Source organism: Bos indicus, chromosome 19, assembly GCF_029378745.1.
Source record: "Bos indicus isolate NIAB-ARS_2022 breed Sahiwal x Tharparkar chromosome 19, NIAB-ARS_B.indTharparkar_mat_pri_1.0, whole genome shotgun sequence".
In the NCBI taxonomy this organism is placed as follows: Eukaryota; Metazoa; Chordata; class Mammalia; order Artiodactyla; family Bovidae; genus Bos; species Bos indicus.
This window is the reverse complement of record NC_091778.1, coordinates 39,971,226-40,517,079: the sequence shown is the minus strand read 5'-3', so window position 1 is coordinate 40,517,079 and position 545,854 is coordinate 39,971,226. Positions and strand designations below refer to the sequence as shown.

Sequence of the window (545,854 nt, the reverse complement as noted above, 5' to 3'; positions counted from 1 at the left end):
GCCCAGTGTCCCTCTGTCTATTTCAGGGGACGACCCTAGATCTCTCCGTGTACCCCACCCAGGCCAACTGCTTTACTGCCAGCCTTCTCCATCTCAATTGATGACCACTTGACTTTTACAGTAGTTCAAGCCCGCAGCCTGGGATCAGTGCTGGTTCCTCTCCCACGTCCACTCTGTCAGCAGATCTTGCTGCTCTGCCTTCACAATATACACGGAATTCGATGACTTCTCACCCTGCTCACTGTTATTATTTCCCCGGGACTATCCTGGTAGCTTCCTAACCAGTCTCCCTGCCTCCATCCTTGCCCCCACCATCTAGTCCCTACACAGTGGCCAGAGTGATCCCCTTAAACTGTGCACTGGGTCACTCCTGGGCTCCAGGTTCTCCAGGAGTTCCCACTGTGCTCAGAGGGCCAAGTCCTCACAGGGCTGACAGCGTTCTAAACGGTCTGCTGCCCTGTCGCTCTGGCCCCATCTCTGGCCTTACCTCTGGCCTCACCTCTGGCCTCACCTCTGGCCTCACCTCCACTCTTCCCTGCGTGCTCGTGCTGTGGCCACACCACTTCCTTGTTGTGTCCTGTGCACACCAGATACATCCTGCCTCCTCAATTTGACTCTCCATGCCCACCTTATTTAAACTGCCATCTGTACCCTTCCCCACCTCTCCCAATCTTCCTTACCCCTTTTTTTTTGTCCTTAATCTCCTATGTTACTCACATATTTATATCCGTTGTTTGTTGTCAGTCTTTCTTCTCTGAGCTCCATGCCATGAAGAAAAGGATCTTTGTGGATTTCGTTGCTGTTTCCAGGGGCCTAGAGCTGTGTCTGGCACAATGTTTACTGCAGGAACTGAAGGAAGGGATGCTGAGCCTCTGTCTTGGACACTGAGATGCAAGCACGTTATCCAGCCCTGCCAGTCTGGGGCCTTCATGCTCCACTCTGAGGAGCGAGTGACCAGGACAAAGGCTGCTGGGGGGCAGGAGGTGGCTTGCTCCTGGCTTGATGGCTTTGCTCCTGGTGCCCAGTGGGTGACATGTCCTGTGTCCATTCCCACGGAGTGACAGCTCTGCTTTTTGCTTCTCAGGCTCCACCTCCAGGTGACCCCTTCCACTTCTCTGTTTTTGCTAAGAAGCTGAAGTCAGTTTCCCAGACCCCTGATTGAGTCATCTCAGAGTCACAAAGGCCAGTAGCTCTTCCCTTACTGTCCTGTGAAACCTCTCCATGACAGTTGCTCCCCATGACTGCCCTGCATGTCTCACTCTTTTGAGTTTCTCAGCCACCTTTGTAGGGGTTCTTTCCCTTTCCCGTCCTGAGGTGGGGTGGGGGGTCCTCTTCTGGATCCACAGGACTCTCCCCTGGAAATGCTCACTCCTGCCAGGAGTTTCTCCCTTGGCCTGTGGGCCTGTGACAGTTCTGACAGCCCTCCAGCACCCCCTGGCCTTTTCCAGGTCTCTTTAGACCATACCCACTTAGATTTGGCTCCTGGTTCAGACCCAAACTGAACTTGACCTCTCCCCATTCCTTCACTCACCCTTCTTCTTGTAGGTCCCCTCTTAGTCAACAGCCTCGACCTTCTCTCCTGAGACAAAACCCCGAAGGTCCTTTTCAAATGTTTCTCTTCCTTTTTCTCTGAGTCAGTCCCAAGTCCCATAAAATCTACCTTGTCTACACCTCTTAAATTGAAAAGTTTCCCTGTTTCCCCTCAACACAGCCCTTTTTCAGATCAGCACCTTCCTGTAGCCAACCTTAGCAGCTGCCTCCCCACCTGCCTCTCAGACCATCTTGCTCGTCACTGTACCCTCCCCATGGTTCCTGGAAGCCGCCTGGGGACCACGGTCCTGCCCTGCAGGTTCCAGGACCCCACCCTCAGGCAGCTATCCATCCGAGGAGGAGTCCACACCCCAAGGCTCTGGAGACAGATAGACTCTAGCCGAGAGAGAGCAGACAGTCCACACACCCTTGACATCAGTCTCTGGCCCATTTGGGCTGAGCAAAAGAGACAGCCCAGCTCTGTGTTCACACTCACCCTGTAACACTCAGGGAAAACAGGCCTTGGCAGAAGGAATGGAAGAGTGTCCTTGCTTTGAATGAAACACCAGTGAGGGATAAGTTAAGCTAATTATCAAGTCGTGCCAGAAGCCAAATTACAGACATTGTCACATTATAAACACCAGTTCTCAAGAGAGCGGCTTGGAGACATCTGGGCAGCTGGAGCCTGGGCTCCTCATCTTCCCCCTCCAACCTGCTCCATCCCCTCCTGCATTCCAGCTTAGAGCTGGGGCTCCCAGTCTCTTCCCTACAGCCAACTGGTTACCAGTGCTGCTGATTCTCTTTCAATACCTGTCCATGCTCATGGTTACTGCCTTCCTATTGGTCTTTACTAGCACTTACTGTGACCTTGGGTGAGTGACTAAATGAGTCCTCCATTTTTTTCCATCTGTAAAATAGACTTTTTCTTTTAAACACAGGGCAGGTTTCACTTAGGGGCTTCCCTAGTGGCTCAGATGGTAAAGAATCTGACTACAGTGCTGGAGATACAGGTTCCATCCCTGCCTCGGGAAGACCCCCTGGAGGAGGGCATGGCAATCCACTCCAGTATTCTTGCCTGGAGAATCCCATGCACAGAGGAGCCTGGCGGGCTATAGTCCATAGGGTCACAAAGAGTCAGACATGACTAAATGACTCAGCACACATGAAAGTTTTCACTTAGATCAAGTATGCACCTAGCATAGGGGCAGTTCAAGCTGAGCATTCAGGAAATACTAGTTCCCTGTTCCCTTCATGCCTCCCCATCCCTCCTGCTGATCTGTGATTTCCTTTGCTTGAAAGTGGTCCGCAATTCCCCATCCTACAGGATAAGGTCCAAATTTCTTATCAAGGCCTTAAGCCCTTTGAATTCTGGTTCCTGTTCTCACCTCTGTTCAGCCACGCTGATCTACTTCATTTATTAAAAGCACAATCATTCTAAAGTGTTGTCCCACAGATTACTTGCTGGCTTTAAAGGAAGAAAATGCAACTTCTCCCAGAGAGATGGGCTGTCCCCAGTGAGTCCTACCCATCAGCAGCATTCTGTCACTAGGAGCAGAGCTCAGGCACCGAGGACACTGCGACGTAGTGCTCATGGCCCATGTAGTCAACCTGAATCTAATGGAGCCTGTAAGTCTAATTTCCAGTTTACAGGACATACAGGGTAAACACCACCTCAAGGAAGCAATCAGAGAAGTCTAGACAGTGGGACGTGATGTCTGTAATTTACCTGACATGCTTTAGCAATTCAACAACTCAATGGCATAAGGGGGAAAAAGATTATTCTAGATTTAAATGAGATGGAAGAGACATAACCAAATGCAACATGCATTTGGTTATGTAGACCTTTTTCAGATCCTAGTTGGAACAAACCAAAAAGCATTTTGGGGGGACAATTAGGGAAAACTGAATATGGGCTGGGTATTAGATGATACATGGAATTATTATTAATTTTGTAAGGGGTGATTATCATATTGTGCTAAGAAAACTTCCTAAAGTATTTAGGGGTAAACTGTCATGGAAACTTGAAATCATTTTAAAATATTTTGGCAAATACAATAAATATGTTAATAATTACAGCAGCCAGCCACTATGGAGAACAGCAAAAATAGAGTTATATGATTCTGCAATCCCACTCCTAGGCATCTATCTGGAGAAAACTCCAATTTGCAAAGATGCATGCACCCCTATGTACATAGCAGCACTGTTTACAATAGCCAGGGCATGGAAGCAACCCAAGTGTCCATCGACAGATGAATGGACAAAGAAGATGTAGTATAAAATATTACTCAGCCATCAAAAAAAAGAACAAAATGATGCTACTTGCAGCAATACGGATGAATCTAGAGATTATCATGCAAGGGTTAAGGTTAGTGAGGTAAGTTAGAGAAAGATAAATACCATATGGTGGCTCAGATGGTAAAGAATCCGCCTACAATGTGGGAGACCTGGGATCAATCCCTGGGTTGGGAAGATCCCCTGGAGGAGGGCATGACAACCCACTCTACTATTCTTGCCTGGAGAATCCCCATGGGCAGAGAAGCCTGGTGGGCTACAGTCCATGGGGTTGCAAAGAGTCAGACATGACTGAGAGACTAAGCATATCACTTATATATGGAATCTAAAAAAATGATACAAATGAACTTATTTACAAAGCAGAAATAGACTCACAGACAGAAAACAAACTTATAGTTACCAAAGGGTTAGGATTAACATATACACACTGTTCTGTGCTGTGCTTAGTTGCTTGGTCATGTCCGACTCTTTGTGACCCCATGGACTGTAGCCCGCCAGGCTCCTCTGTCCATGGGGATTCTCCAGGCCAGAATACTGGAGTGGGTTGCCATGCCCTCCTCCAGGGGATCTTCCCAACCCAGAGATTCAACCCAGGTCTCCTGCATTGTGGATGGATTCTTTACTGCCTGAACCATCAGGGAAGTCCAAGAACACTGAAGTGGGTAGCTTCCTTCCCCAGGGGATCTTCCCAACTCAGGAATTGAACCAGGGTCTCCTGCATTGCAGATGGATTCTTTACCAGCTGAGCTACCGGGGAAGCCCAGATAAACACTGCTACTAAGTCACTTCAGTCGTGTCCGACTCTGTGCGATCCCAGAGATGGCAGCCCACCAGGCTCCCCCGTCCCTGGGATTCTCCAGGCAAGAACACTGGAGTGGGTTGCCATTTCCTTCTCCAATGCATGAAAGTGAAAAGTGAAAGTGAAGTCGCTCAATCGTGTCTGACTCTTAGCGACCCCATGGACTGGAGCCTACCAGGCTCCTCTGTCCATGGGATTTTCCAGGCAAGAATACTGGAGTGGGGTGCCATTGCCTTCTCCCAGATAAACACTGCTATATATAAAACAGGTAAATCACAAAGACCTACTGTATAGCATGGGGAACTATACTCAATATCTTGTAAAAGCCTATAATAGAAAAGAATAATAACCAGAAAAGAATCTGGAAGAGGAATATATGTTATATATATTACATATATATTACAGATATATGTAACTGAATCACTTTGCTGTACACTTGAAACTAACACAACATTGTAAATTAACCATACTTCAACTAAAAAAATTAATTACTAACATAAGTAGTCATCTAGGTAATGGGTATATGGGAGTTCATTTCACTATTCTCTACTTCTCTTTAGGTTGAAATATGCATAGTAAAGATTTTTAAAATATATGTGAGTGCTAGTTATGTGGTAGTCACTGAGCTAAGGCAAAATCTAATGTGGCTCTTGGAACAGAGTGTCAAGGGAGAGGAGAATAGTACTAATAAATGAATAGATGAGAAGCTTTGAAGGAAAGGTATACAGGTCTTGAGTGGGAAATGGTGATGAAAACTGACCTGGTCACGGTCTGGAGTGGTGGGGAGCAGCTTCCTCCCAGGAAGGAGTGAATGAATCAGTGGAGCTCTGAATAGAAGCAGGTGCGGGCCAGGCACAGGAGAAAGGAGGAGGGTAAAGTGTATGGTCAGAGGGAAACATATGTGCTAAGAGAGCTGAGGGAGCTGGTTACTTGGGTGCTAAAGGGGGAGGGGTCTGAGTGGCTGAAAGGAGAGTGGACAGCACAGGGGAGCTAGAAGGTGAGGGAACCGTTCCCCTTGCCCCCTGCTCCCCAGGAGGACCTGTGGGAGGGCTGTCGGTTACTGCTGTACCCTACCTGTGAGCTGTTTAATGGTTTCATTCTTCATCCCAAAAGCAATGGGAAGCCATCAGCAGGTTTTGAGCAGGGGGTTAACACAATCCAGTTGGGTGGCTATATACAGGATATGGCAGGATGTGGGGGCGCCGCCAGGGTATGCCAGAATGGAGGTGGGGATAAGCAGACCTGGGGTGTAGTGATCACCTGACACCAGGTGCCAGGGTGCCACCTGGGTTTCTGACTGTGGGAGGGGGTGGAGGGAGGAGCCATACACTGAAACAGGTTTGCCGGAAAGCAGAACACGTGGCAGATGGTTTGAGACAGGTTGGGTCTATGGGGCTTTTGAAATGCCTGAGGTGGAGGCCAAGAGGGCATGGCGTGTCTTGGTCAGTGCGGAAAGGCTGGTTGGTACCTGCGCAGGGACACAGAGAGAGAAGAGGGACGTTCTGGACAAGCCTTAAGGAACCCTGCTGTTTGTTTGGGCCAAGGAGGGGAGAGGGAGCCTGGGCTGAAGACCGAGCGAGAGGGAGCAGCTAGTGAGGCAGGAGGACGCCAGGCAGGTGCAGTGCCCAGAAGGTGAGGGACTAGAAAATTCCTGGAAAGAGGAAGTGGCCAATCATGTGGGAGGTCAAGATGGGAGGGCTGAGGAGAGCCTGCCAGTTTTGATGAGATGGAGGCCACTGGAACCTCAGCAAGAGCTATTTTGGTGGCCAGTGGGAGTGGAAGCAGATGGAAGCGGGTTGAGAAGGAAGTGGGAAGTGCAAAAAGGAAGACAGTGTGTAGACAGCTCTTGGGGGAAGTTTGACTGTGAGGGGGTGGAGAGATGGGTGGGGTAGGGACTGTGGGTCAAGGGGGAGATTTAGCTCCCTAGTGGGACAGACACGCTGATGGAGTTGGTAAGAAAAATAATAAGGGGTGCCTCTCAGAGGGCATTTGGCACTGGACCAATGCCAGTCCCCCTTCAATTTAGCAGGAGGGAAGATGTTGATGGCGGGTAGTTGGCAGCACACGGGCAGGCACTTGCTTGCCTCTGGTCCTTGCCCCCAGAGCTTTCTCAGCTGGAACTCTCCCATGCCTCTTTTGAGTACTTTTGTTCATCCTCTACGAGCCTAAGTGGTAGATTACTATCTTCTGTGAAAAGACTTCCCTCTTCTACCACCACCCTGCCTCTATCAGTCCAAGGACCATGGTTGTCCTTCGATCACTACTTCCCAGATTAGCCTAGAATGTCCATCTCTCCCACCAGACCCTGTCTTTATTGCCTAGTTCCTAGCTTAGTTCCTAGGGTCTAGTAAAGGGCTTGCTACAAGGGAGGTCCTCAAGGAATGTGGAGGTGAATAGATAAATGAACTAACTACATGCAGACATGCAGAGGAAGTCTAACAGGAGGAGCACAAGCCCAGAGTAATGAGGTGGAGAGGGAAGGATATGGAGCAGGGATGGAAAAGGGAAGAAACAGGAGAGGGGACAAGGCTAGCTACTGCCAAGAGCTCTTGCATTTATCAACGGCTTTTATGAGCCATGCACTAAATATATGGGTTTCTCTTTTAATCCTCACAATATCCCCAGAAGGAATGTTGTCTGCTGGCATGTTACCTGGCTCCTCCTAGTTAACTAGAATGTATCCTCGAGGTGGAGTGGAGTTTGTCTGTCTTGCTCACCAGTGTGCCTCCAACAAAAGCACATAGATAAGGTGTCAGATGAAACATAGGCTGTTCAGGTAAATTTGAATTACAGAGAATAGCGCTTGCTTCAGTAGCACATATACTAAAATTGAATTATAGAGAAATAATTTTGTTAGAATGTGTTTTGTATTTGTGTGTGTGTGCTAAATTTGGCGATCCTGTACATAGTAGATGCTGCTGCTGCTGCTAAGTCGCTTCAGTCTTGTCCGACTCTGCGACCCCAGAGACAGCAGCCCAACCAGGCTTCCCCGTCCCTGGGATTCTCAAGGCAAGAACACTGGAGTGGGTTGCCATTTCCTTCTCCAATAGTAGATGCTAGTAGATGCTTAATAAATATTGCTGAATAAACATTGCTTGATTAAATGACACCATGGGGATGCAATCAGTAAATTCCAGACAGTGGGAAATCTAGATGAGAGTAGGGTATCTTCACTGAATGGGTAAGTTTCAGGGAGAATATAAAAGAGAGAAAGGAGGAATTTATAGATTAAAAGAGAATTAAGAGACATATCAACCACGTGAAACTCTTCCTTGGATCCTAGTTCAAATAAACTAAATAAATTGTAGAGAAAAATATTTTAAGATATTAATAATTAGAAATTTAAACACTGGCTATTTGATAAAGTTAAAGGATGACTTAATTCTTTTTAGGTTTGATAATAGTATTGGGGATTTTATTTTCAAGAGTCCTCTTCTTGTAACAATATGTACTGAAATATTTCGGAATGAAATGATATGCTATCTGGAATTTGCATCAAGATAATATAGAATTATATTCTCTATCTTACTTGTGGTGCTTATGGGTATATTCATTTGTGAAAACTATTCATTCAAACTATACACCTAAAATGTGCATTTTATTATATGTAAATTGTACCTCAGTGAAGTTGGCTTTTGAAAAATGGGAGAAGAGACAGAAATGGATGAGGATAAGGATGAAACAAGACTGGCCATCAGTTGATTAGTTTTGAAGTTGAGTGTTGGGTACATGGAGGTTCACTATATTCCTCTGTAACTTTTGTATGGGTTTGAAAGTTTCCATAATAAGTCATTTTTTAAATTGCATAAAGGAAGATGCTATTTTGGGCTTCCCTGGTGGCTCAGTGGTAAAGAATCTGCCTGCAGTGCTGGAGCCTCAGGAGATGGGGGTTCAATTCCTGGGTCAGGAAGATCCCCTGGAGAAGGGAATGGCAACCCATTCCAGTATTCTTGCCTAGAGAATCCCATAGACAGAGGAGCCTGGCGGGTCCTCTGGACCCTACAGTCCATAGGGTTGCAAGAGTTGGACACAACTGAAGCAACTTAGCACATATGCATTTCTATTTTACATACGAAGAACTAAAGCAGAAGCTGAGACTTCCCTGGTGGCCCAGTGGCTAAGCCTCCACGCTTTTAGTGCAGGGGGCTCAGGTTTGATCCCTGGTCAGGGAACTAGTTCCCACATGCCACAACTAAGACCTGGTGCAGCCAAAGAAATAAAAAAATACAAACAGAGGCGAAGTAACTTGCCCCCAGTCACACCACTGGTAAAATGAGGAGTCTGGAATATGAAGAGACCCATTTGACTTCAGAACTTTCACTATTAACCTCAGCAAGTTTCCAGAGCGAAGTATAGATGTTGTTTAAGGGATGGTACAACCCTCTTGGTTGGCACAGTCTGACTTAGGGAATTCTAGAAGCAAGATGGGTAAAAATGGTGGTGGCTGTTAAGTAATGGGACAAGAAATGGCTTCCCTCTTACATTCATCACCTGGATGCAGACGGACTGTTATCAGCATCCACTTGGGACCCAGATGACTCTGACATTAGTCGGCAGCCTGAACTCGGGCAAGTCACTTAAAATCTCTGTCCCTTATTAATAGACGTTTTGACGATTTCTTTAAAAGTTAAACATAAATTTACCCTAGGACCTTGCAATCCTACTCTTTATTATCTACAAGAGACATGAAAACATGTCTGCACAAAGACGTGTACACCAGGGACTTCCATACTCCCAGTGCGGGGGGGCCTGGGTTCGATCGCTGGTCATGGAACTAGCTCACACCTGCCACAACAGAGAGTCGGCGTGCTGCAACTAAGATCTGGCGCAGACAAATAAATAATAAATATTTGAAGAAAAGACTTGTATGCCAAAATTCATAAAACTATTTATAAGAATAAAAAAGTAGAAACAAGCCAAATGTGTTTGGATCAACAAAATGGGGTATATCCATACTTCAGCAATAAAAAGGATATTTCAGCAATAAATAGGAACAGACTACTAATATATGCTACAACATATATTAACCTCACAACAGTATCTTTTTGTAAAAGAAGTCAGATGCCAAAGACCACTTAGGGCCTTTGCATTTCTATGAAATGTCCAGAAAATGCAGATCTATAGAGGCAGAAAGTAGTTCCCTGGGGTGGGAACAGGGAGGTACTGCAAGAGGGGATGAGGGATCTCTCAGGAAATGTAAATTTTTTTAAAAGGGAAAAGAAAAAAATATAAAATCATAGTGAGACATTAACATTTTTCTGAGAAAATTTTATCAAGTGCAGAAAAAAGAATAGGAGCATCTTGAATGATGTCATTAATAATTTAATATATTTATATTTATTTTATTAATAATTTTTAAACTCTTGCATCTCACACATTGTTATTAGATTTCCATAGGACATTTAGAAAAGCTGGAAAAAGATAAACATTACTAAATTTCAAAAAAGCAGAATTCTTTTTTTCCTGTGATTCAGTTATACATATTCACATATATTATTTTTGAAATTAGGGAATGTAAAATTGAATTGTTGTGATGGTTGTATAACTGTAAATTTACTGAAAATCATTGACTTGGACACTTAAAGTGGGTTCTGGATAGTAAGTAAATTTTTAAAAATTAAAAGTATCTACCTCATGTGTAGTATCTCACACCAGTCAGAATGGCCATCATTAAAAAGTCTACAAATAAACAAACACTGGAAAGGATGTGGAGCAAAGGGAACCCTCCTACACTGCTGGTGAAGATGTAAACTGGTGCAGGCACTATGGAAAAAAGTAGGGAGATTCCTTAAAAACTAAAAATAGCATTGCCATATGGTTCAGCAAGCCCATTCCTGGGCATATATCCAGAGAAAACTATAATTTGGAAAGATACATGCACTCCAGTGTTCACAGCAGCACTATTTACAATAGCCAGAACAGGGAAGCAACTTAAATGTCCATCAGCAGATGAATGGATAAAGAAAGATGTGGTATATATACACAATGGAATACTACTCAGCCATAAAAAAGAATGAAATAATGCCATTTGCAGCAACATGGAGGACCTAGAAATCATCATACAAATTGAAGCAAGTCATAAAGAGAAAGACGAATACCATATGATATCACATACATGTGGAATCTAAAATATGTCACAAATGAACTTATTTACAAAACAGAAACAGATTTTAGACATAGAAAACAAACTTATAAAAAAAAAAAAGAAAACAAATTTATGGTTACTAAAGGGGAAAGGAGGTGGGGAGGGATAAATTAGGAGTATGGGATTAGCAGATACAAACTACTGTATATAAAGTAGATAAACAACAAGGTCCTACAGTATAGCACAGGGAACTATATTCAATATCCTGTAACAAACCATAATGGAAAAGAGTATGTACATGTATGTATAACTGAATCACTTTGCTGTACACTAGAACTAACACAACACTGTACATCAACTATTACTCAATGAAAAAAAGTTGTTGTTTAGTCGATAAGTCATGTCTGACTCCTTCTAACCCCATAAACTGCAGCACGCCAGGCTTCCCTGTCCTTCACTATCTCCTGGAATTTGCTCAAACTCATGTGCATTGAGTCAGTGATGCCATCCAACCATCTCATCTTCTGTTGCATCCATCTCCTCCTGCCCTCAATCTTTCCCAGCATCAGGGTCTTTTCCAATGAGTCAACTTTTCACATCAGGTGGCCAAAGTATTGGAACTTCAGTACCTCATAGAATTATTATGGGGATTAACATAAAGTTCTTAGGACAGAGATTGGAATGACATCAGTACTATAGAAATTACTATTCCCCACTGTACCTTCCTCTGGGGAAAGTGGGCAGGTCCCCCACTCCCAAATCTTTGAACACAGGCCTTTGGATGAGACTCAGATGAGCCACAGAAAGGGAAGCCTGGCATCCGGGTCTTGGGGGGCCCTTCCTATCCCTTATTCCTAAGAAGTCAAACGGGGTCCTATATCCAGCCTCTGGGAAGGAGGATAGGTTTCTGAAGAAACTGGTCTTCTCATCCAGGCTGAGGACGGGGTCGAGTGTCCTCTACCGTAGGCAACAGGAATTGCAACAGCTGGGTCAGCCCACACATCATTTCCACTCCTGATAAGGTTTGTGAGGAAGTTACCGTTGTGTCTTTTCACTGATAGGGACACGTTGAGACTCAGAGTGCCCAGGTAACCTGCCCAGGGTCGCACAGCCGGCACCCCTGGTCCAAGCCTTCCCAGAGGTAGGAAACTCAAGCCCACTGGTGGGACCCAAGCCCACTCCCCTGGCATCTTAGCTGCAGAGTATGGAGTAGGGTCAGATTGAAGCACATGCCCCCTCCTCCATAAGCAAACAAATTTGGTATTGCAGTCTCCAGGGTAAAAGTTTTCAGCACTGTCCACCAAAAGAGACAACTGTGAAGATCATCATCCTTCCAGAACTTTCCTCCAAACCTGTCAGGATCCCAGGATCCTCCCTCATGACAACTTCCCCACAGACTTCTTCTATAGAAGATGCTAAGGGGTGAGTGCTTCGAGCAATGAACATCACGGCCCCTTGTTCCTCAAATGCTAGCCTTACCTTGGGATCTTCACCTCCAGCTTCTGCAAAAGGGTTGTAAGGGAGGCAGAGCTTTCTGATCCCTTTCTGCCCAAATGTTATGGGATGACATGTCAGGGAAACAGTACTTCTGTTGTCATCACCAGAAGGACCAGGATACAAGCTGCATTATTTGTTTCCTTACAGAAACCCTCTCTTACCCTTGCCGGGGAGTAAGATATTTCTCTCTCTGACCACCCATCACCCCCACACAAACATACCCTTATTCCATGTCATCGTATCAGTCTCTCAATATTTCTGGGGATAGGAAGCAGTCCAATGACCCTATTTTTATCAAGAGAGGAATATTCCAAGGATTCATTCATTCACTTACAAATATTTATTGAGCACCTATTAAGTCTGGGCACTGTTTAAAGCACTGAGGTTGCAGAAGTGATCAAGACAAACTTCTCATCAGCTCATTTCCAGACTAATGGAAGAGGCAGATAATAAAGAGAAATACATTCACAGATTTTCATATATTAGTGAGCTCTAACACGAAACAAGGGTAAGAGGATGGAATGTGCTGCGGGTACATGGTCCTCCCTTAACTAGGTTTTTAATGGAATTCACTTTCTTTGCTTTACTCTCCCTAGGGGAGATAAGAGTGAGGGTCTATGTATCTCCTCCTAGGGTCCCCTCAACCTATTTTGGCAGTTCAAGCCTCACAGGGCATAATCTTGGGATTTGAGGGGGTACGGCAGAGCCAGCCCCTCAGAATTTGCTCAAGGGGCCGGTTATAAGTTAAGTGAGAAATGGAAACAGGTACTGAGAAAGTCTATTTATCATCTTTCGTGGGTGTAATGATACTCCTCCTCTTCAAATTTAATTCTTCCTTTTTTCATCTTGCACACACACTCACTGAATTCCTAACTATTCATTCAACGTTTTTTGAGCCCTCTGTGTACCAGGCACTGTTCTAGGCGACCGAAACAGAGAGGTAGGGAATGTTCTCTGCCCACAGGAGTCCTTGCTGTGCAAAGCTGCTGAACAACCTCTTTTCATCTTTTCTTTTAACTTCGCTTTGAGATTCACCTCTGTTTGACTCACGCAGCCCCAAAGGGGTAGATGTGAACATTCCCATTTTACGGATGCGAAAACCATGACTGCTGAAGGGGAAAATGAAGTGCTTTGGCGGCTACTAAACACTGGGACGCCACTGCGCCACGTGCAGCGGCGCATTTAGCCCATCGATATCCCACCCGCGCACTCACCCTCCTTCCCTCCCTCCCAGCCGCCGCCGCGCCGGGTCCACGTGTGTGTGTCTGTGTGCAGAATGGGGATGGGGGCGGTGCCGCGGGAGGGGTGGGGTCCTGGCTAACGTCACAAGCAGTGCCGCCCAATCAGCGGCGGGCTCGCGGCCCCGGCGCTGGTATTGGGGCAGCGAGGGGGCAGTTCTCTATAACGCGGTCTCCGGGAGCCAGCGGGGAAGAAAGAAGCCGAGCGGGCGGAAGGCGCCCTCCCCGCCGCCTGGGCCCCGGCACCGGGTGCCGGGCCCGGGGTCCTTCCCGCCTCCTGCGGCCGCCGGCCGCTTTGTTTCCCCAGCCTCTGCGCTCCGGGCAACTCAAGAGGGGCTCCCGCCGAGGCTGCACAGGGCTCGCGGCGGCAGGAAGGGCGGCCGACCGCGCCGGGACTCACAGGGACCCAGGAGTCCGGCCGCCGAGAGGGCCGCGTGACGAGATCGAAGAGGGACCCGGAGCTCCGTGGCCCACGGGTGCGGGCCGGGGGCGCTAGCGAGCAGAGACCTCCCCGTCGAGGGGGGGCGATGTTCCCCTCGCCCGTGGGCTCTTCGGGCAGTCAGGGCATCCCGCCGCTGGGACCAGGGCCCCCTCAGTGGGCACCCCCCCGGAAAGTTCCATGGAGACTCTGTGCCCCGCTCCCCGCCTCGCAGTGCCGGGGTCCCCGCGAGGGTCACCCTGCTCCCCCACACCCCGGAAGCCGCGTCGGGGGACCCAGGAGTTCTCTCCTCTGTGCCTGCGTGCCCTTGCCTTCTGCGCCCTTGCCAAACCCCGGGCGTCCTCTCTGGGCCTGGGGCCTGGGGAGCTGGCGCCGCGGGCTCCGGTGCTGCTGGGCCCTTGCGCCCCGCTGTGCACCGGCGGCAGGGCCCCGGATGGCCTGAAGCACCTCGCGGGACAGGCCGGGCGGTCCAGCGATCCCAACGCCCCGGCCCGCCAGGATGCCGACGCCGCAGTGTGCCGGGGCCGCGGCGAGGAGGAAGAGGGCGGAGGCAGTTTCCCGCACTTCAGCGCTCGCTCCGGCGTACCTCCCGGCCACTGCCCGGCGCCCCGGCGCCCTCGGGAATCTCCGACCAGCTCCGTCTCGGCTCCGCCTAGGCCAGCCCTGGCTCTCGACTCTCAGCCTGGCCCCGCCGCTAGCCCGCATCAGGAGCCAGGTTCTCGGCCTCCGCCGCCACCTGCGGGCCTCTCCTCTGAGCCCATGGGGCCTGGGGCCGCGCCGGAACCGCCCCCGCCGAACCAGACGGCCGCAGTAGATGGAAACCCTCCGAAGGTCGCCCCCGAGGCACCGGCCTCCAGCCCCTCGACGGCCAGCGAAGCTCCGGCCGCGCCCGGCGATCTCCGCCAGGAACATTTCAATCGTCTGATCCGCCGCTCGAAACTGTGGTGTTACGCGAAAGGTTTTGCCCTCGACACTCCGAGTTTGCGCCGGGGGCCCGAGCGGCCCCCAGCTAAAGGGCCCGCCCGAGGAGCGGCCAAGAAACGCCGGCGGCCGGCGCCCCCCCAGCGCAGCGCGCAGCCCCGCCGACCTACCCCGACGCTCCCCACCACGAGCACCTTCAATCTCCTCGACTGCTTCCCCTGTCCCCCGGCCCTGGTGCTGGGGGAAGACGGAGACTTAGGGCCGGCATCCTCGCTTCGCCTCCAGGGAGACGCTAAGCCCCCGCCTGCCCACCCGCTGTGGAGGTGGCAGATAGGGGGTCCCGCTGTCCCTGAGCCCCCCGGCCTCAAATTCTGGGGAATCAACTTGGAGCAGCCCTGAGCGTGAGACCTCTTCTGCCAAGGGGGAAAAGTGGGGGCCATCGCCAGACTGCGGGCTCGAGAATAGAGCCTCATTTCTCACCTTTGCCTGTCCTCTCTAGGTTTTATGGGCTGTGGTCAGAAGGACCTCAAATGACAGTGATCTTCAAGCACCTAACTGGTTGCAGTGACACCCCCTCCCCCTCATCCTTTGGAGAAGAACCAAGGCCTGGAGTCGGGAGAAGGCTTAACCGAAAAAGGCTTAAAGACGTAGATTCCAATCCCTCCCCTCTTGCATCTCGGATCTCTGGGGGCAGGGCCTTCACCCCAGGGGGAGTCGAGGAGGCTACAACTCAAAGAGGAGGAAAAAAAAAGAGGGAGAGAGACCTTGGTGATGGACAAACCGGTTGTTTCTGTGGGCGAGCCTGGGGATGGGTGGGGGCTGTGGTGGGGGTGGGGAGGTGATTGGCAGCTCCCTGGGGGCATCCTCTACCCCCACCATCCAGGCCTTTAACCCTTCACTCCCCTCAGGCCTTCCCTAGCCTCCAAGCACCACTGTAGCCTTCATGGGGACCCGAGCAGCTTAGGCAAGGGTAAGATCACCCTCTCCCAGTTCTTTCCCTAGGGTCCCCCCAGTCAAGTGACCCCTTGTTACCGAGGTCTTCATTCTCAGCCACCAGTCTTTCCCCTTTGTCCAGTTTTGGAGTTTCTTTCAGTATTCCATTTGCTTTCAGGTTATAGGATCTGATGGGTAAAAGAGGACACCCCCACCCCACCCACCCCCACCCCTGCCATGAGTCTGCCACCTCCTCTAGTTTAATCCTGGTATTAAGAGGAGCAAGGCTGAGGAACCTCCTACCCTTCAGAAGTACAAACTGCCTGGGGAAGGAGACCATCCCAGGGAAAGTAATGGAAGGTGGAAGAAATCAATAAATCAGACCAAACAAGTTGCCCTTCCTTCCAGGTCCTCTCCACCGGTTAAGGATGGAGGGCGTGGAGGTGGAGGGCATGCCTAGGGCCATTCTTTGAATACCCAAACTCAGCCTCCTTCAAGGCTAGAAACAAGACAAGCTGCTCTTTGTGGAGGGGGTAGATGAAAGGACTCGTGGCCTAACCACAAGGTCCAGTGGGGTGTTTGAAGGGGCTCAGTTTGAGTCTGGATGGGAACTGGGCTGAGGAACCTTAGCATTCTCCCCCCCACCCAACTTCAGGCATTTCGGGAGTTGTCAGGGACCTGATGGATCCGAAAGAGGCAGGGCCGGGGATTAGTTTTGAGGTCAGAAGTTCTGTTTTCCTGGGGGAGGGGAGGGAGTCAGAGGGGAGTGGACTTACTTTCTCCACCCAGGTGAGGTCTGGGAAGTTTAGCTTTTAGGGAAATTCCAAGTTTAGGTTTGAGGGGAACCTGGGGGTTGCCGATCTGCCCAATAGTGAGGGATCCAGTGACCCTTCTGCCCACACTAGTGAATATTGTTTTTTTCCCCTTTTCCCCCAAGAAGGGAGGAGGGAGGAACAATTCCCATATATGATACTGGGGAAGGACTTGTCTCCTTTTCTGTGAAAATGCTTTGTAAAAAGTTGTTAATGTTTGCATAGAGCAGATTCTTGAAAAAAACAAAACAAAACACTGTTTTGGACCACAAAAGTTTTGTTTGTTTTAAAAGCTGTCTCTTTTCATTTTTCTTTTGCTGGGGGTGGGAGTGGGGGTGGGGTGGGTGGGTGTGGGTTGGGCAGTGCTCTCTTTCTCCTCAACATCTGGCCTTTATGAACCCTGCTGACCTCCCCTCCCCCTCCAGCTGTGTTGTGGGGAGGAGGGAGGAGGGTGGGGGAGTGCCTTCCATGCCTGTGCTTCAGGGGTATCCATCTTATCTTGCCCCCCAAGAATGGGGAAGGCCGAGGAAGAAGGCAGATATGAGGGGTGGGGAGAGAGTCGCTGTGAAGCGGGGGTGGGGGTGTGCGCAAGGTTTGCAAGGAGAAATGGAGAAAGGCAGACTCCAGTTTTTAAAGGGCTCCTCGCTTTTCGTCGGGTCAGTTTTGGCCCTCTCGACCAGCCTGGGTGGGACGTGTGAGCTCTGGGCAAAGGAGAGGAGCGGTGGGTCACGAAATACTCTTTGGGGACTCTTCTTTGAGGAGTGGGCGAGGATGCTGTGCCTTTGGTTTTCCTCCTCCTCCAAGTCAAAATATTAATCTTCACCCTGGAAGGGGGCTGGGCAGTGAGTTAAAAAACACACCTTTGTCCAGACCTGGAACTCCTTGCAGAATGGAGACTCTCAGAAGTACCCCTAGAATCTTTCTAGTCAGTTTAGAGAGTAGGGAACTATGTTAACTTTCCCTGGGCTGCGGCAACAAACTGCCAAAACCTTGGGGGGCTTGAAACAGCAGAACTGTATTCTCTCACAGTTTTGGAGGCTACAAGTCCGAAATCAAGGCGATTGCAGGCTGTGCTCCCTTTGGAGGCTCTACGGGAGAACCCTTGGCCTCCTCCAGCTTTGGGTGGCTCCAGGCTCCAGGCGTTCCTTGGCTTATGGCTGCCTTCCTCCAATCTCTGCTTCCGTCTTCACACGGCCTTCCCCACTTCTGTCGCTTGTAAGAACACTTGTCATGGGATTTAGGGCCCACCTGGATAATCCAGATGATCTCTTCTTGACGACCTTAATTTAATTACCTCTGCACAGACCCTTTCTCCAAATAAGGTCACACTCACAGATTCTGGGGGCAGTGGAGTTCCGTCGGGGACTTAGCTTTTTCAGCGCCTCCATTCAGCCCACTACAGAAACTTAAATCCCAGGATGGAGAAACTTGCTCAGACTTCCCGGGTAAAGGAAGCGTGTGCTGGGTTGGTGTGGGGCACAGCCCCACTAGAGCTGGGGCCACGAGCCTCCCTGAACTGGAGCCCTTGCTTTCCTCAGGTTGAAACAAGGATGCCAGGACTCTCCCTTCTACTAACAGAGGTGGGGTGGGCGGACTGTCCCCAGGAAGGCCCTGAGGAAGCTCTCCCTCCCTCCCTGATTTCCACCACTCTCACTCCGGGTCTCTCTCAATGTCTCCAGCCCCCGCTCCCTCCCCTCTTTCCGTCCTTCCCCTCCCCCAGCTCTACTACGGGCCACCCTTGTTTTTGCCTGGATGTGGAGGTTGAAGGGTCTTGACTTCTGCCTGGGTCTCTAAGTTCCCTTCCTGGGTTATCTCAGGTCCTTTAGTCCTAGAGGGTCTCTACGTCTCAACAGCTTTAGGACCCAGTGTCTGCCCCCGGGCCACCTGCATGACCCTGAGAGGGGGCGCTTCTTTCAGTTTTCTTTCCAAGGCACCTTGCCTGCCTTCCCCTTAATCCAGCTCTGCTCATCATCACCTCCCTCCTCCTGAGAGCCTCCCGCTGCCCCACACTCTACCTCTTGCCTCTTAAATCTTTGCAGCTTGATTCCTGCCCCTGAAACTGCTCTTTGCAGGGTCACCCATGACAACCCCCAATCACACATCCAATGGTTGCCTCTCAGCTGCCCTGGCCCCTGAATCATTCCATGACCTGTGGTGCTGCTGGACGTGCGCCAGGGTCTCCTGACTTTCTCCAAAGTTCCTTCTGTCTTCCTGGCTGCTTCGTATTCCTCTGTCCCCAGGAAGCTTTAATACGAGACAGACCTGTGACATCTGCCCTCTGTCCCCATGTCTCCCCACATGACTTTTTGTCTTCTCCCAAGTCTTTCGCTGGCACAGGCACAAGTAAGTGACTCCCAATGACTGTACCTGCCCCTTCCCTCCAGTCCAGCCCCTCTCCTGAACTTTGGTGCCGTGTCTCTGCATGGACGCTGGCAACTCTCACTCACGGAGCTCATTGTCTCCACTCCCTGCTCACATCAGTCCCCAGGTCAAGTCCACTTCTGGTTACAGCTCTCCTTATCATCTCAGCACTGTGAATTCTTCCCTGACTTCTCCCATTTGACCCACTTTTATAAATTTCCAAGCCTCCCCCTGCTTCTAGCCACGCCACAGAGCCATCAAAAAGAGCTTTTAGTTGCACAGGAAAAGCAGGACACATGGTCCCCTCCTTAGGATGTGTATCTCTTATTCTCTCCCTCACGGTGCGGCTCCCACGAGTCTGGTCTGGACTCTTGCCCACCGAACTAGTTTCTGAATCTCTGGTTCTTCTCTGATACCCTCGGATCATGTTACCTTCTTACTCAGTGGCTCCCCTGATTTTATTAAATGCAGCCTCCTTGGCCTGTCTATTCTGTCTGATTTGGCTCTAACTCCCTGTCCAGCCTATCCCCGTTACTTTATTTTATACACCGTGTGGTCCATCACACCAGAATGCCCTTCCTTCCCCAGCCACCCACTCTTTCTCTATCTTCATTTCCCATGTACGATGCCGATGCCATCTCCTCCATGCAGTCTTCCTTGATTCGTCGAGTTGGATGTGATCTGTGCCACTGCTAAACCTTCTTCATTCTTTTGTGTCTGGGGAGAGATAGTAAAGTGTGGTGGAAGAACATGGGCTTTAGAGCCAAACACTCCCGCTTTTCCTCTCCACGGACAGCCAGAAGCTAGTCGGGCTTCTCTAAGGGAATCACCTTTCATTTCATTGCTTTGACCTTCACTGAGAGTCATTGACATGAAATGGCGGCCACTTGGAAACCACTCCTGCGAGTAAAAACTTCCCAACAAGACACTGTTCAGTATGCCAAATCCCCCTATGAATTTTAAGATAGAATATTAGGGTATTGATAAGGTTCTAACTGTGATTTTTCTTGCACCCTCTACAGTTATCCCTTGTATCTTGCTTCATTTTATTTAGGTCCTGTACACCGCAGGCACCTAACGCATTCTTGTCCAATGCAAAGTGCATATGGCCAGTGGAAGTTGGGAAGCCTGCAGTTCCAGAAATGTCCACTAGATGCTGCTGTCTGCTAGCGTGAGAAGGAGGACGGACGCAGGCGAAGGCTGGGTGGGGAAGGGCTCCTTCTTCCAAGCAATTGAACACCTCCCCGTGCTGGGGCTTGGGGAGAGAGATGTGGAAGACTTGGCCTCTGCACACAGGTACTTAGCCAGGGGATTTGCAGGCATTATTTTGCTTTTATAACAATAGATAGATATTATTATCTCTGATTAATAGATAAGGAAATGGAGGCTCAGGAAGATTAATCAACTTGTCTGAGGTGGCACAGCGAGTGCAGAAGCAGAGTTTCACTCTGAACTGTCTGCTTGGGTTTTTCTGAATAGAGGTTATCATAGCAAACACGTACAGGTACTGTTCTAAGGGTTTTATACTTAGTCACTCATCTAATCCTCAGAACACAATGAGGTAGGTACTATTATAATCCCCATTTTGCAGATGAAGAAACTGAGGTACAGAGAGATTGAGCCCACACAGCTACAGAATTGTGCCCTTAGAGTTTGTGCTCTTTTAAAAATTTATTTATTTATTTGGCTGTGCCAGGTTGCAGCACATGGGATCTTCAGTTTTCCTTGAGGCATGCAGGATCTTGAGAATGTGAAATCTTTTTAGCTGTGGCATGTGAACTCTTTAGTTGCAGAGTGTGGGATCTCGCTCCCTGACCAGGGATCGAACCTGGGCCCCCTGCACTGGCAGCAGAGTGTCTTAGCCACTGGACTACCAGGGAAGTCCCTAGAGTTGGTGCTCTTAATGACTACCCTGCTGCTATGTTTCAACATCCCAGTAGCAACCAGTTACAGACTCAGGGTGGTCCCCCACCATTTGGAGACCATTGAGCTCTGTGCCAGAAACACAAAGACACACAGCTGACCCCATGGAGCTTTTTGTTGCACGGGAAAAGCAGGACACATAGTCCCCTCTTTAGGATGTGGGCTCTCCATGGACGTGCTGGGCGACTCTACCTGAGTGGATTACACTCTCTGGGCTTCATCAGAAGAAACTGTAGCAGGAAGTGACTGTCAGACACAGGAGGGCTGTTATTCATATTTTTGTGCAAAATGATAGTACTTAAAAAATAGAGATAAAGTTATCTACTTTTAAAATTTTTTAAAATTTTCTGGCTGTGTTGGGTCTCATTGCTGCTGGGTCTTCGCAGCTACCCTCTAGTTGCTCAGGCTTCTCATTGTGGTGGCTCTAGAACATGTGGGCTGGCTTCACTAGTTGCGGCACGTGGGTTGCACATGTAGGATCTTCCTTGAACCAGGGATCGAATCCATTTCCCCTGAACTGTCAAGCGGATTCTTAACCACTGCCCCTGCAGGGAAGTCCCCAAGGTATCTACTTCAAAGTGCATAAAAAAATCCAGCTTGATTGATATTTACACATGGATATACCTGTATGATCACCACCCAGGTGTAGATTAGCAACATTTTCCAGCCCTCTAGGAAGCTCTGCCAGTCAATAATCACCGGAGATAATCACCATGCTGCCTCTATTAACCAGAGATTTATTTTGCCTGTTTTTGGCCTCCATAGAAATGGAAGGTACTCTCTGGGTCTGGCTTCTTTTGTTCAACCTTATGTATGTGAGCTTTATCGTGCTGTTGTGTGTGGCAGTGGTTTATTCTTTTCATTGCCGTGCAGCAGGGTTTCATTGTATGAATATTCTACAATTGATGTATTCTGTTGATAGATGTTTGGGTCATTTCCAGTTTTTAGCTTCATGCATCAAGCTGTGCAGCACAGTTTTAAATGAATTGGGAGAGACAGTGAAGAGAGCTAACATTTACTCAGGCATTAACTGTCCTGGACAATGGGCTATGAACTAGAGATAAGAAATGACGAAACTCCCATATTTTTCTCCCCAAAGCTCACAGCTTAGGAAGGGAGAGAGATGAGTGCATCAACAGTCATAGGACAGCATGACTAGCATGGAGATGGAGACCCATGTGGCTGAGGGGACAATGGAGCACTCAGGGAGGACTTTCCAGAGGAGGAGGTTATGTGAGTGGAGGCATGAAGGGTAGGGAGGAATTCGTGGCTTGAGTGAGTGGGCCTCTTGAACAGATCATATTGCCTGGAACACAGGGCTCGTGTGACAAGCAATGAGGGCAGTGGTGAGCAGAATGGTAGGGTCCTGACCTTCTTGTTTGTGTGTGTTTGTGTGTGTGTGTGTGAAAAAGACCAATCATCAATAATCATGCAGCTGAGACAAGTGTGAAGGAGATTAGTATAAGAGGCTGTGCCAGGAGGGCTTGCCCTGGTCAGGGAGACAGAAGAGGCTTCTCTGGGGGAAATGAAGCTTGAGATGAGCTTCGAATGATGGCTAGAGGTTAACAACAAGGAGAAGGAAAGAAGAGTGTTCCAGGCAGAGGGAACAGAATGGGTAATTGTCCTGGGGCTGGAGCGGGGAGCAAGGGTCATCAAAGAGCCAGGTATAGCCAGGGCTGAGTCAGGGGAGAGGCTGGGCAGAGGCAGGTATGGTCTTGGAGGCCAAGGTAAGGATCCTGGCCTGTTCTGTCAACACCAGGAAGATAAGAGATGGGTTTTAAGTAGGGCTGTGACAATCAGATTTATGGTGTTTGGAGAGGATCACTGTGGCATTGGTGGGGACAAAGCGGGACAAAGGCAGGTGTAGGAAGGCTGGTGAGGAGGCCACTGTCAGAGTCCAGGCAAGAGATAATGGTGGCCAGCCTTGGGAGGACGGATGTGGGGGGATATAGATGTGGAGTGAAGTGGATGCGGGTACAACTGACTGGATGTAGTGAGGGTTAGACCCGGGGGATGAGGGAGAGGGAGGTGACAGGAGCAAGTCCTGGGACTGTGGCTTTAGATGCTGGGTTGGCAATGAGACAGGAAACGCTGTGCTGGGTGAGAGCAGAGGGAAACCTCCTGAGCTCGGGTTTGGGCATGTAGAGTCCAAGGTGCCTTTGAGCCATACAAGTGGCTAGATGGGTCTGACAGTCAGAGAAGCAGGCAGGGCCAGAGATGCACTCATGTGAGTCACTTGGGTGTCCTTGGGAATGGAGGTTGGGAGGCTGAATGGGGGCTCGGGGAAAGACTAATAAGTGGGAAGAGAAGAGGGCTCAGGACTGGGAGCCTCACGTGGCACTGGAGAATGGTGTGAAGTGGGCAGAGGCAGGGAGATGAGTTTGGAGCCTGTGAGAGAGAACGAGGGAGTTTGCGGGGAGAAGGAGAGGAGAGGCCTTTATAAAGCAGAATTGTAGGCCTTGGTGATGGGTGAAGTGTGGGGTGAAGGCGGGAGGAGGCTAGCTTGAATCTCAACTTTTGGCCCTGGTGCCCAGGTGGGTCTGCTGTTCAAGAGAGAGGTTTGGGCTGGGGATGGAAGTATTTGGAGTCATCAGTGTATGTCTGAACAGGAATGATCAGGGAATGTGTGTCCAGTGGGAAAGATCCAAGAATAGAACCCTGAGGGACGTTAACTAAGATGACAGAAAGGATTGGGAGGGGCGCCACGGAAGCTTTGGCGACCCCTGCTGGTCACCCACCGAAGTCTGCGCCTGGAGGCTGCTCAGGTGGACTTGCTTCCCAGTTCCCCTCTGCCAAGCCTGGCTGTGTGATTTCACCCCCGCAGTGGGAGGCCAAGGGAGGCAGTGTGAGCCCTTCTCTGCCTGGACTGTAAGACTCGAGGTATGTCCTCCCTACATTCCCTTTCTCCTTCCTGAGGCTGGAGCCCCACAGGGCGGTCACCCAGCTTTGGTCTCGAGTCACTGGTAAGCCCTAGGGGGCAGTGCAGCAACACCACAGAAAGAACCTACATCTCCAAATGACTGTGCGAGGGGAGTTCCTCACTGACCTGCAATATTCACTCAGAATGTGAGTGAGCCTAACATTTTTTATTAGGCTAACTAGTTACATTAGCTGGGTTAGGCTAAATTGTATTAGCCTATTTAAGTTGTATTAGTTAGGCTAAACTCCTATAACAAAGTGACCCAAAAGAGACAGCAGCTCAAAGAAAGTAAGGTTTCTTTCTGTCTCTGGTGGCTCAGCCAGTAAAGAATCCGCCTGCCAACGCAGGAGACCCCGGTTCGATCCCTAGGTCAGGAATGTCCCCTGGAGAAGGGAATGGCTACCCACTCCAGTATTCTTGTCTGGAGAATTCCATGGACAGAGGAGCCTGATGGGCTACAGTCCACAGAGTTGCAAAGAGTCAGACATCACTGAGCGACTAAAGTTTTAACTTTTTCTTTTCTCACTTTTCAACCTAACTAGTACAACAGAAAAAATAGAAAGCCTAACGAATACAATGTAACTTATCCCATCTAATAAGAGAACCAAGGGGAAAGTGCATCAGGAAAGAAAAAGTGGGAAACCGTGCTGAATGCTGCCTGTGCGTGTGTGCTCCATCGCTTCAATCATGTCCAACTCTGCATCCACCACTTTGTGACTAGCCTGCTAAGTTCCTCTGCCCATGGGATTCTCCAGGCAAGAATACTGGAGTGGGTTGCCACGTCCTCCTCCGGGGGATCTTCTTGACCCAGGGATTGAACTTGCATCTCCTGTGGCTCCTGCATTGCAGGCAGATTCTTTACTGCTGAGCCACAGGGGAAGCCACACAAGGATCAGCTAAAATAAGGGATAAAGAACATCCACCAGCTTTGGCAACCAGGAAGTGACTGATGACTCTCGTGGCCCCTTCCAGTGTAGCCCTGGGGCGCGGGCTAGGGGACGGATGAATGAAACAGGCAGTAAAAAAGTAGATTCAGCAAGTTTAGACATCTCTTTGGAGTAAGCTGGATGTGAAGGAAAGAGATGGGAAAGGATCTAAAAGGGGACTCAGGATCAAGCATGATTACAGTGGAGCTGGGGGAGAGGGTAGGGTTAAAGATGCTGGAAAAACAATGAGTGAGGGAGTGGGGCCTCTGCTGACGGGGAGGAGCTGGGACCCAGAACTTGGTGACAGGGCAAGAAATGTGGGTTCTCAAACACGTGTGTGTGTGTGTGTGTGTGTGTGTGTGTGTGTGTACATGAACATACACGTGTACATTCAAGGCATGTTGGCAGCTGTGGGAGAGGGAGGGAGTGCTTTCTGGAGAGCTTCCATTTTCTCTGAGAAGCAGGACTAAGTTAAGGAGTACAGTGTCGGGTGGGGAAGGGCTGGGTGGAGGATTGAAGGGATCAGAAAAAGTAAAGTTGAGAGAAGGGATCTGCTAACAATACAGAGACAGTTGGAAACTGGGAATTGGTGGAGACACCAAACTTCCCATGAGGGTGCTTTTTCTCCAGTGAGCTTGGGCTCTGGGGCTGGGGTCCAGGATTGCAGCAGGCAGGCGGTGGACCCAGCTCAGAGGAAGTGCAGGACCAGAAGCAATGCCTTCAGGGGATGGACGGGACAAGGTTGAAGGCCAAGTAGGGGCAAGATCTCAGTAGAAATGGAGAAGTGTGAGAGGGTGAGGGTGCCCAGAGGGCACAGGGCAGCTACGGAGGAAGCAGGGAGGCTGAGGGCCGGAAGGAGGGGAGGGTGGCCAGAGGAGGCTGCCTACTTTTGGGGTTCTGCAGGAACCCCACGGCTGCCCAGGATGACAGCAGGACTTGAATTGGAGAGGCATTCTGGGAATTAAGAGCCAGAGTCTTTGACATTTGAGGGATATGGGCAAGGTGGCTGATGGCCTGAGCCTTCCCTTGGCCCACCACACAGACATCACATCAGCAGGCAGAATAAACAGTGACTTCTCGCATTTGTGTCATGGAGCCTAACCATTTACGGAGACTTTCATTTTCCTACCTGTGCGATTTGGCATTTAACAGAGGAACAGCTGAGAGGGATTAAGATTCTAAAGGCCCCACGGTGCAGCTGCCTTACCCCACTTCCTGTGATCGCCACAGACCCAGGTCACAGGACCTTGTCTATTGCCATGAAAACGGATGGGAAGTGTCCGCCACCTTTGGTTCTTCCCATGGAAGTACAGGGTCTTGTGGGAAAATAAGGTATTACTGCCTACAGTTCTAAAAGGTGGGCATCCTGGAGAGAAGAGGGGAGACTAGAGAGAGGAGGATACATTCCCAGGTTGGGAGTGATCTGGATCTCATGGCCCGAGAAGCCATGAGCCTCCTTTGGTGTTATTTTGGCTAAGAGGATAGGGACTGAGAAGCAGGCGCTGGAGACAGTGGGGCTGTGGGGAGGCCCCTTGGTGCCCCCGTGGGGAATTACCTATGGCTTATGGGGACCTGTTTGCCTGTCCGCAGATCTGTTAGTCCTGTGTGTGTCTGTGAGCGGGTCCCTCACAAGTTTCTGAGTTGCGGAGGTGTCTCTGGAGGTGCGGGCGGGTTCGCGTTGAATCTCGGCGTGTTTGAAGGAACAACGTAAGTTCCTGCATCAGGCTATCCTGAACGCATGGAGCATGCATTTCTCGGCCAAGCACGGCTCTACGTGTAAGGACGAGTCCCTTCTGCACTAGGCAGAAACTAGGTCAGCGTGCGGCGAAGTGGAGCTAGGAATCGATTCTCCAGTAGTAACAGGCTGAGTGGGGAAGAGGGCAGGGTGGTGGAAGGGGAGAGGGCAGAGAAAGGTACCCTTGGAACCTGGGAGCCTCCTAGCCTCTTTGGAACACCTGCCCTTGGGGGAGAGCACCAAAGAAGGGAGTGTGAGCCCTGGAGAACCTAACCACCCAGGGACCAGGACTCGGGGTTGGGAGGCAGGCCCAGAGGCAGAGATATTGAGGGTCTCTGTGCCTGGGGCTGGTGGGATTGCGGGGGTGGTGCAGATGTTGCATGGAATAGCCAGCTGTCTGGGGCTTTGGTTAAGAAAAATGTCTTTTTTCCCTGGTGTTCCTCCTGCCTGACACCACTAGGTCTGCTGTAGCAAGAACCCATAGCAACACATCTCCCTCCATCCCTTCCTCCTCTGCCTCCCCCTGGGCATAAAGAGACGCTGCAGGTGGACCCGGAGTAGCCCCTCACCTGGGTGGGGAAGAGGGCTGAGGGTCGTCTGATCAGTGGGAGAGTGAGGTTAAGATTTGAGGTTTAGATTTGGTTAAGAAAAAGATGGTCAGCATCTGCCTCCAGATATTGTTGGGGGGTCTTTGGGGACCTGGGGAGGTGGAAGTTCCATTTTCTCCCTGGGGAAGGGCACAACAGTGTAGGGCACCCTGCCCGGGGCCTGGTTGCATGGGAAGGGTCTCTTATCCCAGGGAGGGAGAATCTTTACTCCTCTGGGACCTGAGTTCCCCCCAACCAGGGGAGATGCTCTTTTGTTGGCTCCCCTAGTGCTAGACACCCCTTGATCTGGGATCCCTAAGCCCATGACTCCCCAGGTCCTTGTGTATAATGGGATCAGAAAGTGTGAATACCCAGGCCCTGGAGAGGTCAGTGGGCTCTTCGAATGCCAGGCGTTTCTAGGAGGATGTGCTAGCCCGTGTCAGGGCCCCGTGCCTGCCCTGCCTCCAGCTTCCCACTTCCTCCTCCATCTGAGCTGTTGCAGCAGCAGCAGCAACTTCTCTCTCAACACCTTCCAACCCGGGGCCCAGCCAAGTACCACCCAGCCCACGGCAAGCAGGCACACAGCAGCTCCAGAGCTGGCACACTCCTTAGCTTCTGCCCCTCCCCTCTGCAGGCTCCTCCAGCCCCTCCCTTCCTCCCTTCTGCATCTTGGAGGGGCTGTGAAGAGCCCCCTGCTCTGTCAGGGCCCCACTTCAGGTCCCTGTAGAGCTGGGGCTTTGTTTCCAGGGCCATGTCAACCCTTGTGAGCTCCAGGTCAACTTGGGCACCAGTGTGGCATCACCTTCATCCTTTATGGTTCCAAGTCCATGCAGACCCCTGTGACTACTGTGGGGTCCATCTCACTCTGGGCCAAAGCAGGCTCCACTTGGATCTACTTCTCTGTGGGCTCCATGGTATTCCGAAACAACATAGGCCCTGTATTAGTTAGTTCAAAACCACCCCCCATCAATGCTCACTGCCCTCCGCAAGCTCCAGGTCCCGGGGGTGGACTGCTGTGGGCTCCTTGACATTCTGGACTAGGAGTTGGGCCCAGGCAGGTGCCATATTATTCTAATTCCTTGATCCACTGGACACCATTGGATATGCACCATCTTTATCAGCACCCCAGGACTACTGTGGGTTCTTTGTCCATTGAGCCAAAGTGAGCTCCATCTCCTTCCTTGCAGATCATGGTTGCTCAGTTTGACCAGTAGCACTGGCATCACCTAAGATTTGCTGAAAATGCAGAATCTCAGGCCCCACCCAGACCATCTGAATCAGAACCTGCATTGTTAACAAGACCTTTGATGCATATGCACATTAAAGTTTGAGCAGCACCGTCGTCAAGTTCATGTCAATCTGGATCAAAGTGGAACCACACTGACCCAATGCTATGTGAGCTCCATGACCCCCAGGGCCAATGTGGGTGCCGTATTAAAGAGCCCCCTGTGCCACATGGGCGTTCAGGTGTTCTCCCTGTGGTTCCCCAGGCCTCTGTTTCCTCCGTCTCTCACCTTTCTTTACTTCCTCCTTGAGACCTCATCTCTAACCAACATCCTTCTTCAAAACCTAATGCTCCTTCCTCTGTTCTGAGTCTCTGGCCCCCTCCGCACAGAACCCAAGCACAGAGGGCTTTTGTCATCCTCCTCTCTGAGCTGGGCTTTGGGGATACTCCTGACCCTCCCTCCCCACCAGCCTCCTGCCGACCTCAGGCCACCCGAGCTGGAGGCTGCTGCTGTAGTTTTCCATCCCTGCTGTTCTCTGCCTTATACACACGTTGCACGGATAGATCCAAAGTCTATATCTATATATACTTCTCACCCCCCCACCCCCGGACGGCGTGCGTCTCCTTTGCCAGGCTGTGGTCGTGCAGTCTGTCGCTCGTTAAGGCACTGTCTCAGATTTGCATCTTTAATATTTTATCCAGGAAGCGCTCCTGGCTGGGGCCCTGGGAGCTGGTGTGAAGCCGACAGAATGTCAGGCCCCGGAATGGTTGCTCACGGGTGGTGGCGGTGGGACGCGCGTCTGGGGGACAGGAGAATGGTGACGCCAGTTCTTGGCTGCTGGTCTAGACGTCAGTATTAAGGTGGGGGTGGGGAGAACACATCAGAGATCAGCAGCTCCAACCTGCACAGAGAGCCCCCTTCCTGGGGCAGAACCATCAACCTCTGATGTGAACTTGCTGTTTAGGTTCAGTGACTCTTCCAGGTCTTGGTCAATTTCAGTGTCTGGGGATTTTCCAGCGGGGAGAAGCCCTTACTCCATGGGGAAGCTGCAAAAAACTCATCCTCTTATCTGGCTTCCCCCAGACCCAGGGTAGACCACGGAGGACAGAGGACGACAGAGTGGGAGGGAGGAGCCGGGCAGGAGAATGGCAGGTCTGGCTGGTGCTGTGTGACCTTGAGGTGTCATTGAGCTGGCTGGTTTCTGTGAGTGACAGGGAACAATCATCAGCATCTTCCTCCCCTCCCTGGCATGTTGGAGATCTGAGTTAGTAGCAAGCAGTGCAGAATATTGACAGCAATCCCTTCTGTTCCCAGATATTTGTAAAGAATTTAGCTGGCAGGAGAGGGAGAGGAGGGAGAAAGATGAGGCTCTGGCCCTAGGGCAGATGGAAAAATCTGAAGATGGAAGAGGGGGAGGGGAGAGCAGACAGACACAGGGCTTTCATTCTGACCCTTAAGAGGCATGAAATGCCTGATTGTGCCTGTGTCCTGAGGGCTCAGGGGGGCCTGGAGGTCGGGAGGTGGGGGGCAGGGGAAGGAGAGCCTGCTCCATCCCCTAAGCCTCTGGGGAACAAGATCCCCACTCTTTCTGCTATAGTCTGGCAAGGCTCCGCTAGACAGGGCTTCTCAGAGAAGGAGGATGGGGCGTGGTCCCAGGCCCTGCTCCCCCACCTCTTGCCAAGTTTCAGGGCCTGGAGGTTTGCCTGTGCGGGACTCAGCCCTGGTTGGGGGCAGGGGCCAGTGTGTGTGAGCGGGTGTGTGTGATTATCCCTCAGCCTGCAGCTGGGACACCCCTCTGCCCCAGAGCTGGCTGCTCCGCCCCCAGGGGCTGCATGGGAAAGTTCTTCCTGGTGTCTTGTCGCAGTTCTTTGTGCTGCCACTTCAGAGCAATTACTCTCTATTTTGCTCTCTGGGGGGATTAGAGCCCTCATTTCCTGAGGTTTATTCTGCCTCCTCTACCCAGGAAGAGGCATCATGATTTCATAGGGAATACTGAAGGCCTGGTCTGCTTCTCTGGTCCATACCTGCATACCTAGAGGGCTTGGCCTCTGTGTAAAGTGATATCCTCCAGTGAGCATCCCCAGCATCCATTCACTAATAAGGAGCTGGGAGGGAAGCTTAAATGGCCTCAAACACCCATGAAGGACAGCACCAAGCTGCACACCAGAGCACAGACATTTTACATGTTAGGGAGCCCTCCACTTTTGCAGTGTCCCCTATCTCCATCAACAGTTTGCAAATGCCTTTTACCTTGGGATTTTTGGTCCAAAGGATATTGGATAAAAGAGAAAGTAAACCAAGAAAAGTACAGCTGCTGTGGCAGAAGTCAGGGGTGGAGGGCCAGGGAGACCTGCCTGCTCTGCTCCTTGGAAACCTTTCCAACTGCTCCCACCATCCCCTAGGGACTCCTGAGAGGCCCTGCAGGACTCCCAGCGCTTGGCAGAGGACAGTTAGAAAAACACTGATCTGCAAATCTAGTTTCTTAACTCTTGGAAGCTGCCAATCAAAGGGAATGGGGGCCGGCAGAGACAGGATTGTATGTGACAGTCCCACAGGTGATAACTTGATGACAAAGGAAAAAGAGGTAGAATAATGCTAAAAAGCAGACATGCAAAGCCTAAGGGCTCAAGGCTGGGGCCATTTAGTTTTGGGGCGATCTTGATTACTCCTCAAGAATCTCTGGGGCCTGGACTCATGCTCAGAGTAGGGGCCTGGTACATCTGGGAGCCTGCATGCTTGGTGGAAAGGAATTAGATGAGAAATTTGAAAAATCGCTTTCCACAATGGTTAAAATATAAAAATATGGAACAATGTGGATCCTTGAAGGTGAGCCCTGAGCTCACTGAGTATGTTGACTCATTCAAAGAGCTCATGACAGTGGTTCTCAGCTGGGGTGATTTGGGTCCCCCACCCCCAACCCAGGAGACATTTGGCACTGTCTGGGGACAGTGTTGGTTTTCACAACTGGGAAGAGGGTGCTACTGGCATCTAAGGGATAGAGAGAAACCAGGGATGCTGCTAAACATCCTATAATGCATAGGACAGTCCCCCTCAATAAAGAATTGCCCAGCACATCAATAGTGCTGAGGGTGAGAAACCTTGGTCTAGACTCAAGATGATGCCAGAGTCTTTACTGTATCTATTTATCCCCCCACCAGAGTATGTTCCCAGAAGCTGGAAATAATGCCTTCTATTTGTCTAGTGCATCTGCCTCTGGACTTTATGCAGAGTAGGGGTGTTGTGCTGTGCTTAGTTGGTCAGATGTGTCTAACTCTTTGTGACCCTATGGACTGTAGCCCACCAGGCTCCTCTGTCCATGGGGGTTCTCCAGGCAAGAATACTGGAGTGGCTTGCCGCGCCTTCCTCCAGGAAATCTTCCCAACTCAGGGATTGAACCCAGGTCTCCCACACTGCAGGTGGATTCGTTACCATCTGAGCCACCAGGGAAGCCCAAGAATACTGGAGTGGGTAGCCTATCCTTTCTTCAGGGGAATCTTCCTGACCCAGGAATCAAACTTGGGTCTCATGTATTGCAGGCGGATTCTTTACCAGCTGAGCTACCAGGGAAGCGCCAGGCATAGTAGGTGCTTTACAAGTATTATTAGGTGAATGTGTGAATAAATGACCTTCCTGGACATGGTGAGCCGTCCTCTTCTTCCAATCCAGAGCCCAGTTTGCCTTGGAGAAGGCATATGCTACTTCTTCACTTTAGTTAATAGATCTTGCAGGGGCTCTTGACCCTGGGCAACCCTGGGAGAAAGCTGGGGAGGGCTCACCCAAAAGTGCCTGAGCTGTTGACTCAAAAAGAGCAGATGCTCATTTGTAATGCAATTTACATATCATTTGCATGTTGCTTTGAATATAATTTGCATGCTGCTCCTTTAAAGTCAAAAGGCACAGATTTGGCCTGGGCTTGCCTTTTCCACCTCTGTCCCTCCACTCTTTTTTGCTCACTCTCTGGGGAAACATTCACCTGTTGGGCCCATATTTGCTTAGATTCCCCAGGGCCTGGCACAAAAATCTTAGGAAACCCATTCATGGTGAGACGCAAAAAAAAAAAAAGAAGAAAACCAGCAGACCCCTTGCATTTTGCCCATTTCTTGTGGTCCAGATTCTGGCCTTTGGTGTCCCACATGTTTGAATTTCACCTCAGCCTCTGCTGCTCCACAAACTGCATGATTTTGAGCAAATTATTTAATCTCGGCCCCTCAATTCCCCCATCTGTGAAATGGGAATAATGATGGAGTTAATGGGATGATTCAATGAGAGAATCTATTAAAGTGCCAAGCATCTGGTAGGCACGCAAGAAACTGTGACTGTTGTACTTACTATTAAACCTGGGTTCTTTGAAGCAGCTGTCGCCAGGAGAAGTTGCTTTTCTGAACTTCTTGCTCTGCTGCTGGTCCCTTAGCTGATCTCTTTTTCCTTTTTGAAACTCTCCCTGCTCTTGGCTTTGTATTCTGGATTTCCTCCCGTCTTGCTGGCACTCTTTCTTATTCTAAGTCCTTCCCTGTCTACCTCTAAGGTTTGGAGGGTCCTAGGGCCCCTCACCTTTTCTCCCTGAGTGTCCCTGGCTTCAACCACTGGCCCCATGGCAGGAACTCTCAATTATTTTTCTAGCCTGGAGACTTATAATCCTCACCTACATGGCATCTCCACTTGATGTCTGAAAGGCATCTTAAAATCAACATTGTGATTTCTAATCCTTTTCCTTTCTCAGGCATCCCTACTTAGGAAAATGATACTGTCATCTCCCCAGTTGCTCAAGCCCAGAAGCCCAGAATAAGTCTTTGATTCCTTTCTCCCTCATCCCCTGTTTTAGTTATCTCTTGCTATGGAGCACATTATTCCCAAATTTAGTGGCTTAAAGTAATAAGCATTTACTATCTCAAATAATACATGCTTCTGTGAGTCAGGAATCCAGAAATAACTTAGCTGTGTTCAGGGTCTCTCATGAGGTTGCATTCAAGGTGTTAGTGAAGGGGACTTCTCTGGTGGTCCAGTGGTTGAGAGTCTGCCTGCCAATGCAAGGGACATGGATTTAGCTCAGCTGGTAAAGAATCCGCCTGCAATACAGGAGACCCCAGTTCGATTCCTGGGTCGGGAAGATCTGCTGGAGAAGGGATAGGCTACCCACTTCAGTATTCTTGGGCTTCCCTTGTGACTCAGCTGGTAAAGAATCCGCCTGCAATTTGGAAGACCTGGGCTCGATCCCTGGGTTGGGAAGATCCCCTGGAGAAGGGAGTGGCTACCCACTACAGTGTTCTGGCCTGGAGAATATCATGGACTGTACAGTCCATGGGGTTGCAAAAAGTTAGACACAGCTGAGTGACTTTCACTTCACTTCACTTCGAGAAGATTTCACATGCCGGGGAGCAGCTAAGCCTGTGCCCCACAACTACTGAAGCCCGTGTGCTCTGGAGCCCATGCTCTGCAATAAGAGAAGCCACCACAGTGAGAAACTGGCACGCAGCAACTAGAGAAAGCCCTCGCATGGCAACAAAGACCCAAAGAAAAGCAAACAAATAATAAATAAAATTTTAAAAAGATGTCGTTGAGGATGCAGTCATTAAAAGGCTTGCCTGGGCTGGAGGATCTGCTTCCGAGGGGACTCACTCACATGCCTGTTAAGTTGATGCTGATGGTTGGCAGGAAGCCTACATTCCTTGCCAGGTGGACATCACAGAGCTGCTTGAGTGTCCTCATCCCATGGTGGCTGACTTTCTCAGAATGAGTGATCTAAGAGGGAGCAGAGAGCAAGACGCAGTCCCTTCTCTGATCTTGTCTTGAAAGTCTCACACTTACTTCTGTCATGTTCTATTCATTAGATATGAGTCACTAAGTCCAGCTCGCATTCAAGTGGAGGAGAATTAAGTTCTGTTTCTTGAAGGGAGGCATGTCAAAGAATTCATGGGCATATTTTAAAACTCTACCTAAGTATATCCCTAATTATCTACTCTGCTGCCACCATTCTAGTCTTAATCACCCTCATCACTCACCTCTGCTATGGCAGTGGCCTCCAGACTGACTTTTTTTGGAAAAATATTTTAAAACTTTTTATTTTATATCAGAGTACAGTCGATGAACAATGTCGTGATGGTTTCACGTGCTCAGCAGAGCAACTCAGCCACACATATACACGTATCCATTCTCCCCAAACTCCCCTCTCACTCAGGCTGCCACATAACATTGAGCAGAGTTCCTAGCGATAGACAGTAAGTCCTTGTTGGCTATCCATTTTAAATACAGCAGTGTGGATATGCTGATTGACTTTCTTGCTACTACTCATGCCCCTGTACAATCCATGCTCCTCAAAGCAGCAGGACGACTGTGCGACCGTGGCACTCCTGTGTGGGGGTTCTAGTAAATGATGATGAACTGCATCTCCTTTCCCTTTTAAGATCCCACGAAGATGGTAGTAAAGAAAGAAGGAAGGCATAAATCCATAAGGACAGAGAAAACGATATCTCAGCAGATAAAGGATTTTAGCAAGGTTTTGAAAGATTAGAAGTGGATTGAGGAATAGTCATAAATTTAGCGATGAGGACAGAGGAAGACAGATGATAATAAGGGGTAAAGGGATTCAGAAGTATCAGTGTAGGCAGAGGTGCAGGGGTGAGTCATGGGGTGGACGAACAGTTGACCTTCTGCACAACTGCTCTGCACAGAAAGGCAAAAGATTAGAATTTTCTCACCTGGAGAAACTAAAAGGCTCTGAAGAAAAATTCCATAGAGGAATATTTGGAGGGTTTCCAGCAAATCAGTTGGCTCTTTGCCCAATGACTAAAAAGCAAAATCCACCAGTAAAAAAACCCTTACCCCTGCCTGTGGAACTTCCAGTCTGCTTTTTAAAGCTTTTCATTAAATAGAAATGGTTGAAAAAAAAAAAAAAGAAATGGTTGAGCAAAATCACCTGACGAATTAAGAAAACTCTTGTGTCCTAGGAAAGACATCAAGTGGAGTTAGAAGTGCACGAAATTTATTGTGGATAATGCTGGTGGAAAATCTTCAGACTGTGATGTAGGACTGACCTGTGAGAAAAAGTGAAGACTGGGGAGGATGCGTTTCAGTCTGTGGTGGGACGCAGAGTCTCAGCCAGAGCTTCAGAGTGACAATTGCCCACTAGGGGAGACCCTGCTGGGCTGAAATGTCCCGGTGGTAAAACCCCCTACTGTGCTGGGTAATTGGCTGGAGTTGCCTGAGGAGAGTGTCCTCAGTTCAAACACTGCAGTTGATTCAGAAATCATGGAAGCTGTCGTTTGTCAGCTGACAGCCCTCGTCAAGGATGGCTTTCTTGGAGTGAGATCTGAGTGGTGCATTTCCATGGCTGCTACAATCCCAGCATGAAAGAGAAAGACAAAAAAGGAAAAACTGAGGAAATAGGGGAAAAAAAACAAGCCAACTTAAACACACCCCTCCCGATAATTAGTATCCTCTAATAATTATTTTAAAAAGAATAGAATGCAGTGAAAAAGAGCTACAAAGAACAAGAGAGAGAGAGAGTTCTTTAATAAATAGAGAACAGAATGGCTGGAGAAGTAAAACAAACAAAAATCACTTGGAGAGTAGCAGAACAAAAAGACAAAGAGATGAAATTCATTGACGTTCTTGTCTCTGATGAGAAGCAGCAGACAGAATCCAAAGCGCTTGTACTTGAGAGACTCCCAAGAAGAGAAACAGGTGGGGAAGAAGGTAGACAATACTTGGGTGGACCAGTCCAGTAGGTTCAATGTTCGACTGATAGGGGTTTCAGAAAAAGAAGGTAGATATGAAGAGGGAAGGAAATAGACAAAAAATTAACACAAGAAAATTTCACAGACTCGAGGGACGTGAATGTCCAAAATAAATGATCTGAACTTCTGCGTTGGCCCAAGATGGAATGACAGGGAATAGGTTTACTCTCCCATCTGTAACACCTGAAAAGCCAGACAAAACATATGAAACAATAAAGTTCAGATGTTGGAAATCAGGCAGCACAGGACAGTGATCCCTTCGAGAAGAGAAAGCTATAAGCTCTACAGTTGTTCCCGCCTACTGCCTGGAGTGAGTTTCCAGGCCACAGGACAGGGAAGGGTAACTCAAGTAGAGCCTGGTGGTCTACTTGAGTTTTAGTAAATTTATGCAGTTGTGTACCTGAGATGGTAGATTTAAACTCAACCATTTCAGTAACTGCAATCAACATACATGGTCTAGGGCTTCCCTGGTGGCTCAGTGGTAAAGAATCTGCCTGCCAATACAGGAGACTTGGGTTCTATCCCTGGGTTGGGAAGATCCCCTGGAGAAGGAAATGGCAACCCATGACAGTATTCTTGCCTGGGAAATCCCATGGACGGAGGAGCCTGACTGGTTAAGGCCCGTGGAATTGCAAAAGAGTAGGACACAACTTAGTGAGTAAACAATAGCAATGCATTGTCTAGATAACCTAATTAAAAGGCAGATAAAAGGAAAGACTCAACTACATGCTGTCTATAGGAAGCCCACTTAAAGACACAAGTAGATAAAAAGTAAGAAGATATACCATGCTAACACTAATCAAAAGAATGCTGATATGGCTATATTAATATAAGATATGTCATGCTAATACTAATCAAAAGGGCTATATTAACATCTGATAAAATAAATTTCAGAACAAAGATGATCACAAAGGATTAAGAGGGCCATTTCATAATGATAATAGGGTCATTTCAATGACAGGCCATGCGTTAGTTGCTCAGTTGTGTCTGACTCTGTGTGACCCCATGGACTGTAGCCTACCAGGCTCCTCTCTCCATGAGATTCTCTAGGCAAGAATACTGGAGTAGGTCGCCATTCTCTTCTCCAGAGCATCTTCCAGTCCCAGGAATCAAAGCCAAGTTTCCTGCATGGTAAGCAGATAATTTTTTAATTTAACTATAGTTGATTTACAATATTATGTTAGTTTCAGATGTTCAACTTCAGGTTCTTTTTCATTATAGGTTTTCACAAGATATTAAATATTGTTTCACGTGCTATACAGTAAATCCTTGCTGCTTATTTTATATATAGTGGTGTGTATCTATGAGCCTGGTAGGCTGCAGTCCATGGGGTCGCTAAGAGTCGGACACGACTGAGCGACTTCACTTTCACGCATTGGAGAAGGAAATGGCAGCCCACTCCAGTGTTCTTGCCTGGAGAATCCCAGGGACGGGGGAGCCTGGTGGGCTGCCATCTATGGGGTCTCACAGAGTCGGATACGACTGAAGTGACTTAGCAGTAGCAGTGTATCTATTAATCCCATATTCCTAATTTATCTCTCTGCCTCCTCTCTTTCCCCTTGGTAACCAAAAGTTTGTTTTCTATATTTGTGAGTTTGTTTCTGTTTTGTAATTAAGTTGATTTGTATTGTTTTTTCAGATTCTACATATCAGTGATATCACACAATACCTGTCTTTCTCTGTTTGACCTGTTTTACTTAGTATGATCATCTCAAGGTCTGTTCAGTTGCTACAAATGGCAATGTTTCATCCTCTTTCATGGCTGGGCAATATTCCACTGTGTATGAATTCACTCCATCTTCTTTATCAGTTCACCTGTTGATGGACATTTAGATTGCCTCCATGTTTTGGCTGTTGTAAGCAGTGCTGCTATGAACATTGGGGTATATGTATCTTTTTTAAAAATATTCACTTATTTTTGACTGCACTGAGTCTTAGTTGCAGTACACGGTATCTTCACTGGGGCGTGTGGATTTCTGTCCAGTTGTGGTGCACAGGCTCCAGAGCGCGTGGCTTCTGTGGGTGGTGGCAGGCAGGCTTTGTTGTCCTGTCCACGGCATGTGGGATCTTAGTTCCCCAACCAGGGACGGGACCTGAGTCCCTTGCACTGGGAGGTGGAGTCTGAACCGTGGAACCACGGGGAATATCCCTGAGGTATATGTAGCTTTTTAAATTAGAGTTTTCATCATTTCTGAATATATGCCCAGGACTGGGATTGCTGGATCATACGGTAACTCTATTTTTAGTTTTATAAGGAACCTCCATACTGCTTTCCATAGGGACTACACCAATTTACATTCCCACAAGTAGTTTAGGAGGATTCCCTTTTCTTCACACTCTGTCCAGAATTTATTATTTGTAGGCTTTTTGATGATGATTCTGACTGGTGTGAGGTGATACCTCACTGTAGTTTTGATCTGCATTTCTCTAATAATTAGTGATGCGGAACATATTCACATGTGCCTGTGAGCCATCTGTATGCCTTATTTGGAGAAATGTCCATTTAGGTCTTCCGAAGAGGACATAATTCTAAAGGTTTATTTGCAAAGCTTCAAAATACATAAAACAAATACTGGTAGAAATAGACATTTATAAGTACAGTCAGAGATTTAAACACTCCTCTCTCAACAAGTGATGAAATGAGAGAAAATCAGTAAGAATATAGAAGGTTTGACCAGCACTATTAACTAATTTGACATATATACATAATACATATTTATATTATGCTTGGACTTCCTTGGTGGCTCAGTCGGTAAAGAATTTTTCTGCAATGCAGGAGACCTGGGTTCAGTCCTTAAATTGGGAAGATGCTCTGGAGAAGGAAATGACAACCCACTCCAGTATTCTTGCCTAGAGAATTCCATGGACAGAGGAGCCTGGCTGGCTATAGAACATGTGGTCACAAAGAGTTGGACACTACTAAGTGACCCAGTTTCTTCATATTTATATTATATAGTTTTCTATGTGTGTATTAAAAGACTCTTGCTCCTTGGGAGAAAAGCTGTGACAAACTAGACAGGACATTAAAAAGCAGAGACATTACTTTGCCAACAAAGGTCCATCTAGTCAAAGCTATGGTTTTTCCAGTGGTCATGTATGGATGTGAGAGTTGGACCATAAAGAAAGCTGAGGGCTGAAGAATTGATGCTTTTGAACTGTGGTGCTGGAGAAGACTCTTGAGAGTCCTTTAGACTGCAAGGAGATCAAACCAATCAATCCCAAAGGAAATCAATCCTGAATATTCATTGGAAGGACTGATGCTGAAGCTGAAGCTCCAATACTTTGGCCACCTGAAGTGAACAGCCGACTCATTAGAAAAGACCCTGATGCTGGGAAAGATTGAAGGCAGGAGGGGAAAGGGATGACAGAGAACAAGATGGTTGGATGGCATCAGTGACTCAGTGGACATGAATTTGAGCAAACTCCAGGAGATGGTGAAGGACAGGGAGACATGGTGTTCTGCAGTCCATGGGGTCGCAAAGAGCTGGACATGACTGAGCCACTGAAAAGCAACAGCATGTGCACTGATATCTGTGAAAATGATTATTTCTTCCTTTTTAACCCTTATACCTGTTATATAATTTCTTGTTTATTGCATTGACTAGAATTTCCAGTGCAATATTAAGTAGTGGTGATAGAGACATCCTTCTCTTGTTTCCTATCTCAGAAGTAGGCTTTTGATAGTTTTGCACTTATCAGATTAAGGAAATTTTCTTCTCTCCCTACCTGCTAAGTTTTTTTTTAAAGATCATGAATTAGTGTAGAATTTTTTCAAGTTCTTCTGCATCTACTGAGATAATCAGATGCATTTTGTTCTTTATCTTGATAAAGAGATAAGTAACTATTTGATTTTCTAATGTTAAATAAGTCTTGTACTCCTGGAATAAACCCAATTTGGTAGGTATGTACTATTCTTTTATATATTATTATATTGGCTATGCTAATATTTGGTTTAAATTTTTTTCCATTTCTGTTCAACAGAGAGACTGACTTGTATTTTTCTTTTCTTTGTAAAGCTCTATCGTGTTTCAATATCAGGGTTATAATAGCCTAATATAATGGATTGGGAACTGCTTCTTTTCTTTCTCATTTTGGAAGAGTTTCTTGAATAAGGTTTATATCTCTCCTTTAAATATTTGGAAGAATTTACTAGTGAAGCCATCTGGGCCTGGGGTTTTCTTTGTGACTAGGCTTTCAATTACTGATTCAATTTCCTTCATGGATATGGAACTAGGCAGATTTTTAAATTTATTCTTGTTTCAGTTTAGGTAAGTTGTGCTTTTTAAAGAATTTTCTCAATTTTTCCAAATTTACAAATTTAGTCATATAGTAATTAATAACATCCTCATTATCTTTTTAAAACTTTTTAGTGGAGGCACAACACGCAAAGTGCACACATCTTACAGCTTGATGAATTCTTCCCTTGGCATATGGTGTAACCACTCCCAGATAAAGATGTAGAACTTTTAAATATATTTATTTTTTGGTCACATGGTGCACAGTGTGTGAGATTTTAGTTCCCTGACCAGGGATTGAACCTGGGCCCTCTGCAGTGAGAGCATGATGTCCTAATCTTTACTGGATAACCTGGGAATTCCCATCTTTTTTGTTATATCCACTATTTCATTTTATTATTTCAGTTCAGTTCAGTTCGGTTGCTCAGTCGTGATTAACTCTTTGTGATCCCATGGAGTGCAGCACGCCAGGCCTCCCTGTCCATCACCAACTCCTGTATTTACTCAAACTCATGTCCATCATGTCGGTGATGCCATCCAACCATCTCATCCTCTGTTGTCCCTTTCTCCTCCCGCCTTCAATCTTTCCCAGCATTAGGGTCTTTTCCAATGAGTCAGTTCTTCAGATCAGGTGGCCAAAGTATTGGAGTTTCAGCTTTAGCATCAGTCCTTCCAACGAATATTCAGGACTGATTTTCTTTAGGATGGACTAGTTGGATCTCCTTATAGTCCAGGGGACTCTCAAGAGTCTTCTCCAACACCAAAGTTCAAAAGCATCAGTTATTCTGTGCTCAGCTTTCTTTATAGTCCAACTCTCACATCCATATATGACCACTGGAAAAACCATAGCTTTGACCATATGGACCTTTGTTGGTAAAGTAATATCTCTGGTTTTTACTATGCTGTCTAGGTTGGTCATAGCTTTTCTTTCAAGGAGCAAGAGTCTTTTAATTTCATGGCTGCAATCACCATCTGTAGTGATTTTGGAGCCCTGCAAAATAAAGCCTCTCACAGTTTCCATTGTTTCCCCATATTTGCCATGAAGTGATGGGCCTGGATGCCATGATCTTAGTTTTCTGAATGTTGAGTTTTAAACCAACTTTTTCACTCCCCTCTTTCAGTTTCATCAAGAGGCTCTTTAGTTCTTCTTCACTTTCTGCCATAAGGGTAGTATCATCTGCATATCTGAGATTATTGATATTTCTCCTGGCAATCTTGATTCCAGCTTGTGCTTCATCCAGCCCAGCATTTCTCATGATGTACTCTGCATTTAAGTTAAAAAAGCAGGGTGACAATATATAGCCTCGACATACTCCTTTCCTGATTTGGAACTAGTCTGTTGTTCCATGTCTAGTTCTAACTGTTGCTTCTTTTTTTTTTTTTTGGGGGGGGGGGATAACTGTTGCTTCTTGACTTGCATACATATTTCTCAGGAGGCAGGTCAGGTGGTTTGGTATTCCCATTTCTTGAAGAATTTTCCACAGTTTATTGTGATCCACACAGTCAAAGGCTTTGGTGTAGTCAATAAAGCAAAAGTAGATGTTTTTCTGGAACTCTCTTGCATTTTCAATGATCCAGCGGATGTTGTCAATTTGATCTCTGGTTCTTCTGCCTTTTCTAAATCTAGCTTAAACATCTGGAAGTTCACGGTTCATATACTGTTGAAGCCTGGCTTGGAGAATTTTGAGCATTACTTTACTAGCGTGTGAGATGAGTGCAATTGTGCAGTAGTTTGAGCATTCTTTGGCATTGCCTTTGGGATTGGAATGAAAACCGACCTTTTCCAATCCTGTGGCCACTGCTGAGTTTTCCAGATTTGCTGGCATATTGAGTGCAGCATTTTCACAGCATCATCTTTTAGGATTTGAAATAGCTCAGCTGGAATTCCATCACCTCCATGAGCTTTGTTTGTAGTGATGCTTCCTAAGGCCCACTTGACTTTGCATTCCAGGATGTCTGTCTCTAGGTGAGTGATCAAACCATCATGGTTATCTGGGTCATGAAGATCTTTTTTGTATAATTCTTCTGTGTATTCTTGTTACCTCTTCTTAATATCTTCTGTTTCTGTTAGGTCCATACCATTTCTGTCCTTTATTGTGCTCATCTTTGGATGAAATGTTCCCTTGATATCTCTCATTTTCTTGAAGAGATCTCTAGTCTTTCCCATTTTATTGTTTTCCTCTATTTCTTTGCATTGATCACTGAGGAAGGCTTTCTTATCTCTCCTTGCTATTCTTTGGAACTCTACATTCAAATGGGTATCTTTCCTTTTCTCCTTCGCCTTTAGCATCTCTTCTTTTCTCAGCTATTTATAAGGCCTTGTCAGACAACCATTTTGCCTTTTTGCATTTCTTTTTCTTGGGAATGGTCTTGATCACTGCCTCCTGTACAGTGTCACGAACCTTCGTCCATAGTTCTTCAGGCACTCTGTCTATCAGATCTAATCCCTTGAATCTATTTCTCACTTCCACTGTATAATTGTAAGGGATTTGATTGAGATCATACCTGAATGGTCTAGTGGTTTTCCCTACTTTCTCCAATTTAAGTCTGAATTTGGCAATAAGGAGTTCATGATCTGAGCCACAGTCAGCTCCCGGTCTTGTTTTTGCTGTCTGTATAGAGCTTCTCCATCTTCGGCTGCAAAGAATATAATCAATCTGATTTTGGTATTGACCATCTGGTGATGTCCATGTGTAGAGTCTTCTCTTGTGTTGTTGGAAGAGGGTGTTTGCTATGACCAGTGCATTTATTATTTAGACTCCACGTATCAGTGATACCATACAGTATTTGTCTTTCTTTGTCTGACATTTCATTTAACATAATACCCTCCAAGTCCATCCATCTTGCTGCAAATGGAAAAATTTCATTCTTTTTTTTTATGGCTGAGTAGTAATCTATTGTATATATATTCCACAGCTTTTTTATTTTTTCATCTGTTGATGGACACTTACGTAGCTTCCTTATCTTGACAGTTGTAAATAATGGTGTTATGAACACTGAAGTGTGTGTATCTTTTCAAATTAGTGTTTTTGTATTTTCTGGAAATATGCCCAGGAGTGAAATTGCTGAGTCATATATTAGTTCTATTTTCAGTTTTTTTGAGAAACCTCCATTTTGTTTTCCACAGTGGTTGCACCAATCTACATTCTCACCAATAATATATGAATGTTGGTCCATATTCTTTTGAATCTGGTTTCTTTCACTTAACATTATGTTTGTGAGATTCACCCATTTTATTATATGCAGCAAAATTTCATTCATTTTCATTGTTGTATAACATTTCATTGCATGAGTGTTATACAATTTATCCATTCTACTATTGATGGACACTTGTCTTTTTTTCCCCAGTTTTTGGCTCTACATTTTTTTTTACTAGAAATATACATTCATATTTCTCATGTATCTAGGAATGGAGTTGCTATATCATAGGGTAAGCTACGTTTATCTTTCATGAAAGTTATCAAGTAGATTTCCAGAGTGATTATGTCAATTCACACTCCCATCATAAATTCTAAATTTTAAAAATTTTAGCCATACTTGCGAATGTGCATTGGTATTTCACTGTGGTTGTAATTTGCATTTTCCTGATGCCTAGTGATTTGAGCACTTTTCCATATGTATCTGTTGATATTTGAATATTCTCTTTTTAAAGTATATTCAGGTGTTTTTTTTTTAATTGGCTTGCTTGATTTTTAAAAGTAATTAGTAAGAATTGTTCATGTGTTCTGTGGTTTGCGTTTTCAGCTTTCTTTATGGGGTCTTTTTTATTTTTCAAATTTCTTTATTTATGACTACATTGGGTCTTCATAGCTGCTTGAGGGCTTTCTTTAATTGCAGTGAGTGGGGGCTACTCTCTAGTTGAGGTGTACAGGCTTCTCATTAAGATGACTTCTTTCGTTGTGGAACATGGGCTCTAGGCACACAGGCTTCAGTTGTTGTGGGTCGTGGGCTCCAGAGTGCTGGCTCAGTAGTTGTAGTTCATGGATTTAGTTGCTCTGCGGCATGTGGGATCTTCCTGGACCAGGGATCGAACCCGTATCTTCTACATTAGCAGGCGGATTCTTAACCACTGGACCACCGGGGAAATCCTATGGTATCTTTTGATGCACAGAGTTTAAAAATTTTTTTTATTAACTTTTTTTTGGCTGCACCATGCAGCATGTAGGATCCTAAGGTCCTTGACTAAGGATTGAACCCACACATGCTGCACTGGAAGTGTGGTATCTTAACCACTGGACCACTGGAGAATTCCCGAGGTTTTTAATTTTAATGAAGTCAAACATATCAATGCTTATTTTATCTCTAGTGTTTATTGTGCCTTGATTAAGAAATATTTGCCTTCCCCACAGCCATGTAAATTCCTTTCTGAAATCTTTTTTTTCAGAAGCTTTATTTGTTTTCTCTTCCACATGTATATCTATGATCCATCTCAAGTAAAATTTTGGATATGTTAGCAGTAGGAGCCAAAGTTTCATTCTATTACATTCTATTCTATTAGTGGACATTCTATTAGTGGATATTCTATCACACTAGCACAATTCATTGAAAAGTACCATCTTTTCCCCCACTGAATTGCAGTTGTGCATTTGCTGTATATTAGATAATGATATATGTGCTGGTCTGTTTCTGGGCTATATTCTGTACCAATGGTCTATTTGCCTACCCTTGTGCTAATATATTACTGTAGATTTATCTATCATCTATCTCTTTTTTTTTAAATTAATTTTTGGTCGTGCTGGGTCTTCGTTGCTGTGCACAGGCTTTCTCTAGTTTTGGTGAGTGGGACTACTCTTCATCGGGGTGCACAGGCTCCCCATTGCAGCGGCTTCTCTTGTTGCAGAGTCTGGGGGCTCTTGGCACTCGGGCTTCAGTAGTTGTGACTCTCGGGCTCTAGAGCACAGGCTCGGTAGTTGTGGCACACCGGTTTCAGTCGCCCGCAGCATGTGACATCTTCCCAGACCAGGGATGGAACCTGTGTCCGCTGCATTGGCATGCGGATTCTTATGCAGAGGACCACCAGGGAAGTCTTATTTCTAATATTCTTGCATGCAACAGTAATTACTTACTTTTTATTGATGAGTACTTTTCCATCTTATGAATTTCTCACAGTTTATTTATTCACTTACCTGTTGATGAACCTTGAGTTGATTCCAGTTTGGGGCTATTCTGAACACAGGTGCTATGAACATTCTTGTACAAGTCTTTGTGTGGACATATGTTTTCAGTCCTCTTGGATAAGACCTAGGCATGCTGGATTATAGAGTTGACATATGTTTATTTGCCCAACTATTTTCCAAAGTGGTTGTACTATTTTACATGTAGGAGAGTTCTAATCGTTTGCATCTTCTCAATATGTAGTATTTTCAGACTTTAATTTTAGTTATTTTGATATGCATACTGTTGTGCTTTTAGTTTGAATTTCACTGGTGACCGAGGACCTTGAACAATTTTTCATTTGCTTATTAGCCATTCCAGTATCTTTCCTGAAGTGCCTCTTCAAGTCTTTTGCCTATTTGAAAAATGGATTGTTTGTCTTTCTATTACTGAGTTATGCAACTTATTTACTAATTTTAGATCAGATATATGTTATGATTACTTTCATAATCATATCATCACTCAGTGGCTTAGTTTTTATTGGGATGATATCCTCATTTGGTGAGGATCATTTGGTGAACAGAAATTAAAATTTTTAAAGAATATTTTTTTATTCGGCTGTGCCAGGTCTTAGTGGTGGCACACAGAATCTTCAATCTTGGTTGTAGAATGCGGGGTCTTTAGTTGTGGTAGGCGAACTCTTAGTTGCGGCATGTGGGATCCAGTTCCCTGACCAGGGATGGAACCTGGGCTCAATGCATTGGGAGCGTGCAGTCTTAGCCACTGGACCACCAAGGAAGTCCCAGAAATTTTAATGAATTCCATTTTATCATTTTTTTTCTCTTTTATGGTTAGAGCTTTTTGTCCTAAGAAAATGTTTCCTACTCTGAGGCTGCAAAAATATTCTTCTATGTCTCTTTGTAGAAGCTTTATAGTTTTAGCTTTTGATATTTAGGTTTATGACCTATTTTGAATTAATCTTCGTGCATGGTGTGTGGTGAGGGCTGGGGCTTATTTCATTGTTTCAGCATCAGAACTTTCATTTTCCCATTGAATTGCCTTTTGGCTTGTCAAAAACTGATTTTCATCATATGTCTATGGCCATGCTGTTCCACTGATCTATTTGTCTATCCTACGCTACTACTACACTATCTTAATTGTTATATCTTTGTAGTAAGTCTTAAAATCTGATAGTGTAAGTTTTCTAAGTTTGTTCTTCAAAATTGTTTTGGTTATTTTAGGTCCTTTGCATTTCCCTACACATGATAGAATCAGTTTGTCAATTTCTATTTTTAAAAATCTGCCAAGATTTTTTTATGATGGCACTGAATCTATCCATCAACATAGGAATCATGACACCTTAACAATGTATCTTCCAATCTATGAACATGAGATGTCTCTTTGTCTTTTATTTCTTTAAGTAATATTTTGTATTTTTGGTATAGAGATCTTGCACATTTTCCATGAAATTTGTTTATTAGTATTTAATGTTTTTTTTTATATTGTCAATGGTATTTTTAAATTTTAATTTTCCTGCTGTCAGCTTATAGAAAGACAATTGATTTTTGTATGTTGACAATGTTGTTGCTAAGTTCACTCATTAGCTCTAATAGTTTTCATAGATGCCTTAGGATTTTGTTTGTACACAATCATGATTTACTTCCTCTCCAATCATTTCTTCAAGTTGTTTTCTTTCTTTATTGAGCTAGCTAGGATAATGTTGAGATAGAAGAAATAAAAGGAAATCTCTTCATTTCTTCCAAATATTAGGGGAAAAGCACTCAATATTGCACTACTTAATATGATATCAACTATAGGGGTTTTTCTGGGACAATGGTTATCAAATTGAGGAAATTTCCTTTTATTTCAGTTATCTAAGAGTTTTAAAGTTCATGAATGGGTATGAAATTTTGTCAAGTGCTTTTCTGAGTCTATTGAAAATGGTCAGGTAGTTTTTCTACTTTATTTTGTTAATATGATGCGTTACATAGGTTGATTTTGGAATAACAAACCAACTTTCATTGCTGGACAAAACTGCATTTGGTCATTACTATGAGTAATAATAAATAAATATGAATTTGATTTGGTATTTTTGTGTAGGATTTTTGTGTCTCTGTTTTTTAGAGATATTGGCCATAACTTGCCTGTCTTGTAAGAAGCTTATCAGGTTTTGGTACCAAGGTTATTCAAGTCTCAGAAAATGAGATGAGAAATGTTCCTTTTTTCTCTATTTTCTGAGTTTGGGTAAGGTGGTATATGTCTTGCTTAAATGCTTGGAAGAATTCTCCAGAAAAGCCATCTGGGCCTGGAGTTATCTCTGTGGGAAGAGTTTAAATGAAGAATTCAGTTTCTTTACTAAATGTAGGCCTCTTGTAACCTCAAAATTCAGAGTATTCTTTTGATATTTTTGGATATTCCTGTGACAGTTTTGGTAAGTTGTGGCTTTTTCTTTTGGAGGAATTTTCCCATGTTACTAAAATGTTCAAATGTTGACATGAGGTTGTTTTTAATATCCTTGTATTATTTTTTAACATCTGTAGGGTCCATAGTAACGTTTTCATTTTTATTCCTAATATTACTTATTTGTGCTACTCCCCCACCCCAGTTATTTTTCTTGCTAGGTTTTTGTTGCTGTTGTTGTTGTTGTTTTAAATCAATTTTAGTGGTCTTTTCAAGAACCAAATATTTGACTTTTGTTGACTTTTTTATTGCATTTTTTTTTTTCTATTTTGTTGACTTCTACTCTACTCTTGTCTTACCATTTTATTTCTACTGCTTTTTTTTTGGAAGGGTGGTTAATTGCTGTTTTTTTTCCTAAAGGTTCTTCAAATGGAAGCTTGTCATTGATTTTTATCTTTTATGCTTTTTGATATATAAATTTAAGTGTATACATTTCTCTTTAAGCATGGTTTTAGCTGTATCCCATTATGATTCAGTTAAAAATATTTTGTAATTTCCATTGTGGTTTCTTCTTTCGCTCCATTGGTTATTTAATTAATTTCTAAACTTTGGTGGAGGGAAGTTTCTAGTTCTTTTAGTTACTGATTTCAATTTCACTGAGTTCCAAGAATACACTAAGCATGATTTTAATAACTTGAAATTTGTTAAGACTTGTTTTATGGCCCAGCATATGGGTAATTTCGTTAAGGTATAAATTGATATTTGAGAAGAATGTGCCTTCTGTAGTTGCTAGCTTCCTCTTTTTTTAATCAGTTCAGTTCAGTTGCTCAGTTGTGTCTGACCCTTAGCGACCCCATGAACTGCAGCACGCCAGGCCTCCCTGTCCATCACCAACTCCCAGAGTCCACCCAAACCCATGTCCATTGAGTCGGTGATGCCATCCAACCATCTTGTCCTCTGTCGTCCCCTTCTCCTCCTGCCCTCAAACTTTTCCAGCATCAGGGTCTTTTCCAATGAGTCAGCTTTTCACATCAGGTGGCCAAAGTATTGGAGTTTCAGCTTCAACACCAGTCCTTTCAATGAACACCCAGGACTGATCTCCTTTAGGATGGACTGGTTGGATCTCCTTGCAGTCCAAGGGACTCTCAAGAGTCTTCTCCAACACCACAGTTCAAAATTCTTCTGCGCTCAGCTTGCTTTATAGTCCAACTCTCACATCCATACATGACCACTGGAAAAACCATAGCCTTGATGAGACAGACCTTTGTTGGCAAAGTAATGTCTCTGCTTTTTAATATGCTCTCTAGGTTGGTCATAATTTTCCTTCCAAGGAGTAAGCATCTTTTAATGTCATGGCTGCAATCACCATCTACACTGACTTTGGAGCCCAGAAAAATAAAGACCCACTGTTTCCACTATTTCCCCATCTATCTATCTTTTTTTAATAGTAGTCTATAAATGTCAGGGAAATTCATTAATAATGTTGTTCAAATCATCCATTTCTCTACCAATTTTTAAAATCTACTTGTTCTATCAGTTGCTGAGAGACATGTTAAAAATATAAACTAAAATTGAAGGTTTATCCATTTCTCCTTTAATTATGTCAGATTTTGCTTTATGTATTTTGAAATTATATTGTTAGGTGCATATACATTTAAGACTGTCATGTATTTCTGTTGGATTAACCCTTTTATCATCATAAAATGTACCTGTTTGTTTATGGTAGTACTACTGGTCATAAAATTTACTTTGTCTGATATATAAAAATACCTTAATCAAAATAAACACCAACTTTATTTTGGTTGGTGCTTGCATTGTATCTTTTTTCATCCTTTAACCTTTCTGTATTTTTATATTTAAGATATGTTAAGATATGTCTCTTGTAATTGGAGAAGGAAATGGCAACCCACTCCAGTGTTCTTGCCTGGAGAATCCTAGGGACGGGGGAGCCTGGTGGGCTTCCGTCTCTGGGGTCGCACAGCGTCGGACATGACTGAAGCGACTTAGCAGCAGCAGCAGCAGCAGCATGTCTCTTGTAAATAGCGTATAATTGGGTTATTTGTTATAGTTTCACATCTGTCTCTTTTAACTGGAGTATTTAGCCCACTTATATTTCACATAAGTACTAATATGTGTGTGTGTGTTGCTCAGTCGTGTTCAGCTCTTTGTGATTCCATGGACTGTAGCCTGCCAGGCTCCTCTCTCCATGGATTTCTCAGGCAAGAATACTGGAGTGGGTTGCCAATTCCTACTGCAGGGGATCTTCCCAACCCAGGGATCAAACCTGAGTCTCTAGTGTCTCCTGCATTGACAGATGGATTCTGCACCACCTAGGAAACCCAAGTACTAATATAGTGAGGTTAAGCCTATCATAATCTATTTGTCTCCTACTTGGTCCTATATTCCCACTGGCAAAGGTCACAGATTGAAGTGTGAGGATTTGATTGGAGAAACACTTGAATAGAAACAGGAATACCAGTTAAGAGATTGTAGCAGTTGTTTGGGTGAATAAAAAGGGCAGCTTGGATTAGATTCATGGCAATAAGGTTAGAAGAGATGTGGACAAATTAGTTTTTACAGTTAAGAAATATAGAACTTAGTGATTGGATTTAGGTGTGGGGTGAAAGAGAATAAAGAATCAAAGAAGACTCTTAGATTTCTGGTATAAGCAGCTTGGCAGATGATAACTATCATTTAATTTAAAGATTCAGGAGGAGAAAGAGGATTAAGGGAAAAGATGATGAGATTGGTTTTAAGAGAGGCCTGGTATGCAATTGAATATGGGCTTCCCTGGTAGCTTAGATGGTAAAGAATCTACATGCATTGGAGGAGATCTGGGTTCCATCCCTGGGTTGGGAAGATCCCCTGCAGAAGGGAATGGCAACTCACTCTAGTATTCTTGCCTGGAGAATTCCATGGACAGAGGGGCCTGGTAGGTATAGTCCATGGGGTTGCAAAGAGTCAGTCATGACTGAGTGACTAACATTTCCACTTTCATATAGGACTGGAGGTAACATCTGAGCTGGAGATATTTTTTAAATATTTATTTATTTATTTGGCCGCACAGGGTCTTAGTTGTGGCATGTGGATCTTTTAGCTGCAGCATCTGGGACCTGGGCCCCCTTCATTGGGAATGTAGAATCTTAGCCAGGCTGCAGTCCATGGGGTCGCTAAGAGTCGGACGCAACTGAGTGACTTCACTTTCACTTTTCACTTTCCTGCATTGGAGAAGGAAATGGCAACCCACTCCAGTGTTTTGCCTGGAGAATCCCAAGGACGGGGGAGCCTGGTGGGCTGCTGTCTATGGGGTCACACAGAGTCGGACACGACTGAAGAGACTTAGCAGCAGCGGCAGTCACCAGGGAAGTCCCGGAGCTGGAGATATTAAATTGGGAACTACTAGAATATGTAGTAATTAAAGCCACAGAATGTTAGGGAATGAGGATAGAAGCAGGAACTTGGAACAAAAACTTGAGGAACATTTAATATTTGAGACGAGCCAAGGAAACTAAGAAAAAGTGGTCAAAGAGATAATAAAAGGAGAACCAATGAAGTATAGTGTACAGGAGGCTGGGATGAGAGTATGTTTTAAGAAGAGCGCAATAGGGACTTCTATGGACAATAGGGACTTCCATGGCAATCCGGTGGTTGGGACTTCGCCTTCCAGTGCAGGGGGCACGGTTTGATTCCTGCTCAGGGAACTAAGATCCCACAAGCCTCAGGGCACAGCCATAAGGTAAAGAAAAATAGAAGTGGGCAATAGGTAATTGCTGTATGCTGCTGAGAGTTCAAATTAGATATGAACTAGAACAACGGGGAATTCTCTGGTGGTCCAGTAGTTAGGACTCCGAAATCCCAGTGCAGGGAGCACAGGTTTGATCCCTACTTAGGGGAACTAAGATCCTGTATACTGCAGGGCACAGTCAAAAAAAAAAGCAAAAAACGACTAAAACAGTTATTCTACAGCATTAGAAAGAGTAGTTTGATTGGAGTCAAGGGGAAGGGGAGGTGTGGCACAAGGCTGGAGTAGGTGGTGGAGGGGTAGGGGAGGAAAGACGATACACTGAGATCACTACACCAGTCAGAACAGTCAGAATAGGCTAGGTTTTACTATGGCAATAAACAACCCTCAAATTGCAGTAGGTTAAAGCAGAAACTGGCAACTTTTCCTGCCAAGGGTCACCTAGTAAATATTTTAAGATCTGCAAGCTGCAACTATTATCACAGGCTACAGAGACTATGTCACAACTACTCAATCTGGCCATTGTAATATAAGAGTAGCCAAAGTGTAAGAAAAGGGTGTGGCTATGTTCCAACAAACCTATATTTAGGGAAACAAGGCAGGAGGGTGGACTTGGCCTGTGGGCTGTAGTTTGCTGACCCCTGGGTTAAAGAACTCTGAGGATCATTGAAAAGTGCTGCTCAGATTTCCTTCAGGTAAACCTGCCATGTGGAGCATAGTTGACGGACAGCCCCAGCTGCCACCCCTATGAATCCTTCTTTGCTTTGTATTGAGACCGTGTTTCCCCTCTGCTTCTCAGTCACTGGGGTTCTAGTGCTGGCCAATTCCTGTGGGGTTTGGGACTCTTCTAATGGGTAATCCCTCCATCAGATTTCTGAAAGCTTCTCTTTCTGCCCAATCCTTCTCACCTCTCGTGTCAGATTTTCCTTGTGGTCTGATGACTCTCCATGCATACTGTGGCTCCTAACCCTTTCTCCTTCATAGGCATTTGCCCCAATAAATGTCTTACACATCTAACCCTATCAAGAATTCTGCTTTTTAGAGAAACTATCACAGCATCATGGCTTGTTTCTTGCTTGGGCTTCGTGGCCATCATGGGTTGACATGATGCTCTGATTCACAGTATTTTCACATCAACCCCGGTTGGATGGAGCCTCCATCAGCTAGATTACTGATGGTCACTCTGGCAGGGGGGATGGAACATGGCAAATTGTGCATTAGTTCTTAAAAGCATCCACCTTCAAAGTGTAAGTTGCTCAGTTGTGTCCACTCTTTGTGACCCATGGACTGTAGCCCGCCAATCTCTGTCCATGGAATTCTCCAGGCAAGAATGCTGGAGTAGGTAGCCATTCTCTTCTCCAGGGGATCTTCCCAACTCAGGGATCAAATCCAGGTTTCCTGAATTTCAGGCAGATTCTTTACCACTGAGCCACCAGGGAAGCCCAAAGAATCCACCTGGAAGTAACACATGTAACTTCCATCCACCTTTCATTGGCCAAAGCAGGTGACATAGCCATCCCTAACTTCAAAGACTGGTGCAGGGGAATCTTACCATGTGCGAGGAAAAAAGAGACACAGAATAGCGATGAACTGTCCTCGTGACAACTGCAATCAGTCTTCTATAAGTATAAGGAGAAGTGGGAGACATTGAAAATGCTTTAGAGATCAAGAGACCATTAAACATAGGAAGATTGTCAAACCATGTTCAGGCTCCATGTAACATCAAGAACCACCCTTTTCTTTGGTCCCTGTCTTTTCGGCTGTGTGTATTTGTCCAGTAATACTCAGCTGCTTGGATGCAGGCATAGTGAAAGCAGAGAGTTGGATTAATTCATTTTTTTGATACTTTTTTTTTTTTAATGATGCCTCCACCTACTCTGAAAGTGGGGGTTTTGTTTGTTTTGTTTAATTTTATGCCCCAAGCCTAGAACAATGATTGGTCAGTAAAGGTACTTAAGGGTTAAAAGTGGATTCCTTCTCATTGCCTCTTTCTTAGGGGTTACAAATTGTGTGGTGTATGTGTCCTTCCAAACCTTTTTGTATGCATAGACATATATTTAAAAATTAAAAACAGAACATTTATACAGTTTTCTGAAACCCTTCCTTCAAAAAAACTGAGTAAATATATATTTTTTTGTTTTTTACATGCATGCACCGCTTTATTTACTTATTTTATTTATTTGGTTGCACCGGGTCTTTGTTGCTGCACGTGGGCTTTCTCTGGTTGCAGAGAGCAGGGGCTACTCTCTAGCTGCGGTGCACAGGCTTCTCATTGCAGTTGCACGGACTTCAGTAGTTGCAGTACAGTGGCTCATTAGTTGTGGCTCGCAGACCCTCGAGTATGCAGAATTCAGTAATTGCGACTTTAGGGCTCTAGAGCATGGGCTCAGTAGTTGTGGCACGTGGGCTCAGTTGTTTCAAGGCATGTGGAATCATCCCGGACCAGGGATCGAACTCGTGTCCCTCGCCAATGCAGGGGATTCCTAGCCACTGTGCCACCAGGGAAGTCCCTGAGTAAATATTTTAAAGGATAGATTCAATATTAGAATCGTTTTGGTTTGTAAGGGACAGAAATGTAATTTAAATTGGCTTCAGCAGAAACAAAACATGGGCGAAAAGGCTTTATTTATTCACATACTAAATTCCTATGGACAGCTGACTTTAGGCCCAATTGGGTCCAGCTGCCCAAACTTTGTCTTCATGAATTTTTCACCAGTTCATGGCTTTGAGTTCCTTTGTTTGGCTTCTTGGATCAACTGTTCTATGTGAAGTCAAGATGGCCATTGACGTTCCAGACGCACTCCACTGGCTCTTCTTTCTGAAAATTGGAAAAGTCACAGGGTGTTCTCTAATTTGATCCTCATTCTGATCACATGCCTTCCCCTAAACCATTCAATTTGCTTGAAGGAGGATGACTACACTGATTGATCAAGCTGAAGTTGCACACCTGGGACTGGGAGGTGGAGCCGGCCCCACCTAAGGGGTCTGTGAATAGGAGAGGAGGGGTTCTCCAGAGAATGTTGGGTGGAGGGGGGCTGTTTCTAGCAGGAAGGGAAACAAGTGCCAGAAAGCTGAAACAACAGATTTCTATTAAAAGTAGAGTTGTTTTTCTCAAAGGATTTATTTAACATTTTGATGAGTACTAATAAATTGCCTCCAAAAGTGTTGTACCGGTTCGTATTCCCACCAATAGCAATGTATGTATGCTTTTTTCATCCTTACTCGTGTGAACACTGAGCGTTATCAGCTGCATTAATTTTTTGCCAATTTAATGGACAAAAATGGTAGTTCATTATTGTCTTAATTTGCATTTCCCTGACCCTAGAGAATGTGAGCAACTTTTCTTATGTTTATTAGCCTTTTGTATTTAGTCTATAAATGGTCTTACTACTTTTGCCCTTCTTTTCAATTGGGTTTTCTAACTTTTTCTTACTGATTTACAGAAGCTTGTTGTATATTAAGGGTGGTGATTAACCTTATCTATGTCTTAAATGTTGTCAATACTCCCAGCTTAGCATTCAGTTTTTAACTTTGTGGGGCTTCTCACTGTAATCAAATCTGTTGATATTTTTCCTTATGGTTTATGAATTTTATGTCTCATAGAAGTCCTTCCCATCCCCAAATTATAAAAAAAATCCTTCTATATTTCTTTTTGGTGCTTTTATAGTTTGACTCTTCATACTTGGATATTTAATCCATCTGGAATTCATTTTTATGTATGGATTTCACTTCTTTTTTCCATAGATAGATAGCCACTTGTTCAGCACAGTCTCCTTTCCTTGTTGGTTTGAAATGCTGTTTTTATCCTGTGCTAAATTCCCATGTGGTGGGAGGGGGAGACTGCGAGACAACTCAGAAGATAAACTGAATGAGAGTGAGGGGGAGAGAGGGATGCAGGGTGGCCACAGGGCGAAGGTGTGAAACTGTGAAGTAGGGAGAGGAACGTGAATAGGGAGAGGGAGTACGGTGCTTAGGTCAGTTTGGGGCATGTTACCTTGAAGTGTTCGTGGACATGAAGGACTTTTTAATAGAAAAACATAATAAAGGTTTATCTTATTATACAATATTCACCATCTGCAGACTGCTTCTGGATCTTTCTGTTGACCTATTTGCCTATTCAGGTCCTTGGTCATTCTGAGACAGGCTGGGACCTGAGCCTTTTCGCTGCAGTGCTGCTGTGCTTGCTCCTGGACAGACGTCTCCTTGAGCAACAAAATACAAAGAAATTATAAGGGACTAAAAATAACTGCATGCATGCGCAGATGGGGCAAATTCTGGATAACAAGATAAAAAAAAACAAAACCCAACCACCACTTCTGAAGAGCTAGGAACAAAAGCAGAGTACTGTGAATGCCCCCTGCTCTCAACACCACCCAAGGGGTGGGCAAACCACCTAAGTAACCTCTCTGCGCCAACCCCTAGACACACCCCAACCCCCTCCCCATATAGGGAACCAGCCTGCCGCCCTCCTTGGGGAGCGAGCAAGGGAAACTCTCACTTGTTTTTGCTCCCCCCTGCTACAGCAGGGGCCCCAATAAAGCCTTGCCTGAATTTCTTGTCTGGCCTCTAATAAATTTCTATTGATTGAGGAAGGCCAAGGTCCCTGGTCAGTGCCAATTCTACGAATGTTTGGGAAGGATCTACTATGGATGCAGATAAATCTTGTTCTTACGGTAACAGCAAATGTTTGATGGTACATTTCGATTAGTGGTGATGCAAGCAATCTGCACCCAGCCCATTATCCACATTTTTAAAAAACATTTTTTCCCCTTGGTACTCATTTATTCTTCCAGATGAATTTTAGAGTTATCTTTCTAGTTTTCATCAAAGGAATTGGAATTTTAATCTGAAGTGCACTGGATTTATAGAGTAATTTGGAGAGAATTGACAGCTTTACCAAAGCTTTCTTCCATTGCAAGAAAGTGGCATACATCTCTCCGTTTATTCAGGTCTTCTTGTATGTCCGCAGTAAAATTTATTCCTCTGTATTTCAGCTTTAATTGCTGTTATGAATAAAATCATTTTTCTAACGTTTTAAAATTGGTTTTTGTTGGTAAAAAAGAAAGCTATTGATTTTTCTATATTTTTCTCTTAACTGGCCATTTTACTGAACTTGCTGATAAGATCTACAAGGCTTCAGTTGAATCATTGACTTTTCTAAGTAGATGATAATATAATCTGCTTGCAGTGATTATTTTACTCTTTTTCCAATATCTATATCTCATTTCTTTTTTCAGATTAACTCTTTTGTTTTATTTGATTATTACTTCTTTTTATTGACCTTTGTATAGCTTTACTGATGAATAATTGACAATACAAGGAACTAATTGTATTTAAAATGTACACTTTGATAAGTTTTCATATATGAGTATACCTGTGAAGGGGCTTCTCTGATGGCTTAGTGGTAAAGAATCCACCTGCCAATGTAGAAGTCTCAGGTTCGATCCCTGGGTCTGGAAGATCCCCTGGAGAAGGAAATAGCAACCCACTCCAGTATTCTTGCCTGGGAAATCCCAAGGACAGAGGAGACTGGCTGGCTACTGTCCATGGGGGTCACAAAGAGTCAGATATAATTGAGAGACTAAACAGCTACAACACCTGTGAAGCTATCACCAAGTCAAGATAATGAGCATATCCATTGCCCCAAGAAGATTCCTTGTTTCCCCTTTTAATCTCCTGCTCTGACTGTCCTCCACCTTTTTCTCGCATCTGTAGGAAACCACAGATGTGTTATCTGTCCCTATAGATTAGTTTGCATTTCCCTGATATTATTAATTCCTGGAATCATACAGGGCATACTGTTTGTTGTCTGGCTTCTTCACGTAGCATAATCATTTTGAGATTCATCTGTGTGTGTATCAACGGTCCGTTGCTTTTTGTTGCTGGGTAGTATTCCATTGTATGGATGTTATAATTTGTTTATTCATTCACTTGTTGATGGGCATTTGGGTTTCCAGTTGTTGGCCATTACAAACAAAGCTGTTGTGAATGTTTCCATAGAAGTCTTTGTGTGGTTATATGCTTTCATTTCTCTTGCATTGAGAACTTGTGAGTGGAATTGCTGGTCATAGGGTAGGTATCTGTTTAACATTTTAAGACCCTGGCAAACTGGTTTCCACAGTGGTTGTACCACTTTACTTTTCCACCAGCAGTGTATGAGAGTTCCATTTGCTCCACATTCTAACCAACACTTGGTACTGTCATTAAAAAAATGTTTAAAGCTATTCCAGTATTGATATATCACTGTAGTTTTCATGTGCATTTCCCTAATGACTGATAATGAACATCCTTCCATATGCTTATTTGCCATCTGTATATCTTCATGGTCGAAGTGTTTGTTCAAATATTCTGCCCTTTTAAAAAATTCAGTTATTTGTTTTCTAATGAAGTTTTAGAGTTCTTTATTTATTCTGAATGAAACTCCTTTATCACATACATACTTTGCAAATACTCTCTCTTAGTCTGAGACTTGTCTTTTTATTCCTATAACAGTGTCTTTCAGATAGCAGATAGCTTTAATTTTTATAAAGTCCAATTTTTCAATTTTTTCTTTTAAAGTGTTTTATCTGAGAAATCTTTGCCTAACCGAAGGTGGCAAAGATTTTCTCCTATGTTTTCTAGAAGTTTTATACTTTTGGGCTTATGTTGAGATCTTAGATCAACTTTAAATTAATTTTTATATATGGTGTGAGGTATTTTATTTTGAATATGGATATCCACTTCTCCCAGAACCATTTGTTGAAAAGATTATCCTTCTTCCCCTTAGACTGCCTTTTCATCTTTGTTAAAAATTAATTAATCATACGTGTGTGTGTCTACTTACAGACTTCCTACTCTATTCCTTTGGTCTATTTGTCTATCTTGATGCCAACATGCAATAGCTTCCTGATAACCTTGAGTTTATGTAGTGTAAGTCTTTCAACTTGTTTTCTTTTGTATTTATTTAGTTGGCTGCATTGGGTCTTAGTTTCAGCTCCAGTTGAGGTACGTGGCCTCAGTAGCCCTGCAGCATGTGGGATCTTGGTTCCTTTGTAGAGAATCAAACCCATGTCCCTTGCACCAAAGGCAGATTCTTAACCACTGGACTACCAGGGAAGTCCCAACTTGTTTTCTTTTTGAGTGAGGCATTTGTTCTGGAAATGGTTTTTTTATTTAATTTATTTATTTATTTTTGGCTGTGCTGGGTCTTCGTTGCTTCTTGGGTTTTGCTCTGGTAGCAGTGAGTGGGGGGTACTCTCTAGTTACGACGTGCAGCCTTCTCACTGCAGTGGCTTCTCTTGTTGTGAAGCAAGGGCTCTAGGGCACATGGGCTTCAGTAGTTGTGGCTCCCGGACTCTAGAGCACAGGATCAACAGTTATGGCCCATGGGCTTGGTTGCTCTGAGGCATGTGGGATCTTCCCTGATCAGGGATGGAACCCCTGTCTCCTGCATTGGCAGGTGGATTCTCTACCACTGAGCCACCAGGGAAGCCCCCAAGCATGTGTTCTAATGCTTCTCATTGGCAGCTGCCTTGTCTGGCATTCTGTCCATATCTCTCTATCTCTGAGGTGCCAGCTTGTAACCCCCATTTGCTCTTTGTCCACCATTTTCAGCCCTTCCAGGGCTTGGAGGAATTGGCAGGCCACACTCTTGGAGCCCCAGTGAAGCTGCTAGATGTGATGTGGCTTCTCTAATGTCACCATAGATCTTGGTCATAGAACCTACCTTGCACATCTCCAGAGATAGAGGTGCAGCACTATGGAAGTCATTCCACAGCTCTCACTGTGGTTAGTAAGGTCTTTATGCTTGGCTATCTTGATGGTGTCCGCCCATCCAAGGACTTTCAGCTTCCTGGAAAAAGGCTGCCAAAGCCCTGATGAACTCCTGCTGGTTCACCTCTTTTACAGTAACTCCAGGCACTGTGGCTTCCTTGCTGCCAGCCATGGGGAAGGGCTCTCCAATGTTCCCCTCCCCTTTCCTTTTCAAGGTTGCTTTGTCTATTCTAAGTCCCTTGTGTTTCCCTAAGAATTTTAGAATCAGCTTTTCAGTTTCTAAAAAAAATCCTGCTGGGAATTTGACTGGGGTTGTATTGAATATATAGGCTAATTGGGGGAAAATTGATATTTTAACAATATCAAGTCTTCTGATCCATGAGCGTGGTATATCTCCATCTTATTGAGTCTCTTTTGATTTTTCTAAACAAGTGTTTTGTAGTTTTCAGTGTACAGGTCTTATGCATCCTTTGTGAAACTTATCTCTAAGTAGTTCATATTTTTTGTTGCTACTGTACATATTTTTTTAATTTAAAAATTTTTATTATTATTATTTTTTGGCTGCATCACATGGCATTCAGGATGTTAGGTCCCCCACCAGGGATTGACCCCACACACCCTACAGTGAAAGCATGAAGTCTTAACCACTGAACCACCAGGGAAGTCCTGGTTTTTTTTTTTTTTAATCGCAATTTCCACATGTTTGTTGCTAGACTGTAGCATTGCTAGACTATTGATTTTGTAGATTGGTCTTACACCTCACATGCATGTGTGCTAAGTTGCTTGAGTTGTGTCCAACTCTCTGTGACCCTATGAACTGTAGCCCCCAAAGCCTCCTCTGTCCATGGGATTCTCCAGGCAAGAATACTGGAGTGGGTTGCCATGCCCTCCTCCAGGGGCTCTTCCCGACCCAGGGATGGAACCCGAGTCTCTTATGTCCCCCGCATTGGCAGGTGGATTCTTTACCACTAGCGCCTCCTGGGAAGCCCCATCTCACAGTCTTGCTAAACTCATCTGTTAGTTCTAGTATCTATTTTTTTAGGTTCCATCAGATTTTGTACATGGACATTCACACTGTCTTCACATAAAGACAGTTTTAAGCCTTCCTTTCAATTCTAGATGCTTTTCCCCCCTTGCCTTAGCACACTGGCTAGAACTTTCCAGAACACTGAATTGTGATAATGGGAGTAACATCTTTGCTTTGTTCTTGATGTTAGCAGGAAATCTGAGGTCCTGTTAGGAAAAGTCACACTTTGGGTAGCTCCCTCTATGGGGTCTTGGATTCTTCTTCTCTGTTGAGTCTTCCTATTAGTACAATGCAATGTGCTTTAAAACTCCAGTATATTTTTTCTCTGTCATTTTCAAACAGATTTTTAAAGATGGTGTGGTAAACACACGTAGCCTTCCTGAATCAGAAGTCCAGGGCTTTGTCAGGCAAAGGTAAACACAAAAGACTGAAGGTAGAGAGTTAGATGATCTTATAAAACAGAGACTCTGGGCTGAAAAAGGAAGAGAATGAAGACAGAAGGGAGCTGATGGATGGGGAAAACATCTCGGGGTCAATTGTCAGAGGGTTGAAGAACAGTTGTCCAAAGAATAAGTGAACAAAAGGAGGAGAAATGAGGTCAGAGAGGAAAATGTGAGCACTTATAGGTTGGTGAAAATGTCCAGGATGTGAACAAGGGTGTAGGCAGAGGAGACAGTGACTAGACATGTGAAGGTTGTAGAAGGCAGAGGCTGGGACTTTAGAGTTACCCAGGATGCACTAGGGGGAGGGACGCCAAAAGACTTCAATAAACTGAAAAGGCAAGGTCGGTAGACAACACCAGTGAAGACGGTAGAGGGTGGCACAGGGCTTTTACAGAAAGTGACAGAGTGATGGAAGCAGCAGTGGGGAGCTGGGAAGGACCTGATCTCACCTTCCAACCCTGGCCCTACCTCCTGACCCTGAGGTTGGGGATGAGATTGAGTGGGTGGCTGCCCCAAGAAGGGGTGACAGGACCAGCAATACCCTGGGAGAGGCAAGACTTTCCCCCTACTTCTTGGGTCCCAGCTCCCCTGCCTTTGGTTACACCTGAAGATTGGAGTCCAGCCCTGACTCAGAGCCCAGGGAAAGCAGGGCTGAGCTCAGCTGTCCAGCAGCTAAAAGCAGAGAAGAGCAGAGTCTTTTGTTTCCCTCAGGGGCTCACTTCACTTTTCTGAGCCTCAGTTTTATCAGCTCTAAAATGGAAAGGTTTTAGGGAACTCCTTGGCAGTCCAGAGGTTGGGACTCCACCCTTCCATTGCAGAGGGCAGGGTTCAATCCCTGGGTGGGGAATTAAGAACCCACGAGCCATGTGCTGTGGCCAAAAATGAAAAAAAAAAAACAACTGTTGTTAATAAATAAAATAGGACTTTATACACAGAGGATTAAATAAAATAAAATAGTGTCCTAAGTGCTTAAGAATGGCCCCAACTATGATTATGTTATATTCCTTAGGTTAGACTCTAATTTCCCTGTTTCCCTGCAAAGAACTCCCTGATTTTGACCAGAAGCCCAACCACCCCTGACTCAGGCTGAATCCACCTCACCTCTTGGCAGTAAAGAGCTGGGGCCCATTCCCCAGTGCTGCTTCTGAGCCTTGAAGGTCATCCCTGAACCACCAGCTGTCACAACCTCTAAAATACTAGCATCACATTTTGGGCTGGAGCCGGGTGGAATCCACCACAGGACCAGGAGCGGGGGCTGCACGTCCTGTGAGGAGAGGGACCAGGAAGCAAAGTGACCATCCAGGCCACGGGGGCAGTCTAGGCCGGTGTGGCGGGGGAGGACGGAGCTTTGCTGGTCTCGCAGCCCGTGGACGAGGGCTGCTCACCTAGGGGACTTGCAGTGACAGAGTTCATGGCTGGTTACTCTGTGTGAAGCGTCTCCTCTCTGCGATCCTCCTGTTTTCTAGATCCACAAGCAGAGAAGTCCAGAGAGAACTGCCCAAGAACTTGGAGCAATTATGGAGCCTGGCCTCTGTGCCTATGGCTCACTCCCCTCTCAATCCTTGCCTTCGTATCCACCTCAAGACAGCAGACGCTGGCTTCTTTTCCTCTCACCTCCCAACGTCTAGAAGAGGGTCCTGCTTCTCGCAGATGCTCAGAAAACATTCTTGGTCATTGAAGGACTGTTGGGCACTGTACCAATTGGCTTATATATGTGTGCTCTCTCTCTAATCTTCCCTCACTTTACAGATGAGGAAACTGGGGAACAAAGAAGCTAAGTGCTTAGAAAGGTGAGTAGGTGTGAGAAGAGATCTGGGTTTAAATCCTGCCTCTGCCACTAATTAGCTTTGTGTCCTTGGGCAAGTCACTTTACTTCTCTGAGCCTTGGTTTACTCATCTGAAAGTGGCTCATCTCATGGGATTGGTGTGGGGTCCTAGAGTCCTGGCCCAGGGTGGAGACAGTGAGAGAGGGCTGAAGACTGGGGCTTGAGTCATTTCTTTGGGAGGGAGCCTTGCTTCTTTCCTGGGAGGTGGTGAAAGGTAAAGGAGACAGGTTTGGGGAATGGACAGACCTGGATTCTTATCCCATGCATACATTGTGGGACCTTAGGGAAGGGACTTATACTTCTTTATACTTTCCTATTGAAATTTAAATTCAGTTTCCACATTAGTAAAAAGGGGGAAAGCCTCTTGGGTTTATTGTGAGGATTAAATGAGGCCATCTTGCGAGTGCCCATGCTGCTGCTGCTGCTAAGTCACTTCAGTCGTGTCCGACTCTGTGCGACCCCATAGACGACAGCCCACCAGGCTCCCCTGTCCCTGGGATTCTCCAGGCAAGAACACTGGAGTGGGTTGCCATTTCCTTCTCCAATGCATGAAAGTGAAAAGCAAAAGTGAAGTCGCTCAGTCGTGTCCGACTCTTATCGACCTCATGGACTGCAGCCTTCCATGCTCCTCCATCCATGGGATTTTCCAGGCAAGAGTACTGGAGTGGGGTGCCATCGCCTTCTCCGGCAAGTGCCCATAGTAGGTGATTAATAAACACAGTGTCCAGGTATCCCCTCTACCAACCTTCCAGAAGAATCTCTCCAATGCAGCCTCTGTCCTGACCTTGTCTCCTTTAACCTGGCAAGTCTCTAACAGCTCTATAAAGAGTTCATTTCTCACTTTGGTCTCCCCTTCCCCAATCTTGTTTGCTCCCCCAGCCAGCTGACAGGAAGAGGACATGCTCTAGGTGGCTGGCAGTTTGAAGAGAATGTTCGCTTGCTCACTCACTCCCTGCTCCCCAGCAGGGTGTGACTTGGGTGACTCCTCCCTGTCCGCTGCTATGGGTTCTTTCTGAATCGTGGCACTTAAAAGCCTCATGGTCACATGCAGGGCGCACCCCAAGCTTCTTATCTGGGCATTCACCATTAACAGCCCCTTCTCCAATGTTAATCTACCCCCATCCAGTCTCTCTTGCTGCCATTCCTGCTCAGCCTTCCTTACCCCCCATCTCCCACCTCAAGCATGCCCCTCGGCTGAGAACACCCTCCTCCATCTTCTCCACCCAGTAAAGTCCTGCTCTCCTTTCAAGGCCCACCTCCAATATAAATTCTCTCTAATAAAGCCTTTCAGACCCATTTCTCTGCAGGAAATTGCTCAACCTCCGGGCTGGCCATACATACTGTTCACAGGGGCAGCGGGATGGAGTCCAGGGGTGACAGCTGTTCAGCTCTGGCCTCTCTGGGAGGAGGGCAGATATGACTGGCCTCCTGTCCATTTCCCTTCGCCCCTACCCCTGTCCAGGCAGCTGAACATAGGCGCAGAGCCCTCCATGGCCTCCTGTGCTTGCCCCACCCCCCACGTGGGCTCTGAGCCCCAGAGGTAGCAGGTGTACCTTTCATCCGGCAGGAAGGCTCCGACTCCACCCCACTTGGCTGGGTGCGAAGCTGTGTAGTACAGATGGGGATGTTGAAAATATCCGTGACATATTCCAAACTGGCCTACTTCCCTATCACGAGAGTCTGAGACGGAGACGGGCGAGGATGAGTGAGATGGGAGCTTGGGACCTGTTCCCACCTCCTTCTTCCTCTCCCGGCTCACTTGTTAGACAGGAGAGGGGTTTGCAACCTCTTTCAGCCATCTCAGCCCGGTTCTGGGGCCATGTAGTTGGGGTGTGGTGGGGAGGCAGGCTTGGAGGAGTGAGGCTACAGTGGGCCTGGGGAGGTGGGTAGAGGAACCAAAGCCTGGGTCCTCTCTTGGGAAGCTTCCAGCCTCGGAGGCAGGACAGTGGAGGCCATCTCATTGGACCTGGGGGCTGAAGGCTTGGATTCTAGCCCTGGTTCACCTGTGAAGACTCAGGCAAGTTTCTTAACCTCTCTGGGCTTTGCTTTTCTCATCAGCAAAATGAGCTACTCAATCCTTGCTTTCCCTCCTTGAACACTTGAGTATGGGGTTGCTTTGAAGACTGTTAAGGGCCCTGCTTTAATTAATCCACTTCTCCGCCTTTCCACCTTGGCTAGGCTGTGCCCCGACATAGTGGTTTAAGGGGTCACCAGTTCCAGCCTTCGGCCTCCCAGCAGGCCTGGCAAGGCCTCCACCCTTAATCCTGGCTTAATGATCCCTGAGTAGGGAGTCACCCACTGTCCCTGCCTAGTGCCAGGACTGTGCCTTGGACAGGAAGTTCACAGTGGGAGCTAACGTCAGTCTCTCTTGCTGACATGGAACCCTTTGGATGTCCTCTGGCTTGTCTCCTTCATATATGAAATGATCATTATTTTAGATTTTCTCTTTTGCGGCTAGAAAGAGAAAGTGAAGCCGCTCAGTCATGTCTGACTCTTTGCGACCCAATAGACTGTAGCCTGTCAGGCTCCTCCATCCATGGGATTCTCCAAACAAGAATACTGGAGTGGGCTGCCATTTTCTTACATCCCCTTTTCCCCTGTTTCTCAAGATGGGCAGGATCCTTGGGGCATTTTTCTGATTCTGAGAAGCTGAATGTCTTCCTGCTTACAGATCCCTTGCCCAATTTTGGATTCTCCCAGGAATGGGGTAGGGAGGTTGTTCGTGTCTCTGCCTTAGTTTTTCCAACTCACACACCACAAGAGAAATAAGTGGCCAAATTGGGAAAAACTGGTTGCTATGGTGCCACTTCCCTGAACTGGGTTCAATCCCTGGGTCAGGAAGATCTCCTGGAGAAGGAAATGGCAATGCACTCCAGTATTCTTGCCTGGAAAATCCCATGGACGGAAGAGCCTGGTAGGCTACAGTCCATGGGGTCGCAAAGAGTCGGACATGACTGAGCCATTTCACATGGTGCCATTAGTCAGGGCGAAACATACCCTTATCCAGCTATTCTGCTTCTAGGAATTTATTGTACATATAAACTCACATTGTGTAAAATAAAGTAACTAGCAGGGTGTCTCTTGCACCACAGCCTAAACATCTGTCAACGGGGCACCTTCATATGTGCTTGTGCAGAACAATCTCTAGTTTATGTTGCTGAGTGTGTATTGTCTGCTGCCATTTGGATAAAACAACACAAAAGAAATGCTTGTGAACATATAGGCAGGCCCTGAAAGACCAAAGAAGCTGGGAATGATGTTTGTTTCTGGGCCTGGAGCTGGGTGACTGGGAACAGAGGCAGTGACAGGGAAATTGACTTTTCCTTTTGCACCTTTTGAATTTTGCATCACATACAAATAGAATTTTCTATTAAACAACCAATCAAGGACTTCCATGGTGGTATACTGGATAAGAATCTGCCTGTCAATGCAGGGGACACAGGTTTCATCCCTGGTCTGGGAAGATTCCATGTGCTGCGGGGCAACTAAGCCTGTGCCTTGCTACTGAGCCTGTGTGCCTGGAACCTGTGCTCCTTAACAAGAGAAGCCACCGCAGTGAGAAGTCCGTGCACGGCAAAGAAGACCCAGGGCAACCAAAACCCATACAAAACAAACAAAAAAGAAAACCAGTCAAATTAATTTTTCCAGCCCTTAAAGTCTTGTATGTATTAATATTTGGCCCCAGTCATATACCAGTGGTTTTTACTGAGAAAGTCTGACCTCTAATAAGGCGAGTGAAGTCATGGATGGATGGCGCAGGGAGTGGTATACAGGCCTGGGTCCTATCTTGGGAAGATGCCTGAAGCTCCCCCAGCATGGAAGGAGGGCACATAGAGGCGCAGCCACAGGAGGACCCCAGAGAATCAGGGCAGCAGGTTGCCCTGAATCCACAAGCACCGATGCTCTGGAGGGTGGAGAAGACGGGGGGACCAAGAGGACGAAAGCTCTGTCCCTAGAGAAGCAAACCAGATGGTCACAAATAAAGCTAAGTGAGTGTTAAGAAACCCAGGGGACAGGGACTGTCAGCTAGAATGTTTGTGTCCAAGTGCCTGTGTGTGAGGAGGGCAGGGCTGGAATTGGGAAGGCTTTATTGAAGACGTGGAACTTGAGCTGGGCCTGAAAGTGGGTATCAGGTGTCTACAGGTGCAGAGGAAGGAAAGGACAACCCCAGGGTGGGGAGCAGTATGGACAAGGGCATGGAGTGTAAAGGGAAGACACAGGACGTGTGTATATGTGAGTATTATTGCTGGAGGTAGCCAGAGATGAGGCTGCCAAGAACGGGGCTAGAGCAAAACATTTCCAGCTGTGAACTCAGGTTGTTTTTTATAAAACACTGCAAAAATGGTCATGCACTAGGAAGTGTGGCAATGTCAAATCATGATAAAGTTTTCTCAAAGATGAGTCTTCATTTCTGTACTCATCTTGTGGACAACACTTTGAGAAGCCCTGCCCTAGGGGTCCTAGGATGGGCTGCAGAGGTCAGGGAGGCCCACAGATTTCTTGCAGCTGGTCATGTATATTCATTTGTTTAGGGAAGGGGGCAAAGCTTTTGTCAGGACCTCAAAAGGTTCAAGATCTCCAAAGGACACAACCCTCTGCTCTAGGGAATGGTCACTGAAGGTCTTTGAGCAGAACGATCTAGTGAGGCTTTAGAGCTGAGGGGAGCAGAAAATGTGCCTGATTCAGCCTGAGACCCCTTCCTTCCCTGCCCATATCCAGAGAGGCTAGCCCAGGGCCAAGCTCAAGGGAAAAGGATTTGGTGGGGAGTCAAAGATGCCAGAGAACAAGGGGCCCATTTAGGGGGTAATTAAAATAATCTGTGGGAAAGAAAACCAGAGGACTTTTTCAAGCTATGTTTGGAGCAAGATGATCAGGGAGGGGTGGGCCAGCCTCGAGGGCAGATGGCACGATGTTAGCTGAAGATGGGAAGCTGAGCTCCTCAACACTTGATCAGGCGTCTGCTGCCTGCCTGGGAAGCAGGAACCTGAAAGGGAGGCTCCCTTGGGATGGGAGCCAGGCAGAGCAGGAGGCTGTCAAGATGCAGTCTGGGTCCAAAAGAACTGCATCCTGGGGGCCTGTGAGCATCTTCCAAGTGTTCAGAGTGGATGCTTGGTGCCTCAAACCCTGGGGAGTGGCTGTAACTCACGTGGGCACAAGCTTCTGTTTCCAAAAAAAGTAGACTCTGAAATCTGCAGATGGGTCTACTTAATGAACTCCCTGAAAAAATGTCTACTACATTTTTTTTTTGAGGTGAAATTCACCTAACATGAAATTCACCATTATAAAATGAACAACTCAGTGGCGTTTAGTGCATTCACCATGTTGAGCAACCACCACCTCTATCTGGTTCCTAAACATTTTCCCAAAAGGAAATCCCATACCCATTAGGCAATTGCACCCCATTTCTTCCTTCTCCAGACAAATCTCTATAGATTTACCTATTCTGAATATTTCCTATAAATGGAATCATACAATACCTGACCTTTTGCATCTGGCTTCTTTCACTTAGCACAGTGTTGAGGTTCATCCACATTGAATCGTGTATTAATACTTTATTCCTTTTTATGAAAGAATAGTATTCCATTGTATGGATACATCACAAATTGTTTATTCATCCATTGAAGGACATTTGGGCTGTTGGGTCATATAGTAATTATATGTTTATGTTTTTCAGGAATTGCCAATTTCCTATAGCTACTGAACCATTTTATATTCCCACCAGCAATAGATGAGTTTCATTATTAAATAGATAATTCTGTGACCCTGGAAGGTGGAGAGGGTTTCCAGGTGCTACCATGGATAAAATAAGTGAGGGTGATCCAGTGCCCACCACAGGCTTATAAGGCTGGTTGGCAAGTCTGGGAAGGATGCTGGCTAGAGTTGGAAGGCTGTCTTTCCTTTCTTTCCCAAAACAGGTAGATCAGGTGGTGAAGTCTAGAGCCTAAAAGCCAGCTGGGTATGGTCCTGCAGGAGAGGGGCCTGTGGTCCGCCTGGGCCCCAGTGGCTCCAATATGTCTTCTCAAGGAGAGATGCAGAGCACCTTCTTTCTCCCTGCTCTAGTCTGGTCTTCTCATCTTTCTTCTCTCTTCGCTTTCTGTGTCTAGGCAACTGAGTAGGAAGGAAGGAGGTGGGATGCTACATGCATGTTCGTGGACTCCATCCACAAGCCCCTCTGTCTACTTAGGCCCCAGGAGGTCATCCAAAGTGAGATGGGGTGCTGGGACCCCTCTTCCTCACCTTTATTCCCTCCTCCTCCTATGAGAGGGGACCCACTGGCTTCTGCAGCACCAGCATGGCGCATGTAGCTGGGGAGCAGGAGATCCAGCTCTGGCCATCTGCAGCCCTCAAAGGTCAAGGTCAGGGGAGGAAAGAATCACCAGGGGCACTTATGGCGGCGGGGTTGGCTTTGGTGCTGGCTTAAGGAAAGGAGGGGGAGGTACATTCATCTGTGTTACAGAGTTCTCCTGGACACTCCTGTCCAACAGGCCCTGCGGTGGCTTGCCAGGTGAGCACCACTAGCAGGCAAAGCCTGACACTGGGCAAGCAAGAAGGCGGTCCCGACCTCACTGGTTCTCAAAGTGTGGTTCCCCCGCAGCAGCAGTAGCATCAGCAGTAGCCACAGTAGAGAACTTTGTCAAAATGCAAATTCTCAGACCCCCTCCTCAGACTTACTGAATCAGGAACTTTGTCACAAGTCCTCCAGGTGATTCTAATTCTTGCTTTGGTTTAAGAACCTCTGCCCTGCCCTGAGGGAGAGTCCTAGTTAACAGAGAGGGACTCAGTGCTCCCAGTCTGATGGGAGAGACAGGACACTCGCTGGCCATCTGACAGGGAAGACAGAGTCTAGTGCTCAGAAAATTCTCAATCAGAGGGGGACACCTAGGTTTCTCAGTGCAAGTCCCTCTAGTGGGGTCCCTCCCTGCTGGAAGCACCACCATGAGTTTCTTTGGAGGGAGCTGGCTACACTTAGGACCCCAGAGAAACCCCCTCTCTTCCACTTTTTCTCGCCATTCTTCAGAAAGCGGGTTTGATGTGCTAATGAGGACATCAATTATTGAGCTTCATTAGCATTCATTACAATAACAAGCAAGGGAGAGGGGACCGCAGGGAACAGAGGAGGGTCTTTTAAAACTTCCTGCCATTTACTCCTCTCCTTGGAGTGGGAGGGGGGGATGGGAGAGTGAGGCACACTGGAGGAGAGGCTCGGGGTTCCTGGAGACTGGGCTGTGGTCAGAAGAAAGTAGCCTCCACTTCCTCGGCTCCCCAACCCAAACCAGCCCCAGAGGCCAGCTCACTGCCCTGGTCACTCCTTCCTGGGAAGAGGGCTCTTCACAGCCCCCTCACTGCCTTTGGGCCACCCTGGTGGAGTCTGGATGATCCAAATGGGGCTTATGATGTGCCCTAGCCAGACAGTCACCCTCCTGGCAGGGTGCTTTCTCAGGGATCTGGGCTGGGGGCCTCCAAGTTGGCTGAATGAGCAGTTTGGGGTTTCCCAGTATCATTTTTCACATCACCTTTTCCCTTGTGGCTTTCCCTAGAGACCCGTGTGCCCCTCAGCCCACACCAGGCCCCTTCTCCCTCTTCCTGACCAGATGTTTGTCCAGGTGCAACCCTGGCTCTGAACACCCTTGGGGAAGGAGAAGTGACGCTGAGAATTCTCACTTCTAGGGTGCTCCCTCATAACTTTGCTCCCTTGGTCTGGGTGGAGTGAGAAGGGCCAGGTGGGTGGTTACAATCTGCTGCTGATCTGCTGTTCCAACATCTCAAACAAGCCAGCAGCCCCCTCCCAACCAAGAGGCAGCCAGAGATGCAGGGAAGACCAGAGGGAAGTTACCTGTTGAGGAATGAGGGTGGGGGTGGGGTGGCACCTGAGGCATCTCAGGTGGAGGCAGCTGGCACATTTCTTGTGCCTGGGCACCATGCCAGCTTCCAGGAGCAATTCTGGTCTCTCAGCTGGAGAAATAATACCTGTGTTTCGCTCGCTCTGATCAGAGGCGATGGCTTCCTCCAGACTTCTCCCTAGGAGAAGGAGCCTTGGCTTTTGAGATTGGATAGGAAGGGGAGCAGGGACCTATCTTCCCTGGGGGGGTGGGGGCGGAGGATTTGTTGCTGCTATTGTTCAGTCGCTAAGTCACGTCTGACTCTGCGACCCCTTGGACTGCAGCACACCAGGCTTCCCAGTCCTTCACCATCTTCCAGGAGTTTGCTCAAAGTCCTGTCCAGTGAGTCGGTGATACTAGAGGATTGGGCGGGGTCAATGAGGGTGGCTGGTGTTAGACCATCTGCCCTCAGGCTCATCTCGGGCCTCAAGGGTCTGTGTTTCCATTCACATTCAAGTGGAGGAAATCCTGGATTGAGGGGAGGAGGGGTCCAAATGAGCTCACAGCTATGAAGATGATCACAAATGTTGAGGATCTGTCTCTAACAAGTGAGCCACACAAAAAATGCTACCTGAATCTGACTTAAGCCCCTCACTATGGAGTGGCCTTCGTGATGTGGGAGGTCACCTTAGGGTAGTGACTGATGCATGCATTATCCTGCTAACACGTTTGAAATTATTCCCAATCTCTGGGGGCTAATTCATAGAGTCCCCCTCCCCAAGTCCCCAAGCCCGTGGCTTATTGGAATCTAGTGTAAAGGCCAGAAAAACCTCCATGTGATAGGACAAGCATCTTTCCAGTCTTCATCCAGGGGATAATGCCCAGGTCCTCAACTCTGACATAAATAACTAGTCTTAAGCTTCAGTCATGTTCCTGTGCCCACCCAGTTCTCTTCCTTTCCTTTAAGTTCATGAGAGTGTGTCAGATGTTAGGCCTCACCTTCAGGCAGCCCACTAGGTTAGGAGATGGTGGTGGTGATATAAAAGGAGGCTGGGAGCTTTGGAGTCAGGCATGTCTGGATTTGAATTTCATCTTTGCTACTCTTAAATTAGGCAAGTGGTTATGCCTCCCTGATCCTCAACTCCTTTCTCTCTGAGACGGGGCTGAAAACAGCCACGTTTGCAGGGTTGTTGAGATGCTTAAATTACAGAATATGAATAAAGCATATTAGGTGGCATGGCGGGGGGCTTCCCCTTTGGCTCAGCAGGTAAAGAATCCATCTGCAATGCAGGAGCCACAGAAGACACAGGTTTGATCCTTGGGTCAGGAAGATGTCCTGGAGGAAAGCATGGCAACCCACTCCAGTATTCTTGCCTGGAGTATCCCATGGACAGAGGAACCTGGCAGGCTACAGTCCACGGAGTTGCAAAGAGTCGGACACGATTGAACTGACTTAGCATGCATGCATATTAGGTGGGCACAATATGGAGGAGAGGAGACCTTGTCTCATGGGGGGCTAACCTGAGGGGGAAGGGAGGGGCAGCATCCTGTGTGGTTGAGTTGGGGACCTGAATGGAGGAGGAGGAGCAGCAACATCAGTCCCTAGCCTCTGGGCTCTGAGAGGTTTGGGAGGTGGTGTCCACACAGCTGAAGGGAAGCCATCCCTCCCCTTGCCGACCCCGCCTCTACACAGGGCCTGCTGCCTCCCATGCCCATCCTGGGCAGGCAGCCAAGCCGGGAGCTGGATGAGTGCCCACAGCACGCTCAAAGGCCAGAAGATGGGCACCATCCAGTTGGCAGAGGGAGAGGCAGCTGGCCCAGGAGGGGAGAAGTCAGGGAGCCGACTGCTGGGGTCGTGTGCCCAGACGGTGTGTCCAGGACGTGCTTGGCTGCCCTCCTGAGCTGTCTGTCTGGAGCCCCTCCTCTTCCTACCCTGGCCCGGCCACCTAAGTTACTGTAGCTGGAGGGAGATTTCTAAGGGGCGTCAGAGTTGCCCTGAGCCAGGCAGTGTGCTTGGCTCAGGGCAGGCCTGGGGGCGGGAAGGAAAGTGGAAGAGAGAGCCTGGATTAAGGCTGCAACTGGGTAGACCAGGAAGTGGGGAAACCGGTTTGTCATTTGGGCTGCTTGGGGTGGGGTCTCCTCTTCTGCCTCTCGGCCTGCCTGCCACTCTGCCTGGTGGCCTACAGCGAAGAGAGGTACTGTGTCCCTTCCTTGCTCATCTAAGCTGGCTTTGGGAATGCCAGGAGGAAGTAAAAGGGGTAGGGGTCTTGGCCCACTTTCCCCTCCCCAAGAGAAGTTTGGAAGAGAGGGGACAGGACAGAGAACCCGAGAGAGAGAGGTAGCAAGCAACCAGGATGGGAGGAGGGGACAGAGTCACCTGGAGAAGTCTGTGGAGCCAACAGGTAGGCTATGGTGGGACAAGGAGTGGGTGGGAGTAGGGCAGGGGTGGGGTAGAGCTGGCGCTTTGCAGCCTTTTTGGAGGTGACTACGATGTCGCCAAGGGAGGTGTGAGAAGGGGCAGGAGCTAGAGCGCCCTCTTTTGGGGTCCTACTTGGCAGATGGGCAGAGACTCCCCTCACTCACAGCGCCGGCCCCTGCAGTTTCAGCAGACGCCCGCAGGAGGGGCCGCAACCCGAGCTGGGGAGAGGGGGGTGGGAGGAGACAGCCCAGCAGGGGGCGCCGGGGGACTGGGCCCCCTTGGCCGAGCCAGGTCTAAGGAGGGGACGAGGGGAGCGTCCCGGGAGAGGAGGGTCCAGACTCTCTCTGCATAGGGAGCTGAGCTGCGGAGGTCACCTTGGCTGAAGAGTAACCCCTGGTCCCTCCCTGCCCCGTACCTCCCCCAATGTTTCTTCATCCCACGGCCCGCCAGGGTTTGGAGAACAAGTTCCCACACCCTCGAGATGCACCCCTCTCCTTCGAGGCCGGCTCCCGGCTTTAGGCAAAGTCTCTATCATGGCTTGAGGACTGCTCAGGGTATGAGAAGCAGGTGCAGCGGGGCGGGAGGCCTGAGCGCGCCCCGCATCCGCTGCCCGGCCACGAGCCGCGGGATCCAGCAGTGCAACTGGAGGGCGAGAGGCGCCGGCCCCCTCCCCTCCCGGCTCCCTGCCACCCCAGAGGCCCTTTGTACGTTCCAGCCATACGCGCGTGCCCGCGCCGCGCGCGCTCCCGGCCGCAGTGACACACCCGCACCGGCCCCCGCGCGCGCGCGCACACACACACACACATACACACTCGCTCTCGCACACTCGGTGACACGCCCGCGCGCGCGCGCGTACCCACACGCCCGGCCGCCGGCGCCCTCCCAGCTGGTCCACCCCGGCGGGGCCCGCGCCCCCGGCCCGCCCGCCTGGCACCGCGCCCCAGGGCTGGGGCCCAGCGAGGAGCCCGCGAGGCGGCGAGAGGGCAAGCGCCAGGCAGGCCGGCCCGGGGCCCCCGCCCCCCGCGCCCCCGCCCGATGGGGAACGCTCCGTCCCAAGGCATGTCCCTGTCTCTCTCCTTCCTAATGTGCCTCCATGCTTAAGTGGAAGGTATTTCTGTTTTCTTTGTGTGTTTTCCCCTCGGCCGGGGGCGGGGGCGGCGACCGGGCCGGGGAGGCGGTGGCCGGCGGGGCAACGGGTGCTCGGGTCGCAGGTGTGTGGGGGGCAGGGGACCGCGGCGCGCCGGGCTCGGGAGAAGGAAAGGGCGAGAAGAGTTCTGGGTCCAGAGAAGGGGTCCGGCATTGGCGAGGCTGGAGACCGGGTGGGGAGGGCCTCGTGAGGCCCGGGGAAGGGAGCCCCAGAGAGGTGGGGGGTTCAGTTTTAAAGAGGTTTGTGCGGGGCAGGGAAGGAAGGAGAGAAGAGAAAGGGGGATGGATGGTGAAGAGAGTGGGGGAGGGAGTGGTCCATCCGAGGTGGATGAAGAGGAGGATGCCGAGAGGCGAAGGGGATGGAGAAGTGGTGGGAGCATCAAGGGCCTCTCATTCCCCCAGGTCCCAGAATGGGGTGCACGCCCTTGGATGGTGGTGGTAGGCGCTTTGCGCCAGCCCCCCAGGGAAGGAAGGGGATGAATGTATTCTGGGATTGGCTGTGTTGCCAGGATACCAGCCTGTGTTCCCGCCCCTTTCCCCTTTCCTTCCCCCCCACACCTCCCCATCCTCCCGTCACCTCGAGGCCCTAGCCCTGGAGACCTGGGAGCCTAGGTAGCAAGGTAGCAGTTGCAGAAACTGGGGACCCGCTCCCCTCTCGACTGGCGGGTAGGGAGGGGCCACGAGAGGGAATGACTGGGGGAGGGGCCATGTGATCTTAAGTCCGGGTGAAGAGGCCAGAGGGCGAGAGAGGGCGCCCCCAGCTGGGGAGAGCGTCTAGGGTGAATGAGGAGGTAGGGACTGAGGGAAGCTGAGCGGCAGAGGGCGGGGCTGGGGAGGGGCCGCGCTAAGCCCCCCCTCCCCTCCCACGCACCCCCTTGCTACGTCAGAAGCTCCTGGGCCAGCTCCGAGTCCTGTCGGTGGGGGCAGCAGGATGCTGGTGGAAGCAGAGGGGGCCGGCCGGGTGCCTCCGCAGCTCGGCTGGCAGGGCCCGGCGGGGCGTGTGCGGCTGCTGGTGCAAGCCCCCCCGCCCCACCCCTCCCCATGCAGCCCTGGCAGTGCCTCCGGCGCTTTGCCCTGGCCTGGTGGGAGAGGACAGCGGAGGGCAGAGCCCGATCTCCCAGGGAGGAGGCCGGACCGAGGGACCCCGGGGGCCGAGGGGAGCCAGGTGAGCAAGAACAGGGAATGTGCGAGGAGATCCCAGACTGGCAGTCCCTTTTCTCCAATACTAGGGAACCAGCAGGTCTTGTAGCCCCCAACTTGAAGGGAAGTGGGTTCCTTGATGGAGCCTTACAGAAGATGTTCGAACTCCTGTTGTTTTGGGAGGGGAAAAACAGATGAGGGCTGGAAGAGGGGATAGGTAATCAGACTTCTAGGCTTGTGAGTCTGAATATTCATTGGTGTTGAGTTTGAGCACTTTGGGGTGGGGATAGGATGCCTTCTTTCCAACTCTGAATACCTTGGTCTGGGTGACCTTGAGCCAACTGCTTTGCTATCTAACTCCGTGCCTCAGTTTCTCATATTCCCTTCCCTACCCCTCTTGTTGTCTTAAAGAACTGATGAGGCGTTTGATGGAGACTGTCACTGTGAAAATGTGGGGCTCCGTCATCACTGGTGGCAGCTGTGGTGGTGGTGGTTTCTGGCATGGTTGTGAGTGTGTACGAATGTAGGGGGCAGTTATGGTTTATGTGTGAGGTCTTCTGCTGGTTGGGGCCACTGTGGGCAAGTGTCAGGGTCCGGCATTCATACAGGAAGGAAGGCTCCAGGCAAGCTGGGAGTTGTTGAGGCAGAGACTTAACTGGTGGCCTAGTGTAGAAGCAAGGGATGAGGCATAAGGGGAGGGGGTTCCAAGAATAAGATTCCCCCTCCACCCAGACTGCCTGGCACCCAGGCACCGCTGGCAGCGAGTGCAAAGGCTTTGCCCTGGCTTCCTGCCACCGTGCCTTGGGGACAAGAGGGTCTTTGTCCAGTGCCCCCCCACCCCCCACCCCAGCCCTGCTCCTTCCGCCCTTACCATGATGGCCAGTTCTCTGTGATGACCCTCAGGGCTGGGATGGAGATGCAAGTGTGCTCTGGAGATCTGGAGGAAGCAGCTGTGGTCTTCAGGCAGTGCTGAGTGGAGACCGGGAGCCCTCCTAGGGGAACGTCCCTGGGAATTGGGAGGCTTTTCCCCCCACCACCCCGCTCCATGCTTTCTGCTTGCCTCCTTGTCTCCTTGCCTAATGAGGAGGGGATGGTGTCTGGGGTCTTCATGGCCTGATTCCTGCTGGGAATCCAGGGTTCCAGGTCTCTTAAATATGTACAGGGTACAGAGTAGGGTGCTGTGATGCAAAGCCTCAGGTGATCTCTCTTTTCTGTCTGGCCAGGGACCCACCCTGGAAAACAGGTTTAATTAGAACCATTGATTCCTTCTTTGGCTGTGGGCATTGATCTCACCGGTGTGGTCAGAGCTGGGGCTAATGGGGGCACGGCTGCCCAGTTCGAACAGGGAGGGGGCTGGGCTCTTGGAGGTATCACATCTGTTTTAGTCCCGTCTCCACTCCAGGTTAGGTCTTGGGGAAGGAAAGGAGACGGGGTTTTGACCTGAGGGAGCTGTGTTTGGAGTCCGAGGATCATCCGGAGTAGTGGGGCCAGGCTCTAGAAGGGAGGGGCTGCTCCATTGGAAGCGAGACAGTAGGCCCTTGAGGGGGCAGGCAGAGAGTTCAGGGATGGATCTGGAGCTTGCCATGAAAGCTTTGCTTTCGAGGAATCCCAAGCACTTATCTCCTCCAACCCCTGGCAAGGAGATCCCATTTCTTCCTTCGTTTGTGTCTTCAAGGTCCAGAGAGGGACAGAGACTGCCTCCGAGGCCCAGTGGGCCTGCATCTGGCTTCTGAGCCTGGCAGTCTGACCAAACAGCCCCTGACTAGGCACAGAGAGCCGAGGGTGAGACTCATGGCAGCCTCCCACTGGCCTCTGGGTTTGGTGGGATGTGGGGGACAGGTTGTGCCCCCCTAGGCCCTGGCTGCCTGTTGTGGGTGGGCTGGTGCAGGTGCAGGCTTCAATGAGCCACTCAGATGCTCTTTGAAGAATCCCTTGTTGGCTTCCTAGGGCCCATTCGAGCAAAGATAATAAAAAATCTGGCCGTCAGCGGGTTTGAGGGCTGCATTTGCTTCCCCTTCTTTCATTCCCAGCTCTGAAAAGCGGAGATGAAGGCTTTGGATTTGGCTGGGAAGCTGCGCTTGCCTGCCCCGAGGGAGGGAGGGGAGGAGAGCGGAGGGAGGCAGAGAAGGGAGGACCGATTTCCTGGCAGCCGGGGGATTTGCTGGGGAGGTGGGCAGAGGGGCAGGGACGTGGTCCCAGACTCCCTCGGGCCTCGATGGGGCTCCCATGACCCTCAGCCTGGCTCCAGCCTTATCCTTCAGGTCTGGAGACTGGGAGCACCCCCTCAGCTCCACTGTTCCTACATTCACCGCTCTGCTTCTCAGGCTCTCCGCTTTCTTCCCCAGTCCCCTCCACCCCTCCATCTCTCCCACTCTGCCCTTCCTGGGCTCTCTCCTTTGTCTCCCTCACTCGACTCCTGAGTCTCCCTTTTTCTCCCCGTCTGCCCCCTCCGATCTGTCTGTCTGTCTTCTTTCCGTAGCATCTGTCCTGCTTTCTAGGACCGACTGGAAGGCTGAGAAGCCAAGTTGGTGGGGAGTGGGGGAAGGGAGCTGTAGCCACAGAAGGGATGGGCTTGAATGGACTATTATGGTCTGTCAGGTGTCATAGTTACCAGAGGCCAGGCGGAAGGGGGCTGCTGAGCACTTAGAGATGTGTGTGTGGTGAGGGCGCTGTCCCCCTCCCCGCACACAGCGGGCACCTTGCCCTGACATTGGGCTTTAGACACTCAACTTCTCTTGCCACCTACTGCCGTTTGGCTGACAGGAAATCAGTGCCTCGGCACCCTCTGGCCCCGTCACCCCTCTGGTCACCCACTGCCCCAGGCATCATTGCCACCCTGGCCCACGGTTCCCCCACACCCCCTACCCAGGCTCAGATGGGGAAGGGAGGTGGCCAAGGGAACCCTGTACAGACCCTGAGACCCCTGCACCATCCTGTAAGCCCCCCAGATGGAAAACAAGACTGTCATGGAAAGAGCACTGGGCTGAGTAAAGAGACCTTCTTAGGATCCTTCGTTAGCGCCCAAATGTCCGCGTGACCTTGAGCAAGTCCCTTCCTGGCAAGGGCCTCTTTCCTCACCTGTGAAATAAGGGGGCGGGCTGGGTCCTCTCCAAGGTCTCTTCTGTCTTTCCACTGATGTTGTGTCTCTCTTCTGGGTGATTTGCATATGCTTTGCATACATTAATGGTGCCTGCTCGAAGGGGGAGGGTGCCGCCCACAGGGACCAGAGTCCAACCCACCACTCAGATTCCCCTTGCCCATTGGCCCAGGCTGTCACTGCAGGAATCTCCCAGAGGGAAGGAAGCTGGGGTGGGGGGGGGGGGTCTGAGAATTTCCTAGGGAGGTGGCTCCTGTGTTCCAGCCCTGGCTAGAGGCAGAATAGGGGTGTAGCCCTGGTGGAGGGGACCCCTGTCCTTGTCAGTCCTGCTCCAAAAAGTCCAAACAGGAAAGCCAAGTGGTGTGAATTCACTGCAGTTGCTTGTGGCTACCACTGGTTGTATGAAATCCCAGTGAGATGGGCAGAGGGGCTTGGAGGTCTCCGTCCTCTGTTCTCAGGGCCTAAGTACCCTCTACATGCCAGGAGCTTAGCTAAGTGTAAGAATCCCTCTCTCTGGCTTCAGCTGCCTCCCGCAGCCCAGGACAGGTCCGGCCATCTTATGCCCCTACTCACTTCTGCTCAGGCACCTGGGCTCTAGGTATATGTGGGTAGGAACTTGGACCTGAGAGATGGTCACCGAGACCAGGATCATTGCATATCGGGCGCTGCCCGGTCAGCACACTGCCTGACCTCACGGGCCTCCTCCCCTGCCACCTTCTAGGTGCTGTGTTTGGTACAGGCCAGTGTCCTGCATCTCAACCCTCAACCTGCCTCAGTTTCTTTCACCCATACCCTCATAATGCCATCACATGGGGCAATACTGGGGTAAAGGTTGGCAGCCTCAGAAACCAATACTGGGGTTTCTGAAGACAGGAGCAAAAATCACCTCTCCACCGCCACAGAGGACAGACCAGAGGAAATGCAGCAAGAGGGATCCAGGTTAGATTTAGTCTCGGGGAGGAACTGGCCCAGCAGGCAAATTAGTTTCTGACTACAGAATTGTTGTGAAGCTTAAGTGAAACAACAGATGAAAATTTCCAGCACAGTGCCTGTCACATAAGAAACAATAAATGGTATGGGGAGGGGATGGCTGTCTCTGAACGCAGTGGAGACCCTCCCCTAACCCGAGGTGCAGGAGTTTGCAGGGAATGAGAAGCTGGAAGGACAATTCCAAGAAGAGCTGTTTCTCCCACATTCAAGCTGCCACCGCAGCCCTCCTGCCCCTCGCACAGCGCACTGGGCTCAGGGCCCAGCTACCCTGGGACACTCTGCCCTCATCCTCTCTGCTGTAGGTGGGCAGACAGAGGGTTTGGAGGCTGGGAATCCTGTTCTTCTTCCCCTCCCCCTGTCTTTGCTCAGGACAGCTTGAGAAGAAACAGGCCCACGCTGCAGCAGGAGGAATCGAGGTTAGATGGGAAGGAAATCTCCCGGTGCATGAAGGGTGGCTGCTCTGAGGTGCTGCTTGTGCATCTTTCCCCTCAATGATAGGTGTATATGAATGCAAGTAGGCTAGTGTTGTAGCTAGGTGCAGCGGACTGGTTAATATGACCTTTGAGATGACCTTTGGGCTATTGTCAGGAGCTTGGTAGGTCCAGTTTAATCTCATGTGGCTGTGGTGGTTGGTAGAGTGCAGGGGGCCATGATGGAGAGGGGTTCAGAGCTGCTGGGAAGGAGAAGGGACAGGGGAGTCAGTCTTTGATCAGAGAGGTCAAGTGCATGGTAAAGAGCAAGCATTGGATGGTGCCAGCTCGCCTGCCTCCCTACTGCCGTGTGACATTGGGCAAGTTAGTTGCCTCTGGTCTTCAGTGTCCCTGGTGTGAGAAAGAGGACAGAACTAGAAAATCTAAGATCCCTTCAAGATGTCACAGGTTCTACCCATCTCCTCTCTCCTGAGATAATACAGGCCTTGCCATACAGAGAGTGGGAAAAATACTTCCCAGCTCCAGATAAACCAGGAAAAATGGAGATTTGGCCCAAGAGAACACTGGTGCTTTCGTGTGCCTGCACATGTCTTACAAACAGTCCCTCCTGCTCCAAAGGCACACCTTGTCTAAATCTGTCCAATGGGCCCAGAGGATGGGTAAGGGAGAGGCTACAGGATTCAGCTAAGTCCATTTTCCTCCCACCCCAGAAAGGCTTTGCCACACTCCATTCCACCCAGAGACCATACTCCAGTCCATATTTTCTTCTGCGGAGGCACTTCCAGCTGGTGGCTCATCTCCCCCACAACCTTTTCCTGGTTCCTGGTAGCCTCAGCCACCTGGCCCAGTCGCTTGCATATCCTGGAGTGGAGTAGCGTTAAGATTGGGAAGGAGCTGGGTTTTTCACATGCCTGCCTGCCACACCTTGGCAAACATCATCATCCCAGCACCCTGACCTCTTTTCCACCCTGGCCACAGAGCATGCCGGAGACCTCAGACCCAGGGGCCCACATCGGAAGCGGGGGGTGCCCAGAGCCAGAGACCCCCATGTGGCAGCCCTAGCTGGAGATGTTTGTGCAAAGCCTAGGAGGCAGAGAGGGTGTGTGTCCTGCCTTCTTCCACCCCAGGGCGACTGATAATTGCAGGCACAGCAGGCATCTGTGGCGTTACCCCAGGCCCAGCATCTGCCTCATTGGGGAAAAATTAACGATCCCAGTTCACTGGGAAGGCATGCCACGGCTCACTGAAGCTCTTGCAGATACATCCGGGCCTCTCTGCCTCCTCTCCTGGGCTGTCCCCATGCCAGTCCAGCCCCTCCCCGTGGTCAGGCTGGCCTGAATGAGTCCCTATTCTTGCCTCAGCCCCCTTCTGAGTTGGAAACTGGAACTCTGAGGAAAAGCCAGGGCTACCAGGACTGACAGTGACTCTCGCTTTGCTGCCCCTGACTTTTTAGACTCTCCCTAGTCTGCATGCTCAGGAGGATTTCTGGATGTTAAAAGAAGAGACCTTTGAGGGGCTTCCTGGAGCTTCTTCCATCATGGCGACTGGAAAGTAGGAAAGGGCTCCTGGAAAGCCAGAAGTCATTAAATGATGAAGCTTGGGAGATCCTGAACTCACTTCTGAACCCAACAGCTCATCCCCTTCCCCTGATCCCTGGTCCATCTGCAGCTGAAGGTTGGAGTTATCTGCCTCCCATTCCTAGAATGAGGCAGAAAGGGATGGAAACAAAGCCTTCTCTTCCCCTACTGTCCATGAAAGATAGTTTATATTGGAGCATGGGATGGAAGGAAGTTAGACTTTAGGCAGAACTTCCCAGATGGCACTGAATGGGAGACAGACAAATCCTAGGGGAGGTGGATGGGAAGCAGTTCAGATCTACAGTCAAGAGCTCAGGCTCTGGATTCAGACAGATCTGGGCTGGCATTCCAGCCCTGACACTCACTGTGTGTCTTGGGGCAAGTCACCTCACCTCTCTGAAGTTCAGTTTCCCCATCTGTAAATTGGGGCTGATCACGGTGGTTTCCTCACAGGGTGGGTACCAGGATTAAATGAGGTAATTTAGGCGGAGTTCCTGGCACATTGTGAACTTTCAGTAAATAGTAATCTTTGTCCTCCTCCTCCTTAACTGTCCAACTGAGAGTGAAAAATGGGTGGCTGTTCCCCCAGGAAGAAGGGGCATATATGAGAAAGTCTCTTTAATCTTACTTAAAACCCAGATTCTCACCTCAGCCTGTTTGGGGTTGGGCCCCTGGAGCTGCCACTTAAGGCTAGTGGTGAGGAGGGAGCTAGGGCTCTTGAGACTTCGTGCCCCCAACTGGTGCCCCTCTGTGCCCCACCCCTAACCCCACTGCCTGTCCAGGAAGCCCTCTGGGGTTAGATATGTTAGTGAACATTTTTGATTTCTTCACCCAGTCAAGGTCCCAACATCTGGGTACAACAGTTGCTTCTCCCCAGGGTGCCTGCATCTTGGGTAATCAGTGGGAAAATTGGAACCATGAGATTGGCAGGGGGCTCTGAGGATGCTTGCAGCCAGACGTGATGTGGGTGTGGATGGGTCTGAACCAGCCCAGTGAGAACTGGGCCCAAGAGGATGCCCAGGCCACAGTGTCTCCAGGCAGGCAGGTCGTAGTGCTGCGCACCCCCAGATGCAAGGCAGAAGACGGGCAGCGCGGCCTGGGGGGCGGCAGTACAGTTAGAAGGGCTTCCTGAGAGTGCGAGAGCGAGAGGGAGGCAGCGGGATGCATAGCTGAGAGGGGCCCTGCTCTGGCAGGCTGAGGATTGGGCGAGCGTGGAAGCAGGAGCTGGCCACAGGGCTTTGGGCGATATGGGCAGGGGTGCCATTTTCCGACATGGTCCCCATCACAGCGAGTGTGCGTGTGCGCTTGTCGGGTGTGAAGAACCGCTGCTTCCTCTGTTGCAGACAGAGGAGGGGGCCCTCCTCAAGGTTAGGGGATGAGTGGAGCCGATGGGGGTCTCTTGGGCTGGGAGGGGGTTTCAGCAGAGCAATGAAGGGAGGGCCCTCGGACTCTGAACCCACCAACCTTCCGGAATGGGGTGGCCTTGGCTGGGGGAGGCAGATGGGCCCTCCAAGGTGCTCTCATCTGGGGTCTTGTGTGGGCCCCCAGTAAAGTGGCTGTCCCTATTTCTGGGAGGAGAACCAGGCCTGGCTTGTTGGCTGTCTGTCCTGGGGACCCCACTCTGAGGAACCCCATGTTTTTTGTGTTGTCCTGCTGTCTGTCTCCTGTCTGTCTCCCACCAATGTTTCTGTCCCTTCAGCCCCGGCTCTTGACCCAGCACCCCATCTCTGTCCTGCCTGCCCCCCAGCCCTCAGGAACCCCCAAAGGGGCAGCTCCGAAGGCTCTTCCTTGCTCTGTCCCAGTCCCCGCCTGCCCCCCTGGCCAAGGCCCCTGCCCGGCCGGCCCATCCCAATGTGGGAGCCCCGCCCCGCCCCATCCGTTCTCCAGCTCCTGTCCTCCGGCTCTGGGCCTTCGTTCACACTCTCCTTTCCTGTCCCTCGCCCAGGGCTCCAGCGTGCAGCGGGAGGGAAGGCTCCAGGACTCTGCTCCCTCTGTTTAAAGTCTCCAGGTTGGTAAGCCAGGAGGGGGGCCTCTCCCTACCATCCTGCCTCCCACCGCTCCCTGGCAAAATGGGGGAGGGGGCTATCCCTGGTGGGCCCAGGCCTTTGCTTGGGGAGAGGGCAGCAGAGACTTGACTCTGGGGAGGGCACCTTGCCTGGCAGAGAATGTGTCCGTGTGTGCACGTGTGTGCATGTGAGTTAGTATGTGCGAGCAAACACGTGTGCATGTATATGTGTGTGCTGGCTGCAAAGCTCTGTGTAGTGGGGGCTGGGAAGGGGGAGGAGGAGGAACCCTCTGTCAAGGGAACTGGAGACCTGGGGGGAGGGGTCAGGAGCAAGGGGCCTTTTTTATGGGGGAGAGCCCATGTTCCAGCATCAGCCAGTGGAGGGGGATCAGAGAAGATGGGACCATGTCGACCTCAGTACAGCTTTGTTGCGTTTATAGGTACTTGTAAATCTGTGATTTCATTTCATTTATTTAATCGTTTATTCATTTATCCATCCATTCCTTCATTCAATACGGACTTATTGAACCCCTTCTCTGTGCCAGGCACTGGGCTAGGCTCAGAGGCCAACAGTGACAAGACAGCGAAGGTTCTTCTATTGCTTAAGTGGTGTGGGGATACGGGTTAAGGGGTTGGCAGAGTTCACTGGCTGTGGGGCCTGAGGCTGTGGCCTGGCCAGCTGACTCCAAAGGGCAGTGACCCACTGTCCACCGATGCCCATCCGCCCCTGCTCCCCCTGCTGGCGGCTGCTCCTCACTGCATGTCTCTGTTGAGCATCCCAATGGCACTCCTCTCATAGCGTGTTCCTGCCAAGCAGGCAGTGACTGGACGTCCCAATCCATGCAACCTGGGGACTGTGAGCAGCATTGTTGGGCCAGAGCAGAGGCCACTTTAGAGGGCCTCTGGGAGCCCACCTCCACTTCTGTGCCCGGGACCAGCAGCCTAGGGCACTGGACTTGAGAGTCAGCCTGATCTGGGTTCAAATGCTCACTTAAGCCATGTCTGAGCTGCTGGCCTTGGACAAGCCACTTTCCCTCTCTGAGCCTCATTGTCTTTGCCTATAAAATGGCAGGCTTGTTGAGAAGAGTATAGGAAAAGCAGCAGCCGGACCAGAGCCTGGCCCGTAGCAGGGGCTGCCCCATTGTGGTTCCCTTTCTGCACCTCCCCCAGCCCCTCCCTGGGGTGGGGCAGCTCCAGCCGGGTACTGTCTGAGTGCTGCCCCTGTCTCACCTTGAAGAGGGGTTGCAGAGTCCCTGTCTTGGCTGTTTGCAGGCTCCGTGTCCCCCAGCCCTTCTCCACTCTCTGAAGGATGCTTCGGCCCCAGTCCGGGCAGGCAGATGGGGCAGGCAGCCCTCCTTGCCACTGTGGCTGCCGCCGCCTTGATGGCTTTTTAATAACTTTGCTCGGAGACAATCTGCAGAGCCTCGTTTGTCTGCCTCTTAATTAAAATTACCGTTTTCCTAAAAGAGCAACGATGCTGCTCCCCTCCCTCCCCTATCAGTGGCTGCTGCCAGGAGAAGGCAGAAGTGACTTGAAATTGCTGCCTTTCCCCTCGGCCCCTGTCCTGGTCACACAAGCCACCACCCACCCTGCCCCACTTCTCGACACAAACAGGTGGGCCAAGGCTGAGTGTCAGGAACTAGGAAAGGAGGAAAGAGTGAATGTCTTCCTCTTTCACTTACACTCTTCCAGAATACTCCCAGAGACAGGGAGCTCAGTCCCTCTCAAGACTTACTTTCTACATCTGTAAAGAACCAGAGCAACCCCTGTCCGGCTGTACCACCCAGAGTGGAATAGCATGTGGGGAGGGGGGTTTAAAATGTGCTGTGAAGGGTTATTAGATTGTTTGTGGTGGGGCAGGCGTCATCTGGGGCCAGAGGCCTCCCTGGAAGTGGGCCCTGTGGGGTCAGCTCCTCTGCCTACTCTAGTTAGAAGGTACATCCACATTCCCTCCGTGATTCAGCGAGAGCAAGGGAGTGCAGGGCTGGAAAGGTATGGGGGGTTCGTTTAGTCATTACTGAGTTTGGGGGGGAAAGTGTTCCTGGTAATAATAAAAATACAAATGACTAATATTTACTGAATTTTGCTCAAAACTGTATGAGCCATATGCTGGATCAAGCCCTGTACCTGTGTCCCTTCATTTCATCCTCATAGCTGTCACATGAGCTCCATGCTGTAATCTCTATTTCACAAAGGTGGTGACAGACCAGAGAGCTTAAGTAACATGCCCAAGGTCACACAGATGATCCACCGTGGTAACTGCAGCCTACTCCCCCTCCTGCCGTTGTACCTTCCACCTGAAGTCTTCCTGAAGTCTAGCCTCTGTCCCTCATGCTGCATGTAGAGGGCTGTGCCTTTGCTTCACTCTCTGCACCCCTGCAAGCACGGTTCCCTGTGATTCAAGCCACTGGAATCCGCTTCCCTCCCCCTACCGCATTCCTGGGTCCACCCCTGGGGGAGTCTCGGGGCAGGGGGGCTTCCTGACCCTGAAGTCAGGGGTCAGAAGTGGATTGGAGGTTAGAGAATTCTCATGTGCATACCTCCTTTCGGTTCTAGCCAGAGTCCTTTTCCACTCTGGTGAGGGTGGGCTGCGTGGGGCCAGGGAAGAGACCCAGTGATGAGGCTGGGGCGGCAGATGCTGCTCGTGAGGCGAGGGGCCGTGGTCGTACGTCATAGCTCCACCAGCAGGACCCACCTGGGAAACGGTCTGGAGGAGCGGGGAGGCGCTGCAGCCAGGCGGAAATCCAGCACTAGGAAGGACCCCTTGAGATGCCTCTGTTTCCATCAGCTCCCAGTGGGCCTCGCCTTTCCCTCTGTGACCCTCTGCTCCTGCGCCTCCTCTTCCAGGAAGGCCCTGCCTTTGTCACCTCCCACCTCTGCTCCTCCCTGAAGTGTCCCTCCGTGACCACCTCCAGGCTTGCCCCTCTGAGCACTACAAGATGTTTGGTGCCTTAAATGTAATGAGCTTTCTGTTTCTGGAGGTATCCAAGTCCCGGCTGGGTGGCGTTCCTGGAATAGGGAGGACTTGCAGTTTGGTGTCGGCCCTCTGAGTTCACATTCGCTCCTGGGGCAGCAAACCCAGTTCTTTCAGGGGCCGGAAATGAGTGAAGCCGTGGATGAGGACCATAGAGAAGCGTGCTTATGTTCCTTAAAGGCATTAAAAATCAAAGAAACAAAACAAAACACTACCAGCCAAACAAAATGCCTACACCCCAGAGTGGCCAGGACCCATGCCTAGACCCAGTATGGTCTTTGCTAAACTGCGATTCACTTACCTTGGCATCTTCATGTTGCCCAGCGCACAGTAGGTGTGTACGCATTGTTTGTTGAGTGAATACATGATCACCTGTGCGTCAGCCACTGTGCTAGATACTCTGTATGTTTATTTCTTCCCCTCTGCTCAAGGTGGGCATTGTTTTCCCCGTTAGAGAAACTGATCTCCAGTGAAGTAAAATAACTTGTTCAATGTCACACTTAAGGGAAGGGGCATTTTTTGATTTGAACCTTGGCGTGCTGTGTCCTTCCTCGACACACCTGTGTGTGACCCAGAGCACGTGCATTCCATACCTAACCTGGCTAACAGGGAGCTCTGGAGTGGCTAGTGGCCACCTGGTTGACATGCGCTGCACACCTGTAGGGAGGTAGGGTTGAAGGAAGTGAGGGCTGCAGAGGCGAGGAGGGAGCAGATACCCCTCACCCCAGTAAACCCTTCCTCCCTCAGCTTCCGGTCCCAGCCCAGCAGCCTGGGGATGGTGGCGTGGTGACAGGTGCCGAGCTGCAGAGATGACAGTACTGCTGATTCCCCCATAATTACTGTCTGATGAGATGCCAGAATTAGCCACCGTGCGAGCATGGCATGCAGATACGGGGCAGAGTGCTGGGAAGCAGCGGGGGGTGAGGGAGCCTCTCCTTCCAATCTAGGGCCCTCTGGCAGTAGGGCAGAGTCTGGGGAGGAGGAAGTAGGTTAACAAGAAGGAAGCACTGTGTGGTTAACATGATTCAGATGTTATCGTGTGGGCTGTGGTTTTCCAGTCCTTAGAGTGGTTGGACACACCCCTGTAATGCCTGGCTGCTGGATAGGGTATCAAGGGCCTCAGGCCACTAACCAGAGAATTATGGGCAGAGCAGGCTGCCCACTCAAACTCCTGGGCAAAGGCTTTGATGTTTGGAGCTGGGATATGCCTGGCTGGGCTGACAGGGCCATAGTTGCTAGGAAGAGGCTAAGACCCTGAGCAGACTCCTGGAACCACATTGATGAGGCCAGGCATCAGAAGGCAGAGGGAAGTGCCTCGATGGAGCCAGCAGGTTGTACTCACTTTGCCAGGAATCATTCATCCCCGGCAGGAAGAGTCAAGTTGGCCCTGAGGCTCGAGGTCAGGGGAGGCCTGAAAGTTAGGAGCAGGGGATAAGGAAGGTCCTCTTGGTCCCAGAGCAGGGCTGTGTCTGCCCTGGCATTGATTCTCCTGGCACACAGGCTGGGGGCAGGAGGAGGGCTGGTGAGTGCAGACACAGTGGGGTCACCTGGGCTGCTCAGACCTCGTCTGGACAATTGGAGCCGTTCTGAAGGCCACCAGATAACAGGAGTGGTGACAACATGAGGCTGACCCAGCAGACGGCAGTGCAGGTAGCCCAGGGCTGAAGCCAGCCCACAGACGGAGGGACTTGAGGTGTCGGGCTGAGGGAGAAGATTTGGGTTCAGGAGCCTTCATTCTGGCCCCAAGGGAGAAGTCATGACCCACCCCCGGTCCCTCTGAAGGCCGTGGGCACAGACTCTGGCTCACTTTAAGGAAGGAGGGGTCCCACAAGGTATCTGGTGCCTTAGACATAATGAGGTCTCTGTTTCTGGAGGTATCCAAGTCCCGGCTGGATTGCATTCCTGAAATATGGAGGACTTGCAGTTTGGTGTTGGCACAGCCTGTAGCAGGGGCTGGGGGGGTGTGTCTGCACCAAATTGAGGTATGGGGGAGGGCTGTGGAAAAGTGGAACCTCCTTCCCATCCTGGGCTTCAGGGGCCCTGGGGCTGTCCTGCTCCCTGCCCCTCATCCTCTTTCAGCCCTGTCCTGGGGAAGGGTTCATGCTCTTCTGCTGTGTGGTCTCCCCAGAAAGGATGGTGTTGAGGGTCTCTGTGCTTCACTAGGGAGGGTGCTGTTCGAGTCCTCCTTCTTAGGAAGCTAGACAGACTGAGGGGATATAAGGAGTTCTGGCCCAGGGGCTGAGACGAAGACTCAGGGATGAATCAGCAGGGCATCGAGGAGGGAAGGGGGATCCCGGCTGAGAACCCCACACTTGAGACCAGGGCTTCTCCATTTACCAGCTCTGACCGTGGGCAAGTCACCCCTTCCTGAGTCTCTGCTTTCTCGTCTGTAAAATCGGGGAGAGCAACCTCACAAGGTGTGTCTGAGCACTGAATGAAGAGTGGCTATCAGAGCCCCTTGGGGACCGCCCTGAGTGTATGCCGGTGGGAGGCTGGGTATCAGGAGTGCTGTCTTTCACGGTTGGTCCGTTTCCCCCAGAGCACCCAGCAAGCCTGGTGCTGAGTTCACATCTCGTCACTCCACACGGATGGGTGGATTTAACTGAGATGGGAGGTTGGAGTTTTCGAGTCTTTTGCAGATGGAAGGCGAGACCGTGCATTTCTTCCCTGCCTTCCAGCTCATGCGCCACCTTCCCAGATGCTGCTCTGGTGGACGGTTCAGTCTAGACACCAGGGGGAACTGAAAGATGCCCCTGGAATCTGAGCAGGCCTCCAGGTCAGTGAGGACCCAGCAGGCAGGCAGGAAACCCTGAGTCTCCTCCTGCCTTCTCAGGCTCCGCCTCTTCCATCCTCCAGAGTCTTTCCGGTACTAACCTCAGCGTCCCTGGGGAGGGAACCTGATGGGATGCACACTTGCTGTTTGTTCTCAGTGGGCCTTCAGGGCAGCAGAGTAACTACCTTGTGAGGTGAGGGCTGAAACTCGCAGTCCTGTCCTTCGCCCTCCGGCAGCAGGTGGAAGTGGGTCTAAGGCCCGCCAGCTCCTTGCAGGAGGCTGAGAACCTGTAGAGGGAGACAGGGCTGGGCATGCCAGGTCTGGAAGCGGCCTCTCGGTCCTTGGCATTGCCTGGCTGGGTAAACACTGGTGAGAGTGGAGTGGCTTTTATGTCAAGACGAAATGTAAACACTTTGAGAGACCCTGAACTTGGCAAAGCAAGAGAAGGGCCGTGGAAATCGCGTCTCTGGGAAAGGGTAGCTGGATTCAGGATGGCAAATGGGGTTCCCAGTGTCTCTCAGTCCAAACTGGAGATGCCTCAGACTAACACCCGAGGGAGCTCCCACGTGCAGTGAATCTGTCAGGGGATGATAAATGTACACGATGTGTGTGCGGGCACCGTGCCCTGTCTGCCTGCATGGCATCCAAGATGGCACAGTGGTGGGTCAGGGTGGCGGCTCTGTGGTGACCCAGTCCTGGCTGGGCCCAGGTGTGCCCTTCTGTGTGTGGATGCCTGTGGTGGGTGCAGGGGAGCCCCTGGTGACTGGGCACGTGTCTGTGAGCCTGTGCTGGGCATGTCGGCCTGCACCACGGGGCACAGGCATTGACAAGTGGAAGCGTGGCCTGTGGTTGGAGACTGCAGACACCAGGACCCCGTTGTCCTGGTGGCTGAGGGAGCTGTCTGGATGCTGGGGTGTGGGGCTGGGAACAGCTCCCCGAGAGAACCTGACCCCACAAATGGCGATGTCTCAGAGGAGGATGTGGAAGGATCCAACCGGGCTGGGGCTCCTGTCCAACATTTGTGAGACCCTCGAGGAAGCCTGGGTGTTGATGACACTTCCCTCTGGGAAGCTGGGGTGTATGGTGGGGCTTCCACTCCCTTGCCTCCAACAGATTGGGGTCCCTCTTCCTGGGAACAGGATGCCTCCCTCTGGGCTTGCTTTCAGCCCGAGGCAGCTTCAGGGCTGTGGTAAAGGTCCCCTCACCCACACCCGCTGCCCAGGCCTTAGCACCCCGAGGTTCGAGTTCCCCTGCAGGGGATGGAGGGTGCTCTGGCAGCCTCCCCAGAGCAGTGGCAGAGCTGGAGCACAGGCGTCTGCTTTCCCGCCTCCCCCCACCTCCCTCCCTTCCTCCCTGCCTGTGTTCCTCTCCGCTGCCTCTCCAAGGAGATGTGGGGCTGACAGGACACCTTCCCTGGGCGCGTGATGGTGGTGGAGACGCCAGGCAGGAGTTAGCTTGTTAGCGCGGGCTGTGTGGGCACACACCAGGGCTGTTCCCAGCTTCTCCAGCGAGGGCTTCAGACTAGGGGTGACGTGCTCCCCTCTGCATCCCCGCCCCCGCCCTTCCTGGGGAAACCAATTAGCCAGATCTTCATCAGCTAAAAATGCAACCCCCTACCATCCTGGTTGTGATAATGACTGTGGAGTGAAAGGAAATCACGGGATCAGGCAGATCAGGAAGGGCCTGTCCCCCGCCCACACCCTGGCCGATGCCTTTGTGCAGTGTACAACCTGCACACCCGTCTGAGTGTTAACAGTTTTTTAAAAAAACAAAAACAAATGAAATGACTGAGGCTCCAAGAGGCTGCTAACATTCTGAAGGTTACACAGCCAGACAGTGGCAGAGCTGGTTTGAACAGAGCTCTTTCTCCTCCAAGTCGAGGGATTTTTGGTCATGCCATAGCTTCACCTGCAGTGGGGGAGGGTTGCATATGTGAAATTCTGAGCAGGAGGCTGGCTTGTCAGCTCTTTCGCCAGGAGGGGGTCTTGTCTGAGGAGTATGATTCAGGTGCCACATGGGGACCCTGGTTTCTGTGCAGTGAGCAGCTGCTGGGCCGGGATGGGCACCTGAGGGGTGGCTGGACTGTGCCCCATGGCCTTTCTCTCTCTGGGGCCTGGGGTGCCATGGCGTTTTCCTCCTTGCTGCTGATTTCTCCTAAGGAGCTTGTTAGTCTTGCCCTCCTGGGGTCTGGGGCCTGGAGAAGGGATCCCCTGGCCATTGCTTTCTGGGAAGTGGCAGAGAGGGGTGGGAAAGTCCTTGTCCCTGGGGGCCAGGATGCTCAGGTTCCATTCCTGCTCTGCTTCCAGCTCCTGTGTGACTCAGGTTCATTCTTGGTGCCTCGGTTTCCTTCCCTGTGAGAGGCATTTGGCTGGAGTGAAGGCAGGCGCAGGCAGGGCTTAGCTGAACAGTCTGGAGACATCACTCTGCTTTGCTAAGAGAGAAGAGCCGTCACCTCGCCAGGGAGAGGGCTGTCCTACAGTTGTGGGGAGTCATGGAGAGAGGGCAGCAGGTCGAAGGGGACAAGGACTCCACAGCCACGCAGAGCCAGGGCACTGGCAGAGATGGCACTGAGGCCAAGCCTGGCATCTTTGACTGTCCCCAGGCACCCCCTACTCCTAAGGTGGCCTGTGAGTCTCTTCACCCCACCTAATTCTGTCCTGTAAGACCACCCAGTCTGGGTAGGGGAGGGGGTGCCTCTGCCTTCAAGGAGGCCCCAGTCTAAGGGGGAGACGAGGGCCTTGCCCTGAGGGAGCTTCTAATCCAAAGAGGTAAATGGGGGCCCTATCTAGTGCCCCCAAAGAGGAGGCCCAGGTCTTGGCCAGTCTAAGGGGAGACAAAGCTCTGTCCTAGGCGAGCCCCTAGTCTGATGGGGGAGACAGGGGCCCTGCTCTGGGGTGTCCCCAGTCTAAGAGGGGGACACAAAGGCTCTCAGTCTGAGGGAGGAGGCATGGGCCCTGCCCTGCGATGTGCCCAGTTGGAGGGAAGAAGCCCTGCCCTGCGGCGCTCCTGGTCTGAGCAAATGGACAGGGTCACAGGACAGAGTCAGCCTGTGGAAGGGTGGGAGGGAAGAGTTGGCTCAGGGAGCCTCTGGCTGGGGCAGTGCCCACCCCACCCCCAGGGAGTCCGACACCCTCTCTCTCTCAGATGCCCTCTCCCTGGGGAAAGTTCCAGAAGCCCTGCTGGGAGCAGCCAAGACCCAGGCAGGTGAGCTTTCCCTTCCCCAGGCCTGACAGGTCCTTTAATTAGATTCCGACTCGTTTACCAGCTAAGTGGCCTTCGGTGGGTTTTAAATCTGTGCAAATTGGTTCGTGTTTTTCTGCCTGCATGAAGCTGTGACTGACGGTGCCCTACACCCGCCCCTGCCTCCTGGCTCCCTCCCGGGCAGACTCTATGGTCCCACCCCGCTACCCCCTAGACTCTAGATGCCCAGCTTCCCTCGGGGCTGGGGAGCGGGAGAGCAGGGTTCCCTGAGCAAGGGGTTAAAATAGTCCAGGGGGTTCACAGTCCTCTTCCTCCTCTCCCCCCAGCCCGGGGAAGGGAGTCCACATAGTTAACTCACTCAGCCTCCCCTGTCCTTGGTTTCCCTGCTGTACTGCCCAGAGAATCGACCCAACCTAGGCCCTTCTCCACGGTGGCTCTGTAGGTCAGTGCTGGGGGGTGGGGAGGGGGCATCTGTGTCTCCAGCCAAGGACCATCCTGCCTCGGATACCCTCTCGCCTTGCACCCGTCCCCCAGCACTGCCCTGCCTTGGGGAATTGGTCCATCGTGGGGCTGGTCTCCACCTGGCCTCTTCCCACTTCTGTGTCTTCCTTCCCAACACCTCAGGAACAAGGGAACCGCCTTCCCTGGGGGCCCAGCGATGACAGCTTGCCTGGCCTTGCCCCCGTGCTCCCGGGTCCCAGGGAGTCACCTTTATTGTCTGACCATCGCCCGCATGCTCTTAAGCCCTCTCCCTTTCCTCCCAGGCCTCTCTGCCATGGGATCCCCTCCCTTTTCTTTGTCATCCCTCCTGGCCCAGGCAGAGTCTCCTGAGGAGGCCTGACCTTCAGGGGAGTGGGGCTGGGTTGGTGGGGAATGGGGGAACACGGCGGGGGCAGGTGTGAGGGTTCATGCCAGGAGCTGCACGTGAAGCCCTGTCCTTAATCCTCTCCCCCTGATGCCTGTTCCTCCCTCCGCCCGCCCCCACCTCCGAGGCTCTGGTTGGAGTGACGGGGAGACTCAACAGGGTGCTGGGCATTAGCAATTTGGGGGGATATTACATAGGAATGTTTACAGAAAGGCAATTGCCCGGAAAATGACTTTGGTTGCTGTGGTATGGGGCGGAAAAGATGGTTTTAGAAAACAGACACAGATGGGCTTCTGCTCCAAGGACCCACAGACAGACAGCTGACTGAGGGTCGTGGGCACACAGGGGGCCAGAGCCAGGGGCGCCTGGAGACTGAGGGGTCAGCTTCTTCACCAAGGAAGGGGTGGGAAGGGATGATCCCTTCACCTCACCCAGGTTCTTGAAGCCTCTGCCAAGCTTGACCTTTGTCCTTTGTCCTCTGGCCTCTGACCTCCCAGCACAGTGCGCTTCCTGACTGCGCAGCCAGCCACTCAGCAGGATGGAATTGTCAGGCACAATCGATGGTGGCAGTTGCCTCAGGGCTCCTCCTGGGTGACTTGGGCTCCTCTTGCTTTGGCTGAAGATGGTGGGACTTGTGCTGCACGTATTCAAGTGTGTGTGTGTACGCGGACGGGGCACTTTGGGGTCTGAGCCAGGCCTTCCACCTTTCTGGCAATCTCCATGCACCACCCCCACCCCCTTCCCCACTGCTTGCCCTGCCTGGCGACCTCACTGGGATCTAGTCCCAGGCCCTCTGGACTCCCTGAGCTGGTGCCCAGGCCACAGTTGGGGTCACGCTTGTGAGACCTCAGGTCCCCACGGGAGGGGACTTGTCCAGCCCTCCCAATCTCTGGGGAGAAGGACCCAGAGACCTAAACTCTGGTCCTCCCAGCAGGGGCCCCAGTGAGACCCTTCTCTTTTCTGTAGCTCCTGGCTTTGTTCTTCCCTCTATTTCCTCCCCTTCCTCTTTCTTCTTCCCTCTCCCTCCCCCCTCCCCTTCTCCACACTCTCTTCCTCTGAAGATGATGTCATGTGTAAATGTTGCCCAGTGGCAGCCAGAGGACAGAGCGATGGTGACATCTGGGGTAAAGATGCAAGGTGGGGAGGGGCTGGATGGCTTATGAGACAGTGTCACTGAAACCTTGGGATCTTAATTCTCATCATGAGTTACAGTGATCTCATGTGAAAGAATGCAGTGAGGATAAAAATAAATTGGGCTCATAAATAAACGTGGAATTTGGAATTGGTGGAGCAAATAACAATGTCGCTCTCTTCCCAAGCACCTGCGCCTTTATCCGCAGCTGGCCACTGGGGGGCGCCCACTGCTCCCTGGTCATCCCAGCCTCCAGACAGGTTCACTTCCCCATTGCCCAGGCAGGGAAGGCAGAGCTAAGGGAGGCGACAGCACCCCCCTTCTCCACTTTCCCTTTCCCCTCATACTGAGCTGGATTCCACTAGTCCTGGGCATCTCTCCTGTAGTTTGAATCTCTGACTCAAAAATTATAGCTGGCCTTGCGTACTGAGGATCCTTGGAGAGATGGCAAGACCTCCAACTTCTCTCTCTGACTCCCCCAACCCCCCTGCTTCAGGGGCTGTCTGTCCCAAGGCCCCTTCCAGCAGTGTACCCCAGCTCTGCTTCCCCATCCAGGGTCACCCACTTTTCTCCTGCATCCCCTGTCTCTCCACTCTGCCCCAGTAGAATCCAGTCTGCTTACCGCCTTCAGGCCTCCCTGTCCCATCTGCCTCCACAGATCCCCCCACCCACAAGACCCTTGCCCAGATAGATCCTTCAGCAGCCTCTGCCGGTGAACAGAAGCATCGATCTGCTCAGGGCCGCTGCTACCCAGAGCCACTGCTTGCTAGATTGGAATTGATCTCCTTGGCTTTTCACCGAGCTGCTCTGTCTGGGGAGGGTCAGGGCCACTTGAGGCCTTGGTGGTGGCTGGAGCAGGCCCAGGGCAATGGGAAGGCTGCCCTGCTGTCCCACAGCCCACATGCCAGGAATGTCTTTAGTTCAAAATGTGCTTTCTCCTCATCGTCTTGCCAGCTTCTCACCCACTGCCCAGGAGGGGGGTTTAGAGATGTTGTCCCCATTTTACAGACCAGTACCCTCAGGCTCTGAGAGAGAAGAGGCTTTTAGAATGGAGAACTAAAAGAATGGCTAACCTGGGACCCCTCAGAGGAAGAGCTGACTCTAAACCCAGGAGGTCTCTGGTCTGGGCTTTTGTTCTCCCAGTGTTCGACCTCGGGCGCCCGGGGCTGGCTCAGATAAATTCTTGCCTGAGCCCTCCGTGCCCCCAAGGGCCTCTTTATCCCCAGGCAACAGAATGGTGCCCCAACCAAGAATCCCAGGCCAGTTGTCTTAGTCTACTGGGGCCCCACAGAGCGGAGAGAACTCTGCGCAGAGCAGGGAGCTAGGACTCCTGGGTCAGCAGGTACCTCAGCTCTTTCCCTGAGTTTCTTTGTTAAAGAAAGCCAAGGATCTTGCAGGTTCTTAGTTTTCAAAAGAGCCTAAAGATTTCAAATCAAAGCCCCACCTCCCCTCAGAGACAGCCCATTGTCTCTCCTACTTCCTCCTCTCTCCCTGCCACCCTCTAGAATCCAGGTCCTGCCTCACCCATGGCCCTGCGTGTACCTGCCGGTGTTCGGGCACTTGAGGCTGAGCCCTGTGGTGGAGGAGGCAGGGAGGAGTTGGTCCTTGCTCCACTGTCTCTGGGCCTGCTCAGCGGCCTCCTCCCTACCCCAGTGCCATCCACTCCTGTGAGGATTACGGGGCTGTAGTCATCAATAGGGCTGTGGGCACACGTTCACTGTCTGGAGCCTCTGCCTCCCTGCTGCCTGCTCTGGCAGCCTGGACCCCTCCTTGCCAGCCCCAGCTCGGCCCCTTTAATCGACCTGGGAGAGCCTGGGTGACCCTGGACCTCCCCACCCTCCCTGCTTCTCTCAGGCTGGCATACCGCCTGCCCTACCCCCAGGAGCCAGGGAAGGACACTGGCATAGAAGCCAGGGAAGGATGCTGGCACAGCTCCTCAGGAGCTGGCACAGAGGGTGCAGGTGGGCATGAGGAGCTCTTCTGAGTCCAGGGGCGTGGAAGGGCAGGAGAGCAGATGAGAACTGACCTTTCCCAGTGCACCTAGGTATCCAGAGCCCTAGGCGGCACGGCGAGCCTGGCTGGCTGGCACAGGCAGGGGGTGGGGGGCGCCCTCTGGCTCAGGCACGCTCAAGCTGGGCTTGAAAGCTGGGCTTCCAGCAATGAGGCTGTGGGCAGAGTCCACCCCACACTGGGCAAAGGAAGATAACAAAGTATACAGGGTGCTCCACCATGGTGGGTCTCTTCCAGCTCAGTTGTGTCCCATGAGGTAGTGATCCTCCAGCTGATGGTGAGGGTGAGTGGAAGACAGAGTTTAAGGGTCATGGGAGGCAACCCCCTGACTCCAGTTGGGGCTATTTTTCCAGCACCCAGAGCAGCCCCCCATCCCGGCCATCCTTCTTCTGGATAATTTTCAGGTCACTTCTTTTCAGCCATATTCACTGGCCACCATGGGTTGCCACTAGCTCCTCAAGAGCAAGGGCTGGGTCCCCATCAAGATGGCCCTGGGGCTCCCAGCCTCAGTCAGGTGCCAGCTTCAGGAATTTCTTCACTACCAGGGAACCTTCATACTGTATTAATGCAAACTCAATTTGTTCTTTGTTAACTCACTTTGAACTTAATGCATTCACTTAAAAGGAAATCTTAGCTCACTGCCATCCCAAGGAATGATACCCATGAAATCAGGAGTTGGGCTTTCTTGTTTTTTCTTTTTTAATCCTTGAAAATAACAGTATAACTATTAAGCTCTGAAACAGCATTCCTCCCATAGTCATCTCTTGAGTGGACCTCACTTTGGGGAGCACAACCGAGGGACAGACATCCTGGGGGAGGGAGGGACCCCAGACCCAGCGCCAGGGTAGGGAGACAGCAGATAAACAAGGAGTGTCAATGGTATCATTGTTCCATCAGCAAACAGTTGTCGTCTGGCCAGGAAGGCGTGGTGAGAAGGGGTGAGGTGACTCTAATAAATATTGGAGCCAAATCTGGCCTCGACCACTTACTGCAGCTTTGGGCATGTCACTGCCCTTCATTGACCTCAATAGTCCCATCTCTGAAATGGGATTACGGTAATACCCCCACAGCGGTGCAGCGAGGTGTGAAGGCCATGATAAGTGATCGGTCAGACCCTTGGAAACTTCAGAGCTCTGGGTCTATGAGGGCCATTCTTCCCTTGGTTTTGGTGGGAGGTGCTGGGTCGACTGGGACTACCGGAGATGTACATGCCTCGGCCACATCCAGGGAGGAGTGTATGTGTGTGTTGGGCGAGGAGTGGCTTTCTCTGGAATATGGCTGAATGTCCTCTTGCCTCCTGCGGTGGACAGGAGGGGCCTGAGGAACAGTGGATGTGTGGAGGGAGGGGGCCAAGAGAAGTTGCACTGGAGGGAACCTGGTCGGGTCCCAGAATCCTCAGCGCCCCCCACTTGTGCCCGCTTCGGCTTCTGTGAGTTAGCCCCTGCGTTGGGCTGCCTGTGTCTGCTATGGTGCTTGATGCTTCCCGACCGAGGCTACCCTGAGGGTTTCACCTTTGAGACTAGTGGATTGTGAGGCTGGGGGCTGGGGGTATGCCGGGAAAACCGTATTTGTCTGCTAAGTGGGTGATTTCTGGAAACGAGGGAGGGCAAATGCGGGTTATGACCAGGAATATGGCTCAAGTAAGCCCCAGCAGGTCCTCCCATCCCTGGTGTGGGTGACACCTTGGAACCACCGTCCCTGCTGGGCTATGGGAAGGTCAGCATGGAGGCTGGAGGGTGCGAGACCGCAGAACTGGGCCTGCGGAGGCCAGGGGAGGACTCAGGGCTGGTGGGCAAGTAGGGACGGGCTTCAGAGTTCTGCATGGAGACCTCAACCCCCGGCCTTCTCTTTCTTTCGCTTCTGTACTGTCCTTTGTCCCCTGTGCGTCCCTTATAGGTCTTGGACTTGTGTGTGTTGGGAGGGAGACTGAAGGAAGGGCGGGGAGGGGAGGGTCCCAGCGGGGAAAGCTTGAGCTGTTCTGTCTGCTTTCTTTGAGTTTGTCCCCGGTCCATCTCTCACTGTCTTCTCTGTGCCCAGCCTCTCCTGTCTGTCTGTCTGTCTGTCTCGGGGTGGGCGGGGAAGGGGGTCCCCAGCCCCAGACCCTGGACCTGCATCTTCTTGGAAGTGTGATTTTTGCCCTCACTCCCCCTGCCCCATTGTTCCCTCGTCCTGGCCCTTTTCCAAGCCAACCCCCAGCCTAAAGACACGTGTGTCCTAGACATGCTAGTCTGAGGGAGGAGGTTGGCCTCCACCCCACTCCCAGGAGGATGCTCTTGAAAGAAAGACAGTACAGGCTCCTTTCCACAGTTTGCAGGAAGCATCTGAAAGGAACCCTGCTTCCCTCCCCTGTTCACCCCAGCTTAAGGAAGGAGGAAGGGGATGTGTGGCTGGAGAGGTGCCCAGGACCCCTGCTCCCAACCCCTCCTTGGCTCCTAAGGCCAGCCCCTAACCCGCATCATTATCCTCCAAACCCTGCAGAAGAGCAGGAAGCTGGACACTGCCTTTGCCCTCCAGCCTTCTTGGAGCCCCCGTTCTGCCTTTTCTGTTCCTAGTGCCTGTCGGGCAGCCCCTGCTTCACCCCAGGTGCCTCTTGCCGCCCCCCTTAGGTCAGCCCCTCCTCGCAGTGACCCCAGTGGGGGATGGGCAGTCCCAGGACGAGCACGCACCGTGACCCCGCCGAACCCCCTCTCCCCCCTCGCAGATCCAGAGCGGAGCAGCCCCCCCATGCTGTCTGCAGACGATGCCGAGTACCCGCGGGAGTACCGGACCCTGGGGGGCGGGGGCGGCGGGGGCAGCGGGGGCCGGCGCTTCTCCAACGTGGGGCTGGTGCACACGTCCGAGCGGCGGCACACGGTGATCGCCGCCCAGAGCCTGGAGGCGCTCAGCGGGCTCCAGAAGGCCGATGCCGACCGCAAGCGCGATGCCTTCATGGATCACCTGAAGAGCAAGTACCCGCAGCATGCCCTAGCCCTTCGGGGTCAGCAAGACAGGATGCGGGAGCAGGTGAGTGGGGCCGGCCGCGGGCTGGGGAGGGGGTCTGCCTTGTGCGGTCCTGCCGCCAGGCTCATCCTGATTCTGAGACGCCTCTGGGGCAGAGGGAGGGACGCCGAAATCTGCTGGTTGGCTCTTGGGAGCCTGAGGAGGAAAGGGATGGGGGCTCAGGGCCCAGACCTCTGCCTGCAGTCTTGGAATTTGGAGCATGGGACTGGGCAGAGAAAGCCCAGCCTCCAACTGGGGCTGGTGGGCTGAGCAGAGGAAGGCTGTCTGGGAGGTCAAGAGAGTGGTGGGGAGGAAGAGGGGACAGCCTCCAGGACTGACTGTTCTGAGCCTGAGGGTCCATCTGGCGCTGCAGTACCTTGGGGTGGGCACCTCTGTGATATGGCTCCTAAGGGAAGGTCAGACCTTGGGAGGAGTTTCAGAAGGCTGGGTGGGCTGTGCCCCAACAGAGCCCAGAATTCCTGGCGCCTTTCCCTCCTCCCCCATTCTTCACCCTGTTCCTTCCTCCAAGACTTGCTGTGTGAGTTTGAGCTAGAGGACTCCCCACTCTGTGCCTTGTTTCTCTCCTGTCATCAGTAAGTCTTAGAGGGGAGTCAGGACTCCAGCTTCCCTGGTCCAGGACTTGCCTCCTTCTATATGAGGTGCGATGCTTCCTTTGTAAAGCTCTCCCAGATCCTTGGTTTCTGGATGCATCTCTGCATCCGAGTAAAGCCTTCTTGTCTGCAAGTAAGGCCTGTCTTGTCTTGGCCTTCTACTTACAGTCCCACATCAGTGTGGGGCCTTGACAGCTGCTTCATGCTGGTTGTTGAGACTCAGCTGGGAAAAGGAGTGGAGGGGAGGGGAGTTGTTCCCATCAGCACACCAGCATCCTTTCAGTCAGGCCTTGGGGTGTCAGTCTCTGCTCCCACAGCCGACTAGCTCTGTCCCCCTTTCCAAGTACTGCTGGGCGTGGCTGGGTAGGAGGAAGACTGTGCCCACCTCCATCTTCACTGCAGGGAACAAGGATACATTGGAGCATATCTGGTACTTTATCTGCCTCTCATATCACCTCCAGTTCTGTCCAGCCGTTATCTTTTTCCATCTCCAGAGCCCTCCCGGGAACAGAGTTACAACTGGGATAAGGGAAAGTTGCAGATGAAGGAGATCAGGCCTTCCCCCTCAGGGGTCCCTCGCAGCGGATTCCTTCTGTTGCTCTGGCTTAGGAGGAGGGGGCAGGGCCCTTTGTGATCTAGATGGGGTGAAACTTAAATATAGGGAGCACAGTCAGTCAGAAGAGGGTTTGGAGGAAGGGAGATCAGGTGGAGAGCCCTGGTCAGGGAAGGCTTCGTGAAGGAAGAGGTACTTAAACTAGGCTTAGAAGGATGGAAAGGGTCTGAATGGTCATGGGGGAAGAGAACAGTTTTAGGAGGTCGGAAGATGGGAGGTGAGTATAGATCTGAGTTGCTTTGGGGACTGGCATAGAGGTCCAACAGGCTGATGCAGAAAGCTCAGGGTGGGAAGCCGTGGGAGGTGTGGGGGCCAGATGGTGGAGACTAGGAGGGCCATGGTTGTTTTTAGATGGTGAATAGGAGGGGGAGTGGCTGGAGGCAGGGCAGGAAAGGAGGAAGAGAGTGTATTAGGGAGGATGAAGGGAAAGGGATGGGGTGGGGGTGGGGTGGAAGGAAGATGAGCAACGCTTGTTTGCTGTCTGGACCCAGAAGGCAAAGACAGAAAAACCTGGGTGACAGGGAGATGTTGGTGGTGCTTAGAGGGAAATAAGATGGTTGGGAGGGAAACATTTGGGAGGATGAGGGACTGGAAGAGGGGAGATGAGTTAGAGGGGGCATAGAGGTGTTTCACAGGGACGTCTGTTAGGCACTGAATATACAACTCAAGACTCTAGAAAAGGGGTTGAGGTGGGCCGAAATGGAAGTGGGACCTGGGGTAAGTGTAGTCACCAAGGCAGAATGGAGTCTGAGAAGAGAGGGCCCAGGATGGATGGGGAGAAGGGACCAGGAATGTCCTATATCCCCGAGGAAGGGGAGGAAGGCCCAGCAGTAGGGCCCCCGGCACTTCTGAAGTCTGGAAACAGCCATTGGGACCAGCCAGGATCTCTGGATCCATAGGGTATAGAGAACTCCTTTCTCGAGCTATGATGATGTAACGGCTAGTGTCAGGGGTTGGAGGTGGTGAGGAAACAGGATCCTGGGCTGCAGACCTGTCTGGGGAGGTCTGGCCAGAAAAAAACATGGAGACAGGCTGGATGGCAGCCTCAAGGGGCAGCAGGCCTGGGAGAGAGGATGTGGGCATGTCTAAGGGCCTCCTATGTGCCTGGCACAGTCACTGGCACAGGGCAGGCACTCAGTAAATACTTAGTAAATGAATCGAAGCACAGCCGCCCGCAGATTCATGCCTTTGTTCCTTCACTCTTTCATTCCCTGCCGTGCGCGCAAGTGGGTGGGACCTACAGATGTTTCACTTGTATCTAGGGCTCAGTGCCTAAGCCTAGCTGGGGCTCTGTACATGTTTGTGGGGTGACCGAGTGAGAGGTGGATGACTTTGAGGATGCTGAGGGGGAGGAGGGCCTGGAGGAACCAGGAAGGGATGGGTTTCCAGCCTCCCGTGTGGTGTGGGAGAAGAAAGCAGCCTCCCTGAGATGGCAGGGAGGAAAGCCGTGCTGCAGGGCCAGAGGTACACTGGGGTGAGGCCCTTCCTTCCCATATCTGGCTTCAGCCAGGAGGGAGTGAAGAGCTGGAAGAGGGAAGAGGTGAGGGGCAGCTCCCTTGCAGAATGTCCAGAGAGGCAGTGAAGAATTGATGAAGAGGACTTCAGGAGTATCTGCTGGGGAAGGCTTTGACCTGGGCTCAGAGAGCCCCCAGCCTGACTGGAGAGAAAGCCCCGGAAACAGATGGAGGGGATGTAGACTTGGTAAGGGACTAGCCAGCGTCACAGGGTCTCTCTGCAGTGTGAGCTCAGTGCCAAACCTGCCCCAGGAACTCCCCTCCCCGCCCCATCACACTCCCCCAGCGGCTCCTGCCCGCTCCCCCTAATGGGGTGTCCCCCCCTTCGCACACACAGGTTGGCGGCTGGACCGTGGACCCCGTGTGCCTCCTCAGCTCCCTCTGCTCCCACCTCCATGGCGACTCCGCCCCCTCCGGGGCTGGCCAGCCGGCCCAGGTGAGTCACCCGCCTCCTCCCACCCCCCAAACCCACGGCAGACTTGGGCTTTGGGGAGATTTTTTTCGAAAGGGGAGATCCAGGATTTTAATTTTGCACCCCTTTCTCTTATGTGGAGCCCGCATTTTCAGAAGACTCCAATGCCCTGTACTCTCCCTTGATAGTCTAATTCCTACCGTTCCCTCCCCAAAGGAAAAGGGAAAGTGTTAGTTGCTCAGTTGTGTGTGATTCTTTGCGACCCCATGGACTGTAGCCCACTAGGCTTCTCTGTCCGTGGAATTTTCCAGGCAAGAATACTGGAGTGGGTTGCCATTTCCTTTTCCAATTACCTCCCCGAACCTGTGCCAAAGCTTGGCTCTGGGGAAGGAATTTTTTTGAAGGGGAATAGGTTAAAAAAAAAATTTTTTTTTTAATTCTTCTCTCTTTTAAACAGAAGTATATCTCTTCTACCCTCCCCCACTGGTTTTCAGGAATCTCTTTTGCCCAATTCCCACCCCCACTGCAGACCATCTCATTTCGCTGTCCCCACCCGCCCTCCATCTCTGAGTAGACCCAGCCTTTCCCTGATGTCTCATCAGCAGGAAGTCCTTCATGATGTCTCTCTCCCACCCTTCTTGCTATGTCCGATGCTTAATTTCAAAATTTGAAGACAACCTTGGCATCTAGCCACTTGTTCTGAACTGATTGCCTGGTTCTTCATCAAGCCTCAGTTTCCCTGATGGGAAGATGGACAGGGACACCCTGAGACAGTATCTTAAGGGCTCAGCCTTGCAGCTCAGCCCTGGACATTTCTGTGGGAGAAAAACAGGCATCTGAAACCCCAGAGGGGAGGAGGGACCAGACAGTCAGAGTTGCAACAGGCCATGGGCAGCCCTGAGGAGGCCTTGACTTGAGGGTTGCAGAGGAGGTACTGTGGCAGAGAATCTAAGAGGAAACCGTTTCTCTTCTTTGTGCATCCTGCTTCCTTCCCCTTGGAGAAGGGCAGGAAGTCGAATTTTTCAATGAGAATGAGGAGAAGGAAAAATGTGACAGCCTAGGAAACGGTTCCAGAGCAGGGACTCTTAGCTGTGTGTAACTCAAGTCTAGCATGAGATTGGCATGCTTGGCATCATTCACAGGGCACCCAGCTCATTGCCCTTCCCAGCTCTTGGCCCAGTATTGACTGAACTTAGGGACCAGAGATGTGTCTGCCCCCAAGGCTACACAGCAAGTGGAATGGGCTCATCTAGAGTGGTCACATGTGCGATGGAGGTCAGACTGGGACAGGGATGGGGATGAGGTGTGAGCCCCAAATGGAGCAGATGAAATGTCTTGAGTTGGAGTGATGGAGGGAAGTGAGGCTGGATTTGGTGAACTTGATGTCCCAGGTTATGGGGCCCCAGGCCTGTCTGCATCTGGAATCTACTCTGTTGGAAGGAAGGGGAGAGCTTGAAGAGGTCTTCACCCCAGGGCTTTGAAGTACAGAGAATAGTGGCTGTGAACGGGATCTTGTCATCACTTTATACCTAGTCCTTATCGAACTTCTCTTTCCGAATGGCTGTGTCTGAGGCCCCTTTTTGTGAAGTGCAGGACCAGAGACGTTCAGCAAATGCCAGAGTCACACAGTCGGGCAGGATCAGACGTCACCGAGGACATTTAGGCACTCTAGGTCCCCCAGGCTTGGCTGGGAATTGAATCACTGGAGAAGTAGAAGGGTCACGGTGCACCGCGGAGACCCTGGTGGGGAGAGGCTGTAAGCTCAGAGGGTGGCGGGTCCGGAGACGGGCCACTCTCCTCCCCGCTACCATAGGCCAGATCGTTAGGGGTGGAGGCCTGAAGACGACCCTGGAAGGGGACCGAAGGCCGGACTCCAAGTCGCAGCCCCTCCCCCGCTTCCACTAAGCTGTCTAACCTCCCTCTCTCCTGCTGCAACCCGAGTCCCGGGCGGCGGGCCGGCGTATCGGGTGACCGCGGCGACGCAGCCACCAGCCTCCGCCGTTCCTCGGCGGGGCTGCGCCGGCGGGGCCGCGCCGGGGAGGGGGCCGGAGAGAGGATGTGCACGGCGGCGCGCCGTGCCGCGCCAGGTGGAGTCGCGGTTACCGGGGCGACCGGGGCCCGGGCCGGCTCGGCGGCGGCGGCTCTCGCATTGCAGCAAAGGGCACCGGCGGTGGCGGCTGCGGAGGCGGCCGGGGGAGGGGAGAGTCCGGGTGGGTGGGAGTAGGGGACCGCCCTCCCTCCCCTCGCCCGACGCGCGACCTGGGGCTGGGGGCCCCCGCGCATACACCTGTGGCCGCAGGTAAGGGGGAGCGGCTGCGGGGGCCGGGGTCGCCGCCTCGGGTTCCGCGGGGCGGGGGCGCGGAGACCGGAAGCCCTCCCACCCGGTTCGGAGGGGTGGTCTGGGGCTGGGGGCATGCAGGCCGCTGAGGTTCCCGATCCCTGAGAAACGCCCCCTCCCTTCTGCCATCGCGTTCACCGCTTTCCGCAGGGGACCGGCCCCTACCCCGAAATGCGGCTGGCGCCGCCTCCCCCAGCCTCAGAAAGTCATGACCTTTTCGGGGTGCTCCGTCGCCTCCGGCTCAGCGCCGGTCCCGCAGCACCACCTCCCCCGCCCCCCACCCACACTTTGCACCGGAAAGGGGTAGGAGGCCGCCGGGTTCACAGGGGAGTCGGGCACGTGCGTCGCGGTGAGAGGCTGGAGACCTCGGGGGGCGTTAAGGAGCCCCAGCCTGGGGCGGGGTCGGGGGGCGAGTGTTTACGCGGACGCGAGTTCACTGGAGTTGAGAGGTGGGTGTGTGCGCTGCACGGAGGATCCAAGGGACTGGAACTAGGGTGCGACCCATAGGGTCCCATCCCTCTCCGGAGGCTGCGTCGTCGTCGGGGCTTGAGGTCAGGGAGGGGTCATGTACTCACCTAGCCTACAGGGGACGTCTGCCCAGGGGAGGGGAGAGACCTCAGCTGGCAGGGCTGAGGCTCCCAGGGGACACGGCCCCGCCCTCCCAGGGCAAGAGATGGGGAGAAAGGACCAGCTGCAGGGGGAGAGAAGAACCACTACCCCCCAAGGGTGCCTAGGGTGGAGGAGGCAGGGTGTTAACTCCTTAGCTCCCCACCTTCTCCCCCCCCCCACCCCCGCAGGAAAGAAGTTGGTTCCTCTTCTCACCTGGGAGTTTGAGGACCCCTTGGCACTGCTTCTTGGGTCTCCAGGAAGCTCCCATCCCATATTACTGAAAGCCTGGTCCCTACAGAGTAGATGGTTGACTTCCATGTTATCCTCATAGAGCCCTTCTCATGACCCTCAAGTGGTTTTCCTATGCAGCCCTTTTTCCCACAGTCTCACTGTCCTCTGGAAAGGTGAGACACCCCCTTTCTGAGTCTGGGGGAGGGAGACAGCTTTACCCTTGGGTTGGGGAGCCAGATCTTCCTGGGCCCTTCCTGCCCTCTGTCCTCGTTCCAGGGGTTTCTGGTGCTGGGCAATTCCCAGGGAAAAGACCTAGAAGGCTGAGCAGTGCAGAGTGCCAGGAGATGGAGAGTGGTGCCAGGGAAGAGTACGCAGAGATACACCACCCCACCCCCCTGCCCATGGCTGGTCCTGAGTTCTTGGCAATGATTTGTGGCCAAATATTTGTTGAGAGGCCCTCTTATACCAGGCACCCTATGGGCCAGGGCAGGAGGAGCTGACAGCCAGGAAGAGGGTGAAGAGGAAAGGGTGCTGGTGACTGGACAAGGAGAGCCCTACTTTTGCAAAGGAGCTGCCTCTGCTCCTCTCAGTCACCCAAGGCTGTCCCAGGGGTTTACTACCCTGGAAAGAGCCAGACAGGGATGCACGACATCCCCAAGGCCCTCTCCCTACCACGGTTTTCCTCTCCAAGGACACTGAGTTGCCAGGAGACTGTGTCTCACCCTGGTGGGCACAACCTGAGAGGGCCATCCTCCCCACTCTCCAGAGGTGACAGAGGGGCAGCATTCTGCGTGCCCTACCAGCCAGCGCCCGAGTCCCGGGACTCTGGTCCCAGCCTCACTCCAAGTTCACCAAGCACAAAGACAGCAACTCTTCCCTCTACCCGCTAGTGGGGCTTGGCTGGCCCGTCCTGTGGCACTGGTGCCACCCAGTCCTCTCCCCTGGCCCAGCTAGTGATCTCTCCAGGTCTGAGTGCCCCAGGGATGTGCCTAGCATAGCCTGAGGCAGGCCCATGTTGGGGGCACAGCTAGCATGGCTGTAGCCAGGACCCATCCCTCTTCTGCTCCCAGAGATGTGAGGTGGGCACCAGTTGCATACTGAGCCTGGTATGTTGACTTTTGGGGCTGGGTGGGGGAGGGGCATTTTCTGCTTCTTTTGCATCAGGACACATGATTGTCCTACCTGACACATGATATCTGGGACATCATAGGCCTGGTACAGTGGCTGAGGTGGTCAGAGGCACCATGACCCAGCTAGTTGGGGGAGGGAGGCATGTGACTCTCTTTGTGTGTGTGCATAGTATGTGTGTGTGTGTGTGTGCGCACGTTGCTTTGTGTGTCTCTGCAGTCGTTGTGTATGCGTATGCATATGTGTGAGTGGGCGTCCATGTCTCTGTGTGTTTCTGTGACTTCCTAGGGGCTAGGGCTGGGGGGGGTGCCTCTGTGATTCTGCTTGTAGAAATGTGTGTGAGCAGGTCAGTGTCTGGTGTGGGGTGGGGGTGGGAATAGGCGGTGCATGTTTGTATGGAGGGGGTTGGTCCACCTATGGGTATCTCTGTCTCTGAGTTTCTGTTTGTTTCTGACTGTGGCCGGCCCTTCTCCAAGTGTTTGTGTCCCTTTGTGGGTGTGTCTGTTGCTCTGGGTGTGTTTGTGGTGATGTCCTCATGGGAGGTTGTCTGAGAGTCTGTGCGCAGCTCCGTGGGTGGTCTGCACACCGGGGACGTGCAGCTGGATGAGGGACGGTGGCCTTCTCTGCAGAGCCGTCCATCACCACTGGGGCTGCAGACATGACTCTCATCATAAACCTTCCCCTGCCCTCTGCCTGGCTCTGCCTCCCCGCCCCAGTCTTGATCACATGTCCACTCCCTCTGCTCCCCCTTCCCTTCCCCAGGCCACAGGCAGCTGTGGCTAGAGCCTGTTACTCCAGCCCTTCGCCCCCGCCTCCACTCAACACCCATGGGTGGCATGTGTCCATAGATGGTTCTAGATATTGGCTAGGGCACAGACTTCGTTGTCCCCTTCCTCTGCCAGGCATGTGATTATTTTTTTGCATCTCTTGGAGGCAATGCTGGGGGGAAGGGTGGGGGTGTGGCCCAAATGGGATGGTTCTGGTGAGTAACCCTCTTCATCCCAGCCCTAGTGGCATCATCCCCACCCTAAAGGTCAGAAGCCTCCTCCCAGCAGGATCCCTCTCCAGCTCCTCCCTGCCATAAAGTATTCAGGTCCACAGGACACCCCACCGTGGTGCCCTCTGCCATCAGGGACCCTTGGTGTCCCTCTCCTCTGCCAGCGGCTCTGAGGCCTAGGGAATCTCATCTGCTGGTGCCAGGCACCCCAGGGCCAGGCCATCTGCTGCCTCTGTCTCCCTGCTGAGGCTGGCACCGGTCAGCAGGGTGTCCTCAGCTTTGCCAAGAACCAGCCCAGCCTCCGGGCCACTCCTCCCTTGTCCTTAGCCATCTGGAGGGGCCTTCTGGTCTCCGGAGAAGGCAGGGTGACTCTAGGTTATTGTGAATGAGGAGAAACCTAACACACCCATTCTGGGGGAGCAAGGAGCCCTACTCTCTCATCTGTCCGTCCACAGGACATCGCCGACGATCCCTTGCTGCCCATGGCTTCCCATCCATTGCCCAGGGCTGTGGGTTGATGGGCATCTGTCCACTTTCCCTGAAACCTGGGTCCATCATGTCACACAGGCCTCCTTGCCCTGGCCTTGGCTCCCTGCCTCCCTCTTCCAGTCCCTGCCCCGTCAACCTTCCTGCGGTCCACTTCCCATCCCACCTGGGTTCACTCAAATGCTTTCTGCTTGTCCACCTCGTTAAGTCTAAATTCTTTCGCTCAGCATTTAAGGGTGCCCTTCTAGCCCCAGCCCCTTTGCAGCTTAATATGCTACTTTCCCGGGCTCTGCCCCAACCAAACTGGACTGTCTCCTCAACACACCCAGCACATGCCTGCCCCAGGCCCTCTGCCCATGCCCTTCCTCCCAACCTCCAGCTGCTCATTTAAGCCCCAGCTCCAATGCCACCTCTTTCGGGAAGTTTCCCCTCAGCTGGCACAACCAGATGCCATTTCTCTCATCCCGCAGCTCTGATTCATCTCTGCCAGCATCTCACGTGCTCTCATATCATGGTCATCTGCATCTTTTCCTGCCTGTAACTCTCTGAGGACTGTTACCGTGACTAGATTGCGTGACTTAGAAACATCTGGACTGGTTCTCCCCTCCCCCACTAGCAGGCCTGGAGCCTGCTCAGGGCCATCCCTGGTCTCCAAAGAGAGTGGGATGTACTAGGCATGGCTGCCTTCCTGTTCCTGGGAGGGTGGAGGGCCCAGGGCTGAATGCTGAGTGCCAAGGATCTCTAACCTACCCCTGGCCCTACTCTCCCCTCCCAGCCCCCACATAACCATCTCTTCTCTTATTTCCATCAGCAGCCAAACTACTGGAGTTTCAAGGTCAGTGGTGGTGCTTCTGCTTCCGTGACAACTGCATGTGCTGTCCTGCCCTCCCCCCTCCCTGCACATGCTTTGCACAGGGGTGTGCGTCTGCAGGGGGCCGTCTGGTGTGGGTGGTGGGCCTTGGGGCTGCAGGCTGGGGCTGCTGCTTTGAGAGAGCCTGGGTTTGCCTGCCAGGGGCTTGTGGAGCCAGTGTGGCAGTTTGGGCCACCCCTACTGGGAATCTGGGTGGGGGGTGCTCAGGCTTACCCTGAGACACAAGGGCATTTGGGAATGAGATAGGTATTTCCCCCTGCTTGGAGAGACAGCTGGCTCCGAGGGAGGGCCTTGGATCCCATGATCTTATTGAGGGCCTTGTCTTCTGAACTCAGACTTCATTTTCCAAGCCTGGAGGAGGAAGGCCCCTCCAGACAGGAGGCCCCGTGACTACAATAGGTCCCTCATCCCTTTCTTACTTTCCACTATGGAGAGAGCTGGTCATGCCAGGCAAGAGACTCACAGCCCTGCACCCCCCCCCCCAAACCTGTTGCCCAAGTGGAGGACTGAGCTCAAGGATGGTGCTCTCCTGCCTCCTCTGGAGAGTTCGGACCATGCACAGCTGGAAATCTGTGCCCTCCAAGGACATCCTGCTGACCCCTGGGGGAGCACACTCTGGGACCTCCCCATCTTCTTTGGCACCAGAGTTAGAACTGAACTACGTTAGCCTGCTGCTTGCATCCTGGGGTCCCCAGTTCCTCAAATCCTGGGCATCATGACAGGGGTGGGAGGTATACATTCCAGACTCTCCCAGTGCCATCTTGCTCCAAACATCTTGTTTGCATGCATCCTCCCAAAGGGAAGTTCTTGAATCAGAGAACCACAGAAGTGTAGATTCGTGGGGTCAGGCATTATAGGCTTTTTGTAGGAAGCAGTAGCGCATAGTGGCTCAGTGCATGTGGCCGAGGGCCAAACTGCCGGGTGGTGAATTCCAGTCTGCTACTAACTAGCTGAGTGACCTGGGCAAGTTACATAAATTCCCTGAGCCTTGGTTTCTCTTCCATAAAATGGAGCAGTATCTACGTCATAGAGTTGATGTAAAGTGAAGGGACAAGAGACTGCATGTCCTAAATACAATGCCTGGCTCATGGGGAGCCTTACTTTGTTAGCTGTTAGCATCATGGATGCTGACATGATTCTCCACTCAGAATCACCTTGGGAACCTGTCAAAAACCTCGAACCCCAGGCTCTAACCTCCAGAGATTCAGATTCAGTGAATGTGAGCCCTGGAGAGAGTGTTTTTAAAAGCTCCCAAGTGATTCTGCCCCCATATGTGGACAGCCTTTGGGAACCTCAGATCCTGGTCTGATCACCCCAGCTCAAGGTTCCCTCCGTCTGATGTCTGACTAGGAGTCATCAGGTCCTCCCTGGAGCATCTCCAAGGACCAGTGCTCACTGCTTCCCATCTTTGGGAAGCCCTTTCCTGTCTTTGCGGAGCTCTGTTTGAATTACTATTTTGTTCTCTTCCCATCTCCCTTGTAGTCAGGAAGTCCTTCTGGATGTCTCACTTTTTCTCTGCTCTGTTGTCCCGGCTCAGGGCTGGAGAGAAGCGCTATTGCACTTTCTCTTTTCTCAAGAGTGTTTTCTACAAAGGCTGTGAGAATGGAATAAGAGCCCAGAAGACCAGGATGGAGACTGGAACTGGTGGGGCAGGGAATGTGGGTGTGTCTTCTCCCAGGGTTCCCTGGGCAAGGGGCTGCCTTCTCAGTCCCTAGGATCCCTACTCCCCTTCATTCTGGCTCCTGTTCCATCTTCTTATTGGCAACTCATTTGTGTCCCCCTGAGGTGCTGTGGCCACCCCCTACTCTTCATCCTCGCTAGCTGCCTCATCTTGCCTGAATTCTGTAGCCCCTCATCCACACTAGCATGGCAACCACTGACCTTCCAGTTGCCTGGCAACCTCATGACCACCAGACCAGGCCTGGTTCCCCACACTGTGAGGAAAGAGAGGGGCACAGGCCAGCCCTGGTGATCAGCCTAGAACTGAACTGCAGACTCCAAAGTCTGGGCCCAGGCATCCCCCAAGTGGGCCCAGTTCCTACGCAGCCTCCCTCCTCCCCAGACCCATGCCCACCCACTGATCAAAGCATTATGCTTGAAGCTGGATGCCCACTAATGTCCCCATATCTGACCTGCAGCATCCCCAAGCTCTGAGGCCACTTTGGGGACCGCTGGGCACATTGCTCATCAGAAGAAGATGCTTTCTCTTTTGAGAGTGCTAATCTGATTGGAACATTAAATTGAGTTAATAGGAAGATGGAGATGAATTAGGGGTTAATCAGGATTTACGGAAGGGGGGAGCTGAGGAGGAGAATAATTCCTTTTTAGAGACACTTTTACTGTTTGTTTGTTTTTATAAAAATGAGGGCTTCCCTGGTGGTACAGTGGTTGAGAATCCACCTTCCATTGCAGGGGACGCAGGTCTGATCCCTGGTTGGGGAACTAAGATCCTGCCTGCTGCAGGGCAAGTAAACGGGCATGCCGCAACTACTGAGCCCAAGAGCTGTAACTAGAGAGCTCCAAGCGCTGTAATGAGAGATACCCCATGCTGCAAAGACCCAACACAGCCAAATAAATAAATATTTTTAAAAGACACTAGAATTATAAAAAACAAAAAATATAAAAATTATATATTCTGATTGTATATAGTTCACACAGCCAGGCAATGTATAAAGTAAAGAGAAAGGTGTGTCTCAGCCCCAAGATAACCAGTGTTAATGGTTTTGAATGATTTGTGGTTGTTAAAAATTATTTTATAAAAAGAATACAACTGGGCAACACGGTCTTTTTCTTGATAACATGTATATGTGATACATCTCATATATATATAATGTTGCATAACAGAATGATGTAGATCTGATTCATTATCTTTCTCCCTTAAATAAATGAGTTTCTGATAGCAACCAGGTTTGAGGGGAGGAGCTGGGGCAGACTGGAAGGAGCTGTGGCTGAATGAGAGCTCCAGCCCTTCAGCCAAAAGTAGATTCTTGAAGTGCAATTGAAATCAGGGTGTCCCCTCTCCTAAAGAGAGGGTATCGAACTGTCCCTGGGGCAGGGGATGGTCATTGGGTGACACCCTTCCCTAGCCCCAGGCAGATATCACCCTCGGCTGTAGCTTCAGGACAAGGGCTGCTATGATGAACTGGAGGAGGCCTTTCTGGGCGGCTAGCCAGGCACGTTGGCCATGTGGCAGCATGTGCCATGCAGGGAGGGGCTGAGGCCTGACACTTAGGCCATGTGCTTGTGTGGGCTGAGCATGTGCACTGCATGTACTAAGCAGGTAGTCTGAAACTGGGGTCCAACTGGTTTGGGGGGTTTTGGGGTGGTTCTTCCAGTCACCCTAGGTCGAGGACATTGTGCCCAGCTCTGTGAGGGGCCATGCCTCCCAGAACTGGGATCCCAGGGCCCCTAGCTCTCTGCTTTCTTCCTGGACCCTGTTTCCCACCCCCACCCCAACCCTCTGAACTCCATGAAGGATAAATTCATCACTCACAAAACCGCCGCTTAATTAATGTCTGGAACTAATGCCCCAATTTGCTCAACGATTCTGCTGCTCACCTCGGTGACAAATTTGTGTTGTTGTTCTTTGGAAGCTTAAAATAGCAGGCGTGCCCATGGCTCCCTGCTCAGATGGTTTCTTGTCTGGCTTCCCAGGGTGCCTGAGTCCTTTGCCCAGTCCTTACCTGCTGGGTATCCTGGGGAGACCAAGGCCCCAAGAGTTTGGGGAACTCTCCTGCAGTCACACAAGTCTGAAATCCAGGAGACTCTCCTGTGTGTGTGTGTGTGTGTGTGTGTCTCTCTCTGGCTAGTTGGGGCTCCCCAGGCCAGGATAGGGGCAATGGGCAGAGCAAAAGGGGCTCATGCCTGCTTTGTCTCGCCCCACCCCATCCCCGCAGACCCGCAGCTCACGCCACACTCAGGGAGCCCAGCCTGGGCTGGCCGACCAGGCGGCCAAGCTGTCGTACGCCTCGGCCGAGTCACTGGAGACCATGTCAGAGGCCGAGCTCCCCCTAGGCTTCAGTAGGATGAACCGCTTCCGACAGAGCCTGCCCCTCTCCCGCTCAGCCAGCCAGACCAAGCTGCGCTCACCAGGTACTGCCTGTCCATCTTCCCTCCTGGCCACTGGCTCCTCCCTCTGTTCTGCTCATCCCGGCATCCTCTCCCTCCCCTTGACCGCTTCATCTCTCCTCAACCACCTTTCTAGGGAGACTCTGGCTCCCCTCCCCCATCCCCATCTTCCCGCCCACCCCTCCTCCTCCAATCTCCTCCCCTCAGGGCCTCTCCCTCCTCAGCTGCTCTCTCACCCGCCTTCTCCACCTCTCTTCCCTCACTTCTCTCTGCCTCCGCACCCCCTTCCCTGTCCCTCTCTCCCTCTCTAAGCCTCCCCTCTCCCACCCCCTTCAGCAGCCCCCCATTCCTTCATTCCCCGCTTCCCTCATCTCTCCCCCTCACTCTCAGTTTCTGCCCCAACTGCTCCGGCCCGCAATTCCATTTCCTCGCCCGGACTCCAGCCTGCCTGGGGTGCCTTGAGAGGCCGGCAGCATGAGGAGTGCCTGGGTGCACCTGCACTCCGGGGCGGCGTCCGGCCTCAGACCCTGCCTCTGCGGGACCAGCGGGACTCCCGAAGGTTCCCCGAGCCGCCGGGGTGGTGGCGGTGGCGGCCCCGACACCAAGGGTGGCGTCTCCTTTGCAGGGGTGCTGTTCCTGCAGTTCGGGGAGGAGACTCGGCGCGTGCACATCACGCACGAGGTTAGCAGCCTGGACACGCTGCACGCACTCATCGCGCACATGTTCCCGCAGAAGCTCACCATGGGCATGCTGAAGTCGCCCAACACAGCCATCCTTATCAAAGATGAGGCTCGCAACGTCTTCTACGAGCTGGAGGACGTCCGGTGGGCGTGGCCCCGGGGGGAATGGGGTGGGCTCCCCGTTACTCCTCCTCCGAGGGGGGTCTCGAAGCCACAGGTCATTCCCCAGCCGCCTCCTCACCTAGCCTCAGCCCCCTTTACCTCTCTTCCCGGAGCCCTACCAGCCCGCCCCTTCTTCGGTCATCTCGGCCCCACCGCCTTCCCTTTAACTCATCCACCCCTGCTGGTTGGCCTTGGCTTGAGCTAAACTGAAAACAGTTCGTGAGGCCGAGGTAAACGGGGTAGAAGATGCTGGTTGTGTGTTGGTGGCAGGCAGCCTGAGATCTACTGAGCAAGGAGTTAAGGGGTTGGAGCTTGCGGCCCCTCTTGCCACCCCTTTCCCCTTTGCCTGGAGGTGCCCCCTCTCATCGCAGGGCTGGGGGATGGTGACCCTCTGCACCCCTTCCTCCCCCCAGGGACATCCAGGATCGCAGTATTATCAAGATCTATAGGAAGGAGCCACTCTACGCCGCTTTCCCTGGCTCACACCTCACCAACGGGGACCTTCGGGTATGGCTGGGGTGGCCCAGGGCATGGAGGAGGTTGGGCAGATGGGTCCAGGAGCAGTCTAGCCACTTGTCATCAGGGACCAGGGCCAGCTTTGGAGAAGGGAACGTGGAGGCTGAAGCAGAGGATGGCCTTCATTAATTGTGGAGTCCTGGAGGTGTCCCTCCCCTCATCTGCCGCTTTCCCTCTGGTCAGATCAGGATTTCTCAAATCTGCCTCTAAATATCCTAGGAGACCGCTCTCAGGAACCGCCCCTTCCTTCTTTGCTTTCCATCCCCCACCATGGGGTGAGCTGGAGATGGCTCCTCTCTCTGTTGCCTGGCCCTCTGCCACTTCTTCCTCCGTCCTGGGAGCCCTGACGGGAAAGGGGTCGAAGATGCAGTAGGAGGGTGGAAAGGCAGAGAACAGAAGGGACTTCCTCAGCGTCTCGAGGGCGGGAGGAGCTGCTGGCTCCTTAAGCGGGAGGCAAGGGATCCCCTTTGTGACCGGCTCGTGGGGTTCCGGGATTGTCTTCTGCACAGAGAGAGATGGTGTATGCGTCGCGGGAGTCGTCGCCCACGCGGCGCCTCAACAACCTGTCGCCGGCGCCACACCTGGCCTCAGGCTCGCCGCCGCCGGGGCTACCATCGGGGCTGCCGTCGGGCTCGCCGTCGCGCTCGCGCCTCTCGTACGCCGGGGGGCGCCCGCCCTCCTACGCCGGCAGCCCGGTGCACCACGCGGCTGAGCGGCTGGGAGGCGCCCCCGCAGCCCCGGGAGTTAGCCCGAGCCCCAGCGCCATCCTGGAGCGGCGCGATGTGAAGCCGGACGAGGACCTGGCGGGCAAGGCGGGCGGCATGGTGCTGGTGAAGGGCGAAGGCCTCTACGCCGACCCCTACGGGCTGCTCCACGAGGGCCGCCTGAGCCTGGCCGCGGCCGCCGGCGACCCGTTCGCCTACCCGGGCGCCGGAGGCCTGTACAAGCGCGGCTCGGTGCGCTCGCTCAGCACCTACTCGGCCGCCGCGCTGCAGTCCGACCTGGAGGACTCGCTGTACAAGGCAGCGGGCGGCGGCCCGCTCTACGGCGACGGCTACGGCTTCCGCCTGCCGCCCTCGTCGCCGCAGAAGCTGGCCGACGTGACCGCTCCCCCCGGCGGGCCCCCGCCGCCGCACAGCCCCTACTCGGGGCCGCCCAGCCGCGGCTCGCCGGTGCGCCAGTCCTTCCGCAAAGACTCGGGCTCCTCGTCGGTCTTCGCCGAGAGCCCCGGAGGCAAGACCCGCAGCACCGGGGGCTCCTCGACGGCCGGAGCGCCCCCTCCCGAGCTCTTCCCCGGGCCTGGGGAGCGCCCGCTCGTTGGGTTCGGGCCGCCTGCGCCAGCCAAGGACACTGAAACCAGGTGAGGGAGCTAGCGAGGCTCGGGGCTGCACGGTGGGGAGAGGGGAGACGGCAGAGTCTGTCTGAGACCCGGGAGTCCTTCTAGACCCGGAGTATCCTTGAGGGGTCACCAGAGTATCTTGGCTGCGGCAGGGCAGGCATTTCATCTGCCAGCCCCAAGGGACCGATGAGAGGGCCCCAGACAAGGGGCCTGGAGACCTGGGTTTGCATCTGGTCCCTGAGCCTTAGTTTCCCCAACTAGAGTTGAGGCTAGAGCACAACTCTTTATTTAATGCCTTTCCTGCTCAGGCACAAAACGTGCCACCATGAGAGCTGTCCAGCACAAGGCCGGCTGAAGTCCACTGGGGAGGGGGTGCTTGTAAGAAGTGGGGATGAGAGGGGCACATTTCTTTAAGTAGCCTCCGAGTTGGGGAACTCTTGCCTATCATCCAGCTTCTTGCTAAGGGTGCAAGGCTGGAGGAGGTAACCATGGCACTGACCTGCCCCCCTCTGCCCTCAAGCAGCACCACTGAGAGGTGAGGAGAAATGATACATTCACATAGCTTTCTTGTGGCCTGTGTGCCAGGCACTGCACTGGGCACTGTTTATGCCAAATTGGGCAAACCCAGCTCCTGCCCTGTCTAGTGGGGGAGACACAGTGAAAAAAAAAAACAAAAAAACTTGTTCTTCCCTTGGGAGGGTGTACTCCTAAGGTAGTTGGGTACTCTGGGATGACTTCAGAGAAGAGGAAGGGAGAAGGGCGTGCCTAGCAAGGGGAATACATGTGCAGAGGTCCAGAGAGGCCTGGGTGGGGCCCATTAGGGAGCTAGTGATGAAGAGATGAGTCTGGAGAGGGAGAGGGTGACTGTCAAATGGGGAAGGGCATTTCCAAAGTTATGTGTGTGGGAGGGCTGTAGACTTGATCCTTAGGTGTTGAGGCCCTTTGAATTGTCTGTGTGCTGAGGAGGAAATGGTTTTCCTCTAATTATCAATCTTAGGAGAGGGGGGCTGGGCAGGAGGGACCCCATGCCCAGCGATGGGGTTGATCAAGGCTACTGTCTTCCCTAGGGAGCGCATGGAGGCCATGGAGAAGCAAATTGCCAGCCTCACAGGCCTGGTGCAGAGTGCCCTACTGCGAGGTTCAGAGCCTGAGACCCCCAGGTGAGGTTCTTTTCCCAACACCACTGCCAAAGGCCTGTGGTTGGGGCAAGAGGAAGGGAAAGTGAGCAGCAAGAGCCCTGGGCTCAGCTCTGCCCATGTCTCATCATGGTGCTGGGGGTGAATCCCTTCCTTTCTTGGGGACTCCATCCTGAGACCAGGGGACTGGAGGAGTTTACGTTAAAGTCTTACCCAGCTTTGACGGTTGGGGCCAGCCTGGACCCCATGATGGCCATCTTTTCCCTGTACCACAGTGAGAAGATCGAAGGCTCCAATGGAGCAGCCACCCCCTCAGCACGTGAGTGACCCTTTCTCCCTCCCCCAGAGGTGCTTGCCCTCTATTAGCCTCTCTGGTCTTTCCCTAGTCTGTAAAGGGGCTACAACACCAGGCTTCAATGGGTAAATGAGTAGTCACCTTAGCCCAAGATGTCTCGCCTGGTGCTTTGCTCTCCTCAGAAAGGCTGACGACCACTGGTTGGGGCAGGGAGTCAGAGCCACGCTTCTCCCTGGGTACTGTGTGGGGCCACGAGTGGGAAAGAACTTACCCCGATCTCTCCCAGCTCACGATTTATTCCCTTTCTCCCATCTTTGTGGTCCCTGTCTGCAGCCTGTGGGTCGGGCAGCCGGAGCAGCGGGGCCACTCCAGTGTCCGGCCCTCCCCCGCCTCCGGCCAGCAGCACCCCTGCGGGGCAGCCCACTGCCATCAACCGTTTGCAGATGCAGCTGCACCTGCGTGGCCTACAAAATAGCACGAATGACCTGCGCAGCCAGCTTCAGCAATTGCGGAAGCTCCAGGTACCACCACCTCTCCGGGGCCCCGCCCCCTCAAACCCCGCCCTACCAGAACCCACCTTCTTGCCGAAACTCCTTCCCTAGAGTCTGCCCTATCCCGAGTCCCTCGCCGTTTACTGGGCTGCTCTCCGAAACCTTCCTCGAACTCCCGTCACCTCGCTGAATCTCTATTCCCTCACCAAGCCACTACCCCTGGCCCGTGTCCCCCTCAGCGTGCCCTCTTTCCCTTTCCCTGAATCCTTCCCGCCCTCCTGGAGCCCCAGCGTACCCCACTGAGCCCCCTCCTCCTGTCAGTATCCCTCAGAGCAGTCCCAGCTCCTTCCCTTCTCCCATTCTTTTTCCCCCTCCCCTCCCTTGGGCGGAAGCCTTTCCCCCAGATCCCCTCAGGGCTACCTTCCTGAGCCCATACAGCCTTCCCCAGCCTGACCTGCTTAGCAGATGGTCCTACCAGTCAGGAGCCTGGCATCCCTGTGCCCGCTCCTCGAGAGTGCCCCAGGGCCCATCAGGTGAGAATAATGAGTAGAGACAGGCTGGAGAAGGGGCAGAGAGTTGCCATCTGGGCAATGGGTAAGATCTCGGCTACCCCCACCATTGCCTCAACTCGGCCTTAGAACTAGGTTCAAGTGTTAGTTATGTTCCGGTCCCAGCCAAGGAAACTCTGTCAAACCACAGTGCTTGAGTCCTTCATCGAAGCCACAGCCCTGCAGTCCCAAGGTGGGCAGGGCCCTGTTAGGGTCATCTCTTGCCCTCAAATATCCCTTACCCCATTCTCCGGCCTCTATATTTCCCCAGAAACCTTGTCCTCTTCCCCCGACCCCTTCGCTGCAGCTAACTGCCACAGCCAAGCAGCCGCACCTTCCGCACTGCCCAACTTGGCACTCCTGTCTCCCTCCACCATCCCCAAGCCATTCTCCTCCTGCCTCTATGCTTCCCCAGAAAGTAACCCTCGGCCTGTGACCCCTACCACCCCACCCTTTCGCTGCTGCTCACGGCCGCAGCCGAGCAGCAGTATCGTCCGTGGAGTTCGCCCCGCGGTCGGGCTGTCCTCTGCCCGCCTCCTCCCAGCCCTCTCCCCGCAGCGCGCCTCCATTCTCTCCCACCCCCGTCCACCGGCCCATCTGCGTCCCGCAGCTACAGAACCTGGAGTCGCTGCGCGCGCTGCTGAAGGGCACGGAGGCGGAGCTGAGCATGCGCGTGTCGGAGGCGGCGCGGCGGCAGGAGGACCCGCTGCAGCGGCAGCGCACCCTGGTGGAGGAGGAGCGGCTGCGCTACCTCAACGACGAGGAGCTCATTACCCAGCAGCTCAAGTGAGGCTGGGCGCAGCGGCTGCGGGGAGGGCTGGGAGTGCGGCCTCGGTGGCCTGCAACCTGGTATCACTGCTGCTGCTAAGTCACTTCAGTCGTGTCCGACACGGGGAGGCACAACTCCCTTCTTTCTGACTCCCAGGTGTCGTGGCTCTGTTCTGAAGCCTGATTTTCATCTCCTCTGTGGTCTGATGTCTCTGTGACCCACAAATCTTTGACCATCTGGCAGGAGTCCTATTTTCTTTTATTCTGGCTTGATGTCTGCTTTTGCTGTGGTCTTACTCCCTAATGGTCCAAGGTCTGGCTTCCCCGTCGTCTGCAGCCTTACTCTCATGTTTCCAGATGCCCAATTTCACTTCTGTCCTCTGCCTGCTTTCGTTCTGGCCTGTGATCCTTGCATACTGATCCTCGAGTAGAGTGTTCCAGTGGGCCAGCTTGGTCACCGTTGCCACCCTCACCCGCTCTTAGACCAGATACAGCCCAGGAGAACCCTCCTCCCCTCCTACTGCTGCTGAAACAGGGCTCCAGGAACAGAGAACACCCTGCCCCCAAAGACTTAGACATGGAAGGGTTAACAGAAGACAGTCCTCTGATCCAAATTTAGTAAATAGCTGTCTGGCCAAGATTCGATTGTCTGGCACCATTGCAAGGAGAGGCTGCCTTCCGCTGTCCATCCACTGAGTGAGCAGCTCCAGCCCCCTGCAGCTTTCCCTGGTCAGTCCCTGGGTCTGAGACAGAGACCCTGCTCCTCTGCCTGGTCTCCCTCTTGGCAGCACAGGGCATGAGGGGCCCGAGCTCCAGCTCCAGCTCTGAGCAGCTGGGCAATCAGAGCAGTTTCTGCCCTTCCCTGTGCTTCAGCTTCGTCACCTGTGCCCAAGGTTAAGCTTTTCACAATTCTTTCCAGAGAGGGCTTTGGCTCCTATGGGTCAACTACTCAGAACCAAGGAAGACTGCTCAGAGGAACCCGGCTTCCTCACCAAAGTCATAATTGGCTGTATCACTTGCAAGGGGCTCCTTGAGAAGGGTCCCTGCTCCTCAGCCTCGAGCCCACACAGCCTGGAGCCCACACAGCCTGGAGGTCCATGTGCATTTCAGTGATGCACAGGGCAAGATTGCCATGACCCCTTGTGGTTGAGATGAAAGAAGGGGCCATCCCACTTGGAAATAAGCTGGTGTGGCAGTCAACTGCATCACCCCTGCTGTGAAAGCTGAGTGACAGCTCCGGTCAGATCTCCAAGTAGACGGATGGCTACCACCCCCTGCCCCCGCACCCAGGGAATTCCATTTACCTAACTTACCTGTCCTCTTTTCCCCCTTTTTTATTCAGCACAGAGGAACTGGATTGGAATTTTCAAAGGGAACTGTACTGAGACATTAAAGGAAAATAAAAGGAAATATAAAAGTACAGAGGAGGCAGGAAGGATGAAAGAATGTATTTATGTTCCTGTCATATGAGTGTCTGGTCCTCAGCTTCCTGGGGCCTCAGTTCTCCAGGAATACACAGTCTCTCTATGCGTTGCCCTGCTATCAAACCCATTGCTCTGACTGCTCACTTTAGAGAGCTTGGGGGCTGATACATAGCTTCTGGCAGGGTTCTCCATCTACTTCGAAGGTGGCTTTTTGGGGGGAATCTGGACTGGTGCTGCAGTGGCTTTGGCTTGACTGGGAGGGGCCTCCCTGCCTAATTTCCTGCTGGCCCATCCTTACCCCCTCCTTAGCTTACCAGCCTCTGTCCACTTCCTCAGCTTCACTCTACCCCTTCCTTTTGCCCTGGCATCTTGCTGGAAGTTACAGCTGATTCTGTGCTCCACTCAGCTTGGTTTACTCATGTGTAGCTCTAGTCAAGCACGTTGTCTAGATGTTGCCCTTAGAGGCAGCCTCCACTGACTGAGACCTTTGACCTTTGGAGTGTAACATGGCCCAGCCCAGCACCAACTTTATAGGCATGTGACCCGTTATTCACACAGGGCACCATGCTTGTGAGGGCCCATACTTGGTTCAATGCTCTGCTGATATTATCTTGAAATTCTTAATTTTTATACTAGGGGCAAAATCTTTATTTTGCTTTGGGCCACCCCACATTTTGTAGCTGGTTCTGCCCTGATCCTCACCTCTCAACTGTTCCAGAACTAAAGCTGGGTCTGGAAAGCCCCACCACTTTCTGATCCCAATGTCTAGACTTGCGCTGGTTTGGACTTTCTTACAGAGCCTGCTCAGGTTATGGGCCCCCAAACTTTGGCAGAGTGCACGATCAGAAGACTGAGGTGCTAATTGAGCCTAAGGGGGGCTTAGTGGCTTTCCTCCCTGCAGTCACTCAGGGACCCAGGCTAATGCCTTCCAATAAGGCACGTCTTCAATATGTGCCTTCCAAGATTACCCACAGGGTCATTTTCAGCCAACAGGAAGGGGAAACGAGTGCAGAGGAGCCTACATGGGAGGATTTTAGGATGCCAGACCTGGAAACAGCATGTACCACTTCCACTCATATTACATTGGCTAGACCTTATTTGAATGGCACTTCTACATGCAAAGGAGGCTGGGGAATGTAGTTTAGTATCTGAGCTACTTGTTGTTTAGTTGCTAAGTTGCGTCTGACTCTTTGTGACCCCATATGCAGCACATCAGGTTTCTCTGTCTTTCACCATCTCCTGGAGTTTGCTCAAACTCATGTCCATTGAGTCGGTGATGCCATCCAACCATCTCATCCTCTGTTATCCCCTTCTCCTCCTGCCCTCAATCTTTCCCAACATCAGGGCCTCTTCCATTGAGTAGGTTCTTTGCATCAGGTGGCCAAAGGACTGGAGCTTCAGCTTCAGCATCTGTCCTTCCAGTGAATATTCAGGATTGATTTCCTTTAGGATTGACTGGTTTGATCTCCTTGCAGTCTAAAGGATTCTCAAGAGTCTTCTCCAATACCACAGTTCAAAAGCATCAATTCTTCGATGCTCAGCCTTCTTTATGGTTCAACTCTCACATCCATATGTGACTACTGGAACAACCATAGCTTTGACTAGACGGACCTTTGTTGGCAAAGTGATGTCTCTGTTTTTAAATATGCTGTCTAGGTTTGTCATAGCTTTTCTTCCAAGGAGCAAGCATCTTTTAATTTCGTGGCTGCAATCACCATCCGCAATGATTTTGGAGCCAAGAAAATAAAGTCTGTCACTGTTTCCACTTTTTCTCCATCTATTTGCCATGAAGTGATGGGACCAGGTGCCATGATCTTAGTTTTTTCTATGTTGAGTTTTAAGCCAGCTTTTTCACTGTCTATCAAGGGATTCCCTGATAGCTCAGCTGGTAAAGAATCCACCTTCAATGTGGAAAACCTGGATTTGGTCCCTGTGTTGGGAAGATACTCTGGAGAAAGGAAAGGGTACCCACTCCAGTATTTTGCCCTGGAGAATTCTATGAACTGTATAGTCCAGGGGGTTGCAGAGAGTCGGACATGACTGAGTGACTTTCACTTTTCACTGTCCTCTTTTACCCTCATCAAGAGGCTCTTCACTTTCTGCCATTAGTGTGGTATCATCTGCATATCTGAGGTGTTGGTATTTCTCTCAGAAATCTTGATTCCAGCTTGTGATTCACCCAACCCAACATTTTACATGATGTATACTCTGCAAATAAGTTAAATAAGTGGGGTGACAGTATACAGCCTTGATGTACTCCTTTCCCAATTTTGAACCAGTCCATTGTTCCATGTCCAGTTCTAACTGTTTCTTCTTGGCCTGAATACAGGTTTCTCAGGAGACAGATAAGGTGGTCTGGTATTCTCATCTCTTTAAGAATTTTCCACAGTTTGTTGTGATCCATGCAATCAAAGGCTATAGTGTAGTTAATGAAGCAGAAGTAGATTTTTTTTTAAATTCCCTTGCTTTTTCTATAATGCAGTGGATGTTGGCAGTTTGATCTCTGGTTCCTTTACCTTTTATCTGGAAGTTCTCGGTTCATGTACTGTTGACGTCTAGCATGAAGGATTTTGAGCATAACTTTGCTAACGTGAAATGAGCTGAATCATACAGCAGTTTGAAAATTCTTTGGCATTGTCTTTCTCTGGAATTAGAGTGAAAACTGACCTTTCCCAGTCCTGTGGCCATTGGTGAGTCTTCCAAATTTGCTGGCATATTGAGTGCAGCACTTTAACAGCATCATCTTTTAGAATTTGAAATAGCCCAACTGGAGCTATTTGTTCCACTAGCTTTGTTCATAGTAATGCTTCCTAAGACCCACTTGACTTTGCACTCCAGGGTGTCTGGCTCTAGGTGAGTGCCCACACCATTGTGGTTATCTGGGTAATTAAGGCTTTTATGTATAATTCTTCTGTGTATTCTTGCCACCTCTTGTTAATCTCTTTTACTTCTGTTAGGTCTTTGCTGTTTCTGTCTTTTATTGTGTCCATCTTTGCATGAAATGTTCCTTTGGTATCTCTAGTTTTCTTGGAGAGATCTCTAGTCTTTCCCATTCTATTGTTTTCCTCTGTTTCTTACTCTGAGCTACTATTTGTATGTAAACTGGAGGTAATAATGGTTCCCACTCCCAGGATTTGTTGTGAGGATAAAGTGAGGGGCTGAATGTGCGCCTGGCACGCTGTAGGCACTTAGTACAAGATCCCTCTTTAACTGGTGGTGCTGACGCACAGGATTTTGGCCTTGGCTCCAGTGTGGTCTGTTTTTTCACCCACTAGTTGGATGAAGATATATAAAGCATGCTGATAAGATTTGTTGATGACACAGAGCTTTGAGGGGGAGCAAATCTGTTGGATGGTAGAACTGAGATTCAAAAGTTGTTCCTCACTGGATTGTTGAGCTGATTTCCAACAGATGGGATTTGACAGGAATGTATGTGACGTCCTGCATGTGGGTCAGGGATATCAGTAACTCAGGTGCGGGACTGGGATGACCTACCTGGGCAGTAATTCCTTCTTTCACTTATTCATTCCTTCCAGAATTACTTACCAGACCTCTGTTCTGCTCCAGGCACCATGCCAGGTGCTGGGAATCAGAGATGAATCAGAAAGACAGGGTATCTTATTTTCTGCCTAGAGCTGCTTAGCCTAGCAAACAGGAGCTCCAGGCAGGAAGCAGACCCCTAACACCAAGTGTAAGGGGAGAGTTTCCCACTGGGACCTGGGGATGTGTGGGAGTTAGTCACACGTGTGCGCGGGGGGTGGGGAGGTGGTGGTAATGGAGTGTTCCGGGCAGAGGAAATGGCATTATAGAAGTCCAGGGAGAGGGACTTTCCTGGTGGTCTCGTGGATAAGGTCCACACTCCCAGTGCAGGGGGCCTGGGCTTGATCCTTGGTCAACACAACTAAGCCTGCATGCCGCAATGGAGACCTAGCGTGGCAAACAAGAATGACCAACAGGGAGAGCAGCACATACAAGGACCTCAGGGAAATTCTGGATGGTTGGAAATAGAAGCAAACCAGATGGGGAGGAAGTGGATGTGGCTAGAGAGGAAATAAGAGCAGCCCCCAGGGACTGACCCCATGCATTAGCTCATTTAATTGCTTTTAGCTCATTTAATCCTCATAGTGGCCCCAGGAGGGAGGAACTCTTACCATCCCCATTTTTGGGGGATGAGGAAGCTGAGATCTGGAGACAGTCGGTAACTTCTCCAAGATCTCTTCTGGGTCAGGCAGAGTGCGGGTTGGAATGTGGATCTGTCTGACTCCAGACCCAAATTTTCAGCTACTACCCCCATGCCCTTTGTGGCTGCACTTAAAGAGTTTGGATTTTAGCCTCAGAATGTCGAGATCCATTTCGGGTTCAACACAGGCGGTGGTGACTTGGTCTGATTTACATTTCAGAAAGATGTAGGGTGTTAAAATGACACAAACTCAGCATAAGCCATCTGAAAATAGGAAGCAGCTTTGTCATTGAGGGAAAGAGGCTGAGTGTCTGGATCATTTGAGAAAAGGTGGACGCCTCCCCAAAAAAGCACACGCACCTGCCTCCAGTTCTTTGAAAAGCTGCCAATTTCTCTGCTGTGTCCTTGGCTAATGAGAATCAGAGGGTGTGAGTCCTAGGGAGGGAGATTCTGGCTGATACTGCTAAAGATGAGAACTTCAACACAGGGACCTGGGGCACCTGTTACGGAGTGTTTCTGAAGTCTCATCTCTGAGGTCTGGCTCTCTGATTTCACTTTGGCTTGTGGCCTGGTGGATGGCTTTTAATTTTGATCTGACCAGTGGCCTGATTTGTTTCCAGCTGTTCAGTTTCAGGGGGCTGGGCTGGGGCCAGAGGGGCTGAAAAGGTCTTTCTGTGACTGCAGTGACCTGGAGAAGTCGGTGGAGAAGATCCAGAGGGATGTGTCCCACAACCACCGACTGGTGCCTGGGCCCGAGCTGGAAGAGAAGGCGCTGGTGCTGAAGCAGCTCGGGGAGACACTGACCGAACTCAAGGGTGAGCCTGGGGGCACCCCCAGCCCCACCCCAGGCATTGCACCCCCACCCCACTGCCTGTCCTCCCAGCTGTCCAGAGCTGCTCTCTCCTCCCGCTCACTCCTTCCCTTCGCCTCAGCTCACTTCCCAGGCCTGCAAAGCAAGATGCGGGTAGTGCTGCGTGTGGAGGTGGAGGCAGTGAAGTTCCTGAAGGAGGAGCCCCAGCGCCTGGATGGGCTACTCAAGCGGTGCCGGGGGGTCACGGACACCCTGGCCCAGATCCGAAGGTCATTCTATCCCTGACCTCCTATCTCTGACCTGCGATTTCCCATGGGGTCACACACCGGGCCCAGATCCCTTATCCCAACTCCCCGCAGAGGTCAGCGGTGTGCTGGCTGGCTCTGCACTTTGACCTGTCACCCCTTGCATGTTGCAGGCTTGGCGCTCCCATTTCCCAGATGCAGTCACCCCTCCCCAGGCCCTTCCATCTGTTCGGCAAGATCCCAGAGCCCCCCTCACACCCCGCCTCCTCCATGCCAGGCTTCCCTCCCAGGGAGCCACGACCCTGCTGACCTCACAGCTGCTCCCAACTCTCCCACCCCAGGCAAGTGGACGAGGGTGTGTGGCCACCCCCCAGCAACCTCCTGAGTCAGTCCCCCAAGAAGATGACGGCTGAGACGGACTTCAACAAGAGCTTAGACTTCGAAATGCCACCCCCTAGCCCTCCGCTGAACCTCCATGAGCTGAGTGGGCCAACCGAGGGGGCCCCTCCAGCCCCCAAGGCGGGCAACCCCGCCAAAGGCCTGGACACTCCTGGCAAGAGAAGCATGGACAAGGCTGTGTCTGTTGAGGTGCTGGGCGCGGGATGGGGGGGCTGGGGCTAGGCTCACACATTCTCACCACCGACCTACGTTGGCCAGTGCCGACACGTGGGACTTGTTCCTGGGGAACAAGGCAATCTGAGAAGCATACTGAGGGTGACATCAGTCCTGCTAGTCAGGGAAGCATATCATAAACCTGTGATAATCAAGGCAGTACAAGAAAAGATTATGTGCTCAATGAAACAGAATAGAATGTCTAAAAGCAGGTCTAAATTTCTCCTGAGAGTACTTGGTTATGAAGGTGGCATTCCAGGCTCGCAGCAAAGGCATGTAATACTCAAGAGAAGCCCGAGGCTCGGATCAAATGGGAGGCTTCCTTTGCATACCTTGCATGTGTGGCTGAGGCCCCAGAAGTCCAGGAGCAGGGCAGCTGCTTCAGTGCTGACTGTTGGCCCTCCTCTCAAGGCTGCTGAGCGGGACTGGGAGGAGAAGCGGGCAGCCCTGACCCAGTACAGCGCCAAGGACATCAACCGGCTGCTGGAGGAGACACAGGCGGAGCTGCTGAAGGCCATCCCTGACCTAGACTGTGCGAGCAAGGCCCACCCAGGCCCAGCCCCCACCCCGGACCACAAACCCCCCAAGACCCCCCACGGCCAGAAGGCAGCCCCCCGAACGGAGCCCAGTGGGAGGAGAGGTTCAGGTATGGGGCAGGTAGGGGGTTGCAAAGAGCCCAGAGGAGGGGAGCCCCAGCCTCAGGAACTCTCAGGTTGATGAGGGAGGTGCTTGGGAGTGAAAATCTTTGTGGGTGGGCTATTAGAGAAACGGGGTGCTGGCCTGACCCTTGGCCACTCAGGAAAGATGGGATAGTGCAGGACTGCATCCAGGGATTTTCCCACAGCTGCTGAGAGGACCACACTGGGAGGATGAGAAAGTTCAGGCAGAGGGTTGTGCCCCTGCACGTTTTGTCCAAGCATGTGTGGCAGGAGCCAGGCTGTGCTGAGATGGGGTGCAGCCCTGAGGGATGCAGATGGGGTTCCTGTGCTCCCCAAGCCTGTGAGCTCACAGGGGAAGCAGAAACCCAAATAGGAAACAGCAGATGTCACTCATTCATTTATTCATTCTTGCCACTTGTATATTTGTTAAGTGCCCATTGTGTGCCAGGGCTTTCCCCGTGGCGCTAGTGGTAAAGAACCTGCCTGCCAATGCAGAAGACATAAGAGATACAGGTTCGATCCCTGGGTCCAGAAGATCCCCTGGAGAAGGGCATGGCAACCTACTCCAGTATTCTTACCTGGAGAATCCCATAGATAGAGGATCTTGGTGGGCTACGGTCCACAGGGTTGCAAAGAGTCAGACACGATTGAAGTGACTTAGTGTGCACGCACACGTGTGCTAGGTGCTGGGGATAAGGAGATGACTACTTTCAAGGAGCTGAAAATGTAGTAGGAGAATAATACTAACATCTGTGTTTATCAGGCACTTACTTTGTGGCAAGAACAACCCCAAATGCTTTCTATGTATTAATTTTTATAATTTTGCAACAAGTCCAGAAGGTGGATACAGTAATTATTCCCATTTTACAGATGAGGACACTAAGGCTCAGTGTGGTTAAGTAATCTGTCCCAGGCCATACCCAGTGTGTAAACCAGAAACAGGAGGCAGGTGCTAAATGCTGTTCTGCAGGAGACCCTGAGAGGGCAGGAAGTCCGTCCCATGGGAGGGGGCTTTTCACTGGAGTCTTGCATTTCCCTGGCCAGTGAGAGAGGGCATTCCAGGGAGAAACATCATGTACCAATGCCTGGAGGTATGTGTTTGGTGTTGCTCAGCTGGGTCCAGGCCTGAGAGTAGCAAGCAGAGCTGAAGCTGAAAGGTTGGCAGGCACAGAGGTTTGGGGTTGTGGGGAATCACTGGGGGATCAAAGGAAGAACTGGGGGCAGGGAGAGCCTGGTGGGCAGGGTCAGACTCTTGCAATAGTACTAACTACTCTCTCTTGATGGAGGAAGGATGAAGATCTGTGCCAGGGCGGAGCTGAGGGGTGGGCGGGAAAGTGGTGGATTAGAGTAGCGATTCTCAAACTTGAATGTGCACGTGAAATCACCCAGGATCTGCTGGCATGTGGATTCTGACTCAGCAGCTCGGGGTGGGGCCTGAGCTTCTGCATTTCCAACAAGCTCCCAGGTGCTTCCAGTGCTGTTGTTCCCTGGACCAGGCTTTGAGTAGAAGGGATGAGTGCTGTAAGCGGAAGAGTGACAGGGCTTGGGGCTGGATTGCACAGGGACGTAGGAGAGGAGGAGGGGCCTGTGTCCCTTCCCTGAGATTTCCCCTCTCCTCCTCCCTGGAGGAGGAAGCCAGGTTTACCCTAACCTTGGAGTCAGATGTGGCGCACAGACTCCAGGGTTATGGGTCCCCTGACCCCCAGCCCCTTGGCTGCCCGCAGATGAGCTGACAGTGCCCCGATACCGCACCGAGAAGCCCTCCAAGTCCCCACCGCCACCCCCTCCCCGCCGGAGCTTCCCCTCCTCCCATGGCCTGACCACCACACGCACTGGAGAGGTCGTGGTCACCAGCAAGAAGGATTCGGCCTTCATCAAGGTACCACCCCCCACCTTGGGTAGGGGACAGGTACATGGGGTTGAGTGGGAGGGATGCCTGAGAGGACCTCTGGAGACCCTCTGGAGTGTTCCCCTCCCTCAGAGGAAGTGGAAGGAAAAAAGGAGGCTGGCTGGTGGGGACTCTGCTTCTGGCTTGCGCTTCCTCCATGGGAAGGGGCCTGGTAGATGATGCGGAGCTGGGTGGGCAGGTGGGAGATGGTCTGGAAGGGATAGGACCTAAGAGGTGAGCTGGCTGGAGGCAGACAGAGCCTGGTCTAATGAGGCCCGGGCCTTGCAGAAGGCCGAATCCGAGGAGCTGGAGGTGCAGAAGCCCCAGGTGAAGCTGCGCCGGACTGTGTCCGAGGTGGCCCGCCCGGCCTCCACGCCCCCAATCATGGCCTCTGCCATCAAGGATGAGGACGATGAGGACCGCATCATCGCAGAGCTGGAGGTGGGTCAGGGGTCCCCAGGTCATCAGCCAGGAGCCCCCCTTTTCCCCACCATGTGGATCTCAGGGTGGGGTGCTCAGGCTAGGATGAGGGGCTGGATTCCCGGCTCCCCACTGAGGCTGGTTCCGGACTCTGTCCTTCTTGCCCCAGTTTCTTCTTCACTGTAATGGGGGAGGGGGTGTAAATCCCTCCCTGCATGTTTGAGTTTTTTATTGCAATCTCTGAGACCCCCGACTGCCCTGACGCCTCCTCTGCTCTGCGACCCCATCCCCTAGTATTCTGAGAACGAAGCTCTAACATCCTCCATCCGTGTGCCTTGAGCCCCTCTCAGCGCTGTAAGTCCCCAGACTCAAGTGTTCTCAGCGCCCCTCCCCGAGAGGCTGGAGACCTGGACGACCAGGGCCTCTGGGAAGAGATAACTCGCAGGGCAGAGTGACCAGTGGCCATGATGAGGGGTCAAGGAGTGAGGCTAGGGTCCCTGTGCCCGCCCAGGCCACCCCTCCTTCCTGTACCCCCTCCTCCAAACCTGCCCCCACCTTCTGCTCCCCAGGTGTTTGAGAGAAGCTCAGTGTCTCCCCTCCCCCCCACGCCCCGCCGCCAGCCGATCCCCACCTTGCTGTCCCCCCCGGACCTGGGCCCCCCCAGGGCCTCAGCCCCGGGCCCCACATGGAAGGTAACGGGCTGCCCCCACCTCTCACAGCGCTCTCTCTGCCTGTGCCTCCACGCTTCCTCTCCTCACTTCTCACGCTAACCCGCCAGAATGTGTCACGTGCCCGAGTCCCGCCGCTGCCACAGCCTCACCCCGTGGCCCACCCCTCCCCGCTCCAAGGACAGGACCCTTCCTTCCCTCTCGAGACTCCAGCAGCCTGGCATCTGGTGGCCCCTGGGGTCTGCATTTCCTTACAGGCTTGATTCCGAGCCTGGCCCCTGGTCACTTGAGTATTTAATTCTGATCTACAGCCAGAGTTTTAGGTCTGGCTCGAAGCCCAGGTTCTGCGTGGGTCCAAGATTGGAGTTTGGATCTGGCTTGCTACATGACTTTAGGCCCAACTCAAAACCTGACTTCGTCTTGAACTCTTGCCCCTGCCCCCATCTCCCCACTCTGCTGCCTGTGCCAGGCGGGGGCTCTGTTTCTCCCCCTAGAATCTATGCCTTGTGCTGGGGGCCAGGACACCCAGGAGGAAGGCTCATTTACAGCCTCTCTCTCCACCCCATGGCCCCACCTGGTCACAGAGCTTGGAATGGAAGAAATCCATGCGCTTCCTTGGCTGCTGGTTCTGTCCTTCAGCATTGGGAAGTTCTACCTTCACTCTAACTCCAGTCCTTGCTGCTGTCCTGCTGCACTTATTTCCTTTTTATTCTTCCTTGGGAATTTGCGGGTGACCTGCTGTCTGCACCCCAGGGGACTTGCTTGGGGAGGGGGAGTCGGGGGGCAGTGGTCTGAGCATCTCTCCCTCTGCCCAGTCAGGTTGGAGCAGGAGGGCCTCTGGTCTGGGGAGGCACACACGTGGTCACCTGTCTTGTGTGGCTCTCTGGGCCCACAGTGCTGGCTTCCACCTGATCTCTAGCCTGGCTTGAGGCCTGGTGGTGCTTTGGCTCCCTGGCGGGGGGAGCAGATGGGCAGTGAACAGGTAGACAGGCTGTCTGGGCATGGATGGGCATGGAGCAGCCCAAGGAGCCGTCTGGGGGTGAGTGGTGTGGCAGGGCTGCGCTGGGCCAGCTGTGCCCTCAGCACCTGGGCACGCTGCACCCAGCCACTACTCCTTTCTGGCCCTGGAAGCTCCTGAAGGGGCCCAGCGGGCAGAGCCCCTCCACTGGCCCTTCGGGCTGGCTGCCCCCTGCATCCGGAGGCGCTGGCAGGCAGTGGAGCCGGGTGGGCGTGGGCCGCCCTCACTGACTTCCCACTCTGCACCTTCCACATCCAGGTAAGCAGGCGGCAGAGCTGGGTGGGTTCCCTTGGGAGGGGGGCTGGGGGGTCCCTGCTGCCCCCCACGTATCTCCCCATGGCTCATTTTAGTGGCAAGAGCACTGGACTTGGAGTCAGACTTCCTGGGTTCAAGTCCTGGCTCTGCCACTAGCTAGCTGTGGGTAAGTGACCTTGAGTAAATTACAGGACACCCCCTCACACACCTGTTTCCTCATCTGTAGAGTGGTAAAAATAGCCATTTCATGGGGAACAGAAAGGATTAAAGATGAAGGCATATGTGGCAGTTCCTGGTATAAGACTCTGCTCAGAATTAGACCAGAGTTTACTCAGCTGTGGTAGGGTGATTGGGGGCCTCTCTCTGTGCCCCCATAAAAGCCAGAGCCAGGGACGCTCACACAGAGGCGGGTGCTCTAGCTTTGCCCAAGCTGGTGCAGCAGAGGACTTGGCCGAGCCCTGCCCACTGTGGCTGTGAAGCCCTCAGAGAAAGCTCCAGAAGTAGGGGGTGGGGACGAGGAATCTCTGGCCTAAGATGAGGATGTCAGACCCGTTCTCCGAGGTCAGAGGCCAACACCCAGTCTCCACCCTCATGGGGCTGCGGGTCTCGGACATTCAGTTCTATGTAACAGATAGCTAACATCTATCAAACACTTACACCGTGCCAGGCACTGTTCCAAGCACATGCCCACGTGAGCTCATTTCATCCTCCACCAGCCTTGTGTCATTGTTACCCCATCGCATAGACGGGCAAACTCCAGGCAGTAACCATGAGACCTGCTCCCAGAATTTAACATGGCTGCTGAGAAGTAAACATGTAGAGTGGGACTTCCAGGTGGTCCTAGTGGTAAATAGCCCACCTACCAATGCAGGAAACGTAAGAAGCTCGGGTTCAATCCCTGGGTCGGGAAGATCCCCTGGAGGACGGCATGGCAACCCACTCCAGTGTTCTTGCCTGGAGAATCCTCATGGACAGAGGAGCCTGGCGGGCAACCAGTCCATAGGGCCACAAAGAGTCGAACACAACTGAAGTGACTTAGCACGCACGCATCTGTGCCTCTAAGTAAACTGGCATCTCTGCCGGGAGGTGGAGACGATAGGGTGTGGTGAAAAGAGGCCTGCGATCTAGTCCAGCGTTGTCTCTCACTTGTTGGGTGAACTCAGTCGGAACCCTCCCCTGCCTCAGTTTCCCAATCTGCGACAGGAAGGGACTGGGCTCACCCACATGCACCCTGCTCCCAGCGCGGGGGTGTTTGGTTACAGGGATCACACCCTCCCTCATCTCTCTTCTTCCTTCAGGCTGCCGCAGGCCCAAGGCCCTTCTCTGTTCCCCGGATCGTCTTGACGGAATGTGCTCCCATCCCTCCTTCCCCACCAGAGACCAGGCTTGAGGAACCCGGGCTTAGAACAACCCCCACCCCACGACCCCGGACTCTGGCCAGCGGCCTCCTGGGCCGGGATAATCCACCGGCCCCGCCAGGGATGGTGGCTGCGGCTTCCCAGGCCTGGAACAGCCCGATGCTAGAGAAGGAAGGGGCGGCCCTGAAGACACTGGTGACAGGCGACTGCAGCCCAGAAAGGGGAGGAGCTGGGATCCCCAGTCCCTGGGGACCTGCCCCAGAGCGGACCCAAGAACCCTCCACTGCGGAGACCCCCCCAGAGGAGACCCACAAGGACTCTGGACACCACACCCCACCCTGCAGTGGGGAGCGCAAGGCTCAGTGTGCTGCCATCACCCAGCGGATGGACAGCCTGCAGGAGACACTCCAGGAGCTGGAAGCCACTCTAAGCCAGATGGGCATGGCCTCTGCCACGGGGCCCCCTGGCAGCCCCCCACCTCTGCCCCCTGGTCCCCAGGTGGCTGCCTGCCACTCCAGTCTGTCTGTCTTCAGAGCAGGAGGGAGTCGGGGGCTGCAGGAGCACCATGCCAGCCCCCCTCCTCCTACTAGCCTCTCTCAGCCCCACCGCCCTCCTGGGAGCCTGGTGCCAGGCTGGGTTTACAGGCAGAGCCCCTGGCAGGCTGGGAAGCTGGCCTGCCCGGGGATCAGCCTAACCAGCCCTGTTGGGGACCAGGGCCTCTCCCCTTTGCTCTGTATCTGTAAACCAACAAATAAAGTTCTTTCCCCCTTTTCCATCCCCACACTCCCCTCCTCCTCTCCTGTCTGACTTTCTCTGTCTCTGTGGTTTCTCTGCCTGCGCTTCTGGATCCCCAAAGCCCTTCTGGGCAGGCCTGGTCCCTGTAGTTGTTCAAGGGGGCTGGACTGGTCCATCTCTAGGGAGACTTCACCCCTATCCTCCCATTCAAAGGAAAATGTGGGCCTGGGGCTGCCAATCCTACTTTGTTGGCAATTATAAAGACCCCTGGGCTTTCCTAATAGTGCAGTTGGTAAAGAATCCACCTGCAACGCAAGAGACCCAAGTTCGATTCCTTGGTCGGGAAGATCTGCTGGCGAAGGGATAGGCTACCCACTCCTGTATTCTTGGGCTTCCCTTGTGGCTCAGCTGGTAAAGAATCCGCCTGCAATGCAGGAGACCTGGCTCAATCTTTGGGTTGGGAAGATCCCCTGGAGAAGGGAAAGGCTACCCACTCCAGTATTCTGGCCTGGGGAATTCCATGGACAGTATAGTCCTTGGGGTCACAAAGAGTCAGCCGCAACTGAGCAACTTTCACTTTCACTTTCATAAAGACCTCTCTCCCACATCTCGGATATGTTCTCCAGGGCCCAAGATGGAGCCCCTTGCCAGGAGTGGGAATGATGCCAGGGACCTTTACTTTAAAAACAATTCCCCCAGAAGGGCACCAGCTGCCCCTGGGCCACTCAAGGAAACCACCAAAGAGCTCTCACTTGGGAGTTCTGGGAATCTGACTGGGGTTCTGTCCTCTCCCCTGTGGGGAAGCCTTAACCCTGGCCTCAGAGAGTGGGCCTGAGTCCTGGATGGGGGTATGAAGCCGGGGAGGGCTCTCCAGGTCTCAGAGGGCCTACTGTACCTAGGGCGCCTGTGTGATCCCATCTCCAGCTCTGACCCTGTTCCTCTTCGTGCAGAGCGGCGGTGGCAGCGTGCCCCCCATGAAGGTGGTGACTCCAGGGGCCTCTCGGCTGAAGACGGCCCAGGGCCAGGCAGGCAGCCCCGACAAAGGCAAGCATGGCAAGCAGAGGGCCGAGTACATGAGGATCCAGGCCCAGCAGCAGGTAAGCCTGGGCGCCTCGGGGGCAGGGCCGCGGCCCCACGCAGCCCCCACCCCCACCTCACCTCCAGCCTCCAGCAGTCAGTTCTGTACACTCCTGCTGGGCCTGGCTGTCTCCTGCCAGTATTCCTGTGCCCACCATCCTGCGGCTGTCCAGGGAGGTCCTACCGGTCAGGACTACCCCACTGGTCCCTCAAACCATTTTCTCCTTCCTCTCTCCAGTACCAGTGCTCAGGATCTGGTTGAGAACATAGCCAGATCACTGATCACTCCTCTTGCAGAAGGCCCCTCACTCAGGGCCAGAGAGGACCATCTCCCCAGCTGCTCCTGGACAAGGCGGAGTGAGCGGACCCCAATGCCTGGGCCCTTCTAAGGCCGGTTCCCTGGGGTGTGGGAGGGGGCCTTTATTCCTGGTCTTCCTGCCACTCCTCCCCCTCCTCTGCCTCCTCCCCTCTGCTCTCAGATCCCACCTGCTCCTTGGCCCTCTGCTCTCAACTCAGCCTCCCTCTTAGTTTTTAGGCCACCTCCCAACTGAGGGAGAAGCCAGTCTTGCATCTCCTTTTCAGCCTTGTGCTTGGGTTGTAGTGGGGTGCATTGGAGTGGTGTGCCCTCTTTCAGATTAAAGGATGGTATGTAGAGGTGGCAGCCTCACCCTTGGCCCACCTGTGGCCTGATCAGAAGATGCAGGGTGGTCCCCGGGCCTAGATGTCAGGAAAGACCTTTAGTTCATTCATGTGGTTCAGTATTTCCAAGCAGTTCCTATATTCTAAGTGCTGGGTGGGAGTGGGGGAAGGAAATGTCCAGATGCTATGACTTGAAGAAGGTTCTAGGCTCAGAGGTAGGAGGTTAGAGATGGGTAAATCCAGTCACCTCCTTGACAGACCAGGGGACAGGTCAGAAAAGGAAGGGAATTTCCCAAGGGCCCACAGCAAGGTGGCATCAGAGCCAGGACTGGGACCCCAGGATCTCAAAGCTCTTCCACCACACAGCTCTGCAGCCACCTTGGGCACACAGGCCTGCGGGTTCTCTCAGAGTCCAGTGGAGATGGGCCAGCCAGGCCCCTCACTAGCTCCCCGCTGGCCCGCTGTCTTCCTCGCGAGTCCCCAGACACACCCCAGCCCTTCTTCATGTCACCGCCTTGTTCCTGTGTCCTGTCCAGGCTGGTCTCTCCTCGGGGTCTAGAACCGCAGCTGACATTCTGCCAGACACACATTCGCCCACTGCACACTCCCCACTCTAAGGAAGGGCCTTATTATTCCCATTTGACAGATGAGGAAACTGACGCTTTACCCAAAGTCACACGGCTGACAAACGGTGGAGGGGGTTTCAAATCCAGACTGCCTGACACCTCTGTCTCTCACCCTCCGCCCCTCCTGCCCCTCTACCCTGACACACATTTGCCTCAGTCTCTTCAGCGGGCATCTCCCTCCTCTGTAATTAGGTTCCCCAACTCCCCCGGCACCCAGCTCCTCTGCCTGCTGCCCTCTCTCCTGCCCCTCCAGTCACTTCCATCGCCTCTCCTCCATTCATTCCTCGGCCCGGGCCCACTCTGAGCCTCATGCCTGGGCTCTGGTGGCCTCTTCATCACTCTGCAGTCTGCTCACCTCTCTGCAGCCTGTTGGGCATACAGTCTGCCCCCCACACACTCATGGGACCCTCTTCTCCTTGGCATCCCCCTCCCTTGTCAGCCCTCACCCGCCTCCTGGCTCCTTTCTGGGAGACTCTCCTGTGCCCACCTCTTCACTCCTCTGTGCCCACCTTCCTCCTCAGCTTCTTCTCACAGCACACACTCCTCTCCTTGGGCACCAGCTGCCATCTCTTCTGGCCCAGGTCTCTCTTCTGAGCTCAAGCCTGCCCCCTTGCTCTCCCCTCAGGAAAGTCACCTGCCCCAGGCATCCACCCATGCCCCGATTGAGGGGGGGGTCTCCTGAGCTACCCCCTCCCTCAGGGACACAGTGGTTCTGTCTTCCCACATGACTGGTCTGGCTGTTTATCTCTCCCTTTCACTTCTCTAGTAAATGCTTTTTCTTTAAAAAAAAAAAAAAAAAAGCATCTTCTCTCTAATGAAGTATTACATGTTTCTTGTAGAGGTGTTTTAGTAAAGAGACATCATAAAGAGTCGGAAACAAATCACCCCTTGCGTCAGTATCCAGTGCAAGCCTTCCTGTTTCCTGTGAATTCTGTGACCTCTCTCCTATCCTCCCAGACCCGCGGGGTGGGGAGGGCTATTCTAAAATGCTGATTGGGTTGTATCACTGCCCCAGCTTACCACCTGTGCCCTGCAGCCCCAGCTGGATTTGAAAAAAATCAAAACTCCCTCACTGACTGCCCTGACGCTTCACCTCCGTTCGTTCCAGGGCCCTGCATCACCTGGCCTTCCGTCCTCCAGCTGGGGCACTGCTCCTCCCAGCTCTGTTTGTGACCCTGGTCAAAGTCCTCTGCCTTCTGCAGGCTCTTTTCTAATCTGTACAATGGGGACAAGAACCCAGGGGCAGTCTTCTGAGCTCCTGTAATACTGGGTGTGGAAAATAGCTTCGAAAGCCACCGAGTGCTCTCCAAAGAGAAGGAGTCACCGCTGTGCTCACCTGTACTGTCCCTTTGGCAGGGCCAGGGGCTGGGCAGAGTCCTCTCCCTCACTTATTGTTCTAACACTAGGAGCTCCAAGCTGCCTTGGCAGTGATGAAAGGGAGAGGAATAGAAGCGCCAGGACCAGACACAGAAATTGGGGTAGAAGAGTGGAGAAAGGGGTACAACTGTGCCTGGTATTACAGAGAAATCAGGGGGAATGATTGAGGAAAAGTGCCTGGATGTCGTGCTCAAGGGAGTGGGATGGACTTTTCTGACGGTCGAGTGGTTAAGAATCTGCCTGCCGATACAGGGGACATGGGTTCGATCTCTGGTCTGGAAGATTCCACATGCCTCAGGGTGACTGAGCCCATGCTCCACAACTATTGATCTTGCACTCTAGAGCCCATGTTCCTCAACAAGAGAAACCACCTCAATGAGAAGTCCAAGCGCTGCAACTAAGAGTAGCCGTCACTCGTTGCAACTGGAGAAAGCTAGTGAGACAGACCCAGTGCTGTCTAAAATAAATACATACATTAAAAAAAAAAGATTCAGGGGTGGGATAAGAACCAGATTCCCAGGGGACGAGGATCAAGGGCTTGGTGTGGACATGAGAACTGAACACCCCTTCTTCTACTTGGGCTAAGCAGGCTGCTGAATATTGTGTATCTCCTTGGATGACTCCAGTGACGAGGCTATAATGAAGTGAACAAGAGGAGATGTTGAGGCACTCAGGGACCAGTGAGACCTGGAAGCTGGACCTCCCTGGGGAGAGGGACCTGGGGGTGTACAGTTTAGGGAGTCCTGTGAGAGGTGAACAATAGGCGCTATAGTTACAGGGGGCACAGCATGCCTGCAACCCACACCGAGTGGGGAGGGAGTAGAGAAGAAACGTTACCCCCTCTCTCTTCCCACCCCGTCCTAACCCCCATTGGCCAAACTCAACAAGAGGCCAGTCAGCCAAGGGCTGGCCGGGTTGACCAAACTGGCTGCAGAGCAGAAATCAGATTTGGGGATGTTAAGTAAAATAGAAAATAGCACTCCTTTCCTGTACCAATTTTAAGCATATGTGTCTTATTTAATGCTCAGAACAACTTTATATCTCATATGTGCGTTAACCACTTTATCACTGCTACATCCCTACAGCACCTAGAATAGTTCTCAGCACATGCAGGCACTCAGTAAATATTTGTTGGCTAGGTGAATGAGTGGTTGGACGAATGAATGAATTTGCCAGTGATCAGGCCCAATCCAAATGGAACTAGAAAATGCAGACTTGAAATATTAATATACTGATGATATAATAATAACAGCTACCATTTATTGCCTGCGTCCTGAGTGCAGGCACTGGGTCCTGGGCTCTGTGTACAGCATCTCAACCTGATTCTGATGCTGTAGAGTCTGTTATCCTTGTTTAGCAGGTGAGAACATGAAGATCCAGGGAGATAGCTGCCAGAGGTCGCACAGTTAGGAAGTGGCAGAGCTGGGACTTAGAGCCAGAGTTGCCGGGGACAAGTCCTAATGCTGGATTTTCTGCTGCTTTGGCGGGAAGCATAACTTCGTGGGCGCCAGCAAGCCTTGGAGAGCTGCCACTCATGATGGGGATGCTGTTGACGAGAACGTCAGGGGAGCAATTTTGGCCTCACTTGTGGCAGTTTGAGTAGTTTTAGCCACAAATAATAGAAACTCCAATTCAAAATGGCTTAAACAGCAAGGAAAAGTTTTATCAGAACAAGAAGCAGGGAGGCTCCAGGGTTGGGGAATTCATATACTCAAGGACATCAGGACCTGGGTTCCTTCCGTATTTTGGTTCTGTTGGCCCATCCTTCCACCCCCCACCCCCAACACAGCTGCCTTCATTTCAGGGCTGTAAGTATACAGATCATTTCTTTTTTAAAGCTTGACTTTAAATAATTTATTTAATTTTTTTTTTTGACTGCTGGGTCTTGGTCATTGCAAGGGCTTTCTCCAGTTGCAGCGAGTCAGGGCTACTCTCTAATTGCAGTGTGCGGGCTTCTCATCGTGGTGGCTTATCTCGTTGCAGAACACGGGCTCTAGGCACATGGGCTTCAGTAGTTGTGGCACACGGGTTTAATTGCCCCGTGTCTTGTGGGATCTTCCCAGGCCAGGGATTGAACTGGTGTCCCCTGCATTACAAGGCAGATTCTCAACCATCAGACCACCAGGGAAGCCCCACAGATCATTTTAGAAATAGGAGAACCTTCCCCAGAGACTCCCAACTGATCTCCCCTCTCTTCTTATTGCCCACCCCTAGATCAGTCACTGGCTAGAAGGGAACAGCCTGAACTGCCATTGGTTCTATTCCCCCTTGGGCTAGAGGAAGCCCTGCCTCTTCTGGCAACCCAGTGCCTGATTCAGGCAAATAATAAGGAAGAAGGGCATGTGGGCCGGGGACAGTGGCACTGGGAATGACCCTGGAGGAGGCACCAACTGGCAGCATCAAGATGATCTATTATTACATGGGTAATGGTACTCAGTCATGTCTGACTCTTTGCCTCCATGGACTGTAGCCTATCAGGCTCCTCTGTCCATGGAATTTTCCAGGCAAGAATACCCTAGTGGGTTGCCATATCCTATTCCAGGGGATCTTCCCAACCCAGGGATCAAACCCTAGTCTATTGCATCTCCTGCACTGGCAGGCAGAATTTTTACTCTTAGCTACCTGGGAAGCCCCAAGATAACCTATACTTGCGTGGGAATCTGCGTCTCATAGCCTGGAGGGACAGGTCAGCATGCTGAGGGTGCCTGGAGAGGGCTAGACTCTGGCCCACAGGAAGGGGAGGGGTGTGGAGTTCAACCCTTTGGGTAGATCTGGCTAATGGTTCCAGTTTCCCCCAGCTAAAAGCTGACCATCTGTGTATGAGGTTTCTGCCTGTCACAAAGGCAAAGCTCTTTCTCTAGACATAATTAAGAGCAACAGGGGAAGACTGGCTGGCGACAGGGAAGCAATGAAAACCTTCAGAGGCAGCAGCTGTATCAGTTGGGAACTCTGAGCAGCACGGGACAGGGTCAGTGGGCACAGTTGGACACGTTCCCTCAGTTTCAGAAAAGTGGTGGGCACTCTCCTGGAGGGGAAGATGGCCTGAGAGGATGTTACAAAACAGATGCTCACTGAGCAAGTAGAAGAGGTGTCCATGCAAAGCAGGGGTGTCCACGTAAGCTGGTGACCGCTGCTGCTCCCTAGAGCTTAAAGGCCTTGCACCAGCTATGGGAGAACAGGGAGGGGACATCTTCCCAATGAGGACACTTCACCTGAGTGAACGCAGGAGTCAGGGGGCAGCACAAGCTGGGAGGGAGGTGTTCGAGAGACCAAAGTTTGGGACAGAGTGAAGCTCTTGACAAATGCTAAAGGGAAGGAATGGGGAAAGCTCGTAACTAGAGAGGCAAGCTGAGATCAAAGAGGACAGTCAGGAGGGAACCAACAGCTGACTTGGGACGCAGGGGGATGTGAAGAGACTCAGGAGGAAGGGGACCTGCCCCCTTGCCCACCTGGGTTAGGGAGAAAAAACTCTAAATGGTAAATGGTGGGAGAGGAGGGGCGAGACTGGAGCCTACAGTAAGTGACAAGGGAGTAATAGATCCACCCAAAAGGTTGAACCCCACACCCTTCCTCTTCCTGTGGTTGTCTTTAAATGAGTCCATCTCCAGGCCGGGGTACCGGGACCCCTCCAACACAGGCCATGCCAGGCACATGGGTTCCACAAAGGGCTGGATGATTTGAAGGATGTGGGGGCTGTGGGCCTGGAACCCTTCTGAGAAAGGAGTGAGCAGCCACAGTCAGGATAAAAGGAGATAGAAGACCCAAACAGTGAACTCATGCCTGGATTTTCATAAAGGGGAAAATGTAGACCGCAGACCACAGTGTGGTGAGCAAAATCCAGAGATAGTTCGCTGTGCACATGTGGGAAGAAATGTGATCAGCAACCTCAAGGGTAGGTTCACTGTCAGCCAGTCAGATGCCTGTGGTCACTTCCCTTCCCGGTGGCAGGGGGCACCTTGCTTTCCATCCCCACCCCCCGACAAGGCATCTGATAGAGGCTGCCAAGCAGCCGGATAATTATGTAGGTCGAGGAGCAGTGGCGTGGCCATGCCCAGGCGGGACCTGCAGGACGTCTCTGGCAGTGTGCCACAGCTCTCTGCTTCGAGTCCTCGTCCCTCTTTTCTTTAATCAGGGCACTTTGGTTATCACACTGCTGCTGCTGCTAAGTCACTTTAGTCGTGTCCGACTCTGTGAAACCCCATAGACGGCAGCCCAGTAGTAGCTAAGGAAGGCTGGGAGGGACAGTGGATACAACCACAGGGAGAAAACCTAGTCTGTGTTACCCTAACCCAGTGATCTCAGAGTTAACTGTGCGGCAGGATCACTTGTGGCACTGGCCTAAAATGCAGATGCCTGAGCTCACAGGACAGATGGATCCTGGGGCAGGGTCCAGGAATCTGAATTTGTAATTCATCCCCTCTAGGAGATGCAGATGGGTCTAGAACCCTCTCACATCTCCAGGACCAATGTAGGTGCCAGGGGTCTGCTGGAGGTGGGGAGGGGGCACAGCTGTTTCTAACTATCAGAGGTGACCTGTGAGTGCCAGACACGTCATGAGGGGGTGGCTCCCCATTACCCACAAGGCACAGCTCAAAGTCGGAGGAACACTTGTGGGGCAGGAGGTGGGGGTGGGCGTGGGGGTCCTGAGGGTTCCAGGAGGACAAGTTCACTCTTCAGCTTCCACCAGAAGACCTCCTGCCGAAGTTGGAAGGGGCCCTGGTTGGGCTGCTTCTCCCCTCCTGCCTCCCCTTTGGCAGCTAATGTTTCATTTCTTCCTTCCCTTCCTTGCCCTCCCCCTGTCCCCACCTGGTCTGGTTCTGCTCCCTGTCCTGCTCCCCATTCTGGTCCTGGGCTGGCCTTCCTTGTGCTTCTCTGGTCTCTCTTCTGCCTTCTGTCTTTCCTGTCAGTAACTGTGGACTTAACCACCCACCCCAGGCCCTTTGTTCCAACCCCGTGTTCCCCTTTCTACCCCTGCTCTGGCCCCTTCCTCCCCTGTCTCAGAGGACCACTCTCTCCAGATGTTCCTCTGGTTTCTGGTTTTTGCAGTTAATTTTCTCTTGGATTTGTGGAAATTTTTCATTTTTTAAAACTGTAGGGTAGGATAAATTGGGAGATTGAGATTGACATATAAACACTACTATGTATTAAAGATTGAGATTCCCTGGTGGATCAGATGGTAAAGCGTCTGCCTGCAATGCGGGAGACCCGGGTTCAATCCCTGAGTCGGGAAGAAACCCTGGAGAAGGAAATGGCAACCCACTCCAGTACTCTTGCCTAGAAAATTCCATGGATAGAGGAGCCTGGTGGCCTACAGTCCATGGGGTCGCAAAGAGTTGGATACGACTGAGAGACTTCACTTTCTCTCACTTTCTATGTATAAAACAGATAACTGAGAACCTAAAACAACTAACTGGGGGCCAGCACAAAGGCTCCCCTTCTTCTCTCTGACCCCAACCTCTGCTTTTGTTCTAGGCCACTAAACCATCTAAAGAGATGAGTGGTTCGAATGAGACCTCAAGCCCAGTCTCAGAAAAGCCTTCGGCTTCCAGAACCTCCATCCCCGTATTGACTTCCTTTGGAGCGAGGAATTCTTCCATCTCCTTCTAGAAGCTTCCTTATAACCCCAGCCCAGCCTGCCCTCCCCCTTCCCTGCCATATCTCTCTCTCCTCTGCTTCCCTTCGTTTCCACCTCATTGTCCAGAATCTCTGAAGGGTTTGCCATGGATGCGGCCCTCTCAGCTCTCTCTGACCATCCCCTGTTGGTGTTTTTGGTTTTTTGAATGATTCACTTTTGTCTTTTTTTTTTTAAGGAAAGAAAAAAAAGCAAACCAGTAAAACTAAAGACCAAAACACACCACCTTCCCTTGATTTCCTATTCCAAAATGGCGCACTTCCTGTCATCGTCCTTCCCCTGTCTCTCCCCACACTCCCTCCCAGGTTCATCCTGAAGTTCCTGCACCCTTGCCCTCCCTTCTCACTCTCCCCCCACACTTCCCAAGAGCACTCCAAACAAACTCTGAGCCATGGAGACTTGGAGCAGCAAGACACCCCCTTTTCCCCTTTCTCAGAAACCTTCCTGGAGGAAAACCTGGACATTGGATCAACCCCAAAATCAGGCTAGAAAATTGGACGTAAGGAGACTTTGGCCCTGGAGGCGCCCCACCTGCCCACCCTCGGGACATGACTGAATTCTGCTGCTTCTCTGCTCCCATCCACTCATGCCCGGGTGGGCCTGGAGTCAAGACAGGTGGGCTGGAGGGGGAGGCCAGAGTCAGAGGGGCCTCAGGGTGGTGTGATGCCACTGAATCTGTGTGTCCCTGGAGAGGAGCTGGCTTCCCGGAACCACCTCCCTGCGGTGAGGAGCTGCCTGGCCCATGCCAGTGGGAGGAACGGGGCACCTTTGGACTGCTGGCTGTGGACGGTGGGTTGAGCAGACAGCCTGATGCTGGGGACACTGCCTTGGGAGAGGGCAGCCCCGAGGAGGGGTAAATCTGGTACTTTTAGTTTCCTAATTTAGCACTTTAAATGACATTAACTTATTTAATGGGGTGGGATGGACAAGAATGAAGGGCCTAGCAAATTAGACTTAGAGGCCTAGAGGGTGGGAAGGGTCTGGTTGTAAGGGAAGTGGGGGCAATAGAGAAGGGGTTGGTGGGGGGCAGCGAGGACAGCTCTGACCCCACAGGTGGGCTGACTTGACCTTTAACCATCCTCTCTGAGATTTGAGGGTTTTCAGGGAAGGCGTTAGAGGGTTTAAAATGGGGAGCTAGTGACCCTGGTGAGATTCTCAAGGGTCCTCGAGGCCTGACCAGCCAGCCAGTGCCCCCAACCTCCGGCCCATGGGCCCCTGCCTTGCAGAGGCTGTGGGCAGTGAGGCTTTTGGTTGGGGTCCTGAGAAGGGGAGGGAGAAATCAGTTTTGGCTTTCAGCAAACCCCGCCACCCGCAGGGCACAGTGAGGGGCCAGCAGGGAGATTCTGTGGGTGGGGGAGGAGGAGGATGGAGAGAGGTCCCCAGGGAGCAGGATTCCTGTTTGGAGCACAAAGTGGAGTAAGCACAGGGGAGGAGGGGGTTGGAATTAGTCACCCCCCCGCAGAAAGCACAGAGAGGGGAGCCATTGAAGGAGCAGAACCTTCTGGGGCCTGGCGCCTGAGGAGAGCCAGGGGGAGCTGTTGAGGGTTGGGGAGGGAGGGGACACTGGGTTGTGTTACTTCATTTTCTTTTTTTGTTGTTGTTTTTGTTGGTTCATCCTTGTTTTCTAGCTTTGGATCATTTTTGTACAAAGGCAAGCAAGCCTTTTTGAAAAATAACAAAAGAAGAGGAAAAAAAAAATCCCTCCCCCCAAAATAATAACCCTGGAAAATAGAAAAAAAAAAAAGGACCTCATAAATGATGCAATTACTTTTAATTGCAGGCAACTCTTTACATTTAAGTGAAGTGTCTTAACATTTTATATTGTTTTAAAAATATATTTACATATTATATATATATATAATATACGTAATATAAATATATATAAATATTTAAAAAAGAAAAAAAAAAAAGAAAACCACAGCACTCTCCCTGGCCGCTCTTTTGGCGGGGGAGGGGGCTGGAGGGTGGGCGCATCGGCCTGGTTTCTGTGGTCCAGTGAAATGGTTTGGTTTGATTCGGCTGTACAGAGACCCCCTGACTTAGGAGGAGAGGGGGAGTGGTGCCCCCTCCTCCCTCCACTCCATTGCCCTTTGCTTGCTACTTTTCCCTTGCCCCGCCTCCACCCTCAGCCCTGTGCCCTGAATGTTTGCCCCACCGTCATTGTCCTGAGTTGAATGTCCCTTTGTGGGGGAGGGGAAGGGGGCGTGTCCATCCATGAGGGGGCAAATGGAAGGAGTCGTGTGCCCCACCCCACCCGCTGCTAATGCGGAGCCCAGTGGAATTCGTACCTTTTACTTTGGTGCCAGCACATTTATAGGAGGAGTTGTGCGCAACTTGTGTGTGTGTGTGTGTGTGTGTGTGTGTGTATCCACTGGCACTAGTCCATTTATCGGTGTGCAGAGGAAAGGAAGCATGAACACGCACAGACATGACCTCCCGCATGTGTGTGCAGGGAGGCATGCCCACAGTGGTGCGTGTAACCAGCCTGGGCATTGGCACATGCGCACGTGCACCTTGGCATGGAGAAGCCTGGTGTGTAAGAACGTGTGTAGTATGTGTGTGCAGACGTGGCAGCTGTGAGACCTGTATGTGCACATGGAGGTGCGTGCGTGCATGTGTGTGTAGACCCCAAGTGTAGAAGCGCCTGAGTGTGTGTTCCCTCATCCCTGCACCACTGGTTCTGGCTCCCCTCACAAGCCCCCAGCCCCTGGGCCCTCTCAAAGTCCCCAGCACGTCAAAGCCCCCCCAGCTGCATGCGCCTCACTGCTCTGTCCATCAGTGTGTGCTTGACCAAGAAAAACCAAGACGTCTGGGGGGACCCCTGTACCTGGTCCCCCCAGCCCCTGCCCACTGTGCTGTGTTACTCGCATGGGGGGTTTCTCTCCCACCCCTTCCACAATATGCTGTTTCCCCAGGAGCCTCAGGCCTGAGGCTCTGCGAGGGGTCCCAGGTGGGACCCCCCCAGGGCGAGCCCGGCTCACACCCCACCCTGTCCCCCGTAGGGCCCATGTTGGTGTAGCAGTGATGGCTTCTGTGGGTATTCTGTGACCTCTGTCAGTGTAACTTGACAATTTCTAAATGGGAAAGGGTTGCTGTGTTTTCTCTGTCTCTTTTTTAATGTCCCTTTTCTTCCCCCATTTTCCTGCTCTCTTTCCTTTTTGGTTTTTCTAGCTGAGTGTTTGGGGCTTAAATAAAACTTGTTTCTTTTTCCTCTCCTGGATCTCCTTCCTAGAGGCTGCTGTCTCATTATTTCTCATCTTCACCCTGGAAGATGCTGGGGCGGGCGAGGGGAGGGGGAATTCTTGGCAGCCAACTGCCTTACGACTTAGCGGGCAGAAGGCTTAGCAGGCAGAGCGCAAAGTGGGAGAGGTGGAATCAGGGCCCGGGTTGGGGGGCTGTTGCTGCCCGCAAGAGCCCTTGAGAGCCAACATCTGGACGCTGGAGAGGAACACCGCTAACTCCTGGGGTGCCAGCCCTCCACCATCAGCGAGGATGCTATGGCATCACTGGCACCGGCAGGCGACAAAGCCAGGCGTGTTAGGCGTCTTCCCGACCATCATGCAGCACAGGCAGCGTTGGAGTCCAGCTCTGCCTGACTCCAAAACCAATGCCTTCCCCCCAGAACCGAGTCCAGTCTGCTTACCTCCAGCTGTTCCCTGGATCGGGCCTCAGCCTCCTGCCCTTTGGGTGAGCTGACCCTTTAATGGTCTCCATCCATCCTGTCAAGAACATCAGCTTTCAAACTGTTTTCTTCAGCTGTATCTCAGTAGGAAATCCATTTTACATCTCAGTGATTTAGACATGTCCACACGTACACAAACATCCACATATTTAGTGAAATAGCACCCGCTGTATACTCTGCTGACCTCCCTGGTGGCTCAGACGGTAAAGCGTCTGTCTACGATGCGGGAGACCCAGGTTCGATCCCTGGGTTGGGAAGATCCCTTGGAGAAGGAAATGGAAATCCACTCCAGTACTATTGCCTGGAAAATCGTAAACATTTGGTCACAGCCCACTCTGGATTTCATGACCCTTGAAAGGGTCAAAACCCACAGTTTGCAAAATACTAGTCTGAAGATTTAGTCTCAGTCACATTGCATTTCTGCTTTGTCCTCCTCAAAGGCCACTGGTTCCTCTTACACCATGGTTGCCTCTGAAATTGGAAGACCCCTGACAGGAGATTTACCCTAGATGCTGGTTGGCTGGGGTCCTGGACCCTGACCCTATAGCCAGCAAGCTGCCTGAACCCTTCCAGGCTACCACATCAGAGTCTAGCCTGCCCTGCCATCAAGTGGGCCAGCCAGCTGACCTGCTTTGGTTTTTCAGGTTTCCCTGGAATTCTGAAGGCTGTGCCACTGTCCCAGTGTGTTCTAATCATCCTTGAGGTTACACTTCTAGGAATTCTCCAGCGTGGCCAAGACCTGGGGTATTATTGGGTCACCTGTACCGTAAAACCATCCCTTCCATCCCATGAGATAATTACAATGGCCTAAGAACCACCCTTTTCCAGGCCTCGCTGGAACCCAGTCACACTTAGGTTGAGGATGTGCTTGCTGTCTTCAGGGAATGCCCCCTCCCTGGGTCACCCACCTGCCATGTAGCCCTTGAGGTCTGACTGAAAGTCAGACCCCACCCCTTTTGTCCTTTTTAAAAGGCAGCAGATCTTGCCTTCTCTCTCCCATCCTATTTCCAGCAAGCTGGGCAAGTAGCCAAAATCCCTTCATCTTCCAGAATCACCCCCATTCACCAACAGTTCAAGATCAAGTCATAAATGGGACCATCAGTGCATAGCAGGAGTTAGGCCAGGCATTTCATTCGTCCTTCAAATACCTCCCAGCTGTCTACTCCTGGCTGGGCACTGCTTACTGATTCACTGGGCCTATGACTCAGCACCTAGGAGGAGACCCAGCCAAAACAGAGGTTTCTGAGCAAAATCATGACAGACAGTGAGCCGTGCCCCAGGAAGGCAAGCAGGCCTGCAAAGGCGGTGGCTGAGTAATGAAGACCACCTCTGAGAGTGTGACCAGAGGCCCTGAGGTCACACTGAGGGCAGGTCTTCAGAATCGACAAGGGGATTGTCTGGGAGCTGGTGGCTGGGTGTCCCCCACAGAAGACCCTGAGGTAGGAAGTCATCTGTGGGTTCTAGAAAATGAATGAAACCCAAGTAGATTGAGAATTGGCAAGGGGGCACAGCGTCACAGGAGGTCTTGGTCTTGGACAAATGTAGCAAAGAAGGTGAATTTCTTCTCAGGCCATTGAACCAATAGGAGGGTCAAGTCAGAAGGTGACATGATCTGACACTGTTTTTCAGAGTTTACCTATGGCTGTGGTGTGATGAGGTAGGGTGAGGGCGGGGTGCAGATGACGGCTACCCGAACTCATTCACAGTGAACAATCTGATGGCTGAGGGAGGGGAACTGAGTCTTAGAGACTTTGTAGCTATAGAGTGATGGAGCTAAGACTCAAACCCATGACCCATCTCTCCTGTTAGCCATGCTTTCTTGGTGCTTTGAGTACTCATCATTACACATATTACGGACTTCCCAGGTGGCTCAGTGGGTAAAGAATCCATCTGCAATGGAGGCAATGCAGGAGACGCAGGTTCAATCCCTGGGTCGGGAAGATCCCCTGGAGACAGACATGGCAACCCTGTCTAGTATATATGCCTGGAGAATCCTATGGGCAGAGGAGCCTGGCTGGCCACAGTCCGTGGTTGCAAAGAGTTGGACACGATTAAAGAAGCTGAGCACACAAACACACGGATTAAGTGTTCATTTAGTCCTTACCATATGGGCTATCGGTGTCATTACCTCCTGTCTACTGATGGGGAGAGTGACTGAGCAAAGGATTTGACTGACCTCAGGTTGGTCTCAGAGCCAGATTCTAATTGATAGTAGAAAGGGGGCTTCTTTACCAATAGGAACCTGGGAAGTCCACATATTTTCTCCCTCAGCATCTGCACATCTCTGAGTCCCCTGGGAATGTTCTTCCTCTTTGATCTCTGAGTGGCTTAGTTGTTAAGTCACTCAGTCATATCCGACTCTTTGCGACCCCGTGGACTGTAGCCCACCAGGCTCCTCCGTCCGTGGGATTCTCCAGGCAAGAATACTGGAGTGGGTTGCAATTTCCTTCTCCAGGGGATCTTCCTGACCCAGGGATCGAACCCAGGTCTCCTGCATTGCAGGCAGACGCTTTAACCTCTGAGCCACCAGGGAAGCCCCTGAGTGGCTTAAGTGACCCTAAACTCACAGGGCAGCAAAGCATCCTTTACTGTGCCAGGGCCTTGGGCCCAAGGCCACTGTACCCATTAGCTGACATAGGCTCCCTCAATATTCTCTAATGCCGACTGGTTGACAGCACTCTTAACGGCATCTGGCAAGAAGCTCCACCCCATATCCCTGGCCACGTGCCAGGAATTTCACTCAAGTCCACAGACTCTCTGCTTCAGCTCAGACCCACCACTGTAGTCCTTCCACCTGCCCATGTCAGAGAAAAATCCTTATTCCTTTAATTCAACCCAAACAGATTTGGAGTTTTCCTATGAAGTATATGCCTAGCCTCATGCCAGTAGCACAGTGTCTTGACTGGTGGTAAGTTTTGAAGTTGGGAACTTTCTTTTTCAAGATTGTTTTGATAGTTCTACGTCCCTCTCATTTCCATAGGAATTTTAGGATCAGTTTGTCAATTTCTGCCCAAAAAGACCAAAAAAATGGGGATTTTAATAGGCAGTGTGTTAAATCTGCCAACTTAACAACATAAGATCTAAAACATGGAATATCCATTTATTAAGATCTTTTAAAATTTCTTTCAACAATATTTTCATTTCCTTGGTATAAGTTTTGCACTTTTATTAAATCTATTCCTACGTATTTTATTATTTTTGATGCTATTATAAATAGAATTGTTTCCTTAATTTCATTTTTAGATGGTTCATCACTTATAAAGTGGGGTGAGTGATAAAGACTTCTTTATTGAGGTACAATTGACATACAACGTTGTGTCAGTTTCAGGCATACAACGTAATGATGCAATATTTGTGTATACTGTAAAACGATCCCCACAGTAAGTCTAGTTAACATCTCTCACCATCCATAGTTAGAGAAAATTTTATTCTTGTGATGAGAATTCTTAAGATTTTCTCTCTTAGTAAAGATTTACTCTTTTGCTTTCAACTATGCAGTACAACAGTATAATTAACTATAGTTGCCACACTGTACATTACATCCCCGGGACTGACTTAAAATATAACTGAAAGCTCGTACCTTTCGACTCCCTTCTCCCATCTCACCCCATTCCAACCCCCGCTTCTGTCAACCACCATTTGTTCTCTGAGATTTTTTTTTATTCCACATGTAAAGAGTGCATATGGTATTTGTCGTTTCTATCTGACTTGTCTCATGTAGCACAATGTCCTCAAGATCTATCCATGTTGTCGTAAATGGCAAGATTTCTTTCTTTCTATGGCTGAATAATATTTCATTTTATGTATATACAATGATTTATCTATTTATGGTATTTGGGCTATTTCCACCTTTTGGTTATGATGAACAATACTGCTATAAACATTCAGGCACAAGTTTCTGTTGGGACATATGTTTTCATTCCTATTGAGTATAAAGCTGGATGTGGAATTGCTGGATCATATGGTAATTTTATGTTTAATTTTTTGAGGAACCACCAAACTAGTTTTCATAGTAGCTGTATGTTTTGCACTGCCTCCAGCAATGTTCCAGGGTTCCGATTTCTCCATATCTTCAGCAACACTTGTTATTTTCTATTTTCTTGATTTAATCTTCCTGGTGAGTGTGAAATGGTATCTCATTGTGGTTGTGATTTGCATTTTTTAAATGACAAAATAGAAAAAAAGAGAAAATTAAAAATTATAAAACTAGAAGTTAGTTATTGGAAAAGATTGACAAAACTGATAAATACCTAGTTAGACTGACCAAGAAAAAAAACTAAATATTTGTCAGTTTTGTTCCTGGTGGGCCAGTGGGCGGTGAATTCTGAGGTTTGGGGGAGAAAGGCTGAGCGGCCTGTGTTTTATCAAGAGGCCATCCTGCAGAGGCCGCTCTTCTGGGCCCCGGGGTCGGGGGGAGTCTGCGTGGTGGAGAAAAGCATGGGCCCTACAGTTCTTGAGAATCTTGGAACCTAAAGAGAAAGGGGGGTGCAGATCCCTCTAACAGTGACCAGGAGAAGGCAGTGGCACCCCACTCCAGTACTCTTGCCTGGAAAATCCCATGGACGGAGGAGCCTGGTAGGCTGCAGTCCATGGGGTCGAGGAGAGTCGGACACGACTGAGCGACTTCACTTTCACTTTCACTCCAAGAACCAGCTTTTAGTTTTATTGGTTTTCTCTTTTTTTTTTAATATTTTCTGCTTCATTTATTTCCATTCTTTATTATTTCCACCCTTTGGCTTGTTTTGGGTTTAGTTTGCTTTTCTTTTTCTAGTTTCTTAAGATGCAAGGTTACGGTGTTGATTTGAAATCTCTCTTTGCCAGTATGACATTTACAGCTATAAAGTTCCCTTACAGAGCTAATTTAGCTGCATCCCATAAGCTTTGACATGCTGTGCTTTTGCTTTCATTTATCTTAAAGTATTTCTAATTTTCCCTGTGATTTCTTGTTTGACTCATTAGATATTTAAGAGTGTGCTTTTATATTGCCACGTTTGTGAACTTCCCCAAACCTTCTGTTGCTAACTTCTAACTTAATTCCCTTGTGTTTGGAGAACAAACTGTGTGTGATTTCAATCCTTTTAAATTCATTAAAATTTAAATTGTAATTTAAATGTTCTGGGCATGTTTTATGGCCTAGCTTTTGGTCTATCCTGAAGAATGTTCCATGCACACTTGAGGAAAATGTATATTCTGTTGTTGTTGGGTGGAAGCTTCTTTGGAGATTGTTAGATCTAGTTGGTTCATAGTATTGTTCACATTTTCTACTTCCTTATTGATCTTCTGTCCAGTTGTTCTAGTCATTATTGAAAGCGACAATGTCCAACTATTGTTTTGATTTTTGTTTGCTTGTTGGTCACGCCACACAACTTGAGGGGCCAAGGACTGAACCTGTGCCCTTGGCAGTGAAAGCATGGAGCTCTAACCACTGGAATTTTCTCCAACTATTGCTTCGAATTGTCTACTTTCCTTTCAATTCTGTTAGTTTCTGCTTCAGGTCCTGTTGTTAGAAGCATATATTGTTGTTGTTCAGTCACTCAGTCATGTCCCAGTCTTTGCGACCCCATGGACTGCAGCATCCCAGGCTTCCCTGTCCTTCACCATCTCCCAGAGCTTGCTCAAACTTATGTCCATTGAGTCGGTGATGCCATCCAACCATCTCATCCTCTGTTGTCCCCTTCTCCTCCCACCTTCAATCTTTTCCAGCATCAGGGTCTTTTCTAATGAGTCAACTCTTTGCCTCAGGTGGCCAAAGTACTGGAGCTTCAGCTTCAGTGTCAGTCCTTCAAATGAATATTCAGGATTGATTTCCTTTAGGACTGACTGGTTTCATCTCCTTGCAGTCCAAGGGACTCTCAAGAGTCTTCTCCAATGCCACAGTTCAAAAACATTGATTCTTCGGCGTTCAGCTTTCTTCATAGTCCAACTCTCACATCCATACATGCTACTGGAAAAACCATAGATGGACTATACGGACCTTTGTTGGCAAAGTAATGTCTCTGCTTTTTAATACGCTGTCTATGTCATAGCTTTTCTTCCAAGTAGTATGCATCTCATAATTTCATGGCTGCAGTCGCCATCTGCAGTGATTTGGGAACCCAAGAAAATAAAGTCTGTCACTGCTCCCATTGTTATCATATCTATTTGTCATGAAGTGATGGGACCAGATGCCATGATCTTCATTTTTTGAAGATCATTTTTTGAAGCATATATATTTATAATCATTTTATCTTCTTGGTAGACTGACCCTTTTATTCTTATAAAACATCCTTCTTGTCTCTAGCAATGATTTTTTATCTTTAAAGCCTATTTTATCTCATACCTGTATAACCACTCTGGCTCTCCTTCATAACTCTTTTCATCATTTCGTATCTTTTTCCATTCTTTCACTTTCAACTATTTTGTGTCTTTGAATCTAAAGTAGTGGTTTTGTGAACAGCATGTAGTTGGAGTATGTTTTTTAATCAATTCTGCCAATCTCTGTCTTTTGATTAGGGTGTTTACTCCACTTACGTTCAATGTAATTACTGATAAGGTAGGATTTATGCCATTTTACTGTTTTTCATGTCTTATGTTTTTGTTGTTTTTCCAGTCCTTGACTCCTTCTCTTTTTTGTGTGAAACATATTTTCTAGTGTACCTTTTTAATTCGCTGTTTTTTCATTTATAATATTTTGAGAGAGTTATTTTCTTAGTGGTTGCCCTGGGGGTTACAATTAGCATCTTAAGTTAAAACAGTTTAGATTAATACTAACTTAATTTTCATAACATGCAAAAGCTTTGCTTCATTATAACTCCATTCCCTCCTGACTCCTTTATGTTCTTATTATCATAAAAATTTGATCTTTATACATTATAAGCCTGTCAAAACAGTTTTGTAATTATCATCTTATGCAACTACCTTTAAACAATAGAGAGTTAAGGACAAACAATAGAAGAATTACAAATAAAGATGTTTATGGGAATTCCCTGGCAGTCCAGTGGTTAGGACTCCCTGCGGAGTCCTCCAATGGAAATTGTACAGGGCATAAATTCGATCCCTAGTTGGGGAACTAAAACTCCACAAGCCATGTGACATGGCCAAAAAATAAATAAATTAATTAAAATATTTATACTGCCTTTTATAATGCCTACATGTTCCCCTTAATGGTGTCCTTTATGTTTTCATATAGATTCAAGTTACCATCTAGTGTATTTCATTTCAGCTCACCGGACTCCATTATTTCTCATAGGGCAGACCTGCTAATGAGAAATTGCCTGCTTTTCTTTACTGGAGATGTCTTCATTTCTCTCTGGTTTTGAAGGAAAGCACAGGGTTTTGATCTGTCGTTGTTTAGTTGCTAAGTCGTGTCCGACTCTTTTGTGACCCCATGGACTATAGCCCGCCAGGCTCCTCTGCTCGTGGGATTTTCCAGGCAAGAATGCTGGAGTGGGTTGCCATTTCCTTCTGCAGGGGATCCTTCTGGCCCAGCGACCAAAGCTGTCTCCTGCATTGGCAGGCGGATTCTTTACCACGGAGCCACCAGAGAAACCCGGTTTTTGATCTATTCTCCTGCAAAGCCTACTATAGCATGAAGGAAGCCCAGTGGGCAGCAACCCTGACCTTATGGCTTTCTGGGCTTAGATTTATCCTGCCTTTACCGCTTATTAGCTGTGTGACCCTGGACAAGTATGTCATCTCTCTGTGTCTAAAGTTTCCTCACATATACAAATGGAGACAACAGTGTTGTGACCATAGCTCCAAAGAGTTTTGGAGGATTAACTAAGGACATATAAAGCCCTTGGGGGCTGGTGTGGGCCCACAATAACACTAGCTCTTAGCCCATGTGCCAATCAAAAACAACCTCTGGGACAGAGGTGGAAGAAGGAAGCAGATTTCAGTGAGCCACTAAGCTCTTCCCAGTTCCAAGGCTCCTCCCTAGGTTCTCTTTGATGACTGGCATCTGTTTTTCCTACAGATGGCTACTAGCATCATCAGAGGCAGCCTGAAGCTGGCAGGAGCAACTATAGAGACATGACATGGAAGAAAGCCCATCCCAGGTTGTAAGCTTACATATGTGAATAAGACAAAGGGCGATGACAGCTGGCCAGCAGGGAGGACCCTGGGCTTTTCCAAAGCCTCCTCTCTGCTGGCCAGCACCTGTGGACCATTCTGAAGGTCCAGACAGCCCTGAGAAGGAAGGTGCCTGTGCCCTTCCTGGTTTCTGCAGGAAAAGAGAGCAGGTGCGTGAAAATCTTCTGCAGTGATGAGGGTCAGCACCCTTCCGTCTTATCTTCTGTGCCCAAGTCATTGCTCAAGCCAGTCTTCCAGGACACCTCCAAGCTACCAGGAAGCAGAGGTTTGTCTCCACTAAGTCACCACCTGGCCCGGCCCCACTGCCCCCGCTCCGTGGGCCAGGTACCTCACTTTCAACCCCTCCCAGCCCCACTCTGTCCCTCTCCTCCCTCCCAAACAACTGAGACAGCTGACTCGTGCCTCAAGGAAGGCCATTTATTTCCAAGATATAGACTATACTGTTCAGACAGGACTTTTCAGAAGCAGGAAATCTTAGTTGTTGCCTAGAGAGGTGTGTCAAGGACACAGTGAAAGGAGACATGCGGACGTCGGGCGGAGGCTTATTCAACACTGTTACAACACTTTTTTAAATGAGCAAAACATCTTTAAAAATCCTTATAAATTCTTTATAATATGTTACACATTTAGAGACAATATTTACAATAAAGGATGAGGGAGGGAGGATCAAGAAATCTACTTTACAGCAAATCTTTGCATAAAACAAGAGGACCGATAGATGTGGCAGTGGGTTCACAACCCCCTGGGCTTCCCTGGGATGAGTGAGGACGTGGGTGGAGAGGCCTGTGATCTGAGATCTATTTACAGCTGTTGGGGGAAGAGAGCGCTGGGTCCTGCCCTTCCTGAAGGAGCAGCCCAGCGCAGATCCCATCCATCTATCTGTGTGTGTGTGAGTGAGTGAATGAGAGTGTGAGAGACAGACAGACACCAAGGATGTTTTCTACCCTCCCTCTTAAAGGGAAGAAGGTGGGGCCCGTGTGCCTGAGCTGTGGAAGGAGCAGGCACAGCTGGAAGAACAAAAAGCGGCAAGAGGTCTAGCAGGGGGACTCTGGACCCTCCCCATGGTCTGGGGCACAGGCAGCTCCCCACGGTCGTAATGTAAAGATTGGGAAAAGGTTGGTGTGGGGAGTAACCCTGGTGTCAGTCCTGCCTCTGTGGAAGGGCCCCACCCGCCTTCTCTGGCTCTGACAAGCAGCAGGGGAGCAGGATCCCGTGTGCAGGGAAGACAGGGAGCCCTGATGGGGGCGGGGGAGGAAAGGGGCAGGAGTGGCAGGAGTTGCTACTGGAAACACTTGGACAATGAGAACACACACTCGCACACACCACCCCGCCCCCACGGACACTATCGCCCCACCTCATCTCCCCCAATATACATACACACGCACCCCGCCTTAGCTGGCAGCTAGGAGCTAATGCGGGCGGGGAGGACAGAGGAAAGGCGTGAGGAGCCCGCATCACCCAGTGTCTTCTCCTTAGTCTGAGCCTTAGGGGCTCCCTATCCACACCCCATGGGCCGATAAGGGTCCCTAAGTGCAGACACAAGGGCCCAGAAGGGCACACTTATCCAGGGGACAGAGACCCTCACAGCCCTGCACGGAGTCCCAGTGGCCTAACCCTTCTCGGTCTCCTCAGCCTCGGAGCCCCTGCCTTCCACTCACACTCCGTGTCCAGCCCCGGCTTCTCCTCTGGCCACTCCCGACCAATTCCAGCGCACAAACCAGAGACACGGCCTCAGCGCCCCCCACTTGCACCCGGATGCTCCCATGGGCGACTAGAGAAGGGGTGCAGGCAAAGACGACTCCTGGGAAACCGGGGCGGGGAGGGGGGTGACGGGCGCGGGCGGTGTCACAGACACTGATGGAGGCGGGAGGCGGCCGAGCGGCGCGGGGGCTGGCTCTGCGGGGCTCCCGGGTCCCCGGGCGCGGGCGGCAGAGAGGCGGCGGTCGACGGGGCCCGCGCCTTGGTGGACTCCAGGCTGCTGAGGCCCGAGTCCTTGTTGTCGCTGTGCGCCCGCGGGCCCGCGGACACCGGAGGACCCCCGCCTCCCAGCTCCTTCCACTCGTTGAAGTTGAGGTCGGTCAGGGGGCTCTGCACAACCACTGTGTGGCGGCGCCAGCTGCTCCGGCGCCGCCGCGTCTCGGGGGACAGCGGCCGCCGCAGCCGCACGGCCAGCATGTCGTCGGCGGTGCCGCGGAGGCGCAGCCGCAGCGCCTCGAGGCGCGAGGGCCGCGAGCCCAGCGCCGCCGCCGCCACGGCCGCCGGGGGGCGCAGCGACTCCTGGCTGCTAGACGAGGCGGAGCCCGGCAGCCCGGCGGCCGCGCCCGCGCCCTCGCCGTCCGCGCGGCTCCGGGCCAGGCGGCGCCGCGCCAGGGTGTCGCCGGGCATCAGGTGGTGCGAGCTGAACGAGGGCCGGCGCGCCGGGCGCCCCCCGGACCCCGCGCCGCCCTCCGTGTCCGTCTCCACGTGGCTCAGCTCGCTGCGCTCGTCGTCCGCCTCGTCCCCCGCGCCCGCCCGCCGGCCCCCGTTGCCCGAGCACACGCTGCGGTCCATGGTAGACAGGGTGGAGTAGCCCGAGACGATCGAGCGCGTGTCCGCGGCCGGCCGCTCCTCCGGCGCCGCCGGGGGGCTGAGGCGTCCGGGGGCCTCGGGGGCGGCGGCTCCCGGCCGCTGCCCCTCCGGCCGATCCTGGGCCCGCGGCGCCGGCGCCCCCGCCTCAGGCTTGTGCGCTTCCTGCTCCGAGTCGTCGTCTGTGCTGCTGCCCAGTCCCCGCGCCTCCCGCCGCTTCTTCCGCTTGCGGTTGACCGCCGAGATGAAGGAGATCGCCAGCATCTCCCGGGTGTACGGCTCCTTCTTGGGGGCCCATGAGCCCTGTGCGGGAGACAGGTCAATGTGCCGGGGGCGGCCTCCAAGCTCCAGACCCTACATCCCCCCCACACCACAGCACCTAATCTTGACAGGGCCAAGCCAAGCCCAGCCCAGCACCCGCACCGTCTGCTGTTCCCCGCCCCGGCCCCCAACCCCGGACGGAGGTCCCAACCAGATCCGCTCTAGAGCCTACCACCCCCGCCCCCTCAATTCTGAAGCCTCCTTGGCGCCTCCTCTGGTCTTAATCCAGACTCGGCTTTTTCCTGCGAGCTGGGGGCTGGTTTCTCACCTCGCCCCAACTTTCATTCCATTCTCCACATCCAGTGTGGCATAAATCCTTTTAAACTCAAGCTCTACTAATAACAGACTCTAAACAGCAAAATGACACTTGACAGTTTGAACCCATTTCACGTATACTATCCTGGGTTATGATACCAGAGCCTGCACCTTTCTCTGACCATAACTCTTCCTTCCCTTCCTCTCCACTCAGTCTCACCAGGAAACCTGCCTTTCCACCTACTCAGTAGGAACAGCCTCTCTGTGGCAACCCACCCAAGTTCATGTCCCTTCCCACCACACCCTAAGCATTTCTGTGGTCCCACCAGCACCCCGCTGGTGGCTCAGATGGTAAAGAATCTGCCTGCGATGCAGGAGACCCAGGTTGGATCCCTGGGTCAGGAAGATCCCCTGGAAAAGGGAATGGCACCCACTCCAGTATTCTTGCCTGGAGAATTCCACAAACAGAGGGCTACAGTCCATGGAGTCACAAAAAGTCGGAAAGGACTGAGTGACTAACATTTTCACTTTTTTTCCCCACCAGCTCTCCACCTCCACAATCCCCAACTCCAGATCAATCCAACCACCAGTTCTGCTGCCAAAAGTGGCTTAAGAATCCTGCACAACCTGATGGTTTGGATTGAAGCCACTTCCAAATTGTGATTTACAGCTGCAACGTGGGCAACTTTCTGCCACTGTTCTCACTGCTGAGCCTGTGGGTGGTTTTTGGTCCTGGCCTTCCATGATCCCCTAGCAGAGCCCAAGCTGCCCATCACTGCCTCCTCCACCTGGTTTTTAATCCTGCCTTTCTGGCCTCTCCTCTGTCTCCTGGGAGGCTCGTTTTCCTCTTCCTACCCCTTAAGAAGCCATGCTCTCAGGGCTCTGTTCTCAGCCCCTTTTTTCTTCTCTCTCCCTGGGAATATCCTGCCCCCGAGGTCTCCCTCTCCAACACCAAATTCTTTATTTCTCGAGCTCCATCCAGAACTCCTCTTCTAACTGCAAATCTGCCTCTACCAAGGGGTCTGCCAACACCTGAAACTCACCTACCTGGAGCCACATTACATTCCCTACCCCTGCCCTTGACTGCCAACATTCATGTCCTTACCTCAGGTGACTCTGACTCCTCCCTCTCCCCTCCTCCCTCTAGATTCTCCAGAAATGACTCCCAAAGTGGTTCATCCCATTATCCTGTGTTCAGACCCTCACTCTGCCTTTTCTAGACCTTTCTGCCCTCTCCAAAGAGGATTCCCTGCCTCCACCCTTGCCTCATCCTAGCCCCTCCTCCTCAAGAGCAGTCAGTCCTTCTAAGGCAAGGCAAGAATCTGACTGCCTCCGGCCTCTGCAGGACGAGACCCCCATGAGGATAAAGCACAGACACAGGGCCCTCACAACCTGCCTGAGGCCCCTCTGCCCTGACCCCAACTGAACACAGCCGTCACTCAGGCGGTTCAGACCCTTCCCTTGATAGGTCTTGCACTTTAACACTGGCAGCCCTTAGTTGTGCCCCGCTCCCCACCCTATTTATGGGATGAACTCTTAAGTCCACCTACTAGGCGCAGTGCAAACACAGCATCCTCTGTACAGCAGCCTCCCACCCAGCTCTCCCTTTGGCTGAGCTGGGAAATCCCTTCTCTACCTGTTACATAGACCTTTGAAAATACACATACAGCAGCTCTTTCTCACATCAGAATAGCTTTGTTTCCACATCATCTGTATCAAACCCTGAGTCCTTTGAGAGCAAGGTCGCGTGGCTCATGTTTGCATCCATGACTCCTAGTACAGTGCCTGTCACATAAGAGGCACTCGAGAAATGTTAAGTGATTAAACAAATAGGTGAACGAACGTAGGAAGCTCAGTAGACGCAGATGCTGGGACTGGTCCCCTGCTGGGCTGGAATGAATGACCTGCCCTGCCACCCGTCTCACAGGCCACCTTCTGTTGCAGCCACAGTATAACAGGCACACCTCAGAGATACTGCAGACTCAGTTCCAGACTGCAGCAATAAGGCAAATACCTCAATAAAGCAAGTCACATGAATTTTTTGGTTTCACAAAGCATATGAAAGTTATGTTCACACAGCAGTCTATTAAGTGTGCACTAGCACCATGTCTAAAAAAGTGTACGTAGCTTAATTTAAAAATACTTCATTGCTGAAAAACACTAAACAATACCTGTGCCTTCAGGGAGTCATAATCTTTTTGGAAAAGTAACATCAAAGATCACTGATCACAGAACACCATAACGAATATAATTACCATGAAAAAGTTTGAAACAGCACAAGAATTATCCAAGTGTGAACAGAGACACAAAGTGAGCAAATACTGTTGGAAAAATGGTGTCAACAGACTTGCTCAACATAGTGTTGCCACAAACGTTCAATTTGTTTTAAAAAAAAAATAAGTGTAGTAGCCGTAAAGCACAAAGGAAAGTGTAAGAAAATGAGGTCAGCCTGCAGGGGACGGAGACACAGCGCTGCCTCCCATGACTGCCGCCCTCTCTCATATCAGTTAGCTCTGAGAAAACCGGAGTCTGTCAGGGATTCAGGATTCACAGGCCTGCGGCTCCTGGGCCGCGGCTGCCCACACTGTGTGACTCTAGAAGGCACCGCCTAAAGCTGTGTGAGCTGCAGCGCTGCTACAACCAGTGTGAGGCGCGTGGGGGCCTCTTCCCTGGCCTTCCTTCCTGGCCTGTGCTCTCTGGGAGACGTGAGAGACCGCTGGGCTCATCTGATCAAATTACACTCTCATCCTGGCGAGTTACAGAAGCAATGAGGTCAGAACGGCCACTTCTAGGGAATACAGAGGTCAGGAGGTTCACATATAGGTTGAGGGGTCAGTCCAAAAGAGGCTACAGGAAACCAGGGGTCTGGCATGAGCAAGGGGTGGAGGTGACAAGGAACTAAATTCAGGTCACTATAATTAATTTGCTCCCTGCCATAGAAGTCTTGTGATGGACTGAGCTCCCTGTCGCCAGAGGTGTGTAAGCAGAGGCTCTATGGAGAGGTTACAGTGGACTTCTGCACTAGACTAGAGCAGCCTTCCTTCCTTCTGGGCTTTCATCAGACATATAATGAACTAATGAATATTTATTATAAATAATGAATATATAATATATGTTGATATATAATGAATATAATGATTAGATAACATAATGTGCTTGGTGTCAGGCACACTGATTTTTCTGGGACTCAGCCAGTGCTTAGAGATCCAGAAAGAAATAAGCCCAGTTTGACCAGACAACATTTAGCTGATTTCACCGACTACTATGGACAGAACTGTTCCCCACCCCCAAATTCATATGTTGAAGCCCTAAGCCCCCAGTGTTATGGTACTTGGGGCATTGGGGAGGTAATTTTATATGCGGTCATGAGGGTGGGGCCCTTATGGCTGCATTAGTGCCCTTATAAGCAGAGAAACCAGAGAGCTTGCTCTTCGTCTCACATGCACACCTGTTCACTTTCTCTTTGCCATATGAGTACATGGTGAGAAAGCAGCCATCTACGAGCCAGTTCTCACCAGAAACTGACCGTGCTAACACCTTGATCTTGGACTTCTAGTCTCCAGAACTGTGAGAAAATAAATTTGTTTACACACCCCTGGCCTTCAAGCTCTAACCTAACAGTTGAGCAGGGCTCATCTGGGGCAGGCATCCTTGCCCTACTGGGCAGGCTCTGGAACAGGCAACTAGCTGCCTATGAGACCTGGTTCAGAGAACCAGCTTAGGCTTCGTTGTTTTCAATGTCATTGATTTCTGTTCTTATCTTTATTATTTTCCTTCATTTGCTTTGGGCTCTGCAAAGACCTTAAAAACAATCATTATATCACTCATAGTTGTTGTTAACCCCATTTACGAGGGTAGGTATTATCCTCATAAATAGTATGAGGAAGCTGAGGATCTTAAAGAAGTTAAACAACTTGCCTAATGTCCCAAAGCTACCAAGTGGTGGAGCCAGGACATGGGCCCACAACTGTCTGTGCTCCTAACCAGTAGGCAACACTGCCTCGGGCCACCAAACTCCCAAGCCAGAGCCTCTACTTCATCAATTATCTCCCCAAGCACTGCCAAGGTGAGCGAACTCAGCTTACCCTGGACACTCAGGTGTTTCCCACCTTCCTTCCCAGTGACTAGCAATCTTCTTCAAGATTCTAATCACAACTCTCCCAATTGTTGTGACCAAAAAGCAAGTGGGCTGGCTTGTACAGGGATATAACTTTCAGAATTGCTGTGGCACTTACCTTAGACTTGGCTGAACTACAGGTGGTGGAACCTGTTGGTAAGAAACAAAGGAAAAATGAAAGTTGGATTGGGCAAGAGAAGGCTGATTCTTGTGAACACAATTCCCTCTCCTCAACAGCTTCAGAAACCAGGGAGTTCAGAACCCTGAGCTCTCCCCAGGTCCTGGGAGCGCGGTGGACTTCTGATGTCATTTCCTGGGGGATAAGGATGGAGTGGAGAAGGATGTCAATCACCACTTCCTTTTGAAGCAGGAAGTGACATCAGGCCCCTGGACCTGCATTTGCCCAGGGTTAAGGGCAAGGCGGACTTTTCTTTGGCCTCTCCCCTCCCCTCCTGTCCCTGTTACTCTGAAGCACTAGAGAGAAAACGCCAAACATCAGATGCAGTTCACAGAAACCACCACAATACACAGCAAATCACAGATGCTCTGGAAAAATGGAGACCACACAGTGCACAGAGAGGGGCGCTCTATACCTACCCTCACCCCCGACTTCAGGGACATGAGAGGGCAGAGGGACCATGTGAATGATGGGGCACAGGGCAGACAGGAAATGGGCAGGGCAGGAGGTAGGGAGGGCTGGTGATTACAGCCTGGAAAGCGTCTACCTCCAGACCAGAGGTCAGGCTGTCCTCAGGGGCAAAGGCCCTGTTTACTATCAGAGTTATGAAGGAATGTGGGTTCCAGTCCCTTATTAACACTGGGGTGGGGAAGGACCCAGAAATAAGTCTTGCAGTGCTGTCCCCAGGACTGGGGAAGGAGCAGGCCCACCCAAGGATCTCTGGGGGTCTGAAGGGGGGCAGGTGCGGTTAATCCACACTCTCCAGCAAGCAAGTTAGATGCCTCCTCCCCAGCCCTCCCCTGCACACAGTGAGAGCAGATGGGCTGACCACACAGCGACACACACGGGCAGGAGAGTGGCAGCAGGTGATTAGAAGAGACGGGGGGCTCCTCTCGGCCATCCCCACCCCCACGTCCTCTGGCCCCCTCCCCAGCCTGCCTCTTGCAACTAGGGGTGCTGTGGTATGCCTCTGTCAGAGACGCAAGGGGGGAGGTCACCCACAGAGTGGGAAGTTAGTGGCTAGAGCCAGAAGGCTACCCTCTTGTCCCTGGACTCCTCTACTATGACAGCCAGACCCCTGGGAGCAGGACTAGGGGCTGAGTGACCAGGGGCTCTGATTTCGGGAGCAGGAAGAGCCAGCCTTCAGAGGCGGCCGACGCAGGAGCTATAGATGCAGAGAGGCTTCTGGGATGGCATCACTGAAGTCTGGAGATGCTGGGTCCCACTACCAGCCAAGCCTACTCCACCCAGATAATCAGAAGTGGCCAAGCTCAGCACAAAGAGAAAGCCATAGAGTAGGGGGGCCGGGGGGCTGTGGAGGGCAGCCATGTGGTGCCCAGGCTTCCTGGCAAGGGGACCCGACTTGGCTCTAACAAGTGCTTCCTTCCTCCTGAGAAGGGGCTTTCCGATGGGAGGCCGGTACGCTGTTAACAAGCGTGGGGAGCTGGACTGTAGGGGAGAGGTCCTCACCGCCCTGGACAGCTCTGCCTGTCCCTTGCCCCATGCCTGCCCAGCCTTCTTATAATCACCCGCCACTGTTAGTGACCGAGGTCGCAATGCCACACTGTACCCTTTAAATCTCCAACAGGTCCGCTGGAGGAAGGAAGGGAGGAGAAGAGAAGAGCAGGATCCAGGGGATGGGGGGAGAGCACAGGGAGAAGAGGGAAGAGGGGAGGAGGGGTGCAAGGAGAAAAGGAAGAAAAATTAAAAAGAGGCACGTGCCCAGGACACAGCCCTCGAGAAACAAAAAGCTCAGGAAAGAAACCGGTGAAAACAAAGGTCCTACCCAACCCAGGGCAGCCGAGGAGGCGGAAGCCCCCGCCACAGCCCAGCCCAGTGGTGGGGCAGGGAGGGGCCCCGTGGGGCAGGAGCAGGGCAGCTGGGCGCCTGGCCAGGCATCTGGGACCCTCAGGAATGCAGATCCCATGGCCTCTTCACCTCTTCCTGGGCCCGTGCTCTCACCTGAGCCTGGCTCTCCAGGTGGCACTGTCCTGCCAATGTTAGGCAGGAGGTACTCGATGTTTGGCACTGACTGAGGCTCCTTGTCATCCACGGGAGTCTGCAAACAGGAGAAGGGTCAGGCCCACGGCCTCAGATGGGTGACTGCAAACCCCTTGGAACGGGAAACCCTGAAGACAGGGCGCAGGTCTCCTCCATCAGACTGGGGCTCACCGGCTCAGGGAGTGTTCCCTCATCAGCCAGGGACTCCAGGGCAGTCCTACATGTCCCTGCCTTCCCCACACCTTGGCTGAACCCTAAAGGCCTCACTGCTCCCTCCACTGAGGGTAGGGTCTGTGTCTCCGCCATTAGACTGGACCTTCCTAAGCCCTCTGTCCTCCTCATAAGATTGGAGGGCAGGGTCTGTCTTTGCTACTGGACTCAGACTCCTTAGGGCATGGCCTCCATCTCCCCCTCAGACTTGGGGTTCATGAAAGTGAGGGCTGTATCTCCCATCAGACTGGAGGCTCCTGAGGAGAGGGCCTATGCTTCCTCCAACAGACTGGGATGTCCTAAGGGCAGGAACCTTCTCCTGCTTCAGACTTCCTGCCCACCCCACCCACCTGGGATGAGGGCCCACCACCAACCTGACCCCACCCCACCGCCCCTCTGCATCACTCACTCTCTCTCCCTTGTCCTCGCTGTCGCTGAAGAACCAGTCTGACTGCAGAGGAGACAAAAGGAAGTGATGGAATCAGCGTGGGAAGGAGCTGAGGGAAGACAGGGAGACAAGAGCTCCCAAACTGCTCGGTTCAGAGGACCCACTCAGGCACCTGATGGAAAAGTTGGGACCCAGTGTGGAAAGGAAACACAGCCTGGAGTGGGAGAGGGTCCGAGTACAGAGAGATGCCCGGCTCAGGACAGCTTCTCTCTGCCTGTTTTTCACCACGCACAGTCCCTGCACATCACCACAGCCACTCCCTATTGCAAACCAGAAGAGAGGGGTGCAGCAGCGCCATCTAGTGCCAGCGAGTTCCGCTGCAGGGAGAAGGCCAGCCCCCGCGACTGTAGCTGTGTGTATCCCACCCCAGGCTGGGGTGGGTGCCCCAACCCCAGATAACAGGGTTGGTGCCCCCAACCCCAGATAAGGCAAGTGCCTACAGTGAGGTGTCAGGAGGTTCCCCGAGGGTCAGGGAGGCAAGGGTGTTCTCATACATGCCAAACAGAATAGAAAATAAAAATCCCACTCAAATATATTTTGATGATAACACCCTAAAAGTTTTCTGAAAACCAAAAACATTGCTTACATGTGAACAGGTATCAGCCTTAACTAGAACTTTCAGCAGCAACAGATACAAGATGACATGAAAGTAATATTTTTTGATGTGTTTCTGAACTAAAATTTAAGAGATTTTTAATCTAGAATTTTATATCTTGCTAAACTCTCATTTAAATTTGAGTGTGAAATAAAGCTATTCTAACATCAGAAAGTTTGCTACATGAAGATTCTCTTAGCTGACCTCATGAGCAAGTAAATAAATAAATCCAGGAAAGAATAGGAAGTTCTAAGAAGTAAAGATGGATAATAGTGTAGAAAAGTCAATTGTTATCAAACTAAGCAATGATTGCACACATACATATACAAACAGGCACCAAGTATACCCGTGACAATGTGGACTTCAAATTCATAGGGAGGAACTAGTGACAGGTGAAAATATACTAAGGTACTCGACCCTTAGATGTGGTGGAAGGAAGACGTGGACACTGATAAACTTTAGAAATTGATAGTAAAAATTCAACATGACTACAGGCTTTTTGCAATTGTATCATTCAACATAAGTATGGGTTTTATAAAATGTGTGAGTTTTATATCAGGAAAATAAAATCAACCCATACAAAGGTAGGAAAGAAGATGCCATTTAAGATGGCAGAAATAAGTCCTGACAGTACAGAAATTACAAAAAGTAAATGAGCTAAGCTCACTAACTGAAAGTTAAAACACAGGGAATATTATTTATATTTATGGATATCTTTATACTTAAAATTAGCATGTAGAAGGTGGATTGAAAAGACATGCGTTAGCCTATTTTAGAGTGGTAATTATTGGGGGCTGCAGAGTGGGCTTTGGAATGAAGGGAGGAAACAAGGAGACTTGCAAAGTTGATTATGACCTTGGGTCACGAACTTCAGTTATTATTCATCATAATCAGGCATATGATTAACTCAAATAAGCAGCGCAGAACAGGAACAAGGAAGAGACAGAGGAAAAAAGAGATGACGAGGGGGAAACGCAAGATCTAGAGTCAGTCACTCAGGGCTCCAGTTCACCTGAGGTAAACCACCTCTCTGAGTCTACTTACTTATCTTTAAAATGGGCATGATACATGAGTATCTACTTTGAGAACTGTGCTGCGGATTAAAATAAAATACCGTATGGCCGTTATCGAAAAGACAAGAAATAACAAGTGTTGGCGAGGATGTGGCAAAAACCCCTGTGCGGTGCTGGTGGGAATGTAAAGTGGTGCAGCCACTGTGGAAAACAGTATGGAGGCTTCTCAAAAAATTACAAAGAGAATTACCGTATGACCCAGAAAATTCACTTCTGGGTATTTATCTGAAGGAAATGAAAACATATACGCACCTCCCTGTTTGTTGCAGCCTCATTTACCATAGCCAAGACACGGAAGCAACCTAAGTGTCCATCAATGGATGAATGCATAAAGAAAATGCAGTCTATATGCCCAGCGGAATATTATCCAACAGTAAAAAAGAAGGAAACCTTGCCATTTGAAGCAATACGGATGGACCCTGAGGGCATTATGCTAAGTGAAATTCAAAGTCAGGCAGAGAAAGACAAATACTGTAAGATCTCACTTACATGTGGAATTTGAAAAAAAATAATCCAGGCTCATAGATACAGACAACTGATTGTTGGCTGCAGGGGAAAAGGGATGGGGAGGTGACTGAAATGGGCAAAGGTGGTCAAAAGATATAAACTTCCAATTGTAAAATGAATAAATAAGTCGTGAGGATGTAATCATGGTGACTACAGCTAATAATACTGCATTGTATATTTCAAAGATGCTAAGAGAGTAGATCTTAAAAGGCTTCATCAAATAAGAAATTTTCTATGTATGGTGTTGGACATTAGCTAGACTTTTGGTGCTGATCATTTCACAATCTATACAAATATTGAACCATCATTTTGTATACTTGAAACTAATATGTCAATACATCTCAGTTTTTAAAAAAAGCGAAAAAGAAATACTGTATGTAAAGCATTTAGTACAACAAATAGTGTATAATAAATGTTAGCTATTACTAAAAGGTGCAGTTCCTAGAGACAGACTGTCTAGAAGGAGCCCTAAAAACCCAGCCTCTAACTCAGGTTTAAGAGTACCTGAAAGTGCTCTGAGAACCCGGAAGGCTACAGGAAGCTTCTGGACGTCTACGGGAAGCTTCCGGATGGCCCGTGGTTCTCTGGAAGAATTCACACTAGCTCAGGCCACCCTGCTTTTGCACATGCCGTTCCCTCTGCCTGGAATGCTCATTCTCCCTTCTCTGCCTGGCTAACCCTAGTGCCTTTCAGGAACTCCCTGACTCTGGTTGCAGCCCTGCACCCAGGGCTGGGCTGGGTCCTTGCATGTGGCTTCCCTGGATATAGCCCAGAAGTGCTGCCTTCACTGGGCAGCGTGCCTTCAGGGCAGGGTCTGAGCTCCATTCACCTCTGTGCTGCCAGCACCTGCATTTGTATCTGGTATGGAACAATGACAATGGTGGTGATGATGGCAATGGTGATCAATAAGCTAACCCTTGTATAACACTTACTACCTGCCAGGCACCATTCTAAGTGCCTTACAGATAATAACTCATGCAACCCTCACAATAACACTGCGAGACAAACAGGTGAGGAAACAGAGGCACAAAAAAGGTAACTAACTTGTCCAAGGCCCCACAGCATATAAGGGGCAGAACCAGGGTGCAACCTCAGGCAGACTGGCTCCAGGGGCAGTATCCTGAGCCCCTGCATCAGTACTTCTCAACTGGGGTGACTGTGCCCCTCCAAGGGGGCATTTGGTGACATCTGGAGACACTTTCAATTGTCACAAGTGGAGGGAGCCTCCTGGCATCTGGCCAAGAGATGCCACGAAACATATTATCAGCCACAGGACAGCCCCCAACAAACAATGGTCTGGCCCCAAAGGTCACTAGTGCCGGGTTGAGAAGTTCCAGTGCATGCACAGTAGGAATCACCACGTTTGCTGAGTGAATAAATGAACAAATGCCTCAGCATGGTCTTTGTTTCGGTTTTAGCTAGCTTAGTAATCATGAGTATGAGCTGGCTGGTGACTTGCTGCCGGGTGGCTGAACACTTAGGTTTGGTTATAACTCGGCCATATCTTGCTGTGGGACCCTGAGCAAGTCACCATTCCTCTTCAAGCCTCGGTTTCTACTCTCTGTACAATGCAAGGTCAGGTCTCATAACTTAAGGCCCCTTCCAGCTCTGCTGTCCAAAAATTCCATGGAACACAGAACCCCCAGGCAGGGAGGCAGGGGTGGTCACAGCTGAACCTCCCAGTGGGACGGGAGGTCATGTCACCCACGAATTCCAACCACCCACTCACTGGCCAGGGGCTCAGAGCCAGAGCAACTGCTGCCACAAATTCTGCCCTGCCTGGGCTCGGGACTACACTGGGATTACCCTGGCTCAAGAGTCTCTGTGCTAGACAGACTGGCCAACTTGGGTGGGTTGGCTCAGTGGGCTCAGTGTGAATGAACAGGCAGCTCACTTTCTTGACAATTGACAATCATCCAGGGCTGATTACTTTAATGCCAACGGGGCAGAAAATGGAGAGGTGCATGTTTGGTCATTCCCCAGAAATGATTTCCTCAGTGGGAATGCCCAGACTGGCATAACCTCAACAACAAATCATTCATTCATTCATTCATTCAACCAATACTGAGGGTTCACTCTATGCCAGGCACAGGGTCAGAGCTGGGGTTACACCTATGAAGGAGACCAATGTACTCCACCTCCCACACCCTACCCAGAAAAGATGCTGCCACTGGCTGGGGATGTCCCCCTGAGACCCTAGGGTAGGGGAAGTGGACACACTTTGGGCCTCCCATCTCCCTGAAGGTCCTGACACTCCAGCTGACCAAGGCTTTGGGCTTCTTTGGACTTCGCTAGGAGTCAGGGGGCCAGTCTCCCTCTCTTCCTCACTACCTTCCCCACCAAGCATACACTCATGGGGGCTCCATGGGTTCCTCGTTTGGGGAGCTGAACTTTTCCAAGGGAGGAAAGCTTCCCCATACCAAGGCCTCATCAGGATCTCTGACACTGCCCAGCAGCCTTGGCCTCCCCAGCAGCTCTGGAGTGGGCCTCCGGGCTGGTGGTCCCAATGTTAGAGTGAGAACAGGCCTCGACATACCCTCCTATGGCTCAGAGCTCTGACACCCAGTGAAGGAAGGAAAGGAGCAGGCAAGGCCAGCCATCATGACCAAAGTCTACCCACAGCCTGACTCGGCTAACTCTGACCACCTCGCTCACTCAAGAGCCAGCTCTAGGGTGGACCCAGGAGTCGGCCCTCCCATTCAGTGGGGAGTAAAGCAGAGGAGTTGGTCAGACAGACCTGCCTTCAAATCCTGAGGCTGCTACTTAATAGCTGTGTGATCTTGAAGAAATCGCTTTTCCTCTCTGAGCCCCAGTTTCCTCATCTGTAACAGGAGTAACATGACCTGGCTTATTCCCTTCCCTAAAGTGTCTATGAGTTGCCGTTTCCTACTGCAGGGGATCTTCCTAACCGAGGAGTCGAAACCACATCTCCTGCATTGGCAGGTGGATTCTTTACTACTGAGCCACCAGGGAAGTAAACCCTTTTTTTGACCAGTTGCCCATCTTATTTCTCCTGGCAGGAGGGTTTTGATTCCATTCTTTGTGGGTTAAACCACAGGTCCCACCAAGATTTGGAAATGGAAAAATCAATGATTCATAAAAACATCTCTGAGTGCCCCTAGAAGGGGGCAGTGCTGCCCTGGGTTTGGCGCTTAAAAAAAAGAGAAAAAAAAATAAAAAGCCTCCTGCGCCTTCTGCTGGCCATTCTGGGTTCTCATCCTGTGGTGGATAATAAGACTCCTTAGAAACCACAGGCTCTTGTGGGGCCTCCAGGCAGCCTTAAGGAGGAAGGTGACCAGCCCAAGACATGGAGACCACGCAGCCAGATCCTGCCCCAGCCCATCATCCTCCCTGCCCCATCTGCCTCCCATTCCCCAGGGAATCACCATTTTTCCCTTAAAGTCTCAGTGGGCCTGCAGGGAGAGTGCTGTCCCATCTGTCTGCCCAGTTCTGCTTGGACATCTCTCCCGTGGGTCACCTTCTGAAGGCACCCCGCTTCTTTCAACCCTTCTGCCCTCCAACCCAGCAGCAGCTCTCCCTGACCTTTCTCCTCCCTCTGTCCCACACACACATCCTGGAAACTCAGCGGCTCCTGGTTGTCCCGCTGGGGACAGGCATTCAGGATTCATACCTGCCTGGCCTTAAAATGCAGGCTACTGCTTCTGAAGGGCCTCCTGCACCCCCGGAGCATTTTCCACATCTTTCCCTGGGCACACCCACCCCGGCGAGCAGGAGCCAGGGCCCAGGGAGGCCGCTTACGTGCTGGATCAGCGTCTCTACAATCTTGTAGCGGTCAGGCATGTGGGTCACCATATCTGCCATGTTGTCCTCAGACGTCCTCACCAGCGTCGGCCCGAAGACCAGGGCCAAGTTCCGGGGCTCCATCTGGGCAGGGGAGGGAAGCGGATCAGTGTTAGTCTCCCTGTGAGCTTTGACCTCCAGGCCCCTGGGCCTCCCTGACTCTGGGCCCCTCTGGCCCCCAGCCCGACCACATCCTGAGCTGGTCCTGGCCTGGGGCCATGTGCCTCCTTGCTGGGCATGGAGGTGCCTGGTAAGTAGAGAATAGGCCCCACTCAACCCCAGGCCCAGCTCTCACGGGCAGTTCCCCACCTGCACACCCGTACTGTCTAGCAATGGGAGAGGCCAGAGTGAAGACCCACTGGACGTCCCAAGGGTGTTTTGGACTGGCAGGAATCCTGTATGTCCCCTCATTCTACCCCCCTGCGGAACTAGAAGATATAGGGGTTTGCTTACGAAAACGCAACGCAAGGGACCCAAGCTCAGTCAGAGGGTAGATTCCACCAGACACAGAGTCTGAGGCTCTCTGCCTCTGAAGACCCTCAGAAATTCAGGAGCCGGCTCAGGAAGAAGTACTGGCCAGTATGTGGGGGCAGCGGGACAGAAGGACCCCCTAGGTCGGAGGGCGGGGCCAGTGAAGCCTGAGGTTACCTGACCTGGAGGAGCTTACTGAATAGAATATGCTGAGGAGACCCCACTAGGCTTCCCTCCCCCACACTTCAAACTGGAGCTGGACCCACCTTGTTTTTCTCTGAGTGGTCGGCAATGGTCTTCAGATGACTCACGAGGAATTTGAGTGTTTCATAGTAGTGTCCTGGGAGATCCCGGATCTGGGTGGGAGAAGGAAGGGGCATGGGACCAGGCTGTGATGGCTTCCACCTCCCCACTGCCCCTCAAAGGGGCTCCGCTGCCATATCTCAGGGGGTCTGGAACCCACTCTCTAACTGTCCCCCGGGGATAGACAGAGGAACTGAGGCCCTGAGGAGAGAAGGGCTTGCCGAGGTCACGGGGGAAGCTGGTGGCACTGGGCTTGGGCTCCTGGGGCCGCAGCGCTCGCCTGTCCAGTCTGCCCTTCGCCCAGCAGCAGCCCCCCTCCTTACCAGCTTCCGCAGCGTCTTCAAGCGCTCCCTCGAGTCTTCAATGCGATTGGCCTCGATGAAGTCGTTGTATTTGTCTAGAACAGTGAGGATTCTTTAGAGAGGGGGGCTTCCGGGCTGAGGAGGCCCTGCGGGGAGGTCATGTTTGTGCTGAGGTTGTTCAGTTGGTGGGAGGGGGGCTCCAGGGCCCTAAGTTCATGTGACCAAACCCACCGCAGCTGCCCTCAGGGGTGCGCCTGACCTGGAGAAGCCCAGGCGTGCTCGTTTGGGAAGAAGTGAGACCTCAGCTGCCTGTTGACCCTGGAGAAGGGGTCCCTGCCCCAGGCTCCAGGACAAGGACACCACGAGGTTAGAAGACAGGTTACCTAGAAAGAGGGAGGGCCCTTTCAGCCTCCAAACACTCCTCCCCATCTGTATCAGGGTTCCCCCACCTCCCCTCAGAAGAAGTCCACGGGGAACTTTAAAAAAGGGAACGTGGTAAGTTCATCCTGAAATACACCTGGATGAGAGAATGTGCAAAGACAGCCAAGAATATTCTCCAAGGGAAGAATGATGAGGGAGGACCTGCCAGTGAGAAACTGACACGGACTAAAACCATCGTACAGCTCAGGCAACGTGACGCTGATGGAAAGGGGAAGAAGGGTCAGAACTGAAAGGAGGGAGACAGGCCCTGTGGATCTACAGGAAAAAGTGTGTCCGACTCTTCGCGACCCTCTGGACTGCAGCCCACCAGGCTCCTCTGTCCATGGGATTTTCCTGGCAAGAACACAGGAGTGGGTTGCCATGCCCTTCTCCAGGGGATCTTCAAGTCAGTGGGGAAGGATGGTGGTGTCGATAATGTCCTGCGGACTATTAGCTATCTTGTCGGGAAAATAAATCCATTTCTAGCTCATGTAATACACAAACAAATCTAACTGCATTACAGAGTCAAAAATAATACTTATTCAAGTATTGGGAAAAATAAGAAAATATTTTTATAATCATAAGGTATTCCTAAACACTCATGTTTACGTATGTATCTCAGCACAGAATCCATTAAAGGTTAATCTCCTAGTAATGACAGAAGTGAAAATGAAAACAACAGTGAGATGCCATTTCCCCTCTCTGATCAGCAAAACTTTAAAATATTAATAACATCATCCAGTGTGATGGGGACGTGGGAAAGTATCTTACACCACCAGCGGCAGTGTGAGCTTGGGTCAGCTCCTCGGCATGCAACTTGACTTTAGCTTTCAAAAATGCTTTCCAGGACTCTGACCCAGCGAGTCCATGTCTAAGAATCTACCTCTGGGATCCTGGTCCAGGCATGCAGGGACACAGTCAAGAAAAATCATTATAACGTGTATTGAAATAGCAAAAATGTGAAGGCAATCTAAATATCCATCAGTAGGAGAGTGATTGAGCTTCTCAGGTGGCTCAGTGGTAAAGAATCTGCCTGCCAAGCAGGAGACACGGGTTCGATCCCTGGGTTGGGAAGATCCCCTGGAGAAGGAAACAGCAACCCACTGCAGAATCCTTGGCTGGGAAATCCCAAGGACAGAGGAGCTTGGTGGGCTACAGTCCATGGGGTACCAAACAGTCAGACACGACTCACCAACTAAACAACAACAAGGGGAGTGATTAGACAATTTACTGTCTATTCAGGCTGGGAAACACTATGTGGTTGATTTAAAAGGAAAACAAGGTCGAGCTCTTTGTACTGACACGAATGAATCTCAAAATTAACGAGCCTCCTTCTGCTGAGAACCACGCAAGCAGCGGAGCCACTCGCTCACAGGACTCCTGACAACTGGCTGTGTCTGTCTTGTCCCAGCTCATGTCAGTGACAGCAGATTGGGATCCTGAAGCCAGCCATGGCAGGAGTATCTATACTGTAGAAACTGGAAAGTGCTATCATCGCAGCTTTATTCCTTTCAGAGCCAGATGAAACAGCTACCAGCATCACCCAACTGCAAGCCCTATGTAGGCACGTGTGTCTTTGTCACACGTGTGAGAGGAAAAAGGAAAGTGAAAGTCGCTCAGTCGTGTCCAACTCTTTGCGACCCAGGCCAGAAGACTGGAGTGGGTAGCCTTTCCCTTTTCCAGGAGATCTTCCCAACCCAGGGATCGAACCCAGGTCTCCCACATTGCAGGAGGATTCTTTATCAGCTGAGTCACAAGAGAAACCCCGTGTAACAGGGTCTGGAAGCAAACACAGTGCACTGTTAACAAGGAGCTCAGCAAACGGCCAAGAGCTGGGCTCTGGGGACAGATGCCTGGGGTTGAATTCTGGCTCTGACACTTACAACCTCTGTGACCTCGGGCAAGTCACTTAACCTCTCTGTGCAGCAGCTCCCTCATCTATGGGGTGGAAATAATAGTACCTCCTCATGGATTTGTAGGGAGTAGTGCCTGGCACATGGTAAATGCCCAGAAAATGTTAGGATAACCTCTGTGGACAGGAAACGGGAAGATGACTGTGTTCACTTTATTTATATCGGTACTGATGAAGTTTTTTACAAGCATGTGTTTCTTTTGTATTAAACCCCCAAAGTAAAACCACACACTCAATTTAAAAAGCAGTCAGGATGCAGCATAGATAGGTACTCCCTCCCCCTTCCATCCTCCACGTCCGCCCCCAACTCACCATCAGTGAAAAGAGGCTCAGGTAGCTTTCGGAAGAAGGACTTGAGCAGGCTGCTGATCACGTTGAGGTCTTGCCAGCGCTGGGGAGGGGGCAAAGACATAAGGCTGTAGTCAGGCCCCTCCCCGGTGTCCACGCCTCCATGCTGGTCCAGCCCCAGAGCCCAGTCCAGCCCGGTTCTGGCCTTCTCTGGGATCTACTGATACCATACCCAGCTCTGCCCAGACCAAGGGTCACTGGGCTAAGAATACCCACTACAGCAGAACAGAGTCCCCAGCCAGGTCCAAGCCCCTTGAGCCCCTAGCCCCAGTGCCCTGCTCCAGCCAGCCATTTGTCCCTCCACAGAAGGGGGACAGAAGTGAGCAAAACCCACCCCCACATGAGCCTGCCCACTGGACCTGCTGGTGCCAACTCCTGCTGGTCTAAATCACGAATTCTCAAGAAGGGACGTTGGAACTGTTTGGTTTTCACACCTGGGGCACGCCACTGGCATCGAGCGGACAGAAGCCTGGTGCTGCTAAACTTCCTCCAGTGCACAAGACAACCTTCCACAAGAAAAGAGTTATTCTGCCGGAAGTGTCAAGGTTGAGAAACTGGGCTAAACAAATGGTTGTTGAACACAAGAATGAAAAATAGCCAGGTCAGTGTCCCTTCTGTGCACCAGGGGGCGCCAACACCCAATGCAAAGTCCTTCCTGGATAGGAACTGCTCAGAATAACACATGTTCAGAAAGCAACAAAATCCTGGAGCAAAGACACACAACTCAGCAATATAGTACTCATTACAATGGGTCCATAGCTCAACACTTTCTTCTTCTTAACTGATAGTTAATTGAATTTCCATCGACAAGCCCAGTCCAACGGGTTGCTCCATGACATCCTCTTTCCTGTCCTACACCTCAGGTCTGCCAGGGACAGATACCACCAGTCCACAGCTCAAACTTCTGGCTCCTTTCCTACCCCTCCTTCTTCCCTCTCGTGCAGCCAAGTCCTAGAGCTGCTCCCACCCTCCTCATCCCCCTGGGACCACTGAGTCCTCCTGACCCCCTCTCCCACAAGATGGGTAATTTCTTCCCTAGACATCCTGCTCTGGGCCTCCTTAGTTTACATCCACTCAAGTGAAGTGAAAGGTCCTTAGTTGTGTCCAGCTCTTTGCGACCCCATGGACTATATAGTCCATGGAATTCTCCAGGCCAGAATACTGGAGTGGGTAGCCCTTCTCTTCTCCAGGGGAATCTTCCCAACCCAGGGATCAAACCAGGGTCTCCCACATTGCAGGCGGATTCTTCACCAGCTGAGCCACCAGAGAAGCCCACACACCTATTAGGCATACGCTAAAGCCCTGCTTCTCAAACCCTACTCTCATCTATGCCTCCCCAACTGAAGAACCATCCAAGGCTCCCCTCTGTCCATTAGCTCAAGGTCAAAGGCTTTAGTGAAGCCACCAAAAGCCCTCTGTCCTCGGCCCTGGGCCTCACCCTCCCCACTGCCAAGCCCAAGAGGTGGGTCCACTCTCTGTTCTGACACTCAGATCCCTCTCTGGGATACACAATCTGGTCCCTAATGAGAACCAGCCTTTTCTCTTGTCCACTATTTCACATGTGCTCATCTTGTCTCCTGAGCTCCTTCCCAAGGGCAGAAAGACTGTCTTATGTCTTCACATACAGCTTCAGAGTATGTGACTCATAGGACTTTCCTGCCCAAATTCATGGTTTTCTGAAACATCTTTTCCAGCACAGTATCTTTTGTCCAGTAAAATGATCCAAGAAAACCCAATGGGAAAAAAATCGACATTAAAGAAAACAGACAGAAGGACTTCCCTGGTGGTCCAGTGGTGCAGAGTCCGCCTGGCCATTCGGGGGAGAGTGGGTTTGATCCCTGGTCCAGGAGGATTCCACATGACACGGGGCAACGAAGCCTGTGTGCCATGGCTGCTGAGCCCACGTGCTGCCACTACTGAAGCCAATGCTACTAAAGCCTGAATTCCCGAGGGTCCCTGCTCCGCAACGAGAGAAGCCCCTGCAACGAGAAGCCTGCATACCACAAGGAGGAGCTCCTGTTGGCGGCAACTAGGGAAAGCTCACCCAAAGCAACGAAGACCCAGCACAGCCAAAGATGAATAAAAAGAGACAGAGCAAAGCAGGTTACTCTAGTTCAGGCAGGGACACAGGTCCTGACCTGCCCTCAGCCTCCCACAGCACCTCTGGGGAACCTTAGGATTCTGGGAAACACTGGCCCTACTGCTTTTTTTAAATGGAAATGTTTATTTGGATATTTCCCCCAGTTTTATAGTGATATAATTGACATTTAAACTGCTGCAAACTCTTTTTTTTTTTTTTTTGGCTTAAACAACAGAAATTTCTTTTCTCACAACTCTGGAAGCTGGGAACTCTAAGATCCAGGTGCCGGCCCGTTCAGTTTTTGGTGAGGGCTCTCTTCCTGGTTTGCAGGCAGTCACCTTCTTGCTGTGTCCTTATGAGGTGGAGAGGGTGAAGAGAGGGGCTCTTCGGTGTCTCCTTCCACAAGGACACTCACCCTATCATATCGCAGCCTGACTTTATTTCCCCATAATTACCTCCCAATAGGCCCTACTCCCAATACAGTCATGTTGGCGGTTTGGGCTTCAATGTATGAATTTTGGGAGGACATGATTCAGCTCACGGCACAAGAGAAAGGGAAGATGATAGAGTAGAATTCTGGAGGAAATACCAAAACAGGATTGTGAACACAGAGACATTAATGTTTCTCTCTATAGCTGAAGAGGACAAGTTGTAATGAAAGCACAGAAACATTTTTAGACAAGACAGACATTTTGGGAGTTTGCATTAGATGGCCTCGACCTCTGGAAGGCTGCACTCTTCCTCCCCAGGCTGCTGTTACCCACCTTGCAGAGTTATTTGACATTTACTTTATATACTCTGTCCAGGATTTTTAGATGTAATCACTGGGAAAAACTGGTCAGAGTGTGCTTTCTCTATCTTAACTGAACCAGAGTCCTTCTATGTAATTTTTTTCCTGCTTTAAACACGTCTTATCATGAAAATTGAGATCTAATTGATGTTCAGTATTATATAAGTTTCAGGTGTATAGCATGTGTGTGCCAAGTTGCTTCAGTCATGTCCAACTCTTTGTGACCCCATGGACTGTAGCCTACCAGGTTTCTCTGTCCATGGGATTCTCCAGGCAAGAATACTGGAGTGGGTTGCCATGCCCTCCTCCAGGGGATCTTCCTGACCCAGGGATCAAACTTTCATCTCTTACGTCTCCTGCATTGGCAGGTGGGTTCTTTACCACTAGCGCCACCTGGGAAGCCCCCAGGTGTATAGCATCAGTTCAGTCCAGTCGCTCAGTCGTGTCCGACTCTTTGCCACCCCATGAATCGCAGCATGCCAGGCCTCCCTGTCCATCACCAAATCCCGGAGTTCACTCAAATTCACATCCGTCGAGTCGGTGATGCCATCCAGCCATCTCATCCTCTGTCGCCCCCTTCTCCTCCTGCGCCCAATCCCTCCCAGCATCAGAGTCTTTTCCAATGAGTCAACTCTTCGCATGAGGTGGCCAAAGTACTGGAGTTTCAGCTTTAGCATCATTCCTTCCAAAGAAATCCCAGGGCTGATCTCCTTCAGAATGGACTGGTTGGATCTCCTTGCAGTCCAAGGGACTCTCAAGAGTCTTCTCCAACACCACAGTTCAAAAGCATCAAGTCTTCGGCGCTCAGCCTTCTTCACAGTCCAACTCTCACATCCATACATGACCACAGGAAAAGCCATAGCCTTGACTAGATGGACCTTTGTTGGCAAAGTAATGTCTCTGCTTTTGAATATGCTATCTAGGTCGGTCATAACTTTCCTTCCAAGGAGTAAGCGTCTTTTAATTTCCTGGCTGCAGTCACCATCTGCAGTGACTTTGGTGTAGAGCACAGTGATTCACAATTTTTGAAGGTTATATTCCATTGTTATTATAACATGCTTCAAACTCTTAAGTGTGGTTGTCAGATCCCTTCACAAGCTAGTCTTGTCTCATCTGATCAGCCACCCACATTGCTGGCCACTCCAGCAAACACCATATACTCCCTTTCTTTTAACCAGGGGTCTGCAAACCATGACCCAAATGTCAAATCCAGCCAATGACCTGTTTTTGTGTGGCCCTTGAGGTAAGAATGGGGTTTGCATTTTTAAAATGTTGTGAAGAAGGGCTTCCCTGGTGGCGCAGTGGTAAAGAATCCACCTGCCAATGCAGGAGACGTGGGTTCAACCCCTGATCCGGGAGGATCCCACGTGCTGTGGTTCAAATAAACCCATGTGCCACAACTATTGAGCCTATGCTCTAGAGCCCAGGAGCTGCAACTCCTGGGCCCATGAGTCCTAGACCGTGCGACGCAACGAGAGAAGTCACACACTAAGAAGCCCACACTCCACGACTAGAAAGTAGCCCCCACTCGCTGCAACTCGAGAAGAGCCTGGGCGGCGATGAAGACCCAACACAGCCAAAAATAAGTAAATAAACAAATAAACATTGTGGAGCTGAAGAAGGAAGAGAACAAGGAGGAGGAGGGTGTACAACAGACCACATAACCAAAGCCTGGAACACCTGCCTCCTGGCCCTTTACAGAGACGGCATGGTGACTGCCAGCAAGCCTCCAGGGCCACGCCTTTCCCCAGACCATTTCCCTGCCTGGAGGGCCCTTTCCTGGCTTTCCTGAATTCTTCTTATCCTCCAGGCCCAAAAACCTGTCACCCGCCAGCCTCTGCTTCAGAGCTCCCAGGCCCTGACCGCATCCACCCGTTGGGCTGCAGCCGGGTTGAGGCCCATCCCTGCGGCTGGTCTGCAAAGGCAAGTCTCGTCGTGCCCATCTTGGTGCCTTGGCCCAGTGCCAGGCACATCACCGGGTACAATGAACACACCACATTGGCCCCCTTCCATGGACCAACCCCCGAGTCAGACTCACCTCATCCTGCAGGTTGATGTCCCCGGGGCCACGGTTGAGCTGTTCCTGCAGGCTGGACACCACTGCATTGTTGCCTGGGACTCGGTAAATGCCCGTGGACTCCAGCCCCCGTGCCTCCACAATTCGACAGCACGCGGCCACGATCAAGGGGACACGCTGGAGACACAGGCAAGGCAGGGGTGTTAGGGAGGTAAGAACAGCATTCTCCGGGAAAGGATACTTGAAAATGATACGACTGATCAATGAGGGATTAACAGCCAAAATACATAAACAACTCATACAACTCAACATCAACAATACAAACAACCTGAGAACTCCCTAGCGGTCCAGCAGTTAGGACTCCATGCATCCCCTGCTGGGGACCCAGGTTTGATCCCTGGTTGGGGAACTAAGATCCTCCAGGCCACAGGTCAAGGCCAAAAACAATACAGATGACCCAATTAAAAAATGGGCAGAAAAACTGAACAGACATTTTTCTAAAGAGGAAATGCAAACGGCCAACAGGCACACGAAAAGATGCTCAACACCGCCAGTCATCAGGGAAATGCAAATCAAAACCACAGTGAGATACCGCCTCAGACCTGTCAGAATGGTTGCATCAAAAAGACCACAAAGGACGAAAGCTGGCGAGGATGAGAAGAAAGGGGAACCCTTGTACACTCTTGGTGGGAATGTAAATTGAAGCAGCCGTTGTGGAAAACAGCATGGAGATTTCTCAAAACACTGAAAATAGAGTTACTATACGACCCAGCGCTGAAGAATTGATGCTTTTGAACTGTGGTGTTGGAGGAGACTCTTGAGATTCCCTTGGACTGCAAGGGGATCCAACCAGTCCATCCTAAAGGAAATCAGTCCTGAATATTCATTGGAAGGACTGATGCTGAAGCTGAAACTCCAATACTTTGGCCACCTGATGCAAAGAACTAACTCATTGGAAAAGACCCTGATGCTGGGAAAGATTAAAGGCGAAGGAGAAGGGGATAACAGAGGATGAGATGGCTGGATGGCATCATCGCCTCAACGGACATGAGTTTGAGCAAACTCTGGGATTTCGTGAGGGACATGGAGACCTGGTGTACTGCAGTCCATGGCGTCACAAAGAGTCAGAGATGACTGAGTGACTGAACTGAACTGAACTGACTGATGACCCAGCAATTCCACTCCTGGATATATATCCAGAAAAAATAAACCACACTAATTTGAAAAGATACATGCACCCCAATGTTCACAGCAGCATTATTTAAAGCTGCCAAGATACGGAAGCAACCTAAATGTCCATCAGCAGATGAATGGATAAAGAAGATGTGGCACATGTACACAACGTAATACTGCTGCTGCTGCTGCTAAGTCGCTTCAGTCGTGTCCGACTCTGTGCGACCCCATAGACGGCAGCCCACCTGGCTCTGCCGTCCCTGGGATTCTCCAGGCAAGAACACTGGAGTGGGCTGCCATTTCCTTCTCCATTGCGTGAAAGTGAAAAGTGAAAGTGAAGTTGCTCAGTCGCATCTGACTCGTAGGGACCCCATGGACTGTAGCCTACCAGGCTCCTCCATCCATGGGATTCTCCAGGCAAGAGCCCTGGAGTGGGGTGCCATTGCCTTCTCCACTACATAGTCATAAAAAAGAATAAAATTTTGCCATTGGCAGCAATATGGATGGACTTGGAAAGCATGATGCTCTGTGAAATAAGTCAGAGAAAGGCAAGTACTGTATATCCCTTATATGTGGAATCTAAAAAATAAAATAGTGAATATAACAACAACAAAAAAGCAGGCTCAGATATGTAGAGAACAAAGCAGTGGTTATCAGTAGGGAGAGCAAAGCGGGCAGCGGCAAGACAGGGGTAGGGGATTCGAGGTACAAACTAGTGGGTATAAAATAAGCTATAAGGATATATTGTACAACACAGGGAGCATAGCCAATATTCCATAATAATGATAAATGGAGCATAACCTTAAAAAATTGTGAATCACTACATTGTACACCTATAATTTACATAATATTGTACAACAACTATACTTCAATGAAATACAATTTAAAAAAGAACAGTATTCTCCACCAGTGGGCCAGAGGTGGGAAGGACAAGATGGGGGCAGAGAAAGGGCAGAACCCCATGGAGGGTAGTTACTAAACGCTCTCGCTGCCTCCAATCTGGGAGCCAGAAATCACACCAAAGCTTTGCCATGGTCTGGGAAGGAGCACCAGCTGGGAATCAGGGACTCTGACTCAGCTCTGTGCTCCCTCCCTGAGCGGCTTTCCCAGCTGTGTCCATAAGATGAGGTGGAGAGCTGGTTCCAAGGTCCCTGGCAGCTCTGACCCTCTGTGCCTCAGTCGCCCCACTCCCCTCTGGCCCCTGGAGCATGGCAGGAGCCCACCTGGTTCTCCGTAGCTGGCTGGCACTCCTCCAGTCGGACACCAAATGCCCTGGGCGCCGCCTTCTTGTTCTTCTTGATGATGCTGATGCCCCAGGGGGTTTTGGAGGTGGAGACACTGTCATCTGGGGCTGGAGGAGGAAGACAGCCCGGGTGAGCTAGGGGCCCAGGGAGGGGCAGCAGCCACACTCGGTCACAGACACTTGTACATCACATTCACACACTGGACGTAAGGGGACTCCTTCAGAAAGGCAACCAGGATGCCGAGGGCTGATGGGAAATTATACTATCCCAACAGAGAAGGCCAAAGTCATGAGGGTGTTCACCCTGGGGAAGAGAGGCCTCAGAGTAATAGGGGACTTCTGTATGGGCTCAGGGGCTGACAACAAAGTGGGCGCCACAGATTCTGGTACAACCAAAGAAAGAACTTTCTAATGGTCAAAAGCGTGTGAAGATGGAAAAGGCTGCCTCCTGCTCCTGAAGGACACAAGCAGAGATTGGAGGACCACCCAGCTGGGATGTCCTGGAGGGAAATCAGGCTCCAGGCCCTTCCACCCCTGAGACCCTCAGAGCCCCCAGCCCCTCACAGGCATACACACATGGGCAGATGCATGAGGATAACCACGGCACACACCCACATGCATACCACCCCCTTAGCAGCCACCTTCCTACCCTTGCTCCCTGCAGGCTGGTCCTGAGTTCTGAAGCCACGTGCCGTACTCTGTTTGAGGAACTCAGACTTGAGTCCCCCCAGGCCACGAGAGCCTTTGGGGGAAGAATCAGCTTTGGGCCCAGAGCTATGGCTGTGTAGAAAGAGGGGAGAGGTCTTCACTGGGGTGGCCCAGCATGCCACCTGCCCTGGCCTCCCATCTCTTCAGACCTCTCCTCCATCCCCAAGACCATTCCCCCCATGCCCTTCTGGGGACTGGAGGCCTCAATGCCCCTCTGCCCTCCCTGCCCCCAAGAGAGGGCGATTCAGGGGCTGCCCTCAAGTCTGGAGATGGGCCAGGAGAATGACCTCTGCCTGGGGTGTCCCCCACCCCATGGCCAGGACAAGGACTGGGCCTCACCTCACTTTGCGATAATCATTAAGCTTCTTGCTGATCAGAGCTTGGTTGGCACAGCCGGGGTCCTGGAGGAAGGAAAGAGAAAGCAGACCCCATCAGTGCCCATGGCCAACCCACCAGGACTTCTCCCTGGCCCCTGCCTCAGCTTTGCCTCCCCTCTCCTCCATCTGCCAGCTGGAGGGGACAGACCCCAGAGCAAGAAAGACCAGGGCCGGACTCTCAAGCACCCCCTCACCAGCCGTGTGACCTTGGGTAATCCACTTAACCTCTCTGAGCCTCAGTCTCCTCCTTGGAGAGATAATATGGCAACCTCAGGGTTGGGGTGCAGAATTATGCATGTGGCATTCATCACAGTTCTGGCAAGGCACAGCCCAGCTGCCCCAGGAGGGGCAGCTGTTGCAATAATGCAGGGACTTGGGACCCCCAGCTCATACCCTGTTGGGGACAGCCCCAGCCAGTCCCCGCAGAGAAGGGCCTCAAATTTCAGGTGCTTTTCTCCCTGCAGCGAGGACATTGTCCTGGGGCAGCAGAGCCTGGCTCAGTGAGATAGTGGGCCTCGGTGAGCACTAGGACCCCCTCCTGTGGTCAGAGCAGGTGAACGCTGGACCAGGGCCCAAGCCCACCATCCTCTTGGCAGAGGCCAGCCCCCAGCTCCCAGCCCAGGACCCCCACAGAACTGCAGGTGTACAGAGGCACACTTGTGCAGCCACCTGGGAGCTGGAGTGAGTCGAGGCAGATACTCCAGCCAGGCCCCTGGCGTGCAGCGCCACCGTGGAGGGGGCGCCATTTAAAACTTCTCCTGGATTCCCTGCCAAAGCCCTTGGCTCAGCCCCTGCTGCCTGCTGCCAAAGGCCAATCCCCTTGGCCTCCTCCCAAGGTCAATGTGTTTTTGCCTCTGCAGAAAGGCCAGCCCTGGCAGGGGGGTCCCCTACAGCTCTGGCCCAGGGGGACCTCTTTCTGTAATACATTTCACAGGAGATCCCCCTGCCTCCCGAAGCTCCACCAAGAGGCTGAGGTTTGGCCTGGACCTGACCTCTCTGTGCCAGAGCCTGCCCAAGGCAGTCATAACAACGATGATAATAATAATAATTACTGTCACTCTGACAGCTATTATTGTTACTGCCAGTCATGGAATACTAAGGACGCCAGGCCCTCTGTGAGCCACTGGCCCATGCATCCTCTCTTCACACCAAACCCTGGGCGGGCAGAGTCGCCAGGTACACTCCTGTTGGCCCATTTTATGCAAGAGGGGACTGAGGCTCCGAGCGGGGAAGGGAGGAGCCCGGCCGGTGAGAGGGGCCCGGGGCCTGCCCTGCCCTCCCTGGCCCGCCTGGGGCCGGGCCGGGCCCTCACCTCGCCCTCGGCCCTGCTGTTCTCTCGGATCGCTCTGATCCAGCCCAGCATGTCATCCCGGTCCTCAGCCTGAAAGAGATATTCACAGAAGTCAGCGGTGGTCAGCCGGAACACGTGCCTCCTCTTGGTCTCGCTGTAGGAGATGTCCACCAGGCAGGAGCCGATGCAGACGGGCGCCGCCTCGTCCTCACCTGCGACGGCCGCCGCCGCCCCCGCCGCCGCCGGCCCGGGCTCCCGCCGCTCCTTGCTCAGCGAGAGCGAGCGCGCCCGCAGCGCGGCGTACACCCGCTTCCACTGGCGCAGGCCGCCGCCCGCTTTCTGCAGGGAGACACGGGGAGGGGGAGAGAGGGGAGGGGGGCGGGGTGAGAGGCTGGGCCTGCCCTCCCCGCCCCAGAGCCCGAGGGGGCCCTAGGAGCTGCAGGCGGTGGACAGCGGTGGGCACCCCACCCCACTGCCCGCCGGGAGCCCCCTGCTCTGCGCCACTCCCGCCGGCGCCTGGGGCGGCCTCCCGCACGCAGTCCCCCACCTCTCTCAGCCCCGCAGCGGCCGGGACACCCCTATCCATCGTTCTCAGTGCCCTCAAAGGGTCCCCAATCTTCTCTTCAAGTGCTAGCATCGGCGCTCCGGCGGCATCGGCAATGCCCCCGGAGAACCGGCAGGGGGCTCCAGAGGGCAATCAGACCCCCCCAACCAAGCAGGACCCACCTTCCGCACAATCCTCCTAAAGCCATTCAGGGGCCACATTCTGCTTCCCTTAGCGGGCAAAGCTTGTCAGAAGCTGTCAACCACGCTTGCTCTCCCTGCTTCTCTGCCTCTCACTCAAGACTCCACTCCCTCTCCTCTTCCTGGGAAGCTGCCCCCCAGGCCACCTGGGCTCAGTACTGCGAAAGCTTGTGGCAGCGTCCAGGCCCTTCTCAGCCCTTTGCTTGGCCTCTTGGTGGTATAGGACCCAGCCAGCAGTCATTCCTTCCCTCCCCAAACTCTCTCTTGGCATCCAGGATCCTGTGGTTTCTAGTTTTCCTCCTAATTTCACTGACTCCTTTTCTACTCCTCCACCCCGCCCCTCATCAACCAACATCCCCTACATCAGCAGTTCTCAACCAGGAGATGTTTGTCTGGAGACATTTTCAGTTGTCACACCTGGGGAAGTGCTATGGCACCTAGTGGGCAGAGGCAGACTGAGGATGCTGCTAAGCATGCTGATGCCAGGCCAACCCCACAGCAAAAACTCATCTGGCCCAAAATACCAACAATGCTGAGCTGAGAGTCCTTGCCCTAAAGGAGGGGGCGCTCCAGAACTTTGTCCTGGGCCCCCACCCCCTGCACACCTCCCCCATGACACCATCCACGCCCGTTTTTTAAAATCTTGTCTGTCTGCTGATGCTGATGCTCAGTCGTACCCGTGGCCCAGCATCTCCCCAGAGCCACGCTCTGGTACCTGCCACTGTCTGCTCAGTGTCTCCATCTGCATGTCCCACGGGCACTGCAGATGCTGCTTGCTCACTATGGGGCACTTGATTTTTACCGTTCCCCTTCCATCCATCTTTTTCAGCTCAGTAAATCCACCTAGTTGTCCAAAAACCTGGGAATTGCTCTTGACTCCTCCTTGTTCCTCAACCTTGACTCCAACCCATCAGGAAATCACAACTGTTCTGCTTCTAGAATATCACCTCTCTCCATCTTTCCTGCCACCACATCAACACCTCTTGCCTGGACCACTGCATGAACCTTCCCAGTTTCCACTCTCCCTCCTGCAACCCACTCTGCAAGCAGCAGCTGCAGCCATCATTTCAAAATGTAGATGAGGTCCTGGCTCCCCCTGCTTGGCACCCTCTCATGGCTTCCCATCACTGCTGGAAGCAAATCTAAGGTCTTTTGTGATCAGGTGCCTATTTCTCCTAACCCATCCCTCTTTTTTTCTCATGATGCCGAGACACAGGGGCCTTTTCTACTGAACAAGCCCAACCTTTCCTTTCTCCAGATCTGTGCACATGCTATTCCTTCTGCCCAGAGCCCCTGGTCTTTCTTCCTCATGTGGTTGCCTCCTTCTCACCCTTACGGTCTAAGCTCAAGTGTTACCAACATCACCTCCTTAGCAAAACCACCTCTAAGCGCTTCTCCCCTAATGGCAGCTCCTTCTTCCTCCCCACTTAAAGGCAATTACATCGCCCTGTTCATCTTCTCTGAATGCCCATCGCAGCCTCAGGTTACTGGCTATGGGCAGCTTTCTCCATATTGGGAAAGCTCGGAAAAGCTCCTGAGTCAGGGAACTCATCCGCCCTCTTGCCTCCACACTCGAGAGCCTAGAGCCATGCTGGCACAGGGGAAGTGCTCGTCGATATTTACTGAGTAAATGAATTTGTCGTTCTCGGAACAACACCCTGCGGGCTGGGGCTTCATCTCCCCCATTAGACTGAGGGCACCGTTCCTCTGGCTCACAGCCTACCTACGACTCTTCAGCCAGCAAGAGCCTCTGTCCTCAGAACAAACCAGATGAGGAGACTTGGAGGCTGGCAGGTGAACTCAGCTACGTCTGGCCATGAACCCTGCCCATCATCCCATACCTACTGGACCCAGGCAGGGATGTTCAAAGCAGGAAACAGCAGGGCCCTCCAAGAGAAGTTTAATGTCAGAGTGAGATGGTGACAAGGAGGCCCTTTGGGACTAAACCAGCTAGATGACCTTGGACAAGTCAGGCCCCCACCCCTAGCATCAGTATGCCATATTGGAAAAATAAGAGGTGACCCAGCTCCAAGGTCACATCCAGCTCCAGTGCTGGGTCTGGCTGCAGGGATGTCACACCCACCCATCCCATCCTCTCACTGATAGTCAGTGGCCTCCAAAGGAGCTGGGGGCCGGGGGAAGGCTGGACTTGGCTGGAGCAGACAACATCTGCCTGGCAATCTGGATCCTGGACAGACCGAAGCACCCGGGAGGGGCCAGGTCCCTTCCTTGCCCAGGAGATCCTGCTGCTGGGCTGCCAGAGGGCTCCCAGAGCAGGGGACAGCCCACTGTCAGGCAGGAGTCAGCAGCTATCACCTCCAGCCTTGGGCCAGACCATTTGTCCATACCTGCCCACTCCTCCTTGGTCTCCATTCTCCGCTTCCTCCCAAGGCCCATCCGTCTCTTGCTTTCTCCCTCAGTGTTCCTGCGCCTGTGGCTGCAGACACTTGTGTCCTCTCTGATGGACAAGCACCCTCCCCACGTGGATCTCCCTCCTGATGCCGCACCCTCAGAGTCTCTGTCACCAGGACACCTCCACTGGGGGATGCGCCAGGGCCTTCGGACGCCATAGGCCCACAAAGAACCTCTTGGCTGCCTCTCCCCAGACCTGCCCCTCCGGCTGGGGGAAGGGTCCCACCATTCACTGACCCTCCAGCCCAAGCTGGGACCCCAGGAACCAACACTGCCTCCTCCACCCTCCGTCACCTCCCAGCCTGCAGCCTGCCCAGCTTTCCTTCCCCCTCACATCTCTCTAAATTGTCCCCTCTCCTCCGCCCCGCTCCCCTCGCTCACCTGGACAACAGCAATGGCCTTGTCTCCGCCTGTCACAGATGCAACACTTACCTCCTGGGCTCCCACCTCCACCCCACCCCCTCACCTGCAAAGGCTTACCCCAAGGGATGGGCCTGCGAGCGGGCAGGCACCCACCTCCACACCGGCCTTCCATCTCTTATCCCGGCTCCCAGCCGCCCAGCATCCCCTGCCACCTTCCCCCCAGACTGCCCAGGAGGGTGTCTCCCCTGTCAGATCACACCCTTCCTGCTTCATAGATCCCTAGACACCCTTCACAGCTTTCCAGACACCCCCTCCCATTCCACTGAGGTCAGGGTCATAGGTTGCTACGCACTGCTCTCCTGAGCGCCCCCATCACAGCAGTCAAGCACTGTGCTTTCTCCACCCAGCATAAACCCCAGCAGGGCAGGACTGGCCTAGCTCCTTCACCCCTGAATCTGTAGAACCTCAGCAGAGAATTGGAGCTGAGTAGGGCAATGGCACCCCACTCCAGTACTCTTGCCTGGAAAATCCCATGGACAGAGGAGCCTGGTGGGCTGCAGTCCGTGGGATCGCACAGAGTCGGACATGACTGAAGCGACTTAGCAGCAGCAGGCTGTCCAGCATCATGAACAGGCCAGACAAGGGCACAGAGGAGTGCCAGCCCTGTTTGGACTACACTCTCACTTCACTTTCACATGGGCCCTTGGAGAAGAATAACACTGTCCCCATCTCACAGATCAGAAAAGTGAGATTCGGACATTAAGGGGGTTACCAGCTGCCTTGTGCCTGATAAGTGGCTGGGCAGGAATTCCAAGTGTGTCTGACTTTGAAGCTTAAGTTCCCGCCAGGTACAAGATACCCTAGAAGGCAGGATAGAAAATTCAAACAATAGCAATAAGCAGAAGAGCAGCTCCCGAGGGCCAGGCACCCAGGTAAACTCTTGCTTAGATCATCTCATTTAATCCTCAGCAAAGATGCACGATCTGGGGATTAGCATTCACTCCGCTTACAGACGAGGAAACTGGGTCATAGGTCAGCGAGCAGCCTGAGCTTCACCAGCAACTCGCAGCACAGTTAAGAGCCAAGCCCAGGTTCACGCTAACCGCTCTGCCCGGCTCTGCCTGTGCTGCGGGGAGGCACAGCAGTGGGGTGGCTCCTCCTCCCGCTTCTGCAGCCCATGGTGCTGCCTGGAGCCAGAGTTCGTGCTCCACAGATCCAGGGGCTCCACCTTTGCCCCTTGGGATCCTGCTTGTTCCCCCGCCCAGGCCCAGGCCCCCTTCCTCTCTCACCTGAATCTCCAGAGCAGCTCTTACTTGGCCTCCTTACCTCCCTTTGACCCTGTCTAATTCACTCCCCACAAGAAGCCCGTGGGAGAGGCCCCAGGGGCTTTTAGGTGCCCCTTGTTGTTCAGTCACTAAGTTATGTCTGATTCTTTGCAACCCCATGAACTACAGCCCTTAGTATAAAGCAGCCATGGCTCAGATGGTAGAGAGCCAGCTTTCAATGCAGGAGACCTGGGTTTGATCCCTGGGTAGGGACGATCCCCTGGAGAAGGGAATGGCAACCCACTCCAGTATTCTTGCCTGGAGAATCCCATGGATAAAGGAGCCTGGCTGGCTACAGTCCATGGGATCTCAAAGAGTCAGACAGAACTGAGGTACTAACACTTTCCAGGATAAAGACTAAAACCTCTGATGGCCTTGGAAAGGCTGAACTCTGCTTTCTTCTGGGGCTTCAGCTCCCCTAACAGAATCACCCTGGCCTTGCTCTGTCATTTCCCATGAGCCCCAGTGGCCATTCTGGGTGTGATCTGCCAACCAAGGATCAACCATGGGATAGTATTGTCAGAATTCCAAGCATAACTTGATCAGATCCACCCACAGCAAAGACCATCTCTCTGATGAACTTTTTCATGAGTTCTTTAGGATCCCTGGGAAGTTCTTCCTGGCATCTAACCTCTACCCCTCATGCGGCAGTCTTAGCTCCAGAGGCAGTGGGGTGGGTGTAGGAAAAACTGGAGAGTTCTGCTGGAGCCAGCTTCCATCCACCTCCAGCTCATTCCTCCAGCCATCTTACCTTCCCTTTCTTGGTGAGGACCTGCTTATAATACAACCAGCCTTCTCTCCTAATGTCGCTGAAGGTCGCATCTGAGAGGTCAGAGGTTGAGTGTCGCTTGGAAGGAGCGTCAGCATCTTCGGAAGTGCCCCAGCTATCCAAGGACTGCAGAGAGACAACAGAGAGCAATTTAGGGTGGCTCCCACAGTACCAGCATCTCAGAAACCCCATGGACCACTTGCAGCCCCACAGGCCTGGTGTGTACCACACTCCTCTGTGCTGTGTGGTCTCAGAGGCCTTGCTTGCCCTCTCTGATCCATCTGTGTTGCTGTCATGAGATGTATGTGATGGGGAAGCCAGAAAGGAGGAAAGGCTATGTGACCTGCCGACCACCTGCCTCAGCACATTTAACTTTATAGACTTGAAGGAATTAAGGAAACAGGGAAAGTGATTGTGTCCGCATGGAGTTGCATAAACAGGGGAAGTAGGAACATCAACAAAGACTGAGTTAGTGGAGCAGGTGGTCATGCCCACAAGGGGTTAACAGAGGAAGTGCCAGTGTCAGCAGGACTCCAGCAATAGCAGTGACAGGTTAGGGGAGGGTCAAGTAAGCAGAGGAAGTGAAAGGAGGAAGCCAGGTGACAGAATCATCAAGGTGTCAATAAAATCAAGATGCCAGGAGTTCCCTGGCGGTTCAGTGGTTAGGACTGCTCACTTTCATTTCTGAGGGTGCAGGTTCAACTAAGATCCTACTAAGCCACAGGGTGTGGCCAAGAAGAAGAAAACAGAAATCAAGATGCCTTTTCCAGCCCGTCTATAATCAAAAAGATTTAAGCCTGGACTTCCCTAGTGGTCCAGTAGTTAATAATCTGCCTGCCCTGTACAACACAGGGAGCCCAGCCTGGTGCTCTGACAACCTAGAGGGGGGGGATGGGGGTGGTAGGCAGGAGAGAGGCTCAAGAGGGAGGGGATATATATACATATATGTAGTTACGACTGATTTATCGTACGGCAGAAACCAACACAACGTTGTAATTTAAATTAAAAATAAAAAAAAAAGAATCTGCCTGCCAATGCAGGGGACATCGGTTCAATCCCTGGTCTGGGAAGATGCCATGTGCCGGGGGGCAATTAAACCTGTGCGCCACAACTACTCAAGCCCGAGTTCCCTACAGCCCAAGCTCTATGACAACAGGAGCCACTGCAGTAAGCCTGCGCACCACAATGAAGAGAAGCCCCTGCCCACCACAACCAGAGAAAGCCCTCACACAGCAACAAAAGACCCAGAGCTGGCAAAAATAAATAAATATTTTAAAAAATAAATAAATAAAATATTAAAAAAAAAAAAAGACACTTAAGGCCATTTCAGAACTGATCCTGTGTCTCCCAAAGTCCTGAGGCTGGAAACGTTGGCCTCTCCATCACTCTCAACCCTGTGTCCCCACTGCCCTTTCCAGGGTGTTCGCTGTCCCCTGAAGACACCACACAAATACCGACCCAGTGCCTCCCAGCATGGGCATTGTGTTAGACACCCAGTAGGGTCAAGCAGTGACTAAGACAAGTGAAACCCCTGCCCGCATGGAGCTTACATTCTAGCTGGGGAGACAGGCAAGAAAGGAGATGAGCCCATAAAGTGCTCAACAGGGGAAGTGCTCAGAGGAAAGCCCGGTGGTGGGGGGAGGCATGAAAGTCAGGGCTAGGCTGAAATCTGACGGAAGGCCTAAAAAAATCTAGAGAAAAAAAGTAAATCTAGAGAAAGTGAAAAAGTGAGTCCTGCGGCTATGGAGGTGGGCATGGAGAGGACCTTCTAGACGAGAGGTGGGGGCTTGGCAGGACAGTGCAAAGGCCTTGGGAGGGGGGCTCACGGTGTCTTTAGGGGATGACAGAGCCCCCAGAGAGGGTGGGTCTCACGGCTGGCACAAAGTGAGTGTGGGGAGAGCCAAGGTAGGAAGGAGACAGGAATCCGGGTGACCCATTTGGGATCATAGGAGTCCCAGGCCAGGCCCTGCTGCCAAGGCTAGGCTCCAGAGCTGAGGCGTGGGACACCCCAGCCCTCCGACACCCTCACCAGCTCACATCACACGTGCCACTCACCCCATCAGTGAAGAAGCTTCGAAGCATCCGCAGGCTGGGCACGCGGTTCGGCAGGCGCCTAGGCGGTGAGGATCAAGGATGAGGCATACGAGAGGCACCGCTTGGACCTCCCACAAGTCCCAAGGATCAAAGGTCCTACAGTGGGAAGCCCACTGCCCCCGCGTGTAGAAGACCCAAGGGCCAAGAGCCCTGCCACACCCGGTCCTCACCGCAGAGCCCGGCCCTCGTCCCGGAAGGTGTTGAGCCCGTCGTCGCAGGACTTGGAGCGCTCGGTGGTGATGGCCAACAAGTAGGAAGAACGGCGGCCGGCCTTGATGCTGCCTGCAAAGCCGCCCAGATCAGCGGGGCAGCGGAGGGGGCTTCCCCAGAGCCCTCCCATCCAGGCAGGGCCCGGGGACCTGGTCCCCAGGGGACCCCAGGAGAAGCAGAAGCCAGTCGGGGGAGGCCAGCCATCAGGCAGTGGGCCCAACAGGGACCAGTGGGACCAGGCAGCAAGGGAGCGGCTGGGGCTGGGGTTGCGGGAAGCACTCACTGCAGTCCTGGGAGTAATGGCGGCCGAGGGCAAAGGTGAAGGTTGGGGAGGATGGGCTGGTGCCCAGGACAGGGGCGGAGTTCATGGCGCTGGAGACCACAGCAGAAGCAGGGACGTGCTTGGCTTGGAGGTCAATGCTGGGGCTGGTGGGCTCGTCTGCGAGAGCAGAGGGAGCGGTGGGTGAAGGTCCCAGAAGCCTGAACCTGCCTGCCACCCCAGGGCCCCAGCCTCATAGCCAGGCTGGGACCATATCCCCAGACTCCAAAAGCCCTCCAGGGCCCTCCTGGCAACACGCCCACTGCCAAGGGAACTGAGCCACCACTGTGGTCATGCAAGCTCAGCTTCAGCCTCCTCCATCACACTGAGGGCACCCAGGAGTGGGGGCAAGTCACCCCTCTTAAACCTGGCTCCTAGAGGCAGGAACTGTGTCTGCCCCACCAGACTGACGGCTCTCTGAGGCCATGGAATGTGTCTCCCCCATCAGACTGGGAGCTTCTAGAGGATAAGGACCATCTATCTCCCCCACCAACTGGGGGCTCCTTGAAGTGGGTGCCACATCACCCCCTTGGACTGGAACTACCTCCTAACTTCATATTGGGAGCTTACTGAGACGAAAGGCTGTGTCTGCCCTATTAGACAAGGCTAGCTCAGCGGACTTGGGGGCTGGGGTGCGGGGGGCAGGTCGTGCCTCCTCTCCTGGCCTGGGGATCTTCCCCAGGGTCACTCCCATGGCTGCCCTTGGGTGAGCTCACCACCCTCAGGTCCGGTTACCACCTCTGGGCTCCAGTTCCATGATCTTGCAGGCCAGTCTTCCCAAGCCCCCAGACCCAGCCCAGCTGATCACGCTCCCTCATGAGCACCTCTTATTCAGCAAACCTGAAATCTTTTCCCGTCTCGTTCCTTTTCTTTCCTGATACAGAGGTGAGGCTCTACCCTCCAGGAAGGCCAGAAACCTGGGAATCACCAACCCTTCCGCTGTCCCGTCTCCCCTTTACGCATCCATTCCTAACAAGTTTTCAGTATTCCCTCTGCTCTCAAAGTGAAGTCCGAACTCCTCATCAACTAATAGGCCCCTCCCAACCCATGCAGTGACCTGGAAGGACATCCTAACTCACACTTCAGGGTCTTTGCACATTCTCGTCTCTCTCCCTGAACTTTCTTCCCCTGACTAACTCATTCGTCTTAGCCACAATCTCCTTTCTCTCCTTGGCCACTGTGCCCCAGCCCAGCCCTTCTCTGTCTCTCAGCGCTCCCCGACTCCTATTACACACCCGTTCACCTGGATCGTTCTCGTCTGATCATACATTCCCATGGACCATGCGCTCCAGGAGAAGACAGAGCCTAGCACAGTGCCTTGCACAACTCGGTGCTGGATGCATGGAAGGATGGAGGACGGATGGAAAGAAGAAAGAGTGAACGGAACAAAGGAAAGATAGAGAAAGAGTGGAAGGAAGAGTGAAAAGAAAGAAGAGGGGAAGAACAGGACAAAGGAGGCCAGAGACGGGGAGGGAAAGAAGGAAGGAAGGGAAGGAGAGACAGGGGAAGTAAAGGTGGATGGAAAGAAGACTGGACGCGTCAACGAGTGGAGGAGGGATGACGGGATGATGGGAGAAAGATGGATGGACGAATGGATGGATGGCCACAGAAATGAGTTGATCCCATCAGCACCCACCCCAGAGTTTCGCTTGGGTGGCAGGTAGGTGGAGGACAACAGGGACACGGAAAAGCAAGTCTCCCAAGACAAGCCACCCGCACCATCACTCACCGATGAAGGGAATGGAAGCCAGAGAGTCTTCAGTAGTGGCCAAAGGGGCCACCTTCCTGGCCGGGCGTTCCCCTCGCCCACTGGCCTCTGGCTCTGGGGACTCGTCACCAAACCCAAGGTTCATCTGTCTTGCGGGGGGCAGCTGGACCTTGCGGCCCGTGGGAGGCTTCTGCCTCAGGATCACTTCATCACGGCGATCCTCGGCGGGAGGCTCCGAGGCCCGGGTGCTGGGTTCTGGTCGGACAACTCTTGGTGGTTCAGAGGCCTCTGGTGGGAACGGTGCGGGGGACTGGGCCAAGTTGAAGGTGGGCAGCCCCCCAAAGGGGGAGTCCCGGAAGGAGAGCGCCTGCAGGAGGCCAGTCCGGCGCTGGAATGATGGGCTGTAGCTCCGGTACCCGATGTACCCGAGGTCGTCCAGGCCCTGCAGGCCAGGAGGGGCTGGGGCCTGGGGCCCGGGCAGGTCCCTGGGTGCGCAGGCAGGGGTGCGGGCAGACGGTCGCTGGGAAGCCCAGCCGCAGCGCTCGAAGCGGGGTGACAGCAGCGCTCCTGGCCCCAGCGCCTCGGCAGAGCGGGTGGCCCGGCTCAGGTAGTCGTCTGAGCGTGCTCGGTGCCAGCCCTCCTGGCCCAGCTGGCTCAAGGCACCCTGGGAGGTGGAGCAGGGCCAAGGGCGATGGGCAGTCACCTCCTCCAGTCGGTCCTGGGAGGCACTACGGGCCCGGGGGGGCATGGCGGGGCACCGTCTCTCCCCCGCCCTGCGGGGTACCTGGTTCGACAGCCAGTTTGACAAGGCCTGCTGGCACTCCAGTCTGCTGGGGGGTGCCCGGCTGCCAGGCTCCGGGAAGGCACGAGGCGTCCGGGGCTCTGGGGGGAGGCGGGGGAAGGCACCAGGGCTGGGGCGGGGCTGGCTCATCCCCAAGGAAGGGTGGTCCGGATGGGAGCGGGCGGTAGACGGGATGCGGGGCCCCGGGTCACTCCAGGCAGCAGGACTCCGGGGGTCACCGGGCAGTGCTGAGAGCGGCTCAGGAACCATAGCGGCCCAGGTGGAGACCCGGGCTGGCGGGGCGTAGGTCTTTCGGGGGTAGCAGATCGGGGGTGGCTCTGGGATGCTCCGGGCCTCTCCAGAATACGGCTCGTTCCCCTTCAGGTAGGCGTCCTGGGAGTAGGCCTGCCCGGGGACACAAAGGCAGGTGAGCAGGGCTGAACAGACCCCACAGGGCAGGGTTACAGCAGCCCCCGGAGGTCAAGGCCCTCCAGAAAGGGGCCTGAAGGAAGGGGACCAAGCTTTGGGGGTGGTCCTGAGAGGGCGGGGGTGAGAAGGCATGCTCCAAAGAGAGTCAAGGGGAGGACAAAGAAATAAGAGGCCTTTGAGTCTTACACACACATACACACATACACACACACACATTCACTCGAGAAAGAGCCAGGATTTTTCTAAGGCTTATGACAAGGACTGCCTTTAGCCACAAACATTCCAACATCTGTTTTCTGGGGTCCTCCCCTCATGCTGGCCTCAGCCGCCTCCCTGCTTGCTTGTGTCCCATGGTGCCCACAGACCCTCGGGTGGAGCTGGGAAACCCCACCAGAGACCAGTCAAGGTGGCAGATGACAGGGGAGGGAGCCGCCTAAGGGGTGTGTCCAGGGTGGGGTGGGCGGGGGCTGGGAGAGCCCAGCTGTCCCTCCATCCCCCTGGACGGGAAGCTGAGGGCCTGGCTCCTGGGCCACTGGGGGGCGGGGGAGGGACTTGCTCACCCCCTGCTTCTCTGGACCAGGCTTGAGGGAGAGGCCAGACTGGTTGAGGGACCTTGCACCACCTTCTGCCACCCCAGCCCTGGAATTTGGCGCTGGGAGCTGAGGCTGACGCTGCATTGCTGAGGAGTGGCAGGGCCAGCGCCCAGGCCCGGCCAAAAAAGGAGGCAGCCCCCAGGGACAGCGGCCTTGTGGCCCTGGCCTAGCCTGGCCCCTGAGGGGCTACCCAGGGGCCTAGCTCAGCATGAAGTATCAAAGAGGGAGGGTGAAACCAAACCACACACACACACACACACACACATCACAAGGAGACCCAGGAAAATACACACCCAGAGACACTCACACACACACAGAGAAGCACAATGAGACACACACACACACACAGTTAACTACAGCTCCAGTCCCGGGCACACACATCACGTGACGAGGGTGAGTAAACCACACCCCGTACTCAGCCCCCTTAGGACCCACACACCAGCCAGGACACTCACGTACCTCTCCCTCCTGCCATCCTGCCGGCTCCCCGGACTCCCCGCATCACAGCCGCTGTGGTGGCATCCCGGCCCCCTCCACCCTCCCCGCCCCCGCCAGCCCCCGCTGACCACTGTGCCGGCCCTGGCCTCGGGGCCCCCCAGCCTGCCCTCCCGGCGACTGCCCTCGGCCCCCACCGACTCTCTCTCGCAGGCGGGAGGAGGAGGGAGGGGAGGATGGGTGTGGAGGGGCCTCGCCGCGTCGGCGGTGGCGTCAGCAGCTGCCGCAGCGCCATTGGCCTCCAGCCTTGGCTCCCAACCACAGGAATGCCTGGGCCCCACCCTCCAACTAGCCAGGGAGAGGGGGGCCGGCGGAGGCCCCCAGATGCTGACAGCTGGGGCTGCTTGCCCACCCGAGCTGGGGCAGCAGAGCTCAAAGCTGTTGCCCCACCCTGCCCAGAGGAGAGAGCACCGCCCTAGGTCCCGCCCGGTCACACACAGTCCCCCACCCCACCAGAGCACGCCTGCCTCTGCCTGGAAAAGGTGCACACGGGCAGGGCCTTTGAGACTTGGGAAAAGCTGTCCACCTACCTCTCTGGGCCCCCATCCATCCCTGCCTCCCCCTCCCCAGGAAGGGCAAGGGGACTATCGAGGTCATGGGGTGGAGGTTCCCAGAGGGGCATGGTGCCAAGCATGGCACTGAGATTACAGTGATTGTGAGCACACATCCAGGGCAGAGGCCAGCACGGCGGCTCCCAAGGCCTCCAGGATTGGCCCGCAGCCCTCTCCTGGGGGGCAGTGACCTTGGGGGCAAGCAAGCTGGCTTCTGGCTGGCACTCATGAGACCAGGGAACTGGGCACTGGGCAGAGAGGACTGCTCTGGGCTCTGGGTCAGAGCTGGGAGGGAACAGAGAGGCAGCGTGTGTGTTTGTGTGTGTGCACACGTCAGGCATGGAGTGTGTGGCATAAACGGGTACACACGTGAGTGCAGGGCACATTGCGTGCCACGTCTATGGTGCCTGCTCTGTGGGCAGTGGGGTGAAGGAAGGGGCGTCTGCACCGCGTATCATGATTGGGGAAGTTCATGTGGTTGTCGCACTGCTGAGCACACACGCCAGGGCTGGGATGGAGCAGGCTGGGATGTCTGTGGGCACATGTGTTCTGACAGCAGCAAGCATTCGTGATGTCCTAAATATTCATGCCACAGGGGTGAGAACCCCGAGTGTGTGCTGTGACACACTGGTGGCGTGCTGTGGGGATCCGAGATGCTGAGGAGTGTGTGGTATGCTGTGATGCCCGTGGTCATGCGTGTGGGGTGGTGCCTACGTACTGAGGGGTTGTGTGTGTGGTGTGTTGTGTCTGGGGTGAGTTATCACATAGGACAGGCTAGATGAAGGGTGGGCCACGGGCTGTGTGGTGTGGCTGTGTACCGAGCGTGTCTGCTTGAGCATTGGGTGGTCTGTGGTATGCCGTGTGAATGGGAGCACACAACAGTATTTTGTGTGTGTGTGTCTGTGTGTGTATGTATCTACAGGAGACGTGCTCACACGAGGCCAGGTGGGGAGAGGGCGGGGAACAGACATCTTACAGGAGCCACAGGAACGTGCCAGTCTGGCAGGGCCTGCTGGGCCACCTTCCTCCCAGACACCCTGGCAGGAATCCTGCTGGTCAAAGCCAGTGCCCGCCTCCCCCAACACAGCGCAGCCCTGAATGAAGCAGCCAGCAGCCCCAGCCCGGGGACGGGCCTGGCATCCCCAGTGGGGCAGTGCCGGGCTGGTGGTGCCCCCACACTCTCTCCTCTGCTTCCTAGAGGGGCCAACATGGGAGAGAGGCCAAGGAGAAGGGCTGTATCCCGCCCCGAACCCAGGGTCCTCCACCTCAGAGAGCAGGGAGGACTCACCAGCTGGAGGATGTCCTCGTCCTTGGGCATGATGGAGAGTTCCAGAGTGTCATCGCTACGGAGACAGGGCAGGGGGTCAGGCCAGGCTGAGGCAACAGGGTCTGGGAGAACAGGGATCCTGGTCGCCAGGGCACCACCAGGGCCGAGGGGGAGGGTGTGGAGGGACTCAGGGAGTGGGCTGGGGGCTCTGATGGGAGAAGGGAGGCAGGGGTGCTCACCTATTCTGGATCAGAGCTATGACCTGGGAGTAGGTCTTCCCAATGACGCTCTCCCCATTCACCTTCACCAGCCGGTCTCCTGGGAACCAGGGGCATGGCCACAGGTGAGCTGGTCAAAGGGTGTCAGTAGCCCCACCCGAGACCCCCTGCATCACATATGAATGACAATGAGCCAGGTAACTGGGACTGCTCACCTGTGCGAAGGCCCGCCCTATGGGCGGGGCCATCATCCTTCACGTTCTTGACAAAGATGGTGTCCATGGGCTCCAGGCGGTGCCGGGGGGAGGGTCCTGTTGAGCATCAGTCAGGTTAGCTGGGGATGGCTACTGAAGGTCACACCCATGCACAGCTACACACACGGGGGACACACACTCAGAGAATGAGCACACTCACACGGACACAAAACAGAGCCACACACCCACAGGGACACGGACACACAGGATCAGAAAAAACACACTGCTGGGAGGATGAAAAGCTACATGGGCGCATGGAGCCACCCCTTAAATGGCTCCTGTGTCCTAGCACCATGCTAGAAAGTAGACCTCAGAGGAAGCACGGACGTGGCCCCTGCCCTTCCCGAGCTCATTGTCTAGTGCGGCAGACAGGCATGCACACACGCACACACACAAACATCACAGGACAAAAGAAGGGTGCCCTAAAAGGCCAGTGGGGAGAGACACCCGCACGCTCAGAGAGTGTCCACATCCAGACCTAGGGAGAGCTGAGCAAGGCCCTGAGGCTCACAGACACCCTGACCTCCCACCCCACTCCCTTCCCCAGGGTCAGGGCTGCAGAGGCCCGCAATCCCAGGACTGGCACTCCCTCCTTGATGACATCACTACATCCCAGCATTACTCCTCTGCTAAGTGCTGTATCCATCAGAGAAACAGGCCTGCACTAGGCTGGCTGGCTCCTCCCCCATCACAGGCCTCTGCAGTGGGGATTCAGAAAGACAGAGTCCCCACGTGCGCCCAGTAGAAGCCTCAGCGGCAGACAGGGAAGCCTGCCTGTTGAAGGAGGTCTGCCTTGAATACCCTGGGAAGCCATTTGGGAGAGCAAGGCTGACAGCCAGGGGAGTTAGTCTCACGTCTGGAAACAGAAGGACCTCAGGGCCGCCCTTATACCCCGAGAACCCTCGTGTCTCTGCCCCCAAGGACGGCCCTCAATCAGCCTTCCCACCCCCAGGGCCCTGCAGGTCCCGCCTGAGCTTCCATCTAGGCTGGGAGTAACTCTAGGGCAGGGGCCAGGGCTTAGGAACCCATCTGCTCCCCAGAACACCACCCCCAGCATGAAATGGACAGGTCCGAGGAAGACAAATGTGGAGAAAAGAGAGGGCGCAGAGAGTAAGCATATGTGCAAGTGGATACACAGGAAACAGCAGACAGGGGCTGCAGTCAAGGGCAAGGGTGCAGCAGAATCCACGCCGACCTGCAGGAGAGGGCCAGACACAGAGCGGGCCCCCAGCCCAGCCCAGCCCCGTCCACTCCTTACCTCCTCCTCGGCCTCCATTCTCTTCCTCCTGCAGGGGACAGAGGTGGGTGTGGGCCCTCGGCAGCACAGGGGGAGGCCCAGCTTTGCCGGGGTGGGCCCCTTCAAGCTCCCCCACCCATCAGCCTCCCCTCTTATCATCCTTCAAGTAGCCCAGAAGCCAGAGGGGGAGGGAAGGGTGTCCACGGGGAGGTCACATCCCAGGCAATGTCCCCCGGTCACAGGAGCCCTCTCTCATGCCTGCTAGTCCTACCACATCAGCAACTCAGCCATCTGAAAGCCACCAACCCAATGGGGGACTCAGGACCCCTTCCCTTGGAGAGCTCGAAGCCCAGTGGAGGAGGGGCCAAACCCATGACACACAGACAGGACCCAGGCAGACACAGATAAGCAGGCATGACAAGCGCAAACAGTGGCTATCAGCTCTCAGAGAATGGGGAGGAGAGGCCTGATTAGTCCCTCTGGGAGGGGGCGGTTTAAGGCAAGTTTCAGGCCAGCTGAAAGAAGGCATTGGGGTGAGGTGAGCAGAGGACGCAGGCACTCAGTGGCAGAAATAGGACTGAGTCAGCTGAGCTGAAGCAGAAAGAGAGTCAACACCAGCAAGTGACAAGAGTCAGACTCAAGCTTTCAGGTCTGAAAGGAAAGAACGAGGGAGCCAGTGAAGTTCTTGAGTGGGAGAGAGTAGATAAGAAAATGTTTCCAGCATCTAGGTACAGGGCTAAGAAATGGCCTCAAGGAGACCCACGAGGGAGGTCTCGGCTCATCCTTGTGAGTGAGGAGGGAAGGGCACTGCATTTGGGGAGAAATCAGAAAAAGGCAAGAAGAAATCAGAGAGACAGGCCAGGCCAGCGGGGTGCAGCATTTTCCAACTGGATAGGACCTTTGGGGTCATCTTGTCTAATGTGTTCCACAGATCACCACTTTACAGATGACAGGGTGTGATTTGTCCAGGGCCACTCAGAGACAACAGAGCAGCCAGTGCTAGACCCCAGGAGTCTGGGGCACCTCAGCCAGGACAGGAAGCCGCGGGGCTCTGCTGGAGCACAGTCCCTTGGCGCCCGCCTTCCTGAGAGGGGCGCGTGCCCGCTGATATGAGCTGACAGCACTGTGAGCAGTGGCAGCGGCAGATGGATGCATCTAGACGGGTGAGTGCCCTGCAGGCTCCCAGCCCTGGGCATGTTCTGGAAAGGGACGGAGCCTGTCTCTGGCTTGCCCTGCCCTGGGGTCTTCCACGTTAGCAAGGTCTCTCTGAGACACAGGCCAACCACCCAGCCTAGACCACTTGAGCTGCATCTGCAGGGCCACCCTCCGGAGGTCCCCTGAGAGAAGGAGGAAGGTCCAGAAAGGGGGGACATTCTGGGGAAGGAAGGACCGGAGGTTCCTGGGAACTGGGAGGCTGGTGTCCTCGGGCATAAGGGGTGAGGCAGTGCCCCTACCACACACCATCAGCCCCTCTTACAGCCAATGAGAAGATCTGGCTCACACCCAGACTCAAACACGGGTGTGAGAGCTATGCAGCGACATGCACACATGAAGCGTATATATAGACACATGTCTAGATATACACACACGCGTGTACATGACTAGCATACCATGCACGCATGTGTGCATACAAAGAAACACGAGCAGGCACACGGACCCAGGCAGAGAAATCCAATGCCTTGGTTCTCTGGCAGGTGGGACTAAGCTCCCTGTCCCTCAACAGCTGTGCAGGCTGGTCCCAGCCCTGGTGGAGGGGAGAAACAGGTTCATGGGCCCCAAAATAAATCGTTCTCCCCTCCTGCTGGGAGAGAGGAGGGGAAGGGAATTGGGCCCTCCTGGGGAGTCCTGGTTCCTGCCTAGGCCCCCCACAAGCTTTCCGGTCAGGGACCACCCCCTGCCCCCAGCCCATACCGTGGCTCAGTTTGAGTAGCCCCAGTTCCTGTACTCAGAGAACCTGATATTTATATTAGACCTGGAAGGGTTCCTCGGAGTCAAATAGATAAATGCCCTCAGGTGACAGCAGCAGACATGAAGCCCAGAAAGAGTGAGAGTACCCAAGATCCACCGTGAGTTAGGAGTTGTACCAGCACTGGGGCCCAGGTCCCCAGCCCAGCACAGGGCTCTTTTAGGCCCAGAGCTGAGGCCAGCAAGGGCCGGGGGCGCTCTGGGAGGGGCCCCGGAGGTGTGTGAGGACGACTGCCCTAAAGCTCAGGCTGGGGAGGGTCAACTAACCCAGCTCAGAAGTGGCAGGTAGACAAAGGGTCCTTGGAAGCCCATCTCCTGAGAAGCTGTTCACCTTCCAGAGGCCGAGAGTCCCGGGGTTGGGGGAGCATCCTGACTCCCCCACCTCTAGCTCCTTGCCCCAAATCAACCACCCCATTCTCCTTAGAAGACTGAGCCCAGAGCGGATCGGGGGCTTGTCATGCCACACAGGTGACCCAGCCAGGGCTGCCCCTGCCTCTCGGTGACCCTCTTCCCCAGGCACAGAAGCACCCGGAGGAGAGCACAAAGGAGTTGCCCTGAAGCTCCCTCAGGGCGGGCGGGGGTGCGGGCCTACCTTTAGGCTGCAGTGCACGGCGGACTCGGGCGGGTACACGATGAAGTGCCGCAGGGTGAAGCCGAAGCCATCCTGGAGGCTTTTGCGCAGGAGCAGCGTCCGTGGGCCCTGCCAGGGGAGGGGGCGTGCAGGAGAGCACCCATCTCTCGGGCCCAGGGGCAGCTGCGGGAGCAGAGCGAGCAAGGGTGAGATGCCAGTCCACACACAGCCTCCTGCAGCCTGGAGGACCTGGGGGGACGGCCGGGGCGCACCGACCCGGCTGTGCCCAGACCCCTGCTCCCCTCTCCCTTCCTCTCCCACACTCATCAGCCCAACAGCTTCCTTTTCCTTTTTTTCCTCAGTCCCCTTAAGACACCTATGCATCCAGGGAAATGAGTGCAGCAAGTCAGGTGTCCGTTCTGTTCAGTTCAGCCGAAGCTCACCGACTCTGGACACACAGCCTTCCTGCCTGGGAAGTGCCCGCTGCACAATCTCACACACACACACGTGCACGTGGACACGAGCACAGACACACCCACACGCACTCACGTAGACGGGACACACCACAAACACCCAGACAAGAATGCTCGTGTGCAAAGGTGCAGACACACCGAGGAGCACACACATGCTCACGGAGACACAGACATGCGCACACACACACATAGGCACAGACAGACTGACACACACATGCATCCTTCAAGAGCAGCAGTAAGAAGACGCGAGGGACCATGAGTCCCAAGGGACAGTCCGCTGAAGGGACCGAGCCCAGTCCTGGCTGGCTCACCAGAACTGAGTGGAGAGCCGGGTTGGGGAGACACTCCGCTACCCTCTGGCCACCCCACCTGAGTACTTGGGATTCCCCGAGATGGCAGGGCAGAGGGTGTCTGAAGAGGGTTTGGGGGCACATGGGTGTGTTTATGGGGCAAGAGGGAGAGAAGGAGGTTAGTGCCTGAGAGGAGGCTCCCTTCAGTTGCCCTGCTCAGACACAGAGGGAAAGTGGGTGACAGGAGGGCGCCAAAGTGAAGGGCAGTCTGCCTGCTGAAGCCAGGACAGCTCCCTCAGGGGTTCACTAACCCCTGATCTCGGGCAGCCTAACCTACCTGGCACCCCTAATCCAAACCCTTTGGAGGGCGAGAAGCCCCTCCCCTCCCTCAATGGTCCTCATCCCCTGGCTCTTCCTTGGCACCAGGCCGGAGGGGACTTCAGCTGCAGAAGAAAGGCGCAGCTGGGTGCAGAGGGAAGAAGACTCCAGGGCAGGAATTTCGGTAGGAATTTCACTACGAAATACCCTTTGCTCCCCACCTCGAAACTGCAACTCTAATGTACTCATCCTGAGAAGCCCCTGCCTGTAGCCAGCCACCCTCCAGGTTACACATCTGGCAGAAGGAGTGGATCCTGTGCCCAGCCCGAAGCTAGGGATTTCTGCATGGGGTAGGGGCTGGGCTCCATGGGGCAGGAGGTTTGAGGAGGGGATATCCTCAAATCTCAAAAGATTAAAGTGCCACAGAAGTAACAGGCTTGCTTCATACGGTTTCAGAAGACATAGCCAGGTGGGAGATTTGAGAAGGCCGAGCTAAGCTCTTAGCCAGGGAGATCATTCTAATCATATACATCTGGAAAGTGACCCAGATGGGGCTGTGAGCCCTCTGTCCTCACAAGGGCTCAAGTGAAAGCTGGACGACCCCCATCAGGGAGGCTGTAGGAGGCCTCCGCCTTTTCTGGCATCAGGCGGAAGGTCCAATGATGCCCCCTCAGCTCCTTCCACTTGTGGCTATAGCCTGGACACTCCCAATGAGCCCCACATCCCCACGGGGGTCTGAGGAGCCCAGAAGAGAAAATTCTCTGGGAATTCTGCTGAGATCTGAAAGCCCCTGGATTTCCTATCTCTGCTGGTTTGGCAAGGAACAGATGAGGAAGAGAAGAGGGCCTCCGGGGACCCTCCACTGCCCCCTCCTACCAAAATCCCTGCTCCTGCCTAGCGTGGAGTGCTTCCACTGCACGTCCTCCACTGGGCTCTGAGCTGAGGCTGTGTGCAGGGCCTATTGTTTTGCTGGTGTCCTGGATTAAGGTTTAAGCCACCAGCTGCCCCAGTGATGAGAAGTGGCTGGGACAGGTCCCCGCACGCCCCCCGCCCCTCCCCCAGCACACATCCTGCCTGGAGCTGCCAGCTGCCTGGGGGTGCCACTCCCTGGGGAGGAGGGGCCAGTAATCAAGGGCAGTGGGCATGCCTTTCTCTCTCGGGTCCTCTCCTCACCCAGGCACCACTGGCGCTCCCTCCCTTATCTCTGCCTCTCCCTTTCCTCTTTTCCTTCCTTCCAAGGCCCCTTCCCCCATCCCTGCCAACTAGGCGCCTGAGAATGTCAGTGTGGTAATCCCCCTGCCACAGTAACCACAGCCCTGCCTGAAGAGGAGCTGCTGCAGCCCCCATTAATGACCAGATTTGGCAGTCTGTGGGAAGTTCTTCCTTAGGTTTAACCTCAGTCCTTCATGCTATTACACATGCATGTTCCCTCTGCTTTCCTCCCATCTGGGACAGCACTGAGTCTTGCTCTCATCTTGACCGGGAGGGAGGTGACAGATGAGGAAACAGAGAAGGGACCAGCAGTGGAAAGTCATTAGACTGGGAAGAGGTACAGCTCACACATACATCCCCAACTGTGCTATCTGAGGTAGGTACAGAGACAAGAGGAAGGAGAGAGTCACACATACATCCCCAACTGTGCTATCTGAGGTAGGTACAGAGACAAGAGGAAGGAGAGAGGCAGGTTCAGGGGACACAGGGACATCACCAAGTAATGCCCCCTAGCCCAGATCCACTTCCAAACGCTCCCACCCTCAGGTCAGGAGAGACATCCAGAAATTCCCACTGATAGTGGGAGAAGGGCAGGTGGTCCCAGGGCCACAAATAAGACAGAACTGGACATGTGATGGGTTGGCAACACCAGGAGCTAGAACCCAGGAGTCCGGCTCCTCCCCTCCCCCAGGAGCATAAAGAGGTCATTGCGGGGAGCACAGCGTTCACGCTGGGCATGGTGCCCACTGTGACTCACACCCTGCCAGCCTGGTCGATCTCGGACCTCAGAAACACTGTCCCCACCCCCATCCCCCCACTCCAGCCATGTCAGTTCTCACCCTGAGGTCACTCATTACCTCCTTGGCCTGCTTGAAAACCTTGTGTGTCTGTGCCCAGGTCCCCTCCCAGGGAGAGGGCAGAGTTCTGAATCAGGGTCACTGTCAGCCCAAACTCTCCAGGATTCCATGCCCTGGCATCTCTTCAAACAACCCCGGTCCCTTCCATCTTTCTCCCACCTGTAAACCAAGAGGCTTGAGCCCACTGCAGGCCACCACCAGACTGGGGGTTGTCATCCAGCACCCCCAGAAAAGGTCTCAGCCACCACTCTGCCGCCCTCACCCACCTTCCAGGGCATGGGTCCCGGAAGCCTGGGCTCCCCGGCCCCGCTGACCCCCGCGGCGCTCACCCTGGCCGGACGCGCCCCCGGCGCGCGGCGGTCGCTGTGGCTGAGGCAGGGCAGCCAGAGGCAGCGCGGCTCCGGGGCGCTGCAGTCCACACCGACGGCGCGCTCCCAGCGCCAGCCCCCGGCCCCCGCGCGCTCCACGCGCCACACCGCGCTGCCCACGAGAGCCGCGGCTGGCGGGGGCCCCCGGGGCCGGCCGCCGCCGCCCCGGCCCCAGCGCGCCGCGGGCCCGTCTTCCGGAGCCCGGCGCGCCGCGCGGGGGCCGGTGGCCGCTCCTCGGCGCCCGGCGGGCGGCGTCCTCGGTCCCCTCGGCGGCGGCGGGCGGGCCCCCGAGGTCCCCGCCCGCCCCCCGGAGCCGCGGGCCCGGGGCCCTGGGGCCCCGAGGGGACGGACGGCCCGCGCGGACGGCGGCAGGACTGCTGTAGCGGCTCCGCACCTCCCACGCCTCTCCGCCGAGGGCGCCTGAGCCCGGACACGCCGGCGAGTCGCGCAGGGCAGACGCCTCCCCCTCCGGGGCGGCCCCTGTCCGCGGCCGCCCCATCCCACACCCACACCCACACACACACACCCACACAGGAGAGGCCCTGCGCAGTGCCCCCGCAGTCACACACTGCACACCCCGTGCAGGCGCGCGCGCATGCACACACACACACACACTCACGCACACACCCCACTCACAGGAAAGCTCTCCGTACCCCCCCGCACACGCTATACTCCTTCCAGTCCAAAGCTCACGCATTTTGCTGCACCCCAGAGAAATACATACTCGCATGGGTACACATGTAAACACACACCCAACCCACCTCACCACACACACATCTAGGCACCCCACACCCTCCTCCCACAGGCACACTCATTCTGCCTATGTCCACATGCCCCACATAGACACACACACAAGCACACTACACCCCTCATACACATGGTGTGCATGAACACCGTTCTTTATGCACACACGCTTTGGACACCCCCCAAGGATATAATGGCCCCCACCTCCCACTGAGACACATTTGCAAGCATATCCACTGTGCCCTTAAAAGCACACCAGGCCCCCTCCTACCCACCCATACCTACCCACACTCACACACCCCACAGGGAGACCCACAAAACCCACAAAGGCACATGCCTATAGGACTTGTACACACTACTCAGCACAGCCACTCAATGCATTGCTGCTGTGCCCCCTCAGGTCTCTCTCCCTCTCTCTCTAACACACACACTCACACTCACACGCACTGCCCTGCACAGGGAGCAGCTCTTTCTCATACCACCCCGTTTCACGTCATGTTGTACACTTCCCACCACCAGCCACGGGAACGCGTAGCCACCCCTCTTCCCTAGGGCCCCCTGCCCATTAGCTCGACCCAGAGGGGACACCAAAGCCGACAGTGGGCTCCAAGCTGGCCCCCACTTCACCCCCAGCACGCGAGTCAGACAGGAAGCCGGAGTCACGGCAGACCCTGTCCTCCGCCCCTTCCTGCTCCCTCTCTTCCCAGGCCCCTTCCCGGGTGGGGCTGGCAGAGGCCTTGGCTAGTAGGTGTCACCACCACGATTTCTATGCACTTGACTGTTCAGTGTGGTCTTGCCCCACACAGCGGCTCACTGGGGCCTGGGGCCACTGCCCTGGCCCAGTTTTCAGAGAAGGAACCAACAGAAACCCAAGAGCACCCAGTCTGTGAGGGCGGCACTGGGACTCCAAGTCCAGAGCCCCTTCTTTCCAACCTTGATCTCACCCCAAAACTCTAGCCAACACCAGGGAAGGAAGGCTGAGGGCAGCGGGGAACAGACCAGCCAAACTGCGCTCTCAGATCTAGGAGTCAGGGAGGAAGAGGCATAGGGTTGGGCCCTTGCAGGGGAAGCCACCAGAAGGGAGAACCAGGCAGAAGAGCCAGCATCCCTTCCCTCCGTCATCCCCATCACCCGCTGTCCCGGGAAAGGACAGGCCAGGATGGAGAATCACCTGGGAGGCAGAGGAGAGAGACAGAGGGGCACAGGGAGGAGGCGAAACCAAGGGGCAGAGGGAGGAGAAATAAAGGCCCTCGAGGGTGGGCAGGAGCGAGGGAGGAGGCGGAAGGGTGAGGGTGAGGCGTGTGGGGCCGGGAGCGGTTTTGTTCTCCTGTTTCCTGTTTGCTGCTAGCTGGGCCCCCAGTGCAGGAGCCAGACCCCCACCCGTTCCCTGGCGGAAGCCAGACAGGAAGAGGGAGGCTGCCATCAGCGCTGAGTCAGGAGGGCTTGGGGCAGAGCTGGAAAGGACCATCCATGGTCTGGGGGAGCAGGACTCCTGGCACCTCCATCAGCAAGCTCCCCATCATTAGAAAAGCAAGGCTTCTGGGTCAGGACAACTCTTGTCTTTGTCTTGCCCTCCAAAAGCCAGGGCCTTAGACCACTTGGACTGCCCAGATGTCCTCAGACTCTGCCACCCCAGATGAAGGGCTACGACCATACGGACGTCCTGACTCAAAGCCTGACCTGCTTTCCCAGAAGGCAGCCAGTTAGTCCCTCCAGCTGCCTGATTGCCTTTCCTCTTGCTGCAAGTCTGGTCCCTGGTTCTGAGAAAATGGGCTCACTCTCCCCTCTCGTACCCCATGGAGTCTCTCGTGGCCAACAGGTGCTGACGTGTCTGTGTGTCCAGATCAAGAGCCCACCTCCTTCCCTCGAAACGGGTGAGGGTTCTGAGAGCTGTGGGCAGAGGCGAGGTGGACAAGCAACACCAGGTTTGTGTCCCGGGCTGCAGAGACCTGGGAAATACAGGCCATCTGTGACACCCATCTCCTGGCAGGGGCAACAAGGCCCCCGAAAGCAGATAACAGCCTCCTCCAACACAAACCGACACCTTCCCCACCCCACCCTCTCCACCCAGCTGCCTCGGTAGGGATGTCAGGTGCTGGGTACACACGGTAGGGCCTAGAAACCTATACACAGCTTGAATAAATGATCCTCCAGGCCTGGGGAGCCTCTCAGCCACCTCCCCCATTTCCTTTGGGAAAGGAATGTGGGGTGGGCCCCAGAGTGCAGTCAGGGAGGGGGCCAAGGGCTGGGAAATACCAGGCGTAGCTGAGATTCTATTCCAAGCCTTCCTGCCTGGTGTGAGTCCTCCCCTACACCCTCCCGGCTTCCTCCCCCCAAATCAGGAATTACCCCGCTGAGCAGTCTTTCCCATCATCCTCTAGTTTGACCAGCTTGCAAAATCCATTCAACCTTATCTTCCTGAAGGTCCCTGGGGAAGGCTTGGGGACTACACTCCCAAAGGGAGGGCATCCAGTCTTCCTCTCTCCAGATGAGATCATCCTTTACTGTTTGAAAGCACTTTCACTTTATCTCATTTGATCCTTACCCTAAGAACTGGATATGTGAAATTGTTTTTATACCCATTTTTCAGATGTAGAAACTGAGGCTCAAAGAGGACAAATAACTAATTCAAGGCTGACTTTTACTTTTAAGCTGGGACAATCCTAGGATTCTAACTGACTCAAATCTCTTTCCATTATCCCCTTATTTATCTATTCAGGAACTTGAGTGCCTGCTGAGGGCCAGGTGCTATGCTGGGGGCTGGGACACCTTAGAACGAAAAGACAAATGCAGACCTCACCCTCAGGGCACTTACAGTGCTATCCTAGCTCCTGAAATCAGGGGGCTCCGGTTCTAGATTCAGGCCCAAGCCAGCTGCCTTCACCCCGACCAACAGAGACCCCGCCCCCGCACACACACCAAAGGAGCCCCTGTGTCAGAGATTCAAGGCTTCTCTCTGGAAGGGGACAGCTTGTTTGAGGGTGGCATTCAGGGCCTTCCAGGTTAGCCTTTGAACCAGAGGGTGGACAGGGCTGGTGGAGGGGAAGGCTGCAGGGGCCAGCCTGACAACCGGGAGCTGGGGAGAGGAGAGCTCCTGGGGCCCAAGGGTCAGGTGAGAGGAGAAGGAGGGAACAGATACTGCTGAAAGGCATGTGGTTCAGGAAGTGAGAGAGAGGGGTCTCTGGGTCAATTCGCCTGCTTTTTCTTCCTCTGGGTTGCTTAGTGCCTCCTCCAAGAACATAGGCTCCAAACCCTGAGACAAGCAATGCAACCACCCCAAGAGAATCATGTGGAATTTCCAAAGGTCTGACTGGTTCCATACGCCCACTGCACACGACCAAACTGGGACCCACTGACACAGGCTGGGACCTGGAACCCTTTGCTGCAGTGCTTGCCCCTGGACAAAACTCTCCTCCAGCAACAAAATGCAAAGAAACTATATGGGACTAAAAATAACTGTACACTTTCACAGTTGGGGCAAAATTACGGACTAAAGATACAGAGAGACCAAAAAAACCCAATTGCCACTTTTGAAGAGCCCAGAAGAAAAGCAGGAGTTGGGAGAAAAAGAAGGGTATTGCGAATGCCCTCTATACTCAACACCACCAGAGGGGTGGGCAAAATACCTAAGACACCCCTCCAGCCTGACTCTTGGACACACCCCTCCCCTCCCCTCATATAAGGAACAAGCCTGCCCCTTCCTCAGGTAGCAGCAAGCAAGGAGACTTGTTTGTTCTCTCTAGACCCTGCTGCAGCAGAGGCCCTAATAAGGCCTTGCCTGAATTTCTTGTCTGGCTTCTAGTCAATTTTTATTGATTGGGGAAGGCCAAGAACCCTGGTCGGTATCACCATAACCACCTCACATACAGACAGAGCAAATCCTCTGCCAGCCGGTCCATCCCAGGCATGCCGGCAATGTGATACCAAGGCATGCCCGCCCGCCCACGCCTGGGCCTCTGACCCCTGCCCCAGTCTCCTCGCTCAAGGGCGGTCGCCCGCCCCCTCCCTCCTCCTCCACCCTTCTGCCCCACTCGGATGCCTGCTTCTCAGCACCGCTTGTGTGAGCCTGACGTGCCCCAACAGGCGAAGCTGACAAGCCGGCCAGGCAGGCCCGGGTCTCCCCAACATTCTTCAATGTGCAGATAAGCCCGCGTCACTGGGAACCTGAGGACCCCATACTCGGTCTGGCCTGCAGGCAGTTGGGGAGGTGGCTCAGAGGGTCTCTCCCTATTAAGGGTCAGTCTTGCCCTGAGTGGAGGTGTGGTGACCCTCCTCTCCCACTCTGAAACTGGGCCCCAGGAAGGCTGGGGGAGGGGAAGGTGAGAGAAAAGGGAGGAGGAAGCACTGTGATGCCAGAAATCCAGGAGGGCCCGACAGTCTCCAGAGCACCCTCAAGGAGCACTGAATCCCCGAGTTCTTCCAGTGGCAGAATGGCTCGGGCTTAGCACATGGACTCCAGGGTCCTCTGGAGTCCAGAACTTCTGGGTCTGTGTCCTGTCTCTACTACTTCCTGGCTGTGAGACCTTGGGCAAATTACTTAACCTCTTTGAGCCTCAGCTCCTCACCAATAAAAAGAGAATGACACTTAAGTTCCACCTCATAGGTTGTTGGGAAAATTAAGTCAATTAAAGGAAGTCCTGAGTAGGAATTCAATAAATGCAAGCTTTTGTTTGTTGCTTTTTCTTTGAAAAGGTTTTTTTATTGAGGTATAATTGACGTGTAACATTATATTAGTTTCAGGTATACAGCATGATTGGATGGCTATTCACATACTGGATATTCACATATATTTTGAAGTGATCACTACAAGTCTAGTTAAACATGTTACCACGCTTTGCAGATTTTTTTTTCCTGTGATGAGAACTTTTCAGATCTACTCTCTTAGCAACTTTCAAGCATGTGATACTCTTATTATTAACTATGGTCACCATGCTATACATGACATCCCCAGGACTTTACTTTTTGGTTCCTTCCACTCATTTCACCCACCCCCCACTTCTGGCAACCACCAGTCTGTGAACCTGGTTTGGGGTTTTTTTTGGTGTGTTCGGGGGGGTTTCTTTTTAGATTCCACATATAAGTGAAATCATACTTATAGTATCTGTCTTTCTCTGATTTATTTCACTTGCCCTCAATGTCAGGGCAAGATGTTTTCAGCATTTGTTGGATATTTACACTCTCACACACCCAACTACACTCACATTCAGACATACAAACAGCTCGGCCCCACGTACACAAAGACACAGTAACACGTACAGACCCAGGTGAACCTATTCACATGGGCATCACCATCATCTCCACTGCCAGCCCCCTACGTGCCCCACCGCCCCCTAATAAGCAGGGAGGACTCATCAGGAGCCCCCCCACTTTTGTAGCAGAACTTCCTCAGGCCCTGAGCCTTGTCTGTAGGCCCTTTGGGAAGGAGGAAGGGGCGGCCAACACGAGACCCCAGGACAGAGCCTGCTCCCAGCAGACAAGGAGCATGGCGAAGGTGCCAGGCTGGCAGGGCCTCCTCCCAGCAGGAGAGCCAGTGCCCTCCTCAGGGACACCAGAGGGAGGGGTCTTTCCTCATGGTGGGAAATGAGCACTTCCAGAGCAGGGTGAGTCTGGAGCCAGCCACAAAGTAAACAGCGGGGCCATTGCCCAGGCAACCGTGGCCTTGGCGTGGGCCAGGGCGCACCACAGGCCCTCTCAACCCCTGATTTACTCCACTCAGCAGCCCCTCGACCGTCTCAAGGCATGCCCTTTCGGTGGCCATTATGATCTCTGGGCCTGTCTGGGGATTCGTCAGAAGGAAGAAGCCGTGCTTTCTCCATCAGATTGGGCTCTTCGAGAGTAGGCTTGTTGTTGTTCGGCCCCGTGTTAGTCCAGAGTCTCTTCCCAGCAGTCAAGGCCTGTGTCCTTCCCTCAGAGAGTGCTCCAGGGCCTGGCCTGAGTCTCTCCCACTAAACTGAGAGTTTCCTAAGGATCATAGCTACTACATTTTCAGAAATGTATTTGTACGGCTAAAGTGCTTTGTCTGTAGTAGACTCTCAAAAGCTATTTGCCAATGGTGAGAATGTGGACAAATTCAAACTCTTGAGCTTTGCTGGTGGGAATGCAAACTGGTTTATTTGCATTTGCAGAGACCGGACATGTGGACATAGAAGGTGAAGGAGAGGAGGGGATGAACTGAGAGAGTGGCGTTGACACTACCATGTGTAAAACGGATGGCTAGCAGGGAGCTGCTGTAAAACACAGAGCGCCCAGTCCCACTGCTCCGTGATGACCAGGCGGTGGGGTGCAGGCGGTGGGAGGGAGGCGCCAGAGGAAGGGGATATGTGTATACTTATGCCTGATTTCTCTTATTGTTCATCAAAAGTCAACACAACATTGTAAAACAATTATATTCCAATTTTTAAAATTGTAGAAAACAATATGGTGGTTACGGAAAAAATTAAACACAGAATCACGATATGACCCAACAATTCCACATCTGGCCATGTACCCAAAAGAAGTGAAAGCAGGGACTCAAACAGATGTACAATGATGTTCATAGCAGCATATTTCATAAAGGTTCCCTTTATGGAAAGGTGGAAACAACCCATTACAGATGAATTGGATAAACAAAATGTGATATATACATATATATATATATACACACACACACGCACACAATGGAATTGTATGGTCTTAAATTCTGACATATGCCACAATATGGACGATCCGTGAAGACACTGTGAATTGAAAGTGAAAGTCACTCAATCGTGTCTGTGACCCCATGGATTGTAGTCCACCAGGCTCCTCTGTCAATGGAATTCTCCAGACAAGAATACTGGAGTGGGTTGCCACTTCCTTCTCCAGGGGGGTCTTCCCGTACCAGGGATGGAACCGGGGTCTCCTGCATTGTAGGCAGATTCTTTACCATCTGAGCTACAATGACCCGTGGAGACATTATGTCCATGAAGACATTATGCTACGTGAAATAAGCCAGATCAAAAAGACAAGTATTGGAGCTTCCCTGGTGGTCCAGTGGTTAGGGCTCCACACTTTCACTGCAGGGGGCACGGGTTTGATCCCTGCTCTGGGAACTAAGATTCCACATGCCATGTGGTATGGTCAAAAAGCACACACAAAAAAAAAAGAGAGAGAGAGAGAGAGAGAGACAACACTGCTTTAAAAAAGAAAGATAAATGTTGTATGATTCTGCTTATATGAGATACCTAGATTCACAGAGATAGGACATAGAATGGTGGCTACCAAGGGCTGGGGGAAAGGGGAATGTAAGTTATCCTTTAGTGGGTACAGAGTTTCAGTTTGGGAAGATGAAAAGGTTCTGGAGGTTTGTGGTGGTGACGGTTGCACGGCGATGTGGATGGACTTAATGCCACTGAACCGCACACTTAAAAATGATCAATTTTGAGCTGCCTATATTTTAGCACACACCAAGAAAATGGCAAAGTCAGAATGCATATTAAAAGTATATATATTATTGAAAGAAAATAGAACAAATGAACGGGTACTCCAATGGGGCCCAGGAGCAGGCCCTGCCCACAGTGGATGCCCAGGACAGCTGGGCACCTCCTTCGGGGAGAACCTTTCCCTCCCACCCCTTTCCATTGTGTCCTCTCAGAACCCCCATTGTCATCTCTGGGGCCCTAGTAGTCCCCATGTAGGGGGAGTTCTCAGGCCCAGGGAGTCTGAACCTCGCACACAGTCGATCCTTGGCATTGATGAGGACCTACCATATATCAGGCTTCACTGGTGGCTCAGACGGTAAAGAATCTACCTGCAATGCGGGGGAGCCAGGTTTGATCCCTGGGTTGGGAAGATCCGTTGGAGAAGGAAATCGCAACCCACTCCAGTATTCTTGCCTAGAGAATGCCATGGACAGAGGAGCCTGGTGGGCTATAATCCATAGCGTCGCAAAGAGTCGTACAGGACTAAGCGACTAACACTTTCACTTACCATCTATTAGAGGCCAGACAGACGGATGTAGTGTCTTGAAATGCCACATTCCAAGGTGCCAGGACCTTGGAAGAGCTTTTCTAGCAAAGTCAGGCTGAGTATGGGGCTCCTGATCCCCTGAGGTCCGACCCTCCCCTCAACACACACGTCTTTCCCAAGCCTATGTACATATGTTTACACACCACTTGTAACATGTACACACACACACCAGGGTGTGCACAAAGAGGCAGATCCCTCTTCTCCCATGCTCTCAGGCACACACTCCAAGAAAACCACACCCGCACACTGAAGGATGCAGCCTTGGCAGAGACACCGGCAGGTCCCGCATGCAGCAGAGCCCCCTGCTGGCCCAGGTCTGGCACACTTATCTCCTTCACAGCCCAGAGTGGGCAGGGTGCCCTCATTCCCTCCACTCCCCTTCCCTGCTGCATTGTCCAGGCCCCTAACCAGGCCCCAGGGTCAGACTCCCCGCGTGTTACAGAGGAGCAGAAGGACAGAGCAACTGTGGACCCTTAGGAAGGGTCTCACTTTGGTTGGTCAAGGAGGCCTGGAGAGAGGCCAGAGCCCTTCCTCAGACTAGATCGTGTTAGGAACAGCCATTCCTGAAGGCCAGAGGATGCCTGCAATGACTCTTCCCCAAAGTCATCATATCCGTTCTTTGACTCCATACTGAAAAGCTCATTTCAGAGGAGACTGGGGGAGAACCCTGGGCGTGGCTCTTCCTATGGTCCCCTACACCTCTCTCCAGAAGTTCTTCCTATTGTCTGACCACCTGGGCAGAGACAACAGGTGCATCCACTGGTTTCTTTCAGGGGAGCGTTCAGTCCAAGTCAAGCTGGGACCACATCCCCTCCCAGGGCAGGTCTCAGCAGATTCTGAAAGTCTACCCAAAGGCACATGGGGCTCCCTACAGGGAGAGGTTCTCAGCTCCACCCCTGAAACCACACATCCCCTCAGCCCAGGCCCTGCTCAACCTGCCCAGGTCATCCTACGCCCAGCAAGAGCTGAACCTCTCCCTAATCCAGCCCATGTTGGCCCGAGGCAACTGGAAGGGTGGAGGGGACGGTGGCTCTGCAGGAACAAACAACCTCCCCTGGCTTCTGCCAAGGAGGGAGCCAGGATGGTTTCTGGGATGGGCTCTGTGGTCTGAAGAGGACAGACGGCATTGCTTTCTGTCCCAGATCCTCCCCCTCACCGGGTGCCGGGCTCTGCATTTGGGGACACTGTGACAGCCGCAGCAGTAATTAATATTTGTTGAGCCCTTACTATAAGCCAGGCACGCTTCACATGCATTACCTCATTTAACAGCAGAGCAGCTTCTTAGGATAAGCGAGACACACACCCACACACCATCTTGGCCTCTTGGGCCCCCCACCCAGTCTGGTACTGAACTAAATCATAGGGCACCTAAGGGCACGGGACAGAAGGCTGGTGAGAAGGAGACTTCTGGCCCAACCTTGAGAAAGCTGACCTGGAGAAAGGGTCACACTTGCCAACGGTTTTGACTCTAGTCCTTTTCTGGCTGTGTCCTTGATTTCACACAGGTTTTCTTATTTCTTCAGTTACAAAACAAAGGTAGGTATAGCAGTCTGACAAAGTTGCTGGGAAAGCATCCTGGGAACCGATAAGTGGGAGGGGTTATAGCCCTGGCCCTACATCCCACCATCCGAGAGTGGACTGTTTCCCAAACGTTTCCTGAGTCCACCCACTTCACCATGTCTACCACTCTACTCAAGTCTCCGTCACTCCTCTGGCCCCTGACAGTCCGGATGCATTGTTTTAACATGAGGACCACCAGGCCCTGTGCAATGAGCCTCTGGGTTCCATGCCCACCACACCCCCTTCCACTGTGCTCGGGTTACCCTGGCCTCCTTCCAGTTCCTTTGAAGACTAGGCACCCTTCCAGCCTCAGGCCCTTTGCACATGCTGTTTCTGGAATGCTGTTCCCTTTTCCCCAGCTCCCTCCCTGCCTCATCAACCCACACCCTAATTAGTTCCAACCCACTCTGCAGTTCTCAGCAAAAGAGTCACTCCCCAGAGACACCTCCTCTGGCCCCCGGACCAGGTCAGATCTCACAGTACTCTCGAGATGGTGTCTATATATTTATGAGGTTATTCTTACCAACATCTCCCCCCGGGGGCTGCAGGGTCTGGAAGGCTGGGACCGTGTCAGCTCTTAGCTCAGCATGGATGCTCAGCACACTTGTTTCTGAATGTTCAGGAATAAGTGAGCTTCTCAGAGAGGGTGGATGGTTGGCAAATCCCCATTCCCAGGAAAGGTCTGTCTGGGGCAGAGGCTGCTTCAGATCTTTGTCCATCTTCCTGTACTCCCCCGCCCCACCCCACCAACTCCTTCCTCAGTAGGAACCAGATCCAGAAAGTGGGGGTGCCGGAAAAAGAGAGTCAGGGGTGGGGGGAAAAGGAAGCTGCTTCGTCTCTTTTGCAGGGTCCACTGTCCCCTTACCCCAGCTGGCCAAGCCCTTGTCCACTCAGCGCTGGCCCACCACACCCACAGCTCTCGCTCCCTGGAATTTAACATGTGTCTTTCCCTCCCCCACCTTCCTTTAACTTCTCCCTTACCCTCCAGGTCTCAGCTTGACTGTTTCTGAAAAGCTTCCCGGACTGCAAGCTAAGGGACATGCCAGGGAGCCACGGCTAGCAGCAGCGCAGATTCAAGCCCAGGTCTGTCTGCCGGCAGAGTCCAGGCTCTCAACCACCTCAACACACGCCTCATTACTACGTTTCCCCCTTGAGGCCCGGCTGAGAGACAAGCCCCCCTCCAGGCCTCAGTTTCCTCCCGAGGGTTCGGCTTCAGGAAAACCCCCAGACTTCAGGAAAACAGGCAGATAGAAAGTGGCGGAGGAGACACAGGGAGAAGTTCGAGGGGAGGAAAGAGGAGTGGAGGGAAGGAGGAGCGCAGAGGGTGGCAACCTCGGACCAGCCAGACGTGAGTAACGCCAAGTATGCGAACTACGCCAGCCCCTGAGCTATGAATAGGGCGGTCAGGCTGGCCGCCCAGGACGGCCCTTCACGCCCGCAGCCCCCGAGCCCAGCCCTGCACCAGGTCCCTAAATGGGGCGAAGGCCAAGGAGTCACGCTTAGGGGTGGAGGCTGAATGGCAGGATCCAAGAGGTGTGGTCATGCAGATGAAATGCAAATAGAGAGCAGCTGGCTTATCTGATTGGTGGGTCTCTGCCTTTCCGGAAGCGTGCTCCGGATGGGCTCTAGCGTCGCGCTGGGCTCCTGCTCACACTTGTTTTTGCCCCGGCAGTCGCGGTTCCCCAGCGGTCCTTCCGGTGACGCCTTGGATGAGTCGCAGTGATATGTGCAACCTCTCAACCTGTTCTGTCGAGGCCCTGGTAAGGCTCTGCGGTTGAGATACCATTCCCTGCCCTCCTCAGGGCCAGGTCAGCCTCTCCTCCTTGGAGCTCGTATGTCTGACAGCTGGGCTTTTGGAAAATTACAGCAGCCCATCTCTGCCTCCCCTTTTCTCATCAATGACCAAAGTGGGGAGCACACTGGACCAGGAACAGGAGACTCAGTCCCCAGCCCAGTGCAACCCCTTGTGTGCCCCCAAAAGATTCAGTCAACCTCAGAGCCTGGCTCCTCTTTCTTTCATTCTGGCATGATTGACTAGGTGTCCCCAAGGGCTAGGAGTCCAAGAGACCTAAGATCAGGTTCCAGCTGTGTGACCCCAGTCAAGTCTCTTCCCTCTCCAAGCCTCAGCTGTGAATGACGTCCCTGAGAGGGCTCAGTGTGGAGTTCTTGGCACATAGGAGTTTTTTTTTGATAAATCTTAGTTCAGTAGTTCACAAAGGATTTTTTTAAGTTAATAAAACAGTTCCTGATTTTATGAAGAGACAGACATGAGATAAAATTTAAAGGCTGCAGAGCATAGTGTTTAAACATTCCTAAACAAGATTCAGAAGAATCTGGCTTTGAATCCCAACCCGTTTCTTGGTCACACTTCCTAGCTGTGTGTCCTTGGACTAGTTACTAACCTCTCTGAGCTTCTGTTTCTGCATTTATAAAATAGAGATACTGTATTCCCCATAAGGCTGTTGTACACATTAAAGAGATAATGTGTATAAAGTGCTCAGTACAGCAGTGCCTGACACTGAAATGTTCAATAAATGTTAGTTGCAACCAATACTCCTAATGTTATTATTATACGGTTTTCACAAGGCATTGTGAAGTACTATGGTAACTTTCAGTTCATCAGTCAACAATATTCATTCAATTTCACCAGGTCTAGAAGCTGGAGATAGAGTAGTGAACAAGACAAAGTCCCTACCCTCATGGGGCTTAGAGTCTAGTGCCCAGAGGAGGAAATCCCCTTATATTTGAGGAATTGGTGGCTGATACATATGTGTGTGTGTGTGTCTGTGTGTGGTAGATTTACAGAGAAGGATATTTGAACTGGATATTGAGGATAAACAGGAGTTTGAAATGGAGAAGGCAAGGCAGTTCTATCAGACAAGGGGAAGAGATGGTATGGCATGTTTCTGGGAAGGGGAAGAGGGTGACACATTCTACTCCCATCCTGTCCCCTCCATCTCCAATTCCACATTCAGCCCTCATCAACTCTCACCTGGTCTGCTTCCTCCATTTCCTGACACCTTTCCATGGCTCCACAGTATCGATGGGAGCAAGTCAAGTTCCATAATATGGCATGAAGGATCCGCCATGAGATGGAGAAGAGGACCAGAATCTGGCCCTCATTGGCCTTGACAGTCTCAATCTCTCTTTCTCTCAATCTTGCACTCACTAGCCCCATTAGAGGCCAGGCTGTTAGATACCTCCTTGCCTTTGCTCATGCTGGATCCTTCTGGCTAGAACGCCCTTCTCTCCCTTCTTCACTATCCCACTTGTCCCAGCAGGCATCTTTCAAGCCTTGGCAAGCCTCACCTCCTTGGGGAAGCTTTCTTCCCTTCAGAGCTGGAGCATCTTTAGCGGGGCAGGGACTCAGCCCACGTTTACTGACGGAGCCCTGGGGTCCTCCATACCACTCATGAGCAATCCCAGACATAGGAGGAAACCCTGTGCATGCAGGGTCACAGAGAAGCAAGACATAATCATGCTGCCTGCATCCACCACCTTTCATTCATTATGCCAGCCCCTACCTGGACTTCAAGGCTCAGCTGGGGGCAAGGAGAAGTGGCCACCTTTCCAGGATGGGGACTGTGCTCCCAGGCTCTTTCTTGTCTGGGCAAGTAGCCATGACACACGATAGCCTTAGTTAGAATTCAGAAAGACCCAGATTTAAATTTGGATGCTGGATGACCTTTGGTGGAGTAATTTAGCCTCTCAGGGTCTTGGTTCTTGTTATTTGTAAATGTACAACCACTTCACGACAGTCCTTGAAAATTGATCAGAAGAGGTTTCACCAAAGAATTCTCAACAATAGATTTGGAAAGAGGAGATGAGAGAAAGGAGATTAATCATATCACCAACTGGTTTTTAACCAATCCCTATAGAAATTCTACCCAGTGGCACTGTTTCCATCTTTAAACTCCCATCATCACTTTTGTGACCACATTTACACTGAAATGATGTCGCGGTGAAGACACCATTTGTGTCTTCTGTAGGTCTGTCTCTCTGGTTAGATCTGGCCAATTTTCAGGGCAATATTTTTTGGGGGTGGCAAGGGGTGTCTGCACTGGTGGATAGTATACGTGCACACCTCAGAACCCCTTATAAAACCTTAGTGGAGCTTTTGGCTGGTGGGGAAGCAGACAAGGAACCTCTTGAGGGCAGGACTGTTTCATACTCATCCACAGAGAGAGCCTGGAACACAAACAGTGCACAGGAAATGGCCACCAAATGAACAAAGTCCGGTCTGGTCTGTATTAAGACCTCGCCACTGCCTGATTTTCCCAGGCACTGAGCCTCCAGTTCTTGGCGTCAGGTCCTTCTCCTGCCCCAGGCTGAAATTAGGAAGAGGGACACTCTCATGCAAGCCAGGCCTGGGAATGTCCTCAGCACCCTGGGCCACACCCAGTCTCAGAGAATGCTTTCCCTACCACTGTGGGGATCTAAGCACCTGGAAACCACTGGAGGAGGAAAAGGTCCCAGTGGGACAGGGAGGGGGACCCGTTTCTCTTCCCACCAGCAATCCTGGCCTTGCTGTGTGACCCCCATTGCCTAACTCCCACTCTCTCCTCTTGGAGACACGCCATCCCCTCCTGGGCTGTGGGTCCAATCTCAGCTGCCCCCTTATCCCCTCACCCCCACCAGGTGCTGCAGGGCAGAGGGGGGCACAGTGCCAAGGCTTTATTAGAGCTAATGAGGGCTCAGCCCTTCAGATGCCAGTGCAAGATACAGGAAAGTACCAGAACCACCCGCAGCCCCTCCATCATGGCCTGGTGCTCAGCTCCCTCCTCCCCTTCTCTTGGGGAGGAACCAGGGGCCACACCCTCGGAAGAGGAAAGGGAGATTTAGAAGTGTCTTCCCAAGTACAGAGAGTGCCATGGTGCCAGGGGAAGATGGGGATGAGGGGCCTGAACCAGAAAAGAGCCTCAAGGTGGGGGAGGGGTCTCACCTGGGCTCCGAAGGCTCCACGGTCCACAGCTCAGTCCAAAACAACCCACCAACAGACACTCGCCCCTTCCCGTTCTCCCTTTCATGGAACATAGCGGTCAGAGCTGGGGAGACCATGGGCTCTTGTCCACTCCCCTCGGGTCAGAACTGAGCAGCCTGAACCTGCTTCTCACCTGGCATCCAGCCTTCCTCTTCCTCCCACTCTTGGCTGCCCCTTCCCCTCTGCTTCTAGCCCCTCGGCCTTGGACTTTCTCTAGGCCCAGAGGTGGGGGCGGCCTCTAATATCCATTCTCTTTCAGAGAATGCTGGAAACTGCGGTGGCGGGTAGGGGTCTGCCCTGCAGCCTCCCCTTCCAGCCTTTCGGGGGCTCTCAGACACAGCCTCTAAGTCCTGCATCTACACCCAATTCTCTCCAAGGAGCTCTCACACACTTTGAGGAAATTAAAAAGGAAGAAGCTGCAGACTTAGGAGCCCACAGTCAGATAGAAATCAAGCTAGGGACTGTTGGAAACCAGGCCAAAATGAACTCTGTCCTCCCCTAATTAACCCCCACTTGGCGGCCAAGACCCTGGAGCGGCTGTCCTTCCACATGGCTCCCACATGTCCCCCCAGTCTGGCCACATTCCTCCGGCCCACACACCTCCCACCAGCCCTCCCACCCGAAGGGGCCGGCGCCGGGTCTGTTTCCATCCTTGGCTGTGGGTCTGTCATCTCCGTGCTCCGCCCCAGTTCTCTCCTCCCAGGGGCTCAGGCTGAGCTTTGAAAGGGTCACTTCAAAGAGGACCTGCCTGCCGAGGGCCCAGCCAGACCCAGGGCTGGCTGCTGGGCCAGATTCCCGGTGGCCGGGGACAAAGGCCCCACTGTTCCCCCGACCCCCGGACGCCCCCAAATGCACTGGGCATGAGAAGTCTTTCTTTCCCCAGTTCTGTTCCTTGCAGGCCCCGGCTCTTTGCCACAGGGAGTGGTCCTGATCCCTCGTCCAGCTAAGTCTCGAGGGTGGGGAGGTCAGGGAACTACCCATTTCCCACCCCCACCATTCACCCAATACCTTTGGGCAGCCAGGATGTGGAGGCAGCTTTGAGCTGACTGCAGAACCTGCGGTCCAGACACCTCACTGCCCCTCAGTCACCAAGCCCTTCCCAGGCCGCTTCTCACACCCATCAGAACCATACCCTTCCTCCCAGGCCTCCTCCAGGCAGCCTTTCAGGATTCCCTTTCCTCAGAGGTGCCTCACAGCCCAAACCACAGCAGCCAACCTCTCACTCTTCTCCCCAGTTCCTGACAGCAGGGACCACATCTCACCTGCTCCTCTAATTTCTTACCACACAGCGCTGATCCCAAAGCAGGGTCCTTAGGTTTTTCTGTGTTGACTCCTCACCCAATGCCTGAATTCTCTCTAGTCCAACTTGTGCTTGCTTACCTCCACTGGTGGGGGCCTCATTACCTCCAAGGACAGCTCTTCAGATTACTCCAACCATACAGGATTCTCTTTATTGAGCCCAAAGTGTGTCATTTTCATTTCTATCCACTGATCATTGTTTGTTTAATAACAGTTTAAGCTAATAGTTGCAATTATCAAATGTCATCCACCAGGTAAAGTATTACCTCACTTAATCCTTTCAACAATTTTGAGGGATTATTTTAGGGACAAGAAAATGGAAACTAAAAACAACTAAGTGAGTTGGCCAAGGTCATACAGTCACTAAGGGGTAAAGCTGAAATTTGAAGCCCCTCAGGCTGAAGGCAAGGCCAGAGACCCAGTGTGCCTCCCAGCGCACAGAGGCCACGCCAGACCTGGGGCTCTCGTCTCCTGCGTGGCCTGTCTATATTAGAAGGCAGACCACACTCCCCACACTTCTTTTTTCTTAGTTAGCTCCCACCAGCCTTTGTCAGCAGATGAAGTGTGGCCTGCAGATAGCGACAGTTTGATGCTAATTCAAGGGGAACAGAGGGAGTCAAAGGGGAAGAAGTCACCTGCCTAGGGGTACACAGGCTGGAGGAGGCTGGAGAAAGTGGCCTTGGGCTTCAGGTTTACAACTCGAGGTGACTGGAAACACAACACCCCTTTCCATGAGAGATGGAGAATTGTAGTTGTGCCAGGCCCTGTCCCAAACCTGCTACTCCATCCACCCTCCAACTTGAAAGGAAAGGAATCTTCCACCAAGATGGTACACTGGGCTGAACATCTCAGGGCCAGAGAGATGAAAAGGAAACAGCCATCTTTAATCCAACCTGTAGTCTTTTTCCCACCTGCCCGTTGCTCGGCACCACTCCCTTAGAACTCTGGGGGAGGAAAGGAGGGAGTGAGAGCAAGAGAGAAGTCAGAAAGCTGGGGGCCCCCAATGGCCTTGGAGGGCAGGTGTGATAGGGTGTGGGTGAGCTTTATTTTTTTGGCCATGCCACACGACTTGCAGGATCTTAGCTCCTGTCCAGGGTCGGGGGTGCAAGCTCCTAACCACTGGACTGCCTGGTAAGTCCCCAGGGTGAGCTTTCCTTTCCTCTCCAGGTCTGGCTCAGGCAGTCCTGGCACAGAGAATAAGATGATGCATCTCTAGGCTACCTTCCCAAGACTCTAACCCAGTTACTTCCAAAGGATTAGACTACAGGATTCCATGGTTTTTTCCCCACACAGTCGGTCAGTCAGTCAGTCAACAAACATTCTCAGAGCTCTGGCTGTGTACCAGGCTCTGTGGAGACCAAGATAAACACAGCACCTCTGGGGCTGCTGGAATAAGCATGGTCAACTCCCTAGCTCTGCCACTTACTAGCTGGGTGACCTCAGGAAGCCATATAATTCTTTGTGTCCATGTCTTCATCCGTCACATGGGATGGGGACAATGCACCCCCGTGGAAGTGGTGGCCGTGATTATTTTTCTTGCCCTCAAATAACTCCAGTCTGGCAGGGAGACTGATGTGTAGACCAAGCATCCCGATGCTGGGCAGAACTGGCACAGAGCACCCTAGAGGTCCAGGGGAGGGGCTGCTCCCCGGCCTGCATTTCACAAACATTTATGGAGGGCTGGCAGCTCTGTGCCAGGCACTGTGCTGGCCACTGGGCACAGAGAGATGAACAGGACACATTGTCCACTTTCCCTGCTCCTCCCTGCCCTCCTTTTTCCCTCCCAGTGTCAGAACCCTGCACCAGAATGGGGCACCCAGGACAGAGCTGTGTGGGGAAAGGCACAGGCCGGGAGCATGGGAGTCAGGACCCCCGGGGTTCCCGTCCACCACTCTCGGGCTGTCTGGCCTTGGCTACTCTCCGGCCTCAGGCTCCCCACTGCTGGACAAGATGGGCCCTCTGGTCCTGACCCACTGTGACAGGTGACAAGCTCCACCCCGACAGAGATTTCAGCTGGCCCCAGAGTCCATCCCAGCCTGCTGTCCCACTGAGGCAGTGAGGAGGAGACGCCAGCCTGGCACTGACTGGCACTGCCCTGCTGACAAGCTGGCACAATTTCACATGAAAGAGGGGGGCCTGGATCTAAAGGCGGGTGTTTGAAGGGGGTGGAGGGTGCTAGGGGAAAGGCAGAGCCAGCTCCCACAGGCCCTATTCATGGCTCTCTCTGGAGAGGGAGAGAGAGCAGGATAATTAAAACCAGGCTTTGTCCAAACCCCTGACCAAGCCAATATCTCACCTTTGAACCCCTGCAGCCAACAGAGCACAGCCAATGCCCCTTTGGAAGGAAAACACCAATGAACCAAGCCACAGACCAAATGTGGTGGGTTGGCCTGGGGTGGGATGGGGGGCTGGAGGAGCAAATGAGCCGATTCTCCACCTATCAAACACAGATGGACACCTGAGGCTTGGCCATCCTGAGGCGTCTTGTCCCCGTTTCTGTCTCAGCTGAAAGACAAGCCACCAAGCTCCAATCCAGCAAGACATTGACCTTGATCTTGGCCTGTATCCAAGACAGACCCAGATTCAGGGTGGGAGTAACAGCAGACAAGTCAGGTCGTGAGACGCAGGGTAGTGGAGTGAGATCATGAACTTGGGCCAGACTGCTGGGTCCCTATCCTGGCCCTGCCACTCACTAGTAATGTGATTTTGGCCACACTATTGGTTCACTGTGCCTCAGTGTCTTCAACTGAAAAGTGGGGATAATAAAATAATAGTACCCACATCACTGCGGTTTTGTGAGGACTGGAAGAGGTAACATATAAATCCTGGCCCAGAGAAATTGCCATTATGTCTTAGCTATCAGCTCTACTATTAAAGCAACTCCTCATCCTTACAACACGGTTTTTTTTTTTTTCCGGGCACTAATGTATATGCTCATTTGAGTATATTTGCATCTCCCATGAATCTCTCCAGATTTTTACACTGTAATCCAACATCATAGGAATCTACCTAGCCCACTACACCACAGGAAACTTCCCTGCATGATGCTCCAGGCTAGCCTGGAATGCTACAGCTTATAAACTTCTCCCTAGAAGTTCTCCCAAAGAGCTAACTGCAGTCCTTTATTTAGTAACTTATTCCATTCTCCTTTGTAGACTCTCTTTTAATCTGATACATCATGAAGTCCTTAAGTGTCTCTGCAATACAGGATGAAGCAATAGATGCCGCTGCCCACTCCTGCACTCTCTGTTCTGTAACCAGCACCCTTCCTCATCCCCCACTCAAAGTGCTGCACTCACGGGGGGGGCCAGTCAGGCCTCCTGCACCCCTGGCCCATGAGCTCAGAGCTGGCCTGAGGCGGGAGCACAAACGTCCCCATCCAGGCTGCCTAAACACAGGGCCTATTCCCAGGGTCCAGTCCTTTTCTGCTTGAGCTGAGATCCTCAAAAGCCTGCCCCATTCTCCATGGTATCCCAAAGCCACCTTCCTAATACTACCCGCTTCCTCAGAGTTTCATCTTGTGCCATGATTCCCGTCAGAAGATCCGGCACTATTGTATAGTCTCAGCCCCTAATATCCACCCTACCTGCTCCTGGGGCTTGGCTCTTGAGGCTTTCATATCCAGCATTGAAGGATTTATGTATTGAAATCTAGGGTGGACCCAAACACTTTCTGAGCAAGTAGAAGAGTCTGGAGCTGGTGGGGCCTTTGGGCTGTGTTTGGAGGTGAGATGACTGGTTATGTAACTGAGATTCAAACTGCATGCCAATGAGTGCATCTCAGTGAGAGCGGCCACTCTGAGGAATGGGGTTGTTGCCCTGGCAGAGGGGGAGAACCCCAGGGGATCAAATGCCATCCACCTCCAGCAGACAGGGTGGGGCTGGGGGTGGAGATAGTAGGGAGGGGGTGGGGATGAAGTAGGTGGTGGAGTGTGTGGAGGGGGCGATCCAAGGAACTCAGGGATAATAACCTCCACTTCCATCCCCTGTCCATCCTGAAATTCAAGTTTGTAATTAGGAAACACTTTTGGCTGAAAGGTAGAGGGGGAGTCGGGGATAGAGATGCAGATTAAGGGAATACTGTGCACACATCCAGCTTCTGAGGTACACACCATGCTCAGAGATTCCAAAGCACCAGACCCCAGCTCAACACTGAGCAGATGGTTGGGGAGAATAGCCCTAAATCTTCCAGCAGAGTTAAAAGAGCAAGAGACCTCTGCCCAAGCCTTGATCCCAACCTGGACCCCCTAGAGAACTTTTTTCCCCAGCTCCGAAAACCACTAACCTGTCAGTGTTCAACTCTTCAGCTTGGAAAGAGGGGGGTTGTTTTGGGGTGGTGCTCCAGCAGAACTGGGCAGTCAGGCTCAGAGGTATGGAGGGGGCTGGCCCCAATGGAGCCCGAAGGCCCCTGCTGGCCCCTCCCCAGCCTCAGCAGCTGGCAGATGAAAGAAACCAAGCAAAGCAGCCCAGCGCTGAGTAATGCCCCTGGCACCCCGTGCCCAGACCCACCCACAGCCAGCCTGAGAGGGCAGAAGGGAGGGCAGCTGCGCCTGAAGGACCAGGGGTCCCAGCCCTGTTTCTCTTCCCCAGGACCCAGTGGGGCCGTGGACCCGTGCCGGGCAGCTTGTCGGGTGGCCCGGCCCGGCAGGAGGGGAGTGTGGCCCAGGGAGGGGGTGTCCGGCCACAGTGGCCAAGGACATCCCGCTCTGGGAACCCCCTCCCCCACTCCCTCTCCCTCCAGCTGTGCCGGGGCCTCGCCAACGGAAAACGAAAACTCGGGCAGAGGAAACGGCGGCAGGCGCCCCGCCTGAAAAACCCGGACAAAAGGCGCGGGCCTCCCGCCCTCGCTGCCCGGCCGCCGGGGGCCTGGCACCGCTGCCCGGGTCGGTGCTCCTGGCCCTGGCAGCCCGGTGCGCGTTGCGACCCCCTGACTACCTTCCTCCTTCCCGTCCTTTGCTCAGGGCAGCTCCCGCTCCAGCCCCCTTCCCGACCACCAGCGGATGTTTCTGCGGCCGTGCCCCGCGGTGCCCGCGCCGTGTGCCCCAGGCAGTGCCCACGGAACAGGGACGCCGCGACCCCAGCCCTGCTGCCACCTCCCCGGCAGCGCCTGGATCCGACCCCTTTCCTGAATCAGCGCCCTCACCTTGGGGGGCCGGGGCTCCGGGCGAGGCGGGATCCCGACCAGGCAGAAGGCGACTCCATTCATCGGGCGGCAGGGGAGGCTCTGTGGCCAGGGCACTGCTGGGGGCGCAGGCAGGGACCCGGGAGGGGCGGGACCGAAGGGGCGGGGTCGAACGCGGAGGGTGGGGCGTCTATTCGCCCCGCCCCCTGCGCGCCAGACGGGGCGCACCCTCTGCCTCTTGCTGGGTTACAGATGCGTACCGGAGGGCTGAGGTTGGGGCTGTCGCTGACAGAGCCAGCAGAAGAGAGACGGTCTCAGAGAGACAGTTCGGGCTGGCCCAGCCCAGAAAAGACGATCCAGGCAGGCCAAGCAAAGAGGATACGGGCACAGAACACCGGACTAGCTAGCACCGAGAGAGGGAGGGAGGGAGGAAGAAACGGAAAGGGAAGCAGAGAGAAACAAAGCCAGACAGAGATGATCAGAAACAGAGACGGAGAGACTCAGAAAGCAGGAGAGAGGCAGAGACAAGATAGAGACAGAGAGAGGTAGAGAAAATCAGAGACAAAGATGAAAAGACTCTGGTTGGAAGAGAGGGAGAGACAGAAAAAAGACTTAGGGAGCCTTCCATTCAGAGACGCATGGCAGTTGAGACAAGGGCAGAGATGGAGGAGGGGGAGGGGGTGAGGGTAACAGGGGAGCTTTCAGTTTTTATGCTCCTCAATCTAGGACTCCCTTCCTAGTCTCAGCTCATGCAGGCAGGGGAGAGGAAGCCATACGAGAGAAGCAGAGCTTCAGACCCCCACCCAGCCAGCCTGTGGCTCATACCCTTAGACAGCTCACAGACCCACTCTGCAATGGGTGACAATAAAAACAGAGACCCTCCAGGCCTTCCAGTCACAAGCTCCCACAGCCTCCTTTCCCAGCCTCATTCTGAGCTGGGACCAGTGAACAAACCAGGGTCCTGAGTCCATTTCTCATTTCCCTGCTCCCCAGCAGCCCATCCCCTGATGACCCTGGAAGGGACAGTCTCTCAGTCTTTAGTTTCTGCTGGAAAGTTCTTTCTGCTGTCTAATAACATCCCTCCTACCTCCTTTTATTTTACAGCCTATGCTACCTCTTTCCCTTGCCTTCTTGTAGTTCTAAAGGGCTCCTGTACTTCTTCACCCAGATTGTGAAGAAAGGAAGGCAAAGGCCACAGATAAATAGGAATATGATTTGGATGAAGAAGGCAATAAAAGCGGGAAAGCCAACTCTGCCTACTGAAATGTCCCACCCCCTCTGGGGCAAGGAGCCTCATAAAACCTATTTGCTCTACCATCACCACCCTGCCTCCTGAGAGCCGATCAGCCTCAAGTCCTAGATCCTCAGGATCAAGGACTCGGACCCTATAAGGGACAGTGTTGTCCAGACACCATCTAGACCACCCCTACTCCTATAAGCCTCAGGAAGGAGGTATTGACTTGTTAAGTCTTTATGTTTTAAATTCTCTGGCAGTAGAAAAGGATGCTTTTGTAGTGGTGGTGGGGCAGTTAATGACTCCTCTTCCTTCCTCACCTCTCTCCATCAAGGTCATATGCAGCGAAATTATGCCCCACTTCTGAGAAGTCTTTCCTGCTATCTAACTGTAACCCATCACACCACCTGTATTTTCTTGCTTAGTCTTCAACCAGGTCCCTCTGTCTGACTTTCTGCCCTGAAGCTCCAACAGTCCAAGGCTGGCTCAGGGGTTCTTTCCTCTCAAAACAAATGGGTTGTCTGTGTAAGGGGGGGAGCAGTGGCAACTGAGATCCAGACTGGACTGAGGGTGTGGGGAAGGGGGGCGGGTGGCCCCTAGGGTACCCCTGACTCACTTTTTCCAGAGCTTCATGCCCTCAGACACTGCAGGAGGCGGTGAGAGGAAATGAGCTCACACTGGCCGGCAGGCAATTCCTCCCTCCACAATGCACTGCGCTCACCTCCCCCACCCTCTCCCACTTCCCAGAAAGTGGACTCTTCCCCCACCCTGCTGCCCTTCCCACCTCTTCCTGCACCTTGACCTGCACCCCCATCCCGTCCTGCCCTCCCCCATCCATCTTCTCCAGCATCTCTCTCATCTTTCCTTTTCACCTCGGTTCCCCATCCCCTCTGACATCTGTATCCCATTACCTGCATCCCACCATGCTCCCTGGAATCCACTCTATTCCTGGCACACTCTCTGGGGAAAAGGGCAATAAAGTCCAACGTGGGATGGAGGGTGCCCCTCACTGAGGATCCTCTTTATACTCCTCCCTTTCTAAATTCCTCTCTAAGCCCACTCAGCTTCTTTCCCCCTTCACAAATGTTTATTGGGAGTCCTAATATACCCTGCAGTAGGAGAGTGGAGGTGGCCCCTGGGGATAGGAGATAGGCTTAGCTCCTTCCCTTTAAGAGTCCTGGTCTTACCAATCCTGACTCTAGTGTGAGATCCCAGGAGAGGAGCCATGGAAGGCTGCAGAAGCAGAAGAGGAAGGCTTCCAGAAGCAAGCGGCCATGATCTTTGGAGGGTGTCATGGATGGGACAGGGTGTGGTGGGCCATGGGAAGAAAGAAGATTGTGGACAAAAGCAGGGAGGCAGGAGAAAGCAGACTCCAGCAGTGTGGTTGGAGCCAAGTGGAAGGTTCGTGGGCAGGAAGCACGGAGGGATGAGGAAGGAAATGTGGGTGGGGATGTCACCGTGGAGTGACTGGGCCTGAGGCACTTAGATTCCAGCCTAGCTTGCAGCAGGGATTTAAGCAGAGATGTGCCAGGGCCACTGTAGCATGACGTGGGAAAGAATGGAGGTTGTGGGAGTGGGGGCGGGGAGGGGGGCAGTAAGGAGCCAGGCGTGGGGGATCAGATGGGAGGGCCCTGCACCTGGGCAGGGGGCACCAATCCTCAGAGGCCCCGGATCTTGTTAACCAACTACGTATTATGGAAAGGAAATAGAAGAGTCTAGAACAACTCCCAGTGGGCTCCCCTTGTGGCTCAGCTGGTAAAGAATCCGCCTGCAATGCAGGAGACCTCCTGAGTTCGATCCCTGGGTCAGGACGATCCCCTGGAGAAGGGAACGGCTACCCATTCCAATATTCTCGCCTGGAGAATTCCATGGACTGTAAAGTCCATGGGGTCCCAAAGAGTCAGACATGACTAAGCAACTTTCATTACACTTCAGAACAACTCCAAGTTTTATGGCTCAGAATATGAGATATTAGCTGTCTAGAGTGTTCTCAGGGAGAGGGGACATGCCAGGCACTGGGCTAAGTAATCCTTTGTATATCTTATTCCAATTCAGCCTTATAAAGGGTCTATGAAATAAGTATTATCTTCATTTACAGATAAGGAAGCTGAGGCCTAGAGAGCTTGAGCATCTTATCCGAGGCCACCAGGCATTTGGGCTCCCCACTCCAATATTCTTGCCTGGAGAAGTCCATGGACAGAGGAGCCTGGTAGGCTACGGTCCATGGTGTCACAAGAGCTGGACACAACTGGGCGATTAACACACACCATTTGGACTCAAGTCCACACACTTAACATACAGGCTGTGTTGCTGGTGGGGTAGTGATTGGCAGCTTGAACCCTGGGTCCTTCTCCCTGAAGAGGGGCGTGAGCTAGAGACATGGCTTTGGAAGTCATTCATGGATCAGGAGTGAGGTTTGGATTCTCCAGGGACATTGCAGAGAGGAGATGAGATATGGGATGGGACCCGAGGAGCACCCACCTTTCAGGGCAAGCAGGAAGGAAGAGGCAGCAAGGAGGATTGAGGAGAGAGAGCTGGAGGAAGTGGCACTGTGTCGTCGAGCAGGGGACAGGCGGGGCGGAGGCCAGACTGTGCAGTGAGGAAGAGCATCAAGTGTGAAGAAGTGGAATTGGGCCACTGAGAGAGTTAGCAGGAAGGGACAGGGGACAGCACAGGTGAGTGGGGTTGAGGCATAGCTCCAATTCTGGGGGGACACTTGAGTAGGCTTTTTGGTTGGGGAGCAGGAGCCAAGGGAGAGAGAGCCTGAGGGGGTGATAAGTGGAGTAGAGGAAAAGGAACCCAGCATCCTGCCAGTGGAAGAACCTGCCTTCCCCAGACCCAGGCAGGGCTAGGAGAGGAGCGTGGGGGGAAGTCAGGGAGTCCCCAGACCAGAGAATTCCAGGGCCAGGATCAGGCCTGGCCTAGGAGCCGTTGCGGGGTTTTACGGTGTCATCAAGGAGCCCCGAACCAAGAGCACATTCAAGTTTCCATCCTGCCCACGTAGTAGCTGAATGTCTTTGAAAAAAAGTACATACTCTGAGCCTTAGTTTCACCCTCTGTAGACGAAAACAATAGGCCTTCTCCACCAGTCTCCAACTGAGAGCTCACATTTGATAAAGAATCAAAGCAATGAGTGGAAGACTATAGGGGTGATGACCATAGGGGTTATGGTCATAGGGGTTAGAGGCATGATGACCAAACATACACCTGGCTACAGCTTCCAGCCTTTCCACGGAAGGGGAGAGAGCACCCCCTGGTGGAGACGGGTAGGAGGGCAGGAGTGGAGGGAAGGGCTGAAGAGAGACCTGACCTGTTCCTCTGGCTTTCAGCCCCCAGGTTTTCTGCTTGTTCCCTTGAAGCAACTCATGCCCACCTAAATTTTCATCTCCAAGGAAGGTGGTGGCCCATAGGACCTCCCTGGTGGTCCAGTGGCTAAGATTCCAAGCTCCCAATGCAAGGGGTCCAGGTTCAATTGCTGATGGGGTAACTATTAATAGATCCCTCATGCCACAAATTAAGACTCTGCATACCACAACTAAAGATCCTGCATGCCACAATGAAGATCCTGGCACAGCCAAATAAATAAAAATATTAATTAAAAAAAGAAGGCGGTGGCCCAGTCAGTCAAGTTCAAAGACATTTATTGAGCTCTGGCTACATGCAAACTGCTGTGTGGGTAGCAGGGAATGGACCGACCAGGTGATGTGCTTGTCCTCAAAGAGCTCACTTTCCAGGGAGGGCAACAAGCACAGCAAAGGTTGCTGGGATGGTGTGCTTGGATGGTGCTGTGATGGTGCTACAGAGAACTGGACAAAAACAGGGAGGCTTCCATAATGAGGGGAGAAGGCAGGGACCTTGGGAGGTCGTGTTTGGCTTAGACCTTGAAGGCTGATAACAGACAGGTGGCAGGGAAAGGAGGCCTGAAGGCTGAGAGCTGGGGAAGGGTGGGGGACCCAGCTCTGGCAGAGCCCCAGGCATCCCAGAGAGGGGACCTCAGACCTCATCAAGTCCCTTGAATGGTGTAGGGCAGGACCTCAGTCCACTCGAGTCCATGCCAGTCCTCACCCTCATCCCTGCTGCCAGGTCCCTGAGGAATCCTGGACAAGAGGGATCCCATTATCTCAAAGTCCTTGAGGAGGGAGGTACAGCCCTCTGGCCAGGCGAGGGCTGAGAGACATTGGCAACCTGCCAAACAGCTGGGGCCCTAGTCAAGCAACTTCTGGACCTCTGACCCTGGTGGAGAGAGAGGTGGCTGCTTCCCTGGGCCAGCAGCAGGGCAAGCAAGCCACACTCTGTGAACCCTAGTATCAGGTCGGGTGTGGTCAAAAGACGCCCACCCCTGCCACTCTCAACTGGCAGCACCCCCCCCTCAAGGGAATCATGTTGGGAAACCTATATCAGTTTGGCCCTGGGCTGGGGTCTCAGCCCCACAGGCTCTCCACTGCATGATACCAGGCAGTTGGCCTGGTGGTGAGGACTGTGTGTGTGTGAGTGTGTGTGCAAGGCTAAGAGACAACTGATGAAGATTGTGACACCACCTAGCAGGGGCCTGAAAACACCAAGACGGAGAGGAATGGAGTTAAAGTATGTTGAGCACCAACTATGTGCAAAGCTCTTTGCAAACATTATTTCTTTACCAGCATGACTCCCCATGACAACACTATAAGGTAGGTATTATTAGTTTCACTCTATAATGAAGCAACAGGCTCAGAGAGCATAAATAAATTGCTGAAGTCTGACGCTGAGCCTTTACTCTTTCTACCAAGTGCGATACCTCTGGGAGGAGCTAGGCCAGGTTGTCCCTTTTAGCTCCAGGATGCTAAATTCATGGTTCTAGATGAGGGCTTTTAACTGCTACCAGCAACTGGCTTGCATCCCTGCTTCTGCCACAGGCCACCTGGACCCTGCCTCACACAACCTGGCCCGTGCACATCCCTGCATGGAGCAGGGTTTGCTCCACTCTCCTCCCAGTCTCTCTGCCCTTCTGGGAGGATGAGGGGTGGTGAGAGGAGGAGAGAGGAGGGGAATGTAGAAGCAGGGAAGAGATGGCGGGAGGAGAGGAACAGAGGGGAGCAGCGAAAAGAGTTGGGGAGGGGTGGCTCCCACCTCCCCCTGGAAGCTCTGGAAATCCCCGGCAGCTGCTCCCCTCTCTGTCTGGCACCGGGAAGGAGTGAGGGGAATTAAATGGAGAAAAAAAGAGGGTCAGGGCACTGACCACAGAGGGGCAAACCCCTCTGTCCTGGCACTCACTCCACCCGGCCATTCCAGCCCCTGTGAGAGATTCCAGGCATGCTCCCCTTTAAGGAAACCCTCCATGCCAAAATCCACACATACCAAACAGACACATCAGGGCGGTCCTTGCACTATAAAAGGATTCTTTGCTTTACAAGAGGGCTCCGCACATGGGAAACTTAAAATAGGAGCTTCCCCTGGGGTGGTGAAAGAAGCTCTGATTTCAGAAGCACCCCATACACGCCATGCTTCTGACACATTCAGGAAGCTGGCGACACCCACAGGGCTGGTAGGGCCGCGGCTGCCTCCAGGCGCTGACATCAGCGTGGGCACCTCCACGGTTGTGTTGATCATCAGAGTCCCCTTGTGGGGTGAGGGGGGAGGGTGTGTCACGGTCCAGGGGACAGGCTGCCTGCTGCGCTTCTCAACAGGGCTGTTTTAGGACACCTAGAAAGGACTGGAAAGCCACTGCTCAGCACAGCTGGCAGGGATTTCACGGAGAGGACAGATGTCCAAGGGCTCCCAGTGCCCCTTTGATGTCCTGACTCTCCTCCGTGTTCTGTCCCTTCCACAATGCCAGGGTACAGGAGAGCCAGGCTCTGCCTCTGGGAACGGAAAGCAGCTGATTCCCAGAAGAAGTACAAAAGGCGAATGGAGGACCAGCTCAGACTGAGCCACAGGCCCACTGAGATGTGTTTAGGGTCCTCCAGGCAGAAAGCAGTGGTATTCCCTAGCCTTACCTCTCCTTTCTTTAAAAAAAAGAGATGGAGATGAAATTCACATAATATAAATTTAACTATTTTAACGCGAGCAATTCAGGGGCACTTAGTCCTGTCTCCCAACCCCTGCTTTTTTGTGCTCAGAGTGGAGTTGAAGGTAGAGTCAGTAATGACAACAGCAGAGAATGACGAATCCCTGCCAGGCCTGGTGCTCCAGGGAGCTGCCACAGGCGATTTAAATTAACAGCCAAGATGCCCAGCAGGCCTGGAGACTAGACCAGCCCACAGCCCTCCCCACACATAACACCCAGCCCAGGGAAGATGCCGAGAACCTTTCATGACTCCTCAGAGCCTCCCTCCAACCCCCAGAACTGAGAATCACCCCACCCCCTGACTCATCACCCTCCACCCCTCCATGCCCCTTCTCACCACCAACCCAAGAGACCCTCTGCCACAGAGGGGAGGGGTCTCAGAGCCCAGGTCCCAGACACAGCTTTAAGCCTGGGAGCGTGGACATGTAAAGGCACACGCAGGAACAGAAAACCTTTCCACTCCAGACCCCACCCCAAGACCGCTCACTGAGTTGTGACCAGGAAGGGAGCAAGGCAGCCCCCTCCCTCCAGCCCACCTCAGGATGCTGCCCCTCTTAGAACTGGGGGCAGCAAGTCAGGATAGAGGGAAGGCCCCTCCCACCCACTTAAGGGCACGGCCCCTCTTGTCCAGGATTTACTGAGCTCTGGAGGAAGTGAGGTGCTCTGACCTAAGGGGGCCATCACCGGGACCCCTCTGATGGAGACTGTGTGAAAGGAAGCCACCCAGGGCCTGGCTGGGGCGGCTTGTCTGTATTTGGGGGGCATGTGAACAAGCTGCCCAGCCCACCCCATCTTTTCACTGCCATGAAATGGTGACAGCAGCTGCTGCAGCTGCTGTAACTGGGACTGGAGGGGGAGCCTGGCAGGGAGAAGCCCCTTGATGTGCAAGGGGGGAGGGGATGGTTGTATCGAGAGGTCCCACGGTGGGGAGGGGATAAGGTCGGGAGGGTCAGCGGTAGTTACATGCCCTGGGAGAGCCACCCCCACCTCTGCCATTCCTTATTATGCAGAGCTTACTAGGATCCTGGAAGGGGCCGGGACCTTATCGAGTGGGAGGGGAGCTTCTAAATGTTCTCCTTCTGGAGCAAGGATGGGGAGCGAGGGAGCGTGTGAGCCCTCGGTGAGCGCCTCCCTCTGTGTCAGTGGTGGGAGAGTACTCGTGTGTGCGTGTGTGTGTGTGCGCGCGCGCGCACCAGCTCTATGTCACACCAGCCCTATCCCCTCCCCAGAGCTCTGGCCCCGCCCGGAGCTCCAAAGCCCCAAACCCCTCCCGCCGTGTCCTTCTCAGCGCGCCCACCCTCAGCCAGTCTTCCCGCCCCCCGCCCTTCCCCCGCAAGACACGCACCCGAGCCCCAGGCCCCGCACCCGCTGACCTGCTCCATGCTGTTGCTAGCTACGCAGTCCTCGCCGCGCCAGCCCGGTGGGGCGCAGTGGGCGGCGGCCCCTCCATGCGCCCAGTCGGTGGTGCAGCAGCCGCACCCGGCCACCGCCGCGCTCGAGGAGCGCCCGGAGTCCGACACTCAGGCCCCGCCCACAGGCCCCGCCCCTCCCTCCACACCCCACCCGCGGGTAGAGGCGTCGCGCGCGCGCATACACACACACCTTACACACCACACACACACACACACTCCTCACACATCCAGGGGCACACCCCTGCCAGCTTCTCCTATTCTGCCTGTCCCGGGGGCACCGTTAGTCCCGAGAAGATTGCCTCCAAGGGAAGCCCCTCTCCTCATTTCTGAGGTTATCAGAGTCAGAAGGGCCCCACCCCTTATTTTACAGAGGCCTCAGAGGGGCTGGCCCAAGGTCACAAGCAGCTTGATGACAAAGCTGACCCCCTGGCCCAGACCACTGTGATTGCCCAAGAGCCGGCCAGAGAGATAGAGCCTGAACCACAGGGAGACCCCACCCTGATGAGCAGAGGTCTGAGCCCTGTGACCCCAGGAGGTCAGGAGCTGATGGGGAGAGGCCACTCCCTGTTGCCTCTCTTCATATGTGTTCTGAGGCCCTTGGGTGGGTGTGGGGAACAGGAATGGAAATTCCTGTCGCCTACCGTGTTCCCTGCCCCAGGCATATGCCAAGAAGAAGGAGGAGCTGAACTGTTTGTCTACTGCCAAAGAAGGGTCATCTGAAGCTCCAGATGCCAGTTGGGAACCTGCCTTGTGGACAGTGGAGCCACCAATTCTGGTGAAAGCCAAGGAGGTGGCAAAAAGCCTGCCTCCCACACTGAGACCCCCCTACCCCATCAGGGGTGGCTGATGACTGCCTGCTGCCCCTCCGTCCTGCCCCTGTGAGGGCAGGGCCACACCAAGGGGCTATCACATGCACAGGCATGTGAGACGCAGGCATGCTGCCCAGGACAGGAGTGTGGAGTCCTGGGTGGACAGGGGTGGGAATTAATCTGCCCTGAGGTGGGCAGTGGGGCTGGGGCATCAGTGTCCAGGGACTGGTGGCCCAACACCCTGGGCCAGTGCCGGGAGGCATGAAGGGGATTGCACGCTTCCCACTGCACCCTGGCCTCTTTGTTAGCAGGGTGAGGGAGCAGAGGGCTGGAAGCCGAGATGGGGAGAGTTAAGATCTTCAGTGGGCCCAGACAAAGGGGGCTTTATAGGCTGGGTGTAGGGGGCATGCTAGGGGGAGGAATTCAGGAATGCAGGCTGGGGAGGCCCTGAGACCCCCGGGCAGCCCAGTTTGGGGCTGGAGTTGGATGCCCCCTGCCCTCCCATGCTCTGGCCCTGCAGAGCATTTGCTGCTTTGCTCCTGGGACTGCAGCCAGGAGTCCCGGCAGAACTTCATCCTTGGCCACCCCTCCTTTTGCGGATCTGGGGGGCACTACCCACACACTCCCAGTCTGCCCCACCCAGCTGGCAGCAGACTCTCTTGGCTTCCCAGCTATGCCCTCTCAGCGGCCTTGTGGCCCTGTCTGCTACCAGAGTGAGTGCCCTGCCGGCTGCCAGGGGAAGGGAGGGACAGACTTGGTGAGGTCACAAGGCTATGGGGTCAATGGGGCCCTTTGTCCCTTCAAATGGAGTCTGTCTTGGGCTAAAGAGATGGGAGACAGAGAAGCATATCGCCCAGACCCTGACCTGGCCTCTCCCAGGCTGTGGTGGAGCTGGGCTCTAGGCTGTGGAAGGCAGGCTCCATTCTTCCCAGAGCCCTCTGGTTCTCTTTCAGGGCCGAAGTAGCCACTGAAAGTAAAAATTAGGAGGCAGAGTAGATGGCCCAGCAGCAGCAGCCGCCCATGCTGGCCTCTGAAACAACTGTTGCTTGGCCAGGCCTAAGTTCTGGGCTTGGGCTTTGCAAGTTTAAGAACTGTCTGTCCCCAAAGATGCTCATCTGGCCCTAAAGAGTGGACTTCTGCTGGCCAAAGTCATGGTGTCTAGATTGCTAGACACCAAAGCTATTTTATCAATGCACCCTGAGCACTATAGGAAGCTTCACAAACAGAGAATCCCAGTACACGGAAGGGAAGGGATGATACTGCTCACTGTCTCTGCCCCAGCCTTCGGGGTCCACATGTGCAGGCCTCCCTCTTGTCTGGCAGGCTGGATCTCTGACAAGCTCCTACTCCGATTCCTGATTCTACACTGGACATGGTTAAGAACCTTCAGCAGCAGTACCTCTGGGTGGGGGGTTGGGGGCCGGGGCCTAGCTCAGGTTGTCTTATTTTATCTGCTTCATAAGATTAAGAAGAGGACACTCTTATCTCTTGAAGAGTGTCTTGGGCAAAAACCTCCTTTTAGGGGGTAAAAATAAATATCCAAGTCTGGTCAGCGCCCTCCTTTCCGTCTCATTGAGAAGTCAGGCCCAGGGGAAGCAGACTGAGATTCCAGTCCCGGGTCCGCTCTTCAGTAGCCCTGTGATCTCGAGCAGGTAATCTCGCCTCTCTGAGCTCCAGCTTCCACATCATGGGGTCGATGAAAGATTACATGAGATGGGAGTATAAAATGCTCGGTCCCCTGAAGGCCCCATAAATGATCAATAAAAGTTAAGTACCGTCTACAAAGAGCTGAATGAATTAATCTCATGTCAATTATTATTAGCCTTAGTTCAGCCGGTGACAATTTTTGACCTTGTTCCCAAGTTCTAGGAGGCCAAATGCTGTCTACAACCAGGTGGCACCTGTCTTCAGCTGGGTGGAGGGACAGAAATGAAGGGCGGTTTCCAGCCTGGTGCTGATCCCTGCCCCCCAGCCTCCTTCTCTTTGCCTCAGCAGCCTCCAGGGCTCCCTGGGGAGCAGAAGGAGTGGAAAGGGAGCTGAGAGTCACCAGGTAAGGCAGACAATCCCCGGGTGCCAAGGGCCTGAGAAGAGAGGAAGGAGGAGTACCCAGGAGAGAGCAGGAGATGAGAGGGAAGGGGGGCAGGGGGTGGGGGGGCCTCGCTCCTCCACCTGCTGCTCTGCAAACAAAGCCAAGAATGATGCAATCCTGGCCTGGTGCATGCAGCTGAGGCTACAAGGCCCTGAGAGGGAAAAGTGGGCGTGGGGGGTGGGGAGAGCAGGAGCAGCAGGGCAGATGCAAGGGCCCTATGGATGCTGGGCTCTGGTTCCCTTCCCAACATGTGACTCCTTCCTGTGGCTCCTGGCTGCCTCCTGAAGCCCCACACCCAGGGTCAGACTCCGCCCCAAAGAGTCACAGCTGCCTTCAGTGCAGGAGGCAGACATGATGCAACGAAGACATCATTCCACAAGGGGCGGGAGATGACAAGAGACCCAGACACCAAGTTGACTCGGAAGCCCCCATTGGGCCCTTCACCAGCAGGCCTGGGGCTGCAAGTCTCAGTGTCCCCTTCCTGCCTGGAGACAAAGGACAGAATCCTCCAGAGAATGTGGGATGGGAAGACCCAGGAGAATCTCACCCAGGCCCTGCACAAAGTAGTACATTTTTATAGAATTAAAGAAAAACCCAAGGCAGACAGTGATCCAGGTCTGGGTTCCCAATGCCAAGAGACCCTGGCATCCCCCTGGGGCAGCTGTACCATGAGCAGCCATCAAGCCATTGGGGGTGGGGGTGGGGTGGGAGGGTGCCTCCCCAACCTTGATGGGTGTCTGCCTCAGCTCCCCATTCTGTCTAGAAGCCAAGAGAACAAAGGTTTCCCCCTCTTCCACCTGGAGAAAAGGGGCTTGTCCCATCCTCCAGGGCCATGGGGAAGATGGGTCACCGGCCAGGGTCCCCAAGGGGACAGTGCATATTAAATGGGGGCAGCAGAAGAGGATGCTGAAACTGTGTTCAGGATATCTTAGCCCAACCTCCCCCCACCATCACCCAGACCCGAGGGGACAGCTGGGTGGCCTAGCCCAGAGCAGCCACTAGGCGGCAGGAAAAGCCCAGCAACTCAGCCAGCTCCAGCTGCTCCCACCACCTGCTCCCACCACCATCCCCACAACCTACCCACCCACAACCTCTCCTCCCTCTCCTCCCTCCAGCCCATCCTCACTGTGCCTCCTGCCTCCCATGATGGGGCCCCTGAAGTCTTCATTCTTCCTTTTTGCCTTTGGGAAGGGGAAATGCCACTAATAGCAATGATAATAATTAGTGCCCGTGATTGTTTGAGTGCTGGAGGGGTCCCAGACATTTCACATGCATTATCTCATCTACTCACACATGAGGTAAGTAAAAAAACAAAAACACCTCTCTCTCTTTTCAAGAGGAGATAGAGAAAGCATAAATAGATTGCTCTCAAACCCAGGGTCCTGACCTGGGAGTGTTATCTAGTGGGTGTAGGCGTGGGGAGGAGGGGAAGGACCCCTCGGATGCATCTGAGCTGTGTCCTTACCACCCCCTCTCCCCTCCCCAACCTCTTGAGATTCTAGGAGGGTGCCTTAGTCTTGGGGTGAGTGTGAGGCTTTAAAACTTTACACAAGTGATTCAGGCTCACAGAAACCCCTCCCTGGCTGAGAACCACGGCACCCTCACCCCCTGGCTCTCCTCCAGGCTCCACAAGGCATTCTGGGCGCTCCCCTTGCATTCGCAGGGCAGTGTGACTGCGCCCCATTCAGGCCCAAAGGCAAGCCCAGCCCAGAGGGCCTTTCCCCACTGCTGCTTCCACTTCCAGCCTGGCTGCCTTTGGCCTGCTCCAGGGTTTTCACAAACATTCATGGGGGCATCTCTCGGTATGCTGGCACACCACTAGGTTGAGGGGTGGAGGACAAGTTGAAGATGAACAACACAAAACACTCCTTCCGTGTTTCATTTGTCTAAAGCTGGTCCTCCCATCACTTCTACGTATGGGGTCCCATTTAAAAAATAGCCTGATATCCAGAAGAAAAGGATATCCATCTCTACTGCTGTTTTCGTCACATTAGGACATTGGAAAAGGTGGCAGTTACAGGGAAGGGGCACCAGGAGATGACACCCAATCCACAGTGAAACTTCTTGAAATCTTCTTTCTCTGCCAGTCTCTCAAACAAGATAGCTGCTGCCCGATGCCCCTGCTCCATTCCACATCTTCCAAACTCCCTCAGGCTCAGCTGTGAACCTTCTCATACTTAAGGATAAATTAATAATAATTTATTATTAATCAATTAATTAAGGATAATTTACCCTTTTCTAAGGATAAATCTAATGAGCCTCCCCTATTTTCCTGCTCATCCCATCACCCCTCATGACTGGCAGAATTAAGGCCCAGAAACAAAGCCATATTTCTCAGAAGGGGGAAGGGGGAAAGCCACGGATGAGATGAGAAGCCTGTGTGAAGGGCACCTGAGGAATTCCCTGGTGGTCCCGTAGTTAAGAATCCACCTCCCAATGCAGAGGACACAGGTTTGATCCCTTATAGGGGAACTTTTATATGAAAAGGCAAAAAGTTATGACACTGAAGGATGAACTTGCCAGGTTGGTAGGTGCCCAATTTGCTACCAGAAAAGAGTATAGAAATAGCTCCAGAAAGAATGAAGAGGCTGAGCCAAAGTGAAAACAATGCCCGGTTGTGGATGTGACTGGTGAATAGAAGTAAAGTCCAATGCTGTCAAGAACAGTATTATGTAGGATTCTGAAATGTTAGGTCCATGAATCAAGGTAAATTGGAAGTGGTCAAACAGAAGATGTCAAGAGTGAACATCAACATTTTAGGCATCAGTGAACTAAAATGGACCAGAATGGGTGAATTTAATTCAGATGACCATTACATCTACTACTGTGGACGAGAATGCCTTAGAAGAAACAGAGTAGCCCTCATAGTCAACAGGAGAGTCTGAAATGAAGTACTAGGTGCAATCTTGAAAACAACAGAATGATCTCTGTTCACTTCCAAGGCAAACCATTCAATATCACAGTAATACAAGTCTATGCCCCAACCACTAATGTCGAAGAAGCTGAAGCTGAATGGTTCTATGAAGACCTACAAGACCTTGTAGAACTAACACCAAAAAAAGATGTCCTTCCCATCGTAGGGGACCGGTATGCAAAAGTAGGAAGTCAAGAGATACCTGGAGTAACAGGTAAGTTTGGCCTTGGAGCACAAATGAAGCAAGGCAAAGGCTAACAGGGTTTTGACAAGAGAATGCACTGGTCATAGCAAACATCCTCTTCCAACAACATGAGACAACTCTATACATGGATATCACTAGATGGTCAATACCGAAATCAGATTGATTATATTCTTTGAAGCCGAAGATGGAGAAGCTCTATACAGTCAGCAAAAACAAGACCAGGAGCTGACTGTGGCTCAGATCATGAACTCCTTATTGCAAAACACAGGCACAAATTGAAGAGAGTAGGGAACACCACTAGACCATTCAAGTATGTCCTAAATCAAATCCCTTGTGATTATACAGTGGAAATCACAAATAGATTCAAGGGATTAGATGTGATAGAGTGCCTGAAGAACTATGGATGGAGGTTTGTGACACTGTACAGGAGGCAGTGATCAAAACCATCCCCAAGAAAAAGAAATGCAAAAGGACAAAATGGTTGTCTGAGGAAGCCTTACGAATAGCTGAGAAGTGAAAGGCAAAGAAGAAAAGGAAAGATGTGTGTGTGTGTGTATCAGTCGCTCAGTTGTGTCCAACTCTTGCAACCCCATGGGCTGTATGTAGCCCACCAGGCTCCTCTGTCCAAGGGATTCTCCAGGCAAGATACACCCGTCTGAATACAGAATTCCAAAGAATAGCAAGGAGAGATAAGAAAGTCTTCCTAAATGATCAGTGCAAAGAAATAGAAGAAAACAATAGAATGGGAAAGACTAGAGATCTCTTCAAGAAAATTAGAGATACCAAGGGAACATTTCATGCAAAGATGGGCTCAATAAAGGACAGAAATGGTATGGACATAACAGAAGCAGAAGATATTAAGAAGAGGTGGCCAGAATACACAGAATTATACAGAAGAGATTTTAATGACCCAGATAACTTACACAATGGTGTGAGCACTCACCTAGAGCCAGATATCCTGGAATGCGAAGTCAAGTGGGCCTTAGGAAGCATCACTACAAACAAAGCTAGTGGCGGTGATGGGATTCCAGTTGAGCTATTTCAAATCCTAAAAGATGATGCTGTTAAAGTGCTGCACACAACATGCCAGCAAATTTGGAAAACTCAGCAGTGGCTACAGGACTGCAAAAGGTCAGTTTTCATTCCAGTCCCAAAGAAAGGCAATGTCAAAGAATGTTCAAACTACCACACAATTGCACTCATCTCACACACTAGCAAAGTAATGCTCAAAATTCTTCAAGCTAGGCTTCAACAGTACATGAACTCAGAACTTCAGATGTTCAAGCTGGATTTAGAAAAAGCAGAGGGAACCAGAGATCAAACTGCCAACATCCACTGGATCATTGAAAAAGCAAGAGAATTCCAGAAAAACATCTGCTTCACTGACTACACTAAAGCCTTTGACTGTGTGGATCACAACAAACTGGAAAATTTTTTAAGAGATGGGAATACCAGACCACCACCTTACCTGCCTCCCGATAAATCTGTATGCAGGTCAAGAAGCAATAGTTAGAACTGGACATGGAACAACAGACTGGTTCCAAATTGGGAAAGGAGCACGTCAATGCTGTATATTGTCACCCTGCTTATTTAACTTATATGCAGAGTACATCATGCAAAATGCCAGAATGGATGAAGCACGAGCTGGAATCAAGATTGCTGGGAGAAATATCAATAACCTCAGATATGCAGATGACACCACCATTATGGCAGAAAGTGAAGAGGAGCTAAAGAGCCTCTTGATGAAAGTGAAAGAGGAGGATGAAGAAGCTGGCTTAAAACTCAACATTCAAAAACCAAAGATCTTGGCATCACTTCATGGCAGATAGATTGGGAAACAATGGAAACAGTGACAGACTATTTTCTTGGGCTCCAAAATCACAGCAGATGGTGACTGCAGCCATGAAATTAAAAGATGCTTACTTCTTGGAAGAAAAGCTATGACCAACCTAGACAGCATATTAAAAAGCAGAGGCATTACTTTACCGACAAAGATCCGTATAGTCAAAGCTATGGTTTTTCCAGTAGTCATGTATGGATGTGAGAGTTGGACCGTAAGAAAGCTGAGTGCTGAAGAACTGATGATTTTGAACTGTGGTGTTGCACAAGATTCTTGAGAGTCCCGTGGACAGCAAGGAGATCTAACCAGTCCATCCTAAATGAAATCAGTCCTGAATATTCATTGGAAGGACTGATGCTGAAGTTGAAGCTCCAATACTTTGGCCACCTGATGTGAACAACTGGCTCATTGGAAAAGACCCTGATCCTGGGAAAGATCAAAGGCAGGAGGAGAAGGGGATGACAGAGGATGAGATGGTTGGATGGCATCACTGACTCAATGGACATGAGTTTGAGCAAGCTCCAGGAGTTGGTGATGGACAGGGAAGCCTGGTGTGTTGCAGTCCGTAGTGTCGCAAAGAGTCAGACATGGCTGACTGACTAAGGGGAACTAAGATCCCATGTGCTGTTGGGCAATTAAACCCATGCAGCATTAACTACTGAGTCCACATGCTGCAACAGAGACCCATTGCAGTCACAGTTTTTTAAAATGGAATAAAATAAAACTAAAAAAGGAGGTGTCTGAGCTGAGCTGTTTAACCGCAGGCTTTCTTATCCAGTAGGGGCCAGTGTGTGGTTCAGTGCAACCTCTGGTCACTGGACAAAGCCTGCTGACCCTACATTGGCAGCTTCTTCCACCTAGAGGGCAGCATCTTTGTCATTCTCTCTGACACCACTGACAGCAGGAGGAAGCGGTCCACATCCCCCTTGAGATATCTTACATTACAGCTACATCACTTACTCCATGCTTTTACTCCACCCACCAAAAGCCCAATCCCTTCCTTAAAATTCTCAAGAAGCCTGACATTTAGGGTCTAAACCCCCCACCCCCATGACTCCATACAACCAAACTGTCCTGTGCAAACGATGAAAATCCAGGTTCAAGGCTGGCTGACTAGGAAAATGAGGCTGCACTCCTGGGAGGGGGGCTGATCTCACCTTTCCTCAAGCACCAACACCTTGGCACTGTGCCAGCCCGGAGGCAGGGAGACAGCTGAATAGAACATAGGTTCTGTCCTTCAGACCAGAGATTATAGTCAAGTAACTCCAGACACATGAACAAATATTTTAACACAGAAAGGAGCATTTGTTTGGCTGAGAGTGGCTGGTGAAAATTCTAGAGGTGACTGGAGGGAAATCCTTGAAGGATAGCAGTTCTTCAGGTGAAGAGGGTAAGAAGTAATGATCCTCCAGATAGACAAGACAGCATGAGGGAAGATGGAGTGTCAGGAGAAGAGATGCCATGATCTGGGAACCTCAAATCATGCATTGTGACCAAGTGCCTCCAGTGTGGCGGGAGCAGGAGAAACGGCCTTGAATCTTAGGTTGAGGAGTTAAGGTTTTCGTATCTAGTTTAAAAGTCATCAGTGATTTAGGGAAGTGACTTAAGCACATCTTCATTCTGGAAGGACTGGAGAGGGGAAACAGGAAGCAGGAAGACCAGTTGGGAACTGCTGAAATTGTCCAGGTGAAAAAGGGGAAGGGTCTAAACTAGGCCATGGCAACGGAGGAGGGGTGCATGACAGGTCCCAGCTTCAGTGGGGATTGTGAACAAGAGTGAAATTGCAGTCAAAATTCCTCTTGAGAACCTCTGGGGAAGGGGTTCCATTAGAGATTAATAACTTGGTTTTTAGTACTTCTTCAGAGCTAGAGTGAACTCTAGTGCCTTTGGCTGAGCACCAGAAGAAAACGATTGGTCTTCAGAATCCGTATGGCACAAAATGCTTGCACTCTAAGAGACTGGAAAGGAACCAAAATAGAAAATTCACTTTTCCCATCTCACCCTCAATCGGGGGACACAGATGCAATGGAGGAGGAAATCTCCTGCACAGTTACTGCCATGTGCTTATAACTGAATTCAAGTAGGTTAGGAACAGGCATGGTAAGACACAACTGAGGTGAGACAGAATGAAAGTGGAAGCTGAAAGCAGACAAGAAACACAGGAATTGAAGGAGGTGGTTTCAGGTTTTGGGGGTGAGGAGGGAGGGAAGGGACTATTTTATTTGGGGCTTCCTCTTTCCAAAAGAATGCCTTTTCTTCTATGGCTTTATCACTCAAGCCGGAGAGGACTAGTACCTCTTCCCCAACGAACCTCACACATCGTCACTAATATGAACAGTGTTGATTTGAAATGATGAAAACCTATGTCTTCACTTTCAAGAAATGCCCACTAACACTCTTGACTGTTGGTGTTGGCAAAGATCTTTATGATCGACAAACTGTATCCAAATGGGGGACATTAGAGCACTGGAATTACTGATTCCAAGTTAAGCACTTTCCTTTGTAATGTTCCTCTTACTTCACAGTTTGGAGCATTTTTTCTTCGAGAAGGGAAGAGAACTTTCATCAGGAGTTCATGCCTTCACAGAATGGCTATCAACATTGCTAAGACATTGTTTCATCCTAATATGGACCTGTGACTTGGGAGTGAGCTGAGTGGGGCCAGCGGGGATCCTGAGACTCCTTCCTGGGGCACTCTAATCAACCCTAAGACAACGCCACAGCTGAGAACCAGGGTTTCAGCTCACTTGAGTGTGCTTTCCACGATGAGGATGCAGAGAAACTGCAGAAAACTCTCCAAAATGTGCCAAGGTTAGCACACCAGCCTTCTAAGTGGGGAACTTGGAGACAGACTGGGTGAGAAAGTTAAGAGGAAAGATTTGAGTGGCTCCAAGTAGCCACAATCAGAGAAACATTTCTAGTCCTTTCCTCTCCAAAGAGGACCGCTCAAAAGGGAGTAGGCTAGAAAGACAGGAGGGACACAGGTTAAACTCATGAAAAACCTTGACTGCCAGTCTAGACATAAACTAGGAATGTCCATTATGGTATGCAGTATGAACTCTCCCAAAATAGAGCAGAAAGGCCCAGAAAGCTGTCTGAAATTCTCCTGCACTTCCTAGGGAAGGAGAAAGTAGCTATGAGCAATGGCCATCAGCCTCAAGAATTTTCCAATCTCTCTGATTCTGACAAGAGCACTTCTGGATGTGATCTGTTTAGCTGACATCACAGGGATTCCCTGAGTGCCAGGGTGGGCCATCTGACCCTAAGTGGGTCGTTATGGTGTGGAGTCATGAGATGAGAGAGGGACTGAGAAACCACCACCCAAATAACATGAAATAATTTCTAAACATTTTTATTTCAAATCTCTTTTCACCCCTTCCGCAAAAAGACATGGGTCAGTACAGCAATCATAAAAAGGAGATACAAACACAAGAGTCAAATGTCTCCCGCACTGACACTTTACAAAAAACCGGGAATTGTACATGAGTTTTCCAAACAGGACCTGCAGCAGCTACTAATGTCCCTTTACAAGAGTCAACATGCCTATTAATACAGTATATACAGACACCCCATTCTGGAACTAATCTACAGGGACATCCCAACACCCCCCATCTAGCCCCAGAAAAATACCAAAACACATCCAAAGTGCATTTGTTTTGTTTATATCAAAACATCTTTCCCTTTCCCCACCCCACCCTCAGACCCTCCCACCCCATTTAAGATTGGCCTGCAAGTCTATTTTAACCATTTAGTAATTTTTTATAGTTTATGAAAATAAATTATACAGCAAATATTTTAATAAATTAAGCACAAAAAGGTTGAGGAAAGGAGAAAAACTAAATGGGAAGACAAAAGCCAGGCTGCGCTTTGGCTTGGAGGGTGGGGTGGCAGAAGAGGACGGAAGTGGTTGCAGGGGGATGTGGCTCCCCTTCTGGTGAAGAACTGGCAACCACCCCGAGCCCAGATTGACACCCCTCTTCATTGAGTTCCTTAAAAACAACCAAAAAATGTACAGCAGTGGCTGTGCCACGGGCAGCACCAGTTTGGGCATTCCAACAGGCCTGCCCACAGAGCGGTGCCTGGATTATGCTTGTCCCTTGGAAAAGGTTCTGGGCCTAACAGTGAGGGGCAGGTCCCTGTTCAATCAAGGGAGCACCAGGGATGGAGTAGTCAGACCAGCCTTCCCGCTCCACCTGAGCTGAGTAGGGGGCTTAGGATGCAGCTCAGTGCGGGGCTGTGTGGTTTGTGATCTCCTGGGTTCTGACCAGAAGTGTCCTAAGTTCAATTACACTCCATCTCCAGGAGCAACTAGGATCGCAGTCCAGCTGCGAGCAGACATTCACTGCCCAGACTGGCTGCCATTTGCCTGCCCCTCAGCATTTTGAAAGAGGGGGTAGGAGGGGGGAGGAAGCAATTCCAGGTACCCTCTTAAGAAGATGAAATGGGCATGGAGGTATGTCACAGACTCAGCATGCAGGACTGGCTTCCTGGGAGGGGGACCAGAGCGGGAAGGAATGGGAGAAGGGGCAGAGATGGAAAACAGGAAGAATTCAGGGGCACCTACCAGGAAGGTCAAGAAGCATGAAAAAGACAAAGACAATATGGAATCTGCATGTAAAGAAAGGTCTTTCCCTGGCAGATTATAGAGAATCGATAATTTAAATACAGTTCCTTACTCTATTTTTCTAACTGTAGTATCTGAGTCCCCAGTGCCTCTGTCTCTATGCTCCAACTCTCACCTCACACCTCCCAAGGCTTCACTCTTATCAAGGCCTCCTGCCATTTTGTGCTGAGCATGAAGACTTTAATGTCAAAACAGGATAGATCATGGGGACTGGCAGATTTGACTTTGCCTTCTTGAGCTGTGTGGCCCAATAATCCTATAGCTATCATGGGGGGAGAGGGGCATGCTTTTTTTTTTCTTTTTATTTTTTAATAAAAAAGGTTTTACTCCCCAGGAGCAAATAAATCATTTTGAACTACTGATAAACACTGCTGCAGTGAAAAGAAAGATGGCTCCATGTATGCAATAGCACAAATTCCGTGTAAGAACAGCTGTGTCGACAATTAGAGCTAAAAATCACTTCTCCACTTCCCCCTTCCCCACGAACCAAACCAAGAGGATTCCCATAGGGAAAATGTCTAACTCAAAAGCTCCTCCCTTAGGGACAGGGGCATGTAATTCTCTTAGAAGTGGACAACAAACAGCAGGTCTCCCCTCAGTGGAGATGCTCTCCACACCCCCATTAGTGGCAAGACTTCTGCAAATAAAGACACACACATACGCACACACACAGACTTTCAGACCTCCTTCCAGCAGCAGAGCTGTACATCCCAGTGCTGAGGCCTCTAACTTCAGGGCTCAACCCCTAGGGAGAGGTGGCAGGGCAGCGGGGAATCTAACCTAGGGGGCAAGTTCCTCCAATTGCCATTTCCTACCAGGGTCAAGGGTTTCAAGCAGGCCATGTTCTTCTGGGTCCCGGGGTGAGGGCTTCAAGGCTGGCACCCAGCTTTGCTGTAGTCTCTCACCCTGGATCTGGGAACACTAACCACCCTGCCTCTCGCCAGTTCTTTCTGGAAGCATAGGGGTTCTGTGGCCATTCCCACGTCACTCCCAACCTTAATAAGGGGCTTGTGGAATCAGCCCCAGCGACAAGCATGAAAGCAGAAGAAACTGTGGTGATGGGCTCCCCACTACGCCTCTGCCCTCACGAGGCTGGGAGCTGCCACCCCGGGCTGGCTTTCCAGGATGTCACACTCACTGTATCTAGGCACAGGCAGGCAACCAGACCAAGGTCATTGCCAACTGTCCCTAAGACCTAGTCGTCACCTATTTATCTAGTCCCACACCAAAGACCCCATACCTCCTCACTCCTGTGTGACCACAGCACACGAAATTCAAGTAATAGCAAGTTGTAGCAGTAACTGTCACTAGATCACAGTGGTTCACACCTGTCCTGAGGAAGGTTACAGTAGATCAGTCATAAACAAGCAAAGGTTAAACAGGCAGATCCGAGGTACTGACATCACCTAGCCACAACCAATGACGGGTCCCTAGAAGTGAGAGCCTTTTCCAGTCTGTGAGTTGAAAATGCAACCACCAAAAAGGAATGAGTTCCTCCTGCAGACTGCTTTTCAATTAGCACCACACAGAACTGGCAGAGGGTCAGGGGCACGGCCGGCGGGTGAAGGGGAGGTGCTGACGACGGCCAGCTGCTCCTGCTCCCTCTGCTGACTGACTGGGCCGGTGCCCTTCCTCCTCACCTCTGGATGGAGCCTGTCTCCTCCGGCACAATTCTGTTCTGTAGCCACTCTACTGAGAAAGAAGTAGGGTATAGCCTGGGCTGTGACTCATGCACAGACAGGTCACAGACATGGTCAACACTACCCTTCCCGGCAGGAGAAAGAACGGTGGTTGAGGGTGGGTCACGCCTCCTCAGCTGGTTTGGTTTTGTACCTGAGTACAGATCCTCCAGTGGAAACCGCTGGTACCACAAAGGGTCCAGGGCTCTGCCTCCCTCCCTCTGGCTATGCTGAGAGCAGTGAAGCCCCCAGCCACGGGCAGGGCAGGGGCCCCTGGCTGACTTCTGGCTCTGGGCTCCACCTTGCCATCATAACCTCTCAGCATTCACATCTACCTGATGACTAGGAAGTTTTGGTCTAGATCACAGCGCAGAAAAAGGATTCTTTGATGCCACTGCTCTAACTTGGGGCTGTGCACTGTTCAGTACACGCTGTGCAGGTATCTGCTTGTGTGCTCTTGTTCCTGCATTTCTCAGTGTCCTCCCCTCACCTAAAAACCAAAGTCCCACAGCTCCAGAGCTTTCCTAGACCATCTGGCCTTCCATGAACTTAGCCACTCTGAATTTCTTTAGAGCCAGCCCTCGATTCTCCTTTGCTGCGCTGAGTCATTCTCTAAATGTGGCCATCACCTAAAAGCTCCCTTAGGCCAGATAATATGTCTTCCACCTCTTGCGTTTTCCACAGTAGCTAGCCTAGAGCCACACAAGTGCACACTAAAACGTAATTTTTTAAAAAAAGATTTCAGATAGCTGCAAAACAGCCACTTGAGGATCTCAACAGATTCCAGTCAGTAGGCTTTAGGTGGGTGGCACTTTCTGCAAGATGGCAAGTTAATTTGCACATTCAAGAGGTGAGACCCATTGGTTAAGCCAATTCCTGGGATCACTATCTTAACTGGTTGGTAATACTACCATGACAGCCAGAGAGAGCAGAGGGGCCAAACAACAGAGCAGAGGTGGGCTGTGTTTATGCTACAAAGCTCATTTTGTGCATTACCTCTTGACAGCCAGGTAACAATGCAAGTTTCCACCCTATTCAGCTAAAAGGAGGAACGGTCATTCCACACGGGACGTAAGGCAGAAGGTCGATGCCTCCAGGTGAGGCAGTCCTATAAACCACCAAAACACTGGGGCCTCACCCTAAACCATCAGGAAACCACAAACCTGACATTATTTATCTCACTAGATGAGGCAGATTTAAACACAGGGGAACCAAAAGAGGCAGTGTACTGGAACACTTACTGCAAAAGAGTAATAAAGATCAAACAGCTCAATTTTCACATCTTAATAACAAACTTCTCCCCAGAGTAACTCTACAGAAAAGCAAACTCATACTGCTATGTGATTTGACAATGGCCCAGTTCAGAAAAGCACTGGAATTCTTCTCCCTCTTCCTCTACTTCTATCTGGAAAAGAGGCAGCTCTCAAATCAGCATCTGACAGACTTCCCAATGAAAGGAGGGCAAACAAGATCTAACTCAGGAAAATGTCTGAGTTGCTAGAAAGAACTCAGGAAAATAAACAAGCCTTTGCTCCCTCCTGTTTCAGACCAACCTAAGATGAGCTGTAATGCTCTCCTCCCTCTCCCTGATCTCAAACATCCCATTAAAGCTGAGCCATGAGGGAGCTTTCTCTAGGAAGAGCACAATAGTTTCCTTTCTCACCCTCCTCCACATTCCCTCTTACTAGCTGACAGACATATGGAGGTAAGGAACACTGACTCCTAAGTCATGGGTACCGTTTGCCATTAAGAATCTGGAAGCACGCTCCATTAACGGCAGCAGCCCGGGACTGGAGCTCTGAACTGCTCAGGTGATGAAAATACTACTGCCTTGACAGCTGGTAGAAGCAACAGGAATGATGTTACCATGACCAGAGTGAAATGAAGTTATCTCGAGGGAAGGGGTTGAGGGGAGAGAAACAGGGCTAACATGAAGTCATAGAATTCAGTAAAACAGAACGAATATAGCTTCTATGAGAGGTGATTCTGAAATTAGGTTCCTAAACCTTAGAAGGAAGGTATATGAGGAGTCACTACTTCCCCAGTGGGGCCATGTGCCAGGTTTTGTCCAGCATTTCTATTTAAGACTATCCACCCTCCTTTCTTTCCTGTTCCTGCTAAAGCTACCCATGCTTACAGAGAAGCAGGTTCTCCTCAATTAGAAACTCCCAACTTGATCTGCACTCTTGACTCCTTTCCCCTTCTTCAAGGTCAATGTGAAGACTGGAATTCTGCCTTTGGGACCAGCTGAATGATCATCACTGGCAACCTGCTCTCCTCTCCTTCCCTCCCTAAGACCTGCTCACCCTCAGCACCACTTCCAATCCAATGGGCACAAACCCCAGTTGCCTTTAGGGTGAGTCTTCTGTACCGAGAAATGCAAATATACAAAACAAAACTTCTGAAAAAGGAACAGTGTTGAGACTTCTTCCGGTTTCCCGGGGAGTTCATCCAGCTCCAGGAGCACAGGGCTGGATGTGACATGGTGGAGCCCTGCTCAGAGTCCGCTGGTGTGCTTCATCCAAGCCCCAGGGTGGTGAGGGAAACCAGTCTCTTGCACAGAGGATCCCAATCCTTCCTACTCCCTCGTGTTTTCTTCACTCTCCTTTTCATGGTGGCTTCATTTGGTTCTTTAAAACTGGAGCTTGGCAACCAAATGCCTAGGTTAAAAAAGAGGAAAATTAGAGTGGCTCAATACAGTGGAATCAAAACGGAGTCACAGCCCAGCCTCTGGAGGTAGAGGAGCACAGCTCAAAGGGAGAATGGAGCCTGGAGAGCCCAGTGCTTCCACAAACACTGCAGGTGGCTGGGGATGCAGCGTGGCCTTTGTCATGGAGACCTGAGCAGCCTACAACCTGGTCACCAAAAAAGGTCCTAAAATGACAGATAAAGATGCCCCTCACACCGCTTCCCTTCTCTCTTTTCCTTTCCCCTTCATTTTCCATTCACTCTTCCCCTCTGCTTCTCCCCTAAGGCCCACTTGCTCTAGGGACCAAAAAAAGGAACCGGGTCCCTGGAGGAATCCCTGGCGAGTCAGGCTAGAAACAGCTGCAAGCCTGCGGCTTCTGGCCAGTGAAGAGGGCTGACATATCGTCACAAAGGCCGGTGTGGCATTAACCTTCCGATTCAAGAAGGGCACTGTGCCAGCTGTCACTCTGTCCCGTAACTCCAAGTGCCCTGGCAAGAAATTCTCCAGGAAACAGCATGCACAGACCAAGTGGCCACTAAGAACTCTGAAATTAAAACAAGTCTGACCAACGAGAAATCCTAATGGCCAAATTTCATAGCTTAAAAGGCCTTTCCCTTGGGAAGTGTTCCCAAGAGAACTTCCTTGTTTTTTCAAGAGGTCCTCAGAGCAAGCACAGCAGGGTGGTTTATTCTCTGCTACAAGCTACAACCCCAGTGTCACAGCAAAAAAGAGACCCCAGGAGTTCAGTGCAATCCTCTACTAATATATGACTGCCCCTCCACGCTCATGACCAATGGCCAGCCCCAGCCTATGCCTGATCATATCAGGGCTTTTGTACTTAGAGGATCTCTTGCCTAGAATGTCTGCTCCCAAGTCCTCTCACAGTTAACTCCTTGATATTCAAATCTCAGCTAAAATGCCACCTCCTCACAAGAGCCTTCCCTGATCATTCAAACTTGAGTATGAATGACATGTTACCACTAACCACTGAACTTCACCCAATTTAATTTCCCTCACAACATGCACAGTCAACTGAAACTAGCCTATTCCCTGACTCACTTGTTGCTATCCTCCCTAAAGAACTGCAGCTCTGTGAGAACAGGGCCTTTGACTATCTTGTTCAGCACTCTCTTCTCAATTCATACTGCCTACTTAATATATAGAGGTCTGCTGAATCAACAAATGGGGAACTCACTAACTCCTGCGGAAAACCATTCCATACTTGGATCTGTTCAAAAGGTTCTTCTAAAGATAAACTGAGGACTTCCCTGACAGTCCAGTGGTTAAGAATCCAAGCTTCTGCTGCTTGGGGCACAGGTTTAATCCCTGGTCAGGAAAGTTCTATATGCTGCGCAGTGCGACCAAAAACAAAATAAAGTAGAAATAAAGCTGGAGACTGAACTCTGTTTATAACTTACTCTGTGTTCCTGCCCTGCCCCCTGGAACCACACAGAATAAGTTTGATTACTCTTAGGAAAATCTATCAAACACTTCTTTTGGCCTCCAAGCCCCTCTCACCCTAAAACTTCTCTGGTCCATGATAATCATTTATTCCCTGCATTATGAAGTGTGGACAGTCCCCACCATCCCTAACCTTTCTCTGAATATACATGTGCTTGTGTAGGCTCCCCCTAAGGCACAGCACCTACAGAAGCAGTGCTCTAATTGAACAGTGCCAATTATTCCTCAACAGTGCAGATGAGTAGGTGGGTCCCCCTAGTTCCCTACCCTAATCATTGCAAAGCCACCAAACAGAGAAACCCTCCTAGACAAAAGAGCCCTTAAATGTTTTAGGAGACACTTCTGAGTGCACAAAACTTGCCAATACAGGCAAACCTCATTTAACTTGTTTTGTTGCGCTTTTACAAGTTGAAGGTTTGTGGGAACTCCACGTTGTCAGATGATGGTTAGCATTTTTTAGCAATAAAATATTTTTAAATTAAGGTATGTAGATTTTTTAGACATAATGCTAGTGCACACTTAACAGACCACAGTATAGTGTAGACAAAACTCTTTATATGCGTTGGGAAACCAAAAAAATCATGTGACTTGCTTTACTGTGATATTTGCTTTTTTCCAGTGGTCTGGAACAGAACCCGTGATACATCTCCCAGGTATGCCTGTAACTGAAGATCTGACACAGAAACTGCACATCCAGCCCAGGATCCTTTAAGTTAAAACTTAACTGCCTCCCGGAGTTACCATTTCTTGATCTCTCTTCATTCCTCTTCCCCTGGCTAGTCCTGGCTCACATGCTCTCCCCTCAAGAGCACAGGATCAGAGACATCCAGAGCCAAGAGGAGACACATAGCTGGGGTCATCTGAGCCATGGCCCCAAAACACCCACGGAACAAAAACACCAGTTGTCACTCTCTCCCATTATGAAGAGAGCTGAGAGGGTGGGAAGAGTTAAAGCCCCCTTTCCACTCTAAAGCTGTCCCACCTATGGGTTTTCCCCCTTTCTTCTGTATGGGGGATGGGATTAGAAACAGATGAGGTTAGAAGAATTCAGTGCTTAGAAAGGACACTCCCCACTGAGAGGGGGTAAGGGTAGTCTTTGACACCAGCAGTAGATCACTAGAACGTGAGATCTTACACGTAACCCTTACTACCAAAATCACCACTTTCTGGTAATTCTGTTCCCTACTTACCTCTACTTTCAATATTCACATTAATGTAATTTAAGACTTTTTTTTTCGGCTGAGCTCCGAGGCATGTGGGGATCTTAGTTCCCCAACCAGGGATCGAACTGGAGCCCTCAGCACTGGAAGCATACAGTTCTAACCACTGGACCACCAGGGAATCCCCAAGACTAATTAGAATCTACCTGTACAAACCAGTATTCCAAGGTATTTTATGGGAAAACAAATAAATAAAACTCAGTATAGCAATGGGATACACTCTTACATAAATGAATCCCTTAGTTAATTCATTTATTGTTTTCACCAATTTACTTTTCGGTGGCCCAGATGGAATTTTAAACAGAAGAGCAAGCTGTTTTTCCCTCATCCCCATATTCCAAGCCATGGGATAGTAGAACTCTCACTGAAGTGCATGCCTGTTGCAATTAAGGGCATTTTGTGTTCCCTTTGATGAAGTTTTCTTCCCCTTTGGTTTCCTGCTCTACATGTCATTTGTCCAACAGCTGCACTTCTATGTCCTCCTCTTTATATATATTCAGTGATTAGCATGCATGTTGCTTTGCAAATACTCAAGCCTTTCTTGTCTATTTGTTCTTCTCCCTGTTGGGGTATGTGCCCCCCTGGGACTCCGTGATCAGATGTGGCAACTCTCTGGACAGATGCCTGGATTGGGATATGTGCATGGGGTGGGAGGAAGGGGGCAAGGCCCAGTGCAGGATAACTGCCCAGGAAGAGACCAGGCTGGACAGTGAGGTGGAGTATGCATACCCTTGGTGGTGACCAGCAGGGGGCCCCTCGCTACGTGGAGGGTTCCAACACCTCTTGCTTCTGTTTGGAAATGAGCTGCGCTTCCTTTAGAGACAGGTATACCTCTTCCTGAGGATCATAGTAGTAGAACTTTCGGATATAAGAGATCAGAGGCCTACGAATAATACAAAAGAAGGGTACACACAAGTGTTATACAGAACTTAAAAAAGAAAGATCACCTTTATTCAACCCTCCCTTGTTTTCATTCCCTATATGGTTGAGACAACACCAAAGAGTCTCTGCCAACTTGAGAAAATTCCCACGTTCTCACTTATTATAGTTCTGTCTCCCTCACTCTTACCATCTCCACTCTACTCTTCACAGAGTCTGCACAAGGGAAAGTGACACACGCACACACCTTCCTCCTTCTTGGCTGTACTGTGACATTTCTAAGGTAGGTGCTAAGACGCAGGAGAAGTGAAAAATGAACGCCTGGGAGTTGCCAGGCTCTGCCTGTACACTCCACTTGCAGGCCTCACTGACACTTTAAGTAACCCTCCATTCCTGCTCCGGCTCTAAAGACCCCATCATACTTAGGCAGTGGGAGATCCGGGATGTGATCGATCCGGACGAGCTGTCGGATTCGGAATCGGCAAAGGTGCTGGAGGGATTTGACATTGCTGAATCGGGACACTGGATAGAGCAACTGGACTGGAGTTGGTGGCAGTCCTTCAAGAACAAAAACCGAGAGAAATATTCAGATGAGACAAGGCAGCTAACTATATATAATCTTCCTCATGAAGAGAATCCAGGGAAGGGAAATGGTGCTTCTTTACAGTTCACATATGTCTTCTGTACAAAAGCGCCCTTCCACAAAACTTGGTTTCCATAGTACTGCTACCATATTTCATACTCAGGGGAGCCTATCCTCTGGCAGGGGGCTTCCCCAGCCTGACTTCTAACAACTGAGAGTCTTGCTCTTCAAACAGTTCAGTGAAAAATGTCAAGCTAGAGACTCTGCTTGGAGCCAAGTGGCCAATCTCAGGCCCAAGGACAACAGTCAAAGGCATCCTTGTTGGGAATGGGAGATACTTGTGTAGCATCTAGAGTATCTTGGAAGGTGAGGACTCAAAAAGGCTGTTCAGAGGGGTCCCCACCAAATTCCAACTGAGAGACAGTAAGCAGAAGGCAGCAGCTAGGATCAAATTTTACAGGCCGGTCACACAGTCACTTACTTCAAGCCTGGACAATCAGGTTTAGCTACTTTTTACTCCCCGTCAATCCTCCACCCCCACCAACCACCCTTCTTACTTCTGAAAATTTAGGTTGGGTACAGGAACAGAAAAAAAGATGATAATACTTTTTCTTTTTTAGATAAACAGCTTCCAAATAATATTCATATTGGTTAACTATTTTTTTTAAAGGTTCACTTTAATTGTGTGTGCTCAGTTGTGTCTAACTCCTTGCAACCCCATGAACTGTACCCCACCAGGCTCCTCTGTCCATGGAATTTTCCAGGCAACAATACTAGAGTGGGTTGACCATTTCCTTCTCCAACGGATCTTCCCGACCCAGGAATCAAATGAGCATCTCTTGCGTCTCCTGCTTGGCAAGTGGATTCTTTACCACTGCGCCACCTGGGAAGCCCAGGATGTACCACCTGGGAAGCCTAGGATAATACTTTTAAAAGAAAAGCAACTACAGTAGCTTGGGCAAGCTGGAGTTGGTACTGTTCTGTGTACAAGTGCCTGCTGACTAAGGCCAGTCAAGCCCAATGGAAGCCCCACACTCATGTTTCATCACAGTATCAGCAGGCTCCATGCTGGGAAATTCCAGCCCCCGGGGGTCAATGCCACAGAATGGAGACACCCACAATGGCAGGGACATTGAAACACGTTCAAGAGAATAAAGAATACTCTTGTTTCAATAAACAAAGGACTATGGAAGGTAAGCAAACTGCTCTCAGAAAGAATCTGAGTTGCAAAACCTTTGAAAGAATTCTTTTCTCAACCATTGTTGAATCAAATCAAACTCTGTAGACACAACTTGTTGGAAAATAAAATATTTTGGGAGTTTAATTTCAAACAGTTTTAAAATTTTGTTTGAAGCCATGAGAAGAAAAAATTAAAGCTTGCAGATTGTCTCCCAAAGCCTTTTCATGGTTGTTAATAACAGACTTTCTAAAAAAATTGAAATACATTTCATGCTATATAAGTAAGCTTATCTTAAAATCATTTACCTCAGTCTTCAAAGCTGTGCTCCCAACACATACCACTATTACCCCCCACTGCACAATGAAGAAACTGAGGCCTACTGAGCTTAGAGAATTTGCTCACAGCACAGAACCAACAGAGCTGGCCTTCCCTGAGCACTTGCTCTGTCTGAGGAAGAGTTTAGCCCAGGGAACCTCAAAGGAGGGCTCTCCAGGAGTCTTCCAGAGCATCTGCCCGTGTGACTGTCTTAACGGGGGGTGCTGTCAAGACAGTCACAGCTTCTTGATTCAGGACCAGTCTCTCTTAGTCCTTGACTTCTCACCCCTATCTCTTTAAATCTAACGCTTATATTTTTAAAGCACTGTAACCCTCACCCTCAGGGGCTGGTTCCCCGGGGGGTCGAAACAAGGACTTTCTGCATGTAAAACTGACCTGCTAACCACTACACGATGGAAACACAAGCTCAGATCACGAGCTCCTTATTTCAAAATTCAGGCTTAAATTGAAGAAAGTAGGGAAAATCACTAGGCCACTCAGGTATGATCTAAATCAAATCCCTTTTAATTATACGGTGGAGATGACGAATAGACTCAAGGAATTAGATCTGGTAGAGTGCCTGAAGCACTATAGAAGGAAGTTCGTAACACGGTATAGAACGCAGTGACCAAAACTATCCAAAAGAAATGCAACAAGGCAAAGTGGTTGTCTGAGGAGGCTTTACAAATAGCTGAGGAAAGAAGAAACGGAAAAGGCAAGGGAGAAAGGGAAAGATACACCCAGCTGAATGCAGAGTTCCAGAGAATAGCAAGGAGAGGTAAGAAGCCTTTCTCAAATGAATAAGCAAAGAAACAGGAAAACAACAGAATGAGGAAGACTAGAGATCTCTCCAAAACAACTGGAGCTATCAACGGAACATTTCATGCAAGGATGAGCATGATAAGGGACAGGAACAGTAAGGACCCAACAGAAGCAGAAAAGATTAAAAAGAGGTGGCAAGAATACACAGAAGAACTATACAAAAAAGATCTTAATGACTCAGATAACCACAATAGTGTGGTCACTCCACCTAGAGCCAGACATCCTGGAGTGTGAAGTCAAGTGGGCTTTAGGAAGTGTTTCTATGAACAAAGATAGTGGAGGTGATGGAATTCCAGCTGAGCTATTTAAAATCCTAGAAGATGATGCTCTTCAAGTCCTGCCCTCAGTATGCCAGCAAATATAGAAAACTCAGCAGTGGCCACAGGACTGGAAAAGGTCAGTTTTCATTCCAATCTCAAAGAAACGCAATGCCAAAGAATGCTCAAACTATCAAACAACAGTGTTCATTTCATATGCTAGCAAGGCTATGCTCAAAATCCTTCAAGCCATGCTTCAGCAGTATGTGAACCAAGAATTTCCTGATGTACAAGCTGGGTTTACGAAAAGGCAAAGGAACCAGAGATCAAATTGTCAACATTTGTTGGATCATGGAGAAAGCAAGAGAATTCCAGAAAAATATGTAGTTCTGCTTCATTGACTATGCTAATGCATTGACTGTGTGTATCACAAAAAAATATGGAAAATTCTTAGAGATGGGAATACCAGACCACATTATCTGTCTCCTAAGAAACCTGTTTGCAGGTCAAGAAGCAACAGGTAGGACTGGACAAGGAACAACTGATTGGTTCAAAATTGGGAAAGGAGTATGACAAGAGTGTATACTATCACCCTGCTTATTAACTTCTATGCAGAGTACATCATGAGAAATGCCGGGCTGGATGAATCACAAGCTGGAATCAAGATTCCAGGAGAAATATAAAAAACTTCAGATATGCAGATGATACCACTCTAATGGTAGAAAGTAAAGAAGAACTAAAGAGCCTCTTCTACTGCTACTGCTAAGTTGCTTCAGTCATGTCCGACTCTGTGTGACCCCACAGACGGCAGCCCACGAGGCTCCCCCGTCCCTGGGATTCTCCAGGCAAGAGCACTGGAGTGGGTTGCCATTTCCTTCTCCAATGCATGAACGTAATAAGTGAAAGTGAAGTCGCTCAGTCGTGTCCGACTCTTCGATACCCCATGGACTGCAGCCTACCAGGCTCCTCTGTCCCTGGGATTTTCCAGGCAAGAGTACTGGAGTGGGGTTCCATCACCTTCTCCGAAAGAGCCTCTTGATGAGGGTCAAAAAAGGAGAGTGAAAAAGCTGGCTTAAAACTCAGCATTAGAACAACTAGGTTCAGGGTATCCAGTCCCATCACGTCATGGCAAATAAAAGGGGAGAAAGTGAAAGCAGCGGCAGACTTTATTTTCCTCGGCTCCAAAATCACTGTGGATGGTGACTGCAGCCATGAAATTAAAAGAAATTTGCTCCTTGGTAGAAAAGCTATAACAAACCTAGGCAGTCTATTCAAAAGCAGAGACATCACTTTAACAACAAAGGTCCATATATACTTAAAGCTATGGTTTTTCCAGTAGTCACGTATGAATGTGAGAGTTGGACCATAAAGAAGGCTGAGTGCTGAAGAACTGATGCTTTCAATTTGCGGTGTTGGAGAAGACTCTTGAGAGTCCGTTAGATACCAAGGAGATCAAACCAGTCAATCCTAAAGGAAATCAACACTGAATATTCATTGGAAGGACTCATGCTGAAGCTGAAGCTCCAATACTCCGGCCACCTGATGCGAAGAGATGACTCAATGGAAAAGACCCTGATGCTGGGAAAGATTGAAGGCAGGAGGAGAAGGGGATGACAGAGGATGAGATGGTTACATCGTATCAGCAATTCAACGGACGTGAATTTGAGCAAATGACAGGAGATTAGTGAAGGACAGAGGAGCCTGGTGTGCCGTAGTTCATGGGGCCCCAAAGAGTTGGACATGACTTAGCGACTGAACAACAACAAAAGCCCTCATCCACCCACATACACCACTGGTTGGCCCTCTCCTCATATACCATTAAAAAAAAATTCACACATGGATTTCTCTCCTGAATATATTTAAACTCAAGTGGTTTTAAAATGATTCTGGGTTCAAATGCCTCTTTGAATTTTACCTTTTCACTCATATGCTTTAAATATAGTCTTTAGTAAATTACACTATGATGAACAGAAAGCTTTTAGAAGGTTGGGGTAATACTGCTAAATTCAACATGACGTTTCAGAGACAAAAGTAATTTATGTACCTAATTATTTATTCCCAAAGACAGTACTATAGGACTTGCACTTAAAGAGGTCAGGATAATAGTAGCATACAATTATCTGACTGTTTGCTTACTTAAATTTTAATGACCACATATACTTGCCTATTTAATTGTGTTATTTTTAGACTTAGGTTCACAAACAGCAATTTGAAACCTGTTAATTCTCTGATATTCCCTAGTGTCAACTTGACTGTTCACTGTTTGCCCCCAAACACAGCAAACCACTGGAGCTCTGATATCCAAAGCATGTTCACAGAAGAGGTCAGAAATGGAGATAAGTCCAACATAAGACACCAGTGCAGCTGAAAGGGAAAAGCAAGATACAACAGTGGTCATGAAGAACTTTCCTCTGTCCTCATGCCAGGATGCCATGCACAAATCCAATTTTCAGCCACTTTGCTCTTTTCTCTTTCCCCTAAAAGGACCAGGGTTAGGCATGAGGGCTTCCCAGGTGGCTCAAGTTGTAAAGAAACCAGCTGCCAATGCAGGAGATGTAAGAGGTATGGGTTTGATCCCTGGGTTTGGAAGAACCACTGGAGGAGGGCATGGCAACCCAGTCCAGTATTCTTGCCTGAAAAACCCCACTGACAGAGGAGGCTCATAGACTACAGTTCATGGGGTTGCAGAGTCAGATACAACTAAAGCGACTTAGCATGCATGCACACAGGCATGATGAATCTCTTTCAGAAAAAAAGTAAATAGAATGTCTTTCCAGTCTTGAGCACCCAAACACCCAGGTCTTTCTCCCACAACAAACTATTCCCTGAAGACCAGAAACTATTCCCTGAAGACCAACCCCAAATGTCTGTTAACAGGACTGAATTGAGAAATCTGAGCTACAAGGAAAATATATCACTGAACAATTAAGTATAGTCTTAATGATGGTGCAAAAGAGGAAGCAATTGATTTCCTTAGAGTGTCTGACTCAAAGTGTGATTAAAAAAACAAAAAATATTTTCTCTTCAGGCACTTCAGAGATGATGGAGATTCTTCCAACTAAGAAGAACACATTCAAGTTGAGTTTGGCTCTCACAGCATCAGAAGTTTTGTGCTAATCCAATCACATTCTCTTTTGGAGACTGCTGCTTGGTGTTAGGTGTCTAGCTTACTACTGTGAATTGGACCAGACTGAGATGTAATCGGCAACCTCAGATTTATCATGATCATGCTCCAACACTGTCATGAGAAGAGATAAGAGACAAACCAAGCTCAGGGGCCATTCTTTTGACCAATGATCCCTCCCCCAATTGCTAGTTATTCTACTTATTAAATTCTTTCTGTTCCTCACTTGGTGCCATCTAGAACTTTCATTAGGCCTGGCTTTATAATCCCTATAATCCCTGGCCTCCTTTTGCACGAGGCTGGATATGCTGCTAGTACATTCAGCTCTAGATTTGAGCCAGAAAAACCTGACTCTGCATCTTGACTCTGTAATTCACTGTGCATCGGTTTCTTAATCTGTATTTTTAAAAAGATAAAAAAGGAGGGAGAGACTGTATCATTCCTTCAAGGGATCTCATAAGGGTTAAATGAAACAGTATGAGCCCCTTGTAGGCAGTTACCAGCAACCTAAAGTCTAAACAAAAGGGCTCCTTTTACCATCCCCTGAGTTATAATCCCTGGTATAAACTGACAGAGCTCAACCTAAATCTAATGACTACCACCTCCTCACGGGAATCCTCTCCCCTAATAAAGTCAGCCTTACAGAATGCCTAGACCACTGATAAGCAAAGGGAGGCAGCAAACAATGGTAAAGGAGAACGCTGACTTGGTCTTCTTGGTCCCAATCTTCCAAAGAGAAGTCACTTATGGTCTAGGGGCAAATACTAATTTGCTTTCCCTTCTCGATTTGATTACAATTTTAAGTGCAAATAGATATCCTACTTGTATCCTAGAAAGACACTCTCCACTCTCCACTGTGTTTATCCACAGATAAACACAATTCTGACTTCTTTATGTCCTCCCTTTATGCCAGGAAACTCAATCTGCAACTTGCTTACTGCTATTTTTTTTCCCATAGCAGAAGGTGGGAAGTAAAGCACAGGAGTTGGAGTCAGCTGGGCATTGGTTTGAATCCTGGCTTCAGCACTAATTAGCTGGGTAACCTTTAGAGTAAGTGGCTTCACTTTTGAGACACCCTTAGTTTCTTCATTGACAAAATTTAAAAAAAAAAACAAACTTTTTTTTTCAAGAGACCAATCTATTAGCTAACTTTGAGGCTGTTGCAAGAAATTAAGAGATATTTAATAAAGATCCTGACAAAATACCTGGCACATGGTAGGCAGGCACATAACAAATTGCAGCAACCCCTGCAGGTACTGACCTTCAGCAGTGTTAAAAATCTTACTTAAAATTTCTGCAGACAAGGCACATTTGTGGAATGAAATGAGCTATACCTGAGGAGTCTAAGATTCCATGAAGTCTCTCGATACTCTACAAGTGATACATGCTCCAGACTCCAGAATCCTCTGAGAGGATCCACCCACAAACAGAGATGACTACCCACCCTGTTCCTGTCAATCGCCACCAGGCTTTATATAGACTTTAACATGGGCTCTTGCCTTCTCTTCCTACCTGACCCCTTTTTGAAGCTAAGAGCTCTCTGAGGGTAGTGTACGTGCTCAGTCGCATACGACTCTTGCGACCCCAAGGGCCGTAGCCTGCCAGGCTCCTCTGTCCATGGGATTTTCTCAGCAAGAATACTAGAGCGGGTTGCCATTTCCTCTTCTAGGGGATCTTCTTAACCCAGGAATCAAACCTGTGTCTCCTACATTGGCAGGGGGATTCTTTACCACTGAGCCACCTGGGAATCCCTGAGGTGGAGAAGTAGCTTATTTTTGATACTGAGTTTATTTGATACTGTTTATTAAATAAACACCCCCCAAAAGCCACAAACTCTAAAAATGGCTAGGCAGAATCAGTTCCTATAAGAAAGGATTCTAACTTTTTCCATTTAACCAAGTCAACTGCATGAGACCCAACTGTGCTGACAGCACTGATGCAAGTAGTTAATGAAGTGAGAATTAATACAGTTCACACCCTGTCATGCCTTACTGAAATCACCAAGATTATAAAACACATTCCTGTAACCTGGCTCAACTGATGTTCCTGATATCATCAGATGTTACTGATGTTCCGCCGGAGGCGTCCCTATAACTTCTTTTTAGAGCAATTTCTTGACACCTAGTTTAAGATTCTTAATTTGATTCAGTGGGAAAGCACGATGTTCTCATTTTAAGTTCTGTTTCTATCTTACAAATTCCTCATTTTACTTTTTTCCAACATTATAAAAGCAGATTCCTCCAAACCATCCCTTCGCCCCAGCCTTCAACAGAGATGATATAGATACCCCCTATTTAGTGGGCAGGATAGGTACTGCCAGTGCTCCCAAACTGAGACTAGTCTCTGAATTCAATACTGGCAGGGATACAGGACACAACAAAGTACTCTAACAAAAATTTCAGTACAAATGCACAGAATCCAGGGCAGACTGCTATTAAATTCAGCCTCCTTGACACTCCCATTTCTAGTGAAGACTCTTTTACTTTCCCAGTTTCCCATGAAAATGACCCGAGAGCTCTCTATTTCACATGTAAATGTGAGATGTCTGGATCAGGAACAAGGAAAGACCTCTGAAAGTTAAACGTGAATACATGACACCCAGACATCAGAGGCAGGATCAGTTTTCTCATTCACGTGATCAGAGAAGCAAAGATTCCTTCTCAATATGTGTGTTAGTGTCCAACTCTTTGTGACCCCACGGACTATAGCCCACCAGGCTCCTGGCGGATTAACGTATAAGGACAGGATATTACCCACTAGGCTCGAGGAAGAGTGGATGCTACAAGAGCCAGGAAAAAAAGCTTTAAGTGTTTCTGGTTTGGGGGTTTTTTGGGTGAGTGGGTGCAGGAGTGGAGGTAGAGATCCTGCACGATCATACTCAAGTAAGTTAAATAATTAATATAAAGCTTTGAATAACTGTGGGAGAAGAGGGAGGGGAGAGGTGAGGAGTGGATATTATGCTTGATCATACCCAAGTAAGTTAAATAATTAATGTAACGATAGCCTTACCTGGAACCCTGGATCTCAAGAAATAGAGAAACTTCCCATTCTTGGAGTGCATGATGGCCCTCTTAATGAACTCCACCACTGATTGACAGCGATCCTCAAACTTGGGATGACACCACAGGCTGAAGGTTCCTGCCATGGAAAGTTGAGGAGAGGTAAAAATGCAAAACTTACTTTAGGAAGACTTGAGAAGCTGGCTCGAACATTTTAATGATTTTCCCTCCTGGAAAGGTAGCTTGTGGTCAAGCTGAGTCAGAGGTCCCTGTTCCTGCTTGTTCTACAACTAATGGAAAGAAAGATGTTGCTTTTAATAATACATAAATTAGGTCTTACAATGTTTCTGTTAAACAATAATAAATTTGAGTCAGAAAAAGATATAAAAAGATTTTGTTGAGTATGAACATTAATCTTTAAACCACAGACCATAAAGAAAAGGCAGCTATGCTAAAGTGAGTTTAAATGACATTCCTCAAGAAGATTTAAATCTTCAAGTATGCATAGAATAGGAAAGACAAGAACAGCAGTTTTGTGGATCTCACTCATTCATGTATATGTTAAGCACAAAAATCAAATTCTAAGTCTTTTCCTTCTGTAACTTCTAAAATCCCACACCCCAACATATTACAAAGATCCCACCCCAAACTTTAGAATCCCAAAGGCAAAAAGCAATCTGAACTCCCATAGCTTAAAAAAAAAACAACAAAAAAACTTCAGCAACTAAAGCACTAAATCCAAGAGAGTCACAAAAGGGATACTAATCACTCAAGAGAACTGCAGATTTGAGAACCTTGGCTACTCTTTCGGGATCACTTAAAAAGATGAAGACAAATGTTCCAGTGCAAACTGGCAACTGAAAGGCCCAGGGCTTCTATGAAAAATTCCATTTATTCAAGGCAGAAAAGTTCCTTTGAACAAAAAGTAATTGGAGAACCATTTGAAAATACTCTGGGATAGGCATCTCGCCTATCGGGAACCTAGTGGTCAAGCATTTATTCATCATTTCCATGGCCTAGTCATTTATAATTTCAATAGGTTTATAAAAGCACTTCACTCTGAAATGCTATGTTTTGCGTTTTGTTTTGTTTATTCGACTTTTGCTTTTAGGAACAGCAGGAAAACAAGTAGCAGTCTACCCCACAGTTCTCTAATTCTCTCAAGTCTTTGGACTGAAGTTCCTTTCTCTTCATGCATCTTGAAAGCAGAGGTGGGGGCAGAGGAAACCATGGACAAAGCTATGCTGACCTAAACAGCTACTTCTTGCCTAACAAGAGAAGCAAACCAAATTAATTCAGCAGAACGCGGCTGACAGCAGGAAAGATACAGTGGTGCCTGAGAAGAGCATGAAAGAGCCCCTTACATGAAATGCAGTATCTCATACAGTTCATTTAAGATTGATCACATGTGGGAAGAGCAAGAAGAATCGGAGGGGCAAGTCCATAAAACTCCCCAGAGTTCTCCACATTTTTAAAATTTGTAGCATATTGCAGGTATTTTGACAAAGTATGTGTTAGCCAGCCCCGCCACCAATAACCATTACAAGTTCGTGGCCCAAATCAAATACCAAATGTCCTGATGCAAAGTCCATCCAGACAGCAGTACTGAACAAGTCAGCTTCTCGACATGACTGGAATATTAAGCACAACCTGACCACAGAGGAAGACAGACGGTATGTTGATTCCACAAATTCTCATAGAGTTTTGATGACTATTTCCTACAAGACTACAAAGCTGACCAGAAAAAGACATAATTATCATTGATGTGACTGCCGTGCAAAGAAATTCAGAACAGAACAGTCACAGGATCAACAAATTCTCCTCTTTATATACATGACTAATATCTCTAGATGGTAAGTTTAATCATGAACCAAAGCTTGGGAGAATTTGTCTCATGGTCCTAGGTTATTTCTTCCTGCTACGAAGAGAGTTTTACTGGCTTTATTCTGTTCTTCAATAGTCTTCTTCAGACTCTATTTAAGAGACAAGATGCTGAGAAAACTTTTAAATGGAACATGTATGTTCCTCACCATCCCCACCAATACTTCTCGTGATCGAAATCAGTGCCCATATATCAATATTCAGTTGAGTCCCTGAGATTTTCCTACCTACTCACAGTTCCATTTCCGTGAATCCTTCCAATGAGAAAGTCAGATAGCAAAGGTAGAAAAAGCCAAAGGGGAAAGAAGGTTTCCTTCAAATGCCAGCACCTCTCACCTCTGTAGTGCTCCATTCTGGTGTGGTGAGTGATACCCTGTGATCGGAAACTGAGGCTCAGGATATAACGAGGATCGGAGCTGTCTCGTACCAGAAAAGAACCATCAGGCTTGCCTTTCAGCTTCATCTCTGCATCTTCCCAATTCATCGGCCCCCAATACCAACCACACTATCAAAGAAGTGGCAAGGTGTTAGAACACAGAAACATCAAAGTTTTCAGCACAATTACTCTGACCACAAGAACCCCCCATTTCCAAAACACTGCAGTAGGTAGAAGCTGGTAGGAGTGCCTCAACCATTAGCAATCAATATCAGGTTCATCACATTTTCAGGCCTTCAAAGTAACAGAAAAACTTTACAGTTCCATTACCAAAGCCCTACAAAGAAGAGATGAGGGACCTAGGTCAGCTTAGACTATGTAAATATTTCTCCATAACTTTTCTCACCAGGTTCAGATGTTTTTTTCAGATTCAATTTTACAACATCTCATAGAACTAATGATAGCAACATATTGTTTTGTCACTGTAAATACAGAAGCAAAGAAACTACTCTTCCTCTAACAAGAATAAAAGGGGAGCCTGGCTTAGAATTAGGAGAATGTGAGAGGAGGCAAGCTGCCAGTCCTCAGGTACCACCTACCTTCTCCAGCTCTCGAAGGCTAGCCGCAAAGCTGCTCGAGTCAGGCCGGTAGAGGGGACACTGGAGGTGCTGCGGGGGCTGGCTGTGCAGAGATTCGGCTGCTCGGATGGGAGCGATCCGGGGAAATGCATCTGCAGGGCAAGAGCGCAGTGGTCACATGTTGCTCCTTATCATTCCCAACCTCAAGTAGACCCTCCCTCCCCCCAAAACAGAGATGCTAACTGAAGACGGGCAAGGCATTAGAAGCTAAGCTGGAAAGGGTGGAAGCCAAAGCAGTGCGGAAGAGCTGGATGGGCTGGGACACAAAGCTGTGTGGGCTCGTGTAAGCTGTGAAGGGTGGGTGGGGGCGTTTAGCCCCAGGAAAGGGGGAGGCAGCAGCTCACTAACCTGACTAAGGCGACTACTTCAGGGCCTGCACCAGCCTAGAGCGATTCCAACTTCTCCCACCTCGAGGTGAAGTGCCGGTAAGGCAGCCTTGGAAATAGTGACTCTCTTAACTTGCCCAGGAAGAGCAACGATTTTGCCAAGCAAGTAGATTTTGTCAGGCAAGTAGAAAAGAATGCTGATTTCATTCATTTTATTCCTTGGGCACTGGGGGCTGGTCAAGCAGGTATGGGCTACTGAATGCTTGGTACTTATTTACAAGGCTGCAGTAAATGCTAAAAGCTTAGAAAGATCACAGAACTTTGAAAACCAGCAACATATTAAACCTCCTCACTCTACTGAAATTAAGGCAGTTTCCTAAGTGATATTGACTCGAGGATTGCAAACAAGTTTCAGTAGCAAAGAGACAAAAAAAATCCAACAGTCTTTTATCTCTACCAAAACTCAGATTTGCCTCCATAAAGAAAACAGGCTAAAATAACCAGTGCTTGGCCTCATTTCCAAGGAATTCTGGTCCAGCCAAGGGGATATGATTTAAGCTTTCTCCTAAGTTCTTTTATTTCCATAAATAGATCTCTCCCATCCTTCAAAAGTGTTTCACTTTGTTCTCCCCACTCTTGCAAGTCTTGCCTCTAAGCTAAGCTAACCTGGGGCATGGGGTGGAGGAGGCGGAGGTAAGGGGAAAGACTGCAGGGAAGACCCCATCGGAGCCACAAGGACAGATGTAGGCAGCGTCCCACTGATATCATCTAGAAGAGAGAACAAAAGCAAGAGGTTCAGAAATACGGGCACAGAATGAGCACAGGGAAGGCAGAGGAGAGGGAAGAGGATCATCAGGCTGCCCTCAGGGGCAAAATGGCCTGAGCTTCACCCTGTCTTTTTTGCACAGAGGGCCACAATCATCTTAATCTGGTTTCCTTTGCTTGAAAGTAGGAAAGTAAGGATATCCCCAAAGCTGCCCACTGGCAGTAGATTCAGAACAAGATAAATACTCTTTATAAATAAATAAAGATTGAAATAATATATGGACAGTAGATGTTACAGCATGCAGGTAAGAGACCCACTTAACCACTTTGGAAATGAGAGGGGTGCTGAGAATGGGACAAGAAATATAATAACTGGGTCATCATTAGAAACCCAGGAGTCTGTTTGGTTCCTGGCAAAGAACAACAGGTCGACAGAGCTCACCCTCCCACAGGGCAAGAAGGAAGAGGGGAGGAAACTATACCTAGGAGGCTGAGGCTTCTTCTTGGAGGAGGAGGGGGAGTTGGAGGGTGTGGAGAGGTCAGGCCCCGCTGAGAGATGTCCACGTCCACAAGAGACACTGTTTCACCTGAGGGATTCACGGAGCAAGCGTGTTACAGCAGCACCTGGCCCAAAGCCACGGCCAGGAAGCAAAGGGAGGCAGAGAGCAAGCAAGGGACGCCAGAGGTCCATGGCTCTCAGAAAGTTCAAAATCTAATGCTCCCACGGCTGGAATCCCCCTAGTCCAGACACCTGAGAAGTCAATTTTAAATTCCATTATTCCTTTACTCTGTTACAGATCAAGGATCTTTAAGACAAAATCATGGGATTGACAGTGGAAAAGCCAACTAATGCTGGCTCTGCCACTGAGGATACAACCTTGAACAAGAAGTCTTCTTTATTCAAATGGAACCCACATCATTTATTTTTACAGATTTGTGTATCAACTTTTGCCTCGGGGAGCAAGGCTAGCAACTTTTTACAAGCCCAAATGGACACGGACAGCAAGCACTATTAAAATATAAGAACTGTTAAGCTGAATCCAGATAAAGGTCCCAATGTTAGCCCCAACTTCTTCCTAAATGGGGTTTTCCACATAGAGATTTTCCAGAATAGTCACTCCTAAGAGGCCCAACCATGTCAGATATCAACTAATTCCTAACACTTGAGGCTACAAAGGCTGAGAAGTACATTTACAACCCTGATAATTAATTACTTCCACAGTCAGGCAAAAGTCAGGTAAGCTTAGAGGAAGCTTCTCAGTAGGAACTGGGGCAGAGGGAGGTACACATGGTTTGTCTTACTTTTCAGCATGTTATGCAGTTCTGTTCTCTACCACATTCACTCCTTCTTGCCACCCAGCACAGCTACCCTCTCTCCTCATGAATCACCAGAGAATGAAGGCTATTTTATCAACCTTCTGTTGAAGGTCGCAAAGAGTCAGTTTGTTTTGGTAGATCTTATCCACAAGTCAGAATTTGGGATTTCTCTAATTTGGCCCTTAGGGTGTTATTTCCAACACCTTTTTCTTTTGTAGGAAGCTGAATTAGCCCCTAGCTAGAATCTTAATGTTTCCCAGTTAAGAAAATGAGGTAACAAATATCTCTAAAAGACCAGAAACTGGACATTCAGAATCTAATACAGTTTGTGGTGTTTTTTTTTTTTTTTTCCTCCAACAAAGGTCTTGAACACTAAGATAAGCAGAAAAGCTCTTCCAAAAGTCATCAGTGGAACTTCTAGGAATTCATCACACAGCTTAATTACTGAGGGCCTAGCTGCCCAGGGCTTCCCCTGTGGCTCAGCTGGTAAAGAATCTGCCTGCAATGTGGGACACTTGGGTTCCATCCCTGGGTAGGGAAGATCCCCTGGAGAAAGGAAAGGTTACCCACTCCAGTATTCTGGCCTAAAGAATTCCATGGACAGTCCATGAGGTCTCAAAGAGTCAGACAGGAATGAGCGACTTTTACTTTCACTTTAGCTGCCCAGAGCAATGCAATGAGCCCAGGTTTCCGGAAGGGTCAGAGAGGTCTAGCTTGTAGGTAGTATAGCACTTAAAGGAAATAATTCAAGACAGCTAAGGTTCTTTGGAATAAGAACATGGGACCTGAAACTACAAATGTGGGTTTCATTACTTTAAAAGGGAAACAACTACTAACTAGAAAGACATTCTGCTACAGGGTAAGATCCTTTAATTCCTTGCTTGGGCTAAGAACAGAGGTCCTCCTTCTCCACCGGTGCCTATTACAGGCACCAAACTCACCTGTTCTGACAGTTCACAGCAGTCTACTCAGTAATGGGGGTTCCACTAGACTGTTGAACATTTTCCTGAAAATGTCCAGTCCCAGATCATAATTCTTGTAATCATCTTTTTCAAGGGACACAATATCCAACAGAGTTTGAAACTAGGATTCAGGTTAAAGGACTCTCAGCCACACCCAGTGAGGAGCACTCAGTTTCTGAAACTTGAGGCTGTGTGCTCCAGATGTCCTTTTCTACAGCTCATTCAAGCAGAAACTCCACACCTGACTCACAGAACAAAAGGTTTCCCTCTCAGAAAAAGCTCCCCTTCAAAGAAGAAGGTGAAAGGATATTTGACCACTTTCTTACTTTAGCAACTGTGTTCCCTGCTGCATGAGGAGAGACTTAAATTAGATCCAATAAGAACTCTTAACAGCTGCAAGAACTGTTAGCTCCCAAAATGGGTAAGACAAGAGTTCATGTGATTCCCCTTTGCCCAAAGTCTTTAAAAATAGACCAGATCATCGTGGATCATGTTTATTAGATAATCCATGAACTCCCTTTGGAAGCAGGCACAGGAACTATATGACTTCCAGAGTCCTTTATGTGCTATGAGCCTATAAATTTGTATTTCCTACTTTTAATTTATACGTGATGACCCTGAACTAAAGCCTGCATAACTGCCAGGGCCACCTAATTACCAGCAAGCAGTCTCTACCTCAAACTATAAAGCATCCAAAGTTAAGAACGCATTCCACAACTTAAAAATAGCGTCACCCCAAACCCAGCAGGCAGGGAATGAAGAAAATAACTGCAGACATGCCTGCAGCTCCCTCTGCGATGCATCTGCAAGTGTTTCCTGACACGTCTCAGAACAGTCCTGCTTTTAGACGTTACAGAAGAAGAAACAGATCACCTACCTGTGAACAGCGGGCTGAAGGAGACTGGAGAAAAGGCACTTTGAGTTCTTGTCAACCTGGGTTTCCTGAGGGGCGAGAAAGCACACAGAGAATGAGGCGGAGAATGCACACACATGCATTTAAATCACTGCAGCGCTCAATCCCAGATGCACTGAAAAATAAAGCAAACCCGAGTCACTGTCAACCACGCTTTTGTAATAAAGACTAAAATTTAAAGAGGGAAAAATAATTAAGGCGATTCCTTAGATAGATTTGGCTACAGAATTCACCAGCCTACAAAGCAATAAGAAATCTCTTTGGAGCTTTCCACACCCATCACCTTAAAAGAGTAAAACATCTTGAGTGGTAATTAGTAAGTCCATTTCTAGAGGAAGGAATTCAGATGCAGAGTTGATTCTCACAGGAAAGCCAAGACAAAGGCTCTTAATCTGAACAGGTGCCACTTCAGAGCACCAGCTTTCCCTCTGGGCCTGCTCTTAGGAGCAGGAGATCCCAAAGTGAACCAGGCAGGATTTTTGGATTTGAGAATAGAACTACAGGATATACATGCAATCTTCAACCAGTAAGGCCTCTGATTTCTGCAAAATGCCCCCAAGCCATGGGTCAAAGCCAACAGCCAACAAGGGAGCCTCTTCAAGTTAAGATGCTCTGCCTGGCACCCAAAGAAGGTGGCCTCTTCTTTTTTGAGCTGCCAGTCATAGACCCCCCACCACCCCATGCCTGTTCTTGATGCTGCTCCCAAACCAGCTGGAAAACCCAGATCTCTGAAGACACACCAAAGGTAACTTCACATTGCACCAATTTCAACTGGCTTTGGGTGAGAAATGAAATGAAAGGAATCCAAAAGACTGATAAAAGTCTTTCTGATAGAAATGTGCTAATCACCTCAGGATGACTGAACTGACTATAAGAGAAAGAAGTGGAGGTGATGAAAATATGCTGTATCTTGATTGTGGAAGAGGTTATGATTTTGACATCTGTCAAAATTAACAGAACTAAGCAATTAAAAAAAGGTGACTTTTAGGTGGTATATAAATCGTATCTCAATAAATAAGCCTTTAAAAAAAAAATCCACCACCAAATTAAATGCCTGACTCTACACCTTAGAGCTGGCTCACTTTCCAAAATTACTCTCACCCAAAGGTTTAAATAAAACTTCAACTGCACCAAGAGATGGGGAAAAGCAAAGAAAATCCAAAATGAAATCCTACTTTGAATTATTTGACTTTGGATGATCTTTATGCATTTATGTTTTAACGCAGATGTCTGTGCTTCTCAGAACTCACTTCAAACAGAATTTCAAAACCATACTGTGAAGACCTTACTCAGAAATAGCTGAGATGCTGGATTCCTGACCCATCTCACACTCCCTCTGTAGCCGCCTCCATGCTGAGACTTGAGAAGTCTAATGACGGTGCCGACTGTGAACGCCCCGCCCACAGCACACACAGGAGAGGTGGCTGCATCAAAAAAAGACAGGCGCACACACAGTCCCTCTATTTATAAAAGTTGCTTGTGGCAGTCTGCAGCTTAGTCCCAACACTCCAGAGGTCTGGGATGGAAAACGAATTCCACTGGACATTAACTTTAAGACTAAAGAGTGTCCAAGCTGATTTCTATTCGGTAACTTGCAGATACAACATTAAACTCAGCAAGCAGAAACCTGAAGCACTGGCCTCTCAGAGGGTTCACACCTCAGCCATTTGGCTGGTTGCCTCTTTTCAAAGGAAGCTGCAATGCTTTGCCATCTGCCCATGCTGAGGACGAAGCTCCTCGGTGCCAAGCGCTGAAGAACAGCAGCACCCAATGCACACATCCTGCCGAGGCCTCCTCACTCCAGCTCTTCTCCCCATCCCCGACATTTTGAAGAAGAAAATCATAGTTTCTAGGATCTAGAAAAAGAAATATATATGACTCTAAACCCAGGCAGAGCCATTTGAGCATCTCAGAATGGTTTTTTTCGGACAAATAAGGAAGCTTAGAGAGGTAGAAGGTCTAAGAGGCTGAAAGGCCAGTAACAAATATAAGTGCTTCCTTCTCTCTTTGGGGAGATATTGTCTAACTAAAAATCCAAAGCAGTTTCCCTCTCAAGGATCCTGAGAGCATTCTAATGGCAGTCATTCATGGAAAGACCAATCTAGACAACTATAAAAAACAAAGCAAGGGAATGATTAACATAAAATTGAGGATGGTGGTCACACGGGGGAGGGGGGAGTTGTAATCAGGAAGCCACACTCAGGGGTCTTCAAACTGATAACATGTTATTTGTTAAGCTTAGTGATGGTTACCTAATATACATTTCATTATTATTATAGTATATACATTTTATAAATTTCTTTTTGTATATCTGAAACATTTAAAATGATAATCATTCTAAGCTAGATATGCTGTTTTTTGGAAAGCAACAAGAATGATATGGCTCCAGGTAAAATTTTTAACTAACCCTTCTATACGACATTCCATATTATTCTCCTCCTCCCCAAATCACCTTGACAAGCATTAGGGTACAAAGTTAAGCCACTGTAACTCTGCCAGTGGACTACTTGCATCTTAGCAGCAGAAAGACCTGAAGGATGATGTCGGGTAGGACTGGTGGGCTATGCCTCAGGTGGCAAGCAGAAGACCTTAGGTCTTCTCTGCGGCTAGCTGTGCTTTGTGTCAGCTATGCACTGCTTATGCTGCGGGTAACAAAGACATAGGATGTCTCTGTCCACTTCCACTCTGCAAATTACTAATTAAATGGCAACAGATCTGTGGGATAAAAGGAGTTAAAAACATTAGACTAGACAGGTTGACAACACACTGATATAACTACTGGCCATTTTTCAAATTCCTTGAAACCTAAAATACAAACAATGACATAGTAATGCTCTTTCTCTCTTGTCCATAAATCCCCTCTACAGTGTCCTAAGACTTACACATGTCCTTTGCTAACTTTTAATGTAGGATCCAAGTATCAGGTTTTGCAGCCACAATTTACCTCTGCCCCTGTTAAAGCACACAGTGCCAAGTCCGCCAGCCTGTGCCATTTCCAACACATCACAAGCCAGTGTCTGTTCATGTGCTACAGGCACAAAAACCATGTGCTCGTTTTTAGTTCCAATACACAGACATCTGTGCAACAAGGTCAGATCCAAAACTCCACCATAAACCAACTAAAGAACCTATGGAGGGAACTTCCAGGGAAAAGCCCAGAGGGGTAGCCCAAGGTCTAAAACCTTAGAAATGATGTCAGTGGGCAAAATGTAAAGGAGTAAAAGACACAAGACTCAAAGGGACAGAGATTTCTAAAGCCAGGTTGCTCATTCCAAAACAGAGCTGCCAACCACAACCACTTCATGGAAAAATAGTTGAAAAGATCAACAGAATATGGACCCAAAACCTAAACACAAAGGCAGACCCTCTTCACCACACCATAAAATCATTTTTCTCTCAGTATGTCATGCTCTTTCTCAAAAAGACTCTCTTAGACCTGAAGACCCAAGAAAACAGAGAAAAGGGTTTCTCGGGTCTGCCAGGTCTATCCAAGACAGCAGGGCCCCAAACTGATGCCAAGGCAGCCTTTCTTTCCAAAACTGTATCTTTTTTCCCAAACAAACAGATAGGAAACCACTACAAAACTGTTCTCCATTTTTCCACCTCACAACTATGCAGACTGCCAGCAATAGCCTCAATCGTTAAGTAGGATAAAAAAAAAAAAACCAAAAAACCCTTGAGAAATGAACAAGGTACCCATTTCCAACCAAATGTGTATTATGGAATGCTTCAAAAAAAGTCGGGTTGAATGCTATTTCTCACCAAATACAAAGGAAGACAATCAGCTAAACATATGTGAACCAGACAAGGGAACTTAACTGGTTTTCCTGAAATAGCAATCCTATATAACACCGAAGCCCACAGGCATCAAGCCCAGCTCTCTGAATTTCAACATATGTGTCTTACACAGCCTAGCCCAGTTCTCCAGAACAGAAACCTGATTAGCTGGTGAGCCCATGTATTCCTTCACTTCAAGAGTTCTCTAGGTGAACTCATACTAGACCTCAGGACCTAAGACTCAGTGTATCCAGGAAGGTCAACTTAGCAGACTCCAAAGCATGTGAAAGGAACTAAAGTCTTGTTTAATGTTAAAATATGAGGGACTTCCCTGGTGGTCCAGTGGCTAAGACTGCAGGTAGCCTGGGTTCAATCCCTGGTCAAGGAACTAGATTCTTGTGTCCCGCAACTAAAGATAGCAGCCAAATAAATAAATATATATATTTTTTTAATATGGAAACTGTTAAGTCTTGTAAAATGATCATGGGGGACTTCCCTTGTGGTTCAGTAAGACTCTGTGCTTCCACCGCAGGGGGTGCAGGTTAGTTTCTCTGGTCAAGGAACTAAGATCCTGCATGCCATGCAGCGCTGCCAAAAAAACCCAAAATTTAAAATAACTGTACGAGGGCTTCCCTGGTGGTCCAACGGTTGGGAGGCGGCCTGCCACTGCAGGGAACACAGGTTCAATCCCTGCTCTGAGAAGATCCCATATACCCTGAGGCGAATACTGACTCAGTGCTCCAGAGTCCACAAGCCACAACTACTGAAGCCTAGAGGCTGTGCTCCGGAACAAGAGAGGCCACTGCAATGAGAAGCCTGTGCACTGCAACGAAGACTGGCCCCCACTCACTGAAACTAGAGAAGGCTCGTGCACAGCAATGGAGACACAGCACAGCCAAAAAAAAAGACTGTTGGAGATACTTTCTCGTGACAGCTGTGGGAAAGGCAAATACTGAGAAGAGCAAAGAGAATCATGCCTAGAGGTTACTGCAAAATCCCCAAATTATACAGCAAAGACTGCAGAGACTCATAATTAACTCCAACCAACAATAAGAAGCCAGGGATACACCTTCTGGCAAAGGGCTGACATTTCTCATGGCTTCCTGGTCCTACCAATCGAAATAAGAGAACAAGCTAAAAATCCAAACTTATCCTTCCTCCCAACAGGGCAGACTTACTGAGGTGTAGAGCCACAGAAATCACAACTACCCTGGCCAGACTTATCAAGTTTCTCACAGCTGCAAGACTGCCAGCAAGACTGGCACATAGTAAGCTATGGAAAAGCTAACGAGAAAATCTAACAGTAAATCCTAAGCATTTTTTAAAACTTCACCAGTTCTATTTTACTACCTCTCCTCCAAAGGCAAAAAATATCCCATCTTAATTTCTCTTGTCTTCACTCTATTCCTATAAGGTCAGGAACAAGACAGGAATCACTCCCATTTTACAGATTAAAAAAGGAGGGAAGCATGAAGAAAACAAAATCGGGCTGCATCTCACAGGTGATGTTGGAGTCCTACATGGAATCCAGATGTTCACATTCTCTGTACAACATGTGCCTCCTAACAGCAGTAAACCAAACGTTCATACATGAATACCTAGCTCTTCTCCAATTCATCAGAAAAAGTTCTTGGACCAAGAAATGTAATTCTCCAGTGCCCTGAACTAAGCTTCTTTGCAGAGCTACAGACCAATTTGCTCTGCAGGAGAAATCGGTATTGTGCTTAGCGTGAGGGTTGGTGACAGAGCAGCCAATGACCATTAAATTCTGCTTCCAAAGGCAAAAAACCGTATAATGTTATATACCTTTTCCTGTTCCTAATCTATTAGATGTTGCAGCTAATTTCACGCCACACCTCATATTTGGTGTCTCTGGAATCTTAGACCAAGTCCTGGTCAATATGGAACAAAGGCAGGACAAACCACAAGAAAATTAGCAATCTATCCTAGGTCATTACCCACAGCTTCAATCCTGCCCTGCCCCCAGCAAATGAAAATTTCATCTACACCGCTAAGTGGAGCATCGAATGAAGAGCCTACCAGAAAAAAGCTGCTTCAGCAGCCACATGCTTTTTCAGACCTGAGCTCCCAGCGTGAGTTTATTGGGAGGCAAATGGTGAAACATACATTTACCTGAAGGGACAACACGCCTCAACTTACTGGTTTCTTCAGGGAGTTTAGGTTTTTTCTGATCCCAAGATGAGACCCTGGCAAGCTGTTCAGAAAAGGCAACAAAATCAAACTGACCAGGAATCTCCTGGAGGTCCAGTGATTAGGACTCCACACTTCCACTGCAGGGAACACAAGTTCCATCCCCCCAGGCCATGCGGCCAACAAGAATAACAAAAAAGTGATCCCATACTTTCCTCTTGGAGTAAAAGTTCCTTTGAAAGGAGAAGTCCATGGATGAGTGATTTTCAGTCCAGATCATATGAGGGAGTTTTTTTTTAATTCAAATCTTGGGGCCGTCTGATCTTTTCCCAAAGCTCCCCACGTGATTCTGGTGCACAGTAAAATTCTCAATTTGTCTACCTGTTTTTCAGCCTTGGGTTGTGGCTACTGGTGAATCTTATGAGCTGCACCAAAACCAATTCCAAACGTTCTAAGAACCCATTCAGCAGTGCAAACCACAATGGCAGGTACCACAAGAGAAAATCTAACACTGGATGTCAGAGAGCTGTCTGCACTTCAGAAATGCAGAAAAAAAATCTATGTCTAAGTTTGGAATTTTCATCAACTGGGGTAGAATTCATGTACAGGTGGCCCAGTGGTATAGAATCTGCCTGCCAATGCAGGACATGCAAAAGATGCAGTTTCGACCCCTGGGTGGGGAAGATCCCCTGGAGCAGGAAATGGCAACCCATGCCAGTATTCTTGCCTGGAGAATTCCATGAACAGAGGAGCCTTGTGGGTCGCAGAGTCAGACAGGACTGAGTATGCATGCACATCATACTTAGAATTCTCATACAGGTTTGAGAACAAGGCTATTTTCTATTCTCACAGTGGTTAGCACACAGGCTTGAGATATCAAGTATGTCTAAGTAACCAATCAAGAAAACATTAAAATTTTGACTAGAGATGCCCAGATGACTGCTGGCCTACAACTACACAAGTCTGTCACATCATTTGCATGCATGAGTGTGAAGGGGGGTGCTGGTACACAGAAAGAATAAGCAAGGTGGTCAAACTCAAACTTTCTGCCCCAAAGGCCACACCTTTCCAGCAAGCTTCCTGCCAGGGGTAATGGTAGACACAAACCTTGAAAAAACTTTAAAAGCTGGGCCGGGGTGGGGTGGTTTCAAATCATCGCCCAGAGAGATGCTAACCCAGCTGAGAAGTGGGGGTGGGGTGGGGGGGGGGGGTAGTGAAGGCTGCTCCCCACAAACAACTCTGACCTTTTGGAAGATATTACCACCTTTAGCCCCAAGTCTCTGCCTCCTGATGAAGGCCACACGTTAAGAACCGTCAGGATCTTTTTTTAGCAGTAGAATAAAGGGAAATGAAAAGAGAAAAGGAAGTTTGTCAGCCAACCCTAATGCCCCCGAGCCGGTCTCACCTCCCCGCGTCCAGCTCCCGGCCCGCAGAGCCGCCCATGTCTGTCAGGCTCGCAGCTGAAGCAGCCAGCTCTCCAGAAGGCCTCTTGCCGGCCCCATCCCCACCGCCAGAGCCACCGTTGCAGCTCTTCGTGCGGAAGAGGCGACTGAGGCGGATTTTGAGGGAGCCCTTCCGAGAAAGGCCGGCGAGTGGCCGGAGGGGCCCAGGAGGCGGCGGCGGCGGGGGAGGCTGCTGCGGCTGCTCCCCTCGACTCAAGCGCCCGGGAGGGACCAAGTCCTGCATCGGGAAGGGCACCGGGGGTAATTCAGGGCCGGGGGTCTGCAGTAGAAGCCGGCCGCCCCCTCCTCCTCCGCGGCCCGGGCTGCTGAGCTCCTCTTCCGAGCAGCTGTTAGTCTCCAGGCTCTCTGCCTCCGACTCCAAGCCCTCCAGGACCAGCAGCGCGTCGCTCGTTTCCGTGGGGTCCTCCCCGGCCTGCGGGGCGGCAGCAGGCGGCTGGGGCTGCGGAGGGGGCGGCTGCGGGGGACACGGGCACGGGCAGCAACCCCCGCCGACCGTCTTGACCCCCGGCCCAGCCGGCTGCCCGAGCCCCAGAGCGGCCAACTGCGCCTCTAGTCCAGCCGCCGGGCCCCAGGTCCGCTCGAGCGCCAACCCCGGCGGCAGGGCCTTGGGGTCCAGGGCACAGCGGTGCCGGGGACAGAGCAGTTCCGAGGGTCCCGGCTCCTGGGCCGCCTCCGCGTCCTCCTCCTCCGGCGGCCGACCCACGTTGCGGAACACCATCAGCTGAGGCGGCCTGGAGCCCCGCGGGCCGGGCCGCGCGAGGAAGGGTGGCGGCGCGGGGCCATGGCCCGGGGGCGGCGGCGGCGGGCCTGGCTCGGGGGCCGCCTCTCCATAGCCGAGCAGGCGGCTCAGGACGCGGTACGAAGCGGCCGCCGCCGCCGCCTCGCCATCCCGGAGCTCGGCCCCCTGCATCGGGGAGAGGGAGGGCGGGCGGCTGGGAGCCGGGCTGGGGTGGGGACTAGGCCGGGCCCCGCCGGAGCCCCGCCCGCCGCGGCCCCCGGAGCGACAGCGCTAACGGCCGCCGCGGCCTCTGCCTCATAGAGGGGGCGGGGGGCGCGCGGAGCCCAGCGCGAGCCCAGGCCGCGCGTCGCCGCCACCGAGCACCACCCCCAGATGGCGTCACTTCCGGGAGATGGTGGTCACGCCCCCTCCCCCAGGGCTTGCTCGCCCTGGCCTCTTCAGAGAGTGACGTTGCGCGAAGCCTGGGCCGCTATTGGTCGTGAGCTGCTTCTCGCCTGGCCTTTAGTCCTCAACCCGACTCTAGTTTTTCACTTCCCGGGCGCTCTGGGCGAAACCACCCCTTCGGGTGAGGGTAAGGTGGGATGGCCCTGGAAAGCCTGGTATCGTCCTGGGAGAGAGCCGCTGGCCTTGGGAGGACAATACCTCTGGCTCTGGTCCTACCTATGCAGCTTGCGACGTGTGACCGTGGCCGAGTCATTTGTTCATTGACTGTATCCCCGCCTTGGCATCCAATGAATATTTATAGAATGACACGTGAGGAATATGTTCTAGAGCCAGGGCTGTGCTGATAAATGTTGAACAGCCGACTGTTGGGAGAAAAGGGGAATGTATGCATATATATGTACATAAATTTATCATAAATTGTACTGATGTAAAGGATATGTAACAGAATTTACAAATAATAATGCACACTTGCAAATTCTTTATAACCAATTTATTCTCACAGAATACTTTCATTGGCTTTTGCCAAACTCCTATATGGGTAGCCAAACTGGTTTCTATTGAGGCGGGGAATGTAATTGCGACATGGTTATTGGTTGATGTCCTCTGTCAGTGTAAGAAAAAAATGAATAAACAAAGACGTCTTAACTGTCAAATATGGGAGCAGCTTCCTTGCTGATCAGAAAACAGTTTTTAAATAACTGAAAGGATGTTTCCTCAAGCTTTGTCTATCCAGAACATAATGGCTACAGACATAATACATTCATTTAAAATCTGAATTATTATTCTTCATCAGTTTCTTAAATCTAGATAAAGAAAGAAACAATAAATCAAGTCCCTTTCTGTAGTGTTTGCCAATTCTATGGTGCAAAGATTCCCACCAAGGCTGGTTTCAGTCTACCATCCTGACTTTATTGAATATAGAGAATACTATTATGTGGTAGTTTCATATTATGTAGTAGAAACAGTAATACAAATAGCCTCAAGAGCATAGGTAAATAGTAATAGTAAGATTATTAAGAAGTGATGAGTTTGGGGAATTTATTACCTTTGTTTTTAATACATTTAATTATAAGTTTGTATGATTTGATTTTCAATAATTGGCTGTGTTTAACAACTGGCTTACAAAATTTCTGAAATTTTAACAATTGTCTTTCACAACCCAGTCCCACATCACCACTACACTTCAGTTTTCTCATCTGCAAACTCAGGATAAGGATTGCTCCTTTGCTTACCTGCAAGCATGCTGTGAAGATCAAATAAAATCAAGCCTGTGTAGAGGAGGTGTGACTGGAGGCAGGGAGACCAGTTTCTGCAATCATCCCATGAAGAGATGTTGAGGGATGCAAAGGATAAGGAGGAAGGATCATCTAGCAGTATTGAGCAACTTTAGTACCTGAAGGTGCATTGAGGGGTCGATAGTCTAGCCATCTGCTCTGAGTTTTACAGCCAGAGAGACCTTTTAAAACTGTATTCGCCAGTAACCTGTGATTATAACCCTCTGTGGTTTCCCATCGTTCTTAGGCTAAAGATAGAACTCCTTAAGGAGGCCTATGGAGTCCTGTGTGATCCGACCCCTGCTTCTCTGGCCTCATCTTCCACCAAGCTCCACCTTGTTCTCTCTGCCCTGCAGTTCCAGGAGCTCCCTGGGTCAGGCTCACACGTTATGGCCATTGCATAAGTGATTCCCTTTTCTTGAAAGGCCTTTTCCCTCCATTTTTTGCTTCCTACTCATCCTTCAAGTTAAACTTACTCCTTTCTACCTCAGGGAAATCTCCTTGCCTGGGTAATTCCTCCTCACTGAGTTCTAAGACTACTCTTTTGTTGCACTTAATTGCACAAGTGTGATTTGTCACCTGTCTGTGGAGTTATTTGATTAAAGTCTGTCTTCCCTACTAAACCATCACCTCCGTGAGAGCAGGGGTCTAGTTTGCTTTTTGTCCATCATGGACTTTCCAATGCCAAGGACTGCCTGGCACAGAGTAGGCCCTTGATACATGGAATGATTGTTCCATGCTTGTAAGAGACTCCTGATACAAATTGATCTCTGATTCTGCACAACAGAATTAATAACCTCCCTTGCCCATGAAAAAAACTGAAGTTACTTACCTAAGGTCACAGAGTCCATAAAGGTGCAATGGAATTCAAAACCAGTTCTGATCCCAAAGAGTATATTTTCTACCCTCTCTCCCTCAGCTCCCTCTTAGGTGTCACTTAAGTTTCTGGAGAAAAGAAGAGAAATTGTTATAGGATCATAGAACACCAGAGGCCTAAGAAGACCATCCAAACAAGACCCTGGTTATTTCTAGAAAATTCTGGCTGGGGAACAGATTACCCCATCAATGCAAGGTCTTGAAGCTCTGCAGCACCCTCTGCTGTCCAGCTAATTTCTTGGCCCCAGAGGGAAGCCGGCCATGTCTGCCCCCTGGGTTATCTCCACCAGCCCAGAGCACACAGAGGCCAGGGCAAGGAATGCTGCCTTTCTCCCTTTCCCTTAATATCCAGGCCTGTAGCCCAGTTCCTGGAAAAAATATCAAAAATTAAGTTCCAAGTAAAGGAAGTGGAGAAGGAAATGGCAACCCACTCCAGTGTTCTTGCCTGGAGAATCCCAGGGATGGTGGAGCCTGGTGGGCTGCCGTCTATGGGGTTGCACAGAGTCGGACACGACTGAAGCGACTTAGCAGCAGCAAAGGAGTGTATTTTTGTGTGAGTTGGATTTGTGTGAGTATGTGTTGGGTGGATTTTGTGTCCACAGATACCTTTTTCTTGAGGGCTATATAAGTTGTCTCTACAGTGGTAGAACCCTAGTTTTAAAGGTTTGCAAAGAACAACACAGAGAATCTAAACCAGTCTTGAGTTCACGCAGTCATTCAGCAACAGCTTCAGGAGTGCAGTGATGAGTGAAACAGGCATGGTCTCTGCCCCTCTGGAGTTTGCCATCTAGTTTGAGTCCTAGTCCTGCCACTTCCTGAACATATTACCAAGAGCAAATAATTAAACACCTTTGAACTTGTGTTTCATTTGTAAAAATAGGTCAATCTCCTCTTGATGGGGCTATCGTAGGGATTAAATGAAAACTTGCAAATGCCACGTGCGTGTGTGCTAAGTCACCTCAGTTGTGTCAGACTCTTTGCAACCCTGTGGACTAGAGCCCACCAGGCAGGTCGGTTCTTTACCACTAGTGCCACCTGGGAAACAAATGCTACAGTGCTATACAGACATTAGTTCTTTTTTGTTTCCCCCTTTTTTTAAAAGATCTATTTATTTTAATTGGAGGCTAATTACTTTACAATATTGTATTGGTTTTTGCCATACATCAACATGAATCCACCACGGGTGTCCACGTGTTCCCCATCCTGAACCCCACTCCCACCTCCCTCCCCGTACCATCCCTCTGGGGCATCCCAGTGCACCAGCCCCAAGCATCCTGTATCATGCATCGAACCTGGACTGGCAATTCGTTTCATATATGATATTATACATGTTTCAATGCCATAACTTCTTGGAGGAAAAAACAACTATTATGTCTTCACCAAAAGTGTTCTGTTGGCTCTTGGCTAACAGTAACCAGTAATACCAAGAACATGGGATGGGGCACTTGCTCACCATGCCTGCCCCCTGCCATCCTTCTCTCTGTTAGCACATGGAATCAGAGAGGCAAAGGAGGGAACTATAGATGTGTGATACGGTCTGACCGCAGTGACCACTTGCTATAGGCACGTTCAGTTCTAACATTATAGGGATTTTGTGAGGGGTTGTCCTCTAGCTTCCATCTCTTCCTCCACCCTTTACATTCCCAATGAAGGTTCCAAAGCAGAATTGATGTTTGTAGAGGCCACATGTAAAACAAGGGAAATTTTTAGCAACCACCACCCAACCCTTCCTACCTATACGCGGGGATCTGGGGCATCAAAGACTTGAGGAGGGTGGGGCAGAGTGGGAAGGAAAGAAACTACCAGCACATGCATAGGAGCCAAATCACTGGGTGACGGATCAGCAACGGGAAGGTGGTGGAAGAGGGACGAGAGGAAGGCTGAAGCTTTGTTTGGTGGCTGACTTCAAGAATCCACACCCTTCTGGATCCAAGGAGGCTGCCTCAGACAGTGCTAACTCTGGGCTTTCCAGTTACTGTGTCCAACACGGAGAAGGATGTGGTGGGTAAGAAGACTGGGAAAAGCAGGAGAGGTTAGCCACTGCCTTTATGAAAAAGAAAGAAGACAGGGCTGAGGAGGAGAAAATGAAGGTGAAAGAAGCAGAGGGAAAACTGTTTACTCTCTTAGCCCACTCCACCCCCAGCAGGACTCCCCCACCCCCAGGCGTGTGTTGTCTGTTGTTTTGTTTCATTTTGGCCACACTGCTTGGCATGCAGGATCTTAGAGGTTCTTAGAGGTTCCCTGAGCAGGGATCAAACCTGTTTCCCTGAAGTGGAAGTACAGAATCTTAACCATTGTCATGCAGGAAAAGGAAGGCTCCCCTGGGTAGGGTAGTGGACACCTGCTCCATCACAAGCAACAGCGTGATCCTAGGGAAGGTGCTTCAGCTCTGGTCCTTGCTTTCCTCCTCTATAGTGAGGCTTTCTTGAGGTCTCTAAGGATGAATAACAGGGTGATGGTAGGGGGTTGATGTTTTTGGATCCAAAAGAGTGCGGATTCTTGAAGTCAGCCACAAAACAGAGCCTCAGCCTTCCTCTCTGCCCCTCTTCCACCACCTTCCCATTGCTGATCTGTCACCCAGTGATTTGGCTCCTGTGCTTGTGTTTTCTGGTAGTTTCTTTCCTTCTCACTCTGTCCCACCCCCCTTCTTAAGCCTTTGATGCCCCAGATCCCCGAGTATAGGTAGGAAGGGTTGGGTGGTGGTTGCTAAACCCTTCCCTTGCTTTACACGTGGTCTCTACAAACAGCAACATCTGCAAACCAGGAAGAAAGCTCTCAGGAGGGAGTCAAATTGGTCAGCACCTTGATCTTGGATTCAGTAGCCACCAGAACTGTGAGAAATATACTCTTATTGTTTAAGCCACCCAGTGTATGGTATTTCGCTGTGGCAGCCATTCAAGGCTGAGTCTGAGCGCCTGAGAACCATGAAAGCCAGGGGTATAGTTCTCGTCTGAAGAGCAGCAGGCTCAGTACTCAGGAAAAGTTGACTGCAGGTCTGAAGACAAGGGAAAAACCAATGTCTCAGCTGGGACATTGTAGGGGAGTCAGAGCTCTGGGTTTGAGTCTCAACTTAAATGGAGCAGCTAAGTGAGTCTCTGAGCCTTACTGTTTGTGAAATTGGGATAAGAACATTCAGCACAGGTGGGTATGAGGAAGATTCATTGAGATAACACACATGAAAAAGATTTTGTACACTCCCACAGTCTGTACACACACCAATTATGGTTCTATTGAGCTCTCTGGCCCACCCCTCGCCATCCCTAGTCTCAAATTCCAGTTTAGCAGCACGGTGTCAGGGTGAGGGGGGGCACAGGCAGCTAGAGCAGATTGCGGGGAGCTGCAGCTTGGCCCTTTATCATGGCCGTCGAAATTGCTGCCAGGAGGCTAAGTGGAGCAGAGGAGTGGAGAGAGGGGCACCGGCTCATCTGCGGTTGCTATGGCGCCCCATCCTGGATTTGCCCATCTCTCCTAATGGAGCGAAGGGCAGAGGGAGGGAGGGAGGGAGGGAGACAGAACTGCTGGTCCCTTCGTCTCCCCTCCCTTCTGTGTCTCTCTGGAGCAGATGTACGGTGGGGAGTAGGGGGAGGGAGCCTGGATATTGGATAAGAGTGGGAGGGAAGAGTGGTGTGCCAGGATTAAGAGGGTTTGCAGTGAGGGGCCACACTGAGAGGGGAGGGAGCAGAGCCCTCATGCTGACGTCCAGAAGCCAGATGATGATGTTGGAAGAAAAAAAAAAAAAAAAAACCCGGAGCAAGACAGCGTAAGCATGAGAGAGAGGAAGAGAGGAAACGAGGAGGATTCGAGGATTCGAGGTGTGGAAGCACTGCAGCCACCAAATCCCACAGGCAGCCTGGACCCCAGGGCCCTGCAGGCTGCCCTGAGGATGGACACCAGGGCAGTGGCCATGCCTTCTCCGGCGGCAGGGCTGCTAGGCTGCTGTTTCCTCTTTGGCTGGGCTCTGGGGGTTCCAAGGACCCTCCGCTCTCTGCCCGCACTGTCCTCCAAAATCAAGCCAGGGTCTGTACCCATTTGGGTGCCCCCAGAGGGGGCTGAGGCAGCCCTGGCTTTTCTCTACTCTGGAGATGCTCAACACCTGTCTGGGGCTAACTGCAGTGAGCGCTATGAAGCCCCCGGGGCAGGAGCCAGACCAGGGCTCCCCCCAGTCCTATGGAGAGCAGCAGGTGCTGTGACCCAGGCCGCCAATTTCCTCAACATGCTGCTGCAAGCCAACGACATCCGGGAGTCCAGTGTGGAGGAGGACGTGGAATGGTACCAGGCACTAGTCCGCAGTGTGGCCGAGGGGGACCCAAGGGCATACCGGGCTTTGCTGACTTTTAACCCTCCACCGGGGGCCAGCCACCTGCAGCTGGCCCTGCAGGCCACCCGGGTTGGGGAGGAGACCATCCTTCAGGACTTGTCCGGGAACAGGGTGCAGGAGGAGAGCTCAACTGGAGCCCTGCACCCCGCTGACCTGCAAAAGCGGGTGCTGACCAATGACCTAGGGAGCCTTGGCAGCCCCAAGTGGCCACAGGGGGATGGATATGTCGGGGACGTGCAGCACGTGAGACTGTCTCCTCCCTTCCTGGAATGCCAGGAGGGTCGACTGCGTCCTGGCTGGCTTATCACACTCTCAGCCACCTTCTATGGACTCAAGCCAGACCTCAGTCCGGAGGTCAGGTAAGTGGGTTTGTGCAGGATTTGATGCTATTGTGGATCTGTGGAGGTGGCGGGGGAGGGGGGGGTCCTAGCTGTGCATAGGCTATTTGGTATGCACATGTGCGTCTGGAGGACACAGATGTGTGTATTTGCATTCAGCTGTGTATATTTGCAGTTGACTCTAGGACTCTAACTATGTGTTAACATATACAGGTGTGTGTATGATCGATCCATTTACATATAGGTATACACACGTGTGTGTATGTACTGATGGGGGGCACAGCTGGGCATAGGTCCTGGTTCCCAGATCTGAGTAATGGGTACAATGCAGGAGAGGGTTTGGCAGGGATAGCCGTTACAATCTGTGTACCGGCTTCTCGGAGGAGTCAGATGGGTGTCCCAGGAGTGAAATCCGCTACTCTCTAGCAATCTAGAACTGGAAAAGGAGGCTTCTGCAAGTGAAGGAAAACACCTGGGGGGAGGCTTGGAACCATGGCCCTTTCTGCCCAGAAGTTGTCCAGGTCCCAGTATCACTCCCATGGCTGTATTCTTACATCAAGTCCTGACCCAGGAGCCTGTGATGCTCCTCAAATAATTGACCTCCTCCCTCAACCGGAGTAAAGAGCTGAATGGGAGCCATGATGGGAAGGAGGGAGCAGGTGGATACTATACCACTAGGCATTCAACAATCAATGTTGTTTTCCCAGCTCTGTGTCCCCATTCATTGTCCCCAGCAGAGTTCCTCTCCTGGCCACAGGCAGCCTGGCTTTTTGCCAGCTCTCTCCCCAATTGGCTCAGAGCCAGGGTTGAGAGCCCTCAGGCCAGGCAGCTCTTGAATCTGGGCCCCTCTATTTCATATCTCCTTCACTATGATCAATTCAGACCTGGTTTGGGCAGAGTGGGGCGTTGTTAATATCTGTGCTTTGTGTGCCTGTTTGAGTATAAGTGTGTATACACGCAGTGGGGAAGTGTGAAAATCCCTTCCAGACAGATCATCAGAACCGCAGCTCCCATATATCTTGCCCACTCCCTTTACCCATTGATAGAAATCAGGAAATGCTAGGATGTTGAAAAGCTGAGGGATGGGGGGTGGGGCAAGGGAAAAATCTAGGGGGAGGAGGATTGTTGCTGCAGAGACAGTGAGGGTTAATAGCATTGGAGAAGTGGCATGCTTGTGTGCCCTCTCTCCTGGCACACTACAGCCACTGTGCTAAAGTGCGTAAAGCTTGCATTGCACCATGATCTGAGATCCAAGGATACATGTCCACCTTGGCACCCTTCACTATACCCCTAACTGCCAATTCACTGCCCTAGGGGGCAGGTGCAGATGGACGTAGACCTTCAGAGCGTGGACATCAATCAGTGTGCCAGTGGCCCAGGCTGGTACTCTAACACACACCTGTGTGATCTCAACAGCACCCAGGTAAGGATACGGAGAGTGGGGTACGGGTTTCCTACCTCCCTTCCCCTTTCCCATCATGCCATCAGGAGCAGCTGACGAAGGCACATCAGCCTCTCAGGGCTTCAGGGAAGTCCCTATTGATGAGACAGATAGAAATGAGATACCAGGCTATTTAAAAGTGAGGACACTTACAGCCTAGCCCCATCCCCAATCGGAGACAGCCACCTTCATTCCTTTGCAATCTCAATGTGCCTCCCTGTCTGCTCTCCCTTCTGGTACTGGGTGCTTCAGGATCCCTTCCCAGGACCACTTCCTGAGCCTCTATTAATCAACCCCTTTCCTTCTCCTGAACCACATTCTCCATGTCAACAGAGCTCTGGGCTCCTTCTAACCCACAAAGGATGCTTTATTGGGTGTTTGTTGAAATAAGTGGAATTGGGATGTAGGAGGAATGTAGGAAAAAGTTGAGATGTAGGAGGAGACTAACCAGAGAAGGAGCTTGAAGAGCTCTGGAACTGGTAAAGGTGATGGAACCTGGACCAGGTGCTGGCAAAATCAAAGCCGTGGATGCAGGAGAATCTGGATAATGGAAAGCAATGGTTGGTAATCCTGCAAACCCACTACTGGGAAACTGGGAGGCCAGTGAACTAATCCGCTCCACAGCAACACTGACTGCATGCTTGTTCCTGAGCTGAACCAAAGCCAAGGCGAGCCCCGCAGCCTGCTGGGAAGTGGAGCGGGTCTGGGCATCTGCTGCTCTTCAGGGGACATGTGTCTGAAGCTATACATCCAGGGATGCATAAAGGTTCCCATTGTCCAATGCACTTTTAAACCCAGCCACATTCATGTCTCTGGGTATGCATTTGTCTGATGGTGCAGACTGTGGCAGAAACAGAGCATTTTCTAGCAATCTGAGCAGAGGGGAAAGTTGGGCCACGATTTCATAAGCACCCTTTAGGTGAAATCAGGGCTGGATATGGAATCTTCCTTCCTTTGCCCCATTGCTATCTGTTCCTGGCCACTCCCTACAGTAGATCTGACCTCATCCACGTGCTTATCTTCGCTGCCTGGCTCTGAGGTCTGCTCTGTCTCCTGCTGGGCAAACATCAGTGGGTGGAGTTGGAATAAAGAGTTGGCCTTGGCACCCCACCAGCCTGGCATTAGCCTGGCATTAGGGCTGGGGAGAGCAGTCCTACACCAAAGGCAGATGGCCTTAATAGAGGAAGCTGCTCCCCTGTGGGTGCCTTTTCAACCCACCTGTGTGCCAAAGAGGGAGGCTGATGTTGACACTTTGAAGCAGGATGTAGGCACACAGGTGTGGTTGATCTCAGAGTTCTCTCTGCTTCCACCGCCCCAGCACCTTGCTCTAGCAACAGCTGGGGATTGGGAAATGGGACCTATGAGGCTCCTGTCACAGCTAGTCTGGATAAAAGGCTGATCCATCTCCAAACTCTGTGTTTGGAGGTCTCTTTGATAAGAGAGACAATGGTGGGGTCAGGGTAGGGTCTGCAGGGAGGGATGGCTTCCCCAGGACTGGGGCTCCCCAGTGTAGACCCAGGGCTGTGGATAGGAGGGTAGATGACCCTCCTACTCTTCCCCGGCGGGAAAGCCCCATATAAATACCTATGGTGTTTGTTGGCCCCACAGTGCGTCCCCCTGGAGAGTCGGGGCTTTGTCCTTGGCCACTACCTGTGCCGCTGCCGACCTGGCTTCTACGGGGCAAGCAACTCCTTGGGTATGTAACAGTGGTGAGGGACAGGCAGGTGTTTTACAGGCTGGGCTGATTGGAGGTGGGTATCTGCGGAAGAAAGGCAGGTTGGGGTGAGATACTGGGAGAAAAACTTGTGGGGCCAGGGCAGAATGTCGAGAGAAGCAGGAGACACAGGCAGGGTCCAATTTGGGGGTGTCTATGCCTTCTGAGACTGAGCCTAAAACATGGCAATTTGATGCAAGCTGACCTCATGGTGAGTCCTAGCCTGGTATCACCTCTTCTTCTGCCTTCCCCTGCAAGTACTCACTTCCTCATTCCTTCCCCCAGGGGCCACAGACCCTAAGAGGGCAGGATAAGAACTGTGCCAACCATGAGGAGAGAAGGCTGGGGTCTCAGGATGCCCCAGCCACGCCCTTCTCCCTGTACCCATCTTGTTCATTATAGGCTCAGAGGAGGGTGCTGTCCAGCCTCCTGGGCAATTTGGGTCCCCTCAAGGCAGCTCCGGGAGGCTGCTGCGCTGCCAACCATGTGCCGAGGGCTGTGCCAGCTGCCTGGATGCCACGCCGTGCCTGGTGGAGGAAGCCCCCAGGCTGAGGGCAGCGGTGCTGGCCTGTCAGACGTGCTGCATGCTGGTTGTCTTCCTGAGCATGCTGGTCTCCTATCGCTGCCGCCAGAGCAAGGCAAGCAAGGCCCCACAGCTCTCTTCTCTGCACATGTCCTACCCATCGTGAATCTCTAGCATCAGGGGGAGACCAAAGACTACCTAAGGCTAGAACTTGAAAAATGCAAGTTTGAGCCTTAATCTAACTCACTCTCTGACATTAAGCAAGTGACCTCACCACCATAGACCTGTTTCCTCACCTGTGCAATGAAGTCACTGGACTTGATTCAAAGCACTGTGTAGGCACTAGGGGAAGTGATCTGGTCCCTTATGGAGCTCCCAGTTGAGTGGAAGAAGCAATGGCAGCACAGTAAGACAGGGGCCAGGATGGAGGTGCCAGCTGCTGTGGCAGGTCAGAAAAGGGATCCAGTCATCCCGCCTGAGATGGTGTGGGATGTCTTTCTGGAGAACATGATACTTGAGCCAAGTTTGGTCAATTGACAGAGAAGGGAGTTTCTAGGCAAGGGAGCTGTCTGACCCAAAGCTTGGGGGAAAGCCTGAGATCCCTTCTAGCTCCAGCAGCCTCCAATTCCAGCCCAGGTCTGCAGCAAGGCCGAGGGTGAGATTGGGAGGGGCATGGGGCTGCAGGGGCTATGTGAAACCTTGGCCTCAGCTAGGCTTAGTGCCAGTGGAGCTAAGAGCCTGTGGATGAAGAAGGCACAGCTGAAGTTATAGGGGGTAGCTTTAGCTCAGGGCCACAGAGTGACCCCTCAAACAGACCTGAGACCCTCCTGCACCATCCTCCAGGCTCTATCCTCTCGCTATCCTGCTTATGTGCATCTTTCTTTCCTGGGTTCACAGAGGATCCGAGCATCTGGAGTGGTACTGCTGGAAGCCATCCTTTTCGGATCCCTGCTGCTCTACTTCCCTGTGAGTTTGTGGCTAGAGCCTGACCCCACCTCCTGGGATCCCCCCAGTCCCAACCTGGCACCCTCCACACCCCGGAATCTGTCCTCTGTATCCTGTGGGGGGATTCAGAGACCTCAAAATCTCCCTGCTCGTACCTACAGGTGACAGGCTGGCCTAGTGAGGCTTAAAAGAGCTCTATGACCTGTTGTGTAACTTAGGACAAGTTATCTAACCTCTCTGATAAGAAAGCTGCTCCTCTGCAGAATGGAGGTGATGATGTCTCTGTGGGGAGGCTGTTAGAAGGATCAGCAAGGTGCTTAGCGTAGGCCTGGCACCCAGTGCAAGTGCAATGGACAGCAATTGTTTTTACCCCTTCCCCACCAGGTCTTCATCCTGTACTTCAAGCCCAGTGTCTTTCGCTGCATCGCCCTCCGCTGGGTCCGGCTGCTGGGCTTTGCCATTGTCTACGGCACCATTATACTCAAGCTTTATAGGTAGGGTCTGGGTAGGGCCTTGTTCTCATGTGGCTCCCTCCAGGCCACCCCAACTCATTTATGGGATGGAGTTCTTCACCGCCAGACCCCCTACCCAATCTGCTCCTCTGGGCCTCCAAGGCCTGCTCCCGTCACTGTAGCCCTCCCCACCATGTAACTTTTTTGGGGGGGCGGTAAGAGGAGGCAGTGACCCATGGAAGGGATGGGAGAATAGGGATGTGTGGAGGGGAGGGAAGCAATGGCCAGAGGCGTCCCCTCTCCCTGCGTCTACCAGCCACACCCTGACCCTTGTAGAGTGCTCCAGCTCTTTCTGTCTCGAACGGCCCAGCGGGGCCCCCACCTGAGCAGCGGGCGGCTGCTTCGGCGTCTGGGGCTGCTCCTGCTGCTGGTGCTGGGCTTCCTGGCTGTGTGGACGGCAGGGGTCCTGGAGCCAGGCATTCAGCACACGTCACTGGTAACACGGGGCCACACACACACGGGACGCCACTTCTACCTCTGCCACCACGACCGCTGGGACTACATCATGGTGGTGGGTGAGTTACTCCCACAGAGTCCAGCCTCACTCTGGTCCCCCGCCCTGTACCTCCAAGGGTTCTTCCTCCTGTACCTGGACCAGGCTCCCCCCAGAACCCCCTACAGAGAAAGGGGTGGCGTGGCTGCTGAGGTGGTACCTGGCTCTGTCCCTCCCTCCCTTCCCTACAGCTGAGATGCTGCTCCTGTGCTGGGGCAGCTTCCTCTGCTACGCCACCCGGGCTGTCCCCTCAGCCTTCCACGAGCCACGATACATGGGCATCGCCCTGCACAACGAGCTGCTGCTTTCTGCCGCCTTCCACGCAGCCAGGTGAGGACAAGCCCTCCTACCCACCACACCTTCCACCCTAACACCATTCCTCACCTCTCCCAGGGGAGGGTACCCCCATCCCAAAATCCTGCTGGCAACACCCGCTACACCGCAGCAAGGTGAGGAAAGTCCCTCACCTAGAGTTCTCTCCCTACCCTACAGACATCCTTCCTGTACCCTATGTCTCGCCCAACACCCTAAGTGCTCTCCCATTCCATCCCCTACCGCTCTCCTCCCTACACGGGCTCCATTCTCCCTGCCTTCTTCCCCTCATACCTCAGCCGTCCCAGCAGCAGACCTGCTGTGCGTGTCCACAAGGACCTGGCCCTGTGGTGAAGGTAGAACCAATCCACGGGGCGGTTCATAACAGTGCTATAAGCAGCCAGAGAAGGCAAGCTGGAGGAGTCTGGGAAGGCTTCTTGGAAGTGGGGATTAACATGAGCCCTGAGGTGGGAGGGCAGGAAGAAGGAAGAGTGCCTTCCTCACTCCACTGAGCACCTGCAGGAGGTCAGGGCTGGGGTTGGGGGGAGAGCCACTGGGACAGGTGAGAGGGAAGAGGCCGCTCCCACCCGCAGCTAACCATCACCCCACCACCACCACCTCACCCCCAGGTTTGTGCTGGTTCCCTCCTTGCACCCGGACTGGACGCTCCTCCTCTTCTTCTTTCACACTCACAGCACAGTCACCGCCACGCTGGCTCTGATCTTCATCCCTAAGGTGAGGTCTTCTCTGGCCTCGAAGTGAGGTGACCCCGGCCCCTTGGCCAGGGGCACTGTGGACCTGCTGTGTCCACAGTGCCCTGTCCAGGTCAGGGCGAGAATGACACCTGGGCCCAGAGAGATTTGGAGCCCACTTAGGAGTTGGCTCGGAGAAGGCAATGGCACCCCACTCCAGCACTCTTGCCTGGAAAATCCTATGGACGGAGGAGCCTGGTAGGTTGCAGTCCATGGGGTCGCAAAGAGTTGGATACAACTGAGCGACTTCACTTTCACTTTTCATTTTCATGTATTGGAAAAGGAAATGGCAACCCACTCCAGTGTTCTTGCCTGGAGAGTCCCAGGGACGGGGGAGCCTGGTGGGCTGTTGTCTATGGGGTTGCACAGAGTCGGACACGACAGAAGTGACTTAGCAGCAGCAGCAGTAGCAGCAGTAGGAGTTGGCTAAGGGCTTCCCTGGTGGCTCAGATGGTAAAGAATCCCCCTGCAATGTGGGAACCCAGATTTGATCTCTGGGTGGGGAAGATCCCCCTGGAGAAGGGAATGGCAATCCTCTTCAGTATTCTTGCCTGGAGGATCCCATGGACAGAGGAGCCTAGCAGGCTACAGTCCTTGGGGTTGCAAAGAATTGGACAAGACTGAAGCGACTTAGCATGCATATAGGAGTTGGGGAAGGACGCTCTGTCTCCAATCCCTGGGCAAGGGTAATAAGAGCTAGAGCTGAAGGGGGTCCTTGTAACACAATTGGAAGGTTGGCAGACTCTGAAAATAAACTCGGAAGCAGTTACAGAAGATAGGTGAGGGGGCTGAAGGACATGGCTAGGAATTGTGGGCACAGGGCATTAGAGACCCCTGGTCTCTAAGTTAGAGAAAATCAGGAAGGATGAGATGGAACAATACTCTTTTGACCTCCAGAATCCCAAATCAGAAGGGGTTGAGGATTTATGGAGTAAATACATATGCCACAGGGTAGGGAGCCAACATGAGTCTTTTTCCTGATCATGCCCACCCTGGCCAGTTCCGGAAGCCGGGGGCTCCTCCCCGAGAGGAGATCTTGGATGAGGTGTACGAAGACGAGCTGGACCTGCAGCGCTCAGGCTCCTACCTCAACAGCAGCATCACTTCAGCCTGGAGCGAGCGCAGCCTGGACCCTGGAGACATTCGGGTAGGTGCTGCCCTCCTGACCTCCTCTTGATGGTACTTAGGGACTGGACATGGAGCAGTGATGCCCTGCCACTCGGGCTGTGTGCCACTGAAGGTCCCCTGTCCTCCCCCTAGCCTTGCATCCCTTTCTTCTCCACCATTGCCCCAAGCTGCTTCTCCTGCTTCTACACAAAGGAGACCACACATGTGAAAAGATCCCCCCAAATACCGAAACTCACATTCCTGACCCACTTGGCAAGGGAGGCAGAACCATGAGTGGAGCTCAAATCACCTGTGTCCTCCACTCAACAGGGCCACCATGAGTGGCAGACTGAAAAGCCCCTCAGCCCCCAGCACACCCAGCAGTTAGTGCTCCTAGGGCCATCAGGGTTGGGTAATTCAGCCACTGGCTACCAAGGATTTCCATACCAGGATCCTCTTTCCTTGGACTCAGCAGTGTTACAGAAAGGAAGTGCTTCCTGAGTCTTACATCAGGAGAGCATCCTTACCATATTTTTCTGCTTAAGAATATCATAATGGTGATAGGAACCTTGATGAGAGGCTCAGAGAGTTAGGAAATAAAGAGACTGGCAGTAAAGCCCATTGTTTTATAGAATCTACAGTGGGAACAGTCCCAGGAAGCCACTGGGTCCATCCCTCCACCTTCCCTGAAGCCCCCTCCACATCTGACTTGTTTACATCCCCCAATTCCTTCCTTCCTTGTCTCAACTGCCCCCATGTCCTCCTCACCATCTGAGTTCTGCGTTTCCTGCCTCCTGGGGATAGGTTGAACTGAGACCCCAATCTATCAGGTAGGCCTAAGTGGAGGCAGGTGGCCACTGCCATGCCATCCTTGACCCTCCAGCTTGAGGATCAGCAGTGGGTGTGCTCTCCCTATGCTCACTGTGGGGAGAGCACCAAAGTAGGAAGAGCTTTCAAAGCCCCATCCTGTCACTTACACCTGAAAAGGCAATGGCACCCCACTCCAGTACTCTTGCCTAGAAAATCCCATGGACGGAGGAGCCTGGTAGGCTGCAGTCCATGGGGTCGCTAGAGTCGGACACGACTGAGTGACTTCACTTTTACTTTTCACTTTCATGCATTGGAGAAGGAAATGGCAACCCACTCCAGTGTTCTTGCCTGGAGAATCCCAGGGACGGGGGAGCCTGGTGGGCTTCCGTCTATGGGGTCGCACAGAGTCGGACGCGACTGAAGCGACTTAACAACAAAAACAACAATGGCCGTTTTCACACCCACTGATCGCACCACTTCTTTAAAGCAGTGAACACTAGGCAGTCAGATTTCCTTCCTTTATTGAAGTAGAGGCTCAGAGAGGGCAAGAAAATAGCCTTGAGGCATACCATAGGTCAGCAGCCTCAAACCCACATTCCCTGTGCCCCAAGCTGGGACCGCCCACCAGACCACAGTGCCGGGTAGAAGGCAGGGCCCTGCGTCCTCAGGGTTGAGTGGGTCGGGCTCAGAACTAGGTTGGTGTTGGCCCTGCAGAAACGGAGAAGTGACATTTCCAAGTGTTTTAAAAGCCAGGAAGGGACACGGCTTGGTGGGAAAGCGTTCCCCCAGAAAAAAGGGTCTCAGCACCAGCTGAGGGGCAGAGCAGCGCCCGCCAGGGGATGGAGAGGATGGTCCTCACGCGGCTTTGCTCTCCGGCCCCCAGGACGAGCTGAAGAAGCTCTACGCCCAGCTCGAGGTTCATAAGACCAAGGAAATGGCTGCGAACAACCCCCACCTGCCCAAGAAGCGGGCCAGCTGGCGCCAGGGCCTGGGCCGCTCCTTCATGAGGTACCTGGCCGAGTTCCCCGAGGCGCTGGCCCGCCAGCACTCCCGGGACTCGGGCTCGGCGGGCCGCGGCAGCCTGCCCGGCTCCTCCCGCCGCCGGCTGCTCAGCGCCAGCCTCCGGGAGCCCGCCGCGCCGCCCGGCCTGCGTAAGTGCCGCAGCACCTGCGAGCAGGACTGTGATCCCCACCGGGACCACAGCCCGCCTCTGGTCGACTCGCTGCTGCGGAGGAAGCTGGCCCGCAAGGGGCCGCGATCCGACAGCCGCGAGTCCGGCGAGTCGGCGGCCGGGCCCCCCGCGCTGGGCTTCAGGTCGGCCAGCGCCCACAACCTGACGGTGTGCGAGCGGTTGCCCCGCGCCCGGCCCGCCTCGCTGCACAAGTCGCTGAGCGTCGTGGCCGGCGCCAGGGAAAAGGCCCTGCTCGTGGCCAGCCAGGCCTACCTGGAGGAGACCTACCGGCAGGCAAAGGAGCGGGAGGAGAGAAGGAAGGCAGAGGCCGCCTTGGCCAGCCCGGCGCGGAGGCCCTCGGCCCGGAGGCTGGAGCGAGTTCGAGCAGCCCCCGTGTCGGCCCCACCTTCCCCGGCCAAGAGCCGCAGCGTGGACAGCTCCCACGTCTCCGGACGGTTGCACGAGGAGGCAGCCAGAAGGCTGCCGCACGTGCCCATCCGGCACCAGATCTCCACACCCATCATGGCCACGTCCGGGGCGGGCCTGGGGGAGCCGGGGATGCTGTCTCCCACCTCCACTTTGGCCCCAGCTCTGATGCCAGCTCCTGCCCCTGCCCTGGCACCCATCCCAGTACCCCCACAAAGCCCCAACCTACTTACCTACATCTGCCCGTGGGAGAATGCAGAACTGCCGGTGAAGAAAGAAAATGTGGCTCAGGAAGGCCCCTCGGGGCCAGAGCAAGGCAACCCATCTCATGCCCCAGCTCGGGCCCGTCTCTGGAGGGCCCTCTCTGTGGCAGTAGAGAAGAGGGGGCCTGGGGAGAATGGGATGGACACAGAGGATGGGCGTCTCCAGGGGGAAACTGAGGAGGATGAGAACAGGCCCAAGGTCTTCTCTAAATCCCACAGCCTCAAGACCCCTGTCCAGCAGGGTTCCATGCGCAGTCTGGGCCTGGCTATCAAAGCTCTGACCCGTTCTCGGAGCACACACAGAGAGAAGGAGAGTGGGGAAGGGAGTCCTAAGAAGGAGGAGAAGGGCCGAGCTTCTGGAGAGGGTGTGGGGGCATGCCCCAGATCTCCCAGGCCAGGCCGGCCCAAGGGGGTGAGTAAGCAGGCGGCACTTGGCCCCTGTGATGATGAAGAGTCCCTCCAGAACCAACAGAACGCTCACACCAGCAGGATGCTCCAAGTCTGTCACCGGGACAGCAGCAGGGAACAAGAAGACAGAGGCAGGAGGACTTCCCAGTGTCTAGGGGAAGGGAAGGTTGAGAGAGCAGGTAAAACAGGCCCTGCCACACTGAAGCAACTCAGGCAGGGCACAGCTGGGGACAAAAATGCTAAGCAAGCAAAAGAAGCTCCTGTGGGGTGGCAGGAACTACCCAAAGCTGGCCTCCAGCCCCTGGGCAGTGCTGACCCCAGGGTGACAGAAGTGTGCCCCTGGGAAGTCACCGAGTCAGAACTGTGTCAGCCTGATGGTAGCAACAAAGCTGAAATCTGCCCCTGGGAGGTGGGTGGAATCCCTGAGGAGGAGGCCCTACGGCAATATCTAGATGCCTCCCAAGGCGAGAAGGAGAAAGCCTCAGAAAAATCTGAGCCCAAAGATGTGGTTGTTGTGGCTCGGAAAAAGCCAGAGAGGTTGGTCAGGGGTCAGGAGGCAGTTTGTCCTTGGGAGAGTGCTGATCCTGGGGGTGTGTCTCCTGGGTCAGCCCCTCAGGACTCGGACAGAACCAGGGGCCGGTCTGAGGCAGTGGGCAGTGTGGAGCCTAGAGAGGTGGAGACGCATCGGTGGGAAGCCCCTGGCCCAGGAGCTTGTACATCTGACATCACCACGGCAGAGCTGTGTCCCTGGGAGGCAAGTGAAGGAGAGACAGGGAAACCATCCCAGGAGGGAGTAAAGAAACTCCCCCAGGAAAAGCAGAAAACCCCCGAGAAAACAATCTTCTGGAAAGAACAGAAACTGGGTGAAGGCTTGGAGTCTCTTTGTCAGTGGGAAAGGACAGATTTCCGGGGCCCCTCAGTGGTTTCTACTCAGGCCCCAGGAACCCCCGGTTGCTCAGGGAGTTTGGGCAGTAGCATCACTGAAGTCTGTCCATGGGAGGCAGGAGACAGTCCTGCCATTGGGAAGGCAGAGATCTGTCCCTGGGAGCTGGGTGATGAGATAGTAGGGAAGGAAATGCTGAGTCAGGGGCCAGGTGGCGAATCTCCCCAGGAAAAGTGGGACACCTCCAGAACAGGGAGCTTTGGAGAGATGAGGGGATGGACTGGGAAAGCAGTGCAGAAACTTAGCCAACAGCAGGAGTCAGTGTGTCCGTGGGAAAGCACAGCTGCTGGGCACTCTGGCCCACATCTAGACAATTCCTCATCCAAAGCTGATGGCCAACTCCTCAGCAATAAAGGAAGTAGAGCAGCGCAGGTCTGCCCACCAGATCTCAGGTCAGAGGGAAAGGGAGCAACACCTGCCAAGGCAGAAGTCTGTCCCTGGGAGGTGAATGAGAGAACGACAGAGGACTGGACATCAGGGCAGGCACCAAAAGGAAGAGAATCTCAAAAGGACAAGGAGAAGATGCTTGAAATATCAGGCATCAAAGCTAGCCCAAGTTGGGCAAAGCCTGAGGAACAGATGCCAACGCAGGAAGCAGTCTGTCCCTGGGAGAGTGTGGACCCTGTCAGCTTCACCCCACAACCTGGTCTTCAAGACACAGGTGGACCCAAAGCCAGTTTCCAGATGTCTGGCAGTGTGGAAAGCAAAACTGCTGAGATTTGTCCCTGGGATGCGGAGGAAACCCTGCCTGCTGAGAAGGCTGAGGTCTGTCCCTGGGAGGTGAGTGCTGGAGCTGGGGAGAGAAGGGCTTTGGGAATGGAGGCCATTAGGCAATTTTCAAGCAAAACGAGGAAGCCTTCTGCAGATTCTGGACCTAGCGAGAGAGCTGTTGCTACTCCAGAGAGGCAGTCCCAGGAGCGGGAACGGGCTTGCCCCTGGGAGAGCATGGATCCAGGGGGCTCCTCTTGGCATTCAGACACTCTGGGCACTGCCAAGCCAAAACCTGGGGTCCAGGAGCTGGACCGTGTGGGGTGCAGACCAGTGGAGGTATGTCCCTGGGAAGCGGAGGGAGCACCTACTAGTGAAAAAGTCAAGGTCTGTCCCTGGGAGGTGGATGAAGGAGCCCCTGGGAAGGAATTAGAACAAGAGATGAGAACTGACTCAGTGGGGCAGAGGGAGAAAATGCTAGAAAAGGGGGGACTCACCTCCCTGGGAGAAGACAGATCGAAATGGAAAACACAACTGAGTCAAGAGCAGGAAGCTGTGTGTCCCTGGGAGAAGGACTTGAGGGCACCCACTGCTCAGGCCCCTGAGGTCTCAGACGTGTCCAGCAGAGGGGTAGAGGAGCCCTCCCTGGAAATAAGTGATGAGGCAGCAGAGAAAGGGGGCCTGACGCAAGACCCAAAGATGGACTCCTCCCCAGAACACGTAGCCCCAGAAAAAGCAGAAGTCACTGCTAAAGATGGGGAAAAAGTGAGCAGTGAACTACAACCTGTCCATCTCCAGGAGAGCACGGCCTCCAGGGACTCCTCCTGCCACCCACATAGTCAGTGCCCTGACCAACCTAAAGCCGGCTCTCAGACACTGCCCAGCGCTGGGGACAGGCTCACTGAGGTCTGCCTGTGGGATGCTTCCGCCACAGACGCTCCCAAACCTGACGGCAGTGCCAAAGCTGAGATCTGTCCCTGGGAAGTGACTGAAAGAACCCTTGAGGAAGGGGCGTCAAGACAGGATGGAGATGAGGAAACTCAAGAGGAGAAGGGGAAAGCCCCAGAAAAACCAGAGCACAAAGCTGTGGCCCTTCAGGAAAAGCCTGAGAGGGCAGATGGAAAGCAGGAACCAGCCCCACAAGCTTCCGACAGTAGCAAAGAAAGTCCCAAGGCAGCAGGCAGTGTGGGGGCTAGCGTAGCAGAAGTATGTCCACAGGAAGCACAAGCTCCCCCTGATAAGAAAACAGAAATCTGCCTTTGGGAGGTGAGCCAAGAAACAGCAGAGAAAGGGGGATGTGAACAAGAGGTAGACAGAGAATCTCAAGGGCAAAGAGAAATGTTCCTGCAAAAGGCAGAATCTGGAGGGACTGAAGAACACTCTTCAGAAGTAAAAGTCAGCGGAGAGACGGAGGCAATCTGCCCTTGGGAAGGCACAAGGTCAGAAGGGCTCTCTCCTCAGCCAGATGCTCCAGCCACGGACCAACCCAAAGACAGTCCCCATGGAGCAAGCAGTATGGGGAGCCGGGTGGCAGAGCTGTGTCAATGGGAAGTCACAGATCCCGAAGGAAATAAAATAACAGGCACCATGGCAGACATCGACACATGTCTCTGGGAGGGAACTGGAGCCCCATCTGAGGAATCTGGTCTCCTGGCTTTAACAGCAACTCAGAAGCAAATGCTCTGCCCCACAGCCCCTGAGAACCCACCATGCCTTTTAGTCCAGAGACCTTTGGGTAGCTTCTTTCCAGACAGCAAAAGCCCCCGCCCCAAGGTGAACAAGCCAGCCAGCACCTTTACTCTGGAGGGTGTCAGAGAACTCCAAGTCCCTTCAGAACCTGGGCCGAGGATCAGCTTAGGCCCAGAGCCAACCCTCCAAGAAGCTATGACTCAGAAGTCTTCTTCCTTAACTGAAGACCAAGAAGTAGCTTCTGAAACTCAACTTGAAGAACTCACCCCTCCAACTGTCTATCCTTGGGACTGGGAGTAACAACTGCATCGGTGAGGTCATACACTAGGTGGCTAGCTTTCAGAACAGTCAAGGTTCTTTCCAAGTTCTAGGTGTTTCCAAAAAACTGAAACAACCTAAAGGTTGGTTGGCCACTTTCCCTTTCCTTTCCCTTTCCTTTCCCTTTCACAAACTTGGCCACTTTCCCTCTCCAAGCAGGCCAGAAGTCAACTCATTCCAAAGGCAAACTGTACAAGAAGGGTGCAACTCAGACTCCAAAAGGAAGTACCAGCCTCTCTTTACTTCCAGTTCTCCTTCCTGCTCCAGAGGACGAGAGCCAGACCTTCTGCTTCTAATTAATCCTCCCATCCAGCTAGAGTACTCAACACAAGCTATCTGTGACATCACTAGTAAAGCTAATGTTAATGACAAAAGGGAGTCAGCTGTACCCGGCCCACACTTTCACAAAGGTAGACACATTCTTCTCTGAAGTCTCCCAGGGGTATTTTTTGAGAAGAAACTAAACCACTCAAGGCATTGGCAACATAGAGGCTGAAGATTATAAAAGGTCACCACAGAGAGTTTAGAAGCTACTTAATTCAAGTTCAAAGGCAAATCAGAGGAAAACTTAAATGGCTCAAAAGAGGTCCCTGTAATGCCTTAAAGATCTTGTCATTTTGACTTTGGACCCCCAGTTTCTGTTTTATTGATCCTCTTACCTGCCCTGCTTGACTGCTGAAGTAGAGTCAATCAAGCACATTTATGTCCATATCAACATCTGGCGTCCAAAGCAACGTAGGAGACAGAGAGCGTAAAGGGAAAGGCAACGGCTCCAGGTCCTGCCCACGCAGGCCAAGGGAGAGCTCTCCTTTCCAGACACCGTCTCACAGTTGAAGAAGCATGCCTCTTGCTAGCCTTCTCAGATGGCCTTCCCTTCTTCCTGCCCCATCTTTTGACAGTCTGCAGAGTTCACCCCTCTGCCTCATTCTCCTAGCCTTTCAGTACTGTCATCAAAGGGACTCCTCTCTGTTGTCAAATGCAACGGGAGCCTGGGGAATTTCTGGTTCTGAGACAAGAACCACTCCAGCTCACCTGCTCATTAACAAGAGGCCCACATCAGTCTCTTTCCCAAGAAGCTTGAGCAAGAAAGGAGGTCCTGTTTACAGCCAGCACTGTACTTGCCTTCAGGAAGATTCGTGGTGGGGGCAGGTTAGAGCCCAACAGCCAGGGAAAGGGCATCCTTAAGTACAAAGCCTCCTTTCTTAGGGAGCTCTTTCTGGTTCTATTCTTTCAAGCCAATTCAGGCTACTCTTACTTAAGCGGTCCTAGATAACAAGAGTGCTGGAAATAGGTGATACTACCAAAGGGAAATGAGAAAGGAGAAAAACACTGGTCACAGACATCCCAGATCTGGCAGAGGTGAGGGGGTGGAAATAGGCAGAGTAAACACGGCAGAGCTGGGCAGGGACCCACCTTCTAACTGGACAGATACTGATGCCATTCACAAGGAGGATAAAAGACAAAAGGCAACCGAATACCCAATGGGAAAAAAAAGTTTGCATGTAAATAAAATATTCTGGGCAGCTACAGGGCTTCGCAGAAAGTAGCAAAAGTGCTCCATGTCCAAAAAGGAGGAGAAAGCATGGAATAACCCACTTGCAGAGACCAGACATCCTTGTTCCCTATCTAAGCTCTCCCTCTTACCTAGGAGCCCTTCCCCAGGCTTCCAGAGCAGTAATTAAAGTGTATTCTTTCCCTGGGCTGAATTCTCAGCCTCGCAGCTTGTGTGTGTGTGTATACTGTTGTATCCGACTCTTCATGACCCCGTGAACTGTAGAACACCAGGTCCTCTGTCCATAGTATTTTCTAGGTAAGAATACTGGAGTGGGTTTCCATTTCCTACTCGAGAATCTTCCGGAGCCACAGATCAAACCCGCATCTCTTGTGTCTCCTGCATTGGCAATAATTCTCTTCCCTTGAGCCACATGGGAAGCCCTCATAGCTTCTGAACCAATGGAAATTCTGCACCTGAAAACAATCCCACTGAGAATGGACTAGCTGGGAACAGAAAAGTCGTCCCTGTAATCATGGCTGTGAAATAAGCCATGGGGAAAAAATAAAGAATGCTTTCTTGACCACTGTAGTTGTTTCTAGCTTATTTGTTACGGTAAATTTATTTTTTCAACATTTCTAAACATTAATAGTAGACAGGTAAGGAAAAGACAGTGCCTGCTCTGGTAGCCACACTGCAGCCTTAGAGACTAAGGGGCGGTCTGGCTAATTCTCAGCCAGTGTTCAGCTACATGGCTAGCACTGCAGATGGTCTCTGCCCAGCCCTTCGAGCCAATCCTGTACATCTGGGCCATCCGCTCAGCTGGATTTGACCCCAAAGGGAAATGAAAACTGCACTTATCCTCCGGCTCCCTGGTGGCAGCTATTGCTTAGCTGCTATTTAGGATTATCTACAGACCCCTGAGACAGACCTAGGGGAGTGGGGTGAAATAGCTTATTTGAAAGCTTTAAATATTTTCATAGAAATCAAAATGCTGTTTGGTCATTAAGTGTGCTTTCTCTGCTCCCTGTCCCACCCAGGACTGCCTCTCCCTTACTCCACACACCCCCCAGCTGTGGATCCTACTGAAAGCACCTCCCTTCTCATTTTGCCTTAATCCGGGGCTCAGGCAAATAGGATATGACCAAACCTCACTTGGGCAGCAATGCTGGAAACTGATGTACATTTTTAAGCCAAAAGGGTTGAGACTAAGTAGCCTGATGAGAGTGGCTGCTTTGGATTAATCCGCTAGTGCTGCCTCTCCCCTAAGCATACACATCTTGTTTCTGTGGTCTGCACTTGGCAGCTGTTATTAAAACCTTAGTTCTCCCTAGTGAGGCCTGGTCTGTTTGCTGCTTTGCTGAGATGGTAGCTTTACAGAGAGGAGTCAGGTTATTCTCAACCTGATTCATTTCTTTGGACTCTACTCTCAAGGTCAGAACAGATTAATCCTTAGCCAAGTGATAAACTCCTTAAAAGAAAACTCTAGACTTAAAAAGCAGAAATATGATATTTTACATGTTTCAATGTCATTCTCCCAAATCTTCCCACCCTCTCCCTCTCCCACAGAGTCCATAAGACTGATCTATACATCAGTGTGTCTTTTGCTGTCTCGTACACATAAGAAACGAGTTGCCAGTCCAGGTTCGATACACGATACTGGATGCTTGGGGCTGGTGCACTGGGACGACCCAGAGGGATGGTATGGGGAGGGAGGAGGGAGGAGGGTTCAGGATGGGGAACACATGTATACCTGTGGCGGATTCATTTTGATATTTGGCAAAACTAATACAATTATGTAAAGTTTAAAAATAAAATAAAATTAAAAAAAAAAAAACCAAATATGAGAAATAAGGTTCTAATTTTTAAGGGGAGACCTCATGGGCTGATCAGTGTAATAGTGCTACAAGCCAAGCTTGCTGCTGGGACAGTGACTTCCCTGTCACACCTCAGATGACCCAGGATATGAGTATGTGAAGTCCTACATCCTCCTCCAGCTGGAGCTAAGGCACAAGTAGGGGCTGGGCTGTTTCCCTCTCCACAGGTTCATATCCTGGAATCTTTGCCTCCAAATCTGGGCTGCAAAAATAGTCACCATCTCCAAAAGGTGCTAGAAATCAGGGAACCAAGTCTTACTGATGAATTTCCCAAATGTATTCACACTTCCATGGCCCCTGCCTCTACCAACGCCTCCTGGGATTACATCAGGATACAGTCGATAATTAAGAACAAAATCTAAAAGCTGAGGACTAAATGATGTCTTTGGATTTACATTCATTTGTGAAATACAGATACTGATTTAGTGAATCAGTGTATGAGAAGAGACCCTCTTAAATGACATCACTTTTATAAACACTAATTATTTTTCTCAAGTCTGGATTTCCTATAAGTCATCAGTCATAGTTAACTTCCACGTCTACCATCTGAAGACTTGTCCACTTCCAGCCTGAACCAGGAGAAATGTAGAGAACCCACCACAATTTGTCTAATACTTGATAAGTGTTTTATTTCCAACTCTGATCCCTGCCCTGTAATTAGAAAGTCCTGCCAGTTTGCTCCTGATAGTTCTTGCTTTGGGCAAGCTGGTATCATGTTCTCTGAAACATACCATCTTTCATCTGGAGTTAGAAACTAGATTTAAGATGGAAAAAAAGAAGCAGAGCCATTGCTGTGCATAGAACCAACCCACCAGGGCCCAACCAGCAGCAGTTGTTATTGAGGATAAGACTGCTTAAAAGACCCAAGCAGGGTAAGAGAGAACAAAGGCAGTTCTTTCTACAGCGTGAAGAAAGACAGGTGACTTCACAGCTTCCGGACACCCAGACTTCACAGCTTCCAGCTGCTTCATCACCCATGCTTCACCCCAGGAATCATTCTTGCCGTCACGCTAGCTGAGGCTTATGGGCCTCTCTTTGCAGCTCTTCATACTCTTCCCCAGGTTTCAGCTGGGGCCCAGGGATCATCACCGTCTGAAAGAGCAGGAAGCTAAGTTATCTATTATCCAAGTCCATGGTTTACCCAGGAGATTCTGGCCTGCCTCCAGGCCCATCCGCAAAGAATTCCTCTTCCTGGGGCGGCATCACCCTCCCTCTCCACTAGGAGGTGCCCAACAGGAGTGGCTGAGGATGCCACGTCTTAAACCAGGAGGCCCTAGTGGTAAAGAACCCGTCCGCCAATACAGGAGACGTAAGATGCGGGGGGTTCAATTCCTGGGTGGGGAAAATCCCCTGGAGGAGGACATGGCAACCCACTACAGTATTCTTCCCAGGATAATCCCATGGACAGAGGATCCTGGTGGGCTACAGTACATGGGGTTGCAAAGAGCTGGACATCAGACTCAAGCAACTTAGCACACCTTAAACCGTGAGAGCTGCTTTACCTTAAGGATGGGCTGCTTAGGGGGTGCCCATGGGGGAACAATCTTGCCATGCATTCTCCAGCTGCCATAGGGATTCGCCAGGTGCTTTTCAAAGACAACATACTCCAGGACATCCCTGGGCACATCTTCCTGTCCATACATCAACCGGCCAAACCGGTCATAGATGGCCAGAGTCTGCAAAGATGAAAGCACGTCAAGTTGGTTAGTCCTCAGAGTTGTTTAATTCTGAATCCAGACTAACTGATCAACCACTGACACTTTACTCTTAGAGGGTTTTTGACTGGGTGGGGAGGGCGGTCAGGGTGGAGGGAGTGGAAGGAGGTAGGAGGGATCCCAGGAAGGGGAGGGAATAATATCCCCACACCTGTGTTCACAGCTAACACACAGCAGTGGGAAGGGTGCAGTGACAAGCCCAGAAAGACCATGGCGAGCCTTTCCTTAGAACTCACAGTCCTGGTAGCTATACCCAGGACTCAGAGGTAGGCGCTCAACCTGAGAGCAAAGAAAAGCTGGGAGGAAAGCAGACCGGTGCCTCTACCTGCCGGGTGTGCATGCGGACGGTGACCTGGCCATACGCGTTGCTCTTGGTCACCAGACTCGAACAGCGAACCTGCACCACCTGGGGTGGCTCTAAAGACTCTACGAAGCTCCAGCGGACAGTCTTATATTTGATGTCCCAGACCATGTCCTGAGGGCAGAGAAGAGTTCAACTGGATTCCTGCCCGCACCCCCCGCCCCCTTAGGGAAGTGGGTGCTTATTTCCATGCTTCCTCTTCCTGCAATGCCACAGTCAACATGCAACGTTTCCCATCAAATGCGCTGTGGTGCTTATTTTCTCTCACTTTTCTAAATTTTGCTTAAGCTATTGCTTCAGCTCACCTTACAACAACTCTCTTTTCATTTCTAAATCATGACTCAAGAGCCAATTACCACCTGGAGGACCCTTCTCCAAATCAATGAAGACCGCATTCCAAACTGCCAGCTTACCTAATATGTTATCCCTCCCACATACTGTCATAATCTGCTCGCTACTGCGTGCATTTCTGTTGGCTGCACATTTGTTTTTTTCCTCTTACCTTTCGGCAGTTTTTATAGGAATTTTATAGACTTTTATAAAGGCTAATAACCTCCTTAGACTAGGATAGCTATACTTGTGCCTGGGGAGATGAGGCAGAACTGGGAGCAACTGAAATTCTTATTCTTGAACTTCTAACTAAACCACAAAGTCCTCATTGTCAGGAGTCTCCCAGAGTACCTAGCACCCTGGTTACCACACAGTGTAAGCCTCAAGCACACTGCTTAAGTCCTTTATTGTGGCCCAGGCATGTGCAGGGCTGGCCTAATGTGACCATCCCCTCCCCTCAGGATCTGCAGTCTCAGTACTGCTTGCTCAGGGACCTCCTCTATCTGCAACTGCACGGCCTTTACCAGACTCCATACCAAGTCATTACCATGCAGCCAAACATAATGAACTTCGGCCTTTTGCCTTAAACTTCCTGTACTCTCAAAACTGATCCTTAAGAAAACTGAGGTGCTATCTAGAATCTGTCTACTCAGGCATCCCACAATTCTAAGGAAGATGAGAACCTACCGGAAAACAGTTTTCGGTTACCAAGGTATGAAGTCGGTCATGGTCTGAGCTAAAAAGGAAAGAAATTTGTATCACTGACTACTGCTTTTATGATACACTATATGAAAGTTGAAAATGGCCCTGAAAATGGAAAATCATTCCCTTCATTTTTACAAATATTTTCTGCACACCTACTATAAGCCAGGTAATATACTAAGTCCTAGAAATACAAAGATGAAGAATAACATGATTTCTCAGAAAACCATGAGCTCTAAAAGCAGTGCAAAGTTGTGTTTGAATTTCAGGAGCAGAAAGAAATTTCTCTGAAATTACTAGATATCCTTGAGATGGGTAAGAGACCCTCACTGGGACATGGGGACTGATTTCTGTTCTAAGCTGGAACAAGATTCAACACAAACAACAATCAAAAGCTCAACTTATCTCCTCTTACCATGGATACATCATCAATACCAACTGCCTAGCCTTATTTCTTACACTTTCATCCTTGAACCCAGCCAAGAGATAACCAGTATGGCTGAGTCCTTCACTGTTCATCTGACACTACAACACTGTTAAACAGCTACGGAAAGAAAGAGAAGTCACTCAGTCGTGTCTGACTCTTTGCGACCCCCATGGATTGTAGCCTACCAGGCTTCTCCGTCCATGGGATTTACAGGCAAGAGTACTGGAGCAGGTTGCCATTTCCTTCTCCAGTGGATCTTCCTGACCCAGGGATCCAACCCGAGTCTCCTGCATTGTAGGCAGATGCTTTTACTGTCTGAGCCACCAAGGAAGTCAACGGCTTCCATTAAATGGCTATACTCCAATACAAAATAAAAAGCTTAAGGTTTAGAAAAAGTAAAAGATAACAACTTGTCATTTCTGGTCCTTTCCAAACAAACTGTCCCTCCATCCCATCTTTGTGGCTGCCAGAGTGACCAAGTTATGCTGATTCTATTCAGGAAGAAAATGAAACAACAAACCCAAGCTCTTGTACATGTAAGATTTTAGGAGGGTTCCTAACTGAAGTAGGCTTCAAGTAAACCTAAGACCACAGATTAGTTTCTTTCAGATACACATTCATGACTTTCTCCTGCAATTTATTTTTTTTGTTGCTTTTTTTCTTTTCTTTTTTTTTTCTATCTTCTGCAATTTAACACTTCCTAAGTGGTTAAAGTCTTGCTCTTTGAAAAACTGTGTCTCTAATGCCAGAGTGGGTGATAGGTTAATTCTGTTTCACTTCCACTTCTATTCCAAATAAAAAAGACTCTGAGTCATTTCCCCTCACTGTAGCTCTAGACTAGACTACACCAAGTTGTGGTGACAGATACCACAGCCACCACACCTGGCACCTCCGAATGAATTCTGCCTCATCACTATCTTGGTCTAGAAATCTTCAGTAGAAATAAACTCCCCCTTTGATGAGCTGACTCGGTATTTTGTAATAGAACTTATCCTATAAGTAAGTTTGCAATAAAATTTACCCTCCCACTGTAAACATCCAGAAAGGTTGGACAGAATATAATAAACACAGACACACACACATTTTTAAATCTCTAGCCTAGTACACGAGAAAGGAAGTTAAGTCCACAGGTGCCAGAGAGGAAGAGCGAATTAAAAGTAGAATGGAAAGAACATAACCTGATACCACAACCAGGTAAGAGATGATTTAAGGATCCAGAAATAGGATCTGATGGCTAGAGCTTGACTTTTCCTAAAACCCAGGACGTTGGAAGGACAGGGAGTTGGAACTGAAATCCCTGTATAAAGCTGTGACCCTCAAAAGAGTCTGGCAGGCGCAGGAAAAGGAAACTAGAAAAACAGCCCACCAACCTAGAGACAAAGCTTCCCTCTGTCTAGGGCTCTGAGCAGGGGTAAAAAATCTAAAAAACAAACAACAGCAACCAAAAAACCCCATGAAAACTGAAAAATTAAAGCCCTAAGTACACATTATACTCAGATGTAGACACAAAATTTACAGTATCTCTATGATGCAAGAATTCCTAAACTAAGAAATTAACATAAAAACTAATACCTTGCCAATGCTATACCTAGAGGATTTGGCAGAAACACACAGAGAAAACCTCTCTGGGAGCATATTCATAACTTAGGTTGTCTGCAATTCCCTCAGAAGAAACACACTCCATCATCAACACTACAAAACAGACCTGGAATCAATCTAGCAAAATCAACAGACACAGACATCAAGCAAAACAACAGACCAGGAAGCACTAGGGGTGGGTCCCTTCATTGAAGTAACTGATAAATAAGCAAAGCAAAATCTCAGAACTCTGGATACTTATAACAACCAGGGGAGTGCCTGATGAAGGGAGAAGCCAATGAGCCTGGATTTAAGAACATGTACAAACCACCTCCCCTCCTCTTTCCCTCAGCCCTGCCATGACTGCGGGACAGCGGTCTGTGTTCTGGAGTGGATGGCTGGTACTTGGGCAGGCAGCAGGGACCTTCCCCTCCAAAATTTGAGTTTGCACATTCTGGTCAATCTGGTGGATGGCAGAGAGACCAGCACAAACCATGCCACGGTTTCAGCCCTGCTGGCTGCAGCAGCTTTTCCCATCAACAGATATAAAGGGATAAAGGGAAAAGAACACCTATTTTGTTTTTATTCAGTCAGACAATTTAGGAAATCTTTGTCAGGTCACTGGCCGACTGCAGAGGTAATGGAACGGAAACTTCACTGACGACTACCCGAAACAAAGAATACACACTTGGCAGTATTAGTTTGGAAAAGTCACAAATGGATGGCAGCGGCACTAATCAACAAAGTCAGCAATTTCTGAGGAGCAGAGCAATCTGATTTTCAGAGTTACCACATAATGATGCTCAGAATGTCCAATTCTCAACAAAAAGTTACAAAGTATACAAAGAAACATGAAACTATGGCCCACTTACAGAAAAAAATTTTTGACAGAAGCTATCCCTGAGGAAGCCCAGACATTAGAATTATTAGCCAAAGACATTAAATCAACTGTCCTACATGCTCATTGAGATAAAGGCAACCAGGCGAAAAGAACTAAAGGAAATTCTAAAACAATCTACGAAATAAGTACATCAATCAGTAAAGAGATAAAAATTATGAAAATGAACCAAACAAATTCTAGAACTGCAAAATACAGTGAAAGAAATTAAAAATTCACTACGGGGGTTAGGGACTTCCCTGGCAGTACAGTGGTTAAGATTTCACCTTCCAGAGCAGGGGGTGCAGGTTCAATTCCTGGTTGGGGAGCTAAGATCCCACATATCTCCTGACCAAAAAGCCAACACATTAAAAAAAAAAAAGCAAGCAATAAGGTAACAAATCCAATAAAGACTTAAAAAAAATTCACTACAGGGGCTGAACAGCAAATCTGAGCAGGAAGAAACACGGGATCAGTTACCTCGAGGATAAAACTATTGAAAGCATCCAATCTAAGGAGCAAATGAAAGTTGCTCAGTTGTTTCCCTCTCTTTGCGTCCCCATGGACTATACAGTCCATGGAATTCTCTAGGTCAGAATACCGGAGTGGGTAGTCTTTCCCTTATCCAGGGGATCTTCCCAACCCAGGGATCGAACCAGGTCTCCTGCATTGCAGGCGGACTCTTTACCAGCTGAGCCCCATAACTTGTGGATAAAACTATTCAAAGTATCCAATCTAAGGAGCAAAAAGAAGAAAACAATGAAGAAAAATGAGTAGAGCCTGAGGTACCTGCAGGACACCGTCAAGTGCATGAACACACATATCAGGAGTCCCAGAAGGAGAAGAGAGGAGGCAAAAAAAACATTTGAAGAAATAACGGCTGAAGGAGCTTCCCTAAGGGTCCAGTGGTTAAGAGTCTGTGCTTCCACTGCAGGGGACACAGGTTCAATCCCTGGCCGGGGAAGTTCCTGCATAACGCATAGTGTAGCCAAAAAAAAAAAAAAAAAAGAATAGAAAGGATGGCTGAAAACATTTCAAATCTGGTAAAAGAAATGAATGTTCATATCCAAGAAACTCCACAAACTCCAAGCAGAATGAACTCAAAGAAATCCACACTGAGACACAGTACAGTGCAAGTGTCAAAACCAAGAGACAAAGAGAAAATCTTAAAAGCAACAGAAGAGAAGTAATTTGTCACATATCAGGGACCTTACAAAGGTTACAGTTGGTTTCTTATCAGAAACTATGGAGGCCAAAAGGCAGTGGGATGATATATTTAAAGGCCTAAAAGAAAATCTGTCAACTACGAATTTTATAGATAGAAACACTATCTTTTAAAAATGAAGGAGAGGGCTTCCCTGGTGGCTCAGTGGTTAATGCACTTCCATTTCAGGAGACATGGGTTAAATCGCTGGTCGGGGAAGTTCCACATGCCATGAGGTATGGCAAAAGAAAAAAAAAGAGAAAGAAAAAAGAATGAAGGAGAATTGTAGATATTTTCAGATAAACAAAAATTGGGAGGGTTTATTACCAGGAGACCTGTCCTATTAGATATACTAAAGGCGTTTTTCAGACCTAAATGAAAGGACACTGGACAGTAACTTAAAGCAATAAGAAACAATCAGCACTGGTACAGGTTACTATATAGGTAAACATAAAGGCCAGTATTCCTGTCCTTCTGATCTGTAATTCCTCATTTTTTTCCTATTTGATTTAAAAGGCACATGCATAAAACATTGGTTACAAATCTATGTTATGGGCACATAGTGTATAAACATATAATCAGCGGCAGTAACAATGCAAAGGGGAAGGAGCAGACTGCTTGTACACTATTGAAACTTTGATATTATCCAAACTAGACGGTTAAGATACTAATTCTAACCCCCAAAGCAACCATTAAGAAAATAAGTTTAAAAAAATCTATAGAAAAGGAAAGAAGAGAATCAGAAAGTTATACCACTGGGACTTCCCTAGTGGTCCAGTGGTTAAGAATCCGCCTGCCAATTCAGGGAACACTGGTTCAGTCCCTGGTTCCAGAAGATCCCACACGCCTGGGACCAATGAACCTTGTGTGCCACGACTGAGCCCATTCTCTACAGCCCTCAAGCCCCAGCTACTGAAGCCGGTGTGCCTAGTGCCCTCGCTCTGCAACAGAAGACACCACTGCAACGAGAGGCTCACGCACCAAAACAAAGAGTAGCCCTGGCTGGGTGCAACTAGAGAAACTCTGAGCACAGCGACAAAAGATCCAGCACACACAGCCAAAATTAACAATAAATACATAGGTGATATTATTAAAAAAAAAAAAAAAAATGAAGTCAGATGCTTACATTACAGCATACTCAAAAGGGATCAAAGACCAAAATGTGAGAACCAAATCTATAAAACTCTTAGAATAAAACATTAGGGAAAAATTCCATGACACTGAATTTGGCAATGATTTGTAGATTTGACAGTAAAAACTCAGACAACAAAAGAAAACACATGTAACTTGGACTTAACAAAAATTAAAATGTTCTTATTTCAAAGTACACTACCAAGAAAATAAAAACCCATGAAATGGGAGAAAATATTTATAAAGCATATATCTGACATGGGATTACTATTCAGAACACATAAAGAGCTCCCGCAACCCAATAACAAAATAGCAACCCAACTGTGGCCACTGCTGAGTTGTCCAAATTGCTTCACATATTGAGTCAAGACTTGAACAGCATCATCTTTTAAGATTTTAAATAGCTCAGCTGGAATTTCATCACCTCCATTAGCTTTGTTTGAAGTAATGCTTCCTAAGGCCCACTTGACTTCACATTCCAGGATATCTGGCTCTGAGTGACCACACTCATGGTTATCTTGATCATTAACTTTTTTTTTTTTTTTTGAGCTTTTCTCCTTTTTTAATCAATGACCACTTTATCCAGCTTTGGAAATCTGGACAAAGAGGAGGCTGAGAAGAGGCCTGGTTCAGTGTCTGAGGGTCTCTGAGTGAGTCTGCATCAGCATGTGGGCCCCAGGTGGGCCTGTCCATGGGTTGGGCACAGCAGTTTCCTGAGTAAGAGCCTGCCCCACCCTCAGGGCAGCACCCCAGTCCAAAAAAAAAAAAAGAATCAAGGCCCTCCAGGCTTCAGCTGTTTCCAAGACCCTCAGGACAGTCAATAAATACCTTAGATTCTCAGTCAGGCCTGGGAGGAAGGAGTATGCAAAGGGCAGAATGGGCTGCCCAGGGATCCCAGTGATTCCCAGGTACTCTCCTGCCCTTTCCCAACAAGAAAGTAAATAAATCGACCTCCAACTCAGGAACAGGGGTGTTGGAGCAGAGGAACCCTCCCCTGGGAGTTAGTAATTAAGTTTCATGTTAAAAAAAACCAGACCCAGCCCCTGCCAGTGTCTACAAAATCCTACAGGATTGGATAAAGGGCTAGCCTGCCTGGGGCTACACAGTACGCAGCCCTGCAGGTTCCTGGAGGAGGTCTCATGTCTGTTCTGCAGCTCCCGGGCCTCCCTCCTCCTTTGTGGGTGACTCCAAGAAAATTGGGGTGATTGATGGTGGCTTCTTCATCGAGTATGGGGAGGCTGGGACCCCCACCACCAGGAAGTGGTTCTTCTTCTGAAACAGTCTCCACAGGCCCTGGTGGTTGTCACACACATCCAGGTCCCAGATTCGGAGACACTTGGCAAGCTGAGTCCAGGTGGTGAAGTCATTGTCCTTCTCCATCCGGATAAATGCCATGTAGGTGTGGCCCTCTGTGTCTGGCAGGAAAGAGTCTTCACAAGGGTTCTTGCTGTGGTCCAGAACCTCCGCTTCACTGAGAAGCCTGTGAACTTCTACTTCATAAGCGTCCTTCTTTAGACCGTCCACGTTCCTGAGCTGGACACCTGGAACCATGCTGAACTTGTGCTTCTTGAAGTAGGCCTCATGGAAGTAGCCATTCATGTTGAGGCCAATGATGCCAAAGCGGTAGGATCAGGACACGTCAGGGATAATGCACTCTCGGCCTCGGCGTTGTTCTGGCATCCGCATAAACACGTCCCAGTCCCAGAGCTTTTCTGGTGTGGGCCACTTGGGCTCAAATTCTTCCTTGTACAAGAACTTCCTGAGTACCCAGCCCAGCCCAGGCATGGTCTCCACACGGTACAGCACTGCTGGGTCCTCCGCCGTGTGTTCACAGCCCTGGTCATTCCAGGCAGAGATACAGTACAAGCTGTCGTCCTCCTCCAGCAGGTGGACGGATTGGCTCAGGTAACTGAAAGGATCCACAGCAATATCCAGGTCCTCTCCCAGAACCACAGCAAACTTGGCTTCCGGAAACAGGTTGAAAGTGGCAGTGAGGCTGGCCTTGTAGTGCTGAGGCACACGGGCGTACTTGATGCTGATGGGAGTGTGCTGGATGCCCCTCAGACCAAGCAGCACCACCACCTCCATCAGCTCCTTACAGTAGCCATCAATGAAAACTTATCATCTGGGGAGACACCCCCTGGGCTGAGAGTAGAGAGCGCAGCATCCTGTACAGGTAATTGGGCCGGTTCCCCGCAATGACAGCCACAGGCACATCAAGGACCTTGTTGTCTGGGAGTGGGTCAGGGCTGAACTCGATGGGTATGGGGTCCTTGCAGCTGCACACGCTCCCGTAGCCCTCAACTTTGCTGCAGTAGCAGCGGCGATGGTTCAGCTCTGTGTCTGCCCAGCGGCACTCTGCCTCTTCAGCTGAGCTCAGTAGCACATCTGTCTTCAGCACAACTGGATCCCCCCAGGAGGAGAGGGCAGGTGACTTATAATGTTTCTCCGCGAGCAAAGGACCTCCTCTTCGTCCCACGAAGGCCCTGGTGTCCCTCTAGGCCAGGGCAGGGCCAGCCTGGCTGCCTAGGCTCCTCAGCAGAGCCCTGGCGGTGTCCCTGAGGAGGAAGGAGCCCTCGTGCTTGACGGTGCACATGAGCACTCGGCCAGCTGCCGCCATGTTGAGGAACAGCACCACGGCCTCATCCTCATGAGGTGAATAGGTGTCAGACACTCGCTCTGCCATCACATGGCCCGTGGCCTGGTTGAGGACGATGACTTGGCTGCCCCGGCCCTGCTCCTGGGCCTCACCCTCCAGCACCGTGGTGCCGTCCACTGGCACATACACTTTGCCGCGGCTTGAGTATACCTCCACATCCAGGACACGTCGGGGACCACTGCCTCTGCGCCTTGGAGGCTCCAGTCGGCCCAGGGCCTCATCATAGTCTTGTTCTGGCTCCAGGTCTTCACTGGCCTCGCTGATAGCTTGTCGTGTGTCCAGGATCAACTTGATGTTGACGATGACGGTCACCAGTAGGAAAAGCACGGCTCCTGACAGAACCTCCAGGGCCCACTGGGTGGTCAGTTTATACTTCCAGGTCAGATACCAGCTCCACTTTTTTCACGCCCCAAAGGGCTTGATGAGAGAGCTGGGCTTCCAGTCGTCCATGTCGTATGTTGGGGGGTCACCACTGTCCTGGACAACCCACGCCTGCAGCAATATCTCAAGGAGCCCGGGCCCCGTTCAAGCCCCACTCGGGCCCGCACATCTCGGCCCGGAGCACCACGGCCTCCGCCTCCTCCATGCCACTTGCGGCCCCACCCCCGATCATTAACTTTTTAAAATATAGTTCTTCTATTATTGCCACCTGTCCTTAATCTCTTCTGCTTCTGTTAGGTCCATATGATTCCTATTCTTTATTGTGCCCATACTTGCATGAAATGTCCCCTTGATATCTCCAATTTTCTTGAAGAGATCTCTAGTCTTTCCCATTCTGTTGCTTTCCTCTCTTTGCATTATTCATTTAAAAAGGCCTTCTTATCTCCTTGCTATTCTCTTTAACTCTGTATTCAGTTGGGTATATCTTTCCCTTTCTCGCTTGCCTTTCACTCCTCTTCTTTCCTCAGCTATTTGTAATGCCTCCTCAGACAACCACTTTGCCTTCTTGAATTTCTTTTTCTTGGGGATGGTCTTGATCACCGCCTCCTGTACAATGTTATGAATCTCCGCCCATAGTTCTTCAGGCACTGTGTCTACCAGATCTAATCCTTTGAATCTATTTGTCACCTCCACTCTATAATTCATAAGGGATTGATTTAGGTCATACCTGAGTGACCTAGTGGTTTTCCCTACTTTCTTCAATTTAAGCCTGAATTTTGCAATATGGAGCTCATTATCTGAGCCACAGTCAGCTCCAGATCTTGTTTTTGCTGACTGTATTGGGCTCCTCCATCTTCAGCTACAAAGAATATGGTCAATCTGATTTCAGTATTGCAAAGCTAGTGGAGGTGATGGAATTCCAGCTGAGCTATTTCAAATCCTAAAAGATGATGCTGTTCAAGCGCTGCACTCAATATGTCAGCAATTTGGAAAACTCAGTAGTGGCCACAGGACTGGAAAAGATCAGTTTCCTTTCCAATCCCAAAGAAGGGCAATGCCAAAGAATGTTCAAGCTATCAAACAATTGCGCTCATTTCACATGCTAGTAAGGTTATGCTCAAAGTCTTCAAGCTAGGCTTCAGCAATATGTGAACTGAGAACTTACAGATGTACAAGCTGGGTTTAGAAAAAGCAGAGGAAACAGAGATCAAATTGCCAGCATTTGCTGTATTATAGAGAGAGCAAGGGAATTCCAGAAAAACATCTACTTCTCCTTGATTGACTAAGCTAAAGCCTTTGTGTGGATCCCAACAAACTGGAAAACTCTCAGAGGTGGGAATAGCAGACCACCTTACCTGTCTCCTGAGAAACTTGCATACAGGTCAAGAAGAAACAGACTGGACATGAAATAACCGACTGGTTCAAAACTAGAAAAGGAATACAATAAGTCCATTCTGAAGGAGATCAGCCCTGGGTGTTCTTTGGAGGGGATGATGCTAAAGCTGAAACTCCAGTACTTTGGCCACCTGATGTGAAGAGTTGACTCACTGGAAAAGACTCTGATGCTGGGAGGGATTGGGGGCAGGAGGTAAAGGGGATGACAGAGGATGAGATGGCTGGATGGCATCACCGACTTGATAGACGTGAGTTTGAATGAACTCCGGGAGCTGGTGATGGACAGGGAGGCCTGGCGTGCTGCGATTCATGGGGTCGGACACAACTGAGCGACTGAACTGAACTGAAGGCTGTATATTGTCACCTTGCTTATTTATGTACTTCTATGCAGAATACTGGAGAAGGCAATGGCAACCCACTCCAGTACTCTTGCCTGGGAAATCCCATGGATGGAGGAGCCTGGTAGGCTGCAGTCCATGGGGTCGCTAGGAGTCAGACACAACTGAGCGACTTCACTTTCACTTTTCACTTTCATGCATTGGAGAAGGAAATGGCAACCCACTCCAGTGTTCTTGCCTGGAGAATCCCAGGGGCGGCAGAGGTTGGTGGGCTGCTGTCTATGGGGTCGCACAGAGTCGGACACGACTGAAGCGACTTAGCAGCAGCAGCATGCAGAGTACATCATGTGAAATGCTGGGCTAGATGAATCACAAGCTGGAATCAAGACTGCTGGGAGAAATATCAACAACCTCAGATATGCAAATGATACCACTCTAATGGCCGAAAGTGAAGAGGAACTAAAGAGCCTCTTGATGAGGCTGAAAGAGGAGAGTGAAAAAGCTGACTTAAAACTCAACATCCAAAAAACGAAGATTATGGCATCCAGTCCCATAGCTTCATGGCAAACGGAAGGGGAAAAAGTGGAAGCAGTGACAGATTTTACTTTCTTGGGCTCCAAAATCACTGCAGATAGTGACTGTAGCCATGAAATTAAAAGATGTTTGCTCCTTGGAAGGAAAGTTATGACTAATCTAGACAGCATATTAAAAAGCAGAGATATCACTTTTCTGACAAAGGTACATGGAGTCAAAGCTATGGTTTCTCCAGTAGTCAGGCATGGATGTGAGAGTTGGACCATAAAGAAGGGTGAGTGCTGAAGAATTGATGCTTTCAAACTGTGATGCTGGAAAAGACTTTTGAGAGTCCCCTAGACTGCAAGGACACCAAAGCTGTCAATTCTACAGAAAATCAATCTTGAGTAATCAGAGACTGGAAGGTCTGATCAATTAGACATTGGAAGGTCTGATGCTGAAGCTCCAATATGTTGGCCACCTGATGATAAGAGCCAACTCATTGGAAAGGACCCTGATATTGGGGAAGATTGAAGGCAAAAGGAGAAGAGGACAACAGAGGATGAGATGGTTAGATAGCATTATTGACTCAATGGACATGAATCTGACCAAACTTCAAGAGATAGTATAACACACGGAAGCCTGGCGGGCTAGAGTCCATGGGGTTGCAAAGGGTTGGACACGATTTAGTGACTAAAAGACACAAAGAAAGGATCAGGATGAGTTAGGGATCAGGTGGGGTGAAAACAGCTGCCATTAAGCAGAGTCCTAACATTTGCCAGTGGAGCTGAGCCAGACCAAATGGTGAAAATTCCCAGACGCAGTGAGAGAAGTCAAGGATAGCTCCAGGCTCCAATTATTTCCCAAAGAGGAAGGTCTCTCATTCTAGAATTCTCACCTGAAGGAAAAAAAACACACCTAGAATAATAGCTGCTGAGAACATAGTGGGTATAAGACAGGGAGTTCACATACTTGTTTAGACACAGATGAGCTTCAATGAAGATATCCTGGGCTTTTTCAGGGAAGTCCTTTACTTTAAAATTAGGATCACTTTCTTTTATCCTCCGGATTCTGTAAAATTAAGCATGAGAATCATTTTAAAGAAGATGTCATTCAATTTCCATAACTTAACAGCTTACTTTACCTCCATTAATGTCTGTTCATTTATTCAGTAATTGTTTTTTGAATGTGCCAAGTCCTATAAATTCAGCCTTCTAACTTAATTCTAAAGAAAAACCAAAGCTTCTCATAGTGAATTTCTGGAATTTTGACATCAAAGAAAATATCCTATAAGCACTAAGGAAGAAAAAACAGGTTTCATACAGAGGTTCAAGAGTCAGAAAGACATTGGGCTTCTAACTAGCAACATCAGAAGTTAGAAAGATTAGAAAGACAATGGAGGAGTATTTTTGATGGAGAAAAAAATGACTCCCAGTCCAGAATTCTATATCTGGGCAAATTATTTTTTTTGGCCACACTGCACAGCATGACAGGTTCTTAGTTCTCCAACCAGGGATTGAACTTGTGCCCCCTGCAGGGGAAGCGTGAAGTCTTAACAACTAGACCACCAGGGAAGCCTATGGGCAAATTATAAATGAAGTGGGAGACTAAAAGAAAGACTTTTTCTTAGCCTTGCAACATTTCACTTATTTACCTTCCACTCTTTCTCAGGAAGCTGCGAGGAAATGTGTACCACCAAAATAACTGAATGTACCATGAAGGAGAAAGACATAAAATCCAGGAAACAGGGAATATATATAAGAGCAAGGCAAATGGCTTAGCAGGATGATGATAAAAGTAGATCCCACAATGTACAGTGAGCCTGAAGAGAGACCAATGCAGACTGAAAAAGGTAAGAAGGCTCCAGAAGGGCTTTCTTCTTTATGATGAGGTTGATAAAATAATGTTTTCTACACAGTAAGAGAAAATTAACACAACCAGGGGTTCTATAAGGAAATGAGAAAAAAAAAGACACTTAATGCCAGGAAAATAAAAAATTATTATGCAGGAAAGGAAATGTAATAATAATGTACTGCATGACTCAGCTGTCAACAGCATTTTCATAGTTATAATAATGTAAACAGGGAATTCTGATCTAATCAGTGTTACCAAAAATGTATTAAGAGGATGAGGGACACCATAACCTAGAGGAATTTATCCCAGGAATGCAGGGTTGGCTTAACACTAAAAAATCAATTAATGTAATATACCATATCAATACAATAAAGGACAAATATCACATTATCGTCAATGATCAGAGAAAAAGCATTTGACAAAATCAACTTCTTTACACTCTTTTCACCTCAAAGCCTTGTTTTGTTTCCCTGGAATGCTATTTCTCACCACATTTCTCTACTCAGCTAACTCCAAGCAACCCTTTAGATCCCAGCTTTAAATGTCATTTTCTTAGAGAAGCCTACTCTGAACTCCCAGACGGGGAAAGTTATCTTTCCCTGTCCTGTGTTTTCAGAGCACTCATACTTTATTCTATCTGTAATTATGTGTGTACAATCAGTAACTGTTCTCCTCCCCTAGACAATAAGTGTTGTATTCATCAACATCATGAACTCTTTCACCAAAGAGTTCACAAGCCAGGAGAGAAATACATGAGAGGAGAGCAACAGAATATAGAGTTACCAGAGACAGTAAAAATAAGCATACAGTTATAATTATAACAAAGGCAACTCCAAAAAAAGTCAGGGAAGGCTTAAAAGCAGACACAGAAATTAAAAGCAGACACAGAAATTAAAAGCAGACCTAGAGATTATCATACCTAACAAAGTAAGTCAGAAAGAGAAAAACAAATACCATATAATATCACTTATATGTGGAGTCTAAAATACAACACAGGGATGTCCAGTGGTTAAGACCCTGAGTTTCCATTGCAGGAAGTACAGGTTTGATCCCTCTGGTCGGTATACTAAGATCCCATATGCCGAGTGGTGCAGCCAAAAAAAAAAAAAAGGGCAGAAAGAAACATCTATAAAACACAAACATAATCAAAGCTATGGTTTTTCCAGTAGTCAAGTATGGATGTGACAGGTGGACCATAAAGAAGGTTGAGCACTGAAGAATTGGTGCTTTTGATTGTGGACAAGACTCTTGAGAATCCCCTGGACAGCAAGGAAACCAAACCAGTCAATTCTAAAGGAAATCAACCCTGAAAATTCACTGGAAGGACTGATGCTGAAGCTGAAACTCCAATACTTTGGCCACCTGATGCAAAGAGCTGACTCATTGGAAAAGACCCTGCTGCTCAAAAAGATTGAGAGCAGGAAAAGGGGGCGATAGAGGATGAGATGGTTGGATGGCATCTCTGACCCAAAGGACATGAGCAAACTCCGGGAGATAGTGAAGGACCTGGAAGCCTGGTGTCCTGAAGTTCATGGGGACACAAAGAATTGGACACAACTTAGCAGCTGAACAACAACAAAGAAACAAAGAGAACAGACTTGTGGTGGCCAAGGGGGAAGGGAGAGGAGAGGGAAGAACTGGGGGTATATTATTAAAAAAAAGCAGGGCTTTCCTGGTGGTCCAGTGGTTAAGAATCTGCCTTGCAATGCAAGGGACACCATTTTAATTCCTGACTGGGAAGATCCAACATGTTGAGGGCAACTAGGCCCCTGTGCCACAGCTACGGTGCTATGGAGCCCAGCAGCCATAACTATTGAGCCCACATACAGCAACTACTGAAGCCCACATGTAGTGTGGGGTGTAGGGCCGTGCTCCACAACAAGAGAAGCCATTACAGCCAAAAATAAATAAATATTTTAAAAAACAAAAAACAGCAGACACAATGCCTGAGGAAAAAAGACATTTTTCAGACAAAGGAAAGGATGTGCAAAGAGACGCAGCACAGCAATTGTCAAGGAACTAGCAATTAGCTTGGAAATGTTAAAGTTTAGGATGAGAAAAATGAAATAGACAATGGTGGAGAGAAAGGTAAGAGGCAAATTATTTTTTAAAAAGCCCTGAATACCACTGAAGAAATCTATATTTTATTCTTCAGATAATAAGGAGCCACAAGGAGTCTGAGGCAGAGGTGTTGATATGATAAGATCTGTATTTAGAGGAATGTTGTAGCCACATGAAGAATTGACACTAACTCAATACACTTACGCATAGAAATGTATATATGACCTTAAAGAGCCCATAATTTAGATATAGTCAGAGCCAGAGTGACAGCTATTGAAAATCTCTTTAAGAAGACAGTTTTGGCTTCTGCTCCTTAACTAAAGCGCAGTTAGCTCCCTAGAACAGGTCTGTCTTCTTAAGCCTTTTTGGTTTTTCTTACTCTCTTAAAATCTCAGGTATTTCTCTTATAAATATGTTCTCTCTTATTACTACTTTAAATTGCTAAATATATGATCAAAAAAGTGTCCTACAAACTTCAATGTCAACTTCCTAAATGACGTGACAAAAATGACAAGTCAAGGCTGAGATGCTAAGATTCAGAATGTCCATACTATTATCCATTAAGTCTATTTCACGGAAAGAATATACTGTCAAGTTATCAAAGGAGTTATACACAATTAATCCAAGATGGCCTCTCTGGATTAAGTAGCAACAAGAAATTTTTATTTTAATATTAACTCCCAGCTGTCTCAGATACCTACGACAATTGTGATGCCACATTCTTCTTCAATCGCTCAGTCCTCTGTGCCAGTCCTTCCTTAGAAAGAGATGACACTCGGGCATCACCCTCAGGAGGAACATAGGCATCAAAGATACTAGCTGTAAAGAGAGAAGGAGAAAACTAAGAAAGCATTGCAAGATTGAGAAAAAGTCATCTTGAGATCATAAAAATTGGGAGGGCTCCTGGATACAAAATAGATTATGAACAGACTTTTCCATGCAGAAGAAATCATGCAGGATTAGAAAAAGTAGAGTAAGATAATCTTAGTCTTCAAAAGAGTCTTAGCTGCTTCTTGTACAAAAGGGAGAAACTTTACTCTGGTCTTCTAGGAATATTGTGAAAACAAGATCAAAGATGACCTCATGAAACCTAATGTATACAAATTATTGAAGCTGAACTGATTTGGGGGTTAATTAAATGCTATCATTCACAGTCCAAATCATTCCACTTTTCAAGAAGACCTTTGACAGAAGGGGACTGGGTTAGGGCTTTACCTGTACAGGCCAGATGTATGGGACGTTCCAAACTTTCTTGAGGAATCACCAGTCCTGCTTTCCGGGCATATTCTGTGAACTCTTTTTCTGTTTTGTATTTGGGTTGATAAATAGGGGGTGTGAAACGTTTTTTAGTTCTCACTGGAACTACTGCTGTGGACTGAGTCATTAGGATTGGCTGGAGGATAGCAGAAAAAGGTTAGGTAACCTGGGAAAAAATCTTATACAAACTGTAAGCAAAGATAGAAAGGGCACAACCAAAGAATGACTTAGGAACAATTATAAAGCCACACATAACGGGGAAATGCTTCTATCTTAACAATTATAGCTGTCTCTTACTAAAAGCCAGTAAGCAACTTTTCCTAATACTAATACCACTCAACCTTTACTAAAGGCTTTATTTTAGTACTTTTCATACTACAGGGCTATGCCAACTCAAGAATGCAGAGTTGATGAAAGTTGATAAAAGCAAGGTTGATCAGACTGATGAAACAACGCTCAGTCTTTGGGGAATTAAACACCAACCCAGTACTCTCTTTTCTTCTGCTCTACCTTAACTCAGAAATCTCTACATTTACTCAGATTACATTGTGCTCATTCTATTGGGAGCCTCAACGTAAACTTTATTTTGTCGTTCTAGCTTCCAATTAACCAATAAGCTCCTTAAAGGCCAGATCTCTCGCTGACCATGAAGTTTGTTCAGGCAGGAACGATTCTCCCTCCTTTACAGCTACTGACCAATTTAGAACATTTATAAAAAATCAACGGGAAGCGAGACCACCTTCCAAACCATTACTTCTTTCCCATTTAACACCCGTACGCCAATGAGATCCAGGGCAAACCGGAGAAACTTAATCCCCGAGAACTTGCCCGCCCTGATAGCCCTACCAAGGCTCTCCCCACTCAGCCACATAGCTATGCAATAACTGTGTCTCGCCTACCTCAACTGCTCCCTACCTAGGCACGATCTGTATCGCCCAAGTTCACCAAGGACAACCGTAAAATGAGTATTTCCCTCTACTCTGTCCTCCTCCAGCCCCCAGACTTCCAGCCACCCCACCCCTACCCACCTGCCGAGACCACCATCCTACAGCCCTGGATAAGCAAGACAAACTCCGCGGCAAGGGGGCTGCCATTTTGCTCACGCAAAGGCAGCTGGGAAGGAAACTGTGAAGAGCCGGAGGCTGGAAAGAAGGCGCATAGGGCGGAGCTAGCTCGGGCGTGGAATTTTCCAGGGCACGCGCCCTCCGCCAAGTGTGAAAGGCGCGAACGCGCACGTACGCATTCGGGAGGGAGCGAGGGTGGAGTCGGGTTGCTCTTGCGCAGTCAGATGGAGTTGGGGGTAGGGTGGAAGCACGGTTGTCACGCGCCGGGCGGAGAGCGTGGAGCCGCAACTGCGCCTGCGCACCAGGGTTTCTGGCGGCCAGGAGCTACTGCGTTCCAGGTTTGGGACGGAGCTGCACCTTTTTTCCATTCCGTAAAGAACGAAAAGGTGTTTCCCTTCTGAGACAAGTGTTTTCTTCAGTGCCTACTTGGATCTTAGGAAGGACGAAAATGTCTAGCTTCTGGGTGTATATCCCCATATGGTGGGTAACCTTAGCCAGAGCTCTAATTTTCCCAGTCTATACTGTGAGAAGAATATCCTATCGAATTAAGGAGATTAATGACAACTATGTTTATTGAAGCAAAAGACACGTGGACTGACAAAAGCATTTGTTTGCCATTTGGGGACAGAGGCACAGGTTTTATTAACAAAAAATGGCTTATACTTAGAAATAATTTAACAGATGCCAGGCAATTTTCCGAGTAATTTTATATATTTTAACTCAATCCTCATCACAAACAAGAGTAATATTCTTGTATATAACAATAAGATGTGCCGCCTTGAAAATAAGTACATAATTTATTTAAGATCACACGGCTGATAATCGGCAGAACTGGGATTCAAATTCAAACAGTCTGACCCCAGAACCCATGCACTGACTACTGTACTGTATTTCTGAACATTAAGTGGTTAAAGGATTCATGTTGTTGGGATCATCCTGGAAAATCCAGTACTGTAATCATAGGTGAATAATAAGCACTTTTCATACTTACCCTTTAGGTTTTTATCTCATTCTGCCAATTAATGTTTATTGAACACTTACCTATGGTATTTTGCAATGAGTTGGGATCTATGAGCTGTACAATAGAATTGCTACAAAGGTCCAAGTGAAATGCTAACAACTGTCAAAGGAAAGGGAGATTACTTTTGGATTTGGGGATCTGATGTCTTAAATCTTGACTTTTTGACTATTCTGTGTGTACACACACACATTTTTTGGCTTCACCGCAGCTTGTGGGATCTTAGTTCCCCAACCAGGGATTGAGCTCGTGCTGTCTGCAGTGGAAGCACAGTCTTAACCACTGGACTGCCAGGAAAGTACCTATATAGTCTTCAAGGCTAAGAATATTCTTATAAGTCTTAACCATTGCCTTGAACCTATAGCATGACACATTAATAGTGACATGAAATTAGGTGTTATATGTATATGCTAAAGAATATATTAAGCATTTAAGTGAGATATATATAAAAATAGTTATTTCTTAACAAAGTCCTATCTACTCTATGCTCCCCAAAATAGAACATGAATTGGTTTTAACTGCTTTTCCTGAAAGTGAGGAAACCCCACTCCATGATGAGTGGTTATTAATGCAGAACATTGATACAGTCTTTCTGGAATTATCTGCTTCACTGTAGAGTCTTATGTTTGTCTCACATGGTAGCCAACACGTCCTAGATCGTCTCCGCCTTCCCTCTGGTCAGTTTCTCAGGGAACACAAACTTGTTCATATCAACCTGGATGAAATAATAAGGGGAGTCAATTGCTTTTAATTCATTTTGAGATCAGTTGTAAGTGGGTTTTATAGCTGCTCTTTGGAAAATTCATTTTATCTTCCTGTCTCATTAACTGCATGGAAAATTGGGAGCTGTCTACCTGGGGATGTTAACATGAAAAGGGTACTTCTTAATTCCACAAACATAGAAGTTCACACTTCAGAAAAATCAAGATAAGAACAAGAAAAGGAAACTCATTTTGTAATTAGAGGAAGGAATAAGGTGGTTAGGGGCTCAGCCTTGCAAAGAAACAGTCTTGCACATAGTAGACACTCAAATATTTCTTCATTAAGTGGATCATGGGAAAAAAATAAGTGAATCAGTAGAATGCCAGATAAACTGTCATGAGGCAGAGGGCAAAGCTGATTTCTGTGTTTCCCCAAATATAGGGAGTTCCTGGGATCACTCATTGTCTTATTCTAAATGGATCCAAAGAGGATGGGATATCCCATAAGCAGTGGGACATACACTGTGCTTGCATTCCCCACCCTGCCCAACACACCACCACAGTGGCAGATGATGTCAAAGATTGGAACTTCTGAAATTCTGCCTGGTAGACCTACATTCTGGGCTTCCCTACTGTCTCAGTGGGTAAAGAATCTGCTTGCCAATGCAGGAGACATGGGTTTGATCCTCGGGTCAGGAAGATTCCCTGGAGAAGGAAATGGCAACCCACTCTAGTATCCTTGGCCAGGAAAATCCCATGGACAGAGAAGCCCTACAGTCTGCAGTTCACAGAGTCACAAAAAGAGTCAGACACGACTTAGCAACTAAACACTAACCTACTTTCCAGGAGAAGCACTGTTGATTTGAACAAGGAAAATACTTCTGGAGGATTGGAAGAATCTGATTACAATATGTTTATTGATTACAGTAAACAATATGACACTTGGATTGAAGTGAGCAGTAGGCTTGCCATGTGTTTATACTGTACTTCCCTCCCTTGGATGAGAACATGAAGAGCAAAGGGAGTGAACTGTCCAAGGTAAGGTGACATAAACCGTGACTTCTAACTTTCTAAGAAATGGTCTCAACCGATCTTTAGCTAACGTTAGCAGAGTTTTTACGTCACTTGGAGAGTTGACAAAGCTCTTATGTAATGGTGCCTGACTGTACATCTTAGTTCCACCTCTTTTCCTCATTATAGAAAAGGAGTAATTAAGTGCCTAACTCATAGAATTGTTACTAACTTATTTAGTAAATGAGTTAATACATGTCCCGCTCTGGTTAGTTAGGGTAACTGCTTCCAAGCCCCATCATAGCCGTGGAAGGGATAGATGGAGCCTAGCAGAGTTGCTAAGAGTCGGACACGACTGGGCGACTTCACTTTCACTTTTCACTTTCATGCATTGGAGAAGGAAATGGCAACCCACTCCCTTGTTCTTGCCTGGAGAATCCCAGGGACAGGGGAGCCTGGTGGGCTGCCGTCTGTGGGGTTGCACAGAGTCGGACACGACTAAAGTGACTCAGCAGCAGCAGCAGCAGGGTCCTGGTAAGTGGAACTGCCCCTTGTGCTGACACAGATAATATCAGTGGTCCCAGATTCCACCCCAGTACAGTGTCCCTAAAGCAAAAGAGCCCATAACCTGGGTATGAATTGGAGATCCTCAGGAAGCCTTATTTGTGTTAGGTCTCTTTTGTTAGGGAAAAGCGAAGAGCTTATGTTAAAGCTAAAACCATCAAAATGTAGATTGTTTCCATACCCCAAGGTGATTCCTTATTTCTGTGCTGCATGACTTTCTTCTCCTCGCTATTCTGTCTCATCCATCCTTCCATTCATCCCTGAAGCTGAAGACAAAGGCTTTCTCCTTTATCTTTTTCTGCCTGCCTCAGACTCTTTATTTCTAAAGGTATGTTTAGGAAGAGATACTGCTCGTCCTGGCTCAGCCAGAAAAGAAGCCCATGCATCCTGCTGTTCAAGTGAGGTCTCAAGTTAATCCCTCCCCTCTTCTTGCTCCACTTTCACCCCAGCTGGCTAAATCAAGCGATAATCCTGAAAGGGAATTTCAGGCTATTTGTGACTTCCCCTCTCCGCTCCCTACCCGCCACGTTCAGGGAGGAGAGAGCAAAGCCCCTGGATCAGAGTAATCTGTTTCTAACCCACTTCCATTCCCAGGGATTACCTCTGCAGGAGGAGAGAGACAGAAATAAATCTGACATCTTGGCACTGGGAACTTGCGGAAGAAGCTCCAGCAGTGCCTGCAGAGTGTGGGCATGAGGTTCAGGAGCCCGGGCGCTTGTTCTCATAGGCTGGGTTCCCAACAAACAGAAAGTGTGATATAATGGAAAGAATTCTGGCTTGGGAGGCAGGAAACATGGGTTCTAGTCTCACCATTCCTGACATTGACTTCCTTGTGGCCTTGGGAGTCACTTCATATCGCTGATCACTAATTTTCCCCATTAAAAAAAATAGCACTCCAGAGTCCTAAAAACCTACAGTCCCTACTGATGTGTGGTGGTGGTTTAGTTGCTAAGTCATGTCCAACTCTTGCGACCCCATAGACTGTAGCCCACTCCATGGGATTTCTCAGGCAAGAATACTAGAGTGTTCTGCCATTTCCTTCTCCAGGAGATCTTCCCTACCCAGGGATCAAACTCAGTCTCCTGAACTGGAGGTGGATTCTTTACTGACAGAGAGCCACCAGGGTTGAGCTCCTATTAATAATGCATAAAGGCCTGACAAAGACTCCCTTTAAGGACCCTTGTGAACCAATTGCTCAACACACCTTCCCTCTGGTCTTTGTTCTTTCCTTTACCCTCTATGGGCCCTGACGTATGAACATGTATCTTCTACCTGGCAATTCTTTGGGGATGCTCTCCAGTTCCAGCTCTTCGGGGTGGAAGCTGTGTGAATGCAGGAAACTTCCACTAGAGGGTACCAAGGTTTCACTGGCATCTCTGATCACAAAGAGGCCTATGCAAACCCAACAGTTACAGGGTTTTTTTAGTACTTACATTCAGAGATTAAGAGATCTCCATTCATTATTCCTTACCTGGTCTGCTTCTTACTGCTCCTGGAAGGCTTAAGAAGTCTCCACTCTTGACATTATTTTGATTTAACTTGACATCAAATCAAAGGCAGCTTGGTATAGTGGAATTCAACTGGCTGGGTCCACTACTTTGGAATTCTATGGGCACATTATTTAACTTTTCTGAGGCCCAATGTACCCATCTGTGAAATGGGGATAATAAAATTTACTATTTTAAATAAGAAAATTTACCGTGTAGGGCTGTTGTGAACACTAAAATCCTATATGAAAACTTGTGACTGGTACACAGTAGGTACATAAAATTGTGTCTTAACTAGTGGAGAGTCCTCAGAATTGCCACAAACAGGGAATGGTGTTGAGGAAAGAAAGGTGAATTTTTGGAAGCTGAGTATACCTCCAAACAAGAAATGTAACTTTTTGCCATTTTGCTCTTGAGTCTTAGAGGTTTCCGGGCTTGTGCTTCTTGGTCCTGCCCAGCCTCCGCCCTCGTTCCTATTCTATTCTCTGTGTCAGCCCAGCCATGGCACTCTTCTGCCTTTTTCTCATCTTGATTTCCTTGGAGGTGAGTTTATTTTCTACTTCCTCCTCACTTCCTTGACAAAAAGTCCTTTGTATTTTGCCCTGCGTTTTCTGAAGAGCCACCTCTCCACCTGGTTCTGTTCTTCCCTTCTCATCTCTCCTATAGACATTTCTGGGGTGGAATGTACCATCTGTTTCTGAGACTGAGCAGAAGTTTGGGAAAGAGGGAGGGCGAGCGTGTCAGGGCTTGCGTGTCAGCAGACACGTTACAGCTGCAGGGCAAACCAGGGTGAAACCGCAAGCCAGAGGCCCCAGGGCAGGCAGCGGTAAGGCCCGCCCCTCAGCTCCTCTCTCATCTCTCTCTCACCCCAGAGGTTTCCTGGCAGGAGTGGGAGAGGTTGGTATCGAGTCCTTGAGCCCTGACTCATTCCCTGACCTAGTTGGGTGTTACCCAGTTATCTCCCAAACCTTTCTCCAGAGGCCTTTACAACACAACAGTGTCATCCCAGAAAACAGAAGAAGCAAGCACACCACCTGTGAACTCCATGCCCATCTGAGGATCCCAACAACAAACAAGTTTGCCGTTCTCATGGCTTTATATACCACCCAGGAGGTTACACTGGTTATAAAGTAAACAAAATCATCTCACCCTGAGAAATCGGCTATTTTTGCTTTACAGAAATAATCATGTTTAACTTTTTCCAGAGAGAATAAAATTGTGATTTTATTTTTCTTGGGCAGGGGAAGGGGCTGGGGTAAGGGTGGACGAGGTGAACGAGGACTGGAACACTGAGCCAGGAAGTGACTGGCCGTTATCACAAAATGAGTCAGGATTCTATATAGGGACTAACTCAGGTCTCCTAACCCCACCCCAAATTCCATTCTCTTTGCCTCAGTCTAGTTACTTTTGGACTTTTGTAATGTTCCAGGTTTTCTGGACCCTCACAGAAGTTCTTAAAATCTCCAAGATTCCTGAGAGCTTAATAGGAGCTTCTAGACTTCTTACATGTCCCTCTCACTGTTTGTCCTGTGGAAATGTGAGTTGTATGTCTGTTTCCTCCTCAACAGACTGTTGAAAACACGTCAGAGTTATTTAAGATTCAAAGAGCGATGTAGTAAGTTATCTGTGTGAGCTGAGATCTTGGAGACAGGAGATTCCATTTTTAAATCATTCGTTGGTGTTCACCTATTACTGTCCTTCTGTGCCACCGTGCTGGCGGATGCTGACGATTATTAAGGTCCCAGTCACTCCCTCACTAGGGTCATGCTTCCTGAAGACAGGAGCTGGTTTCCAAGAAAGCAGATTTTCGCTTTATCCTTTGGCAGAGAGAATGGAGTCGTTGCACACAGGCCAGAACATTCTTTCTGCCAGAGCTTCCCATCTGGAAGAAAAGAGAAAAAGAGTTTCAGAGTTTCCATAAGGTCTGCCTAAAAAAGGGGAGGAAGGCATAGTGAGCCCTCGGGAGGGAAGATGAAATCTACAGGGCTGGAACCCCAAGTTCCATTGTCTGCAAAGAATATCAGATTCTGCAGGCCTGAAACCCTGACCTGGCAGCTCCTACCTTGCCCTTCCTCCTAACCCTTAGCCAGGATTTATTCTGTTCCCTATTCCTTTAACTTTTCACGTGTATTTATCTGTCTTGCCTATCCCATCTCAGAATTTTCCCTCTATTCTTTGTTCTTTATGTACTTCCCTTCCAGTTTTGTGCTCTCCCTATGGGTGACTCTCAAATATTCCTAGACTGCTTCTTAATGCGTCTCACAAAAATAAGATTGAAGCATTAGAAGGAACTTTCTCACAACCTGTGATGTATGGAAGGACTGCAATGGGTCCAGAGAGCCTCTGAAATTGAATGCTAATTTAATGCATATATGCATCTTTCTGGAAGAAGGCCCAGAGCGCTTATCAAGTTCTTAGATCTTCCATTCAGATCCCTGCCTCTTGACCGTGTAGTTCAGTGTGTTTCAGTGTAAAGCTGAGAACCCAAGTTAATTTTGGAAACTAGAATAATTCTATTTTTTAAAATGAAAAAAAAAAAGAAAATATCAATGTGTATCACATGTAGTAAGGACACTAGTTTTGATTAATGTGATACAAAATGTGTTTGTATGATAATTTGTTATTTTTATATATAAAATCAAAACATCTAATCTCATTCATTTCATGAATATTTAATGAGTTACCATAGACGTTGCTCTGGTCACTGGGACTATGGAAAATGAAAAGAGACATTTCTGGTCCACAAGCGGCTTGCATTTAGTAGGAAAGAAGTTCACAAAAACATTGCAAAAGAATATTAAGTCCCACTGCAGAGGGTACAGGGTATAAAAGAGAGTATGGGACTTCCCTGGTGGCACAGTGGCTAGGAATCCACCTGCCAATGCAGAGGCCCTGGGTTGATTCCTGGTCGAGGAAGATTCCATGTGTCTCGAGCAAATAAGAGCCCATACGTCACAACTACTGAAGCCCACGCACCTAGAGCATGTACCCCACAACAAGAGAAGCCACCAGAGTGAGAAGCCTGTGCACCACAACGAAGAGTTGCCCCTCTCACTACAACTAAAGAAAGCCTGAGTGCAGCAGCAAAGACCCAGCGTGACCAAAAATAAATAAGAGTATGACACATTATTTAGAGTTCAGGTGGGGCATGCTTGGGTAGTGTGTGGAGAGATGAGTAAGAATTTGCAGGATACATAGCAAGAAGATGTGCAATTCGAAGCATGGGGATTGACACGCACCAAGACACAGCAGTGTAAGACAACACAAGGATGGCCTGGGCTGCTGTCAGAGTGGTCTGGTGTGTTGTCCCTGTACTGTGGAGAGGTTGGATTCTTAGGCGAGATCATGGACAGTCTCCCACTAAATACAGAAACGCTTAATATTCCTAACAGACTGCTCTGCCTGGGCTCTTTCAACGAGATAGAACTGAGAATTTTGTGAAGCAGCTCATTGTATTCTTGAGCATCTGATTGTGACAAATTCCTTCCTATACTGATGTAATTGCTTCCCTTGTTCAACCATTGATTCTCATTTACCTTCTGCAGCATAGCAAAAGGAGTTGACATTGCCTTCTATTAGGTTGAACCAAATGAAGTTGCGTTTTTATAAATCAAGATAGTAGGATGGTTGGCAATTTCATGTTGTTAGCCTGTGCTTGAAAAAAGCCAGTTATTTGAGGACAGTTATTATTTATCTACCTTGCTCTTCTCTTCCCAATATCTAATATCTTTAAACTCCATCAAATTCTTCCTTACTTGGGAAGTTACTAGATCCTTTTTCAACCTGATCTCTCCCTGGACATACACTGGTTCATCAGTGTCTTTTTTTTTTTTTTTTAAATATTCATTCATTTATTTATTTTGGCTGTGCCAGGTCTTAGTTGCGGCACACGGGGTCTTTGATCTTCGTTGTGGCATGCAGGATCTTGAGTTGTGGTATTTGAAGTCTTACTTGTGGCATGTGGGATCTAGTTCCCCGACTAGGAGCTGAACCTGGGCCCCCTACATTAGGAGCACAGAGTCTTAGCCACTAGACCAAAAGAGGGAAGTCCCCATCGATAGCTTTTTAAACATGTGGTACCCAGAACTGGTCAGATCTGGGTAAAAGATCTTTTAATTAAAGCACAGATCCTTTTTATCCGACATTGTGTCTTTTCATGAAACTGTGACTACATTGGGTTTGGTGAGTCCTAAATCTTTTTCATATAAAATGCTGTCAAGGCAGCCCCACTCCTTCCTATACAATTGATTTTTCTTGGCTGCACCACCCAGCATGCAGGATCTTAGTTCCTTTATCAGGGATAAAACCCATGCCCCCTGCAGTGGAAGCTCAGAGTCTTACCCATTGGACAGCCAGGAAAGTCCCCTACATCTGGGGTTTTATTTTATCCTTGTCAAGTTTCATTTTCTTGATTTTGGCATTTTGTTCTAATCTGTCAAGATGAGTTTATTTTAAAACATTTTTAACTGAAGGATAGTTGATTTGCAAGGTTTCAGGTGTACAGCAATTCAGTTATACATATATTTCTTTTCCATTATAGGTTATTACAAGATACTGAGTACAGCTCTCTGTGCAGGTCCTTGTTCTTCCCTATTTTACATATAGTACTTTGTATCTGTTCATTTATCCCTCCCCACCTTTTGCCTTTGCTAACCATGAATTTGTCTTCTGTATCTGTGAGTCTATTTCTGTGTCGTAAATCAGTTCACTTGTATCATTTCTTTTCAGATTCATATATAAGTAGTATCGTAGGATACTTGTCAGTCTAAGATCATTTTAAATCTCACTTCTAACTGCTGAACCTGCCCCCCACAACTAGACAGTCCGTGCACCACCACGAAAGATCCCACATGATGAAAGGAAGATCCTGCATGACACAACTAAGGCCCCATGCAGCCAAATAAATAAATATTTATATGAATAAATAAATCCTGCTTCTATCATCCATTCTATTATCTTTCCCAGCTAGATCACTATCTAAGCTACTGATTTTAAAAATATCTAATACACCAGTGATTCCTTCATGGATCATAGCCTTGTCCTGGTGAAGGGACTTGTGTAACTCAAGCTATGAGCAATGCTGTGCAGGGCCCCTAACACTGATGGATCATAGTGGAGAGTTCTGACAAAATGTGGTCCACTGGAGGAGGGAATGGCAAAACGCTCCAGTATTCTTGCTGTGAGACCCCGTGAACAGTATGAAAATGCAAAAAGATAACGACACTGGACGATGAGTCAGCAGGTGTCCACTGTGCTACTGGGGAAAAGCAGGGGGCAATTACGAATAGCTCCAGAAAGAATGAAGCATCTGGGCCAAAGCAGAAATGACACTCAGTTGTGGATGTGTCTGGTGGTGAAAGTAAAGTCTGATGCTATAACAAACAATATTGCATAGGAACCTGGAATGTTAGGTCCATGAATCAAGGTAAATTGGATGTGGTCAAGCAGGAGATGATAAGAGTGCACATTGACATCTTAGGAATCAGTGAACTAAAGTGGATGGGAATGGGTGAATTTAATTCAGATGACCATTATATCTACTGCTGTGGGCAAGAATGCCTTAGAAGAAATGGAGTAGCCCTCATAGTCAACAAAAAAGTCCAAATTCAGTACTTGGGTGCAATCTCAAAAATGATAGAATGTTCTTGGTTCGTTTTTGAGGCAAAGTGTTCAACATCACAGTAATTCAAGTCCATGCCCCAACCATTGATGCCAGTGAAGCTGAAGTAGACCACTTCTGTGAAGACCAACATGATCTTCTAGAACTAACACCAAAAAAAGATGTCCTCTTCATCATAAGGGATTGGAATGCAAAAGTAGGAAGTCAAGACATACCTGGACTAACAGGCAAGTTTGATGGTTCAAGGGCTTACCTGATGGCTCTGATAGTAAAGAATCTGCCTGCAATGCAGGAGACCTGGGCTTGATCCCTAGGTTGGAAAGATCCCTTGCAGAAGGGTATGGCTACCTACTCCAGTATTCTTGCCTGGAGAATTCCATGAATTGGACACGACTGAATGACTAACACTATCACTTTTTACTTTCATTTTTTTGGCCTTGGAGTACAAAAAGAAGCAGAACAAAGGCTAACAAAGTTTTGCCAAGAGAACACACTGGTCATAGCAAACACTGTTTTCCAAAAACACAAGAGATGACTCTACCCATGGACATCACCAAATGGTCAATAGCAAAATCAGATTGATTATGTTTTTTGCAGCCAAAGATGGAGAAGCTCTATACAGTCAGTGAAAATAAGACCTGGAGCCAGCCGTGGCTCTGATCATGAGTTCCTTACTGTGAAATTCAGGCTTAAACTGAGGAAAGTAGGGAAAACTGCTAGGTCATTCAGGTATGACCTAAATTGAATCCTATATGATTATACAGTGGAGGTGATGAATACATTCAAGGGATAGATCTGACAGAGTGCCTGAAGAACTATGGACAGAAGTTCATAACACTATACAGGAAACAGTGACCAAAACCATCCCAAAGAAAAAGAAATTCAAGAAGGCAGAGAGGTTGTCCGAGGAGGCTTTACAAATGGCTGAGGAAAGAAGAGAAGTAAAAAGGGAGAAAAGAAAAGATGATACCCAACTGAATGCAGAGTTTGAGAATAGCAAGGAGAGATAAGAAGGCCTTCTTAAATGAACAATGCAAAGAAAAAGAAGAAAACAGTAGAATGAGAAAGACTAGGTATCTCTTCAAGAAAATTGGAACATTAAGGGAACATTTCATGCAAGTATGGGCACAATAAAGGACAGAAACAGTAGGGACCTAACAGAGGCAGAAGAGATTAAGAAGAGGTGGCAAGAATACACAGAAGAACCATACAAAAAAGGTCTTAATGATCAGGATAACCACGATGGTGTGGTCACTCACCTGGAGCCATGCATCCTGGAATGTGAAGTCAAGTGGGCCTTAGGAAGCATTACTACAAACAAAGCTAGTGGAGGTGATATAATTCCAGCTGAGCTATTTCACATCCTAAAAGATGATGCTATTCAAGTGCTGCACTCAATATGTCAGCAAATTTGGAAAACTCAGCTGTGGCCACAGGGCTGGAAAAGCTCAGTTTTCATTCCAGTCCCAAAGAAGGACAGTGCCAAAGAATGTACAAGCTACCGAACGTACAAGCTTCACTCATCTCACATGCTAGTAAGGTTACACTCAAAATCCTTCAAGCTAGGCTTTAGCAATAAGTGAGCTGAAAACTTCCAGATGTACAAGCTGGGTTTAGAAAAGGCAGAGGAACCAATAATCAAATTGCCAACATTCGCTAGAATCATAGAGAAAGCAAGGGAATTTCAGAAAAGCATCTGCTTTATTGACTACGTGAAAGCATTTGACTTGTGGATCACAACAAACTATGAAAGATTCTTAAAAAGATGGGAATACCAGACCACCTTACCTGTCTCTGAGAAACTTATATGCAGCTTAAGCAACAACAGTTACAACCTTATATGGAACAACTGACTGGTTCCAAATTGTGAAAGGACTACGTCATGGCTGTATATTGTCACCCTGTTTATTTAATATATATACAGAGTACATCATACAAAATGCTGGGCTGGATGAATCACAAGTGTGAATCAAGACTGCTGGGAGAAATATTAACAGCCTCAGATATGCAGATAATATCACTCTAATGGCAGAAAGTGAAGAGGAACTAAAGAGCCTCTTGATGAGGTGTGAAAGAGGATAGTGAAAAACTGGCTTGGAACTCAACATCCAAAAAACTAAGATCATGGCAGCTGGTCCTGTCACTTCAAGGCAAATAGAAGGGGGAAAAGTGGAAGCAATGACAGATTTTATTTTCTTGGGCTCCAAAATCACTGTGGACAGTGACTGCAGCCATGAAATTAAGAGACACTTGCTCCTTGGAAGAAAAGCTATGACAAACCTAGACAGCCTATAAAAAGCAAAGACATCACTTTCCTGACAAAGGTTTGGATAGTTAAAGCTATGATTTTTCCAGTAGTTATGTACAGAGTTGGACCATAAAGAAGGTTGAGCACTAAAGAATTGATGCTTTTGAACTGTGGTGCTGGAGAAGATTCTTGAGAGTCCCCTGGATTGCAAGAACATTAAACCATGTCAATCCTACAGAAAATCAACCCTGAATAGATGCAAAGAGCCAACTCATGGGAAACGACCCTGATGCTGGGAAAGACTGAAGGCAAAAGGAGAAGAGGGTGGCAGAGGATGAAATGGCATCACGGACTCAATGGACATGAATTTGGGTGGACTCCAGGAGATGGTGAAGGACAGAGAGGTCTAACGTGCTGCAGACCATGGAGTCACAGAGAGTTGGACACGACTTAGTGACTGAACAACAATACGACAGTGAAGTCCCTCTCTTTATTGATATCAAATTTTTTAATCAGTATCCTTTGAGCTCAGTTGATAAGCTAGTTAAAAATCTATATAGCTGTGATTATCCACCCACATTGCTTCAGGCTCATTTTCTTAGCCCTATCTACCTGCTCCTTTACTACCTTTCTCTGATCTGTTCCTAGTCCACTAAGCAAACCAGAACCACTCAGGCACCACACAAGTACAGATCTGTTTGGGCCCTACAAACACCAGCAGCTTTTAAAGGTATTATCAGTGACTTCTCCATTTGCTAATTCCCCACCTGTTGTCATGCCGCTCTTCCCTCTGTGAAACTCTGCAGAGACTTGTCATTCCCAACTCTCATTACCCGCCCCACCCACTCCATACACGATGTCTCTGTGTTCGAGGATATAGACTCCAGCTTAGACTTCATCATTGCTCCTCCACTTGGCTCTTGGTGCTCTGTCTCTGCCTGTGATAGAGCTCTTTTTTTATTTAGCTTGGCTATTATTCCATAAATAATATGTGTAACTTTGCCTCAATCTTTTTAATGACTACATAGTATTCTATTGCATAGATAGACAATACTGACGGACGCTTAGGTGGTTCCCCAAGTTTTGGCATTACAAAGAGGCCATAAGTCTGTTTGCAAATACCAAGGTAGGATAAATACCTGGAAATAGAATGGAAGGATCAAAAGATATGTAGCTTTTATTTTTATTTTTTATTTTTTTTCAGCATCCATAAATAATATTTTATTGGAGCATAGCTATATCCATTCATTTACATATTGTCTTTGGCAGGTTTCTGGTTCATGCTTTTTAAATTGTGTTGAAGGTCTAGAGCCTATACCTTGCCTAACCTAGCTAAGAAGTCTTTGTTGAACCCAAGGCCACACTTTTCTTCAGTGTTTTCGTCTACAAGTTTTATACTTTTAGTCATTTTATTTAGTTCTGTAATCTATTGTTTACAGTTTTGTAATACATTGAGTTAGTTTTCATATAGGTATGAAGTATGGGTTGAGGTTTATTTTTTTACACAATGGATTTCCAATTACTATTTTTACACATGGATTTTCTGTTGTTTTAAAGGACTATACTTTATTGTTGAGTTACCTAGGCATCTTTTTTAAAAAGTAGTGACCATTTAAGTATTGGACTGTTCTGGACTCTGTTTTATTGTATGTGTGTTGATGCTTTACCAATATTTGATTACTTCTGTAGTTTTTATGGTAAGTCTTGAAATTAGGTAGTGTGAGTTCTTCAGTTGTTTTCTTTTTCAAAATGTGTTGCCTAATTGGAGAGTTTTGCTTTTCCATACAAATTTTAGATTTAGCTTGTCAATTTGTTTAAAGAATTCTTGCTGAGATTGTGATTTGAGATGACATTGAATCAATTTATAGAGAATTGATATCTTAACAGTACTGAAACTTCTCATGATGAATATAGAATATTTCTCCTATTAATTAGACCTCTTTTAATTCTTAGTATTTTATAGTTCTTACCAAAGAAAGTCTGCTTATATTTTGCTAGATTAATACCTTAGACTTTTCTTTCTTTTATTTTTGATGCCATTTGCATACTACTTTTAAAAATTTTGATTTCCAACTGTCTATTGCTAGTATACAAAAATGCAATTGTCTTTTGTATATCGAGCATGTATCTTGTGACTTTGCTGCTGCTGCTGCTAAGTCGCTTCAGTCATGTCCGACTCTGTGTAACTCCATAGATGGCAGCCCACCAGGCTCCCCCATCCCTGGGATTCTCCAGGCGAGAACACTGGAGTGGGTTGCCATTACCTTCTCCAGATGTGTAGCTTTTAATTTTGGTAGTGCCAAGTTACTCTCCAAGGAGTTGTACCATTTTACCTCAGTGGTAGTTTAGAGCTCAGCAACATAAACAATTTTGATCTTGTTCTTAAAAGATATCTTACTATTATACTATTGGAAATTTGAAATGGCTTTTAATTTTTCCCTTCTCCCTCATTTCTCCTCCTTACTCTGATTGCTCCCCAACCCTGAACTCCAGATTCTTCTCACTCATTTGTACAAAGTCATTCCACTGTCTCCAGACCCTGATGATTAACTCTGCCCCAGCCCTGCATTTACACATACAAACCTCAGCATAGTAAACCTGCTTCCCTCCAAAGGCATCATTCTTAGTAATAACAATATTGAGCGTGTTCATGTATTAACTGATTTAATCAACCTTGTGACGCAGATACTGTTGTTATCCCTACTTCATGTGTAAGGAAATTGAGGTATAAAGAGGTTAAGTAGCTTGTCCAAGGTCACACAGTTTAAAAATTGCACAAATACTATTTGAACCTAGATAGCATGTCTCTAGAGATCACACTCTAAACCCCTACAGACAGATTCCTCTCCTGAGAGATTAGTCTGTTTAGGTTCTTATCAAATTCTAACCTTTCTTAGGGCTTCCTATGGTATAAATCAGACTCTGGTCTCTACCCTGATCCCTATCTAGCCCACAGCAGGTTCTATTAGTAGCTCTGCCCACAAACGTGTCTGGAAAAAATGAGTTTCAGAACCGCCTAATTTAGCCTGTGACAGAGGAAAAAGTATGGGGTGGAATCACAGGCAAAGGGGACAGCAGTCAAGCCCTCTCTCTCCCTTTGCAGAGGTGCGGCCTCCCTGTTCTGTTCTCTGGGTGGTTCTTCCCAGACAGGAAGGGAGCAGTTGGCTCAGTCAGTCTAATTTTCCCTGGAACTCAGCACACTGAAATCCAGGAGTGCCTGAGGCCAACTTAGGCAAGTTCTTCTATTCAATTAACATTCGTTTGAGTCCCAACAATGGGCCAGACCCTATGCAGTGTAAGGGTACAACATAAGTCACATACTCTACAAGTGAAGATAAGCACTTCAATTACCAATTACCTGCAACATGGTATCTCAATAGTTTGAACCTTGAGTGCATTGTTTGGAGTGGGGGAGGGCAAGAGGAGAAACGGAAAATGGAAAGTACAGATAAAGTGCGTATCCCTGGTGTTTTAATTGTAAGGAAACAATCCAGATTAGGGAAAGTTAGAAAGTTAGTAACTCAGCTTCAGGAAGGATTTCTGGCAGAAGGAAGGCACCTTTGCAAGTACTCTAGTTCTTCAAATGCAGGTGAGGTCAAATACCTAGCCTGTTTATCTGTGGGTAGGAAGGTATGAGGGCAAAGGGCAGTCAGCAAAAGTTCCAAGATCCATAATAGTGGGGGCAGGGGCATCTGTGAAATGCTAATTCCTACTTGGCAGCTTTTCTGGAAATTGTGATGGTAGCTGGTGGTGGGAAAAATCACTGAAATCACCAGTGACCACAACCCTTTCCCTGCCTCTGGGTGACTGGCTATCATCTGAGCCATTCCAGTTGTTGACAGGCTGCTGTGGATCCTTTCTTTTCTTCCTCCCTCCCTCCTTCCATTCCTCCCTCATTTCTTTCTTTCTCTCCCCCACCCCAACCACCACACAACTTGTGGGATCCAAGAGTCCTAACCATTGGACCACCAGGCAACCCCTCTTTCTTCTTTTCTTTCTTTCTTTTTGCTTGTGGGATCTTAGGTCCCTAACCAGGAATCAAACCCATGCTCTTGGTAGCAAAAGCATGGAGTCCTAACCACTGGACTGCCAGGGAATTCCCTCTTTGTCTTTCTTTCCTTACTTCTTTCTAGGTAGGAGGAAGGGAGGAATGAAAAAAGAGATTCATTTTTCTATGAGCAAATGAATAAGCAAGCCACATCTTCTACATTAACTAGACAGCCTCTTGTAGGATAAAAAGGCCTGGCCAAGGGATTCAGTCAGCAGAGAGACCCAGTTTCTGGCTTCAGATCTTTGTGAGCCTTGGAAATTCACAACCTATCTGTACACCACTTCTCATTTGTGCTGTGGGAATAATACGTTTTTGTCCCTCAATGATATTCCAAAAAAGGAAAGAAAGGAATAATAGATAAACATTTAAAGGCCTCAGGAAATGGTACTCAATAGGGATATATTTTACTTTTTAAAATAATTTCTCAGATTGTTTCAGTAAAATAAAAAGGCCACGGTTGATATGCTGTTTTATTAAATGGGTGCTGAGTGTTGCTAAGGGGCCTCTTTTGAGTAATTTCCTCTTCTTAATTGGGACAGAAATTCTGGCCATTGATAGAAACATAAAAGGGCCAAAATAGAACTCGACTGTTCTACAGCTTCTGGTTCTCAATAGACTTCCACTTAAGGATTTTGTTCTATTCCAAAGCTAAGTCATTAAAGCAGGGGCTAGTTCTAATGAAGAGGATATTTATGAAGAAATATAGATAATGCAAAGAGAAAGGAAAGGCAAGAAAAAAAATGCACTGATGAACTACAAATGGTCATAAAATTTGGAAACATGGGTGAATATACTTAATAAAAGATTTATGAATATTATAATACAAAACATGCTATGTTCAATAATATTACACAATATGTTCCTCACTAAAGATGCCTTGTTCAATGCCATGGGCCAAGCTGCAGTGCATACAGTGCTAATGCTGTTCCTACCATCCCTTGCAAATGAGTCTATGATGCCTTATCTCATATAATTTATCTCTGATTTTTTTTCACTGAATAAACATACATATCCCAGAAGAAGTAATCAAGGGGGTTCAATCTGTAAAAATATAAACTATTCTCTATGTTTGCAGACTTTATGACTATCTTGTAGCTTCTACAGAAATGAACATAGAGAACAGATGCAAAGAGGATGGTAGAGAGTCTAGAGAAAGATAGAGGGTAAAAGTAGAAACACAGAGGGTGTGACCATGGAAACAAAACTGGGTGGGGGGGCAGGGAACAGAGAGCGAAATAGGCAGATAGACACAGTCAGAGATCCTTTGGAAAATAATGCAACATATCAGGGAGACAGGACAGTGAGAAGGACAGAAAAGCAGGTCAGAAAGGAAGGAAGTATTTTTTTTTAAACTTTTTATCTTATATTGGAGTATAGCCAACTAACAATGTTGTGACAGTTCCAGGTGGATAGCAAAGGGACTCAGCCATATATTTACATGTATCCATCCTCCCCCAAACTCTCCTCCCATGCAGGCTGCCCCATGGGATTGACGGAGTTCTGTGTTTTACACAGTAGGACCTTGTTGGTTATCCATTTTAAATATGTGCGTGTGTGCGTGATGATCCCAAACTCCCTAACTCTCCCTTCCCCCCATCCTTCCCTCATGACAACCATAAGTTCCTTCTCCAAGTCTGTGAATCTATTTCTGTTTTATAAATAACTTCATTTGTATCATTTCTCTTTAGATTCCACATAAAAGGAATGTCATATGATAGCTCGTCCTTCCTGTCTGACTTATTTCACTCAGTACGGCAGTCGGTCCCTAGGTCCATCCATGTTGCTGTAGCTGGAATTATTTTGCTATTTTTACGGCTTCCCAGGTAGTGCTTGTTGTTCAGTCACTAAGTCATGTCCGACTCTTTGCGACCCCATGGAATGCAGCACACTAAGCTTCCCAGCCCTTCATCATCTCCCGGAGTTTGCTCAAATTCATGTCCATTGAGTCAGTGATGCTATTTAACCTACTCATCCTCTGTCGCCCCCTTCTCCTCTTCCCTTCAGTCTTTCCCAGCATCAGGGTCTTTTCCAATGAGTCAGCTCATCAGGTGGCCAAAGCATTGGAGCTTCAGTTTCAGCATCAGTCCTTCTAATGTATATTCAGGGTTGACTTCCTTTAAGATTGACTGGTTTGATCTCTTTGTTGTTCAACTCTCAAGAGTCTTCTCCAACACCACAGTTCAAAAGCATAAGTTTTTCAGTGCTCAGCTTTCTCTAAGGTCCAACTGGCACATCCATATGTGACTACTGAAAAAACCGTAGCTTTGACTATAGGGATATTTTTCCACAAAGCAAAGAATACACAGGTGGCGCTAGTGGTAAAGAATCTGCCTGCCAATGCAGGAGACATGGGTTCAATCCTTGGGTGGGGAAGATTCCCTGGAATAGGAAATGGCAACCCACTCTGAATTCTTGCCTGGAAAACTTCATGGACAGAGGAGCCCAATGGGTTACAGTCCATGGGGCCGCAGAGACAGAGTGACTGAGCACAGCACGTGGCTGAGTAGTATTCCACTGTATATATGCACCACCTCTTCTTTATCCATTCATCTGTCGATGAACATTTAGGTTGCTTCCATGTCTTGGCTATTGTAAATACTGCTGCTGTGTACAGCTCTCAATATTTAAATGAAACAGGTGATGGAAGCACATCTGCTCTTGCATGGACCAAATTCAGATCAGATCAGATCAGTCGCTCAGTTGTGTCCGACTCTTTGGGACCCCATGAATCGCAGCACGCCAGGCCTCCCTGTCCATCACCAACTCCCAGAGTTCACTCAGACTCATGTCCATCGAGTCAGTGATGCCATTCAGCCATCTCATCCTCTGTCATCCCCTTCTCCTCCTGCCCCCAATCCCTCCCAGCATCAGAGTCTTTTCCAATGAGTCAACTCTTCGTATGAGGTGGCCAAAGTACTGGAGTTTCGGCTTTAACATCATTCCTTCCAAAGAAATCCCAGGGCTGATCTCCTTCAGAATGCACTGGTTGGATCTCCTTGCAGTCCAAGGGACTCTCAAGAGTCTTCTCCAACACCACAGTTCAAAAGCATCAATTCTTCGGCGCTCAGCCTTCTTCACAGTCCAACTCTCACATCCATACATGACCACAGGAAAAACCATAGTCTTGACTAGACGAACCTTTGTTGGCAAAGTAATGTCTCTGCTTTTGAATATGCTATCTAGGTAGGTCATCACTTTCCTTCCAAGGAGTAAGCGTCTTTTAATTTCATGGCTGCAGTCACCATCTGCAGTGATTTTGGAGCCCAGAAAAATAAAGTCTGACACTGTTTCCACTGTTTCCCCATCAATTTCCCATGAAGTGATGGGACCGGATGCCATGATCTTCATTTTCTGAATGTTGAGCTTTAAGCCAACTTTTTCACTCTCCACTTTCACCTTCATCAAGAGGCTTTTTAGTTCCTCTTCACTTTCTGCCATAAGGGTGCTGTCATCTGCATATCTGAGGTTATTGATACTTCTCCCGGCAATCTTGATTCCAGCTTGTGTTTCTTCCAGTCCAGTGTTTCTCATGATGTACTCTGCATATAAGTTAAATAAACAGGGTGACAATATACAGCCTTGACGAACTCCTTTTCCTATTTGGAACCAGTCTGTTGTTCCATGTCCAGTTCTAACTGTTGCTTCCTGACCTGCATACAAATTTCTCAAGAGGCAGATCAGGTGGTCTGGTATTCCCATCTCTTGAAGAGTTTTCCACAGTTTATTGTGATCCACACAGTCAAAGGCTTTGGCATAGTCAATAAAGCAGAAATAGATGTTTTTCTGGAACTCTCTTGCTTTTTCCATGATCTAGCAGATGTTGGCAATTTGATCTCTGGTTCCTCTGCCTTTTCTAAAACCAAATTATGCACCATCTATTAGGGAAGAACTAAATGGGAACTCAAGCTCTAGACTTGTCTTGTTCCAGGCATTCTTTGGGTTATATCACACCAACCCTGGAGTTCATGGAAAGAGATCACAGGAAGACTGAGTGTTGAGGTGGAAAGAGTGCCTCTTCTGTGTCAGGTTGGCCTGGGTCTGCCAGTAACTGAAAGTGAAAGTGAAGTCGCTCAGTCATGTCTGACTCTTTGTGACTCCATGGCCTATAGCCTACTAGGCTCCTCCATCCATGGAATTTTCCAGGCAAGAGTTCTGGAGTTGGTTGCCATTTCCTTCTCCAGGGGATCTTCCTGACCCTGGGATCGAACCCGGGTCTCCCGCATTGAGACTGAGTGTTGAGGTGGAAAGAGTGCCTCTTCTGTGTCAGGTTGGCCTGGGTCTGCCAGTAACTACCCACTGCAATCCCAGGCAAATCAGTTAATCAATGCATTTCTCAGTTTTCCAAAATGAGAATACCATGTGCTTCATGTGGTACTTGGAGGGATAAGTGAAAGAAATACATAGTATCAAGTGCATAGCAATTCACCAAAGCAATTAAAGTGGCCAGCTTTAAAAGAAAAAAGTGCTTCCTAACTAGGAGTCAAAGAAATGCAAATAAGGAACAATGGGATAGCACTTTCACTTACTGAATTAACAAAGATAAAAGAAAACAAACTTTACAGCCTGATGCTAGAGGGTATGGAACCAGATATTCTCATGCTTTGCTAAAAAGAAGGTAAGTTGGTACATTTCTGGAGGGGAGTTTGACAACATGTATTAAGAGCCTTAAAAGTGTCGATGCTCTTTGATTCAGGGTTTCACTTCTAGATATTGAGCCTAAGGAAACAATAACATGTAGGAGGAAAAAGATAATCTATATGAGTTTGTTCACATAGGTTCTTTATACGACAGAAAAAATATAATCAGTATGAATTTTCACAACCTTTATTTCTCCCAGAGGCAAAAAGAGTGTTTTTCTACCAGACTGGTAAAATGAGGGTTGGGTCCTAGAGAAAATGCAATAGAGCTTCAACTTAATTTATATTGAAAAAGGCAGATATTTATAGGAAAATGAGAAGAATTTAATCAGAATGGTGTCAGGGGACAAACAGACATGGGGGAAAGAAGGAAGGAAATGGAAGAACCAGGAAAAGTGGAGTTAGGAGAAAGTTTCAAACAACTGTCCTCTGAGTTAAGTATTAAGAGAAAGAGGAAGATGAGAAGAGAGGACTTCAGTGAAATCTTCCTTTGGTTTTATCTTAAGAGTAAAGATTTACTTCTCTTGGACTTTCCTGGTGGGACAGTGGATAAGAATCCGCCTGCCAATGCGGGAGATACAGGGGGTTCCATCTCTGGTCCAGGAGGATTCCTTATGCCACAAGACAACTAGGCCTGTGTGTTACAACTACAGAGCCTGTGCTCTGCAATAGGAGAAGCTGACACAATGAGAAACCTGTGCACTGCAACGAAAAGTAACGCCCACCTACTGCAACTAGAGAAAGCCCATGTGCAGCAAGGGAGACCCAGTGCAGCCAAAAAAAAATTTTTTACTTTTTCTTTTCTTTGTTCTCATTTTCCTCTTTTTCTTTGATTATTTTATTTTTAAATGCTGGAATGATGTTTCTTTAAAATCTTAGCTTGGGCTACCCATCTGCTTGGTTTTATATTGTTCAGTTGCTCAACTGTGTCCAGCTCTTTGCAACCCCATGGATTGCAGCGCTCCAGGCATCCCTGTCCTTTACATCTCCTGGAGCTAGCTCAAAGTCGTGTCCGTTGAGTTGGTGATGCCATACAACCATCTCATCCCCTTCTCCTCCTGCCTTCTATCTTTCCCAACATCAGGATCTTTTCCTGAGTCAGTTCTCATCAGCTGGCCAAAATATTGGAACTTCAGCTTCAGCATCAAGCCTTCCAATGAATATTCAGGGTTGATTTCCTTTAGGCTTGACTGGTTTGATCTCCTTGCAGTCCAAGGGACTCTCAAGAGGATTCTCCAACACCACAATTCAAAACCATCAATTCTTCAGTGCTCAGGCTCCCTTATGGTCCAACTCTCACATCCATATGTAACTATGGAAAAACCATAGCTTTGACTAGACTGACCTTTGTTGGCAAAGTAATGATTCTGTTTTTTAATATTTTGTCTAGGTTTGTCATAGCTTTTCTTCCAAGGAGCAAGTGTCTTTTAATTTCATGGCTGCAGTCACCATCTGCAGTGATTTTGGAGCCCAAGAAAATAAAGTCTGTCACTGTTTCGACTGTTTCCCCATCTATTTGTCATGAAGTCATGTGACCGGATGCCATGATCTTAGTTTTCTGAATGTTGAGTTTTAAGCCAGCTTTTTCATTCTCTTTCACTTTCATCAAGAGGCTCTTCAGTTCCTCTTTGCTTTCTGCCATTAGTGTAGTGTCTTCTGTGTATCTGAGGTTATTGATATTTCTCCCGGCAATCTTGATTCCAGCTTGCTTTTCATCCAGCCCAGCATTTCACATGATGTACTCTGCATATAAATTAAATAAACAGGGTGACAATATACAGCCTTGTATACTCTTTCCCCAATTTTGAACCAGTCCATTGTTCCATGTCCAATTCTAACTGTTGTTTCTTGACCTGCATACACATTTCTCAGGAGGCAGGTAAGGTGTCTATTATTCCCATCTCTTGAAGAATTTTCCACAGTTTGTTTTGATCCACACAGTCAAAGACTTTAGCATTTGGTTCTTTATGGATTGTATTTAAAACAGCAAACATAATTGGAAACACTTTAAATATCCAAGAATAGGAAATTAATAAAATAAAATAATCACGATGGTGTGATCACTCACCTAGAGCCAGACATCCTGGAATGTGAAGTCAAGTGGGCCTTAGGAAGCATCACTACGAACAAAGCTAGTGGAGGTGATGGAATACCAGTTGAGCTATTTCAAATCCTGAAAGATGACCCTGTGAAAGTGCTGCACCCAATATGCCAGCAAATTTGGAAACCTCAGCAGTGGCCACAGGACTGGGAAAGGTCAGTTTTCATTCCAATCCCAAAGGAAGGCAATGCCAAAGAATGCTCAAACTACCGCACAATTGCACTCATCTCACACGCTAGTAAGTAATGCTTAAAATTCTCCAAGCCAGGCTTCAGCAATACATGAACTGTGAACTTCCAGATGTTCAAGCTGGTTTTAGAAAAGGCAGAGGAACCAGAGATCAAATTGCCAACATCTGATGGATCATCAAAAAGGCAAGAGAGTTCCAGAAAAACGTCTATTTCGGCTTTATTGACTATGCCAAAGCCTTTGACTGTGGATCACAACAAACTGTGGAAAATTCTGAAAGAGATGGGAATACCAGACCACCTGACCTGCCTCTTGAGAAACCTATATGCCGGTCAGGAAGCAACAGTTAGAACTGGACACAGAACAACAGACTGGTTCCAAATAGGAAAAGAATACGTCAAGGCTGTATATTGTCTCCCTGCTTATTTAACTTATATGCAGAGTACATCATGAGAAACGCTGGGCTGGAAGGAGCACAAGCTAGAATCAAGATTGCCAGGAGAAATGTCAATGACCTCAGATATGCATATGACACCACCCTTATGGCAGAAAGTGAAGAAGAACTAAAGAGCCTCTGGATGAAAGAGAAAGAGGAGAGTGAAAAAGTTGGCTTAAAGCTCAACATTCAGAAAACTGAAATCATGGCATCCGGTCCCATCACTTCATGGGAAATAGATGGGGAAACAGTGGGTAACTTTATTTTTCTGGGTTCCAAAATCACTACAGATGGTGATTGCAGCCATGAAATTAAAAGACGCTTACTCTTTGGAAGGAAAGTTATGACCAACTTAGACAGCATATTAAAAAGCAGAGACATTACTTTGCCAACAAAGGTCCGTCTAGTCAAGGCTATGGTTTTTCCAGTGGTCATGTATGGATGTGAGAGTTGGACTATAAAGAAAGCTGAGCACCGAAGAATTGATGCTTTTGAACTGTGGTGTTGGAGAAGACTCTTGAGAGTCCCTTGGACTGCAAGGAGATCCCACCAGTCCATTCTAAAGATCAGTCCTGGGTGTTCATTGGAAGGATTGATGTTGAAACTGAAACTACAATACTTTGGCCACCTGATGCAAAGAGCTGACTCATTTGAAAAGACCCTGATGCTGGGAAGGATTGAAGGTAGGAGGAGAAGGGGACGACAGCAGATGAGATGGTTGGATGGCACCACCCACTCGATGGACATGGGTTTGGGTGAACTCCGGGAGTTGGTGAGGACAGGGAGGCCTGGCGTGCTGTGGTTCATGGGTTGCAAAGAGTCGGACACGACTGAGCAACTGAACTGAACTGAAAATAAGTTAAGTAGTTTATAAGTTAATTAAATAAGTTCGCATATATTTATAGCCATTGTCATAATGGAGAATATTTAATAATGAATGAATGATATAGTAAGTGAAATTGGTTATGATCCCTAAATGGTAAGTGTGTGTGTAAGTGCATGTGTTGTGTATCACTGGAAAAAATACAGGTGGTCAGTGTACTATTAACAGTGATTTTGTTTAGATTTACTGATACTATTTTATTAATGCTCATCTAAAATTTCTGTATTCCCTACATTGATCAAGTAATCCTTTTATAATCAAAAGTCAGTGTACTATTAACAGTGATTTTGTTTAGATTTACTGATACTATTTTATTAATGCTCATCTAAAATTTCTGTATTCCCTACATTGATCAAGTAATCCTTTTATAATCAAAAACCTCCTTACAGTAAACCTTATTTAAAAAAATTTTTTTTAAACCTTAGTTTTTAAAATAGCACAAGAACAGCTTCTAGAAAAAAATACAGAAGAGAATCTTTGTAAATTTGAAGAAGGAAAACATTTCTGAGCGGGACACAAAAAGCACTAGCCGTAAAAGAAAAAAATTGAAAAATTGGACTTCATCAAAATGACATCACTAAGAAAATGAGTAGACAAATGACAGACTGGGAAAAATAGTAATCACTGTATATACTTGACCAAGGAGTCATATCCAGATAATTTATGGAGTGCCTGTAAATTAACAGCAAAAAGTTGAGCTACCCAATTAAAAAATGGGCAAAAGACTTGAACAGATGCCTCACAAAAAGAGAGATATAAATGGCCAATAAGGCATGAAAAGTGCTTGTAGCAAATGCTATGATATGCCACTCTGATTCTCCTTTCTCCTTTGGAATGAAGGACTTATTCTTCAATGTTGGAGAGGCTGTCAGGAAACAGCCTTCAATCAATCCACTTCATTGACTGCCTATGCTGAAGAGCACTGACTTGCCCAAGGTCACAGTGGCCATTAATATGGGGGCAGAGAAGTCCAGCCACTTGCCTAAACTCAGAATATTTTGTATTTTTTCAAGTGCATTTTCAGTGCTCTTGATTAAGGTCAGCTGAGGTCTCTGAGACTCCATTGTACAACAAATCAACTTCATCCCTTGTCCAATAGTGCTTCTGTCTTTTTTCTTGCACAGAGGTTGAACCCAAGTGCTCTCCCTGAAAAAACCTACTGCTAACTAATCTCCCAATGAGTCTGCTTCCAAGGGAATTCAACCTGTGACAATGCTCAACACCAGTAACCATCAGGAAAATGCAAATTAAAGCCATAAGGAGCTATCAATTACATCCACTAGAAGGGCTAAAAAAAGACTGACAACACCACATGTCCATGAAGATGTGGAAAAAGTGGAACTTTCATATAGTGCTGGTGGGAGTGTAAAAAGGAACCACCACGTTGGAGAATTGTTTGGCAGTTTCTTACAAAATTAAACATATTTTTAACCCATGATCCAGGAATTGCATTCTTAAGTACGTAGTCAAGAGAAATGAAGACATATATGTATAAGACTGTATAAGAATCCTCATAAGTAGCCTTAGTTATAATAGCCACAAACTGGAAATAATACAAATGTCATTTAAATTAGAGAAGGAATAAATAAATTCCAGTATCCTCCTACCATACTACTCAGCAATATGATGGAATGGAGTACAGATACAACACATGTAGATCAGAAACATTATGTTGTATAAAGCCACACACCACACATACACACAAACACACGTAACACATACTAAATGATTTCACTGACATGAAGTACAGGAACAGGCAAAGAAAATCTATGGTGACAGAAAGCAGGAAGTCCTTGGGTTGCTTGGGTGAAGTGGGTGAAGTAGGGGCAGGAGTGGGGATTGACTGAAAGTGCCATGAGGAAACTTTCTGGGGTGATGAAAATATTCTGTATCTTGTTTTGACTAGTAGTTACACAATGGTTACAATTGTCACTAAGTACTGACCTAAACATTTAAGATTTGTCCATTTTATTCCTGAACATTATATTTCAGTCAAGTTATACACATACATGGGGCTTCTCAGGTGGCTCGGTGGTAAAGAATCCACCTGCAAATGTAGGAGACACAGGAGACACGTTCGATCCCTGGGTCGGGAAGATCCCTTGGAGGAGGAAATGGCAACCCACTCCTGTATTCTTTCCTGGACCATCTGATGGACAGAGGAGCTTTGTGGGCTACAGTCCATGGGGTTGCAAAGAGGCAGACCCAACTGAGCGACTGAGTGTGCACACATACACATACACACACAATGAGTTCCTCTAGGCATTCAGTAAATGTTTAATAAACAGGTGAAGAGATGATTTTTCTTAAGAACCAAATTATTAATAATTATGGAAAAGATTTCTCTCCCTGGCTTATGGCAAGATGTGATTCTCTTGAGATATTCTTTGATTTCAGCTCTGTAAATATTTATTATTCACAGTTGTTTTTTTCCCTCCCACATTGAAATGGCTAAGCTTTGATCTCTCCCAAAGTGGCAGAATCGGGTCTATAATGTCTGCCTGAATCATTTGCAGGTGAGTGGAAACGTTAAAAGGATATTAAGATAGTAACAGTGGTAGGAGAAAGAAAGAAAAAAACCATCATTGGTTTCCCAGTGTGGTAGATAGCATTTGGCTGCTATTCCACATAATCTTGCCAACATCACTCTCAAAGCAATTTCTCTTACAAAATATGGCACAATCACCACCCTATTTTGAACATGGGTATTTAATCTCAGAAAAAGTATTTAAAGTGTTTGAAATATTTGAAGAGACAAGTTGATTTTTATGGAGCCAGCTGATATCAACCTATGCTGTTTTACTTTCCAGGTAAAGTTAATACCCTGGGGAATATGAAAATTTGAAGAGAGAGAATCCTTTTAGGGGTTTCATAACCTAAAAAATTAAACAAGACAGAATGCCAATGACTCTCAAGAGAAAGATTTTTGCAAACACACAAAGCTACTTTTAAATTCCCTTTTAAAATAAAATAAAATAAAATCAAACAGTTCAAAAGCCATGGCTGCCATCTTCAAAATCTGAAAGTAGACTACTGGTGGAGTTGCCAGATTTAGCAAATAAAACTCTAGAGTCGAATCTTCAATTAAATTTGAATTTCAGGTAAACAGTTTTTTAGTATAAGTGTTCCTCCCAAATATTGCATATTTTAGTGTTAACAGCTCCTATGCCAACAAAGGTTCGTCTAGTCAAGGCTATGGTTTTTCCTGTGATCATGTATGGATGTGAGAGTTGGACTGTGAAGAAGGCTGAGCGCCGAAGAATTGATGCTTTTGAACTGTGGTGTTGGAGAAGACTCTTGAGAGTCCCTTGGACTGCAAGGAGATCCAACCAGTGCATTCTGAAGGAGATCAGCCCTGGGATTTCTTTGGAAGGAATGATGCTAAAGCTGAAACTCCAGTACTTTGGCTACCTCATGCGAAGAGTTGACTCATTGGAAAAGACTCTGATGCTGGGAGGGATTGGGGGCAGGAGGAGAAGGGGACGACAGAGGATGAGATGGCTGGATGGCATCACTGACTCGATGGATGTGAGTCTGGGTGAACGTGAGTTGGTGATGGACAGGGAGGCCTGGCGTGCTGCGATTCATGGGGTTGCAAAGAGTCGGACACGACTGAGCGACTGATCTGATCTGATCTGATCTGATGAAATATCTAAAACATATTTGTACTAAAAAACAACTTTAAAAACTTATTTTTTATCTGAAGATCAAATTTAAATAGCCGTCCTGTACTTTATCTGGCAATCCTAGTATTTGGGAAAGCTACTTGGCCTACTCCACAGAACAGGAGCCCTCCCTTGCCCCCTGCCACCCCCCACCCATGCCTGCCAATCTGGCTGATGAGAATGTACCTTGAGGGTTATTGCATGGAATTACAAGGTTAGCAACACTCATGTTGGGGCTTATCCGGGGGCTCAGCAGTAAAGAATTCACTTGCAATTCTGCAGGAGATGCAGGTTTGATCCTTGGGTTGGGAAGATCCCCTGGAGAAGGAAATGACAACCCGCTCCAGTATTCTTGCCTGGGAAATCTCATGAACAGAGGAACCTGGAGGGCTAGAGTCCATGGAGTTGCACGGAGTCAGACATGACTTAGTGACCAAAAAACAACAATGGTCATGATAAAAGAAAAAGAACTGAACCTTTCTTCTGCTCCACAGATTCCCACACTCACACAAAAAATACTGTGAAAAACATTTAAATGTGTCCCTATTATTTAGAGTGGTAATGGGTTAGTTATACTAAGTAAAGAGTATACTTCAGTTGGATCTCTAGAGTTTGTTTGTATAGGGGCTGAGAGCCTAGGATTAACCATATGGATTTATGAACCTAGAGAACTTGTTTCTCTTGTTAGGTTTGCTAGTCCTGAGGAATGAACAGACCTGATTTGTAAAGCACCTGGAAGACTTCAAATTTGCTGCATGAAAATATTTTTTTTCTAATGAGATTATCCCCCCTCACCTCTTTCACTAAAGGATTCCTGGCATTGTTCTACTTTATAGGACTTGTTACTATGGCAGATCTCCCTCTGTCAGGTCTCACCCTATTTAATGGAGGCTGGAGTACCAGTACTCCAGAGGCAGGCTGAAAACAGCAACATTGTTCTGAGTCTGCTTTGAATGCTCATGGAGGGAGCATTCTTCTTAGCATTAGCTGATGCTCCATGGTGTGGGATTCTGTTACCTTCATTTGAGCTGTGAGCTGCCTGGTTATTCTAGCAATCAGATCTTTCTGTCTCCTTCCTATTACCTGGCCTTGACACCAGCTATCATGTGCCCTCTTAATCTTGACTCCCAGGCCCACAATTCTTCTTTCATTTTCTTTAAACTCAAATGCCAGAATTTTGGAATTTTTAGGACATTTACATGGTTATGACAACAGCCATGGAGAATATTTGAAAACAGGACTGTCCAGTAAAATCTAGGACATGTAGTTAGTCCTCCTAATATTTCAGCACTTGTCCTCTGACAGTTACCTATGATGGCATGGATATTTTGAAAGGAGACAGGACCGGGAATCAGAAATTCTCTTCATGGCTTTTTTTTGCAGTTAATTTGGGGCAAATTTCTCCCCCAAATTAACTGCAAAAATCTATCTCTGTAACTTTCTGATCCTTTTTATTTGAAATCCCTTATAAAAATAATAAAAAAAGAACAAAGCAAAAGGAACTTATTTTCAATTTACTGTGCCTATCCTTTAAGTTTGAATCCTAGTGTTTGTAATACAGCATATTGGGCTTCTCTGTCCCTTTACCATGAGGGTGGGAAAAGCCAGAGAAAACTAAGATTTTAAAGATTTTACCATTTAGTTTTAATTTCTTGTTTAGGAGTATAAAACAAGTGTCAGCTTTCAGGACTGCAATTTGTAAACTTCAAGTCTGAACCCAACCTGGACAGAACTGCAGTATTCTAACTCCCAGAAAAAATAAAAGGGGCTTATAAACCAAAGAAAGTGATTTACCCTGTCAAACAGTAAGAATAGCACTATCGGTAAAATAGCAACTCCTTTTCCTCTCCTCTACCTTTTCTTTTTTTTCCCTCCTCTACCTTTTCAACTCCTTTGATCCTGTCAGCCTCCCCTCTACATGATAGCCTTTTAAACTGAGATAAGATAGTAATGAATCACTTTATTAAAAGTACATAGGGCCAAACAAAGATGTCATATTTTGGCATCACTTGGCACTGAGACATATCAGAACAGGACAGAGAGTTCAGGGCTTCCTGATGTAGAGTTCCTAAGATTGTTTTCCTACTAAGTAGCTAATCTAGGTTTGGGGCAAAAAAAAAAAAAAAAAAATATATATATATACACACACACACACACACACACACACACACATTGTTCCCAGGACTTCCCTGGTGGTCCAGCAGTTAAGAATCCACCTTGCACTGCAGGGAACGTGGATTCAGTCTCTGGTTGGGGAACTAAGATCCCACATGCTAGGGAGCAATTAAGCCTACAACCTGATGCAGTCAAATAAATAAATATATATATATATATATCTTGAATGTCTGAATTGTGCCTTTTTGCCTAAAGAGTTTTGTCTTTTTTTTTTTTTGGCCTGCCCTAATTTCTGATGTCAGGTCCCCAGGGTATCTGTGCTCTGCCTCCTTCTCAGTGAATGTATATTTTATACAGTGTGATCGCACTTTGAACTAAAATAGACCATATCTAGAAATCTGCTGGTATGGCTTCCCAAGGACTAAAGAATATGAATAGTCTGAATTGCTTTTTGTTTCTGTGGCTGCTTCTTGAGTCAATCCACAATACAGAGATGATACCCTCTAAATTTTATTTTGGAAAAAACAGGCACCAGATCTCAAAGGCTAGCCTCCATATTCCAAGACTATTTTCCTAGAATAAAGCAGAACATCTGCAAATGAAAGGGGACTAGATGCCTACCTTTCACTCTCTCTTCCCCTCTGGCATTATTATCTTATTCATTTTTTATTGAGAACAAGATAACTTTCAGTTCAGTCCTGTGCATAAGCAGACCACAAGCTAATTACTAGCTCCCCCTACACTTTTTAAGTGTTTATTTATCTTGACTCCAATGCAAATTCTGTAGGGAGCCTGGCAGCAGCAGATTTTCATCCTGTTATTTAAGATATGGCTAAAATTTCAAAGGCAGGTTGGCAGGCCTTAGTATTTTGAGTGTCTTTTCTTCACCCCACCCTTAACCTAGGGTTAGACATGGGTGAGATTATTCTCTTTGAGGTAAGGGGTCAAGACTTAAGGGAGGACTAATTCTGATGTAAATTATTCTTGTCAGGGATTTAAAAAACAAACAGAAATAGAGCCAAGGGTGGAGAAACTGAGGCTATGTGACTGTTGCTAAGTTGCTAAGACAATGCTCTTGGCTACTTCACTGGTCTAGTTCAATCTGAGCCCTCACTTATTTCTTTGGGATTTGAAGTCAAGGCAACACCATTGCTAAGTTAATTCTAACATGCCAGCTCCAGAAGGACACTGTAACCTTTAAAGACATATGATTTCAAGGGAAATGTAGCAGCATTCCAGGGGCCCACGCATTAGACACAGATATATGCATTCTTCCCTGCAGCAGAGGGCGTTGGCCTTATTTTCTAATTCATGTTCTGCAAGAGCCTGGTGACTGACCCTTCATGAGAGGACAGGGCCAAACAGGCTCATCTCAACTTGAAGATCATCAACAAAGGGCATGCGTTTAGTCATAGAGTTGCCCAGTCACTTGGGATTGGTAAATAATCCTGGACTGGTGTTAGTGAAAAAGGACGCAGAAATACTCGGAAAGGAAAAAAAAAAAAGAGGAGAGGCGCTAGAAAGGAAGACAGGTGGAGGTGGAAATGCATGACTTTTTCAACTTCCTGATGGAAAGATACCAAGAGAAATAAAACTCTTTCCAACTCTGAGGGCCTTTCTTTGGCCATATTTGGATGTATATAATGTCATATTGCCATCCTCAAATAAATAAAGGAATGAATACATACAGACACACATACGTATATCACCTGTTACGTATCGTTATTATCCACATTTTAAATAAAGCATATGGAATTAATCTACTTCTCTTTAATGAAGAACACAGGATAGGTAGGCAACATTCTATCTACTCCCCAACGGTCATTCCAACAGCCATTTTAAGTTACAGAAAAGAGTGAAGGCTGGGATCTCATGGCATCAGCTACCTATGGATTGCTCTCCAACTTTTTGTTTCCCTGGTTTTTGGAACCCCTTCACCATCTTCCGCAGGTAAGACTCTCCTTAGTGGAACTAGAGTTACAAGTTCAAAACTGACATTGAAGCCTATAATTTCTAAGTCAGTGAAACTAAATGGTTACAATAATGATTTACTTTCATGTAATGTGGGGAATATTTTGGATCCATAACCCAGTTCCTTCATATTCTCTTTGCTGTGAAACATCTTCAATGACTTACATTTGCCCTATATAGTTGACCCTTGAACAGCATAGATTAGGGGTGCTGACTACTCCCTCCTGTCAAAAAAATCTGTCTCTTAATATAACTTTATAGTCAGTCCCCTGCATCTGAGGATTCAACTACAGATCATGTAGTTGTATAGTTTGTATTAAATGAAAAAAAAAAAAAACAAAAAAACCCAAGTATAAGTGGACTGCTGCTGCTGCTAAGTCACTTCAGTCGTGTCCGACTCTGTGCGACCCCATAGACGGCAGCCCACCAGGCTCCCCCGTCCCTGGGATTCTCCAGGCAAGAACACTGGAGTGGACTAGCATAGTTCAAACTTGGGTTGTCCAGTTAGGTGCCAACTGTATATCCTTTTACTCCAACTGGTGCTATGAAGATCATTCTGATATTAAGAACATGACATTTTTTTTTTTTAGAAATTCTCAAACCACAAGTGAATATAATATACTTTGAGAAAAGTATATTATACTTTTTGAAATATATATAAGAAATTATATATTTCTTTGAGAAAAGTATACAGTATGCACTTATCTGCTTTAAGGCCATTATTATCAGTTAAAGAGAGAAGCCAAGAAATCTGTTGGAAGTGCTGCTAATGACCTTGAGATATATTGCCTTTTCCATTCTTTCTGAAGCCCCATTGGAAGGAAATTAATTTCTGAGAGCCTTAAACTTCATTTAAGTTATCCCAAAGAAGACTGTCTGGAACATATGTCAGATCCTTAGTCTTTTTATGGGAACTATATGCTATCTTCCATTCCTCTATCCCAGGAGGCCTGGGTTCAGTCTTGACTTGCTGCATTGGAACCTCTGGGTCATGGGACTAGGGATGGGGCCAAGTAAGTTTCTCCCCTTTATCCTCAGCAGGGTCACAATTTCTGTTGCCATGAAGTCCATTAGCCCTGGTAGGTTTTTTGTTTTGCTTTTCAAAAATTCCTGTGATTTTATAAAAGAAGGTTGCCTCTAACCTTAGGTTCACATAGTTTCTCTATGAAGCACACAACACAAAGGGTTTTTTTTTACCCTTCAATACAAAGGGTAAAGTATTATCTCTTGGTCAACTGGTTAGTCAGGTCAATAACAATTGAGATGTACTTTGTGCAGGGCTCAGTCCTGACAGTTACAGGAGAAGAAGTCAAGCTCTTGCGTCTTACATCTCAAAAAGATATGTATATAAGACAAAATGACAGAACAAGTACAAATAAGTCAGCAAAAGCCAGTATGTGAGAGATGATGGGAAATGGGTTATAGCTGGGTGGAGTCAGTCAATGAGGACTTTCTGGAAAAGGTGAGTTTTGAAGGAAGGGAGGGGCATGGGTTTGCCAAGAAGGATGAGGAGGTCTTTCCAAGCAATAATGCATGAGCAGTGGTAAAGAAGAGATAGTGAGCAAGCTCTAAGAACCAGGTTAGCTTGCTAAGACTGGAGAATCTGTGTTAAAGGGTAAAGAGAAACAAGTCTGAGAAAATGGTAACGACAGCTCATGGAGAGCCTTAAATGGTTATATATTAAATTTGCTTTAACAGAAAAAGGGAGCCTCATGGGTTCTTGCATAATGAAAATAAAGAAGTTCAGGTACAGATCAGTTGCTCAGTTGTGTCTGACTCTTTGTGACCCCATGGACTGCAGCACGCCAGGCTTCCCTGTCCATCACCAACTCCCAGAGCTTGCTCAAACTCATGTTCATTGAATTGGTGATGCCATCCAATTATCTCATCCTCTGTTGTCCCCTTCTCATGCCTTTGATTTTTCCCAGCATCAGGGTCTTTTCCAGTGAGTCAGCTCTTCCCATCAGGTGGCCAAAGTATTGGAGATTCAGCTTCTGCATCAGTCCTTCCAATGAATATTCAGAACTGATTTCCTTTAGGATTGACTGGTTTGATCTTAAAGTCCAAGGGACTCTCAAGAGTCTCATCCAACACCACCGTTCAAAAGCATCAATTCTTCAGCGCTCAGCTTTCTTTATGGTCCTACTCTCACATTCATATATGACTATGGAAAATCCACAGCTTTAACTAGATGGACCTTGGGTGGTAATGTCCCTGCTTTTTAATATGCTGTCTAGGTTTGTCATAGCTTTTCTTCCAAGAAGCAAGTGTCTTTTAAATTCATGGCGGCAGTCACCATCTGCAGTGATTTTGGAGCTCAAGAAAACAGTCTGTCACTGTTACCATTGTTTCCCCATCTATTTCCCATGAAGTGATGGGACCGGATGCCATGATCTTCGTTTTTTGAGTGTTGAGTTTTAAGCCAGCTTTTTCACTCACCTCTTTCACTTTCATCAAGGGGCTCTTTAGTTCCTCTTCACTTTCTGCCATAAGGGTGGCGTCTGATAGCTGAGGTTATTGATATTTCTCTCAGCAATCTTGATTCCAGCTTGTGCTTCATCCAGCCCAGCATTTCAAATGATGTACTCTGCATATAAGTTAAATAATCAGGGTGACAATACACAACCTTGATGTACTCCTTTCCCAATTTAGAACCAGTCCATTGTTCCATGTCCAGTTCTAACTGTTGCTTCTTGACATACATACAGATTTCTCAGGAGGCAGGTAAGGTGGTCTGGTATTCCCATCTCTTGAAGAATTTTCCAGTTTGTTGTGATCCACACAGTCAAAGGCTTTAGTGTAGTCAATGAAGCAGAAGTTTTTCTGGAATTTTCTTGGTTTTTCTATGATCCAACGGATGTTGGCAATCTGATCTCTGGTTCCTCTGCCTTTGCTAAACCCAGCTTGAACATCTGGAATTTCTTGGTTCACATTCTATTGAAGCTTAGCTTGGAGAATTTTGAGCTAAGCTAGCTCAAAATTACTTTGCTAGAGTGTGAGATGGGAGAAGGCAATGGCACCCCACTCCAGTACTCTTACCTGGAAAATCCCATGGACGGAGGAGCCTGGTAGGCAGCAGTCCATGGAGTCCCACAGAGTCGGACACGACTGAGCGACTTCACTTTCACTTTTCACTTTCATGCATTGGAGAAGGAAATGGCAACCCACTCTAGTGTTCTTGCCTGGAGAATCCCAGGGACGGGGAAGCCTGGTGGGCTGCTGTCTATGGGGTTGCACAGAGTCAGACACGACTGAAGTGACTTAGCAGCAGCAGAGTGTGAGATGAGTGCTATTGTGTGGTAGTTTGAACATTCTTTGGCATTGCCTTTCTTTGGGATTGGAATGAAAACTGATCTTTTCCAGTCCTGTGGCCACTGATGAGTTTTCTAAATTTGCTGGCATATTCAGTGCAGCACTTGAAAAGCATCATCTTTTAGGATTTGAAATAGCTCAGCTGGAATTTCATCACCTCTGCTAGCTTTGCTCATAGTGATGCTTCCTAAGGCCCACTTGACTTTGCACCCTAGGATGTCTGGCTCTAGGTGAGTGGTTACACCATTGTGGTTATCTGGGTAATTAAGATCTTTTTTGTATAGTTCTGAAGAATTAGGAAATAGGGAAGCTGCAACAAAATTTTCCAGGAGGGAAAAAAAATGGCTGAGTCTTAATGCCAGCTCTGCCATTCACTAGCTGTACAACCTTGGGCAAGTCTCTAAATCTCTGTGTGTCTGTTTTCTCATCTGTAAAACGGGGATAATGGTGTTGACCTAAAAGAATTGTTGAATGGATTAATGAATTAGTACATGTAAAGTGTTTAGTAAGCACTCAATACATTATTATTAGATTAACAAATTATATTAGAATTATTAGTTTATGACCAAAAATGGTCACAGAAATGCATCCATGCAACAAAAGGCCCCATCTCACATCTCAGTTCGAAAGGACTGCAGCTTTTCAGTCTGTCTTAAAACGTTTGTAGGATTCAGAGGATAGCAGGACAGGCCTAGAGTCCAAGATGGTGCTGATCAATATATTGATAATAGCTACTAGTCACATGTGACTGTTAAGCACTCAGAATGTGCCAAGTCAGAATTGAGATGTACTGTAAATGTAAAATATACACTGGATTTCAAACTCTTATTTTGGAAAAAAAGTTGCATATATACACATATATATATATATTTGGCCGCGAAGCTTGTGGGATCTCAGTTTCTCCAATCAGGATTGAATCTAGGCCATGGCAGTGAAAGGAATCCTAACCATCAGGCCACCATGGAACTCTTTCATTAATATTTTTTATTGGTTACATGCTGAAATGATAATATTTTGCATATACTGGGTTAAATAAGATGTATCAATTTCACCTTTTTCCTGTTTTTGATGTGGCTATTAGAAAATTTAAAGTTAGCCAGATTGCATTATATTTCTATTGGACAATGCTGGTTCAGTACAGCCTTCAGCACTGAGTTTTGACAAGGGGTGCTATATAAGAAGGTTTTATAAAGGAACATGGGGATAGATAAAATCTCCTCATCCTTGACACTTTAAAACATCTAAATATATACACATTTATGTATAATATATATTAAAAAATATATGCCTCAGTGAGATGGCTATAAAACTGAGGGAGCCACAGCTAATTTACCTTTAAAGAGGCCACAATTGGTAAAAGGTCTTTATGACTATAATTTTTTTGGCGCACTGCAGGGCTTGTGGCATCTCAGTTCCTCCACCACGGATAGAACCCAGACTCTGTGAGGGCACAGAGTCCTAACCACTGGACGGTCAGGGAATTCCCAGGTCTTTTTTTTTTTTTTTTAAGTAGAAACAAAGATGAAAGCAGAAAAAAAGTGAAACATATCTTACTTTTTAACATGAAATCATGAAAACAAAACTTCTAACTTTTGAAAGCACTTGCCCAAAGGTCCAAATCTTACTGATTTTAGTAACCTGGATTATTAAAAGATTTTCTGACAAAATTTTTCATATCATCCCTTGAAGTTACACTGAAAATAACAAGAATAATTACGGCCAAAGAGACTCCAGTCAGGGCTTTCTGTTGATCTGGAGCTAAAAATCTAGGCTGGGATTTTGCTCTAAATTGGTATTTTAACATTTTGGACTGACCAACTGCATAGGTTTCTACTCCGAAGACCGGCCGGGGGGTGGAGATTGGGGTGGTGAAGGGAATGTGGGGGGCGTGGGGGTGTGATAAGGGAGCCCTCACACCTTTTCTCTGCTTCTCAAACCCTTCCGGGCTTCTTCCGGCTCCGGGAGCAGTCCGCTGTCCGCGGCGGCGCGGACAGGTGCAGCGCCAGCAGCCCCCTCCCGCCTCCAAGGCTCGCTCGCTAACCCGCATCCTCCCGCCCAGCCGGCCGCGCCCTCGCCGCTCCTTCCCCTGCCTCGGCGCGTGCGCGCACATCGGCGGAGGCGCGCCCGCCCCGCGGGGCCGCGCACGCAGCTGCCGCCGCCACCGCCTTCCCTCCCCGCTGGCCCTCCTCCCCTTCCCTCCCCTCCGCCCCCTTCCCCGTAGGCAGCCGGCCCGCCAGCCCGCCCGCCCGCACTGCCTCCCTGCTGGCCCCTGGCGCTCGGGCTGGGTCTCTCCCCCGCCCCCAGACTCCCCCGGTCGCTCTCCTCAGGCGGTCGCCGGCGCTCGGTGGATGTGGCTGGCAGCCGCCGCCCCCTCCCTTGCTCGCCGCCTGCTCTTCCTCGGCCCTCCGCCTCCTCCCCTCCTCCTTCTCCTCCTCAGCCGCTCCTCTCGCCGCCGCCGCCGCCTCCACAGCCTGGGCCTCGCCGCGATGCCGGAGAAGAGGCCCTTCGAGCGGCTGCCTGCCGACGTCTCCCCCATCAACTACAGCCTCTGCCTCAAGCCCGACTTGCTGGACTTCACCTTCGAGGGCAAGCTGGAGGCCTCCGCCCAGGTACGGCGACCCTCGGGCGCCGGGGGCGAGCTGCCGGGCAAGCAGTTAGGCCGCGCCCGCGGGCTGGGCTGGGGGCCCGACCTGGCGGGCGGGCCTGGGCGCTGCGGACCTGGGGCTGGGGAGGCCGGCTCGGGGACGGGCGCGCCCCTCTGGGGCGGCCGCTGGGTGCCCGGTCTATGTGCTCTGCCCTGCTGGGCTGGGGCCCGGGCCGCGCGCCTCTGGGGCCAGCACACCTGTGTGGGGCCTCCCCCAGACCCTGGCCCTTCTGGGCTTGGTCGTGGTCTGGGAGAGGCTGGAGGGTGTTGGGGAGGCCCGAGGGGTCATCGGAGTCCATGCTCAGCCTTTTCCGTCGTTCTCCCTACGCTCCACGGAGGACACTTTGGAAGGGACAGTCATCTGGGACTCCGGCTGCCGCGCGTTAAGAGAGGAGGGGATTCTAGAAGGGGGAAGAGAGTGAGAAGGGGAATGTTAATCCCGTGCAGCCTAGCTGAGTTCTCCCCGCCTGCTCCGGCCCAGGGGCAGGGTTTCTAAGATGATCCGCCCCCTCCCCCTTCCCCTCTAGTGACAGTGCAGCAGTGACTTTGTTCTCTCCTAACCTCTAGAGAAGCTGAAGGAGGACCCTCGTCTCCGCTTTTCCTCCCATCTTCTGGCTTTGCAGCCTTTGAAGCAGGTGGATTTATTGCTACAGCGATGGTTGCTTAGCAGTACCCTCCTCTGAAAGAAGCCATTAGTTTTAGTATACCACTGGTGAAAATATTCCATTACTCTTCATTGCAGTTTTTGGTGAATCATGCTCCCCCGCCCCTCCCCCCGCAGATTATCTAAAGTATTGTTTTATTTTGGAGATCGTTAGTATTGATGCCCTACAAAGGTCAGGAACAATAGACATTTGTGATACCGTGTTATGTGATGTATTATGTGAAGTTCCTGATGAAAAATGGGAACTGTTTACTAGTACCTTTAAATATCTTGTTGTAACGATAGCTTTAAATGTCTTGTTACCTTGAAAAAGAATGATGATAAATATATTTTGTTTCATTTCTTTTCCTACTGCAGTTAGGGGGAAAAATCAGTAGGCCTCAATCTTAAAGAACAGGGTGTATGTAGCAATGAAATAAAAGAAATGTAGACTAGCATAGCGTTGGAATGAATTGAAAGTTGGCAGTTGTATTTGAAAGCCGAGTACTCAGGTTGAAAATGTGTCTAAAAGTGTAGAATTAAAAAGTATACTGTCAGATTTGGGGTGCTTGTAGGAAAGCATGAGGGCTCTGCATCTAAAGACGAAACTTACCCCTGTGAAAGTCAGGTGATTAAAAAATTTTCCATTGAGAATATGAATCAGAAAGAGTGCACCCTGGGTCTAAATTAGGATTTGAGAGGGTTATTTGGGAGACTGTTTGAGCCAAGTGACTATAGAATGTTTGATATATATTGGCTGGGGGCAGATGGGAGGGAGTGTAAACAGTAGTGTGTCTTGTGACTTGGCAGACCTGCGGGAAGAAGGACCTAGCAATGAATGAGTTCGCATTATGTCAAAAGGCTAACATTGAAAAAATCATTTTTTTTTAACTCCATAGTTGTTTTACCCCATAATGGATTCATAATTTTGAGAAGTATACCCTAATAGGTTCATAATTTTGAGAGGTATACCCCATAATGGGTTCATGATTTTGAGAGGTATAGGGAAAATTTTCAGAAAAAAATTGCTAATAAAGGTTTTATTTAAGTGTTAGGGTAGAACAGCAAGCAGTGACATGCTTATCCATTTTCTACTTGGCCCATTTTCTACTTGGCTTTTTGAAAGAAATGAGAAATATATGGCAGGCTGGTTCGGGACACTGAGGGAGCACATGGTAATGTACAAGGTATTAGCAGGGACTTGTTACTCTGATACAAGGAAGAAAACAGGTTTTATTAAAGGAAGAATGGACTTTTTAATTGTACACATGGCCGCTTTTGAAAATGTAAAGAGGAGTTAACATTAGTAAAAAGTTAACAGTTGTTAGCATATATTGATGTTTTTGAAATAGATTGGAGCAGTAAGTTTAACCTGTGGGATTAGGTGGTATCTGATTGTGGAAGTCTAAAAATATGGACACAATTATATCTCTGGAAGCCAAATTGATAACTGATATTGTGTCAGTCCCCTAACAGTTTGGAATTACATTGCACAAAGTATGCAAGTTGCTTGGTTGCTTTAGTTACAAAATTTTGTAATAAGCCCAGAGTATTTGTACAGGTTACATGTTAGAAATTTAGTGGATTTTTAACCAGGCCTGGGTGTGGACTCCTGGGGAAGATGAATTAGTCAGTGTGCACTGATTTAAAAAGTAGTTGTCTTTTACATAAGTGTGTGTGGTCTAGTTCAGCAGGTTTTGAAAATGTGTTATCATGGGCCTAGAAAAATGGGACATTCCCTTTCCCCTCGTTTTACATTAGGATATGTGAGAGGAATAGACTTTCATAGCTATTTCAAATTCTGACTCTCTTGCTTTGTAGGTAATTCATTTAAAAATAGATTACAAGTTTATGTGAGTGGTGACAGTTCCTGGTTATGAGTGTATAGTGCTTTATACAGTAATTGTGTTATGGAAATAGTTTACCTGTGCCAGAGAAATAGGAGTCAGGATATACTAAACAATCCCTGGCCTCTGCCAACAAAATATTCATGATGGAGATGACTAAATTGGCACTTTGAGGAGAGTTACAGATACAGTAGATTGTTTGGCAGACTGAAACTTGGCACCTAAATGGATGTTATTGTCAGCCCTGTGTTACAGAAGTTTCTGCCCAAATTTTGCAGATTTTCTATGCAGTCATTTTGGTAGGGTTTTTTTTTTTTTTTTTTCTTTTAAAAAAGATAAAAGTAATCAATTTTGTCCAGCATTATGCTAGATCACTAAATGGTCTTAAAGTAAATTTGAAAGATTGGTCATAAGGAATTGAATTTGTTCAGATTTCTATTATGTTTCTTGAAATGTATCATTGAGGAAACCCCCGAGTATAAGAAAGTTTTGTTTGGTAAGTTTTATCCAGTATCAACTGGCAGTGAATTCTGCGGTGAGTTTTCCAGATAAATGAAGCTTACTCTTTGAGACACTCGGGCTTTAAAAAATATTTACTGATTCTATGGAAATATTTAGCTTTTTAAACTCTGTGATTGCTCGTATTCTAGGTTTTCTAAATACTGAAAAGCATTCTCAATATGTCACTGATACTTATAACCATAGATTACCCAGAACTATGTACTATAATTTATTAGTTTCATATTTGTTCTTTATAAAGTTTTTTTGTTTTTCTTATTCTCAGGTTATTACTTGCTGCTTACTGTGTGTCGTTGCTCCCTATTGTGCAATTTTTTCCCTGTTCTGTTTTACTAAATTTGATCTGAATAGCTCTAAGTAACCAAATAAACAAGCTTGTTTGAGCTTAAAATTTTTTTCTAAATGTGTTTGATGGATTCTCTTCTGAGTGAAAGGTATGAGCTTTATTGTATGGACTTTGTGTCATCACTTCTGGTTTCCATAAAGGCTTTATTTTTTTTTTTTAACTTCCTGGTTCTTGATAATTGATATTGTACAATGCAGCCTACATAAATGTGGTCTTGAATAGTAAATTATCAGTGAGACGTCTCTGAACTTTGCTACATAAATGAGACTGTTCTTACTGTAAAGTAAATCTTACTGTAATCTGTATGTGAGTCGATGTCAAAGGACTGAGCCTTCAAATAGCTGTTTTGTTGTTAATTGAGATTAGTTCTCTAGATCTTGGAGATTCCATTTTGAACACCATACAAGTATGTAGTTCTCAGTTTATTTGGCCATTTGCAATCATTTTGATATTTTATTTTAAATTTAGAAATATTTTAAATACAGAGAAGTAACCTACCGCTTAGATTTAGCAGATGTTAGTGCTTTGTCCCCTTTGTTTTAGACTTTAGATGTTTTTTGGAAAATAATATGTCACAGATACCACTAAAGTCCATTTCCATCTCTTCCCACCCTCACCCTGAGCGGTAATTTATCTTTTTTGGTAGCTGTTACTTCTATGTATAATTTTAAAGTTTTATGGTATATAAACAATAAATAGTAATGTTCTGTATGTTTACTTGTTTGACTTTCTGCAGCTTGCTGTTTTTAGTGGCTCTTTTGTTAGAAAACTTGGCTCAATTTGTGTTTACTAATTATTTGCTCCTTATTGTCTTTAGAAATTATAGTACTGTTCCACAGAGGCAATGATTATTACAAAATTTTAATGATGAAATTGCTTGTTAGGCAAAGTGAAACTTGTCAAGCTTCAGACTGACTGGTTTTTGGAATTGTCAGACTGGAAGTTTCCTTTTACTAAAATCTCAGGGTTTTAGCAATCAGGAAAAAACCCTTTTGAGTCTTAATAGTACACGTAAGGCGTGTTCCTGAGTGACTGTGGTAAAGACTCATTCAGGAAAAAAATTGTCTCAGATGGCTCCCTTTCTCGCTCTTAGGAAACTTCCATTGCAAAATTGTTACCAGTGGTCAAGTTGTCTCTTCAGTAGAAACGTTACTTAGGGTGGTTTGGTTTAGTTGAAATACAGTCTGTATGGGACCCCAAGAAGACTTAACTAGCCCTAGTTTGAATTAAAGAAAGAATACACTAATAACCCATTTATTCAGATGGAAAGGTTGAAAGTAAGTTTGTTATCAAAACAATTTATATGCCCACCTTTAACATTCTGCTTCTATTTTAAGCTTGGAAAGTGAAGATCTTAATGCTGAAATTCTTTTGATTTATTACTAGTTTTGTTTTTTTTTTTTAATTGAAGTATAGTTGACTTACATTATTACCTGTATTTTTGATAGTGGAACATACAAGCAGTATTCAGTAACATGATGATGTTAACCTGTGAGAAATCACTGAATCATCAGGTTAGAGCTCTTGTTGGTAAAGCATCAAAAAGATCAGTGTGATAGTTGAGTGCATTCTTAAGTCCTGGATGTTTTAAATTACATTCCTTGGATGATACATAAGAGTATGCTGATATCCAATATAATATATATGTGCTTTATAATACAGCACATTATTCTTAAGTTTGCTATCCTTTTGATTAAGTGCTTTGTAAACCATTAGGTGAATGCTGTTAGATGACATTCAGATTAATATCTTTATGAGTAGAGCACATTTAGTCTTGTTCTCTGTGCATGTGTCTGAATAATAACATCTATTAAAAGATTACCTTGTGTGAGGCACTAAGTGGTAAAAGAAATACTTTCTATGGATTATTCTGTTGTCTATAAAGTGCATTTCTAATATGAGACAGAATATACTGTCTGGTTTTTGAAATTTGAGTATTGCCTTCCAGAAATGGCAGTACTCTGGAAAAAAAATTAGTTGCTGTTCAACAAGCAGCTTAATTCATTAGTATAAACTGGTCGTGGTGTTTGTTGCTCAGTTGCTCAGTCGTGGCTGACTCTTTGCGACCCCACGGACTGCTGCACACCAGGCTTCCCTGTCCTTTCTACAAACTGGTGGGTTTTCTCTAAACCCAGGAGGAATTGGAATGTACTTGTAACTGGATGTTGTGTCCTGTGCCTTTCCAAAGTACAAACACTTTTCCTCAAAACGGTACAATAGTGAGATAAATGTCATTTGGCATATGTAGTGTAGTACAGGTATCTTGACATGGTAGATTAATTGCTTGGCTACCATTAAATTCATTGTAGATGTTGATGGATGAAAATAAAAGTTGCCTAGGTAAAGATTAAGACATGTAACTAAACCACTGTTGTTATTCTGTATGCTAACTTCAAACCCTGGAAAGTTTTTTATTCATTTTACCCTTTGGTGCATATGCTAGAAAATGCTTTATTCCTGTGTTTCTGAAAAAATTTTTTAAAGTCAGTTTGTGAAAAGGCAAGGTTGTTTTTTTCTTTTTGTTTAAATGTAGTGCTATAAACAGTCAGTTGGGACTAAAAGTTTTAGTGTTGTTCAGATGTGTTCTGGCAAAATAAACAGTGTGAAGAAAGGAATATTACCACTTACAAAATTAAAAAACTGTTCACTGAATGGTATTTTTGTTTAGAAACAGGAAGATTTATGAGAAGATTTTGTTTTTTATAAGCCAAAATAGTTTCTCTTTATATGTTAGAGACTTTGACAATCTGTTATAAGTTTAATAACATACTGTCTATAATTTAGGCCAGGTAATTTTAATTTAATATTAATCATATGTATGTATTGGTTCCTAATAAAATAATTACTCTTAGGTAGGTTTTTCATACAGATTTTATATTACTCTGTTTCTTTACTTAGTGTTGTGGTCTGTTCAGTGACCTCAAGGCACTGTTGGCTACAGTTGGTTTTGTTTGATCTACACAGTGTTTTTAAAGAATCTGAATTAATTGTCATTAGTTAAAAGTTGGGAGATTGCACGTAAAATTTGTATTTGTGGCTTTTTAAAATGGAAAGATCTGTCAACATTGTTTGTTTTTTTTCCCCCGTATTTACCAATAATTGGTTGGCTCCAGGAAATTACTTCCTCCTTCCTTTGCACATAGCTTTCCTTTATGCATAGCCTTCACCTGGCCTACTGTACTCACCTGTTTCATTGGCCTCTGTGGGCATTTGTTTGTGATTTAGGACATCTGTGTTTTTGTTATTTTAGATTTAGACTGTTGAAATGTCTGAAAATGAATTTGAACAATTATATAAAAACAAGGTTACAACCAAATTGGAAAATGAGCAGGGGTTATGAATAAGTTGCAGAGGAAAAACTTAAGGGCCAAAAAAGAAAGAAAATGAGAGAGGGAGGGAGGGAAGAAGGGAGGTGGGGGGGTGGTTGTAGAAGTTGGGGAGAGAGAGAGAGAGAAAGAAGAAACAAAAGAGATAACTAATGTTACTAGCGATCAGAAAAATTCTCGTTTAAACAACAATGGAATACAGTGCAAAGGTTATACACACTTTGATATCATTTGTATAAGATTAAAAACATTGCTGTTCTTTATATAACTAACAAAAGTACTAAACATATATGAGAAAGATATACATTAGCTTAGGATAGTGGTTATCTCTAAGGAATGAGGAAGAGAGGAAGGGGCATTCTTTGTACCTATATTTTACTTTTTTGGATCTAAGTCAAATAAGACAAAGCTGTAAAAGTTTATTTAATCTTGGTGGTGAGTCATTAGTGTCTGTTACATTCAAGATGTTTCTTTGGGAAAATAAAAAATTTAAAGAGTGTTTTATGAAGTTTTGACATAGTTTACGATACCAGATTTCTTCCTCTATTTTTACAAAAAGAGCGTACACTCATGATGGGTATGATATGCAGGTTGAGATACATAATTATTTGCAACACGTAAGAAAGGTTTCCTAATTAAAATTTTTTTGAAATTAAAAAATTTAAGTTGTTTTAAATCAAGGTTTAAGTGGGGGGAAAAAAGGCTTTTATTTAGCTCGTTGGTCAGATACTTGAATTCTGTGAAATACCTAAGTATTTGTTATTGCTTTGAATATTACCACAAAAATGTGAATTGCTTTGGATATTTAGAACTAGTCATTTATTTCTACCATTGTTGCATAAATACTTAGTTTAGGTTTTAGTCATGTCTGGATTTTTTAAAAAATTGCCTATGACATATATTAGGCCAAGATGAAGATGTACATATTAATAATCTAGGCTATTTCTGACACTGCTGACTTTTTTTTTGCCATCTTAGGTGAGGCAGGCAACCAATCAGATTGTGATGAATTGTGCTGATATTGACATTATTACAGCTTCATATGTACCAGAAGGAGATGAAGGTAAGCGCTGTTTTCCCTTTTAGTTTGCTGTCTCCATGTTTGTGTATAATATGTACTTTTGTGTGTGCTTTGGTGTGTGTGTGTGTGTTTAATACATACACTTCAGATTAAGATATCAATGTTTGTTATCTTCAAAATAGGAAAATTCTTTAGATGGTTATAGGAGATATTTGAATAATATGAAATAAAGAAAATGTCACAATTTTATTTCTACTTCAAACATTAAGTTATTTTGTGACCCTAGGCAGATCACATTTTCATGAGTGTAAAATAAATATAATACCATTCACCTAGATCTGAAGAGTTATTTTGAAAAATTAAATACTTTGAACATGAAAAGTTTCTCGAGCAGACTAGTTTATACGTGAGTTTCTTAAAGTGTTTTTTTTAATTCTCTTAATAGATTAAAATTGAGATAGTGTTACTCATAATTGGGAGAAAATATTTGCTTTATGAGATCTAATGTGAAGGTTAGAAACTAAATGATGGAGTTAGTTATAGAGGAAGAAAATGTTGAAAAGAAACATAGCATAGAATGTGTGGGAACTCAGCATCTTTAACAAAGAAATATTTTAGATCTTGTAATTACAATAAGAATTAAACTGAATAATCCATTTCTGCCTGAATTCTTATTCCACATAAACTGCTTTTGAAAAAGTTACCAAGTTTGTCATGAACTCACAAGTATATCAGTTTTGGATCTGGATTGCGCTTTACTTTTGACTTGACATTCCCTGTTAAAATGGCTTATTGGTTAGTCTTTGCTACTCAGACTTTGCCTCTTAGAAAATCTTCTCTTTCGTTATACATTGTTAGAAATTTGACCTTTTGATTTACATTCTGTATTGCTATTTCCCTTTTTCATAGTATACTGAAAATAAGCATACAAGTAACATTTTAAGGCCTGGCTATATGTGTCTCCTCAATTTTTCTTAAATTATCTTGTCTATAGAAAGATAAGATACGTATCAGTTGAGCATATTATTGCCAAGAAGTACTTAAGTTCAGTTGATTGTAAATGAGGTCAACTGCTGCCATTTTAAGTTAGAGGAACAGATCCTTCAAATGGACTTTGTTTGAGTGCCAACTTAAAAAAAAATCTTTGGTAAATGAAAGAGATTATTTAATTTCTTTAACGGAGGAAAAATGGAAGCACCTTAGGTAAGCATATCAAGGCAAGCTTTCTTTGTTGTAGGTAGAGAGCGTTTAAATTCAATGCAGGGTTTCAAAATGTTGTTAAGTTTAGCTAGATAGAACTAGCAACATAAATGTGTATCCTCCAGTTGGCCTAGTTTCAGCTCAGGTTTGTTTTTATCCTCCTCTACTAAAGTGGCAGGAAAAGAATTCAGAGAATTTAAATGTTTGAATATGTGTAACTCAATGTGCCAAGTGCATAAAGATCTGAATCTTAAGGAAGCAGTGTTAGTATTCTTAAGGAAAATTGATAGGCAATAGGATTTGGAGAGAGATTCATATAAAACATTAAATGTTTTTAGATACATAAAATATTTTCTTCAGAACTAGCTAAGGTACATTTCTCAACTCATAGCAGTAGTCATGTGTAAACCCACTTAATTTTAGAGTATAACAGAATAGGAAGTTACATTAATTTGATACTTTAAGGAGACAGAAACAGATTTGGCCTTCCAGATATATACAAAGCTTAATTTTGCCCTTAGATATGGAAGTATTTCTTGATTTTTATCTTATTGGGAGACTATAGCACTGTTTCTTTAGAAACTAGTAGTTATGAACTTGACTATCAGCTTCTTCCAGGGCTGTAAGCCGGTGGCAGGGTAATAAATGAGTCAATAGGAGAGATAGGATTTTTTAACCCAGCTAATCTTATCCAGTACCTATTAATATTTATGATTGCCTTCTGGAAGACGGCTTTACGTATCTGTAGCCAAAATCTTGGTGCTTTAAGGTAAAATCAGAAAATTATTTGAAGGCATGAAATTGTTGCTTCTGTGTGTAAATTTTTAATTGATGAAAAAGGCCATCTTGTGATATGTGCAGTAATCCAGATAGATCTATTGGCATGTCTTTTTAAACTAAGGCACTGCCTTTTAAACCGAAATAATTTATTTTAAAACCTATTTGAAATCTTACTTTGTAATTTTTAAAATGAGAAATCAGTAAGAAAAACGGCTGAAAACTGTTTTTTTACTGTTCTGCACTTCAAGGGTTGGTGAAATCATTAGCACTTAAGCCAGTGCAAGGAATGCACCTCCCTACACAGTGCAGGGATTAGTATTGTCATCAGCTTCTGCAAGAGAAATACGAAACTTTTGAGTGCCTGAACTCAGGTCCTGACAGGTAAATAGTCTTTTAATTTATCATTAATAGTTGATGCTTGGGCATAATCACATAGAGAATGATCACTTGAAAGTTTTGTACCAACTTTTCCCTTAGTATACTCTGTCAGGTATGTGTTTATAGAATTAGCTATGTAAGAAAAAGCTTTTCCGTTGGTTACATATCACGCAAAGTTCTATTATATAGTTTCAGATCCACCAGCATCACTTTGGTTTAGCCATATAAAGCATGTAAATTTTAACACATTTATTCTTGAAGTAGAATTGTGTATTTCAGTATGACGCATATGTGCACGTGTATTTCATGAAAGGATAAAACAAACAGAAATATTGCCAAATATTAATTTTGAGTAAAACTATTCAAAAACAAGAAGGTTCCTCGCATTTGATTATAAGCTTTTATACAATTATTAGTAACCTTTATTCTTCCATACAATTATGTGTGGGTTAGTAAAAACATTAATATACCACTTTCTCTTTGTGATAGAATTGTTTATGGCATTGTTCTGAAAATACATATGTGACTAAGTGCTAGCTCTCAAATCGGGAAGAGTGAAAGAAGGGAAGGTACCTTTTCCAGTACAAATGTACTAAAATATGATACCACTATTCATATGAAAATTTTTAAAGAAATCTGAATATAACTTTAGTTATACTAATAACAATATAGGGTAGGGCCTAAAACCAATTCATTCAACAAACTTGAATGAATTGGGCTGGATGTAGGAAGATAAGAAATCGGGGCAGAGGCTGAACCGAAGAGTCTGTATCTCACATAAATATATTAACATTTTAAACAACTTTTCTGGCCAAACAGAACATTTTTGTGGGTCAGAATGCTGTTGATTTTGCAACCTCTGAAGAGGGATTTCAGGGAACTCTGGTGTGTTGTGCATATTCTTTATCACTTGGACATGAAGATAAGACTTGAGCATAGATGTATCATTAAAAAGAGGAAAATCCCTTATTAGATTCTTCTTGGTTCTTAATTGAAACTGTTACAAATTATGTATAATATGCTATTACTATTAAATATGTTAAGCAAATAGTTTTAGTTTGCGATATGAGTTCCATGGTATGTATTTTTTAAAAATTCAAAATGTAACATAACATCTTTTTTTAGGTAGCTTTTAGAGTTTTTGAACACTAAAATGGCATTATTTTTGAGAACTTGTTTTTATTTTGTCTTTTTTTTATTTGGGGACTTCAGTTATAGCTCAGTTGGTAAAGAATCTGCCTGCAGTGCAGGAGGCCTGGGTTCAGTTCCTGGGTTGGGAAGATCCCCTGGAGAAGGAAATGACAACCTATTCCAGTATTCTTGCCTGGAGAATCCCATGGGCAGAGGAGACTGTCCATGGGGTCACAAGAGTCGGACCTGACTTAGCGACTAAACCACCACCACTTGTTTATTTGCTATTGTTTTTTCTGGACTGCACCACTCTACTTATGGGATCTTATTTTCCAAACCAGGATTGAACCTGGGCTCGTGGCAGTGAAAGTGCCAAACCCTAGCCACTGGATAGCCAGGGAGCTCCCAAGTTTTGGAAATTTTGAACATAAAGTCTATTATGTGCTGTTACTGTTCTGAAGAATAGATAAATTATTGCATAAGCTTGCCATAGTGTCCAGGCTACATTAAGGAACCAAATATTTTCCTGGTTCTCTGGTAACTATCAGGGCAGCTTGTTTTCAGAATTAAATGTTGATTTTATTTTTTAAATTAAAAAGCTTTAGTTTTTAGAGTTTTAAATTTAGTGCAAAATTGATGAGGAAGTACAGAGATTTCTCTCGTACCCATACGTACAGCCTCTCCCACTATCAACATCCCAAACCAGAGTGGTACATTTGTTACAGTAAATGAGCCTACATTGATGTCATTCTCACCTAAAGTCCATAGTTTAGAGTTCACTCTTGCTGTTACACATTCCATGGGTTTTGACAAATATGTAATGACGTGTATCTGCCACTGCCATTATAGTATTGTACAGAATCTTTTCACTACTCTAAAAATCTTCCTGTGCTCTGCCTATTTACTTATCTTTCTCCCTGGCAACCACTAATCTTTTTGCCATAGTTTAGTCTTTGCCAGTTTGTCATTAGTTGGAGTCACACAGTATGTTGCCTTTTCAGGTTGGCTTTTTTCATATAGTAATAAGCATTTTTCCATGTCTTTTCATTGTTTGGTAGCGCCTTTCTTTTTATCTCTGAGTACTGTTCCCTTGTCTCTACATAAGTTTATTTATCCATTCACCTGCTGAAGGTCTTCTTGGTTGCTTCCAAGTTTTGACAGTTATGAATAAGGGTTCTTTCTGTAGAGGACATAAGATTTGAACTCCTTTCACTAGATACAAAGGAGCATGATTGCTGGATCCTATGATAAGAGTGTGTTTAGTTTTGTCAGAAATTGCCAAAATATCCTCCAAAGGACTCTTATCATTTTGGATTCCAACCAGCAATAAATTAGAGTTCCTGTTGCTCCTCATACTCCCCAGCATTTGTTGTTGTGTTTTGGATTTTAGCTATTCTATAGATGTGTAGTGGTGTGGCATTATTTTAATTTACAGGACCGTAATGATTTCTTGCCATCAAAATATCTTCTTTGGTGGGTATGTTCAGGTCTTTTGCACAACATTAGTTGCATTCATGCGTGCTCAGTCTTGTCTGACTCTTTGCAACCCCATGGACTATAGCCTGCCAGGCTCCTCTGTCCATGGAATTTTCCAGGCAAGAACACTGGAGTGGGTTGCCATTTCCTTTTCCAGGCGATCTTTCCAACCCAGGGATCGAATTCTGTGTCTCTTCCGTCTCCTGCATTGGCAGGAGGATTCTTTACTACTGAGCCACCTGGAAAGCCTGGCACAATATTAGTTGGAAAAAGAACAATAGAACAATATTAGCTGGATTGTTCTTTTTCTTATTGTTGAGTTTTAAGGATTGTTTGTACATTTATTTGACTCCATAGGGTCTTATTTGTGGTGCACACGTTCTTTGTTGCAGCATGCAGGCTTCTCTAGCTGGTTTGTGGTGCACAGGCTCTAGAGTGCAGGCTCTGTAGTTGCGGTGCACAGGCTTAGTTGCCCTGCAGCACGTGGGATCTTAGTTCCTGGACTGAGGATCAGACCCGTGTCCCGTACATTGGAAGGGAGATTCTTAACCACTGGACCACCAGGAAAGTTCCTGAAGCTTTTAATTTTAATGAAGTCCAGGTTATTTACTTCTTTCATGGATTGTGTCTTTGGTGGTGGTGTATGTGAAATGTCTTCACCATACCCAAGGTCAATTAAATTTTCTTGTATGTTATCTTCCAAGAATTTTATAGCTTTGTATTTTACACTTTGGTCATTGATCAGTCCCTCCCTCAGTTATGTCCAGCTCTTTGCTACTCCATGGACTGCAGCACGCCAGGCTTCCCTGTCCTTCACCATCTGGAGCTTGCTCAAACTCATGTCCATTGAGTCAGGGATGCCATCCAACCATCTCGTCATCTGTCATTCCTTTCTGCTCCTGCCTTCAGTCTTTCCCAGTATCAGGGTCTTTTCTAATGAGTCAGCTTTTCTCATCAAGTGGCCAAAGTATTGGAACTTCAGCTTCAGCATCAGTCCTTCTAGTGAATATTTAGGACTCATTTCCTTTAGGATTACACCACAGTTCAAAAGCATCGATTCTTCAGTGTTCAGCCTTCTTTATGGTCCCACACTCACATCCATACATAACTACTGGAAAAACCATAGCTTTGACTAGACGGATTTTGTCGGCAAAGTAATATCTCTGCTTTTTAATACATTGTCTAGGTTTGTCATATCTTTTCTTCCAAGGAGCAAGCATCTTTTAATTTCATGGCTGCAGTCATCATCTGCAATGATTTTGAAGCCCAAGAAAATAAAGTCTGTCACTTTTTCCATTGTTGTCCCTTCTATTTGCCATGTAGTGATGGGACCGGATGCTATGATCTTAGTTTTTTGAGTGTTGAGTTATAAGCCAGCTTTTTTCACTCTCCTCTTTCACCTTCATCAAGAAACTCTTTAGTTCCTCTTTGCTTTCTGCCATAAGGGTGGTGTCATCTGCATATCTGAGGTTACTGATATTTCTCCCAGCAATCTTGATTCCAGCTTGTGCTTCATCCAGCCCGGCATTTCACGTTATGAACTCTGCATATAAGTTAAATAAGCAGGGTGACAATACACAGCCTTGACGTACTCCTTTCCCAATTTGGAACCAGTCTGTTGTTCCATTTCTGGTTCTAGCTGTTGCTTCTTGACCTGCATACAGGTTTCTCAGGAGGTAGGTAAGGTGGTCTGGCATTCCCATCTCTTTAAGAGTTTTCTTAGGACTGTAATCTATTTTGAGTAAATTTTTGTAAAACAGGTAAGATCTGCCTGGATTATTATTATTTTTGCATTTGGGTGTTCAGTTTCCAACACCATATATTGAAAAGATACATCCATTGTATTACTTTTGCTCCCCTTTCAAGATCAGTTGACTGTATTTATGTGGGTCTGTTTCTAGGCTGTCTGTTCTTTTTCATTTATCTGTTTTTCTCTTACTTCTCCAATGCCACATCATCTTTATTATTTTTAAGTCTTGAATGAAGTTGGGTAGTGTCAGTCCTCTGACTTTGTTCTTCTCCTTCTGTATTGAGTTGGACATTCTGGATTGTTTGCTTCTCCATATAAACTCTAGAGTCAATTTAAAAATATCCACAAAATAACTTTCTAGGATTTTGATTGGAATTGGTATTGAGTCTGTAGTTCAGGTTGGGAAGAACAGATAGCTTGACAATATTGGGTCTTCTTATCCATGAACATGGAATATCTTTTTCTTCTTTTACTCCTTTAGTGTCTTTCATCAGAGTTTTGTAGTTTTCTTTGTATGAATCTTATACATAGTTTGTTAGATTTATACCTAAGTATTTCATTTTGTGGGGTGATAATGTAAATTATACTTTTTTTAAAATTTCAGATACTACTTATTCATTGCTGGTATATGGGAAAGCAGTTGACTTTAGTGTGTTAACCTTGTATCCTGCATCCTTGCTTTAATGGCTTATTAGTTGCAAGTGTTTTTTGTTGATTCCTTTGAATTTTCTATATGACCATATAATTTGTGAACAAAGATAATTTTATTTCTACCTTTCCAGTATGTATACTTTTTCCTTTTCTTGTCTTAATTGTATTAGCTAGAACTTCCAGTATGATTTTGAAAAGCAGAGGTGAGAGGAGCCATCCTTGCTCGTTCTTCATCTTAGCTGGAAAACTCAGAGTTTCTCATTAAGTATGTTAGCTGTATGGTGTTTGTAGATATTCCTTATCAAGTTAAAGATGTTCATCTTCATTTCTAGTTTGTTGATTGTTTTTATTATGAAAGAGCGTTGTATTTTGTCAAATGTTTTTTGTGCATCTATTCATTTGGTTATGTGGTTTTTCTTTAGCCTAACTGTGATGGAGTACATTAATTGATTTTTAAACATTGAAACAGCCTTGCATACTAGGTTAAATTCCACTTGGTCATGGTACATAATTATTTTTATAATTTTTTTTTTCAAATTTAAACTTTTTATTTAGTATTGGAGTATAGCTGATTAACAATATAATGGTAGTTTCAGGTGAACAGTGAAAGGATACAGCCATACATATACATATACATTGTTGGATTTTATTCACTAATATTTTGTTGAGAATTTTTGCATCTGTGTCTCTAAGAGATATTGGTCTATAATATTCTTGTAATGTCTTTGTCTGGTTTTGATAGTGAGGTAATGACTAGTCTCATAGAATGAGTTTGGAAATATTCCCTCTGCCTCTGTCTTCTGTAAGAGATTGTAGAAAATGGATCAAGCCCATGTCCCTTGCACTGGCCGGTGGATTCTTAACCATTGACCACTACAGAAGTCCTGCCTTTTTATGGTTTGAATTGAACATTTTGTATGATGCCACTTTCTCTCCTTTTTTTAGCATATCAGTTATACTTAAAAAAATTTTTTTAGTGATTGCCTTAGAGTTTGCAGTACACATTTACTTCTAATCTAGTCCACTTTCAAATAAAAAGATAATATTTCACAGGTAATGTGAGTACCTTATAATAATATACTCCTAATTCTTCTTTCCCATTCCTTGTATCATTGATGTCATTCATTTCACTTATGCATACGCTTCCACACAGAAGCCAACATAGTCAAATACATTGCTGCTATTAGTATTTTGAACAAATGATTATCTTTTAGATGAATTAGGAATAAGAGAAACATTTTTATTTTACTCTTATTTATTCATTCTTTGATGCTCTTCCTTTCTTACGTAAATCTGAGTTTTTGGCTTACATAATTCTCCTTCTCTTTAAAGAACTTTTAACATTTCTTGGAAAGTACGTGTACTGGCAACAGATTCCCTCAATTTTTGTTTGAAAAAGTCTATTTCTTTTCACTTAAAAAGACTTTTTTTTTAAGAGCAGTTTAGATTCACGAAAAGATTGAAAAGATTTTCCTACAGTTTGAAGGACGATTTTGAAAGGTACAGGATTTTAGGTTAGTAGTTTTTCTTTCTCAACACTTTAAATACTTCATTCTATTCTTTTCTTGCTAGTATAATTTCTGAGAAGTCGAATGTAATTCTTATCTTTGGTTCTCTATACTTAAGGTATTTTTTCCCTCTAGCATCTTTTAAGATTTTTTTTTTCTCTAGCTTTTATTTTCTAAATTTTGACTCTGATATGGCTAAGTGTAGTTGGTTTTTTTTTTCCCCCCTCTTCTTTTCACCCCCTGCCACCTCCCCATTATTCTCTCTATCTTTTCTGTTTCCTGGATCTGTGGTTTGGTTTCTGACATTAATTTAGAGAAATTATTACTCTTTATTGCTGTAAATACTGTTTCTTTCTTTTTTAAAAAATACTTATTTATTTGGCTGCATCAGGTCTTAGTTGTAGCACACAGGATCTTTCCTTACAGCATAAGGGCTCTTTGTTGTGGTGCTCGAGCTTAGTTGCCCCTTTTCCAACCAGGGCTCAAACCCATGTCTCCTGCATTGGAAGGTAGATTCTTAACCATTGGACCACCAGGGAAGCCCCTGCTTCTGTTTCTTCTTGTCTTTCTGGTATTCCTTTTGTATGTACTTAATGCCTTTTGTCAATGGCACCCCACTCCAGTACTCTTGCCTAGAAAATCCCATGGATGGAGGAGCCTGGTAGGCTGTGGCCCATGGGATCACAAAGAGTCGGACACGACTGAGCGGCTTCATTTTGACTTTTCAGTTTCATGCATTGGAGAAGGAAATGGCAACCCACTCCAGTGTTCTTGCCTGGAGAATCCCAGGGACGGGGGAGCCTGGTTGGCTGCCGTCTATGGAGTCGCACAGAGTCTAACACGACTGAAGCGACTTAGCAGCAGCAGCAATGCCTTTTGTACTTTTTTCACAGTTCTTGGATATTTTGTTCTGTTTTGTTTTTGCTTTTTTCTTATTTTTTGTCTTCTCAGTTTTGGAAGTTTCTAGTGTCATATCCTCAAGCTCAGAGATTCCTTTCTCAGCTGTGTCTAATTGTGAGCCCACCAAAGACATTATTTCTGTTAGTGTTTTTGATCTCTAGCATTTCTATTTCTTTAGAACTTCCATCTCCCTGCTTGTGTTATCCATCATTAGATGTTATTGTTGTTGTTCAGTTGCTAAGTTGTGTTCGACTCCTTGCAACCCCCTGGACTGCAGCATAACAGGCTTCCCTGTCCTTTACTCTCTCCCAGAGTTTGTTCAAATTCGTGTCCATTGAGTCGGTGATACCTTCCAACCATCTCATCCTTTGTCGCCCTCTTCTCCTCCTGCATTCAATCTTTCCCAGCGTCAGGGTCTTTTTCAGTGAGCAGGCTCTTTGCATCAGGTAGTCAAAGTGTTGGAGCTTCAGTTTTTAGAAAGGTTACTGATCTGATAATTCTAACATTTGTGCCATATCCTCCCATATCTGATTCTGGTTTTGATTCTTGTTCAGTCTCTTTAAATAGTGTTTTCTGCCTTTTAGTATCCCTTGCAATTTTTTGTTGAAAGGTAGACATGACGTCCTGGGTAAAAGGAACTGTGATAAATAGACCTTTAATAATGCAGTGATGAGGTAAGAGCAGAGGAGAAACGTTCTTTAGTCCTATGATTAAATCTTACTCTTTTGGTGAGCTAGTACTCCCGGGCAGAGCTTCACTGGTGCTTCTCAAGTTTTCTTACCCCCTTAGGTGGGACAGGATGACTGGAAGGGCTGGAGTTAGGCATTTCCCTTAGGTTAGGCTCTGATAAAACCCTAGCAGGTTAAGTTCTGGATAAAACAGTTTCTCCTGAGAGCAGGTTTTGTTAAGAAGAACCAGAGTATGCCAGCATATTTCAGAATGGTTTCTTTTCCCCTCCCCTTGCCAAAAGCTTGAGGGGATTTTTCCCTGATATTCACTTTTAGGACCTTGTATAGCTCCTAGAGGTAAGACTCACAAAAGCGTGAAGGTCCCCCTATGACGAGGTCTTCCTGGAATTTTAAACTCTCAAACTTTTTCACACTGAGCCTCCAGCACTTCCTCAGTTACAGTTCAGGTTTTCCTCCCCCAGCACTGGTTGCCAGAGGTGATTTCTTCTTTTGGGTTTCTGCACTGATAAGTTGTGATTTTCTGCCTGTCTCCAATTTTTCAGCAGTGGTTTACTATTTGTCCTCACTTCTCTGGTGGATCTGAGGAGAATTGGTGATCTCCAGTTCCCAGCTTTTTACTTGTGGTCTTAGGATGGGATGTCAGCTTCTAAGATGTTTACATGTGTGACCAGATATCAGAAATCCTCTTGGTGATTTTATTTCCAACATAAAAGGTTGTTATTTTTAAGATGTAAAAGCAATCTGTGCCGTTTGTGGACATATGCTTTCATTGCTCTTGGGTAAATACCTGTAAATAAAATGGCTGCATCATATGGTAAATGGAGAATTTTAAAAGAAACTGCCAGTTTTCTAAAATCTCTGTACCATTTTATATTCCCATCAACTGTGTGAGAGTTCCAGTTGCTCCATATCCTTACTAACATTTGTTATATTTCATCTTTTCAATTTTAGCTATTCCAGTGGTTGTGTAGTAGTGTCTTATTGTGGTTTTAATTAATATTTCCCTAATGGCTATTGATGTAAAGTCCTTATTTGCCATTTGTATTATCTTCCCTTGATGAAGTGTCTGTTCATACCTTTTGCCAACTGGAGGAAGTTGTTTATCTTCTAAGTGAATTTTAAGAGTTTTCATATATTCCAGGTTTAAGTCTTTGGTGGATATATGTTTTGCATACTCTCCCAGTCTGTGGCTTGCCTTTTTTTTAAAAAAAAAATTAATTTATTTATTTATGGCTGCACTAGGTCTTTGTTGCTATGTGTAGCTGTATCTGGTTGCAGAGATCAGGGACTACTCTCTAGCTGTGGTGCACGGGTCTCTCATTGTGGTGGCTTCTCTTGTTGCAGAGCACAACCTCTAGGCTCATGGGCTTCAGTAGTTGCAGCACAGGGGCTCATTAGTTGTGGCTCGCAGACCCTAGAGCGTGCAGGTTTCAGAAGTTGTGGCTTAGTTGCTCTACGGCATGTGAAATCTTCCCGGACCAGGGATTGAACCCATGTCCCCTTCATCGGCAGTAGGATTCTTATCCACCGCTCCACCAGGAAAGTTCTGTGATTTGCCTTTTTATTTTTTGAAGAGCATAAGTTTTAAATTTCAATGGATTCCAGTTTGTTGAATTTTTCTTTTACAGTGTATGGCTTTTTTAATGACTTACTTAAGATGTTGCAGAATTCAAGGACATTATGATTATCTTCTAGAAGTTTTATAACTTTAACTTTTACATTTAGATATTTTGATCCATTTTGAGTTAAAAATTTTGTTTACGTAATGAGATAAGGGTAAAGGTTCTATTTTTAATTAATTGATTAGTTATTGGTATATGGGTGTCTACTTTTTTTTAGCAATATTTATTATAGAGGTTATTTGTTCCCCCTTGAATTTCTAGACTCTTTCTGTTGTATTTTGAGTCTTGAAATCAGGTAGTGTGAGGGCTCCATACTTGTTCTTTTTAAAATTATTTTGGTCCCTTTAATTTTCATTTTAAAATCTGCTTGTCAATTTCTATAGAAAAGCCTAATGATGTTGTTATAGGAATTGCATTGACTCCATTGGGGAGAGCAATATTGAGGTTTACCATTCATGAAGAACATACATTTCTCCCTTTATTTAGATCTTCCTTAGTTTCTCTCAGCAGATTTTAACTTGTTCTAGAGAGGAATTTTCTTTTCTTCTGCAGACAGAATACAGCTAGGTCATCTTTTTTAAAAAATTGTGGTAAAATTCACAAAACAAAATTTATCGTCTTAACCATTTATAAACGTAGAGTTCATTGGTACATGTTTACCTTGTAGAACAATCATTCCTACTATCCATCTCCACGATTCTGTCTTGCAAAACCAAAACTCAGTGCACATTGAATAATAACACCCATTTCCCCTATCCCTCAGCCTCTGGCAACTACGATTATACTTTCTGTCTATGAATTTGACTACTCTAGGTACTTTATATAAGTGGAATCTTCCAGCATTTGTCATTTCATGACCAACTTAACTTCAGTAACGTCTCTAAGGTTCATCCATGTTGCGGCGTGTTTCGTTTTAAAGGAAATGTAGTTTGTATACTTTATCAATAGACACTTGGTTTGTCTCCAACTTTTACCTATTGTGTATAATGCTGAAATGAACATAAGTGTATAAATATCTCTTTCAGACTCTGTTTTAATTCTTTTGGATATATACTCCAAAATGAATGGCTTGATCATACGCTGATTCTATTTTTACTTTTTTTACCATACTGTTTTCTGTACAGGCTGTACCATTTTTCATTCCCACTGATAGTACACAAGGGTTCCAATTACTCCATACCCTTGCTAGCATGTATTATTTTCTTTTTTTGGTAATAACCATCCTAATAGGTCTGAAGTGGTAACTCATTGTGGTTTTGACTTGTATTCCCTTAATGATTAGTCATACTAAGTATCTTTTCATTCACTTATTGGCCAATTGTGTATCTTGGAGAAATGTCTGTTTAAGTTCTTTGCCATTTTGAATTGGATTGTTTGTTGTAGAGTGTAGGAGTTCTTCATATACTCTGAATATTAACCCCTTGTCAGATATATTATGCAGATACTTTCTTTCATTCTGTAGGTTGGCTTTTCACTTGGTTGATTGTGTATTTTTGTTGTTTGTTTGGCCCCACTGCATGGCTTTTGGGATCTTAGTTCCCTGACCAGGGATTGAACCTGGCTTTCAGCAGTCCTAACCACTGGAATTCTCTGTGTCCTTTGATGCACAAAAGTTTACCATTCATGAAGAATATACATTAAATTTTGATGATATCTAATTTGTCTATTTTTCCTTTTGCTGCCTGTGCTTTTGGAATTATTGCCAAATCCAATGTCATGAAACTTTTCTCTTTTATTTTCTTCTAAGAGTTTTATAGTGTTAGTTCCACATTTAGGTCCATTTTATAGCATTAATTCCCACATTTTGATTCATTTTTGTATATGGTATAAAGGATCTAACTTCGTTCTTATGCATATGGATATCTGGTTTCCCAAATACTATTTTTTGAAGACTGCCCCGAGGTCCAACCAGTCCATCCTAAAGGAGACCAGTCCTGGGTGTTCATTGGAAGGACGGATGTTGAAGCTGAAACTTCAATACTTTGGCCACCTGATGCGAAGAACTGACTCACTTGAAAAGACCCTGATGCTGGGAAAGATTGAGGGCAGGAGGAGAAGGGGACAACAGAGGATGAGTTGGTTGGATGGCATCACCGACACAATGGACATGGGTTTGGGTGGACTCCAGGAGTTGGTGATGGACAGGGAGGCCTGGCGTGCTGTGGTTCATGGGGCTGCAAAGAGTCAGACATGACTGAGCAACTGAACTGAACTTTTCCCCATTGAATGAATGAATGGTCTCAGCACTCTTGTTGAAAATTGTTTCCGCATGTCGAAGAGTTTATTTCTGGGCTCTTCATTCTATTCCATTGGTCTGTATGTCTGTCTTAATGCCAGTACCACACTTTTTGGCATTAACACTAGCTTTATTAGGGACTTCCTTGTAGCTCAAATGGTAAAGAATCTGCCTGTGATGCAGGAGACCAGGGTTTGATCCCTGCCTCAGGAAGATCCTCTGGAGAAGGGAATGGCAATCCACTCCAGTATTCTTGCCTGGAGAATTCCATGGACAGAGAAGCCTGGCAGGCTGCAGTTTGTGGGGGTCACAAAGAGTCAGACTTGTAGCTTTATTATCAGGAAATGTGAGACTTCCAAATTTGTTCTTTTTTCAAGATTGTTTTGGCTCTCTAGGGTTCTTCGAGATTCTGTATGAATTTTGGGGTGGGTTTTTAAGTTTCTGTAAAAAATGCTGTTGGGCATTTGAGAGGGATTGCACTAATCTATATTTTAGGAATCAGTGAACTAAAATGAATGGAAATGGATTATTTTAGTTCAGATGACCATTGTATCTACTACTGTGGGCAAAAATGCCTTAGAAGAAATGGAGTAGCCCTCATAGTCAACAAAAGAGTCTGAAATGCAGTACTCGGGTGCATTCTCAAAAATGACAGCATTATCTCAGTTTGTTTCCAAGGCAAACCATTCAATATCACAGTAATCCAAGTCTATGTCCCAACCACTAATGCTGAAAAGCTGAAATTGAACTGTTCTATGAAGACCTACAGAACCTTCTAGAGTGAACACCAAAAAAATGTCCTTTTCATCATAGGGGACTAGAATGCAAAAATAGAAAGTCAAGAGCTACCTGGAATTACAGGCAAATTTGGCCTTGGAGTACAAAGTCTGGAGAGGGGAAAAGCAGGCTTACTTAGTACTGTATACTTACTGCAAAATTCAGATTTAAATTGAAGAAAGTAGGGAAAACCACTAGGCTATTCAGTTATGACTTAAGTCCCTTACATTTATACAATGGAAGGGACAAATAGATTCAAAGGATTAGATCTGATAGAGTGCCTAAATAAATATGGACAGAGGTTTGTAACGTTTTACAGGAGGTGGTGATCAAAACAATCCACACAAAAAGGAAATGCAAAAAGGCAAAATGATTGTCTGAGGAGGCCTTACAAGTAGCTGAGAAAAGAAGAGAAACAAAAGGCAAAGAAGAAAGGGAAATATATGCCCATCTGAATGCAGAGTTCCAGAGAATAGCAAGGAGAGATAAGAAAGCCTTCCTCAGTGAACAATGCAAAGCAATAGAAGAAAACAATAGAATGGGAAAGACTAGAGGTTGTTGAAATATTAGAGATACCAAGGGAACATTTCATGCAAAGATGGGCATAATAAAGGACAGAAACGATATGGAACTAACAGAAGCAGAAGAGATTAAGAAGAGGTGGCAAGAATACACAGAAGAACTATACAAGATCTTAATGACCCGGATAACCACGATGGTGTGATCACTTACATAGAGCCAGACATCCTGGAGTGTGAAGTCAAGTGGGCCTTAGGAAGCATCACCACGAACAAAGCTAGTGGAGGTGATGGAATTGCAGCTGAACTATTTAAAACCTGAGAGATGATGCTGTGAAAGTGCTGCACTCAATATGCCAGCAAATTTGGAAAACTCAGCAGTAGCCGCAGGACTACAAAAGGTCAGTTTTCATTCCAGTCCCAAAGAAGGGCAATGCCAAAGAATGTTCAAACTACCACACAATTGCACTCATCTCACATGCTAGCAAGATAATGCTCAAAATCCTTCAAGCTAGGCTTCAACAGTACATGAACGGAGAACTTCAAGATGTACAAGCTGGATTTAGAAAAAGCAGAGAAACAAGAGGTCAAATTGCCTACACCCATTGGATCACAGAAAAAGCAAGAGAATTCCAGAAAGAGATCTATTTCTGCTTCATTGACTACACCAAAGCCTTTGACTGTGTGGATCACAACAAACTGGAAAATTCTTCAAGAGATGGGAATACCAGGCCTCCTTACCTGCCTCCTGAGAAACCTGTGTGCAGGTTCAAGAAACAACAGTTAGAACCAGACATGAAACAATGGACTGATTCCAAATTGGGAAAGGAGCACATCAAGGCTGCATATTGTTACCCTGCTTATTTAACTTATATGCAGAGTATATCATGCAAAATGCTGGACTGAATGAAGCTCAATCTGGAATCAAGATTGCAGGGAGAAATATCAATAACCTCAGATATGCAGATGACACCACCCTTATGGCAGAAAGTGAAGAGGAACTAAAGAGCCTCTTGATGAAGATGAAAGAGGAGAGAGAAAAGGCTGGCTTACAGCCAAGAAAACCAAGATCATGATTCGTTCCCATCACTTCATGGCAAATAGATGAGGAAACAGTGGAAACAGTGACAAGGTTTTTCTTGGGCTCCAAAATCACTGCTTATGGACTATGCCCATGAAATTAAAAGATGGTTGCTCCTTGGAAGAAAAGCTGTGACCAACCGAGACAGCATATTAAAAAGCAGAGACATTACTTTGCCAACAAAGGTCCGTATAATCAAAGCTATAGTTTTTCCAAAAGTCATATATGGATGTGAGAGTTGGACCATAAAGAAGGCTGAGTTCCAAAGAATTGATGTTTTTACCAATACTGTGGTATTGGAGAAATTTCTTGAGAGTCCCTTGGACTGCAAGGAGATCCAACCAGTCAGTCCTAAAGGAAATCAGTCCTGAATTATCATTGGAAGGACTGATGCTGAAGCTGAATCTGTAATACTTTGGCCATCTGATGTGAAGAGGCAACTCTTTCCCTGTTGCTGGGAAAGATTGAAAGCAGAAGAAGGGAACAACAGAGGATGAGATGGTTGGATGGCATCACCGACTTAGTGTACATGAGTTTGAGCAAGCTCCAGGAGATGGTGAAGGACAGGGAAGCCTGGCGTGTTGGCAGTCCATGGGGTTGCAAAGAGTTGGTCTTGACCGAGCGACTGAACAACAACATAGATTTCCTTTGGTAGTAAAGAATCCGCCTGCAATGTGGGAGACCTTGGTTCGATCCCTGGGTTTGGAAGATCCCCTTAAGGAGGGCGTGACAGTTCACTCCCGTATTATTGCCTCGAGCATCCCCATGGACAGAAGGGCCTGGTGGGCTGAGTTGGACATGACTTAATGACTAAGCGCAGCACACAGGTTTGTGGCAATCTTAACAGTATTGTCTTGTAATCCACGAACAGGGGCTTCTCAGGTGGCTCAGCGGTAAAGAATCCATCTGCTAATGCAGGAGGTGTGGGTTCGATCCCTGAGTCAGAAAGATCCCTGGAGAAGGAAGTGACAACCCACTCCAGTATTCTTGCCTGAAAAATCCCATAGACAGAGGAGCCTGATGGGCCATAGTCTATGGGTTGCAAAGAGTCAGACATGACTGAACGCATGCATACCCACACACGCACACAATCTTTGAACAAAGGATGTCTTTCCATTTATCTTTGTGTTTTTTAAAGTTCTTTGAACATGGTTTTGTAGTTTTTTGTGTACAAGTCTTCCACCTCTTTGGTTAAATTTTTTCGTATTTTGATTTTTTGATGCTATTGCAAGTGGAACAGTTTTATAAGTTTCCTTTTGAGATTGTTTACTCTTAGAGTATAGAAATGCAGCTGATTGTTTTAATTGATTTTTTTATCCTGCAACATTACTGAATTCATTTATTAGTTCTAACGTGTATATGTATATAACCTTTAGGGTTTTCTACATACAAGATTATTTCATCTGCAAACAGAGATAATTTTACTTTTTCCTTTCCAATTGAAGGCCTTGTATCTATTTTTGTTGCCTAGTTACTCTAGCTAGAACTTCTAGTCCTGTGTTGAATAGAAGTGGCAAAATCAGGCATCCTTATTCCTCATCTTAGGGGGAGAGCTTTCAGTCTCTCACTAAGCAAGGTCATCTTGGTCCTGTTGAATCTCCCCCCGCTGCCCCCAATTTGCCCTTCTTTCTAGTTTGTAGCCCTGTTAGAGGTTTTTGCTAAGATTTTTCCTTTCTTTCTTGGCCCTGAAATCCAACTTCTAGTTGTCTACCATCATAAAACTACTGTAATATAGGAGGCAGTAAATATCTTGAGGGGAAGTTGAATGAAGAATGTTAGACTTTATCTATTATTCCATTTTTCTGGCCATATGAAGACTGGCTGCTTTGGTAGTCCTGAATTCCAAGTTTTATCTCCTCAGCCTAGTGAAATTATTGCAAGCTTTATTACTCTGCTTTCTCTGTTGGCCTCTATGTTCTGCTTAGAAGTCAGCAAATGCCAACAAGGGAATAAAGAGCCCGTGAATCTAGAGCTGATCTGTGTGTGACTCACATTCAAACACTTATTTTTAAAAATTCAGTATTTACGGTTATTCTAATACCAGCTAAGCTGCTAAATAGCCAGAGTGGAAGTCTAGATGCATCGTTTTTTTTCCTTTGTACTTCTCTGTTTGTTGTTGTTTCGTTGCTGAGTTGTGTCCAACTCTTGTGACCACATGGACCATAGCCTGCCAATCTCCTCTGTCTTTGGAATTTTCCAAGCAAAATACTGGAGTGAATTAGATTCATCATTTTAAAATGTGAAATATATTTACTTATGAAATCTGTAGCAGAAGGTGATATTTTACTTGATTGTGTAAGTTCAGCGGTTTACTGGCCAGATACAGATGATCATTTGGGCTTTCCAGGTAGTACTAAAGGTATTAATGGCACTAAAGTACTTAAAGTACTAAAGGTGCAGGAGACATGAGAGCTGTGAGTTTGACCCCTGGGTCAGGAAGATCCCCCCCAAAAAAGGAAATGGCAAACCCACTCCAGTATTCTTGCCTGGAGAATTCCATGGACAGAGGAGCATGGCAGGCTACAGTCCATGGGGTCGCAGAGAGTCAGACACAACTGAGTTGAGGTGTGCGTGCGTGCTCACACCCACACACACACACACATGATCATTAGGAAGTGTTTTAAAATGATGGTTTAATGATTTGAAGATTGTTATTAAAGTGTAAAATACTTTCAAAAACATTGCACAGGAACAATTTTTAAAATGAACAATTATAGGTTGTGTTCTTGACATGGTGTTTAATATATTGTTTTGCCTGTCTTTTAATATTACAAAAGAAATACATGCTTGTTGTAATAAAATCCAACAATAGAAAATATGAGATGTGAAAGTCTTCTTCCCTCACTTTATTATACCAGGTGGTACTACCCCACTAGTCTCAGAAGTAACCCTTATTAATAATCTGATGTGAATTCTTTTTTATACATGCAAGTTTTTTCCTGTAGTTACAGAAGTTAGATTATGATATATATGCATAATGTTTTACAACTTGCTTTTTTTAAATTTATTTTTTAATTGAAGGATAATTGCTTAACATAATTTTGCTGTTTTCTCTCAGACCCCAACATGAATTAACCATAGATATACATATGTCCCCTTCCTCTTGAACATCCCTCCCATCTCCTCTCCACAACTTGCTTTTTTTTTAAGCTAATATGGTATACATCTCTTTTCTTATTTTTGGCTGTGTCGGGTCTTCCTTGTGGCCCTCAGGATCTTTGTTGTGGCATGCGGAATCTTTTATTGAGGCCTCTCTAGTTGTGGCACACAGGTCCCAGAATTCTTAGGCTCTATAGTTGAGGCACACCGTCTCTCTAGTTGTGGCTCATTGGCTTTCTAGTTGCAACTCATGGGCTTTGTTGTCACTTGGCATGTGGAATCATAGTTCCCTGACCAGGTATCAAGCCTGAGCCCTGTGCTTTGGAATCATGGGGTCTTAACCACTGAAGTGCCAATGTGCTAAGTCACGTCAGTTGTGTCCAGCTCTTTATGATCCCACGGACTATACCCCACCAGGCTACTGTGGCCACGGATTCTCCAGGCAAGAATACTGGAGTGGGTTGCCATTCCCTTCTCCAGAAGATCTTCCTGACCCAGGGAGTGAACCCTTGTCTCTTAGTTTAGGTCTTTCATATTAGCAGGTGGATTCTTTACCACTAGCACCACAGGGAAGTCCTGTGTTATACTAACTATACTGAGTATGAGATGTCTACTCTTCTATCCTGTCTTCCTTGAAAAGGTGAAAGTGAGATCATTTCAAGTAGAAACTAAAACTTTCTCATACCTTTTAGTCCAGATATATTACCTGTTGATACTTTTTTTATTTTGGCCATGCTACATGGCTTGTGGGATCATAGTTCTCCAACCAGGGATTGAGCTCAGGCCCTCAGCAGTGAAAGCTGGACTCCTGACCACTGAACTGCCAGGGAATTCCCTGCAGATCGTGTTTTGGGTGCTTTGACAACTGTAAGCAATTCAGAGACAGTTTTGGAAAGTATGTTTTTTTTTTTCTCTCCCAATATTTTGCAATTTTCTATTTTAATTGAATTTTACTCTGAAGGTATATATATTCTAACATTTAAGCACTGGTTCCAAACCTACATTATGTGGCTGCTTTATAAACATTTAGCATTTTTGGTTTATTTGAGTCTTTTTTTCTTTTTCCCCTCTTTGGTCATGCTGTGTGGCTTTTTGGATCTTAGTTCCCCAACTAAGGATCAAACCCAGGCTCACATCAGTGACAGCACCGAGTCCTAACCACTAAACCACCAAGGAATTTCCTATTTAAATCTTGCTGATGTGTAAATAAGTATTTATTTATGTTAATTATGTTAGAGGCACCTGCATACCTTTGATTATTGTGGAACTGCAAGTAATGTGCAGAAAGTTCCCCTCTATCTCTCAGGTTCTGCTTGCTTTTCAGATAAATTAGTTAAGGAAGTTTATTATTTATTTGAAACCTTTCTGTCCCCAGTGTCAAAGTTTTGTTTTGTTTTGTTTTGTTTCTTAAGTGGCCGTTGTGTAGTCTTTCAGGTTTTTATTTAATATTGATTTTTAAGTGGTAAGTGTGAAAGCATGTCTGAAGTATCCTTTATCTACAAGAAACTTAAAAGCAATTGCAAAAAGAATAGAGATAAACAGATGACATATTCTTCAAGAGAACTTATATATGGTATTAACAATAAAATAAAACGTCACATTTTTAATTCCTTATCTTGTTGGGATTTCTGAGTGTATCTGTGAACTGTATTCTGCTTTCTGTACAGAATGGATCTTTTTTTTTTTTTTGGCAGCACCATGGCTTGTGGGATCTCTCAGTTCCTGACCAGGGATTGAAAGCCATGGCAGTGAAAGTGCCAAATCCTAACCACTAGACCACCAGGGAACTCCCAGAATGGATCCATTTTAAAATAAGTAGTCTTCGGGAGTTCCCTGGTAGCCTAGTGGTTGGGATTTCGGGCTTTTACTGATGTGGTCCAGGTTCAGCCCCTGGTAACTGAGAACTCATTTGGGAAACTGAGATCCTACAAGACCTGCTGTGTGGCAAGAAAGTAAACTGGAGTCAGACTGAATAAATCTTAGAAGGAACAAATGATAGCTTTAGCCAACTCTTTTATTCCTTTTTAGTACAAATCAGAGATAAAGAACATGAAGTTTGCAATTGTACATGCTTGAATTTTTTCACTTTCACTTTAATTGGTTTTGAATGATAGTGAAAGACTGATGAGCTGAGAAAAGAAGATAAAATAGCTGAGAAAACAAGAGAGGCCAAAGGCAAAGAAGAAAAGGAAAGATATATCCATCTGAATGCAGAGTTCTAAAGAATAGCAAGGAGAGATAAGAAAGCCTTCCTCAGTGATCAATGCAAAGAAATAGAGGAAAACAATAGAATGGGAAAGACCGGATATCTCTTCAAGAAAATTAGAGATACCAAGGGAACATTTCATGCAAGTTCAGTTCAGTTCAGTCGCTCAGTCGTGTCCCACTCTTTGCAACCCCATGAATCTCAGCATGCGATTCATGTCCATCACCAACTCCTGGAGTTCAGTCAGACTCACGTCCATCGTGTCAGTGATGCCATCTAGTCATCTCATCCTCTGTCATCCCCTTCTCCTCCTGCCCCCAATCCCTCCCAGCATCAGAGTCTTTTCCAATGAGTCAACTCTTTGCATGACGTGGCCAAAGTACTGGAGTTTCAGCTTTAGCATCATTCCTTCCAAAGAACACCCAGGGCTGATCTCCTTCAGAATGGACTGGTTGGATCTCCTTGCAGTCCAAGGGACTCTCAAGAGTCTTCTCCAACACCACAGTTCAAAAGCTTCCAGTCTTCAGCGCTCAGCTTTCTTCACAGTACAACTCTTACATCCATACATGACCCCTGGAAAAACCATAGCCTTGACTAGACGGACCTTTGCTGGCTAAGTAGTGTCTCTGCTTTTCAATATGCTATCTAGGTTGGTCATAACTTTTCTTCCAAGGAGTAAGCATCTTTTAATTTCATAGCTGCAGTCACCATCTGCAGTGATTTTGGAGCCCCCAAAAATAAAGTCTGACACCATTCAATATCACAGTAATCCAAGTCTGTGCCCCAACCAGTAACACTGAAGAAACTGAAGTTGAACGGTTCTATGAAGACCCACGAGACCTTTTAGAACTAACACCCAAAAAAGATGTCCTTTTCATTATAGGGGACTGGAATGCAAAAGTAGGAAGTCAAGAAACGCCAGGAGTAACAGGCAAATTTGGCCTTGGAATACAGAATGAAGCAGGGCAAAGACTAATAGAGTTTTGCCAAGAAAATGCACTGGTTATAGCAAACACCCTCTTCCAACAACACAAGAGAAGACTCTACACATGGACATCACCAGATGGTCAACACCGAAATCAGATTGATTATATTCTTTGCAGCCAAAGACGGAGAAGCTCTATACAGTCAACAAAAACAAGACCAGGAGCTGACTGTGGCTCAGATCATGAACTCCTTATTGCCAAATTCAGACTTAAATTGAAGAAAGTAGGGAAAACCACTAGACCATTCAGGTATGACGAAATCAAATCCCTTATGATTATACAATGGAAGTGAGAAATAGATTTAAGGGACTAGATCTGATAGATAAGAGTGCCTAATTTCATGCAAAGACAGGCACAATAAAGGGCAGAAATGGTATGAACCTAACAGAAGCAGAAGAGATTGAGAAGAGGTGGCAAGAATACACAGAAGTATAACACAAAAGATCTTAATGACCCAGATAACCATGATGGTTGATCACTCACCCATAGCCAGACATCTTGGAGTATGAAGTTAAATGGGCCTTAGGAGGTATCACTGTGAACAAAACTAGTGGAGGTGATGGAATTCCAGCTGAGCTATTTCAAATCCTAAAAGATGGTGCTGTTAAAGTGCTGCAGTTAGTATACCAACAAATTTGGAAAACTCAGGCCACAGAATTGGAAAAGGTCAGTTTTCATTCCAGTCCTAGAGAAAGGCAATGCCAAAGAATGTTCAAACTACTGTGCAGTTGCCCTCATCTCACATGCTAGCAAAGTAATGCTCAAAATTCTTAAAGTGAGGCTTCAATAGTTTGTGAACCGAGAACTTCCAGATGTTCAAGCTGGGTTTAGAAAAGTCAGAAGAACCAGAGATCAGATTGCCAACATCTGTTGGCTCATAGAAAAAGCAAGAGAGTTCCAGAAAAAGATCTACTTCTGGTTTTTTGATTACACCAAAAGCTTTTGACTGTGTGGATCACAACAAACTGTGGAAGATTCTTCAAGAGATGGGAATACCAGACCACCTTACCTGCCTCCTGAGAAATCTGTACGCAGGTCAAGAATCAACAGTTAGAACCAGACATGGAACAGTGGACTGGTTCCATATTGAGAAAGAAGTACATGAAGAGTGCATATTGTCACTCTGCTTATTTAACTTCTATGCAGAGTACATCATGCAAAATGCTGGGTTGGATGAACCATAAACTGGAATTAAGATTGCAGGGAGAAATATCAGTAACTTCAGATTACTGATAAAATCTGAGTTTAAATTGGTAAAATCAGATAATCACTGCAGATGATGACTGCAGCCATGAAATTAAAAGATGCTTGCTCCTTGGAAAAAAAGCTATGACCAACCTAGACAGAATATTAAAAAGCAGAAACACTGTTTTACTGATAAAGGTCTGTATAGTCAAAGCTATGGTTTTTCCAAACTAGTTATGTGTGGATGTGAGAGTTGGACCATGAAGAAAGCTGAGCGCCGAAGAATTAGTGCTTCTGAACTGTGGTGTTGGAAGACTTGAGAGTCCCTTGGACAGCAAGGAGATAGACCAGTGAATTCTAAAGGAAATCAGTCCTAAATATTCATTGGAAGGACTGATGCTGAAGCTGAAGCTCCAACACTTTGGCCACTTGATTCGAAGAACTGACTCATTGGAAAAGACCCTGATGCTAGGAAAAATAGAAGGGAGGAAGAGAAGGGGGCAACAGAGGATGATATGGTTGGATGGTATCACCGACTCGATAGACATGAGTTTGAGTAAGCTCCGGGGGTTGATGGACAGGAAAGCCTCGTGTGCTGCAGTCCACGGGGTGGCAGAGTTGGACACCTCCTGAGTGACTGATTGAAAGACTAATGAATAGTTTTTTCCATATGGCTATGTACAAATATAAAGTATATGAGTGTATCATAGTTTAAAAGTTTTATTTGGGGACTTTCCTGGTGGTGCAGTGGATAATCATCCACCTGCCAATGCAAGGGACTTGGTTTTGATCCCTGGTCTGGGAAGATTCCACATGCCGAGGGATAACTAAACCTGCGCACCACCAACTACTGAGCCCTTGAGCACGAGGGCCCACGCATCCCAGCTTGTGAGCCCACATGGTACGACTACTTAAGTACGTACACCTAGAGCCTGTGTTCTGCAACAAGGGAAGCTACTGCAGTGAGACTCTCATGTCCTGCAAGGAAAAATAGCCCCCATTCACCGCAACTAGAGAATGCCAGTGTGCAGCGACAAGAACCTAGTGCAACCAAGAATAAACTAATTTTAAAAAAGCCAGCAAAACTCATGGAAACATTATAAAAATAATAAATGAAAAAATCATCTGTATTTGGCGAGTTTTAAAACATTAAACAGCTTCAAGGTGATATAGATTGCTTTAGTGACTATTAATTTAAGCATTTAGATGATGTATTGTTTGATTATACAAGGTATATTTGTCTTCCTGTTAGGTTTCCTAGCCTTCTGACCAGGTGCAACCAAGGGTATCATTTTTCTTAAGAATGATAATGTTAACAGTAATGATAATAAAAACAATGAGTTCATTGTTTACTTTGTGCTAGGCACTAAATACAGAATCATACAGATACTCCTCCTTACAGAGAGGTTACTTTTAGGTCATAAAATTGGCTCCTAGGGTCCATGCCCTTAAATCACAGCCTGTCATTAATTTAACCATACCATATTTTAATTATATGTTTGTGTCTGTGCTGCTTCCTATTAGAATCTAAGTTCCTTAAGGTCTAAGAGCCATGATTCATTCTTTTTCATGTGTAGTCTTCCATGGTGTCTGACATATAGTTGGTGTTCAGTAAATTTTTATTGAGTGAACTAAAGCAGAGTCTAAAAGAATAGAGTAAGTCTGTCATATTTGTTAGGCATGAATTTCTTCATATGCTTATTTATTGACTTTATGTGTAACAAAATTATATTTGGGATTATTTTTCATTAGCTTTAATTTGTATTTTACTTCCTTTTGAGGAATACAATCAAGATGTCTTGTACCCAATACAAAATAAAAAGTTTAAAGTTAATTAAAAAAGGATAGTTACTAATTGTAGAGATTCTGTATGGTGTTTTACTATTAAGGAAACGGAGAACATAAAAATTGTAAATTATATACTTTTTAGATTAAATGGAGAGAAAAATGATTCCATAGTATTATATAATACTGTATTATATGCTATTGTTTTTTCCAGTTTTATTGAAGTATAATTAGTAAAAGCTATCTATTTTTAAGGTATGTAATTTGATGTTTTGATATACATGTACATTCAATTCAGTTCAGTCGCTCAGTCGTGTCCCACTCTTTGTGACCCCATGAATCGCAGCACGCCAGGCCTCCCTGTCCATCACCAACTCCCAGAGTTCACTCAGACTCACGTCCATCGAGTCAGTGATGCCATCCAGCCATCTCATCCTCTGTCGTCCCCTTCTTCTCCTGCCCCCAATCCCTCCCAGCATCAGAGTCTTTTCTAATGAGTCAACTCTTCGCATGAGGTGGCCAAAGTACTGGAGTTTCAGCTTCAGCATCATTCCTTCCAAAGAACACCCAGGGCTGATCTCCTTCATAATGGACTGGTTGGATCTCCTTGCAGTCCAAGGGACTCTCAGCAGTCTTCTCCAACACCACAGTTCAAAAGCATCAATTCTTCAGCACTCAGCTTTCTTCGCAGTCCAACTCTCACATCCATACATGACCACTGGGAAAACCATAGCCTTGACTAGACGGACCTTTGTTGGCAAAGTAATGTCTCTTCTTTTCAATATGCTGCTCAGGTTGGTCATAACTTTTCTTCCAAGGAGTAAGTGTCTTTTAATTTCATGGCTGCAGTCACCATCTGCAGTGATTTTGGAGCCCAAAAAATAAAGTCTGACACTGTTTCCACTGTTCCCCCATCTATTTCCCATGAAGTGATGGGACCAGATGCCATGATCTTCGTTTTCTGAATGTTGAGCTTTAAGCCAACTTTTTCACTCTCCTCTTTCACTTTCATCAAGAGGCTTTTGAGTTCCTCTTCACTTTCTGCCATAAGGGTGGTGTCATCTGCATATCTGAGGTTATTGATATTTCTCCCAGCAATCTTGATTCCGGCTTGTGCTTCTTCCAGTCCAGCGTTTCTCATGATGTACTCTGCATATAAGTTAAATAAACAGGGTGACAATATACAGTGCTAATTAACATGTCTGTCACCTCACATAGTTAACCATTTTTCTTTTCCTTGCTTCATTTTGATCACCATTTTCATCATCATCTGTGATCTACCCGCTAGCAAGTTTTAAGCATGCAGTACAACAAACACATTGCTGTACCTAGATTTCCAGAACTTAGTCATCTTCCATAACTGAAACTTCATACCCTGGACCAATATCTCTCCATTTCCCCCTCCCTCCAGCTCCTGGCAACCACCATTCTACTTTCTGCTTCTGTGAGTTTGATTATTTTAGATTCCACTTATGTGCTGTCATGTAATACTTGCCTTTTTGTGTGTGGCCTATTTCATTTAGCATAATGTCCTCCAAATTCATCCACGTTGTCACAAATGGCAAGAATTTCTTAAGTCTGAATAATATTCCATTTAGGGCTCCCCAGGTGGTGCTAGTGGTAAAGAATCCTCCTGCCAGTGCAGGAGACAAAAGAGGCGAGGGTTCAGTGCCTTGGTCAGGAAGATCCCCTGGAGGATGGCAACGCACTCCAGTATTCTTGCCTGAAGAATCCCCATAGACAGAGGAGCCTGGTGGGCCATAGTCCACACCGTCACAAAGAGTCTGACACAGCTGAAGCACCTGAGCAATATTCTGTTTACACATATACACAGCCACACACACAAACACATCATGTTTTCTGTATCCATTCATCCATCATTGACAGACATTTACGTTGTTCCTGTGTTATACTTATTGTAAGTAAAACTGCAATGAACTTGGGAGGTACTGATTTCATTTCCTTTATGTATACAGAAGTGAGATTGCTGGATTATAAAGTTCTCTTTTTTTTTTTTTAATTTTCATTTATTTATTTATGGCTGCACTGGGTCTTCGTTGCTTTGTGTGGGCTTCCTCTAGCTGTGGCGAGCAGGGGCTGTTCTCATTACAGTGCACTGGTTTCTTGTTGCCGTGGCTTCTCTTGTTGTGGAGCACAGGCTCTGGGTACATGGGCTTCGGTAGTTGCAGCACTCAGGCTTAGTAGTTGTGACCCTCAGGCTTAGTTGCTCCACGTCGTGTAGAATCCTCCTAGACCAGAGATAGAATGCATGTCCCCTACATTTGCAAGTAGATTCTCACCCATTGCACCACCAGGGAAGTCCCTATAAAGTAGTTCTTTTTCTAATGTTTTGAAGAATCTTTATACTGTTTTCTGTAATGGCTGTACCAGTTTCCATTCCCAACAGTATTACCAAGTTTCCCTTTTGTACATATCCTTGCCACCACTTGTTTAGTATCTTTTGTCTTTTTTCATAATATATATGCTGTTCTTATATGCTAAAGAGTTAATTGTTCTCCAGATCAGTGCTTCTTAGCTTTTTCCCCCACAAGATATTAATAGAAAAGGATATTTTCTTGGTACACTGGAAAGGAGAGGCTCACAGAAGGGTGAGCCTCTCATTGTTCAGGATCTGCTGGCTGACCCAAAGGCCAAGGAATCAATATTTGGGCAAACCTGTAATCTATAGAACTGCCGTAGAACATTGTGTGAAAAATCTCTGCTGTGAATAGTTTCAGATTTTTAGAATTGCAAGGCATCTTTGCTTTGAGATCCTTATAATAAAATATCAAGACCACCAGGGAAACCCTCACTTTTGATTTTTTTAAAAATCCTAATTAAATGTTTGTTTTCTGTTTCCTTAACTTTTGCTCTTACCTTAATTATTTCCTTCTACTTTCTTTGGCTTTGTTTATAAAACAACTAAGTTTTTGGTTTTTTTAATTTCTTGAGATGGATGCTTGGCTTATTAATTGCTTTTCTAGTATATTCATTTGAAGCTGTAAATTTTCCTCCTAAAAATGTCCTGATTTTAGCTATATCCCACAGTTTTTTGGATTTTTTTTGGGGGGGGGGGGGGCGGGATTTGTTTGTTTTGCGGAAAATTCTCCAGGCAATGACTATAGCTCTTGTTACTTGCTATTGCTGGTGCTCCTTTCCTCCTCTCCCCTCCCACCCCCCTTATAGCTTTGTGAAGGTATATGCAGTATTCATATATAATAAGCTGCATATCAGAAAATGTATAATTTGATACTTTTTGACCTGTGAATGCAAGGGTCATGACCATAGCCATCACCCACACAGTATTTCCTCATGCCCCTTTGTAATCCGTTTCTCTCCCTTTCCTTATCCCCAGGCAGCCACTGATCTGCCTCTACATTTTTTGATGTTCAGTTTTTATCATTCAGTGAAAAATATTTTTTAATTTTTAGTCTATGGAATTTTTATATGTACCTAAAATTTTTCTAGTTTAATTTACTGTATGCTGTCTGTATGTGTGCTATGTGCTCAATAAGACTTGCTTTATGGCCTAAGATATGGTCAACTTTTAAAATGCTTGTGTGTGCTTCAAAAGACTATATAGCTGGGATTTCCTGGTGGTCCCATGGTTAAGAATCTGCCTTTCAATGCAAGGACTGGAGTTCTGTCCCTGGTCCAGGAACTAGGATCCCACTTGCTGCAGGGCAGCTAAGCCCAGGCACTGCAACTATTGAGTCCTTGCGCCACAACTGGAGAGCCCATGTGCTGCACCTATAGAGCCATGCACTCTGGAGCCCTTGAGCCACAACTAAAAAGAGAAGCCTCTATGCTGCAACTAAGATCCGACACAGCCAAAAATAAATAAATAAAATTTAGAAATAAATTAAAAAAACTTGAAACAGAGTATAGCTGTTGGATGTATTTTTTTATGTATGTCTTATAAAGTCGTTTGTTAGTTTTGTTTAAATCTTCATTTTTTACCAATTTTTTCCTCCTGTTTGTTTTATGAATTATTGGTTAATGTTTGTATGCAATTTTTTCTCATTCTTTACCTTCACTCTTTTCAAATCTTTATGTTTTAGGTAAACAGCTCTTTTTACTTTTTTTTTCCTTTTAAAATCCAGTCTGAAAATCTTTGTCTTCTAAAGCATTTAATCTATTTACATTTAATGTAATTACTGTTATTTGGCTTTTTATGTACCATTTTCTTACGTATGTAATTTTAGAAAAGTTTAAAAAAAAATTTTTTTTTTTAATTTGTAGTTGTTTTTTGGATGTGTGTCAATACTCTGGGAATTAACAGCCATCCCTGACTTAAAAAAAAAATCCAGTGTTGGGACTTTCCTGGTGGTTTGGTTGTTATGACTCCATGCTCCCACTGCAGGGGGCAAGGTTTGATTCCTGGTCAGGGAATTCCTGGATGCCACACTTTGCAGGTGGAAAAAAAAATCCAGTATTAATTGATCATTTTACCCTTCTGGGTAGTACAAGTATCTTAGAGCACTTAATCTCTGTTTATCATCCTCTGATTTATATGGTATTATAGTGGTATAGTTTAATTTTTTTAGCTACATATGTATATTTAGCTAGTTACATGTCTTTGAGTAATAAAGACATTGTTTTAACTGTTTCTATTTAATTTGTCTTGTCCTCCATGCCAGGCTTTATTCGATTATTGGATGTTCAATTAGGAAAATTGTGTCATCAAAATAAGATGATATTTTTTTCATCTAGGGAAGACTTTTGTTTACTTTATCTGGGAGTCACTAGTACTCAGTTACAATCTTTTTCCAGTATAAGGGCTTTAGATTTTCTGAAGTCCAAGTGGTTTCCTGTGTGGACTTTTTTTTTTAGTCACCTTTACTGTAATGTTATCACCTTTTGAGGTTCAGATCCACAGGAGGAATTGGTTTACCTGGACCCCCACCCCGAAATCTTAACAGACCCTGGATTCCACTTTTTGTCCCAGGAGCCCACCAGACTCAGCCTTTAAGACATGTATACCAGATCAGCAAGTGACTTTAGAACAAAAGTGGCCTGGCATACAAGAGCTTCCTATTTCTGGAATTCTATTTCTTCTTCATCTTGGCTTCCTTATCTTGTTTCTTTGTCATACCTTTGAGATTTTTTTTCTCCCCATTTAACTTTTTTAGTTTTAAGGGAGCTGGGTAAGTGAAGAGGAAAGTTTCTTTACATACTACTCCATTATTTGAAATAAAGTTTCTAATTGTTTTATACATAAGGAAAACAGATCCAGAGATTTAAGTAGTATTATAATACCACATAATCAGTGGCAGAACCAGGCCTAGAATCCGTTTTTGTGTTACTCTGATACTTGCATTGCTGATAAGTCATTTTAACTAATTATGCAGCAGTCATTTTGGGTTTCATGTATATTTGGTATATGGCTAATTCTCTTTAGAATTTTTAGATTGCTTAATAGGGTAGGATGATTATTATATAAATCCATTTCAAAATACGGAACTTTGAATATAGGTATTGCTTGAAGTGCAACTGTGCATACAGCAGAATGGCTTCTAAAACCACAAACATAATATGGTGGGTAGCTTGCCAAAAAAAAAAAAGCACCTCATCACATGTTTAATCTAGTACTGAACTATACAGGCTTATGAAGGCTATATAGAACTACTTAGGCTAGGTTTCCTGTTACTTACATACAGCAATGGCTTGGAGGAAATAACATTCTGAGTTCCACTTAGACAGTTTATAAAGAAACCTTACAAGTACAGTTGAATTGGAGCTTCTAAGTTGAGATGTTTAGATTTTACATTTGTTCAGTTCAGTCGCTCACTTGTGTCCGACTCTTTGCGACCCCATGGACTGCAGCATGCCAGGCCTCCCTGTCCATCACCAACTCCCGGAGTTTACCCAAACTCGTCTCCATTGAGTCAGTGATGCCATCCAACCATCTCATCTTCTGTCGTCCCCTTCTCTTCACGCCTTCAATCTTTCCCAGCATCAGGGTCTTTTCCAGTGAGTCAGCTCTTCGCATCAGGTGGCCAAAGTATTGGAGTTTCAGCTTCAACATCAGTCCTTCAATGAACACTTAGGACTGATTTCCTTTGGGATGGACTGGTTGGATCTCCTTGCAGTCCAAGGGACTCTCAAGAGTCTTCTCCAACACCACAGTTCAAAAGCATCAATTCTGCAGCGCTCAGCTTTCTTCACAGTCCAACTCTCACATCCATACATGACTACTGGAAAAACCATAGCTTTGACTAGACGGACCTTTGCTGGCAAAGTAATGTCTCTGCTTTTTAATATGCTATCTAGATTGGTCATGGCTTTTCTTCCAAGGAGCAAGTGTCTTTTAATTTCATGGCTACAGTCATCATCTGCAGTGATTTTGGAGCTCCAAAAAATAAAGTCTGTCACTGTTGCCACTCTTTCCCCATCTATTTCCCATGAAGTGATGGGACCAGATGCCATGATCTTAGTTGAGCTTTAAGCCAACTTTTTCACTCCCCTCTTTCACTTTCATCAAGAGGCTCTTTAGTTCTTCTTCACTTTCTGCCATAAGGGTGGTGTCATCTGCATATCTGAGGTTATTGATATTTCTCCCGGCAATCTTGATTCCAGCTTGTGCTTCATCCAGCCCAGCGTTTCTCACGATGTACTCTGCATATAAGTTAAATAAACAGGGTGACAATATACAGCCTTGACACCCTCGTTTTCCTATTTGGAACCACTCTGTTGTTCCATGTCCAGTTCTAACTGATGCTTCCTGACTTGCATACAGATTTCTCAAGAGGCAGGACAAGTGGTCTGGTATTCCCAACACTTGAAGAATTTTCCACAGTTTATTGTGATCCACACAGTCAAACGCTTTGTCATAGTCAGAAAAGCAGAAATAGATGTTTTTATGGAATTTTGTATAATATAATATGAAGGCAGAATCCATTATGGATTTCATAGATGATGTAAGCACTGACAACTTTGGCTGATTTTATATAATTTTTTCCATTTCAATCTTTTTAAAAATGTGGTCTCTTGAGTGTACCACTTTGTAGTTCTCTCTTTGTACTTCCTTTTCTGTGATTAAAAATTTCATTATGTTTATACAAATGGGGAAGGCCTATTAGGTCTTGGCTCATTAGTTTCATGGCTCAACTAATGATTACCTTTCAACCCAAGATTATCATGCTCAAGTATTAATATAGGAAAACTTTCTGAATGCAGAGAGAGAGACAGAATATATATGTATATGTAGAAGACTAATATTAAAAAGTTAGATAAAGTAAGGAAGAAGAGGTGTTGTTCTAAACTTAAAACTTACTGCTTCTGGTAAATTTTACTGGTGAAGTACCAACTTTTGTTAATTGTGACATGAGTTGGGAAAACTCCAGGAATTGGTGTTGGACAGGGAGGCCTGGCATGCTGCGATTCATGGGGTTGCAAAGAGTCGGACAGGACTGAGCAACTGAACTGAACTGAACTGAGACTTCCTTCTTAATATAAATGTAGCATCTTCTGAGAAACTGGTCTATACTTTGGAGCTTGTTGTAAATCAGTACATAAAGAGCTTCCTCTTTTTTATGATTTAATGGAATGAATTTATAATAAATCATTAAGAACCCATACTGCAATGAGTAGTAGTATACATATCTCACATCATTTTGCACGTGTGAATAGGTCTGTAGGATAAATTCCTGGAAGGCAATTTCTGGGTCAGGAGGTATAGTCATAATTTTGCTTGATATTGTCAAATTTATAGAGATCATGTTGTCAGATTTACTTTATAGAGATTGTACCAACATCTACCAGCTTGTTAGCCAAACAGCGTGCTTATTAGCAGCTTCTCTTCTCAAATTTTTTGATCTTTTGTTAATCTGATGGTAAAAAATTTGTTACTTTGCACTGCTTTTACTTTGCATTTCTTTATACTGTAAAGTTAAAAATTTTTTTCATGTATTTAAAAAGAAAATTGGTAGATATCAGTGAACATTTCATGCAAGGATGGACATAATAAAGGACAGAAACATTTGGGACATAACAGAGGCAGAAGAGATTAAGAAAAGGTGGCAAGAATACACGGAAAAACTATGCAGAAAAGGTCTTAATGATCTGGATAACCACAGTGGGGTGGTCACTCACCTAGAGCCTGACATCCTGGAGTATGAAGTCAAGGGGGCCTTAAGAAGCACTACTATGAACAAAGCTAGAGGAGATGATGGAATTCCAGTTGAGCTATGTAAGATCCTAAAAGATGATACTGTTCAAGTGCTGTACTCAATATGCCAGCAAATTTGGAAAACTCAGCAGTGGCCACAGGACTGCAAAAGGTCAGTTTTCATTCCAGTCCCAAAGAAAGGCAATGCCAAAAAATATTCAAGCTACTGCACAATTGCACTCATCTCACATGCTAGCAAAGTAATGCTCAAAATTCTCCAAGTTAGGCTTCAAAGGTACGTGAACTGAGAATTTCCAGATGTTCAAGCTGGATTCAGAAAAGGCAGAGGAACCAGAGATCAGATTGCCAATGTCCGTTGGATCATAGTAAAACCAAGAAAATTCCAGAAAAACATCTGCTTCATTGACTACGCTAAAGCCTTTGACTGTGTGGATCACAACAAACTGTGGAAAATTCTTAAAGAGATGGGAATACCAGACCACCTTACCTGCCTCCTGAGAAACCTGTATGCAGGTCAAGAAGCAGCAGCTAGAACCGGAAATGGAACAACCGACTGGTTCCAAATTGGGGAAGGAGTTCATCAAGGATGTGTATTGTCACCCTGCTTATTTAACTTATATGCAGTTCATAATGTGAAATGCCGGGCTGGATGAAGCACAAGCTGGAATCAGTATTGCTGGGAGAAATATCAATAACCTCAGATATGCAGATAACACCTCTAATGGCAGAAAGCAGAGAGGAACTAAAGAGCCTCTTGATGAAGGTGAAACAGGAGAGTGAAAAAGTTGGCTTAAAACTCAGCTTCAAAAAACTAAGATCATGGCATCTGGTCCCATCATTTTATGGCAAATAGATGGGGAAACAATGGAAACAGTGACAGAGTTTATTTTCTTGGGCTCCGAAATCGCTGCAGACAGTGACTACAGCCATGAAATTAAAGGACGCTTGTTCCTTGGAAGAAAAGCTGTTACGAGCTTTGACAGCATATCAAAAAGCAGAGACATTACTTTGCCAACAAAGGTCCATCTAATCAGGGTTTTTCCAGTAGTCATGTATGGATGTGAAAGTTGGACCATAAAGAAGGCTGAGCATCAAAGAATTTATGCTTTTGAACTGTGGTGTTGGAGAAAACCCTTGAAAGTCTCTTGGACTGCTCAGAGATCAAACCATTCAATCTTGAAATCAATCCTTAATATTCATTGGAAGGACTGATGGTGAAGCTTCAGCTTCAGTACTTTGGCCACCTGATGCGAAGAGCCGACTCATTAGATAAGACCCTGATGCTGGGAAAGATTGAAGACAGGAGAAGGGGACAGCAGAGGATGAGATGGATGGTATCACGGACTCGATGGACATGCGTTTGCGCAAGCTCTGGGAGTTGGTAAAGGACAGGGAAGCCTGGCATGCTGCAGTCAGTGGGGTTGCAAGGAGTCAGACATGACTGAGCGACTGAAAAATAATCTACTTTTTAGGTGCAGTGTGAATCCAGATCCCAAAGCTTGGCTTTTACTCCTTAATGGGAATTCTGTTGTCTCAGTACTGCTTATGAGAACATGATCCTTTCCCCACTGCTCTGCAGTGTTCCATTTAGTAGATGACATGGAGGAAATGATACCTTTAGTATCTGTTGATTAAGTTCTTGGTCAGCCTTCTGTGGATTTAGTACTACTTTAAAATGGAATTTATGTGACTACTGGTATTATTTAAATTTGAAAAAAAAAAAGTGAGTCACTTTAGCATCTAAATAATTTTTTTTTTGGCTGGACCTCATGGCATATGGGATCTTAGCTCCCCTACCAGGGATTGAAACGTGCACCCTACATTGGAAGCATGGAGTCTTAATCACTGGATTGCCAGGGAAGTTCCCAGATAATGTTTTATGTTTACATTGTCAGTGCAATAAAGAGATCAGATAACCAGTGAGACCTGTACAAAGCCTGTGCTTAATAGGAAGGAAACTGTTTACTTATTCTTTATTTTTTATATTTAATGCTTTACTTTTTAATATTTAGGTAGCATGGTACAGATGGAATAAAAGATTAAATTGAAATACAGGATTGTAAGTGCATATGGATATATTTAGAAATTTTCAGTTAGGAGAAACTCTGACCTAGATTTTTTTAATAGGGAAAACAGGAGTTACTTATAATTCCTCATTGTGTTACTCATTGTTAATGCAAATTGGCCTTAACAGCTATAGGTTCCCACATAGGGGTAGGTGCTTACTAAATAAAAAGCATTGTATCCCTCTTGAAGCCTACTATGGCAGAAGAGAGCACAGAATTAACACATTAAATGATAAAATGAGAAAGGCCAGCAGAAAGGGAGAAAATTACAATGAAGAAATTTTTAATTTTAATATTTTTAATTGGATGATAATTGTTTTACAGTATTGTGTTTTTGCTGTACAACAAGGTGAATTCACTATAAGAATATAGATATCCCCTCCCTCTAGAGCATCCCTCCCACCACCCTCCTATCCTACCCCTCTATGTCATTGCACAATACCCAGCTGAGCTCCCTGTGTTACACAGCAGCTTCCCATGAGCTATCTATTTACATGGTAGAGCATATGTGTGTGTATCAGTGCTGCTGTCTCAGTTCGTCCACCACCTCTCCCCACCCTGCTGTGTCCACAGATGAGTTCTCTGTTCTGTTCTCTATGTCTCTACTTTGTCTTTACTTCTCTATGTCTGCGTCTTTATTCCTGCCCTGAAGATAGGTTCATAAGTAAAGTAGATTTATGAAGGGACCTGAGAATCCTGGTATTCTTTGTGGAAGTGAGCATTTTAAAGGAAAGGTACTGATCCAGATAGCATACCTACACAAATATCAAACAGAAAATAAACTCTGTATTCTAGAAGAACTCATATGAGAAAGGTTCTCAAATTTTGTCAGAGACTTAAGTGGTGATTGGTCAGTTTTCATTCCAATCCCAAAGAAAGGCAATGCCAAAGAATGCTCAAACTACCGCACAATTGCACTCATCTCACACGCTAGTAAAGTAATGCTCAAAATTCTCCAAGCCAGGCTTCAGCAATACGTGAACCGTGAACTTCCAGATGTTCAAGCTGGTTTTAGAAAAGGCAGAGGAACCAGAGATCAAATTGCCAACATCTGATGGATCATCGAAAAAGCAAGAGAGTTGCAGAAAAACATCTATTTCTGCTTTATTGACTATGCCAAAGCCTTTGACTGTGTGGATCACAACAAACTGTGGAAAATTCTTCAAGAGATGGGAATACCAGACCACCTGACCTGCCTCTTGAGAAACCTATATGCCGGTCAGGAAGCAACAGTTAGAACTGGACACACAACAACAGACTGGTTCCAAATAGGAAAAGGAGTACATCAAGGCTGTATATTGTCACCCTGTTTATTTAACTTCTATGCAGAGTACATCATGAGAAACGCTGGGCTGGAAGAAGCACAAGCTGGAATCAAGATTGCCAGGAGAAGTATCAATAACCTCAGATATGCAGATGACACCACCCTTATGGCAGAAAGTGAAGAAGAACTTAAAAGCCTCTTGATGAAAGAGAAAGAGGAGAGGGAAAAAGTTGGCTTAAAACGCAGCATTCAGAAAACTAAGGTCATGGCATCTGGCCCCATCACTTCATGGGAAATAGATGGGGAAACAGTGGAAACAGTGTCAGACTTTATTTTTCTGGGCTCTAAAATCACTGCACATGGTGATTGCAGCCATGAAATTAAAAGATGCTTACTCCTTGGAAGGAAAGTTATGACCAACCTAGATAGCATATTCAAAAGCAGAGACATTGCTTTGCCAACAAAGGTCCATCTAGTGAAAGCTGTGGTTTTTCCAGCAGTCATGTCTGGATGTGAGAGTTGGGCTATAAAGAAAGCTGAGCACTGAAGAATTGATGGTTTTGGACTGTGGTGTTGGAGAAGACTCTTGAGAGTCCCTTGGACTGCAAGGAGATCCAACCAGTCCATCCTAAAGGAAATCAATCCTGGGTGTTCATTGGAAGGACTGATGTTGAAGCTGAAACTCCAATATTTTGGCCACCTGATATGAAGAGCTGACTCATTTGAAAAGACCCTGATGTTAAGAAAGATTGAAGGCAGGAGGAGAAGGGGATGACAGAGGATGAGATGATTAGTTAGCATTACTGACTCAATGGACATGAGTTTGGGTAAACTCCGGGAGTTGGTGATGGACAGGGAGGCCTGGCATGCTATGGTTCATGGAGTCCCAAAGAGTCGGACACGACTGAGCGACTGAACTGAACTGAAGTGGTACAGTAATTAAGTGTGTCTGCCTTCTTTTGGTTATAGTGAAAGCTTTTTGCACTGGTAGACTGTGAAAACAGGATGAGCCACTTCACTTTTTATGTTCTCTAAGAATGACTGTGGTTTTTTAATTATGATTGACCAGAGTCCTAAAGATCTAGGCAAGAGTGCCTCCTCCTTAATAAGCCATACTTGAAAAGCCCAGAATGAGAACACATAATCATTAGATTTGTTTGATAAATGGACATGCTATACAAATTTGATCAGGATCTCAGAAGGAGTATCTTTGAAAAGATTTTACCATTACAAAATTTTTCATAATTAATATGTTCAGGACCCTGGTAGGCTGCAGTCCATGGGGTCGCAAAGAGTCAGACGCAACTGAACGACTTCCCTTTCACTTTTCACTTTCATGCATTGGAGAAGGAAATGGCAGCCCACTCCAGTGTTCTTGCCTGGAGAATCCCAGGGACGGGGGAGCCTGGTGGGCTGCTGTCTATGGGGTCACACAGAGTTGGACACGACTGAAGTGACTTAGCAGCAGTAGCAGCATGATGCCAAATTCAAAAGTTATACAGTACTAAGTAAGCCTGCTTTCCCCCTCTCCAGCCTTCCATCTCTCCTGCCTAGAGAAAAAGTTGTCAGGTTTGTGTGTATCCTTCCTCAGATGTTCTAAGCATTTATAGACATATATGTTCATGTGTGTCTATATATCTACAGATATCTATAGATATGTATGTCTATATATCTGTATCTACGTATGTATTGTGTGTGTGCTCATAAATGATAGCATTTTGTGTATATAGTTCCGAAATTCTTTATACTTCTAAGTCAAAATTATATCAAATTATTTTTTAACTTTGTAGGTATATATTGTCATGAATAACCTTTTTTAATCAACGTGAATATTGTTAGTAGTTTTGGGTATAAGGTTTTTTTGTTATGGTTTTATACATGCTATTATTATATTCAAGTTTTGCTTCTGTTTATTTGATTACTAAAATACATACTCAACACATGCATGCTTATACTCAAATATGTGTGTTTATGTCCACATATTTCAAAATGCCAATTATGTTTAGTTTTTTTCTGAAATGTAGTGCTCTGTTGTAAGTAATTTCAGCAAGAGTCCTTATTTATACAGGTATAATGAATTAGTGGGCTTTCCTGGTGGCAGTAAAGAATCCTTCTGCCCAATAGAAAACACAGGTTTGATCCCTGGGTCCGGAAGATCCCCTGGAAAAGAAAGTGGCAACCACTTCAGTATTCTTGCCTGGGAAATCCAATGAACAGAGGAGTCTGACGGGCTACAGTCCATGGGGTTGCAGAGTTAGATATGACTTAGGGGCTCAACAACAACAATGAATTAGTTGTAGTTAACAAAGAACTGTCAGATATATTGTGATCTAGAAAAAGAGTGTTCGTTTTTTTGAAGGTCATAACCAGACACTATGCTAAGCACTTTACATAGAGTGCATTATATATACTCTTCAAATAACTAAAGAATAGGTAATGATTTTAATTTTATAGATGTGACAGTGAAGGCTCAGATTTGAATAACTGCATATGCCTGATTATAAGGTTACTATTTTCACATTTAAAATATTTTTTTAAAGATTTTTTTGTCAAGGTTAAGTTTGGTTAAGCTTCAGTTCAGTTCAGTCACTCAGTCATGTCTGACTCTTTGTGACCCCATGGACTGCAGCACGCCTGGCCTCCCTGTCCATCACCAACTCCCAGAGTTTATGCAGACTCATGTCCATTGAGTTAGTGATGCCATTAGACCATCTCATCCTCTGTCGTCCCCTTCTTCCCCCGCCTTCAGTCTTTCCTAACATCAGGGTCTTTTCAGATGAGTCAGCTCTTCGCATCAGGCAGCCAAAGTATTGGAGTTTCAGCTTCAACATCAGTCCTTCCAGTGAACATTCAGGACCGATTTCCTTTAGGATGGACTGGTTGGATGTCTTTGCAATCCAAGGGACTCCCAAGAGTCTTCTGCAACACCACAGTTCAAAACCATCAATTCTTCGGCACTTAGTTTTCTTTATAGTCCAACTCTCACATCCATACATGACTACTGGAAAAACCATAGCTTTGACTAGACAGACCTTTGTTGGCAAAGTAATGTCTCTGCTTTTTAATATTTTGTCTAGGTTGGCCATAACTTTCCTTCCACGGAGTAAGCATCTTTTAATTTCATGGCTACGGTCACCATCTGCAGTGATTTTGGAGCCGAAAAAAATAAAATCTGTCACTGTTTCCACTGTTTCCCCATCTATTTGCCATGAAGTGATGGGACTGGATGCCGTGGTCTTAGTTTTTTGAATGTTGAGCTTTAAGCCAACTTTTTCCCTCTCCTCTTTCACTTTGATTAAGAGGCTCTTTAGTTCTTCACTTTCTGCCATAAGGGTGGTGTCATCTGCATATCTGAGGTTATTGATGTTTCTCCCAGCAGTCTTGATTCTAACTTATGCTTCATCCAGCCCAGCATTTCTCATGATGTACTCTGCCTATAAGTTAAATAAGCAGGGTGACAGTATACAGCCTTGACATACTCCATGTCCAACTCTTTGCAAGCCCGTGGACTGCAGAACACTAGGCTTCCCTGTCCATCACCAACTCTCGGAGCTTCCTCTAACTCATGTCCATTGAGTCGGTGATTGCATCCAGCCATCTCATCCTCTGTCATCCCCTTCTCCTGCTTTCAGTCTTTCCCAGCATCAGGGTCTTCTCTTGAGTCATTTTTTCACATCACGTGGCCAAAGTATTGGCATTTCAGCTTCAGCATTAGTCCTTCCAATAAATATTCAGGACTGATTTTTTTTACGATTGACTGGTTTGATCTCATTGCAGTCCAAGGGACTCTCAGGAGTCTTCTCCAATACCACAATTCAAAAACACCAATTCTTCAGCGCTCAGCTTTCTTTGTAGTCCAACTCTCACATCCATACATAACTACTGCAAAAACTGTAGCTTTGACTAGATGGACCTTTGTCGGCAAAGCAATGTCTCTGCTTTTTAATATGCTGTCTAGGTTCATCATAGCTTTTCTTCCAAGGAGCAAGCGTCTTTTCATTTCATGGCTTCAGTCACCATCTGCAGTGATTTTGGAGCCCAACAAAATAGTCTGTCATTGTTACCATTGTTTCCCCATCTATTTGCCATGAAATGATGGGACTGGATGCCATGATCTTAGTTTTTTGAATGTTGAGTTCTAAGCCAACTTTTTCACTTTCCTGTTCCACCTCATCAAGAGACTTTTTAGTTCTTCTTTGCTTTCTGCCATAAGAGTGGTGTCATCTGCATATGAGGTTATTGATACTATTTATTCATGATGTAGGAAACTATCTACTTATAATGCTCAATTTACATATATACAATTTAAATTATAACTATTGATGTAAACATTAATTTGGTAATATTGCCTTTTCTCTACTTTATTGAAGCATATTTATTGATACTTTTCATGTATCTTTAGTATTATATTAATGGCTTTCCACACTTTGAACAATCTGATTGTTCCAGAGCAAATACTATCTTCTAAGGCCTTTTTGAATTACTGTATTATGTTTTAATTGAAAATTTTCTCTCTAGCCATAAATCCCTATTCATATATCATTAGTAAAGGTACTTTTTATTAATATATTTTATATGGGTACTATTGATGATCTTCATGATGTAATCACTTAGAATGTTGTTTTTGAAGTGAGCTATTCATTCTGCTGATGATTACTAAACCTACTGTGTGCCAGAAATCATTCAAGTATTGGAGGTAGAGTGGTGGACAAAACTAGGAGTCAACATTCCAGATACATGTATTCAATTTGGGAAGATAAGTAACAAATAATGTAATGTAATGAATGTAGTGATAAGTACTCAGAAATCACAGGAACAGAATATAGAATGAAGCTTGTTGTTTAAGGTGATGGAACAGATTTCTAAAGAAATTATTTGAGCAGAGACCTGAATGACATGAAATGTGTAGGTAACTGGATAAAGAATTTTTCGTGAAGTTGCAGAAACTCTGAGGTTAGAGAATGCTTGCAGTCTTTGAGGAACAACAGTGAGGCATCAGTGGCAAAATACGAGTTCTAGTTGTTGCTCCACATCGACAACAGCATTTTGTCATATTTTTCACGTGCACAGCATTGTATTTCTACTTCTGTATGCCCTTATGGTGTGCTTACCACCAGATCGTCCCAGGACCTTTAGTTGTGGCATGCAGACTCTCAGTTGCATCGTATGGGATCTAGTTCCCAACCAGGGATCGAACCTGGGCCTCCTGCATCGGGCGCATGTTGTTTTAGCCACTGGATCACCAGGGAAGTCCCTAATTACTTTATATGTATATAATCTCAGTAGTATCATATGGTATGTATCCTTTCTCTATCTGACTTATTTTACTTAACACAATAGCCTCAAGGTCCGTCCATGTAGTCGCAGATGACAAGATTTCATCTTTTTATGGCTGAGTAATATTCCATTTTTTGTATATCCCACATCTTAGTTCATTCACCAGTGGATGGGTCCGTAAGTTGTTTCCACATCTTTGCTATTGTAAATGTGATGAACATAGGGATGCATATATCTTTTTGAATTAGTGTTTTTGTATTCATTGGATAAATACCAGAAGTAGGATATCTGGGTCATATGGTAGTTCTATTCTTAAATTTTTGAGGCATATCCATACTGTCTTCCATAGTGGTTATACTAGTTTACATTCCCACCAACAGTGTGTGAAAGTTCCTTTTCTGCAGATCCTTGCCAACATTTGTTACCTTTTTAAAAAAATTTATTTTGTTTAATTGGAGGATAATTACTTTACAATATTGTGATGGCTTTTGCCATACATCAGGGCTTCTTTGTGGCTTAGCTGGTAAAGAATCTGCCTGCAGTGTGGGAGACCTGGGTTCAATCCCTGGGTTGCGAAGATCCCCTGGAGAAGGAAAAAGCTACCCACTGCAGTATTCTGGCCTGGAGAGTTCCATGGACTGTATATAGTCCATGCGGTCACAAAGAGTCGGACACAGTTGAGCGACTTTGACCGTACATCAACGTGAATCGGCCATAGGTATACATGTGTCCCCCTCATCCTGAACCCACCCATCCTGAACGCCACCTCCCTCCCCACCCCATCACTCCATGTTGTCACAGAGCACTGGCCTGCTATTTTTTGTCTTTTCGATAATAACCAGTCTAACTGGCATGAGGGAGTATCTCATTGTGGTTTTGAATTGCATTTCCCTAAAAATTAGTGATGTTGAACATCTTTTCATGTGCTTATTGGCCATTTGTATGTCTTATTTGGAAAAAGTGTCTATTTAATAGTTCCTCTTTTTAGTCCATTTTCAAATCAGGTTGTTTTTGTTGCTGTTATTGTTAGTTGTATGGGTTCTTTATATGTTTTGTAGATTAACCCCTTATAGGATATGTTGTTTGCAGATGTCTTCTCCCATTTGATAGGTTGTCGTTTTGTTTTATTGATGGTTTCCTTTGCTGTGCAAAAGCCTTTAGTTTGATGTAATCCCATTTGTTTATTTTTGCCTTTTTCCCCCTTGCCTGAGGAAATATATCTAGAAAGATATTGCACTCCTGAGACCAATGTCAAAGATTCTGTTAAAGATGTTTTTGGTTACCTGTCTTTTTATCACTGGGTTGTAGAAGTTTTTATGTATATTCTGGATATAAGTTTTTTGCATCTATACAAAGTAAAATATTTTCTCTTTGTCTGTGGTTTGCCTGTTCGTTTTCTTCATAGTGTCTTTTGATAATTACAAGTTTTAAGTGTTTTTTACATTTATATTCTTTTTTATATAATTCTTTTCCATATGGTTTATCAAAGGCTGTTGAATATAGTTCCCTGTGTTATACAGTAGGATATTAATGAAATCTGATCTGTCAGTTTTTTTATTTTGTGGTTAGTGCTTTTTTTGGATCCTCTCCAAGAAATAATTGCCCATCTCAAGCAGATTTAGATTTTCATTCTGAATATTGTAGGACTCCCATTAGAGGCTTTGATCTCACCGATTACCCTAGCTGCTATAACGTAGACTATAAGGCAGCAAAAATGGAAACAGACCAGTTAAGAAGCTATTATAGGGACCTAGGAGAGAAGTAAAACCTTGAAAATTCTGGGATTAAGAATGTTGAACTTGCTTGTTGAATATATGGTGTTAGAGACAAAGAGAGATGGAGGGGGAGGCAGTTAGGATGATTTCTTATTTTTGGCTCACGCCACTGAATAGTGGTGGTGATGTACAAAACTACAAGTGACTGAGGTTATTTCAAACTCGACTTTTGCAAACGTAGTATGGTGTCCATGCGAAGCAATTAGAAGAGTATCCCATAATCCAGGAGACTTTTAAAGAATTCAGATATATGGCTACTTTCTTTTTACTGAGAGAGAATTTTGGAGGAAATTTTGCTCTTTGTTTTATACACAGGTGTAGTTGATATGTGTACATTTGGAAGGATATGCAGTAGGATATAATCTAGCAATACAGTATTTGATTGTTTCCATTTAAAAACTGCTATTCTTTTGCTTTTCTGTCTTCATTTCTTAGCAGTTTGAAGCTTGTGCATTTATAAAAACAAGTTAGTTTTAGTAAACTTTTATAGAGATAGTTTTTGATCAGAGTACCTTGCTGTTGCTGCTGCTGCTAAGTTGCTTCAGTCGTGTCCAGCTCTGTGCAACCCCATAGATGTCTGCACACCAGGCTCCCCCGTCCCTGGGATTTTCCAGGCAAGAGTACTGGAGTGGGTTGCCATTGCCTTCTCCGCAGAGTACCTCAGAGGTACCATAATGCTACTTTATATCTGAGTTAGAAAAGTGCATTCTTAATCTTTGAAGTGCTTTTTAGCTTCCCTGTAGGCTAAGGAATATTCTATTCTTGGGGATCAAGTTAGAGCAAATCTCAGATTTTTGCCAGCAAAAGTCATTGGTTCAGTAGAGATTTGTTTCATCAGTATTGTATATATACCAAACTTTGAATTTCTGTTCAAATTTAGGAGCTATCTTACGATAGTAGAAAGAATTTTGGCAATAGGAATAGCAAAGGAACTGAGTTCTAGTCCAGCAGTGTGATCTTGAGTAAATCATTTACTTTTTATACATCATTTTCTTCATCTGTAAAATGAGGAATAATTGATTATAAAGTTCTTTTAAAAACATATTATAAATTCTTATTGGTTTTATAAAGATTTTGGCTTTATAAAACATGTTTGAACCATCATATTAGAAACATTGGGAATTTAATCTTTGGTAATTTATGAGAAGAGAGTGAATTGTGGGCATCTTGCCTGACTCATAGAATGTTATTAAATCTGAATCACTGTTACCCGTATCAAACTTAAGCCTGTGACTGGTAAGGCTGCCTCTCTTTTAATGAAAACTTTTTGAGATAAAATTCACACACTATAGAATTCAATTCAGTGGTTTTTAAGCTACCGTCAGAATCAATTTTAGAACATTTTCATCACCCCAAAAACAAAGTATCCATGAGCTGTCACTTTCCATTTCTGCATGACCTTCCAGCCCTAGGCAGCCACTAGTTTACTTTCTGTCTGTATGGATTTACCTATTTTGAACATTTCATATAGACATGTGGCCTTTTGTGTTTGATTTCTTTCACTTAACATGTTTTCAAGGCTTGTCCATATTGTAGCATATATTAACACTTCTTTTTATTGTCACATAGTATTCCATTGTATATCCCATATTATCTGTTCATCAGTTGATGGACATTTGAGTTGTTTCTACTTTTTGAGTGCTAAGAACCTTTGTGTATACATTTTTGTGTGGACATATTTATTCATTTCTCTTGGGTATATACCTAATTTCTGGGTTATACAGTTAATTCTGTGTTTAGTCTTTTGAGGAACTGCCAGGCTGTTACCCAGAACATTTGGAAACATTTTTACATTCCGATCAGCAGTGTGTGAGGGTTCCAGATTCTTTACATCTTCCCTAAACTTATTATTGTCTTTTTGGTTATAGTTGTCCTAGTGGGTATGAAGTGGTATCACACTGTGGTTTTGATTGATTAAAGATGTTGAACATCTTTTCAAGTGCTTATTAAGGCTACCTCTTTGGGCACTTTTTCTTTTGGAGTGAAGATGTGGGTGGGAGTTGATCTGCTTAGCTCTTTTCCTAAAGTGTCAACTAAGTATTCTGAAGTATCATTTAAATAAGCAGGCTCTTCTTACTACTACTAATACTACTACTACTAAGTCACTTCAGTCGTGTCCGACTCTGTGTGACCCCATAGCCCACTAGGCTCCTCTGTCCCTGGGATTCTCCAGGCAAGAACACTGGAGTGGGTTGCCATTTCCTCCTCCAATGCGTGAAAGTGAAAAGTGAAAGTGAAGCCGCTCAGTCATGTCTGACCCTCAGCGACCCCATGGACTGCAGCCTACCAGGCTCCTCTGTCCATGGGATTTTCCAGGCAAGAGTACTGGAGTGGGGTGCCATTGCCTTCTCCGCTTCTTACTACTGGTAGGGAGTAAATCAAAACCTTAATTTAATCCGCACACCTGTTTTTACCTTCCTTATTTCTATAAAATGTAACAACAAAGAATTTCAGTGGAAATACGACTTACATCTTGTTGGAATTGTTACCTGTGTTTGAGTGGGAGAACAGAACTTTCACTGATAAATCTGTTTCTTTGTTTTGTTTATTTTTTTGAATTATTTTTGACTGTGTTGGATCTTTGGCTTTTCTCTAGTCATGGGGAGCGGGGGCTACTCTCTAGTTGCAGTGCGAGGGTTCTCAGTACAGTGGTTCATCTTGTTGCAGATCCTGTGCTCTAGGTGCACAGGCTTCAGTAGTTGCGGAACGTGGTCTCAGGAGTTGCAGTTTCTGGGCCCTAGAGCACAGGCTCATTAGTTGTGTTGCATGGGCATGCATGGGCTTAAATTAGTTGCATGTGGGATTTTCCCAGATCGGGGACCTAACCCGTGTCTTCTGCATTGGCAGGCAGGTTCTTTATCACTAACATATCTCTGACACTGAAATCTTGGCAACCTATTCTGTATTTTAAATGTTCAGGAGTAAGACTGCAACGAATAAAGCAGTATCATTATCACACAAAGAAGGATGCAGTGTGTCTGGGAATCTGTAGAAAACCTTTTCACATTTATAGTAGCCCTATTTCCTTATATCATGGAAGTTTTGCGAATTAATGTAGGATATGTAGTTGTTTTTAAGGAGCATACTTAGGTTACATAGTCTAAAATAGGTTAGTTTGAAATGACACTCTTGTTAATAGGAGCTTAATTTATTAAATTCAGAATATTTAATTTTATTTGAGATTTTGCTCTTGAAAATGTTAATTGCTGCAGCCTGGATTTGGTCTAGTCAGATCTGTGAAGTAATTTTTTTTTTTCCATTCCAGAAATACATGCTACAGGATTTAACTATCAAAATGAAGATGAAAAAGTCACCTTGTCTTTTCCTAGTACTCTCCAACCAGGTAGGAGACATGGCTTTTATTAAATCCCATAATGAATAGCGACATCTTACTTCTTCCCCCCAAATTTATTGCATGTCTTTGTTGTTGTTGTTGTTTAAAAAAAAAGCTCTTTGTTTTAGGGAGATTAAGTATTAAGATCTTGGGCAAACTCCGGGAGATGATGAGAGACAGGGAGGCCTGGCGTGCTGCAGTCCATGGGGTCTCAAAGAGTCAGACACTACTTGACAACTGAACAACAATAACAAAGTATTAAGACAGAGCTTAAAACAGTCAGGTTCGTTTCAACTTTTAGCCCACCAGAAAAAAGTAAAAAACGACAGTCATTCTATTCCAGAACATAATGCATTGTTTTCACTTTTTCGGTTTCAGTTTTTTAAAATTACATCTACCTAGTTCTTCTACTAATTGAATCCAAATATCTGAGGCAAATGTTCCACAGTTGATTTTGAGGTATAGTTAGAGAGATTAGAGAGATGCTATGCTAAGTGAGGACATGAAAGGAAAGATTCGTTGATACATTACTATATGTGCTATTTAAAAGCACAAAGAAACTAGACGTTCTGAGCTTAATATAATGGAAGAAATTATATACAAATCAGTTGGTAAAGTACTGAGACTTTGATAAATGAGCATATGAAAAGCCACAGATAATATGAAAGAAAATGCAAATGAATAATAACAGTGTGTGAAGATATTTGTCCTCCTCGTAATGAGAAATATTAAAATAACTGCTACTGATAATACCAGTTTTTGTCTGTCACGTAATCAGAAGTAAAAAAATGAATCTCAATGTGACTGCCTTAATATTACTACTAAGAATGTAAATCCATGTAATTTACTTGGAAAGCAGCCTGGCAGTATTTGTTAAGAGCCTAAAGATACTCATGTCTTTTGACCTGGAAGTTCTGGTATTAGGAATATAGTATCCTAAAGAAAAGTCATAAATACAAGAAATACCTTATGCCTAGAAGTGTCTGTTCAGACATTACTAAGATAGTAAAAAATTAGAATTAATACATTTGTCCAACACTAAGGGAATAATTAAGCTAATTATGACATATATGTATGGTGAATACATCCAGCAGTTAAAAGTGAGGTTTATGCATTCTTAACACTGTAAAGTACTTATTATAATGTAAAATTGAAAAGCAGAATACAGAATTACACATACAAGGTGATGAATCATATCTCTAAAATGGTATGAATAATATTATATGTCTGGTTGTTGACAATTGATGATTTTTATTCTTATTTATACCCTTCTCTGTTTTCCATAATTTTTATATTGAGAATATATTCCCTAAATATGAAAGTATTTATAGAAAAATTTTAAATTGGAGAAGTTTTATCCTGGTACTCTTAAAGATCTTTCATTTTGTCTTTTTCTCACTAGGATTATTTTTGTGTGAAATTATTATAAAAACAAATGTTTGCCATAAACCTGTATTAAAAGATACTGAAGATTATAACCTGAAAATAGAGAATTTCTCTCTCTGAGAAATTTTATTGTCTAGTGAATTTTCTACTTTTACTGTCTAGTGAATCCTTCCAGAAATATTCTATGTATACGTAAGTGTATGTGTACATTTTAACCCACAAATAGGATCACAAATATCAGTGGCTTACAACAGATATTTCTTGTTTACACATCGCCCTGAGGACTGCTGATCATCTGCAGACATATTGCCAACTTCCCTGAACTCCACTGAGCTCATATGACTATTGATGCCAGGCTCTGTAGTGAGTAGCTGCTATGTGCAGCATGCTATTCTCTCATATGGCAGAGGGGAGAAGCTCGGGGCTGGAGACAGCAACAAATCACAAACATTTAAAGATTCTACGTGGATGGTGATGTTCCTTCACATTTCATTGTGCAAAGCAAATAGCATGGCCAATCCCAAAGTCACTGGGGCAACAATTACCAGACATTTGATAAACTTCTAAATGAAACATAAAGCAAAAAGGAAAGCAATAAGTATAATAGAAATATAGAAAATTGAAAGAAGCAAAGAAAAATGAAAAGAAAGCCCCCCCAAAGCCAAACAGATTAGTATCCTAAGGAGTATTACTAATATTACATTCATTAAATAAGAACAGGATGGAATAGAGTAAGAACACCTTTGGAAATTATAATATATTAGGAGTAAAAAAAACAAAAGAAGTTTTGAGAGGTGAAATAGAGGCCTCTTCCAAATAGGAAGATTGGAGGACTGATCTGTCAGGACCAGACATCCAGCTAGTGAAAGAGAGGACATAGAAAATGGGAAGGGGAAATTTTGAAAAACACACAACATGAAAATTTTTTTGAACTGATGAGACAGAAGCCTTAAGTTTGAAAAAATACACTATCAAAAGGAACCTCAATTAATATAAGAAGTCCCACACCAAAGCAAATTTTAGAATTTTCAGGGGGTAGAGTGAGCTCTCAAAGAGTTTCTACCTGAGACAGGGAGTTAGGAGGAAGTTACCTTCAAGGTTCAGAAATCAAAACAGCAGTAGATTTACAATGGAAACTGGACTCTTAATAAAGCCATTCCTTGAAAATTATAAGTGAATCTGACTCTCAATTTAGAATTCTGTGCTTAGCCACGCAATGAAGTTAAAGAAAATATTTTCAGATCTTTGAAGTTATAGACAATTTTAATTCTTTGTGAAAGATATAGTAGTGGAGATGTAATTTAGCTCAAACTTCACTTGTTATAGTAAGAAGAAAATTGAAAAGTGAAAAAAATAGCTAAATAAGCAAGGTATTTAGGAATCACAGAGTTGTTACTGAGGCAGGTATAGGGAATAAGTAGCATTGGGCGTGCCTGCAGCTTATATGGGTGGGCCTGTAGAACTGTATTGTGTGTTAGCTGCTCAGTCGTGTCTGACTCTTTGCAACCCCATGGACTAAAGCTCGCCAGGTTCCTCTGTCCATGGGATTTTCCAGGCAAGAACACTGGAGTGGGTTGCCATTTCCTTCTTCAGGGAATCTTCCCAACTCAGGGATTGAACCTGGGTCTCCTGCATTGCAGGCAGATATATGAGGTTTAAAACTGTGAACTACTATTTTGATAGAAATGATAGGAAATTTTTAAAAAATTTAAAATCTGTATCATTACAGACTATATTCTGTGTTCATACTGTGAAAAGATTAAAGTCAGTAGCAAAAGACGAACAAAAAATGCCTTCTCATATATTGGAAAAATGATACTTCTGAAAATTAATGAGTCGAAGATTTGTTACAGGAATTAGAAAATATTTATAACTGAATAATAAAATTGCTACATATGGAGCATGTGGGATGCAGGTAAAGCATTATTTTCAGAGAGGATATTTAGCTCAGAAGAAAGGCTAAAAATTAATTAAGAGGGCATCAAGCTCAATGTTAGACAAAAAGAATAGATAACTTGAAGAAAGTAGAAGAGAAAGATTTAAGAGCAGAAATTAATGAAATAAAAATGAGGAAGAGAGGAGCAAAAATATTTAAAGGTGGCTTAAAATAGCCTAAGAAGAAGATACATAAACCTAGTTAGCATGTATAGAAAAAAAATAGCATAGATTCAATTGTTTAGCATTAGGAAATTTGACATAATTTTTTAAATCAAAAATATTAGTGTGTTTATCAAAAGAAGCCAGAATATATTTGCTGGAACTCATCAGATAAGAAAGGACATAAACTCCCAGAAGGTATATGTGTACGTGTGTGTGTGATGTATACCTGTATATGAATATATGTGTGTATTATATATTCACACATGTATCTCCTGAGTGCTTAATCTGTGCCATGTACTGTTTTATGTGCATCATAAACATTTGTTAATCCGTTTTGAAATAGATTCTATGATCTCCGCTTTAAAGATAAACTATTGCACCAAATGATGTATTTAACTTAAATAACTTGCCCAAGGTCAACAGCTAGTATAGTGGCAGTCATAGAACACACGCAGTTTGATTCAAAACTTTGTACTACTAACTACCACATTATGCTCCTTTTATTTTTTAAATGTTAAAAAAATATAACACATGTACATGGTTTGAAATTCAAATGATACATAGTGATAATTTGTTGTTTGTTCTATTCCTGTCTTTTTCTCAGCTCCACTTCTCTGAAGTGATCAGTTTCCTATGTATTCTTTCAAAACTGCTCCATGCTTTTATAAGCATTTATGTTTATACCATTTAAGAACACAGAAGTTAGCATGTCATGTGTATTCTCTACCGTTCTTTTCTCCTTTATATATAAGAGGTCATTTATTATCAGTATGGAGAAGGCAGTGGCACCCCACTCCAGTACTCTTGCCTGGAAAATCCCATGGATGGAGGAGCCTGGTAGGCTGCAGTCCATGGGGTCGCTAAGAGTTGGATACGACTGAGCAACTTCACTTTCACTTTTCACTTTCATGCATTGGAGAAGGAAATGGCAACCCACTCCAGTGTTCTTGCCTGGAGAATCCCAGGGATGGGGGAGCCTGGTGGGCTGCCGTCTATGGGGTCGCACAGAGTCGGACACGACTGAAGTGACTTAGCAGCATTATCAGTATATAAGAGCTACATCATTCTTGATAAGGACTTTTTACAGTAGACATGGTAAATTGTTAAGTCATTTCTAATAAAAGCAGGAACAAGTCATTGAAGATTATGACCGTTAGTATACACTATACTTTGGTATAGTATACACTATAGTATACACTATAGTTAGTATACACTATACTTTTTTCCTAGGTGACGCTAGTAATGAACCCGCCTGACAATACAGCAGACTTAAGAGATGCAGGTTTGATCCCTGGATCTGGAAGATCCCCTGGAGAAGGGAATGGCAACCCACTCCAGTATTCTTGCCTGGAGAATCCCATGGACAGAGGAGCCTGGTGGGCTGTGGTCCATAGGGACTCTAAATAAGAGTTGGACGCAACTGAAATGACTTAGCGCACACATACAAAGTATATTTGACAAAGTTTTGGAGATTTTTAGCTAATATGATATACTTAAGTAACTAATATGAATATTAGAATTAAAAGTTATCATTTACAGATGTGATTGTATTAAATTATTGAATATATATAAATATCTGTTTGAAAATCATTGGCTTTCACATTTTCTTCAGATATCTGGGTCAAAGTTACCTAGTCATTCTTTGCTTTAAGAATAAAATCCTGATTTTTTTTTTCAAATTTCAGTAAGTGGTCTCTCTTCTGGTAATAAATACTGAGCATATATCAGGAGGACATTAGTAACCTTTGTGTTTAGCCAATTCAAACTTAACAGTCGTGCCAAATACTATATAACAAAGTAAAACATCTTCGTTTCTGAAATTGGCACCATTTTAGAATATTGGTTAACTTCCCATGATCATTGTAAGGCCTAACAACCTTAGAATCAGTGGTTAAGGATCCTGTAGAGTGACAATCATTTGTGAAATGCTAGAAGATACTAACATTTTGAGGAGTAGAAAACAGGATCATAAGAAATGGTGACAAAAAGTCAGAGACTTATTCTCTTTATATAAAGTAATCTGTCTTAAATTTCATAGCTAGACGCATTAAATTTTTTATAATATAATTTTTAGTAATTTTGTTACTTCAGATTTTGCAACAAGGCAATGGCACCCCACTCCAGTACTCTTGCCTGGAAAATCCCATGGACGGAGGAGCCTGGGAGGCTACAGTCCATGGGGTCGCTAAGAGTCAGACACGACTGAGCGACTTCACTTTCACTTTGCACTTTCATGCATTGGAGAAGGAAATGGCAACCCACTCCAGTGTTCTTGCCTGGAGAATCCCAGGGACGGGGGAGCCTGGTGGGCTGCTGTCTGTGGGGTCGCACAGAATTGGACACAACTGAAGCAACTTAGCAGTAGCAGCAAGCTTTGAAAACCAAAGTTTTTTGGAGTAAGTCCTAATTTTTCAGTTGTTTAATTAATAAATGAGCTTATATGTATTAAAAGGCTTATCACCCCAAGAAGGTAAATATTGTATACCTTGGCTATTCAAATAAGGCATCTAATTTGAGGAAGCAAAGTCAGTTATATGTGAAAATAGGTATAAAATCAGACTTTCTGGCAATTGGTTCTTTAGTGTGGTATAAAATTGACAGATGAAATTTATCATGAAGTCCTTTTTCCTCTTGTTTTTGCCCTAAAATTCTGTATCAATAGCAAATATTCTATAATTAGTACTGTATAATGTGACACCAATTAAATTTAGTAATATATTTAAAAAAAACAAAAACATGTTTTTTTTGAATTTCAGGTAATAACCCTTCCCAGTAATTTGTATTTTGTAGTCTGCCACTTTTCAGAAATGGTCATTGTCAATATCTTGTTATAGTATTAATGACCCTGGAGATTTAAGACTGAGTAAAAATGTGAGCAGACTTTCTTATTTAGTTAAAAGTTTTAAATCCACTTTTATTCCAAGTAGGAAAAGTCAAAAGTAGATTTGCCATGGAATATGAAGACATCTTAATAGTTGACTTATTGAAAAACAGACTGACCAATTCCATTTATGGAATTGTAACATAAAATTTCATCAAACAGTTCTATTTTTAAAGAGGTTTTCATAGTCTAATAGATATTCTTTACTAACTTTATTGGGGCTTCCCAGGGATGGCTCAGCAGTAAAGAATTCGCCAGCCAAGCAGGAGACATGGGTTTGATCCCTGGGTTGGGAAGATCCTGGGAGAAGGAAATGGCAACCAACTCCAGTATCCTTGCCTGGGAAATCCCTTGGACAAAGGAGCCTAGGTTGCAGAGTTGGACATGACTTAGCGACTAAACAACAATAACAAAAACTTGATTACTGTGAACACATATGCCTTTTTTTCCTAATCAATGAATTCCTAATGAAAATAGAGAAATGTTATATTATTTATAGCTAAATTCTTTAGTATCAGTCAGAATTGTTTCAGGTTCTTTTACTGTTTTTATATTTACTGTCCCAGTAACTATCATTCTCTTTAAAAAAAAAAATGTATTTATTGACACCTTCAGCCAGAATGTCCGATTCAAAAAAAAAATACTATCACAAATGTCTGTTCAGTGGACCTTCAGGTGAGTTATTTGGTTTTATTTTCCTAGCATGATTCAGAATGTGGTACTTTCCTTAGTTGTGACTTTGCTGCAAATGTCTGAAATTTTTACTTGAAATTACTTTCAGAACCAGTTTGAGGCATATTAGGAAATTAGCTTAATTACTTAATAGGTACAATTAGTGTTTTGGCTAAAAATAGATTGCAATTTGTTATTCACATAATCTGCAGACTTGAACTTTTTATGACTTGGACCTTTCCAAAAAGCAAATTCAGTTTTGGAAGGTGAAGATTTGACTTTGTGAACCTCGAAAAGGATATGTCAGAAAGTCAAGAACGTTTTGAACAATGTCAGTGTCATTGCTCTGCAAGCATTACAAAATGTCAGTTTGAAGCATTAGGATATGAAAGTTCTGATTTAAGTGGCTAATTACTTTATGGTCATACTATATCTCTGATTTGTTAGATTCCCATGCTCTGGATTCTTTTATAAATAGGCACTTTAAAGGGATCAATTAAAAGTCAACATTTTGGGGGATTTTTGTGACTGGATTTATAAAATGTAGAATGGGATTATTGTTTTGTCATGCATCTGAATTTAGTAGATGACACTAGATAATAGTGATAAGGTTTTTTCTGTTATGAAAGAAAGTATAGTTGGTGCTTAAACAACGCAGGTTTGAACTGCATGGGTCCACTTATACTCAGATGTTTTTCAGTAGTAAATAGCGTACCACACATTCCAAGGTTGGTTGAATTTGGAGATGTGGAGGAACTGCAGATATGGAAGACCCCTGTCCCAGTGGTGTCTCTGGAAGCGTTAGTTGCTTTTCTTGTGCTTGCTTAGGCTGTGCGTATACTAAAATTGGAACAATACAGAGAAGATTAGCATGGCCCTGCGCAAGGACAACATGCAAATTTGTGAATCGTTCCATGTTTTTTGGGGCTACTCAGGTGGTTCAGTGGTAAAGAATCTGACTGCCAAGGCAGGAGACCCAGGGTTCGAACTCTGGGTTGGGAAGATCCCCTGGAGAAGGAAATGGCAACCCACTCCAGTATTCTTGCCTGGGAAATCCCATGAATGGAGGAGCCTGGTGGGCTACAATCTATGGGGTCGCAAATAGTCAGACACGTCTTAGCAACTAAGCACCTATAAATTATAGGTGGATTAACCCCCATAATATTCAAGGGTCAGCTGTATATATATTTGTAAAAACTCTCATTTTGTATATAAAAAAAGAATGTCTCTGTGTATAACTTGAGTCACTGTACTGTACAGCAGAGATTGGCACAACATTGTAAATCAACTATACTTCAATTTAAAAAAAACCTCCTATTTTATCTAAATTGATTTTGTTCTTATATAACAATAGAATATGTATTCAGGTATTTTTATTTGCATTTAATACTTATTGGTTTAAATTTATTTCTTTAATATTCTTAGATTTCAGGAAAGGATCAATGTATATGGCATAATTGGCAGAGAGCATGAATTTTGGATTAAACAGACCTGAGTTTTTAATCTCATTCTTGCTACTTACTAATTGTGTGACCTTGGGCAAGTTATTTAACTTTTCAGGGTTAGTTTCTTCATCTCACAAAATGGAGACAATGCCTACCTAACTAAATATTTTTAAAGCACCAGTGCATAATAGCCGGTCATACATTGAATATATTTATTTCTTTTCCTGCTTTTCATGTATTGGTGATTTGAAACTCACTAGTAAAATTAAAGAACTTTCTTAGCAGTCACTCTAAACATGACTTTAAGGTTTCCTTTAGGATTAGTTTGCCATTTACTTTAGTAAATACTGTATTTTCTACATTGCCAAGAAGAGTGTTTGAGAAACGAAGGAATGATTTGAACATTGTCAATAGCTATGAATTAATGCTTAATGACATACTTCTGATAACTTGTACTTAATATCTCCATGAAAGTATTTTCATTTATCTTCAATCACAGGTACAGGAACCTTAAAGATAGATTTTGTTGGCGAACTGAATGATAAAATGAAGGGTTTCTATAGAAGTAAATATACTACCCCTTCTGGAGAGGTGCGCTATGCTGCTGTCACACAGTTTGAGGTATGGTATTCTTTAAAATATGAGCTTCCCAAGTGGCGCTAGTGGTAAAGAGTCCGCCTGCCAATGCAGGAGACATTAAGAGATGCTGGTTCAATCCCTGGGTTGAAAAGATCCCCTAGAGGAGGAAATGGCAACCTGCTCCAATATTCTTGTCTGGGGAATCCCATGGACAGAGGAGCCTGGTGGACTACAGTCAGTGGGATTGCAAAGAGTTGGACACGATTGATGCGACTTAGCACGCATGCATTCTTTAAAATATTATGATCTTGGGACTTCTCTTGTGGACCTGTGGTTGAGAATCTGCCTGCCAGAGGCTTCCCTGGTGACTCAGTGAAGAATCCATCTGCCGGTGGAGGAGACATGGGTTCTATTCCTGATCTGGGAAGATGCCACATGCTGTGGAACAGCTGAGCCCATGCACCACAACTATTGAGCCTGTGCTCTAGAGCCCAGGAGCTGCAACTACTGAGCCTGCCTGCCACAACTGCTGAAGCCTGTGCACCCTAGAGCCTGCACATCACATCAAAGAGTAGCCCCCGCTCGCCACAACATGAGAAAAGTCCGTGCAGCAACAAAAACAAAGCACAACCAAAAATAAATAATGAAATAAAATTATTGTTTTAAGAACAGAAAGAAAGGATCTGCTGCCAATGCAGGGGACCTGGGCTTGGTCCCTGGTCCAGGTGCTAAGATTCCACATGCTGCAGGGCAACAAAGTCCACGCACCACAGCTGCTGAGCTAGCACCCTAGAGCCCATGCTCTGCAGTAACAGAAGCCATGGCAGTGGGCAGCTTGCACACCGTAACCAGAGAGTAGCCCCCGTTTGCCACAAGTAGAGAAAGCCCATATCAGCAATGAAGAGCCCGTGTGCCACAACAAAGACCCAGGGCAGCCAAAAAAAATCACGATCTTCAGTGAGACATTCTGACAAAGGTCTGTTCTCTTATTTGCCTGATTATTTGAGGCTAGATGCCTGTAACCATAATTGTATTAATGATTTTGGAATTTTTATTCTATATTCAGTTCTCTCTATTATACAGGGGAGAGAATTAGGGATGTGGGCTGGGGAATGATATTTTTATAACAGTATCAGTATTCATTTAGTAGGAAAAGCCACAGGTACAAAGTATAAAAGCAATCCAGGTGTTGAAGTTTTTTTTACCTGTATGTATGCATATATAGCTATACACAGATATATATGGATTTTATATATATATGTAAATATAATTTTGTTACCTGTGTGTATGTGTGTGTATGTGAGAGTGTGATTCCAGTGCTTATCTCTAGCCCTTTTGAGCACTTCTTCATCTTGGAATGATTTGTTGCAGTGTGTCTCCAAATGATTTTTAAAGGGAGAGTATGTGGGTGGTATACTTCCTGAGTGTTGGGATATCAGAAAATCTTTCATTTGCCTTTATATACAACCAGTTTTACTGAACATATAAAAGATTTGTTTGGAGGAGGGGGAAGGAAGAAAGAGCAGCCCCTGACATAAGTTGTCCTAGCACTGAAGCTAATAGATGTTGTTTTCCTGTTGGATGTAGACAAAGTGCCAGCCTCAGACAAGGTTACTACTTTGACACCATGATAAGGTGAGACAAAACAAGGACCCTTCGTAATTTCCTCCAGGCACAGACAAAAACAAGGTCATTTTGTTCATCACAAAAGACAAACAACTCCCTTTCTTGGTTAAAATGAGTGACTGCTGGTTGTTTTTTTTTTTTTACCAAATGCAGTCTTAGGCTTTCTCTAGTTTGCCCTCTTTATATTAACAGAAAAGATAATACTTGCTGGTAAAATTGCCTCCACTTTCTGACAGCACTCAACTTAGAATTCTTTCTTCCTTAAATCGTCTCCAAATCATTCAGGCAAATTCCAAATCACATAGTAGTTTCTTACCTTTTAACTGAGACACCCCATAGTTTCTTTTGAGTGAGTTTTCCCTTGACAAGCCCAACTTCTTCAGTAAGAGTGATACAATTGGCTTACAGTTTTTCTCTTTCAGAGGTGCATAAATGTTGGTCTAGGGACCACCCTGGTGGTCCAGTGGCTACGACTCTGAGCTCCCAATGCATGGGGCCTAGGTTTGATTCTTGGTTAGGGAACTAGATTCTATGTGCTGCAACTGAAGATCTCACATGCCACAACTAAGACCTGGCACAGCCAAATAAGTAAGTATTAAAGAAACCCAATATAGTTCAGGTTAATATGAAAAATTTTTTAATGTATAAAAACTTTGCTTCATTGTTGCTCCTGACTCCTTCATGCTGTAATTGTCATAAAAATTTGATCTTTATATAGTACTAATACATCTAAGCCTGTCAGTCATTTTCTAATTATTACCTTATACAGTTGCCTTTTAAAGACAGATGTAAAGACAAAACAGAAAAGAATTACAAATAAAAATGTTTATGGGAATTCCCTGGTAGGCTAGTGGTTAGGACTTTCCACTACAGGGAGCTGGTCAGGGTTCAGTCCCTTGTTGGGGACCTAAAATCCTGTAAGCTGTGTGGTGCAGCCAAGAATGAAAAACAGACAAAACCCAGATAAAAATATTTATGCTGTCTTTATAATTCCTACGTGTTCCCCTTCACGGTGTTCTTCATTTCTTTGTATGGATTTGAGTTACCATTTACTGTATTTCACTTGAGCTTACAGGACTCTTTTCAGTATTTTTTATAAGGCAGGTCTGCTAATAATAAGTTCTCTGTCTTTTGGCACAGCCTAATTAATAAATAAAAATAAATATTACAAAATATGTTCTAAAGTCTTTTACATCTCATTTTGTCAAATAGGAGGAGTCAGACTAAAATGTGTCTTATCCGTTTGTAGAGTAACACAATTTAAAATTTTGCTGTATTTTCTTTGTGATTGCTTGTTAAATTATTTCTTTGTACCTAGTGTTCACTTTTCATTAACTTTTAATAATTGGTGAACCCTACTCACATTCAGATTTAGATCTTTCATCAGTATAGCAGTATTTTCTTCTGTTGCATCTTCATTATGTTTCTGTTCTGATCTCTTCTTCAGGAACATCATTTAATAATAGATTTAGCTCTAGTGTCTGTCCCCTAAATGTACCTGTGATTGCTTTTATCACCTGTCCTTTGTTTGTTTGCTTTTTGCTTAATATGTATATTATTGAAGTATAGTTGACTTACAGTGTTTCAGGTGCACAGCAAGGTGATTCAGTTACGCATATATTATTTTTGAAATTATTTTCCATTATAGTTTATTACAAAATACTGACTATAGTTCCCTGTGCTATACAGTAAACCTTTTTTGCTTATTTCATCTTCCTAATTAGAAATCTAGCATTCTATTCATACTAAGTCAAACAAGTGGAATCAAAATATCATACATTTTTAGTTAGGCAAAAATTCATAAGTTTTCTAAAATATATATGTCATACATACTATTTATGTGTATACATAAGCTTTTCTACTATGCTTGATAAAGGCTTGAGAAAGAACATTAAAAAGAAAGAAAAAGATGGAGAAATTGGAAAGCATAAACTAAATGAAATGGGAGGACTGAATGTGAAATAGAAAAAGTAAAACAAACTAGATAAAAGATCATCATGTAGTCCAGTTGTTTTAAACATGACTGCTCATTAGAAGCATACCTTGAGCTCTGGAGGAAAAAGTGCAATACCTGGGCATTTGTATTTTTCAAAAAATTTCAAGATAATTCTGATAAGCATCTGGATTTTAAAAAGTGATTATAGGTTTTTCTGTAAAATTGTAGTTTTGTTTGGTGATACAGAGTTCAATTAATTTTCTGTTGACCAATCATGATACAGTGGTATAAAGTGAGTAATAGTTATATAATCACCATAGTTAAGGTGTTTATCAGTTTTCCCAATCAATAGCCAGACAAAAAATAAAAGATAATTATAATTTTAAGCCATAATGGGAACATGATTAACTTAACAATATAAAATAGTTCCATACAGTTTGGGGGGGTCAAGCACAGTGATGTAAGTGGAAGTAAGTACATGCACATGTTTTCATCTGCCTAGCCAGTGTATGTCTTTTGGTTGGTGCATTTAATCCATTTACATTTAAGGTAATTATCAGTATGTATGATCCTATTACCATTTTCTCAATTATTTTGGGTTTATTTTTTGAAGGTCTTTTCCTTCTCTTGTGTTTCCTTCTTAAAGTTCCTTTAGCATTTGTTGTAAACCTGGTTTGGTGGTGCTGAATTTTCTTAACTTTTGCTTTTCTGGAAAGCTTTTGATTTGTCCATCAAATCTGAAGGAGAGACTTTCTGGGTATTCTTGGTTGTAGGTTCTTCCCTTTCACCACTTTAAATATATCATGCTGTTTGCTTCTGTCTTGTGGAGTTTCTATTGAGAAATCAGCTGATAGCCTGATGGGAGTTCCCTTATATGTTATTTGTTGTTTTTCTCTTGTTGCTTTTAATATTTTATCTTTGTCTTTAATTTTTGTCAGTTTGATTACTATGTGTCTCAGTGTGCTCCTCCTTGGGTTTATCCTTCCTGGGACTCTCTGTGCTGCCTGGACTTGGTTAACTGTTTCCTTTCCCATGTTAGGGAAATTTTCAGCTATTACTTCAGATATTTTCTCAGGTCCTTTTTCTCTCCCTCCTCCTTCTGGGACCCCTATAATGTGAATGTTGGTGCATTCAGTGTTGTCCCAGAGGTCTCTTAGGCTGTCTTCATTTCTTTGCATCCTTTTTTCTATATTCTGTTACGTAGCAGTGGTTTCCACCATTCTGTGCTCCAGGTCATTTATCTCTTCTTTTGCCTCAGTTATTCTGCTCTTGATTCCTTCTAGTATATTATGCATCTGTTTTTTAGTTCTTGTAGGTCTTTGGTAAACATTTCTTGTATCTTCATTGTTTTCACGAGATCTTGGCTCATCTTCATTATCATTATTCTGAGTTCTTTTTCTGGAAGGTTGCCTATCTCCACTTCATTTAGTTGTTTTTCTGGGGTTTTATCCTGTCCCTTTATCTGTGATATACCTTTCTGCTTTTTCATCGAGATTAACTTTCTGTTTGGTTATGGTTTTTGTCTTAGCTGCTGTGGGACTGTGCTTCTTGCTTCTTCGATCTGCCCTCTGATGGAGGAGGCTAAGAGGCTTGTGTAAGCTTCCTGATGGGAGGGACTGGCAGTGAGAAAAACTGGGTCTTGCTCTGGTGGGCAGGGCCTTGCTCAGTAAAGCTTTAATCCAATTATCTGATGATGGGTGTGGTTGCACTCCCTCCCTGGTAGTTGTTTGCCCTATGGTAGGGTTAATGGCAAACTCCAAGAGGGTTTACTATGCCAAGGGAGGGGCCTTCCTGGCCTGATGCTGCCAGTGCCTCTGTCCCTGTGGTGAGCCCCTGTCAACCCATAACCTCCACAGGAGACCTTCCAACATTAGCAGGTAGTTGTGACTCAGCCTCCTGTGGGGTTACTGCTCCTTTCCTCTGGGTCTTGGTGCGTGCAAGATTTGGTTTGTGCCCTCCAAGACTGGAGTCTCTGTTTTCCCCTAGTCCTGTGGAAGTCCTGTAATCAAATCCCACTGACCTTCAAGGCCAGATTTCCTGGGGATTCCCAGTCCCTTGTCCAGTACCCAGGCTGGGAAGCCTTACTTGGGGTTTAGAACCTTCACCATAGTGCAAGAACTTCTTTGGTATTATTGTTCTCCAGTTTGTGGGTCACCCACAACTAGGTACAACTAGAGAGAAGCCCACCCACCACACCAAAATATCCTGTGTGCAGCAACTAAGGCCCAATGCAGCCAGATAGATAAATAAACTTAGATCTTACTATCTGTGTCATTTTATTTAGTGCTACTCCTAATTTGAATTTTTCTGTGTATTGTTTTCCTTACAGTCTACTTACTTTTTCAAACATCTTATTTACTGTTTAGTAGAATTCATAATTTATTTAATTTCTTTGACAGTGCAGTCAGACATGTCACATTTTTCCTTCGAGAAATCCTTTTTTAAAAATATTTATTTACTGGCTGTGCTGGGTCTTCATTGCTGTGCAGGCTTTCCTCTAGTCGTGGTCCGCATGGGCTGCTCTCTAGCTGTGGTGTGCAGGCATTGCCATGGCTTATCGTTGCAGAGCACAGGCTCTAAGGCACCTGGGCTTCGGTAGCTGCAGCATGTGGGCTCAGTAGTTGCGGCTCCTGCGCTCTAGAGCACAGGCTCCGTAGCTGTGGCACAGGGGGCTTGTTGCTCCATGGCACATGGAATATTCTCAAATCAGGGGCCAAACCCTGTCTCCTGCATTGGCAGGCGAATTCTTTTACCACTGAGCCACCAAGGAAGCCCCAAGAAATCCTTTTTCAGAAGTATATGTTTTCCTGGCAGGCCAATGGTTAAGATTCCACACTTCTACTGCTGGGGGCATGAGTTTGATCCCTGATGAGGAACTAAGATCCCACATGCTATTCAGGGGAAAAAAAAAAAAAATGAAGAAGCAACAGAACCGAACGTGAAACAACAGACTGGTTCAAAATTGGGAAAGGAGTACGTCAAGGCTGTATATTGTCACCCTGCTTATTTAACTTATACACAGAGTACCTCATGCAAAATGCCAGGCTAGATGAAGCACAAGCTGAAATCAAAATTGCCAGGAGAAATATCAATAACCTCAGGTATGGAGATGACACCACCCTAATGGCAGAAATTGAAAAGGAACTAAAGAGCCTCTTGATGAAGGTGAAAGAGGAGAATGAGAAAACTGGCTTAAAACTGAACATTCGGAACACGAAGATCATGGCATCCGATCCCATCACTTCATGGCAAATAGATGGGGAAACAGTGGAAACAGTGACAGACTTTATTTTCTTGGGCTCCAGAATCACTGCGGACAGTGACTGAAGCCATGAAATTAAAAGATGCTTGCTCCTTGGAAAAAAAGCTATGACAAACCTAGACAGTGTATTAAAAAGCAGAGACATCACTTTGCCAACAAAGGTCTGTATAGAGTTGTACCGTGAAGAAGGCTGAGCACCAAAGAATTGTTGCTTTTGAACTGTGGTGCTAGAGAAGACTCTTTTGAGAGTCCCTTGGCCAGCAAGGAGATCAAATCAGACAATCCTAAAGGAAATCAACCCTGAATATTCACTGGAAGGACTGATACTGAAGCTCCAATACTTTGGCCACCTGATGGGAAGAGCCAACTCACTGAAAAAGACCCTGATGCTGGGAAAGATTGAGGGCAGGAGGAGAAGGGGGCAACAGAAGATGAAATGAATAGACGGCATTATCAACTCAATGGACATGAGTTTGAGCAAACTCTGGGAGATAGTGAAGGACAGGGAAGCCTGGTGTGCTGCAGTCCATTGGGTCACAGAGAGTCGGACGTGACTGAGGGGCAAGATACAGAATCTTGTCAGCGGTTCTATTTCTATTTTATGAAAGATTCTTTATTTTATAACTAATATTCTGCTGCACCACTAAATCTTATTTTGTTTTAAAGTTTATTACTTTTATGTTTACAGAAAGAATGAGATCTCTTTAAATAAGTAGGTCAAATGCTGACAGTTTTATGTGTTGTATATGAAAGTGCTACCTTGCATTTTCTTTGTTATCAGTGCCTAGCTTATTGCCTAGCGCTAAGTAGAAAATAAATATTTGAAAAAGTGAATGAATGAATGATAGAAATGGTTGTTACGTGAAATAGTCCGGTAGGTTCATTCAGTGATAGTTCATATTTCATATTCTTTTTTTAAGGCTACTGATGCCCGGAGAGCTTTTCCTTGCTGGGATGAACCTGCCATCAAAGCAACTTTTGATATTTCATTGGTTGTTCCTAAAGACAGAGTAGCTTTATCAAACATGGTATGTATGTGTTAATGAGTATTCTTATATTTTGAATAAGCATTTAGCATACTTTGTTTGCTGATTAGATGGGATAGCATGGAACTACCTAGTCACCCAGCACAGTACTTGACACATAATGGGAGCACAAATGTTAGTGTTCTTAGTTTCTTATAAGCCCTCTTTTTTTTTATTGCCTCATTGCGGAGTTTTCCCGCACCCTGGAAGAAATTTCTTGTAAGCTATGTTAACAAGATTACCTGCTTTCTTTAATTTGGAAATCTAAGTAAGAAATGAACTTAATAACTATTACTTGAGAGAAAAAAAATCTGATACTGTTACTAAATGCCGAAAGTTACAGCCACATAATGAAGTATATTTAGGTTTTAACTGATTGTGTTCTTGGATGTGCTCCCTTCACTGATGTCATTGAATGTCATTCATAGTAGAATAAGCATTTACTACTTGAAATGTGTTGTCTAAGACTGCCTTATTTAAGACATAGAGTAGCCGGTAGACTATAATAGGAGTCTAGGGAACTTGGAAACACCTACTGGACCTGAAATAACTGGCTTTTGCTTCCTTTATTAGTGGAGAGAATTCCGTAGATTCTCTTCTTAAAGATGCTTTTCTCAAATGTTCTTAGAGAGGAAGCTAATAAATTACACTGAAATGTTCATTTGCAGTTTAATGCAAATGAATTTATCAGATCAGTTCTTGAATAAGTCTTGCTTGGAAGAAAAAATAGCAAGAACTTGAGGAAACTGAGAGCCTGAATAGGAAAAAGAGGGAAATTAGGGAACTCTCAAAGTAAATGAGATTTGTCACAAATTTGCTTAGAGCCAACCTTCATATAGAATATGCTCTAAATCTAGAAATCTGTGCCCTTTTGAAATGTCCAGTTTCACAACTACATTTTATTTTCATTAATATTTGTTGTCTTCTATCCTTCGTTCACTTGAAAAGTATTAAAGTCTTAAAACATCCCAATACCTGTTATGTTAATAGGTATTCAAGAAAAGGTGCTTCTTTTACCTTACAAATCCTTGGTAGTTTTAACACTTCAGCTCCAACTTCTTATTGTGTATGCTTCATCAGTTCACTTTCTTTATTAATAGGAAAAGCCTTGAGAGTGTAATAGTACTGGGTAAATTAGGATAGAGAAGTAAGCAGTGCTGGAAAGGGGGAAGAAAAGGTTACAAAGCCTACAGTTTGGGGGTAGTGTTTGCTTTAAGGTATTTAATGTAAATCTGTTAAATTTTCCTTTTTTTTTTTTAAAGAATGTAATTGATCGGAAACCATACCCTGATGATGAAAATGTAGTGGAAGTGAAGTTTGCTCGCACACCTGTCATGTCTACATATCTGGTGGCATTTGTTGTGGGTGAATATGACTTTGTAGAAACAAGGTCAAAAGATGGTGTGTGTGTCCGTGTTTACACCCCTGTTGGCAAAGCAGAGCAAGGAAAATTTGCGTTAGAGGTAAATGTACTTGAAGAGGATTGTTCCAACAGTCCATAACTCCAGGTTGGGGAATTTACATTTCTGATCAATTATTAGTACAGTTATTTATAATCTAATCTGAAATATCTTGTGCTACTTTGGTTTTACTTTTAATAGAATCTTGGAACTAGCAACTTTGATGTTAACATTTTGAAAGATAATGATTAAGAGAATATTAGAATGGAATTTATTAACCTAGAGAGTGGGGGGGGGGACATATATAATTGTACTTTTCATACTGAGTTATAAATGGATTAAAGTTTGGCTGACATATACAAAGCTTAGGGCTAAAGCAGTCTCTGGAGGTGGGGTCCCCCAGGGTTGGTTTCTTATAACTTGAGATATTTGGCTTGCAACTGGATTCCTTTGTGGATTTCTGTAGGAATGGCAATAGGATTTATCAGATGGTTCTTTTCTTTATACTTTTATAGGTTGCTGCTAAAACTCTGCCTTTTTATAAGGACTACTTCAATGTTCCTTATCCTCTACCTAAAATTGATCTCATTGCTATTGCAGACTTTGCAGCTGGTAAAGTAAATTTCACTTTATTGATAAATTGTAATAACTTTTATTTTGAATTTTATGATTTTCAAGAAGAAGTATGTATAAATATCAATAAATGTTTGTATTTTATTTTATGAAGGTGCCATGGAGAACTGGGGCCTTGTTACTTATAGGTATGTTAATGATGTATTACCCTACCTTGTCTTTTAAATCACTGATTTCATGAGTGCTTCACTCCTAATTACAGTTCAGTAGCTTCTGCTTTATGATCTGCCATAAATTTTCCTACCTTCCCCCATTTCCTTGAACATTTCAAGAATGCAGATGAACACCCTCTGGTGCTACTATCTGAGAGTGTAAGATTTTAAAGTGAGCATCTGGCATTAGTAGCATTTCTAAATGTATTTTTGGCTGAGTTTCTCATTTCAGTGCCTTCTCTTCCTCCTGGTAGTTACATAGTTACATATCCAGCTTGAAGAACTTCCCCTGATTTAATGTCTTCTAGTCAAGTTCTCTGGAAAAGGCAATGGCACCCAACTCCAGTACTCTTGCCTGGCAAATCCCATGGACGGAGGAGCCTGGTAGGCTGCAGTCCGTGGGGTCGCTAGGAGTCGGACACGACTGAGCGACTTCACTTTCACTTTTCACTTTCATGCATTGGAGAAGGAAATGGCAACCCACTCCAGTGTTCTTGCCTGGAGAATCCCAGGGACGGGGGAGCCTGGTGGGCTGCTGTCTGTGGGGTCACACACAGTCGGACATGACTGAAGCGGCTTAGCAGCAGCAGCAGTCAAGTTCTCTGAGAAGGCTATGGCACCCCACTCTAGTACTCTTGCCTGGAAAATCCCATGGATGGAGGAGCCTGGTAGGCTGCAGTCCATGGGGTCACGAAGAGTGGGACATGGCTGAGCGACTTCACTTTCACTTTTCACTTTCATGCATTGGAGAAGGAAATGGCAACCCACTCCAGTGTTCTTGCCTGGAGAATCCCAGGGACGGGGGAGCCTGATGGGCTGCCGTCTATGGGGTCACACAGAGTCGGACACAACTGAAGTGACTTCGAAGCAGCCAAGTTCTTACATGTCTGTCACCACAATACAAACATGTGGGTTGTATAATTTTAAAAGCAGTGTCTGTAAACAAGTTTTGGCCTTCTACTTTCAATTGCCTTCTTCGATGAGCTAAGTTTTGGACACTGTGTTCAGTGTTCTTTTTGGGACTGTGGAATGCATCTTCCCCCAGCTTGCCACTTCTCTGCTTTTAATGGAAGAACTGTCTTCTCTTTCTGTCTAGCACAGTAATGCCTAATTCCTTTAGATAGTTTTCCTAAAATTTCAGGCAGCTATCCTAGAAACAAACTGATAATTAAACTTGTGTCACATCTTTGATATTCTTTTGTATGAATTCAATTGGAGTAGTCTTTAATCTTCGCAGAGCTTTTTCTATCCTGTGTACTCTGAGGAAATGTTTTCTTGACATCTTTAAAGCCTAACTTGACCATCTTATTTACTTTTTGAATCTCCCTCCCCCACTTCTGCATGCCTGCTTTTATTGAAATACTTTTATTTAAAAAAAAAAATTTTTTTTTTTTTTTAAACACAGGGAGACTGCATTGCTTATTGATCCAAAAAACTCCTGTTCTTCATCACGCCAGTGGGTTGCTCTGGTTGTGGGACATGAACTCGCCCATCAATGGTTTGGAAATCTTGTTACTATGGTATTTAATATTTTTAAGTGCTCAAATATATTTTTTTCCTGCTACACCTTATGTTGGCTAAATAGTATTTCAGGTTTGGCTGGCAATTTGTACCAAAAAAGTTTTTTTGATAGAAAAACTTTATTTTGAAAAGGTTTTATCAGGATATCCATGTTAATTAAGAACATACAGGTAATCTTTATTCAACAGAAAATACTACCTAAACTGTTCTAAATACTGCCTGTAAATGGGGCAAGTCAGGATATTAATTTGGGTGAAAGGAAGAGATTCCACTTAGATAGACAATTTCCATGCAGTGAGATTCAGGCTAACTGAAGTTTCTTGTGTCATATGTCACTTGCTGTAAAGTAACCTGATGAATAGCAAACTATCTTTAATAAGGTTGAAATGTTTTTAAGGGTCATTTTCTTCATTGCCTAAAGTTTTAAGCTGATATTTGATAGAAATGAAGGCAAAGAAACTACAGAATAACTGAAGAATATTAAAATGTCCAGCTCTCCTATTGAAGTCCTTGTTTATTGTAATGTTTGTAGTGAATGATCTCTATCCTCTAGTCTTGACCTTTCCCTTTTACTCTAAATGAGTACTATCTATAGCAACCAACTGTGTTAGAGCTTGGAAGCACAGCTTTTAATAAGTGAACTAGAAGTACCTCTGCAAAGAAAGAACTGGAGATTGTGGAGCCAGCCAAATTCCCTGATGGCATTTTAGGCTGCCAAAGAGCAGAGCCCAACTTGGATGTTAGTTGAGACCACATGTCACAGAAATAAGCAAGAAAGAAAAACATTTAGCAACTCTTAAATGTCTGAGTTTGAGCAAACTCCAGGAGATTGTGCAGGACAGGGAAGCCTGGCGTGCTGCTGTTCATGGGGTCACAAAGAGTTGGACATGTCTTAGCAACCGAAACAGCAATGTGTCTGAAAGAGTTCCTAAGGAAAGTCAGCCCTTGAAAGTAAATCCTTTCTTTTTTGCTTTGGTTGTTTAAAATTTTGCTTAGGGGTTAAAAGAAAAAAGAAGAAAAGGTTGTTTGAAATATACTTTTACATGAAATTAAGTATGCTAGTTCCTGTGTTCAAATATGTCAGAAATGTTCCTTTCTCCTAACGCAGCAAATTTGTTGCTACCAAACAATTTTTTTTTTTGCTGTGTGAGCAGATTTTATTTTTTATGATTTTATTTTTAAACTTCCAGTATTAAATTTTAGTAGGGGAAATGTGTGCATTCTCATGTTGCTTTTAAACATCTTTCTGTTGTATTCGAGTAACTTCTAGTTATTGGATGTCAGTTTTTTCATTAGCTGAAATACAGGGGTTTAGAGAGAGTTGGAAAATTACTAGCTTTGTACCAGCTTATCCCAATGGAGTCTGTTAGTTAAATAAGTACGCAAAGCATGTGGACAGATAGCCATTTATCACTTTATTGAAAACATTTGATCTTTTCAGAATTTTTAAATACCCTTTTGTTTTTCACCATTACATTTGTCCTTTATCTTGAATTCATATAGTATTGCTTTTTTAATAAGAGATTTAATCAACTGTAATGAAAATTAGATTGAAATCTCTTTCTAGCAAGTTTGTTTCTATTTTAAAAAGTTGATTTTGTCTGTGACCCATTATATTCTTTGTCCACTCCACTATTCTTATTATTGACAAATGAGAATTTTATATTCTATAAATGTTTAAATACCAGTTGTATTTAAACTTACTGCTATGACATTTTGTTAATTTCATGCAATTCTTGTATAAGTAATACTGCTTTTCTGTTTATCTAGAAAGTTTAATTTGTCACTCAGCAATGATTTTTTCCCCTGTCATTATGGAGATAGTTCCCAGTTTTCTTTGTTTGGTCCTAATAACTTTCTGATTTCTTAAAGAGAGTTGTTTATTAAACTGAATTTTATATGACAGTGTAGCTCTTACACACATTTATGCACTCCCTTCCCATTTTCCATCTTGAGGGTGTTTTTCATCCCCCTTCCTCCTCCTCTTCTACCTTTAGTACCAAAAAGTTACTTAGCAGTGGTGATAATGCGAGTGTCACCAGTTGGCTGTTCTTGGCAATTCTTTTGTTTATAGATGTGAGTTATTTACTAAATGTTTTGAATTGAATTTTAGCTCATCAAGAGTTTTAGAGTATAATGGAAGGGACATAAGAGTTTTTTATATTAGTGGAGTGACAAGCATCTTCTTTTCTTTACATATTTCCATCTTCTGTTTTTAGGAATGGTGGACTCATCTTTGGTTAAATGAAGGCTTTGCATCATGGATTGAGTATCTGTGTGTAGACCACTGCTTCCCAGAGTATGATATCTGGACTCAGTTTGTTTCTGCTGATTATACACGAGCTCAGGAGCTTGACGCCTTAGATAACAGCCATCCCATTGAAGTGAGACGTAATTTTCAGTCATTGGCCTTTGCTTTCACTTTCAATGAAATATGTAGTTTTTAAAATTTTCTTTGAAAAGAAAATTGCATGAGTGATGTCACTTTTATAGTTTATATTTCCATCTTGAAACTGCAGGCAGATTCTTTATTGAGTGAGCTACAAAGGAGATCCCCTTGAAATTCTACAAAGTTCTAGTTCTATTTCATTTTAAAATCTGTATCTTTGTAGAAACAAGTTTTCTGTATCCATAAACATTCACTGAATAGATTTTTACTGAATTGTAATGGGGGAACCATACCTGTTGGGTAATATTAGGATTCTGTTGTTTCAAAGAAAATTCTAAACATACTCTTTTGTTGTTGTCATTGCTTTATATATATTTTAATTCTTTTTACTTAATCTGTCCTATTTTGGCTAGTTTATATGTATAAATTTTGCCTCCAAAGAGCTAGACTTACAGTCTACTTTGACATATTTAACCTGGGTCCTATGTAACTGTTAGCCATTACAATAAGTGCAAGAAGTCCAATGTTTTTCATCTCTCCCTTCCTTACCTTCACCTCCCTATCTCCAAAGAGATCCACAGTGACTTGCCTTCCAGCAAAGCAGTGTCAAGACTGGAACCCAGGCCCTAAAGAGATGATGGGGATTGTGTTATGTATTCTGTTTTATTAGTATTAGTTATTACACCCTTTTAAACAATTACACAGTATGAGTCACCTAAAGGCAAAAAGTATCTTATTGAGTTAGAAGAGTTTTCCTAGAAAGCTCTTTATGTAATTCATTATTACAGTTTGTCTGCTTCCTGTTATAACCTTGAATCATACTGTCTGCCAGGTCAGTGTGGGCCATCCTTCTGAAGTTGATGAGATATTTGATGCAATATCATACAGCAAAGGTGCATCTGTCATCCGAATGCTACATGACTACATTGGAGATAAGGTAAGAAAAAAAAAAAAAAAATTAATTCTTTTATGGTGATCCCACAGAGTTTTACATGAAAAAGAAAAGTTTGATTTTATTTAGGTTAAGTTCCTAAGTAATTTTTCTAGAATCTATAAGAATATTACTCTGGCTTATCTTTATTTCTTTTTATGTTGACTGTTTTGGTCTCTTAAATGAATGATCTTGCAAATATATTTTGGGGGTTGGTGGAAGTCTGGTATAAAACTTAAAAGCAAAAGTAGAAGGCAAAGCGTATACATTCTTAAACGAAAGACAATAGACATTACTGTGTTTTAGTAAATCTAATACTCAATTAATTTTGAGTAAATTAGTTCTTGAGTACTCTGTAGTCAAAATATACTATAATTCTGAGTTCTCACTCTCCTGGATTTTAAAAATTGTGTTTTCTCAGGACTTTAAGAAAGGAATGAACATGTATTTAACCAAGTTCCAACAAAAGAATGCTGCCACAGGTAATTTTTAATAACTTGAGGTAGAAATGGAGAGAATGTCGGCACATTATCCAGAGTACGATATTTTATTTTTTTCTAAATACTCGATTTTCCATGTGATGGATAGGAAATAAAGTCGACATTTTTGAAGATATATTACATCATAGATCAGTATGAATCAGGACCTATTATCCTTTTGGTCAACCTTCAGTAGTCTGCTTTCCACAGCTCAATGTTTTGCTGAAGAGTCTGAAAAGTTCTGTTTACTTTACCATAGCTTGTTCTTTTTTGGTGATTTGTGGGTTTTGTTGCCCTTAATTGACCATTGGACATTAAAATAGCTGCAGATTAACCATTTGTAGGAGTTGAACTTGTGGAACTGCAGATTTTCATTGAAGGAAATTCTTAAAATTTTATGATAGTCTATGATTTATTAGATATTAGAGTCAAAAGGAAGAATAAAGGTGTACTAGTTGATTGATTCGGAGAAGGCAATGGCACCCCACTCCAGTACTCTTGCCTGGAAAATCCCATGGATGGAGGAGCCTGGTAGGCTGCAGTCCATGGGGTCACTAAGAGTCGGAAACGACTGAGTGACTTCACTTTCACTTTTCACTTTCATGCATTGGAGAAGGAAGTGGCAACCCACTCCAGTATTCTTGCCTGGAGAATCCCAGGGATGGGGAAGCCTGGTGGGCTGCCGTCTGTGGGGTCTCACAGAATCGGACACGACTGAAGTGACTTAGCAGCAGCAGCAGCAGTTGATTGATTATGAAACTGAGTTCCTTAATGAACAAAAATAGTTTAAAAAGCAAGAAGATTTGTGTAACGTCATTAATGTTTAATAGAATCCCCAATCAGGAATTTAATAGATCGCTGATCAGGGATCCAACCCAGGCTCACAGCAGTGAAAGGGCAGAGTCCTAACCACTGGACGGCCAGGGAATTCCCCTGTACTTTCCTTTTTGTACATATAGTCCGTATATTTGGAATGTTCCTTTCTCCCCTGTCTAATGAGCAACTCCTCTTCAAGATTCAGAACAAAAATTATGTCTTGTGAAACTTTATTCTTTGGATTTTTCTTTAAGGACTTTTTCCTCTGTTCATTCCTCTGTTATAGTTATGCTACATTGTATGGTTGTTTTGCTTATTCAGCCACCAGAGTTGTTTGACCATATGGACTTTACCTCGGCCTCATCAGCATTGAATATTTTTTAACTTCCGTTAGTTGAATGGGTATAATGGTTTTAATTTTGTGAATGATCATCTTGTAGTATTCTTGAATATGTTTCCATTTGTTTGTTCCTGTTTCTTGTTTGAACTCACCTGTTTGTCTTTTGTTTATAATCTGTAATTTTTTAATAAATTGAAACAAATTATAATATAGTTCACTTAATGGCAAGGCAGGGGTAACATTAATTTGGTCCACTGTTTGTTTCCTGAACCTGAAAAAAATACAAAATTGGTCAATGATGCAGTTTCGAGTTATATAAAATTTCTGGTTTGTTTACAAAAATAAAAATGTAAACATTTTAGATTTTCATTGTTTGTATTTATCTTCTAGAGGATCTCTGGGAAAGTTTAGAAAATGCTAGTGGTAAACCTATAGCAGCTGTGATGAATACCTGGACCAAACAAATGGGATTCCCTCTCATTTATGTAGAAGCAGAACAGGTAAACTTCTACCAAGTTCTTCAATTTGTCTGATATATTAAATGAAATTCAGTCGGTGTTACAAATTTGCTTTTCTGTACTTTAAGTATTCTAGGTAAGATTTAAACCAGCCCTTACACTCTTTTCTCAGTGATTTATTATCTCTATACCCAAAAGTTTGCCCCACATCTTTAAAATTATACATGGGTACGGTAGAAAACAAAATATTGTCTGCTCTTACTGTCCTCGAGGAAAACACTGTAACATTGTTGATATAATTCTAAAATCACCAAAGGAGATTTGTTCTAAGAATGCAGAGTTGGTTTAATATTAAACAAATTAAGCAAGATATTGACTCATAATTACTACATTAACAGAATCAAATTAGAAGAACCATATGCATTACTAGATGCATAAAAAAGATTTGATAAAATTCAACACCCATTTATAATACCATTCTTCAAAATTAGTTTTTAATATTGGATGGCAGTGTGATGTGACTTTGATTAGAATTACATTCATATTAGTTGAACTGTTATCTGAATTCAGGCAGGTGTAGTTCAAAATGAGTTGTCCTCCAGAAGGATTGAAAATTACACATCATCCTATAATGCACATCAGAAAGTTTGTCTTAACTTAGTTTAATTGTATGAAATTGTGAAATCTTTCTCTTAAATTTCTTTGCCATAGGAGAAGGAAATGGCAACCCACTCCAGTATTCTTGCCTGGAAAAGTCCATGGACAGAGGCGCCTGGCTGGCTGCAGTCCATGGGGTTACATGACTGAGCATGTGTGCGTGAGGGTGGAGGGTGACGGGTTGGTAGCAATAAACTGGTAGAACTAAAAAAAAAAAAAAAATTCTTTGCCATGGTTTTATGAGCTGCATAGAGAATTAATTCTATTCATTTTTAGGGAGGAAGATTCATAGCTCTTTTTTTGTATGTGTTTGTCCTTGTGGTTCTGCATTGTCCCTAAAGCTAATATTTTACAAAGCCTTCTCATTGTGGCAGTTTAAGTTAGTAAATTTGCTTTTCTGTAATTTAAGAATCTAGATGACATTTAAATCAGCCCGTGTACTCTCAGAATGCACCCAAGTGCTTGCAAGTTAACCTTTTAGAGACACATCTTAAGCTTAAATATGACTGTATTTTATAATAAAGTATACACATTGGAGGACCTCTCAGATTGGCTGCAAGCATTTGAAAAGGCAATTTAGATAACACAATTAATCCTGCTTGGTGGGAAAAGATATCTAAAACTTTAGTGAGCTACCATTGTGACCATTCTGTTTCTTTCTAGTCTTCTTTCTCCACTTTGGACTAGTCTGTTATAGGAGATGACTTGATCAAACTTGACATTGACACTCTATACAGATAGACAGATGGTTTTCATTTTACCTGTTTAAAGAATAATATACAAAGATGATTGTTGCTTTTACTTCTGGGAATTTCTATCCCTCAAAAACTGTCAACACCTCAAAACTATTAAAATATTTAATGATTATACATAAAGCAAACTAAGGCCATAATTTTTTCAAGTAGAGTATACTTTTAAGAGCATAATAATTTATCAGAAGAGAAGATACTAATACTCCACTTCCTCCCAATGTTATTGAGACTCAAGGAACTTAAAACATCAAGCTACTTTCAAGCTACTTTTTTTGCACTTTTTTTGTCTGCAAGCATAGCCAAATTCATCCTCCTTCTTACATTACAATAAAATGCATGCCTATGACTTAGTTCTTTTACAAATAGGAGAGCTCTGCAACATAGCATCTTGATTATGATCTGTCTCTCACCTTATAGTCCCTAAATTTAAATATTTTTGCTTTATTTCTGAATCTATTTAAAGGTTACCTAATAACTTTTTCAAGGAAATCTGTGTGATACATAACTAATCAGTGATGTAGTTAAGTTCATTAGTAGGTCCTTTATGGCATTGAAGTGGCCATTGCTTCCCCACTCAGATTTTTAAGTTTTCAGTTCTATCTCTAGTTGATCCCTTTATAAAGGTCATTGACCCAACTTTACATTTGATTCAGGTGAACTTAAATCTGTTATAGCTTGTGTTATTTAAAATGTTCTACAGTATAGTAACAAACAATAAGCAAAAGATTGAGTATTGTTGAAGTATTTTTTTTAATGTACTTGGTTTTGTTGCTTCTGTTTTTTTAGTTGATTGCAGTCTCTCCCCCTGCCTTTTTTGTGTTTCTTTGCAAAGCTTATCCTTTGAAATAGGTTGTGTTCTGCTTTCATGTTTGCCATTCTTTTTTTTTTACCCAAACTTGAAACTTTTTATTTTGTGTGGGGTAAAGCCAATTAACAATGTTGTGGTAGTTTCAGGTGAACAGCTGGAGGGACTCAGCCATCCATATACATGTATCTATTCTAAATGACTTTGAATATTGAATCCACATGCTAATTTAATGTTGCCACTTTTTGGAAATGGAAAAGACTAAACATATAACCCTCCTTCATAAGTTAACTGTGTCTGCCTTTTGAAATTTTGAAGTTCTTATCTGGATACATCTCTGTTCTCATGGGCAATATTACTCAGTACCTGGCCTTTTATTTTTAGAGTATTGTTATTTTGAGACCTTACTGAGAAATAGTGAGTTTTCTTCCATTCTGTAGTATCATCATGTTTATCACCATTGCATTTTGTGTATTCGGGAGCCATTTGGCTGTACTGGTTTCACCTCTGCTTTGTCACAGAAATGTCTCCTCTAAGGAAAAAAAGTGTTAATGCTCCTACAACCTTTGTTTTGTTTTGCTTCTTTAGGTAGAAGATGACAGATTACTGAGGTTGTCCCAAAAGAAGTTCTGTGCCAGTGGACCATATGTTGGTAAGCAAATGGCTATACATGGGAGCTAATCAGTAAATTTGGATACTATACCAGTAGTGTTCAAACTAATAATAAATAATTATCCATGTAAAAATAATAGAATTAAATAGAAACAAGGAAATGGTAATAGAATAAAAATGATAGGGAAGGAAAAGGAGGTTCATGGGGTATTGTAGTATTCTGCATCTCTCTGTGTTATTGGAGGCTATAATGAATAGATAAAGATATGAACATCAAGAAATGATGTCTCTAGCCTGAATCCCTGAAAGAAAACTTGGTATGCAATTTTGTACCAAGTCTTATGCCCCTGTGTGCTAAGTACATTTGGTATACTTGTGTACCCAGTGTATACACAGTGACTTTTTAAAAAAAAACTCTTGGTCATAGTAAGTAACTAAGCAGATAAAGCCCAATGATTATTTAGATTTATTTTGTACCAGTCATTGTGCTAGTAAGCACTATAGCCGATCCTTATTTCATACTCTTAGCAACCCTACTAAGTGGGTCGTATTATTTCTGTTTTACAAATGAGGGAGCTGAGGCGTAGCTAGGTAAGTTAGATTGTCCAGGATCACCTATATAATGAGTTTAAGAGTAGGCGTTATATAAGTTTATACTCTTTAACTGCCACTCAACTGTGCTTTTTCAAATATTTCTACATGACAGTAGACTCTTGTACCCAGGGAATTAAAGATAAATTGAAAAATTAAGAAGTATTTTTATGCACCTTTCTCACTTCCTTTAAAATCGTTGTCAACAGGGAGAGAGGTTTATCAGAACCACCAGTGCCTTTTCATGTTCGACCCACCAAATGATGATGCACTCTACCAAGGTTACAGCCTTCAACTCTTAGCCTTGCCAGCATCGAGAATTGCTGTCTTAGTAAATGTGTCTGACAAGTCCGACGACAGGTTTATTATCTAAATAAATAATATCGCAGATGCTATTTTCCACATATACCAGCAGTCTGCACTGTATGACCGACAGGTTTTGCGGGTTTTTCTAGTGCTCTGTGACCACTGTAGGCTGTATTAAAACCTGAATTATCCTAGCATCAGGAGAGAATTTTCATTTGTGGTTTAGCCTGATAGCATAAAGCTATTTAAGTGATTAAGATAGTTCCATTAATGTACTGGGCTATGACTTTCTTTTGTTTGGCATCTTAATGCAAAATCTGGTTTTGCTAATACTTGAGAGAGTATATGTATTTGTCTTACAAAACCTTTGGCTTTTAGCTATGACTCCTCAGTGACGGAATCCAACAGCTCCCAAGGTGTATCCTATCACAGTGTCTTAGCAGTATATATACCTATTAAGGACTGCACTTTAGAGTTTGTTTAAGTGCTGTATGAGAGATTTAACCCACTCGAAATGTCTTTTATCATTAAAATCATTATCTCTATTGCTACAATCCATAGGGTCACAAAGAGTTGGACACGACTAAGCAGACTAAGTGTAATATTGCTCTGAAAAGGGAAAAACAACAAAATCGTTGTATTTGTGATTTTACACAAATACAGATTCTGTTGTTCTCTTTTTTATAGGCTGTTATGATTTTGTTAGTAAGTTCTTTCTTCATTATTACTCAGGTTACCTAGAAGAGTTCATGCATCATTAAAAAGGAGCTGTTGGCTTAACAGGTTCAAGCCCATACATGGGACACCAGTCCCCTCTCTACCTTACTTTACATTTCTTCCAGTGAAAAATTATTTTCAAGTTTTCTGTTTGTTATTCTCTTGCTTAAGGAGAAGACTGTCCCCAATGGATGGTTCCTATCACAATCTCTACTAGTGAAGATTCCAGCCATGCCAAAATGAAGATTCTGATGGACAAGCCAGAGATGAATATAGTTTTAAAAGATGTCAAACCAGACCAGTGGGTGAAGGTGAGTCCAGAAAGGCCGTTCCATTTTTATCTTAACTAAATTGATTTATTTCTTTCATTTCCTGTATGCATTTTATGGCTGGCTCTAAATTCTACTGATTCATTTTGGTCTAGGACTTGAAAAGAAAAAGACATTTCTAAACTTTCTTATGTGAAATTTAGTATTGTTTAGATATTTGCCTTTATGTCAGTTAAGGGAGTGGTCAATAAGCAATTAAAAAGGGATAGGATTAAAGATGAAAAAAAGAGTAGTCTCTGTATAAAGTCGCATTAACCAAAACATTTGTAGTCTTGCAACTTCAAACTGCCCTGTCATTGTAGTGACATGTTAACTTCAGTGATATGTTGTCATTGTGTGTGTACAACTATAATCAAGTGAGATCAGACATAATAATCAGTTTGTGTCACTGAAATGGGAAGTTCCTTTTAGCTGGTGTTTTAAAGGCATTTCACAAAAATAACAGTAAATATTATTTTTCATCATTCTGTACTCTACCTTTCATAATGAAAATATCTGCTACAAATTTTTCTCCCAATTATAGATTCCTGATAAGAATTATGGGCTTCCCAGGTGGCTCAGTGAGTAAACAATCCATCTGCAATGCAAGAGATGCAGGAGACACAGGTTCAATCCCTGGGTTGGGAAGGTCCCCTGGAGGAGGGCATGGCAATCCACTCCAGTATTCTTGCCTGGTGAATCTCATGGACAGAGGAGCCTGGCGGACTATTGTCCATTGAGTCAAAGAGTTGGACACAACTGAAGTGACTAAACATGCACACATGCAATAGAATTACATATTGTCTCAGCCTTTCATGCTTGCAGAACTATTTCTTACTCTGTTTTAAATATATTTTAAAATATTCTCAGTGGTCTACTATATTGCCATTTGAAATTATAACCTGGAGCATATGTAGCAGTATGAAATTTTTCTTATAAGAGAAAAGTACAGTATGGTTATAATTAGGTAAATAAAGGTATTCTTCCTATAGTAAAAGATACAGGGAATCAAAACAATTACTGTATTAGAAATGTGAAGTGATTTTTAAATACATATAAATAGTAAAATACGTATATCTTATACTGTCATTTTATCATTAAAATATTTTGTATGTAAGTATTATAAAACATATTTTTGAGTGTTGGTAAATAATGCTTTGGTCACTAAGTTGTGTCTGACTCTTGCTACCGTGGAATTTCCCAGGCAAGGATACTGGGGTGGGTTGTGATTTCCTCCTCCAGGGGATCTTCCTGACCCAGGGATCAAACCCTGGTCTCTTGCATCTCAGGCAATCTCCTGAATTGCAAGCAGACTCTTTACTGACTGAGCATAGAAAATAGTGATAGTCAATGATTACCTCACTCCAAAAATCATATGAAGTTGCCTTTTAAGTCCATATAATTCTTTAAAATCTAGGTCCTGGCAGTTGCTATTCTGTTGAGACTCTGGGTTCAGCAGATCAATGTTTGTAAAGGTTTAGTCTTCCTTGGAGACTTTATTATCCAAGAGTTTTTATATACAGTAAATATTTTCTATGAACTGAAAACTATCCACTGAAATTAGAAAATTAGCCCGATTATTTCCTCCTTTTCAGCTGTGTTCTTTCCACTGTCACTCACTTTGCCTCTCACTTATGTCAAGTTTCTGTTTTGTATTGCCTCTGTTTTTATCTTTGACAAGTGATTACTATCTTTATGTGTTGTTTCATTTTATTCCCTGTCTATTAACATAAATGAGCTTCATTGTTTTTCATCCAGGTGTACTAAAGCTAAAACTCTTTTCATATCTACAAAAAACTGATTTAAAAAATAATTGCAACTGTTTAATAATACCTGTTGGATGTCTTTTCAGTTAAACCTGGGAACAGTCGGGTTTTACCGGACCCAGTACAGCTCAGCCATGCTGGAGAGTTTATTACCAGGGATTCGAGACCTTTCTCTCCCCCCAGTGGATCGACTTGGACTACAGAATGACCTCTTCTCCTTGGTGAGCCTCAAGTAGTTTGATGGATTTTGTTGATTAAATGGTTTTGTTTTTCCTGGAATGGCTGACTAGAACATAATTAGAAGAATATAGTTCTTCCTGAGAGGTGCGTGCCTTTGGGACTAAAGAAAATGACTAATTATTAATTGATATGCAAGATTGAACCTATATAATTTTCCAGAAACAAATCTCACTTTCTTAAGCCAGCTTTCTGCAACTGTACATAACCAATCATTTGTAAGGCATAAATTCTTTTCAATAGACACAGACATGAACCTTGAAGAGATTTCTCTATTGATGATTTTTTAAAAATAATTCAGTGATTTATATTTTTCTAAAATAGTGGTTGTACTTTGCTGGGAGACTCTGGAATTTTTTAAACATTCCATTACTATTCAAATTATAATAGCCCATTATCATTCTAAAATGATATTTATATTTAGCTTTGTTCAAGAAAAAATTTAAAGGAGCACTTAGTAGTAGTATCTTTATAACTCCAAAACATAGGTTAGATAATTTCTAGATGTCTTTGTGATAAAATTGTCAGATTCCTCCTAATGTTCCTTTAATTGGACTTGAAATTTTCATTCCCGTCTATAGTAACTGGTTTTGGATTCCTCCTTTGTATAAACACAGATTAGCATTGATGCACAAAACCTCACATCTGCTGAGCTCATTGCTGAGAGAGACCTGTCCCAGGAGAGTGGTGTGTTTGTGCAGTTGGCTGCTGTAACAGAAGTTCTTTTTCCTAACTCTGTTAGTTAATTCTGAAAGGGATGAATTTGTAGTACCTTCCAGTTTGTCTTCTTTTAGAAATGAGTAAAGGACAGGCTGAAGTTGACACAGTTTGCAGCTCCAGTTTAGAAAGCGCCTCTGTCAAAAACCAAAGCCCCAACTGTTTTTGTACCTTTTCTGACAGTATGAAAATTTTCAAAAGACAAACAATACCAAGACCCTAGAAACTGAATAGAAATAGGAAGTTAACTGTTCTCTTTCTTCTTTGTTCTTTCTAAATTGGTGAAATTTTAACATTTTTAAAAAGTAGCGGTTTTATAAATAGCAAAAAAGTAAGGAATGTCATAATACAGTTTTTACTTTATAAAATTCTACAGTGTTCTGAACTTATATAGTCTAGTCTCTTCCCTAAGGAATGACTAATTAGCATAAGACAGTGCCAAAAATGCATGCTTGTGCTTTTTGTTTTGTTTTTGTTTGAAGATTAGATTGATTTATGTTTTTTCCTATCCCAGGCTCGAGCTGGAATCATTAGCACTGTAGAGGTTCTAAAAGTCATGGAGGCTTTTGTGAATGAGCCCAATTATACTGTATGGAGCGACCTGAGCTGTAACCTGGGGATTCTCTCAACTCTCTTGTCCCACACAGACTTCTATGAGGAAATCCAAGAGTTTGTGAAAGATGTCTTTTCACCTATAGGGGAGAGACTGGGCTGGGACCCCAAACCTGGAGAAGGTAATGAATGTACTAAATGCGGAAAGAATTGATCAGAAATTGGTCCTTTTTACCTCAGCTATTTGCTGTTGTTGTTGTTCAGTTGCTCAGTCATGTCCGACTCTGCGACCCCATGGACTGCAGCACACCAGGCTTCCCTGTCCTTCACCATCTCCTGGAGCCTGCTCAAACTTGTGTCTATAGAGTTGGTGATGCCATCCAACCATCTCGTCCTTTGTCGTCCCCTTCTCTTGCCTTCAGTCTTTCCCAGCATCAGGGTCTTTTCTAATGAGTCGAAAACTCAGCTGTGGTTAACAGTAACATCATCTTTGTATCTACTGGACATTACTATGTATTCAGCTAACTAGAAATTAAGACTTAGGACTTTTAAGCCTCCTGGTGAATTTACATGGGTAACCAACATAAAAACAGTAGTATGTGTATTTGTTGCTAAATATGATTTAAGCACAGAGCAAATGGTGGAAATAAGTCTTGTACAGAGTTCCAAAGGCCCATTTTTAATCAAGAAAAGCTAAAGGGGATTTTGGATTATTTTGTTGTTACCATAAATACCAGACACCTGTGTACGACCTGAAATGGTGTTGAGAGACACAGAGGCCAGTTTTCTGCGTTAAAGGAGTTATTTGCTTTCTACATGTGTTCTCTTTATTTCTGTAATCATGTATTCTTTTGCTATCATGTAAATGTTAGGAATAGTGAGTACAAGCTTTAGATATATTTTCTACCATATGCTAATAACTGAATGTTGTATTTCCTCCTGCCCTTCTTGTTCTGGGAGTCTTTTGCAATAAGAATAATAGTAAAAATTGTCTAGAGCTCTATATCTTTCTTCCACTGATTCAGCAAGCACTTATGCACCCAGTAAATACCAGGTACTACACTAAGAGCTGGTAGTATAACAGTGAATAAAAAGTTGCCCTGTGTGGCTTTCATTCTGGGGGAAGACACAGCAAACAATTCAATAGATAATATTTTAGGTGGCAGCAAGTATCATGAAGAAAAAGTTTAGGTAAGGTAGGCCAGGAGTAGGAGTAATAAGCCACTGTTTTATAGGATAGAGAGTGGACGGGAAAATGCAGGAAAACCAGTGAGGTGATATTTAACCATAAGCCGAGACCTGTAGAAGAGAACTGTGAGGCTATGTAGTAGGGAAATGGTCCAAACCGAAAACAGCAAGTACAAGAGACCTGAGATAGAGGCATGCTTAGGTGATCAAAGAGTAACACGGAGGCTGGTAAAGTCAGGACAGAGTAAGTGTGGGAGAGAGGAGGGTGAGAGCAGAGCAGCTCCAACAGGACCTTTGGGACTTTCAGATTTAGTGGTATGAAAAACTCATTTGGAAGTCTGAAGCAGAGGAACATGACTTGATTTACTCAGCCGTGTGAAGAACAGGCTGCAGCGGGGGAGGCAAAAGAGGAAGTAGGAAGACAAGTTAGAAAGCTGTTTGAGTAATGCATCTGGATGCTGCCTGCGACTAGCATTTGCAAGTAGTAAATTCTGGGTATGTTTTGAGGGTGGAACTAAAACTACTTGGTGGTGGCCTGACTGTGTGGTGGAGAAAGAGGGGAGTCATCAAATTTTGGCCTGAAGAACTGAAAGAGTGAAGTTATCATATACAGAGACAGGGAAAACTTCTGTAGAAGCAGGTTTGGGTGCAAAAGGGAATCAGGAGTTTCATTTTGGACATGTTAAATTTGAGGTCCTTTTAGACATCCAAGTAGAGTACCATGCCTAGAGGTGCAGGCTGAGTAGTACATTTAGTGCGTAGATGGTATTTACAGCCATAAGATTGGATGAGACCACCTATGGCTTGAGTGTAGGTGGAGAAAAGAGGTGTGAGGACTGGGTCCTTGGGCAGTTCAGGATTCAAAGATTGGGTAGAAGAGGGGGAATCAGCAAAGGAGACTGACTGGCCAGTGATGTAGGAGAGTTAGGAGGAAGAGGAGTGTCCTAGAAGCCTTAAGCAGTAGAGGGGGAAAAGCAATCAACTGTGCCAATACTGTACCAAGTCAGGCAGAATGATGATGAACTGGTGGTTACATTAACTGGGTTCTATGGCATGGTGGAAGTCCACCAGGACTTCCCATCCTCAGATGGTAAAGCATCTGCCTACAATGCAGGAGACCCGGATTTGATCCCTGGGTTGGGAAGATCCTCTGGAGAATGAAATGGCAACTCACTCCAGTACTCTTGCCTGGAAAATCCCATGGACAGAGGAGTGTGGTAGGCCACAGTCCATGGGATCACATAGAGTCACACGTGACTGAGCAGCTTCACATGGCGTGGTGGTGAACACCACCAGAATGGAAGGAGAGGAAAAGGAGGCAGCAGTTTCAGACAACTTTTTAAAGTTTTGCTAAAAAGAAAATCAGATAAAAGGGACTAGGAGAGAGATGTGGGACCAAAGAGGCACTTTTTTTTTTTTTATGGTGGGGAATTTTATAATATGTCTTTGTTGATGAAAATGATACAGTAAAGAAAAATTCATGATGTGAAAGAGAGAGGTAGCTGCTGGAGTGATGGCTGAATACTTGAGAGGAGTTGGCTTTAGGTTGTAAAACAGCAGATCCCTAAGAACAAGACAGGAAGTAGATGGACACAGATGGAGGTAAATTGATGGGTGTTGCACTTTTCTTTCATGATGATAATATGTGAGACTTCAAGGGCTCAAAAACACCTTTTTTAAATAGGGAGAATGTCTTCAGTTTTCCAGTTTTACAGATGGAAGAATCAAATATAGCAAAATAATAAAGATTCTACATCAACACAGCAAATCAGCACCAGAATTATAAATTGGTTCTTTTAAGAACCTTAACTAGTCTCTAGTTGTGTTGTCTATTGATTTCTTATGGTTTCCTTAAACCTTCTATGGAGTTACAGTTTAAATACAGCAAAACGCATACGTTCAGTTCAGTGACTGGACAAATGCATACCACATTTCCGTCACCACAGGAGGTTGTTCTGAAGCTACTTCCCAGTCAGTTCCTGCCACCCCCCTACCCTTCCACCCCCTGCAGGCAAACGCTATTCTGACTTCTTTCACCCTAGATTAATATAGTCTCTTCTAGAACTTTATATAAGTGGGATCATAATATATATTCTGTTCTTTTATCTGGCTTCTCTCAGTATAATGTTCTAGAGATACATATAGGTTGTTCATTTCTTTTTATTGCTGAGTGGTATTTCATTGTATGAATATATCACAATTTATTTGTTGTACTGTTGGAATCTATCAGTTTGTGTGCCAGTATTAACTTTTTTTTTTAAGATATAATCAATATACCAAAAAATGCACCCTTTTAAATATACAGTTCAGTCTTTTCTCACAGTGCTGTACAACGACCACCACCACCACTATCTTAATTCTAGAAAAATGTCTTTACACTCAAAAGAAGCTCCATACCTGTTGGCAGTTACTCTCTACTCCCTGGCAACCCAGTCCCAGGCAACCACTGATCTGATTAGTGCCTCACAGATCTGCCTGTTCTGACATTTCATATAAATGGAATCGTACTCTGTGTGGCATTTTTTATTTGGCTTCTTTCACTTACTACAGTATTTTCAAGGTTCACCCGTGTTACAGCATGTATCAGTACTTCCTTTTTATAGTCAAATAATATTTCATTGTATTGCATGATTATACTACATTTTCTTTGTTCGTTCATCAGTGTATATATGCTTGGATTGTTTCTACTTTTTTACTGTTATGAATTCATTTCTCCAGAGTGGAACTGCTGGTTCATACTCTGTGTTTATTAATTCCTCAAAAGGAATTACTGGACTTTTTTTCAAAGTGCCCACACCATTTTACATTCCTACCAGCAGTATATGAGGGTTCTAATTTCTCTCCATCCTTGCCAACACTTGGTATTGTCTTTTATTTTAGCCATCCTAATTGGTTTGAAGTGGCATCTCATTGTGGTCTTGATTCGTATTTCCCTAATGGCTAATGGGGAGAAGGCAATGGCACCCCACTCCAGGACTCTTGCCTGGAAAATCCCATGGACAGAGGAGCCTGGTAGGCTGCAGTCCATGGGGTCACTGAGGGTCGGACACGACTGAGCAACTTCACTTTCACTTTTCACTTTCATGCGTTGGAGAAGGAAATGGCAACCCACTCCAGTGTTCTTGCCTGGAGACTCCCAGGGACAGAGGAGCCTAGTGGGCTGCCGTCTATGGAGTCGCACAGAGTCGGACACGACTGAAGTGACTTAGCAGCAGCAGCAATGGCTAATGGTATTGGTTCATGTGCTTATCAGCCACCTGCATATCTTTGGAATAATCCATCAGATTTTGATTTAAAAAATCTAAGATTCCAATTTAATCTCCCTGGCATACTAGTTCTGTATGTGGCCTTCCTCTAAATTTTGGGTCAAAACTGTATGATCTAAGTGTATTCCTTCCACACATAATTCTTACAGGTGTAACTACCTAGATAGAATATTTAATAAATATTTAAATAGATACAGTTGGCATTTAATAAATATTTAATAAATACAGTTGGCATAGAGTCAGCGTATTTGCCTATCTTAGTGTGTTACGTACTTCATTCTTATTGTTTGATAAATTTAAGTGTTCTCTCAAGTACTAAGGTAATTGATTTTGTTTGTTCAAGATTGTAGGCGTGGTCTAACACAATTATACAATATCCAGGTGGCATATTTGTAAAAACTAAGCTTTTTAAGTAGTTCTGTATCTCTTTTACTTCTCAATCAGGTCACCTAGATGCACTCCTGAGGGGCTTGGTCCTGGGCAAACTAGGAAAAGCAGGACATAAGGCAACATTAGAAGAAGCCCGTCGTCGGTTTAAGGACCATGTAGAAGGGAAACAGATTCTCTCCGCTGATCTGAGGAGTCCGGTAGGCTCATAATAAAGTACTTTGATTTCTAGGTGTCTGCATCATTCTGTGTAGTGTGGAATGTATTTAATAATAACCAAAAATGACCTAAAGAGTCTGCTTGCAGTGCAGGAGACCTGGGTTTGATCCCTAGGTTGGGAAGATCCCCTGGAGAAGGGAATAGCAACCCACTCCAGTATTCTTGCCTGGGAAATCCCATTGACAGAGGAGCCTGGCAGGCTACAGTCCTTGGGGTTGAAAAGAGTCAGACATGACTCAGTGATTAAACAACAACAAAAATGACCTAAGTAGACCTAAGTATTGACCTACAAATCATGCCTAATTCTCTTAACACACACCATCTAGGGAGCCTGTAGGCAACATCTCATTTGTGTAGTTTCTCAGTCCACACTAGGGTACTAAAAGGTGATTATCGGTGCACAGTCTCCTGTGCTCTGCTGTTACTACCTGCCATCTACCTTTCTGGTTGTTCAAGTGGGCTCTTAGATTGTTGCCATAATTTCTATGTAATATCCACACAATTTTTTTTTTAACTTGCTTTCTGTCTTAACATTAGAATATTTGGAATAAGTTACATATAATCAGATGCCTTCTTTTTTGTTCCGTATTCTCTTGTAGGTCTATCTGACTGTTTTGAAGCATGGTGATGGCACTACCTTAGACATTATGCTGAAGGTGAGTAAATTTGGAAAGGGCTCCTATTTTCTGCTTTTGAAGTTGAATTGACACAGAGAGTATGACCTTGAATGGTTTAAAAAAAAAAGTCGTAACAAAAGAAATATATGCTGATATGCATACTGTAGGCATGCATATATTTAGGAAGCTATAGGAGAAATATCTGGAGAAGGCAGTGGCAACCCATTGCAGTACTCTTGCCTGGAAAATCCCCTGGGCGGAGGAGCCTGGTGGGCTGCAGTCCATGGGGTCGCTAAGAGTCAGACACGACTGAGCGACTTCACTTTCACTTTTCACTTCCATGCATTGGAGAGGGAAATGGCAACCCACTCCAGTGTTCTTGCCTGAAGAATCCCAGGGATGGGGGAGCCTGGTGGGCTGCCGTCTATGGGGTCGCACAGGGTCGGACACGACTGAAGCGACTTAGCAGGAGCAGCAGCAGGAGAAATATCTGCTCATCTATACTACCAATACAGATGCCAAGTCATCTCATTTATTCACTTTTATAAATCACAAGTTTATGTATCTTAAATCTTAATACTAAAATGTTAAGTTAGATTAAAAAGTCCAGTTCTTAAAAATTTTCCCATCAATGCAAACTTACTCAGGGTTCTGCCCATTTTAAGTTTATTTCTGTGCTTAGGAAAGGGATAGATGAATAGGTGCCTCAAGGATTTGGTCTAGGCTGGTGCCTCTTATGAACAGACAGAAAATTAATTCACTTGCTTTCATAGCCTCTTGTAGTTTCCCAGGGTGGTTGGCATATAATTAAACTCTGACTTAGAAAAAATATATATTTAAAACTTTCCATGTCCTTATAATGGCAGTGATCTGTTCGAAAGTCCTAATACTGTAGAACAAGTGCTGTCTCCAGTCTGTATCTATGCAGTTATTAGTCTAACCTGGTTGCATTAGAGGTGGAGGGAGCTGATTCTACTTATCAAATAAAACATGCAATACGTGCCTAAATACCCAAATCATCCATCAGACCCATTCATTAAAAGATCCACACTTAGGGATCTTAATCAGAATACTTTTCTGACCCCAAGTGCATCACAATTACAAATCTAACTTCTGGTATTTTAGTTTTAAACAAATCGTATTTAAATGACTAGAATGTTTTAAAAATACACAAACTTTATTTAAGAAACTAAATTGCAATTGTATTGCGTTAACTGCCTATGTTGTATAAGGGTTTCCTTTCTAATAACATAAAAAATTATACTTTGGGTTTACCTTTCAACTAAATGACATTAAGGTCTCTTTCTCACTCTTAATATTCTGTGAACCTGTGCACTATAAATCATGCATTTCTTTGCATGTGAAATGAGATAGTTGGTATATTTTGTCTATTCCATAAAGATATGGGAAAAATAAGGGTTCTGAAAATTTCATGACAGGTCGTTTGACATTTTCATGTCATGGCATACGTTTAAGAATTTATACCAGTGTGTTTGTTTAATAAGAGTTTGCATCTGCTTAACACAAGGGAGCCCACAATGATTCAACTTTACTATGCAAAGAGCTCTAATGAAGGCAGAATCAGGGTTCTTCAGGAAACCAGTTAGGAGAGGTTGGGGAGGGATGGACTGGGAGTTTGGGGTTAGCAGGTGCAAATTATTATTATATATGTATAACTGAATCACTTTCTGTACACTGAAAACACAACATTGTAAATCAACTATACTATATAAAATTAAAGGAAACAAAGCCAGTTGATGAGAGATGAGGAGGATTTTGTGTAAGAATAATGAAGCAGGCTAAATAACTAATACAGAGTATATTTGAAATGTAGTGTTATGGTGCCATCTAGTGGACTCCTATAACAGGTCCTCTTGGGGGTGGGGTGGGGAATGCTTCCTAAATGCCAGAGTTCAGACCTTGAATATTAGAGCTGAAAAGGACCTTAGAAATCATCTGTCCACCCCGCTCATTTTACAGATGGGGAAACTGAGACCTGGAGAGGTTAAGGACTTAGTCAAGATCACACAGCTAGTTAGAGGCAAAACTGGGTCTAGAACCCAGGTCTTCTGACCTCCTATCTATTTTACTACACTGCTGCTCAAAAGAGTCCAAAGGAAAGGAAGAGGAAACTGGGAGCTGTGATGGGGTCTCCAGACACTGGTCAGTGTTAACTCTTCAGAGGGAAAAAAAAAAGGTCAAGAGAGTCTATAAATTAAGTTGTCTTAGAGAAGTATCTCATATACATTTGAAGTTCTAATTTTTAAAAAACATAATAATGTTTTGTTTCTAATTATGAAAAGAGATTTTGGTATACTCACTATGGAAGATTTAGAGGCTAGAAAAGTATAAAGAAGAAAATAGAACTTACTTGTAATTTTAAAAAGATCACAAATATAGCATGTATAATATGGTCTTATTCATGATTTGGTTAATGTAAATATAGTAATTTTTTCTTTATGCTTTTCTATTTTCTTAATGCTCTGCATTCATAATACTTTGCAGTTAAAAATGTGATACTGCATAATCCTACTGATCAGAGACCATTATTAATGTTAACATTTTGATGTGTTTTCAGGGTTTTTGTCTCCCCTTCTCATTAAATTTTTTAAAATTTAGAACCATTTTGCTTTGTATCTCTTCTTTCAGTTAATATATCAGTGGCATGTTTATGTCATCAAATATTCTCAAAATATTACTTTCAATAATGCTTCCTGTATTTTTTAACTGATGAGTTGAATTGATTTCCAGTGGTATTAGTAATGATCATTTTGCCTATCTAACATAGAACATTGGTCAGACATCAATGAATAAAGAATTTGGTCATGACGGGCTCACCCCTTAGATCCTGAGGTTGAACTGCTCAGAACTGATGACAAGCTATTTATGTAGTGAGCACTTAACACTTAATGACTTACTCTAGGGGCACAGGACAAATTTAGTGCTCAAACCTCTTGAAAAATATTCTTTTGTTAATTTCATATCCTGCAATCTTAGCCAATGAGAATGTAAAGCAAAAGTTTCACCTTATTCAGGGAGAAATTAATTGTCTCTTTCTGTATTTTTTCACTATAGCTTCACAAACAAGCAGATATGCAGGAAGAGAAAAACCGAATTGAAAGAGTCCTTGGGGCTACTCTTTCACCTGAATTGATTCAAAAAGTCCTCACGTTTGCACTTTCAGTAAGTTACAGTGAAAACTGCTTTTAGAGGGAATTACTACCAACTGATCTATAGCAAGTGTCCTTGATTCAGTATTCTCTTGATCTGTCTTAATCCTAGACTAAAGGCTTCCTCTTTCTTGAAAAACTGGAGTAAGCTTTTGTTACTAGCCACTGTATTTCCCTCTAGCGGTAAGAATCAGAATAGTTGGGAGACGAAATAAACTGTAAGGTTGGCACATCCCTGTGCCTACTTCCTGGCTCTTCTTTCTTTACCCTAGAGCAGGTATCTATTGAGCAGCCATCTATTGTACCCATCTCAGTGCTTCATTCTCAATTTGGCTGATCTGTAGGTTAAACATTCTCCTCTTTGCTAGAAGCTTCTGGTGCCAGTTATTCCTGAAACAAGAAGGGGATTACTTGGGTACCTCAACAGCATTTGCCCTTTCTGGCATCAGACAATATTCTGGATACGCTAGACTTATAGTTCTCTTTTTTTAGGAAGAGGTACGTCCACAGGACACTGTGTCAGTAATTGGTGGAGTGGCTGGAGGCAGTAAGCATGGAAGGAAGGCTGCTTGGAAATTCATAAAGGACAACTGGGAAGAACTTTATAATCGATACCAGGGAGGATTCTTAATATCTAGACTAATAAAGGTAGGTGAAAATGTTTGAGTAGTTTGCTTATCATGGATATTATTGAGAGACATTCATGATTCATTCAACCCATAGATTATTGTCTTTGCTTTTTAAAAGTTTCCTTAAGTAGTTACTAGCTTTACTAAACAGTTTCTCCATAGCCCATCCTGTACCCTGTAGAATAAACTGAAGTTGGGAAAGAGTGGAATGATTTGTTTTTATGGTAAATGGAAGTTTGTTCCTAACCTCTTAGTTGTACTTACTGTTTATAAACCATTGTTTTTTCAGCTATCAGTTGAGGGATTTGCAGTTGATAAAATGGCTGGAGAAGTTAAGGTAAGGAAAATACAGTTTACTTTTCACTTTTATTTCACTTTTATTATTATTTTCAATCCAGAAAATAAAAATACTAATCAATTATAATCATAGATTATTGGGGTGATGTACTTTAGTAGTGTCTCCATGTTTTTCTGGGAGAAAGGATAGGTTGTATCCTTAAGGCCTGAAGAATTTAGAGTTGGAATTATCTTTGAGGGCATTGAAGTGGTTGAAAGAATGTGGACTTTAGAGTCAGTCAACCTGGATGTAAATCTGTGCTCTGCCCCTTGTTAGTTGCGTGACTTCAAGCGGGCTTTTTAACCTCTATGAGCCCGTCTCCTCTTCCATAAAATGAGGTGATAAGATGTCTAGACTAAGTAATACTATATTACTTAGGGGCCTGGAACATAGTAGATCTTTCATATTAGTTGTTTTTCCCTTCTAATACCTTTCAGAGGTCTTTTATGTGCACAGAGAGACAAGATGAGTACGTAGGGACTCTACTCCTAGCCCTTTAAGTGTCACTTCCACTTTCATTCTTGAAAGCAAGAAGGTTTCAGGGGTGGATTTGGAAATTCTGAGAGCTATAATGTTTGGTTCACATTATGAGTTAATTTACTCAGTCACAGGTTAGTACATAACAGAGAGTCTAGATCAAGATTCAATATTATGCATTGTATTATGTAAATAATCACTTTATTGTAAAGGTAATAAATATTCCTGAAGGAGAAATACATATAATTAGTTCAAGGGGAGGCCAGTGGCCAAGTTAAGGCTAGTATAAAGTAGAGGCCTGACTGAAGAGGGCCTTGTAGCCCATATGAAAATGCTCCTAAGAATGGGAAGCCCTTTTTGAAATGGCTTATAAACAAAGGGGTGACTTAATCTGGTTTATATGATAAGAATTTCAATCTGGCTGCAGTATAGAGAATGCAATTTGGAAAGGGGAGATATTGGGAAGCAAAAATGATAAAGTAGCTTGGAGGAGATGGAGTAATGAAAGAGATTCAGTTCAGTTCAGTTGCTCGGTCGTGTTCGACTCTTTGCGACCCCATGGACTGCAGCTCGCCAGGCTTCCCTGTCCATCACCAACTCCCAGAGTTTACCCAAACTCTTTTCCATTGAGTTGGTGATGCCATCTAACCATCTCATCGTCTGTCGTCCCCTTCTCCTCCCACCTTCAATCTTTCCCAGCATCAGGGTCTTTTCAAATGAATCAGTTCTTTGCATCAGGTGGTCAGAGTATTGGATTTTCAGATTTAGCATCAGTCCTTCCAATGAATATTCAGGACTGATTTCCTTTAGGATGGACTGGTTGGATGTCCTTATAGTCCAAGGGACTCTTCAAGAGTCTCCTCCAACACCACAGTTCAGAAGCATCAATTCTTTGGCGCTCAGCTTTCTTCACAGTCCCAACAACTCTCACATCCATACATGACTACTGGAAAAACCATATCTTTGACTAGACGGACCTTTGTTGGCAAAGTAATGTCTCTGTTTTAATATGCTGTCTAGGTTGGTCATAACTTTTCTTCCAAGAAGCAAGCATCTTTTAATTTCATGGCTGCAGTCACCACCTGCAGTGATTTTGGAGACGCAAAAAATAAAGTCTGTCACTGTTTCCATTGTTTACCCATCTGTTTGCCATGAAGTGATGGAACCAGATGCCATGATCTTAGTTTTCTGAATGTTGAGTTTTAAGCCAACTTTTTCACCCTCCTCTTTGACTTTCATCAAGAGGCTCTTCAGTTCTTTGCTTTCTGCTGTAAGGGTGGTGTCATCTGCATATCTGAGGCTACTGATATTTCTCCCAGCAATCTTGATTCCAGGGCTTGTTTTGTTAGTCTTTAATACAGCCAGTATTTATTGAATGTTTTGTCTGTATTGTGAACATATCTGGGGGAGGAAGAGGGAAGTAGTCAAGGGTTTCTTATATGTAAGCAGTGGTACTATTTGTTGAGATAGAATGAGAAGTCTTACTCAGGCCCTAAGAACCCAACTGTGATAGGAGCCTTGGAGCAGGAGCCATTGTCATCCATGTCAATAAAGTAACTGATTTCTAAGAGGTTTAGACTTAATCTGATGAATTAGTCATTCTCTCTTATAGACCTGTGATGACTCTTTCAAAGGAAAGACCCCCCCGCCCCCCGGTCCCCATCCTTTTGCTGGTTGATATTTTCTATGAAACCAGGTGTACTTCATTAGAAAATGGTTTATTCAACCTTTAATCAATAAGCACTGCAATAATTACAATGAACTCTGAAGTAGTTTACTGTATGAAAATGTGTCTATAAAATTTTAAATTATTAGAATATGGCAGCAATGTAAGTTTCTTAGTTTTATTATCCCTTACAAATTAATCTTTATTGGAAGTAGCCAAAATGTGTTGAATCCTTAACTACTCTCTGCCAAGTATTATATTTTCTCATAGATGATAAAAGAGAGCAGTTAATTTACTCAGTCACACTTTAGTACATAATGGGGGCTAGATCAAGTCCCAAGGCTGATTTCAAAGTCTAGACTTCAAGTAGGTTTTTTTAACCCCTGTGAATTGGGTGATAAGATCGTCATTTAGATGAAGTAACACAGGGGGCTTGGTCCTTGATAAACGTTCTGTTTTGTTTTTTGCTGCTTGGACAATGAACCTTAAAGAATATAGGTTCTTTCTCTGTGATTAGGCTCTTTAGCATATAATACATTAGGGGAAGAATCTGCAGGTCTAAGGTGCAGCTTGTTTTCTTTTAGCCTGGCAGTGGTCAGTTTTCATGAGTGAAGCTTATGAATCCTTCATAGACGGTGGGTATTTTTTCATGACCTGTGATATTAGCTTCTTACTATTGCTAGTAATGATCCTACATTCTGGATTGTCTCATGCCAGGCTTTCTTCGAGAGTCACCCAGCTCCTTCAGCTGAGCGTACCATCCAGCAGTGTTGTGAAAATATCCTGCTGAATGCTGCTTGGCTAAAGCGCGATGCTGAGAGCATCCACCAGTACCTCCTGCAGCGCAAGGCCTCGCCGCCCACAGCGTGACCCTGAGCACACCGCCACTGCGGTCCTGCTTTGTGCAGGGAGAAGGTGGGGCGGCTGACAGCTGATTCACACGCCAAGAATTTGGAGTCTTCTTTCAAGCCAGTGGGGGTTGGACAATGAATGTAGTTAACTGGTTCCTGCTCACACTCCAGAATTAAATTCTATTGAAAAAGGAAAATCAGCAATTCAGCAAAAAAATAAAAATGTAAATATGATAGTAATAAAATAGAGCATAACGAAACTGTGAAACTTCCTGAAGCCTTGTCAGTGGTTAAAAGTATTTAACACTCTCCTGTTAATGACAGATGTTCTGTTTTTATAACCTACGAAAAGGAAACTAGAGGCTTCTGTAAAGAGGATTTTTGTGAAGTGGGTTCTCCAAGCAGCCTACAAGCCAAGTGTCCATTGCTGGGAATGGTTAACATTAAAGGCTGATAGCTGGTATAATATAGAGTCTGTGCATAATCTCAAGTGGGGTTTCTTGTTTTTTGTTTATTTGGCATGGGGACTGATCAGGAAGATATATTTTCCTGCATAACTCAATCTGAACCAAGGATTGTAGTTTTCCTCCTTGCCTTCCCTTCTGTGTGACCCCTTGGCAAGAAAAAAAAAAAAAAAGTTTGAAAAAAACAAAACCTATCCTGGTCTGGTTTTTTTCCTTCCCTTAGTTCCATCCCAACCCACCACCCCGGTGTCCTTCTTAGAGATAAATAATAAGGAAACATCTTTTATAGCCACATTAAATAAGAGAAACTGATATACATTATTTTTTCTTTCTTTTTTAAGATGACTTTTAAGAATCCTGAAATGCATATAGGTGAGACAATAGAAATGAAAAGTTTTCAGCCAGGCCTTTCTGAAGGAGTTATTCTGCTAAAAATGACAGGCCAACTGTTGACCCTCTTTCTGACAGTATCAGCACTGGCTTCTGGTTCAGTTCGGCCTGTAAGAAGTCAGTGGTTGCTGATGCAGGGCCCATGTATTAGTGGTAACTGATTTAAAAAAAAGACTGTAAGCCTGTGTGTGCCACTCTGCTTCCACAGTGTATCCTACTAACAAGCCTCACCAACCTAATCCAGTGACTTTTAACTCTAAATCTCATTCCTTTCCTCTTTCCCTACTTTTTTTCTTTTCTTTTTCTTTAAAAAAAAAAAATATTTTTGTGTGTTATTAACAGGAATTCATATTTGGTGTGGCTTAACTGTATTTCAGAAGGTCATCAGATTGTGAGACTGCTTCCTTGAAACATTTTTGTGCTATTGTTTTAAAAAAATAATAATTAAAAAACAGTTGGCGTTAATAAAAATGTCAATGTGAAATTGATGTCCTGATGTCCTTTATTCTCTTCGGTAAGCAACTAAAACCTTTTCTGTCATTCAGTAGGATTATAAGAAGTTTTACTACCATAGGGGTTTTTTGAGTCTAAGAAAATCCAGTGGCTGAATTTCTAATGAATAGTACCTAGCCAGAAATACCCTAAGATTCCTCCTAAATTACTTCTGGATTAACTCAGAAACTTCTTATAGCTCCTTAGAGTCAGCAGTAAGGAGCTAACCTTAGCCTGCCAGTTCCTATGTCCTGAGGCTTCCTTTTATCTAGGCATGTGCTTACGGTACCAGCAAAGTGAAGACACCAACAGACTAAGAGACGTTGTTTTAATGAAAGAACTCAATCAAATGCTGGAAAGAGGTTGTCTCAGTTTTAGCACACATGCAAGTTGTGTGTATATAACAGTTGAGTGGTTTGAATCGTGTTGGGGAGGAGATGGTGCTGGCTGCATTCCTCTTCAGAACTGCTGCTCGTCCTGTTTGGTGTCCCAGGTCTTGACCCCCGTGGACTGCATCAACAGGTTCCGTTGCCTCTGACTTCAGGTTGTGTTGATCCAATTAGTAATACCCTCAGAAGATCAAAAGGCTGAGGAATGGATATTTAGAAGCCTGGGTATTTATTTCCCTGGCTTCTAAGTCGCCAGGTCACATAGGTTGTCTGTGTTCCTCTACCAAAGACTGTGACTCCTAACAAGCAGCCCTCCTTAGCTTCCAGACGTAGGGATAGAATGGACCACTTATTTACTAGCTCCTGAACTCTGCCCATGTCTTTGTGAACAGTCCCTTTATTAAACCTTCCTCAAATTACCCAGTTTTAAGTGTATTCTCTGTTTTCCACTAATATCTTGATTGATTTGGGCATCATAGTCTTGATGCTTTGGGTCTCTAAAGGTCTTAATCCAGCCTTTTCCATGTCAGATATTTTGTTTTGTTTTATGTGGCTGCGCCGTGAAGCTTGTGGAATCTTAGTTTCTCGACCAGAGATTGAACTGATGCCCTCGGCAGTTGAAAGCATGGAGTCCTAACCACTGGACTGCACAGGAATTCCCTGTCAGATGTTTTAGTTTATTGTTTGCCTTCCAAATAGCTCCCTATCCTAGGTAATATACTCATTTTACAGATGAGAAAGCATTAGCTTTCAGAAAAATTAGCTAGTTAAACAGCAAATAACTCTCAGTCCTAGTGGTCAACTCAAGCTTGCCAGTCTGCACAAACCTGTGTTCTTCCGGCTGATTGTTAGGTTTCCACAATTAGAAGATCATGCAGTCACAATGGATACAAGCAATAGCTTTAAAAATACTTAGTGATTCTCCTTTTCTCTAATGTTTGTGAAAGTTGCTCAGTTGTGTCTGCCTCTTTGCGACCCCATGGACAGTAGTCCATGGAATTCTCAAGGCCAGAATACTGGAGTGCGTAGCCTTTCCCTTCTCCAGAGGATCTTCCCAACCCACGGACTGAACCCAGGTCTCCCGCATTGCACACAGATTCTTTACCAGCTGAGCCACAAGGGAAGCCCAAGAACACAGGAGTGGGTAGCCTATCCCTTCAGCATATCTTCCTGATCCAGGACTCGAACCGGGGTCTCCTGCATTGCAGGCGGATTCTTTACCAATGGAGATATCAGGGAAACCCCTTTTCTGTAATATCCCTTGGTTAAAATTTTTAGAAATGAGGAAGTTGGGAAGAAACACAAAAGTGTTAGTTTCTTATAGAAAATGTTATTTTATATTCATGGGAAGCAGTAGAGGCTTTTGGGACAGTGGGCAGCGGTGGATGAATTCTTATCTGGCATTTTCTAAGAATGAGTTTCAGGAAGTAAGGAACCCCTTTATAAAGAATGTATCTCTGTAGTGTGCAATTTGGGGAGTATGAGGGGGTTTATAGCTTTAAATCAAGTCTTTCAACTCTGTTATCCAAATGAGTCCTGGACTTGGAGCCACATTTGTAGGGCTAGTGATTTTTTTCTCAGCAAGAAAATAAGCTTTTGGTAATATAATGTTGACTTTATACTTACAGTATCATACATGACTGAAGAATAAATCTGCTGTTACTAGATACTAGTTTTAGGATCTCAGAGTTGTTTTTAATAAGACTCTGCCTTCTGTGGGCTTATACCAGGTGGCTCAGTAGTAAAGAATCCACCTGCCGATGCAGGAGACTCGGGTTTGATTCAGGAAGTTCCCCTGGAGAAGGGATAGACCACCTACTCCAGTATTCTTGCCGGGGAAATCCCATGGACACAAGAGTCTGGTGGGCTACAGTCCATGGAGTAGGATAGCAAAGAGTGCATGACTCAGCATGCATCTTTTCTGGTAATGCAAAATACCCACCCCAAATTGACCTGCCTTCTTAGAACAATCCTAGTACCCACCCCAAATTGACCTGCCTTCTTAGAACAATCCTAGTACAAGTGAAGTGGTCAAGGTGTTTGGTTTCTAATCCAAGAGTGAGACAGGGGACCCTGATAGTAAGGAAACGTGTGGGCCAAATAACTTCCTTTCCCTAGGAAACCAAGTCAGAGGATGATTGGTCCTTCTAATGGTTTGATGGTTAACTTTGTGATGAATGGTAGTGTCAGGAAGGAAAGTTGATTGGGTTGTTACTGCCACTTGTACATAAGTCTTGCTGTTGTTCAGTCGCTAAGTCGTGTCCGGCTCTTTTGACCCCATTGACCGCAGCAGCCAGGGTTCCCTGTCCTTTGCCATCCCCCGGAGTTTGCTCGAATGTCGTTGAGTCGGTGACGCCATCCAAACATTTCATTCTCTGTCACCTCTTTATCCCGCCCTCAGTCTTTCCCAGCATCAGGGTCTTTTCCAATGAGTTGGCTCTTCACATAAGGTAGCCAAAGAGAACTCTGCTTCTCTCATTTAATTGCTGATACCTGGCAGCTGTAGCTTTCACTCCTGAGCTCCTGGTACAATGCTGGGGTGGAATTAGCAACAGAGAAGGAACATAGCTTACTATCTATTGTAACTTGTGCTTTCTCAGGAAGCTGCTGCCAGCTGCCAGTAGATATGCTATACACCAATTACAATGAAACCAAGAAGGGAAAAACAGTCTTGCCATAGTTTGGCTGATCATACCAGTATGGTCCTCTGTGACATCCACCTCCTCTCACCTCCAAACAACCTTAACCTTTATCATAAATTTGACTAATTGTACAGGTATACATTACACTGCAATCTTAACCCACTCTGATTCATTAAGGTGTTGATTACCTTGTATTATGTATACTAACCTTATGGATATACTCTTCTTCATGCTTATTAGACTTTTAAAGACATTAAGAAGGAAACAGTACACTGAATGGCTGATGATTTAATAGGAGAAATCTTAAGACAACACAGGATACCAGATAGTGGAGGAGAGGTGGAGAGAAACAAGTTTATAAGAAAAAAAATACAAAACATTAAAAATATTTGACATGAATGAGGATGCGTGAGATGACTGCTGCTTTCCTAATAGGTCAGTGGCTCTTCTATCAATGGAGCATTTAAAGTCAGGAGACTATGAAGGATGTAGAAGGATGAAGTTAATGCTGTGGCCTTTACAAGTGTAAAGAAGTGCCTCCTCTCATGTCATCCTCGAAACAAAAAGACTCTATCTCCACTGGATGGACAGCATGTCTTATAGAAGATCTCTTGGCTACCGAAGCTGGTCTTTCCCTGCCTCTGCTGACATTTTGCTCCCTATAAATGGAAAATTCTAGACCTGTGTGTCCAAATACAGTAGCCACCAGCCATATGCAGCTATTTAAGTTTCCCATATGCAGCTATTTAAGTTTAAAGTAAGTTCCACATTCAAGTGCTCAGTAGCCACCCATGGCTGCTCCTGCTGTTGCTGCTAAGTCGCTTCAGTCATGGCTGCCATGTTGGGCAGTACAGATATAGATCATATCCATAGCCGAAGACAGTTCTATTTGAGCACCCTGTTCTATACCCAGTATGTGCAAATGTGTGTTTTGTGTATGGTAGAGAATAATTAGATAGTCTACGCTCTTCTTTCGGAGAAGGCGATGGCACCCCACTCCAGCTATTTAAGTTTCCCATATGCAGCTATTTAAGTTTAAAGTAAGTTCCACATTCAAGTGCTCAGTAGCCACCCATGGCTGCTCCTGCTGCTGCTGCTAAGTCGCTTCAGTCATGGCTGCCATGTTGGGCAGTACAGATATAGATCATATCCATAGCCGAAGACAGTTCTATTTGAGCACCCTGTTCTATACCCAGTATGTGCAAATGTGTGTTTTGTGTATGGTAGAGAATAATTAGATAGTCTACGCTCTTCTTTCGGAGAAGGCGATGGCACCCCACTCCAGTACTCTTGCCTGGAAAATCCCATGGACGGAGGAGCCTGGTGGGCTGCAGTCCATGGGGTCGCAAAGAGTCGGACACGACTGAGCGACTTCACTTTCACTTTTCACTTTCATGCATTGGAGCAGGAAATGGCAACCCACTCCAGTGTTCTTGCCTGGAGAATCCCGGGGACAGGGGAGCCTGGTGGGCTGCCGTCTATGGGGTCTCACACAGTCAGACACGACTGAAGCGACTGAGCAGCAGCAGCAGCAGCAGCAGCAGCAGCATGCTCTTCTTTGGGCCTCCCAGGTGGCGCTAGTGGTAAAGAACCCGCCTGTCATTTCAAGAGACATAAGGGACATGGGTTTGATCCATGGGTGGGGATGATCCCCTGGAGGAGGGCATGGCAACCCACTCCAGTATTCTTGCCTGGAGAATCCAATGGACAGAGAAGCCTGATGGGCTACAATGGGGTCACAAAGAATTGGACAGGACTGAAGTGACTTTGCACACATGCATGCTTTTACCAACCTCATTGTAACAATTTGCTATTCATCTATCAAAGTATCCCCTTAAATTTTTAATTCTGTTCACAAATGTAATACATATCCATTTTCCAAATTTTGAAATGAAAAAAAAAAACCATCCCAGAGAATGACTATCCCTTCTTATAAATCCACCTCCTGAAGACAATCATGCTTGCCAGATAAGTTTGGGGCGTATTCTTCCAGCTATGTTTTTATACACTAGGCATCTAATTATTTTTAGTACGAAGACAGGCTGTGCCCTCTTTGCCTGTTCCCCTTTGTAACCAGTGCCACAGAGTTTCAGTCTTTGCCTTATGCATCTAAGTATGCCAGGCATACACCTGCAACCCCTGATGTCAAGCTCTAAGTCATGGAACTCACCACCAAAGATGACTGGAAAACAAAGACAGTTGGCAAATGCACACCTTGAGAAAATCTTCCTTGTTTAGATTCTTTGGTTCACAAATGTTTTCATCAGCCTGACTGCCTGACGCTAAGTGCCAGTTCTGTGGAGTGTACGTATTTGAAGAATGTGGCTTTAAGCTCTTGGGTTCGTTAGTTTAAGTGGTTCATGTAATGAATTCACTCAATGTTCTTTCCTCACTGGCCATGTGAACTGCACTATATTTGGAACGAACATTTGCAACCTTATACACCACTGCCTGGCTATCTAGCCACACATTTTGATTACCATGAACTGGACTGAGGAAGGTATATGGTGATGGATTTCACAAAGACAGTGCTATGCAGAGACAGAGCTGGCTTGAAAACCCACAGGGAGGTCAGCTTGCTGCAGCTGTTGAAATAAGGCCATGACTTCCTCCCACTGGCCCCTGCTTACCTGCTTGATGCCTGCCTTGCCAGCTTGGGCCACTGGGTTACTTCCACTCCTGTGCTTGTACCACTAATTTGGTAACTATACCTCACTGCTTCCAACATGGAAAACAAATGTGCCACACAACTCTAAAGGACCCACCTGTGTGCATCAAACCAAGGCAAGACCTGAGACAGGAGTAGTCTGAGTAGCTTTCAATGTCCCTGTCATCTGTGATCCACCCTTGACTATCTCAAAAGGGTGCTGGGCAAAGGTGGTCACTGGTACAGGAGCATCACAGAGACAACCGAAGAGGTGAGAACAGCACCAGTCTCTTCTAGGCATTAACAAAGAATACAGTGGCACTGTGTTCCAACCTCCCCACCTGCTATTTGATGCGGGAGGTGTGCCTTTTGGTCACAAAGGACCCTGATTATTGTAATATCAGAAGAAGCCCCACAGCGCTGGACTAGAAGGCAAGGTTCTGATGCATTAGTCCCATGGCCACGGAATCCAGACAGCAGACTCGTTACAAAAGCATTCAGAGTAAAAGTATATTATACAAGACACAGAGCAGGAACAAGAACTACTGAATGAATAATTTATACTTTTATTTTTGGCTGCACAGGTCTTCGTTGCTATGTGGGCTTTCTCTAGTTGCAGCAAGCAGGGTCTTCTTCTCTAATTGCAGTGCACAGGCTTCGTGCTGCAGTGGCTTCTCTTGTGGAGCACAGGCTCTAGGCGAGTGTGCTTCAGTAGCTGGGGCTCGCACGCTATAGAGCATGAGCTTAGTAGCTGTGACACATGGGGCTTAGTTGCCCTACAGCATGTGGGATCTTGGATCAGGGATTGAACCCACATCTCTTGCATTGGCAGGTGGATTCTTCACCACTGAGCCACCAAGGAAGTCCTGAATGAGTCTTGGAATGGGAAGTGCTGGATGGTACAAGGGATGTTACTGGCAAGTTCCACATAGCCTCAATGTTTAGGAAAGACTCCCATGAAGAAATGTTATTAAACTGAGACTCAAAAGATGCTAGCCAGGCAAAGAGGACAGGGAAGAGTGTTCTAGATGGAAGAAACAGCACATGCGATGCCAGGCCTGTGGCTGGAGAGAACCTGACCTATTGAAAGAACCAAAAGAAACCCAGAACAGCTAGAACAAAGAGAGTTCCTGGGAAGGTGGTGAAAGAGGCTCTGGAGAGGTAGGGAAGGCCCAGGCTAGGGTGGGACTTAGGCCACATTGAAGATTCTAAACTTCAACTAAAGGACAATGGGAAACCATCAGTTTCCTTATCGTAAAGTGAGAAATAATAATCTCAGAGCTACCAGGAAACAAGATGAGAAAAACGCAAGTGACAGGTCTTTGTAAGTTACAAAGCATGATAGGAATGTTACTAACATTGCAATATCATTAGTAGTAATAATAAGCAGGGCTGCTTTCTCAAGTAATAGAAGTAACAGTACAAATCTTCTAAATGGGAACATGAGGCAGTCATTCCCACCCCACCTCCCCAGCCATGCTGTGCAACTTGCAGGATCTTAGCTCCTGGATCAGGGATCGAACCTGTGCCTCTCCACAGTGAAATCAAGAGTCTTGACCACTGGATAGCCAGGGAAGTCCCTGAAACAGTCTATAGAGTATAAAACTCTGACTTATTCTAGGGAACTGACAGAAAGGTCAGAAGTTTATTTTAGTTGAAACTTGCAGTGTGAGGTTCATGAAACCCAGGCGTTAGCTCAGCTCTTTGGAGCAGGATCACACCATTTATGGCCATGTGTGTTTCTCAACTCCACACTGACTCCCCAACACCACTTGCAGAAAAGATCAGTATTCTGCCTCCTTCTCAAACCCACCAGAGCATAATGGCTGACACATTCTTTCCTCTTCATTTCTTCCAGCCAGAGCTGGCTCCCAGTATCTCCTTCCTAGGTCAGCTTTTGTGGAAGCTGTCACTGTTCCCAAAACATTACACTTTTCTGAGCTCTTCGTGGCAAGATAATTATCCCAGTTAGCACCTGCATTACATTTTACAAAAAATTTGACACCTTTCCAATTCTGTGACGTTTTACTTTTACAATGGTTCTGTGAAGTAGGCACAACTGAATATCACAGAAACGATGCAAAACCGGGAGCTCTCCTATCTGACCGGCACAGATATGCTACCAGGAGAACTTAATGGTTCATTTTAGGCCATTTCCTCTCTGCCTGCAGCACATTAAGTTCTATCCAACAATAGAAGGGCAGAGTTTCTGCAAGTGTAGCATTTGATCTGGTCAACCAAACCAGACTTAATTCTTCCCCAGAGGTCAATATCATCAGTGCTCCACACTACCACACACCAGAGGTTGCAAACTTGCATTTTTGTCTTTGACATTCAGAATATCTTTAAAACTTTTTGAAAATTTTAACGCCAGTTTTTAAAAGTCAAATTGCACATCAAAGTTCAGATTTCTAGCTTTTCCCTTTAAAAAAAATTTTTATTGGAATATAGTTGATTTACAGTGTTAAGTTTCAGTTGTATCCAGCTTTTCTTGAAAAATCAGATCTGACTTCAGTCTTTGGAGATGAGCAGAGTCTTCTGACCAACACACTCTACCTCTGTCCCTACTCTGACTAGATCTTTTATGAAGGTCCCATGACAGTTCCAGAATATGAGTTTGTATACCTACCCCCATACACACCAGGCATCATGAATATGGAATCCCCCCTTTGTGACTCTTTCATATGCACAGGGCTTATTCTGTTTGGATGCAACTTTGAGAATGTTTTGGAGATCTTAGTGTAGATGAGAAAAAAATGCCATGGCCACTCCAGTCTACCGCTGGTGGGTCTTAATTATTTGCAGCTACTTCCCCAGGGTAAAGATAAAAAACTTGATCCCACCAGACTTCTGTTAGGCCACTCCTTTCTGTTGTCTCCTCTCTGGCCCTTTTTTCATTCATTCAAAATTCAGAACCTTTAAAAAAAATATATATATATATATATATACATATATATATATATATATACTTAAGAAGGTGCTGAGACAATGGCCTCAAATCATTTTTTGAAATTGTATGTGTTCACTCACTCATGTATTTAATTTTGACTGGGCTAGGTCTTCACTGATGCCTGTGGGCTTTCTCTAGTTGCAGTGTGTGGGCACTGCAGGGGCTTCTCTTGTTGCAGAGCATGGACTCCAGAGCTTGGGCTCAGTAGTAGTGGCCCACAGGCTTAATTACTCCAAGGCATGTGGGATCTTCCTGGACCAGAGACTGAACCCATGTCCCCTGCACTGGCAGGTAGATTAACCACTGGACCACCAGGGAAGTCCTCAAATCATTTTTGTAATGAGATGAAGAATTTTAAAAATGTCTTACTGGAATCCCTCTTCCAATATATATCCAAAAGAACTAAAAGCAAGATCTCAAAGAGATATAAATACACCCATGCTCATAGAAGCATTACTTAAAATAGCTAAGAGATGGAAGCACCCAGGTGTCCACTGATGGATGAATGGATAAATAAAATGTGCTACATACAACATATTGTTTGGCCTCAAGGGAGGAAATGGATGAACCTCGAGGGCATATGCTAAGTGAGATGAGCCAATCACAAAGAGACACACACTGTGTGACTCCCTTACAGAAGGTATCTAGAGTGCCCAAATTCATAGAGACACAGAGTAGAATGGGGGTTGCCAGGGGCAGGGATGGGTGAGGGGAAAGTAGACAGCTGTTCAATGGATATAGAATTTCAGTTTTGCAAGATGAGTAAGTTCTAGAGAGCCATAACCCACAACCATGTGACTATACTTAACACTACTGAACTATACACTTAAAAATGGTTGATGATAATTTAAACCATATTTTTTTAAGTGTTTTTTTAATGCATCATTAGAGATCTGAGTTCTGCTAGGGGGTCCAACACTGACTTCTGTGACCTTAGGGAAGGCACTCTCTGGAACTCAGGTCCTCTTCCAAAAAATGAGAGGGGAGAAGAGAGAATAATAAAAACACCAGCCTCGGTGTGGGGCAGACAGATGCGACAGTGCAGGGTGAACAACTGAATGCTCTGCAAATATTAGACGTGCTCATCAACTCAAACCATGGTCTCTGTGGTGACTTAATCGTAGGTTAAGGAAAAAAAACCCAAGGTCTGTATTAAGTGCCAGAACCTTACAGAGGAAAGAACAAGAGCCTGCCCTCAAACTACTCACAGTCTAGTGGAAAAAATTAAAACAGAACTAGAAAAAAATTTACCATGTGTCACAGGTCAGTCTAACATAGATTCAAATATACACAACTTGATTCCCTATTAATGGGATGAAGGTTGGACATACATTATGACCTGTTGTTTGGGTAAATCAACAGTCTCAAATTAGAGCACAAGTTTAAATCTAGATAATCTTTTCCAGGTGTTTAGTGTAAAAAGAAAAAAAAAATGTGTGTGCATGTATACTTTCGTCCATAGCCTTTTGCTTAGATGCACTTAACTGATATTTTAATTCTTTAATTAGTTTATTAATGTACTGATATTAATTGCATTTAATCAACTTGATTCCCATTTAAACAAAAGAAGCCCCAGACAGCTGGAACAAAGAGCACTCCTGCTGGCTGGACTGCAATCTACAAGGAAGAAAGCCTGAAGTGTGTGGGTTGATGGAGACCAGCCTCCATACTCTGTTGACACAATTACGTCTCCATAAATATTATCCACAGCCAAGCCAGTCTATTGTGATTAAGCTTTGGTTTTCAGTTTTTTTAAATATTTTTTTCCTGGAGTTAATCATTAATTAAAAAAAAAAAAAATTGGGGGGTGCACACTTAGATTTCCAGGTCCCTAGAATGAATTTTTTCTACCATCACCAAAAGTGTAGATATTTCCTATGTTAATTTCATCTAATTTCTTGGAGACATCCCTTCTGGGGCCTTCTGTCCTCCTGCCCCAGTGCTGACTGATTACTCTGGAAGGCCTGCAGCCAGGTTATGTCACCCTAGGATTTCATCATTATCGTGAGAATTCTCTTCACTTCTCACCTCTGTTGAATATCCTGTTTCCAGGATCACATGTCTTCTTGTTTCTTGATTTATTGTCTCATTTTGGCATACCACATCCTCCAGTCGTTTCCTGAGAAGGGGTACATAGGTAGGAAGTAAAATTTTTTAAGATTTCGCATGTCTAAAAACATGCTTACATTACTGAATTAACAATTTGACTAATTCATAAAGTTATAGGTCATAAATAATTCGAAAGCATTCCTCTGCTGTCTTCCAGAATGCCTGACAGGAAGCATGGTACCATTCTGAAAACTGTTGTTTGAATGCTTTTTCCCTCAGAAGGTTTTAGTAACCTTTCTGTATTTACTCAACAAGCTGAAATATCTGATTTCTTTTCCATCCACTGTTGACATCACTTTGCTCACAAAGGTCCGTATATTCAAAGCAATGATTTTTCCAGTAGTCATGTACAGATGTGAGAGCTGGACAATAAAAAAAGGCTGAGCGCCAAAGAACTGATGCCTTCGAACTGTGGTGCTGGAGAAGACTCTTGAGAGTCTTTTGGACTGCAAAGAGACCAAACCAGTCAATCCTAAAGGAAATCAACCCTGAATATTCACTGGAAGGATTGATGCTAAAGCTGAAGCTTCAATGCATTGGCTACCTGATACAAAGAGCCGACTCATTGGAAAAGACCCTGGTGCTGGGAAAGATTGAGGGCAGGAGAAGAAGAGGGCAACAGAGGATGAGATGGTTGGATGGCATCACTGGCTCAATGGACTTGAGTTTGAGCAAACTCTGGGAGATAGTGATGGACAAGGAAGCCTGGCAGGGTGCAGTCCATGGGATCGCAGAGTCAGACATGGCTGAATGACTGAACTGACTGATGTTGGGCACTCAGTGGGCTTCTCATTCTGGAGATATAATTCATTCAGTCCTGATTTGACTTTTTCCTTTTTCAGCTGTGTCAGGTCTCAGTTGTGGCGCACAGGCTCCAGGAAACATGGGCTCTGTAGTTGCGGCAGGCACTCAGGGTTAGTTACCCCATGGCATGTGGAATCTTTGTTCCCCGAGCAGGGATGGAACCCATGCCCTCTGCATTGGAAGGTGGATTCTTAACCACTGGACTCTTAGGAAAGTCCCCTGACTTGATTTCTTGAATTATCCCTTTGATGATTGCTTTCCCTCCACTTTTCATACATCTGCTCTATTTCTCTGTAACTCCTAAGATGAATGTTAACCCTTGTGGGTTATTTCCAGTTTTAAAAAACCTTTCATGCCCATTTTCCAGCTTTTTTTTTTTTTTCCCTTTGGACACATTGTGCAGCTTGTAGGATCTTAGTTCCCCAACAAGGGATCAAACTCGGGCCCTTGGTAGTGAAAGTGTCCTAACTACTGGACTGCCAGGGAATTCCCCAGCTTTTTTGTCTTTATTTAATATAAGGATAAGTCCTTTACAATACTGTGTTTCTGCCATACATCAATATGAATCAGCCACAGGTATATGTATGTCCCTTCCCTCTTGAACTTCCCTCCCACCCCATCCCACTCCTCTAGGTTGTCACTGAGCATTGGTTTGAGCTCCCGGAGTCATCCAATGCCCACTAGCTATCTACTTTACATATCATATGTTTACAATGATATGTTTACATATGTTACAATCATATGTTTACAATGCATATGTTCCCATGCTACTCTCCCCATTCGTCCCAGCCTCTTCTTCCCCACCATGTCTACAGCTCTGTTCTCCATGTCTCCACTGCTGCCCTGCAAAAGGTTTACCAGTACTATCTTTCTAGATTCCATATATAATATGTTAATATATGATGTTTTTCTCTGACTTACTGCACTTTGTATAATAGGCTCTAAGTTTGTCCACTTCATCAGAACCAACTCAAATGCATTCCTTTTTTAGCTAAGTAATATTTCCTTGTGTATATGTACCACAACTTCTTTATCCATTCATCTGTCAAAGGACATCTAGATTGCTTTTATGTCTTCAGTTCAGTTCAGTCACTCAGTCATACATGGAACAACAGACGGGTTCTAAATTGGGAAAGAAGTGCATCAAGGCTGTATATTGTCACCCTGCTCATTTAACTTATTTATTTCATGTCCTAGCTATTGTAAATAGTACTGCAATGAACACCAGGCACGTATGTCTTTTTCACTTGTGGTTTCCTCAGGGTATATGCCCAGTAGAGGGATTGCTGGATCATATACTTTTACTGCTAGTTTTTTTTTTTTTTTTACAGAATCTCCATATTATTCTCTGTGAAAGTGAAATCACTCAGTCGTGTCTGACTCTTTGCAACCCCATGGACTGTAGCCTACCAGTCTCCTCAGTCTATGGAATTTTCCAGGCAAGAATACAGGACTGGGTTGCTGTTTCCTTCTCCAGGGGATCTTCCTGACCCAGGGATCGAACCCAGGTCTCCCGCATTGCAGGAAGACGCTTTACTATTCGAGTTAGTGACTGTATAAATTTGCATTCCCACCAATAGTGCAAAAGGGTCCCTCTTCTCCACAGTCTCCAGCATTTATTGTTTGTAGACTTTTTTTTTGGTTGTCAAATAATCCTTTATTTTTCTTTTTCCTTTGCCATTCTTAACTAGCTGGGCACTCCACCACACCACTATTGATGTTATCTATGATGTCATGAGGTGGCGGCCAGCAACACTGCAGTCCATAGACTGGGCAGTCCCCAGGATCTCTTTAATGGTTCCAGAAAGTTCTCTAGCTAGAGACTGATGCCGCATATGCTGGGCAATGTTGATGATATCATCAAAAGTGATGTTTCCACTGTGCTTAATGTTTTTCTGCTTCCTTCTGTCTCTTGGTGTTTCCTTGAGGGCTTTGATGATCAGGGCAGAAACAGAAGGTACTGCCTCAATCTGGGCCTGTCTGAATGGTCAGTTTCACTGTAATCCTCAGACCCTTCCAATCACCAGTTGCCTTGGTGATGTCATCACCGACCTTTTTTGGAGACAGGCCCAGGGGACCCATCTTGGGGGCACCGACTTCCCCACCAGTGCACTTCAGGTATACAGCTTTGATCTCGTTGGGGTCGCACTTAAATAACACGGTGGAGGCAGCTGGTGTCGGATGAACCCGGATCTGGGAGGACCAAAGAAAGTTGCACCTTTGCCTCCTCTGAGCCAAAAGCCGAAAGTTATTGTTTGTAGGTTTTTTGATCATGGCCATTATCACCAATGTGACATGATACCTAATTATAGTTTTAATTTGCATTTCTCGAATGATGTTGAGCATCTTTTCATGTGTTTATTAGCCATCTGTATGTCTTTGGAGAAATGTCTGTTTAGGTCTTCTATCCACTTTTTGATTGGGTTATTTGTTTTTCTGGTATTGAGTTGCATGACCTGCTTATATATTTTGGAGATTAATCCTTTGTCAGTTGTTTCACTCAGATTTTTTTTTTAAAGGATATCTTCTCAATTTTATCTTTTAACCCTTTGTGGGTTTGGGGTGTTTTTTTTTTTAGTATTTATTAGCCCCAGGTCTTAGTTGCAGCAGGTGGGATCTCAACTATTGCATGTGGGATCTAGTTCCCTGACTAGAAGTTGAACCTGGGCCCCCTACACTGGGAGCACAGTCTTAGCCATTGGACCACCATGAAAGTCCTGTAACTCCTTGATTGCAGTTATTGGTTATCAAATTTTTAAGGTGTTTTATTCCCTAATTTTTTTCCTAATTTTTTAATACCCATGTTTTTATTTCATGGATGTAACAACATCTCCATATCTGAGAACATTTATCATCTTTTAAGTTATATTTTGTTTTGTTCTGGTCTCTGTGCTGTTTCTATATTCTCCAAGTTCCTTTGTTCTTATTTGTTTGGTCTTTGTCTTTCATGTTAGAGACTTTCTTCATCTGGTGATCCTTGACATCCATTCCCATTTTCATCTGAGGCACTAAAACTTTCTGGACACTGTGTTCATGAGACAGGGCTTCTCAGTTGCTGGACCTTACTGCAGTGAGCTGACTTTCACTTTGGACTCTCAGCTCTTACAGTGGCTGAACAGTGGTTCCCCAAAAGACATATCCACATCCTAATCCCCATAATCTGTGAATGTGACTTCATTTGGAAAAAAAGAGTCTTTGCAATTAAGGATTTTAAGACCACCTTGGATACTCTGGGTGGGCCCTAAACCCAGTAACAAGTGTCTATAGGAGACACCCAGAAGAGATAGAGAGGAGAAAGTTAGGCAAAGATGGAGGCAGACTGGAGTGATGCTGCCGCCACCCAAGGAATGCCTAGAGCCACCAAAATCTGGAAGAGGCAACGAAAGAAACGCTCCCTAGAGCCTCTGGAGGGAACATGACCCTGGCACGTTTTCAGACTTGATTGATTTTGGACTTCTGACTTCCAGAACTGAGAGAGAATAAATTTCTTTGGTTTTAAGCTACCAAGATTTTGTTATAGCACCCTTAGGAGACTAAAGCACAAGTTGGAATCAAGATTTCTGGGAGAAAATTATCAGTAACCTCAGATATGCAGATGACACCAGCCTAAAGGCAGAAAGTGAAGTGGAATTAGAGAGCCTCCTAATGAAGGTGAAACAGGAGTGAAAAAGCTGGCTTAAAACTCAACATTCAGAAAACTAAGATCATGGCATCTAGTTCCATCACTTCATGGCAAATAGATGGGGAAACAATAGGAACAGTGACAGACTTTATTTTCTTGGGTTCCAAAATCACTGTGGATGGTGACTGCAGTCATGAAATTAAAAGATGCACGCTCCTTGGAAGGAAAGCAGGACAAACCTAGACAGTGTATTAACAAGGAGAGACATTACTTTGCCTACAAAGGCCGTATAGTCAGAGCTATGATTTTTCCTGTAGCCGTGTATGGATGTGAGAGCTAGAAGGTTGAGCACTGAAGATTGAAGGCAGAAGGAGAAGGGGACGACAGAGGATGAGGTGGTTGGATGGCATCACTGACTCAATGGACATGAGTTTGAGCAAACTCCAGGAGATGGTGGACAGGGAAGCCTGGAGTGCTGCAGTCCACGGGATCACAGAGTCAGACATGACTGAGTGACTGAACAGGAGACTAATACAATATCTGCAGGTATTTCTTCATGAGATGATCAGTTTTCCCAAAGGATCCAATATACTGACTGAAGAGTATTAATCTGGTAAGGAGAATCTTAGGGCCAAGTGTGGCAAAGGGGCCAGGTTTCACTATACGCTATGCAGTTGTGTTTCAGCTGTGCTTAGCATCCCTGAGTTCAGATAATACACCTTTCAAGGTGTATTAATCATGGTTTTACATTTTTTCTGTATTTACTGATGCTCTGACATCTTGGGGCCTTTCCAGCCTAGGACAGACTGCCCCTCTGAATGCTAACCAATTCTCAGATAGTAAGTCATTCTGCCAATCCAAAACCCTTACTCCAAACCACCTAATTCATCAAGCTCACAATTAAAGTCACTATTCCTTTGTTCTAGTCACCCCAGGGCCAGATACCAGACAACTAAAGCCAGTTCCTATGCCCTAAGGTCCACTGCAATCATTAAACTAGCCAATCCTAAGCCTGTGTTACCCTGTCTCACCTGCTGTTTCTGGCCAAGTTCTATATCCATATAATGGAACACAATAGAAAGGAATGAACTGTTGCTATGTGCCACAATGCTGATGAATCCCCAAAATAAGAAAAAAGTTGAGCAAAAGAAGGTAGGCACAGGAGTACGTGCTGCATGATTTCATTTAAAGAAGTCTATAAAAATGCAAAAGATGCCAGAAAGCAGACTGTGGTTGAAGATGGGAGAGTTGACTGCAAAGAGGCACAATTTAGAACCAGGTAAACTGGTTCTAAAAAAAAATGTTAAAGCCCTGATTTGTGGCACTCTACCAATTTCTGTGGTGTAAATATTCCCATCATGGCCACTTTTGAGCTACTAATGTGATATCATTAGTAGCTCAAAAGTGGAACTCAAAAGCCTTTTGATGAAAGTCAAAGTGGAGAGTGAAAAAGTTGGCTTAAAGCTCAACATTCAGAAAATGAAGATCATGGCATCCGGTGCCACCACTTCATGGGAAATAGATGGGGAAACAGTGGAAACAGCGTCAGACTTTATTTTTCTGGGCTCCAAAATCACTGCAGATGGTGACTGCAGCCATGAAATTAAAAGACGCTTACTCCTTGGAAGGAAAGTTATGACCAACCTAGATAGCATATTCAAAAGCAGAGACATTACTTTGCCAACAAAGGTTCGTCTAGTCAAGGCTATGGTTCTTCCTGTGGTCATGTATGGATGTGAGAGTTGGACTGTGAAGAAGGCTGATTTTTAAAAGTTCCTAGCTTTTTTAAAAATGAAAAGACTGAAACTATATAGAGTTGGAATGTGAAGAAGGCTGAGTGCCGAAGAATTGATGCTTTTGAACTGTGGTGTTGGAGAAGACTCTTGAGAATTCCTTGGACTGCAAAGAGATCCAACCAGTCCATTCTGAAGATCAGCCCTGGGATTTCTTTGGAAGGAATGATGCTAAAGCTGAAACTCCAGTACTTTGGCCACCTTATGCAAAGAGTTGACTCATTGGAAAAGACTCTGATGCTGGGAGGGATTGGGGGCAGGAGGAGAAGGGGACAACAGAGGACGAGATGGCTGGATGGCATCACTGACTCGATGGACGTGAGTCTCAGTGCACTCCGGGAGACGGTGATGGACAGGGAGGGCTGGCATGCTGCAATTCATGGGGTCGCAAAGAGTCGGACACGACTGAGCGACTGATTTGATCTGAATGTGATATCACTAAATGTAGACCTGAGAAGAGATGCACATAAAATTGGTTCTCCTGAGCTGGTACTAGGGTACCAGTCAGCTTCATCACACCACTAGAGAGAGGAACAAAGGTGATGAAAATGTCCTGTATCTTGTGCTGGTTCCAACATTTGTCAAAACTTTTCAAGCCATACCCTTAAAACGGATGCACTTTATTGCTTGCAAGTTATACTTTAAAAATTGACTATAATGTTTCAAATGAAGTATCAGCAAAGACCACAATGCCCAATAAGAAAGGACTGGTCACGTTATTGTCTATCTTCCTGACAGAATATGATGCAGCCATTCAAATAATTTATCAGATTTTAGCAACATGGCAAATGCTTTGCTATGTTTAGTGAAAAAGGCAAAATAGGAATTTTATTTTTAGCTTGTGTTCGCCTATGCAAATTCTGCAGGCACAACGCTTGGCTTTTTTTTAAGTTAGTTTCTTTTGTATTTAAAAGCAGTAGATAGCAAAATGGTTTGAGTCCAGAATCTGCAGCTGCACTGCCTGGGTAGGCAAATCCCAGATGTTACTTTGCAGGTGGGTGACCTTGAGCAATTAACCAAACTACTTTTGAGTCTTGCTTTCTTGACTGTAAAAAGGGAATAACAGTTCCTACGTCACAGGGTTGTTCTGAAGATTAAATGAGTTAATACATGTAATGATCTTAGAATACTACAAAGAGCAAAGGCTTTATATAAAGATTAGCTATTACCCTCATGAGGCAATGATACTGTTTGGACAATAAACTATATGGAATACAGGCATTTATTAGATGTCAAGGAGCAGTGGTTCACAACTGCGGGGGTAGGAGAGCAATTTTTGCTACCAGGGGACAATTAGCAAGGTCTGCAGACATTTCAAGATTTTATTTATTTATGGTTGTGCTGAGTCTTCGTTGCTGCGTCTTCTCCAGTTGCGGCAAGTGGGGGCTACTCTCTGGTTGCGCTGCTTGGGCTTCTCATTATTTTGGTTTTCTCTTGTTGTGGAACTGGGGTTCAGTAGTTGCTGCTCACGGGCTCTACAGTGCTGGCTCAGTAAATGTGGCTCATGCACCCAGTTGTCCGTCCCGTGGCATGTGGGATCCTCCAGGACCAGGATCAAACCCATGTCTCCTGTACTGACAGGTGGATTCTTTACCACTGAGTTACCGGGGAAGCCCTGGAGAGATATCTGATGGTCAGAGATGGGGACGGGGGTGCAATACTGTAAGTTAGCTAAAAGATCCTGCAGTGCACAAGACCGCACCCCCACAAGAGAATTATTTGGCCCAAAATATTAATGGCTCCAAGGTTGATAAACCTTTAGTTATAGTCTAATAGAGGACAAAAGATACTACACTCCACCCCTGACGCAGGGATCCTGAAAACCCTTGTAAATCTGAAGTGCTTACATTGGGAACATTTTTTGTTCTGGATGGGCTCCTGGATGGTGACTGGTCACCAGAAAGACCAAAACATAATTAGAAGCTCGGAATTTTCAGCCCTGCCTCTTACCTTCAACTTCTCTAAATAGGGGAGAGGGGATGGAAATGGAGTTAACAGTTGATCATGTCTACGTGAAAGTTGCTCAGTTGTGTACGACTCTCTGTGATTCCACGGACTATACAGTTCATGGAACTCTCCAGGCCAGAATACTGGAGTGGGTAGACTATCCCTTCTCCAGCGGATCTTCCTGACCCAGGAATTGAATCAGGGTCTCCTGGATTGCAGGTGGATTCTTTACCAACTGAGCTATCAGCGAAGCGCGGTCTACATGAGGAAGCCCCTATAAAAATCCTAATAGTAAGGGGTTTGGGAGCTTCCAGAGAAGTGAATACACTCTAACAGCTCCTGTGTTCAGACCCTCCCAGACCTCCCCCTATGTATGGATCTCTTAATCTGTATCCTTTAAAAAAAATTTTTTTTATTTCGCTGCACTGGGTCTTAGTCGTGGCGTGTACTACCTTCAGCTGCGGCATGTGGATCTAGTTCCCTGACGCAGGGTAGAACCTGGGCCCTGCATTGGAAGCATGGAGTCTTAGTCACTGGACCACCAGGGAAGTTCCTAAAAAAATAATTTTATTTAGTTTTGGCTGTGCTGGGTCTTTGTTGTTGCATGGGCTTTTCTCTAGTTTGCAGAGAGTGAGGGCTACTCTAGGTGTGGTTGCCAGGGCTTCTCATTTCAGTGGCTTCTCTTGTTGCAGACCACAGGTTTGCAACAGAGTTGTGGTTCCCACACTCTAGATCACAGGCTCAACAGTTGTGGTGCAGGGGCTTAGGTGGGATGTAGGATGTAGGGTCTTCTGCGGCATGTGGGATCTTCCAGGATCAGGGATTGAACCTGTGAACCACTAGGGAAGCCCCATCTGTATCCTTTATCATATCCTTTAATGCACTGGTAAATTTAAGTGTTGCCCTGAGTTCTGTGAGTCTCTCCAGCAAATTTAGAGATCCCAAGGAGGGGTCATGGAAGTCTCAGATTTGTAGCCAAGTCAGAAGTTGTGGGTAACCTGGGGGCCTACTACTTATGATCGACATTTGAAGTACGAGGTGATCTCGTGAGTTGCTGTGCTGTGCTCAGTCGTGTCTTGACTCCTTGTGACCCCATGGACTGTAGCCCGCCAGGCTCCTCTGTCCGCAGAATTTCCCACTCTGCCCATGAATACTGGAGTAGATTGCCATTCCTACTCCAGGGGATTTTCCTGACCAGGCAATTGAACCCATGTCTCCTGCGTCTCCTGCAGTGACAGGCAGATTCTTTATCACTACGCCACCTGGGAAGTAGCGCACCCTTAACCTGAGGGAGCTGACTCTATCTCCAGGTAGACAGCGTCCGAACTGAGTTAAATTGACCCTCACTGTCAGAGAATTGCTGGGGGGGGGTGGGTGGGGGCAGGGAGACTCCCACACATCTGGTATCAGAAACCTGTAAGAATAAAGGAGACACACAAGACAGTTCGCCTTTTCTTAAAACAATGAAGCATATAATCAAAATTGAGTATGTACTCAACCAAATAAAGAAAAAAAGAACAGAACATTAGAAGGGTGCTGGCCCAGAACACAGGATTCCCTGTAACACCTGGCCAGGAGGAGCAGCCTCAGTGAGCCTCAGGGTTTGTGATTCACTAGGCATACTGAGTGATTTTCAATTTTTACCTTATTTTATTGGTACATTTGTAAAAAGCTTAAGTCAACATTAAAAGCCTTTACTTACCTCTCCATCTGCATTCCAAGCATGAAAACCCAATTCGAGTCAGTTCAAATATGTTTAGTTCATATACTACTTTTTAACACAATCTGACAATGATATCAAGCAATTAAAAATTCTCAGAAGTACTTTTTTGGGGGGAGGAGCAGGGTTTACAAAAATGTTACATAGTAATACTTTGATTTTCATTTAAAACTGAACTATGTTGAGAAATACGCCAATATTTCACTGGTATTATAATTTGGGATTACAGGTGATTTCTGCTTAACTCTTCATGCCTTTTCAAATTTCTCCATTGAGAAGCATGTATTATTTTGATAACTAGGAAAAGAACAAAGGAGTCTCCCCTAGTGGCTCAGCGGTAAAGAACTGCCTGCCAATGCAGGAGACCCCTGGCCTGGGAAGATCCCATAGGCTGCCGGGCAACTAAGCCTGTGCGCCACAACTATTGAGCCCGTGCTCTGGAGCCTGGGAACCGCAACTACTGAAACCCATCACCCAGAGCCCATACTCTGCAACAAGGGAAGCTACCACCATGAGAAGCCCGTGCACCGCAATGAGGAGTAGCCTCTGCTCACTGCAACTAGAGAAAGTCCCAGCACAGTCATACAGAAATAGTTATAACAAAAACAGGAAGGAAATAATGGAGGACTGAAAATGAAAGGAGAAAGCAGCTGGGGGTGCGTGGTCTGTCTCCAGGCTCGCTCTCTGGTCAGCACGGGAGAGGGCAAGGGCAAGGCTCCACTTCCTGGAGACAGTCTGCTCTACGGCCCACCATCTCTCGGAGGCCCCGGCTCAGGATCCAGGAAGCTTTTACCTCTATATTCTTGCCTTTGTTCTTCTTCCTTCTTCGTCCCCAGGATTGAATCCCTTTCTGTTGGGGGTGGAAGGGATACAATTTTTTTTTTAAATCACCTATTTTGCAGAAAATTGTTGCTAGTGGCCTGGTTGTGCCAGGCGTTCCAGGGCCCTTGCCCTTGAGCATACAAATCTTTCTTCAGACTTTCCCCCTACCCATTTTCCTTGATTTTTAAAAACTAATTTTTCATCACAAAAATAATACCTGTTCACTGAAGAAAAACTGGAATTCACAGAAATAAAAAATGAATATAAAAATCATCTGTAATCTGCCAACCAGAGTTACCCATTATTAACATATGGTTTATACAGTCTCAGTCTTTTTCCTATTCAGATACACTGGTTTAATACAGGTTTAATACACTTCTCTTCTTGGAACAAAACAGGACATCTATATAATACTTGCAGAACTTTTTTTACTGAGGTATACCATGCCTACGTTCAGTGCAAAAAATGTGTTAACTCTTAAGTGTACCTCTTGAATTTTTCACATAAATAGCTACAATATTTTTACTTGCTTTCTGTACTTAGCAATCTATTATGAACATTGCCCATATTATTAGATGACCTTTAATGGCATACTTTTTCACGGCTAACTACAGTTACAACAGTCCACCACAGTAACGTACTGTAACTTATTTAACCACTCCGTCACTGCTGGGAATTCAGGTTGTCTTCCGTTAGCCCCTGCATTAGGTTCCTATCACTGCTGTAACAAATTACAAACTTAGCGGCTTACAGCAACACAAATTCATTCTTTTCCAGTGCTGAAAGAAGGTTCAGTGAGTCAGCAGATTTGTGTTCCTGGGGCTGCTGGTGCTCGAGTGATTAACATTTCACCTGCCAGTGCAGGGGGTGGGGGAGCTCAGATCCCTCAACCCTGGCAGTCAAAAAGCCGAAAGGTAAAATAAAAGCAATACTGTGACACATTCAATAAAGACTTTTTAAAAAAGAACTGTTTTCTTTTGGGAAGCTCTAGGGAGAATCTGTTCCTTGCTTCCTCCAGCTTTCAGAGGCTGCTGACATTCCCTGGCTCACGGCCCCACATCACTCAGGCCTTTACCTCTGCCATCACATCTCCTTTTCTGACACTCATCCTCCTATCTCCTTCTTCTAAGGACTGTGATTACAGTGGGTCCACTGAGACAATCCAGTTCCCACAATTAACCACAGCTGCAAAGTACCTCCTACCAGGTAAAGTAGCATTTTCCTGGGCTCCAGGGATAGCATCTGGACATCCTTTAGAGAAGACATTCAGATCACCACAGCTAAGGACACTCCCCTCCCCATTCTTTTTCTACTTCTGCTGTTCCTTCTCTTCTCCCTCTCACATTTAGTGCCCACTAGTTTTTAACACCATTTCCAGTCCCCAGATCTCTTTATTGCTTTTGTTTCCTATGTCCTCCAAGACATAACTTATTCTTGGGAGCTCGATGATTGTTTCTGATCTATTGATTTCTAACTTATTTCCCAAGCTCCAGCCTTTCTCCCAGATCCCAATCAAGAATATACAGTCTCTGGGAATCACCTGGCGGCCCAGAGGTTAGGACTTTGTGCTTCCAATACCACAGGCCCAGGTGTGTGTGTGCGCGCTATAGAGACAGAGACAGAGACAGAAAGAAAGAGAGAGAATGTAGTTTCCCTTGGTTGTCCCCTTATGACCTTAAAGACTAAATATTTCTGAAACTGGATACATGACCCCTCCCCCATCCTCTACCCCACCTTCCTGCACCAACTTGGCTCCCATATAGGATCTTGTTTTTAAAGTGACTACTCTCAAAAATACTTAAGGCTGAAGACTGAGGATTCGCCTTGCATTCTCTCTCCTATTTAATCAGTCAGTAAATCCCATCAATTATTTTGTGACTTAGCATTCCTCTAATATTCACCTAATATCTTGGCTATTGCTAAAGTGTGTAATCACACTTTCTCCCCATCAAAACCATACTGCTTTTATGGAGGTGGATTATCCTCTCCTCCAGGAAGTCCTCTGTGACTGCTTCTTCCTGGGATACCATCTCCCCACTTCTAAAGGAAAAAGCACATAATTAAGTGTCCACTATATGCTCAGATTTTTCAACCATTTTAAAATTTAAACTTTACTTATTTAAAAATATTTATTTGGCTGCACTGGGCATGCAGGATCTTTAGTTTCTGCATATGAACTTGTGGAATCTATTAATAGCTCCGTGCACTAGACTCTGAGCTCCCAGTGCTCAGTCTTAGCCACTGAATCACCAAGGAAGTCCCTAAAACTTCATCTTTAAAGTAATGTTTTTAATGTATACAAATGAGGAAACTGAGAAGCTAAGTAACTATGCAAAGTAACAAAACTAGTAGATGGTAGAAGGTGAACCCCAGCCTGACCAACTCCAGTGCCAAGCTTTTTGCCTCTACTCCACCATCACCTCCTTGGCGTTAGTGCCCATGGTTCAAAACTTGACTATTCATTAAAAGCATCTGGGAAGGGTCTTCCCTGATGGTCCAATGGTTAAGAATCCACCTTCTAATGTAGGGAGGGGACACAGGTTTGATCTTGAGTGGGGAACCAAGATCCACATGCTGCGGGTGATAAGCCTGCATGCTGTTATCTAGAGAAAAGCCCCCAAATGCCACAATTACAGAAAAGCCTGCATGCCACAAGGACGACCCAACACAGTTCCCCTTACGCTCCCCCCCAAAAAATATCACCTGGGGAACTGATTCTTAAGTCCCATACCAGAGCTACTAATAAGATTCTCTGAAGGTGGAACCCAAAAATCTATTTTTAAAAATTTCTATACTCATCATATGACATATTACTTATTACTAACTAGGTATGCTTAACATACATGCCTTATCCCATCAACTAGTGGAGGAAATACTGTCCTATTCATCTCTGTGACCCATCCAGTACCGTTATAGAACAGGCACTGGAAAGTATCTGTTGGTGGTTGGAGTCCCCTGGTGGTCCAGTAGTGAAGACCCCACAGTTCTGCTGCAGAGGGCACAGGTTTGATCCCAGATCAGGGAAGATTTCGCTCCCCCCATCCCCGCCTGCCCCCCCCCCCCAAATCCCTGCTGATTATTTACTTTTAAAAATATTTACTTTACGGCTGTGCTAGGTCTTCACTGGCATGCACAGGCTTTTCTCAAATTGTGGTGAGCGGGGGGCTATTCTCCAGTTGCAGTGTGCAAGTTTCTCGATGCGACAGCTTCTCTTGTTGTCTGTTGAGAAGCACGGGTTCTATGCACATGGGCTTCAGCACTCCAGAGCCTAGGCTTGGTAGTTGTGGCACACAGGCTTAGCTGCCCCTCAGCACATGGGATCCTCCTGAACCAGGGATCAAACCAGTGTCCCCTGCATTGCAAGGCAGATTCTTAGCCACTGGACCACCAGGGAAGCCCTCTGTTGGTTATTTATATGCTAAAAAATTATAAGGTACACTGTGAGGTATATTGTTACAAGAGTTCAGAGAATAATAGTAACAGTAATAGCTAGCGCTTACTGAAACCTCATCATATGCCAGGCCCTCACTGTTCTAAGAAATTCACAAGTATTAAACTTCTTAGGACTTTCCAATAATCCTATAAAGCAAGATCAGGACACAATCTGCAGGGTCCCTCGTTAAAAAATTATTAAGAATTTCAACATGGTGACAGGGGAGCATTAAACCATAGTGAGGGGCCAACATTTCTAGGCACACGTGTGACTGTACAGGTCTCACACCCATAAGCCAACCCTGGCTAAAACTATTATCCCCATTTTACAGATGAGAAAACTGAGACACAGGCATCAAATAAGCATTTCCAAGATCACAGTTAATAAGGGAAGATATAAATGTGCACTATCTTAGAGAAGGCTTCATTGCAATCTATTTATGAAGTTCTCCAATCCTTCAAGGTTCAGCTCAAAGACCCTTTGTCTACTAAGTATTCTCATAAGCCAGAAAAAAATTCTCCTCCTCCTCTGATATTTTAGCTCCACGACCACATCTGGTTTGCACGTTTCTTATGGACATCACATCCCCATGTCACATCTGAAATAACCTGGGAGGTGCGGGGTACATCTAAGAAATTCATGTATTGGAATGAATGGTCAAAGACACAAACTTGTGCGTGACTTGAGGACTGGGAGAGATGAGGAGGGAACGCCAAGCAGGCACAGGCCTAGGACGGAGAGCACTTCTGAAGGACGAAGAGATACAGCTGCCTCGATCAGTCCAACGGTACACATGGGTGCTAGTGTGGAGAACGCTGGAAGAGAGGATGAAGTGTAACATGTTATAAAGTGCCTTTAACAAAGCTAGACCGTCACTTCTCAAGGGCCGAAAGGATATGATGCATGTGCCCCTCTGAGGTCAGCCAGCTTTGCTTAGGAGGAAAAGGCATCAGGTCACTGTCTGACAGCTTCTCCCTTCGCAGCCAGTCGCCTCACATATAAGCTCTATGGGTTAGTGGGGAGACTGAGCCTGGAGTGCCATCTGATCCCATCCATTCACCAATTCACTTGTTTAACACATGTTGGTGAACATATTCCAGGATGAGATACTTGCACCGAGCACTCCACAGCTCCCATTCATGCTCAGTCCAGCCAGTGGTGTGCCAGTCTCCCATTTCACAGGTCTAAGGAATTAAGTAACTTGCTCAAAATTAGACAGCAGGAAATGGAAGAGTAAGACTGAAATCCAGTTTCTCTCTTTCATTTCAGAATTTGTTTATTGGATATGAATATTCCTGATATTCAAAAAGTTATAGAGAATAGCCTATTAAAACCCATGTACTCCATTCAGAGCAAGAGGTACAACCTGAAGCGCCTGTGGACCTCTCCACATTCTACTAAACCACACTGCCGCCAATTCCTCCTACTTGATTAACACTGCATGTGGCATCACCACCCAGAAATCTTCAATCAGTTTCCAAGTTCAGTACCATTTCTATTTCCACTATTATTTCCACCCTTCTCCATTTTACAAGTAACATCTTGTATCAGGATTATTACAATGGCCTTCTAATTGGTTTCCTTGCATCTGCTCTTCTACATTACAATCACCAACCTTTTTAAAACCTTTGAGTAGCTGCCTTTGGTCTTAGGATATAGACAAAAGCATCTGCATGGCATTCAAGGGTCTCAGATGGTCTTCCCCTACTCTGCACACTAGCTTTGTCGCCATCCCCTGTTCCCGATGTTTTGGGCATACTGGCCTTCTTGCAGCTCCTTATAATCCCCAAGCTCCCTCCCACTACAGGGTGTTTGCACACAGAGTTCCTCCCTTCTTCATCTGAGTAACTCTCTTCCCTTTCTCAGGTGAACTTTCTTTCCTTGAGCCTCCTGGCTGGGTCATTCTTTGATATCTCTCACTTTCACAACTTTACATTTATTTATGAGATTAACTGATTAAACTAATAGGCCTTTCCTAACAGGCCAAGGACCAAGAACCACTTGCTTACTACAAAATACACACTAAATAAACAATAGCTAATCTATATATAACATATATTATGCTGGCAGTGATCCTAGGACTTACCAACCCACTAAGACCTCCCAAAAGCTCTATGAAGCAGGTACAATTATTAGCCCCATTTTACATATAAGCAAAGTAAATCACACAAGCTAAGAAGTGGCAGAGGTGGTTCATGAACTCAGGCAGTAAATGAGTGCTAAGTGCCTCAGTAAATCTGCTGAATGCATGATAGTGCTGAGTGCTTTTGACAGGGACTACATAGCACCTATCTTAGTTCAACAAAAAAATCAGCTGGTTATGTTAAGGGTCTTATGTTTGACTGGAACTTTGCTACAAAACATTTATCTTCTTGGCATTTTATTCCAGCTACCTGAAAATCCGTTTGCCCTCACTGGTAGTATCATGAATCATGACTGATGCTGAGCAGAGGGGCAAACTGGTAAAAGGCCAGGAAAAAGTCGGCGGAACAGAACTGTGGATCATTTGTAACATGGGTAATCCTCACAAAGACAACTCAAAGGTTTTCACAGATGTCATCTCACTTAACCTTCACTGATTCCTAATAAAGTTACACCCACAGGGCAGTTCTGCATCAGCTGATTGATGAAGCAAAAGGCTGAGATCAGGACTGCTAAATCATCAGAAATTAACTAGTCACAGGATGGGTAAGGGAGAGTGTCCCCATACTTCCAGTTGCAGAAATGTGTTATTTCTGGCAGAGAAAGACCTCTTCTTCATTCTTAAGGGTTAAAGGTAGCTAGCTAATTTTCCTGATTCTTTTTTGGCTGCCCTACACCGCCTGTGGAGTGTCCAGTTCTCCCGACCAGGATTGAACCCAGGCCGTGGCAGTGAAAGCATTTAATTCTAACCGCTAGGCTAGCAGGAAACGTCCTAACTCTTGGCTGGAACTTCTCAGCAAGGAAGGTGTTGCTCTTAGGTTTTCCTAGTATGGCTACAGTAGGGGAAATTATCCCACAGGCTCAAGTTACATGGTAAAGAGCTCTATAAGCTAGCTACATCCAATTAACCCTAGGCCAAAACGGTGCAAATGTAACAATTCAGGAAATTCTTCACCCAGAGCCTCAACACCAATGTAAAGGAAGTCAAGAAACTGTACGCACCTTTTCTTTATGTGCATTTTGCTAGGGAAAAGTTTTCATTAGTTTCTTTCAGGGCTGTAACTAAAAAAGGCTAAGAACTTTATGCCTGTACACACATTCTTTCTGGTTCACGGAACCAGAACTTTACAATAGGAGCACCTTCGCAGGATGAAACATTTCTATTCCTTCAAGTACCTGATAGCTATGGATGCGGATCTAGGAGGAATCCCAATATCTAATCCACGTTAAGCTTGACCTTGTAACAGCACAGGCCTCAATCTAGAAGTAGGTCTAAAGGGACGGTATTAGCATTCACCTCCTTGGAGTGGCCTGTAAGGATAAGGACAGTTCGTGCTCGAATCCAGTCCCAATCAGGCGACTAATCGGCTGAGTAACCTTGGACAGGTTGCATACCCTCTCTGGGCTTCAGTTTCCACATCAGCAAATTGCAAGTTGAACCGCACGGTCTTCAAGGTCCTTCCCAGCAGAGAGCCTGGTACCAAGTAGGCCTAGCCATTAAAGCAGCTTCCTGTGGGCGCGGTGCAGGGCTTTAACGGTCCCCCCTCCCCCGCTCGAGCCCGCGAAACCCTCAACACGCCCCTCCGAGTGACGCCGCTTTCTCAACCGCAGCCTGGACACGGCTCCGCCTCTTTCCGGGGGCGTCCCGTCGTGCCCCGCGCCAGGCTTCTAAAGCGGTGGGTCGACTCCCGCCTTTCCGCGGCCCCGACCCCTAACTCCTCTCCCCAGTTTTGTCGGGTGCCTTATCCTATCAACGTCTAGTATCCCAGCCAATCACGCGGGTCCGGAGTCTTACCTTCGGTCCATCCTCCTCCCAGCGGCCAGCCGGCCCGAGCTCAAGGCCTTTAGCAGGCCAATCCAATCAGTGGCCGGCTCTAGCCGGCCTCACCCCAATGTCCCTCCTCTCGGCCAATCCGCGCGCCCCATTCTGCTGCCCGCCCAGCCAACCCCGGGCCTTGAAACCAGCGGGCAAATGGGCGCAGGGCGGCCCTTCAACGCTGACCGCCTGGCCAATTGGGGATTCCGCGTGGCCACGGCGGCAACCAATCGACATGGAGCGCGGTGCCGCCGCGGAGAGGTCCGGCCGAATATCCCTCCGCCTTCCTCCCTCCCTCTCTCTCCCTCCCTGCGAGCCGCCGTTCACTTACCGCCTCCCTTCCCTTCTTTCTCCCTCCGCCACCCGAGCACCAGCCGCGCTCTGAGCTGCCCCCGGGGTCCCTCCCCCGCCGTCAGAGGAGCAGCTGCCGCCGCCGCCAGCAGCAAATTAGGAAGAGGGAGGAAGGAAAGGAGGAAGGAAGGGGAGCTGGAGCGACTACCAAGAGGGAGCCGGTGAATGGGCTTGTGGTGACCCCCGCCCCCCACCCCACCCTCCCTTCCCACCCGACCCCCAACCCCCATCCCCAGTTAAGAGCCGCCGCCCGAGAGGCCGGGCCGTCGTCTTAGGAGGAGTCGCTGCCGCCACCACCTTCGCCATGGAGCTGATCACCATCCTCGAGAAGACCGTGTCTCCTGGTAGGACGCGGGGGCCGGGGGTCGGGCTGAGGTGATTGGGTGGGGGGAGGGGAAACCCTGGCCCCTCTGACCCTGGCCCTTTTCCCACTTTCCTTCCCCCCAGATCGGCTGGAACTGGAAGCGGCGCAGAAGTTCCTGGAGCGTGCGGCCGTGGAGAACCTGGTGCGTGCCACCCCACGGTCCCCCATCCCGTCTCCCCATCCCCTGCGTGCGGGCCTTCCCGCCCTCCCGGAGGCCCAGGCCTCGGGAACCCACCCCGCCCCATCCCGTCCCCCTCCCCCCCCCCGGTCCAACCTAACCCCGCCATCGGGAAGCCGGTGGGTGTGTCCCGCCCCGGGCCCCGGCATCTAGCCAATGGCGCGGCGCGCCGGGGTGACTGCCGCCCAATCGGCGCGCGGCCTGAGGGCGGCGGTGCAGCAGGAGGGAGAAAGAGGGAGGGAGGGGAAGTTAGGTTGCGCCGCGCTGCGTGTTCAGCAAGGGTGGGGGTGGGGGAGCCGGGCCTAGGGGCCATGTGGAAGCTCCGAGCCCCGCTGCCCGCCCTGTTCGGATCAGGACCGGCTCTCTCCTTCCTGTCCCTTGGCCCCTATGATTTTCTACGTACTTGCAGAGCTCTACCTTTCCAGTCTCCCTTGATCTATGTTCATGGCCAGGCCTGCACCTGAATGCCTCTTAACCCATTCCGGCAATGTTTCTCCCTTTCTTGACTGGTTATTCCTCTCCCAGGTCCCCCCTTCCCCTCAATCAGTAGAGACTAAATCTGCACCCAGATAACAGGCTGAGGCCCATCCTTGAGATCGGGCCTGTTTCCAGAGGAAATCACAGAGGAAAGTTCCTCGTTTATCATATTTTCGAATTTAAGGGGTACAGGGAAAAATGAATGTTAAGCCCACTAGAGACTGGACCTCTCTATAAGAATTGTTAGATGGATTGGTTGAAACAGCCTGTGTGCCAGTGTATTCCCTCCTGCTGGGGGGATGGGGAGCAGAGAAAAGGCTCAGTGATACTAGACATGGTTTAAGGTAAATAACACTGTAACCAGATGTGTTCTTTTGTGTTATCTATGTAAAATAACACAAGCAAAAACAGTGACAAGGAGTATTTATATTTTATACAAGCGAGGCTTTTTTGTGTTTTGTGGGTTCCCCCCCCTTGTGTATGCTAGTTTTTGTTGCTCATCTTTTTATCCTTAACTTTGCATAGAAAAGATTTTTATCCACTAGTATGAAACCTTTGGTATATATATTTCTGTTTTCTGGTTTTGCTAAATTTGCAAGAAGCCTTTTCTTATTTCTAACATTTATTTTGTCTTGTTCCCAACGTTTCTAACATTCTTTAATTAATGAAAGTTTTAAGAATTATCTTCCACTGTGATTAAGGAACTTGTTAGTGGTAAGAAACTGTCTGCTTTTGGGTTTTCCTGTTAACTTTTCCATTGGAGAAAGCTTTTTGTGGGGAAGAGTAATGTGTATTAAGATACTTAAACCAAAGGAGTAGTTTTGGGGACCTCTGCAGTACAAAAGGTTGAGTGGATTTAAAAATCCACTGTGTTTAAACAACTCAAGACCAAAATGAATAGGAACCTTTAGTGTGGTAACCATAAAGTCATTTTCCTTTGACATTTTTATCCTTTCAGTTGCCCCCTATTTTTAAATATTTGTTATTGCTTTTTCCTTATATATATGTTTTACATTGTTATCCTCTTGCTGAAGCACTTAAAACTAAAGATAAGCCTCCTAAGTCTATTTTAGATTTAGAAGTACTTCCCTCTCTTATGCATGCTTTCATGGGATCAAAAGCTACCCTTGAATACCATTCTTTTTGGGCTAAGGTTTTTTAAAATCTAAATTAAACAACTTTACTTTCTACCCTATCATAACATATTAAGTTAATAAGTATAATTTACTGAGGTACCAGATACTATTCTAGGCATGTAGAAGAATCCTCTGACTACCAGTTTGTCAAACTTGTTTTAATTCTGGGGGATCTAATGTGAAGATTTGGGCACTAAGCTGTAACTCCTTGTTAAGTGCTGAGTCTGTGTGAGAAGATGGATGACTTCCTTATGTACCAAGTAATGTTTTTTTAGGAATCTTGAAGTAAATATTTTGGCATTTTTCTGAGACATTATGTTATGTCCTAAAATTTTTAGGTTTTCCCCAGTTTTTTTGGTGCTATTCTCAGTTGGTGAAATTCCTAAGAGGTATTTTATTCACATCTCTTAACAGCCCACTTTCCTTGTGGAACTGTCCAGAGTGCTGGCAAATCCAGGAAACAGTCAAGTTGCCAGAGTTGCAGCTGGTCTACAAATCAAGAACTCTTTGACATCTAAAGATCCAGATATTAAGGCACAATATCAGCAGAGGTGGCTAGCTATTGATGCTAATGCTCGACGGGAAGTCAAGAATTATGTAAGTAACTTTCATCTCCCTTTGGTCATATTAGCCTAGGGAATGTGGGTTCTTTTGTCATCTACTTGGGATAGGGCTGACAGTGTAATAATTGATTGGGGGACTTAAATTTGAAGATGAAAGTTGTATTTAAGTCTTTCTCATACAGTCTTTTTCCAAGTGATTCTTCCTTAGTTAACTAGCATGGAGCTTTTCTTGAACATCTACTGTAGATAATTCTCAATGTTTGGTGGGTTAGGCATGGCACTGTGTGGTCAGGAAGGGAATTAAATGATCTCTTGGGCCTTTCAAGCCCAAAGAGTTTATGAAATAAGGTTATGACTTTAATCTTGTTTTTATCTATTTAGCAAATTATGAGAAACTTTTAGAAGTATCTGGCTTTTTGTCAGTGTTTAAAAGAGTTAGCAAATGGGTGTTTTGTTTTGTTTTTTTTTTTAAGGAAAATTGAATGTCCCTTGTTGCTGTCTGTGCATTATGGGGTTCTTTTGAGTTTTTTGTTGAATTAGAAATCCATAATTCTTGCCACAGCAGAGTATCAGAATATATGTATATATATGCTTTTTAAAAATTAGATCTTTAGTGGCCTGTCTTACATGAATAAGGTGCAAAGAGTAGTAAGTCAAGAATCTGTGCAGTCAGATGGGCCCTGCTATTTGATGGGAAGCCACTGGGAGGATTCCTGCGTCTGTACTTGTGCTGGTCATGGTTCTGCATATCATATTTTCTGTTTCCTGGTTCTGGGTGTCAGCATTAGGTAAATTAGTGCCCTTTGCAGCAGTAACTTGTTTCTAATTATGTACCTCTTTCTCCAGTCTTGCATGGAGGAACTGATGACAAAAAACTGGGTTACAAAAGCCAACTTATTTTGAATCTTCTTTGGAATATGTAGAGCTATTTCTATCCACTTGAGTTTGCTTATACAATAACATTTTAATCTTCTTCTCAGTAATTTGATATCAATGAAGTTCATCCCATTAATGACTGGAAATCTTGATATTTACTATTCAATTTCTCATTCTCCTCAAATTACACAGTGGTAAATGGGAGAAGACATGATCAGAACTGTAATTGGGGGTGGGGCACATCAATCTTAACCCCAGAATTTTTTTAAAATTTTGAGTAAGAATTTCTATCAGCATTATTGAGCTTTTGTGCATGAAAGGTAATAGCAGTTATTTAGGGCTTTTTTTCCTTTTCATAGCACATCTGGTAATACTCTCAGTGCTGGTGGTTATTTCTTTTTTTGAAATCTGGGTCTTGGACAGAGTTGAGAGCTAATTTCTTACTCCTCTTATTTCTGATAATTGAGTATTACCATTAGGGTCACCCTTGGTTAAGTAACTTTTAGTACTCAAGAGTTAGACATTTAGTTTTTAAATCACCTGAGGTAATATTAATAATGGTCTTTTGGAAGCAACTTAAAGGAGAAAAGATAAACACAGAGACTGGGATTCAGTATGCGTTCCATATGTACTAGGAGCTGGTGCAATACAATGTGAAGGCACCTAATGATTTCTTAGTCTGACTTGGATTAATACCTGTTCACCCCCTGCCCTTTTGGACAGTTCATCTCATTCCTGCTCCCTACCCATGTCTTTGACACACAGATTTTGTTAAAGTCCAGTCTAGCTCTGGTAGGCCTAGAGAGCAAAACCTTCATTTACAATCAGTCAGACTGTTTCTGAGCTGATGATATACCATGTAAGGGGGAAAGATAGGAGGGAGTTCATTATTATTAGCTACAAAGCAGGATACTAAGTGACCTGACCCAGTCAGCAGAGCTGGCCTGAATGTCTGGCAGCTACTCTTTGTCCTGTGTTCATGCCAGGAACAGTTAACTGTTTGCCTTTTTGAGTGGACGGGTGAGTCTTAGTGAGTTCATTGACTGAATTAGCTGATCATGGTAATGATTAACTCTGGGTCATTGTGGCTTCATTCTTTGTCTATACTTGTGCCTTTGCTACTTTCTTACCTTGTGTTGAAAATTGAGGTGAGGTCTCTGGCTTTGGAGATTCTATTTGGAAATAGGGGGTGGTTGGTTTCATTTCTAGGCTCTGGGGCAATGCTGATGCTGCTGCTCTTGGTGTTGAGGCCAGCTTCATTCCCAGCAGTTGGCCTATGCTATGTATGCCTTTTCCTGCTTTGCTATATTAAAGATAGTTCAGAGACTGATAGAAGATGTGTGCTGGTAGGCACAATGTTTTCAATAGTATTACGAATTGATATCTTCTGTCTTTGTGTGTGTGTGCCCCCGCACAGGTTTTGCAGACTTTGGGCACAGAAACGTACCGGCCTAGTTCTGCCTCGCAGTGTGTGGCTGGTATTGCTTGTGCAGAGATCCCAGTGAACCAGTGGCCAGAACTCATTCCTCAGCTGGTGGCCAATGTCACAAACCCCAACAGCACAGAGCACATGAAAGAGTCGACATTGGAAGCTATTGGTTACATTTGCCAAGATATAGTAAGTACTGTATCTAACTTATGTACTGCTGATTCCCTCTAGTTGTAACATGCATGGTATTAGAATTATTCTTTATCATCATGAAAAAAAAAAAACAAGCTACTGCAATGTGTTTTGAAAGTAGGGCTACTTTATTTGTTAGACTTCTATATTTGGATAGTTAATTTATCCTCATATTGCTAATCATGCCCTAAAGGAAAGAGACTTTTAAGGGTCACAAACTCAAGATGAAAATCCCTGTTTGGAGAGGCATAGAATCTGCTTCCTCTCCTTGACCTAATCCCTTTCTGAACATCCTCAATGTAGCAGGGATGCCGTGTTACTTTTTCGATGACTATTTTACAGAAACAGTTTGCCAGCTTTTGCTGTTACTGGTTTAACCACTGGAGCCATGACACAGTATGTTAAATGCAGCACTTCTAGGACTCTTGCTGCTGAGATTACCACTTCTGGTATCAGGTTTTTTTTGTTTTTTGTTTTTTTTTCTATTTCTTCAGATTTTATTTGGTTTAGATGCTAAGTCGTGTCCGACTCTTGCGATCCCATGGGCTGTAGCCCGCCAGGCTCCTCTGTCCGTAGGATTCTCCAGGCAGGAATACTGAAGTGGGTTGCCATTTCCTTCTCCATTGGTATCAGTTTTGATATACAGATCTGATGAAGCAAAGGAGTCCACAGCACCTGACTCCGTAGATGTGCCCAGGTGTTGATCCTTGGTCCTCATGTTCTGAAGCTTTACTTCAGTTGGTACAGATGGCCTGGAAGAAACACCACACTGCCATCTCCACGTGCACAGAACGGTGGGCAGGGGGAGCCAGCATTGCCTCATGACCAGAGTCATTATGCTAAGAAGTCAGGAGATGAAGTTGATGAGTTTAACTTGTTCCAGTTCAAGTTTGGACTATCAGACCCTGGGATATTTTGTAGGTAGTTTGTCCTTAAATGGAAATGTTTGGGGAAAGATCAGAGAAAGTCTCATGATACTCTCTTGAATAGAAGGACTGCTGATTAGTCATGAGCTCAATTATTATATTCACTGCACTTCTGCTTGTTTCAGGACCCAGAGCAGCTACAGGATAAATCCAATGAGATTCTGACTGCCATAATCCAGGGGATGAGGAAAGAAGAGCCTAGTAATAATGTGAAGCTAGCAGCTACTAATGCACTCCTGAACTCACTGGAGTTCACCAAAGCAAACTTTGACAAAGAGGTAAGTGTCTTTTGATTAAAAAGTATAGGTTCAGAGGATGAGGCAGGGGAATTAAATGAAAGTTTTGTGTTGTTTTAAGGTTATGATTCAGAAAGTACTATCTTGTTTAGAAGTATTTATTTCCAGTCTAGTTAAGATTTGTGTTTTGTGAAACATGGCCATGGAGTAGGTGTTTGCCATTTCTCTTTGGCTTTTGGGAATAATGTGATCTAAAATGTTTCTAGGCTTAGGTTTTCCCTTTTGTAGTCCAAAGTGTGAGTATGCTTGGGGTTTGTTCTTTTTTTTAATTATGGAAATTAGGCTGTTTCGTACTTCCATAGGAAGGTGCTTTTGGAAATTAATATATAAATTCTATTTTGAAGAGTTGACTCATTGGAAAAGACTCTGATGCTGGGAGGGATTGGGGGCAGGAGGAGAAGGGGACGACAGAGGATGAGATGGCTGGATGGCATCACCAACTCGATGGACGTGAGTTTGAGTGAACTCCGGGAGTTGGTGATGGGCAGGGAAGCCTGGCGTGCTGCGATTCTTGGGGTCGCAAAGAGTCGGACACGACTGAGCGACTGAACTGAACTGATTTCCCTCTATTATTTATTTTTAGTTGTGTTAAAATGTACAATAAAATTAAGTTGACCATCTTAACTGTTTTTAAATGTATAGCTCAGTAGTGTTCAGTGTGTGCACGTTGTTTTGCAGCCAATCTCCAGAACTTTTTTCATCTTTCAAAACTGAAACGTGTTAATTCCCTGTTTTCCCCTTTCCAGTCACAGGCAACCAACTTTTCTACTTTTCTGTTCCTATGAGTCTGTTTACTATAGATAATTTATATTAGCAGAGTCATACAGGATTTGATTTGTCTTTGTGACTGGCTCATTTCATTTAGCATTATGTCTTGGGCTCATTCCTATTACAGCATGTGTCAGAATATCCTTTTTAAAACTGAATAATATTCCACTGTATTTGTTTGTTGATGGGCATTTGGTTTGCTTCCTTCTGCCTTCTGGCTATTGTGAATAGTGCTGCCATGTGTATGGGTATACAAATATGTCTTTGAGAAGTTGTTTTCTGTTCTTTTGGATATATTATCCAGAAGTGGAATTGCTGGATGATATGGTCTGAAAGCATTATGTATATTTCTTAACTCTTTAGTTGGGCTTTCTGGTTTTTTGGGGGGGCCTTAGATTGGACAAAGTTGGGATGTCTAAGAAACCAAAGCAAACTGCAGTTCTAATTGCTTGGAAAACTGGGTTTTTCCTTGTAGATATCAAAAGAGGATGGTAGCAAACAAAATTCATTAGTCTTCTATATTTTACCATATTTGATCTGGGTTTGTTTAAATTAAGAATTCTCTTTTAAATGCAAGGAAAGGAATTTTCCTGATGTATGATTTTTTTTTGTTTTAACCATCTTTATTTAAATCCTGTGACCTACATTTTCTTATCTGCTTCCTTCTTCAAGTCTTGTTTTAGTGAAGATCATTTGAGGGATTAAACGATTAGGGACCTCCTTAGAGGGCAGGTCAAATAGTAGACACCAGGACAAACACTAGACCATTGCTGTGTCCAGGAAAACCTGCAAACTTCTAATTCTCTTTATTTTTGTTCTTCTGCAGTCCGAAAGGCACTTTATTATGCAGGTAGTCTGTGAAGCCACACAGTGTCCAGATACGAGGGTAAGTGTGAGGTCATGTCTTCTATCTTTCCTAGGAAATGCTCACTCTAGCATAGTAGTTTGAAATATTGGAATCTGGTGACTTCAGAAATAGCGTTTGACGAATACTTTTATTAATAAAAGAATTTTTATTCAATATGTTGGAGAAGAGGGAAGAATAGTCTTTGGAAAGCTAACATGATGGAAGTTGCCACCCTCTTAAAAAAGATTTAAGGGAGAAATGGTTTGTGATCAGCCTTGCTACTTAATTGCTGTAGGGTTCAAGGGCCCGTTTTCTGTTATAGCCTTTGAAACAGCTTTTCTACTTCAGGAACCTAAACCTTGACCCTTGAAGCAGGTGGAAGTAACATCCAGTCTGAGGGCAATAGTGAGGAGTCCTGCCAAGGGTTCCACAGACACCTTTAAAGTAAAAAAGAAGGAGAGGAAGATATTACCCAAATATGCATCAGTTGACCCTATAGATTATTGACCCACTTAAGTGAAGCAGTTACTCATTTACCTTTGTCAGATTGCATTGTTATTAAACTAAGAAGTAAACGGTTTAATTTGATGTTTGCACAGGTACGAGTGGCTGCCTTACAGAATCTGGTGAAGATAATGTCCTTATATTATCAATACATGGAGACATATATGGGTCCTGCTCTTTTTGCAGTAAGTACTTCTGTTTTATGCAGTTGACCATATAGCTAATTGCAAAAGCCCCTTATTCTTAGATGCTGTTCTGTTGGTTCTGTAATTTTTTATTTAATGTTGTGAAATCAAGGAAATTCCTTGAGTATTAGATTTGAGTTCATCAGCAGTGTGCCAAGAAAACTTGTGCTAACTTTGTACTCATAAAAAGAGTGTATTTTAAAACTCTGTTTCTTCTTCCTGCCTTTCATTTCAGACCTAGCTTTCATAAATCTACATTTTTGAAACTTGAATATCTGTGGTTGTAGGAGGGGTCGAACTTGAACCAGCACTTATTTGGAACCTGGGGTATCTTGTTTTCTCTCTTAAGATCACAATTGAAGCAATGAAAAGTGACATTGATGAGGTGGCCCTACAAGGGATAGAATTCTGGTCCAACGTCTGCGATGAGGAAATGGATTTGGCCATTGAAGCTTCAGAGGTGAGCTGAGGGTTGATGTGGTGGGAGCTGTTATTCTGACTGGGTTTTGGGACTTATCTTTTTGGTGGATGTTACTTTTCTCCTCTGGGAGAGCTTTATTCTGGCTGGGGTTAGAAGGTGTCTCCATTTGTAGAGATTTTGGGTTTGTTTTTTTTCACTAGCCAAAGCCATGAGGCATCTATTTTTACCAGTTGGGATTTGTTGTAAATATTAGTCCTGTGAACACAAGGGGGCAGCAGGCAGTCATATTTTAACCAGATGCTATCTGATGCTGAATTATTTTCTTTTGGAAGTCCTAATGCAAGGATGGGATGTATAATTGATAGCTTACCAACTCTGGTGAAGAAATTAGATGTGGAGAAAGGGGTTAGTTCTGCACTTGCAAATTAAAATTCTGGCTTTGTTTCCAACGTTAATTGTCTTTATGTCCTTCAGAAAGCACCGTCTTACTTTTGGCCTCCTTATGGGAGCTTAGTGCATCTCTTTATCCAAAGGTCAATTAGTGAAAAAAGAATAATTCTTTTTTTTTTTTTTTTTGAATTTATTTATTTTATTTTATTTTATTTTTAAACTTTACAATATTGTATTAGTTTTGCCAAATATTGAAATGAATCCGAAAAGAATGTAATTCTTAAGATTGCCTTGATCCTTTAAAGTCCATTGTATGTATGGCCTAAAAGAATCTCACTGAAGTAGCTAGACAAAATGAATGCCTCCAAAGACCACTCACACTGCATGTTACCATGTGCTTCACATGTCTTGGCGGGGGGATGGAGCGCACCTCAAGGCATGCAGGATCTTCCCTAACCAGGGATGGAACCCATGCCACCTACAGTGGAAGCGTGGAGCCTTAACCATTGGACCGCCAGGGCAGTCTCCGTGTCCCTGTGTCTCTGTGCAGACCCGTGGGCAGCTCTCGCTGTGTGCCTTTATATGGTACACCTTCATCGTTTGTTTGCTGCCATCCGAATTTGCTATGTTTCTCTTCAGGCAGCAGAACAAGGACGGCCCCCTGAGCACACCAGCAAATTTTATGCCAAGGGAGCACTACAGTACCTGGTTCCAATCCTCACACAGACACTAACTAAACAGGTGAGTTACCCTCCAAATCTAGTCAAGTGAACTGTGAAGCCGTGGTAGTGGTTGGTTTGCTGTGGAACAGTTGGCATGAAGGAGCTCCACAATTCTGAAACAACTTGATGTTCTGTTATCCATGACTTCAAAGAGCTGAACTGGATCTCTAAGGTCCTTTAGGCTCTGAGTAGTTTGACCAGATAAAAGTAACAAGACTTCATGAAGAATGTGGGTTTAATGAGTAAATAGAGAAATTATCTGTTTTTTAAAAAACTATTTATTTTTGGCTCTGCTGGGTCTTTGTTGCTGCGCGCAGGCCTTCTCTAGTCGTGGAGAGTGCGGCTACTCTCTAGTTTTGGTGAGCTGGCTTCTCACTGCAGTGCCTTCCCTTGTTGCGGAGCACAGGCTCTAGGGCACGTGGGCTCTAGGGTGCTGCCCTTGTTGTAGCGCATGGGCTAGGTTACCCCACAGCCCGTGGGATCTCCCCGGACCAGGGAGTGAAGGGTGTCCCCTGCATTACAAGGTAGGTTCTTAACCACTGGGCCACCAGGGACGCCCTGAGAAGTTACCTTCTAAGAAGTGTTCTTAGTTTCTGGTGTTCCTTTTTGGCTTTATGGTGTTCCTTTTGTTTTGGTATGGTGTTTAGAAAGATTCTGTCACTTCACCTGTTCTGGTACATGTGAACTGTACCAAAGAGCTGGCAGTGCTCTGAGGAAATAATGCTGTAACTGAGCACTGCAAAATTTCTGTGTATACAGGAATATAATTTGTTTTTAGGGAATTTCATGACTCTTAATATAGCAGTCTCAAAAGATAAGTAGAGATATATTCCTTTGAAATGGACAGGGTGTGCCCTTAAAGTTTCATCTCATCTTTCAGTTTTACAGTTGCTATTTTTATCTTTTGATCTTAGTATTTTTGCTTTTATATATTTTTGCTGTGCTTCTCATTTGGGAACAAACCATTCTTTAGGTATGTAATTTTCCGACACTGGATAAGTATAATTGTCTTAAATTACTCTGGTGTGAATGGCCACAATAAAAAACACCTTGATTTCCAGTTTCAAGGGAGATCCAAATGTAATCTTTTTTTTTTTTTTTTTAATGTAATCTTTTTTTAATTTTTGAAATATAACAATTACTGGCATACCAGAAGGCTCTGCCTACCAATGCCTTCTTCCTCTTCCCTCACCTTTATCTCCATAGGTCTTGACTGATTTTGAGCTTTATATTACTAGTCATTTAGCTTTCTTCTGTTCTGCCTTTTACTCGATGTATTTGAAATTGCATCTGTATTCCATGTAGTGGGAGTTTGTTCGTCTTGTTGTATAGTCGTGAGAAATAACCTTCCCTCTGTCTGCATCTTGTTTAACAGAGGTTGTGTTGACGAGTTTTTGTGGAGGAGATAAAGATAGGAAGGTTTTCTATTTTATTTACTTCCCCAAAGCTTAAGCTGTAATGATAATTGGGAGTACTATAATCAGAGGACCTTTTGAGTTGATGAGCTTCTTTGATCAAGAACTGAACTACCGCCACATTCTTTCACCAGGATGAAAATGACGACGATGACGACTGGAACCCCTGCAAAGCCGCAGGGGTGTGCCTCATGCTTCTGGCCACCTGCTGTGAAGATGACATTGTCCCACATGTCCTTCCCTTCATCAAAGAACACATCAAGAACCCTGACTGGCGGTACCGGGATGCAGCAGTGATGGCTTTTGGCTGCATCTTGGAAGGACCAGAGCCCAATCAACTCAAACCACTAGTTATACAGGTGAAGCTGAGGGAGCGCAGGGTGGAAAATGGGACGTTTATTGTTTAACCTTTTACTTGAAGATTTGTCTTTAAGAACAAAGCTGTAAATAGTCTTCCACAAAAGGCACTTCTAGATAGCTATTTGCTGTCAGTGAGGCATAAAATGTATTTCGTACTTAACTTTTATTACAAAAACCATATGACTTGAAAAATGGAGAAAAGGCCCCCAAAAAGGTTACCTTTAATTCTCTTGCCCAAGGATAACATTATTAATGCCTTGTATTTATCCTTGAAGGTTTTTTCTATGTGTGCGTACTAGAATGGAGGTCTTAACTGTATGAATACTTTTACAACTTGTTTTTTGTTGGTTTCTTTTTTCTTCACTAAATATTATAACACAAATAATTTTCCATGGTTTTTGATGATGTGAGTATTCAGTCCTCAGGACAAAATGACATGTAATGAAAAATCTTAATGAAAGTTTTGTTATTTATTTTGCTACAGCAAGTGACACAAGAGTGCATTTTAGTTGTTTAGTATATAGAACGCAACCTTTCAGGAATAGCTAAATGCCATTTCAGCTGCATCCTGGGATCTCTGCCTGAATAATTCAGTAAAGATGGCAGAACGTATTCATACCAAAGTCTTAATAAAACTGTACTGAGATTTGATGAAGAGAGAGGGACTTTCTGTGTTTCCAGTTTTTGTTATATTGTTGAATATTTGACAAGCATATCTTATAAAATGACAAAACTGTTTTGATAACTGAGTTAAAACCCATCCATCAGTATTTCTTCTTCTGAGGTGTTGGTCAGCATGAATTTCAATCTTTGTTTTGCTTTGCCAATAACTGTTATGTTTACAGGCTATATTTGTTTTGCTTTGCCAATAACTGTTATGTTTACAGGCTATGCCCACCTTAATAGAATTAATGAAAGACCCCAGTGTGGTTGTTCGAGATACAACCGCATGGACAGTGGGCAGAATCTGTGAACTGCTCCCTGAAGCCGCCATCAATGATGTCTACTTGACTCCCCTGCTGCAGTGTCTGATTGAGGGCCTCAGTGCTGAACCCAGAGTGGCTTCAAATGTGTGCTGGGTGAGGCATTTTCTTCCTGTTGAGATAAGGAGCTTGACTAAGCCATTGGCAAGGAAGTAGGAGGTGTGGGAGAGAAATGGATCTACCTCACTAGAAGGCTCTTTTGAATAGCATCTCCTTCCTAATTTCATCAATTAAAATGTGGGGGAGATGTAAGCTGCATGACCCAGAGGGAGCTGTTGACTCATGGTGACTGGTTTAGAACAGTCATGCTAACCCAGTGGGAAAACTCTCTGGACTTGGTTTTCTTTCTTTTCTTCAGTGGCTTGGGGACAAGAAATTTTAAGGTAGAGAGTTGCTGGCTACGAAAAGTACCATTGCTGAGAAGGGGGCATGAGGGAAGGAAGGTAGGCGGCCCAAGTGCTGAGTCAGTATAGGCTGAGTATAATTCGCTAGGGAACTTTGGGATTTGGGGGAGGAAGTTCAAATAAGGAAGGAGTGGGGTTGAAAGGCTTTCTGTGAGTGGAAAGAGAAGAAATGAAGTGGCAGGCATTCATGGTAGGTGAGAATACTGTACTGTTTAGAGAATGTTTCTCCTGTGGGCAGGAGAAATAAAATATAAATATAGATACATTTATTTAATTTTAAGGATACTTATAGATGTTGTCTTGAGATGACCTTGACAGGAAGAATTAAAGATTCACTGCCATTGATTTATTCTTAAATCAGTTGAAAAGTAACACTGCCCAGGGTATTAAGGGAAAATGAGGTGATCCTGGAATGGGGTTCTTTTCGGGACTAATTTAATGTTTACTCTGTCTGGGTTTAAGGCTTTCTCCAGTCTGGCTGAAGCTGCTTATGAAGCTGCAGATGTAGCTGATGATCAGGAAGAACCAGCTACCTATTGCTTATCTTCTTCTTTTGAACTCATAGTTCAGAAGCTCTTAGAGACCACAGACAGGTAACTGATACTATACAGAAATGAGTGGTGTTTTTGCATCCAACTCCTTTAACACTCTTTTTGTGGGCTGTCTAATATAAAAACATTGCGATAGGAGAAATGAAAAGAATCCTGGAGCTTCACTGCCTGGCTTATGGGATTTTAGTTCCCCAACCAGGGATTGAACCTGAACCCTTGGCAGTGAGAGCGTGGAGTCCTAACCACTGGTCCACCAGGGAATTCCCAAGATATCTTTTTCATAGCTTTTTGTGCAAACTACTCTATTGTCCACATGGGTTCTTCAACATTTTTGACTATTTTTCATATAATTTTAGCCCCTTCCTAAAAGGCCATTCTAATTATCAGGTCTGGAAACCATATTGAACATAATCACTGGCTCAGAGATTGAAATTTTGGTTCCAGGCTGTATTGTTTGCCAAATTCAGATCAGGTCTGCAGCCATATTGGTTTTGGGGTTATTTTCAGTGAGATAATGTCTACATAAGAATGACTCTCTGTCCTTTCTCAGTTAAGACTTTGAGGGTTTTTTGCTGTGTTCCTTATAGACCTGATGGACACCAGAACAACCTGAGGAGTTCTGCATATGAATCGCTAATGGAAATTGTGAAAAACAGTGCCAAGGATTGTTACCCTGCGGTTCAGAAAACTACTCTGGTCATCATGGAACGACTGCAACAGGTGCTCCAGATGGAGGTGAGACTGAACACCTTCCTGATGGGAAGGGTGTGGTACTTTACACATAGCTCTATTTTCAAGACTGTTCTCTTGTTTTCAGTGTTTAAGTATATACGTTGTTAGAAAGACATAAGGCTCATACAAAAAATGTTGCAACTTCCAATTGCATTGCTTGCTACAGTTTATTCATATATGTGTTACACCATATATATACATAAGTTTTTTATTTACTTTCCATTAGAACTAGTAGAGATTATTTATCCACCAAAAATGGAAACATTTTTGGGAGGGCGTTTAGAGCCTTTTAGAAGGTGTTTATTCAGAACACGATCTTCTTTTCTTTGTAGTCACATATCCAGAGCACATCTGATAGGATCCAGTTCAATGACCTTCAGTCTTTACTCTGCGCAACTCTTCAGGTATGATGGTGCCTTATCACTTCATAGCACCAGGGAAAGATTGTGTCTCAGGATGACAAGTTCACGCACACACAGAACTCTGAAGATGATGTTGTGGGTGGTGATGGTCAGAGGCGCTTCTCAAAAGACATTCGTCCGATTAGGAGAGTTTCCCATTTTCCTTTTCTTGTCTGTCCGTAAAATTTGCCTTTTGTACAATACAATGCAATTTACCTTTTGTACAATGTAGGAAAGGAAACTCCTCCCATTTGTGATGGTCCTCCCAAACATGAAGTTTTTTGTATTAACAGCCTTTCGTTTTGGTTTTCATCAGGTTGTTCAAGTAGCCTGGTCAGATTTGGTTCCCAGCTATGGTTCACTGAGCTAAAAACAGAGCCTTGTGTTTTTGCCATCATCTTTTGAAGCAACTGCTATTGGAAACTGTATTATAATTGTACTATACAGATTATAAGTGTATAATTTACTGATAATCACACTAGACTTTTTTTTCTGAGGAGAGACTGGGAAAATGTTACTCCAGTGTGATGGCATGGCTGAAGAGTTACTCCCTTTTTTACCTAAGAATAGGGAAACCTTGGAACTTGTCTAGTGCTTAGGGCAGGTACTAGGTTATAGAATTGAGTGATGCTAACTAGATCATCTTACCTATGACTCCCTTCTCCTTAAGTCTCCTTACGCCAGACTTAATTTTTTAAAACATGACTGTTAACAGGTCTTTCCTGATCCAGTGACATTAGTTGAAACAAAGCGTAAGGAGGGAGGTTTGAGGAATGTTGAATTGGGAAAAATCAGATTGGCTTTATCAAGACTTTCTTGACCACAATCTGTAAATGGGTTAGGCCATAGAAAGGGTTGCTTTATTGTTTTATGAGTAGCAATTTGCATATGACATGTCCTTCAAAGCTGAAATAATTTAACTGCCATTTCAATACAGCTAAATATGGAGGCAGATTTATCACATGTGATGGAAGATCCTCTGTGTTTGTTCTGAATTGGGAAATAGATGAGTTATTTAGATGTATGTTTTCTTGCAGTTGATTTGCACTTTCAAAACTTCAGAGCAAAAAAAGCTTTTCTCCCCAAAAAAGTTCTAGAGACTTAACTGATTAAAAAAAAAAAAAAAGACACAGTATGGTGTGCTGTTTGGAGGGTTTGGAATCAACAGATTCTGAACTTTTATTCATTTTACAGAATGTTCTCCGGAAGGTGCAACATCAAGATGCTTTGCAGATCTCTGATGTGGTCATGGCCTCCCTGTTAAGGATGTTCCAAAGCACAGCTGGGTCTGGGGGAGTGCAAGAGGATGCCCTAATGGCAGTTAGCACATTGGTGGAAGGTCAGTGAGCCACAATCAGGCAAGAAAATTTCTTTAGAATGCAAGAGAGTTTCAGTAGCCGTGAAGAATTTTTGACTGCAAAAAGCATAGTCCTGTCTTTTCACTTACGTGGTATCGAGTCAGTTCAAAGTTGGATTGAACATAAGTATAAATTTGTGTATAACTGCCTTGCCACTCTCCCTGAAGTGAATGGGAGCCAATTTGCAAGTCAGGCTGGCAGCTCTTTGGTGGGTAGAGGGAACTGTTATCTACCTCATGTTCCTCGGGTTCCTTTTCCCCCTGAAACTTCACTTGCTTTATTGAGCCTTGATGCCTGTAAAGGATGGAGGAGCAAAGGTTTATGTTTTCTTTTCTGGCACTTGGTACCTTCTGGTTTGGGTTTTAATGCTTTGGATCTAGGTTGAGACAATATGGTGCCTAGTATGGAATGGAGTGAAACACTGAGTTCTAGGAATTAATTGATTCTCTGATTGTTACATATCTTAACTATTCAGAATTGCTTTGGGGAAACCATATCTGACTTCAGAAACCAGGAGTGCATCTTCAGTGGTGGTCTATAAGGTGTATTATTAAGGCAGACTCATTTCTAGCATAAGGAGCCTATGTCCAGTCCGTCTGGCCCCTTGTGACCACCCTGGCAGGGTGCAGAAGTTAATTTTTGTTCCCAGAGTAGCTGAATTGAATATGAAACCCAGACAGCTTTTCTGACTGGCTTGTTACATAAGTCCTTGATAGAATTGCTTAAAGATCCTGTTTTATTAAGCTGGCTTCTGGGAACCCCTCGTGGCCTAGTGGTTAGGATTTGGTGCTTTCACTGCCGTGGCCCATGTTCAATCCTTGGTCAGGGAACTGAAATCCCACAAGCCACATGGTGAGGCCAAAAAAACAAACTGGCTTCCAAAGAGTTCATGTTACAATCAGATGAAGAAGTGGAAGTCAGTATCACTAAATCAGCCAATTCATAATTAACCTTGACATTCCTTGAGAGCCATACCACTTTGTAGTTCCAACCAGAGTGAAATCTCACTCTGGAGATTTGGCATTATCTCCAGCAGTAATGAATTTAGCTTGTCCAAGATAGCAATAATGTCTTTATGATAAAATTGCTATTTAACTTGCATTTTACCCAGCCTTTTGACTGGAGTGCGTACATTTTGGGAGCGCTAAGATGGTTATTTTTGCTCACTTCTGTGATCCTGTGGTGCTAATAGATTGGGTTTTTTTACAGTGTTGGGTGGTGAATTCCTAAAGTACATGGAGGCCTTTAAACCCTTCTTGGGCATTGGATTGAAAAATTACGCTGAGTACCAGGTAAGCTGTGCTTTTCAAAAATAATATGTTTATGTCTTCATTTATACCTAGTAGGCATTACAGTGCAGAAATCTGGATCCTGTAACCCAGGTGGCGCTTCCCCATGTGTCATCCCATGTATCAGGGTTGAGCTACTTTGTTGCCATAAGTGTCTGAACTAAAAGTAGTCAGTAAGAAACTGGATATTAGACATACCAGACTAGCACCCTCAGAAAGGGTTTGTTTTCAATAAACCACCTGTCTCTGCCACCACCATCTCTGGTGAATATTGTCTTTTTTGTCCTTTCTTAATGGTAGTTTAAATAACCCAAGTTCTCTTTCTGCCATATTGGTTGTTAAAATGAACTAAGCTCAGGGAAGAAGGGTCTTTCCTTCTTTGACTCTAGGTTCATGTGGTAAAGGATCAGTAACTAGGTAAAAATCATGCCTTACCCCTGCAGGCAGCCTTTTCTGTTTCAGAGATGATCGACTTGATTCTTTGCAGGTTTGTTTGGCGGCTGTGGGCTTAGTGGGAGACTTATGCCGTGCCCTGCAATCCAACATCTTACCTTTCTGTGATGAGGTGATGCAGCTCTTACTGGAGAACTTGGGGGTGAGTGTCTATACACACAATCTTAGAAAGATGATTAAACATCAAGATCTGTGACAGAGAGTTTGGTATGTTCCAGAATGTTGGCTGTGGGCTTATGAAGGGAGTTGTTCATTTTCACAAGATGATTTTAACCTAAGGAAATAAAGGAATGCATGCTCAATGTATGGAACCTGAGAGGCGCAGGTGGGAACCTGTTAAGTGCAAAGGAAAAGTAAATATTATAATCTCTCCCTCTATCTAGAGATGACCACTGCTGATTTTTGTGTATGTCACTTACAGGTCTATACCCAATATATTAGTTGCTTATTGTTAAAAAAAAGCTCTTTGAGTCTTTGGACAGAACTGTTTTTTTTTCCTCCTTGTCAGAATGAAAATGTCCACAGGTCTGTGAAGCCACAGATTCTGTCAGTGTTTGGTGATATTGCCCTTGCTATTGGTGGAGAGTTTAAAAAATACCTAGAGGTTGTTTTGAATACTCTTCAGCAGGCCTCCCAGGCCCAAGTGGACAAGGTAAGCTTAAAGGTCTCTCTAAATCCAGCCCTGATTGGAGGAGCGGGACTTTTGACAAATGTACAACCAAAGACCATCAAATACAGTGATTCTGTTCTTTTTCTCTTGCAGTCAGACTATGACATGGTGGATTATCTGAATGAGCTACGGGAAGGCTGCTTGGAAGCCTATACCGGAATTGTCCAGGGATTGAAGGGAGACCAGGAGAACGTACACCGTTGAGTATACATTCCAGTTGACTTAGTCTAGTGTGCAGTTAGCCAGATGGACTGTGTGTTCATTGCATGGCTTACTTGTAAACTAGCACTTACTGCTTAAAAGAAGGGGAGGAGGAACAGTGCTCTAATGAAGAGAGTAGCTTTGGGGGAGGTTATAGACTTTTAGTTCTGACCACTGCTTCCTCAGCATGCTGCCCCTCCCCCCATCCAGTCATCTGAATTGAAGGATTGGGGGATTAGATTTCCTCTGTCACCTGATGTTTTTTGTTATTGACTGGGGAAATGTTGTACTTCACACTTCTGATATCATAGGCTTAAAGGAAAGATTCCACTTGTCCTTCTACATATATGTATACATACTTGTGTTTGTTAAGGAGTATCTACCTCGTCTGTTGACTTGAAGAATGAGGAAAAATAGTTGGGTGTAACTGTGTACGACTAGTTCTCTGGACCAAAGCCTCCATGACGGGGGTAGGGTATTTGGGAATTTTGAAACGGTGTATGCCTGCCAGGTGGAGGGCAACCTCATTAGACCTTCTCTTTCTTTTATAGCGGATGTGATGCTGGTACAGCCCCGAGTAGAATTTATTCTGTCTTTCATTGACCACATTGCTGGAGATGAGGATCATACAGACGGAGTAGTAGCTTGTGCTGCTGGACTGATAGGGTAGGTTATACCCTGCTTCTGATAGCTGAATAGAATTTCTCACAGAAAATGAGAAGACATGTTAAAAAGAATAATTTCTCCCACCAAACTCTAAGAAGTGAGCTCTCAAAGAAGTATAGAAGCAACATCAGATCTATGTCCATCTCATATTCTGATGTTGGTCAACAAATTACCTCTGTTTGGCCTCCTCTACTGAGGGTTTCTGAGGCATCATTAGAAGACAGAACATTGGTTTTGAGGAGCTCAAAGACTTGGAGTCTAGTTCTGATTTTACCATGAATTAGCTGTGGAACCTTGGGTAAGGTCATTCTATTTTTTTTAAAATCTCATTTTTGTAATCTGTTGAGGGCAGGTATTAGACTTACTTATGTTGAAAATTTCTTCTGGCTTTAAAAAGTAGGTAAATACCAAGAAACCTATAGCTAGTTTTGGATGGTTTTAAACATGATCTTGTTGTCGGGCCAAGAGCTCATTTTTAGGTGTGTTTATTTTGCACAGGGACTTGTGTACAGCATTTGGGAAGGATGTACTGAAATTAGTAGAAGCTAGGCCAATGATCCATGAACTGTTAACTGAAGGACGGAGATCGAAGACTAACAAAGCGAAAACCCTTGCTACATGGGCAACAAAAGAACTGAGGAAACTGAAGAACCAAGCTTGGTAAGAGCTTGTTTCCACTGCCCTCTTTCTTGTGCTTTCTTGGGGAGGAGGTACCTTTTCTTTAGGCTTTCCTGACAAGGACTATCTTTTGGTGTTTTGTTTTGTATTATTTCCCATATAAGTGCTTCTGAGCCAGGACTTTGTTCCTCAGCCTTGAACTAGTGGAAGGGTCAGGCAGCCCATCTTTCTTTGAGCCAAGTATTTGGTGATAAAGGACAGAATTTATATGACTAGAATTCAGTGAAGTCCCCAAATCATTTTGGAACCTTAATAAAGTCATCGATAATAGCCTTTTCCCGTAAATCTTTTTTTTTTTCTGCTATTTCTTTCCTCATGTTCTTTTCTTTCTTTACTGAAGTGCTTTTAGACATGGCTTTCTTTTACAAAAGATATCCAAAGTTGGAGTTGTCTGACCTCTGCTTTGAAATATAGCTTTGTTTTTCCCTCAGATACTCAGTTATCTTACATCGCAGATCTCAGGGCTTCCCGGGTGGCACTAGTGGTAAAGAACCCACCTGCATGCAGGAGACGCTAAGGATATGGGTTCGATCCCTAAGTTGGGAAGACCCCCTGGAGGAGGGCATGGCAACCCACTCCAGTATTCTTGCCTGGAGAATTCCATGGACAGAGTAGCCTGGTGGGCTACAGTCCATGGGGTCACAGAGTCAGACACGACTGAAGTGACTTAGCACACACACACATATCTCAGTAAAATTGGCCATTTTGAGTTTTATCTTTATAGTTTCCCACCCTTTGTAAGTGCTAATGAAAGCAGGTAGATGGCATATAGGGAACTAATAAAAATATAATCAGTCCTTGAAAAGTTGACATTCACTTCAGGTCTTTGAGCACTTAACTGTAGGAATCAGTGAGATGTTTGGCTCTATTGGCTATATGCAATCTCAAAAATTGACCTTTTTTCCATCTGTTTTTAGATCTGTTACCATTGGGATGATAACCTGAGACCCCCACTGGAAATCTCCAATCTTTTGAAAAACCCGGAAGTGAGGAGTGTGCACGGATGCTGAATGTTTGGGAAATGAGAGAATGAGTGAGTGAGGCTTGAAAACACACCATATTGAAAATCCTGCCACAGCAGCAGCTGCAGCCACCAACAGCAGTGCTGTTAGTGAGCTAAGTAAGCACTGACTTCCTAGAAAACCATAACGTCGGCCATCTTGGAAAAGAGAAAAACAGTGGATTTACTTGCTTATAAAAAGGAAGCTCTCTTCCCAGGAGAGGCTAGAACTAGCTTTTCTGTCTTTTGGCCGGTGCCGAGTGGAATGACTAGTTTGGGAGAGGAGGAGGGACTGGGTTCAGCTGTGGTGCTTTGTTGTAAAAGGCAGCCTGGCCTTTGCTACTGATGAGAAAGATGGAGCCTGAGCCTCAAGCCCACCTTTGGTGTACCTTTGCCACACGGTACTGGTACTGTATGCGTGCCGGCTAAAAGGAGGGTGCGGGATTCTTTACAGTCTGAGAATGAGTGTGTGTGAATGAGGCGGTATCCACATTCTCAACTTCAAGTCATTGCAGTTTCCTTTTCCCAGAAAAAAAAAAGGGGTTAGATGTTGCATTTCATAAAACTAACTGAAGTTCGGTCTACTGATGCAGCACAAGAGATGTAAGAGAAGAAAAAAAAAGGAAAGACGCTCTTTAGGTTTTGTTTTTTGGGTTTTTTCTTTTTCTTTTTTTTTTAATTTTAGGGAAAACACTGACGAATGGTCAGAGCTCCCATCCTGATCTTTTCATCAAGGCGCCTTTCCTAATAATATGGTTCAACTGTGAATGTAGAAGTGGGGGGGGGGTGGGGGGAGAAAAAACAAACTCTGGAGTTAGAGGATATAGAAAAAATAAAAATACATTGTTACAAATAAAGAATGCAGACTTCAAAAGAAAGCCACAACCCAAACAAACCAAAATTTAAATACTCAGAATTGGCAGCACAAAAGAAAAGTTCCCTCCTGACGTGTATTGTGGTAGTCTGAACGCCCCCAGAAAATTGTGCCAAAGAGTTTAGAAAACAGACTAAAAACAAAACACATACAAACAGCAAACTTCAGGTAACTATTTTGGATTGCAAACAAGGATAAATTTAATGTTTATAAACAATCTGATAAAATAACCATTTGGAAACTGCTTGGCCTTCTGTTCTCATTTATTTGATTGATTATAATGAGGTATTGGTCTCTTGCTGCACATCAAAACCAAGTGATCAAAAGAATACATATGTGTGTGTGTGTATATATACACACACACACATATATACATTAGAACTCTTGTGATGAAAATGGCACTTGAAAAGGTTATATTTTTCCACTGAAGTTGAAGATTAATAAAATGGTGTCAAAACATTACCCTGGTCACACGCTTTAATATTTTTGTTTAAAGTGTGATGTGCTATGATAATGATAAATCAGACAATTTTTTTCCCTTTTACAAAGGAACAGGGCACCTTGAATTTTGGTTTTAGCCTCTTTCAGCAATAAGGAGGGATGTCGGTGAGCTTTGATCCCCTTTTGGTTTTGCAATTATTAGGAGTTTTTGCTGGCGTTTTGAATATGCTGCTTTCAAAAGCACCAAGGAAGATTTTAAATTGCTTCCTGGTATTTGGAGGATTAAAAAATAAGACCTTAACTTCCCACTTTTACTTCCATTCTAGCAAAAAATACGGGCTTACTTTTTTTCTCTCTGCCAACTCCCTGTTCAGGCCTTCCATTCATAAGTGGGATTGGCTCAGTTTAGCCCATCCATATGGCAGCATCTCTAATAGCTCTTGTACAGGGTATCAGATATTGTGCCTTTTGGTGCCAGGTTCAAAGTCAAGTGCCGATCTATGAACCAGTGTACAAAAAAAAAAAAAAAAAAAATCCAGGTGTCTGAAGGAAAGATGCTCCATTGTGAATAAAAAGCTCACACCAGCTCCTAAGCCCTATGAAGAGACCTGGCCTTCTAATGCCTTGTTTAAAATTTAGTTGTTCCTTGAGGGAAAGGATGATCTACTAACCATTCCTGATAAGGGTTGGTCAGGGCTTAGGGAGGGGGCAGGAATATTGGGGAGAAAAAAAATCTGATCATTCCTCAGTGCTACCCATTTCTGTCCTGTGTGGGCTGCTTAGCTAGACAGCAGGAGAATAAAGTACACCGAGAACCATAACGAAAACAAAACCTTCCGTGTGTTTTGTCATGTTTTGTTCCAGGGAAGCAGTTGACAAGTGCTGTTACTAATGCTTTCTCCCAGATCCGTTCAGTGATGGAGAGGAGGAAAGTGGGCTGGTTGGTTTGTGGTCTTGGTGCCTCGCAGTTTTCTTTGCACTGGTTATGCATTTATTATCCTCCTCTTTTCTAGTTACCTTTGGCTAGTAGGTCTTCCCACTGGGTATTTGTCCTTAATCAACTGTAACACCTAAGGCAACTGGATGCAAAATGCATTCTGTCCACTCACTGTCTGGGCCTTCCCCACTCTAGTCTTGGCACATTCCTTCAAGAATGTCATTACTGTCTGGTAAGATGTCAGTGAAATGTGAAGAAAATGGGCATCAGACTAGGCTTTGGTTTGCCACAAGTGGCAGCTGCCTGTATCAATTACATTTATTAATTTTGCTTTTCATTTCCCCAGTTCCTCCCAGCTCCCTTCTGTTGAAATGTTGAGATTTTGGCTGTCAGAGGCAACTGCAACATTGCCTTAGGGACTTGTGGAGGAGGGGAATTGCTCAGTGTAGTAGTTTCATTTTCAGAACCAAGTAATCTAGTCACTCTTGTATAAAAGTGTGTTGGTCCAAGTTGAAGAAAAATTCAAACTCCATCAGCTTTTGATAGCATCTTGGATTTTTAGACAACTTCAATCTGTAATTGGCATTCAGAATGCCCTTGGCATGCCAGTCTGTGATGGCAGTAAAAGACCTGTTAAAACACTTGAGCCCAACTTCATTAACCAAAACTGATACCACCACCTTTATCTTCTAAATAAAGTCCGCTTTATTTTTATTTTCAACATTTTGCTGCTTCATTTTTGGTTCTAGATGGTGTCACCTTTTTGGAGGTGAAATGAGCTGTTTGAAAGAAGCTGGTATGTATGGTGATAGATGTGTGAGTTGGGGAGAGGAAGGCCACATCTAAGGACAAGCTCTACTGTAGTACACTGGGAAATGAGTGAGGAACAGTTTGCTACAAATGAGGCAGTGAGAAAGAACTACGTGGAGGAGGTTTCCTGTCCAGAGAAATCTGAAACTGCTGGAGCCTGTCCTGTCTTGTGCATACTTTTCAGGCTAATGATCTGGTCTGTCTAATGGCTTATCCAAAAGTTGGATTTTTTAGTTTGCAGCGTGTACTTAATTTCCGCTTACACTCTTTCCCCACCTCTGCCCCCCTAGACCCGAAACTTACAGAGGAAAGAACACTAACTTGAGATTAAGAAACGGTCCTTTCTTTCACCCTGCGGTTTATTGGTGCAGTGAGATGCCTGCAGGCTACTTTATGGAAAAGTGCACTTTCTTACTTTATGTTGGGCGAGTAAAATGAGGGCTGACCTTCGTTTCCTACCTTAGCCTCCACGTGGCCTTTCACCATTTCTGACCGCACACCCGTCAGTAAGAAAGTTTTGACCATGCACACCCTATGTGTTGATAGATGATATGCCTGTGCTACTGTACCTGTACATTGTGTGATCATAAGACACAAAAACATTAAAAAGCAATCATATGAAAAATAAATATAAGTAGGAGTTCTAATATTTTTTTTCTGTACCCAACTTTGGAGATTACTGGGTTTTAGAGGATAACTTGTAATTCTTACTAGACTGCATTAAATTTTGAGTGATGGCAAGAACATTTCTCCATTGAAAGTATACTTGGAGCAAAGAATGGTATCTGTTCATTATCTAATGAGGAGGAGCTGCGTCCCCGAAGGATCTTCCCAACAGTCCTCCAGATAATTCCCCATTCCTATTGAACTCCCTTCTCAACTAACACTGAGAAAGGACATAAAAGTACAAGGTTAGTTGCACCTGGCCTCGTCAAGGATTCCAGCCTGACCTCTCTGGTGTGAAAAATTGTAAACGCTGAGATTTTTTATGTTTTATTATACCTTAATTCTCACAACCTTAGCAGAATGCTGTATGGGAGAATATACAGGCTTGAGGGGCAGAAAGGGTAATTTATCAGACCAAGGTCACAATGGAGCTAGAGTTCAAACCCTGGCCAGTCAGATGCCAAAAGGCAAGCTTTTCTCTGATTTGTCCTAGACGATCCTGTCCATCTTAGTGATATAAAACAAGGACCCATACTGTATGTATTTAAGATAGGCCATCCGTTTCCTTCACAGCACTATGTAAAGGTACATCTGTTGCTTATTTATTGCCAGATTTGCCAACTATAATGAAGGCTCCCAAATCTGGTGACCTTGACTGTTTTCCTCAGCCTAGGGCAGTGTCTGAAGTATAGTAGACCTTTATAAATATTTGTTGAACTAATGACTGAGGGAGTCTCTGAAATGGCATCACTTAGCCTTTGAAGGGCAGAGGCTTGGGCTTCTGGCTCTTACCCTCATTTGCTGGATGACTTCAGGCTAGCCTCTCAACCTTGGGTTAGAGAAATGGGAGCAGGATTAGTCAATAGTTAGTCATACAGTGTTCATTTTATGCACTTAACAAGATGCCAGGCTTGTAATAAGCATCTTAAATAAACTAATACAAGTAACCGTCATCAACCCTATAACAAAGACACCATTTTAGTCCCAGTTCACAGAGGAGAAAAGAAGTGCAGAAGGGGCAAGAACCTTGCCCAAAGACTGGTAAGCGAAGCAGTGCTGACTCCCCATGCTGCGCTTGTCCCGCTGGACTGTTGCAGACTGCTGTGCGCGGCTCAAGAATAAGCAGATGAGCCACTGCTCCCAGCAAGCTTACAGGTAACAAGCAGGGAGAGACATGGATGAAGGGGTTTCGGAATTAAACGATGAAGTCATTTTGCCTTGATTCTGAGGTCCACTGTGAACCATTTGTCAACTGTCAACCTCAGCTCAAGGATGGAGGCAGGAGGTGTGTGACATACTTCCTAAAGCCAACCTTACTCCCAGCTGGAGTTTGAACCTTCTCCTTGTACTTCTCTGTTTCACTTGCCCTCTGAGATAGAAGCTTTGGGGAACCAGGGCCGGGGAGCAGGGTGGATATTGGTGCATGGTGGCCCGAAAGTGCATTCCACCTCTGAATTACCCCTGTGCCATCAGCCAATCATGGGCAGTGCAGCCTGGGTAGGAGGCCTGAGCTGTTCCCTCTCCCAAATGCTCCTAGGCCGTAAGTTCCTGAGCTTAACTCTTGGTATGGAACATACCTTCTTGTTTGAAAGCAAAGTACGTCTCAGCTTTGGAGCCGGGCCTGAGCTCTGGATGCAGAGGGGCAGCCTGTCACCATCCTGAAGAAAAGAATTAAGAAATGGCTTCCTGTGAATTAGCTCTTCATTCCAATGAGCAATGCCTCCTACTTTCTGAGCCCTGCCCTTCGAAATATTCTAAGTCCTTAGAGTATAACCTTGTGCAAATTCTTCTTTTCTGATCGGGAGACTCCTCGTCTGCAAAATAGGGATCCCAATGAAGGAAAATAGAAAGTTCTAAGCACAGGATCTCAACATGCATTAATTAACTGATCAATAACTATCACTGAATTATGTGCCAGGCTCCAGGGATACAGTGGTGAATGAAGCAAATAAAACCTCCTTCCCATGGAGCTCACGTCTGCTGGACAGCACATAGTATTCAAAAATTCAGTAGAGGTATACCTCCCTCAACGGTATTGTGGATTCTGTTAATAGACCGTCCTGATAAAGAGACGATCATCTTGATAAACGAAGTCATACCAATTTTTTGGTTTCCCTGTGCATAAAAGTTACATTATACTGTAGTCAATTAAGTGTGCAACAGCAATATGTCTGAAAAAGAATGTACGTACCTTCATTTAAAAATAACGCTGTGGGAAAATTGGTGCCAATACACTTGATCGATGCAGGGTTGCCACAGACTTCCAATTTGTGAAAAACAGTATCTGGGAAGTGCAATAAAATGAAGTACAATAAAACAAGGTATGCCTATAGACTAATTTTTAATTGGGAGACAGCAGAAATGCACATAGTTGTGAAAAATATGAAGCACAAAATAGTTATAAACTTTGCACCCAAACCTTGCAGATTTGATTGGAGGATGTACGTTACCTCCACAGAAACGGGGATCTGGTGAAGGAATGAGTCTTGCCACCACTGTGCAAACAAACCCCTGATATGATGGAAGACTATCAGCTACAGTTGGAATCCCAGGATGGTTCTGGAGCAAACCCTAATCTTCTAGGGTCTAGAACGGGAGGGCTAAGGTGGCAACCGAATCCAGCATTGTCACATGTGTCTAATCAATTTTTCTGCCTGCCTGATTCTATTTGAGTCATCTGCATTTTATTTTGATTCAATCTTTTTGCCAGCTGCTAACACCACCGCCTCCATTTCAGGCAAGAATGGGACAGGAAAAATAGTGTTTCTCCAGAGCAAGAGTCCTGGGAGTGGGAGACAGTCCCCACCCTGATTTCCAAGGAGAAAACATGTTGGGGTGACTTGGGCCCTGCTTCTGTCTCTCCCATCAGTAACTCAGCCATCCACCACAGTCCCGCCTTTCCTCTCACCCCCCACTTTCCCCAGGACCTTGGGTTTTACCTTTTTCTGTCTCTATCATGATGAACCCTGATAATATGGGTTCTTAGAAGGGATTCAGACCAATCACCAGTTTTCTCAGGTGAGAGAGGTAACATCCAAAGTCACACAACTTCACCCACTTATTCAACCAGGAACACTCCTTCCTACCCTTTAAAGTTTAGCTTAAACATTACCTCATCAGAGGACCTTCTCTGACTACTTTATCTAAAGCAGATTCCCACCCCCCAAAAAATTATTCTTTATTGTTGCCCCTTGTGTCTTCTTACTCTTTATCACAATTTATAATTGTTTCATTTATTAAATTTTTTTTCCCATCTGACTCCTCTACTAGAACATAAGCTCCATGAGGGTAGGAGAGACAACAGGTGTTCAAGAAATCCTTGAATAAGTGTACAGTGAGCAGGTACTATCAGGGCAGCTGGGGATAAGGACGGATAAAATGCAGTTCCTGTTCTCAATGTCTGTCCAATACAAACAACAGAGCCAGAAATGGGGGGATGCTATGAAATTAGGTCTAGATTCCAAGGAGGTATTTTGGGGGCACCTGAACCAGGCATAATATCTGTTGGGCTTTTGCTACCAACTGCTTAGAATCCCAGATAAATCACTGGGCTGGCCCTGCCCATGTGACTCAGGGCTGAACCTTGACCAGCTCAGAAGCATCAGGAGCTGACAACTAATCCTGTAGAGTGTGTGCTTAGACTATACCTGGGCCCATCACCCTTTCCAGTGAGAGGTCTGCCAGTCAGTTTCAGGTCCAGCTAATGGCCCAGTGCATGGTCATTAAGACCTCAGGCAACCGACTACATTTAAGCCCAGCCTCCAGTCTTTTGCCTGGTCTTCTAAGAGTTTTGGAAGAGAACCTGTACAGTCTGGATTAGTGGGGTCCCAGCTGGGTAGCCTTCATATCTAAAGGGCAGGTAGATTGTCCCACATGGCTCAGAAAAGAGCCAGTGTTCTGGACTGTAAAAGCCTAGCAGGAGAGACTGGAAGGGAAAACAGCAGGAAAAGGAGGTAGAAAGCCAGTCAGAATCCCTTTCTTTGAAACGAAGGAGTACAGAGCCTCTGCTGGCTCTTCTGGGAGGAGTTCACCCTTCAGTCCACTCTTCTCCCTACAGTGGGGCAAAATGGGAGCTGCTGCTGCTGCTTCTCAAAGCTCACAGCAAGCAAGAAACCTTTTTTCCTGTCCTTTCCACATTCACCACCTCTTCCTCCAGTAGCCAAAAACGTAGGCTCAGGTTCCCAGCAGCCTGAACCTTCTCTCCAGATGTGAGGCTTCAAGCTAAATACTGAACCCATCCAAAGCCCCTGACTTACCCTATACCCTGCTTCCAGGGTTGGCTTGTCAGGAGTTAGCCAGAGTCCTCCAGAATTTCCCAGATCATTCCCTACTGCAGCCAGGCTGATCATGCCTCTGCCCACGTTTTTTAATCCATCAGGGAATAACCAAAAAGATTTTAACACTCGAGAGGAGACAAGTCACAGATCACCTTTAGTTCCTATCCCCATTCCTCTTCTACAGTTGTCCAGGTCAGGAATTATCGCCAATTTAATTCAGAGGGGTTAAGTAACTTGCCTAAGGTCACACAGTGGGGAAGGGACAAAAACTTGTGACTCCTGCCCAGCAGTTTGGCAGGTGCTCAAGTACTCTTTGTGGAAAGGGTGAAATCTGTTTGTTCATTTCGCTGGCCTGTGGGTGCCTCTGTGTGTTGGGGGAGGGGGTTGTGTGTGAGAGAGGGAAGCTGTTCTCCTTCCTAATAAACTTCTCTCTTCAGTTCATTCTCATTTCCAAAGTTACTGATTTAACTCTAATCTGACTGAACCCTACGGTTACTGTATTTATTATCAGAACAATGCCCCCTTCCCGAAGAGCAATGAAGAGTAGGTCTAATGTTTTCCTTCTCAAAAGAGCAAAGACCAAAACAATCCAATAAAGAATCTCACTTTCCCATAAAATACACATCCTCAAAGCAAATCCCAACGCACCACCCGAGTCCCTACGCTGTCCGCAGACGCCCCCACACACCCGCCAGGCCACACTGCGTGGGGAGGCGTCGGGGAGGGGGCGCGGAGCGCGGGCCGCGCGGCAGGGAGCCGGTGGGCGCCGGGCGCGCAGCCAGGCTGGGCCGCACGGCGGGGGCCGGCCGCCCCTCGCCACGTGGTGGTGGCCGCGGCGGGGTCCGTGGCGCCTTCCCAGCCAGAGAAACCCGGAGCAGCCGGGGAGGAGGAGGAGGAGGCGGCGGCGGCGGCGGCGGCGGCGGCGGCGGCGGCGGCGGCGGAGGAGGAGCGGGGCGGGAGCGAGGGAGGGGGGGCTGGGGGGAGGGGTGGGGGGTGGGGAGAGACCCGGCGGCGGCGACAGGGCGAGAGCGGAGCGCGGTGCCAGGGGGGTGGGGGCACCGGTGCCCGTCTGGGGAGGGAGCAGGCGGAGGGGGTAAGCTGCGATTACCAGCAGGAACCGGCAGCAGCTGTGAGTCCCGGCAGGGCTGGGCGGGGGGGAGGGGAGCGGCGCCTAGGGTCGGCCCCCGGGGGTCGCGGGGTGGGCTGGAGAAGAGGTTGGCCAGCAGCTGGTCCAGGGTAGCAGGGAGGGGAAGGGTCCGGCGTCGGCCGTTCGCATTCTCTTTTTCCCCCCTCCTCTGCCGCTTCTCAGGCCGCACCGCTTCCGGAGCCCCTTCCCCGGCCCCGGGAGGTGGACTAGGGGCCCGGGGCTCGGCGGCAGTGGGGGAGGGGGCTGCCTGGTCTCGGCCTCTGAGAGGGGAGGGGCGACAATTTCTGTCGGCCGAGCAAAAGGGGTTTAAAGGGCGGCTCTTAAAGGGGCCGCAGAAGGGGCCCGGGCCGAGGAGGCACCCCTTCCCCATCCGCCTGTCGTCGCGCTCGCGCGGGGCGCTGGGCCGAAGGGAGAGAATGCAGAGGAAGCAAACGCGGGTCGCGATCGCCCAGGCGGCAGAGCCCCAGCTCGTGGGGTTGGGCTCGAGGTGGCCGGCCGGGGGTCGGGGGTGTGGTGAGCGCTGGTGAGCGGAGCTGGGGGAGAGGGGATAGGCTTGGAGAGGAGAGGGTTAAAGGTGGGGCCAGCCCTACAAACACGCGCACACACTTCTTACTCAGACCCGGTCACACGCGTTTCCCTGGCACTTAATGCGGGGCGGTGTTGGGGCCTGGGCCCGAGCCCTCTCCATCCAAGGCTTTTGCTGCCCGGCTTTGGGAGGTCGCGGACCCCACTGCCTCAATTCACACCTCGGGAGCCCCCTGTCTTACGCGCACACATGCTCCGGCGCGCGCGCACACCTCGGACATTCCCATAGTGCCTCACGTGACACACGGCCCCGAACGTGCCCACCCTTCACACACGCTCACGCACGCGTGCACACACAAACACTCACGGCCTCCCGGTCACTTCTCCCAACATCCGACCCCCGCCTGCATCCCCGCTTAAGGCGCTCATTGACTATGACACACCTACACTCATTCACAGACACACACACTCCCCCCACACATGCCAGCCACAGACACACATTCATAAACAGGGCCAGGAGAAGTACACACGCCCCCCCTCGCCTACTCTTTCGGGAGCCCTGAGTCATTCCTGTCCCCTCCCAGGGCTCCCCACTTCCCTGTGTGCAGGCACACAGGCTGGGCTTAGGAGTTCTTTGTCTGCCCTCTTCACCTGAGCCCCGAGGCCTCTCCCAGAGCCCCTTTCCCCTCTGTGTTCCCTCAGACACAGCCGAGGACTTCCTGTGGGTCCCTGGTCAGGGGTGAGGAGGGCCTGGAGGGTTGCCACAAACCCAGTGTGAGTTGGGGAGGCGCTTCCTTTTCCTGAACTCTGGGATCCTACAGGAGGAAGTTGGGCGGGGGCCCAGCAGAGGATGTGCTGACAGTGGTGGGGCTGACCCTCCCAGAAGCACCGGGCCTTCCTTAGGGAGGAGCCAGGGGTGCCTGAGGCCTGGCATGAGGAGCTTGTCAGAGAGGTATTTGGGGAAGTGAGGCCTGGGGTGGGGAGGGGGCTGAGGAGCAAGTCAAGGCAGGCCTCATCTGGGCCCCCTGTGCTGGGAAGGCAGCGCTCTCCTGTCCACAGGTCTCCCTGAGTTCCAGAAAGAGTCCTTCTCTGCTTCTGGCTTCGCTTACTTGTCCCTATTTGTCACCGCTCCCTCTGTCCCCCGCAAGTCTTACTTGATTCTGGTCCCAGCCCCTTCCCCAGGGCAGCAGAGAAGAGAAGATGGGTCTGGGAGGGAGCTGTGAGACACAGGGGCAGGACCAGGCTGCATCTCAGCTGGCCATAGAGCTCCTCAGGCCAGGACAAGGGGTGTTGGGACAAGCTCTGGGCCCCCTCCCCACCGTTGCTCCTGCTCTCCCAGGAGGCCCAGGGCGGGCTGTGGCCCAGGCCCTTGCCATGGAGTCCATGTTTGAGGATGACATCAGCATCCTGACCCAGGAGGCCCTGGGGCCCAGTGAGGTGTGGCTGGATGCCCCTGGAGACCCCTCGCTGGGAGAGGACATGTGCTCTGCCTCCCACTTTGCCCTGATCACAGCCTACGGAGACATCAAGGAGAGGCTGGGGGGCCTGGAGAGGGAGAATGCCACCCTCCGCCGCCGCCTTAAAGTCTACGAGATTAAGGTCAGAACCTGGGTGTGATGGGGGTCTGACTGTGTGTGTGGCAGGGGAGGGGGCTGCTGGAGATCCAGCAGAGACTCCAGGGATCTGAAAGAGGGGTCTTGGGCACTCGAGGATCCCTCGTGAGGGTTGTGGCTGCTCTAGATGGATGGGGACTCCGGAGAGCCCAGCACCAATCAGGAAGGGATCGGGAGGGATCCTCTTAGGAGCGCTAGACCTTAGATCTAAAAAACATCTGGTTGGTGGGAACCGCTTCCTGGGCCATGGGAATTAGGATGAACAGATCCCACTGGAACTGGGAGGGAGAGGCTAGAACTCTGAGTCAGGTTATGGGATGGGGACACAGCTAGGCTGAAGCTCTTCTGAGGGCCTACCTCATTTGCAGTACCCACTGATCAGTGACTTTGGGGAGGAGCACGGTTTCTCTCTATATGAAATCAAGGATGGTTCCCTGCTGGAGGTGGAGAAAGTCAGCCTGCAGCAACGGCTCAACCAGTTCCAGCATGAGGTGAGCCCTCCCCGAGTCTTTGTTCCAATCCACCTCTGATAATCCCCAACCCCAGCCTCTGGCCTTCCGTCTCTTTGATCATAGATGGCCATGGTCCTCCACAGTACCAGCTTCAAGTCCGCCTGCCCCTCCACTGGGTGCTGGCAGTGGGGGTGGGAGGCACAGGGTGCTGCTCTGCCCTCAAGTCAAGGTAGGCCTGACTCTGGCTGCCCTCTACCCTCTCTGTGCCTCATCCAGTTGCAGAAAAACAAGGAGCAGGAAGAACAGCTTGGGGAGATGATCCAGGCTTACGAGAAGCTCTGCGTAGAGAAGAGTGACCTGGAGACGGAGCTGGGGGAGATGGTGAGGTCCAAGGAGCCTGGGTGCTTGAGGGTGTGACCTTGGCTGTGTGCTTGTGGTATGCACTCCGCGTGTTCATGTCTGTCTGTGAGTGTCCACGTCTGGTGAGTGGGGTTGTGGGTGTCATGCAAGTTGTGAGCAGCTCTGTGTACATCCTGACTATGCAGTGACAGAAGATGACTATGTGAGTAGCCCTGTAGAACACTGTGAGTCTGTGTGTATGTTTGGGTCTCATGCTGGGTTGACCCTCTGCCTATAGCACTGTGCTGGAAGGCTGTATGGGTGAGGGCAGAGGGGACTGGAGGTGTTTGTGACTGCTGGGATGGGCCTTGGCCTGTGTGTGATTCTACGTCACAGTATGGCCATGCAGGTGAGCAAGTGGGCAGGTGTCAATCAGGAGACGTGGTCTCTTACTGACTCCTAGCTATGACCTGGGTCAAGTCACTTAGCCTCTGTCCTGCCTCTGAGAAGTGGGGCAAATAATAACAACCTTGCTGAGCTGTTATGGGACATTCATGTAAAAATGCTTTGACTTAACCGTATTTACATGGCACTTACCTGTGTGCCAGGCATAATTCTTATCTCTTCAGGTATATTTACTGATTTTAATCCTTGTAACAAACTGACCTCAGAGGTAGGTGTGGTTAGCCCCATATTACAGATGAGGTACACAAAGCCCAGAGTAGTTATGTCACATATACAAATGGAAGCTTTTATGCTCTTGAGGGGGTGGCAGTGTACAGACAGGGGGCTGAGTGTTTTTAGAAGTGTTTCTCTGTGTTAGAGACAGGGAAGAGGCATTAACTGTGACCTTGCAAGGGGCAGAAACATCTGCATTGCAGTTGATGGGAGGGACCTTGTACTCATGGCCACTTGGAGAGTGGAGTTGGGATATGTGACCTGGGGCCTCCGCTCAGTTTAGAGGGGTGATGGATACCCAGACGTGGGGAAGTCCTGGGTTTAGGGAGCCCATTGGGGTGCCCTGGCCTGGTGCAGACCCTCACCCTCTTTTCTCCCGCTATAGCGGGCCCTGGTGGAGACTCACCTGCGGCAGATCTGTGGTTTGGAGCAGCAGCTGCGGCAGCAGCAAGGCCTCCGGGATGTAGACTTTCCCAGCCTGAGCCCCCCGCCCGCCCCTGCCCCGCCCTGTGCTGATCTGGACCTTCACTACTTGGCACTGAGAGGGGGATCCAGCTTGAGTCACGGTGAGCTCTCAGTGACCCCTGATTTCCATACTCCAAAGTCCCCCCAGCCAGCCCCCCATTTCAACCCTATTGGACACCTCCAGGGTTTCAGATTGTTAGTCAACGCCGCATTCAATTCAGTTCAGTTACTCAGTTGTGTCCGACTCTTTGTGACCCCATGGACTACAGTATGCCAGGCTTCCCTGTCCTTCACCGTCTCCCAGAGCTTGCTCAGACTCATGTCCTTCGAGTCGGTGATGCCATCCAACCATCTCATCCTCTTGTCGTCCCCTTCTTCTCCTGCCTTCAGTCTTTCCTAGCATGAGGGGCTTTTCCAATGAATCGTTCTTGCATCAGGTGGCCAAAGTATTAGAGCTTCAGCTTCAGCATCAGTCCTTCCAGTGAATATTCAGGACTGATTTCCTTTAAGATTGACTGGTTTGAGCTCCTTGGAGTCCAAGGGACTCTCTCAAGAATCTTCTCCAACGCCACAGTTCAAAAGCATCAGTTCTTCGGCGCTCAACTTATACTGTCTTAAATTTCTCCCATAATCACCTCATCCCTCCTTAACCAACTGTGCCCTCACCTCACGTTATTACTCCAGCTTCTCCCAACTGACATCTCGCCCTTAAATCCTTCATTCACAGCCTCCTCCTGCAATTCCTATATATGCCAGCAGAGGGCGGCCCCACCCAGAGTCCCCCTGCTTGTCTTTGGTTGCGATTAGAAGAGGCCCCTAAGAATGCTTGCGGACGAGAGTCCGACCAGGGAAACTCTTCCAAAGCCCATTTTGTCTCTCCCCTGACCTCCAGGAAGGTTAGAAAATGCAACTCAGCCCATCGTTGCCCTCTGCTCTCAGTAGAGGTTTATCTGTCATCCTGGGGTGGCTGCCGTCTGGCTGTCTCTCTTGGAACCCTCATGCTGCAGTTTTCACCTGTTTCACTTTGTGTTAATCTGGGAGTGGGTGGAGGGTACCCAGCAGCTGGTTCCAGCGTGACATTGTCCTTTCCTCTGCAGCAGGCTGGCCAGGCGCCACGCCGAGTATGAGTGAGCTGGAGCGGCGGCGGCTGGAAGAGGCTCTGGAGGCTGCCCAGGGAGAGGCCCGAGGGGCTCAGCTTCGGGAGGAGCAGCTCCAGGCCGAGTGTGAGCGGCTGCAGGGGGAGCTGAAGCAGCTGCAGGAGACCCGGGCCCAGGTAAAAGCGGGGGCACCAACCCCAGGCCCCTGCTCTGGCACCTGTGGAGCTCTGTGGAGTGCTGGGAGCTGCTGGAAAGAACTCTTACAGAGATCTGGGGTTTTCTCACTGAGTACAGACCCGCCCTGGGAATGGTAAAGAAGGGAGGTCCAGGCCAGTGAGGTTGGGGTCTGACTGCTCCATCTTTCCCTTAGGATCTAGCCTCCAACCAGTCGGAGCGGGACATGGCGTGGGTGAAAAGAGTTGGGGATGATCAGTAAGTCACTTTGTAATCCTCTTCCTCTTAACCTCTGCAACCCAGGGGGTGGCATTTTCCAGGTTCCCTCTTTGGTTCACTCCTCCCCCTCCACATTGTTTGGGGGAACCTCTCTTCCAAGCAGTCAGGGCTGTGTTTTGGGTTGCTTGTGTGGCTCTGCGTCTTTCACAGGGAAGGAGGCGAGGTTCTGGCATGCTCAGGTTCTAGGAGGTTCCCTTTGCTTTCTCTGGCACCCAGGCCTGTGTCTTGTCGAGGTGTCGGGTTGAGAGAGACTTTCTCGGCAGCTTTGCTGCTGTGTTGTGTCCTCTGGTGAGTTTTGGGTCTCTCTGGGACTCATTTGCTATCCCAGTAACAAGGCCCAGCCAGTTGGGTTAACCAGCTTCTCCCTGACGAGGAGGAAGGAGATGATGGTCTCTTTCAGGATTGTGGTATCTTGTTTCCTACCTCAGGAGAGATAAAGCTAAGACTTAGGAGAGGACAGACTTCCTTGAGTTCCTGTAGCAGCAACTCAGGAATTAGAACATATTAGGCTGGGGTGATCCTTGGGGATCCTGCCATTAAAGAGAAGCAGCAGTAGGTGGGAAGGGCGCTGTGTCAGCAGGGCGCCGAGTAGCGGGGCCTCTGGGGCAGCACTGGGCAGCCAGGGAGAGGGTGCACGCAGCCTGGCAGCAGTGAGCCTGGTGCCTCTCACATCCGCACCCGAACTCCTCCTCTCCCACTTTCTGAGAAATAGAGCACAAACCTCCTTCCGCCTAAGCCTTCCCCCTACAAGATGAGGAGTATGATGCAGACTCCCTCCTTTCATTGGTGGGGAAGACTGAGGCCTGGAGAGGGCAGGAGCCGACCCTCCAGCACACACACACCCGGCTCTGGGACCCCCTGGGCCTCCTCACCTTCCTCCCTGCTTCTGGTCAGTCAGGGGTACACTCACCTCCCCCTGCACCCTGGGGTGAGGACCTGGGTGGAGCTGTGATAGCTGGGGAGTGAGAACCTAGTTTGTGGGACTAATGGGTGGGACTCCTCACTGTTAGGGGCCTCTGCAGAGAGGGTCCACCCTAGCTTGTGGCTGGCGCTCAGAGCCTGTCCTAGCCTGTATGCCCAGACCCGGAAAACACACATACACACACATGTTCTAGAATCCTAGCTTGCCCCTAAAGTCACACTGTAGCTCCCTTTATGGCTCACTGAATCCACCTCCCTCCCAGAAGACCAGTAGAGAAGCCTCCCTCAATAGGTTGAACCCAGAGAGAGGATTTTTTTTTTGGCTGGAGTCTGAACTCCAGGCTTCGGATCTCAGGGACCCCTCCTGGGATGCTGAGTGGCTCAGCTCTGCTGATTTCACCTCGCTGGCCCCAGGTTTCCCTCACAGGCTCAGCGGTCCATCACTGCTGAGGAATGTGAGAGGAAGGTGATGTGGGGGAGGCCGAGAAGAGGTGGCACGTCCCCAGGGGCCAAGTGAGTGGGAAAGAGAGACTCCCTCCCACAGATGCCTCTGGAGGTCGTGCCATCCATGCCACTCATCCTGGCCAGAACAGCCCCTGTTCCTCCCCCCTACAGGGCACCTATGCTCACCCTGTCCCTTAGCCAGAGGGAGCTGGGCTCTGCTCCGGGCTGGTCCTACCAGAGGTGACCTCCAGCTCCTCCCCCGGGTCTCCATGGTTTGGACTCTGCCTCACGGCCTCCCGGACGTCTGCCCCTGGAGCCAGCCAGGCCCTGCCTGCCCAGCTTGACAGTTCCTTTCAGGCCAAGCATCTCTGGACAGCCCCAGCTTGGCAAGAGTTAATTCTCAGAGGAAGTCCTCACTCCCCCGGTAGTTTTATTTTCTTATAAGCTCAGCTCCTTTTAGTAATAAGCTGCTTCCCGAGTGCTCCCTCCCCTGTCCTCCCACCTGGGGAGGCCTCTGTCACGTGCTCTGAGCTCCTTTCCCCGCGCCAGCCCCTCCTTCTACTTCTGCCTGACCCTTCAGGTGCGTGGGAATTTTACATGTGGGCCTTCCAGGAGAGGATAGCCGAGGTGGGTTATCTGGATGGAGGTGTGAAGGTGGAAGAGAGGGCCACCAAGGTTCCTGAGTCCAGCCCACGCCTCCGTGGGAACTCATTGTATCCCAAGAGGTGCTCCCCTCCTTGGCGTAGATGCCTCCAGGGTGGTCGTCACGTTTACCGTGGGAGTCCTGGCTGTTCACATAGCCTTCCCCGCACTGCCGCTGCCTCTATTAGCTCCCCTCTGTGAGGCCACCCGGTGCTGAGGGGCCAGGCCTGGAGGCAGGCCCAGCCCCAAGGTTTCCAGTCTCCCCTATCCCAACCCCTGGTTCACAAGACCATCGTCAGTGTTCCTCTGACAATGGGCACCCAGACCAGATCGCCACCCTCCAAATCTGACCTCGGGGCAAGATTTCCCGGCCATTTGGTCAGCACAGCGTCTGGTGGTCAGTGCCCAGGGGAAGGGCCACTGAAGGTGACCCACCTTCAGTGACCACGGGCTAAAGGCAATAATGAAGGAAGAGATGGGAGTGGAGACCAGAAGGGTCCCAGCCAAGCGAGAAGTGCAGACCCATGGCCCCCTCCTCTGGCCTACTCAGGGTCTCAGATCCTGAGTGCGGCCTTCCTGGGGGTGTGGCTAGCACTGAGGGTGGAAGGGCGACTGTGGAGAGGGGGCTTCTAGAAGGGGCTTAGTGAGGGGGTGCAGGACCAGTGAAGGAGGGGGCTCATCCACGAGGGGAGCACCTGTGAGAAGATGGGGGTTCAGTATGAGCGATGAGGGGGAAAACTACAGGCCTTTTTCCCCAACATGGGGGGCTCAAGCTTGCAGCCTGGGTGCTTTTCCGCCCACCCCCCCCCCACCCCTCTCTCCGCCCACAAGCCTCTGCGTGGGCTTGCGGTTAGTGGTAGGGGAGAAGTGTGAACTCAGAGAGAGAGGATGGAAACTCTGCACAGAGGTCAAGGGCAGTGTAGGGGGGTCAGGACGGAAGTCGGAGACCCCCGTGTACCCTGAGCTCAGTCTCATGCCCCAGAGCCAGCGGGCCCAGGGCCTCCCCCTTCACGCTTCTCACCCTCCCTACTTCCTTTCTTTCAAATTTCCTTCAGCCCGGACGCCCGGCCCACAGGACTGAAGCCCTGAGCACTTGCAGCCTCGGGGCTCCCCAAGGGTGGGGAGGGGTTCTGAAGGCCGGGGGCCCACCACGCCCACCTAACTGTGGTCTGAGGGGTTGGTGGGCTTTGAACCACCTCTGACCCTCTCCTTGCCAGGGAGGCAGAGAGCAGCTCTTACCCACGCTCTCTCCCTCGATGAGGAACACCACATCCTCCCCTCATTCAAACCAAACTCATTGAGCTGGTATCTCCTTAAATGGATCAAAACTGGTTTCCCCTTTTCACCTCCCATCTCCAAGGCGTTTCCCCGAGTCCTCATTCCAGCAGACACCGTGCGAGGCAGTTTACCTGTAAAATCTCATTTGAGTCTCACCAAAAACCATGTGACAGTGCTGTCCCCTGAGCAAATCAGAGAAACTAAGTGCAAATACCAAGCAGGTCCTGAAACGATGGGGTAATAGCACTTCTGTGGTATTTTTATGGTTCAAATTCTTGTACAGGTCGGAGGTCCTTACACGAGGAGCAGCCCGATTTGTTGACTGATCACTTTTGAAAGTGAAAGGAGGGCCTATTAATAATTCTGCCAGGTGACTCCTGTCAACCAGGACAGCCCTGGGCAAACTGGGATCTGTGGGCCCCCAGCCTGGAGGAGGACTCTGATTCCAACCCTGCTGTGAAACTGCTCCATTAGCTGCATCTGGGGAGGCTTTCTAGACACAAAGATCTGGCTGAGCTGGAAGCGTGGCAGGGGCTGCCATGAAGAGCCGGGCTCTGTGGACCGCAAGTCATAGCTGGTCGAGGAGAGTGAAGGGGCTCAAGGCGCCTGAAAGGAAGTGGTAGATCGCTGGGTTGTTGCAAGCGACTTCCTCCTCCCCCCAGCCCGCAACCTCAAGTCCGCTCCACGGCCCGGTGCCTGTGGTCCCCTCCCTGAGGGTCAGGCCGGGCGGGAAGACTAGTGCTGGGTGTGCCTGTGGGTAGTGGAAAGTTTGGTCCTTAAATGCCCCCGCAAGGGTGAGGTGGCTGGGGGGCAGCGGGGGCAGCTATGGGCAAGGATGGAGGAGCTGGGAATGCTGAATTTCTGTTTTCCTCCTGATTGTGTCAGTCAGGGATTCTGACCACATGACCAGCTCTGATCCTGATCCCATCCCTGCCTGTAACCCCTATCCCTCATCCTGACCCCAACTCAGTCTCTAGTCCTGACGGAAGATGATCTTATCAGACCCTGACTCCAGCCTTAATCCTGACCTCGAGCCCGTCCCTAGTTCTAATCCCATGACCCAGTGCTAGCCTGAATCTTGACCCTGCCACATCTGCATCCTCATGGAGGCTCCAGCGCATCACAGGGCACGCAGTGAACCAGGAAGACACTGCATTCAGAAGCCCGTGTGTCTCCCAGCTGGTTTGGGGCAGAAAGAGGCCTTCTACAGAGGCAGATGCTTAGGTCTCTAACCTTTCTCATCTCTGTTGCTTTATCAATAACAGTGAAGATGATTGTTTCCACATGAGTTTTTGAACTCCCTGAATTATTTGTGGAAAGAAAGAATGAAAGGATAAGCCAACAGAGGGTGGAATCGTGTACAGGGGCTCGGAGCCCTCTTGCCTGCCAGCACTGCCATTTGCACTCTGGCTTCTCCAAAGGTGCCAGCTCAGCAGGCTGAGGTGCCAAGAGCCTGTTTGAGTCTCTGCTTTGTGCCACTGCTGCTCTGTGACCTTGAGCTGGCGTCTTAATATAAACTCTGTTCTTCCACTTCCACACATGATGAGCACCTTGCTCTCCCCTCCCCGGGCAGGGCTGGTGATGCTCAGGGATCCCAGGCCACTTTGGACGTCCCCAGCCTCTTTCTCCTCCTCTTAGCCTTCTGCTGCCTTCCCACCTATCCTTTCCCCCTTCCCTGATCCTTTTGGAAGGCAGTTGATAGCTGAGTAGTCAGTAGCCTCGACTTCAGCGTCCTGGAGACCAGAGCTCCCGTTCCAGCAACTCCACTATTACTAGGTTTTATGACTTTGGTCAACTGACTTAACCTCTGTAAGCTTCGGTTTTCTCATCTGTAACATGGAGGTAAAAAGCCGGCCAACACTGCAGGGTTGTCCTGAAGATTAAGTTCTTAGCACAATGCCTGGCCTCTGATAAGGGCTCATACAGATTATGATTCTTTTCTGGATGCTTCCCAAGTTCTGAGAGACTCAGACGGAACTTCTCCTCCATAATTTAAGCAATGAGGAAGCACCCAGATGCAGGCATCTGCTGCTGTTCACCTGACCCAGCCTTCCCAAACAGCCGTGATGGTGGAAAATAGCGCTCAGGTGTGGGCCAGGAAGCGGAATGTATATTCAGGTGCACGCATGCAACTGTTGGTTGTGTTGTGAAGTTGAGATTTTTTTTCCACTGAATTGGCAGTGTTTTCTAACGTGAGTCATTCGGGTCGTTAGCGTACTTAGCAGCCCGGGCCTGCGAATCTTGAGGTAGGTAGTCACCCAATGCAGGAAGAAGGTCTCACAGCGCCTTGGAGCATCAGGTCTGGTCCCCCTAACCTTGCCCAGGGTCTCAGAGGCAGTTTCGAGGGCTGCCTGGAGCTCCTGCAGGACACGGGGCAGCGGGGCAGGGGCGGGGGCAGAGCTGGAGGAGGGGCTGGGCGTCCTGGGCTAGAGCCTTCTCCCTTCCATTTCCTGCTGTCTTGTCTATTTTGCTGCGAGGAGGGTGCCAGGAACTCGGGGCTGGAAACTGGGGTAGCTCCTGACAAGAGGAGGAAGGCAGGAAGAGGAGAGATGGGGCCTGGCAACTGAGTGTGGCAGGTGAGATCTCTGAGGCAGGGTGTGAAGGCGACGACCTGTATCTGTCACCTGAGATACGCAGTGAAAGCAGATGGGGAGAGAAACTGGCTGCTCGGTCAGAGGGGATGTTCCATCTGTGCCCTACCCAGAGCCCCCTCCTGCCCTCACCACTGGGGGGTTAGCATGATTGTCTGGAAGGCCCCCAGTCTGAGGGAAGAGATGCAGCTCTTACCCTCAGATCCCCTTGGTTTGAAGTGGGGAGCCTTCCACTGGGAAGTCCCCAATTTACTATGGGCCATAGACTGGACCTTTCAGTCTGATGAAGGTGATACCATTCCTTCCCGTAGACCTGTGCTAGAGGAGGAGGGTGGGGGACATAGGACACCCAAGGGCTGAGATAAGATGGGACAGAGGCTGCAGCACCTTGGCAAAGGCTCCCCAAAGGACTCCTTCCCTCTGTTCCTGTCCACCATCAGACTGGTAGAGGGCACTCTCCCTCCCTAAGAAATGGGGTTGTTCCCCAGAATCCCAGCCTGTTTGCAGTAATTTGGCTTTGGCCCAGATGAGTTAAAAATAGCTTTGTTGTGGGAGGGCTCCCCCTCCACCCAGCTCTGCCCCAGGATTAGTAAGAGAACAAGGCGAGAGCGAGGGAGTTCAGTCACCATCTATCCGCTGCACCTCGGCTTTTCCTGCCCTCTGAAGCCCTAACCTCACGACTTCCCGTCCTCTTCTCCGGGGTTGGTCAGACACACACACACACACTCACACACACCCACTCACTCACTCACTCACCCTGTTCCTCACTCATCACACTGGTCTCACACCTCCCTTTGCTCCCTCCCATTCACATGTATCCTCTCTTACATGTCCCGTTACCATGAGATGAGAGCACGGCCCTCTCCTTGCTTCCCAGCTACTGGGGCAACCCCCCCGCCCCCCGCCTCCCCGAGACAAAATCCCTCTGGAGTGGCCAAGCTTCTCTCTGCCATTTCCCCTCCAGCTCCAACTTCCACAAAGTTCAGAGTCCCTTCTGGATTGGGTGAGGGGGCAAGATCTGGGGAAACAATATCCCCTGCCTCCCAGGCTCTGTCCAGGCCCAGATCAGAGATGAAGGCGGTGACCCAAGGCCATGGCACAGTCTCCTGTGATGTCAGGATGGGCTCCCTGGAGGTGTGCAGGCTAGGGTGGGAGAGAGAGGAGGGGCAGTGCTCAGAATGGTAACTTTCATTCAGCAATTCTGGGTCAAAGGGACCCAAAGAGAAAGGGAGAGAAAAGGAAGTGGTTGAAGTCTTTGCTGAGTCTGTTCCAGCTCCATGAGGGTGGGTGCCCTGGAGGCCTGAGCAGGAAGTGGGAGGGAAAAAAGGGAAGAGGGACTTCCCTGGTGGTCCAGTGGTTAAGATTCCACACTTCCACAGTAAGAGGCACAGGTTCAATTCTTGGCCAGGGAACTAAGATCTTGTATGCTGCATGGCCTGGCAAAAAAGAGGAAAAAAAAAAGGGAACAAGAAAGAAAAATGATAAAAGAGGCTCAATTCAATATTGACTTACTGAACAGCTACCGGGTACCAGATCCTGGACAAGATGCTGGGAATACGAACACAGTGATGATAATCTCTGTGTCTGAGGAACTCCAAGTGAAGTTCCAGAAGAAGGCAACTTGTTAGGTGCTTAACGTGAGTGGTGCCCCCTGGAGGTGTGCTGGGCACAATAGCTGTTCACAGAGATCTCCAGGTAAAGGGCTCCCTGGTGGTCCTGGGAGTTGCAAGGCTGAAAGGAGCAAAGCAGTGGACCTAGGCGTACTTGGGTTCAAGTGTATCAGTCGGCACCTCTGCCAAGCCAGGAGGCCATGTCTTCACTTACAGAATGGGGCTCTTCATAGGCTGTGCAACAGCGGTCTCTAATCTTCCAAAGGTGAGAACTCCTCTGGCCCCCGCCCCCATACGCAGATTGTACTTCACTATTAGTATGAGTACTTTGAGAAAACTCATAGCAACAAAAGCTACTATAAATTCAGTGCAGCTTTTGGATGAATCTGTGTTTTGTCACCACAGTTTCTGCACAGATTAGAAACACATTCACACATACCTGTATGAGATGTGTTCAGGCCACAGACAGTGCTCAGTGAATACACAGATTCAGGAAGCCCTTGAAATCACTGAGCGCTCCAGCCCCCACCCATTGTCTTGGGAACCACTGACCTAGCCCCAGGTAAGGTGTAGGGAACCCCCTGGAAGAGGTTCCCCTTTGAGGTGGCCCTTAATGCCCAAGAGAATTTCTGCAGTGGGGGTAGGAGGGTCTGGGAGGGGAGGGCCAGATGCCAGGGCAGAGGCCGTTCTTCCTCCACAGCTGTGACAGTAAACCCACTTCCCTTCTCCTCTTACCCACTCTCTGCCCTCTGACCTCAGGGTCAGGGCAGGCTGTGGTCAAGCCTTGACCCGGGTGACTGGGTGTCCTTCAGGGTGAATTTGGCGCTGGCTTACACGGAGCTGACAGAGGAGCTGGGCCGGCTTCGGGAGCTGAGTTCGCTGCAGGGGAGGATTCTGAGGACGCTGCTGCAGGAGCAGGCCCGGAGTGGCGGTGAGAGGACCAGAGGGCAGAGGGCAGCAGTGGCCACCCTCCACTTCCTTCCCCGGTGCCCCGGCCTGTTCCACTCGGGAGGAGAGTGGGTGGGCACTGGTGGCTGGCAAGGCCCGGGCTCCCCAGTCCTGACGTCCTCTATCCTCACCCCTGTCACCTGACGTGTTCCGTTTCTCTTCTAGGCCAGAGGCACTCGCCGCTGTCGCAGCGCCACTCCCCGGCCCCCCAGTGCCCCTCGCACTCCCCGCCGGCCCGCGCGGCGCCCCCATGCCCCCCGTGCCAGTCCCCTGTCCCCCAGCGCCGGTCTCCTGGGCCCCCCTGCCCCTCGCCCCAGCAGCGCCGCTCTCCGGCCTCGCCCTCCTGTCCGTCGCCCGTCCCGCAGCGGCGCTCGCCGGTGCCGCCGCCGTGTCAGTCCCCCAGCCCGCAGCGCCGCTCCCCCGGGCCCCCCACCTGCCCGGCCCCGCAGCCCCGGCCTCCGCCGCCCCCGCCGCCCGGGGAGAGGACGCTGGCCGAGCGAGCCTACGCCAAGCCGCCCAGCCACCATGTGAAGGCTGGCTTCCAGGGCCGGCGCAGCTACTCAGAGATGGCGGAGGGCGCGGGCTACGCGGGCGCCTCCCCGCCCTGGCTGCAAGCCGAGGCGGCCACGCTGCCCAAGCCGCGGGCCTACGGCGGCGAGCTCTACGGCCCCGGCCGGCCCCTCAGTCCGCGGCGCGCCTTCGAGGGCATCCGCCTGCGCTTCGAGAAGCAGCCGTCGGAGGAGGAGGAGTGGGCCGTGCCCGCCAGTCCGCCCAGCCCGGAGGCCGGCGCCATCCGCTGCGCCTCGTTCTGCGCGGGCTTCCCGGTCCCCGAGTCGCCGGCCGCCACCGCCTATGCCCACGCCGAGCACGCGCAGTCCTGGCCGTCCATTAACGTAAGTGCACTCTGGCCAGTCGACCCGGGAGCCCCGCCCTCGGCTTCGCACCGAATGATGGGCGGGGCTACCTTCCTTTGACTCCACGCTCCTCCCCCGGACGGCGCGTCCCCCTCTCTCTCCAGTGGCGTTTTCTTGGCTTGAATTGGGACCGCACTCTAAAACTTGTTCAGTTTCATGGTTAAAGATCCAGTCTTCAGAGCAACAGTCCTTGCTTTGATTCTGGACTTCAACACTTAATAGCTTTGGGACCTCGGGCAGCTTCTTTATCTTCTTCGGCCCTCAGTTTTCTCATCTGGAAAATGAGGACAATGACTTATTATCTGATTCCATTAGAGAATTCTCAAGAGGGAGGCGGTGAACCCAAAGCACTCTGCACAGTGCCTGGCCCAATAGTAAACATCTATTAATTGGTGGTGGAGGCCATGCTGACACTGGTCTTGGGTCCCGACAGGGACAGCCCTGCTCATTCAGTTCTGTTTATCAGGCCTCAGAGCCCCTGCCCTTTTCTGTCTGTCTAGAAGACAACCGTTTCTCAGGGCTGTATCGTTTCACAGAAATAGTGAGTTTCCTGGATGTCAGAGCCAACCCTTGCCACCTGGAAGGACCAAAATACATTCCAGAGTCAGACGAAGTTATTTCGGGGCTGTACATTGTTAGGGTTATCCGTTGCTCTGAGTTACCAGGGAGCTGTGTCCGAGTATTCTGAGGGCATGTCTGGGTCTTGGCTCCCCTCATTGCTGCAGATATCCTGGCAGGCTGAGCATACCTACCTCCCTGTTCAGCACCACCTGGGGACACCATGCCCAGGATTGGGAGAGTGGGTGCTTAACTGGTGGAAAGTGGTTAGGGAGGAGGAGGAAGGGGGTGATGTAGGAGAAGTGCCCAGACGCCTTCTCATGCCACAGCGCTCCCTGTCTTGAGTCCTAGGAAAGGGCAAGCTGGAAAGTGGGGACTGTGAAGGATGGATGTGGACCATAAACAACTCCTTTCTCTCCCCACAGCTGCTGATGGAGACAGTGGGCTCCGATATTCTCAGCTGCCCCCTCTGCCAGCTGGGTTTCCCAGTCGGGTACCCAGATGATGCCCTCATCAAACACATTGACTCCCACCTGGAGAACAGCAAGATCTAGGGTGCCTCCCCCCACCCACTGGCAGTTTCTCCTCCTTCTCCCATCACCCCCAAACACTCACTCACTTTGAATGCTGCATGAATCTCGTGGGGGGCCCCTGCCCCTTGCGACCCCCAGATACCTCCACTAGCTACTGAGTCAATGTGTGTGCCGTCTTCCCTGGTCCAGGCACCACTCAGCCCTGACTCTTCCTGGGAGGTCAGCCAAGGCTCTCCCCAGCTCCCTGGCTACTGCTGGGGAGGTGGGAAGGGCTGGGATGGGGAGGGGCGTATCCTACCCAGCCTCTCCTTCTGCCTTTCTGTTCTCAAACAGTTGAATCCAAGAAGGTGTCTAGTGCTTGGGCCTGGGAGAGAGGAGGGTATCAGAAGACTCCAGAAGCTCCCCCAGCCCCTACCCAGATGGCCACCTTTCTCAGGCTGTGCTCTGTCCCGGGAGTGCCTCCCTGTGGGGTCCCAGAGCCTGCCCTGCACACTGATGCCGGTTCCTCCATCCCCTGGCCAGGTTGGAGCTCGTGGCATGGGCCCCCCCAATGGGGGAAGGAGGCATCTTGTTTCTTGCCGTTCCCTGCAGGCCAGCCCTGTTTTCCCCCTCAGCCCACCCTGGGGAATAGGGAGGGTGGGAGAGGAGAGGGAGGACCCTAAAGGACTCGGAGCATCTGGCCCCAAGAGTCTGCCCTGAGGCACCATGACCCTCAGGCCGGTGAACCATCTGTGTCTGCCTCCCAGGCCCATGCCTTTCTTCTGGAGCCCCCAGCATCAAGGCGCAGGTTGTTAAGGCAGATGCGTCCCCCCAACCTGACCCCACTCAAGCCCCGACACCACAGGTGCCCTGGAGCCCAGGTGTGACTCAGCCTCTGATAGCTGGGTGGATGTCATCAGCCCAGCCTCCCAGGCCAGAACCTGAGGATGGGCCCAGGGTGCTGTGGAGATCAACTTCAAAAGAGCTAACCCCCTTCCCACACCCCAGCGACCCACATTCCCTCTGTGAAATCTACCTCAGAGTCGTACCCTCAGAAGGACGGGTAAGCAGGAGGCCAGGGGGTCCCCAGGGCTGAGGTGGGGAGCTTCCCAGGCAAGAGCCTGCTGCCCCACGATGAATCCACTCTCCTCCACTGCAAGCCTCTCCCAGGCCTCAGCCCGGGCGGGGGCAGTGGGTGCTGCTGTCAGTGCATGTACCATTCTGATCCAACGCTTCCAGGTCCCCCACCTCCTCACACCCCTCCCCTCCTCCTCAGTGCAGGGGAGGGTGGGGGTGTGTCGGGGCGGGCAAGGGGTCGAGGACTCCAGGGACACATGGCATTGTACCTTGAGTGTCCCCCTAGGGAGGGGAAACAGGGAAGGGGGACTGGAAAGGGGAGGTGGGGCCCCTGAGCTCTCTGAACAAGTTGAAAGTCCAAATAAAACTTACCTGTTCCATCTGCTCTTGGTCTGTGCTCTCTGTGGCTGGGGGAGGGAGAGAACGAACCCTTATAGGCGGAAGGTCTTGGAAACTGTCTCAAGTAACCACAACCACAGGAGGGCAAGTAGGGGATGCTTAGGGCCCTCATGTTCCCAGGTGGTTCTGGAGACGCAGGCATGCGAGTGGCTACAGGTGACTTGTGATGTGGACTTTATTTGGAACAGATGGGGAGCAGCAGAGGGCGTCTTCGTGACCAGCCCTGAGCAGGTGTCAGGGACTCGTGAATTTTCCCTCCCAGCAGGTCT

General features: G+C 47.2%; 10 protein-coding genes, 3 long non-coding RNA genes, 2 other non-coding genes and 3 pseudogenes across 47 annotated transcripts; 9 read left to right on the top strand and 9 right to left on the bottom strand.

Moving 5' to 3' along the window:
• The first annotated feature begins 13,566 nt into the window (after positions 1 to 13,566).
• On the top strand, positions 13,567 to 16,838 carry EPOP (elongin BC and polycomb repressive complex 2 associated protein). Its single transcript, XM_070773372.1, has 2 exons — positions 13,567 to 15,202; positions 15,301 to 16,838. The coding sequence occupies exon 1, from the start codon at positions 14,061 to 14,063 to the stop codon at positions 15,198 to 15,200; it is 1,140 nt and encodes a 379-aa protein (XP_070629473.1). The 5' UTR covers positions 13,567 to 14,060; the 3' UTR covers positions 15,201 to 15,202; positions 15,301 to 16,838.
• A 42,076-nt stretch (positions 16,839 to 58,914) lies between these two features.
• On the bottom strand, positions 58,915 to 59,352 carry LOC139177780 (small ribosomal subunit protein eS19 pseudogene; annotated as a pseudogene).
• Positions 59,353 to 74,787: 15,435 nt separating this feature from the next.
• Positions 74,788 to 145,692, top strand: SRCIN1 (SRC kinase signaling inhibitor 1). 7 transcript variants are annotated; one of them, XM_070773369.1, is made up of 21 exons: positions 74,788 to 75,026; positions 83,042 to 83,104; positions 98,758 to 99,059; positions 102,111 to 102,209; positions 108,786 to 108,809; positions 112,742 to 112,937; positions 113,539 to 113,737; positions 114,169 to 114,262; positions 114,781 to 115,631; positions 116,678 to 116,770; positions 117,022 to 117,065; positions 117,375 to 117,562; positions 118,691 to 118,866; positions 125,137 to 125,267; positions 125,385 to 125,532; positions 125,850 to 126,096; positions 126,532 to 126,766; positions 128,504 to 128,658; positions 128,956 to 129,108; positions 134,072 to 134,218; positions 142,313 to 145,692. In XM_070773369.1, exons 1-21 carry the CDS (start codon positions 74,903 to 74,905, stop codon positions 142,445 to 142,447), a joined length of 3,804 nt encoding a protein of 1,267 aa, XP_070629470.1. In that variant the 5' UTR covers positions 74,788 to 74,902; the 3' UTR covers positions 142,448 to 145,692. The 7 variants fall into 7 exon arrangements, with proteins under 7 accessions (XP_070629470.1, XP_070629471.1, XP_070629472.1 ...); XM_070773370.1 differs by lacking the exon at positions 102,111 to 102,209 and having other exon boundaries at positions 108,789 to 108,809; XM_070773371.1 differs by lacking the exons at positions 83,042 to 83,104; positions 102,111 to 102,209 and having other exon boundaries at positions 74,789 to 75,026.
• A 647-nt stretch (positions 145,693 to 146,339) lies between these two features.
• Positions 146,340 to 146,411, top strand: TRNAR-ACG (transfer RNA arginine (anticodon ACG)). The gene has a single exon. It is a non-coding gene; the product is annotated as a tRNA-Arg (tRNA).
• An 8,216-nt stretch (positions 146,412 to 154,627) lies between these two features.
• Positions 154,628 to 236,033, bottom strand: ARHGAP23 (Rho GTPase activating protein 23). 8 transcript variants are annotated; one of them, XM_070773357.1, is made up of 24 exons: positions 235,895 to 236,033; positions 202,057 to 202,218; positions 199,521 to 199,548; positions 198,224 to 198,319; positions 198,030 to 198,108; positions 197,812 to 197,866; positions 193,696 to 194,860; positions 191,931 to 192,086; positions 191,608 to 191,719; positions 191,399 to 191,456; positions 189,326 to 189,469; positions 183,752 to 184,069; positions 182,402 to 182,463; positions 182,004 to 182,134; positions 181,335 to 181,462; positions 178,960 to 179,115; positions 174,016 to 174,094; positions 171,393 to 171,466; positions 171,033 to 171,122; positions 170,254 to 170,379; positions 164,281 to 164,322; positions 163,623 to 163,719; positions 161,601 to 161,632; positions 154,628 to 157,092 (listed from the first exon to the last, which is right to left on the bottom strand). In XM_070773357.1, the coding sequence occupies exons 1-24, from the start codon at positions 235,901 to 235,903 to the stop codon at positions 156,070 to 156,072; spliced, it is 4,422 nt and encodes a 1,473-aa protein (XP_070629458.1). In that variant the 5' UTR covers positions 235,904 to 236,033; the 3' UTR covers positions 154,628 to 156,069. The 8 variants fall into 8 exon arrangements, with proteins under 8 accessions (XP_070629458.1, XP_070629457.1, XP_070629462.1 ...); XM_070773356.1 differs by lacking the exon at positions 235,895 to 236,033 and adding an exon at positions 227,266 to 227,385; XM_070773361.1 differs by lacking the exon at positions 235,895 to 236,033 and adding an exon at positions 227,266 to 227,385 and having other exon boundaries at positions 183,752 to 183,820.
• An 11,093-nt stretch (positions 236,034 to 247,126) lies between these two features.
• SOCS7 (suppressor of cytokine signaling 7) lies at positions 247,127 to 281,288 on the bottom strand. Of its 4 annotated transcripts, XM_019981276.2 has the most exons (10): positions 280,134 to 281,276; positions 272,765 to 272,829; positions 270,091 to 270,195; positions 269,510 to 269,611; positions 268,479 to 268,609; positions 267,840 to 268,008; positions 265,633 to 265,761; positions 256,765 to 256,900; positions 256,193 to 256,346; positions 247,127 to 252,753 (listed from the first exon to the last, which is right to left on the bottom strand). In XM_019981276.2, exons 1-9 carry the CDS (start codon positions 281,099 to 281,101, stop codon positions 256,223 to 256,225), a joined length of 1,929 nt encoding a protein of 642 aa, XP_019836835.2. In that variant the 5' UTR covers positions 281,102 to 281,276; the 3' UTR covers positions 247,127 to 252,753; positions 256,193 to 256,222. The 4 variants fall into 4 exon arrangements, 3 of the variants coding, with proteins under 3 accessions (XP_019836835.2, XP_019836836.2, XP_019836837.2); XM_019981277.2 differs by lacking the exon at positions 269,510 to 269,611 and having other exon boundaries at positions 280,134 to 281,274; XM_019981278.2 differs by lacking the exons at positions 269,510 to 269,611; positions 270,091 to 270,195.
• Positions 281,289 to 287,139: 5,851 nt separating this feature from the next.
• Positions 287,140 to 304,790, top strand: GPR179 (G protein-coupled receptor 179). The gene is made up of 11 exons (XM_019980710.2): positions 287,140 to 288,201; positions 289,495 to 289,603; positions 291,230 to 291,317; positions 291,738 to 291,973; positions 292,756 to 292,824; positions 293,188 to 293,297; positions 293,592 to 293,830; positions 294,000 to 294,138; positions 294,750 to 294,855; positions 295,873 to 296,019; positions 297,673 to 304,790. Exons 1-11 carry the CDS (start codon positions 287,291 to 287,293, stop codon positions 302,695 to 302,697), a joined length of 7,179 nt encoding a protein of 2,392 aa, XP_019836269.2. The 5' UTR covers positions 287,140 to 287,290; the 3' UTR covers positions 302,698 to 304,790.
• A 1,897-nt stretch (positions 304,791 to 306,687) lies between these two features.
• On the bottom strand, positions 306,688 to 326,054 carry MRPL45 (mitochondrial ribosomal protein L45). Of its 2 annotated transcripts, XM_019982079.2 has the most exons (8): positions 325,896 to 326,054; positions 324,826 to 325,003; positions 324,312 to 324,429; positions 320,668 to 320,766; positions 309,178 to 309,226; positions 308,125 to 308,274; positions 307,587 to 307,760; positions 306,688 to 307,176 (listed from the first exon to the last, which is right to left on the bottom strand). In XM_019982079.2, the coding sequence occupies exons 1-8, from the start codon at positions 325,959 to 325,961 to the stop codon at positions 307,090 to 307,092; spliced, it is 921 nt and encodes a 306-aa protein (XP_019837638.1). In that variant the 5' UTR covers positions 325,962 to 326,054; the 3' UTR covers positions 306,688 to 307,089. The 2 variants fall into 2 exon arrangements, with proteins under 2 accessions (XP_019837638.1, XP_019837640.1); XM_019982081.2 differs by lacking the exon at positions 320,668 to 320,766.
• LOC109574219 (protein O-linked-mannose beta-1,2-N-acetylglucosaminyltransferase 1 pseudogene) lies at positions 314,935 to 320,660 on the bottom strand (annotated as a pseudogene).
• Positions 326,055 to 326,173: 119 nt separating the features above from the next.
• Positions 326,174 to 353,837, top strand: LOC139177570 (uncharacterized). Its single transcript, XR_011562064.1, has 3 exons — positions 326,174 to 326,411; positions 328,578 to 328,688; positions 353,688 to 353,837. It is a non-coding gene; the product is annotated as an uncharacterized lncRNA (long non-coding RNA).
• On the bottom strand, positions 331,956 to 365,286 carry LOC109573968 (uncharacterized). The gene is made up of 3 exons (XR_002183014.2): positions 365,146 to 365,286; positions 364,783 to 364,985; positions 331,956 to 332,594 (listed from the first exon to the last, which is right to left on the bottom strand). It is a non-coding gene; the product is annotated as an uncharacterized lncRNA (long non-coding RNA).
• NPEPPS (aminopeptidase puromycin sensitive) lies at positions 364,151 to 468,287 on the top strand. 2 transcript variants are annotated; one of them, XM_019981599.2, is made up of 23 exons: positions 364,151 to 364,549; positions 372,244 to 372,328; positions 420,023 to 420,100; positions 429,075 to 429,196; positions 436,899 to 437,006; positions 438,266 to 438,466; positions 438,919 to 439,015; positions 439,131 to 439,164; positions 440,594 to 440,708; positions 442,929 to 443,093; positions 443,931 to 444,035; positions 444,451 to 444,511; positions 446,055 to 446,164; positions 448,925 to 448,988; positions 450,734 to 450,873; positions 452,723 to 452,857; positions 454,105 to 454,324; positions 459,041 to 459,183; positions 459,802 to 459,858; positions 462,895 to 463,002; positions 463,482 to 463,637; positions 463,908 to 463,955; positions 466,816 to 468,287. In XM_019981599.2, the coding sequence occupies exons 1-23, from the start codon at positions 364,289 to 364,291 to the stop codon at positions 466,966 to 466,968; spliced, it is 2,766 nt and encodes a 921-aa protein (XP_019837158.1). In that variant the 5' UTR covers positions 364,151 to 364,288; the 3' UTR covers positions 466,969 to 468,287. The 2 variants fall into 2 exon arrangements, with proteins under 2 accessions (XP_019837158.1, XP_070629453.1); XM_070773352.1 differs by lacking the exon at positions 364,151 to 364,549 and adding an exon at positions 374,515 to 374,647.
• Positions 427,949 to 428,052, top strand: LOC139177808 (U6 spliceosomal RNA). The gene has a single exon (XR_011562276.1). It is a non-coding gene; the product is annotated as a U6 spliceosomal RNA (small nuclear RNA).
• A 13,046-nt stretch (positions 468,288 to 481,333) lies between the features above and the next one.
• LOC139177568 (large ribosomal subunit protein uL11-like) lies at positions 481,334 to 483,344 on the bottom strand (annotated as a pseudogene).
• A 3,111-nt stretch (positions 483,345 to 486,455) lies between these two features.
• Positions 486,456 to 497,104, bottom strand: LOC139177569 (uncharacterized). 10 transcript variants are annotated; one of them, XR_011562059.1, is made up of 4 exons: positions 493,845 to 497,104; positions 492,841 to 493,092; positions 489,712 to 489,768; positions 486,456 to 488,612 (listed from the first exon to the last, which is right to left on the bottom strand). It is a non-coding gene; the product is annotated as an uncharacterized lncRNA (long non-coding RNA). The 10 variants fall into 10 exon arrangements; XR_011562061.1 differs by lacking the exon at positions 492,841 to 493,092 and adding an exon at positions 491,642 to 491,780; XR_011562062.1 differs by lacking the exon at positions 492,841 to 493,092 and having other exon boundaries at positions 486,456 to 486,878; positions 487,651 to 488,612.
• A 328-nt stretch (positions 497,105 to 497,432) lies between these two features.
• On the top strand, positions 497,433 to 521,890 carry KPNB1 (karyopherin subunit beta 1). Its single transcript, XM_019981189.2, has 22 exons — positions 497,433 to 497,826; positions 497,930 to 497,988; positions 500,052 to 500,234; positions 502,494 to 502,694; positions 503,749 to 503,901; positions 505,514 to 505,573; positions 506,134 to 506,223; positions 506,573 to 506,683; positions 507,674 to 507,775; positions 509,306 to 509,530; positions 510,419 to 510,610; positions 511,381 to 511,511; positions 512,057 to 512,204; positions 512,534 to 512,605; positions 513,797 to 513,941; positions 515,170 to 515,252; positions 515,737 to 515,844; positions 516,211 to 516,354; positions 516,466 to 516,571; positions 517,125 to 517,239; positions 517,738 to 517,899; positions 518,835 to 521,890. Coding segments are annotated over exons 1-22 (2,631 nt in total). The 5' UTR covers positions 497,433 to 497,786; the 3' UTR covers positions 518,836 to 521,890.
• LOC109573770 (uncharacterized) lies at positions 512,350 to 528,846 on the bottom strand. Its single transcript, XM_070774446.1, has 5 exons — positions 528,837 to 528,846; positions 528,031 to 528,621; positions 524,837 to 524,929; positions 524,223 to 524,303; positions 512,350 to 515,976 (listed from the first exon to the last, which is right to left on the bottom strand). The coding sequence occupies exons 1-4, from the start codon at positions 528,844 to 528,846 to the stop codon at positions 524,296 to 524,298; spliced, it is 702 nt and encodes a 233-aa protein (XP_070630547.1). The 3' UTR covers positions 512,350 to 515,976; positions 524,223 to 524,295.
• Positions 527,928 to 545,571, top strand: TBKBP1 (TBK1 binding protein 1). Of its 6 annotated transcripts, XM_019981746.2 has the most exons (11): positions 527,991 to 528,051; positions 529,416 to 529,546; positions 529,934 to 530,193; positions 530,576 to 530,698; positions 530,936 to 531,040; positions 532,062 to 532,242; positions 533,239 to 533,414; positions 533,609 to 533,670; positions 541,990 to 542,108; positions 542,291 to 543,018; positions 544,023 to 545,571. In XM_019981746.2, the coding sequence occupies exons 3-11, from the start codon at positions 529,969 to 529,971 to the stop codon at positions 544,149 to 544,151; spliced, it is 1,848 nt and encodes a 615-aa protein (XP_019837305.2). In that variant the 5' UTR covers positions 527,991 to 528,051; positions 529,416 to 529,546; positions 529,934 to 529,968; the 3' UTR covers positions 544,152 to 545,571. The 6 variants fall into 6 exon arrangements, with proteins under 6 accessions (XP_019837303.2, XP_019837305.2, XP_070629455.1 ...); XM_019981744.2 differs by lacking the exon at positions 529,416 to 529,546 and having other exon boundaries at positions 527,928 to 528,051; XM_070773354.1 differs by lacking the exons at positions 527,991 to 528,051; positions 529,416 to 529,546 and adding an exon at positions 528,405 to 528,592.
• Positions 545,572 to 545,854: the final 283 nt, after the last annotated feature.

Coding starts and splice junctions, on each gene's coding strand:
- EPOP (XM_070773372.1), top strand. CDS start 14,061: ATGGAGACTCTGTGCCCCGCTCCCCGCCTCGCAGTGCCGGGGTCCCCG.
- SRCIN1 (XM_070773368.1), top strand. CDS start 112,835: ATGTCAGAGGCCGAGCTCCCCCTAGGCTTCAGTAGGATGAACCGCTTC. Junction 129,109..129,656: donor GCATCATCGCAGAGCTGGAG/GTGGGTCAGGGG, acceptor TCTGCTCCCCAG/GTGTTTGAGAGAAGCTCAGT. Junction 129,780..132,326: donor CCCCGGGCCCCACATGGAAG/GTAACGGGCTGC, acceptor TTCTTCCTTCAG/GCTGCCGCAGGCCCAAGGCC.
- ARHGAP23 (XM_070773356.1), bottom strand. CDS start 227,328: ATGAATGGAGTCGCCTTCTGCCTGGTCGGGATCCCGCCTCGCCCGGAG. Junction 198,109..198,223: donor TAGGGCGGGCCTTCGCACAG/GTGAGCAGTCCC, acceptor CCTGGTTCCCAG/GAGACCGGCTGGTGAAGGTG. Junction 184,070..189,325: donor TCCTCACCAAGAAAGGGAAG/GTAAGATGGCTG, acceptor GTCTCCCTGCAG/AAAGCGGGCGGCGGCCTGCG.
- SOCS7 (XM_019981276.2), bottom strand. CDS start 281,101: ATGCAGGGGGCCGAGCTCCGGGATGGCGAGGCGGCGGCGGCGGCCGCT. Junction 268,610..269,509: donor TCCTCCACCCCATGCCCCAG/GTTAGCTTAGCT, acceptor CTTGCCCTGCAG/ATGCATTTCCCCGGATCGCT. Junction 265,762..267,839: donor CAGAATGGAGCACTACAGAG/GTGAGAGGTGCT, acceptor TTTCCATGGCAG/GAACCTTCAGCCTGTGGTGT.
- GPR179 (XM_019980710.2), top strand. CDS start 287,291: ATGAGAGAGAGGAAGAGAGGAAACGAGGAGGATTCGAGGATTCGAGGT. Junction 289,604..291,229: donor GTGATCTCAACAGCACCCAG/GTAAGGATACGG, acceptor TTGGCCCCACAG/TGCGTCCCCCTGGAGAGTCG. Junction 293,298..293,591: donor ATTATACTCAAGCTTTATAG/GTAGGGTCTGGG, acceptor TGACCCTTGTAG/AGTGCTCCAGCTCTTTCTGT.
- MRPL45 (XM_019982079.2), bottom strand. CDS start 325,961: ATGGCAGCCCCCTTGCCGCGGAGTTTGTCTTGCTTATCCAGGGCTGTA. Junction 308,275..309,177: donor TAACCGAAAACTGTTTTCCG/GTAGGTTCTCAT, acceptor CTCTGCCCTCAG/GACATGGTCTGGGACATCAA. Junction 307,761..308,124: donor TCCGCATGCACACCCGGCAG/GTAGAGGCACCG, acceptor TCATCTTTGCAG/ACTCTGGCCATCTATGACCG.
- NPEPPS (XM_019981599.2), top strand. CDS start 364,289: ATGTGGCTGGCAGCCGCCGCCCCCTCCCTTGCTCGCCGCCTGCTCTTC. Junction 364,550..372,243: donor AGCTGGAGGCCTCCGCCCAG/GTACGGCGACCC, acceptor TTGCCATCTTAG/GTGAGGCAGGCAACCAATCA. Junction 444,036..444,450: donor ATGACTACATTGGAGATAAG/GTAAGAAAAAAA, acceptor GTGTTTTCTCAG/GACTTTAAGAAAGGAATGAA.
- KPNB1 (XM_019981189.2), top strand. CDS start 497,787: ATGGAGCTGATCACCATCCTCGAGAAGACCGTGTCTCCTG. Junction 506,684..507,673: donor TGGCCATTGAAGCTTCAGAG/GTGAGCTGAGGG, acceptor GTTTCTCTTCAG/GCAGCAGAACAAGGACGGCC. Junction 511,512..512,056: donor CTCTTAGAGACCACAGACAG/GTAACTGATACT, acceptor TGTTCCTTATAG/ACCTGATGGACACCAGAACA.
- LOC109573770 (XM_070774446.1), bottom strand. Junction 524,930..528,030: donor GCTGCTGCCGGTTCCTGCTG/GTAATCGCAGCT, acceptor TGCACTTCCCAG/ATACTGTTTTTCACAAATTG.
- TBKBP1 (XM_019981741.2), top strand. CDS start 529,795: ATGGGTCTGGGAGGGAGCTGTGAGACACAGGGGCAGGACCAGGCTGCA. Junction 530,194..530,575: donor TTAAAGTCTACGAGATTAAG/GTCAGAACCTGG, acceptor CCTCATTTGCAG/TACCCACTGATCAGTGACTT. Junction 542,109..542,290: donor GGAGCAGGCCCGGAGTGGCG/GTGAGAGGACCA, acceptor TTTCTCTTCTAG/GCCAGAGGCACTCGCCGCTG.